At 36.6% G+C, this 465,433-nt stretch overlaps 30 protein-coding genes, 1 long non-coding RNA gene and 1 pseudogene across 42 annotated transcripts; 17 read left to right on the forward strand and 15 right to left on the reverse strand.

Moving 5' to 3' along the window:
- Nucleotides 1-6,871: 6,871 nt before the first annotated feature.
- LOC124629920 (gremlin-2-like) lies at nucleotides 6,872-40,371 on the reverse strand. 2 transcript variants are annotated; one of them, XM_047163592.1, is made up of 2 exons: nucleotides 40,198-40,371; nucleotides 6,872-9,448 (listed from the first exon to the last, which is right to left on the reverse strand). In XM_047163592.1, exon 2 carries the CDS (start codon nucleotides 9,446-9,448, stop codon nucleotides 8,771-8,773), a length of 678 nt encoding a protein of 225 aa, XP_047019548.1. In that variant the 5' UTR covers nucleotides 40,198-40,371; the 3' UTR covers nucleotides 6,872-8,770. The 2 variants fall into 2 exon arrangements, with proteins under 2 accessions (XP_047019548.1, XP_047019547.1); XM_047163591.1 differs by lacking the exon at nucleotides 40,198-40,371 and adding an exon at nucleotides 9,582-9,726.
- An 11,852-nt stretch (nucleotides 40,372-52,223) lies between these two features.
- On the reverse strand, nucleotides 52,224-59,921 carry LOC124629792. Of its 2 annotated transcripts, XM_047163349.1 has the most exons (9): nucleotides 59,595-59,920; nucleotides 59,214-59,360; nucleotides 58,120-58,272; nucleotides 56,555-56,717; nucleotides 56,038-56,273; nucleotides 55,533-55,650; nucleotides 54,674-54,867; nucleotides 52,918-53,047; nucleotides 52,224-52,633 (listed from the first exon to the last, which is right to left on the reverse strand). In XM_047163349.1, the coding sequence occupies exons 1-9, from the start codon at nucleotides 59,733-59,735 to the stop codon at nucleotides 52,266-52,268; spliced, it is 1,650 nt and encodes a 549-aa protein (XP_047019305.1). In that variant the 5' UTR covers nucleotides 59,736-59,920; the 3' UTR covers nucleotides 52,224-52,265. The 2 variants fall into 2 exon arrangements, with proteins under 2 accessions (XP_047019305.1, XP_047019307.1); XM_047163351.1 differs by lacking the exon at nucleotides 59,214-59,360 and having other exon boundaries at nucleotides 59,595-59,921.
- LOC124629794 lies at nucleotides 57,417-63,741 on the forward strand. Its single transcript, XR_006984328.1, has 3 exons — nucleotides 57,417-57,630; nucleotides 57,838-57,900; nucleotides 63,670-63,741. It is a non-coding gene; the product is annotated as an uncharacterized LOC124629794 (long non-coding RNA).
- Nucleotides 60,767-71,551, reverse strand: LOC124629793 (ell-associated factor Eaf). 2 transcript variants are annotated; one of them, XM_047163353.1, is made up of 9 exons: nucleotides 71,345-71,551; nucleotides 69,817-69,950; nucleotides 68,639-68,731; nucleotides 66,894-67,032; nucleotides 64,574-64,695; nucleotides 63,680-63,800; nucleotides 63,058-63,334; nucleotides 62,660-62,774; nucleotides 60,767-62,137 (listed from the first exon to the last, which is right to left on the reverse strand). In XM_047163353.1, the coding sequence occupies exons 2-9, from the start codon at nucleotides 69,911-69,913 to the stop codon at nucleotides 62,052-62,054; spliced, it is 1,050 nt and encodes a 349-aa protein (XP_047019309.1). In that variant the 5' UTR covers nucleotides 69,914-69,950; nucleotides 71,345-71,551; the 3' UTR covers nucleotides 60,767-62,051. The 2 variants fall into 2 exon arrangements, with proteins under 2 accessions (XP_047019309.1, XP_047019308.1); XM_047163352.1 differs by having other exon boundaries at nucleotides 63,680-63,803.
- Nucleotides 71,552-72,226: 675 nt separating this feature from the next.
- LOC124629586 (PIH1 domain-containing protein 1-like) lies at nucleotides 72,227-74,508 on the forward strand. Its single transcript, XM_047163064.1, has 5 exons — nucleotides 72,227-72,438; nucleotides 72,595-72,676; nucleotides 72,766-73,349; nucleotides 73,870-74,013; nucleotides 74,426-74,508. The coding sequence occupies exons 1-5, from the start codon at nucleotides 72,370-72,372 to the stop codon at nucleotides 74,456-74,458; spliced, it is 912 nt and encodes a 303-aa protein (XP_047019020.1). The 5' UTR covers nucleotides 72,227-72,369; the 3' UTR covers nucleotides 74,459-74,508.
- Nucleotides 74,505-129,590, reverse strand: LOC124629587 (dnaJ homolog subfamily C member 10-like). Its single transcript, XM_047163065.1, has 26 exons — nucleotides 129,086-129,590; nucleotides 109,481-109,598; nucleotides 108,960-109,176; nucleotides 108,382-108,527; nucleotides 104,301-104,424; nucleotides 102,242-102,356; nucleotides 100,796-101,019; nucleotides 99,390-99,558; nucleotides 94,445-94,545; nucleotides 93,469-93,624; nucleotides 91,482-91,690; nucleotides 87,247-87,406; nucleotides 86,833-87,043; nucleotides 86,197-86,309; nucleotides 85,942-86,037; nucleotides 84,781-84,978; nucleotides 84,228-84,422; nucleotides 83,470-83,590; nucleotides 82,892-83,095; nucleotides 78,407-78,519; nucleotides 77,945-78,110; nucleotides 77,462-77,604; nucleotides 77,108-77,232; nucleotides 76,568-76,702; nucleotides 76,246-76,333; nucleotides 74,505-76,118 (listed from the first exon to the last, which is right to left on the reverse strand). The coding sequence occupies exons 1-26, from the start codon at nucleotides 129,246-129,248 to the stop codon at nucleotides 75,843-75,845; spliced, it is 4,086 nt and encodes a 1,361-aa protein (XP_047019021.1). The 5' UTR covers nucleotides 129,249-129,590; the 3' UTR covers nucleotides 74,505-75,842.
- A 13,208-nt stretch (nucleotides 129,591-142,798) lies between these two features.
- On the forward strand, nucleotides 142,799-173,366 carry LOC124629880 (ATP-binding cassette sub-family G member 1). Its single transcript, XM_047163536.1, has 11 exons — nucleotides 142,799-143,121; nucleotides 163,381-163,551; nucleotides 165,074-165,210; nucleotides 167,852-167,997; nucleotides 168,928-169,166; nucleotides 169,446-169,696; nucleotides 170,075-170,243; nucleotides 170,626-170,726; nucleotides 171,084-171,239; nucleotides 171,625-171,830; nucleotides 172,322-173,366. The coding sequence occupies exons 1-11, from the start codon at nucleotides 142,887-142,889 to the stop codon at nucleotides 172,461-172,463; spliced, it is 1,953 nt and encodes a 650-aa protein (XP_047019492.1). The 5' UTR covers nucleotides 142,799-142,886; the 3' UTR covers nucleotides 172,464-173,366.
- Nucleotides 173,367-173,652: 286 nt separating this feature from the next.
- LOC124629831 (androgen-dependent TFPI-regulating protein-like) lies at nucleotides 173,653-180,500 on the reverse strand. The gene is made up of 4 exons (XM_047163411.1): nucleotides 180,216-180,500; nucleotides 179,598-179,735; nucleotides 176,773-176,993; nucleotides 173,653-174,191 (listed from the first exon to the last, which is right to left on the reverse strand). The coding sequence occupies exons 1-4, from the start codon at nucleotides 180,420-180,422 to the stop codon at nucleotides 173,996-173,998; spliced, it is 762 nt and encodes a 253-aa protein (XP_047019367.1). The 5' UTR covers nucleotides 180,423-180,500; the 3' UTR covers nucleotides 173,653-173,995.
- Nucleotides 180,501-201,673: 21,173 nt separating this feature from the next.
- Nucleotides 201,674-214,287, forward strand: LOC124629771 (alpha,alpha-trehalose-phosphate synthase [UDP-forming]). The gene is made up of 12 exons (XM_047163310.1): nucleotides 201,674-202,017; nucleotides 206,006-206,162; nucleotides 207,818-208,093; nucleotides 208,179-208,296; nucleotides 208,383-208,830; nucleotides 208,914-209,156; nucleotides 209,504-209,698; nucleotides 209,831-210,020; nucleotides 211,387-211,524; nucleotides 211,898-212,084; nucleotides 212,432-212,538; nucleotides 212,714-214,287. Exons 1-12 carry the CDS (start codon nucleotides 201,887-201,889, stop codon nucleotides 213,002-213,004), a joined length of 2,481 nt encoding a protein of 826 aa, XP_047019266.1. The 5' UTR covers nucleotides 201,674-201,886; the 3' UTR covers nucleotides 213,005-214,287.
- LOC124629772 (protein YIPF6) lies at nucleotides 214,278-219,357 on the reverse strand. The gene is made up of 6 exons (XM_047163312.1): nucleotides 219,218-219,357; nucleotides 218,640-218,759; nucleotides 217,884-217,962; nucleotides 217,232-217,403; nucleotides 215,857-216,014; nucleotides 214,278-214,674 (listed from the first exon to the last, which is right to left on the reverse strand). Exons 1-6 carry the CDS (start codon nucleotides 219,242-219,244, stop codon nucleotides 214,556-214,558), a joined length of 675 nt encoding a protein of 224 aa, XP_047019268.1. The 5' UTR covers nucleotides 219,245-219,357; the 3' UTR covers nucleotides 214,278-214,555.
- A 234-nt stretch (nucleotides 219,358-219,591) lies between these two features.
- LOC124629626 (anaphase-promoting complex subunit 11-like) lies at nucleotides 219,592-255,566 on the forward strand. 2 transcript variants are annotated; one of them, XM_047163119.1, is made up of 3 exons: nucleotides 219,592-219,776; nucleotides 219,859-220,106; nucleotides 228,544-228,683. In XM_047163119.1, exons 1-2 carry the CDS (start codon nucleotides 219,758-219,760, stop codon nucleotides 220,092-220,094), a joined length of 255 nt encoding a protein of 84 aa, XP_047019075.1. In that variant the 5' UTR covers nucleotides 219,592-219,757; the 3' UTR covers nucleotides 220,095-220,106; nucleotides 228,544-228,683. The 2 variants fall into 2 exon arrangements, with proteins under 2 accessions (XP_047019075.1, XP_047019074.1); XM_047163118.1 differs by lacking the exons at nucleotides 219,592-219,776; nucleotides 219,859-220,106 and adding exons at nucleotides 226,640-228,026; nucleotides 254,652-255,566 and having other exon boundaries at nucleotides 228,544-228,721.
- Nucleotides 220,724-221,680, forward strand: LOC124630120 (annotated as a pseudogene).
- A 1,127-nt stretch (nucleotides 255,567-256,693) lies between the features above and the next one.
- On the forward strand, nucleotides 256,694-257,868 carry LOC124629829 (protein dpy-30 homolog). Its single transcript, XM_047163408.1, has 2 exons — nucleotides 256,694-256,928; nucleotides 257,033-257,868. Exons 1-2 carry the CDS (start codon nucleotides 256,851-256,853, stop codon nucleotides 257,285-257,287), a joined length of 333 nt encoding a protein of 110 aa, XP_047019364.1. The 5' UTR covers nucleotides 256,694-256,850; the 3' UTR covers nucleotides 257,288-257,868.
- A 172-nt stretch (nucleotides 257,869-258,040) lies between these two features.
- On the reverse strand, nucleotides 258,041-260,564 carry LOC124629828 (radial spoke head 1 homolog). Its single transcript, XM_047163405.1, has 4 exons — nucleotides 260,281-260,564; nucleotides 259,705-259,855; nucleotides 258,923-259,393; nucleotides 258,041-258,443 (listed from the first exon to the last, which is right to left on the reverse strand). Exons 1-4 carry the CDS (start codon nucleotides 260,335-260,337, stop codon nucleotides 258,193-258,195), a joined length of 930 nt encoding a protein of 309 aa, XP_047019361.1. The 5' UTR covers nucleotides 260,338-260,564; the 3' UTR covers nucleotides 258,041-258,192.
- LOC124629827 (coiled-coil domain-containing protein 85C-B) lies at nucleotides 260,549-262,982 on the reverse strand. The gene has a single exon (XM_047163404.1). The coding sequence runs from the start codon at nucleotides 262,541-262,543 to the stop codon at nucleotides 261,317-261,319; it is 1,227 nt and encodes a 408-aa protein (XP_047019360.1). The 5' UTR covers nucleotides 262,544-262,982; the 3' UTR covers nucleotides 260,549-261,316.
- A 1,655-nt stretch (nucleotides 262,983-264,637) lies between these two features.
- Nucleotides 264,638-272,566, forward strand: LOC124629911 (pancreatic lipase-related protein 2-like). The gene is made up of 7 exons (XM_047163574.1): nucleotides 264,638-264,792; nucleotides 265,919-266,085; nucleotides 268,214-268,337; nucleotides 269,939-270,184; nucleotides 270,469-270,651; nucleotides 271,099-271,258; nucleotides 271,730-272,566. The coding sequence occupies exons 1-7, from the start codon at nucleotides 264,732-264,734 to the stop codon at nucleotides 271,935-271,937; spliced, it is 1,149 nt and encodes a 382-aa protein (XP_047019530.1). The 5' UTR covers nucleotides 264,638-264,731; the 3' UTR covers nucleotides 271,938-272,566.
- LOC124629913 (RNA-binding protein 42) lies at nucleotides 270,359-278,659 on the reverse strand. Of its 3 annotated transcripts, XM_047163577.1 has the most exons (9): nucleotides 278,525-278,659; nucleotides 278,379-278,445; nucleotides 277,447-277,645; nucleotides 276,400-276,591; nucleotides 275,843-275,971; nucleotides 275,384-275,500; nucleotides 274,943-275,081; nucleotides 273,560-274,513; nucleotides 272,647-272,861 (listed from the first exon to the last, which is right to left on the reverse strand). In XM_047163577.1, exons 2-8 carry the CDS (start codon nucleotides 278,423-278,425, stop codon nucleotides 274,380-274,382), a joined length of 957 nt encoding a protein of 318 aa, XP_047019533.1. In that variant the 5' UTR covers nucleotides 278,426-278,445; nucleotides 278,525-278,659; the 3' UTR covers nucleotides 272,647-272,861; nucleotides 273,560-274,379. The 3 variants fall into 3 exon arrangements, with proteins under 3 accessions (XP_047019534.1, XP_047019533.1, XP_047019532.1); XM_047163578.1 differs by lacking the exon at nucleotides 272,647-272,861 and adding an exon at nucleotides 270,359-270,669 and having other exon boundaries at nucleotides 274,314-274,513; nucleotides 278,379-278,654; XM_047163576.1 differs by having other exon boundaries at nucleotides 278,379-278,654.
- A 343-nt stretch (nucleotides 278,660-279,002) lies between these two features.
- On the forward strand, nucleotides 279,003-280,013 carry LOC124630066 (RNA-binding protein 7). The gene is made up of 2 exons (XM_047163785.1): nucleotides 279,003-279,176; nucleotides 279,271-280,013. Exons 1-2 carry the CDS (start codon nucleotides 279,090-279,092, stop codon nucleotides 279,805-279,807), a joined length of 624 nt encoding a protein of 207 aa, XP_047019741.1. The 5' UTR covers nucleotides 279,003-279,089; the 3' UTR covers nucleotides 279,808-280,013.
- Nucleotides 280,014-280,329: 316 nt separating this feature from the next.
- Nucleotides 280,330-282,706, reverse strand: LOC124630065 (TLC domain-containing protein 5-like). The gene is made up of 4 exons (XM_047163784.1): nucleotides 282,499-282,706; nucleotides 282,073-282,298; nucleotides 280,808-281,045; nucleotides 280,330-280,425 (listed from the first exon to the last, which is right to left on the reverse strand). The coding sequence occupies exons 1-4, from the start codon at nucleotides 282,704-282,706 to the stop codon at nucleotides 280,330-280,332; spliced, it is 768 nt and encodes a 255-aa protein (XP_047019740.1).
- A 951-nt stretch (nucleotides 282,707-283,657) lies between these two features.
- Nucleotides 283,658-293,693, reverse strand: LOC124630090. The gene is made up of 9 exons (XM_047163816.1): nucleotides 291,733-293,693; nucleotides 291,501-291,645; nucleotides 291,030-291,158; nucleotides 289,411-289,614; nucleotides 288,977-289,120; nucleotides 288,736-288,791; nucleotides 288,545-288,657; nucleotides 288,160-288,226; nucleotides 283,658-285,070 (listed from the first exon to the last, which is right to left on the reverse strand). The coding sequence occupies exons 1-9, from the start codon at nucleotides 293,280-293,282 to the stop codon at nucleotides 283,918-283,920; spliced, it is 3,561 nt and encodes a 1,186-aa protein (XP_047019772.1). The 5' UTR covers nucleotides 293,283-293,693; the 3' UTR covers nucleotides 283,658-283,917.
- A 1,939-nt stretch (nucleotides 293,694-295,632) lies between these two features.
- LOC124629916 (VWFA and cache domain-containing protein CG16868) lies at nucleotides 295,633-300,117 on the forward strand. The gene has a single exon (XM_047163583.1). The coding sequence runs from the start codon at nucleotides 295,849-295,851 to the stop codon at nucleotides 299,431-299,433; it is 3,585 nt and encodes a 1,194-aa protein (XP_047019539.1). The 5' UTR covers nucleotides 295,633-295,848; the 3' UTR covers nucleotides 299,434-300,117.
- Nucleotides 300,118-300,226: 109 nt separating this feature from the next.
- On the reverse strand, nucleotides 300,227-309,381 carry LOC124629922 (la-related protein 7). 2 transcript variants are annotated; one of them, XM_047163594.1, is made up of 9 exons: nucleotides 309,257-309,381; nucleotides 303,278-303,608; nucleotides 302,846-303,013; nucleotides 302,375-302,662; nucleotides 302,133-302,174; nucleotides 301,692-302,031; nucleotides 301,431-301,552; nucleotides 301,248-301,340; nucleotides 300,227-300,874 (listed from the first exon to the last, which is right to left on the reverse strand). In XM_047163594.1, exons 1-9 carry the CDS (start codon nucleotides 309,289-309,291, stop codon nucleotides 300,665-300,667), a joined length of 1,629 nt encoding a protein of 542 aa, XP_047019550.1. In that variant the 5' UTR covers nucleotides 309,292-309,381; the 3' UTR covers nucleotides 300,227-300,664. The 2 variants fall into 2 exon arrangements, with proteins under 2 accessions (XP_047019550.1, XP_047019551.1); XM_047163595.1 differs by lacking the exon at nucleotides 309,257-309,381 and adding an exon at nucleotides 303,718-303,741.
- Nucleotides 303,729-309,104, reverse strand: LOC124629923. 3 transcript variants are annotated; one of them, XM_047163598.1, is made up of 3 exons: nucleotides 308,863-309,104; nucleotides 307,477-307,598; nucleotides 303,729-303,919 (listed from the first exon to the last, which is right to left on the reverse strand). In XM_047163598.1, the coding sequence occupies exons 1-3, from the start codon at nucleotides 309,084-309,086 to the stop codon at nucleotides 303,906-303,908; spliced, it is 360 nt and encodes a 119-aa protein (XP_047019554.1). In that variant the 5' UTR covers nucleotides 309,087-309,104; the 3' UTR covers nucleotides 303,729-303,905. The 3 variants fall into 3 exon arrangements, with proteins under 3 accessions (XP_047019554.1, XP_047019553.1, XP_047019552.1); XM_047163597.1 differs by lacking the exons at nucleotides 307,477-307,598; nucleotides 308,863-309,104 and adding an exon at nucleotides 304,003-305,743; XM_047163596.1 differs by lacking the exons at nucleotides 307,477-307,598; nucleotides 308,863-309,104 and adding an exon at nucleotides 303,997-305,743.
- A 641-nt stretch (nucleotides 309,382-310,022) lies between the features above and the next one.
- On the forward strand, nucleotides 310,023-352,855 carry LOC124629557 (1-phosphatidylinositol 4,5-bisphosphate phosphodiesterase classes I and II). Of its 2 annotated transcripts, XM_047162998.1 has the most exons (22): nucleotides 310,023-310,524; nucleotides 311,166-311,312; nucleotides 319,868-320,005; nucleotides 322,426-322,559; nucleotides 325,291-325,476; nucleotides 329,317-329,508; nucleotides 329,934-330,116; nucleotides 331,802-332,064; nucleotides 333,799-333,959; nucleotides 335,063-335,243; nucleotides 335,455-335,553; nucleotides 335,930-336,087; nucleotides 337,449-337,586; nucleotides 337,913-338,146; nucleotides 340,753-340,929; nucleotides 341,276-341,476; nucleotides 341,805-341,931; nucleotides 342,648-342,858; nucleotides 343,358-343,508; nucleotides 343,911-344,048; nucleotides 344,411-344,530; nucleotides 344,957-352,855. In XM_047162998.1, exons 1-22 carry the CDS (start codon nucleotides 310,426-310,428, stop codon nucleotides 344,999-345,001), a joined length of 3,483 nt encoding a protein of 1,160 aa, XP_047018954.1. In that variant the 5' UTR covers nucleotides 310,023-310,425; the 3' UTR covers nucleotides 345,002-352,855. The 2 variants fall into 2 exon arrangements, with proteins under 2 accessions (XP_047018954.1, XP_047018955.1); XM_047162999.1 differs by lacking the exon at nucleotides 335,455-335,553.
- Nucleotides 352,856-353,587: 732 nt separating this feature from the next.
- LOC124630130 (malate dehydrogenase-like) lies at nucleotides 353,588-358,053 on the forward strand. Its single transcript, XM_047163866.1, has 7 exons — nucleotides 353,588-353,896; nucleotides 354,230-354,433; nucleotides 354,725-354,919; nucleotides 355,347-355,544; nucleotides 355,835-355,967; nucleotides 356,215-356,389; nucleotides 357,294-358,053. The coding sequence occupies exons 1-7, from the start codon at nucleotides 353,687-353,689 to the stop codon at nucleotides 357,451-357,453; spliced, it is 1,275 nt and encodes a 424-aa protein (XP_047019822.1). The 5' UTR covers nucleotides 353,588-353,686; the 3' UTR covers nucleotides 357,454-358,053.
- A 13,293-nt stretch (nucleotides 358,054-371,346) lies between these two features.
- On the forward strand, nucleotides 371,347-384,065 carry LOC124630116 (carotenoid isomerooxygenase). 2 transcript variants are annotated; one of them, XM_047163848.1, is made up of 14 exons: nucleotides 371,347-371,563; nucleotides 372,310-372,422; nucleotides 374,888-374,999; nucleotides 376,173-376,319; nucleotides 376,981-377,091; nucleotides 377,934-378,031; nucleotides 378,349-378,429; nucleotides 378,574-378,654; nucleotides 378,880-379,004; nucleotides 379,639-379,815; nucleotides 380,219-380,375; nucleotides 380,724-380,785; nucleotides 382,516-382,614; nucleotides 383,048-384,065. In XM_047163848.1, the coding sequence occupies exons 2-14, from the start codon at nucleotides 372,320-372,322 to the stop codon at nucleotides 383,222-383,224; spliced, it is 1,530 nt and encodes a 509-aa protein (XP_047019804.1). In that variant the 5' UTR covers nucleotides 371,347-371,563; nucleotides 372,310-372,319; the 3' UTR covers nucleotides 383,225-384,065. The 2 variants fall into 2 exon arrangements, with proteins under 2 accessions (XP_047019804.1, XP_047019803.1); XM_047163847.1 differs by lacking the exon at nucleotides 371,347-371,563 and having other exon boundaries at nucleotides 372,161-372,422.
- A 1,073-nt stretch (nucleotides 384,066-385,138) lies between these two features.
- On the forward strand, nucleotides 385,139-387,431 carry LOC124629859 (neuromedin-U receptor 2-like). Its single transcript, XM_047163510.1, has 4 exons — nucleotides 385,139-386,037; nucleotides 386,121-386,221; nucleotides 386,383-386,490; nucleotides 387,166-387,431. Exons 1-4 carry the CDS (start codon nucleotides 385,272-385,274, stop codon nucleotides 387,268-387,270), a joined length of 1,080 nt encoding a protein of 359 aa, XP_047019466.1. The 5' UTR covers nucleotides 385,139-385,271; the 3' UTR covers nucleotides 387,271-387,431.
- A 1,574-nt stretch (nucleotides 387,432-389,005) lies between these two features.
- Nucleotides 389,006-396,355, reverse strand: LOC124629892 (cytochrome P450 4C1-like). Its single transcript, XM_047163547.1, has 9 exons — nucleotides 396,152-396,355; nucleotides 395,137-395,246; nucleotides 393,754-393,844; nucleotides 393,392-393,577; nucleotides 391,411-391,793; nucleotides 391,203-391,271; nucleotides 390,885-391,053; nucleotides 389,818-389,997; nucleotides 389,006-389,306 (listed from the first exon to the last, which is right to left on the reverse strand). Exons 1-9 carry the CDS (start codon nucleotides 396,303-396,305, stop codon nucleotides 389,134-389,136), a joined length of 1,515 nt encoding a protein of 504 aa, XP_047019503.1. The 5' UTR covers nucleotides 396,306-396,355; the 3' UTR covers nucleotides 389,006-389,133.
- Nucleotides 396,356-397,108: 753 nt separating this feature from the next.
- LOC124629891 (medium-chain acyl-CoA ligase ACSF2, mitochondrial) lies at nucleotides 397,109-409,122 on the reverse strand. The gene is made up of 12 exons (XM_047163546.1): nucleotides 408,335-409,122; nucleotides 406,054-406,237; nucleotides 402,271-402,399; nucleotides 401,773-401,993; nucleotides 401,066-401,181; nucleotides 400,655-400,761; nucleotides 400,184-400,311; nucleotides 399,569-399,737; nucleotides 399,116-399,229; nucleotides 398,635-398,777; nucleotides 398,325-398,466; nucleotides 397,109-397,640 (listed from the first exon to the last, which is right to left on the reverse strand). The coding sequence occupies exons 1-12, from the start codon at nucleotides 408,388-408,390 to the stop codon at nucleotides 397,413-397,415; spliced, it is 1,737 nt and encodes a 578-aa protein (XP_047019502.1). The 5' UTR covers nucleotides 408,391-409,122; the 3' UTR covers nucleotides 397,109-397,412.
- Nucleotides 409,123-412,727: 3,605 nt separating this feature from the next.
- On the forward strand, nucleotides 412,728-451,039 carry LOC124629697 (serine/threonine-protein phosphatase 6 regulatory ankyrin repeat subunit A). The gene is made up of 19 exons (XM_047163210.1): nucleotides 412,728-413,069; nucleotides 429,846-429,947; nucleotides 434,376-434,477; nucleotides 434,759-434,875; nucleotides 436,239-436,331; nucleotides 436,830-437,043; nucleotides 437,463-437,659; nucleotides 440,345-440,443; nucleotides 441,272-441,416; nucleotides 441,726-441,883; nucleotides 442,088-443,315; nucleotides 443,414-443,613; nucleotides 443,703-444,239; nucleotides 444,493-444,699; nucleotides 445,050-445,743; nucleotides 447,238-447,458; nucleotides 448,224-448,352; nucleotides 449,300-449,435; nucleotides 449,831-451,039. Exons 1-19 carry the CDS (start codon nucleotides 412,728-412,730, stop codon nucleotides 450,055-450,057), a joined length of 5,148 nt encoding a protein of 1,715 aa, XP_047019166.1. The 3' UTR covers nucleotides 450,058-451,039.
- A 3,630-nt stretch (nucleotides 451,040-454,669) lies between these two features.
- Nucleotides 454,670-457,930, forward strand: LOC124630016 (lipase member H-B-like). Its single transcript, XM_047163720.1, has 7 exons — nucleotides 454,670-454,709; nucleotides 454,934-454,979; nucleotides 455,229-455,469; nucleotides 455,795-455,946; nucleotides 456,209-456,411; nucleotides 456,662-456,818; nucleotides 457,149-457,930. The coding sequence occupies exons 1-7, from the start codon at nucleotides 454,670-454,672 to the stop codon at nucleotides 457,225-457,227; spliced, it is 918 nt and encodes a 305-aa protein (XP_047019676.1). The 3' UTR covers nucleotides 457,228-457,930.
- Nucleotides 457,931-458,283: 353 nt separating this feature from the next.
- LOC124630107 (pancreatic triacylglycerol lipase-like) lies at nucleotides 458,284-465,006 on the forward strand. Its single transcript, XM_047163840.1, has 7 exons — nucleotides 458,284-458,508; nucleotides 459,258-459,303; nucleotides 460,991-461,249; nucleotides 462,014-462,162; nucleotides 462,955-463,175; nucleotides 464,416-464,572; nucleotides 464,887-465,006. The coding sequence occupies exons 1-7, from the start codon at nucleotides 458,460-458,462 to the stop codon at nucleotides 464,963-464,965; spliced, it is 960 nt and encodes a 319-aa protein (XP_047019796.1). The 5' UTR covers nucleotides 458,284-458,459; the 3' UTR covers nucleotides 464,966-465,006.
- The last annotated feature ends 427 nt before the right edge of the window (nucleotides 465,007-465,433 follow it).

Raw genomic sequence — 465,433 nt, forward strand, 5'->3', positions numbered from 1 at the left:
TTTTTGTAAAGGATATCTTTCATCCCTCGTTGTTATATGATTATTTTTGTAATTATATTCACTAAGTGTAGCGCTAGTAATAAGGAAATGATCCGAACGTACCGGACATGGTAATAGTTAAGGCGAAAACACATAAAGCGTAGATATTAAGGAATATGCAGCAACTGTGAGCTATGTGTCATATATTAAATATAAATTATAGGCCGATTCCTGATAGGTGAATATTTAAAAAGTAATGATAAAAATGTATCGTAACCCACTAGTACTCCATATATAGCTTCACTTTCCTTTATCATACAAAAAACAAAAGAACGGTAATGGAACTAAATCATCAAATAAAAATAAATTATGTTATTCTAAAACCAAAACATCAATACCAAAGATTTGAATCCACCTCTTCAAATAATGCAATATTCCAGACAATAGCATTGATATGTCATAGAATCATAAAATTAATTGATAAGTAGTAACTTAGCCGTAACGTAAATTATAAGCGCTAAGTTATCATACATATGCATGCACGTACTTTAAGAATATCTGAACATCTTGGATTATGTTGTGTATGTGGAACAACAGCTTGAAGGCAAAAACTTATTTTGACTAGAGAATCTGACTATGGTTGTGAATACGACCTTATCTCAACCAAAAATTAAAATATACTCAAAAATACCTATTGTGGCAGCAACTTATAATAATGGAGATGCAATTCTGCAAACATCAAAGTAAAGAAGAAAAACTCAGCATAGCAGAATCAAAAGAAAAAGGACACTAAATTAAAACATCTACTAAGACAGAAACTACGTACCACCAACAATAAACTAACTAAAATTAAAATAAGTTTGGAACAATATAGTCATGGGAAATAAATACACCAACATAGTCAATAATTGAAGAATTAAAGCCAACAACTTTAAAAGCTTATCAGAACAGCAAAACATCTAAACCATAGTGCGACATTAGAACCAAAAATTTTATAACGAGGCAAAGAATATCAGAAGCAGACAACTGAAGAGGTATAACATCTAAGGCAACGAAGCAAAACAACTCAAAACAAAAAATATACCAGCACATTGAATAAAAAGAAAAACGTCTGAAGTTTAATAATTTAAACAAAAGAGAAAATTGTTAGAATGGAGAATTTCAGCTAGATCAAACAACTGAAACAAAGGAGGATATCAACTAAGTGCATATCCAATAACGCATCCCAACTACCAGCTAAGAAGATCAACAAGTATGGATGTTAATAATAGGTCAAGCAAAGTGTACTCATCAAACATAAATCCACCGCAAAACCAGGGAAAGATGAAATGAACATAAAAGGAAGACTTAGATATTTTCCATCCACATTTGGCATGATAGGAATAAAACAAGTCACCAAAAGTAGACCGTCTAACAAAATCTATGGCAATCGGCATTTTAAAAAAGAAAGTGGTTGATAAACGAAAAAGAGAAGTAAAGAGGCTAGAATTGAATAGCGATAGATTGTATGAACCAACAGCTTTGTACTTGAATGTGCCGACAGCAAAACCTTCTGAGGAACCTACGGGAAATGAAGCATATGAGTGAAAATTTGTAGTTGGACACAAAATCGAGAAAAATAATGCAGAAATAAAAAAAAATCTGGACGGAAAGAAAGGAAGGCAATATTTTTTTGTAGTATACTTTTCAAAGTAAATAACATCTGCTGGTGTCAAAGCATGCGTATGTGCATATGTACGATATACATTGAGCAACGTATTCGTAAGATGTACATTATTTCCAAGTCGTGCAAGCCATAATGAACAACTAGTAGAATCTAATCGACCTATCCAAATAGGTTGATAGATATTCCCAAGATAATCCTAAATATTTACTTATAAATATTGGCTTATGAAGTCACATTCAACCAGTGGGCATTTACTGCGTGAAACGTAGTTTTTAGAATATATAAGTAGCCATCATATGGATTGCATCTATTAAAATAGAAACAATGTAAATATAATAAACTCGATGACGCGATGATCTCACAGCAAATAAAGTAGATGTAAATACTAAATAGTAAAATACATGTTAAGCAAAGTCACGAAACTATCGATAAAATTTGGCTGTCACAATGGATCTAGCTATGATCTCGTCAAAAGAGAAGCATAAAATGTGATCTCAAAGTACTTTATGTAAACTATGTTTAAGACCTTGATGAAAGGAAGCACCGTGAAAAATCCTCAATGCATGCTAATGCGATATTAATAATACCTACTTAGTTTTAACGTACATATAACATTCTATCTCTTGGCTTGCGATCTATTTAAGACCTTCAAAATTAACAAGTTTGATAACATAAGGCAAGGTATTGGAGAGAGTAAGGTGAAATATGGTAAAAATGAGGTTGTAACAGAACAATTTATTGGTGTCCTTTAAACAAGCGATGCACGGCTATTAGTGATTGTCCTCATATATGTGTCTGTAATATAACTCATAAGGATAGCCCTTGTTCTTTTTCACAATGTAGTATTTTGTACTTTCTATCTTGTATACTATATCTTTGTATTCTTCAATGTCGACTTCAACAATGTGCTATCCTGTGATGATATAACAGTATTTATATTATTGATCGTGTTACATGTAATATATGTCATAGTTTTGATCTGTACTAGTACAAGGAGAATTTACACATCAAATAAGGAGTTATCGAATCTAGTATCTGCAATCTGTGAATGGACTATCCTTTCTTACTTCACTTACTAACTCTTTTATCTTCTTATTCAATTCAGTAACTTCATATTTGCTGTGTAGGTTCCGAAATATTTTTTCAAACAAGTGGTTGGCTTGTATGATCTTCAGCGAATGTATGAATTTAAAACTTGACTGGATATTCGTAAAAATATTGATGTATATCTATAACTTGATTTTCTTGATTTGATCTTTGTAAGCATTTGGAATTTAAAATTAAAACAAAGCATATGTTCCGGCTTTCTATACTGTCTGACTGGAATTGTTTGCCCTCGACATCAAAATTTTCAAGTTAAGCTTGACTGTCTTCTTGAGTCTGACTCTCTTTTGGTGCTTAAAATGCTGTTACGATTGAAAGGATACTTACATTTACATTAGAACTTCAAAAAAACCCGTGTGGTATCCGGGAAAGAGTAGACCACCCCTTCCAATCCCGTGGGTGTCGTAAGAGGCGACTAAGGGAACACCAAATGAGGATACCAACATCCTCCAGAAGGAAAGCTAGAATGTACTGTGATCACCAATCCACTATTCAAGCAAGATGATTAGGACCTGACTCTCAAAAACCTGTCGAATGTGAAAATAGGGGACATCCAGGATTCCAACAAGATTTTAAGCAATAATATACGAAACATCTTTCAACTCAGACTCTTATAAGCTGTTGTCTAAGTTGATAAATCATTTGTATCTACTTTTGTTCTAACTACTATCATGAAGAGCGCCTCGAGTAAATAATGTTCTATGAATTTAGACATTGCTTCATAACTGGCTGACTGGTACTTATCTATTGCTGTTAACGCAAAAAAAATGCAATAAGATTACTATGTTTAATACCATGGGCAACTAGAATCAAACTTAGTTATAATTTTGACGTTCATAAGTGCTTGTAAAGGCCTAAATGAAATAAATGATTTGACTTTGACTTTGACTTTGACTTTGACTTTACCAATTTAAATTATACATCGGAGAAAATTATCAAAACTGTGTTGGTGATCACAGGCTGGGCACGGAAACAAGAAACAAAACCTGGGACATTATGGAATACTACTGACAAATCTAATATAAAGCGAGAGTTGGAAAAACAAATGGGAACTAAATGAAACTATTGGCTAAATCAGATGAGAATGATATGATTAAAACAGCCTTCCAAGAACTAAGCTGTAAAAAAAGGAAAAGAAAAACGGTAACATACCGAATTGACAGAGCTAAGAAATATAGGGAGGCATCAACAGGATATTAAATAGGAAATGTAAGACTAAAAACTAAATTACAAATGAAGAAAGTGGTGATCAATATGAACAACCGTTTTCAAACATCCCTACAACTAAAAGAACTACGTTGACGTCGCATTGTCGAAGCCTCAAAGCGACCTACGAGAGATTTATGAAGCTACGCTTAGATTTGAAGCAGGTGCCATTTAACGCCAGCCCAAGAAAATTATAGTAGACGTCAATATTAACGATTATAAATATTTACCATCACCGGTGTCTCATCCACAAGATATCCAACTATCACAGAAGAGTCTAAATTAGGATAACACCTACCAGTATTCTTCAGCAATATGCCTCTAAAAAGTGACGGAGGAATACCAGAAGCTAGGTCACACATCGACTAACACGTAATAGAGGCGCGTTCGTCGAGCTATGCAAACATCGCTAAGTATTTCGTCTTGCACCATTATCAGCAAGACATCATAATCCCCTAGATTGCGTGGTGCTGGCTGTGTGGTGATACTAGAAGCTAATTTTCAAGAAGAATACAGATTTTTTTGCTGTATTGTATCCATTGAGAATTGTATCCATCCATTAAGTTAGGCATCAAAATAACATACACTGGGCGTTAACCCCGAAGAGGAAAGAAGAGGAATAAGTTTTGGAAAATGCTAACGCACACACCATCGATATTCAGCTTCCCTTGATAAAACAGAAAAACATCAAGATTTAGTTTTCAGATCAGAAGCAGTTATAATAGCAGGACAAACTTAAAATTACATGTATAAGACAAACCAAATGATAACAAAGAACCAAAAGTACGAAACTTTCCTTCACAGCGTTTCAAAAATGGATTGACCACGTCAACGGGTAACCAAAAAAAATCAGCAAGAATAGATAACAACTATTACTGGCATTGGACTGTGACTAAAGTGATAAAGAAAAGGAGAGAATAAAAACATCTGTAAATCAGAACATAGGACTTGGACCAATTGATACCACAGAAGAATAAAAATAACTAAAAGGCTAAAAAGCTATAAAACGTAATACCTGCAGAAGAGAAAAGAAATACTCTACACTAAAGAATGAACACCAATATACCCAGACTCAATTTCAGTTGTCTGGGGAAATAAATCGTTCTTACAGAACTACTCCTACTCCGAACTACTCAAGAAGAACTCAAGAAATAATGGAATAATGATTCATACCCCCAGACTTCAGGAGTATTAGGGTGGCTTCAAATTTTGGAAGAAATACACTTACGGCTTCTAAAACAACAAAAGAAAGCACAGGAATTCACAAATGAAACAGCTTCACGTGCCATAATAAATTACCGAACTTAATCAAATTTAAGGGTCGTCTCGATTTACATCTAATTTATAAATAAAGGCAAAACGCAGTTGAAGAGAAAGCAATTTAAGAATGGCGACATCTGGACATATTAAGACCTATACCAAAAATTTCACAGCCAATAAGAAATACAACTAGGAATGACATGACAAAAATAAATGAAATTTGGGAAAGCTGCCTGCTAAAAAAGAGTCAATAAAGATCAAAGTAATACAATAGGCATACAAAATGTACTAAAGGGACAAGAAACCCATAATAATTGGTAATATAAATCAGACCTCAGAAATCTATGAAGCAACATTTTTCAGGAAAAAGATTTTTGTCTCGAACAAAAGTGAATGAATATGACAAATATTTAATCTTATCAAATAACAAGAATTTTTAATGGAATGAGATGAAATTGATAATTGCAGTTAACACATGTTCTTAAGAACATCTTTAAATAAATAAAAAATGAAGACTAATCGTGTGAGTGAATAAATCTGAACAAAAGTGAATGTGATCGTAAAATAAAAAAAGCTAAATTAGAAAAGAGAAAATAACAAAGAACAGAAATAAAATGAAGCATCAATTGAAATTACAAGAAACATAATTATGAACATGTTAAAACACAGACAGAAATTAGACTCAAACAGACCGATGTTTCTGAAAAACGCACCAAAAAACGAACGCACAATATCCATATGACAGTTTCAAACACGAAAGACAACCCATCTGACCCATAGCCTAACTTGAAAATTAACTCGGAACTACATAGACTTACTAACTACAAAGATCAAATACCATACAAAATTAAATTCCTAGTATTTTGGCCTGTTACTAGGAGAAAATATTTAATTACACACTCCACAATATCTGGTCTGGCCAATAAGAAAAAAAAAGTGACATGTATGCAACTTCATCAATAGAATTGTTTGTGTTAAACGCTTTTCAGACAAGATTTTCACTGTACTATTGAAAAATACGTGTATGTATATCTAGAGGTATTATGTGTAAAACAAACGTCACAATGAAGATGTATTTTAAGTGTTAAAAATAAAATACATTTTTGAAATTAACTCAAAATACCTTAATCGGGCTAAAAGCAATTTATATTTAACATGTTCGAAGTTTAAATACAAATCAAGTCATTAGGAGCTATTCTGATTCAAATCACTGGCTGGTAATAAGATTCATAGTTCTAAATACAAATTACTAATAGCCAAGATTGTACTAAAAAGGTTTTAAGCACTGATTTTACGATACTGTAAGTACGAATACCAACTGAGAAAAATTCTGGAAAGTTCGTCTGAAAAGCATTGTACCAACTTAAAAATATTGTCATTGGTAATCGTGCATCGCTTAAATAATCATAAGCTTCTGTTTTAATAAACAACTATTATCTGTGTATTTGTGTTGTTTTATTTAATACAAGATTACTCCTGCGACTTTTCCTGAACTCTTACTTTTGTGTCACGCTGAAAATTGCAAATGTTCAAAGTCAACTGTCTTAAATAGTTTTTCCAACTTCACATACATTTTGAAGTAAAACACATCTTACACTTTACACAATTGGGTGACGAGAAAGGTAGGGAAATCGTAGTGAAACAAAAACGAAAAAATCAAAACGAACTATTGTTTATTGCTGAAAAAATGGACGAACAATTTGTCAATTTGAAACACAGACTTTATCTTCATATTATGTTCTAAATAATAAAAATAAGTCAACATCGTCAATAGATATGAATTTACAGCCGTATAAAACAATCTCAACGTGGCAATATTGATGTTCTTGCAATTATAGTCTCTACATACATGTAGTAGGGTCGATAATTGCTTGAAGTAAGTACTCGCAATAGTTGCATGTACTCATGTACTTTATCAAATGGAATAACAGGTTTTATTTAATCAAGACATGGAAACACTGGGAGTCTCGTGATTATATTGTGAATGACATAAGAAACAAATGAGAATACATATTATTTTATACATATTTTGACATTTTTTACAAGAATTTGACACGTGAAAAATCATTATAAATCATCATATAAAATAGTTACATACAATATTTACCGCTCCTTTATGTTATTAAATCAATTTAATAAAAAAAAATATGAGGTCTCTTATTAATAGTTGAGAAAGAAATTGAATTGGAAATCAATTTGGACACTACACAATTTCAAATAATGATTGTCTTCAAATATCAATAATTCGTAAATTCACGGTATTGTGTCTAATCATAGTACCGTATTGACACAAATGCCACTAACATTCTAATAAACATATTAACTTTACATATTAATTGAATATACGGCCAAAGGTAATCAATGGTTTAGCTATCAATTCATGTAAGAACATGCAATGCTCAAATATATTTCCGTACAAAATATATCGAGTAAAATGCAATGGCAAGAATTTCTACAACCTACCACAATGTCTACTTCGGTCTATACAATACTACATTTAACAATGTTTTAGCTTCCGTCTGCGATCTCAACGATTCTAAATATCTAAGGTAAGTACGTGACAACTGTATATTATGTATAAGCACTCGGCTAATTTAGACCTCTACGTAATATTACAACATCTAGGATAGTAAGTACATGCTTATGGCTGCATAGTACGTGGGCACAGACCCCTATGCCAGATCATGTAAATGGGTATATTATGTTAACAGATACACATATAAACAAATGCAAACTTCTTGAGAGCAAACAGAGATCATAATTTTGTTTCGAATTATCATAAAACCTAACGTTACTTTATACTGCATTGAAATATATTTAAATACATATCGTATACCACTACCTACTCATATTTATTGCGAGATAACAAGATGAAACTACGATCAACATTAAATTACCAACTTAGTTATAAGCGTATTCTGTTTTAGCTACAATATCTTTATTATGATACAAAATAAATAAATAACACACGTAGACGTGACGTGAATTAAGTCGCTACTTCTAAATCTCGTTTCAATTTAGTGACTCACCGGTACGCGCAAAGAAACACAATTAACTGTCAAACTATAAACTAGTATCACACATTATTCTGCTGACATCAAGAACACAACTTAAACTCGCAGAATAATCACTTTTCGATAAACGGACATTCACAGGTTTTGTACCAAAACAAATCCTTAATCGATTGGAAGGCCACCGCTATTCTAACACACTAGCTAATTAATTAGTTTCGCTACGAACAATTAAAGCTTTTGCTCGACGACTTGCAGTCGAAGCCGCTCTATTACAATGTAACTCTAAATAGGCATCTAATCTATGCATCACATTACGTCATCCGCATTGACGTATGAGAGCACGGCGTCTCAATTTATTTGACCAGTTCATACAGTCTATACACTGGAGCGTGATCGAAAGCAATCAACGTATCGAGGTTGTATGTCAGGCTGCCGGCTGAGTCCCGAGCGTCACCTGGAGCGGCACGGCCCGGGAGCAGTGCGGGCAAGCCTCGGCGGTCGCGCCGCCTCTCTAGCTGCAGGCTCCGTCACACTGCCAACGTCAATTCACTCCGACCGGTAAACACTTGCACTGTTTCACCTTCTGTATCCGCTTGCGCCGGAACGGCGGGTTCTGGCCGGGACAACGCAGAGTCACTGTCACCCAGGTGAACTTCTTAGGCCTACAAAACGAACAAGACTTGAAGGCGGGCTGCGGCCGGTCGGCGTTGTTGTCGCGTCGCCGCGGGCCCTTCGGTATGTAAAACGAGTTGCACTGTCCGTAGCAGAATTTGTTTATCACTGTTGTGGGCAGACAGCCCGGTTCTCGGATTTTCTGAACCAAAGGCTCCGTTTTACACCAATCCTCCTTAAGATAATCCTTCTTAGTTACGACCAAAGCATTTTTCGAAGATTTCAATATTTTTCTGAATTCGACTCCTGGGGGTAATTCGGTGGTGTCTTCTTGCTCGGGTAAGGAGACCACCATACCCGTTTCAGAACTGCCATCCCCGAGTTCATTTCTCTGCACGAAAGACGTCGATGATGAAGCAGTGGCCTGTTCAGCTCGCTGTCTCTCCGCGAGGAACCTCTGCACTTGCTCAGTATCAATGATATCCAGAATGGAGTCGGTCGGGGTGAAGGGCTTCCTGTTCCCGACACCGGCGCCGGCGCACACTCCGCACGTCGCCAGGAGGGCTGCAGCCGCGAGCCAAATATGCGATTTCGATAAATTCTCCATCTGCAACAATAAATATTATCATTAATAAAATATATTAAATTAACAGCAATTAAATTGGTGCTGTTCGAATAAGGCGTCGCGTTAATTTTAGTCCGTAGGCTTCGGGCGAGCGGATGTCGTAGGCTAAACTCACGTTGTATCTAGAGATGGGAGCCAACATGTCGTAGGCAGTGCGTCGGTGTGGAGAGTCCGCGAGCGGCGCGCTGTGTGCGTGAGGGCCGGCCGGCGGAGCGGTAATGAGCGCGAGCGCGGCTGAATGGACCACCGCTCAATGAACGAGAGATGAGTCACGCACCGCGCCTCCGCCACAGAACCGTTACTACCAGTCACCGCGCACAGACGCGACACTTCGCACCACATGTGTTTCGGATTACTATCGCCACAATAGAAACCTTTATAATGCGCTTTCTTTACGTTACGGACATCTGTTTGCAAACAATTGTTTACCTGCCTTCTCGGTAACTACTTATCTACAATAAAGTGAACTACTTAGTTAAACCGATTAACGTTTTAATTGTCACTTAATACTTTGCAGCTGCATTTTTTAATGATAAGCCTTTACATTTTTGTATGTTTGCCCTAAATCAAATTTTAAAAATATTTTATTTCTACTTTCTATTAATATTTTTTGCCAAACATTAAGTGTCCTCAGTGAGGCACTAAACATTTAGGCAGAATTTGGCTTGCATAGTCAACCAACCAGGTACGATGAGAAAGATTTCCTCACGTATCGCGGTGTGTGCGGCGCCAGGCGCCGGCGCACATGGTGCCCATCTCGACTCAATGCTTCCGCCCATTTGTGCGTCCCACAATGCCCATACAAACTTGAACGTTCCATACCAACCTTCTGCGAACCGTAGGCGCTACGTGGGTGCCAACGTTCAATTACTATTTTTAACAATATAAATAGCCTCTTTTTTCAAAGCCTCTGTGTATTACCGACACAATTCTATATTCGAATAGACAGGAAGTTCGTTCAACTGCATAATAGTTGCAAACCTTTTTTTTGTAAATGACATTCTTAATTTGAAACCGCCATAGTTGAATAAGGAGGTTCTATTTTTACGTGTTCCATAAATAAATGATGACTTTTTACTAAAATGTACGACCTAAATTAACATAAAACAAATAATTTGATTAAACCTTCAATACAGCTAATTGAAAGAAAATATATAGATAAGTATAAACTACCTACACTTTATTGGTTTCTGTGACGGTTTAATTAGAGGTTTGATTTATAATCAAGGCAATCAATCCATTATATTAACATATAACTTGTGCAAATTGTTCGAGCCATTTTAACATGAATATACATGTTATATACTGTACATATGGCATACCAGTAGGTAAATAATACTTGCATATAAATGATACATGCTCAGGTACAATACATTTCGAAGAATAATTCCGATATTATAAATAACAGTAGGCATTAATTCTAAAGAATACCACATTCCTTGGCGCAAAGGAAAAACTTTACGACAAAAGGAAGTCCTTTTTAAATCGTTAGTTTATTTTTTCTATTACTACAGGGGCGCTTAGCATACCTTCGCGGTGGAATTTCATTCACTCATTCATTCATGAACGTTTTGTTCGCGTAGGGCTGTCAAAAAAATGAGGCCATAATAGGCGTTAAGACGACCCTTAGCGACAGGCCGTCTACGTCGTCCCACGCCTATACAGCGGGCTCCTTTTTTTATTTGTTTATTAGTAGTGGTTTGTTTTATGTTGTTGTTTCAAATGCTAATGTTTTATTTGCTTTACACATTACGCACTTTGCTTTTTATTTCCTCACGTGATTTTTTCATTTTATTTTTTGATCATTCACATTGTTGCATAGGTGTGATTATTATTTATAGCCGCATAATAAAAGATTATTATCTGTATGAAAGTTCAAGTTGTGATAAATGCGTAATGCTCATTTCAGAAATGATCGAGTTAAAATGACAAGAAAATGTCGCTGTATATTATGACATGTCGGAAATATTTTTATTATTCATCATTGCGTAGTTTTACGACAGATGATTACAGGCTTTTATGCAGATGAACACTATTATAATAAATAACTATAGTAATAAATTATGTCTACACTATTATTGACAAATGATAAACACAATTACGATTCACAACTGATTGAGTATTCAAACAATTATTTGTCTTACCATAAATTTTAATAGTGGGACGTACAAATGTGTTATTTCCATTGAAAATCTTATACGTCAGTAATAAACCTAGGCTTTGGTTTTCGGGTGTCTAAAATCTCCCGCTTACGAACATTTATTCAGAAAATTTTCCTTAAAATTACAATTTGAATTCTTTGAACCATTCACCATATAATATTACATTATTTAATGTACGAGAATAACACGCACGTGAAAAATAACAAATGAAAAAAAATTCTATTTTCTAAATATTGTAAACATTTTTATTGTTTGTATAAACATTTTTACAACAATACTATGACGCTACAGCCTGTATATATCGGGATCCTGTGATGTATGGTCGATACACCTCACAATGTTTGTGAGACCGACTTCTGAGAAGAATCTCAGGAATTACACCATTTTAGTGCTTCAAATGATGTCATACATCAATATTGTTCAATCGTTATATTTTATATGAATATTCCGGATGTTATTGTTAACTTTACGTGGTTGCTAATTATTTTATTAATAACCATGACTATTGGTAAACACAGGATAGGTAGGTAATTTCAGTACCTATTACTCAGTTATGTAGTCGTGGTGGCCTAGTGGGTAAAGAACCAATCTCTCAAGTATGAGGGCGCGGGTTCGATCCCAGGTCAGGCAAGTACCAATGCAACTTTTCTAAGTCTGTATGTACTTTCTAAGTATATCTTAGACACCATTGGCTGTGTTTCGGATAGCACGTTAAACTGTAGGTCCCGGCTGTCATTGAACATCCTTGGCAGTCGTTACGGGTAGTCAGAAGCCAGTAAGTCTGACACCAGTCTAACCAAGGGGTATCGGGTTGCCCGGGTAACTGGGTTGAGGAGGTCAGATAGGCAGTCGCTTCTTGTAAAGCACTGGTACTCAGCTGAATCCGGTTAGACTGGAAGCCGACCCCAACATGATTGGGAAAAAGGCTCGGAGGATGATTACTCAGTTATGTGTTTCAATTACATGCGTATTGACCTGATAGATATTTTTGGAAAAAATCGATACAAAATATAAGTATGACGTACTGGATAGGTACCTATAACATTGAATATTTCATACTTACGTTTGTTTAGGTACGAATTTCAGTGTTCTTTGTCAAAGACAAATTACAAGTTAAATTGTCCGAAGTGGTTAACTGCACTCATTAATTAATTTCATTTAGTCATCGGTTACATCATCCCGTGCAGTTTCGTTAGGATTTTGACAAAAATACATGGTCGGTCACTGTCAAATAAATAAGCTATTGTAACGTCTGGTTGGGTGCACAACAAGAATGCATTACAAGAAAACCATTTAATCAGCGCAGGAGCATTATTCGTCATTTGAAATGTGTACCGCGACTGGGAGGCGCCGCGGTGTATTGTTGACCATCTATATATCAACTAAGTGTAATCGTCTCCAATCGCTTTGATCAGCGCTTGTATCGCGGCGCCGGCGCACCGCCCGCATTATGCCGCGCGCACAAAAAACGCTCACAGAAAAAGGTAAAGTTCCTCAAACGCCAGGTACAGGCGTTTAATGCGAGCAGACGTATAAATCAAACCGAGGGCTCTAACAACTTATGACATAAAATCCTTTATTATTCACACGGATTCGAATAAAAAAGCTTCGACAGTGAATAGCCGAGCGCGGGCGCAGCGGCGGCCGACGCCACGCATCGAATAACATTATAGGATTAAGAACACTTTTAGTTTCTTTTTGAATGGAACAATTAGAAACGGACGTGATAGGTGTGACAAAAAATAACTTAACCTTTTTGCTCCCATAAGGGATCAGCTTTACATGCAGTGGGCTGCCTAAAATATGATTCTGGGAAATTGGATTAGGTGATGCGTGAAATCGCTTTTTGTGCCTTTTTGTAAAAGAATCGATTCAATATTATAATTAATTGAAAGTTATGTTACCTGCGCGTGTATTAAAATAATAAACAAAATAGTTTATCCATATCAAACGATTTTATAACCAACTCGACCGAGCATCCCACGATTGAGTAAGTAGGGCAAAAATGAACACGACAGATTTTTAATTTGAAAAAGTATTTTATTCTATGATGGTTAGCGTCTTTATGTAAATTACCACTCTCAGTAAAGATATAACAAAAAAAAACTATAAAAGCGATTATGCACACTCATGTTTCCTGGGAAATTTGATATGGAGATACAGAGACGCCAGTCTAGACTGAGCGTCATCTAGGCAATAAATATGATACTTACTAACACATACGTACACAAACATCGTTTATTTTTAGTAACGTGTGAACGTACTATCAATTAACGTGAATTGAAATTACCTAAATGTATATCGACTAGTAAAGCGTCCCTGTTTTGCTTGACCTAAGAAGGGCCTGGAATTGACTATGTACTTTATAGACTCGTTTTGCAGTTAGATATTTTTCAACACTAAGTTTAGAATAAGCTCCTATGGAAATACAAGTCAACTCGAATATAACGTGACACCTTATTCTTTGCTGATTACAACAAAAGCGCAAAAGCTTAATACCTAGTTTATTGACCGTTTTTGCTTTTACGCGTTTTTTTTTTGTTTCATACACCTTTTTAGAAAACGAAAATAATTAATATATCGGGTGAAATTGAATCTTTATTCTCCTGAGGTTACATCTAAATTCACATAAGGTTACACACAACAACATTCAGTTATTTTCCTTGTTTTGAAGAGATAGAAAGTAACATGACTATCTAAGTGGCTCGCATCCCGCGCAAGTTGTATTCTCGATTCCAACAAACTGGTTATTATGGTGCTTGGCGCCAATAATAGTCTCACAAGCTCTTAAACTATATTACGAATAGTGCATTTGAATGCAACACTTTATTGTATTACCAGTTTCCTCCAGCTATACTAACATAACAAGCTTTTTTTAATGTTTGTTTGTTTGTACCTCAAGGCTCCGAAACTACTGAACCAATTTGAGTAATTCTTTCACAGTTAGAAAGCTACACTCTTCCCGAGTAACATAGGGTATATCTTATCCTCATACGGGCAGTAGTTCTCACGGGACGCGGGTGAAACCACGGGGAAACTAGTACAAAATAAGATTGCATTAGGAAAAATACCTCATGTATTGCTGTATCGGGTAAAATGCAATAATGACACGACGTAGGATTTTAGTGCAATTATAATACCTACTTATATTAATAGTATTTTCCTGTTTGTTCGATCTAACTGTGCAAACAACTAATTGATGTACCGACTTCGACTAATGGCTGATTGTGTATTTGGTAGACAAGATTAACTATACATTGTTATTACTTTGACCGAGCTAAAGACGGGGACAGTTAAATATACAAGTTAATTAAATAACCTTTTTTTTTCAGGGCAAAACTGTTATCCATTTTAGTTATTGCTAATAAAATACAAAAATCTTCATGTATATCCAAACAAAATTTGAAATGTAACAAGGTGAGCGAATATAATCTAAGTTATTTTAGTTACGTGTCCCAAAAAAAACAACTTAGTGTAGTCTGGATTATTTTCATGACGTTATGGAATTCCCTTAAATTATTACAAATACTAAATCCCTGCATAAACAAATATTGATATCAGTATTACGTAAATATCCATTACCTATACAATAAATTATGACCGCAATACCCATAATTAAAAAGGAAATTCGAATATTATATTGAACTTATTGAACTTAACATACAAAATTAAAAATTTCTACTACCAATAAAAGTGATCTAGAAATTGCAGACCTTACTATAAAAAAAAAAAAAAAAAAACAATATATCCCCATATTTATAGAATGATAGCAGTAGTCCGATTGCGTGAGCAAGACATCAATGTTTTTGCGACATGCCAATTTTTTACTTAATTGTAAATTAAAATTATTGTTTATTTCGGCATAAATCCTAAATTAAAATGAACAGAAAACTGCCCGAAAATCCACTTTTCGAGTATAGAAATCACGTTTAAATATAGACTATGGTACAAACTGTAATTGATTCACAATCACAAAATATTAAACCATGACTTTCGTCCAGAATTTTCCTGCTATAGCCACATACCTGGTAGACCACCAGGCTTACCGATTACAATTGACGCAACCACTAGCTCTCTAATACCGAACATAGGCCCATGACGTCACACTTTATTGTTATTGTTTATTCGTCATTCAACAGTAATTAAATCACTGATGCAAACAATGTTTGTAAGGAAAAACTATGATTTAAATTTTGGGTTGATTTAAATTGTTGCATCGCCAAATTTTATTTATAATAGGTACTTTTATCTACGATTCATCGGGGTATGCCTAGTTATTTCATGCCTGCGTGATACTCTGTCGGTATACACTTTCATTGACGTAATGTGCAATAAAAATTGTTAGTTTTTTTTTATCTAAAGACATAAACTTTATCGATTATTTATCTAAGGAGTTCCATTAAAAACTAGAACTACTAAAAATAATAGAATTAAAAAAACATATGATAATCTCCTAAAGTGTAGTGCCACTTTTGCCCTCTTTACTCATCGTTCTTTATTTAGAGCGTCACAAAAGTAAAACCGTCACAGAAAAATATTAAAAACAAAATTCGTAAAATAAGTTAGGGTTTTTCATCCTACAACTTCATGCTTTTAGTTATTAATTGCACCTACATTCATAGGATAGTTCCTATGTATATCTCCCTCTGTTTTTCGCCTTCCTTTGTAAACTTATAAAAGCTTTTAGCGAGAAAAATAAATTAAGCGACAGCTTTCATTGTAGATGAAAAACAATATTATTTTACTACGAAGTGCTTTTTCCAAATAGGATCTAATCATGATTGTAAAATTGTGAAATAGGTATGCTATATCATACACATTATATGAGTCGTTTTTGTAATTAGCAGCCTTTTTATATACTTATTCCCAAAATATAGCAATTAATTTTAGCTTAACACCTTCTTCACTAAATTCTAATTTAAAAACAACCCTTTAAAAACCAGACGTTATGACATATAACAAACATTCCATAACCATGAGGCATTGTGAAGAGAGGCGTAAATAAAAAATCAGAGATATTTTTACACATAATAAGTTCGGAAATGCCGACACAAATACTCAGATATATATTGAAGTGGGTCTGAAGCATTGAATGTCTAGCTAATGAACGCTAACGGATATGTATTCAGAACGACAAATAACTAATTCATGGAAATCTTATAGAAATTCTTTAAATGATGAAGTATTGTCTGGGTATTTAAAAAAAAGTATGACGAGTTTGTTACCAGGAATGGTAAAGCTCTGCTTAATTCTTTAACAGATTTCCAAATAACTATTTCGGTTTTCTAAAAGTTGATTAGAATTTTCTCTATTTTGGTAACAGTAAAAATTGCCTAGGAATGTGTATATGTCAAAATATAGTATTTTTATCATACTTTTGAGTCATAATTCCTAACTATAAATAAAATATCTACCAATACATTAAATTCATCCTGCCAAACCATCATACCTGAACATTATTATCGGCGCTAATATACGTCATTTTTAACACTAATCAAATTAAATAAACCACAGGAAAGGTTCCCTCTAAACTAATTAATAACCTATAAACAAAAAACCGATGACATAATTTGCCTATTTCACCGAAATCTCACACATTACCGACGTAACTAATTTTTAAACAGTTAAAATGTCGGGTAAGTATTTCACACCGAGCCTTTGTGGTTAAAACAAAATGATTTATTAGTCACATTAAAATAAAATAAAACATGTCTACCTAATTGTGGGTTAGTCATAAACATGTTTTAATATGTTTTGGTGAAGTTACAAGTTGTTTTTTTTTATATAAATTGTTGGTGTCATATTACATTGATCGCGTTTATGATAGAGTTCTTCGAAAACTATGTCCAAAAGTATTTTTACCAGATCAAAATAAAAATAGCACAGAAGGAAGATCTCTTTGAGAAATAGACAAAATCACTCCAAGTATGCAAAACACTGTATTTAATCTGAATAAATAAAATCATTTTTAATCCGTTCTGTCCGAGTGAACTTTCGCAGGAAATATTAAAGGATTAAGTTAAAATAATCAGACACATAATTATTATGATAATACGTTACGCACAAAGAAGTAACAACATTTTACGCACGCTTATACCTATTCATAAACGTAATTTTGAGACTCACAATAACGTTACTTATGTATACAGAGTGTAGCAGTATAATACAGTGAGAAAAAAATATATGGGGCTATATATATAATTTTGTGTATTATAGCATATATTTTTATAGTAAAAGGCATGGGCAAGGCATATGGATATAATGGAAGCCGGTGACGGCAGACTCAAAGTATGGAAGAAGAAAACAAGCTGCGCCGACCCCATATAAAATATGTATAAGGGCAGGAGGATGATGATGAGTAGGTACTAACTCACTATGTAGAAGTTGCATGAACATCTTTATCGATAAAGCGCCACACTTACCTACAATAAGAGCTTACACGAATAGTGATGCGACAGTTAACACAGACGTCATAATATCTGCATAATACCCGCCTGCCGTCGCCCCATACATTAATTCATTATAAACAATTCTTAGTTAAATTGCACCTGTAATTTGTAGTGTTCAGTCGTGCGTTAACTCGACGAAGTGTCATTATGTCATGACATTTACTGCGTCGGAGCACGATTTAGCATAACAAATAATAGACGTGTTACATTTTGTTGTGAATACATGGTGTGGTATGTTTCCGGATGGATGTGAGCTTTGATGGGGAATATGAGCAAATATGGGGTATCAAAGTCAAATGTTTTTATTTCAAATTTTTCCTTTGCAGCCTCTTATGAGACTTCACACAGTTTCACGGTTCCAAAAAGTTACTCTCTTGGAGAAGAGCCGGCAAGAAACTTCATATATGTGTGCATTAAAAGAATTTATCTTTACGGTTTATTTATGTACTTTTGCATGTAATTTCAAAGGGCTAGAAACATCATTTAAAGAAGTAAGTATCGTGTGTTATATAGTAAGTATGTTTTGTGCCAGTTGACAGCTGTCAGTTTATTTTTCAAGGGAAAAAACTGTTTCATACGCACAGACCGTACATAGTTTGTCGTTTATCATAAGAAATAAGGATCTCATGAATTCTATCGTAGATTCCAACTTTACAACTACAATTTTCAACTTAAGTTATTGTTTTTAAAATGGCTTTAAAACTTTTCTTGTTCTGTTCAAAGTTTTGTTTTCAAGTATTTCACGGGTGAGATAGTCACAGTTGGAGATCAAACTTGTAGCGTTTGGTAACAACAGTTGGAACTTTGTCAAATTAACTTTTAAAAGAAGATGTTCAAGTTGTAAGTTTTGTGATTTAAAAAGACATATCTTGTATCTGAGTACTGTTATCTTGATTTTCTTTCATGTAGGTACAATATTTACCACATGATTGACAGTAAATATTATGTAATACGTGCATTAAAAATAGTGCAACTTTACTATCAGCTTCACCACATTTTTGAACTTCATTTTCCTCACAAAATTTTCATGCATGCATTTTCGTTAAAATTGAGTTATAAATCTATCCAAATAAATCATTCAAAATTCATCCAAGGATCAAAAGCATAACATACAAAGGAATAACTTGAATCCCCACTACATTATTACTCGTCTAATAATACTTAGCCGCCACAATCCTAATTCACAACATTAGTTCGAACTCAACTCATGCGCATACATTTTGGTTTTATCATAAACACATTATCGGCGGATAGGCTAGGAGGACTGGCGCCATATTAACTAATAATAGCAATTACAGCAATACTGAGAAGACAGGGGAACTGACTGCCGAATCTTATTTGAATCAGCCAGGGTATGCTTACTTTCCGCGGTCAATTTATAGATGGGTGACCATGTATGTTTCGACGTGGTGCCTAGGTAACTAGTCTTTGTAGACAAAAACTGCATTAGTAGAACGTTCAGGACCTCTTTTATTTCCCAAGTTTCGCGTTTGAGACCTTTCAACTGTACATATTCTGAAATGAGACAAATACCCTAGTAATATTGTACAATGATGTGAAAGTTTGTAAAAATGTACTTATGTCTACTCTTTCTATTCTTTCATGAAAAGCAGTTATGTAATTTTTCAAAATTACAGTCCACTTTTTGGCCATGTGCGATAAGCAGCTCCTTAGTTTCGTAACCCATAATAAATCAAAAACTCTCAGAGTTCCCTAGACTTCACGCACGTGTAACTGGTCAATTAACAGCTTTGATGCATTTTTCCTCAAACTGTAGTCTGTACTTTGACCTCCTAGTTACGCCAACAAGATGATACGACAAGATTCTTGTACCTTGAACTTGCCAGTTTTCAGAAGGCCTGATAAGAATCTTGATGTGAAATATCTTGGTGTGTGTCATAAGGATAATATTTGTGTGAGAAAACTAGGTTAAGTTCAAGATGGAAGAAATATGGCTCGGATGGAAGAAAAAAATATAAACTATAATGGATCCGAAGCTTAGCTGGTTAATGGCATTATATTCGATAGAAAAGCCACACTACCATGAGGTGGTTAATATCAAAAAGTAAATTAACCTTTATAAACGTCAAACAATCTAGAAGTATCAATACAAAACCTACTCTCTTTAGGTATATCAGCCAGCCGCGCAAGAAGTATTCATAATGCTCAGTCAGGTGCATTATCTCTCTTTTCCCTTAAATCCGACCCGACCTTTCCCAACCGATCAATCACCAACATTGAGTCTCCGGACTGCTTTGTGCATGTTTTTCAAACTCAAAGCAACTTGACCCAACCCGGGAATCGAACTCAAAACCTCATTCTGTGTGGACAGCATTCGCCCTATGCTATCAATACCCTACCAATAAATAACCAAACTCCCTAGCATCAAACAAAATCTAGCTCTGCATAGCGCATTTATTACACCGAGCTTAGACGGTCCGTCGATCAATATACTACCCATCTGTCCGTTTGAGATCGCACTAAAACATTGTCTGATAACCGAATAAACACACTGACTCACCGATCTATACATACGTGACGTCTATGCGAGTGAACACAACAAGTCCATTGCAATTCTGTTTGGGGATACGGACTAATGTTTTAACTAGGTATTCCCTGCGGTTTCAACCTTGTCGTGCGAATTACTACTCGTTTTCGGATAAGAGGTAGTATATATATTATTCAGCTAATAATAAGCTTTTAAACTGCCCAGTTTCATAATCTGTTCAATATTGTTTGCATAATAATGACTAAAGTTCCGGTTTCAAAACACAAAATCTTTTCCTGACAGTGATAAAAAATATTAGTATAAATTCGGAACAGTGGAGATAGTTAGATTTATATCTGTGTATGTCGTTTCCAAAAAAGACGAGTGTATTAGCGTGAACTTATAATCCATGAATGCACTAATCTAAAGTATGGAAAATACTCATAGTAGTAGATGTTCGATAACATGGTATTGGACTGTTCCGTGGTATTGGATCATCTGTTATATCTTAATGGAAATTTTGCAGATAATGGATAGATTAGAATGATCTTATAGGTACGATAAGCTGTTCGTGTTCGTTGCAGAGCATCTTTAATATTTTAGGGGACTAAGGAAAATACCAAACTACAAATTAATAAGCCATTAACAGGTTACGATTTATAGAATTATTTACTTCATATACGATATACGACTTTAGGAGGTTTTCGACATTTCGAGGTTTTTATGCAAATCTAACATTGTTTGTGTCACAGTGGTCACCAACAGTAAATGAGATTTATTTTATTGAAATCACATAGCTATAGCTGTACATTTATAAAAAAAATCTCGTAACCCATCAAGCAATGGAGACAGACCAGATGCGCGTCATAATGCGTTCAGGAAAATTTGGCAGAAGATACACTGTTATCAGACTGCCTGAGATTTAATACTCTAATCTGTACCACAACACACCCCATTAGCATCTGCATACAACTCCTAATATCTTATAGCCATCGTCAAAGATAAAATATAATATATGGCGTGATTCAACGATTCCGGCTTCCGTGATAGCCGTGAACTTGAATGTATTTTGGTGAAAACTATTTGAAATTATCTGATGTAGATTGTGAAGTACCCATTACCTTGTAATCTTTGCGTTGGTGATGTTTCTCAAGATTTGAGGAAGGTTATGACACATCAATTCGTATTATATGCTGGACAGACAGAAAGACACTAATGCCTATTTTCATCAACAAATACCTAAGTTTAGGGAACCCCTAAGAGCATTAACACATAATAAGAATTTCGTTTTCATCAAAGTTTAGGTGTCCCTTATAACCTTAATAGGTGTGCAAATTGGGGGAGCCTTAATTCTAGATAAGGAAACGGTAAGAGATTGTTGGTGAAAATGAGCATTACTTTCGCGTTTGTATGGATAATTATTATTTCTGTAAGTCAATTTTACAATTCCTCTTTTACTTTAAAATGAATGAAGCCATGTTTCAGAGCATAAAAGCAGCTACGGTACACAACATCTGCTTTTGTTTTTAGCTATAAACAATGAAGGGAACATTTTGTCTGACTTAACTATTGCACTTTGCTCTTAATAGTTAAACAAAAATTCCATACAGGAAATCCCCTTACATGGTACTGAGTAACTAGACGTACTAGATATAGTAACGTATATAATTTCAACATTCAATTGAAAGCAGTTCTGTGAACTTCATGCACTATTTATTTATTTATCACTTAAAGGTAAGGCCGCATTATTAATAATAAATAATGCATTTAATTACCGCCTTTGATATTAATGTAAATAAGCTGTTTACAAGCAACCTGTATGTATTTATTCTCCTCACAAGTCTAAACACTAATTGATGTATGTCATTGGATTTTTATTACCTATTAATTGCAAATTGAGTTTGGAGGAAAATATATGTTCTTGATTGTAGGAATGTGTTTAATATTTCTGTTAGTAATCCTTACATAATAAGTAAGGTATACCTTGCCGTCGTTCAAAGTATGCAACATAGTTATCTCAATGCGGTTTTCACCAAAAGGCTTATACATTCAAGAAGAAGTCAAAGGTATTGCAGCTAAGAAACGCTGAACGCGGTTGGTCTGTTGATTGATGACCTTCTATGACATAACGAGTTCCTCCACGTTTCGGAACTGTTTCGAAGGCACGTTAAAATGGGTACCGGCTGTAGTTCGTAAACAGAAGCAAGAAAGTGATATCAAGGGTTGCCCAGATAACTGATTGACTGACTTTACTGATTTTGATATGCTAAACATACTGCAAAATACGATTTTATAAATAACCTTGATTTACCTATATTTTGCAGAAGCCTTGACCGTAGTCAATAAAAATACAATCACACAGATAACAGAAATTGCAAAACATTAAAATTTAAAGCCTAGTAATAATTTTATTTGCTTCTTATTTCACCTTATATGGACACTCGAAGGATGCCGTAAACTAGATTATGTTATTTTTAACATCACACGTAAAATAATTATTTATATTGCGACCTGTGTGGTCTTAAAGTTAATTAATGTTTATCTTAAGAAACCGATTTAATTTCGTTAAAATTTAATTTATTTTATTGGACTGGCCTGAAGAGTTTAAGTACTTAGCAATGCCTGTCATTTTTATAGAACTACTTCATACACTTTGGTAACATTTATTTCTCGTATATTCTACGCAATCACTTTATCAGGGTACTGAATTATTACCTACATTAATTTCATCCTATTTTGGTTTTTGATGAAAACTGTCAGGATACCAATATATCAGAATTATACGATGGACATTTTGTAAGGATATTTTAAGGTAAGGGACCCGTATTCCAATTAATACGTTTATAATCTCTTAATTTATTTAGCAAAAGGGGTCTGGGTATATACCTAAATACTTACCTTTTTAACAAATTAAATTAATGTTAAATATTTATCATCAATCCCTTGTAATCTCGGTACATTGTTGGCCATAGACCACCATATGCATCTTGCTTCTATATTAAAAAAAATTGCAAATCACGTTCTTTTGAGAATCCAAACTATTTTAAATTCATTTGTTTGTATGAACCAGCAAACTCGGTATTCAACAAAGGTATCATTAGTCCGATTAGTCGATTATTCAATCGGATCAAATGAATCGATTGCGACAGATCTGTCAGTCAATCGGATCGTTGAACGGTTCGGCACGTTTGTGGCGGGCGAGTTTTTGTGCAGTGAAGTCATAACCCACAATATCGTCCTTGTTAAGGGGAACACCACATACCTTACTATAATGATTTTAATTATATCACTAGTTATTCGATATTCATAATTAATTTCATTCCTATATGTATTAATATGGTGTTCGTTTTAAATATTCGACAAAGTTTTAAAGATCAAACTTTATTTAACACACTTCAAGTATCTTGACTGACGCGAGTTATGTAAAAGTCAACTACCTACTTAAGTGTTACTGAACTACTTACCTAAATCTTAAAATTAACGAATTTAAATATAAATTAGATAGTAAAATTCAAATCAACAAAGAAACTGGTCTTTATCGCAGACAATCAGTTCAGTAGTTATTAAAATAATAATTGTAGAGAAACACTTACATCATGGATATGCACTTATATAAACAACGAACGTCAAAAATACTTAAAATTCATAGAAAACATCTTTAAATCCAACCATTTTTTGCTACAAAAATGAAATGAAAACAAACTTTATAGACTATTGTTTCATAATTCTCACAATTAATAAAACTCGACGTTCACAAAAAAAAACAATTAGTTACAAAATAACACATTCTTATATACGTGAGATGCATTTGAAATACGTATCGAAAAACTAAATACTTTACTAGGTAATAATAGATTTCTTCGATATTAAGTTGAAGTAAATTTATGATTGAAACCTTAAATTAACTAAGCAGCCATCATTTGCGTAATTATATCTTTGCTAGGACTGAAACCATTCACCTGACTTACATAACACGTAAACATTACTCACGAAGTTAAATCTAAATTATAGAAAAAATAATGTTCAATCTAAATTCAGTTTGTTTTCGTTCCTCTGTCTGCCCCTTAAATAAAAACTAGTTTATTCCCTAACACTACAGTTAGGCGATATCAGTCAGTATAATTACCAGTTGATGGCAGATAAGGTGCGCGTGAGTTTAGAACATGCAGGTTCAGGAGTCCTGTGACAGACAAGTGTCACGAAGTCTGGCGAAAATCAGGCCAGGTCCATATAATGACGTCAACATTTTAAGGTACCAACTTGGGGATAGTTGCGGAGACCTTGGAAGTTGGGTATGGCTGGAGACCAACATTTAATAAGAAAAGTTTAGACTTTTTCAAAAATATGTATCGAGTGTGAAAAACATCACAGGAACCAATCCACTGTTCTGAAATTTTCCTAACCTTTCTTAACCGCGGCCTCTTGTTATACCCAAGCAAACAATAAGTTTCTTCGATAGACCCTGAGCATTTGCACTCTTCAGAAACCCTCACATAATGGTCCAATGTTGGCTCAGTAGGGGCCAATGCTTATTTCCCTAAGTATACATTGGGCAAACATTGGGACCAAAAATGGAACCACGGCGTCATGCAAAGGTGTGATAAGACCATATTATGTCACGTGTCTAAAGATCACGGCCACGATTAACTACACACCTTTCAATACGAATTATGTTATTAATATTATTTTGACATAACATTTTTTGGTGTTATTTATTCGGAGTTTTTTTGTGTAAAGATTCTCTTGGATCACTTGCTGCAGGATTGGAATAGTTGGTAATCTTCAATTTTATACTCACGTATGTACCTACCATTCAAGCTAAAAAATAGGAATAGTAAAATACTTACTAGATAGAAAAACATTGTTGTATCAGATAAATCGTGTTATGGAATTTTCTGTGCTTAGTAAAATCTATGATGAGTTTGCACATACCTTAATTATGACTAAGTGTAGGTATTAATAGTCTAGTCACGGTAGTTCAGCATAAACTTCCTATTGCCCTAGGTTATGAAACAAAGACATGATTAAAAATTTTCCTCGTGTTCCAAGACATGACAAACTTTTGTCAAATGATCTATGTGGGATATCAATCATTTTAAAATATTTCTTTACACAGCACACGTCATATTCAGAGACATACTAATAAATAGTCACAAATGATCATGAGCACGAAAATGACATAAACAAACAAACGTTCCAAATATGCAAATTATTTAACAAGACAGCTCAGTTAACACATTTTAAAGAAATCATGAACACAATCGAACACAAGTTGGCAACAGCTGCACGAATTCAGTAAATGTCCATTATAAATCACGTTTGAATCGAATTCCTACAGTAATCCTAACCCTCACAGAGTAAAATACGATCGTATTACGTAAAAAGTGTTGCAGCTGCGTGCCAAAACAACGCCCTCGCGTAACTTAGATATAAGTACAATGTTTACATACTGCAGAATACATGATAAATTAAAATTATCAGCCCACTATACATCAAGTGTGCTGTTACAAATCCGCCTACTACCTCCGCTGGAATCGAACCCACGACCCCACCTACATTGTGCTGAATGTCGATATCTCAAACTTGAAAATGAAGAGGAAAAACATACGAGAAAAGAAATCCCACACAAGTAAACTGATTGTGGCTCTGTCTAGTCATTCTTATCCAAAGTTTCGTTATCCGCGGTAACGCTGCGCAACCATTTTTGGAAGTGACATCATAACATTGTTTTTCACTATAAATGACGGCATATTAAATTAACACGTGTACACAATCTAAAAGAGAGCACTTTAACTTTTTTGTTGAAGTTTTTACGATCGCATAATTTGTGGGAGACAAAAAATAATCGAATGTGGTTCTATCAGTTATGAGTCAACGTCGGGAAAACTACTGGGTTTGGCTTGCCGCCGGCACGCAGACGAAATACATTATTTTAACGGATTTTTATTACCTAATCATGATGGTATAACGGTGACTTATGGCTATTATCGAACTTGCTTTGAATATTAAGTATAAACCCGTAAAAAATTGATTGTTTTCCTTATAAACTTAAGTTGATTTGTGGCAATTTAATTTGTGCTTGTTATGAACAAGTATGCATTTTATAGATGCATGCCTATTTCATATATTCAGATTTACATGGACATTTATCTATCAAGCGATAAGATCTTACATCAGAATAAAGTCGCACGATACTGAAATCAATCATAGTTGTAGAGCGCTAGATTATTGCTTTAGCCTATCTATCTATATTTTCCTAGTAATTAGCTTATCTAGTTTTCATACTAAATCTATGACAATAGGAAAATTTGCTTGTCTAGGCAAGGGATCTTAACATCGCACAGTTCTGATAGCAGTTTAAACATTATATAAGTTAACTAATTACACTCAACTAAATTATAATATCTTGTATGTTAAAACCAAACCAGTCAGAAAATAATGACGTCCATCATTTACCTAGAAAACATTGAACAGCAACTATATTTCCATACTCAAAAGACCGATCGCTATTAACTTTACTTATAACGCACCAAAGATATCATAACTCAAGAAATTAGTAACTTATCTTAATTATTGATTTATGTTTATTATTGTTGAATAATAGTGGGTTAGACAGGTCTGTCGGTGGCATAATTAATGGACTAACTACGACTTGCTTACTTTAGTAGGCTTTACGAAACAACGCAAAGATGGCGGACTTAATTCTAAGTTAGGGTTAAACTTCGAACTGTAGGCTATTTTTTTAAAAAAAAGGTTATCAAATTAAGTACTATGTCGTATTGAACAAGGGTAAGGCTTACTTTTACGAAGTTAGAATAGAAAAATTCGGTTGGTCCAAAAAACCAGAAACATTAACACAACGCTCGGGGTTCGCTCCTAATCGACAGAGAAGAGGATGTTTTGACGGTTTTTAGTTCAATATAAATTCCTTCTTTTATAATATTTATTTTATAAAAACGGGAGGTATTATGATAAATTCATAAATCGCTTTTTTATTTAAAATCTAAACTACAACTATCCATCAAATCTCAATAATTAAACGAAACGGTGCTAATTGATTATTTGACCCAATATTCTGCTGCTCCATGTAACTAAGTTATCAGTCTTATTACAAAGCCTGAACATGCTAAGTTATCTTCATAACTTGTGCTACAATGGCGCCAACATATTTTATATGGAAATAACTATAGACCCACAAAGGAAAAACAGACAGACATACAGATTTCATACAATAATTTGAATCAGTTTGTAAATATATTGGTATCCAGTATTCCCTAAAAAGGTTAGTGGTATGTGTTTGTTTCGTTTGAATAGACAAAACGGTATGCGAACAAGTTTTATTGTAGCTAAGTGAATTATGGCACTAAAGTTACTGCTAGATAATTTGTCTAGAAATTATATAATTTATTAGATACCTAGAGTATTATGTTTAGGAACAGTAAATTTATGCAATGGTAGGCGATATTTTTGCAAAGGACAACGTTTATGAAAACTTTTCATCAACAGCCTCGATTTAATGAAACTTGAACATAATTTCAGTAAACGCGAATATTATATTGCAGCTCTGTACTGTACTTGACTCAACCTACCATATATCTAACTTCATCTGAAGAACAGGGCAGTTTTTTTACTGAATATCAAAAAAGAAGAAACTCTTTATTGGTTTTATCGATAATTCCTTTCACGACCGACACCTTCCCTAACTTGTTCTAATTGAAAGACCAATCTAAGCTAACCGCGCCTGCTCACACCATTAAGCGTAAAACGGTGTTAAAATAGACATTACAATAACAATGACTAGAACACAAGCCTAATAAATACCAGAGCGACACGTAACAGGCACCTGAACTACAAATTGTTTAATGGCAACACTCAGGAATATTCTTGTCTATGGAAAGCATAGAGGTGGCATCGAGCTTCGCAAGTTATAATTTCGGAGGAGTTTATCTGAGGAAGGGCTGTATCATATTCATTATTACATTTTCTGTGTATCCTCAATTTCAGGAAATCGAAATCATGAATCATTACGAAATCATGTTTCAGCCGTAATGATGATAGGCACCTATTTCTTTAACATTTGTAATTCAATCGCGTTAATCAACAGTCATGAAAATTACCTAAATGACAAAAATATATGCATAGCCAGATTCGCTTTGAGAAATAGAATATAATATGTGTTATGTACTTTTGTTCAAAAAATCCCCAAATAAGAAAAGCAGATAATCGAAAGTTGCACATTCAGATTTGAAATTTTTAATGCCCTTTCTAGTTTATACACGGCTATGTATGGTCCACGAGTCAACGGTTAATTTTATTCGTTATTAATTGAAGTGCGACGTACATAAATATGCTAGATTTATGTGTTCCAGTGCGGCAGATACATGCCTAGATATGCACCAACACACCCACTTACTTGTGCCTATGTTATTGGCTGCTTACATCATACAACCATTAGAAAAAAAAACGAATGAAAACTTTAATTAATATTAAATTCGACGTAGAAACTAAACTCTTGTTTTTCTTATACTCTACTTCTTCTGATCCATAATTTTTGACGGTAAAGGTTGAATTGCACCACTTAGGAACTGAAACGATATCCATCCCATAACCAGTGGTGTACTTGCTGACCACTGTTCAAATCGACGATGTGACTACTGAAAGTGCCTCAGTTATCGCTATAGTCAAATGGTGCAATCTATCGTAAGTTGAAGATGGCTTTCAGCCGGTGGAAAGTTTTGCGTGCACCCACACTATCTAACACCAAAAGATTTTTTTTATTGGATCCTGTAGTTCCTGAGGTTAAAGAAAAAACATCTTCTTCGTCCTTATAATTGAAGCAGAGGTATACATTCACTGCCATTGAAGCTTAACATCTGTCACTGTGCTTAACCAGGTATGACGCCTCTAATCCATCATTACACAATCTGATACTGACATAACATCACACAACGCCACAGAACCCAAATAAAAAAATATTTTTGTTCGTTTGGATGTCTGTAATGGATAAACTCAAAAACTTCACTACTAATTATAAAAAATCTTTAACCATTAGAAAGCTACATTATCTGCGAATAGCATATTTATCTAGCTAGCTATATTTTATCCCGATGCTGACATTAGTTCCCACGGGACGCGAGTGCAGCCGCGGGAAATCGGCTAGTCACTACTTAGGATAAAACAAGATCGCTTTCTCTGTCCTTCCCATCCCTATGTCAACATGTCCCTTTGTACGTCCAAAGCTTCAAAACTACGCAAAGAATTTTGATGCGGTTTTGTTTTAACAGATGGATGATTCAAGAGGAAGGATTACATGTACAACATCCATTACATAGCATTTCACCCGTGCGAAGCCGGTTCGGGTCGCTAGTCAATAATAAAATAACACCATCGGAAAGCAATGAGTGTTATGATCTCATTGCTGTTATCTGCGGCCGTTATCTCACGACAATGCGGCTGATAGCCATCACGGCCAATCACCATCAGTCATGGTTCTGAATGGCCGGGATGGTGACGTCACTATGGTGTAGTGTACGGTGAAGTTACAGAGTTGCAGTTTTGAAATCAAAAGATACGTAAAAAACATCCCGACGAATTGAGGCCCATTTTTTGGGAAGTCGGTTAAAAATACTTGGTAAACATTAATTAAAAACTGAATTGCTCCTCCTTTTTTGGAGGCCGGTTGAAAAGGATCGTGATTATTGGCTGAAAACTAGGGATTTTTTAAATAAAAGGTTACTTTTAAGTTAAATATGTTATCTGCCATTTTTCAGTCAAAATTACATAGGTTTTAATAATTTTTTTTTAATATTATATTTATTGTATTTATTAAGTTATTTATACAAAAAAATCAGCCAGCGATTTTTTTCCCATTTAAAAGCAAATAAATTTCAGTATCCAAATTTTGTACACTAAATCTCGCAGACAAGTCTACTACAAAAATAACCAAACAAATCATAATCACCATTAAAAAAAACCACAGGAAATATATAACAAGTGTAATTTGTCACGACAGACAAGCCTGCCATAGCTCCATTAAATAGATACATCAGGTGACAAATAATTCACGCAATTACCTAGCTTTGCTCGTTTCACTAGATATTATTTATGTAACGGCTAGATATTAGCATATGTCGCGTTTGTTAATCAATGTTTAAGAAAAGTTTTATTGATATTGAAGAGTGTGCTGTTAATTAATAAAGGGGTAAACATTTTTTTTTTGGACATTTCTAAAAAAAATATTATTTTTATTTTTTTCAAGATAGGTACACACATTGATGCATACAACATTCGAAAACAAAAGAAATATTGTTAGGGCTCTTCGAAATAAGAAAAAAGCATTTACCAATGAAAGTGAATAAAAAAATATTATTTTTAGAAGTTGTGTACTGTAGCATATTTTGGTTGTAGGTAGGTACTGGGTCGTATCTTATGATTGTAGGTTTGTAACTAGACTTCAAGTCGCCTACGAGTGATTGATCATGGCGGTTTACCAATTACATAGGTTTTAACCCGACTTCCAAAAAGAAGGAGTTATTACAGACATTCGCAAATCAAACTTTTCCTACTTGTTACTGTCGAACACACATTTTGATTTTATTTGTAATTTCAGCAATGACAACCACAAAACAACAATATTCATAACTCATACCCTACCAAAATTGGTCAAAATTAGACTAAATTGAGTCAGAAACCAAATAAATACACTTTCCTCAAGTGAAATAATACAAAAATCACTCATATTAATGATACCTACATTCATACCACAGAGCAAGACGTCAATTGACAACCATAGTCACAAACAATCCCACAAGACCACAGATTTGGTACTAAATAGTTACTCTACAAGACCCCGTCAAGACCACATAAAAACTATGACATGCTTCATTTCTGACAGCTCAAAGCATACTTCTTATCACTAAACAAATAAATGACGCGACCTACTACAATTTCAGCATAAATATAAATAAATAACCAATTGAATTAATTTACAATATTTACACCCAGACTAATACTGGATCCATTTGGTTAATTCTAACCAACAAATTGTTGAACAGTTAACTGCGGAGGCATGTCGGCTGTATTTTAACATAAAACTTAACTTGACAATCATTTACCACCTGAATGTATTAGTATTCTGTTTTAAATATGTTTATGTATTTAGTTTGGTTCTTAGGAATAAATTGTAGGATTTAATGATTAAGATAACGACTAATAGCAATAATGCGATGCTCCGCCCACTGCCTATGGACATCACTGAAGTTTATATTTACGTTAGAGAAATACAAAGATAGTACCTAAGTAAAAACATGAACATAATAAGAAATTCCTTTTATAGAAGATTCGCTTTATGTATTTTGGTGGCAATAGGAACCTCTTTGATTATTACCTCTATAACTATAATAATCATAATATTTAACTACTTAATATTATGTAGATATAACCCAACATACCGACAAACGTGGTTTACGACCAAAGTTAAATTGTAAGTAAACATTGTTTGGAATTGACGATTCATTGTTTTTGCGCTATTTAAAATAAAGTAGTAATAAATCAATTAAATTAATACCTAAATACTTGTTATCAGTGTACAGAACGCTACCTTTTGTAATAATGTTTGTATTTTCGAAACTCTCTCTCTCCAGTAAGTCTGACACCAGTCTAACCAAGGGGTATCGGGTTGCCCGGGTAACTGGGTTGAGGAGGTCAGATAGGCAGTCGCTTCTTGTAAAGCACTGGTACTCAGCTGAATCCGGTTAGACTGGAAGCCGACCCCAACATGATTGGGAAAAAGGCTCGGAGGATGATGTATGTATTTTCGAAACTTTTATTTACAGAAACGGACAAATATAATAATTACAATTCAGTAGTTATGTAATGCGAATAAAATCCACGTAATCATAGGTTTAAGTTAGACGTCTGAAGTTTTTCGCAGTTGCGTCACTTTATTCGTGATGGCTAACGGCAATTGCTATAAAATATAGCAATTAGTGATAGGTATTTAGCGATAAAACTGGAAAATACCATGGTAAAGTACACCATAGTCCAGGCTATTAGGTCATCGTTACATTTGCTATCATATTCCACCTACATATCGCCGTAATAAGTTGTGTGAAGTGATAAAAATATCAAGTAGGTAATATTACCTACATTGACGCCTATGGTTGGAACTAAGTGCAAATATCTCGCGATGTCTTATTGTCTTGTCATAAATTGAAATTAGGTTTTCAAAACATGTACAGAGTAAAAGGTACGGGGCAAATATCAAAACTTTATATATCTACATAGATACCTGCTGAATGCAAAAATTTACCCATATTAATAAAATCCGGAACTCAGGATCACCACTAGGTGTGGTTGCAGCGTGAAGGAATGTCAGACTTCTACTGACTAAAAAAACCCACCTAACTTTCTTCTTTAAAAATCCTTATTAAGTATACTATAGGGCCAACGCCATTCTCGGCACCGGACCTTTTTTTTATGTTTTTATTTTTTTTTATTATACTTTTTGCACATTGTATTTCCCCTTACTAGATCTACCTACAAGGAGAGTTACTACTATAACTCTACAATAATTAATCAGTCACAAATGACCGCATCCACAATATTAGACAGTATTATGTCACGCGGCCGCGGTGTCGTTTGATATCAGTTCACTAGTACCATCATTACGTAATACCACTCTCATTACGATGACGTACGCCCAGTAAAAACTATAACAATAACAATCGTGAAAGATCTGATAGACGTTTGGGCTATCTAACCCACCGGAACCGCCAGCATAAATCTCTATGCGTAAAATTCTGCATAGGCGCGAGTCGAGACAACGCAAAAAAATGTGATATCACAGTCATGCATTTTTGATCACATCGTTAAGTGTACACACGATAAAAAATTACAAAACGAGCATTAAATTGACACACAGAATTACATACGAGTTAAAAAAGTGCTCTTGTAGCTCTCAAGCTTTTGTCAAGTAGAAGGGAAAGAACGGCAATAGCGTGTCCGGCAGGTTAAATTATCTAAGTACAGACGTAAAACTTATAATGAACCGTGTAAAATGTATCAAAAAAGTTCGGTAAATAAAAAGTGAGGTGACATCACTACTATTTGTAACGATATGACGTTATATATTTATTTAATTACTAAGTTTGTAGCTTATGCTAATTAGCTGTGGTAATTATAATTACTATGTGTAAGTTTTTCGGGTTCGGCAAAAACTTGAACAGTATGGACGGGTTTTTAACTTATTTTTTGTTGGTTGGTTCTAGCTCCTGTTTAGCTCTTAATCAAATCTTTGATAGACAGACTTTTTTTCGTAGTACCATAACAATATTGGAATGCATTTCAAGCTTCGATTCTGAATTTTTGAGATTATCTACTTTAATAGTGTCAAAACTAGTGTAACCTCTTTTTTCCATTTTTATAACATTAATTAAAAAAAAATAATTAAAACATTGTATTCTCTACTTATTGACACAAAAATTAAAACAATCAATTTAACCCATTTTAAATTTAAATTACAAGTGACACATTTTAAATTACAAGTTCATTAAATATACTTTCATAAATGCCTCCCGGCAATTAGTTGTTTTTATTATTCTACTTTTATTTAAAAGCTTTTAAGAGTCAGATCATTCTATTTCCGAAATACGGAACCTTCAGTCCGCCATTTCAAATCATACCCATTTTTTGTTCCTGTAAGTAACATACTTATCTGGTCGTGAATGGTAAAAACCGTAGCAGTCATAGTCAGCTGGTTATGTCTGCTATTGTCGGCGATGGCGTCATTTTGTCACTCATGGTTAAAGGTAAAGCCTAGATACCTTAGTATTATTACATAAAAGAAAAAAGATTAAAAAGAATGTAGCTAATATTTTTACCATAATTTGGCAAACTGAAAGAAAATAATGTGTGTGCTTACTGAACTATGTACCCAGCCGATTATGATCAACGAAATGTGGTGATAATTTTGATAACAAAAATCAACAAAATTAATTTATAACATTCTTCCGAAAAAAGGCAGGCGTTTTAGGGGGCTGGAATTTAACATTCGAAAAAGGCCATTTTCAACATTTGAATAAAAGCATTTTCATAACCAGTAACCTCAAGATTTTTATTTCAATTCTTTAGAAGTCGGTTATTTTTTATATCATCGCAGGGCTCAGGCCACAAACCTTTTCTCATACAGAAGGATATACATACATGTCTAATCATAGCTATATAAATTGCCTAGTCACATAATGTTATATTATTTCCTTCCCGCACTCTCGGAGGAAATAGCTCGATTTACGCTCGCGTCATCCGATTAATGTCAACTACGAATGATTGATTGATGGCGTAGGAACAAATATACATTACATTACACATTGCGATTTCCCCTACTGAGATATTAGTTAAAGGTATATTATGGTTTGTTGGTTGTTTTTCCTTCCAGTTATAGGTACCAATATCTATACCTAGTGACTCAATATTGACGTTTGATTTGATTGATTTTTGTTAAATAAATTATTATCATTATTATCCCCAAAAAGTATATCCAATTTTTTTTACTTTTGTAAAACTATTGCTGTTGTAGACTGTAGGTATTTGGTATAAATTTCAATTTGGTACCTTTATTCGTTCGTGAGAAATAAGGTAGTAAGTTTCATTTTATTAAAATATTTTTATTATATTATATAACAAAAAAAATGTGATTTTCGCAATTTTTCCTATATTTGCATTATATGACAATGCTTCATGCCAAATTTCAAGATTCTGAGTTTACGGGAAGTACCCTGTAGGTTTTGATTCCTTTGCGAGTGTCGAAAATTTGTTGAAAATATCGACATAATCGGTTGTATCTTTTGATTGGCTTGGCTTAGAAGTTTGATATTTTCACAGCTTAAAGGGACAATAGACCCGAGTATTTCATGTGAATTTCAGCTTGATACGTTCACGCGTTCTTAAGATAAAGGGTCTTGACAGACAGACAGACAGACAGACGGACAACAAAGTGATCCTATAAGGGCTCCGTTTTTTCCTTTCGAGGTACGGAACCCTAAAAATTAAAATAAGGACAAACATTCGAGTAACTTTACCCCTTACGTAACATGAACCCGAGAATCTTTTAAATTAAGAACTCTTTAATTAAAAATAACGCTCTTAATCTCTTCAAAACGGTTGGTAAACACCCATTTTTCAGCAAAACATCTCAGCAACTCTTTCAAAGATTTCTATCGTTCTTCCTGGAGTAATTTATGACCAATTTTAACCCAATTTTTCTTAAAAACTGCAATTAACTTCAGCTGAATCGTAATAGTTCACCGAACATTAACTTTGGTACTGGCACTAATCCAATCTATGATGAACTAGCTTTTGCTCACGGTTTCCTCTGCGTTGAGATTAGAACTAAGTATCTAATAAAAAATAATAAATCCTAAAATTGTCTCGGTAAAATAGATTTTCGGAATAAACATTAAATTGGTGGGTCCTGGCTGTCATTTATATATTTTTGTCTTAATAAGGAGTAACGGGTGGTTCAGGATTTAGGCGACTTAGGCGGATTTAGGTAACTGGATTTAGGCGACTTTCCAGTCCCCAACCAACCTAGACAGCTTACGAAACTTAGTAAAATTACTAACCATACTATCGTCATTACAAACTCTCGTATGTATTACGAGTATAATCTGTAGGAAGGCTGTCAGCTTATATACGAGTACATAATACACAAAAAAACATAAAGCACGCAATGAAAAAATACAAATATCCGAATTTAGAACCTCCTTTTTGGGAATTCGGTTAAAAAACGTCAATCAGGACAAACCACCTTGACATTGATTTGTGGGAACTGCAAAGTCACCTTTATTCGGTACATCTTTATATGCTAATGATGGCAAACTGATGAGTAAGTAGGTTACTAAGGCCCCATAGATACAGTAGATTTTATCTGAAGATCTTACTTGAACAAAGGCCTCCCACGTAGATCGGAATATGGTTAAGTCTTCAGATTATATGGTTGACTTAGCACTCCAAAATGTATTCAAAAGTAGGCATTGAAGGTTTCCAATTAATAGTTGAAGTCATAGTATGGGTGGTATGGTATAGGCGGTATATTTTTTTTCTTTACCTTTACCTAAAATATGAAATTAACTCCTTGATATAAATGCGCTATGCTGATCATATTGAATTTTGGCAAAAAAACACTTCTTTTAGTTTGTATAGTATTCTACAGTTCCCGTACATGGCAAAACTTTTAGTTGGAAAATAATTTGTTTGACTTCCTAAAATTCAAATTCAAATCTTTATTTGCGTTCCATATGTAATACAGGTGGTATTTTTATAAAGTTTAAACAATATATTGGAAACAATATGGACCCGGTAGGGTAAATCAGTATGAATGATAGTAGATTTAACCAGTATCAGAGCGACTCTTCCTCCGAGCCTTTTTCCCAAACTATGTTGGGGTCGGCTTCCGGTCTAACCGGATGTAGCTGAGTACCAGTTCTTTACAAGGAGCGACTGCCCTATCTGACCCCCTCAACCCAGTTACCCCTTGGTTAGACTGGTGTAAGACTTACTGGCTTCTGACTACCCGCAACGACTGCCAAGGATGTTCAATGACAGCCGGGACCTACAGTTTAACGTGCCATCGGAAACACAGTCATTGGTGTCTAACCTCCCCACTCAGAGACATTTAATTATTACTTAAGTCACTCCTTAGTGACGTAATGTCATACAAATCCTTCACTAAGGAATGGTTTAAGTAACCATTAAATGTCTCTGAGTGGGGACGTAAGATATACTTACAGTATCAGAGCAACTGAAAACTTTAATTGAAATCAAGAGTTTCTTAAAAAAATATTTTGCCAATCATCGGGTCAACTGTCGGCCGACTGTTTACTCTACAGTGTGTGGGTATTGTTATAGTTTTTCATCGATGAGGAAAATGAAAATTCATGGTCAAACAATGAAATTCGGGACTTCCTACTGAATTTAAAACCCACGCTAGGAAAATGTTCATTACAAACATTATACAATTAAAGACTCGCGTCACTTTTTACATACGCGTATTTCTTAAGAATAGTGATGTACCCATCAATTAACCACGGAACATGATTCACGGGATTTACCACCAAGTTCACAGTCATTACAAGATTATTTGTGATCCAGTAAAAAATCTGCCAAAATGAATATCGAGTGCAATCCGTAATTGAAGTGTTTCGTGTAGGCGATTCCTGGTTACGTAAGCAGTGACATTAAATATAAAATATGAGATTAACTCTAAAGATTAAAGAGACGGACAGATGGGACGAACCGACATTTTTCGGGAACTGTCTGAAGGATTATAATTTCACGTTGAGAAAGTGTCATTCGTAAGCTTAATTTTTTTTGTGTAAGTTTCACCTGAAAAGCTCCGTATGTATTTTTCATAATCGAACTTTAGGTTTTATTTATTATATTTCCACATGTTTTTGTAATCGTTTTAAATATAGTATTTTTATAATCAAATTAATAAAAATAACTCTTTGGATGGCTAGGTATGGCAAAATGATCTGATTTAACAATAAGGCATATATCTATACACCAATCTAATTGGTTTATAGTTCTAGAAATCTCTTATATTCTGAGTGAGATGAAAGGGTCAATTAATGAGCATACCAACAGATCACAGAAAGGACTAGATTAAACATTAATTAATCTGAGTCATAAAATCCAGTCGATGCGGACAGATACTGGCAGAAATTTCTGTAGTAACAATAAAGAGTACATAAATAACATGCTTGTTATAATTATCAAGGCGAAATCGTTTAGTGTAGTGCCGTGATTTTATGACTAGAACGCAAGATATAACTTGTTCAGCTAATTATTATGTTTATTGAAATGAGACAATAATAGTTGAAAGTTGATTGGATTGGCGCCGCTCGTGTTTGCGAACAACGCGGGTATAGACAACTCGCAGAAATAGAACGATCGTCAAATTCCTGTACGCAATCCTGGACATTAATCATAATACAATAAGGATGGGAGTTTCTTGGAAATATAGAAATTATTCGCTTAAAATATAGGGCAACTGCGCCGTAATTTGAAACTTCAACAACAGTGAGGCACAGATTACTCGCTTTTAATCTGACATAGCACTGATATACCTCGTTTTAAATTACAAGATCAAACAAGGGTTCGGAACAAAATTATAATTTTCCATTTTCACGCCACCTGTTTCCAATGCTACCAAGGTTACCAAAGTGCTATTCCAAATCGTTTGATTTGACAGATTTCGCAAATGATACGCCACTTAAGTTTTTGGCGGGAAATACCTCGTAAATAGCACCTGTCAAATTGGCGCGCCATCATTGGCGGCCCCCGTTTGAAAATAGAATTATAGATAATGGCGGCCATGAAATTGACAGATAAATTAAAATTGTATAGATGTGTGCCGTCGCAAATGGAATATGGGGTTTCATCAAAATATTGAATTTAAAAATATTCCTTGGTGTTGTTTGATTTGTTTACATACATTCCAGAGATTTTACGAATGGCTCCAATTAAACAGAAGATGGAATACAGGCATAAAACAAAGTGCAACTTTAGAAATATAAATATCTGAAGTAGCAGATTTAACACCTTGGCATTTGGTAGGCGCTTACCATTTTATTTACGTTCGCGAATCAATACGCCTACTCTTTACATCACACTTAGAGTAATATAATACTGATCAATCATCATTTATCAATCTTGTAGTTCAAAGCAATATCATCTGCATATTTTCGAAGATAAGAAAGATATTATTTTTCAAGAGCTGTTTGACAGAAGATATCTATACTAAGATTACAGCGAGACGAAGCCAATTTTGGAGTTTATTTCTTTAAGCAAGCTACAAGAGTCCTACAATACTCAAGTACATGGATGACACACGTAGGTAACGGTTTTTTTTATTTTTATTTTTTTAACTTCGAAGTTTAAACACTCAACTTTATTTAATTTCGTTTTTTTTTTCAACTTATGTCATAGGTACCTACCTAATGACCATGCATCCTATCTGTAGCTCAATATTAAGTCCGACAGCTTAATTTGGAAATGTTCGAGGTAACACAACAAATGTATTGACTAATAAAATTAACCTCAATTCGCTAATTAGTACTACAATATTAGCATTTCCATTTACAGGCTGCCGAACAGTTGCTAATCTTAAATATTAATAACATTATGTGGACTCAATGTTTATTATTTGACGGTTCTTCCCCAGATTTGGGTTATTATTTATGTTTCGTAACATAATATTATGACATTGTTAGTCACTGTTACATTTGTTTTAATTCTTGTTAATTCAGGATAAACAGAAACGGAAGGACCACCGATAAGAGCTAAGCCCTTAATTAAATAAGTTTTGATTAATGTTTCAAGAAGCCAACTACAGTTATTTTGTAAGTAGGTATCCTGAATAATACTTGCATCGGCTTGCAAGAAGCTAAAAGTATATTCATCTTTTAGCGATAAAGAAAAAATATATCTTAAAAAATACTATTTTTTTTTTAATGTTAGCTTATATATAACATTAATATACGAAGGATACGAGGTACCTTATGCTTTAAAAAACCTGGTGTTTTAAAGTAAACTTTTTTAAATATAAAATAAAAATTAAAGAACTGATCTCACCTTAAAAACCCCTCCACTAAATTCGAGTACAACACCTAACACGACACATCTTCACTATGGTCCTTCGCTACTAAAACCTTTTCGGTACTAAACTTTTTGGTCCTAAGTTCCGAATCGCACGAGGCGCGCGTTCGTTCCGCAAGGCAGACCGGCTCTTTTGCCAAGCGTCTCACACTTCCTGAACGTGAAAGTTTCAGTACGCACACATAGATAACCAAAGTTGGAAGATAAGTAAAGATTGTCAGACTGTGTGTAAACAGTCGGCTTTTATTAAGTTCCGTATGCTTTTGTTTTGAGATTATAGATATGTAGTGTTCGTTTGCGGATGGTAGAACCGTGTTAAATTAATATTGGGTAATAAAATGTTTGTTTCCAAGAACGATTTATTAGGCAATCATAGTAAAGTTAAAGGCAAAGAAATACAAAATAATGGAGTAAAAGCTTTTTACCAGTGGTTTAAATAATTATGAAAATGATAGTAAAGTAGGAATTTCCGTTCCTTTAGCCTTAGGTTTGTCTTTCTCGAACCTTCTCCGTTTTTACACAAACCAGCTCCTTAAACAAACCAAACTCGACTCGAAGTTTAACAAAGGGTTTTCAAAGCTTTACCAAGTTTCCAAAACGAGGGCGATAAGTATCTAGTATTACCACCAATAATTATTTGTAGGTAACACTAGATTCAGCCCTCGGTTTCGCCCGTTCCTTTAGGAATTTGCACACCCTTTCTTAACAAATGAGTTGAGTTCCAGCACTGATTTCCTTTTTAATTGGAGCATCAGTTCATTTTGGAACATATAAGCAGGCAAAGCTTTATAATATTAGATGTTAATTGTGGACAAATAACTGCCCGAATCCAAACATTTTCTCCTATAATTTGTCAGACTCTTATCGCGTTGAAGTGGCAGTGAGCCGATCACATGCACCGCAGAACAGATGCCCATTGATGCAAACTGGCTCTGGAGAGACCGCGTGTCTTTAAACCTAAATGTAGGGCATCTTGTAGCCAGTTAGTAGCTCTCCCAAAGAGTCTTCAGGCGGAACAAAGGTTCGGGGTTTAGCCAGTAATAGTTTAACATTCTCTCCCACTGTACCCACTATGTCGGGTGTCATCAGATGATTTCCCAGTTCAGAAAAAAATAGGGCGATGCCATGTATTGCCTATAGCAATTAGCGCTGATATTTGTAAGACAAGGTCCACGAATTGTAATAAGAGACAGGAGAAGATTAGAAAGGCATTTCAGTTACTCTTTCACGATGCTGCAAATAAAATGATGCCTAAGATAAAAATATCGCAAAATGAACCTAATACCGTTCTACAATAGAAATTAATGGCATCTCTTCTCACTCATCTAATAAGGCAAATACAAAAATCTCAATAACAACTAAATCTACATATGCAACAAACTGCAGGCTTACGTCACCCCCCATTAACGAGTACATCACTACGAAATATGTGTAAAAGCGTTTTGTCAAATTAACATAAAACATAGCGGCGTCTTCGGGACGTTTGATCTGTCCTCATACACTTTGTTTATACAATCAGTTATCTATTTTAGCGCGGGAGTGTAGAACAAGCCGCGGCCGGCGGTAGTTTAGTCAAGTTTATCGTTCTAACTGCGATATTTTACTGACTATTAGCTGCTTCTTGTAGCCAGTGTTGCCAGCATAGTAGCGTATTGTGTTCGTGTATTATTATCGAGCTTTTACATGTGAATGGGTTGTTTAGGGCTATCAGCAAGCAATTTACCAATTTATTAGATACTTTTTTTTAACAATGTTCTTAAGATTAGAAAATCTTGGACTAGAAAGTCCAAAAAGTTTTATAGATAGGAATATAATTGAGTGTACAGAATCTGGTGAAACGAATACACGTAGCCATTAACTTTTAGAAGTATATTACACGTTGTTACATCCGGTACCAGAATCTTTTCACTATATTGGCCACTGAATTACAATGTAAAATAACCAGAATAACATCTCCACTCATCAATTGTCACCTAATATGAGATTATCATTAGGACTAACATCTCAATGACAGACATTTACGGTGTGACACACGAGGATCTAAGTAAATCATAAATAGTCTACGTCTCTGGCAACCCGACGCTTGTCTCGTGGCGCCGTCTGCGCGAGCGCCGGCGCCTACAACCAAATTATGTAATAGTACGCGTAGAATTAATTCTGCGAGCGTTGGCGCCATTACAACTCCTTATCGGCATTATAATTAGCTCACGAATTCTTCACGAAATGTGTTTAGCCGAGTTTTAAGGACGAAGTTTTGGGACAAAAAGTTGTACTGCAAAATATGCAATCGCATTTCAACAAAAACAAAGTTGTTAAGAGCATTAGTATTTTGACCGTAATGTGATAAGAACTAATCTTTACCATAGTAACTATTATAGTAATCTGTGTCTTTACTAATATTATTACACCATGCGAAAGTAACTCCGTCTGTCTGTCTGTCTGTCTGTCGCGCTTTCACGCCAAAACTAAGGAACCAATTTTAAACCAATAGGTACACAGAGAGTTTGGAGCCTGAAATTATTTTACTTTTTAACTGGGTTAGGGAAGTCGTTTTTTTCGGGACGGCGGTGGATACGCCAGAAAGAATTGGTGCCGCCTAGAGTATTAAAATGTAAGTCTCTAAAAACAACATACTTGCAAAGAAATTGACACTAAACAATAAACGAGACTAAAAGTTCGTAATTAGAGATCACTGTCATCTGATGCTACAATGCTTGAATGATGTTTATACCTGCTGCTGTTCGAATTTAAATCTCCAATACCTCATGGAGTAAAGAAACAAACACTGGAACTTCGCCTGCTATCTACTATCAGCACATCATCATCACATCAGCCTTTTGCTGTCCGCAGCTGAAATGAGACCCCTTGAATGCCAACAAGGGCAAACCTACTAAGTTTTTCCATACGTAGGTATATACTTTCTACTGGGCAGGTCCTAATTTCTGTTCAATTAGCAACAACAGTTTCAAAAACTATTCACGTCCCATTGTAAACCGAGGTCATAAATTAAAAACTGGAGACATGTCCTAGAGCACACCGTTAAACTTTCCACCAAAAATATTTACGTGCCTGGTTTGTTTAGTCGAAGGAAATGTCAACAGTGAGTCATGACGTCATGAGTAGTTTCGCACATCCGCACACCTGCATACATAATATCTTCGGCAATCAACACTTCTATTCGGTATCGATTGTTACTCGAGTTGAACGTTCGCACGGTGCTTTCTCTATTTTTACCCTGACCGCAAAATATCATCTCCAACCGACTAGCGTCTCGATGTATCGACGTGTTTAAACCACAAGGGACCAAAGGACAATAATATTGGTGTTACTTCTAAGAATTGACACTGGTATGGTTTCAAAAGGCACCTATATTGTTTGCGAATATTTTGAACTTTAACGATTGTATGGAAAGGTGGTAAAAAATGGATCGAATTTCAAAATAAAGACGAAAAGCTGGTTTGAAACTCTTAGTTTGGTAGGTCGGGCCATACGAGTTGTCGTGCCTTACCTATTAGTAATTATAGTCATGCTTCTAATAAGCGATGTCCAGCCAAGGACCCTAGAACATGAATGCTCGGATCAAAGTTGATGAAAGGTGAACAAAACCTGTCATTTTACTAGGCGTAGCATAAAATCTATTGGCGGCATCTTTGACTCTAATAACCACACATTTTATAAGGTAAAGAATATTCAAGATATGAATATAAACATTAAAAAACTATGAAATTCCAATTAAAATATTTAACACTGCCCTAAAAGGTGTCTTGTTTACATTCTGAGAAAAAACTAATTTTTGCTTAATATGTAGTTTTATTTAAGTCATTTGTACATATAAGTTTTCCAGCATGTTTTTTGACGGCGCCAACGAAATACCAAATGGTCATAAGAAGTTTGTGACGGCCTTTTAAAGCAATGAATTGCATAAGGACCTTTTAAGACTTATTAAATTTTAAGATCGCGAGGTTGGTCCCATCGCATTGCCTAAACACCATATATTGCATTTTACTTTTCTGACATTTTTTGTTTAAGTTCGGGCTGCATTCAATTTACACGAGTTGAATGTACAATAAGTACTTCATCATCATCTAAACTGATTACTAATAAATTGATCAGATAAATTGATTCATCTTTTGTTTTACATTTATCCTTTTCATTTGATCAGCTTTGAGAAGTTCGCAAACATAAACCTTGATACAAGGTTCCTTCGTAAAATTGCCTATATTGAACTGTAGAGTTTGTTTTTTGCTTGAACACGCTAATCTGAAGATGTACAGAACTTTTCTGTTTGAATGTTCTTTTTCAGTGGAATGGAGGAAAAATAGGCTACTCCTTATCTCTTCTACTATGTATGTACATAGTTCAAAGGGGATGCGGTGAAACCGTTGATGGAATCTTGTAGGTTAATACAATTGAATAAGCCCTTTATTGGTAAAGAAAACAAGATCTTTTGAATTAGCTTAGAATGAAATATAACTAAGTATTAAAGTTTGGCGCCAGGGCAAGATAACCGCGACCCTCGAATTGGACCCAATTAGGACGAATTTGTACTTTGTAAGAACAAAATTAATGGATGTAATAATGAAATAGGTAGTACATTTAATTTTGTCTATCTTAAGTATTTCTTATTACCATATTACCGCACGACCATCATTCAGTCAAATGCAACAAGTGTAGGTAGATAGAAATACTTATTTCTGAAATTCAAATTAAAATACCTAATGATGTCAATATTAACTTCCAGAGTTATACCTACATAATACTCTATTCATAGAAATATCTGTCTTCATTACGAATCCGTAATTAGAAATCAGCACAAAACAACCGATTATATTACAGGTTCTGCATCTAGGCACAAAAACAAATCAGATCAGTGCATTCGCTGGTATTATATTGCATAAACGTCATTGTATCGCGTCTGTCTGAGGGAACCGTATTAAATGGTTTGTGGTATGACGCACGCCCGTCAATACGTAAGGCAATGCGAAAATTTCAGTGCCTATAAACTCCCTATAGGTACCACGCACAAACACAGCTACACATCTCAAGCGCCCCACATTGTGCGGTAAACAATTTAACTGCTTCAAAATAAAACTCTTGCAAAACTTCGACAATAAACTAAACATTTTTCCCACGAAACGACGTCAAAACGATCTAAATATTTCTTATCCGTCTCTGTTTATTTTAGCGATGATGTATGTGCCAGATAACCTTAGTAGCAATCAAAACATCGATATTATTTCACCTGCACGAAGCTGTCATTTCGAGTTAAGCGCCACTCGTTTAGAAAAATAGCGTAACGTCCAGCCACTAAAGCTAATGATATTTTAATGCAAGAATCTCTGTGATAATAAACACCATTTCTTTCATAAAAGTAGATGGGGGAATAGAATAAATAAAGAATGATCTTGACCATGACTTCTTTTTCGGAGCTTCTTTTAAAGCAGCCATGATGCAAAAATATTCGCCAGATAGGAACTAGGTATAACGCACATAGAGACTGGTAAATAAGTCGGTATGTATATTAAAGCTTCCTATTTTCGGACAAAATAAACTGTGACAGCATTTCATATTCAACAGCGTACAATCTCGCTACAAATCTGAAATGCACGCAGTCAAATAAATCAAAGACAAACGTGAACAATTTGCTAAAACTAGACGCAATTCTAAACTGTCCCCAAACGTAACAGCCAATGTTCTAGTAAATCCAATTTCTTAAGTCGGCGCCGCTTCGTCAGCAATGGAGACAAACCAAAGGTTGGCAAAGCAAGGCTGTATTATGTAAAGAGTACGAAGACATTCGTTGATCCTTTGTACGTCAACAATGAGCTCATTCGTCTCTGTCGACGGAAAAAAGTGACGATCACACCCACAGCACGAGAATTACACTGCACAGTGACGCGGCACAATCAGTAAAACAATTGGACTCATTAATTGGGATTGAATCATATGAACAGGATTATGATCTTATCTTGTTACTAAGCCAATGCTATATTTGAAGCCGTAACTATGCAAAATAATGTAGGTATATCATATTCGGAATTCGAGGTGAATTCGCAACGGAGTTTATAATCTAGATGGCCCATTTCAACTTGTATCTAACATGAATCTAACGTATGCTAAGTTTGGCACGATTTTCATGTTAACCCGCTAGAAAACTGATACCAAATAAATATGCACGAAAATGTTTGCCAGCGTGTCGTGTTTCCTTGAATATTTCCTATTTCAAGTCAGATTTATTATTATTTGTAGTGTAGTTTCGCGAAAAGTGTCATGGGGTCTCAAGCTTTTATGTACGTTCTTGAATATGTAATTTTAGGTGTTTGGCCAAAGTTTTTCGATAAATGCGACAATATTTTACTCTAGAAGTGTCCGACTGCTGAAAGTCATGAATTTTAAATTATTTCGATTGCTATCCTTTTAGAAATAAAAGCCAAGAATTCTAGATACGAGGAAAACAATTCAAGGATAAATTGTATGTGTTATCTACCAGTAAAATTCTATCACGTACCTCTAGGAGACAAGGTGGAGCAGGAATCCTGAAAAAACATGTTTACCTGCATTTTTACCGAAAATGACAATAAATTCTGGTGTTATTTTCGTGAGCATGCTTCGATAAACTCAGGAAGAATTTTTCCTTATAATTATCGCTAAATAATTTTATCTATGTTATCATTAGCTCAGTCTTACAATTTCTCCCGAATCATAATTTTTAATTTTAGCCAAAGTTTTATCCAAGTTCATTCTAAGATTTTTCAAGTGTAGGTATATTTAATCCAAGCTTAGGTCCCCTATTAGGAACTCCTCTCTAATGACACCATTTCTGATGGCATTTGTTTACCTGATCAGTGTAAACAAAATTTTGTGTATACAACCGATCCAAGCAAACCTACTGCTTCACCTTATACTGCAACAGCACTGATTTGCTAAATTTTTAAATACAAAAACCCTTTCGTCACTTCTTCATAAATATTCAATTAAATGTCATATTATGGCGGGCTCTCATCTGATGTATTACATCAATGACGTCATACTTAGGTACGTGGGTGACCAGACCGAAAAATGCACAGTATTGACATTGGTATTTCAGGGTTTCGATCTTGAACAGTGTGAATTTAATCGTAAAATGTGTGGAAGGAAATAGCGTGCAGAATTTGGAGTTACAGATTTAAAAGTTATAAGTAGTAGGAAGCAGGTTCAATCGAATAGCAAGGTCTTATAAATTGTTAGTATTCAATTAGTAAATAAAAAAGGTAATTACATAGGTAAAACAAAGTGAATTTTGTTGCGGACACAATTTTTAGAAAGACCAGACAGGTCGTCAGCTAAAGTGTTCAACCGCAAACCGAACGCACACAACCCAAGGCATTGATACAGCAAAAAACTCAAAATAAACAAACAATTGTGACCTGGAACTGCCTGCAACACATCCATCCACATTCTTACATTGTATTACAAGCAAAAGCATGATTTATTTATACGTTTATGATTGCACTTCAAAAATAAAGTTGATATTGAAACCTCTCATACTTTCGGATAACGAACACTTACTCGCTTTAATGGTTTTTAAAATATATTTATGATCCTTGGACTAAATGGGCAAATGAAAGTACTCTTCGTCTTACATCAAGCAACGTAGGCAATGTTCCAAAAATTTTATAGACACCAAAGCTGGGAAGTACGGCATAGTAACAAAAGTATCGGCCGCTGGTTACACCGAAGCGTTGCATTTAACAATGCTCGTATTTTTTATGTTCGTTAAGGCCCTTTTTCTGCTAAAATTAAAAACAATGCAATCAGCAATTATGGTTTTTTAATTTATGTAATTGCAAAAATATATTGTATCGTCACCACGCTGCATTAATTTCTTTTGGGTATTTAAAGTAGTTTGTAGTTTTACAATATTTTTTTTCAAACGCTACTGCAAACAGTGGCCACAAAAACAACAGATTCTTATCTAACTTAGTCACTACTAAAGTATTGTAAAATATGTTATTTACCTACGCAACATTCTTAGCTCCAAAACTAGACATTAAGCAGTCGTTTACATGCACGGCCTGCCTCTCAGTCTGCGTACACACGGTAGCTACAAATAAACAACACCGTTTGACACGTGCTATTGTAGTAATGCGTCTTACGTGTCATTTATCTTTACTATTGTGGTATTTAACATAAAGGTTTATAAAGTTTTATGCTGGCGGGTTAATTGTTTAATTACCACTGCTCTTTTTGGTACGGTGTTACCGAATCGTGGTGACTCCATTGGACTACAGTCAAATCACATATCTTGAACAATTATAGTTACAATTGTAATTGCTTTAACCAGGACTGTATTATAAATGAAAATTGCCCGTTTCCATCCTCAAATTAAACTAGTGAGCTTGTGGTTAAATAAATTGTGCATAAGCTTATTTTTACTAACCAACAATCATGTTGTTATTACTAGTGTAGCTGTGCAAAACAATACAAATTACCAATCTCAGCTAGTTAGTAATAACATAACATTACGACAATGACATTAATTTTATAATGGGTATGTACGAATGATGTCATGTTTAATGTATAAAATTATTTCCATGATTATAATCGCATACACCGTTATAAACGTGGCGCCACCAATAAATGTTAAAACAAAAAGTTTCCACCGTTTATCTTTACAACTTTACCAAAAAACATACTGGATTACGTCTCAAGAATACTAAATAGACGTTTGTAAAAATAATACCGTTTCGAATATAGGTAACAGGATCATGTTCTAAAAGTACTCAATTTTCCATGTACGCGTTACCTACGCCAAGCAATAGACTATGAACAGCAGCAACTTTAAAAAAAAAAGTGTCAGAAAACCCATGACTATATTGTGCTGTAGGTACGCAGCTGTGTAAAAGACGTCATTCCTATATGACGTTAATCGCGTACACTACTTCTCAAAAAAGTCTACCAAAAACAATAGCGGTTGTAACCTGCCAAAAAAAATTAATCAGGTAATATTATAGATGCATTACGCGTCGGTGTGACACGACGCCGGTCGCGTCCCGCCGTCGCCTCGCAGGTGAAATACGACAGGCGCCGCCGACGCCAAGCGTCGCCAGCCTCTTGTAAACATCCGTACTCCGTACTCGAGGCGTACACGCACACTATCTAAATTGGTAGACAACTCATATTGTCTTCGCTAGTTTTAAGTTTGATCATTTTTGTAGCTGTTAGTACGTAAGTTGAGGGGAGGTGCCTTTTGTTGAAATTGTAGTCTAATTAGAAGTTCTGAAAATTTCATGGTTAAGAACTGTTTTTACCTATTTAATTCAGAGTCCACGTCACAGAGCATGAACAACTAGTGAAATGAAAAGATAACTACAAACACAAACTATAGAATTTATCCGGTAAAGCCTTCCCCAGGTTTCAGGTCTAAGCCTGCCGGAGCTGCGGGATTGATCGAAAGGGTTACCCGCGGCACAGGTAGGTAAGGTACTCAAAGGGCTCCAGGAACTTCCAAGCTGAGTTTAAGTTGGGCATTCCCTCCTGCTGTAGGTACTCACAGTAGAAGGGATCATCATTCTGGTATCATCTGAGTAGATTTATAAAAAATAAATAAATCTAATGATATACAGACAAACATCTATAATTCGAAAAGTTAAAACGATCCACCACAAGTAGACAAAATGTGAGACACCCAACCAGTCTCCAGACAATGAAAATCCTATCAATTGTAAAGCCACGGCGACCTGATAGAATCGCATTGTGTCGTCTGCCAAACGTTGCCTCAACTTTCAAGTGGTTTTGGCAGCCATTTGCAAATTTAATTACCTCGTCAATGATCACAGGCAGAATGATCAAAGACTCGTGTATTTGCATTTCTATAGAACTGCCTTTTCGTATACGAAAATAAAATATTTGGTCTGAGTTTTCCCAAAACGACGTCCCATTTTTTCCTCAGTATCAGAACTTTTGTAAGTATGAAAATTTTATACAGACATGCAATTCCACGGATTTTACATCGCTATCTTTGGACTCAAGACTTGTAGAAGTACCTATTGCACAAAATGGCTACATGTTTGGCGTTATTTTTATTTCAGTCATAAAAATTATGAAACCATTGCTACTTATTAATAGCTTCGCTTAAATAATACTTTAGTTCAGCTGTTCAGCAAAATAAACCACTCTACTTTAATTAATCCAGGATTTTCTGTGTGAACTCGACATCCCGTACCTACGCAGTAACAATGTTGCCGTAGTAAAACTTCTGCCCATCCATTGCTCTAGATAGGAAACGCGAGACGTAAAAGAATGCAAACGAGATTTTTTGACGATGGAAGGCGACTTGAATTTTATGTCATGACACCGAAATAGTAGTGTCTGATAAAATGTTACATACTTGAATACAAAGTTGAGACTTCATTATGTACTCCCTTATATTCTTCATGAAGTAGGTACCTACCTACTCTCTTGAATACTAAGACTTCTATGTACTCGCTACTGCCCTTATGTACTCTCCTATGGACAGTCACAATATGTATTACAGAATAGTCTTCATCTCAAACCAACGTTTCACGAAGATATCCCTTTTTTCCTCAGTGAATACATGTTATTGTACCTGACTATGCTTCCAAGTTACTCCTTCATATGCTCTCCCAATATACCTACTCCCTCATGTAGTTATCTGAATTAAATAGATCGGAATACAGGTAGGTACCTATGTGATTTTTAATAATTTTTGCTGTATCGGATGAATGTGCCAAACAAACCTTGCACACCCTTATCTCAGTGCTGGATCTTCTATCCCCATATCCTCCTATCTAACCCTATCTTCCTAACATTATTATCTCTAAAATTATTACCATTATCTATATCGTTACTAATCATAATGTATCCAGCCATGATTCTGATATACCTAACTCGTTACTCACAACACTCAGGCCTCTGCCTCGAATTTTGCGGGCAGCGGGGCGGCGGCGGCGGCGGCGCGGGAGCGGCAGGATCTTACGCGTATAATCAAATGGACCAGCCCTCGAATACAGCGGCGCGGGAGCGGCGCGGCGGCGGGCAACGAGCGGTGCGCTCCAGTCAAGCGGTGACCGCCCGCGGTGGGCGTCTGCATTGTAGGCATAGTGTTATACATTTTTTTTGTGACGTATCAAAATGTCTTCGGACGTGCAAGAGCTAATTATTTCGGCCATCTTTGAGAGGACACCCATATGGAACAGCAAACACAACAGAACACAACACTACACTGCTATATTGCCGCGCGATCTGCCCGCTAGTTTCGAGAACAGGTATGCGTTGCCCGCCCCGCTCCCGCCCCGCTTTCGATGCCGCCCCGCTGCCCGCAAAATTCGAGGCAGAGGCCTCAGAAACTGATGATTTGGTCTAATTTGAGGATACCAGACAAAATATGTATAAATAAAACTACCTAATACTCCACTTATCCTTATGTCTGTCGTCATCACCATCTGGTTGAAATTTCAGGTGTTCAGCACTTGGAAATGGCTTAGTAATAAAACCCGTATTATGATGACGTTGGATGAACATCATTGGGAAATCCGACATTAAATTAATCAACAGGTGTTTTGGTTGAATCCGCAAATCTCAGGTCAGGTAATTTTTTTTTGCAGTGAGATGAATGAGTACTGGTGAGTACAAATCCGTAGGCAAATCCGTTGGTGATCCTGTGGCCTACGCGAGCTGGCGGGGAGGTAACCGTCAACAGGGATGGCACAAAGAAAGGGTTGTTCATAGTGTCAAAAAATATTCCTTCAGATTGGCAACATGGCAATCTGACGGTGCTCTTTATTTCGTCGGTCTGCTTATTTATTTTGCCAATCTGAATTGTATCTAATTAGCAATACATAAAGCCCATGTTTGAATTTTGTTATAAAGCATGGATTATGCATTTCATTATGCTACAAGACAATACTCAACCTGTCTACTTGGCTCATAAGAAATGGACTGATATCCTATCAACTGAATTATTTCGTACTTAAATTGGTAAATGAATTAAAACAACACCATCAAAATGTAATAATTTATGTATAATAATAATAAAGTAAAGCTTACAACAAAACTGCTCCAAATATTGGAAACGGCTCACTAGACTTGTTGAGTTTATACCTAAACCTATTGAGTAGACCGCTCGCGACAACAACACCTTTATACTGCGTACTAGACACATAATTCGTCACTGGAGTCCTCACTGGCTGTCTTATAATTGTCCGACAACTTTTGATTTTGATTCTTATGCACTTATCACTTTTAAAGTTGGTTGGTTCGAAGACGTTTTCCCTGTGGGTGCCGTTTCTTAAAGCTGTGGTGGTGGGGATGAGGCGGAGTTTCGGTCGCTTCATGACCGGCCGAATGGGGGTGTATGTGAATTCTTCGTCAGCCGTCCGCTCTGGTGATGTGTCCGTTTTTGTGACTTTGTCTGCAACAAATTGTTAGATTGAATTAAAAAAGTCGGTAAATAGCCTGAATATTAAAGGTTTTGACAATTTTAATTCGTCGTCTTGTGAACTTAGCCGTGCGATAACTTTAAGTGATAAATAGGCATTCTGTCTCCGCGAGAAAACTGACATATATTTTCCATTATTTGCCCGATTTCTAAGTAAATAATTAACATTATTTTATTGAACGCAATGATGTTATAAACTGTTTGAGCCATTTCTACTAGGATCTCTCAATCCAATTAATCTATAACATTGTCTGTACCTGTGAAAGGGAATATCATCCGCCTCGGGAGTAAGGAATCGCCGAGCATCTCGTACAGCGTGTAGTCTGTCGTCACGTAGTCTTCCAGATACGTCGTGGGTTCAGATCTGAGTAGACAGCTCGACACGTCCTGAACAAAATAACAACATGTTAGACAGTAACATGGCATATGTATTTAGGCCCAATTTCCGATTAAGGAAAACAGCTGTTTGTCGTAAATTAAAGGGTCGTAAATCAGTGTTTCTAAAACGACTGATTACTGAAGTAAGTTGGAACTAAAAGGTTTTACGACAATTCCAGCATTCATAGTAAAAAAAAATTGTCGTTTAGCCCACCGATTACATAATCAACTGTAACTGAAATTGGCCCTTATTGACCAATAGTGTAAAGGATCTACACATACATAGATAGTATGATATTTAAGAATCTACAAAATAGATTTGCCAAATTTTGGTATGCAAGCTTCCTTTTTAGAAAAATCACCCCTACGAAACACGCCACACCTATTGCCGGTCAGCAAAGACTATAAAACCACTTGACTGCGCATACAGTGCCCCGACGCTCGCCAAACGTTAGTGATTTTGCGCGTACTATAAGGCTACGATCAGTACGATCCTTTAGTAGCGACCAAGTCTATGACCTGCGAACACGCTAAATTATTGAGGATTTTATTTAGTAAAAAATAAAAAAAATGCCTACATGCGCGATGAAATGGTGCGGGAAACAATCCAGGACATCTAGTTACAAAAAGTATGGCATTGGCAAGTATCAATACCAAAATTTGGCTTTGATTTAATTATATTACGAAATACCACAGGGGTCTATTTAAATTGGTGGATGGAAAACCGCGCTCACGCTCGTTGATGTCTTTTGGGAAAGTCCCTTTCTTTCATTAAGAAATTTTAATACGTCCATCTCTTTCTTGCCCTTTGTATTCCTATCGATGAAATTTGGGCTGTTACCTTTAAGGATGAAGTGGATATCGATAATTGTACATTTACATGAATTAAAAAATATGTTTTATTTTGGCTAATGAGTTAATTAACTGACCATAGTGACGTTAGAGGCAGCTGTTCCTGGTGCCTCCACAAATTACTTTTAACGTAATGGAAAGAAGATTTTTGAAGATTCCAGAAATAAAAGAGAAGTGGATATACACTATCAATGGGGAAAATTGGTCCCCAACAAGTAAATATGTAGACGCTCGATTATCGTTTTTTTACCAAAAACAATCAGGACCCTAAAACATTAATTCGAAAAACTTGTACTAAATTAATACATTTTAAGAATCAATAATTTTCTTGTACGGAGTTCTTTTTTGTAATAGACTGATTTTTATTAAATATTCTTATACGATTTTTATTGAGTATTTATTACTACGATGAAATACATTTTATCGATATTTTTTAATTGAAAGAGAACAATCCCTTGCTGAGGGTACTCACGCAACTCGACCTTGAACTGACCAATAGTAGCCGCGGATTATGCCGCGTCCCCCGGCCCGCAGCGGTGAGTCGTGTTCTTAGAAGGAATTGGCGAGTGCGCTCTCTAGTGGTTATTTACTTTATGCCGGTCAGTAACGAGTGTCAGTCTAACCTACTGAATAAAACCCACCAATGCAATGTTCCTTCTCAAGCCCTTCGTACTAGAGATACGATAACTATCAAACAACTACTTTGAACCTTATTCCTAATACCATAAAGACGAAATTGCCAACCAAACTCAGCCTTAAAATACCAACACTACATCTACTCACAAGAATAGTTTCCCTAAGATCAGTCTGCAGATGGTTCCGCCTGGGCGCGTGTACGCAGTCGTCGATGTGGTCGAGATGGTCGGCGAGGCACTCCACCAGCGCTCTCCGGCCTAACGCCATCACGCACTTGATCATCGGCGCCGTCAGACGCTCCTTGCTGCCCTGTGCTAGGTAGTCGAACAGGATGCCTTTGCCTGGAAAGAAATAAATAAATGATGGGTAATATGGAGGAAAATTAATTTTGAACTTTATTGCTAAGACTTTTAGGTTGAAAGTTGTTGATAAAGAAAGAGAGTAGTAGTAGAATAGGATTTTAGAAATATCCTATAATAACTAAAGAGTGCAATTAGTCGTTTAGATCTAGATCCGTCGATCAGTCCTTGTGATTACTAGTTCAAATTCTTAGACCCAAGTGAAGCGAAGACATAAACGTCGAGTTTTCTTTACATCAGCAAGGATATTGAGCCCTGACCTTCACCTGCGCAGAAGTGATTTATTTGTTTATTGCCACAAGTTTACAGTGCGCAAAGCGATCCCCACTCTTCTGCCGAGAGCTCATTATCCGTGCCGATAACTATACGAATTTTTACTTCTATTTACAAAGTAACCATGTGTTTTTTCAGATGGTCGTCTATGTTGTCGATGAACTTAGGCCTGCCGCCTGAGTCGCTACAATTTCCCGTATCGATTTATTTATAATTATACTTTTAATTTTATAAAGCTACAAGCCCAAAGAGGTTGTGAAATAAATGATAAATTGTTTTACTTTCTTAACTGCTACTATCCTGTCCCTCTGCAGGACAAAGGCCTGTCCCAATCTTATTAAGTTTTTAGGTTTATTGCTGGTCTTGAATCTCACCTATCGTAATAAACGAAGGCCACGTCCTTGTAATTTTAGTGAGTATTGCGACCATCTTCTCCGCGAGTGATCCATTGCCAAGAATATTAGATACCATCACTGGAAATAATCTCTGGAACTGAAATAACAAGTATTGCATGTAGTTGTTAATATTGGATGACTACTTGTAGGCACTTAAGAGGAGTGGAATTTAAACAATAGTGAATATTTGTTTGACGTGCAAAACTAATGAAAAGATTGTCGATATTAGTAGGTACTTGAAACAAATAAAAGTGACTTTATTATAATAACTGCAGTTCTCCATTTAGAACAGGATTATAGATAGAAATTATAAAAAAATTATAATTGTACAAAAACTTTCTCTACTTTTGTTTCGCGTTTTAATAGTGCAGTAAAGAATAAGAGAATAAAAAGATTCCAAAGAATTTAGAACCTTCTAATTTTACAAAGGCCTGTCAAAAGTTACATACATACAATTTTGTTAATTAATCAAATGAAAACTCACCTGTTGCTGTATATTAGTATCCAAACTACAAGGATTAGAACACAGCGCATCAACCATATCCAACACATTAGACTGCAGAGGTTTCTTGGCCGGCACGTTCAAAGCGTTCAAGTTGTCATCATTCAGAACGAGCACGGCCAAGTTGAAGAGGTTGGGGAATATTGGACCGATGCGAGTGTTCGTCGTCAAATCTTCTACTGCAAGCTCTTTTGGTTTTTTACGGAGGTTTAATATGGCTGGAAAACAGATTTTTTTATGATATGTTAAAACTATCGAGAATGAAAGGGATACCCTAGGGCTGGGAAATATCCTTTTTTTTTTGGATCATTTAAGACTCTCAAGGTTTTCTGCCTTCGCCTAGCATAGAAACTGGCAATTTTAGCTTGAAATTACGACTTATAGAAGTTATATTAAAAATTGTGTATTAATTTTAAGTATGGTTTTAATCATGTGGTGGATTTAATCACCGCCTTTCTTTTTTGACAAGATTTTTTCTTGGAATTTATCTCAAACTCACCTCTTGCAACTTTGGTATAGTAATTCTGCAGGTTAACGCTAATATTACTGCTATTATTGAGACTCTTGTCGTCTGTGATCCATTCCACTGAGACTGTGGCTACAGAGCTGTACACATAGCTCTGTGGTGTCAGTGCAAATTCTGTTACATTCACTAAGTTGTCCTGCAGTAGGAGAGAAAACTCATAAATTATCAGTTTATTCTGTTGTTCATTTACAAAAAAAAATTTTGCAAAATTAACTTGCTGATGGGCTTTTTGCAAAGTATTCCTGTGTTAGTAAATAGATACAATATGCGAAGTATTCTATTAATGCAACATCTTCCTATAATTGGCATGGAAAAAACTTGACAATATCTCAGAATGTTAAAATCTCCTTCATTCGTGTTTAAGAGGGCTATCACAAATTTTCGCGAATTTAAACGTTTTATACGAGTTTTGATGCTTTGGATATAGTCACAATAAAAAAACAAAAATAAGATTAAGAAAGTTTAATCATTTATCTTGAAGGTGTTTTAAATAAATATTTTAATTTGTCCACGTACATCAGTAAAATCTTTGTCTATGCAAAGGATGTTTCATAAAATGTTGCTTTTGGGTATCTTTTGATGCTTTGGTACTCCGAGGATATAGCAATTTAACCATTTAAAAAAATGTTCAAGATACAACTATATCTTGTTCTTTAAAGTGCTTAAATCAGTTTATTACAATTCATACAGTGTTACACCAAAAATAATTCTATAAAACTGAGAGTTACTGACAATTTTCCGTACGAAACTATATTTTTTATCTATGAAAGTATAATCGAAATTCAAATAAAAAACATTTAATAATTAAGGTGGTATTCTTATAAAGCTTGAAAAAAAAAATTGGTCTATTTAAAAGTAAAACAATATTTTAAAATAATTTTTGTTTGCAATGCAAAAATCAATATAAATCTTGTGACGCGCGGTGTTCAACTTTAGTCAGCGCCAAGCGCTTACCGAGGAAGGACGTATCGCTCGCTGTTGCGCCGCGTAAACTCGCCGGAGGTCGAAAAATATAGCGCAACCTGCGCAACTAACACGTTTTGATACTAGTGAGTTTTTATTTTATTTATTAGTTATAATGATCTGATTGAAATGTAATATACATAAGTATTAGCCCATGATATTCTAATGCGAAAATGTTATAGATAGGCTTCTCTTTTTTTGATGTTGGTTATAAAGAAATATGTACGTAAATGTCATCGTCGTTAGTTTCGCTGTTGCATAATAATGTAATTGGACTTCTTTGATTCTTGCAGGATAATGAAAGCATATTTAATTCAGACTATCAGACTCAATTGAATACCAGTACAAATAATATGGTAAGTATTTTTTGTCACCCGCAAAAGGTATACGTGACATATTTGTTTTAATAAATTATATGCCAGATCACAAAAAAATATTTGCGACACACAATTAAGGAGTGGTTAACATTGGCCTTTTGCCTTTGAAAAGATGTGTTTACTTCCTGTTTAAAAGGTCCCTAAAGACTGTCCTAGAAAAGGTAAGAAAAACATGGCATGTTAACTGATTTTACTCACAAGTGGTACACAAAGTTTCTCTTCACCCAGCGTAGCATACTGTGTGACACAGGAGCCTACCACCGGGCTGGTGTCAGACAACATGAGCACTGAGTTCACATCCCAACTGTCTACTGTCGTCTTCTTCATCATCTCACTGTGTAGAGCTAAGGTCTGAAAGTAATAAAATTAACTGTGATTATTATGTTAACAACCAGAATGATTTATTTTGCTAAACTGAAAAGGTCTTCAAATCGTAGATTGGCGACTGCTGCCAAAAAAATATTTCTGAAGATAATCTGAATGTTGATTTTGATAGCCAGCTACATTGGCCATTTTATTGCTTGCCTTCACTATTTTATTTCATCATCATGCTGCCCTTATCCCAATTTTGTTTGGGGCATGATATTTTTAAACAGTTTTATTTTATTCATAAGATCTAAACTTTAATTTACAGAATTTGTTACAGTCCCAATTTAACTCCCAAAGATACAGAAATAAACATTTAAGAATTATTTCAATGACTAAGGGTATTGTGTGTGGACCAAGGGTAACGGTGTTTCTCTACTTGATTGAATCCGAAATGAGGAGATCTGTAGACCAACTAAAGTCACCAATATAGCCCACTGGATTAACAAGTTGAAGTGGCAATGGGCAGGCCATATTGCAGATGCCCGATGGGGTCGAAAAGTGCTGGAGTGGAGAGCACGTACTAGCAAGCGCAGCAAAGGACGTCCACCAAAAAGGTGGACATTGGTTATTAAGGTTATTAAGGTCTTTGGAAGACGCTATATGCAGGTTGCCCCCAACAGGTATCTGTGGAGATCTAAGGGGGAGGCCTATGTTCAGCAGTGGACGTCCTATGGCTATGATGATGATGATGATGATGATGATGATGATGAAGAGTATTGAACGATCCAACAGTTAGGAAGGTTTTCAATAAAGTTCATTTGTTTATCAGCCTTGAGAAAGTGTACTGATCAATGACCTTGTCTATGTAACCTTGGCCCGGTAGTGGGGCATAAAAATAGAATACATACATAATATTCTTTATAAGATTAAGCTAAAAATAATTCAAGTAAGTAGATGTTTAAAATGTATAGTCTATCACTTACACTAATAGTCTGCCTAAGTTTATAGCTGACATCCTCAGCCAGGTTTGTGATGGCCTCTGTATTGACCTCATGGCCAGCCTGCTCTGCCATGCAGACCACAGAGTCGGGGCTGATGCCCGCGAACTTGCCTTGTGATGAGCTTCCATCCTAGGAAAAAAAATATTCAATTTTTTACAAATTTTTGAAAGTAGGTGTATTTGTGGCTTCTGTAGGTGGTTTTGCGTATTTGTCAGTGCTTTTTAAATACTGACGATTTTTTTAGCACTTTCCTACAAGGTCCTAAAAGTGAGATTGAACCTCTTTATGCGCTGAGGGAATATAGGCGCCAAGTAAAAAGCCCACAAATTATTGTGTATAACCTCAACTATATAAATGTTTTACCTTTTCATTGAGCGGAGGAGTGTCGCACTGACTGGAGCCCCCTGATTCTGATGCTACAGACTTGTTTCTATCACGTTCTCTGCTGCTATTCGACTTTTTCGAGTGACTTTTAGTACTCGAAAGTGAGTTAGACATTTTCATTTGTAACGACCACCTTGAAATACTCACAACATGATATATTAGGTTAATGATTTACATATAATTCCGGCTAAATTGTGCCTGTTAAAAAATAAGCAATCACGTAAGTAAACAATTCTTCAAACAATTTGATAAAGAACGGTAACAAGAAATGCGAAGCTTATAACTCTATTTCCCCGAAACTGACAGACGGTTGACACGCTTCACATTTTGACATTGACAATCAGCAGCAGTGGTAGCATTTCATCCCCCAAAATTACACAAAACAGTATCTGAAGCATAAAGCAAGAAGAGAGCAACTTAACTTCAATTGACATATATGGCAGCAATTTTATGCAGATCTCATTTATGATTTATGAGATTTTATGGTCTTCAGGACAGCCTACCATTGTTTTTTCAGTTGATTTTAAACTCACTCACACCTACAGAATTATTGGAGCGAAACGTAAGTTGAGTCTGAATCCAATCCGGCAATACAACTGCTTCTTGGATCCTTGCCATGTACCGACCATTCTGGGCCCCGATTCTCCTAAGTTAATAATGTCAAAATCGAATAGAAATCGAATCGCAATATGATCGTAATAGCAGTTTTAACCATATCGGGCATTCTGCTACTAATAAAAGACCAATCGTATTCGATTGACATTTGATTGGTGTGCGATTGGTCTGCTATTTTGATGATTTTGGTCTATACGGTAGTTTGCTGTACAATCATTTTGCAATCGTAAATCATTTGCAGACAAAATGATTCATTATTGAATGACAGAAAAGGATAAAAACGTTTATTTCAAAGAAAAAATAGCGGAATGCCACATACGCTTCAATAGTAATCGAGTCGGGATTGGATCTCAGTCGAATTGAGTCGAACGTCAATCGAAGGTCGCTTAAGTAAAATTAGGAGAATCGGGCCCCAGAAGAATCTCACCCACTGACAATGAATGGTTTGTCGATCTCCTAAATCCTCGAATAGGTCAATGTTGTAAGCTTAAGCTATTAACTATACAGGGAAGAAAAAAGTGAAATAATACAACAGGTTCATTTCATATTTTTGTCTATATTCTCATAAGTAAAAAGAGCATGTGGACATAATTGGGTAGGTAACGTCTTTCAATATTAGACGACGTAATGATCCAAAATAAATTAGCAATGTAGTTTGCTGAAGGCACACAATTCCAGGTTTTGCGAGTTAACAACCACAACAACCCTATTATAATATAATTAAGTTCTCTCATTTCTATGTACATACAAACGATTTATATCTCTCGACAAACTATCATGTTTATCATTATATTACAATATTTACTCTCGTAATCTTCCTGTACAAAGGATTATTGCAATTTTTAGATATCAACTAAATTTAAATAAATGAACATCGCGATAAAATATTATTACCAATCATTACGTACTTACTTAATCCTATCTTTTACAAATATTGGCATAAAATAAAAAAAAATATCTATGTTCACATGAGGCACGTTACGATTATCTTTAATTATGTCAACAATACATAACAATTAAGTTCATTTTACTTAAAAATTATGAATAAAATAAATCTGACATAAAAATATTATACTTTAATGTACCATTTCTTACATTACAAAAATATTTCAAAACATGGCAAGTTTACATGTAACACTAGAGCGAGCGCCGTAGTCTCGGCGACGGGATGTCAACGGTATATCATCATATTTTTACACAAGTTCCTGCAGAACCAATGTCTTTGGGTAGTTGACACCAATAAGCAACCTATGAGTATTTTAAATTGAGTTTAATTATATCGTGGCCGATTTAAAATAAATTCTTAGGACATTTGATAAAAATAAGTAAAATGAGTTGGCTGTCTTGCCATATGTACAGGAGAATCGATTGACAAGTCATAAAAAGGATTCCTAGTTTGATGATTATTTTGATTGCTGTTGGTTTCAACTGTCCAATTGCCTCTCTTTCCTAAAACCGTACATTCCCAGAGTAATATCATTTATTGGACACGGATTATTTTAGAAATGGAACAATAAATAAATTGCAAATCGCATGACAGTCATCCCACATTATCGCATGCATAGACAAATTCAACTCTCATATCAAGTTGTAAAAAATTAAATCATTTTTTTTTAATACATATATAAAAGACAAGACATAAAACTGATAATCTGTCTTTTATATGTAAAAAAAAAATCTTTTTGTATTGTTCCGTGTTTAAAAGTACAAAGTGTCATGATCTGTGCACACTTGCCAAGTTTGAGTTGTAATCTGTGTGGATAGAGAAACGCTGAAACAATAAGACACCCACACCCGATGAAATAAAGGCTTGTCGTGAGGTCAGTCGGAGTCGCTGCCCGACTCCGACAGGCAGAGATCATCGTTGAGGACGTCGGCGGGCAGCGCCGGGTTCGGGGCCGCGGTACCTGGAACACGATACATAAATAATGAAACATAGGTACATAAAATAAATGGGCAAAAAAAAATTGGTGAATACAACGCAATGTGACTTATAATAACAATGGGTACGTCTAGCTAGACGGTCTACATTTTTCTGCAATTTGTTGCTGCAATGTCGGCAAAAAATTGGCTACAAGCAATTGAGCAAAATTGCTTGGAAAATATTACTACGGCTGAACCGTGTGTTGCAACAGGGTAGCTGCTGATGATCTCTCGAACAATATGGCCATACCAAAAATGTTTGCTTGCAATGTTGCTGACTCCTGTGTAGCAGCCACATATTGCACAAAAATGAAGCCCGTCCAGACGCACCCTTATGCAATAACTATGCTTTACTAAAGTCACACACAAAGGTCACCCTCAATATAAGGCTGCATTTCCATCATGGAGATGTGTGAGGATGCATAGCGAGGGATGTATTTGCTAAGAACCAATAGAATCAGCACAGATCTGGTGAAAAGACAGCCTCAAGCGTAAATTCAACTGACCGTTGGGTATAGAGTGATGCGCGCTGGAGTCGTTGTCGTCGCTGTCGCTGCCGCTGTCCGAGTCGCTGCCGCTCTCGCTCGACGAGCTCGACGAACTGTCCTCTTGTTGCGGGGGCTGAATAAGATTAAATAATAGTTTTTTATTATTTAAGTAGTTTCATAATTTGAAAGTATTTTAACAAGAGCTGTTTACTGCAGTTTTACCTACATATTGCTTAATTTACTTCTAACATTCAGAACAGCCCATTAAAATTATGGGTTATCGACTTGCGTTAAGCAGTACATCCAACTTTAATCTGTAATCTTTACCTTTTAAGTATATCGATGATTTTGTTGTCTATAAGTGCAATAAAAGCAATGCACTCTAAGGAAATCCTAAATGAATTCTGTAGTGTTACCTGATGGTGTTGAGGTGGCGGCTGGTAGGCGTTAGTATTGTGATGGGGCCTGTCAGGCGCAGGGGGTGCGGGCCGCTCGTAGGGCCGCGCGTACCCGTTGTGTGCGGCGTGCGGCCCGGCGCTGGGGCCCAGGCTCGGCAGCGCGGGGCCCGCGGCGGGGCCCAGGCTGGGCAGCGCGGGCGCGGGGGCCGGGGCAGCGGCCGCGGGGCCGCCTAGCGAGTCGTCTAGCCCGATCATCGGGAGAGATGCTAGGGTACTGTTGCCGCCGCCTGACCAACTGTTAGAAGAAATGTAAGAATTTTTGCTTTAGCATTGTTAATTTAATTCAACATTCAAAATTGGGTTTTATCTACTGAAAACATCTTCTGGATCTATCAGATATCAATGTAGAGGGTTTTGTTGACCAGTAATAACTACTACATTTACTAAGGTTGATATGATGATCCAATATATGGTGCTCCTATATTCCTATTGCATAAAAACATGTACTAATGTACTGGGTAAATATAATAGTGGATGTTTTTATAGGAAATATTTCTAAGGGCAATGTGGGAGCACCCTTATATAAGATTTTTGGAATTTGACAATATTGTTCCTATAACTTGTTTGCAGATCAACTTACGGCGCAGCCTGAGGGGGCGAAGTCTTCTGTCTGGGAGGAGATCTGACGAGTGTGGGCGGCTTGGCGATGTTGCCGGCGCCGTTGTACCGCGCCGCGGGGTTCGCCGGACCCGTTCCAGGTACTGCTAATGTAAACAGTAAGGTAAGTTGTATTGCAGAGATAAATAGCACGGAGATATTGAACTTGCTCAAAAACTATGTGTACATTACGTGACAGTTGATAGAGTAAGTAAAAAAATTGTTATAAAAGATTTGAATTTTGAAAAAAAAAAAACAAAGGATTTGTGACAATATGACTATAGTTTGACGTGTTAAAAATGTTGGTGTCAAATAATTGTTGTGAAACGAGATGAACATTAAACCATGGCCTTATAGTTTCTCCTTTAGTGTTTTTGGAAATTGTAGGTAAGCCTTATTTCTAATAACATAACGCACATTATCGCAGAATCCTGCGTTAGTAGCACTACGGCGGTTGCACATAGGATACAATTTCAACTGTATGGTAAGGACATAAGGCACATTATCGCACAAACCTAGGTTAGTAGCACTACCGTTGTTGACGTTACAATTTCAACCGTATTACTAATTACATAGAACACATTATCGCGCTAACCTGCGTTAGTGGCGCTGCGGCAGTTGCTGGCGACGCACATATATCCCAATTTCAACCGTATAGGTAATAACAGAAAAGCACATTATCGCACAAACCTGCATTAGAGGCAATGCATCACAGTTTCAACTGTATGGGTAATAACATAAAGCTTATTGTCGCACAAACCTGCATTAGTAGCGCTGCGTCGATTGCTGGCCACGCCCATACGTCACAGTTTCAATTGTATGGCTAATCTATTTTCATACTTACACATCACAACATAAGGCTCATTATCGCACAAACCTGCGTTAGTGGCGCTGCGTCGGTTGGTGGCGACGCGCGTACGTGACGTGGATCGCTGCGTTGTGTTCGTGAAGTCTGTCGTCACCGGCGTCAGCGGCCGCGGCTTTTGAGTCGTTTCTTGTCTGAAGGAATAGTTTGAATTTTAGATTAAATATATAAAATAATAAGTGGAAGGAATATGGAGGAAATATGTATAAATAAATTAAGTGTGCCAGACAAGAAAACGCTCATTGCAATTGAACATTAATTTACTCCCCCATTAGAAAGTTTCTATTAGATTCGGGGAGACTATGTTTTACTTTAGTTACTCAAATAGGACCAGAATCGCTAAAATCAACAACAGACAAGCTGATGTCTGGTGTCTGTCTACTCTACATAACTTTCGACATAAATATAATATGCTCGCTTTTCATTACATAGGGGTAGAATTTATGTAAGAAGAAAAGTGACTTAACCTCTGAAGCAAAAGAAAAGCTCAAGTCTAAATTACATCGATGATATCACTGCACCTGAGTACTACCACGGTATAAGTACTGTTACCATAACGGAATACACCTTTTCACAGTAGCAACCTTATTAAATTACATCATATTTTAAGTTTTTTTTGTTCATTTCAGTGAAAGGCAAGTCAGTGAGTCATGGGCTTTCTAAGTTGTATTGATGACGCAATGGTTATCACGGCTTTCTATAACGGGCTGAGCAGATAAGTAGCGTGACGGATGCCTAAAATTGATGATTCATGAAGGTTGTTGCACATTTGCCGTTCGTCGTAAGTCGTTATGAGGTAGTCAGAAGCCAGTAAGTATGATACCAGTCTAACCAAGGGGTATTGGGTTGCCCGGGTAACTGGGTTGAGGGGGTCAGATAGGGCAGTCGCTCCTTGTAAAGCACTGGTACCTTGGCCAGACCCCAACATAGTTGGGAAAAAGGCTCGGAGGATGATGATGTTGCACATTTGCATATTGTCTTCTAATACGTAATAATTAATAATACGCTCAGGATAAATGTGCATGTACACATAAAATGTATGTTTCAATCTCTTTCGTGAGATTTATTTGAATATTCAAAAGGCTATTTTATGAGCGTATTGACGTATATTACGCGACGAATAAAACGGTCACATTAGCCATTCAAAAGTAAAGACCAGAAGACATTCGTAACATTAGCCATTCAAAGCTTAGACCAGAAGACAGTCATTTTATTACTCAAAACATAAATATCAATGCAATATTATGTACTGTCATATTGTAAAGGTTTCAAATGATGTAATAATTACTAATCAGAATACTATAGTTCGGCCATTCAGAGAATGCGTTCCTGACACGTCGCGATTGAACTGACGACGTAACTTTGCAATGGCGTTGCAGTTACGATAAAAATATTTTTGCTGGTTGTTTACCGTTTTAACAATTGAGGAGCATTAAAACAACATTATTATATCAATAATCAATGAATGTTATAATTTTGTGCCAAACTGAGTGTCAAATAACTTGGTAAACAATATTTTTCTAAATCTATACTGCGCTATTACAAGGTTATGTCAGCGGTTTATATTTTGTAGTGCTGTGCTAAAAATAACAGGCAAGTATCGTAATCTGTTCTTATACAGTTATAATATAAAATAATACGTTTTGATTTTCTTTTTAAGAATTGGAAAATAATGGACTATAAGACTTAATTATAACGTTTATGAAATATAAAAATAAAACTATGACCAAACCGCATTTTTATACTTAGATTAAAAATGGTAACCCCAAATGGCGTTATGGGCCGCCATTTTGTGACGCTAAAACAGTCGTCCGTTGTCGTTTCGTGCGCATAGACCACGTTTTTCAAGTGTTTTCGATCTGTTTTTATTTGATTACCCGGCTTTTGTTAGACCGAGATATCAGGATTGATTCTGTTATTGATAATAATATAATTATACATGTAGGCGAAGATGATGATGAAGACACCACCTCCTCAAGCAAATCGGAGTCTGATTAATATTCTGTTCGCACATTCAATTCAATGTACTTGTAACAAAGAATAAATAAAACAATTTTATTATATGAATATTACCTTTTTTTGGTTTCCACTTAAATAACTAAAATATAAAACAAATGATTCCGCCAATTTAAAACGAAAATAATCTTAAAATAATGCGGCGGTTCATTTTGAAGGAACGGTAACGAACTCAGTGTTATGTTGTGCCCATCACTAGTCGTGACTAACTGATAGGTGTCAGGAACGCATTCTCTGAACGGCCGAAGTATAATAGTAATGTCAAGTGTTGTATTTTAGAAAGTGCGGATAGGCAGATGATCGAAATACGACTGACCTTGTCTTTTTAACCTGTATATTACTAGAGAGCTTCTCCAGTGTAATCTCGCCGGTAACCCTGTCTATGATGAGCACGCACTCCTTGGTGTAGGGCCGCTGGTTGCCTTTGAATACCGTCTGTGGGACCCCGGCGCCATCTGTTGGTGGGAATTATACACTTTACAATTTAACGGTAAGAAAATTACATAATGTAATTAAAATCAGTTCTGAGATGAAATTGTTTTCTTTTTTGTTTTATGACTTTTGAAAAATTACTATCAAGTTGTTAGAATCTCCAGCCATAATCAGAACAGTTTATTTACCATTCAGCAAGGTATCATCGTAGAATACTGTTAAATAGTGCTGGATTAACCATACAACAGCAAGAGTAACAATTTCTATGCTACGTTAGGGGCCCGCTCCTAAGAGGGCCCCACACCCGGGCCTTGAAGAGTCCCTGTGCAAACGATGAACTGACCTGTTATTTCACTGTTTTGCAGTTCAGTCCAGATACGTCAGAAGGATCTCACAATAAGAGAATGTGTATATTTAATGATAAGATCCTCATTTTACCTATGTTAAAAAAATAATTATTTCTGATTCAGATTTTAGGCAGTGTTCTACTTTTAAGGATTTCATTTTTACCTCTTTTATTGCTACGGGAGAATCCATAAACCGACACTGCTCCTAATGATGCACTAGCACATTTCAAATCGTTAAGGAACTGACAGTTTCGACCCAATAAAAATCAATAATTGTGTACGATTCTTATTAGTAATGAAGACGACCTTAAATAGTCTTCAGTAATTGTGCGCCAATTTTCCTCATTCACGTGTAACTAGGACTCATTAAAACTATGTTGCTATTACTTTGGAAAAACCGATAGGTACGTCACTTGGAAAATCCATTTTCTTAATTTATTTCGTGCAAAGAAACTGCAGTTACTTGAAAAAGACTTATCCTTTTTTAGCAGTCCTGTAAAATATTTCAGTACCATAAGGAAAAGTATATTGAAACACACTATTTTTATCTGCATAATATCTAAACTGAATGCAAATAAAAACCCCATTATTCAGTTCTATTTTTAAATTTTCAGAACCAGGAAAGATGCAATATATTGCACAAAAATAATACATTATACAAAAATATATTTGAGTAGAAGACATTAACAACATTCAGATGTTTCTACTAGATTTATTGCAAAGTTTCAGAAAACCAGATGAGTGTACTATTCATGGAAATGTGTTTATTTGGGTGCATACTTCACGTATTTAGCTTTGATGCCGCTAACCCATTTACAATCCAGATATGTCTAGGAAAAAACTGTAAGGCATAATATCTGCCTAGGATTTTTTTTATATTTTGGGGTTGGCTTCCAGTTTTACTGGAGCAAATGAAAACGCATTTGTAAGAAGCGAATACCTATATCACCTTCACGACCAAGTTACCCCTACAATCTGATACCTCTCGCAAAGACTGTGAATCTAGTATTCTTTTGATACGATCTGTTTCTTTTTGAGGATTTACTCCCAAAAATTGTGGCTGTGGCACTTGGTATCAGTCGCGGCAAGCTTAAAATGTACGTACATAAAAATCAATTTCATGTACCAGAGGGTGGAGATTCATGATCCGTATGGCCACATGCTCAAAGTTACGAGATCAGATTGGAAGAATTAGTTACGAGCTGACATTAAGTTTGGTGATAACTGTAACAGGCTCGCGTTTGCTCTGTTTTTACTATAACAAGGCCAAATTAATACAAACCCAAATGTGGTACAGTGACGGTCACTTGATTATTTGTTCCAACATCCACCGTTGCCATTTTGTTAACGTCAACTGACGCCGGCTTGAAGTCATCTGGAAAATAATAAGAACATTTTTTACACAAATGGTAAAACTATATTTATGAAAGAGGACATTCTCTAGGTAGGCATAAATAAGTTTGTGTGTTAATTAATTTTGATGTTATAGGATATAGTAATCTATTGATCAACATAACTCATTTCGAAAATTATTTTAACAAAGCTACGTTATTTGTGAGTGTCACAGGCGTAGTTTATTTGGGTTCAGGAATGGGTTTGTATCTTAACGGAATGGTGTTTTGCCGCAGCGCCCAACCATATCCCGTATTTCAAAAATTAAGCAAAAAAAACTCGCGGTTTTTTTTGCTTAATCTTATTACTTGTAGAATGAACGAGAACTTTGATGTTTAACAGTAATGTATGTAAATTGGTTGAATACCTAATACGGATTATAGGTCAATGACCTTGCTTGAACTGTAAGTTCAATAGGTTTCATTATTAACAAACAATCCTGGCTGTAAGCCAAGCAAAGGATGCATACTTCTATTGGGACTTCAAAATCAGGTTAAAAGAGTCCAGGAGTACCACACCAATAATGAATTTTGTTTAAAACAATATCTTTTTTAGCGATTATGTTGTAAGATATAAATAATTATGCAAACATTAGAGTATTGTTTTATACATTCTTGCATAAACTGTACAAATGATAGTCAGATAGAATAGCTTATAATTGCTTGCAAATTGCAATATTTATAATTTTATATTTCAATTCATTTATTTATTCAAATACCTGTTTAACTTAAAATATTTTAATAACTAAAACTATGCCATTATGTTTGAAATATGTACTGAAGCTTCAAAATATAATCAAGGGTCAGCTGCCTCGAGGTAAGCCAGGACTCGTCAACCTGGTCTGAATTGACGGTCTTTCAGATGTACCAACCTTACCCGTTGGTAATAAGATCTCCAAACTAATATTGTGAATGAGAATCAAAGTTATTAGACAGATCTTAAAATAAGAGAATCTCATCATTACCATATGAAATAGTACCCGTGATTCTGGAGGTGGTAGTGACCTGCCTTTACTTTTTTTAAATTCTGTTTATTTTAAATATATTTATAATAAAAATTAATACTTACATTTGATAGTGTGGTACTGTGATGCCTTATTATTAGTGAAACTGGCTCCTAACTTTAACTCTCTCACATCATAGTTCAGGCTGTGTTTATCGGCCATTATGACCCGCTGTCTATGCCATAAATATAATTGTTTCCTAGAACATAAAATACACAAAATTATAACAAAGACCATATTTGAATAATAACTCATATCATACTGTAGGTATGTTATTTATTCATTTACTCTTAAAAATGTTTAGTTAAATTGTAAATGTTAGGTAATTCTTCTCAGTTAGGTAAATCATCATTTCTAGAAAGGAATGAAAAAAGATATTGAGACTTTTATAAATGGAAAGACTTATTAAAATTAGTTTTATTGAATGTCAGGCAAAACTAAAACCATCAAGAACAATATTGCTAACAAGCTGTGCACTAAATAAAATTATGCAAGGCATAGTCCAGTTGAATAGTTTACACTACATGCTTATCAGTGAATGTCAGAGTATCACTGATAGTCAACTTACTGAGGTAATCACATGCATTCATTCATTAATTAGCTGAATCAAAACCTTGAAGTTTTTTTAACCAAGTACTTATACCTTTCTCTTTTCATATTTAATTCAAGTTCAAGTTTAAAATACCTGCTACTGTATTCTACATAGGGCTAAACATATTTCTTTCAGAAATTGAGTGCATTTTATTGATCCGTTTAGCACATGTACAACCTCTTTAAAGTTTATGGGGTGTGGCAAAAAGAATCTACTTTTATTTAATGCACCTATTTTGTATTGAAACCTCTTTATATTATGCTGGTTGTACAATAAATACAGGCAAGAATTATCATGTAACTACAAGTATGAAAGCAATTACTGTGCCTACATATCTACTTCCTTGAACTTTCTTTACTACTATTTGTCTTATAAACTATCTAAGAAATACTATGAAGTTTTGTGTGCTTTATATGCTAAATTCCCAAAACTAAAGAGGTTCTCATTATAAAAATAATCCATTCTTGGATTAAAATATGTAATTGAAATTCTTGATTGCACAATTTCAACATTGCTTCATCTAAAAAATTGAGCTGAAGATTTTTTCCTCTAATATATGGTACTTGAAATTAATAGGGAATATTCAAGTGGGATTATTTTATTCCTATTATTACTTTATTTTCAGTCAGAATTGGAAGTTAGAAAAGAAATCAATTTATCTGCATAGTTGTGTCAGCTTTTGGTGATATTAAATTAATTTACAGTTACTACATATCGTAAATTATAAATACCTGTATTACAAGTAAATACACCGACACAGGTAGCTATTATGCATACGTATCTCTACATTCACTAACACAGCTGACAAACTAGGTCTAATTTTTTTTAGCCACAACACAGTTTATTTTACTTCTCAAACTAGATAAGAATTTGCATTATTATAGCATAAGATTCTGCACAAAGATCAAAAATATATAGTTAATTGCAACATAAACTCATAAAAGAAAGTTCAAATAGATAAAATATGGCAAACAATTTTTAAGACAGAATGATACCCTTACCTTCGATTGGTTCTCCACCGATGATATAAAAGCCCAGCTATGTCTCAGAAATAAATGTCATCGTCAGTATATTTTTTAGGTGCACTAATTAGATAATAATTTCATGGAGAAGGGCTCGCTGAGGCAATAAAATAGTCTAATAAGTTAGACATGGACTATTCCTTCGACCTAGTTCCCATGACGTTTAATTTAGAGATGGCGTTTTATCACCATACTAATCAAATAGAGGAACTCTAACTTACTATCAGTTATTACTAAATAATCATTAGTATGTAATAAATTGAAATTATTTTGTAAAATATAATGACTTTACAGAGAAATTGATAGTGTAAATATAATTTTTTAGGACTTTTCCGCATAGTTCAACCAAAAGAAAGCTTTTGTTTCTATTTCATTTGTCTTTCTGAACATGAAAAAGTCTGTATCGTAAAGGTTCTGTTTTCCAAGTATAGGTATAATTTGTTTCTATCCTATGTCCATAAATTTTTTTGATGATTTTACTAAGCATTTTAAATCAATAGCGTGTCAAGATCCGCCGTATCATTTAAAATTTCCGGATGCTAAATGCCCTTTAGGGCAGAAAGTATATCAAATCCAACTTCTACTAAAACTGAAAATACCTTTATAAAACACCAAATTACCTATTAAAGGATTGCTTGGTTGACTTGGAGTCAGATAGTAGTTCTTTTTTTTATAAAAGTTTATCTTTTATTCCGTCCTGCAACTCTTAAGAATTTTGGAGCAGGCAAGTCCCCTGCAACTTGACACTGCCAATTCAAAATGAAGATTTGGCACAAAGGCTAGAAGGCCATGCCATTAAAAATTAAAAAAAAAAAGACACTGCCAATCCAGTGTCATTGTCAGAACTGACAGTAAATAGTTGTTTTTTTATTGAATGACATTCTGAATTTCTGAATCGAACGAAACGAAGTCGAATTTGGAGTTTTGCTGGTGTGCTTTGTGATTGGAGATTATAATTTGTTGATTTCGTTGCTATAGCCGAAATTGCTTAGAAACTAAACAATATGACAAAAAAGTCAATAACTTTGGACGTCGATCCAACGATAATGGAAAAAAATATGAGAATTATAAGGGTAAGTTATTCAATTTCACGTTATTATTCATAGATCCTTATTTCATACATCGTATTCTAATAAATTTCGTATGATTTTAAACGATTTTAATTCGAAAAGGTGCTAATTTTTGAATGAGGAGAGACGTAATGTAATCCAATGTTCTTGTCGATTCAGGAGAGTCCAGTGGAAGAAGAATTTAACAAACTTTTAAATACAGTTGAAACTGTACCAACAAAACTTGTGAAACCATCGCCAGGTAAGGAATTTTCATATTTTCTAATCATCTGCCGTATATATTCATGCAGTATATTTTCCTTACTCCAATGTCATATTTTTGATTCACAGGCTTTTGTGTGAAAACTTTTACAAAGCCAGATGGCAAGAAGGTGTTTGTCAACATTTGTCTGACTGATGCCATCATCTGTCCACGAGACATTACCAATGAAGAGCTCATGCAGATCCTCAGTTCTGAAGACCCATCTACATACAGAGTACCCATGAGCATTGGCGAAGGAAGAACTGAACCTGACAAGTCAGGAGCACCTGCTACTGTTTATGACGTAGCCATAAATCCAGACTTCTTTAAAAAAATTGAAAAAGATGATTTATTCCAAACATTCTTCCTGACTGTTGTCTTTGAAGGATTGCAAGACAAGTATCAGTTTGAAATAGACATGCAAAAGTACACAATTTTGAAAAATAGAAAGTCTATTGGTACGTTGCAAAGTCATAGAATACAAATAAGAGGTATAGCACCTCCTCCGACTCAGGTGAAAGGACCTTTGATTGAAGAGTTAGATGACAAAGGTGTTGTTCAGAAACCAAGTATTCCATCGGCTGTGAAGAGAGAATTGGAGTATCGGCTGAGACGGGAACCTCCTACAGGGGAAATCGACTACTTGCTGGCTGAAATCAAGATACCTGCATCTGTATGTAAATATGTATAATTTGAATTTAGAATAACTTTTTTCGAACCGTTTGGGGTTGAAGCCCTCGGGTCGTGGGGTCCGAATGCCCACATTCTATTTAAAGATCTCTCTAGGCGGCTGGTTGACGCTTCTCGTGACCAGAAGGCTGGCTATTACCTCGGACAAAGAATCAGCATGGCGATCCAACGAGGTAATGCTGCCAGCCTCTTGGGCACGCTCCCAGTTGACAGCGATGGGGACGAATTTTTTGACGCTTTTTAGTTGTTTGTTTCACTAGGATAGTTTTTGATTTTTATTGTAAATATGTATTGGAAATATCTATGTAAATAAATTCACTCATATAATTAAAAAAAAAAAAAAACTTTTTTCTGTCTGAATATATAAGCAAGGAATCACTTATTCCCTTTCTGTATGAGAAGAGGCCTTTGCCTTAGTGGGACAACAAATAAGCTGACAATAATGCAAGGAACTATGTTTTATGTTGTACAACAAATTGGTATAGCTCATATTCTTCTTGCAGATAAGTCTCAATGATCTGAACTTGGAAGTTGGTGAAGACCGACTGGTGTTAGACTCTAAAGGAGTATTTGAGCTGGTGGATTTCTTCCTGCCCTGCAGTGTGGACCAAGATGCTATAGATGCTCAGTTGAATAGGAACTTTGATGTAAGTTGCTTGGACTTAATGTCATTTGCTACTTATTTGATGCAGGATCAATGTTTATTATTCTGTTAAACATCTAGTCCATATTTTTTGTGTTTACTTTATGATTCTGTAGCAATCTAAACTGTTCTCTTTCTGAAACCTCTAATTTATTGGTAACTACTTAGGAATAGTGTAGCTAATAATTCTTTCACTGTCCAACAGTGAAATAATTTTCATATCGGTTCAGTAGTTTTTGAGCCGAGTAGGATACTAACAAACAAAAAAATGTTTACTGTTTATTATATTAGTATAGATTGGCGTATACTGAACATATGTAAATATATGTTCAGTTGTTTTTGAGTTCTTCAGCTACAGACAAACATGGCAGACCTTTGTTCATATTATGTAGTAATGCTGAAAATGTTAATTTCAGATGCTGTATGTGAAGATGCCAGCAATACATTAGATTATAACTATATTATTGTGGATGCTTGAATAAATAAAAATAAGACTGCAGTTTGTTTTTTTTATTGTTGGTCAAAGCAATTACAGTGCAATATACAATTATTTAACCATGGCTTAACTAGCCTTATAGTATAAAACTATGGTTTGTACTATGGTACAAAAGGATACATTCAGGTATAGCTTGTCAAAGCTGATTAAGGCGCCCCTCTACAAGAATGACAATGCGTAAACAGATTTAGAACATTGCCGTTCAGAGAAGCTCTAGATAGCAGGGGCGCGATTCTACTAATTTTACTTAAGCGACATTCACATCCGATTGAGATTTTTTCTTTGTGTTAATCGACATATATTAACTTATATATTAATGTGATCAGGTACAACACACCCGATATTAGTAGCAGAATGCCCGCTAAGGTTAAAACTGCTTTTGCGATTCAATTTTGACATTATTAACTTAGCAGAATCGGGCCCCTGCTAGTTTGTATTTGTAATCCTGCTCTATGTAAATGCACCCAAAGGCACTACAATTGTTAGTTTATTACGATACCCCTAATACATTTGTAATACTTGTATACAGATTAAAATGTTAGATGATGTTATCAAGGAAGGAATAATTGTCATTACAGTTTTGTTTTAGTATTCTACAGTTCCCATAATTGTTATTCTTATGTAATGCTACAGTATATTAATATCACATTAAATGCCAATATCACCACTGTACACAATATAGCATGATTACTTGTGTAAATAACTGATTTCCTAAAGTAATTAAAAATATGAGATTTCAAATTGCTAAACACTCAGAGATTACTAAAATTCAAGAAATTCAAAAAATACGACGTAGATCTTAAAAAAATGTACAAAAGTAAGTACAAAATTGAGATAAGAAAAATGCAAAATGGAAATGATTTAATTTTACTATTTTACTACATTAATAGGTAAAAAATAATTTAAAATTGGAATCTACTTAATATTAATCTAAAAAGTAATTATACCTATAGGTAACAAAATAACTGCCACATTATACTTAAATTAGTATGCGAGTTGTGATTCTGATTCGACTTATAAGCCTCAAATAAGATCATAATTTATTCTATTCTCATGGCTTGTATCTATTATTGGGTTATCATAGATTTATACAAACTTAAATTAACATTTTCTTGTGATAAACCGTTTTTCAAGCATTTATGTCATATCTGCATTATATGAGTAAAAGTTCAGATAATTTTATACTTATTAAGTTTTTTTTCCTGTATACTTACAGCTAAGTGTCTGTAAAAACCCTGTCTAGGCGAAAGTCTAGCGGGAAATAAATCTTTTATAATCCTTTAATAAACCACAATAACCCAAACACTTTAAATAGAGATTAACAAAAGAGATTCTACTTAAAACTCATCATGTTTTATATGAAAACTTTTTTGTATACTAGGGTCGATTCCAGCCAGTAAGTTTTCATCATACCCCTTCAAAAGAGGTTTTAGTTCTTCCAACATAGCTTCATGGTCCCTTATTTGTATGTCGATGACGGTGCTAAATCTTTGGCGTTGGTTCCTTTTGAGGTAAAGTTTGAGAGAAGGATAGCTCATGATTTGTTCGTGTTGGCAAACGCCTCTCTCGGTTACACAGTTCACTTTGCCTAGTTGGACGGCGTTGTTTAGTAACTGAAAAAGAAACAAGTTATTGTATCGATAGTGCAAAAAAATAAGTCAAAAATTGTGATTAAATATCATATATGTGATATAATAGTATCGATAAAAAAATACTTTAAAAATATGAAATTATACTTACAATTCCCGTTACAGCAAAATCGGAATACTTCTCATAGCAGCTGTAACACCTTGGCGAATGGAAGTAGACCAGCCAAGGTTTCTTGGTCCTGCAAAAATGAACGTTATTTACTGGTCCTTATCCAAACAGCAACAGTTAATGTACCAACCATAGATATCCACTGTTGCCAAAAATAGATTAGAATTAATAATTGCAATAGATAGGTGATCAGGGCACTTTGACAAAAGAAATGTATCACACATCGACTTTCGAAAAGGGAGGTTTCAGTTCCGATTATTGATATTTTATTATCAATAAATGTAAAAGTATAAAAAAAGCATACCCAGTAGGATTCAATTCTTCATCGATAACGTTTTTGGAGAATGTATTCCAGTTGAGTTTCAGTACGGAGTCGTCGATGTAGTTGAGTGCCCACTCTAGCATGTACGGCGCTTGTGATAGGTGTTGTAGACTTACACTGAAAATATACAATATTTATGTAACATACAATAAGCTACAAGTGAATAGTGGACTAGGTAACACAATTATTTTCAAATCTCCATTAAGAAAGGTAAATAAACTTCATAAGATTTTAACACATATTAAACAAACAAATTACTGTTTGAAATAATGATTCAATTGAAAAAGTTAAGTTGAATTTAGCCCTTCATACCGATTTTAGTAAAATAATAAGACAATGTATCAAGATTGTTGATTTTTAGTTAAGTGCTTACTGAAATAGAGTACATACAGTAATTTCCAAAAAGAACAAGGGAAGACGTGCAATAAGTTCAGAAATACATCGTCATAAATATCATATCAAGTCCACCTTTTTGAATATAAATAAACAATAGTTATATTTGGAGTAAGGTAAGTTACGTACCTATAGTGGTGTCCCGAGGCGATAGGATAGAGCCTGGCGGTGGGCGCGCGGATGTTCTGGCAGAAGGCGCTCGCACTCCGCGCACAGTTCAGTACGCCCACGCGGACGAACTCTAGCGGACGGAGCTGGCAAAATACAAAATAGCTTGTTAAAATACATTTGAAAGTAGAATAAGGAGTTATTAGTACATAGCTTGAACTAATAATCTACATAAAAGTGTAGCATTGCGTAGCGGACTTGTATTTAGAACATGGTCCGTTTTTAACCGACTTCAAAAAAAGGAAGAGCTGTTCAAGTAGACGGTTTTTTTTTCTTTATAATAGAAAAGTATCGTTAAATGTAAATCGTCGTTACCTTTTTAGCGACAGTCATCCACTCGTAAGCTAGATCACTACATAGTTGGCCGCAGTGCTGCGGCAGGTAAGCCACGAGCCACGCCTGCTCTCTGGATGATGCGTCTAGTATTTCTAGCACCTGGTTATCGTCTAATTCTAGATCTGAAAATAAGTAATACAATATCACTGAGAGACTCGGGCATAAAGGGTTCATAAAATGGTAAAAAAAAATACGATTACGCCGCATAGAATATTCATTTTATTCTAGTTTTCAATATTTGTTGTTTGATACAATGGCAGAAATCATCTCATCTGTGTAAACAATCTCGGTTCTCGTGATTCTGATTGGTGACAAACGACTGGAGAAATGGCAGAGAGACGGACAGTGAAGTCTCAGTATACTCCCGTTTCTAACTCTGAGCACAGAACCCAAAAAAGCAACTAAATTATTTAAATAACAACAACTCTAAATATGTTTTATTAAATAAATATCTTAACTTACCCCCACTATCAATGACCATATCAATAAAGTCTAGCAGTTGATTCTCGTAGTCCCTCCCGGCGTACACACTGCGCTTGCCGGCTACTTGCACGAGTATGGCGGCATGCGCGGGGGCTACTGTGCGGCAGTACTTGTCTGTTGTTATTGTGCAGCTCATTATGCCGAACTGGGGTGGAAAATAGCATAATTAACTGTCTATACTAATATAATAAAGCGGAAATATTTTTTCATTGTTGAAAGGCTGGACTATCCCCGAATAACATAGGCTACATTTGGTCCGGGTACAGGAAGAAGTTAAAAAGCTAGTCTTTTCTAACGGCGTTTCACCAAAAAAAATAAATTGCGCTTATTTGTTCGTGAAAAATGTCGCCGCAGGTTGCAGTTTCACAGACATTAACCTGTGCTCGGAATTTAGATGCGAACCACCGTTATGGTACAGAATATTGCTAGAACATCACTTACATTAACATTTTGATCCTCAATAAACTGCTGGCTAGCTCTAGTGAATGGATCCACAATGTGTTCCCACTTAGTCCCGTATGGTGCTACTAATAACACCCACACACCTGTGTCACCTGTAATTGTAATTATTAGATGGTCAACAGATAATTCTACTCAGTAAATATAGCTTATATAGAAGATTTTTTAAATATTTCAACTAGTGAGTTCAAAATAAAATATATATGAGCTTTTTTTTTTTATTTGTGTAAAGTGCGTTTTTTTGCTTGTCCCCCGGATTTGACCTAATTTCATTGTTAAACCCATTAACTATTTGAGTTTTTAAAGATACTGGACCAAAGAATATACATTTAATTTTAATTTATTATATTAGTTTCTGTTCCAATTATTCATTATTTTGTTTTAACAGCATCTAGACACACCGGCCGTGGGTTATATTACACGAACCATTTCGGGCCAAATTCGACCCCCCTACAACTCAAAATCTATTTTATTTACACATTTTAAATTTCTAGTATCTGTTGAGACCCCCTCACTTATCTAAAATACAAAATTTCATTAATATACCTATTGTAGGTCTTGAGATATTGACGTCAGAAAATCGCTATTTTTACTATACACTCACTGACTGACTGATTCACTGACTCACTCATCAAAAACCTAGACCACTTCCAATGGTCGTATTGACTTGAAATTTGGCATGGAGGTAGGTCTTTATGTCAAGGTAAAGGGAAAAATCTGAAAATGGCCAAGTGTGAGTCGGTTTCAAAATAATGAAGGTGTAAAATACCCAGTGTAAATTTATACCCCTAAGGAACTAAAACGAACTAAATTTATCTATATTTATATAATATATCTTCGAATGGTCGTACCGATCTGAAATTTGTTACAAAGGTTTGTATTTAGTCAAAGTAAAATCTGAAAACGGCCAAGTGTGAGTCACTTTCGAAAATAACGAATGTGTAACTTTGATCCACGAACATAATATATGATAACATGTCATGTCAGTCAGTTGGTAAATCTAGTCCATTTAGTTAATCTAGTTCATTTCTTTGTAATAAGCATAGTGCATATTCAAAAATCTGAAAGATAGTATAAATGAGACATTTCCTTAACTAACTTAATCATAAGAAAAAAATAAAATAAACAACCTTACAAAAATAAATGAAATCCCACCCAAAACAAAAATGTGAAAGGCTGCCAAGTTCGATAATATGGAAATACTTCGCCTATAAAAGAAGTGAGATCTGAATAAGTACCAAGTTCCATACACATACCTCAGTTAAAAATAGTTACTTTTTAATGATGTTACTTGGCAAGTTTTAATAGAAAATTAAATACTTGATTCATTGCGTTTAGTAGGTTTATAAGAAGGTGTGTGAAAACTTGCCAAGTAACATCATTAAAAAGTAACTATTTTTAACTGAGGTATGTGTATGGAACTTGGTACTTATTCAGATCTCACTTCTTTTATAGGCGAAGTATTTCCATATTATCGAACTTGGCAGCCTTTCACATTTTTGTTTTGGGTGGGATTTAAATAAACAGGAGTAGGCTTTTTTTGCTTGTCCCCAGCTGAATTCGTATGATTGGATCAAGAATATTTCGCGATTTTTCTACGGACGATATACTTTTTTTAAGGGGTTTAGTTTCTAAATGTCATCATTTAATAATATTCATCAATTCATTTGTAATATTCTGGCTTATTTACATAAAAAAACGTATAAAACTAGGATGATGAAATTTTGATCCATCCTGAACATTCAGTATTGTGACCGCATTTTATAGTACTTTAAGCCACAATTTTTGGGTCCTAATACTTTGAAACAGGCACTACTTAGACATACTACTGGTTTTTACTTTACTTTACTATTAAAGTCAAAAGGATTTTGAGGAACGTAGACGTTTTGTTGCTGGCTCCGTACAACAACGGAATTTATGTTCAGATTTGTGTTTGAATTTTACTACAGCGTAACCAAATATTAGGATTGCTGTTTATTTCTAGAAACCGCCATTTCTTTAAGTTACTGTTTAAAATGACATCAAATGGAAAAGAACTACAAATAATTATTTATAATTTTTTTTTAATCGGCAAGTATGAAAATGTGACTTCCGTTTTGTGACCAAATCTATGGTCACATACGGGCTGAGCTCAAAGTCACAACATGACTGATCCTATAAAATTAAGTTTACATGGAAACAGTGATGTTGTTTCAGAAATTCAGAATAATAGTTTTCTGTGGGGATCAATTTTATTTTATTCATGTTTACAATCTTTATGTAAACAAGGTACAATATTTTTTTGTTATTATTTGTTCCATTATTGAAAAGATATAGTATTTCTTGATTATTATTAAATGTTGATCTGGAATATTACATAATTATAATAATAGTGTCCATGTAGATGAAGCTTTATACTTTTCAGACGTTCAGTTGCGTGACTGTCCCAGTTTTCTATTTGAAACAAAAAAATATTTAAAATTCTTTATAAAATACTGTTTTGTTCTGTTTTCGCTCGATGGACAGGAATTTAATTTTGATTCATAACTAGGGATCACTGCAGAAATATATTTTTATTATAGCTTAATATTTTAAAAAATAATATCCGATGTGCATCAAAAGTCACATAATTGAAATTGAAGTTTGATTTTTGTTATAAAACGTTCAAAGAATTGTCGTGTATTGTGTTTTTTCCTTTTGACAAGATTGTTTTCTTTAATTAGTAATAAAAATATTAATAATATTTTGTGTAGTTTTTTGTTAATATCATACTCAATAGAGTCACATTCTGGAAGTGATCACGTAGCTTTTTCCATTATGTATTCGGATATTTATTATTCTAGCTATATTTTTGGCGTTCCAACTTAATTTTCGTTAATTTCAATCTATACACTATTTAAAAATAAAAAAAAAGTTGCCATAAATTAGACTTTAAAAAAAAAACTAAGTTTTATACATGTTGACACAAATAAAAAAAAAAGCTCATATACTGTGATACGCGCCTACGAAGACCATAATATGCGAAAACAGTATTTTGTTTCGAATCACTCTGTATAACAAGGCTGGCAATATAAACTGAAGGGTACAACTTTTCCTAAGTTGGGGGTCGGCTTCCAGTCTTAATAGATGTAGCTTAGAACCAGTGTTTTACATGGAGCGCCTGCCTATCTGATCTCCTCAACCTAGTTACCCGGGCAACCCCGTACCCCTTCTCAACCTAGTTACCCGGGCAACCCCGTACCCCTTCTCAACCTAGTTACCCGGGCAACCCCGTACCCCTTCTCAACCTAGTTACCCGGGCAACCCCGTACCCTTTCTCAACCTAGTTACCCGGGCAACCCCGTACCCCTTCTCAACCTAGTTACCCGGGCAACCCCGTACCCCTTCTCAACCTAGTTACCCGGGAAACCCCGTACCCTTACTCAACCTAGTTACCCGGGCAACCCCGTACCCCTTCTCAACCTAGTTACCCGTACAACCCCGTACCCCTTCTCAACCTAGTTACCCGGGCAACCCCGTACCCCTTCTCAACCTAGTTACCCGGGCAACCCCGTACCCCTTCTCAACCCAGTTACCCGGGCAACCCCGTACCCCTTCTCAACCTAGTTACCCGGGCAACCCCGTACCCCTTCTCAACCTAGTTACCCGGGCAACCCCGTACCCCTTCTCAACCTAGTTACCCGGGCAACCCCGTACCCCTTCTCAACCTAGTTACCCGGGCAACCCCGTACCCTTTCTCAACCTAGTTACCCGGGCAACCCCGTACCCCTTCTCAACCTAGTTACCCGGGCAACCCCGTACCCCTTCTCAACCTAGTTACCCGGGAAACCCCGTACCCTTACTCAACCTAGTTACCCGGGCAACCCCGTACCCCTTCTCAACCTAGTTACCCGTACAACCCCGTACCCCTTCTCAACCTAGTTACCCGGGCAACCCCGTACCCCTTCTCAACCTAGTTACCCGGGCAACCCCGTACCCCTTCTCAACCCAGTTACCCGGGCAACCCCGTACCCCTTCTCAACCTAGTTACCCGGGCAACCCCGTACCCCTTCTCAACCTAGTTACCCGGGCAACCCCGTACCCCTTCTCAACCTAGTTACCCGGGCAACCCCGTACCCCTTCTCAACCTAGTTACCCGGGCAACCCCGTACCCCTTCTCAACCTAGTTACCCGGGCAACCCCGTACCCCTTCTCAACCTAGTTACCCGGGCAACCCCGTACCCCTTCTCAACCTAGTTACCCGGGCAACCCCGTACCCCTTCTCAACCTAGTTACCCGGGCAACCCCGTACCCCGTCTCAACCTAGTTACCCGGGCAACCCCGTACCCCTTCTCAACCTAGTTACCCGGGCAACCCCGTACCCCTTCTCAACCTAGTTACCCGGACCATCCGATATCCCTAGGCAAGACTGGTTGTCAGTCTTTCCGGCTTCTGTCTGTCTACCCGTAACGACTGCCTTAGATGTTCAAATAACATACAGTTACATACCTCCATCCAAGATCCTGTGCAGATCAGAAGCAGATAAAGTATGAAGGTTAACAGCTTCTGAGGCAGTATTAATAAAGTCGTGAATATCAGCAGAGCTAGCCGCACGTTGGTACCCGCCGCCTCGCTTGAGTAGCGACCAGGCGGGCGTTTGTTCTACGTGGAGGGAAGCACATAACTCGCTGTGTTTGTCGCAGTCGATTTCACCTGGAATTAAAGCATTCATTATATTTACACAAAAAGGAGTAGATAGGTTCTCAATTCGGATGTTTGTTTAACAGTTTGTGAAAAAAGGTGATGAGAAAAGAAAATAGCCTAGCCTCGCCTAATCATCGCCTAGTAGGTCCGTTATTTAGAAAGGAAAATGTATGTTGTATTTGATGACTAGTTTCTGCCAGCTAGAAGCACGGTAATCTCAAGAAATACTGGACCACATAGAAACAAAATTACAGTGTTTCAGTTTATACAGTGCAGGTTCGGAAGGAGCGCAGAAGAAACCGCTGGCCGCAGCTAGGTACTTACATTCATTGATCTGTATGTTTTCGGCTAAGTTATTAAAAAAACTTATAAGTAAAACTCACCAAAGTTCATATTAGGAAATGCATTAATCATCTGATGCAGCTGCAACCGACTGTCTTCCTTAGACGAGAAGAACAGCACCCACGTCTTCTGAGAGCCTGTACGTAAACTGTTCCTTATTTCCTGAAATTCAAAACCAAATGTTACCTTACATATTTTAAGGGCTGTTTCAATGATCAAGATAGGTATATTTTTTTCGGATTTTTACAGGTATTAAATATGTCATTTAAAGGGTGGAAAGTTTTTACCATCTTTCAGCTATTGGTTACAAAGAATGAATGAACTATAGTTATAGAGAAAGTATATCAACTATTGAAAGTAGGTTAACCATTGCTTGAACTTTTAGCGAACTTATCGTTAAAAACAAACATGGGTGGACTCCGTCAGCGGCCACTGTTACAGGCACCTTTTGCAACGACAAACTACAGACGTAATAATTTTCTACTAAGGGCAGCTCGGAGCTTTAACGCAATACCACTAGATTTGAATATAGATCTGTTTTGCACAAGTGCAGGCACAGCAAGGCGTTTGCTAGCCAAATCTTTTTTCGATGCGTAAAATATTATGTTATTATCTATTGTATGCGATTGTATGCCATTGAGTCTTCAGTGTACTTATTGTATGTTAGCTTACCTATATGTGGGGGCTTGTTATTAGCAATGTGTTAAACTATTGTTACTATCTTGTCGTGTTATTAGCCTGTAAGCCTTCCTAGAATAAATAAATAAATAAATAAATAAATATAGTTCAAAACTTTTACTTTTAACTTATCGGGTCCAATGAGTTCAATTTTGGGCAGAGACTCCACAATTTCCTTCAGGATCTCCTTTTCATCCGTACTCTCTATTTCTTTCTTAATCTTCTTGAATTTAAATACTACGGCTGTGTAGTCATTACTGGTAAGTTTACTACGTAAATCATCATCGTCTAGTATCACCACTGTTGCTATACCATTCTGGAAAAAGGAAAGGATAAAATTGATTTTGATAAAAAAAAAAATGATGTATTTAATGGTTTGTGCAGTTGACTTTACTTAGCCCTAAGAAAGATGAAGTTTCAATTATATTTAATTTACATGTCATAAAAATAATTCCCAAATAATTTCGACTTTAAAATTAATCGTGTCAGTATTTTCATCTTCTAAATGGCTTTTACTACATCATAGTGTTTTTGTGGTGTTACATCTCCGGTTGTAGTTATTGTTCCCGAAAACTTTGGACAGTTTTGGGTTAAAAGTACCTACTTCCCAAGTTTCATCACAAAAACCAAATGAAGAGTTATTAAGTGGCAGTTAAAAGTTTTACTATACTTACCAAATGGAAAGCAATCCTAGTGAGAGCATTTTTGCCGATCCTATTGGCACCCAGCACATACACCATAGGTTTGTCATTACTCCTCAACTGAGTTATAGTCGGCACGTGTATCTTATTGCGTATGAACATCATAACGAACTCTTCTAAAGCTTCCAGGGTTCGATCTCCTTTGTGGTATACGAAGTTACCGTTTTGGCCCTGTTAGAGAAACAATTATGTTGATTTTTAGTATTATTTTGCCGTGTTAAAAACTATTCAGAAAAAGATATTAACATATTGTTAAACATGACACTCCTTGTGGCATTGTTGGCTAAATCATGATTACAGCCTAAATGAAGCTAAATTGTCCGTTTTTATGCAAAATGGAACCACTCGACAAATTTCATTTTTTACTTTTTTTGAAGAATACTAATGTAAAAGTGGTCTAAATTCTTATACAAAAAAGAACCACATGATTTCCCCCTTGGAAAGAAGGTATATTAAAATTTTGTATAAGAATTTAGACCACTTTTACATTAGTATTCTTCAAAAAAAGTAAAAACTGAAATTTGTCGAGTGGTTCCATTTTGCATAAAAACGGACAATTAATTGCAATACTGGAATTTTCTCCATATTATTTCAAACTCATTTTCCCTCAACTCATTTATATCGGGTTTTCAAAAAAATGCTGGTAATAACAGAAAACAACTTTAGTTTGCATTAACATAACGCCTAGATAACGATAGCGTCGTCGTGCCGTAAAATAATCATAATTAGCGCAAAAAGTCACGGATTCAAATACACGACACTAATTTATTATGCTTACAGTAAGATTGACTGACTGTTTAATTGCCTGCAGAGATTATATATTTTTTTTTTGAATCGAGAGTTGATTCCATTGTTTCATCAATGATTACAAAATATAATACATAATAATAGCATCGAGACAGATTTTCAGCTACAGTGGCTATTGTTTATAGACAGCCCAAAATATTATACTACAAAAGTACACACAGACACACATGCACTCTCATGATCCAATGTTTACAATTCAACAGGACCGGAGAGAGAGCAGATGCAGGACCAACAACTATGTAGGTTAACAGGGCAGCTTTGCCACCTCAGTCTCAAGTTCGCAGTTATCAACTTAAAAGCAATTTCATATGGGAGGGATACACTTACATTTGGATAGAAGAGCAATGTAGGATAGCTGCCAATCCTCATATTATTGTAACAAAACGAATTGTGATATTTACAGTTTAAGGCACCAACTTTTACCTGTAATTGAAAATAAAATAATTTTCACCTATTAAATACATTTTCGTTTATTTTATTATGGATATTATAATACACAATTAAGTTATTGTATGTAGTATTTTCTAGATAATTTCTACATAATAAGGCTGAAATGAAAAAAGTTATTAAATTAAAACTTACTATTCCTTTGTATATTTCTGCCAATTTCTTCCAATGATCAGCCACATTTTGGCAAGGCGGGCAGAATGGAGAATAAAAATTTATAAAATAGAAACCATCCTTCAAATAATTTTCTGTAAAAAAATTATGATCTTGTAGAGTATGTAATATACATATTTAACACAATTGAATGAAATACGACATTTTTATTATTTTCTTGAAATGGTGATATAATTTCTTACGTTTAATAAATATTTATTGAAGAAACAACATTTTTTTTGAACAAAAGCATTTTATTGAAGTGCATTTATGCAAAAATATCTGAAATTGCATTATAAAATTCTAAATGGAATAAGAATGCGTTTGTAATTGCATTTGTCATGGATATTAGTGATGCAATATTAATTACTGTTATCAATGTTGGTGTTATAAAATTTCTATAAGTATTTTTTTGAATGTTTTTCAACATCGACTATTTACTTGAAAAATATTGAATATGAAGATTTAATTTGTTTTAAAACCGTAATTAATATTGTACAGTCATTCATTCTGCAGGGATATTGCTGGGATTTCAACACACTTTTTAGTTCAAGCATAGATTTCATCCACAGGTTCTCCCATAATTAATCGGTTGAAGTGTTACCAAGATAAACTTACTAAAATTGGCTCCTGAAAGCGTGTCCACAAACGGGTCATTGTGATACAATCCATTGTAGAATAAATTATCATACTCAGCTTGTGACCGATAGTCATATTTCTTTGAGTATGAGAATGATCCGTACAGATCATAATCCTTTTTCTTGTCTGGGTCTTTTAAGGTCTCGTAAGCTTCTGTGATTTTTAGGAACTTCTCTTGTTCGTCTGCATTCTGTAAAATGTTTAAAATAGGGAAATATTAGGAAATTATTCCTTTTAAGATAATACATACTTAAACAGGAATACATTAAGCTACATTAAGCATACTTAAGTATATTCGTCAGTGGGTTGTCTTTTGCCTTACATTATGTCTCCTTGGGGTTTTCATGAAAATATTTAATTAATATACTTACTATAATAATTACTGGTACTTACGGGATTCTTGTCTGGGTGATATTTTACAGCTAACTTCTTGTAAGCTTGTCTTATCTCCTGTGCCGAAGCTTTTTTCGTCACCCCTAATATTTCATAGTATGTTATATCGGTTAGGTTAACAGCACCGATTAGAAAACAACTGATAACTATGAGTTTTAACCTAAAACAATATAATTAATTCCAACCTTAGTAATAAATCTTTTTTTTTATAAAATTAAATGAACTTTAGTAAACTTTTACTTACATTTTTTATTATTAAATTTTCTAATATTCGAACTAGGCTCAGGCACCGATAAGAACGGAGTACTTAATTATTCATCCGTTAATAATTAGGCAACGTGAGATAACACAATTTACACGAGAAATTGAGATAAAACTAAATTGTTTACTTTTTGTGTAGGTGTCGGCAAGTGTGTTGACCTTCCTTGATGATCCGACACAGATAACTTAAAACTCCAACATGACAGAAGTGACATAATAAAAGTACTCTGTGGAAATGACAGAAGCGTGGCTTCGTAAACGTGAACGTGAACGGCGCTTCAGTTTACGATTGATTGATTCAGTATTTAAAGTTAAGGGCCAGGTTAGGCCAGATTCATGACAGATTCCACCAAAGCAGAAAGGCGCACAGATGTCCGAAGAGAAGCGGACCGAAGGCGAGATGAAGACATTGTGCGGAGCAGAGTGGGGCAGAGCTGAGTTCAAAAACTTTTTCGTTCTGTGCTTGCCTTCACTTTGGTGGAGTCTTTCCCTTGCTGTATAACCAAATTAATTAATCGAGATATGTGTGATGTTTGTAAGTGTAATCATGCCCACTTTCAGTGTTAATGACCACAGCCACACTTTTTCTAGTTTTTTTATTTGGCAATCTTCCGCTACTGTCTAAGGGGAATCCTCCGAAAAATTCTCTGAAAACCCCTGTTGGATTTTTCAGAATCGCTGTCACTCCTCATAAATCTCCTCGAAATAGAGAGTTGCTACCTACCTAATTGCTGCCAGCTGCCATTAGTTGCTACCAATAGTTACCCTCCTGGTTTTGAAGATAATCAGCATATCTAAAGGTGACAGCCATTCTGTTAGGACGATGGCTGCTACTTTTTCCAGTGTAAGGAAACTGCGCAAAAGTTTTGGCGCCTCAGGATATAAATTAGCAAGGTGTTAAAACAAAGGAAATACAAAGGACTTTTAAGGTAGGTGCTGTCCACCACCCGACCAGTTGCTAATTTATTGTACTACATTCTGAGCACTAATTCTTAAACCGATTCTGAACCTCAACAGCAGGTAGTGAGGGCCTCACTGTCGGAACTCAAATTGTGTAACCAGATTATTATAGGTCTGAAACTCAAAATGTTCTGTGGAAGGATGTTAGAATAAAGAAATAAATAGAGTAGGCACCAATAACGTTGTGAAAACTGTTACTTAGACCTTGTGCCGCTACATAATACCTTTGTGATGCACATTCCAAGAGCGAGTGATAGGATCATAGTATCAAAACATTTACTGCAGATCGAATTCAAGGTATGCTGTTGTAAAAAGATGCAAGAAGTAAGAGAAAAGGAGAAGAAGGAGAAATCTTTACATTAGGAAAAAATAAAAACAAAACAAGTGCATTTGCTTGCAAAATTAGAATTTAATTTTCGCTAAATAGAAAAAGAATTGTGCAAAATTGTTTGATTCAGTACAATGATTAATCTTGTAATTTCATTGCATTTTAATAAAAAAATATTCTTAAAATATAATGTGTGTAATTTAAAATACCTACTACCTCATTATATGACTATTACAGTAATATTTTAGAATAACAAAAAGTTACAAAGGAATTCTTAATTATTATTTTAATATAAAACTATTTTCTTGATGAAATAAGGTAGGTAGTTAAATACTAAAGATCACCTAGAGGTGGTTCAACATTTGTAACACCATAAACCTGGTATTTTTTTCCGAACTTTGGTGTTGCCAGTTTGATGCTGTGTAAGTTACAAATGTGAGCCACCCTCCATAAAATTTATTTGTGCATATAAAGCTGTTTGTACATTAAATAATATTAAGATTCACTTGGAGAAATATTTGTTTAAGTACTTATATCTAAAAGAAAACTTATCACAGGATGGGGCAACTTGTTAACATTATTCTTTGACAATGTATTGGTAACTAGCGTTATAATAATAATAGGCACTTACATCTAACCAGATCCTTTGATCACACCTTACTTAGATAACTAAGGCACTTTAATTTCATTACTAATTAAAAACTATTTTCTCAAAATATAAAATTTTATTTTCGTTATTTCGACATGACAGCCTTTGTAATGGACCTATCCTAATGATTTTCTAATAAATCTACCTTCTACCATAATTTAAAACACATTTCATAGACTTAACTTTAAAGTCCATTTCACGAAAGAAGTCCCGCAGACGTAGCGCTAGTGTCTATGCGATAGCTCAGTAAATACGTACAAAAATATATAGTTCCACAATTTTCCGCTGGGACTTCTTTCGTGAAATGGACTCTACGCGAGAATTTGTTCGTTTACAAAATATTATGTTCCATGATTTCTGATTTTATTGTTGCCAATTATTTAAGCAGTTCGTATTGTAAAAAAGACCAAAATCACGGACTCAAAGTACTGTCAATCGTGTGTTCCCGTCCACCTTCGAGGTACCCACAAACCCTTGGATCAATAAATGCATTTTTCATAAAATTATATCAGCTATTAAATTAAATTATCTATCTAAAATAAACCCACTATTTCCGTTTTATTTATATTTTTATAATTTAAGGCAATTTTGATTTTTTCAGCATAGCTGCGATTTTACCTAAGTGGAACTGGTTTAGCTTTCATAGAAGTTTAGACAGAATTGGTATGAGAAAGTGTAGACTGTACCTGCCTGTAGTAGGTAATATCAAGTTTGATTGGCATGGAATAAGATACAGAACTGCACAATTTAAGGCGTTGACCAGTCAAGTATAAAAAATACAGTTTAAAATCAGTATTCCAAATTATCACCTTTACTAAAAAGTAAAGGGATTCAGTCTACCACAGCCAATTGATCTTCAAATTATTATTATTGGCAGTGCAAGCCAAGTTCGTCAAGGTGTTATTTAGTGCACGGTAGTGCATTGTCACGTTTTTAGTATTTCGACTTGAGTATTTACCTTTAATTTTTAAAGGAAGTCCTGCTTTATCTAACCAATATAACCAGCATTCTATGAAATTCCAATCCGACTTAAGTTTCTTCTAAAACTTGCCCAAAGTTCGAAGGACCGAAAATTTTATTACATACGTTTTAAAATAAATACTTACATTTATATCAATAATTTACATTGTTTATCACTTCGACATGAGGTCGGCTAGATCCTAACAAACTAGTTTGATAATGAATTCCACCGCCATTGACAAGCCATGGTGTTTCAAGTTCGTAAACTGTTTCCGAATAATTTAATTACTTATGTCATTATGTTTACGATTTTCTAGTTCGTTACATGAATGTTCAGAATACTCGCTAGCTAGGTAAATGTCGTTTAACCTGAGGCTTTGACGCTTCTTTTTAGTGTGAAGTACGCTAGTATTCTGACGAAAACCAGTTCGGCTCCTAGGACCGCGATGTCCGTCCAATAGTTGTCAGGCTTGAGGCTGAATTCGTCGATAACTGCTGAAGGATGCCTAGAAATAATTAGGTACAATAAGTAATATTCATCTTGCTGTGCTCTTAAATACATACATACTAGATAATTTAAATATTGCATTCATGTCAAAATCTTTAGGGTTAGTCAAGACGAAAGGTGACGGACGAACAAAAAACGAACTTCAACCCGTAAAGGTGAGGCTAAAAATTAGCAGCTATATTAAAGTTAGCTTAGAAGTATAGAATGCAGTTTAGTAATAAACTTTTTGCTGTGCACAAATGTCAGGGTCAGAAATCATAGCTTTTCGACAAACGAGAATTATCTTATGACCTACATCTACATAGACAGATAAAGGAATACATATTGTACATCTTCAAGTAACTAAGTGACATAGCACATTGAACTGAGGACCATTTTCAGAAATTAACTAATATTAAATAGACAGATGTAGAAGATAATGATGATGAATTAGATACCTTAAATGACAGTCTCACTAATACAATGTTCATTGTACAGTAGAGTAAAGACTGTTGTGACGAGTGTAGTGGTATTAGCGTGTCCGCATGCTTTTGGAGACCTATAAAAAGTAAAAGTAGCAGCATATTCACCTCAAATGGCAGTACGTCATAGTCTCAGGACACATGAGGGGCTGCCGGCCGTTAGAGTAGATGGAGAGCACGAGAGCCTCGAAGGCGTAGCGCAGGAACGACGCGTGCGACACCGCGCGCATCACCGGGTGCATGTGTGCCAGGAGGACCAGGTAGCCCGCGTACACTATCATAGCGCATGTCCAGACTGCACCTAGGAATGTGCCGTTCTGGAAAGAAGAACAAATAGATTAGCATGTTAGCATGGAGAACAGAATGACGAGGGGAGATGCCATAACGGAAATCTTCTAAGACAGTAGCGCGCCAAACTGTATCCGTTCTTATACCTAAGCCTCCTCGGAACCTACCCATTTTTTCTGACCATAAGATGTCTCAAGAAACCCAAAAGGAGCCTCGTTATATCAGTCGTAACTGATTTTGATCTAGTCCAAAGTACCTTTTGTATATTTGACGTGCAATAAGGCACTAGTAGTTCTTTAGTTTATTTTATTTACTTAGAAACTCAGTTTAGAAATGAAATGCCGCCAGAAATCAATGTTAATAGCTGGTATACTTATAACAATTGGGCACTGAATTATTACCTAATCAAAGTAGTAGATTATTTGTTTGTTTAGTACCTATATTATTTGCTATTAAAATTGTTTACCATTAGTTATCTAAATGTCTACTGAAATGAAATATAGACACGTGTAATACATACTTACCTAATTCTCATGATTAAATATTGCTTTGTCATGATAATTTACAAAGCCGAATACCTACTACTTACCTATTTTTTTTACTTAAGTTACTTTTTAGTCTGCGCTTGGTCTAGTAAAGGACATTTGCGTGAATCTTAATCAAGCAACACATTTAACTTTATTTCTAAATTAAATGTAATAATCGTGATATTACTAAAAATATACAAATTAGATCAAACTATTCCTTATAGGTATATACACGTTATGATAAACAGTCTCTTTCTTGATATTTTTGTGCTGATAGGCACGTGTAAACAGAATTGTGAGAATTTATAGTTCACATAAAACGAACCATACGCCACAAAATTGATAACCTGATGATTCAAATGGTTCATTAGGTGTAACCTTATTGCATAAAGTCCATCATTAAAACGCTAATTAGGTAATTTACTGTAATAATGAACTATTTAATAATACATAATATGAAGTAGTAATGTAAAAGCGGATGTCACTTTAAACTAAACAGATTAATTCCTATCTTTATTTAAATGACACAGATTTCTATATTGAATTAATACATTCGTAGGTATTTGAATGCAAGCTATTTTGTTAAACATAAAGATACAATGAATATTCATAATATTTCCTGCTTGATAGGTAGGCTTAATAGTACGCATTCTTCGGCTTAGTGACCTCTCGTGTTAATAAATGATTCGCCGCTAGTTTGAAGTCTATATTGATAACGAAATTCCAGTTTCATTTTGACTTCGGTAAGCAATCATTGAAATAGTGGCTGTTATTATTTTTAGATTGTGATTTGTGATAGGCCTTTGATACGTTAGATGTCTTTTTTTCTCAGAGATAGTCAGCTTTTCAGCTTTGCTGCACTTTGCACTTAGCCAGGAAAAGCCTTGATTAATTAAAAGCAATTCGTTTTATATTCATAGATTACGCACTTGCATAAAAAAAAAACTGAAAAAAGAACAGGTGTAACTCAAGGTTGCATCTTAGGTCAAGCGTTATTTTAACATGTTTGTGACCCCTTACATTTATATTACCTACAACCGACGACAACAACAAACTACAGTTATTTTTTTAAAATTATATAGTTCGGCCAAAGCGCGACATCTCAACATCGGCGACTCGGTACATTAGGATATTTTACGATATTGGGCGTACTGGATACGATACGCACCGTAGCCAGAACTATATCAACGTATCCCAGATCATCAGACTTCTACTCTAAGAATAGTCTTCATAATCAGCCTGCTACTTTCTACTTAAATAGTTAAATAATTGATACTTACAACAGGATTGAAGCAGGTACCGATGACATTGCCCATGGCTTCAGCGAGAAGTGCAACATTGGCGAGAGTGATGACAAACATGAGGAACCGGTAGGATTCCATTGGTTGACCCGATAGGAAGTATGAAGGTACTGAGTACACGAAACTGTAGACCACCTGCAGAAACAAATAGGGAATGATTTTATATATCAATTAGCTGAGGCAATATATTTACATAACTTACATATTACATCTACATACCCACTAATAAGAAAATAAATATTAAAACTATGCGTCAAAACACTCATCCGCATCACTGTCAGCGGGGATCGTGTCCAAAAATTTTCTCAATTTGCATAACTATCTCCAATATATTTTGGTCTTGTTGAATAGAGATTAATATGAGATTTTACAGGTAGCGAATTATGTCGGAGAGATACCTACGTAATAAAAACGAAATGTCGATATGAAAACAAACATCCGAAAATACTTTTGCACGTCACTGGTAGGGCCAGGTACGTTAGTGTTAAAAATATTTTATTGTCATGCGCGCTAAAATGCCTTATTTACATAAATGAAATAATGAAAAACATGTTGAATTGATTTCCAAAAAATAGCAAAATTCTATATTTTATGATATCCCTTTTGTGCACTCTTTGTAATAGCAACGGAAAATTATTTTAGCACTACCTATCTATTTAGCACTTTTTTGTCGAAATGTGTGTCATTGATAGGACATTTTGCAGTCAGATACCATATTTACCTTTATGGCTGCATCTATCTCAACCTTCACATGTATTTATCTCATCATATACGTACTACATACCTGGTGACATTTTCCATTACCGTGCACGTGTTGAGTTAATTCAAGAGCTCGTTATCTGTCGCAATTATGGACCTCTATGATTTAATTACAGTGGTTACCGGTATAGGCTTGCAGGTTACCGATGACGATAGTTAATTATTATCTAATTATAGACTGAAGTACATAGTTTACCTGCAACGGCATGCCGGTGATGAGTAGTGCTGCGTAATACGTCTTCAAATTGTACCAGTTGTTGAAATTCTCCTTTTTCAATATTGACATTTCGGTGGGTACTAGAAAGAAAGAAACATTTTGGTTAGCAACAACAACTTGTTTATTTTGTCATGTCGTTTAAGACTATTTTATTCCGCAGAATTCGTAACCCACCCAAGGGGCACACTGGATATACCTACGCACTGTAGGAAAATAAGAAGTCAGTCCCGGTATTAATTGGTCCGCCCGATTGGGGTCTGCCCTGACGTAAGAGTTGAGGCCATGTTTATGGCCCCTGTAACCTTGTGGAGGTCGTAAGAGCATGCACTTCTTTAAATCCCTAAATAAATAAAATCCGTGAAGCCTATAGAGTAAAAGATAAAAGACCATGGCACCCTTTTTGGGGCAAAAAGTTCGATCTATCACTTATAACTGCAATATTTTTTGTCGATTTCCACCTTTTTTATAACTCGACTTTAAATAAAATATTGGTGCATTCATTTTTGACTTAATCCCTCTTAAATATCTTCAATTAAACTAACAGCAGGACAATTTCAAATTAATCACCATTGGACACGTGGATTCTACGGACGTTTAAATTCAGCCCTTAAGGTCATCAGAATCAAACATCTAAACTTAATATCACACGAATTGTGTCAATAGCAACAACATTCTGATGGACCGTCAGAATCTTGGCCCTGACCGGAATATCTTAGATCGGACGCGAAGCAGACAAACGGAACAGACTAGTGGCATAGACAACATATCTATAGGTCAGTATCATAAATAAAATACACGTAGATTTTATTAAATAATTTGGTTACTTCCATTTAGTTACTCAAACTATAAAGATAATATAGCTACATTAAAGCATATTACATTACCTTACTATTATTATCCATTAAAGTCGTGCAATAATGACCATAATTAGTAATTAATTTAACAGGAAATAACCAGCTAATGATCGTAATTAGTCGATAGTCTTTGTTATACCTACTTTATTAAACCTAGCAAAAAAGAATTCTAGCGCTGGTGATTCGAAAAGATGTCCCTAACGTTGTGGTCATCGATCAAATTAATGTCAGTACCTATAGGTATTTGGTTTTGTAATCACTCGCTTAAATACAACAAAAACAGTTACTAATAAAAAATCTTGTCAACGTCATAAAGTATAGTTATTCACGTCTCCTATTTTACCAGGGAAAAGTCCACACAATAGAGGGATTAATTAACTTGAGGATTATTTTTTTTCCTAAAAAGTTTGCCGCTAAGAAAATTAACAGTCACGTTATCTATCTTCTCAATTTATTGCTGTCAACCGTACAAAATGTTCAAAAAAACAATCACACAATTTATGAGTGAACTTATGTCTTGACTTTAGTTCTGAGAAAAAGGTTTAGCGATGTTTTTTAGGGTTCCGTACCTCGAAAGGAAAAAACGGAACCCTTATAGGATCACTTTGTTGTCCGTCTGTCTATCTGTCTGTCTGTCTGTCTGTCTGTCAAGACCCTTTATCTCAAGAACGCGTGGACGTATCAAGCTGAAATTCACATGAAATACTCAGGTCTATTGTCCCTTTAAGCTGTGAAAATATCAATCTTCTAAACCAAGCCAATCACAAGATACATCCGATTATGTCGATATTTTCAACAAATTTTCGACACTCGCAAAGGAATCAAAACCTACAGGATACTTCCCGTAAACTCAGAGTCTTGAAATTTGGCACGAAGCATTGTCATATAATGCAAATATAGGAAAAATATCGAAAATCTCATTTTTTTAGTTATATAATATAAAAAAAATATTTTAATAAAATGAAACTTACTACCTTATTTCTCACGAACGAATAAAGGTATCAAATTGAAATTTAAATCAAATACCAAGGTTTATTGTCCCTTTAGGCAGTCAAAAAATCAAACTTCTAAGTTAACGCGATCAAAAGATACAGCAGTTTTACCGACACCTTAGACGAATTTCCGTCACACGCTAGGGAATCAAAACCTACAAGGTACTTCCCGTGAACTCAGAATCTTAAAATTCGGCACGAAGCAACGTTATATAGTACAGATAAAGGAAAAATTGCGAAAATGATAAATTTGAAGTTACATAAAATATTAAAATATTATTTTTGCTTACATGACATAAAATATTTTTTTAATAATTATAAACTTACTACCTACCCTTTTTCACATGAACGCGTTGAGATATTAAAGTTTTGAATAAAACGTGAAATTAATATCAAACACTCCTTATCTAATGGCCTCTAAACTGTGAAAAATTTTAAATCATTCAAAGGTCATTGGGCACCTTAGTATGAAAACCATACCCACGGCGGATACGAACGAAATATAGCACAGTATAATGATAAAGGCTCTGATTTACTATGGCATTAGTCGCATCAATGTGAACCATGGGAATCTAGAGAAAATCAGGTGTAAACATCAAATATTTTCCTCATTTCAATGGGGAATTTAAACGACCAAGTTTGACGGATTTGAGAAATCATTTCTTTGTAGTGAAAGAGTATACTCGCCGTTTATTTCCATTGTCATCAGGTCAGGATCTGATGATGGAAATCCTGAGAAATCGAGGGCAACTATCAGAAATTGTAGGCATGCATAGGATTAAAACTTGATTCTCAGATGTATGTCTGGTGATACTATCAAACAGTGAAGGTTAAGAGCTTATCTGATGATGGAGACGTGAGAAAGTCGAGAGAACTCGGTATGTTTTAGTTACGTCGTGTTTGGGCTTATATTATTCGTATTGACGAGAACTTTTCACAAAAGTTAAAAATAAAAACTTTTTACCAAAAAAAAAACAACTTCTCAACAAAACTGTTTATATGCATCGGTCTAGATCTCGGTGGTTAAATAAATATAGATGCATCCTCTAGCTAGACACCGACTTCTAGACCGATGCACCTAACATCTTTTTAATTTCTTTCTTGCTTTTGTTTTCTTGTTGCTTTTTTATATGTTTGAAGTTGGATTTGTTTGTAAAATGCTACAAAATAAAATAATGCCGACTTTATAAAACAAAGAAAGGGACAGAATTACACTTTTGTCAAGGCTCTAGAAACGTAAAGCCAGCAGCCCCGAATCCTACTCTCTAGAAGTAGTTGTTACAATTCGAAAGCTACAAGTCGTCCGGCGGTTTCGAAAAAACCTGAAACTGGGGCTCTTTAGGTGATTAATCCCTCAAAAATAAAAGATCCCATTCCTGCAATGGCTGCTTTAACCCAAGTTAGTAGTGAATTCTCATCACCTAAAATAAAATAAGCTCCAACACAAGGTTACGTTATAAATTGTAAAGGAGTTCCCATAACTATATCTGATCTTAGCTGTCGATCCCCCAATGGCAGTCAAACCTATCTTTGTGGAAAGTCTTCGCCAATACGAATAAAATATCCCCAAACACGTGGTAGTTGCAACATACCGTTCGGAAGTTCCCTTGACTCTCTGTAGTCTCAATAATCAAATCAGCTCCAAACCTTCACTGTTTACCAGTACCCTCAAAAATACACTCACATGTCTGGTTATGACTCGATGCGTGCCTACAATATTCAAGAGTTGCCCTCGATTTCTCAGGGTTTTCAGATCCTCATCAGATCCTGGTCATCCGGATTGGCACCTTCCTTCTTTATGAAATGTCTTTAACAATAAAAACTAGCATTGCAACCTGTACAATCCTCTGAAACTTTTATATTTTTCAAACGATCCTGGACATTCGTCTCCATGGAATTTTAATAAAATATTTATATTCAAAGAAACGTCATACCATTCTCCACGATTTAAAATTACTTTGATTCATGTCCGCCACTTTTTACAAAGCGGGTCAGATATGCCCCATGACCTTTAAGACACGTAAGACAGTTATTTTCAATCAGATTTCTGAATGATGACTATAAAATGATGTATATAAATAACTTCAATAAAATAACTTTTACAAGGTACTGGCCTACTATTTTAGTTATATTATAAAATAAAAAATATTAACTATTTTGACTCTCACGAAATTACCATAACTATGATTGTTCTAAACTGAACGGTTGGCGCGAAACTCACTTTTTATCTGTACAGCATTTGTACGGAACCCTCGGTGCGCGAGTCCGACTCGCACTTGGCCGGTTTATTTATCGTTTATGTACCTAGTCACGTGTTTCATGCCTTTTATATTATTATTTTGAGAGAGAGAGAGACATTTTTTTCAAATCAGGTCTAAAATCAGTCAAAGCGCTCAGCTGTTTTCCCAGATAACTAATGAATGATATCGTAAGAGTCGTGGGATGGGGCCAATCTTTTATACATTTGTCTTCTTTATAGTGTAATGTCTAAGTAGGAAATAGCTTAGTTCACTAGCTCGACCCTGACATATGTGCTAATGTTGCCATAAAAATAATTACCTGCATAATAAGCTTTTTAATGGCTTCAACATTATTTGTATTTAGATCAAACCAGATTTTTTAATGTGCTTCGCATATGTCGACTTTATTAATGAAATATTCCAGTTTTTGTTTAGTATTTTTTTGCATCCACTTAATAAGAGGATGACAATAGACATGATAAAAAGCTGAGAAAAAACTTGCATGGATAAAAAGCTGAGATAGTTGACGACTAGCTACTGTTTAATTAAAGTTTTTATTGGACCGAAAATTAATGAAAATAATATAGGAAACCAGCTTTTTGGAAAAAAATATAGTACCTAATCTCTTTGGGAAATAATAATTGAAGACAAAAATGTTTGTAAAGAGTCAGATGAATGATCCATAAAATTCAGTACCTTTTATAATAAAAAAAATATCAAAAAAATATTTATAATCCTGTCTTGAGTACTTAATTAATGTTAAAAAAGATAGCAAACTCGCAAAATGGAAGCCATATTTCAAAGACTTAGAAGACGATTATTGAAAGTTTCCACTTACTTTTAAGTACAGCAGGCATAAGCGACGTATAACAGAGGTACACAGTACTGACGAGTAGGAAGCTGAGGTTGCTTAAAGTCTTGGAAGCGTCACTACCAGCTCTCTCGTATAGTAGGCCCAGGAGCACGCCGATCACCATGTGCATTAACAGCTTCAGGTGGGATACTGTCTATTTTGGACAAGGCTTATTGTTAGAAAAAAAATAAGTAATATAAACCACATAACATCTTCTAACTTTCTAAGTATATCTTGGATACCAATGGCTAATAAAAAGATTAAGGAAAACATCTTGAGGAAACTTGGACTATAAAGTCTGAAATCACCAACCCGCATTGAGCAAGCGTGGTGATTAATGCTCAATCCTTCTCCGAGCGAGAGGAGGCCTGTGCCCAACAGTGGGATAAAAAGGCTGTAAAGTAACGTAGTAATATAAACACCTAACATCTTCCAAATGATAGCTTTAATTTTAAACTTTGGGGTTCGGAGTCCGGGCACTACAGATAGGTATCAGGAAAAATTTCAAATTGTTTGTTATTGTTTTAATAATATTATAATAATAAACTTTGTTTACTTCCGAAGGTTGACTACGAATATCAATAAAGCTACAATTATCGGGAAACTAGTTTGACCAAAGCCAACGTGACAGAATCTTACTGGCTTCATGATTTCCTACACGTCGTCTTCGCGTGAACATAAAAATAAATACATTAATTAAATGCTGGAGTTTGTACTTAAAGCTCGTGTATTGTCTAGATAACATGATAATAGACAGTAAAGAATAATTACACTTGTTTTTTTATAAGTTACTCTAATGATTATTGGTCCAATAAATTGAAATACGTTTAAAATAGTCTGTTTAATAGGGCGGAAATGTCTGCCGAATTAAATTTCCTGTAATAACTTGAAGGAATTTTGAAGACTGGCATTGACAATTTATTTTCAGGTAGCAAATTACCTAATTAAGGACTATGGCACACGGTCATTATTTTGATAATTTAAGGATAGGAAGTCAGAAGTGTAAGGTAAGGAACACACAAGGAATAAGATTTTACACAATCGGCTAAGTATTTTCCACCATGAACATTTTAAGATCCGTATAATTTAATGTACCTACCAGTAAAACTAATATGGGTATATCTTTAATAGGTTTACCTAGAATTATTAAACTACTGTTTGAGTAATCTATTAGCACTTAACCAATCCGTCAACACTAAGACTATAAACATCAAGTAAATAAAAGGACCAGGTCATTAGGTACACTTAACACCCTTTTGTATTGCACTTACGACATTACTCCAAAGGAAAAAGGGTCTGTTAAAATGGTCATAGGTCGCATAGAATAAATAGATAACCATTTTAGTTTGAGAAGTGGGTTATGGGCACAAGGACCAATAGGAAGAACTTACCCAATCTCTATATTGCTGTACTATACATCTTTTGAATAGTTTGCCGAATTTGTATAGCTCATGTGGTGGGTTAATGATGATGGACGTTTTGCCCAAAGATAGAACTTCGCTCTTGATATCAGGGACTGCTAGAAGTGCTGGCTTATCCAAACATTCGTTGTTCGAACATTTCTCTGCTAGGAACTCATTGAATTTTCCGTATTCGCCCGTCGCTATTTCTAAAACTGTTAAAATAATTTTCATTAGTCAAGTAGCTGTAATAAATGCGTATGCTATTAATATTTATTCGATTTTTTATAGAGATAACGTAATTCGACAAATAATTGCCAGTTATCTTTAAGATTTTATTAATAAAATATGTAATTTTAGTTCGTTCATGCAACGACAGCGTGGTTTAACAATTTTGTGCACAAGCACAACCAGTCCAACTCGTTAGAAGTGTATGTATGATCTTAATTGGATGATTTGCATACTTATGAACTGATGTGGTTTCTAGACAGCTACGTGAGATCTTGTCAGTGCAGGTAGGTAATTATCTAGAGTTTTTGTCTTAGTTAATATACCTATACATTTTTTAAAGATACCTACTAGATAAATTAGACGATTAACGTGATTCAAAATTAAGGAAAAAAGTTGAATGAATGGTTTTAGAATTTGAGATGGTAATTTAATGCAACAAAGCATGTTTAATGATTAGGTATAAAGATTTAGTGATGCTACTCAAGTTGCAGATAAGTTATGTGAAGCAAGTCTTGCATATTTTAATATGGGATCAAGAGCGGACTCGCGAATTTATGCAAAATACCTCTATGAATTGACAAAAAGGAAATTACTGTCGTGGGATGGTAATAAATTATTGTAAGGATATTTATGGTTAAAACATTGTTCGCTTACGAATAGGATAGGGAACACTATCACCTAAACAAGAGAATATAATACACAAGTTTTAAAGCTTGTTTTTAATTAATTTGAATATGGTGATTCACGTGAATTTTATTTTTTCAGTCTGCTTTTATGGGCATTTTATTGTTTGCTGAATTATTAAATAATTTAAACATACAACTTTTTGAAAAACCTCGGCTTCACGGGTCGTTAAAATCTTTGCAAAACATTTTACTTTCAAATTTTTTGAAGGTTACATATAAAAAAAGTGATAAAAGTACCTAGGCTGTTTACAAAAATCTGGCTTAAATGTCAAGGGATCAGGTTAACAAGACTAGATGCAGCTGGAGATTGTTTAAGTGGGAAAACTGGCATCTGATTAATGCAACCAGATTAAGAGACTTAAAGAATGCTGATATGAGAACCTACTCACGACAGCTTGTTTACTTGACTTTCAAGTTTCAAAGACTTGAAGGACCAGTTAAAACTTAGTATGGGGATACGAGGACTAGTTATAACTAAGTGTAGGGATAAAAGGACCAATTTTAAGTGAGTGTTACTTACTATAGTCAGCTGGATTGTGGTACTTAGGACACTGGAGCCCTACGGATGCTAGGTAGGGCACCGTGTTTTCACTCGAGCCGTGGTAAATGCACATACCTTCTGCGAGCATATAAACCTGTGTTGGGGAAAAAAAATGTTAGAGAAGGCATTTTCATGTTTTATTATGAACAGTAGTTTTCCTTCGCCTCTTGTAAAATCTAACTAATTTATTATTCATGTGATATAATGTCGCTACAGATATTCTATTGTATAAATACGATTAGTGATGCTTATAAAACTATGAATAACTTATATTCCCACAATTTATTGAGACAACTTAATAAGCAAGATATAATCTCATGGGTATGGTACTAATCGTATTTAATTATAAGCAGCAGTTAGTTATTAGTTCTTGTTTTATAATTTCATATCTTTTACATGTAAAGTTAAATTTATTTCTTCCGTATGGACAATTTTTTTTTAACAATATTTTAGCAAAAGCTACAGGGGTTGTGCCAAGGTTAAGCCTACTGGCTACTGATCTAAGATAAGTCATTAATTTGCACACAAATTGATCTACTTTATTAAGTTAATTATGTATGATTGAGCTCGAACTTAATTCAAGGCTTTCAGCTAACGATTATGAAAGTACACGTGCTTTAAATAAAGGGCAACATTTTTGAACATACATATTAGATATTGTCCTTCTAAATACTGATTTTTAATAAAGAAAAAGACTGGCTCTTTACGCAGGTTCCCACTCTAACCGACTGGGAACTCTGAGTACATTTAAGTATAAACATTTTTTTCTTTTTAGAATCTTGCGAACTCTTAATGGATTCTTGTACTATTTTCAACTAGGAAAGGTCATCTAGGTATTATTGGTAGGTATGTACTGCAGAACGATAATCGTCGTGCAAATTGAATAGTTTATCGATAGCCTTAACATAATGTTACTAGCCTTGTGCATATTACATACATATCCACAACCATTTACGTAAACAGTTACCTTCTATTGATAACTGAGAAAAAACTTAACGTTGTGTCGTGTGACGGTAAATTAAATGACATAGGAAATACGGACGAAGGACACTCAGTAACTTTTTGTTCGATTCCTGGGTACCTACCACACAGTTTTTATTTTCAATTATTAACCAAAATCGTTAAAGTTGTTGCCGGAATCAGGCTTTACAATTTTAAGACTGCAATATACAATTTTCTTTGAAATGACTTTTCTGTACTTGATAATAACAAACTGAAATTGAATGCCAGCATACTTATGTATAGAAAAATATCTTATCACTTTAAAAACCAGATTATGCACAGAGCAATCAGTGTGAGTTTTAAATGCATAAAACGCGGGTCGTTGACTCCGGAGCTCGCAGGCAATGCACTCTTTATTTTTAAGTTTTATCTGTTTCCCGAAAAAGGAGGTGGTTGTATGTTCAACTGCATAGACTAGAGATCTAGAGGACAACTGCTATATTTTTTTTTAAAGTAAGCAGACGATTTGATAATAATGTCATTGATTTTTCAAACACTAGTCAACATAATTTAATTGTTTTTAGTTTTTCAAGGCTTTACAAGAGTTATCAAGTTCGACATCAATCGTTTGAGATTTTTTCCGTGAGGTCAATGACGTACCGGCACAGTGTGTCATACTCATATTATTTCCGCGTAGCTGTATGATTAAGATCTCTATGTAAAGATGGCTCCATAAACAGTGTATAACTACTGTTTACATAGAACTTCATATACGTACTTAGTCACGCTTAATTAAAAGAATATCTTGCTACTTTATTTGATTAGGTAGGTACGGTAATAAAGTGTTCGTGGCCGATATTTTTCGTAAACATTGGACTGAACTGTTAAAAGCATACTAAAAAAACCAACGGCAGTTTATTTGCTGACACTGTTTGAGTTATGGTGACACCTTTTTTCTTATATTATTTTTTCCATGTATTTGCTAAGGCAGGTTTTAGGAGATCCTTCCAAGAAATTGCTTAGAGAATGAATTAAGGAAAAACATATAATTCGGAAAAATAAGTACTGATCGTAAGGTTTCTAAAAAGTTTCTTACCTGGTCAAACATTGAATAGATAGAGGCAGGGGGCTGATGAATAGTGCACACTATTGTCCGTCCGTTGCGAGCCAAATTCTTCAACATTTCCATGCACTGAGCTGATGTTCTGCTGTCCAGGCCACTGCATAGAAAAAAATATCGTAATAAAATATTTTGCATGGCAAGATTATGGGTTGTTTTTTAATCATCTTCTATTTTCACAAAATGATAGTTTTAAAATAAATCATAACTGAATGTTTTAAATTAAGGTTTTTCCAACGTAGATCAGGGCTCCATCAGAAACAGGCACAATTACAAGTTTAATTATGACGTTTAATAAATGCCATACGTTATTATTGCAATTCAATAATTGACACATTTATTTGCATTTAATGATAAATAATTATTCACACCATACCTAGATAATATGTTTGACACTAAAGGACAGTGATTCATGCTTATTCCATTAAAAAATTGTAAGACGGTGCGTGGAAATTGTTCTAGCTTGGCGTTTAGCTGCTTGGAATTTGCCGACGACAAGATACAAAATTAATTGGTTAAAATCTTGTGTTTCATCGATTTATTGTAAAGTAATATCGAGAAATAATTTACCTATCAACACAATTAGTACGGATATGTGCATGAGAAGGAGGTTTGTGTTTTACTTTGAGGGGAAGAACTTGCTTTAGGTACGTAGGTATGATTGCTTGATATATCAACATAGTAGGTACCTATGTAGTTTTCCGGGACGTTTATCGCAATTAATAATAAATTATTGTTTTTATTAGATACTGCATGTTAATTGCACTTCATTAACTAATGACCACATATTATTATGCAACAAAATCTTTTCTCCGATTAAGTTATTGATACAGTTTACTTACATATGTCATCATCATCATAATATCACAATCTTTTAAGGGTATGCAGATTCATACCTATTTAAAAACCTTGATATTAACATAACTACCTACTTGTTATTATTTTATTAAACATTCTGTTACATTATTCATTTTTGATAACAACACAGGAAAGATACTGTTTTTTAATTTAATTACGCATTTTTATTTATGTTGAGTAAATAAATAAACTGTTTAGTTTTTGGGTCTTCTGTAACTAATAATGTATGTTGTATATCGGATGTTGTATCTAGGGTACTTAAAGAAATCTATATGTACTTGTATCTATATGTCTATATGTTTTCCATGTTTAGGTGTAAAATGAATGAATTTTGGAATTTCCAATTGAATCTGACATTACTGACTTACTGTATAGTCAGTAAAAATGACTAGTTAAGTTACAAAGGTAGTGCACAAAGTTCGTTGAACGAACACAACATGGTGAAAAAATATGGTCATTGTTATAACGGACGTCATTAAACTTAGAGATTATCCCAGGTCAACATAACAATTAGTTTTTCGACAATTTTTCAGTGACGTTTATGACGTATTTATTTATCGACATGTCATTTAAAATGGGTTTTTGTTTGTATTTAAAATGTTGTAAATGTCAAACTTATCGAAAATCATCTGTTCCAGGTGATTTTTTATTTAATTTTGAAGTTTAAGAAAAAAATAAACGTGCGTCTTTAAATATTTGGAACAATGACAAACGTGACATCATGATGGGTTTTCCGGATTTCTTAGGTTAAAGAATAAATCAATAATTATGCATATTTACATACATTTCATAAATATTATATTCAGACAATAATAATGAAGGTAGGTATATTGCTAGACCTGACACAAATTGAGTCTCTAAGCAGACACTGAGAAAACCACAACGAAAAAAATTCTCAACATTTATGTACCTACTTATTTGTAAATGGGAAAATACATTTATAGGTACTCCAATTAACATCAAAAAACATTTGAAAAGTGTATATAGGTATATCTTAAATTCAGTGTACCTAAAATTGACAATATTTGTATTATCGTGTCATTAAAATTAGGTAAGGTTGTTTTCAAATGATTTCTTTATATAGTGGTGAAGGTTATCAGATGATATATTGCAATGTAGGTACATATTTTTATAATAGGTAATTCGTACATAAGACTGTGTTATGTAAATAATTATTTTAAATCTCTTTTATTCATAACTAGCTTCTGCCAGCGACTTCGTCCGCGTTAGAGTCGGACTTTGTGCAAAGAGAGGAAGAAATAATAAACACCAGCCCCTCCAATTATCTAAATCTATGCGTACTTACTGCTTCTTTAAGTAATAAAATGTAAACTATTAATAATTTGTAATTTGAACGAATATTTAAACACAAAAATAACTAATAGATACCAACCTATTTTATAAAATAACAACAAAAGAAAGTTAAAAATAAATTATTTAAAACCTAAAAATCGCGCAATAAGGTTGAACGCTCTGAACGTTTATTCGCATCAATCGCACCAACAGCCAAATATTGTATGAAGCTCGCGCAGCCACCGCGCCGCGAGTCGCGTCGAGCGCGGCGACCGTTGCACTAAAATGATCCTTATAGCGTGCGTGATTCAGTATTCACGCGCGGTGGCTTATTACCGTTTTTCATGTATAACTTTGGTGTTTCTTTACCGATTTAAATCATTCTTTTTTTAATTAATAGATAATACTGTTAACTATGTTTAATTAGTGTGAGTAAGAGTGTTATAAACGAAATAGTAGACAAATATAATCAGAAAGCTCCGAGCTGCTAAGTTACCGAGAGTTTTACGTGTTATTGTGAGTCAACCATAAAAGATAGACATATGCTCCCATGGGATATTTTTTACATAATTTTATGAAGAATATTTCCATCGTACATGGTTTCTGTGTAGCTGTAACCATTAAGGCTGCACACGCGACGGAAGCTTAAAAAATGGAGTAACTTCTCCCGTTTTCCCAACATTTACCTTCACTGCTCTGCTCCTATTGATCGTAGCGTGATGGAAAGTATCCTATAACCTGCCCAGGAGTATGAAGAATATTTGTGCCAAGTTTCATTAAAATCTGTCCAGTAGTTTTTGTTTCCATAACGAACATACAGACAGACAGACAGACAGACAGACAGACAGACAGACAGACAGACAAAAATTTTACTGATTGCATTTTTGGCATCAGTATCGCTCACTAATCACCCCCTAATAGTTATTTTGGAAATATATTCAATGTACAGAATTGACCTCTCTACAGATTTATTATAAGTATAGATTGTATACCTACTATCTTTTCACAAAAAAAAGTTCGAGCTCGATAGCGTAGTTATCTCTAAATACATAAAAAAAATGCGTTTTTATATAACTGTAGCTTCAGTGATGCAACGGTGTTGCAAATAAGAGCAAGTGCGCGGTGTTGCAAAGATTTAATACTTAGAGTTATACTTAGTTATAATCAGATGGACAAAAGCTCAGCTACAAAATTATGGCAACAGACATGTGTTGCTGGGGAGTTTGTTGCGCCATTTATTCTTTCCAGTAAAAATATGTACATAGGAAGTGTTGAAGGGTGGGCATTTTGGGGGTTGTCGTTTGTTTTTGGAGCTCGTAAAGTGCTGAATTATCAGCCTAACTTGAAAAAACGTTTTTGAATTTATAAAGTATTAATTTCCATACAAAAATCGCCAAATACTGCATCGGTGAGTTTAAAACTGCCAAATGTTTATTTAGTGCTATTATCAAATATTTGCAATAGCCAAAATAACTGCGTCTAAAAAGTCGTCCTCGCCCAAAATAGCAGTCTAGACGGATTTTTTCTCAGTGAGGTAAGTAAATAAAATGCACTCAAATAAAATGGAACTTATGATAAACTAATTGCTGGAGGATCATTATCATGATATTTTAGATCAGGCTATGATACTTAGTTCGAAAAAATGCAGATGGTAGATTAAAAACTTTTGTACACTGAGACCTAAGTTTACCGACAACATAAACGCCAGTTTTCTTTAAATCACTGTTTACTACGAATTTTCACAAGTTGTTTTGCTAAGCATGCTGGTTATGTAGCAGACGGGCATTGGACCTTCCCCTCGGACCCGCCTTATATTACGGAAAACTAGTTTTTTTTCCTAGTGTCTAGCTGGTAAGCATTTACCTACTTAAAATGAAATATAAATATTAATATATTATGTACTTACGTGGTAGGTTCGTCAAGGAAAAGTACTGGAGGGTTATCGATAAGTTCGACAGCTATCGACAGTCGTTTCTTTTGGCCCCCTGACAGATTATCACATCGCGTGTTTTCTGATCCGGACAACCCTAGCGTGCAGAGAATTTCAGCTATCTGTAAGAAAAAAATTATAAGTAAATAGTCAAACACAGTAACGTGCTGTTGAAAAGTTTTATGAAATGTTGTTTCAATAAATATTTGTAGATACAAATATTAATTTAAATACGTAAAATCTACATTAGGTATATATAAATCAATTCTGTTCGTTTTTGGTTGAGAATTTTGATTTTGATGACCCCGAAGGAACCGTTAGAGTCTACGGAAATTAAGTATAGTAACGGTAAGAAGGATATTCAGAAGCATAATAGTGTCATCGAACTTTTATGATTGACAATAATCTCCTTATTTTTGTAAGCGAGTTGAAAATATCCATTGTTGAAACGAAAAAAAAAAACATAACAATTAAAGAGGCTATTTTTAATTTAAAAGCTTGAACACAAACAACTGGAATTTAAAAAGAAAAATGAAAAATTGTCACCTACTTACCACGCTCAGCTTTAATTTATCAGTCAGTGTGTCCCCCAGTTTCATATCAGCCGCGAATTTCATGAGTTCAGCTACAGTGAACAGGGGGTTAAGTCTGTCATCCTGTAATATGTAGCAGGACTTCTTTCTGTATGCCTTCAAGGAGCGAAGGGAACTCTTAGGCCTTAGTTCACAGACACTGTCGCCTGCTCGTATACTGCCTGTTACACCGTTTGTCCTGAAATAATAGTTTCATTATAAAGATATACATAGATAAGAAAATTATATGAAGTTTATTAAAAAAAACATGGTGTTTGTTTTATTTAAATACGGATTAAAATAATTTTATTTCTCTAAAAAAATTGTTCCGCTACTGTTTCAAACAATATCTTATTACTTAAATACTTAAGTAGAGATATAATCTGAAAATAGGTACTTTGAGCATGACTCTACCACTATTATAAATCATATAAAAACACGAATATCAAAAGTGCCCATGGCTGTATAGAGGTTTTTTTTTTTAATTTTGTCAATCCACTTACGCAAATCCCGTAAGTGCGTTCATGAGGGATGATTTACCAGCTCCCGAGGGACCCATAATGGCCGTCAACTCCCCAGATTTGAACAGACCAGAGACACCTTTCAGAATGGTCTTCGTTTCTGAAACAATGGACATAATAGGTATAATTTTTATTTTACTTCTTTAATAAATGAATTTAAAAATTCTGTAAAAAATGTTAAATTTCACTAGAAGCGAGGTTTCATTTTCATATTGTGAGAATGTTGGTTTTTACGCGATTTGAATAATAATTGAAACAATATAGCATTTTCCTTTTGATCACCACCAAGTCATTTTATGAAAATTTGAATGATCATTTGGACCACTATTTACTTATAATAAGTTGCGAGACAAAGGGCAAACTGCGTACAGTTCTCAACAATGTCTCGTTATCATCAATCTAAAATAGTTTTAATAGCATAGCAATTATTTTAATGAATTGTAATTTGAAAAATGTTTCAATTACATTGTCAACCTGTTACAATGTTGCATTCTCGTTTCTCCGCTTAATTAAGTAAACTATCTATTATGTGTGTGGGAAATTATCGCTTGACGCTTTTTGCCCCCACTGAACACCTAAGATACTTTTTTAAATTTGGAAATCCCCACTGTGGGTTAGCAGCGTGAGGGAGTGTCGGACTCTTACTGACTAAAATCCATCATGTTCCTTTTTAAGCCCTTTATGTACTAGGCCCGCGGTAACTCTTTCGAACCATCCCGCAGCCCCGGACATAAGGTACCTACTCTTTTTGCAGTTTATATAGTTTTAGATATTCTGATCACGTGTCATAAATAATAACTAGATAATATCTAAAAGGTCTAAGGGTAAAGGTAAATCTGAGGAAATAATAACTTTGATTGATTACAGATAATACCGGCTAATGTTAATAACGCCAATTTTTTAATTTTAAGCTGCATACGAGTATTTTTTGTGTCAGTGTTTTTAATGAAGTGGTTCTGCAAGCTACGGACAGGTTTTTCATTTTCATAAATCTCCCAAATGTAATTTAGATTCAGAATTTTATAAATAATAATGTAGTTTCAATCAATGCGTCTCGTAAGTAGTTTACTTTCGATACGTAACCTATTTACCTAGCAAGCTGAAATAACTTTATTTCAGCTACTTAACTAATTGCTTTAAATTGTTGTGACTAAATAGAAATTATCTTAGCTAAGATGAATTAATACCACAACAAGGAAATTCAGTAAAGTTAATGTCTAAACTGATGGAAAGTAGTAGTATTGAATTCCCACGTACTCCCAAAATCTTTCGTTCACTGAGAAAAGTAAACGATTAAAAGAAACGACTATTTATATGACTATTATCATGTATGAGTAATGGGAACAATAATATAAAATATAATGTTTAGTATACATGTAGTATGTATTTAGCACGTAGATAGTAAGCAATCAATGTTAAGATGAAACACATTTATTCAGGTTCACTACTTAATTACGTACATGTAGCTATTAAAAGATTTATGGATCGTTAAATTCGGATGACATTATTTGTCAAGTAATTTCAAACTCTTTTAACTAATTTTATCACCATGTTAGTTCTGTTGTAGTTCTGTTTAGTGATTACAGTTGTGTGTACAGTAGTTCTGTTTAGTGATTACAGTTTTTACACCATAGATTACGTGGTAACTATTCAGTCATCTGTGGCATAGTATTACATCCAAAGATTTATTATCGGGCTGATAATTTATTGATTGACTACTGCAAGTCGTAGTGGCCTAGTGGGTAAAGAACCAACCTCTCGAGTATGAGGGTGTGGGTTCGATTCCAGGTCAGGCAAGTACCAATGCGACTTTTCTAAGTTTGTATGTCCTTTCTAAGTATAACTGAGACACCAGTGGCTGATATAAAGGTGAAGGAAAACATCTTGAGGAAACCTGGACTATTAAGTCTGAAATCACCAACCCGCAATGAGCAAGCGTGGTGATTAATGCTCAATCCTTCTCCATGTGAGAGGAGGCCTGTGCCCAGCAGTGGGACGATAAAAAGGCTGTAACAGTAACAGTAACTGCATGGAACTCAATTTGTGTGAATTATCTGGTAGAAGAATTACTGTTACTGACTACATGGGCTATATTAAAATGGCTAGTTAATAACATCATTTAGACAGATCCATAAAAATGTGCTTTGTTAATGATAAATGCAATTTGTTACTAACCACAAATGAAATGACATCTCGATTGACTGCTTTTTATATTTAATTTCCTCATATCTACACTTTTTTGGTGATATTACAAAAAGTTAGACACGTGTTTAATAAAAACCAATACAAAATTAGTTTTAAACACGTGAATCTTTTTTGGAATAACGCGTTTGCGTTTAGTTTTTTTTAAACTTGTTGCAGATTTGCCACGTAATTTTAAAAATTGCTAAATTATATGAACAGTTGAAGTCACGCCGTTTGCACAGCATGACAAGTATTTCGACATAAGTGAACTCATTATAGTCCCTATCATCATTTATCATTGGAGTATAATAGAACTACGGTTTTCCTGTAATTAGATAATCCGCGGAAATGCGAGGATGATATTTTTTGTTTAGATGGTCTCAGTAAATTGTTGTCGCATTTTGAATATAATGCAATGATGTAGAATTGCGGAAGTCCTAAGCTTAAAGTACTTACATAGTTGCTAAGTATTTATTTACGTTCTTATTAACAAATACCGATATTGTGTATGTAGATACCTAGTTTATTTTACGCATTATCTCAAATACCTACTTGAAATGTTTTATTTTCCTTTAAATCCGACCTGCAGCAACGATAAAATGTCGTCAACATTTTAGTAAGTAATAAAAACTGTTTATTTGTCTCACTAAAATGATTAAAAATGCTACTCTAGGGTATCTAAGATCGATTTTTTTACTGTTTTGATGATGTATTTAGCCATTCAGCAGGTTTTGAAAGTTTCTTCGACGATTCTTTAAACATTATTCAACTTATAGAACATAATATATTCTACGGAACTTTGTTAGAAGTAGGATATTCTTCTAAAATACAATGAAGTACAGTTTACATTTGGAAGTCAATGAACAGTAATGCGATTACATAATTTGTAATAGAATGTCGTCGTCTATAAATTCTATAATCATCTTAGATTATTTGAATAACATATATATTTTTTAATTTTTTCATGAGGTACTGCTTGCATGACAAAGAATTGACAAACAAGCGAACGTTGTTTACACGTAAGGAATACTTAATATGTTTTTAATTATGTCCTATCAGGCGATCGGACTCCTGACCTATATAATAGACACTAATTAATAATCTGTTGTTTGTTACTTCATTTGTTTTGTTTTTTTCGGTCTTTGGCTAGACTATTTATAAATATATATTTATTTATTTACAAAGTGAGCTGCAGGTTTATCAGGCTTGTCTGAATTTTCTAGAACCCGTCTGACGGGATATAAATAAGATTCGTCTCGTGTTATATTTAAATCAACTTTTTTATTTTATTAATCAAATTGAAGCATTTAATTTATTGGTTCCTCGATTGGGTCATGGGCTAGGTCGAGTTATGTTATCTTTAACGGAATATTTGTTTGTTTGTTTTGTCTACCGATTACAGCCCCTAGTGACAAAGAAACAAAGTACTGCTAAGTACCTATCCAATTAGATTTTAAAGTAGGTAAATATTAATATAGATATTTCCTGTCAATTTTAGTTATTTTTAACAGATGCTTAGATATCCTATTCATAACATCGTTAAGCCCGAGTTCACCGAAAGCTTAAACGTTCGTTTTTCTTAAAACAACTGCTAACTTTAAAACTTGTATCTACATGAAAATTCATAGTAAACGGTGGATTTGAGAAAACTTATGTTTATGCTTGTCCGTAAAGTTGGGCTTTAGTTGCGTGTCGCTAACCACAGTCGCCACTATATAATTATTATTAACTATAATTATTGCGTCGTTGATAATGACATGCTGACAGTGACTGACTTACCCACTTCTTGAGTTCAAGAGTGCGTGAGTGCATATCGTTTAACAAACGGCTTTGATAACGAATATGTTTATTATTATCCACTATTTTATTAGTACTCGCCCTTGGCCTTCAATTTTCTACCATAATAGCAATTTCTACTACTAGGTACTTAACGATTGTATTTCCCTCTTTGTTTATAGTTCAATTTCAGCATTGATTCCGTTATGGTAATGCGTGTGTAATTCTTTAACAAAACGGGTAGACTACATTTATTGTTAGTCGTTGGTCAGAAAGGTTATTTGTTCTTGTCCGGACTAAAACTTTATGCTACTTCTCAAAAAACTTGCAATACTTGTCAATGCAATTTTTATGTTCGACTTTACCTTTTCTAAACACTGTGTTATAATATGTCCATTTATAATACCTCTGCATACACTTAATCAAATTCTAAATAATTAAAATATTTGATTAATTAAAATATTACTCCATTTGAGTAGGCCCTTAAAAACTTTTTACTTTTTTTACAAATAAATAACCATTAAACAAATAAGCTACTCATATCTTTAGGTAAGTGCCTACTGAAATTGTACCATAAATACTGAATTACTGAAATGGCGTATAAGTAAGAATAATAAACCGGCCAAGTGCGAGTCGGACTCGCGCACCGAGGGTTCCGTACAAATGCTGTATAGATAAAAAGTGAGTTTCGCGCCAACCGTTCAGTTTAGAACAATCATAGTTATGGTAATTTCGTGAGAGTCAAAATAGTTAATATTTTTTATTTTATAATATAACTAAAATAGTAGGCCAGTACCTTGTAAAAGTTATTTTAATGAAGTTATTTATATACAACATTTTATAGTCATCATTTAGAAATCTGATTGAAAATAACTAATTATGTCTTAAAAGTCATGGGGCATATCTGACCCGCTTTGTAAAAAGTGGCGGACATGAATCAAAGTAGTTTTAAATCGTGGAGAATGGTATGACGTTTCTTTGAATATAAATATTTTATTAAAATTCCATGGAGACGAATGTCCAGGATCGTTTGAAAAATATAAAAGACAAGCAGTTTCAGAGGATTGTACAGGTTGCAATGCTAGTTTTTATTGTTAAAGACATTTCATAAAGAAGGAAGGTGCCAATCCGGATGACCAGGATCTGATGAGGATCTGGAAACCCTGAGAAATAGAGGGCAACTCTTGAATATTGTAGGCACGCATCGAGTCATAACCAGACATGTGAGTGTATTTTTGAGGGTACTGGTAAACAGTGAAGGTTTGGAGCTGATTTGATTATGGAGACTACAGAGAGTCAAGGGAACTCCCGAACGGTATGTTGCAACTACCACGTGTTTGGGCTTATTTTATTCGTATTGGCGAAGACTTTCCACAAAGATATGTTTGACTGCCATTGTGGGATCGACAGCTAAGATCAGATATAGTTATGGGAACTCCTTTACAATTTATAACGTAACCTTGTGTTGGAGCTTATTTTATTTTAGGTGATGAGAATTCACTACTAACTTGGGTTAAAGCAGACCGCCTGACGACTTGTAGCTGTCGAATTGTAACAACGACTTCTAGAGAGTAGGATTCGGGGCTGCTGGCTTTACGTTTCTAGAGCCTTGACAAAAGTGTAATTCTGTCCCTTTCTTTGTTTTATAAAGTCGGCATTATTTTATTTTGTAGCATTTTACAGACAAATCCAACTTCAAACATATAAAAAAGCAACAAGAAAACAAAAGCAAGAATGAAATTAAAAAGATGTTAGGTGCATCGGTCTAGAAGTCGGTGTCTAGAGGATGCATCTATATTTATTTAACCACCGAGATCTAGACCGATGCATATAAACAGTTTTCTTGTTGTTTTAGAAGTTGTTTTTTTTTATTGTAAAATGTTTTTATTTTTAACTTTTGTGAAAAGTTCTCGTCAATACGAATAATATAAGCCCAAACACGACGTAACTAAAACATACCGAGTTCTCTCGACTTTCTCACGTCTCCATCATCAGATAAGCTCTAAACCTTCACTGTTTGATAGTATCACCAGACATACATCTGAGAATCAAGTTTTAATCCTATGCATGCCTACAATTTCTGATAGTTGCCCTCGATTTCTCAGGATTTCCATCATCAGATCCTGACCTGATGACAATGGAAATAAACGGCGAGTATACTCTTTCACTACAAAGAAATGATTTCTCAAATCCGTCAAACTTGGTCGTTTAAATTCCCCATTGAAATGAGGAAAATATTTGATGTTTACACCTGATTTTCTCTAGATTCCCATGGTTCACATTGATGCGACTAATGCCATAGTAAATCAGAGCCTTTATCATTATACTGTGCTATATTTCGTTCGTATCCGCCGTGGGTATGGTTTTCATACTAAGGTGCCCAATGACCTTTGAATGATTTAAATTTTTTCACAGTTTAGAGGCCATTGTATTTAAGAAGTGTTTGATTTGAATTTCACTTTTTATTCAAAACTTTAATATCTCTACGCGTTCATGTGAAAAAGGGTAGGTAGTAAGTTTATAATTATTAAAAAATATTTTATGTCATGTAAGCAAAAATAATATTTTAATATTTTTTGTAACTTCAAATTTATCATTTTCGCAATTTTTCCTTTATCTGTACTATATAACGTTGCTTCGTGCCGAATTTTAAGATTCTGAGTTCACGGGAAGTACCTTGTAGGTTTTGATTCCCTAGCGTGTGACGGAAATTCGTCTAAGGTGTCGGTAAAACTGCTGTATCTTTTGATCGCGTTAACTTAGAAGTTTGATTTTTTCATTACTTAAAGGGACAATAGACCTATGTATTTGGTATAAATTTCAATTTGGTACCTTTATTCGTTCGTGAGAAATAAGGTAGTAAGTTTCATTTTATTAAAATATTTTTATTATATTATATAACAAAAAAAATGAGATTTTCGCAATTTTTCCTATATTTGCATTATATAACAATGCTTCATGCCAAATTTCAAGATTCTGAGTTTACGGGAAGTACCCTGTAGGTTTTGATTCCTTTGCGAGTGTCGAGAATTTGTTGAAAATATCGACATAATCGGTTATATCTTTTGATTGGCTTGGCTTAGAAGCTTGATATTTTCACAGCCTAAAGGGACAATAGACCCGAGTATTTCATGTGAATTTCAGCTTGATACGTCCACGCGTTCTTAAGATAAAGGGTCTTGACAGACAGACAGACAGACAGACAGACAGACAGACAGACAGACAGACGGACAACAAAGTGATCCTATAAGGGTTCCGTTTTTTCCTTTCGAGGTACGGAACCCTAAAAATGATTAATTCTTGTTAATTATAAAACTGTAGTTACTTTTGTAGGATCGAGTTTTTTCTGGTCTTTGCTGGGTCGTTCATTTACTAGGCAATAGGCATCGGTAGGTCTAAACTAGGTGCTGTGTGTCCATGAGATAAAGTAAACATGATGATTTTCTGCTTTAAGGAAATAGAAGGCACTTCATAATTATCGATTTTACTCGTTAAAGCCACTGGAAGGCAATTACAGCTGCTCGAAACTAGGTTTTGCATCTTAGCATGTGCTCATTCTACAGGCAATACTTAAATACTAATGAGGTGTATGCTTAAGTAAACCTGTTGGGGCACATGATTTTTGGTGTAGTTAGGTACTATATGCTGATATTTAAAAAGGAAAAACTGTTCGTTAGTACTAACTAAAACTCGAGAATGGCAGGCTTTTGGCTTATTTTGGTTTTAAAATATTTGAAAAGTTCCAGAGACATTTTAAACGAAACGAAGTTTGCCATATTACCTAGCTAGTCAGCAATAATTTTAGTTTTGCTTAACAGTTACTGGCCAAACATGAGACAATAATCTGAAAAAAAGGAAAGACAAACAATTGTTTATTAAGTAAGTATATTTTATTATTTAATTTATCTACCTGTCTTCTGGTTTTTAAAAGGTGTAAATATCGTATGTTATCACTAATTTTCATAGCTCGTTAAATTCTTTTAAAAACTTAAGCGATTTGTTTTGCAGAGCTTGAAATAAAGCTAAGTGATTAGTTTATTACTTACAATGTTTTATGATTGAGGTAATTTTATGAGGCTTCATTTAATGCGGATAAACAGCGAGTCATCTTCAATTAACCTATGAACGATCTCAAAGTTTTAGATTGGAATAATGGAGACTAAGCTGTGGCAATTTTGTATTTAATTACATACCTATGTATCGCTTCATGAAAAAATAGCATGCGACTAATTCTAGCTACTTTGTGTAAGTGCTGCTATCAAGAATGGTATTTTTTTTATTCAAAGTGACGCACTTTGGTGACGCATTTTGTCTAAGTTCTTATTGAACTTTCTGAACTATGCTGTTTTCTGTGTACTTAATATACAATGTCGGAAAAGCGTTGTGTCACTTCAGTTTGAGTTTCTACTAATTGTTAAGGATACATTGTACCTCTAAGTTGGTAAGTACGTAGCGTTGAAGAACTGGTCCGGTAATTCTTTATGCAGAAAGTATTTTACTGTATCCATTGCATATGAAGATAAACCAAATAACTGGTTAAACTAGTTCTCAAACCTGATGCTCGATGCTTGAACGCCGCAGTCACGAGCATAATTTGTCAAAATGAATGAAAAAAATGTGCAGCAATTATATGCATGCTTATTTAAGTTTGGAGGTCCTAAACAATGTAATTTGGAAATATTAAAACTAAGTATCAAAATATTCATCCGCATCGCTGTCAGCTGGGATCGTGCCCAAAAGGCTGGCTGCATTGCCACGCTGGATGGCAATGCATATCCTTTGACCGAAGTATAGGCCAGCCCTTTGGTCACGAGTGGACTCCACTAATCGCTTACTAATTTCTCGAAAGAGTCTGTGGGCACTTGGGCCCCATGGTCCCAGGGTTTCAATCCCATATATGATGAATATTTTGATACTTAGTTTTAATATTTCCCTATAATAAGATCACTTATACTTGGATATTATAGAATTGTTTAAACAAAAAAAAAATGTAATTTGAATAATTTATACGCAACACACTTGCGCAATATAACTTAAAGCTTGATTGAATCTTTAGGGCGGATGCTTTAACATTTTATCAGATTGGTCATCCATGACCCTTCGGTTACGTGTTGACCAGTTTTAATTATGACCATACGATTAAATAAATACGAGAAGTTCGAGATTTGTTGTTGAACAGCTACCTTGAGAACAGTTTCAAAGAATAACAATGTATCGTCATTGTGGAGGTCGTCAATATTGACATAGCAGATACTTGTTCAATCACAAATGGAGGAAGTCAATGCGAAGTTCACATATACAGGTATATTAAGAGGCTATACAATTAATGGAATATAAAGATAGGTAAGTAGATATCGATGTGTTTGTATAGATTATTTGCTTGCAGAATGCGCCTTAGTTATTAAACTGGTCATCACTATAGAAAAATATTGTCTGTGATTATAAAAAATTCTAAGCAGAATCATTATTATACTTCTAGGCAATTACACAGTACGCTTGGCACTCCTAAAGTTCAAGTGACGGTTTTATTACTAGTATGGCCTTCATTTTTCAGCTTAACTAACTCAGAAAAAGCCTGAAACAAAAAATCTAAAGCGTCTGTACAGATATAAAAAAATAACTATCATAAGTAGTAGACATGTCGATCTTGTTGGTTCTTTTTTTCAATTTGGTATGAATCATTAAATGATAGTGCCAATGTAAAGTTTGATAATTATTATGAGGTTTTCGAGTCTAGACACCTTATTTACTTCTACTAATTCGCGGACTTCTGGGTTTAGGGAGCACTTACGTGTTGTACACTCCGTAAATCCCAGAAAAGAGATTCTCGGATTCTATACAACTCGCATAATAGTGTTAGTAAATATGTGTTATTGTTCACGTGTATATTTGCTAACACGTGACTCCGTTCCGTTGACTTATCGCTGCGGACAATATCATGGTTATTCAGTTTGAATCACAAGCCTGCCAATATAAATAACTCTGCATTATCTTGCAGCTTATAATAGGCAATTTAAGTAAACAACAGTTTGGCTAAAGAAGTTTTCCAGTTAGGTTATCCATTCAAATACGTAATATAATACTTGTAGAATTACGAGGAAACTGTTTACAAATGGCTGTGCATGTAAGCACGCAATAAGAAGAAAAATACATAATTTTTCCTACAAAGTTTCATTAAGCAAAATATCACGTAGGTAATAAAAACAAATGAAATTACTACATAAAGATAGTTTAAGTGACGTGATAGTGTTTTTTAGTGTTGGCAACAATTTTGCGACACGACCGTTTAGATCTTGAAGGATAAGCGTTGCAAAAAATAAAAACATTACGAGACTCGCAAAAACAAGTAAAGAAGGGAGTTATTACAAGGCTCATAGGTCAATGAGGGTTTCTAGTACAACATAGGACGATTTATCGAGTCACGACAATCTCAAGGGTCGGTAAAAAAAACTTATGAATACTTAAGTATTTACCTATGGCATAATTCCATAAGTGCTTTAATGTTTTTAGTCCTTGTGAGAGTTAGAATAAAGGATAATTGCAGTAAAGATAGGTACAGCCTCTTAAAAATATGTATCGTCCGTATCCTTGAAAACGTCAGTTTACTGTCGTAAAATTACCGTAACTGATGGTTTTGATAATTAATCTATTGTCTACTGAATGTTTTGACCGTGAAATGTAACATCCTACTCTGTGGAAGCATTATAAGGAAATATGTTGAGAAGGTCATGGTATGGGCCCCATAAATAGTTAAACTGCAGTAAATTACAATGTGCATTGTTTGTAGTATGTCTATGGTCTTAACATTCAAGTATGTTTGTTACTGTAAATTAAGTACCGTTTCAGGCTATTGTGTGATTTATGTAATACTGAAACGCCGTTATTGTCTTGTTACTAATAAACTGTACGACAATGATTTACTATTGGTAAGGTTTACATTAAGTTTTGTTCATCTGACGATCGAATAAGCAAATGTCTGGGGCTTTTAAATGTACATCTATCTTCTCTTTCGGGAAATCAGGCCTCTGCATGTATTGTACAGGTTTACGTCCACGATCCGGCTTTGCATGTAACTGTAGGTCAGTTTCACAACACTTTACAATGTGACCACAATAGCATTTTTTCTCCTACATATTAGTACCAATTTTCTCGTTACACAGGAAAATCCCACTGTTTCTCTCACGTGAATAATTGCCAACAATTAAGTCCACTCTGTGATACAGTTATACCTAAGATTAAACCTGAGTAGTTAGTATCATAATAAGTAATTCACGGCTGAAATGTTTTAAATAATAGCTTGGAAGGTGGTCAAGGCGGCCATAGTAAGGCATTGTTCTTCGTCACTTACCTACTCTTAAAGGCAGAAAAATATTTTCCTTTAATGTTAACAGTTCTTTAAAGGTGGCTGCCGTGGTGATGCTGAATTTAATCTTGGTCATAAAATATTTCTTATCTACGCATTATGTCAAATTACCAGAACTACCTTAGTATCTACACTATTGTTATGAATTTAAGATTATGGTTGTAAAAATGTCCTCGACCTCACAAATTCCTTATTCAAAACAAAATTGATATTGTTATTGAGTTGGGTCGAGGTCAAGTATTTATTTAGAAAACAACGTAAATGATAGGCTTATTTAGACTCAATGACGAATCCGTTGTTTTGTCTTAAATAATTTTTATCTTCGTGTCATAAAACGTCTCACCTCGGCTACGGCTACGAATTGCTACGAACATTTCGTAACCGAATTTTTAATGCTTTGTTATTCCTGTAAAAAATTTTGTTTGAATCCAAATATTAAGAATGTACTTGGTACTAACGAGTATATTCGCACAAAAACATTTTAAATAAAAATGAAATTAAACTTGTTTTAAGTCAAATGTAAAACTTGATTAATTTTATAGTTCAAGTCTTGTTTAGATTTTATGTTTGTTAAAACATGTATCTATCATCCATAATATACCTAATCAAAAAACTAGTAGGTATAATACCTACGTAGTTTTATTACAAAATAAAACTTTTTTTATATATAAATTCTTAATATAGAACAAACTAGAGTCGGTTTCCTAAACAACATGGGTTTGTATGTCACTTACTTACATATTTATGAATTGACTGACATACGAAACAAACTAAATATTAATGAGGTAATAAAATGTATAACAAAACTAACGTGACCAGTTATTTGGTTACCTTTGAAAGAGGTAACAGTTTGTTTGTTGAAATTAAACCTGTTTCCTTTTTAATGTGCACGACAAAGATAATAGTTTCTGACCTTATATTTACCTCACATGTAGATCAATTTAAGCTAGGTGTAACGCGCTGATATCTAAGAATAAGCAAATATTTTTTAAGTTAAGTTCGCAAGAAAAATCCTGGACTTTAGAATGTGAACACACGCCTGAAAATCTTGGTATGATGATACTAATCCAATGGCAAGAACCCTTTGATTAAAAAGACCTTTACAAAAGTATCCATTATAATCCAATTCAAAACAACATCTACGTCAGAAGGCGGGCAGTATTAGACTTTAGGTGTGCTTTAGGTCTTTTAATATCCCAAATGCATTCAGAGTTGAAAGACCTCTCTTAGAAATAATTTGAATGAATTTTAACGTAACGTAAATAAATGATTAGGTGCATAGTATTAAGAGATAACACAGAATAATTAACATACGTCCCCACTCAGAGACATTTAATGATTACTTAAGTGACTCCTTAGTGACGGAATGTCATACAAATCCTTCACTAAGGAATAGCTTAAGTAACCATTAAATGTCTCTGAGTGGGGAGGATAGTCTTTAGATTATTCAAAATGTCATTCTCACAAGGTGGAGGTTATTCACGCCAAAAGCGTGAACAAAGCATGGTCCTTTGGCAGCGTAAACGCATGCTGTGCCAAACTACGTACCTATGCATATTAGCACTATGTACATAATGGGATGCACTTGCAGTTGCATCCTGTTGTGAACACGACGCGAACCTCATTTGTCATTTCGTAATTTTATGGCTACTATTATTCTTCCAGATTAATATAATTACCTTGTCCCATAAATCAATAGTCGTTAATACCTTCAGTTTTATTTTCTGCAAGGTGTTTTTCTTCTGAACCATAGTTGACCAACACGAGAACATGGAATAAATGGAACAAAGGAATTACGTGGGATTATTAAGCCATTCTGTTTCATTAACACTAGCGATAATGGTTCGAATATTATTTTTGACTGTCATTGCAACAAGTTATAAAGTAAACCTCAAACACATTATTACGAAGGCTCAAACTTAAAACGCAATAAAGTATAATTTTATTACTTACAAGGATTTTTATTAATTATGTTGAAATTATAATTATTTTCGTTGGACTCTTAAGTTTGGATCTGATTTATTTTAATCAACATTTCCATTGACTGCCATGTTTAGAAGAATTAAATAAGATTTGAGGACTCAAGGGAGGGCCTATTTAAATGTAACTCACGTTAAACTTATATAGATACTTCTACTTTCTTTAATTTTTATTGGTTGTACAAAATCATAAGGTCAAGTTTTTGCACACCTTATACAGTTGAAGAATACCTGTAGCATCGCGGCTATCACGTTTGATGATTCGGAAGTTCATAATGTTCATATAACAACTTCAGGTTATTGACATAAACGATATTCACTTGCAAATGACAATGATATTAAATAAATATTAAGATACAAGTATTATGGAAGTCATTATTGTAATTAAGCGGCTTTGTCCGCGCGTTTGGTCACGTAATTTCTGGTTTTAAATGTTGGCAACATTCCAAGGGTTTTTTGTGACAAAAGGTGTTGGTTCTCACCCAAAAATGATAAAGAAAAATGAATTACGTGTACCTACGTCACACACGCGACTTACACAGTCTTTTTATTGGGTTCAGACCTTTAAAAGTAAATAAGAGGTCTATGGCTTTGTGTGGAATCACCAAGCCCCATACGCAGGTAAACATTTGTGATTTGGGCTTCTGTGTATGAGAAGAGGATTTTATAGAAGCTTATATTTAATAAGACTATTTAATGCAGATTAATCAAAAGGTATCAGTATATTGCAACTCGTGCTTATTAGCCATTAAGAGAAAACACGATTTGTTTTGCTGCAATGTCAAGGTCGGTTGCGTTAAAGATTTGAAATAATATCTGCGTACGACCTGTCACACCACTTTAGGTACAAACAACATAATATTTACTGCATTGCCAGAGAAGCACGCTTGCATTATACAGGTCCCTTACCTTACACGTGCTGTAGGTAGGTAATGTTATTGTTTTGTATGTGTAATCTGAGTATTTGAATAGTAATTAGGAATATTTTGTTTCCTAATTGATAATGTAGAGGGTGCCAATATGATACATTATCATGAATTATTTATATTCTTATTATTTATTAATAATGCGAGATTTTATCATAAGTTATTTCGTGAGTCCCTTTATGAGTCACTGTGAGTAGATTTATGTTTTTCTTAATTAGAAGAGTATTGGTGTGAAAACTGGCTGTTTGCTTTTGTGTTTTTGTACCTCACTGATACGGAAAAGACAATATCGTGAACCTTAATTACGGTTTAATACAATGAAATGTTTTTTTTATTTCCAAGAAGTGCAAATGAATTAAAAATTAAAATTATATTACCAGGCGATCATGAGTGAGCATGTAGGTATTTACCTTAAGCGAGATACATGTTTTAATCAGAAATCCACATGGCTTTTTCCAGGAAAATTCTTACAAATATTACCGGATAGCAATATTTCCGAGAATCTTAACCGGTTGAATAAACATGGAACTTTTACTATAATTACCTACTGTTGTTGGTTTCCTTTTCCAGTAATGTAGGCGTCATATCTTTATAATTGTCGAAATGAAATGCAGTTCGCTTTATGTAAAAGTTTTGTCATAGAAGTTAACTAATGATTTTTACTTAATTCTTTAATTGCTTGCTCATCTCTTTTGAAACTTTTATTTCAGTAAAACCATATAATAAGGAACATGAGACATTTTATTTTTATTTTATTTTATTCGGAAGAGACAACAAACAGCTACATTGTAAATAGTGAACACAGGCATTATAAACTAAAATAGATGTAACAATGCAACCCACAACGTTATCCACAAATTAATAAAAATATATAGAGACATAAAAAATTAAGCTAAAGTTAGAAGACTAAAAAAAAAAATACAAAGACTAACTATACATACTCAAACAATACTGGGAATAACCTACGTGTTGATGTTAATATTATTACTGAGTGATTTACGAATAAGACTCTTGAACTGGCCCATGGTACAAGTAAATAATATGTCAATATGTACAAAGTTCCTATTATAATTAGCAACCATACGACGAACGGAAGCCAGTAAGTCTGACACCAGTCTAACCAAGGGGTATCGGGTTGCCCGGGTAACTGGGTCGAGGAGGTCAGATAGGCAGTCGCTTCTTGTAAAGCACTGGTACTCAGCTGAATCCGGTTAGACTGGAAGCCGACCCCAACATGTTTGGGAAAAAGGCTCGGAGGATGATGACGACGAACGGGGGAATGGAGACCTGTATTGGTTCGGGAATGGCCCACTGCAAAAAGTTTACCGGCACACACCCGTCGTCTATGTATGGTTCTAGGAACAAGTTGTTTAAATCTGTACAATCCAACTTATTTCTGACAATTTTAAAGAGATTCATGGCTTCCAGATACTGACGTTTGGAACTTAGAGTTAACAACTTATACTTATTTAGCAACTGGTCATAAGGCAAATAGTAGCCATAGCATCTATAGTGCATTCCACGCAAAAACTTACGTTGAACATTCTCAATCATATCTACGTATTTGTTATAAAAAGGATACCATACGGACACAGCATACTCTAACTGCGAGCGAACTAAAGCTTTATACAAACTGAGATATGATGCGACTCTTAAAGTCTTGGGTTGATCTCATTATGAATCCATATAAGCTGATAAGCTTTATTAATATTTTTTTCAATATGACATGGATGATACTAGTTCATAAAAATCAAATGAACCTGTTGCTTCGCAGCTGTACGATGGATACGGCCTTAGGTTTCAATTTTAATACCTTGACCAGTTTGGATGTGTTATGATCACATATCTTTGTTAGAACTAACGGTTTGTTCCACCGTTCATCTTAGACAATAATAAACCGATCTTTTGACCAATAGTTTGACCTACAGAAATATAAACAATTTACTCCGACAGGTTTGCATCGAGTTTGCAACATTAGTGCTAAATTCGTCATTTGGTAACGTTTGGCCAGGGTGACGGAATATTTTTGTAATATTTGCGTATTGCGTGTTAGATTTGTTTTCAATAAACACTTTGTGATGTTAGCATACAAGGTTGTCAGTTTTTTTCAAGCTAGCAATATTTAAAAAAAATCTAAGGGGTATTTACATGTCAATTTGTCGAGAGCTAAAGAAAATAAAATCAATTACCGTGATATTAATGTGAACAAATCAGCTATTTTTATACATATGTAAGTACAAGTAGGGTACTCAGCGTATTTTTTGCGCTACGTGTCTCAACATAGTTTGATGTTATAGGTATAACATAATTTCTGGTGAAAATTTGCTCTACAGGACATACGGTATAGAAGCAACCCTAAGTAACATGTTTTCTTCACATGTATTTAAAAAACGTGTTATTTAACATAGAATGCGACCGCACAAAGTAATTACTTGTATGAAGTCACTAACTTCACATTACCATCTCTATGCAGACGATTTGCAGCTTTATCAACATTGTAATCTTGAGGAGCTTCCTAGGACAATTGATGCCATCAATAATGATCTTGACAACATAAGTCAGTGGGCTAAGAGCTTTGGACTTTTAGTCAACCCTTCTAAATCTCAAGCTATCATTATTGGTGGCAGATATTTTCTAAATAGGTTGCAATCTCCTCCGCCGCTCTTGTACGATAATGTTACTATAACTTACTCTTCGCACGTCAAAAACCTGGGTGTGCTAATGGACAGTCACTTGTCTTGGGGTAAACACATTGCGGAAGTAAGCAGGAGAGTATTTTGCACGTTTCAGTCTCTCAAACGGCTCCAAAAGTTCCTGCCTTTTTCAACAAAAATTACTCTCGCTCAGTCGCTTCTTCTCCCACTTTTAGATTATGCTGATGTCTGTTTCCTTGATGCGACTGAGGAACTTCTAGATAAGCTCGAACGTCTGCAGAATCTGTGCATCCGCTTCATTTTCGGGCTCAGGAAGTACGACCACGTGTCGGAATTTCGAAGTCGGTTGAAGTGGTTGCCTATTCGGCGGCGTCGAGATGCTCACATTCTTTCTTTTCTCTTCTCTCTTCTCTACAATCCTCGCTCACCAAGATATCTTCGGGAACGTTTTGAGTTTCTTGTTCCGAGAGGCAAACCTTGTCGCACTTCCTCATCTCTCCTTCTTCGTGTCCCTTCCCACACTACGAGCCGCTATGATGGATCGTTCACTGTTCGTGCTGTGAGACTGTGGAATTCCCTTCCACATTCGATACGCGAAAGCCCATCGTTGGGTGCATTCAAGAGACGAGTAAAAGAATACTATTTATCGACATGAATGACATTTATATTTGTATGTATATATATATATATATATATTTTATATGTATTATGTTTATGTATTGTGTAGTTTTACTACATATATATGTTTAGTATATTGTTATTTGATATTTTTGCTTAGTTTTCAATGTTTGTTGTGCACTTTTTAATCTACCCTACCACTATCAAATCTCTCCATGGCTTTAAGGTTGGCTGTAAGAGAACCCAATTCTGGGTTAAGCTCGCCATTGTACATAAACTGTCTTTATTATTTTTATTATGTATTGTTAAGTGTGCAATAAAGAATAAGTTTTTTAATTAAACAGTATTACTTTAAACATACAAACAATAATCCAGTTGTGTGTCCATACATGCAGGTATGTGCAAAGCAGAAATGAAGTTACGGTCATACTGGGTAATATTAGTTAATGTTAGTGTTTCGATAGAAATGCACAAGTTACGAAATATTTCGTTCTGCATCATTGAATTTGTTGCATCAAACCTGTTAATGTCGTGTTATCTGATATATTAATAAGAATGGGCAACACAGTATTTTCAGTACTGTTGCATATTAGCTTAAAATAGCTATCGTAATTCCCAAAGTTAACGTTACTTATTCATTAGTAGGTAAGTACTTAGCAAAAAATGTGAGTGATGAATGACGCATGTCCAATGTTCATTGTTATCGACGGAAAGCTTTGTACTACGTCTACAGCCGATAAAAGAAAGGAATATTTACGGTGTTTTTAACGATAATAATATTTACATACATTCTAGAGAAGTCTACTACGCTTATTATGATACAAATAAGAAAAAGTATTTTCTGTCACCTCCGGAAGACGGCAATATACGCCTCTTCGTGAGCAATTGTTCAATAAAACAGCTTAGACTAGCAATGCTTGAAGTCACAATTAATCCGAATTTATTTAGGAAATGCAAATAATGCCATCCTACTAACATCTGCCTTGACCTCATAAAATGCAGCTGGCCCGCTTTCTATAAGAACTGGTGAGTAAGTAACAGATTTTTATGGAGACTCAAAATTTTTTGAGTTGTATGCACTCTCTACTTTGAGAAAGTTCGCCCCGTTCAGTATTTTTGGCGGTATAATTTTATATTTATTTCACAATTAAACCATATAAACAGTTGGAATTCCGAACGATTATTTAGAACGATTCAAGTTTTTAAGGTTACCCACTTAATTATAATCTAATGAACTCCAGGCCACGGCCACGCAAGAAACAAAATAATACGTCTTTTATCTATTTTTAATTCAGTACTTTCATCAAGTTTGATTCTAAATGGAACAACTCGAGTGTTACTGTTATGATTTAACCAAATAAGGAAATACTGTTACTTTTAAAAACTGGCGAGTATCAACCTACTTATTTATTTATTCAGCACTTTAGTGTCTTGTTTATTCATTGACACAGTATACTTAGGTGTAATTTTATTACTGTCGTTTCATTGAAATTAAGTCTGAATGACTTACATTATTTTTCAAGTAATTTAAACCTTTTTTTCTTTTGTGGAATCAGTGTTTATTGTTTTACGAATAACCATGAAGGTCTTAATGCACAGATGATTGAACAACAACAAAAGCATCGCACTATGCTGTTATCGCGAAGATTGAGTTATGCACGTTGTTTACCCAAACCTATTACTGTAATATTGATCCTACTGTAATCTAATATCATGACGCATCAGCTTGAAGAAACTAGACTCTTAGATCATGAAATTGATACTAAGTATATGGATCGAGTACTAACTAGTTTTACCCGTTAGCTGTTACCTAGCATAGGTAGAAAATAAATTCCTTACATATCTGTCTCGGAAAAAAATACCTAGGTAACTTTATAATAGAATGAAAAATGTTAGGTGAATCTATTCAGCGGTTTACCTACGCATGTGGAACGCAACAATTGTCTTCGGTTTAAGTATTCAAGTGAGTATGTCAATTTCATTATTACGATTAAGTAGAATTATATTTTATGAAACCAGCTCCTACATAAAAACTTGATGCAACTCAGTAAAATTGTGTAGAAGAAAAAAATATGTTGAAAACTTACTTCTTGAGGTCAGTCCTACTGAAACTTTCAGCGTGATGTCGTTAAATTCTATGTCCACGGGCCTGGGGGGAGGCATATTAACCTGAAGAGTCCGACACTCATTTTGTTCTTTCCCGCTCACTTTCTGCCCCAAACCCTGCAGCATTGCCATAGCTTTCGCCATTTTTGTCAACACGTGCACTTATTTTATTCTCAATATGTTTTAAACAACACTAATTAATTATTTCCAATTAGAAATCACCACATAACGAAAGTAAGTTCAATAAATATAAAATCGAAAAGAAAAATATTTAAAATTCGAATCGAATAGCGTCTTGTAATTTTTTTTTATTTACGAACTGACATAAATATTTTTAAAGGTTCGATTTAAATAGTTTGAATACGTTATTAAAATTTTTGAAATTGGAAGTTGTCCGCGACTTGCGTATGTTCGTTAGTGCGGCGTTCTGTGCGAAACAACGCGAGGCCGTCACCAGACTGCCGGCGCACACACCGCGGCTGATACTTCATACTTGTTTCATTTCGAGCACTCATCGGGTAGATGTGGTGCGATATCTCCATTAATTACTGTACCGTGTGAATTTTAATGACACATTAAAAATACACCTTATACGAGGTTAAGTAGCCTATTTTTATATTTTAATTTAAATAATGGGTTGTTTAATGTCTTTAGACAGAAATAAAATCCACAATCGTACTAGCCTACTAGTCCTAGTATAAAATTGAAAAAGGAAAAGTTTGAAAAGATATTGTGTGTAAGTTTGTTACGCCTTCACGCTACAACTGCTAGATAGATTTTGATAAAAGCACTCACTAAAATTTATAGGTCTGCCTCTAAATCTGTCTGGTCGAATCTATGGGCTATGGGTTACATTTTATTCACGAGCAAGAGGTATATCCCTCGGGACATGGTTGGAACCGTGTGGACAAGCTGCTTATTATAAAAATAATTCAATTGGTACTAGTCTGCGTCAGTGAATAAATTAATTATAAAGTCAAGCACCCCAGGTTAAATGAAGTTTACGAGTATCGATTGAAACGTTTCACTAGACACCTCGATAAATATTTAATAGATAATAATGCCGTGTGAAATGGACACTGAAAAACGTCATGTGAACTGTAGGAAGGCCATAATAGAAACGATCAATAATATCATATTACTGCTGTGGAAAAGTATGCATAGGGCCCAAGTTCACCGACAATATAAATGTCAGTTTTCTTAAAACAACTGTTTACTATCTTGACGTTACCATCTTACGAAATCGGGTTGCCCTGGTAACGGGGTTGTGGAGGCCAGATAGGCAGTCGCCATACGTAACAGCTTCATCCGGTAAATACTGGAAGCCAACCCCAACATCTATAGTCGGCAAAAAGGCTAGCAAGATAATGAATAAGTATAGGTTCAAATTTCAAAGTGTCAGTCGTTTGTTTATTGTTTTGTAAGTAACCTAGTGTTTTAAGAAAAACGGGCGTTTATGTTGTCGGTGAAAATGGGCGTAAGTAGATAAATTGATGTTTATCTACTTAAGCATATAATGTTGCTACAATTGATGCGTGGGCGTACGATTTTCCGCGGCCAGATTGAGCAGGCACATTACCATTTAGTAATGGGATACCCCGTCTGCTACATATTCTATCATAATCGTGAAGTTTCCGTGTAGGAAGGGGAAAATCTGGATGGATAGGTATCTTTCTTTTATGAGTGAAAAATATGTTGTAATTTTCCTGTAATATCGACTTAGCGGATTATGAAAGTAGACGTGAGACGATAGAAAGACTCGTTCCAGTTTACCAGTTTTACAAGACTTATTTACTTAGCCAAAATCTGGTAAAAGTTCTCACGAAAGTTTTCTGATATAGGTAGATATTAAGGTAAACGTACCAATACTCGTCGGATTTCGGAAATCGCCGACTTTGAAGCGCTACTGTGTGTTAAATATTCAATAGAAAATGAAAATTTTTGCATGACGTGATAGAGTATTTATTCGTTATTCTAAGTAACTAATGTTTTTTTAATCATTTTCATGGGTTTATGTAGTTATTAAGGCAAAAGTAAAAAAAGGGCGATTTGTACCAATAGTCGTCTGATTTGTACGGATACTCGTCAAATATTCCCAGTACTCGTCAACTTTTAATGCGAATGTAAACTCTCTGCTCTTGAACATAAAGTTCAAGTTATGTACATTTTTTTTGTGCTTGAATTTGTTAAGCATACTTATACCTTTGAAACATTACATTATGGCATGGTAAGGTACGGTATTCAATAAAACAGATACATAGTTGCATTTTAATTTATATTCCTATCTATCAGACGCTTGGAATCACAAAATCAGTCTATAAAATATATTTCGTAATCAATCATATAACCATGCAGTCATGTGCATATGTAGCACGAGTAAAATTGTTACTATTAAAATTGTAAAATAAAATAATTAGTTTTCACAAAAAATAAAAGCTTTCCGCGAAATAATTACTAACATTCATAAATATGTAGGTAAGGTTGTCATTCATCAAAACTTATGAATTGCTTAGCGCATGCTAAGTACGATTTGAAAAAATCTCTATAGACAGTTCAAAACAAATTGTTTTAAAGGTATGAAACAAAATTCTGATTACAACTAAGCGTTCAAACCCAATAATAATAATATCTAATAAGCCCCGCAGGACATCTGACTCGGATGACGGGGAGTAGCGACCCCGCGGGGCTATATATACCGAGTGCTCCAGGGAGAGTATACTGTCCCCCCCCTCCGGCAGGCCGGAGTGAAGCATGACGGGGGATAGGTCTCCCGCCTCTTGACTTGCCTTCGTTGGTCGACCAGAGTGGAGTCGCTAGAGCAGGGTTAGCAGCCCTGCTCGGAGGGTAGGTGCCTCATGGTAAGTGGCGAGTGGGCCGGTGATGCTGGACCCACAGGTAGCGCGTGATCTGCGTTTAAAGTCCGCCGAGGTATCCTCACCCTTTAGCCGCTCATGTACCTGTTGCCCTCTTGTTGCGATTTAGCGACTGATTCCCGGGAGCCCAGTAAGTGAGGTGGCGAGTCTCCACCTGCCTTTTTACATGTATTTAATACATTGTCATCGGCAGGTGCCATAGTTCCCGTAGTTTCCCCATTCCTAGTCCATTAGCATCCCATCACAATAAAGGGCTTAAGCGTGTTGGCTTCGACCCCACGTTCGCCTTCCAAAAATCCGGGACTCTATAGTCCCGAGGTCTGGAAGAGATATCTAATAATAATCTTAATTAGCCCCGCAGGACATCTGAGGCGGATGACGGGGAGTAGCGACCCCGCGGGGCTATATATACCGAGTACTCCAGAGAGAGTATACTGTCCCTGTCCTGCTTCACTCCTGCTGGCCCATTGGCCAATGTATTGTACGCTCATTTTATTATGTTAATCGACTCGCCAACGCACCACCACACAGGTCGACAGTCTGACAACGACTGACTCCCCACCGCTCGATCCGGTATTTATAACCGAGTGACGTATGCGCACGAGGCGTCATAATAATGACATAACCTATACAATGATGCACATGTACCTGCATACACTACATCTCTCCCTTGTTGTTTTGATTTTAACCTTGTTTCAAAAAGTCCAACAATCAAACTCATAAATATTTTGGTAATTTCTTAAAGATCTATCAAACACCTGCAGCACAACAAAACCACGCTATCAGATCAGTCCACCGATCACACTGCCATCAAACTGATTTACTTTGTTCCGTTTCCATTTCATTTCCCTTTCCATTTAAGGAGACGACAGATATCGGTGATACTGCAGGACACTACATCCCTTCCCTTGTGAAATAAACATAAATAAAAATCCGTCCCTTTGCAGACGGTAACATACCAGCATCTGCTTCAGGCTCAACAAGACAAATTCGTAGCAGTGATATCAGGCCGGCAAGTTTAACTTCAGGTTTTGTAGCCGCTGTTCCGGCCCTGTATTATATCTACACTAGAGATGATCCGTCCATTTGGCAGACATCCCGCCAATCAGTCCATGTGAAATCAAGCCCCCGCCTCTGGCTTGCCTTCATTGGCCGTCCAGAGTGGAGTCGCTAGAGCAGGGTTAGTAGCCTGGCTCGGAGGGTAGGTGCCTCGTGGTAAGTGACGATTGGGCCGGTGATGCTGGACACACAGGGAGCGCGTGATCTGCGTTTAAAGTCCGCCGAGGTATCTTCACCCTTCAGCCGCTCATGTATTGCCCTCTTGTTGCTATTCAGTGACTGATTCCCGGGGGCCTAGTAAGTGAGCTGGCGAGCCTCCACTTGCCTTTTAACAATTATTTTATACATTGTCATCGGCAGGTGCCATAGTTCCTATAGTTTTCTATATCCTAATCCACTAACATCCCAACGCAATAGCCCAAGTAGTTTTCCTCCATAGTTAGCAATAGTTTAGCACAGAACCGGGGATTGTCCTTGGGTTCATTTCTATAGTTTACTAAAGCTTTCCGCCCGCGGTTTCACCCGCGTCCCGAGATAACTGCTTCCCGTAGCCGGATGGTGACAAAAACAATCCTATGTCCTTCCTCCTGGCTCTAAACTACCTCCTGGCTCCTTGCCAATTTTCAGCTAAATCGGTTCAGCCGTTCTTGAGTTATAAGTGGAGTAACTAACACGACTTTATTTTATATATATAGATGTATACAGGGATAATCGTCGGTTTTGTGTCACTATTTCATTAAAGTTGTCTCAAAAGGGCGTTTTAAATTTTCTTGCTGCATCTGATGTTGTGGCCCCTTGATTTACTGCTTCTATGACTTATAAAAGGCCCTCTTGCTTCTAGTTTCTTTCAGTCATGATCTGCTATTAAAATTACGACCATGCAATCACTAAGTACATACAATTTTAAATAAAAAATCTTACTTAAGATTACTCTTTACCCATCGATATCGAATACGACAAGCAAAGAAGTGACAGGGATGGAAGCTATGTCATCTTAGTTTTAAAACTGATTTTAATATTTTTTGCGTAAAGACTAGTGACTAGTGAATGACATAATTTTTATACCGGCGCTATTAAGGCACGTTAGGGAGACGCGGTACAATACGCGTGACGACATGCAGTTCTTTCAAACATTTTACATTCAAACATAGTGTAAGAACAGTCAATTTTTGCTTGCCACAAATTGAAATCTTGTATTTCAGTAGTAGAAACAAAGGCTAGTGGAAGTTGTACCCAAAGCGGTAGATATGTACCTATTTCGTGTCCTTAATCGAATGGCGGAGGCCTACAGCGGCCAATATTTACCTAAAAAAAACACTTGTAGAAAGTGCATACTCATAGAAAACAGGGGATTTAGCCATTAAGAAACATATTAATTGAATCGAATAACATGACTGTGTACGTGCATCTAGAACCAGTAGAGTAAAATTTACCCCTAAGAAAAAGCTTAAAAGAAACGCAGTTTTATCAACACATGTAGTCTAAACCTAAAAAATAAATAAATATATTTGTTCTAGAGAGTTAACAATTTTGTAAAAGTCCCGATATTAGCTATTTATTCGCATTTTGTACTGTAAAACACAAAATATCCTCATTGTGACGACTTTAGGTGCAACTTTTGAGCATGTCCCAGTAGTCGTCAAAATAATTCTAAAATTGACGGGTTTTGGGTCAAATGGGAGTTTTAAAGTACCAATACATGTCACATTAAAAAAATATATCTTCTATGTTAAAAGTATTCCAAATTGCATATTACATCCATAGCAAATAAACTTAACTATCTAATTAAACAAAGAAACATACCACAGACCCCACTGGAGTTATGTAAATCAAAAGACAAAACCACGTGCTGAGTTTCACTTTTGACAGCTGAACTCCACGAAAAAACTTTTTTGTTTGAGCACACACGTTTCGAATAACATATCTTAGACGCCATGACTGTTAAAACCCCGTATAGTCATTTCAATTGTGCAATATGTTATCAACAATATGTTGACATATAAACCGGCCCATTTTAAGTTCAGTAGAAATAATAAATAAAAGTTTTTAGATTAATTGACGACTATTGGGGCATGACGACTTCACCCGCGTTTACCTTATAGTCGCGAATTTTTTTTTGTCGCTAAAGGACAATGGGCGATTCCGGGCCAAATGTCCACCACGAACGAGACCTATATGGCTAGATAGCCCGTTAAATATAGAACATTTTTTGTTATGAAAGTAAAAAAAAATATAATGCCAGAAAAAAGTTATGGCAAAATCAAATAAAATATTTTATAGATTTTTTCAATTACTTTTTTTCGTTATGTTCGATTTTCGTACTTTCTGTAACTTCTGACCAAATAGAATTGTTCATTATTAGAGAGAAGACACCACCAGTTACATCGAACTTTCTTAGATCCAGGCACCACTGAGTATATTCAAGCACTTCTGGCGCCTCAATTGGTTAGTGATTCGAACATCCATCGGGCAAAAAAATATGGGCTGTTGTGTCAAATGTGTCTTACTCATCTTAGTTTAAGGTAAAGTGCGGCAATGGAAGTGGAATAAAATAAAAAATAATAAAGATAACGTACAAAAACTACCGAAAATTAAGAATACATTTTTGGCTATAACTTTTTTTTGGCATTGTTTTTTTTTTTACTTTCTTAGTAAAAGTTACTCTAAATTAAGCGGACTTTTTAATTATATAGGTCTCGTTCGTGGTGGACATTTGGACCAAACTTCATACATTCTTGCCCAATCTCCTTTTGACCGGATGTTTAAGGCACGGGAGCATGGGTACTTGTGCTCGGAATTTAGTTGCGAACAGCCATTAAGCTGGTTTCTTGACTAATAGCGGTAATTTTTCTAACATGGTCTCAGATACATAGAGGAATTCAAACATGTTATACTTAGCGCACAAGTGCACCTTGACATCCTAGATTAATTCAATATTACTTACCTTCTTACTTTATTAAACAAACCTTATCTATCCACCAATTAAAGGATGATTCGAAAAGACTGGATATTTAGGCGACAAAATGCAATACAAATACGCAAATGTTTTATTTCTGTACTAAAATATTTTAATATTTAATGCCTGTGTAAGGAGACTCAAAAGGTAATTGTCCTAAATGATATTGTAAGTACCTAAAATATGTCTACAAACTCATTACCTAAGTAAAATATTAGCTACCGTATGACAAATTATAAGACGACTAGGTCAATGGTGAAAAAGACATTCATTGCATAAAAATGCAACTATAATGCAACTAAATATTGTATGTCTTGTATGTATATTCAGAGAGAAACTGTCAGGCCTTGTGTACTAACACCAATTTGATTTTTAACTGACTTCCCAAAAGGGAATAGGTTTTTAATTCGGATGTTTTTTATGTTAAGATTTATAAAGTGTTCTTTTTGCTCACGGACTGGTAAAAAAGTAATTTTTATATTCGGCCGTGTTTTTGTTCATATTTTTTGATTTCGTAAAAATTAAAAAAAAACACGTGTAAGTATTAAAGACTTAAAAAAAAAATTGGTTTGAAAGTTAGTCACTTTAATCGATTAATTATGAGTTAATTATTTTTTTTGAATGCCAGGAAACAAGTTTCGAAAAGACCTTCCTTTTTCAAAAATAAAACGAGTTCGATTTACGACACAAAAAAGTTTCGAGCGAGTCGATGAACTTTTGAATGTGCATTAAAAATGTAACCCTTTTTTTGGGCAATCGCAAAAAATATTGATGAAACAAAGATGTGACCTACTACTGGTTAGGTACCCTTTTAATGAAAACTTACGTGATAGATGGTGATATGATGCCCATTATTTGATGTTAGATCCTTCTTGGACACAAGCCTCCCCCACATAAATCATAATGTTGCCTTACTATTCAGAATTGTATGCCTCCCTTGACATGAGTAGGTAATATCACCTAGTATTTACTTTACTACAGTCATTTGTCCAATAGATAAATAATAAGATACTGACAGTTCCTAAGGCTACATAGAACGCATTTATCGAATGAGGGATTATCTAACTCGAAGTACTTGCAGGTTTCTGATATCATACTATATTAATAAGGCCATAGAGTTTATCGGCTAAACTATAGTCTTTGAACCCATGCTTGTCTGTTTTATTGAACATTTACCTACTTGTTTATTTATTTTTAACTTGTAGCGTTCAGGGACTTCTAGGTCCGGTCTAATATTACAAGATAAAATTGTTAAGGAATATTGTAAAAAAATGTCTCGAACTTAATTCCTAAATAAGTTTTTCTTACACAAATTAATAACTTGAATGACCTGTGGATAGAATGGATTTTGCTACCTACGTCAATACAAACAATATGCTAAATAGACTGTATACAAGAAATACAAATACAGTCCCAGTTTGTTTTTCGTCACAGACATTATAATGTCCACGTGTTGAATATTTGTAACTGAAAGAAACGCATAAATATGAGACAGCATAATTTATTTAAAACTTTCCAGACAATTTTATTCAGTTTTGAATACCTATCGAATTCTCGAAATCTTGTTGCAAGCTCAATTAAACGGGTTCCTTAAAAATCTGACTCCATAATAATTAACTTAAGAGGAAAAAAGCATTCTGAATGCATCATTTAGGACGAAGTCAGGATGTATTTTGATTGCTTCAATCTTGATAAGCAGCGAATTAGTAAAGCAACGAAAATACATTACTCTGTAAGTTACAAAAAGTGGCTAAGAATATAAGTTGGAAATTACTTCGGAGGGTTGCCCGGGTAACTGGGTTAAGGAGGTCTGATCACCCGGTAAGACTGGAAGGCGACACTAACATAGTTGGGAAAAAGCTCGGGAGATTATGAGTATCACTGGAGGGAAAAGTAAGAAAGGTGTTGTCGAGCACAAGTCAATCTATTAAAGAAGATAGAAGACTGTTCTTTACAGTTTTGAAAACAGCCAACTCCAGCCAAGGATCCTTCCGGTTTCCTTACATTTGTGACCAGTCATTCGTAGGTAGGTACTCCCCGATGATATGATTAAATTAAATAAGTCGTTTTTAGTTACACACATTAATTAGTGCAGGGCAAGCAAATAGTTCGTTCTAGAGCGCCAAATTCCGGCGGTCAAGTAACATAATTACACAACCAATAAATGGCTAATGACAAACAACACATTAACTAAAGCATATTTACAGAATTTATTGGTTCTTAATCATTGTAACGAAATAACTTTTCCTATGGAAATGCAAATATTTGATGTCGCCCATACCTTTTATATTTAGGTACATGACTAGCTTCTGCCAAATATTTCACCCGCATCGGGTGAGAACTACTGCCCCTGTCTCGCTTAAATTATGTTTCATGGGAAGGGTGTAGCTTTCCAGTAGTGAAAGAATTTTTCAAATCGCTTCAGGAGTTTCGGAGCCTTCAGGGTACAAACAAACAATCAAAAAAAGGTGCTTTTATTATATTACTATGGATAGGCTCCTCTCCTTCAGAAGATAATTCCGAATATAGTTCTAGATGATTCATTCAACATTCGGAATTAATAGTATTTTTTTCTTAAAGTTCAAAGAAACAATGACCTAAGAATGTTTTTGTTATTCTTTCTCAGGGGTCTTTAGATAGGAAAAGCCACGATCGTCTAGCTTAAAAATAGAGTTTGGCTTTATAAGTATACAATGTTGTTTGCAGAAACTACATTGAAATATCGTTCTCGTAACTCTGTATAACAAACTATATTCTCTCGTATCTCTGTACTACGGATCTACGCAAAACCATCTATTCTCTTTCGCATCACACATACATAATTTGTTACTACTCACTACAAAGTATTCGGTCGGTATTATTATTCCAGAATGATTTATTGATTAACACTATTTTATTCGATTTTAATGGCACACGTTAGAAATATCGATTAGATTTGGTTTCGAGATATAAAAGTTAGGTGTCACTTTTTGACTTTGGTGCGTGGAACGCATTTTGATTTTGGCACGCAATTACAAATTCGAACGCGTAAGTATAGGTACTTCTTCGTTAAAAAAAAGAATAAAGTTTTTTTTGGCCAGTTATTGGCAGCCTGTTTGAAGGTAGTTTTTTGACATTAAGCCAAAAACGGACATCGAACTCTTATCGGTCAATTACCTTCACTGATAAAGGTATGTTTTGTTTTTTTTTTTATGCAAACTTGTATCTGCAACGATTACTAGTCAGGTCACATTTCTTACGTTCCTTTACCATTTAAATTCTAGCACAGCAGAGAAATTTTTAAGTTTGTGTAAGTCTGACACCAGTCTAACCAAGGGTATTGGGTTGCCTGGGTAACTGGGTTGAGGGGGTCAGATAGGGCAGTCGCTCCTTGTAAAGCACTGGTACTCAGCTACATCCGGTTAGACTGGAAGCCGACCCCCAACATAGTTGAGAAAAAGGCTCGGAGGTTGAGCAGAAAAGTTTTTAAACTACCAATAGAATTTCTCCCCTCAATGAACTGAGTGTGAGTCTTTTGGTGTACCTAGGATTACCTCAGATAGATCAATCATTGTGACAAAGTAAGAACCCTCGGTCAAGAAACAGAAACAATTGAATATTAGATAATTAATGTCTAAAGACGTCACCCAAAAGTAAAGAATAGAGAGGTCAAGAAAATCTAAGCCAAAGTGAGACTTACGTTCTTATATTGTAGGATTGTTTGTACCATATCCCAGTTCGAAAGTTAATCTTCTGAGATGATAAAAATAGGTCACATAGAGCTTAGTAATAATTTTCAGAAATTTCCAGAACATATAACTTTTTAACTCTAAGATTATGAAATCAAGCAGGATTTTCTAATTTCTCACATGCTCCGGATTATATCAAGGTTCTATTAATATAATATTCACATAATTACGTATTCTAAAACGAATAAAATATTTATTTAAATTAATCCTCAAGGCTGCTTAAAAAAATAATGATCAAAATTAACTGGAAATTACTAAGTATAGTTCGGTGCCTTAAATTATGATGCGAGGTATTTTTAGTTCCTGCCTAATTTAGGTATATAAGGTAAGGTATTTTTACCTACAATTTTATAAAGGTAATGAATGTGTATTTCCCACTCATCTGAGGACGTACCGAAATAAAGTTACGAAATCTGTACGTGTTAATAAAAATAAAATAAACAATTGAAAAAACACTGGAAAAAATATCATCCTCTTTTTTCCTGTAGGCTTAGTGTATACTTATTTATTTCAATTAAGGTTGAATAAAATATAATACAAGGATAAACTAGTACTTAAACAAAGATTCTTTTCATTTTCCGACGTAATTACAGTCATTAAAGGTATGAAAAGTCTGAATTACTTGATATCAAGCATAATAATATTTTATTGAAATATTGTTAAGTAGAAAAGACATGTTTAGATTCATTAATTCATCACAGTGATACACTTTTATATATTTTTTTATAAAAAAAAAATATTTTAAAATATGCATGTGTACCTATTGATTTACATGAGCTATTAGTATTTGAGAATCTATTTAATATTGGATGAATTTATGAGTAGTAAAAGATTATTCAAACCTAACATGTTTTTAATTTTGTGCTTCAATATTCACGATGACTCAATCTTGTCATTTTTTGTTGTAAATAAAAATATTTATTTACATAGGTACCTACAAAAAATATAGACAGTTTATGTGTTCTTGTGGTTTTGAAAAAAGTTAATAATTACTTTGAAAATTAAAATGATTTTATGTAATATTTATTTTGGCTCTATCTACATAGCAACAGCTTTGCCAGATATTGTCCATTCAACTTGAAATATTTTCCTATTATAGGTTTTTATAGGTCCGAGACACGTCAATAATAATTTTATTACATTTAAATTAGCATAAGTAGGTGTGATGGCTGACACAATGGGCGGTCGTATCGATAAAAACAACTTCTGGCTGGACAGATAAAGAGAAAAGTCTTGGTAAAGGTTTTATGACAGTGATTATTATAAAATTATATAGTAATATAGTGGTAATATTTATTTAAAAAAAAAATAGGAAAGCAATAACCTACTATTCATCACAAGTTATTCAAATTGAAAGAAGAACTTGTACTAATCATAACTTCTTGGCAGTTCTTGGTGTTAACATTTTGACTCGCATAGACATTTGTAGTTTTTTTTTGTTTCTCAATAGTACCTATCAAAGTCTACGGAGGGTCACGTTATAGTATTTCTCATAATATCATGGTAACTTTTGAATGTTTTGACTTTTGTTGAATCAAGGAAGTTAAGTTGACAGTCAGGTAATTTAGTTTTAAGTGGCTTATTATATTAATTTAGAGGTCAATTGTTAATGTTTATAATTTAATTACGCATAATGCCTAAGTATTACCAACGACAACGTGATGAGAACACACGCTATACATAGTTGCTTTATACGCGATTAACTTAGTTTTTTCATATTTTTATGTCTGTTATAAACAGCACAAAAAATTTGTAGCCATAAGGTACCGAAATTGTGACCATTACCAACGTTCCAAACTGTAGAGAAATAAATTGAAAATGCCTTGCCTATTTTTTTTTTTCAGTTTCATGAAACTAGACGTACAAATTTTTACAAATCTTCGAAGTCGAACTTTTTTAGAAGCTTTTATTTCACGTGTAATTTGCCAGTGGAAAAAGAAAACGCCTTATGGAAAATTGACTTTTCTCAAACTAAAATAACGAATCAGTGGCGCCATCTAGGTTTAACGCTCAGAACTTTTTAACTAACATCGATACTATGCGTTCGTATTCATGATATCAGCTGTGTAGCATACAAAAACTACATAACATAGCAATGTAAGATATTGTATATATTTACAGTTCCTCATAACGACCAGAGATGTCACTGGTTTAAAGAAATGTTGTTTTGTTTTTTTTTTATTTATTTAGACTTCATTGTGTTTTGGCTTTAGGAATGTTGGTACAATAAAATCTACCTGAACTGCTTAATGAAGGAGTATCCTAATGATTATTTGGCTTTTTTGTACACAACCACGTTAGTTACCACAAGAGATATTGTTGACCCATAAAAATGGGGTGTTGTGGGCAAATATTCGAAAGGATGAGTTTGATTGATTCAATAAAAGCAATTTGACTGTCATAAAAAATATTATTTGAGGTCCCAAAATTTCATTCCTTTTTATATCGGCATTCTTCGCAAGATGACTTTGATTTTTTTATTCAGTAAAACAGCTCTCCACCAGCTGGTCCGAATTAAGCTGATGGAAGAAAATTACTTCTACTAAGTTACCGCATCTTCTTATTCTTTTCCCAACCAGTCTAACTGGGTACTAGTGCACTCAGCTGCAGTACCAGTGTTTTTCATGAAGCGACTGCTTATATCTGACATGTACCTACCTGGGTGACCCATTACCCATCAAATTAAAGTCTATTCCAAAAAACGGAGGACATGTATGCAGACATGGCATGCACACATTTCCTATCCACGGGCAGACCCTACAATCGATCGATCTGTGCGTCTGCTACTTAGCAACGAGCTCTGCTACTAATAAAGAATTGTATTAAGGAATCTATTGTTGTTTATTTAGGGAGAAATGCGTATCTTTGTCTCCGTGTACATAAAATATACGAATAATGCAATAACATTACAATAAAGGGTATTGTTCATGCTACGCACACATACGTACGCACGCACACCGCCGCTAATAGAGTGTCGTCCAACACTCATTTACAAATTAACGTGCAGTGAAACAAATGCGTGTGCAATTATTTACCGGCGGCGGACAAAGGGTTCCAATAGTCCACTTCGCGTTGGAGCGAAGCGCGGGCGCACTTGAATGCGCGACGCACCGAAGCGCGCACGCGCGGATCTCGACTCGAAGGAACAGTGTAGTTCGCGAAAATAATGATGCTCGCCGGGGCGCAGATTGTTGACGAAAACAGTGTGGCGTTTACGTCGGGGAACATGGGGACTGCTGGGGGAAGTCCCCCAGTGCTTCCAGCCCAGGGATCCTCCAAGGAAGCCCAGCCGGTGGCCCAGGCTGCCCCAGCACAGGGACTGCACATGATCCCGAAACAGGAACCAGTGGACATACATTTCAGCAACATCACATGCACAGTCAAACTAGGAATAACTAAAGGTAAATGGAATGTTTTGTGCACTTTTTTGTGTTTGCTCCTGAAAACTGAAATACGTGTTTTTCTTTTGTAGTTTTTCAGGACGATGTTACTTTTCTGTAGATTCCAATCTAAGAGTAGTAAAAGAAAATTAATCTAGTACAAACTGAAAGTATATCATGGTCGAATTCTTTACCTAATGATCTGTGTACTAATAAAGGTTTTGAACTGTCCTACATAGGGCATTAAACACACTTTTAACATCGATACAAGACAAGTATAAACTTCGTACAATTCGTGATAATGCTATTCAATGCGATACAAATACCTATGTACGGACATATTACGATTATATCGTTAGTAACACGATAATGAATATCGATAATATCTGAACGTCTTTGTGTGGATGCGGTTTTGTAAATATAGTAAACGTGACCGCCTATATATTTTTTAAAACAACACGTTTCTTATAATAAACAAGACGTAAATAACGTAACTGCTTAATAAGTTATTGACAACATTAGCTGCTTAGTTATACATAAGTACTTATCTATATTTATTTATCTCTATGTCAGTGTGTACCTAATGATTGTCGCTTGTGAACTTTGGTAAACATAATGCGCGATTTAATTATTCAATAATGAATTTGGAGTCAAAGAAGGTTACTGCGAACGACTTTTTACTTTTGGATGTTGTACTTGACGTCATATATGAGATAACCAAGTTGTACTATTAAAAGGACATTCATTATCACAGTCTTCGCTTAGGATTTAAACAGCATTTAACAATTACTCTGAGAGAAGATTTTTTTAAGCTAAAAGCCTGAAATTTCCTGATTAAAACACCACAAAAGCGGTTGTCTGTGTTTACAATAAAAGATAGTCAACGAATTATAAAGTGACCCAAATAAAATAACTATGCAGATGCAAGGCTATCAATATCAAATTAATTATGCCAAGTCAGAACTAATTTCCTTTCAACAACGTAGCCGTGTTATCATTGTGAAAGACGTGTAATTAGTACCTAGTGGATTATCTACCGATGTGGCAATCAGTGGACTGTTCATTGCAAGTCGGAAATAAGTCTTGCATGCCCAGGATGCGGTTATAATGAAACTTTATGACAATCCTAGATTTGTTCGCGAATATGTTCGTGTACCCAGGGAAGCACGAATCTACCGCACTGTGGTTGGATAGAAAAAAGTAGCCTCTCCTTTTGCAATGTTCGATTTATTTGCATTTGAAACCATCCCTACCTCATATTAACCCGTTGTATGCAGAAGCGCAGATATACACGAGACACAACTGATTTTCTATTGTTTAATATAGCCACATACAAGAAGTTAAGATGCTCTGGCTCGTAATATAGTAACCTGAATGTATTTATGTAGAAAATGTAAACTTTTAGGTAAACAAAGTAACTTCCGCTTCCATGATGATCACAAAATGTTATTGCCATCATCGTTAGTTTGAAAGCGATAGGTACAGAATTATAGCTGAGGACACCCAGTCATAATTAACAGACTCCACAAAAAGAGGAAGGATTATAGCATAGCAAAAGATCATTTCACAGACTAGCATTAAAATCATCCCGTCTTTCCGCAAGTGGCATCCCTCAGATTTCAGAATGGGTTTTACCACTACAGCGTAAGAGACAGACAAAGTGACTTTTGTAATGTCTATGGATTCCCCAAACTGAATGAGCATTTTATTTTTTGTTTTCACAGAAGATAAACAAAATGTATATTTTCTTTAGTACTTCAAATCACAAAATCGCAATGAAAAACAAACAGGTAGTAAAAACGTTTTAAAGGTTTCAGTGATTGTTTATTTTTCTCATTAACCATGCCCTTCGAATACAGTTTTATGGCTCTTGTGCATGTAAGAAACGTTAAGTTAAAATTATGCTAATTACAAATTAACGGCCCAATTTCCTTGACGCTTAATTAGTGGCGTGAACTGCGAAATGTTTACTGTTATCGATACTCTTCATTGATTTGCGAAGAACTCGAAATCGATAAAGAACTTTAATATATTTTATATCTTTCAATGTATACTCTGTATTATTTTTTAATATAATGTCTCAGAAGCTAATACAGCTTATTCAAATTATTCGCTAAATCAATTCAAAGGTCAAAAGTTATTTCACCTCAATTCACCAGCGCTTATTGGTTCATAAAGTGCTTCTTGCAACGATTGAACGATCGATAACAATATCAATTGAGGCGTACCTAATAATTGCAATCGCCTTGACTCGATTGCTCCATCATAACAGCGACTTATATATAAGTCAAGTTCACTTTTTGCACCAAAACTGCATCATGGGCTATTAATAACTTTATACATTGTTCCTGGTGTATTTTTAGCCTGTATTATTACAAATTTTCAAGTAATTTTATAAGAACTTTTTCAATGATAAGAACCAAATATGGTGTGATCAAGTTCTTGTGTACAATGTAGATTTTTATGGGTCACGGGTTGTCAACGAAAAAAACCAATGATTAAACTTCATCTTGACTTTCATTTTAACGGTTTGTCGTGTGGAATTTTACTAAAAACCGGTAAAACAACGCGGAGCCACATTTTTGTAATTTGCTCTAGTATTTATTGTCCGGGGTTGATCACATTTTTTGTAATGATAGGTAGAATTTATCACTTACTTAGGACCTACTCTTTTTTACGATACAACTCTAATGCTAGAATTCAAGAGAGCAGTTGGCAAACCAGGTAGTGAAATACTAAACTAAAATAGTTTTGCATTTAAGTACCTATTTAAATGACGATTAATAATGTTAATCACTTCAATACTCTTTTCATCTTATACTCCAAAGAGACGATCGGCGTTAACTACTTAATTTAGTTAATCACTTAACATTGCGTAAATGCGTCATTATTTACCACTTATATAATATCTTCTGAAGTCCTTTTGCTTATTTTTTGTAGTCTCACAAGAATCCATCACCGTATGACTGTGTAGATTAAAATAAATCTATTTATAGCTTATAGTAATTTGCGTCAGGGCCTGACTTTTGACCTAAAGCGGAAGAAATCGTAGGATAAACTAGTAAATGTAGTTGTATAATCATGGTTTTCAGATAAATATCGAATTAGCTTTAACTAGCTTTTGGACTTCCAAATATGGCATCATCGTTATTTTGACTTAACATCGATGATCCTAGCAAAAGATATTTGATCTATTTTAACTGTAAAATTTCACTAATAGTAAAATTACTAAATTAGAAACGAATTACAGAACCTCCACACAGTTTCAAATATCACAATCAAAAATAGGCAAGCTGACAAGGCAATGAAAATAGGCAAGTATATTGTAGACTTTACTACTAGAAACAGCAACGCTGCAACGTCTGCATAGTAGGGAAAGCGTTGACATTTCAGCGCTTATAATGCCAAGAGAGTAAAGCCTATTTGCGACTCTTCGTCTATTTCGATAGCTTTACGAATGTAAATACAATATAATATTATGACCGATTTGTTAACAAGCAGCACAAAAAAATAAAATAAATGAAAACTCATATGCAAGCGATTGCGTACTTTCGAATATTTAATCTATTCTTATCCATGGATTAAACAAATTATCAAATTTATCGAGACACGGTTACAACGGGCTTAACAAAAGATATTGAAATCATAAATAACTTAATGTTGTAACCTTTGCTTGATTTCAGTGGTATGTTATCAAAATTGCAAGGTTTTTTCTTATCTTCCAGGTGAAGGAAAATGTGTATTACACCATAATAGTCTAGTTTCCTAAAAAATAATAATTAGTCCGTCTTGTAGATTGTCCAAAATTAAGCGATACGTATTTTTTCTTTTTTAAATTGGATCAGAACTTGTTAAGATATAGCGTGTTAAAGTTGAGTGTGACGTCACAAGTTGCTACAATTTTCAGGACACTGTGACGTAAAAGGCCCCCACTCCTAATTTTTGAAGTGTATTATCTTTGTCATTTTATGTTTAATTAAAAAAAGAAAAAATACGTATCCAATATTTTTTGATTATCTAAAAAGCGGACTAAATATTATTTCATTATTTCGACCCTGGACACTACCCTATTATATGTAGATATATACACCTACGTGATTATCTGATTTACACCTCCGATTTTTTGGTGTAACAAAGTCTTATCTGCAATATATCAAACATTGAGAATCAGAATAAGTATTGCAAGTTCCAATGGGTTTTATACAAGAACAACCTATTAAACCACCTAATAGGAAATATAATTATCAATTACAATACTTTATGTGTCTATTAATTATAAATTGAGTACATTTTCTTGTGTCTATTCCATTACAAATGAAGCAGAAAATATAGATCAAGGACATTGCAAACGTGCGTCCGAAGTTCAATCATTGCTAATTGATAGCAAAATGACTTATATCTTCACGCCCTCTACTATTCCCGGATATGCGATAAGCGGTACATTATCTAGATACACTCAAGTTTTGATAAGAACACTCACCGTCAGCCAACAATTGCTTATACAGATGTTCGATCGGTGCAGGTCGTTCAACCCAATTGACTTGTCCAGTTTTTATGTAGTCCCCTCCAAAATAGTAGGAAGTGGACAATTTTGAGTTTGACTCATGGGGATATGACTTTCGATCGGGTTGCGATGGTAGGGTAAAAAGGAATTGAACACATACATATTCTATGTTATTGAGAGCGTATGCAGTGAGATAAATGATGGCAATTTAACTTAGAATTTTCCTACCAAATGTTGAGAATGTGCAACTAGTGTGACGTTTCATAAAAGTCTGCGAGGCCCTGTTAGAAATAAAAATATTTAACTTGGACTTTATGTGTGCAAACTACATTAAGAATATAACAGGCTTCATTCTTGCTTTAATCTTAACGTTACAAAAATCCAAGTCCTATTTGAAGCACATGGTTTTCAATGCAAATACCTATAAAAGGCAAAGATATTGAATTCTTATGTAAAGCAAGAATTTATATCCCTCTAGCAAATAACTAATTATGTAGTTTTGCGGTTGTTATTATTGAACTAAGAACCGTTTGTGATAAGGAAGGCGTCGGTTCCACTTTATCGCAGCAATAGAAATTGTTTTCATAACCCGCCCGTGTCTAGGAAATAATTAACGAGACAAAACTCATTAGTTAATTGACCATGGGAAGAAACTATAAATGTAAATATAGGAACAAACATATAGGTTAACTTTTGCCCAGTGTATCCCATGGTCAAATTTGTCCGTATTGACCTATACTATCACCTCCTGAAAGGATGCGGTCTACTTACCAGTAACCCTGTATATTTTAAAGAAATAATAAATATTTTGAAAGAAAAACTTGAGTTGGAAGTATAAAGAAGTCGCTGTAATTGCCTACTTAAATCACAAAAATGCATTTTTTATAATTGCTTATGAGTATAATTATTTAAATTATTTGTCAGGTAAAGTAAGTTTTATAAACCAAAGACAATGCTTTAAAAATATAATTACATTCTCTGTTAGTAATAAAATTAACGGTTTCATCGTGTAATTAATATATGGGCATATTTCACGGAATCATTTAATTTGGATGAAGAAGTAACTTTATCAATAGGTGATTTAAAAAAAACGTAAAATATTTTCTACGTGGAATGATATTCTTAAAGTAAGTACATAGCATATCTGTTTATTATTATTTGTATCTGACACAGTTTTATGTAAAAAAAACTGAATGTTTACTTAGAGTAATAATATTTTTGTTATTATCCTACTAATATTATAAACGCGAAAGTTTGTATGTATGGATGTATGGATGTTTGTTACTCTTTCACGCAAAAACTACTGAATGGATTTTAATGAAACTTTACAATAATATAGCTTATACATCAGAATAACACATAGGCTACAATTTGTAAACATATTGTTCGAAATACTAAACCTGCGCAGACGAAGTCGCGGGCACCAGCTAGTATACCTATATCTTCTTATCTGTAAGACTAAAACGTAAATACTAGTTTGTACCAAAAAGTTTTATTGACAATCTGTTTACTCCCAGAATCCGAATACAAGATAAAATATAAAAATGCGTGCTATGAAAAGGTTTCCATTAGTTGCTTGAAGACCTAACTTAAACCCCGCCTTAGTGATATTTTCGTACTTGGGTATTTTGTTCGATAGATATCAATTACATTAGCTATCCATTGTTAAAACGAATTAATTAATCTACGATTCTTTATTTAATTTGGTTCAACTTAGTCACGTGGGCTTTCCGATACCTCTGTGACAGTACAGTCTTTCTGACTTGCCTTCTTTCTGAATTGATGATTTACCATTGACGGACCGATCGCGGCAAGCAGCGATTAACTTTATAATGGTTACACCTTTGACTTAGCCACGAGCTCCCTTTACAAACTCTAAAGTACACAAAACTGAGTAACAATAGTATTCAGTCAGGAGTATGGTATTCTGTACTGAACGAATGATTCACGGTTAGTGTTGCTAAACTTTACACATGAACGTTAACTGACAGATAAGCGTGTCTTTGTTTCCACGGCATCTAACATAACATGGACTTTGCACGGTGCAAACTACATTAGTCACGCAATTAAATACACATTAAGTATATACCATCTGTAAGGCTGGGATGCTTTGTATCACAGCTGTTTTCGTTTAAAAATTTTATTCTTCTTCTTATGTTGCACTCTTCTACCGAAGGTCGGCTAACATGGGCTGCGGGATTATACGAAAGAGTTGCTGCGACCCTGGTACATAAAAGGCTTAAGAAGGAACATGATGGGTTTTAGTCAGTAAGAGTCTGAATCTCCCCCCTCACGCTGCTATCCTACAGCGGATGATTTCCCATCAAAAGGTATTATTAAGACAATTTTGACTTTGGACACAGCAGCACTCAAGTTGAACAATGTTCTAATATTTTCGTCTCCCAGGTGTTTTTTACCAAATCGATTTCTCCCATGAAATCTACAACAATATAGAGGAGATAATTAATTCGATATAGCTGTTGAACGGAAAATCGTAAGTCTACATTTGTGATATGAATGACTGAACTCGTTCAATGAAGTCTTTGAATAATTCCTAGTATAATGTACTAATTCCTATATAGTAAAATACTCTTTATACCTCTAAATTCCTGAAACGTCAATCTTTAATTTACAAGGCTGTTCGTGATTCACCAGTGTGTGAGAAAAGGTTTTCTTCCCGGGCGGAAGGTCTTTTGTCTAAAAAGAAAAAATACGGTTTAAATAAAAGAATATCGCACATGTTTAATTTCCGTTCCCTTTCCTAAGATACATATTTTGTTCCTGACACTGATAATATTGTTTTAAAATATAATCAGTTTATTTATAAATCTGCTTCTCAGACAAACACATCAATCCATTGATAAACGCAATTATACCTTAAGGTTAAACGGATTCGTGTCACGTTTAGATAAATTTCCACTGCATTATCTCGAAACTAGATTTTCCAGTCAATAAGAGACATTATCAATGTAGATATATATTGTGATTTATAAAGGAAACAAACGTTACCAATCTTTGTTATTTAATTAGTATTCATATCACGGACTCGGTAACAAGCTGTTATGTATTTGACCTCAAGTTTTTGTCCAGATGGCAGTTTCAAAGGAATTTGTAGCTTATGTTTCTTCCTTATTACATGAGACGAACTGTTTTACATAATATATCAGTCTTTGTTGCTATGAAAAGTCATTGGACCAAATACAGTTTAGCGAGAAGCGCATTCTATATAGTCATTTATGATTTGTCTATGCTAATGAGATTCCAAATATTAATTATGGCTACTACTAAGTGTTTTATGATGTGTTAAATTTCGCAAGCTTCTAAGTATGCAACTGGTTAGTGCTTTTATAACATTTTTATTACCAATCTCGACATCTCAATATTTGAATGAATGAAGTGACGTGACAGAGATCCTATTGAATCACAAATTGATGTGTACCAGTAACACATGAGCGCTTATACTTTTAATTTATCTATGCGTCTTTCATAGAACTTCCCGCGTTCTAGTACTAGTTCTTCACACAAGGTGATTAGTGATATCTGATATCACCCTAGTTATAAAGATTGACATGCACTCTACATGCTAAGGATGAGTCTGATATGTGATATAATTGTCTGTGGAGGTTAAGAGTCGAAGCACGAAGGAGAAAGTCGAAGTGTTAAGTAATTATGATGGAGAGAATCACACGTGATGAGTTTTTGCATCACCAACTCATGACGTCAATAAAGGTTGCGTCTGGTTATATTTTAATGTTTATGGTTCATGTGTAGACGTAGATAGAAAACTTGTTCTTTTTTTTGTTTTTGATTGACGTTCATTCATAAATGTTTTTTACGATACAAGTCTAGCATTTATAGCTAGCCTAGCCATAAAGTTAAAACTATTGAAGTGTTCATAGTAATGACAAAAATCTATGTAGGTAGGCAGATGCAAAAATTTTATATGGGTGGCCTGTATACAGAAAAACCTCAGTTCTTTGTCAACTTTCACACTTTGCCACAATAGCTTCGCAATGTTTACAAGTATACACCAAGTCAATACATGGTGCATTGCTCCATCATCACACATACGGTCACATGCCTATGTACCTTTCACACACATTTATGTGTACCCAGCAATCAGTAGGTTTACATTGGTTATATTGGTTTTTATCGACGTAATAATGTTCTTAACCATTTGGGTGCTCTGGGAAAACCTTAGTCTCTAATTTATTTATTTGTATCTATCATCTCAGGCTCATAGAAAATACAATACATAAATATTATAACATTAAATCATACACTAATACATATTTTATATAAATAACTTAAAACTAATAAATTATAACTCAAAATAAACGATTTGATATTGTTTTAATTCCAAGATATTGTGATTGTGGTAGAGGAAGCCCTATTTATGTAAATAAACTGTATTTATTTATTTGCAAGAATGCTGCTTCACACGCGAACTAAATTACGTGCGGACAAAAAGCTCGAACAAAAAGTACGAATCCTTTTCCGCAATGCAATTTAACTACGGTCGTCTAGACAAGCTTATTATAAATAATTATATAAACAATATTTATATTATATTATTTATAGAAGTCATCATCGATAAATCATGAGTAGGAAATTGGATAAATATTGGAGAGGTTATCTTAATGCACAGAAGTTGTAAGAAAAATCATGATATATTTATGCTAATGATATTATTTACATATTGTCAATAAATAGTCAGCTAAATCCCAACCGCATAAACCTCACTTCAAGGTAAACTGGAATATTTACAAGATGTTTCTCGCTATGCACGTGATTGCAATTTTACTCGGCAAATACTTACCTACCTGCGTATTTTTTATAGGTCTTTCCACGTCACGCAAAAATCTACAGTTAAATTATTTGGGAAAATCAACCACATTGGGTTGGATTTTAAATCATCCGCATCCGGTTAGACTGGAAGCCGACCCTAACATAGTTGGGAAAAAGGGTCGGAGGATTAGCTGAAATTAATATTTTATGGTTCATTTCTTAAAACATTTTGTTTCGAATAATATCCTCTTTATTGTATTTTTGGTGAGTTTCCTGATCCTAGGTATAGGTAATTAATTTGCGCATGTCAGCATTCTCCGCCATTGCCCATTGGATTGCGAACCAGTTCCGCAGCTAGCTACGTATGTGGTTATTCCTCGAACATGATCAATAAAAAAACACGACCGAAGTCCAGCAGCCTTGATCTGTGACCAAAATAAATATCAATATTCTATAATACCTATCTTATATATCTAAAAATATTTATATTTTGTAATCATTATTGTATTTAGTCCATTATTTCAAGCACCGAAGACCCACAATATAAATATACTACTTAACTAATAAATAATATTGGAGTATTCTACGACGACATTTATTTAATTGTTTATTGTTGAATAAAATTTATCTAAAGAAGACTCTTCCGTGAAGTGTATTGTCGTAAAAAGTACGATAAAGAAGCCTTTATTGTAAAGTTATGTTCAATTACGGTTTAAGGTTCCGTATACATATGTATAAGGAATTCGTGGCTAAGTTACCGCCACACGGGTGGATTGGATCGCTCAGAAGTCCTACGCCTGGCGCAGTCGTTCCGTGCATGTGTTGTACTTAGGTAGTTTCTGGCCACCGGGAAAAACCAGAAAGTCTGACAACCGGTCTTAAAAAAGTGATATAGGTAGTGTTGCCCCGGTAATTTTGCTGAGTATGTCAGATCGTCCGTGGTCATATTTATGTTCATATTATCATATTATGTGGTCTTGTGACAATTAGAGCCATGCAACAAATAGTAGCATCATCTATACTCTGGAATTTGGACCACTTTAACGTGTCATAACCCGGTCCAACAGTACTGCTTGCCTGCATACTTACCATACAAGGTTGTTCTTAAGTTCAGGTTATGTAAAGATCAAGTGAAGTAACTACCGATATTGCTGTACATACTTACTTACTAGTAAGTTGTTTGACTCAAACGAGTATATTGCTGCGGGTTAGCCGCGTCGTCGGCCTTCGGTAAGAGATTATGTGAATGTTTAGCACTAAGTTATATTTATTTATTTACCAGAGTATATGTTTATTGCATCATACTTAATACGTACACTTAAGTGCAGTGCTATTATGCAGTTAAATGTGACCTAAAACAGCTGAAGTAAGCTTCAAAATTCAGAATTTTGACATGACATGAAATGAGTGCCTAACTTTTGCGGAATTGCGGATAAAATGTCGTTTTGATAAATACCGTTTTTAAACAACATTTTGGAGAAATCTTTTGGATAACTTGATTAATGGGAAAGATAATAAAAATTTACAGCTCAATTAAGATAATGTAATTGCCTTCATAAATTATAAATTAATTATAATTACGTAGCAATTAAATCATTTTGAGAAATGTGCCCGGGTACAGAGTTGGCCTTAGAAAATAAGGAAGTTTTACCACTTAAACAATTCTAGCTTTCTAGGCTAGTTCTACCGCAAACTTTCATTTACCAGACAGGTTTGCACGTAGAGTAAAATATTAGGGCTTTGATGATTCCTAGTTCTGAATTCTGATAGTTATCTAACCGGAGCAAAAACTTATGTTTGACCCAACACTATTTACTGATTTTCATCACAATGAGCTTAAATATTATAATTATTTTGTAATATATTACAAAAAAAAAACTAAAAGGAAAATCGAAACCAGTTGAGAGCAACTTGTATAAGTTGCACTTTTACAAAAAAAAAACATCAATTATCTCTTGTCTTCTTTTGCAAAACTGTGATGATTCTCAATTAATTTATCTATAACATTATTAACAGATGCTACAGGATGTTACAATTGTGATAATCCAGAGTGGCTACAAATACAATCGCGGTACACATTGACGGTCAGATTGCCACACATCCGCGGTTTCATCCGCTCTGAACTTTACACTTGCGGTCAACTTGGACTTTGAACACAAACATACAGAATCAAAGTACTATTCAAACCGCAGTAATTAACACTTTTATAATGTTGACTAGATGTTTCATGCAGTTTCGCCCGCGTACATGGGGAACTTCTTCCCGTACCCGGATAAAATGCAGCCTATCATCTTATGTAATCAGGAGATAGTGTAACTTTTAAAAGTTCAAATAGCTGTAGTTTTGTTTGTTGTGTGTAGTTATGTTACAGCCTTTTTATCGTCCCACTGCTGGGCATTGAGCATTAACTACCACGCTTGCTCAATGCGGGTTGGTGATTTCAGACTTTAAGTATAGTCCAAGCTTCCTCAAGATGTTTTCCTTCACCTTCTTTTATCAGCCATTGATGTCCAAGATATACTTAGAAAGTACATACAAACTTAGAAAAGTTGCATTGGTACTTGCCTGATCTGGAATCGAACCCACACTCTCATACTCGAGATGTTGGTTCTTTACCCACGCGGCCACCACGACCGAGTTTTGTTTGAGTTGTGACAAAAAACAAACAATCAAATATTTCCTGTTTATAAAATGAGTAGGATATAATGAAATCATAGGACTGTGACAAATTGCTCGCACATTCGATTTCGTCATCAGCCTTGCCCTTAAAGGTTGTCTCTAAGACGGATTGGCTTATCTGTGTATTTTGACCCTTTATGCGCGTGCGTCAATGATTGAACCCATCGATTGTTGGTGTTTACACAGTGCTGTTAAAACAAACAATATGATATAAATAAAATTGTTCATAAGTAGGTTTAGAAACCAGTATTAATACTACTAGAACTTTTATCTAATAAAAAATAATAATGTATTAAAAACTACATATACTATGTATGCTTGAATTAATATAGTAAAAATAGCTATTTTCTGACGTCAATATCTCAAGACCTACAATAGGTATATTAATGAAATTTTGTATTTTAGATAAGTGAGGGGGTCTCAACAGATACTAGAAATTTGATATGCATAAATAAAATAGATTTTGAGTTACAGGGGGGTCGAATTTGGCCCGAAATGGTTCGTGTAATATAACCCACGGCCGGTGTGTCGCTTTTTTTGCTCGAACTTGGCGGATACACTGCCGTGTGTCTAGACTTTAGCACGCAATGATTTTGCATCACCGCCACTCCTTACGTTTTTATTTATGAGACCAGTAATATTAATTTTAGTGATCAATTTCTAAGATAGCCATTATTACCGTCCTTCCAGCAGTCGGCTAAAAAGTAGCAAAACCACACTGTCAAATGGTATTATCTGAGCACACATTTAGTGGTCGAGATAGGAACTGAGTAAGTTCTGAATTAAATTATGACTAAACGTTTCAAAGGCTGAATTGATTAGATAACTGTACCAGCATATTCACTACTACAATTAAATGTATTACTAATTGTGTTACAAGTTAGCAACAATGAACATATCGATTTTCATGTTTCATGTTTTTTTTCTTATTTTCACATTTGTGGCTAGTACCTTGCCTCTGTAAAAAGGTTAATCAGCAACGCCACAAAACCTTATCCTTAAAAGTTTCTTTCTTTAACATAAAGCAGGATTTATTCTTTTCCTTAACTGAAAATCCATTTAAAACATATTTGTTAGTGGCTCATTGATGGACATTTGTAACACGCAAAAATAACACTGTTATCATATTCCCAAGCCTTAGAAGCGAGGCCAGGCAGTGTTGCAACCGACCCACATTATTATCGAACTATTGTTCACAGCTGTTCATTACAAATTAACTGAAAATCTCTTATCTAGCCTACATAGTAGCTGTCTTTGGAAATAGGTATAAAGTATAATAAATCTATATACTATCTATAGTATTGACTAATGACGAAATCCTTTATTTAATCCGAGCCTAGTAATTGAGAGCCGGTTTGTAGACGTCAGAAATTGTTTTTCTACAGTTTAGAAATACGTCGGTTCTATGCAATAAAGAATAATCGTTACACCTACACGGATCTATAGATACGCCTCCTGAAAAGATGATCTTACTTAAGAAAGATTTAAGTACCTATAAGTCTTTCGTTAGAAATTGTAACAATGTTTTAATCATTTTTCCTGCGTGGATAGCAATAATCTTACAGGTAGGTATTTGGAATCGTGAACTATCTCATATAAATGAAATTCTATGACTGTCAAATATCAATACCACCATTATAATACTGTGTATGTAATCTATATAAATAAAAATGAAACCCGCTTTCTGTTGTCACGACATAACATGAAAACGGCTTGACCGATTTGGCTGAAAATTAGAGGGGAGGTAACTTATACCCGGGAGAAGGTTTAAGGATAGTTTTTGTCACCATCCGGCTACGGGACGCAGGTGAAACCGCGGGCGAAAGCTAGTTAGCTATATATCTACAGTTTCATAATTTAACAAAATCCAATATGAGTATGAACCGGATCTATAAACGCTGATATACGTAAGTCAATTAAAATTAAATCTTACAAACGTTATTTATGAAAAAATATTGACGCAAATGACAACAATGCTTAGTAATCCAATAACTAGTTGTGATAGGTATAGCTAATCAGTATTTTTATAAACGAATGAATGAATAAAATATACATAACTTTACACCTTTTTTTAAAAAGATTTTTAATATTTATATTTCATGATTTATATTTTGCAAACTTCTATCACAGATCTTCGACATTTCTTCAATTTTCAGTTGTTTTCTTTTGAAAATTTTCCTTCATTACGATTCTAAAGCTTCATGTGTGTATTACATGTCTGCTCAGCTGTCTGACTTTGAAACTATCGGGAAACGAGCATCCCGGATGAGAAAGGTCGGGCAGATAACTGATAACATTTGCATTTCCTCGTGTTATGCCAAATACACCTTCGTGAACAATCGTGTTTTACTTATCAATACATATAATAAATCTGTAAAAAAACTGTGTCTGTACATTGAATATATTAAAAAAATAATAATTGGGTGGGGTTTAGAAACAGTAATGGAGCACAAATCCAAAAAAAAAAAATTGTCTGTATGTCTGTATGTCTGTATGTCTGTTTGTTTGTACACGCTAATCTTCCGAACTACTGAACGGATTTCAATGATTTTTTCTTTGTTGTATCAGTATTAAGCCTGGTCAACATATAGGCTATAATTTATCTTCGAAACTTGAAGACCTGATGCAGAACTCCAACAGACCAATAAAACTATAAGGGATACAAATATGGTGCCGTGGCAAAAATTGTTTCATTTGATGAGCATTTTAAGCTGAGATAATAAATTTTAAGATCTGGAACACCTGATGTGGAACCCCAAGAGCCCAGCTTCTCTGTACCATATACAGGTATGACGTTTTAGCAAAAGTTGTTCAATTTGATAAGCACTTTCTATTGACTTATACAAATTGAAGATCTAAAACATCTGATGTGGAACTCCAGGGGCCCAGCTAGACTATAGCATATAGAGGTATGACGTTTTAGCAAAAGTTGTTCAATCTGATAAGCACTCTCTATTGACGCATTTTTCTTTTCTCTCTCACACAAACAAATAATAACGAAGATCAACAACGCTTGAATTTCGTGTTAAGTCACTGCTTAGTACAAATTTAACCGACGATTATCCCTTTATACACTATAGAAATGAATCCAAGGACAATCCTCGGTGGACGTCGTTAAAAAAAAAGACAATCCCCGGTTCTGTGCTAACTATTGAGGAAAACTACTTGGGCTATTGTGATGGGATGTTAGTGGATGACAATGTATTAGGTACATGTAAAAACGGCAGGTGGAGACTCGCCACCTCACTTACTGGGCCCCCGGGAACCAGTCACTGAATAGCAACAAGAGGGCAACAGGGATATGAGCGGCTGAAGGGTGAGGATACCTCGGCGGACTTTAAACGTAGATTACGCGCTCCCTGTGCTTACCATGAGGCACCTACCCTCCGAGCAAGGCTACTAATCCTGCTCTAGCGACGGCTCCACTCTGGACGGCCAAGCCAAGCCAGAGGCGTGAGATCTACCCCCGTCATGGTTCACTCCGACCGGCCGGAGATGGGGGACAGTATACACTCCCTGGAGAACTCAGTATATATAGCCCCGCGGGGTCGCTACTCCCCGTCATCAGCCTCAGATGTCCTGCGGTGCCTATATCTCATTATTATTGTCGTTATTATCTCAAGAGCCTTTGTCCCAATTATGTAAGGGTCGACTTCCAGTCACGATGCAACTGAGTACCAGTATTTTACAAGGAGCGACTGCTTATCTGACCTCCACAACCCGATTACCCGCTCAAACCAACACCCCTTGGTAAGACTTACTGGCTTCTGACTACCCATAACGACTGCCAAGAATGTTCAATGACAGCCGGAACCTACAGTTTAACATCCCCTCCAAATAACGGTCATTGGTATCCAAAATATACGTAGAAAGTACATACGAACTTAGAAAAGTTGCATTGGCAGGCACTTACCAGACCTGGAATCAAAGACGCACGCTCTTACTTAAGTTTAGTGGGTAGAGATTGGTTCTCTACCCACTAAACCACCACGAATTCCACTAAGTCACCACGACTTTGTCATCTATTTAATGATTATTTACGTAATATTTTTGCCACACACAACTTAAATGCGGACTAATTAGAATCACTACTTTTATCCCTATGTTCACGTCTATTGCGACTATTCAGATCTTTGATTTTGCTGACTCCGTAGTCGCTGGCATAAGGGACAGGATCCGCGTACGAAGTCGCGGGCAGAAGCTAGTTTACGTAATAAAGCTAACTTTTAGAACTACTTTGCATACCTATATTTGCAACAATTTTTTATAAAACTCATTGACAAAAGTCATTGCCACGCTGAATTTTTTATTAAACCTTTGTAAGCAAGTTTCTCACAAGAAACAAGACTTAAGTTAACAAACCAGAATTACAGTAGGTACCGAGCACGTCTAAAAAATAAACATTTTTGCAACTTATTAACAAAAAGGCTCATTAAACTTGGTTGAGTACAAGCGATATTTTCCCCAAGATGGAACGTGCATACTTATTATAAATTTATTTTATTTATCTCCACAAATAACATGCTAAATTACAAAAGATCAGCTGACAACGATTTGATAGGTACAGTTTGTAATTTGTATTATATCTGGAGTCTAAACTAAGCCGAATATTAAAACTACATTGTACACAAAGAGCTCGTTCGTCAGTATTTGGCATCGGCCGAACATTATCGTGTCGGTGTCAGCAACCTCGTGACGTCACTCACAGCTGATACCTGCGGATATAGGTCGTTGTATCTCAATCGACGAACTGACCTCTGACGTAACGCGACTTGCGAAATTTTACGCCTTTGTTAACGAAATTTCTTAAAAAAATATGATTATTTAGCTTCCGTTTTATGCGTTTGTATGTATTATTTTATTGAAGGTGTAAGAAATTGCAACGGATGAATGGATTTTAAGAGGTAATAGACATGTGTTGTCACAGCACAAAACGTTCACTGTTGGAGAGTGGCTTTTCCTATATTGAAGGAGGGATTACCCTCTATCAAGCAAAACCGATGCTTCTTCACAGTGGGATGTGGTTAGCTGCATGACATACCTAATTAATCCAAACTTCAATAATATTTATATCACTGCCTATAAAATGTAAATGTAAGAAAATATTTGAATGGTCATAAAACACATATTTACCTACCTGCATATATTATTTTTGTGAGTACAATGACATGTGACTAAAGGTAATTGTTTCTCTTTAATCATGTTTTTTTTTTTTAACGACGTCAAAAATCATCAAATGACCCCTCCCGCTGTGGGTTAGTAGCGGTGAGGGAGTGTTAGACTCTTACTGACTAAAAACCGTCGTGTTCCGTCATAGGCCTTTTATGTGCCAGGGCCGCGGTATCTGTTTCGAACAACCCGCAGCCCCGGCAGTAATCATGTATTTCAAGTGCATTTTTCCTCAAAAAATGTTTCAATAAGAATTGTCCGAGTTTCCTGAAATCGCTATAGTTACTCAGAAAGAGTTATACTTGTACCATATACATTTCGATGAATCAGCTGTAATGTTAGTTCGTGGGACAATACCTTCGAACAAAGATGTTTACTTTCCTCACTATGCCGATCGTAATGTCGGTCTGTCTGTCACGACACGTGTTGTGTACATTTACGTACATATACACAGATTGTGTATGTACATACTAGTGTAAAGTACCTATATCAGGTAGCTATCTTTATGACTGAATCGTAAAACATGTATCTATCTAGGCATGTAGGTAGAGATAAAAACAAGAATACTGAAGCCATAAAAGATTGATTAACAGTTAAAAATATTAATAGGCATATTAAAACAGGTGTTACAATATGTTTTAAAATTACCGTCAGTTCCATGAAGGTATTGTTAGATATCGATACCTAATTATATTAGTGTCAACAAAACCAGACTAAGCTTAAACAAACACCCTTTAAAATAAATAAAAATACAGTATTTTTATGAATAACAAGAAAATTATACTATTAAAAATGAGACCAAATGTCAAATTTTTCAGCAAGTCATCTGCAATCAGAGCCAAACAGTTGTTAAACTCGTTCCTAACACTGTTATCGTGCGCGCGCGCATGTTCATGTATCACTTTGTGTACAAACGTGTTTGTTTTCTCAATTAGCTTACTGAGCTTTTTGCGCAGTACATGTTCACAGAGTTCATGTATTGTTTTGTTATTGTTTTTATACGGGTGTGTCTTTGTGTGACGATGCATCTGCGAATTCGATAAATCTGTTGAGGGAGTTGTGGGGGAGGTGGGGGAAGCACAAGTTGCTTGCATGTGCCACTCTTCTTAAAATGCACATACGTGTATAAAGCTTTTCTGGGTCAGGACTCAATATTTCGGTTAGTTCACTAATTTAGAAATAGCAATTTCTCCACAAAGAGCTTGCCATTGTATATGTATGTACTTACAGCTAATATCGTGTACAAATAGCACAAACATATATGTAACAGCAAACCAACACCACAAAATTGCATAGCCACTCCTTTTCAATGCTAAGGTGATGTTAATATAAAGAATCCTGCTTTAGTACAGATGAAACGCCAAATGGTCTTGTCACTTCAATTCTCTTTATTAAAACGTGCAAAGTTTCAACACACACATTTAAAAGCAATTAAATAATTCACGGTCATTAGTCACTTTGTAAGAATATCGCTTTACGTTCTTCATAACAATCATAAGTCATAATTATTTAATGACACCTACATCGTTTAGTATACCTCGTAATAAAGATATTATTTATATCACTTTACCTATCTGGGTATATTATAGGCACACTTTATTAAAACCATGAAATCATCTAAGGAACCTAAATTAATGTGTATCCAAGCCAAAAAATAGTTTATTTATACCTAAAACTTAGTAGACAATAATTAATGTATTATCTTATTAGTAGTTAAGAAACCGTAAAAAAGGTTTTTTTTTTCAATTATTACTCAACCGATTAATTATTGTAAGTGATGGTGCAATTATAAACATTGCTCTTTGATACAATGAAATTGCTTAAGTGATGATAACATCAATAGCGGTCAAAATATATGTTTGATCTAGTTGCTATACTGATTACACTTCGATAAAAATCTTCAGGCTTAACTAGGAGCTTATCAATGATATCATATATCTAACATTAAGGCCCAATTACACGGACAATTTAAACGTCCATATTTCTTAAAACAACTGTATTCTTGAAAATTGTTACGTTATTTTTACAGCGAACGATATACATACATACTCAGATTTACAATTTTCTAATTGACTTTAGCTTGATCGAGACAGCAATCCGTTACCTTGTATATACTGAATAAATAAATTACTATTACTATTAATAAATTTGTATATACTGAAAATTGATTTTCTAATAAACAAGCAGTTTCAAGATCTAAGAAAATGCTCCAAAAACATAAGAAACAGCTCAACTTCGCAAATTTACAACACGATTAGAACAAACTACCAACTCAAGCTCGCGAATTTAAAATTACACGATAAAAGTACCACAGTTTCTAAGTGACAAATTCAAGATTACACACAGCCTTGACGACACGACAGGATATGTGAGTGTTAATTAAACTACACACACTGACAATTTTACTTGTCAAGTGCAACAGAACGTAATCTCTGACGTCAACAGAGGTTATCAGGGTTGAGACGAACCGCGGAAACTGTATAGGACCATGTGGGTCAAATAACGAGTAAATAGGTGGCTTTTGTATGCTGAGGAAGGCAGGTCAATATTTTGATGAATTACAGGAAATTGAGTTCGGCTATTGTTTTTGGAAAAGGTTCTTATCAGTTGAATGTTGGCCCGTGTTGCGTAGTTACACATTTTTTGTGTCAGTTTCAGGAATTAGGTTTTAGATCCAGCAAATGGTTTTAGATTTGTATAAGCTTTATCCGTCTACACACTTATTGATTGTGGAATGCTGTTATTGTGGGTTTTTTACATGTTTATACTAATGAAAATTTTCCCAATTGGAATAAAACTACAAATAAAATATGCTGGCACATGGATAAATCCGGAAGACAAGGTCAACAAGTCAGTCTTAAAATTGCGGTTAGATTAATTTAAATATTTATTAAGAAATTACACAATTCCATTTTTTTAAAGGCATAATTTTTTAATTTAAAATTTCATTAGACTTATAAAATGCACACCAAAAATATTTTATGTAATTTTCTAGAGGTAGAATTCGAATTCAGCTTGCCGTAAAATACTAACCAAAATATTACAGGCAATATACACATTTGAAGTTCTAAATCCAATTAATAATTCAAAAACAGAATGTTCATACTTCATAATTCTAATTTCAATCGTCATTGTTGCAGGCAGCAAACAAATTCTCCATGGCGTCCACGGCCGCCTTCGACCTCGTCAGCTCATCGCCATCATGGGACCCTCAGGGGCGGGCAAGTCCACCCTACTGGATGTGCTGTCGGGATACCGTATCACTGGAGTGGGGGGTGCTGTCTTCATCAATGGAAGAGGGAGGATAATGAGTAAGTAGCTTTCAAAGTCATTTCTTTATGCTTAGATCTACTTCTTTTAGGGAAGATATAAATATTTAATTTTTGCTTAGATCGGGCATAAGGACTTAGTCTGTAAAAAATTTCACACTCATACTTCTCAATATTAAAAATCTACCTTGAGAAACTCCTACTTTTTGTGAAAGAAGGTGACGCAACTTCTGAATATCAAACGTTTGACGCTGATGAATGATGGTTTTTATTGAGCTTTTTCTATCACTTTACTGACAGCATACAAGCTGAAAAAATACTTAAATAAAATACCACTTTATAATGCAAATAAATACAAAATGCACTTGATTAACGGGTTGCATCAATAACTGATTAGATTGCGCTCACGCAGCTGTTATCGCGAAAATAATTAGCTATGAACCAGGGACCCGGATTCTAGACTTAGATAATGCTGGGTTAGATCTATACATTCATGTTGCATCCGTGATAAATAACTTATTCACGTGATGGTTGCCACGGGTGTCTATTATCTACCTTCGTTGATAATAATATGAGTCATGGTGTCTACATTATTGGTCATCTGGGGCCTTTTTGCAGATTTTGGAGGTCTTAATATAGAATTTGTTATGCAGAGAGGTTTATTAACAGATGCAGAATATTATTTTTAGAAAATCTTTCTCCCTTTCCTTTTACAAAATCAACTCAATACATCTTCATTGCAACTTCAAGAGATCTGGTTCCAAATCGTAAACTAATGCTGTATACGGACAATTATTATGGTTACAAAAAAATCCTAGGAATTGATTTGCCCCTACCACATGTGAATAAAATGGAATGGAAACGAATCGTTTTGCTAGCGAATGATTGTATACCATTCGTAAGCAAACTAATTAATTCTTGTTAATGAAACTCGCCACATATCTGTACTTAAATCCTATCACAGTTCTAGTGGTTTAACTACTACTAAGGTCTGTGGTAACCATGACCTAGACAAGTTCTTGAATCGCACAGATCGGTGCGAAGCGAGTGCAATCGATTCCCAAGATCGTGTTACATGTCAATCTCGAATGCACGATTTCATATCGATATGACAGAGGCGATATCCATTTTGACAGATTATTCGATAAGTTAATCGAATAACTATAAATCAATTTAAAATTTGCGAGGAAGGTCTTAGTGTCAAACTGGTATTTTGGAGGTCTCGAATGTAACATACTGGTAGATAAAATTGATGAAATGTAATGTAGATATTATAACTAAATCACCATCGTCATCCCCCTGGAATTTTCCGAATTTTATATGTCGGGTCGGGTCGCAGCTCGTTTTCTACTTCCATCCCTTCCAGTTTGCCATAATCTCACAAGTAACATTCTTTCTCGCAATCTCTCAATCATAAATTGTAACTTAACGTGACTATGTACAGGTTTATAACATTGACTTTTCAAATCCTCAAGTAGGTAGCTATAGAGGACGAATTAGAGATATCTGTACTAAAGTCAGCATAAATAAAATCAAAATAAAATCTTCTTTTCAATGATTACAGAGAGGTTCAAGAGGATGTCCTGTTACATCCAACAGGACGACAGGTTACAAGGCTTGCTGACCGTGGGAGAGAACATGAAACTAGCCGCTGATCTCAAGCTGCCGACCAACTTAGACAAATACGAGAAGGGAGAAGTTGTAAGTTGATGTTACATTGAGCAGATTTAAATATGTATAATGTTGCATGTAAATTATGTTAACGTTAACTAACTCATAAAACTGTCAATTTTAATGTCTTGTATTCTGTCGATCTTATCTTTTTTTTATTACTTAAATAATTTGATCTAGAATCTAAATTATTTTTTCAATTAGGTATCGATATTAGGTTACGAATTTAAATAGTAACATTTAATTAATTTGATCATATTACTTAATTATACAGATTTTGTTTTAATTTTACCAACCATGGCTTGCATTGCAAATATTTTGAAACGTTTCATCCGATTGACATAGGAACTACAACAAACTTAGGTATCACAATGTGCTCATATAATGCAAATATTTGACTCACGTAGAACTAAATGGTCACATTTAGACATGACTTGAGTATTTATTTTGATACAATTTGTTTCGGACATAACGAACGTACATGCCTACGTACGTATGTTTTCATGAGTAGTTACGTATGTGTTGCATTATTAAGACAAAGGAGATAAAACAAAAGACGTGTAAAACAGCTTGCATTTATTTATTGAAACCTATTTGTCCGCTGGCTGTAGTAGAAACAATAAAAAGTAAAGATCTATTTTGTACGTTACATATTTTACGAAAATATGTTAACTTAAAAATAACTTCACAAGAAATAAATTCATGCACATTACAATGTTAACCGCACATTAACTTTGAAGTTTTGGTAAAAATTGAGAAATTGGCTTCCATGTAGAAATAGCTCTCAAGTTATTATTTGAAAACGTACCTGTTAAAATAACACATAATATAATATATTATACCGTTGCATGTTGTGTGCACAAAATTACATACAAATGCAGAAGTTAATGACACTACGGTCGGTAACCCAATTTTGGCAAATTGCATGTTTTGCAAACTTTTACGGTAATAGTGTGCATGTGTGTTTATTGCAAGTAATCAGTGATAAATTATTTTCAAATGCACAACTATTAAGTAATAAGTAATTTTAGCAATAGGTAAAATAGGCTAAAAAACGTCATTGTATGCAAATAATTTGATTGTATTAAGTTACGATTACTTTCAAAATAAACTATCAACCAACGGGCGAACTATCGGCCGACAGTTTAGTTTGCGAAGGCTCTTAGGGTATCAAACGAAATGAAATGAAATCGTTTATTTTGCAAGTTGGACATTACATCACTTTTACACGTCATTTTAAGAACGCTGAGGTCGGCATTTCCTAACTGCCTGATCCCTGAGAAGAAACGCCGAAACAAACTCAAGGGTCATAGTCTCTTTTAAAGTCCAAACATGTTATAAATCAAATAATATTATGTGTGAGTGTCACCATGTACGCGGTCTGGAATGGCCTTTTGAGGAAAGAGCCATTATATCAATATCATCATTTATTAACCGACTTCCCAAAAAGGAGGAGGTTCTCAATTCGGCCGGTATATATTTTTTTTCTATGTATGTACATCGATTACTCCGAGATTTATAGACCGATTTACATGATTCTTTTTTTGTTCGACGCGGAATAGCTGCCAGTTGGTCCCATAGTCATCAGGTCAGGATCTGATGATGGAAACCCTGAGAAATCGAGGGCAACCTTCGAAAGTTGTAGGCATACATAGAGTAAAAACTTGACACTCAGGTGTATGCTTGAAAGCACTATTTAACAGTGAAGGTTTGGAGCTGGCCTGATGATGGAGACCAGAAAGGGTCGAGGGGACTCGACAACTGAATATGTAAACTACCTCGTGTTTGTGCTTATATTATTTGTATTGACGAGACCTTTGCAACAGTGAAGGTTTGGAGCTGACCTGATGATGGAGACCAGAGAAGGTCGAGGGAACTCGACAACTGAATATGTAAAATACCTCGTATTTGGGCTTATATTCTTTGTATTGATGAGAACTTTCCAATTATATGGATAGTAACGACTATTCGTATCACTGAAAAGCTGTAAATAAAAAACTTTTTTACAAAAAAATTAAACCGACTTCCAAAAACACTAAAAAGTAAAAAAAACTAATTTTAGGTGCATAGGCTTAAAAATCGGTGGCAAAATTAACTTAACTTAACGTAACATCCATTAGACACCGACTTCTAGGCCGATGCACCTAAAATTAGTTTTTTTTTTTACTTTTTAGTGTTTTTATCAATATCATCGTACTACAAATAATGATTACACACTTGCAAAAGGAATTAACTATTTAACTACGTATTTTCCGCTTTTATACCTAAGCATCTTGCGATAATTACTTCGAAGAAATAATAACCCGGATAAAAACAAATTCCCTTCAATCTGTCAAAGAATAATGACAATTTCAAAGCTAGATAATTTAACAAGTAAGCAATTAGCAAAAATAATTTTGGCACTTATAATCACTTTTATTTATTTAATAGTTTAAGTACACACTTATTTAAGTACACTATTTATTTAAGAGTTACACACACAGAATACAGGCAAGATGAAAAATAGAACAAATAATACCAAGGCTTATTTGTTAAGAAATCTCTTCCAGTAGGTCCATTATGGGAGAGTTAGAATCATTTTCATCATTTATAATCAAATCACGTTCTCATTTGTCTTTTAAGTATAGAGAAGGATGCAATATCAAGCCTAAGTAAATATTTATCTTTTCAGATCGAGGATATCCTAACAAACTTAGGTTTGTATGAGCACATGAACACGCGAGGCGCACAGCTGTCAGGTGGTCAGAGAAAGAGGCTCTCTATCGCGCTGGAGCTCATCAACAACCCACTGATCATGTTCCTGGATGAGCCTACCACGTGAGTAGACTTGTAGCTACATAAGTCTGTATAAGAGAAAACTGCAATTAGTTTGATCAGGCTCATAAATCAGTAGGTATGCAGGTAATCTGCTTATTGCAACGATCTGTTATTGGACGGACTAAAAACTTAACTGTTAACCATCGGGCCAAACATCGGCCGACTCTATGTATAGGCTATGGGTCTGGTGTCTCTATTGCTACTAAAATCGATGGACCCATATAAGCCATTTAGCACCTCGATAACATATCAATTTGAATCAATCATGTAAATACTCCTTAATCCCCCCCCCCCCCCCTAGCTACTTATTATCAGAAGAAGGTCAAAATTAGATAAAATTGCAAATATCTTCATAAAAATACATTAGTTAGGTAACAGATTTCTACATTTTTAAAAATATTTGTTTAACAGTATCATTTTCCCTAGACTCGTTTTGTGTATGGTAATTGCACGTGCGTTCTATTTTAGGGCTAATAGTTAATATTACAATTATAATTTCCTCAATACTTGAACTTTTACCCCTGTATGTACATAACGATAGCAGCAATATGCACAAACAGAGGTTACACGTGACCGTATAGAATGGGGTCACCCTTCTTGCCAAGTAAACTAATATTATATTTATTGATGAGGATCATATCAAAATTGACTTTGAATACCGTTAATTGAATAGCTATTCAAAAATAGTTATAGTTATTTAAAGAAGTCAAAGTATTATTTAGAGAGCCCATACTATAAATAGGTATGGAGATGAATATATTAAAACAATCAGATATCCTAAAGAGACTTATTAAAAAGTTTTATTTCATTCATAATGAAGAGCCAATTCAACGTCGTAATGTTGTATGTTCGATTCGTAAGAATCATTCTTGTAATTTATAACTAGATACACAATATGTATATTTATTCTTACCATTTTCCAATCCCCAGAGGTCTAGACAGCTCCTCATGCACACAAGTGGTCCAGCTTTGCCGGAGCCTAGCGCACCAAGGTCGGACCATCGTGTGCACGGTCCATCAGCCATCAGCCTCACTGTTCGCACTATTCGACCAAGTATACGTGCTGGCAGCTGGAAGGTGCATGTACCAGGGCACCACTAAGAACTTGGTGCCTTATTTGGAGCAGGGTGGAATTCCTTGTCCGATTTACCACAACCCTGCTGATTATAGTGAGTGTGCTTTTGTTTTTGGATAAGTTGTTCATGTGTTGTGTAGTCCTGGTAATTCTGTGTCAAAAAATGGATGGGTCCTATTTATTGGTTGAAAAGAATACGAGGTACATAGTTTAATTGAACGATAAAAACAATTAGTAACAAACCTCCTCTATGTTAAACTGCTTCAGAGTAACAACATAAGAATTAATTCAATCACGAAGATGACTTATGTAGAGCATTAAAATCAGAACCAATTAAATCCGGTATTAAATTATTTGTCTCTTTTATCCTCAGTAATCGAGTTATCATGTGGAGAATACGGGCAAGACAAAATAGACCTGATGGCCAATAAATCCGAGAACGGGCGAGCCTTAGACTGGTTGGATGATCACCAGAATATTCCAACGATGGAAGGTCTTCGTAAGCTGCTGCCACTGAGTGTGCTGAGAGACACGGAACCAACAGGAGGTGATGAGGAAACCAGCCAGTCTAATCAGCTCAGAGTATTGATCAAGAGAGGCTTTATGAAGGCTAAGAGGGATGCGGTACGTGTTCATACTTTATAGCTCTAAAATTGTGTCCATATTACTAGATTCTTGAATATAGGACACGGTGCTTCTGGCCTTGAAAATAACATAATTGTCCCTGTCAAATGCTTGTTATTGATTTGAGGTTTTGCCTCATACCTACTCATTAAAAGTGGATCCAGGAAAGCTGTCTCTATATCTGTTTTTACTAAGACCTAAGTTAACAGACAACGTGAGCGACAGTTTTCATCGACAGCTGTTTGTTATGATTTTTTACGTTGAATTTCAAAAGTAAACAGTTATAATACTTATAATAATTAATCAACGTTTTCTGCCTAACCAGCTCTTATACTTCGCTAAAAACACGTTCTAATCAATTTCCAATTTTGTTTCCAGACGATGACCCACTTGCGTCTGATCGTGAACGTGGTGGTAGGCATAATGTTGGGGAGCCTGTTCATCAACGCTGGCAACGAGGGCTCTCGTGTCATAGAGAACTACAACCTGCTGTTCGCGATACTTATGCACCATATGATGTCTCCTATGATGTTGACTATCCTTACTTGTAAGTACGACAGTTTAGCCTTTGAAATAATAATTCCCTTGTAAGTAAAGATGTCCTTCTTCTTTAAGATAAAGAATAGAAAGAAAAGACAATAAGAGCTCGCTAGTTCCTTGAGCCCGTCGTAAGTTCTAGCGCAGGTATACACGAGACACAATATATTGTCTATTGTCTTATTATTGCTTATTAACTCTAAAGGGAAATTATGTTTTGTGAGATGATATCTATTCTGATTTAGAATGTAAATATTTGCATCTTAGTTTATTTGTAAAGTACTTAACCTATTCTGTATCAGATAACATTAGCTCATGATCGATCATTTCTGACCGCGATATTGTATCTTATAAAACGTTTTGTTTACATTGTTCTGTTTCTTTGTTTTCAGTCCCCAATGAGATGTCGATATTGTCCAAAGAGCACTTCAATAGATGGTACTCCTTAGGATCATTTTACACGTCTATAACGATCGTCGATCTACCTGTATCGGTGAGTTAACATTATTTACTAGTTACAAAAAAGATAAACATCTTAGTTATGTTCTTAACTCAGTCTCTGCACCAAAATTGTCGTCAGTCGGAGGTTTATGTATAGATTGCTTGAGAAAGTTAACATAAAGAGACTATCTCTCAATTATCATTATTTCAACTGTCGTCATTCTCATCATTCATCATTGTCATCTTCAGTTCTCTGGAAGCTGTCTTCCACACTTAAAAAAAAAAAGATAATATTCACACACCATACAAGTCATATAAGATCTGGTGTATGGTCTCGACTTGACTTTTTAAGTAGGTGCAGCCAAAGCAAATTCACAAAACACTTATAGCACGTCCTTACCCATTCCAGATAGTAGGCTGCGCAGTGTTCAGCGTGATAGTGTACACGATGTCGTCACAGCCGCTGGACATCGTGCGCTTCTCCATGTTCTTCTCCATCTCGCTGTATACCGTGCTCGTGGCACAGAGCTTCGGCCTCATGATCGGTGCTGTGTTTAGTGTTGTTGTGAGTATTCTGTTCTATTTTTGTTAGGGCATCATTTTGAAGAAAAATCTTGGTTTCTTAGTGATTCGGCAAACCAATTTTGGACAAGGCAATAAGGCAATTTTAGACTTGTCAATAAGATATTAGTTTTTTTCTTCATTGAGTAATTGGGTTAAAAACTTTCAAATCCCTAGTAAATAAGAGTTCAAATAAAATACGTGGTGTGTTTTTGAGTAGGTACTGTCTCGTAGTTTTTCTAAGAATTCAGTCCTAAGTTTTTCTAAGAATTCATGACCAGTTAAAATCTTACTGAATTTGATGGATGCCTTGCTTACTGAAGTTAAACATAAGTGAAGAATTCTCCACAACACACTTACTTATTCAAATCCCTTATTTTATTTTGCAGAACGGCACATTCTTAGGCCCAACGCTGTCAGTACCGATGATGATGTTCGCTGGTTTTGGAGTCACCCTCAGAGACTTGCCAGCCTATCTCCGCTGGGGTTCCTATGTGTCGTACCTGAGGTATGGCCTGGAAGGGTTCATCGGTGCCATCTACGGCCTCAATAGGCCTATCCTGGACTGCAATGAGGCCTTGTATTGCCATTACAAGTGAGTATATATTCCTTGCTAACTTTATAGGTGAGAAAGCGTGGTGATTCAATCATCAATCTTTCTCCGTAAGAGAGGAGCCCTGTGCCCAGAAGCAGGAGGATATAAATTCTCAACAAAAAAAAAGTATTTGTCGTTGCTTATTCCTCTGTGTTGTCTTATGTATTATGTAATTAATTGTGATGTTGCACACCACGGTTACTAAATGGTTTTTAATTATAACGGATTTTTATCTAGTGTCACAAACATGTAATTTTTTAATATGCTCCTCTATATTCCATTCTTAATCACTTTAATTGGTCTTACTTATGTTTTTTTTTTTTGTAAAGTCACTGAGAGATTAAGATCATGTCACATAATTATATTACGGCGCATTATTCAGAACTTTTTCTTGGTTTCGTGGTTTACCAAACTTCCTTGCTTCCTATCTAGGCATTGTCTAAGTCTTACCTTAACATTGCATAGTCTTAACTTTGTTATTTCTTCCACAGGCATCCACGAACCTTCCTCAACGAGGTAGCCATGTCTCCCGACCAGTTCTGGTGGGATGTCCTCGCTCTGTCCGTCTTCGTGGTAGTCCTCAGGATCGCAGCCTTCGTGCTCCTCAAGTGGAAACTGGATGCCGTGCGGTAAACATCGTCAAGACATGATGAGGAAAGTTCTGGGAGTTTGTAGTTTTAAGTCGTAAGAGAAATTGGCTGTTTGACTGTTAAACAAAAAGCTTGATAGGAAATTAATTTTGTTTGATACAGCGAGAAAATCATTCGTTCAAAATGTGCGCTTACGCATCTATATGTCGATTCGTGACAAAATTTCAGTAAATATTATATGACATAAGGTCAAGTTAAAACTGTGTCATATTAAATATTATAGTGTCAAAAATAAACAGAGCTGTGATAAGTTTCCAAAATATTTCGATTCTTTTCAGTTATTTAACCGTAATTTCTTATTTTTCATGCAAACACATTTCTGTTCTTTTCTTCTTTATTTATATTTTTTAAATTAAAGGCTGAGCGGTCTTTTGTATGAGAGCATTTTATGACGTAAAACTTTATAATTTTGTAGCTTTTGGATGATAATTAGCTTCCAATCAAAGGGTGATTATTAAATGAATATATTTTTGTAATTGAAAGTATAAGATTAAAATTGAACATCAGTTTATCCTCTTGCATACATAAAATTGAATTTGCTTGAAGCTATTGACGTCGACTGACAAAATTTTTGTAGGACGTCCATACGATTCCCATTAAATCTTTCCTAATCATAATAGGGTAATATTAGTGGATAAATGTAATATTGTTGTATGACATGATATCGTACCTACCAGTTTGTAGGAAACATATGTACACAAATGTTTTGTGTTAGTTTACTTGCCTATGTTAGTTGCTCAATTAGGTATTTATTTGTAACTAGACGTAGATATATAAACTTATAGGCTGTACTGAACTATTATATATGTAGGTAGAACTAAGAATATAAATGGTGATAATTTTTGTAAATATGTTTTTTGTAACATTAAACTTTTTAATTTTGGTACTTTTTGTTTTGATTTCTGCTTTCTACTCTACCCCGATAGCTTTCAGTGCCGAAACTAGGTCATCCACGATCGTTTTGCACATCAATCTAACTTGGATTATAGGTAATGGTCTTATCACAGGAAACTATACAGAGGCTCGTGTTTTTAAAAAGTGTGGTGAGTGCTGTAGAACGGCTACGTAGCCAAGAGCGTGAAGCGAACTCATACTGCTTTTCTTCTCAGGATTAGATTCTTCTGCCGGGTGATGTCCTGCATATCAAGGTAAACAAATAAAAGGCATATAAATTAAGGTATTCGTTGTTTATTATTCTTCAATTACTCTTCATCATAATATTATAATAAATAACTATAGTAAAATACATTAAAATCACCAGCACCACATTCTATATTTATAGTCAGTCGAAATATTGATTTTTGTGAAAATGAAAAACGAACCCTTGCTTTATCTGTATCACAACCTTTTGTAAGTCCATCATACTCATAGGTAGAATAAATTATACTTCAGGAATATATGTATCCAAGGATATACGAATCTTTTTCGACCATCTTTTTCGTATAATCACGAAAAAGCTCGACTTTGTGTTTAACCTCGAGTTCTACAAGAGATTCAAGCTGTGCCAACAGATTCCTAACTAATTTTAATCAACTTATTACTAGATGAAGTCGTTTTATGCCCCCAAATGTACTCAACAATTTGCCATTGTGCATAGAAACTGGTTATCAACACAATGTGAAAGCCCACGAAGACTGCTATTAATAGGACATCACTGGCAGTCGCTAGGAACGCGTACACCGGGATACCAAACAGAAGACATATGTAGACCCTGCGAAATAAAATAAAATTTTTAATTATAATTTAACAGAATGTATAAATAGTCAGAAATGGCATAATCATATAATTGAAAATACTATTACGTAACAATTTTTTTTTCTATATCTACTCATTAAACACTATTACTTGTATTTTTTAAATTTAAAAACTATGTATAATTTCAGGGCTATTTCGGGGGCATCAAAAGTGGGTGCAATTTTTTATAAACCCCAGTTTTTTCAGGCTAAAGACCCTACCCTATATGAACCTAAAAAAAATCTATTAAATCGGTTAAGAATTTTGGAAAAACACACAGAATAATTGTAGCTTTTATAATATAATTAGTAACGGAGAATAAACCTGCTAATAAAGTACCTAAGAGTCAGATGTGATTTACTATGATAACACTATGACTTGAAACAAGTCCGGTTTTACTTAATCAAGATACCTACCTGTATTAGAATAAAAACATCCATGAACTCAGTGTTATAGAATGAATGTGCATGAACAGAAACTGCCAGTTGTTACGTTGTTAGAGCACTTAATTGACAAATTAAACAATAATTGTACATAATAGCATTATGGTTAAGGATAATCTCTTCTAGTCTTAAGATAAAACGGACAAATGCATAGCTATAGTTAATACCAATGTACCTAAGTCAATAGTTTAAAAAATCTGATCCAACAGACAAACTGTTGTATACAGTTTTGTTGGACATTTTGTACCTTTGAGAATATATAATGTACCTTGTAATAAGCAATCTTCTATACTTATAATAAATCTGTAGAGAGGTCAATTCTGTACATTGAATATATTTCCAAAATAACTATTAGGGGGTGATTATATAGTGATCGATACTGATGCCAAAAATGCAATCAGTAAAATTTTTGTCTGTCTGTCTGTCTGTATGTTCGTTATGGAAACAAAAACTACTGGACGGATTTTAATGAAACTTGGCACAAATATTCTTCATACTCCTGGGCAGGTTATAGGATACTTTTCATCACGCTACAATCAATAGGAGCAGAGCAGTGAAGGTAAATGTTGGGAAAACGGGAGAATTTACTCCATTTTTTAAGCTTCCGTCGCGTGTGCAACCCTAATGGCAACAGCTACACAGAAACCATGTAGGACGGAAATATTCTCCATAAAATTATGTAAAAAATATCCCGTGGCAGCATATGTCTATCTTTTATGGTTGACTCACAATAACACGTAAAACTCTCGGTAGCTTAGCAGTTCGGAGCTTTCTGATTATATTTGTCTACTATTTCGTTTATAACACTCTCACTCATACTAATTAAAAATAGTTAACAGTATTACCTATTCATTAAAAAAAGAATGATTTAAATCGGTAAAGAAACACCAAAGTTATACATGAAAAACGGTAATAAGCCACCGCGCGTGAATACTGAATCACGCTATAAGGATCATTTTTGTGCAACGGTCGCCGCGCTCGACGCGACTCGCGGCGCGGTCGCTGCGCGAGCTTCATACAATTTTGGCTGTTGGTGCGATTGATACGAATAGACGTTCAGAGCGTTCAACCTTATTGCGCGACTTTTAGGTTTTAAATAATTTATTCTTAACTTTCTTTTGTTGTTATTTTATAAAATAGGTTGGTACCTATTAGTTATTTTTGTATTTAAATATTCGTTCAAATTACCTACAAATTATTAATAGTTTACATTTTATTACTTAAAGAAGCAGCAAGTACGCATAGATTTAGATAATTGGAGGGGCTGGTGTTTATTATTTCTTCCTCTCTTTGCACAAACTCCGACTCTAACGCGGACGAAGTCGCTGGCAGAAGCTAGTTAATAAATAAATAAATAAATAATACTCGCCTACCGAGAGTTCCGTACATTTGTTTTTTATAAACAGTTTTTCAACAGACTTAGTTACATGAAAAACTGAAAAAATCGTCTAAAGGCACATACTGTGGTATTTAAGGCATCCCTGTGTAAAAAAGTTTACATATACACAGTCTCTAGAGCCTGAGAAAAGACATGAGCTTCTTCTATCCGGGTGCGAGAAATAGTTCTCCGAGAAACAGGTGGAGCCGCAAGGAACAGCTACTAGTATTTTCGTAATTATTTTTATTTTTTATTTTTTTTTTTATTTTTTTTCAGCTGAGGAAAATGCCTGACGCATACACACACCGCCCGGGGAGACGGTGAGGTTATGTGGGGCTTGCACCCACTAAAAACCTCAGCTTTTGTGCCTTCTTCTGCCTTTTAGAGAGGGGCCACGAGGACCAAAGACGACTTTCGTGTTGGTCGAAGAAGGCTACTTTTCAGCTCTCGCTGAAAATCAGCGCTGAGGCTTTTGTCCCGTATAGGGTCTCAGCATTATGCTGAGCGAGGGCCGTTTCACGTGGGGTGTGATGTGACACATATTTCCCATTACTGTATTTTAATTGTAATTCGTCTTTTTTTTCTTATTTCTAACAACTGTAATTTTTATTTATATTTTGTATGGCAGTGTTGAATAAACGTATTAATTTTCATTTTTCAACCGACTGCGCAAAGAAGTTCTCAAAAGTCGGGTGAAGCCGCTGCTACAAACGAATATCCAAGCAAAAGATACTTACATAAGACAGTAAACGTTTGAAAAGCCAAACATGACAGCTAGTCCAGTCTTCATGCTATCAGGCCTTCTTCGAGGCGTGATTATCAAGTCTATGACCACAGCCACCATGGAGATTGTATGCAAGGAGTGTTGAGCCCAAGGAGGCAGGTACTCCCAGACGCGATCTGGAGCTATTATATTGGAGTAGGATCTGTATAGCATCCAAAATGTCACGTCGGAGAACTGAAAATGAAAGTTAACAATGTAATTTTTCGGTCTTCGTAATAAATCCAGCGGGTTCTTTGACTTAAGCTCTTATAAGGATATATCCAAGTAGTTTTAATTGGAGTTAGCATACATACGTGACCTGTAATTACATGTTATTATAGGTATTAATTAAAGTAAGATTTTAATTTGTCTTCTTAGATATTATAATAAGGCTTTGGGTTATCAGTATTGTTTCTAAGACTCCTTATAGTAGGTACCTAATTAATTCGCAAAGTCATATTTGACTACAGTAAGGTTGGTCAGGTAGCTTGATAAGGTGATAATTTATAGCTTGGCAGTGTTTATTACGTACACATTTCCTTATTCTGATATTAAACATAATTCTTATCAATAGACCTAAAAGTATTTCGAAGTTAGAGACAGTAAAGCAACCCAATCCAAAAAATAAACTGTTCTGAATCAATACACTTTATTTGTAAACATAATACTTATGTCCGTTTTCATTTTTGTATAAAAGCGATAATTGTTATTTACAAAATCGAGCTACCTACAAGTATTTATACTATTACATAATAAATATCTTATATATTACTCTCGATATTGATCTGCACTCTTAAAGAGTTTGCTTGTTTTCTTGAACGTGGTAGTCAGGAATTACAGGGCCGATTAAAAAAATGTTTCAGTCTATTTATCGAGGAAGGTTATTTTTTATCACTTTCACTATTGTTATATATCAGGGCGCAGGCCTCTAATACATCCCAGCGGGGCCCGGAAGGGCCAAGCCCTGCCGGGGCTGCGGGATTGTTCGAAAGAGTTACAGCGGGCCCTGGTACATAAAAGGCCTACGGCGGAACACGACGGTTTTTAGTCAGTAAGAGTCTGACACTCCCTCACCGCTGCTAACCACTGCGGGAGGGGGGCATTTGACGACTTTCGACGTCGTTGAAAAAAATAAAGCCTCTATGTCTCTATGTCCTTAAAGTAAGTACATACTCGTAGAAATAATGAATGTTATCACCACGCTTGCTGAAGGTGGATTGCCGATATGAATATTGAATAATAACTCTAGAATACATCGGTAAAACGATTAAGAACCCTGGACACTGCAGACTAAATAGTCAGCCAACAGTTGGCCCGATATTTTTTTAAAGAAAATCGTGAATTCAATAAAAGTTTTTAGTCGGTCTGACACCTGCCAAATACCTGACCGTTGTTATTAAATGTGCGCACTACCATTCATGTCCACAATGATGGCCCGAACAAACTGTCGGCCGACTAAAAGTTTCCAGTGAGCAAACACTTATAGGTAGATAATATAATTGACTTCCATTTCTCTTTGAGATACTTTGATATTATCGGAATTATCTATGCAAAAATTATCGTATTCTTTGTTCTTGTAAATGTGTATACCTAACCGATTACAATTGAGATTGATTATTTTAGTGTATTGTCTGATGTCATTTGATTATTTTTTGCTTTCGTTACCGAGGCGTATTGAGTTGTCCGAGTAACTAGGCGCAGGTCAGAATCAGTCTCTTCTTGTAAAGCACCGGTACTCAGCTGCATCTGGTTATAATTAAACTCGACAACATTGTTGAAAAAACGCTAGGAAGACTACTTATGTAAGTGCATCGGCCTCAACTCGTTAACATTTTTTGGAATCGTTGTATAATCATGCGTACATTGAAATTAAAGTTCTTGATTTCATAACTTTATTTCATCCATCTTCCGAGCCTTTTTCCCAACTATGTTGGGGTCGGCTTCCAGTCTAACCGGATTCAGCTGAGTACCAGTGCTTTACAAGCAGCGACTGCCTATCTGACCTCCTCAACCCAGTTACCCGGGAAACCCAATACCCCTTGGTTAGACTGGTGTCAGACTTACTGGCTTCTGACTACTACTTCTTCTATTACATAACTTTATTTACTCATAAATAAATAAATATCATTCATCAATTTAATTCACAGTTTATTCAAACGAATTGCTTGATTTTAAATACTAAAGATTGAAAATTAAAAATGTGCACTAAAGCCGGTTTGTAATTACAACGACTTAGCTGTCTGAACAACTAGGCTTGTACTTAGTTGCCTGGATTTATTACAAGGCTAGATAGAGTTGCCTATTGCTATCCTTATTTGTGTCGCCAACTCATATGCCTATGTTCTAATCAATACAGATAACGGTACGATCCCTAATCAATTTAGGCAAAGATACTAACCTTATCAAGTATCATTCATCTGCCTAGACCTTCCCCAAATAAATTGGGGTTGGTCTGGTTGACTTAAAGTTTGAGAGCGACTGCTTGTCTGATCCCCTCAACCTCCTCCCTCTTGTTAAGACAGTTTGTTTAGTGACCCTTAGCGACTGCTAAAGATGTATAAATGACAACCGGGACCAACCGATTAGGCGTGCCTTCCGAAAGATGGAGGAACTCATGACAAGATGGTCTCCCATCCACTGACCGACTACGCAAGGCGTTTGCTTATCCTTATGATCGATAGACCCGTACAGCCATTAAGTACTTAGCTACGAGTCTTCTACTTATACTTATAAGTTAATTAAATAATAAATGCTTTAAGTTCACATCTGCCAACTTCTAGGTTTAGCAGGACTACTCACAGTCGTGATCGGCACCAGAATGGAAGTCATGATAACTTCCCGAAGTATCCTTAGCTTCTGAACGTGAGGGGGCTCATCATCCTTTCTCTCACACCAGTCACAGTAGAGGCACAGCGGAAAGTAGCCTAGCAGTACCACCTGAAATCACCAGAAAAAATAAATTGAAACTTAAATTCTAATTTATTACATAATAATCATGACTTCCAGTCCTAAGGTTGGCCACGGTTGTTATCATTCAAGCAGACCAGCCAACGGTGCAGGACATCTTAGTCACAAGCAGTTTGGCAGACACAGATGCTCTCTCTATTATGTCACTCTTATAGCCCGAGTTGAAATTATCTTGCCACTTAAACTTTTAATTTATGAGTGGTAAGTTTTACTTCATCATCATCAAAATCGATCTCAGTGGCGTGCACTTGGGGAGGCCTATGTCCAGCAGTGAACGGCGATAGGCTGGTGATGATGAAGTTTTACTTGAAAATGGGTAAGAGTAAAATATTAAGATTTCATAAATATGCACAGATCAGGTCCGAGTATCTCGAGGGGGCCTTGAGGCTAACATCTCTAGATGTCTAGATAATATTATAATATCTTCTAAGTAATATTAAAAATAGTTACGTTGAACCAGCATGTGATAAGCATCCACCGCACGAGCATATAATTCCTGACCACAGGATCTTCATCATTTGACATGTCTATGGTTAAAGTCACCACCGCAGTCACAATTTGATGAACAAACGCCACACTGTACAAAAATAACCTAATGTTCAATAATGGAAAGCCATTGATTTTAACGTATTTTACTCTTAATGGAGTGCTCGACATTTTGGTTAATATTTTAAACGAGTAAACAAACGCGTCTCGATATAGTGCGCGTTGTAAACAAACTGGCGTGTTTGACGTTTCGATGCATTTAACATTATTATCCACGCAATTCCTATCAGTTTAAATTAATACCAATGGTTGTAAAATGTTTAATTTTGTGCATTGTCTTTATTACACTGACCTTTTTTTATCCTTTCCTAACACTTTATTGTTATTGATTCGTGGATAAGATGCCACAAACTATTTTGGTAGGCAACAATATTTTCAATACGATTTTGTGGATTTTAGGACGTTTTCCTCAATATCGGAGATTTAAGTGCATATTCTGAGAATTGTTTGCATCATTGCTTGTATTTGAACAATAAGCTGTCTGGTCTTATGATCAGAAGAAGTAAGTATGTACTTTAGCACTTAACCTTTACAGATACCGGCACGGATATTGGGCTCTCGGCGGAAGAGTGGGGATCGCTTTGCGCACCCGTACGCATAAGGCAATAAGGCAGTAAACCGCTTCTGCGCAGGTGAAGGTCATGGCTCGATATCCGTGCCGATAACTGTAACTAGCAATAGTATCAGAGTTTGTGTTACATTTCAGCAGACTGTACTTTGTCGTCTATGCCATCGGATGGCATCCTAATATTTCTAGTGAACCCACTCCTGTCGTTCCCAGTTCTTTTATCCAAAGCATATCATCTACGGGGGTGTGAAGGACCCCGCACGACCAGTGGTGGGTTAAACATCTTAACCCGCTGCTATATATATATATATATACTTCCCTGCCGATTTCGGCTATGGTGACTGCTTTCAGTTATCATTGAGAGAAGAACTAGGATGATCAGCTCTTCTATGCGCCCTTTGATGGCTGCAGTACCCTATTTTATGTGTAAACGTGCGCGAGCATTGGCTGCACGTTAGGATACCGTCCACGTAGTTATAATGAATGGCTACTGGTGTTTTAGCCTTAAGAGCATCACGCTTCGCATCCAGTGCGGATTTCCTTTGCTCTTCGAAATCTTTGATCGCATTTTTAAGTAGGCCTCTCCATTCAGGGCGGCAAATGGCTTTTGTCTCCCAGTTCTGAGGATCAATGTTGCACCTTTTCATGTGTCTTTTCTGAACATCCTTGAAGCGTAAGAACTGGCCACCTTGTTTCCGTCTGCCGTTCTGGAGTTCAGAAAAGAAGATGCGCTTGGCCACCCTATCATCATCCATGCGTAAAACATGACCGCACCATCTGAGCTGTCGCCGCATCAGGTACGCTTCTATGCCGCAGACATTCGCGCGTCGTAGCACTTCGGTATTTCTAATCCGATCCGACCATTTGATTTTCAGAATGTCTCTTATGCACTTTAGATGAAATCGGTCCAGCGCCCGTATATGTTTCCGATAGAGGACCCATGTTTCAGCCGAGTATAAAAGATTTGGGAGGACTATGGCCTTGTAAACGGAGATTTTTGTCGAAAGCTTCAAATCATGTGTGTGTAAGACCTTGGCTCGTAATTTACCGAAAGCCGCTGATGCAGCGCCAATGCGATGGTTTATTTCGGTATCAAGGTCACACTTGGATGTAATTGTGCTGCCCAGATATTTGTAGGTATTCACTTGCTTCAGCTCAGTATCGCCAATGTTTACCTTGACAGGTTCTGTAGCTCCTTGAGAGTCGCTTGCCATTACCTCAGTTTTCTTAACACTGATTTTTAGACCGAAACGACAACAGACTCCCTGAAGGTTAGTCATCAGGTTCTGGAGCTCTTGTGCAGAGTTGGTAACAAAACACAGATCATCAGCGTACATGATCTCCGTTATAAGAGCATGAGATACTTTAGTATATGCTTTTAATCTGGCCAGGTTGAAAAGTCCCCCATCAGTTCTGAAACGTATTTTGATTCCAGCAGAAGTTTGTTTGAGCGCTTCACTGACAACGACAGAAAAGTAGAGAGCAAACAGTGTTGGCGCAAGCACACAACCTTGTTTGACCCCACAGGTGACAGGAAAGAACTCTGACTAATCACCATTATAGGTAACACAGCAGGTCATCTCGTCGTGCAGAAGGCGAATCATTCTCACAAACTTCTCAGGACAACCTAATTTTGCCAGTAAAGTCCAGAGGGCTTCCCTCGGCACGCAGTCAAAAGCTTTTTCTAAGTCCACGAAGCACATACACAAAGGTTGGCCTTGTTCTCGGCTTTTTTCCTGGAGTTGCCTGATGGAAAAGATGGCTTCGCCGGTGCCCCTGTTAGGTCGAAACCCAAACTGAGTTTCTGGCAATATGGCTTCGGAGACTGGTAAAAGCCGGTTGAGAAGAACTCTGGCAAATATCTTCCCAGGGACAGAGAGGAGCGATATACCCCGGTAGGAGTTGCAGTCGGAACGGTCTCCTTTGTTTTTATACAGTGTCTGTATACGGGATATTTTAAATTCAGGTGGTATTGTTTCCTCGTTCCAAATGCGATCAAAAATTTGCCAGATGTAAGTATGAAGTTGCTCCCCTCCGTATTTCAGCAGTTCTCCGGCGATGTTGTCAACGCCAACTGCTTTTTTATTTTTCTGCTCTTTGATGGCTTGAACAACTTCAGCAAAAGTTAGTGGTTCAGCAAGCGACTCATTCGGCGGCAGAGGATGGATACGCCTTATATGCTCAAGATCTGCTGATCGATCTACATTGAGCAGGTGATTAAAGTGCTCTGCCCAACGATCAAGTATATCCTGCTTAGCAGTGAGCTTTTGGGAACCATCTAGGGATCTTAACGGAGTGCAGTTTTTTATGGAAACGCCAATCAACTTACGCATTTCTTCATAGAAAGCGCCTAGTTGGTGGGTATCTGCAAGCCACTGTATCTTTTTTGCCTTTTCAAGCCACCATCTATCTTTCATCTTCCTCGTTAATTTCCTTAAGGAATCACCACTACTTCGGACTTCTTGACTGGATTTATGATTTCCTTCATTACGCTTTATGAGTGCACGATGCTGTTTGAATGCTTCAGTTAGGGCCCTATCATTCTGGTCAAACCAGTCCTCGTTGTTTCGTTTCTTGTATCCTATGGTTTCCGTAGCCACAGTCAGTACGGTGGATGAGATCTGTTTCCATTTTGATATTAAGTCACCTTGCTGGGCATCAAACACATCTAGCGCACCTGTTAGGCCTTTCTGGTATTTTTCTTGAAGATCTTTACAATCCAGTCGATCTAAGTTGAGAGATATTGGTTTAGCCCTGCAGGGTCTTCGTGGTTCACGAAGGCGGAGTCTCAACTTAGTTACCAAAAGCCTGTGGTCTGTCCAGCAGTGCGCGCCACGCATAACGCGTGTGATATGCACCTGGGATATGTCCCTTCGTCGCGTTATCGCGTAATCGAGGAGGTGCCAGTGTTTAGAACGCGGGTGCATCCAGGTGGTTTTGAATTTGTCGCGAAGCCTAAACAGAGTGTTTGTGATGGTGAGGTCGAATTGGGCACAGAGTGTGAGTAGTAATTGTCCGTTACTATTCATATTGCCCACACCATTATTTCCAATCACGCCCGGCCACGACTCAGAATCTCTGCCAACCCTCGCGTTGAAATCGCCTAGCAGCAGTATTTGTTCGCTTGAACGTATGCTGGTAAGGCATTGGCAAAGTTCTTCATAAAACTGATCTTTGACACTGTTCTCGTTACTCATTGTTGGTGCGTATACGATTATCACATTCAGGTAGTTGTCGTTTGGTAGGTGAAGGCGTAATGTGATAATGCGGTCCGAGATGTATTGTGGACATTCTGGCAGCTTTCTTACGATGGTGGATTTGATGGCAAACCCTACGCCAGCTAACCTTCGTTCACTTTGGGGTCTTCCTTTCCAGAAGAATGTATAACCACCGCCGATTTCCTCAAGTTCGCCTTGGTCAGCTAAGCGTGTTTCGCTCAAAGCTGCCACGTCTACATTGTATCGAGCAAGTTCACGTGCTACGACAGCAGTTTTACGCTCCGGACAAAGGTTTCCGTCATTATCGATTAATGTACGCACGTTCCATGCGCCAAATGTCATAAATGATGTTTTTATCTTATTTTTCTTGTTACGTCGACCGCGAGTAATGGGGTGCCTAAGCAGCCGCGGTTGCTACTCCCCCAATTTGACGGGACAAGCATTTTTTTAGGACACCTTTTCTAGCCCCCTCCCCGGCTGAGCGGGGGAAGCAGTGCCTCCCTAAATAGGGCTGCTTCATCACCTAAGGTGCTGCCCAATCCACACTGTTGACCCAAGTGCAGTGCAGAAACGACCACTCTCCTTAGGCTGCCATACGTGCAGGCTTCAGACAAAGCCGGGTGTGCACCACCACCCAACCTCTCTACTTCAGCCCATCGCCGCAGGTCTTTTATCAGGATCCAGTAACCAGAAGCAGTCAGTTGCGCGTGAAATATTTAAGTGCGTAAGTGTTTGCGCAGACACAGACGCACTCTCTCGTCCTCCACCCTCTATTCCCAGTGGAACGGAGAGCCGCCACGACTGGAGAAGGTTTCGGATGCAGTGAATGGCCGACGAGCACTTTTGACCTCTGTCGTCGCCCTAAGCCTATCACAAGACTTCACTGCCCCGCCGAATCCGCCACTACCGGTTGCCTATCAGCGTTGGTGTGCCATCTTCGCCGGGGCAGATTCTACGTATAAAGCGGGAGGTATCCGCAGCACTACTACTACCGACCGCCGCGCTACCGACGGCGCTCGCCGCCGTGCTCGACACTGTGGCGCCCTCCAGCGGACACGCCAGGTACTGTGGAGAGCCTGCTCTCGCACACGTCCGGCGCCGGCGGTGACCGCCGCACTGCTATAAGGTAAGAGTAGACAAGTAAGATAAGAACTTTAAACTTCAATTTGAATAAGTACATTAAGTTTGTACCTTAGTAGTACCGTAGTAGTTAGTAGCAGTATCTTAGAAACTTGTCACTATATAAGTTAAGCTGCTAAGGCATATTTCCCAAGGATTATCAAACTCTGTTTGTGTGGTTTGGTGTTTTCTGTTTTTATGAAATAGTATTTTTACTATTATTTATTAAATTATTTCACCTGCTAAACAATCGCAGTATACCTACCTAGTATAAAATTGTTGAATGGATAAGTTGGTTATATTTATATAGCAGGAAAACGTAGGTGTTTCGGAACGATACACCCTAGGTGACAAAATAGCACTTGATTAACCTTTGATATTAATAAGTATGACAAGATAGAAGATGTCTGTAGATTAACCTTCTTAGTAATGGCCTCCAGGCTGATTGTCGGCTTCTTAACTATATTTTTATGTAGATCTATTGACGCCATTCGGATAATCGATATGTCTTTAAGTAGGTATTATTGCCTGATTAATGACATCTAATACGAGTTTATGTTATCTAATACGAATGCCTAACTAAAGGAAACAAAAATTTCCTATTGCACATTCTAGATTAATATATTCATATAAGAATATACTATGTACCAACTTTCTGTGCTATATAAAGAAAATTATGTGTAAAAAAAGTTTTACGTAATAAAAATTAATTATTATTATTTAATTTATTATATTTTTGGGATTAAACGATAAGATTGTTAACAATAGATATTAATCATCATCAGTTTCTACCTGTATTGAGGTTGGCCTCCAACCTAATTGCCCACCACCTTAATCCAGTTAAGTACATAGGCAACACGATACCTCTTAGCCAAACTGGTCTCCTCATTCCATAGTAATAATTTTATAATAAGTTTTTAAGTAATTACTTACTTCAGTTCTGTTAGCAATAGAACACCTAGATATTGTATTGTTATCTTTAAATTAGGTATTAATGTGTGTATGTATGTATGTAAGCATTATCTTAATTCTTAAGCCTGAGTGGTTTTTCAATGCTTACTTAACTTAATATTGCACCTACACAATTGTTTTTTAACGTTAAATAAAGGAAAAAAAAAAACTAATGATAACGACTGCCAAAGATATTCAATGACATCCGAGAAGCACTAATTTAAACGTGCTATCCAAACACGGAAGAACTTTTTATGGCATGATGGTCACCCATCCACTGACCGACCGCGCCAAGCATAACTGTATGCACCATCAACTCATGTGAAGTTTTGCCACTAAGCGCCTGAATAATTTTAACAAGCAAAGTTACACGATAGCACGTTTGCTAGTCATAATAAATTAACAAAATAACTCGATGTTATTGTTTACCACGGAGGACACTAACGTAAATAAGTAGTCTTTGTTTACTAAGGACCTTACGCAACATTTGTTTAATATTTCTTCATAAAACAAAGGCACATTAAACAAACATTTACATAATCTATTTGTTTTTGTTGAAATGCTGTGTAGTATGAATCTTCCAGTACTTAAGTACGTTCTCTGCCTATCACCAATGTCAGAAAGATTTTAATAGCTGGTTAAAAGCATAAATAAGGTTATAAGGAGGTCGATAACCTATGTATTTAATTTTTTAAGTAAGTACTGAGTGTTTAGATAACATTCGTCATAAGCAATATTCGTATAAACTTCGAGACAGATGACCTCATTTACTATTTTCTCTTTATTTTTAAGTAGGTAAAGAAATAAGAAATAACCTCGATTAGTGAAAGTATACTTTTGTAAAATGTACCTAAAGAAGTTGTTGAAACCAAAATATAGTTAGTAGGGACCTAGACCTCAGAACTGTTGAGATTTAACAAAAAACCTACTACAACATCATGCTCGTTTTCCTGGAACAGCTAGGCAGAGATTTTATCTATGTAGTAGGTAGGTATACTTACTTGCAATTTTTTCAGCATATAAATTATTTCTATGATATGTAACAGTGCATAAAATTAAATATGTAGCTGGACTGAAGTAAGGTAGATACATGAAACTCCACCAAACAACCTAACCTATCTAAGAAATATTCATCTGTTTAACTACAACTGCAAAACTAGGAAGTGAGGCGCTTCTGCGCGTAATAATTTGATGGTCGAACTGAAATAATAACAATCATTCTTTATTCGCCAATAGATGCAAAAAAATATTGCGTCAATAGCAACAAGTGGGTGTGTCGTCAATGAAAGACATTTCTTTATTAGTGTCAAAAATTTTAACCCTCAAAAAGGAGATACTGGGAATTCACGCAGCTACACGCGTAAATACTCAATCACTTAACTGTCGTAAGTGATTCCTATTTTTTAATAAAGCGGCGTAATAGAACATATGACACTGTTTTCACAAGTCCGGGTGCCACGCGTCCAGCGATAGCCAGGGCGATAATATCTGCCGCACACCGCATGCGACGGGTTAAATCCGAACCGATTTTGATTTGATAACTGCTCTATATAATGCTGCGTTCAAACCTTGGCCTGTCACGAGGTTTATTTAATTAAAAAGATATAAGCTAAGATTCACAACAAAGTGGGCGTGAAAAAGATTATTTTGGAAGAGATAAAAGTCATAATCCTCCGAGCCTTTTTCCCAACTATGTTGGGGTCGGCTTCCACCCTAATAACTAATTTGGGATAAAGTTTTTTTTACAAACTTAAGTGCTTGGTCAAATAACTGTTTACTGTCTCATCCATCAAATTTGGATTCCGCTGCTACTGTCGCTGTATCTAGCAACATGAGTTTCTCCTTTGTTTTTCAAACTGAAACTCATTTTCCTGTTAACTCATTTCTTTTTTAATTTTCCCAGTATTACAGGAAACCTTGACACTAAACTAAACGCGCCCTAATTATCTAAGACTCATTAGTTCCTTAACGATAGATAGAGCGTTTGTTTATATTAGTCTATTATCGCATCTATGGTCTATCATGCAGCCAACGGTATTTGTGCTCGTGATAGCTAACGTCAATACTTATCGCAGTTTATAATTAGAGACACCAAGGACTGGATTATCTCGAAGGGTATGACTGATATAGGGTGTGGGGAAATTGTGGAAATTATTTTATGAAGGCTTGACTTTATAAAAAGGCTCTAAAGTCACTACACTACGATCGAAAGCAAATTGTACGTGAAGGGCGCTTAGATACATGGTTTTCCATAGGCGCCAAAACTATAAAATAGTGTAGTTGATATAAAGAGGAATTTGATAAAGAAATCGTAGCCTATCTCTAATTAATAAAATATAACTGCTAGACTACGAACGACTCTTTCAAACCTTCAAATAAGCATTTTCTTTTAAACCTCATGGCCAAAAAGTGGGGTCTCTGTGATGTCTGTCTGTGGTTCCGTAGCTTTGAAACTGATGAACTACATATACTGGATGCGGATTTTTAGTTGAAGGTTTTTACTGAAGCTAGTTATGAAGTTATGACTTCTTTGGTCGTTAAAGTTATAGGCACCTCATTAAAATAAAGTAGGGCGTATTAAGGGCTGGGATGGAAACAAATTGCAATATTAGAACAATATAAAACACACTGATAAAACACACAAGTATTAGTTATCGCTAGTTATCTGTTCATTTGCAAACGTTCACGAGAACACATGGTGTTAATAATCTTCGCATTTTACTAGGAAACGATAGCCGGGTGAAGTTCACCTTTATAAGTCAAAACAAACTTATGTAAGACAAATAACTTTCATATAAAAATGTATTATTTTATGAGCGCCTGGATGTCTAGGCATGACCTAATCAAGGGGAGAGTTACCGTTGTGTGTATTATGATAGCTGAACAAAAGTTAAGCTGTTATCGATTTTATCCCTAAGAATTTATCAGTGTTTCTATCTATGTAATACGAGTCTTCCCGTAGGTACTTCTTTGGGGAGGATCGCCTTTGACCTGGTATAAAAACTCTTTGCATACCTTATTTCTTAAGGCCTGTTTTGCAGGTGGGAAATCATCGCATAATCTGCAATCCAGTGTGAGTGCAGCGGGAGAAGGTGTCAGACTTTTACTGACTAATTAATGTCCACCTTTGTTCCTTATAGAGCCCCTTCGTGTCCCAAGGCCGTCGTTATAGACCTTTCGAAAACCTACTTCTTGTCTATCTTTTGACGACGTTTAAGTATACACACTATATTATTAAGGAGTTTTCCACCAGCACGTGGATTGAGAGGAGTGACTATTTGTGTTAGGAATTTGAAAAGGGAACAAATATAATGACCACCATAAAATGCTTTGATACCCTAAGTTTTGTAACCAGAAATATCTACTGAACACCAGAAAAATAAAGTCTAAAAATGTAATAGTACCAGCTATTTTAGTCACGACTTCACTTTAAATTGTATTCGACCACCAAATTTTGTAAATGATCACCAACTCTTGACGACCAAATTAATGTATTATTTTTGCCTAAATAAGTCACTGTGATTGCCATAAAATGTAGGCTTATTACCAAATAAAGTATTATGATGCCATATTAAGTTATGTGTCCGGCTTGCAATGCATGCGTGAGTGTCAGTATGACGAGTGACAGGGGAAAATGGAAGAAAATGACATATTGCGCCGACCCCAAGTAAAATTGAGAACAGGGCAGGAGAAAGAAGAAGAAGAATGTGTTTCTCAATACACTCCCTCGAAAACACACTCTTATCGCACTGTTTAGAGGCATGCAATAGACAATTTTCCACCCTAGTGCAGGAAAAGGGTCCCCATAATGTTATTACATTTATTGTATCAGGCCGAACTTATTTTTTTGGAGTCAGTTTACTTAAACAGGATAGCAAGATGTAAAATCTATTTTTATTATCATTTTATATTAAAACGCTGGTATAATTTTGATGATCATTTACTACTTTTGGTGATCATTTACTACTTTTGGGATAACAATGATTTATTTGGACTCATTTTGCTTAAATAGGATAGCAGAATTTAAAAACTATGGTTGTAATCTTACTTTAAAATGGTGGTTTAATTTTGGTGATCGTTTACTATTTTTGGCTTACGCATGATTTATTTTGGAGTAATTTCACTTAAATAGGATAGCAAAGTGTTAAAACTTTGGTGATAGTTTTACATTAAAATGCGAGTTTCATTTTGGTGATCATTTACTATTTTTTTCTGCTATTTGTTACTATATCTGGTGATCAGTTAAACATAAGCCATTTGAAAATCGCATAATTTCTATTTTTTCTTAACACATGTCCAATAAATTGAAACTTTGCCATATTGATTTTCAAATCCGATATTCATGTGACACGTCTCTTCTCGATGCCGCTACTGGTATCGTCCAAATTATGTTGAGGTTGGGGTCGGCTTCCAATTTGACTGGATCAAGCTGTGAACCATTGTTTTACAAGAATCTGATTTATAGTGTAGATCAGAGTATAGATTTGAGTTTCCAGGTAACTACCTGGAAACCCTATACTCCCAGATCAGATTATCCCTGAGTAAAAGCCGCTACTGGTATATTGAGTGAAAAAGAAATGTTGAGAAGAAGACTATTTTCAGCCGCCTAATGAAGGCGCCTAAAAAGGCGTAGTATTATATGTACATATAAACACTTTGCTAATAACTATCGTATGCAATCCAAGTTTACCTTTTGCAGTAAAATTGGCGCATATTTTACATTACTTATGCTTCATTTGGTATTGAGCGACGCACTCAATGGCGATATAAAAATAAATGGCACAGCTATTAATATAACGCTAATAAAATCAATATTACCCTTGTATCATGTGTTCATGGTGTATTTTTACATCATTCTGCGTCAAAACATTTCATGCAATTTTCTATGATTGAATTTATGCGACACTTTTCGTATGAAGCTGCTTTTAAATAGCGTCGGTACCCAATAGAAGCCCCATTCTACAACCTGGCGCTAGGATCATTAATGTCACTTAAACAGACGACTGCTTTGTTTATTGCCAGAATTACTTACACTCGCACAAAAAATCCTAGATGTTCAGCAGTCGTAATGCAAACAAGTCGAGTCTCTATCAAGTATCACGTTATATCGCGTCATACGTTAAAAATATTTACAATTAATAGACGTGCGTAGATCGGGATGGGGACAATAGTTACGCATGAGTTCCTTCAAAACACGTGAAGCCTAAGCTTTGACCCGCGAAATGACCTGCCATTCGCCCCCGTCCCCCATTAACGGCAATATCAAAACTTATTTATAATTTAATTAATGAAGTGTCAGCTTTAATAGATAGATTTACTCCTTATCAACGATAAGTGCATTTTTACGGAGACAACTAAGTATTGGTTATTATAAACATCACGCTAATGAACGGTTTAATCGGCACCTTCTTAAGTGCGGTTATGAAAATATTTGTGGTAAACAAACGAAGCAGATAATGAGGCCATATTAGTGTTTTATTTTATTATTGTCGGCAAATCAAACCGATTCCCTTGAGACTAGACTTGTAGGCCCTACAGACTTTGCAAAACAAACTGCAACCAACCCGAGATATCTGTCCGCACCTCAAAGTAAAAAATCTAAGAATTCACACTAATTCGTATAGCAAACAGGTCTTTTGCCACTGTAACAAAGTATTCCAAAGTATTATACCAAGGAAATAACTTGATTTCCTTCCCTCCCAAAAACGCAAATTCGAGTAAAACACAATTGATTTCTGCAGTTGATTGGTAATTATTTCTCCTTCATGCATATTTCTCCTTCCTCTTTCTCATCTCTCCTGTCAACTTACCCGTGTTTTTAGTTGTTCATTTTTTTTATTTTACCTAATTCAAAGTTTTTCCTCGCCCATTCTCCATAACTGGGTACAGCAGGATCTTCAATGTCTGTAAACAATACTATAAATAAGAATTTTTGATTTATTTTACAACAGTATTTATTTATGCTCGTTCTTGCAAGATAAAGCTCTCTCGAGGCTGCACGTGACTTCTTATTGTTATTATTAATGCAATTAGTATGCATACTATATAATTAAGTATGTTTAGTATATGCAATGTGATTCGATGACCATAAGAACTTGACTTGGATAGTTTAATAAAACGTTTGAAGGTTTAAGCTTCACTTCATCCATCATCTTCCTAGTCTTATGTATCTCTAAATCTTTCCCAATTTTTTTGTATCTTCTACTTCCATACTTCTGTCTTACGATACGTACATGTTACGATCTGAGCTCACAATTTTTTTTAACCTAAGAAAACATATACATATTATAGCGTAGCAATAGCTTTGTAAATGACAATCCACGATTATTTCATATTCATATCCAAGTAGATAAAGCTGAATAGCAGCATCGAGAACTTGAAAGTAGATCATCAATGTAAAACCTCTAGAAAGTTCTTTCATCTCGTGACTTTTATCTGTCAGCTTCCAGAGTCTGCTGACAAAGAGTTCTTATTGAACCTCGAGAGCTAATGTGCAATTGCCTACGTGTGTATAGCTTTAGGTATGATAATCAGTTCGCGGTTATACTAGTAAATGTTATCGGTAATGAGCGCTTCTTGAATGTTCCTAGTAATGAGTTTATTATAGAATCATTTAATTGACTATTCTTTGGTTTCTATATCATCTTGTGATTATATAAGCTGGTTCTGGCTTTTGCCAATTAATTCTAATTAGACTGGATATAATGTTCTTTATAATATGTCGTAATATGTCGTGACACCTTTTCACACACGGTCGGTTAGCCCCATGGTAAGTTATTAATTAACTTGTGTTATGGGTGCTAACACAACTGATAAACTACATATAGTTACATATATACATATTTATGAATACATATTGTAACACCCAGACCACGGCCAACAAGCATGCTCATCACACAAATGTCGACCGAACCGGGAATCGAACCCGGGACCTCAGGTCCGGCAGTCCGGCATGGTGACCATTGCGCCATCGAGGTCGTCTTTATAAAGTCTGATTTTTAAAGTGTTCGAGTAGAATGTTTGAGATACCGCAATAGCAAGTCCAAAGAGTCACTTAACTTAAGGTGGCTGCGGCCTATTTGTAACATGAGATTGCTGATGGAGAACGCCTATTTGACGGTTCAATATCAGTAGATTGGCCTGAAAATTCCGGGAATCCGTTATATGTATGCAGAAAACTTATGTATGCCTACTAGCTGTGACTTCTAGTACTGTTTCTCGGCAAATATGTTGATTCTCAATGACGCATGAGATACTAAGACGAAGTTAATTTGCCCAGCAGTTAATTATTTTGTAGAATATTTGAGACATACAATTTTATGGTGGAAAAATATGATGTAAGTACCTACCTAATTGTTAGAATGCGATGATTGCAGTTGTGTATGTTTTTGCTCCCGTTTGCCTAGGTATACCTACATAGTATACGTGTGTAGGTAAGTGGATTCATTTAACATCAATAGGTACCTGTAGGTACATCTAAAAAAGTATATGACTGCTGCAATGTCTCTTATTATGGACTAAATATTTACTTCTACAAAACTGTTAATCGGTAAAGTCAAACACAAAGTCGGTAAAGGTGAGATGTCAAACAAAAACATCGATTTAAGAGCAATGTTTTCAAATCGCCCGTCGGTGAGAACATAATATTTGGTCACATTGTCTGAATTTTAAGATGAATAACTTAAAGATCATCGGGTAAGATGAACATTCATTAAGCATAATGTGGGCAAAGTTGCATGGTAATGAGCTGTTTGTAAGAGCATACCATTTTCCAATATGGCAATAAGCAGTTACTGCAATTTTCTTTGTTGAAACATTTCCAAACACATGGACAGAGAAGGGGACAAGGGGAGGGAAAAGAGCTGTAGAAGGAACAGAGGTGGGTTTAAGTCAGTAAAAGTGTGACACTCCCTTCTGCTGCATTCACGGCGGGAAACCATAATTTTAAGTGCTTTTCCCCACCTACAAAAATTATATCGTGTACCATAATCTTACATACTGCAAATCGTAATTTCTCCAATTAACACAGAACTGCTGACACGGTACAAATAATGAGTTAATTAAATAAATATTCAATTGCAATTTATTGTAATAATTAAGACAACTAAGCAGAAGTTTACATTGTAAATAGGTATCATTAAAGGGATGAACAATGCCAACGTGTAGATACGGTTCATAGATAAACTGCACGTGCTAATAGAGATAGAATTAAAATACATGGAAGATTTTCGACTAAGACATAAGAATTGCGATATGTGATATGCCAACTATATGATCAAAAGGGCCATAACTGCTAGTTTTTTTTCTTCTGAAAACTGATAAAATGGTCTCCTAGAGAAGTAAACATATGACGTTATGTAATGATTGTGAGGTCAGGCAAACAACACTAAACATATAAATATTATGATATCAAAGAAAAAATGCGCGGTCGTTAATAAAAATATTATTATAATTAATTAGTTCAATGTTGTTCGTTCTTAAGTATTGAGAAACCGTTATATTAAGAAGCTAATAAGTTAAATTGAACTCAAAAAATTGCCCGAGCAAGCTTTTGAAAATAAAAGTAAAGAATCGTATGATTTGTAAAATTGATATTCTAAATGAAAGTGTCGGAGGCTAGACTGAGGCTTAGGTACTGGAAGGAAGTAAGTTTTTGTAATAAATAGCAATACTGCACCTTAAAGTTAGTAACTACATTTATATTGTTTTCGTCTGTTACAGGATACTTATTCTCAAATCAGTTTACCTTCTAGCAAAGGCTTCCTCTCGCTATTTCCACTGAGTTCTGCCACTAGCCACTCTACAAACACCTAGCATAAAAATACATCTGGATATTTCTAGAAAAAACCGCAGCGATGCTTTTAATATCACAGTTAATGATAAAACGTTATCCAAGTAAATAGTACTCATGCATTTATTGATGCAGTTGTCGGTACGGTGCTAAATGCTTCCGACTATTACAATTATCAGGAAAACCATTAGGCTGTCCATGGAAATGTTTGCCATTGTGTTGGTTATGAAACGAGGTAACTTTTTCTTTTTCCTCAATGACAGTACTTTCTTGAATGCATCTTGTATCTTAGTACATTTGTATTATTTTTGGCTTCCAAAATTCGCAAATTTTGAAGATGTCTCCACTCTCATCTTGGTCATCAATCTAAGTATAATAGGCCTAATTCTTGCGCTACCTAACTTCAACAAAATAATTTTACGGATTTCAAATGAGCTTTCAAAAAATATATAGATAGGACAGTTTTGATCGGAGAAGCCCTTAACAAAACGTAATTTGAATCATCAAGCGAAATAAAAAAAAAACCTCTAAAGATAACTGTACAATACAACAGACGTAATAAACATAAGGATAACTGAACACGTGGCGAGCGCGTGCACCGGTGCAGTAATCAATGGCGCCATGGCATCTAGGTCGCCACTACCTGCATTCGATCCCGCACCAATTTGCTGAGTGCAATTGTACCTTTGAGACTTTGAGAATACCGCCATCAGACGGTAATTTACATGATAATTACTACACGAGACGACAGATAGACATTTACAACATTACGCGAGTTTTCCCCAAAGAATTAAATAGCCAGACAAGCTTTATGGTTACAACATGTCCTTTTCACCAAGTCTGGCGTTTTAACATGGGCGCACATCCAAGAATCTGAGCTCTCTATGCGAAACTAAATTAGCGTACCAACCTTTGGTTTTCAGGACTCAATGTACTTAATACCTACTTACTGCCAAAACTTTTGCTAGTCATTTTCCGTCTAGTATTTTTGACTTTTGATTCCTAAGAGTGTACGATCGTGTGAGTGTCATTCAGATTGCCTTCTTGCTCACATACTTCTTATTTACCTTTTCCTTATCAGGAATGTAGCCTTCATGAGTCCTTATTGTTTCCAGACGATCTTCGGGCACTTTGAAGATATTTCAAGTAATTAAGCCAGACCTTCCTCGGGCACGAAGCCAAACAGTCTGGATCTGAATTTGCTACTGTAAACTGCTTCCAAAAAACTTTATTGCGATCTTAAAATTTTCCAATGTTTTATAGTTTTCGCGATGATTCCGTTCCGATGTCTCGAAGATGATAAAAAGCAATAATATTCTAGTAACTATTCGGTGTTCGCAGTTTTATCTCTCCTATTTATTATGAATATGATACAATATCAATTATTTACTTTTAGGTAGGTACATACTAGTGAACCTACTCTACTTTGGACACATTAAATGATATGAGTTTCATCAATGAAATATGCAAACAATTTTGACTTCAATCTCATCAACATTTTTGCTGTAGTTAACCGGAGCTCAATTTGACCTTAGTTAGTTCAATTGCCAAAAGTCCAATTTGTTAATTGACCAATCTTGGAGTTGCCTATTTGGCATATCTTAGACAGACCTAAAGTAAAAACTGTATCTGTCTAATTAACAGTAATTTTAGGTACCCATGCATAGGCATTTTTTGTAAAAGTAGGTTAAAAACAAAGCATAAAAATAATTATTGTTAGTGTGTGTAGTGCTGAACAAGAATATTTTTTGAGACATTCGGACTCTGATGATTTTTGAGACTAACTTTAATGTCTCTAAATTATAGTTTTTAGTTTTATTTCAAGGCTGTTCTAAACCTGCAATTTGCCGATATTCGTATGATCATAAAACCCAATTTTTATCTTATCTGACCGAGTCAAGGAAGGGTCTCGATGTAACAATTATGATCACCCATCTAATGCCTGATCACAGCTAGTACAGCTTAACCTCATTTGTTTCGATAAGCGACTGCTAACACAAGCCCTTTGGGAACAATTTTATAATCAGTATTTAATTATTTGTTCCCACAATTCTGCAGAACATGTGACTCCTGTGTTGAGATCAGTAATGACTCGTATATCAATTACGCTAATACCATAACATTCCTATAGATACACCATACATACAGGCAAACACCTTCATTTATTCCAAGGCTGTGTATCTAATTCTCGAAGCGCGCACCTTCTGCAGGTAAACGGTGACAAATAAACAAACGAGCACACGTGTTTGTGACGTCACACAGTTTCAACACGCTAAGGTGTAACGGGTGTAAGCTATTCATTGATAACTAATCTGACTCATTCATATCGCCAGCCTAAACAATGTCTAACACTACAAAATTTAAATTTGGATAACAAGTACCACAGATTATGCAAAACGTTACGTAAAACCTCATTTTGCAGATAAGTTTTTTTTTTCTTGGAATTTGCATTGTCATGTAAATACGATATAATTGAATGTTTACACTTCGATAAAGATTTCGGAATATTTTGCATGTTTTTAATGATAAATTAAGTTTTAACTAGGGCATGCAATTTCGGTAAAAACAAAAATTACCGGTAAAAATTCGGTAATAAAAATATTTTTACCGGTAAACCGGTAAAACGGTAATTTTTGTATTTTTTAAAAAATGTGATATTATAACAATAAGATTGGGTAGTCTTAAAGCAAAAACTAAATAAATATGCAAAGTATAAGGTGGTAAACGTTTTTTGTGTCGTGGGCCGTAACAAAAAACATGTCAGTACCATCCGTACGCGATGTCGCCGACAAAATGCAAGAAAAACGGCTGCGATGGTACGGACATGTAAAAAGGAGTGACACCTGAGGACATCGGCAGTGTGAATGTGATACTCAATCTCAATATACCCGGTCAAAGGCGCAAAGGCAGGCCGAAACCGTGGTGGTTGAGTGTCGTAATGAATGACATGAAAATCTGCGAACTCGAAGAGGAAGATGTCTATTCAGGAGGATAGAGCGAAGTGGAAGAAGGAAGATACGGAAAGCCGACCCCGTCACAAGACGGGATAAACGCTAAGAATTACCGTAAAAAATATAATTTTCATTGAAGGGAAAGCCCTTTTTTATGGTAAATCATCAAATGACAGACTCTTTCTGTCTATTTAACACCCATGTTTTTTAGTAGGTGTTTTATGGACCAGGGTAGCAGTAACTCTTTCGAACAATCCCGCGGCCCCGGCAGGCCTTGGCCCTGCTGGGCCCCACTGGGTTTGCTGACATCTCCCTGAGGAGCCTGTGGAACAACGCGCGCCGCTGACACGGGTCTGTTGTCTATGCAGACGGTGGAACGATGAGCCACCCGAACTCACCGCCCACAGACCGACGCCTACGATGGCCGGGAGTCGTCTCTCGACCCTTAGCGCCCGTGGTGTCTTCCTGGTCCACTACAGCGGCTGGGATGAGAGGTGCTACTCGCAGTCGCTCCGCCGTCTCCTTCTCGAGCATGACTGCTTCGCAGAAGGGGCGACGGCTTCCCATTCCCTCTAGCTCCGGACCATGGCTTGAACCAGGGAAGGAGGCGAAAGGTCGCCGCTGCCTATTGCCTCGACGACAACACCGCGGTACCCTTCCCAGGCAGTGCACACCTGGACTGTGTGCTACACCGTGTCCTCAGAGCTGTCCGCATGGTGGTGAAGTAAAAGCCCTTGCTCAGTAAGGTCATAGAGTAGGTAAAATAAGCATTAGCTACATTTGTACCTTGTATGATCTGACAGCTATGAGGAAAAACAGAATAACCGAATGAATACAATTTGTTTAGATTTTATAAATTAAGATGAGAAAGAAGATTTGTATCTAACCTAGAGATAGTTAAGGACACACAAGTTTACTTTTCTAAAAAACAGCAACTTTAACACTCTTACAATACGTAATGTATGCAACATTACATTATATTCAGGCTACATAACAAAGATTTGACGTTAAATGAACAATTGCTATATTTTATCAGAAAAACGTAAAAACCGGTAAATTACCGGTTTCATATTATTTTTACCGGTAATTTAAAACTCGCAAAAATGGGCGATTTACCGGTAAAAACGAAACCGGTTAACCGGTATTGCATGCCCTAGTTTTAACTAAGAACACATTGTATCCGTTGTTAGTGACGTTTGTCTACATTCAGATATATCTCTTGCATTGTTCTCACGTTTCAGTAAATAGAAGATTTTCCATTAATTGGTGGTAATTGTTTTATTTCAGTTACATTTCCACTGAGGCACGGTTTCCATCGCGTGCGTGGTGCATCGTAAAAGTATTAGATTTAGATCTATTGATACGTCAATGGCGCTAGATCACGCAGCTGTCACTGGGTAGGCATGAACTCATTATTGCCCATAACGTGTTAAAGAGACATCGGCATATTCAATAAGCCTTCTTATTTTTAAAGTTTCAAATGAAAATGGATTTACATTTTGATTAGCTACAAATTACACTCATATAGTTACAATATAAGCGTCTTACAGGAATCTATTATTCTTTTCTCAGTAATTTACCTTCAGCTGATATAATATTATAGACATCCATCCTATTTTCCGTACTACTTGGAACATTTTGGCATTACCGTGGCAGTTCAAATTAATCACGCCCCAAAATAATTTGCTTCGACGAAATACGGTTTTCGAGAATCTAGAATCAAGATCCGATAAAGATTTTACAGAAGAGCGCACCAGGAACATATTGCACATAATATTGTCACATTTTAAAGGCTATTAAAACAATACAGCTCAGGGTAGTAGATGTCTTTTGAACATCTTTGACTGTCGTTACCAAGAACCAGACACACTGACAATCACACAAGGGGTATCAGGTTGCCCAGATTGCTGGGTCGAAGAGTTCACATAGGAGTCACTGTAAATAAAACACCGATACTCAGCTGTTTCTGGTTTATCTAGAGGCGACTCCAACATATTTTGGAAAAGGGTAAAAGGGGAAAATCAATAGAGCTAGGTATGGTGCCAATGGTTGGGGGACGTCAGCAACCCCAGCGGGGCCCAATAGGGCCAAGGCCTGCCGGGGCTGCGGCTTGTTCGAAAGAGATACCGCGGCCCTAGCACATAAAAAGGCCTACGACGGAACACGACGGTTTTTAGTCAGTAAGTCCCCAAGTCCTTGCAAATCTGTGAAGATGACGCCTGCAGCTGAGATAAACAGAAGTAGGTTAGAGACACCTATTACAACATTGTTAAGTAATATATCATTTACTTGAGACTCACGTTTAATGGCCTTTAGTGGTCGTAGTAATTACTTGTGTGGAATGACACGTGCAATAATGATTATTACTAAATCTATTAGTGTGATTCATAGGTTTTTTTTGGTAAGGCTAATATTGTTCACAAGATCAAACAAAAGCATCTCGGAAAACTGTGAAAAGTACGTTATTTTCAATAGCTTTCAAAAAGTTTATTCTTGAAATTGTTCTTATAATTTCATCTTATCTAGGGACAAAGTATTTTATTTTAAAACATGGAGAATTCTTCTAATTTGAAAGTCATCGAACATACACTAGTCATTCATGACACAATAAAATTTTACGTTTCCCAATGTGTGCCAAACTGCCAACGTCGTTAACACAGTACGTCACATGTAAACAAAAGCATACGTCACTACGTCATCAGAGCAGCATGCTGCAAGCATACCATAGACGCCACGGCGAGGAGTCATACCGCCTCGCAGCGCTCATGCGCGGGAGTCACCGGCGCACGCGACGCGCCCGTGCCCGCCACGCACGCGACACGCACGCATCACGATATGGAAACGCGGAAAAACTATTCCCGCCCGCAGTAAAACCAAATTTTACTGAAAAGTTTTATCGATGTCTCAAACGCCCGCCACCATATCGGGCGCATTGCCAATAGATTAAACATACATTATTTACGTTCGATAAATAATCAAATTCGGTGAACTCATGCTCGTTGACTGTGACAGTTACAGAAATTATTTGGGACTTGGTTTATACAGTCGCAAGGTTCATACAATTAGATTTTAATTTTTATCATTTCAACACCGATACGGTGGGGAAACTGTGCACAAAATTATCCTGTTTATAAGTGTAAATACCCGTTCCAAGGCTCTTGTAACAATAACTTGATCGTTAACTGGTGTTCATGAACCTACAGAGACGCTTCTTCGTCCTGTTCATTCACTATCATTAACTATTTCATTTAATTAATTTACAACGCACGCAGATTAATAACTCCATTTGTCTTTCGTATTAATAACGGACATAAAACTTATATTGACTGACAGGCTATCTGGTTCAAGATGAAATTCTGCATACCTTGTTGTCTGAGTACCAGATTTACTTATTATTCGAGGATAAACACGCACTCGATAAAACATTTGCAGAATGTGATTAACAAGAAAAACACGTTTTTTACCAGAACTGCTCAATTTTTTTTTTCTGCAAAACAATAAAAAAAAACACTGATAAATTATCAAAATTCTGATAAACTAGTGTAGCCTCGATTTTATTCAATCAATACAAACACCGAATTGGCATTTTCAGTGGGTTAAGATGCAAGACAATTCTCGAGGAGGGGTCAGTAGAGTGATAACCCCTTTGAATCGACTCCGCGGTTGTCCGCCGCCGCCGTACAGACGCACGCAGGAACTTCGCCCTTCTGCGACGCGTCTCGCATAGTCTATAAAGGCACCCGACGCACACAAAAGAAACAGTACGCCTTCGATCTCCGTCCATGATGTCAATTTAGACATTCTGAACAACAGCGCGGGAATCTCACACAATCGAGTTACTTGCGATGACAAAAACAATACCAAAACAGTGCTGAATAAATATTTTGATTCAAAAATCCCTCCGCTTGGGTCGCGCATGCGTGCAGTCGACGTTGTGATTGGCCGTGAATAGGAACGTTCGCAAAGAAAGCAAAAACATGAGTGGAACGGACAGCAGTGCCAGTCGATCCGCGTGCAACAGCAAGGGAAGCATGATCGTTGTGTCGAACAGGTTGCCCTTCATCCTCAAGAGAAATGACAAGACTGGCGATCTGGAGAGGAAAGCCAGGTACTGTGCACATTTTATACACCTAGTTATTTGCCAAAACAGTTCTGTGAATATTACAGCCATGATTTCATTGAGAAATATCGCTAAATCCGATTTAAGTGTCGCAGTTAAGGTGCGTTCAAGCGGATATTATTAGCGAAATAACTATAAATAAACTGCAATTAAATCTGTTTATGGATATTTTAACTAAAACATACTTTGTTTTAGAATACAGTGGCGATCTTGTTGTGTTTACTATCAATTTGTATGCTAATGACAGTGTTACTAGAACTACGCCGGTGTTGCGCGAAACATCGGTACGATTCGGGAAGCTTCCACGAAATGTTCGATTTTAAACTGCATTTCCTGACTCAACCATATCATAAAATGTATATTCTGGTATCACTTACCGTGGTGACCGTTAGGAATTTTGTTTAATACTGCATGATCTCGTTTGTAAACTCGAAAGCCGGCATTTTATATAGGCCGCGATACCGTCAGCTGTTGTCGGATGGTTTTCATAACATGATACAAGTTACGCTGGTTAATTAAAATGGTGAATTGGGTTTAACCGATTTGTGTAAATGTTTAATGATGCGCAGAAGCCTTTGTGGGGTACCTTACTATTGTAGTTGTGCATGTTGTCATACATTATGCATGGTATATGGTATTGTGTGATTGTTAAATGTAAAACATGGAGACCTTGGACTTGAATGTTTATTCTCAAGGTCATTCATGTAGCACTTTACCGTTAATTGATTCACTACGACTCTAGTGCGATGTTTTATCATTGTTTTGATTCATATTATCACGCAAAATAAAGATTGCCCTTTGATACGTAATCATGGAGGTTTTTGCTACATGATTATTCCATTGGAATTATTTTTAGAACACACATACTCGTACCTATATGTAAACAGCTAGTAGCGTAAACAAAATAGTTTTAATTTGACATAAAAACACAGATAACATAAAATCCTCGGGTGATTTAAGTTCATCGGTAACATAACTCAAATACGCGTCTTTAATCGAAGAATTTAGGTTAATTGTAACATGATTTACTATGATCTAGCTGCTTATATAAATAAGGAAAATGGTTAGTTTAATTAATAAATTAATTCATTAATAGATTAGTGATGCAGTCGTTAATAGTTGATAGATAAAGCTAGTATAGTTTGTTTTTGTTACAAATGACACAGGTTGATTAGCTAACGTCATTTAAGTACATACTTATGTATATTTACTTTATATGGAGGTACTATGGCCATTGGCCAAGATAATAGAGGTCATTGAATAGACATTTTCATAGTTAATAGTGTTAATCTTTACTACAACCTTAGGAAGTTCTTTGTTCAAATTAGAAATCGAAATGGGCTGTAAGTAATTAGAATTTTCATTACAATTGTCAGGAATTACTTTTTTAAATGTTGACAACATACATACACCAACCTAATTTAAGTCTTCGGCTCCAAAAGAAACATGAGTGGCATTTAGTCAGTAAGTTTGACACTTCCTTCTAGTGTACCCATCGGGGTAATAATAATGATAATTTCTCTAAAAGAGGTTAGTTACACAGCAGGCTAGGCACAAACAATATTTTTCTCCTAAATTGATAACAAGCAATAATTTTGCGGATGTTTTAGTCTTTTAGGTATCCTCATTTCTATTATAAGTAAACTAATATATGGTAGATATGTTAATTAGGTCTCTAGATAGTAGCAGTCACGATCCTTCTGCAAGTCAAAGTTAAAATTAAACTAAGACATATGGTTTTGATAACCTACATATCGTCTGCTGGCATATACGTAGGTAATATAACTAAACATGTAAGATTCAATCATTTAATTTATTAGTTAAATGCCATTGTGTTTTCGCTGAAGAATTGATAAACAATGAAGTACATAAGTACCTACTGTTATATTCGCACACAAACAGTCTACAGTCAATTAGCATATAGGCACTAAGGAAATGAAAATTGCCATTTAACTAACAAGAATTACAAAAATCTATAAAGAAATAATTGATACAACAAGCTAAAAAAATTTTGAACAATAAGTAGGTATAAACCTACTACGATAATCTCAGAAATTAAACCTGGTACAAGATACAGCTAGCAGAGAAAAAAGTATGAACAGAAAAAATACTACGATTTTATTCTACGTCTATGCATTTCACTATTTGAAAATCGGCGTAGTATCGTAGCAACTGCGTAGTAAATGACGACGTTGAATAGCTGCTACGAAAGACGGCCCAATTTCACTGTTTATGGTTGCTTATTTTATTTTCTACTGTTATAAAATATAGTTCCCCTACTAACTATAAACAAAAGAAAAAATAGCATAAATCAAAAAAGATCAGTTATTATTTAATAGAAACTTCGATGAAGACTCGTAAGCAATCAATAACAAAGAAAATAGTGAAATAAGTACGAAAACAAATATTTTCGGTAGTTTACCTATAATTATCATATTTTATCATGATTCAGTGAATTATATTTACTGGAAAACGACACGCAATGCCTGTAAATATTTATCTTGTTTATTACGCTTTTAATTAAAATCGTTTTTGTTTTGTTTGTTTGGTTATCGGGATAAAGATATTATGTAGGTCAAGCAGAGTCGTACATTATGAGTGCTAAAACGGATAAGGGAAGGGTTCCAAAGATCCACCTAGGTATACTCGTATATGGTGATTATTATTATAATCATAAGTCTCACTTTTTAATATTTGATCAATGAGGAATCTAAAGCTTGTCAGTATTTTATAGGTTTTGGTATTGTGAGACAGATGCAAAACGGCTCAAAAATTGTGAATGAACAGGTTTCAGCTACAATGTTACAGGTATCAAGTGTTAAATCTTTATAATTGAATAAACAACATTAAAATCAGTTATCATGAAAATTATAAACTTTACTTATCATACCTTTATGTTTTTAAAATAGTTCGCAAAAAAATAAAGAGATATTTATCTTATATAACAATGAAAAACTGATTCTTTAATAAAACGGGTAACTACACAAGTTAATTAAACATGATAACGAATAACAACAATGATTCCCTATCTGCTGTAATCTTTCCACGACCACCACGTAATATTTACTCATATTATTTACTATACATATGAGTGCAAAAAATTGGGGTCAGCTCCAAATGTCTCAGGTACACTTTTTTGAACCTAAAGCCTTGATAACTTTTTCATGCGAACAATCGTAAATATACTTTTATAAAAAATAAAAAAACTTATTTGAGCAAGTCATGTAATTACATTTCTTATTATGATATAACTGTATATTAATAACTAACCTAGCAACCACATTCGTTGTGAAGCACTAAAGACTTGAGTACCTGTTGAAGTGCAATTCAAACATCAAAGCATCAAAATATTGAAGAATATTGAACAGCTTGTCAAAACTACACAAGGCACACCTTACAACACCCAAAAAATGGAAGATATTTACATTATTCTGAGTAGCTGACCCGGATTCTTTGGCCCCGTGTGTAGGAAAACGTGACATTTTTTACAGTCGAATGGAACAAATTGTATGACACGTGGCGGGTCTAGTCGGCTGATACAGCTGATTGACTTCGTTGACAATTGCTAGAGGGGCACCAGGGATGTTGATTTCCGTGCGAGTAAACTATCCAATGACTTACATCATACGTGTCATTAATCACATTTCAGATTTTTGCACATCACATTTCAACTTTGACGAAATAGCTTAAAGGCCTCAATGTAGTGCATAACATGAAATTATACCATCTACTACAAATTAGCGACCTAAACACTATTCTATCATCATCTCAGCTCTGGGGCATCCACAGCTGAACGTAGGCATTCTCCTGATTTTAAATAGATGATCTAAAGGTGACTGCGTCCAGGACCTAGCACCTCTTTCAAATATCAACAACTCTATATTCAATATGAACCTTAACTATAGCCAGATAAGAAAGTGTTTTCCTTGTTGTGTATAGTTGTAGCACCTCCTCATAATTTGTTATTTCTCCTCAGTGCTGGTGGGTTGGTGACAGCAGTAGCTCCAGTGGTGATCCGTGGAGGCGGCATCTGGGTGGGATGGCCAGGCATACATCTGGACGACCCCAACGAGAAGATCCCGGAGTCAGACCCCAACGACAAGACCCCTACTGCTGGCTTGCTATCAGAGAAGGTAAATTAAGACCTTGGAATACGAAAAAAAGAATTTAATTCAATAAATAAGTAGGTAGTGCCAGATAATTGTCGGTTGTCTGACCAAATGCAATATTTGTCAACACAAAAAACATGCAGCAAAAAATCAATAGTTTCCGAGCATTCTAAGCAATTTCCTACTAGTGTCAAAACATCGAAATCCAGACAATGTGACTCGATAATGTGACACCTTGAACCGTTCTGAATGACACAGAGCAACGACAGGCCACAATGTTGGAATGCACCATTAAATCTTTACGCTTCATTAACTTTACTGGGTTCTTCTTCTTAAGATTATGAATAGTCATTTGCATGTAGGAGAGATTTTTGTTAGGTAAGCATTAGAAAGGTTTCCCGTACAATTCACATTAATTTACAAAACAGGAACTCAGGGATTATCTCTTCAGCTTTGACAAGCAATATTGTCAGCCATTAACGTTCTTTTAAAGGACTTGCTTGGAAACAAGCAACACCATGTAAAATTATACCAATATTAAACTATGTGGAATAGTTAATAACGGTTCCTATGAATACACATTCAATTTTAAAAATAAGGGAACAAATATACATTTTGTAAACTTCAGTAAAACTGTTTGCTAACACAAGTGAATAACTTCGGCCTTGCACCTCACGTGACCGTGTTCATTGTGCAAATAATTCGCCAATTTGCTCAGCGCTATACTATACTTCATAGATGGTCACAGCATTAGATATTACTTTATACATAAAATCATGACATCATCCATGATTCTACATAATTGTAAACAGAGACACCTCCACCAGAAATAATTATATTTACTTTTGATGAAAACCCACAAATGATACCATTGCTAGTTACGTTTATAATGTAATTCAACTCCACTGAAAAATTCCGCGTGGAAAGTTAAAACACATTGTCTTATCTCATGGTCAGTCGCATTTGTAAACAGTAGACCACAACGTGATTTTTTAGTTTCATAATAAACAGGACTTCATAGTCCTATATGTATATGTAGTAAAGTCATTTGTGTTTACAATAAAAACCTTTATTCAAGGCATCATCAACATCATACAGTTTCCAACGTACGTAAAGCAATTAACATGCCTAATTAGCATCAAAGCAATATAGTACTTGTTTTATATGTTACTAAGCAATCAGTGTTGCCAAGTATTATCTATTATTATTCGCAATCAATGGTTATTTCCTGTAAACTAAAGGAAAATTTCAGGAAGTTAGTCTACTAGTTATTTTCCAATCGCACATCTTATCTGATAAAAGATGAATGTGACCGCTTATATCTAATGAGCTTCATGTTTTATTGCTTTGCGTAAATATATTGTAAAAGGCTTATGGGAATGATGTAAATATAAATATGAACTTAGTGTTTATATTATTCTTATGCAATGAAAGGAATTATGGGAGCTTGATACGGAATTAAAACGCTTGATTTACCATTATCAGAAGGTTCATGAGGTAGGTACGAACTGTTTTTCAAAAATACGGCCAATGCTGCAAGACTACTGTTTAGGTCATAGAACAACTTATTTGTTCCTTATACTGGTTATGCTTATGCCAGAAGATAATGGTCGCCTTTCAAATCACGTGAGACTTCCAAATGAATCATTAGTTCAAACGCCCTTATTATCTTTTTCCAGATAGTCCCCATCCACGCTGAGCCCAAACTCTTCGATAGCTACTACAATGGCTGCTGCAACGGAACCTTTTGGCCCCTCTTCCACTCCATGCCTGACCGAGCCACCTTCATCGCTGACCACTGGAAGGCATACATCAAGTGCAACGAGGAGTTCGCTGAGAAGACAGTACATGCTCTGCATCTGCTCAAACAACAGAAAGGGAAGAATGGAACCTCTCCACCTATCGTGTGGGTCCATGATTACCATCTTATGTTAGCTGCTAACTGGATTAGACAGGTATGTTGAGTATCTGCTGGTGGTCTTCCAATTCCAATTTCTAAGGCCATATATTTTATGCGGTCTTTTGTTTTTTTCTTTCCAGCGAGTCGAAGAAGATGACATAAAATGCAAGCTGGCGTTCTTTTTGCACATTCCTTTCCCCCCATGGGACATTTTCAGACTGTTCCCATGGTCTGATGAAGTATTGCAGGGCATTCTTGGTGAGTTACATGTTTAACATTGCTGTATTTTTTCAAAATGCTTTCGAACTTTTTAATTTTAATCGATAATGTTTTATTCTCTTCAGGTTGTGACATGGTCGGATTCCACATAACTGACTACTGCCTGAACTTCATAGATTGTTGCCAAAGAAACTTAGGTTGTCGTGTGGACAGAAAGAATCTGCTAGTTGAATTGGGAGGTCGCACCATCTGTGTCCGACCCCTGCCTATCGGAGTACCCTTCGACAGATTCGTGCAGTTGGCACAAAACGCAAAACCAGTGCTCTCTACAAGCCAACAAATTATATTAGGAGTTGATAGACTGGATTATACCAAAGGATTAGTACATAGACTGAAAGCTTTCGAGAGATTACTGGAAAAGTATCCTGAACACATCGAGAAGGTGGTGCTGCTTCAGATCTCGGTGCCGTCAAGAACGGATGTCAAGGAATATCAGGACTTAAAGGAAGAGATGGATCAGTTGGTTGGAAGAATTAATGGAAGATTTACCACTCCAAACTGGTCACCTATTAGGTAAGTTTCTGGAAAACCACGCAATTTTACTTTAGTGCCACAACATACGGTCAAGTTCTAACTTTTTCTTAAATAACTTCCAGGTACATTTACGGTTGCGTTGGCCAGGATGAGCTAGCTGCTTTCTACCGCGATGCTGCAGTAGCCCTGGTTACACCTCTACGAGACGGCATGAACCTCGTTGCCAAGGAGTTCGTCGCCTGTCAAATCAACAAGCCTCCCGGAGTACTGATCGTGTCACCCTTCGCTGGTGCTGGAGAAATGATGCACGAGGCTCTCATTTGTAACCCATATGAATTGGATGATGCTGCTGAAGTCATTCACAGGTATGAATACCCATTTATTGTTGTCGATTGAGTTAATAGCAGTATTTTTGTTTTTGTTGAAGGTGCACATTTAATGAGTCTCTGATATTTCAAGAGTTAGTGCTTACATTAAAATGTTATCAGGGTAGCTTATGACGTCAATTTTAATTACAATTGCGTTGCTTATGTGATATATGACGATTATTAACCTATTATTAAACGTTTATTTCTCTCCGGTCAATGGTTATCGTTGTCATTGACACCAGGGTTGTCGAACGAATCATAACAGCTTCGCAACTGTCATTATTGTATATTGCTATTGAGGGTACTTACGAAATAAATGAACATGTATTGATATTCCGTTTCAGGGCGCTGATAATGCCAGAAGATGAGCGCACAGTCCGTATGAACCACTTGAGAAGACGTGAGCAGCTAAATGATGTTGACAGCTGGATGAAGGCTTTCTTAAAAGCCATGGACTCTTTGGAAGAGGAGGCTGATGATATTGGTGCCACTTCCATGCAGCCTGTCACCATTGATGACTTCGATGAATACCTTTCCAAGTAAGTTTTCTGACCACCTACCGTGCCTGTACCTTTAGAGAACCTCAATGCTCTGGTTATATTATTTCCTGCTGTACATAACCTGACTTCATCCAATCATTTATACTCAATTACGTTTGTTCTCCGTTTCAGGTACATTGGCTACACACAAAAGCTGGCGTTACTGCTTGACTACGATGGTACTCTAGCCCCCATCGCGCCTCACCCTGACCTGGCAACCTTACCCTTGGAGACCAAGCATACTCTGCAGAGGCTATCCAATATGTCCGATGTCTACATCGCCATCATCTCCGGCAGAAATGTCAACAACGTTAAGAATATGGTGAGTGCGCACTCAAGCAAATTGTTTTAATGATTTCCCGAACAAGAGGAGATTCTCAATTCCGATGTTTGTATTATCTCTAGTTGCCAATTAAAAACTTTTTCTGATGAGCGGTTGAGATTCTTAAATGTTGCTTCATAAATATCTGTTTCATCGTTGAAGAACTCTAGAACTTTTCGATAAACGGAAAATTACGAGAAAAACTAGTCTAGTTGCTACTAAGTCTTTGTATGGTTAGCTTAAGTTAGTTAAAGTGAATAATCATTAAGATTATTCACTTTAACTAACTTATAACTTTTTGTTCTTATTTCAGTTTAATAGCTTAAATTAGGGTCACTTCGTATTAACCGACGTAAGAAACGATAAACGCTCGCTAAACGCAGTACCTATTTACCCAGATTTTCTTTATGTTCCAAAGGTTATCGAAATAAAAAAATATTTTGTGCATTCTTGGTGTACATGTTACAAAACGATAAGCGCTGTTTTAGTATTTATTTAAATTGTAATCTCAAGAGGCATTTGTTCTATTGATTCAGATTAAAGTTTCACATGAATCAATTCTAACAAACGTCTTGATAACATTAAATAAGTAGGTATAATAAAGTACCTACGTAGCAGCCTTCTCAAAAGTTCATTCAGGAAAAAAAAAAACAATAATATGCTCCAAAGCCATCGTAATTTGTTATAAATTGGGTCAGGTCATGTTTAGGCATTAAAATAAGTTTTATTATTCTATTTACAATAATTTCAGCATTGAACCTTAACGGTTTCATCTATATCAGCCGTAGTGTCACAGAGTGAACGTTCATTGAAACTATCGGCTGGCTTGCAAATAAATAACAAGGTCCACAGTACTGAACTTTGACTGCCGCTATCAGTATCACAGTTTAAAACAAAAATATTTATATTGTTCACGTACCTAGCACCCTTGATAATGTTATTACAACCGGGTTATGAACCCACTATGTACTTGTGTGTCATTTGTGTTGCTGTTACGTAATATTTGTATGGCGGCCATGTTTTTGTCCTTGTTTGCTGAAGTTATATAGTACCTTAATTCTATCTCAAACATGCAAGTGTACCTACCTTACATATTATGCAAGTTTGCTGTGAAATGAAAACAAACTGTTTGTTGTACGTATGTTGGTGAGAAACCTTGGTCGTATGAAAAACAATGGAATGTTGACGGTTAGCCATATTTTTTGCTACATTAAACTTGACATGCGTAGGGTCTTCGATAGACTAGGTTCCGTTTATAATAATACTAGGAATACATACGGCCAAGGGTCTATGTCTATTTAATTCTGCCGCTCTCAGATCAGACCCTTTTCTTATAGAATATCATAACCTTATTCCCTTTCTCCAGGTTGGCATTGAAGGCATCACGTACGCGGGTAACCATGGTCTGGAGATCCTACACCCAGATGGCAGCAAGTTCGTTCACCCCATGCCTATGGAGTTACAGGACAAAGTCGTCGATCTGCTCAAGGCTTTGCAAGAACAGGTAAGTCTTTTCCCTCTGGATTTATTCACTTAATTGGCAGAAAGAATAGTAGGTAATAGGACATATTCAACATTCAACAAGCTAATGTCCTAGCATCCTAAATTACTCGTCGGGGTCGGCTTCTAGTCTAACCTGACGCAGCTGAGAAGCAGTATTTTACATGGACCGTCTCTCTGATCACAACACAGAGGGACTCGTCATAACAACATCGTCCATTCACGCTGATTGCTTAACCCTATGAGCGATCGGCCCATGCGACTGTTACTTAGCTACGTGCTCCTAGATGATTCTATCTAAGAGACTACGCTAGATGATTCTATATAAGGGACTACAAACCAACCCCTTAATACCTATTCCTTATTTCCCTCTCCAGGTGTGCAAAGACGGAGCCTGGGTAGAGAACAAGGGAGCTCTCCTGACGTTCCACTACCGCGAGACGCCGGCGGACAAGCGGCCGGCGCTGGTGGAGCAAGCTCGCAAGCTCATCACGGCGGCCGGCTTCACGCCCGCGCCTGCGCACTGCGCCCTCGAGGCCAGGCCACCCGTCGAGTGGGACAAGGGTACGTCCCTAGATATAAATGGAAACAAACCTTTTATAAAGACAAGCCCCTTTACAGTGCAATAGAAAAAATGTATAAAGAATAGCACCATCTCTCAAGACTTTGTAGGTTTTACGAAAGCCTGTAATACTAAACCGACAGAAGGGAATGCAAGAAGGTATATAGATAATTTTCATAGTGACTCATTAGAATAAATAGTTAGTGCGAGGAGGAAATTAAACTACTTCTCATAGGTGGTACGAGTTGGTAGTACGACAAGGACTAAGCCATTTTTCTACAGATTTAGGTGTCCGTTTTCTGGATAATTGCCAAACCTTATCTCAATTTGAGAATGTTCCCCTTCCCAGGTCGTGCCTCCATTTACATCTTGAGGACAGCCTTCGGTTTGGACTGGAGCGAAAGAATTAGGATTATCTACGCTGGTGATGACGTCACCGATGAAGATGCCATGTTGGTGAGTATCTACCGTTAACAAAACTATCTTTGAATTACAGAAAAAATATTTTTTAAAATCATCAGATACGTCCTGAAAGTTGAACTGGAAATCAACATTTTGTTGAATTTAGGAAACTGAAAATCACCAATGAGGTGGTGAATCCACACTTACCTTTATTTTTTCCCAATTCCAGGCCCTCAAAGGTATGGCAGCTACATTCCGCATCGCGTCATCTCACATCACGAAAACATCAGCGGAACGCCGTCTATCCTCCACGGACTCAGTCCTGGCCATGCTCAAATGGGTGGAACGTCACTTTTCCCGCCGCAAGCCGCGCGCCAACTCGCTGACGTACAAAAGCGCGCGAAAGGCCAGAGACACCATACAGATGCACATGTCTTACCAGATGCCAGCTAAGACCTCCCCGCGTCACACTCCCCCGCTCACGCCCGATAAAACCTCCAGCGGGTCCGAGTCCAGTTAAACCATCAACTGTCCTTTATCTATGACATCTGTAGACTAACAAAATACTGTACTCTAAAAAGGACAGCATGCTTTTAGAAAGAAGATTTCAAGTCTTTCTTGATTTGAATGAATCAAGAATACTGCAATTTCATCATTGGTAGATACTAGGTAGTGTGTTAGTCCATCGATGTCGTTTATCCTATCAGTGTAATACTTAAGCGTCGTGTTATTTAATTCCATAAGTAGTTGTTAATTTCTCATTATCATTTAATGATTTATTCCAACACTTTTTTATGTCGCTGAAATAGCAAAGCTGAGGCTGCTGAAAAAATATTTTTATTTTATAAACGATTGTGTCGAAGTTTGATATTGAACAAAATGTTTCCTAAAAGTCCTTGCCAAATATATTTCAAAAATGTATTGAAAATATTCTTAATATATCGATGTATATGAAGTGTGATAAATGTATTAATTACACTTCTTGATTATGTAACAACAGAGTAGTCAGTATTTAATACTAAAAAACGTTCCTGCAGCTTTAAACTTTAGGAAATAAAAACGACGCACTTTTTAGTTTCAAAATTACATAATCATCAAACTGAGCTTATTCACTGAGATCATAATTTAGTAAAATTGACTGAATAGTATTTATAAATTATTTGTCTAAATTATACTCTTGAAGACCTGACATTAATGTTAAAATAATTGGATGTTTAAGTTTCATGATACAATCCCATATAGATGTTACTAAGTACTTCACTCGTGTAGCGTAACGTTGCATGCCATTTAGTGATACAACTTATTTATGTGATAGACTAGTGATAATTCGTCTGTAAGGCTATGTAATGTTATATTAAACGTAGGTACGTAATGAGATTAGTGCACAACTTTAAATAGCGCACGATCCGTAGTGATTTTGATGCATTTTCAAGTTTGGCTATGTAATAGTGAAACGATGCGCATTTTACATGTATGGCTAATGTTTTGAAGCATATATATCAACAGATATCAATTAACATAAGTGTATTTATGCACCTTTTGCTATATTCAAACCGTAATCTAAATGTGAATTTAACTTATACTCTTGTTGTATCTAACCTTATTATCATCTGACGTGTAAATCTCTGCGATGTTGTAAATAATGTGATCTATATATAAAGATTGTAATACTGAACTAGTCTAGATGTTCATGCCAGGCCGTGGCAAACACGCACTGAAATGTCTCGAATTTGTATCATCCTGTATTTTTAGATACATATTGATGTTATAAGGATTCCAATAAAACTTTCATGAGACGGAAAATAGTTTTTTAATTGATAATATATACAAAAACGGTCATCTACAATCTTAGTAAAAGAATGATTGACTCGAGTCAACGTTTCTAAAACTGGAATGTTAACATTGTGCCATATACCATACGAGTAAGTGTATCCAAAAGAACTAAACATCGATGACGTAGTTTATTTTTATGAATAAATACATTAGTTACAGTCAAGAGTGATGCACTTAATTAACGTATATTCACAATTACACTAAAGAGTCTGTATCACAATAAATGCTTGTCTATGGCCTAGACGTTGCTGTGTGACACGACGAGCCACGACAGTATGAAGTAGAACAGGCAGATGGGGTACACTGCCAGCGCCTTCTTGCCTTCAGGCTGGCTGTCTCCCAGGAACTTCGTCGCGGCTGGAACCGTACAGTACAACATATTAATATACTCTTCTTATTTCTGCCATATAGATTGGTATCTTGTCCTGGGTTACGCTTTGGCACACCCTGCCGTATATCCGAACACGAAAAAGCCAATAACGGATACTCCAAAACATATATTTAACATAATTATGTCGCCATAACTTTAATTGAGAAAGAAATAACATGGCGATCCATTTTCAATGGCAGATAAAGATAATGGATGGACTATTAAGTTAATGAGAACTTGCAACTACTAATACACATTTTAATACACAATACTCATAAATCCATCCACCTAATCATAATCAGTATACATAAACTAATTTTATGTTTCCCATAAAATATCTATAAATTCTAGATTTTATGTATTGCCCTAATAATTTGGCCTCTAACTTATCCCAGTTTATGAACCTAATAAAATCTACCAACCACATCTACACAAACTTATTTTATAAAGACAAAAAGGTTGTTTGTTTGCACGCGAAAGTATCAGAAAACAACTGAGGCCCGATTCTCCTAAGTTAATAATGTCAAAATTGAATAGAAATCGAATCTCAATATGATCGCAATAGCAGTTTTAACCATATCGGGCATTCTGCTACAAAAAGACCAATCGTATTCCAACGACATTCGATTGGTTTGCGATTGGTCTGCTATTTTGGTGATTTTGGTCTATACGGTAGTTTGCTCTACAATCATATCATTATCATTTGTCTGCAAATGATTTACGATTGCACGTAAATCATTTGCAGACAAAATGATTCATTATTGAATGACAGAAAAGATTAAAAACGTTTATTTCAAAGAAAAAATAAGGGGAATGCCACATACGCTTCAATCGTAATCGAGTCGTGATTGGATCGCAGTCGAATGTGAATCGTATGTCGCTTAAGTAAAATTAGGAGAATCGGGCCACTGATTCTATTTAAAAAAATCTTTCTGTGTCAAATAGCGCGTTTATTGAAGAAGGCTTACACACCTTTTTATCAAGATACGCGAATAAGTTCACATGGAATGCGGTAGGAGTCGCTAGTAGAAGCTAGTCCTTTGCATAAAATCGAACAAATTATAATCTTAATAGGTATAGGTAGTGTTAAGGTCCCAGTAGTAAAGTCCCATGCAGCCCAATATTAACAGAATAAAATTAACTTTAAAAAATCATACGAAAGAACTCACCAAACGTAGCCCAGATGAAGCCGACCATAGATATGACCAGCCTGAGGAAGAAGAGGAACGTGGTCTGTGTAGTAAACAGTATGACGCGACAGAGCACCAGCGACAGCGCCACCGGGAACATGCAGTAGCCCAGCACGCATACTGACTGGAAAAACGAACTGCAACACAAGAAGATTGATTGTTAAAGTTAGCCTCCGTACCTCGAGTGTATGTTACGGCCCTTCAGAGAGCAGTCAACTCTGCAGGGCCAACCTGCCGGGGCTACGGGATTGTTCGAAAGATATACTGAGGCCCGGGATCATGGAGTAACATGATGGGTTTTAGTGTGAGACCACTGCACAGTGATGTAATCATTTCCCAGAAAAAGAAATAGTAGTGTCGAAACAATGCAATATAACGTATTTTTGTAGGCATACAAACACAACCTAACACCTAACCTAACAGTAACTAAATACAATTTCATTTCACTCATGCTGAATAAGATGTATTTTGACACGACTTGTGCCTCACTACACATAAAGACAATCAATTGTTAGACTACCTATTGTTAGACACTATAAACACCAGCTAGTGCGCCCAAATCGCACCACATTACATTTACGCTCAGACGTGGAGACTGCCCCCCAGTCAACTTGGGTCATGACAATCTACCTCGGTCAAATTGTGTAAAATACCTAGGATTCTACCTGGATAGGAGACTAACATGGAAAGACCACCTAAGGACAAAAAGGACAGAAATAAACTACCGTTTCAAAAGTCTCCTTTGGCTACTGGGTCGACAATCTGCATTATCACTGAGTAACAAGCTAAGAGTGTACTGCGCCATTATAAAACCAATCTGGACATATGGCATCCAACTGTGGACCTCTGCTAGCAAATCGAACATTATGTGCATACAAAGAGCCTAAAACAATATCTTGAGGGTCATAGCAGCTGCCCCTTGGTACTCAGAAATCCACCAGTATCTGGAAATGCCAACCATTCATGAAGAAACCAAACGGTACCTCAACAGATATAAGGAAAGGTTGAGCTCCCATCCAAATCCTCTGTCACAGTCACTACTGGTGCAGAACCATCTAAAAAGAGACTCAAGAAAGCTGACATTGTGCTGCCTGACTAAATAGAATTGGGCACTGGCCCCATTACTATAAATACCCTTCTAGTATCTCCACGCATCTGATCATAGTCTGAGTAGACTGATAGCAAAAACTTTAAACACCATCTGTGTCAATTACAAAACATATATATTACGTGTTATATTATTATTTACCAAGTTAAGGTAAATTACTTAAAAATACAATATTTTCAGTAAAATGAAAACAGTATTGTATATTTTCTGACAGCACGTAGCTTAAAATATGAAAGTTATACTTACATGTTACCACCCAGCAATTTAGAGTTTAATGTGACAACGGCAGCTCCAATCCATACTAATACAAATACTTCTGCAAACTCTGGGCCACCGTCATTGGTGTTGTCTGCTACCTCTGTGCCTTGTAGGATGGTGGCCATCAGAGTACAGAGCAAGAGGGGGCCCCATAGATCCCCTGGAAACATTGGTAAAGTAATATTAGATAATATTATTAAGTAATATTAGATATCCCTGTAGTGATAAGTCAGGAAGGGCAAAACCGTTCTCTGGTATTATGAATAACTGCCAAAGAAATGTCAACTATAATGACGTTGTTATAAAAGCGAAAATAACTTTTACACATAAAGACATAATCTTTGTTGTTATTAAAAAATTCTTTGACCTATTAATTTTGTATTGAAGTGGTTTTTGTTACAAGCCAAATTGATGTTTAAGATTATTGTCTATGTAATGCTTGTGCGTTATCTTAAGTTAAAACTGAAGTACAATCACTTGATAGTGAAGGTAATCAATTGATTGATACCTATCTAAACACTATAATTGTAACAAATTTTTCATAATGGGGTTTTATGGCAAAGAACCTAGAAACTAAAAATTATAAATATACTTGTTTCTATAAAACTAGGATGCTAAAAAAAATAAAAAATTAACTCACATTCTTTTAACAAACTAGTCTTCTCTCTAGGAATTAGTACATGGTAAAACTTATTCCCGACTGCTCTCAGATCTCGCAGCTAAAAATTATAAATAATGAACATTAATAATTTTGACAATAACTGCATATCCTTAAATAAAAACTACAAGGTAAATAAAAATAAAGTGCTAAATCTACAGTTTCTATTGGAAATTAAATATATTTTTGGAAAAATCGCAAGATTGGAGTTCACCAAAACACCTATACTCATTACAATCATAGACAACTCGTAACACAGTTAAAGCTAAACAAAAAAAAGAATGAAGTTGGTCCATAAAGTAGCCACTTGCCATAACAAATGGAAGTGCATCTTAACAATAAATAATAGGACCACTTCATTACGGCAATCATTCACTTGCTACTTAACTGAAAATCTACTGTATTCTGTGTTGCACTAGGTTAGAATTTCTCTGCCATCACTCTTCAGAATCTCAGTTTATACAGTAACAATACAATTTACATATGCTCATGGTACCCGTATATAGAATTTAACCTTATATGAGTGTAGATCTATCTTGTGACATAAATATATATATTTTCAACATAGATTGGATTGATATTTTGAATACTAGGCAGATCAATTACCAGAAAGGTTAATTGTTATTTTAACTTATTTAACAAATTACTACTATTTACCTACTAATATCTACTATTCAAGAAATACGTAGTATCCATCTAACTTCCGTAAGTATGTTCATTTGCAAATGGTAAACTTACAAATGTTTCTTTGATAGGTTCATCAAGAGTGTTGAATTCCATGCTGTCTCCGGAGGGTATGCCTCTTGAGGGTATGTTCATCTCACCCTCCACAACTCCCACGTCCCCCGCAGGGTACATCTAGATAACAATAATATATCTATTGCATACAATATTGAACAATACGCATATAATTATTATGGTATAAAAAATGGATGCAGAGTAATCAAATAGCAGCTTAAATAATATCAGTGTAATTGATTCATTAAAACTTAATTATTTTGAGGACGTTGTGGACTAATAGGACTGATAAAAATAGTACATACCGTAAACTGAACAACATTATCGAGGTACATCGTATTGGAAAACGATGATTACAGAGTAAAAGCCTATGACTCACTTAAACATATTTTGGGGCATAAAATGGATTGCAAGGATCAAACACGTTCACAAGCCTATTTTAAAAGTATTTTGCAAAACTCTGGAGTACATTTTATGCCACCAAATTATTATTTTAGGGTGGAACTTTGAAAAAATCATGATATTATTTGCGACTGGATTAAGCATTTTTGCGGATACTTCAAGGATTAGAAACTTACGTCGTATTTCGTGTCGAATGAGGTCATGTTCGTTTTTGAGGCTGCACAATTCTAACACAATAAAATATGGATAAAATAAATAAACTCCAACACATCAAACACTCATTGAAAAATTCTCTGACATTTCGAGTTTCAGACTTGCCAATGTAAAAAAATGTTTTTTTTTTAATGGATACAAGCTGTGTAGTTGTCACTTCGCACCACTGTTTGCTGTGTTAGTTAACATAATTGTTATTCATAATACACATGCATCGTGATAAATTATTAAAATCTTATGAATTAATCACGTTGGAGACACAAGTTGCAACAATTATTCACCAAACATTCATACTGCTGAAAATGCAGTGTTCTATGTAACAACGTCAACCTCAAAAAAACTAACCAAATTGTTTGTTGTCAAAGTGATCGATACGGTGGTTTTGTTTATAAATTATTAACAGAATTTTATGAGAATTTGAGAACATTTTATACTATCTTTGAGTAACGGACATTAAATTTAAATACTTATTTCATTTTGAGGCATGCGGCAATTTTCATGATATGAAAGTAACCGTTAAAAGTAAGTAACCTGTCAAGGCAACCTTCGTTTCTATTTTGATGTTAAATCGTGTCCAATTCTGATGTGAATGACAACTGCGTAGGTTGGACGGGCGTAGCGACTTGGCGGTGGGTAGCCAACGACGACAACTGTGGTATTTGCCGCATGCCCTTCGACAGCTGTTGCCCTGACTGCAAGCTACCGGGAGACGACTGCCCGCTGGTGTGGGGGGCCTGTTCCCACTGTTTCCACATCCACTGCATCGTTAAGTGGCTGCACTCCCAACCGCAGCAGCAGTGCCCCATGTGCAGGCAGGATTGGAAGTTCAACAACAAGTAGATTATCTCTCAAGTAAGTACATAACTTTTCTTTGTTTTATCAAGTCAAAGGTTGTTTGATGACTAAATTTAACACGTTATTTGTTTTTGTGATGATGTAATAAATCAGTGAAGCCACTTTGTACAGTAGCATTCAAATACGGTAGTCAGTAGGCATGATTTGAAAACATTTTGATATCCAATTAGATAATATATGGAACAATTTTAAGTTAGTATTGCTTTCGTCAAGAGTCTGACCTGCTTTCTTAAGGAACTACCCCTGCATCTGGATAAAAGGTGTTATGGCCTGTATGGAAGTGTCTTAACCTGTTGTATGCAGTGTGCCGATATATGCAAGACACAATAGATTTTCTATTTATATTCTATAATTAGCGGCGTACAAGCAGTTAAGAGACTACACATATATATGGGCGATTCTCTGTAAGCTCGTAATCGGCTGTTCGGACCAATTTTTTCAATAAATAGTTTAATTCTTATTTAAAAAATCACATTTTATGAAACTTTAACCCTGAAGCTTCACGGGCCCTTTGTTTTTATAACCATAATTACTTTAATTTTTTTTCTATACGTTTTAGAAGCTCGAAAAATACAGTCCCCTGGCTGTCCCTTTCACTGCATTCACACCTATAAATGCGATTTCCGAAAAACTTGATGAAACTACTTCTAATACTTGATGAAAATTCACTTGGCAGTTAATATCACAAACAAAAATAATAAAATTATATTATTTTCGTAAAACAAGCACTCATTACAACTTTTTCGTTTTAATAAACTCCTGTAAACTTTGTCCTGAGAATTTTAATACAGTCCCCTGCCAAAAATTTAAATCAATCTTAAAAAAAAAACTATAATATTTTACAATCGTTTTATTAGCGCAACGAAATGCAATTGTTGTGAAGTTGGCAAACTTATCAAATGCGGTAACGATACGCCATTCTGTTTAGTGTTAGAGCGTCATTTGTGAGGTGAACAAGCATTTGGGCCGCTAGCACACACAGGCCTCTGGTAAATAATTGTATGTAATTTAATTACTTAAATTATCTCTATTTATAGTTAAGAAAATAATTCTAACAAGCTTCTAGGCCTGATCATACAATCAGGGTTTGTATGATCAGGCAGCCTGCGAAAAAACCGACTTAGACAAGTGGGACAAATGGGAAATTAATAACTTTTACAGATTGGGAAAACCGATCGAAAACAAAACAAGGCCAATCCATGATCACAGCTACTCTCGCATGGCGCAAAGCAGAAATGCTTAAGAACAAAAAGTATCTACCGGAGAATGTTTATATTAATGAAGACTTTCCAAAGGAAATACTTAAAAAAAGGCAAGAACTAAAGAAGCAACAACAAGAAGAAATCAATAAAGGAAAACTGGCTTACATTCGGTACGACAAATTAATTATAAAAGATAAACCTTCAGAAAAGAGAAAACGATCGCCGACAAAGTCACCTAAAACAACAGAACATCCAGACGAGCAAATAACCCCTGCACCACCAATTAAGATAAATAAAATTAATAAACTAGAACAGGTGCACCGCGCCAGATCAAGTTCACTTTCATCAAATGGGCCAAGTAAACAATAGCAACTACCGAACCAACAGGACCGGAAGACAAACGACACAAGCAATAAAACGGAAATAACGATTTTAACAGAATTAAACCCTTCCCCAACCCGGCTGGTCACCGTGGGGCAGTATGACCACCACCCTCCACCACAAAACCAAAAAGAAAAACAACCAGTAATAGAAAAACCAGAAAAAGAGACATTAAAGATATGCACTTTCAATGTACGATCGATATCTTCAATGGAACGTTTTATAGAACTAACCTATGCTCTAGAAAAAATCGATTATGACATTATAGGACTTTCAGAGACGAGAAGACTTGGATGCAAAATCGAGGAATACCAACAACATATCCTCTGCTACAAAGGCGAAACAGCGGGGCTACACGGAGTAGGCTTTCTTATTAAACAAAAATATAAAAGAAATATTGTCCACTTCAATGGCATATCTGAGAGAGTAGCGCTACTGCGTCTAAGATTTGGAGAAACATCTATGTCACTGATCCAAGCATATGCACCAACAGACGCCGCAAGTGACGACGAAATAGACAAATTTTACGAAGACTTGGAGAAAGCAAACGAAACGCTAGATAAAAATGTAATACTCATGGGAGATTTTAATGCGAAAATCGGTCACCCAAAGCCTCAAGAAAAATTAATTATGGGCATATACGGATACGGAAGTCGAAATAAGAGAGGAGAGAGACTAATCCAATACGCATATGAACACAAGTTAACTATCATGAACACATGCTTTAAGAAAAAACTAAACCGGAAATGGACCTGGATCTCTCCAGACCAAAAAACTAAAAATGAAATCGACTTTATAATGAGCAACAAACCAAAGAGCATAATAAACATAGAAGTGCTAAACATGTTAAACTTCCCATCAGATCACCGATTAGTTAGAGCATCATTCATTATAACAGGGCAAAAGTTAAAGAGAAGCTCTTTTAAATTGCTCCCGAAACCACCAATAACAAAATCAGAAAAAGGCATATATCTAAAAAACTTGAGAGAAAATATCACTAAACGGCACACGGAATTAGAACACTCGAAAGATCTACAATCATCATATAATATTCTAGAAAATACCATTGTTGAAAGTCTTAACATAAGGAAACATGAAAAACCAAACAAAAAACATAAAATACTGAGTGAAAACACAATAAAATTAATTAACAAAAGATCAGACCTCATCAAGACAAAGAATAAAAACAAAGAAATGAAGACAGAGCTGAAACATCTATTTAAAATAACAAAGAAGGCTATCAAAACTGATTACGGCAACTACAGAAAAACAGTTATAGAAAAAAATATGACTCAATATCGAAGTTCAAAACGCGCCTTTAAGGAGCTAAACCAATATAAAAACTGGGTAACAAACTTAAAACAAGGGCAAAGAGAAATGAAAACCCGAAAAGAAGTTTTAGACAGTGCAACAACATTTTATAGGGAACTGTACAAACGTTCAGAAGAAATGTCAGAAGAAGAAGAAAGTAATAGTGATGAAGACCAGGAGAACCCAGTACCCAATATAACAGAACCCGAAGTATATAGCCACATATGCAAACTTAAATTAGACAAGAGCCCTGGACCTGACAATATAAGTAATGAGGCAATAAAAGTAGGCGCACCGATACTAACTTGCACTTTAACTAATCTCTTCAACAAGGTACTTGAACAAGAGGTAGTGCCTTTACAATGGTGTAACTCAGATATTATTCTACTGTTCAAGAAAGGAAACCCTCTAGACATAAGTAACTACAGACCTATAAGTCTGCTGTCAAGTATATATAAACTCTTCACATCCTTACTGCAAACTAGAATATCACACACTATTGACTGTGCACAACCTGTAGAACAAGCCGGATTCAGAGCAACATTTTCAACAACAGACCACATTCACGCAATAGAACAGATTATTGAAAAATATAAAGAATTTAATAAACCACTATACATAGCCTTTGTGGACTATTCAAAAGCATTTGATAGCATATCTCATAGCTCGATCTGGAAAGCTCTCAAAGCATGCAAGATAAGTAAGAAATATATAAATATAATCAAAAATATTTATAGTAAAAGTGTAAGCAGACTACGGCTAGAAAACAAAGGTCAAGAGATAGCAATTGAAAGAGGCGTCCGACAAGGGGATCCTATATCACCTAAGCTATTCCTGGCAGTGCTAGAAATGATATTCCAAAAACTTAACTGGAAAGACAAGGGACTACGAATAGGAAGCAAATGCCTAAGTCATTTAAGATTCGCCGACGACATTGCCTTATTTTCAGAAAGAATAACAGAACTAGAATGGATGATACAAACACTAAACCAAGAAAGTAAAAAAGTAGGTCTTCAAATGAATTTTAGCAAAACAAAAATAATGTCTAACAGTGACATAAAACCCATAGTTGTCGATGGCAATACAATTGAATATGTTCAGGATTACATTTACCTTGGCAAACAAATATCATTCCACACAAATAGTAATGACGAAGAGGTAGACAGAAGAGTAAGCTATGCATGGAATAAATACTGGTCACTCAAGGAAATACTGAAAGGCAAATATAACATGAATTTAAAAAAGACAGCAATGGACGCTTCCATATTACCAAGCCTTACATACGCATGCCAAACCTGGACTTATACAAACAGAATTAAGAGTAAAATAAGATCTTGCCAGCGCGCAATGGAGCGAAGTATATTAAGCCTACAAAAAGTACAAAAAATAAAAAGTTCAGAAATAAGGAAAAAGACCAATCTAACAGATGCACTTAACCATGCTCTAAAGCTTAAATGGAATTGGGCGGGCCACGTATGCAGATGCAAGGACAACAGGTGGACCCTCCTCACTACAAACTGGAATGGTCCAAAAGGCAAAAGAAGAGTTGGAAGACCTAAAAAGCGTTGGGCTGATGACATAGCTGGGATTGCGGGGCCCAGTTGGCAGACTGTCGCCCTCAATAGAGATAAATGGAAGAAGATGGAGGAGGCCTATACCCATATGGGATCCATTTTTTAAATCAAAAATTAAAACAAATAATAATTAACATAATACTGTAAAGAAATGGAAATAAAAAGGCTTTAAATAATAATAATAATAAGCCCCGCAGGGCATCTGAGGCGGATGACGGGGAGTAGCGACCCCGCGGGGCTATATATCCGAGTGCTCCAGGGAGAGTATACTGTCCCCCATCTCCGGCCTGCCGGAGTGAAGCATGACGGGGGATAGGTCTCCCGCCTCTTGGCTTGCCTTCACCGGCCGGTCAGAGTGGAGTCGCTAGAGTAGGGTTAGCAGCCCGCTCGGAGGGTAGGTGCCTCGTGGTAAGTGGCGAGTGGGCCGGTGATGCTGGACCCACAGGGAGCGCGTGATCTGCGTTTAAAGTCCGCCGAGGTATCCTCACCCTTCAGCCGCTCATGTAACTGTTGCCCCCTTGTTGCGATTTAGCGACTGATTCCCGGGGGCCCAGTAAGTGAGTTGGCGAGTCTCCACCTGCCATTTTTACGTGTATTTATTACATTGTTATCGGCAGGTGCCATAGTTCCCGTAGTTTCCCCATTCCTAGTCCACAAGCATCCCATCACAATAGCCCAAGTAGTTTTCATCCATATTTAGCAATAGTTTAGCACAGAACCGGGGATTGTCCTTGGGTACATTTCTATAGTGTATACAGGGATAATCGTCGGTTTTGTGTCACCATTTCATTAAAGTTGTCTCAAAAGGGCTTCAGCGTGTTGGCTTCGGCCCCACGTTCGCCTCCCAAAAATCCGGGACTCTATAGTCCCGAGGTCTGGTAGAGACATACAAGATAATAATAATAGTTAATCGTTACATTATTTGTGCCTTAATTGATCGGTAGGTTCTTAAAAAACTATAAGACATCGGTTTCATAAATATTGTGAAATCTAACTGAAATACACAGTCCTCTGGCAACAGTCCTTTGCCAAAGGTGGTGTTGAAGAAGGCCATCAACTAACCAAGAAGAATACCTTTATAAATTAGTGTGGTTATTCTAACCTTATTGGAGTTAAATAGTATTATAATATTAAAATACCTTCTCAGGCGAGGTTAATTCACGATGATTAGGAAATCGTAAAATGTTGGTGACCTTTCTGGAAATTATACCTTGACAGAAGAGCCATTCTAAATAATATATTTGTCACAAAATAATTTTCCTTTTATACAGACAATACCTACATTTTACAACTTATTCATAGATTTTTAATTACTAAGATTTCATAATTACCCTTGAAAATAACTTGTTTTGAAATCAAACATATTTAACAGGCTTTTATTATTGATATAAAATAGAATGAATAAGTTATACAACATTAAGATCATTTGATTTACATTTCTAAAAATACATAATTCATGACTAAATTATTAAGTTTTATTTCATTAGTTGTATGCACATTTTCTACACCAGGATGCAACTTATGGCAAAATCCAAATTATTTTATTTTACCAAATGATGTCATTCAAACTTGTTCTAATTTTCTGTGGATTCCTAATAACTTTCATTAAAATATGCAACCATTAAACAAATTCAAACAATTAATTCAATAGTGAGTCAGTTTCACATACAGGGTGGTATGTTACAATGTATGCTTGTTTTGTTTGGAAATGACAACAAACTCTTCCAACCTAAATAATAGTAAACAACAACTGTAGTGCAACATTTTGATTGACGTAAAACAATAGGTCAGAGAGTGCTTTCAACATCAACAACAATAGCCATGTCGTGTGCGCTGCGGACCGGTAGCCGCTATTGCATTCATTCTCATAGTAAACAATAACTTTTACATTATTAAAAGTGTGGGTCAACTCATTGTTTGGGCGTATGGTAGGTACTGCACAAGCCTCAACACGCAACAGCTATGGTAAAGCTACGAACAAAGTAATTTCCAAGTCGGCCGTCAATTATTACGAAGCTGTGAGCGCCTGTTCGGCGTAGCGTCGCGGCGACGTAGCGGTTAGTCAACAGCCAGTGAGTGCCGCGCGCTCGCGGGGACGGACGTGTCGCCCTGCGTACTGAGCGCTCTCGTGTGTGTGACTTACGCGGTGCTAGTGTTAACGCGCTCCTTCTACTATAGTACGCATATTATAGTATTGCTCGAGTGACGCTTCGTTCAAGCATGCTGATGGTACAGACCAACACACAACCCATGAAGAACAACAAGATCAAAGGACCACCACCGGTGCCTCCGCGCCCCAACCAGAGCGTGGTAGCGGAGGCACTGGCAAAAACAAGGAAGGCCGTGGCGGACTCTAAGGCCAGCTTTACGAAATCGCGTGCCTTCTCCAAACAAGACAACCACTACACATCAAAAGCAAAAACTTTGGATAGAGCTAATACTGTTAGTGAATCAACAGTGTCACCCAAACAAAATGGATTAGCAAGAGTCAAGTCGTTCATTAGAGATGTGATCAGTGACCGAAGTTCTTCGTCGGATGAGAGAAAATCCAGTGGTCAGAATTCACGAAGAAGCTCCAGCGACAGCAGTTCTATTCCAACTCCAACATCGAATAAAAAGTCAAATGAATCGCTCAACTCTAAAGCAGTCAAAACATGCAGACAGATATTAGTAAGATCACTCTCAACATCGAACAAGTTGGATCAAGACTCCAAATGCAAAGTATCAAAGTCATCCAGTTTTGCAGAGAAGACACTACCATTACGAAAAGCACCTCCGCCACCATTGTCTCCAAAACCTAAGTTAAAGCCAATGAAACCCTTGTCTGTAAATAAAAGTCCTGTACATAGCAGTAAGTCCAAGATCTCACCAGAAATAAGTCCGTATTCGTCTCCTATAGATGCGAAGCCCCCGCAGTGTCCAGTATCTGAAGCGCCATATGCATCAGTGGAAGAAGTTCAGGAGTTCGATGATAGACTACGGAACAGTCCTTCGAAACAAATAAAAACGTCGCCGGTTACACCAACCGAGTCAGGAAGTCCGAAAGTTGACGATAGTGTAAATAAAAATAACAACTCGCTGGAAAGAAAAACATCGCGAGTCACAGAAATGTTAATTTCGGAAATCATTGCTAGTAGAAATAATAATAAAGACGAAGCTCACACTGTTATAGATAAAGGGAAAGATGGTCTGACTAACGGCAACCATTCTCCAGAAATGGAAATGATGAAGGACATGAACAACCACGAGATGTTGATATACGAGTTGCAGACGATGCGCTCGCAATCCAACGTACCTGAAACTTTGGACGCCCCTGAGTACGCTGAAGCAAACGGACAATGTGACTCCGAGGACTCTGAACAGAACTACGCCATGTCTTCAGTAACGAGCGGGAATACGGACGATGATCAGGCTTATGCGTACATACTCGACGATGACCTCAAGTCTAGGTGGGTTCTCAACAAACATTAATAAGAATTTAATAAATGTTATCTCATGAATAAATCTTTACATTACATTGTACTTGTCTTCCGTGGTTTGGGCATGTTGTGGTTTTATGTTAAAAGGTCATACGACTTGATTAAACCCGGTTATGATAGACTCGTCGATACTGCGCACATATTTCTAGGTCGTTAAAGTGACGTTGGTAAAGCTTTAAATAATTGAAGTTGATAGTTCGTCACAATGGCGGTAAATGACTATTGAATAAGTTCCCAAGCTTAATTAATTTATAATGCATTTAAATGTTTATTGATGATGAGTCAGATTATACGTATGTTATTGAGGTCACTTCAAAACATAATCTATTAAAGATGTTTAATATGAACCTCCCAACATGCTTTAATTGAATACAGTGCTTGTACTTAAGCACCTTCATGTCAACACACAACCTTTAATAAAATCATGTTTACACAAAACAATTCATACATTTCCACAATTGGTAACAATGGAAAATTTTGCACACAGACTTCGTAAGCAGTTCCGCGCAATCAGCACCATGTCGCTGCAAGGTCTGCCTCCCCTGCCGAAGAGTCTCAGTGGCTTCGCAGACGGGGAACCCGAGCTGCAGGATACTCCCTCCACGCCGTCGGACAAACCCCCCACGGATCTCGACTCACAACTCGCTTATCTCAAGAAAGAAATGGTAGGTTCAAGTTTTCTATGACCCTTTGTAAGGCCGGTTTAGGCTTAGTTCCAAGAGGCTCGCGAGACGATTAGTGTGTGAAAAGATGTTATCCAGGATCTAATCATTGCTACGCTTGAAAATAAGCCTAAGTTAGAAGCAGGTAGAAGATTCAATAGCTTTTTCTCTTACACCATATGTAATTTTTACGGTGTATAAACGGCACGTTAAATACGTCGTAAAGTTTACGATCGGGAAACTGGTGATGTTCCACAATTCCTGGTTTGTTGTTATTTCAAACAAGGGCATTATAAAAACTCCTTTTTCGGCTGTTTAACGAGTGTGATGAAAGGAAAACTGCTGGCTCTACATTCCATTACTTAATAAGGATACTTGTTTCGATCATACCGGAATTACGAAAGTTTACGTGACTCGAACCGCAGGTTTAATGACAGCAATTTTATAGAAACTATGAGTAGCGACACCGAAAATAGACAAGCTCCCCAGTGTTCAATACAAACATGGCAACATTGAATAAATAATGTGCGTATAGCAGACACGAGCGCAGTTTAAAAAACAGATGTTGTTCATACATTTGGGCTTATCGGGCGTGCGCCGAACGCTATGTAGGGAGTCTTGCATGCTCCGTTTACTTACTCTTACGAGCGTGTTTGGCAATGTAGGAAATTGGAAATCAGGACGCCTATCAACACTTTTTATTGCTTATAATCAAAGAGCCATAGCATTCATATCAAACTGGGCGTGAGATACAACTAATGGGCCGATTTAGATAGCATAATGGCTTATCTGTGTCGCGTGTACATAATGAAAACAATTGTCCACTTTATTTAATCGGCCAATAATATTGATGTCTGTTTATTATTATTTTACATTTAGTCCTCATCCCATTTCTATATTTGTTTAAAATGACATTTTTATTTCCATATTCAATCTAACTTAGATAAATAAACCGTCTTCTTCCAAGTAATCTCAACGGCTGCCTCCTCAGGCCACTCATCCGACGGAAATGCCATAGCTGTTACACTTCTGTGCGACAATGAACCCCGTTCTTTTCATAGGGAAATACCATAGATAAGTCCTACAATAACCTTCTCAAACTTTGCCGAAAGCCTTAATGAAACGTCTAACAAAAACCACCAAGACACCTGACGTGGAAGTCATAGATAATAACGTATCATTATCGCATAGCGAAGCACTCAGTGCATGACGCAAAAACTCGTAATATACGGTGCTACAATCACGTATATTGGTTACCTACCGTGTCTGTGTACTGTCATAAACTATGACAATGAGAAAGGTCTCTGAGACAATTCTCGTGACGTAGAACGTTGAATGTGCCTGTGATATTGTCATTTGCAACACTTCTAGGCCTTCCTAATCTCCGGTCGATACGATTTTCTTTCATCATGTCATGTCTGTTGTTTACCTAATCTTCATTTCAAGTTCTCGTGGCATTATGTGGGTTTCATCTTATTCTGTATTGATTAACATTTTGGACAGGTTCCAGAGCAAAAATATGCTGACGAATTAATTCTGTACAAATGATAGAATAATTTATTTTTTGCCAGATCGTGGTCAAGAAATTACGACGCAATATCCATAATTATGTGGCGTTGCATTGTTAGTCAAATACAAAAGCTAATTAAAGTAAAGCATTGTAATTTGCGGTATCAAATAGTTTTGTGCTAGTATTTCACAAAGTGGCCATGTTAGACTTGTAATAGAGTCTTGTAGCCGGTGTATAATAACTGCTGTACTGGCAATTATCACCCGCTGAAACCTTGAAGCACTCGTAATCATATTCATTTGCATCCCACACTCCGTATTCACGACTTTATATTGTTATTGTTGTTCTTATCTCGTTCTCCACAAACAATTTTGAAATGCCCCTGAAAATAAAAGTTTGTTTTATTGTTCTTAGAGGGCAAAGCTTTAACTTCTCTCTAATAAAAGTATCGGAAAAAGATGAGGACTTTTGGTTTTCCTCGGCTTTTCCTTAATATCTTAAGCTTCGGTCTCTGTTAAGTAATCTTTTATTCGCCTTATTTTTGCTTTGGTACGGTCTTTTTTCTGCTCGAGTAATAGATTATATGAATCATCGGTAGCAGCAACATTATAAGATGTTTTAAATCGTTATTTTCCTGCTAATCTGAGAAAAAATAAACACGTGTCTCGTATCTTATGGATATTGTTTTTTATTAACTGGCTCGTGTCGGGAGGGAATTAATGCCTTCATCTTCATCTAATCTTAACGCGTTCACCCAGCTGCATATAGTAATTACATTTATGCTGCCTTTCAACGTAGCCTACTAAGCTAATTATACTTGCAGTACTAAGCCGAAGGGTGAGATCACCGCGCGAGCTCGACGGTTTTCCAGATACCGTTTACCATCGAGTCACGATTTCTGGATACCTTCAATGCTTTATTAGGCGATTCAGTTTTAAAATACCAAACTAGGAGAAGATTACTGTAGTTGCAGGTGTTAAGGCTCTTGAGTAATAATCTGGCACTGTTAATGCGGTATGCAGTTATAATCTTGGCACCCAACGAGCATACTCTTAAGTAATCTACATTGCAGATTTTTGACTCGCCCTATCGCGATATGCTTCTGTTTGGCCCACACTTTTATCTACTTGACCGACATCGGATCTGTTAAATTAATTTACATGAATTTTCGATCGCACAAATTGGTAGGTAATCAAATTCTCTCTATCAATCAGTTAATTTTGTTGTCGATCTATTCAAGTACGTAACTTATGAGTATTTTATTAGGAATCTGTACAGTTTCGTGTGATGAACCACCGCAGGTACACGATAGATCCGGTTTTAAACTATATGCTACTAGTTATGTGAGTTATGTGTCGTAATCTCGTTTGCATTTATATTCGAATCTTCATTAACATTCGCGTAGGTGAGGAGCACATGGTAGCTGTCCATCATTCTGTGTTTATGGTAACTGTTTTTGACGCGTACGATAATTTATTATCTCCCATACTTTATGTTAGTAAATAAAGACCATTATGGCTTGTAGTTAAACACGGAATATGAATAATGTAGACCCCTGAATTTTATTGATGCAAATATTTTGAATACAGATCAGCCTCAATTGGATGCAGGTGTTTAAACAGCAGCTGCAAGTACTCGTACCTATCTGCGAAATTATACGCTGTTCGAAAATTGCTTAATAATATCTACAGTCCAGATGCTTACCAAATATTATATTCCCTGCTTGATACTGAATTAAACTGTACGTCAAAATCAATAACTCTAAAAAGCATCGGTACTGTGGTCCAGAAACCTGATATCAAACTGAACCGGTTTCTAAATCATGTTGCGATTTTGCGATTTTTTTACGTTTGATTAAACATGCGCCTGCGTCCGTCTAAGCTATCACTAGTTAAGCCATATCCTTGTATAAAGCGATCGATCGTGATAAAGTTACCAGCAAAAATATTGCTAGGCTAAAAAACTATTAAACGAATCATTGGGTTAATAGCATTTTTTAATGGACATACCATTACATAAAGGTGAAAAGATAATATTACAAAATGATGGTCAGTAAAATACTTTGCTGTTGGTAAGAAAAAACTAACTCAGGCTCTTGCAAAGTTCCTCTACATATCTTTAACTTTTCCTCAAAGGCGCAAAACCTTTAACATACTGGCCCAATGTTAGCCTTCAAATTCATGATGAAAAGTGCCCTAGCAAGCTATAACTGTCCACTATCTTAGCAGCTGTGTGCCCCCCGTTGACAATAGACTTGAATTGGACTTCATTGACCGTTCTAAGCCGTCCATTCATGTTATTTCTGCTTGAGCAAGCGAAATAAGTCCATGAATGGCACTAACTTATTGCGAAGACGAATCAAAACGTGACCATGTCATATCATTGTTTGCATTTTGTTGAGGTATTCAGTTTTCCTTATACGGTTGCAAAAACATGACAAATTATTAAGTCTAGATACGATTACTCGGTCTTAATATAGGCAGTCCCATCATGATTTTAGGGAAAACCTCTATGTTTTGGTTCCTTGCAAAGTTTTGGACGCAACAATCCATTTTTAAAAGTTTGTGAAGTTTGCAATGTAGGTCAAACAACGTTTAAGTCGGACTTTTGATAAATAGCAAGATGCGTCGTAAAACTTTTCCATATATTATGAAAGCTTGTTATCTGGACATCGGAGAGAAAGATCGACTTTCTATGTGTATACGACAACGTCTTCCCACGCAATTGTTTTAACACACCCATAAAGAGTTTGCTTGAATAATGTGCTTTTGCTTAACAAGTAACAACTAATAATAAACAATTGGTTATAAATTTACTGCTCGCTAATAAAATATGTACATCGGCAGTAACTTTCAATCTCTCTTCTACCTGGCAATATTCCTTCATTAGGGAAACGATTCCTAAATAGAATTTGGACCCTATCCATCCTTACACGCTTCATAATCTGGACTTATATTTCACAATTAACGCCACGTCTATAATAGGGAACTTAAAAACGCCAATAAATCGTTTAGCTAATAATGTCGGGGTGATGCAGGCGTTACGTTCGAGTGCCCTTCGAAACGTCTGTAGAATGTGTCTGGTGACGATTGATGTCTCTCTGGTGCGATTAACCCTCTACCCGCATTGTCTGACGCTTGCATCCGCGTTGGCGGTAGCGCCAGGATGTGAACTCCTACTACGAGAATAACTCGCCTAAATGACACGGGTTCATATATCGTTAACGCTTTCGACGCGGTGTGTTTCGACGGCTTGAAAGCCTGTACTATTTCTCTTTTCTTTTGTGTTACTTTTTCTAAGGTTTCAATAATTCTAAGTCAATTTTCTTTACCTTATTTAGGGAATTTAAGTACCTATATTTCAATCAGTGCCTACAAATTTCAATTACAGAAAAGAAAATGTTGCAATAACAGGAAATAGCTCTTTTTATAGTTCGGCCATTCAGAGAATGCGTTCCTGACACGTCGCGATTGAACTGACGACGTAACTTTGCAATGGCGTTGCAGTTACGATAAAAATATTTTTGCTGGTTGTTTACCGTTTTAACAATTGAGGAGCATTAAAACAACATTATTATATCAATAATCAATGAATGTAGTTACGTCGTCAGTTCAATCGCGACGTGTCAGGAACGCATTCTCTGAATGGCCGAACTATAGGTACTTACGATGACAACATTATGATCATTAATAAACACATGATGTTATTACCAAATAAGGAAAAAAATGACATAGTTCACAATCAATTTGGCCAGAATAGCACAAATCGGAAATATATCTCCATAAGCAAACTTTAATCACAAATCTATTAACGTAAATAGGAACAGTTTCAGTAGTATTGGGCCATTCGTCATGTGTGACATAGCAGGAGCCGTATATCGAGAGCATGGCTGGAGGGAGCACGTGCTGGTATTTTTAGCACGAGCGACACCCGGGGGCGTGTTACGTCACAGCCCGTAACTGGATTACACGAAAACTTCGATTAAATCATGCAATGGACAGCAGCGCTGTGCTCTGTTGACATCGCTAATTAGAAATCGTATTGGATATTTTAGCGTCGGATGTCGAGACGACACGGTGTTTTATATTGACGATGTCGTCGGTTAAGTAAATAGGAACGTGGTTTATTGATGTCCGTATGGATATGTGAGCTTAATGTGTTTTTGAAAATGGATTATTATATCTCGTGCGTCTCATATTCCTTTCGTCTTACCAAAACTACAAGACGAAATACATAAACAAGAAGCACAAACTGGCTCCAAAACATGAGGCTCCTAACAGCAAAGGTCCATAACAAGGTTTTTAATAGGTATACTTAGTGTGACATTGTTCTTAAAAGTTTCCGTCCATTACAGAGATTAGGCGCTAGGGGTAAAAGTTTCTCGCAACTCGTGACGCGAAGGACGTGCGCTATCGCTAGACCCTCGTGACTATACATTGTGGCTTACCTTTTGCACATGTTTCACCTAAAAGCCGCTATAAACCCAACGGATGGGCTCACTCGTTCTATAACAATAAACGCAAACCAGCCGTCAGAAATTGCCCTGGGATTTTAGCGATTCGGCAATAATGGAAAATTTTCTCTTCGAAGAACATTCTACCCCTAGAGGGTTTAATAGGCGTAATAAACCTGAATGACGCCATGGAAAGATGTGATAAAATGTCACTTGCCTGGTTTATTAAGCTATCAGATTATTTATGGCTTAGTAGACGCATGGAGACATATAAGACGGCACCAAAATGTAGTATATCATCTATAAATAAAGGATTCAACGGGGCATTAAGCAAAACAAACAGAACCTATGTTTAATATAGACGACACGGCTCGTTTACTCGCGCAAGCTCTTTCATCCAACGCTTTTTTGTCGGCATCTCATGACAATTTGACATCCACTGTTGTTTTAATGGTCTTTACAGTTAAACTACACCATTAACCGTTTTTCCCAACATCTAGTGCTGCGTAATTATTCAAAAAATAAACTCACTGTTCATAAAGCAAACTGCAGCAATGGAAATCAAAACAAATCTCAGCAATAACCACAAATTGAACTAAATTGGCTAATGGGAGCATTACATTATAGACTGCATCATAAAAAATTATGTCAACCATCGACCACGGGGCAGTTGAATGGAAGTCCGTCGACCCCACCGCAGGACTGACATAATGCGCTACGATTGGATTACTGACAACTTAACAACTCATCAATTGCTTGGCCGGCTCCGCCGCTATCGCTGACTAAACTAATAACATAGGTAATTGGATTCAACAGCCTACATCTCTCAACTAATTTCTTCCTAATACAAAACTATCTGTGTTATTGTTAAGCGGTTCTAAATAGCAATTCCGGGATTCTGAGGCAGCCAAAAATAACCGTCCCACGTTAGTTACGGGATTGTAGTGTTGTCATTTCGTATTTGTCAATTTCGTAATCATGGACAACAACGAATGCAAAAGAGTATAGCTAAAACATGTAATAAATTAAGATTATTTATTGTTCCTGTTTAAATAGCTTCATTGTCGTAAACTGTGACCAAATAATCTTTTGCAAGCACTTCTTTGAACGCGCCAATAAATGATGAGGACGAACGGTTTTCAAAAGTGGGCTACTTTTTCCGTGTATTGTTTCGTCAATAACGACGGGCAGCGTCGTAGGTATGTGTTATTTAGCACGTGGATTATCGATCTACTGGTTTTGTTCTAGTCGGTTAATGGGGGCCTGTTGTTGCATCACACACCGTAGGTCGCGTAGGTTAGTTGCACATGCATCGTTCGCACCTGTGCGTCAAGTCCTATGCACTCACACGTGTTTATCTGTTCCATTAGCGATGTTGTAATGGATCCCTTACTCTTGTTTGCTCTAAGTATATGTTCTTATCTTCACAGTCCTGACGGCTCTTCTCAGAATCAGATAGCACTCTCGCTTACTACAGCTTTTGAGAAAGTTGTTATTACTCTTTGTTTGCTTGATACTAAATTTTAATCACAGTTTCAAATGTCTCGGAAATGGTCAGATATTCAATAATAAAGTATCTCTTTTGATTGAAACAACCTTGAATGGAGTTCGAAAAGAGAAATCTAGCGTATAGAAAAATAGTAACATACATTTTAATAGCAATTTGGCATGATTGCTCTCGTATTTCTGAAATGTATCACTGACGTTAAAGCACATTGACCAGCCGAAAATCTATAACTATTAAAATCAATTTGGCTATAACTATCGCTTTCGTTTTGTAAACGCGTATAGTAACATTAGTCTTGATTAAAGACTTATGTACTGCATGCTGTAACGTTTGTGTTACATACTTTCAATATTATGCTGCTATCTGTACTAGTTTATTGTACCTAGATCAACATTGTTACAGCATGTCTTATTTCGTAGGTATAATTTTGAGGCTTAGTTGGATGTATGGTGTGTTATCGCCAGCTGATTGAATCACCGCGATGCATCTGCGCGCGCGCGATGGCGCGTGGCGGTCGCGCATCATGGACGTCGCCGGACGCGCGCGCACGCACGCTCCCAACTACTTTCACATGTCATATTCGTACACAATTTCACCTACATTTGGATTAATCCTCTTTCGGTCAGTGGAATGCACGCTACGTCGATATCTGAAAGATTATCTTATTACGTAGACATGAGTGCCTTCGAATTCTATTCAGCGGTTTCAGATTACACATTCGACGTTTCATTCATTTATAATGGTTACAAAATAATGTGTGACGATGACCGGAGAATGACATTACTGCAGCCTATTAATGACACGGTTAGCATAAAAACTGATGATGTTGGAATTACCGTTTCACGACATCATCGATGTAGGCTAATGACATGCACGAGATCAGTCGAGTTGCGATACTAAGGTAAGCGTCGACTGCCCTACAGCGACTGTAACGCATGCAGGTACGCCACAGAAGTTGGAGGTGGCATCTGCATCGACAGACGCAGTGTTATACCGACTTGTAGGCAAAGCTAAAGCAGATGCGTGTCGTACAGTCCAGTTAACGCTAACCTTTATAGACGCTTGCATAATGTGTCACAAATACGAAGATACTCGGTCGGTGTCATGTTTCGATCTGATTTTGATTATTTTGTAACCGTTATGTAAAGACCCTATTGGGAAAACGGTTTTTCATGTCCCTCGGGTCTTTGGTCTGCCAATTGCATACCGAACATCAGGTATTTGAAAGTATCCGTCAAGCCATTGTTTATTTATTAATAGTTTCAATGATTTACGATACAATAGAATTTGGTGTTCCGTAGTGGTGATGTTCCGTTAAAATTCAACAATGGGCAGTTAAGACCTCGGAAATTAAATGGCGTAAATCATTAGACTGTGTCTAAAACTGTTAACGTTTTTGCCGTTTCGAAAGTAAAACGTAAATGATACGGGAATCTAAAAAGCCAATATAATATTTATTGGAACAAGAGAAAAAAATAATAACAGAGATGAAAAATATTTTGTTATTGAAAGTAAGTTAACTGAAGCAGAACTGTGAACACCAGATAGTTTTGTTATACGCCGTGCTGGTAAAATAATTAACTCGTTAGATTTAATTGCTATTCCAAAGCGTGAACATAAAAATGAATTCGTTGTAATATTAGAACATTAGGCCGTTATATCGGTAAGTAGCAATGTTAAAGAGTATTTGTGTATTATTAGAATTTTACTTGAAACTAATACAGACTAGGACAGCAATACAATATTGAGCATGGCCTCGATGCAAAAATAGTTGGTCATAAATATATTGATGCGAATCCCAGATTACATGTAGTTTTGGCATGACCAGTATACCAGATGTTAATTTTTCATGATAAATCATCGCGTATTTATTTGGACTGGAAGAACCTATGTATAAATCCGTCTGCGACGAGCTGCTTATTTGTGGGATTTCTGACTTTATTACATTTCACTATTGGTCGCTAGTGTTTTCGGATCATCATAAACTATCTTAGAAATCTACTATGCATGTGTAGAACGCGCCGGTGGCAGGTCATGTATTGTTTTGCCAACAATGTCTCCGTTCAGTTTGTTTTCTCTCTGTTTGATAAACAATCCATCTCGTGTCACAACGGGCTATTCATTACAAAGCAATACTTTTACTGTCACTTGTATCGTCACGCTTCGATGTTTTTGGAAAACGCATTTAGCTATTCAGAATCTTTCAGTTAATTTCCCTCATACTTCTCTTAATGTTAATGAGTTTCTTCAGAAAAGAAACTTGTTACTTAATTATTATCTAATCTACGTTAAATTATGCTGATTCGTGTAAATTTAACGTTAAATCTTAATTAACGATGGATTATGGGTTCATTCGTAACGGTAAATCATGGGTTTTACATAAAACGTAATTGCAAAACCATAGAGAACTCAATGGGTGTGCATGGAAACGTGATGGTTTTTCATTTCCTGTTCTAGATTGTATGAATATTTTGTAACGTGAATCGTAATACATCAACGTCGTAGTAGGAAGGGTTTAGGCAGGCTTTCCTAATGACCCATTCATGTGGTCTCTTTCATACAGGGCGGGCCTCGTGGCGTGACTCACGACTCCCTCAGACCATTAGATATGCACATACAACGATACCCATAGTCACACTATTGGATTCAATTCCAACAGTCACGTGGACGTACTTCAAATATTTGAAGAAGATTAAAGAAACATGAGTGACGATGCTATTAACTGCTGCTAATAGTGCACGCATTAGCGCTTGTTAATTATCTCGCTTCAGATCAAACAATGTTGTTGTGGTAATTAATGAAAGATTTGAGATTATTCAGCGTTACATGGACGCGTTTTTTCTAAAACCACAACAATGTTACGAGCGTAGCTAAAGCTTTTAACAAAATTGTTTTTTAGAAAAGCAACATTGCTTACACAAAGAATTTCGTACACAGCCAGGTCACGAGAAAGTAAAGTTTGTGTCAGCGCTCGGTCCGTACAAAATTCGTTCACTTGTCATTCGGAGAGTCACTCAACTGCCAGAGTACGTGAACGAAACCGGGTCGAGAAGACGAAGCTACTCGCCACAGATTCCCACGACACGATACTATTGAACAACAACGCGTTCAAAACTTAAAAAGTACCTTCGTACTAACATCAAAGGGCATGATTATAAGAAACAAGGGCACGTCAGTCATCATATTAGGTCAAATTTGATTAAAACTTTCATTTAGTTAAAAAATAATATTTACAATGTCACATAATCTACAAGAAACACTATTCATTTCATTGACAAAATCAGAGCTTCTGCTCTGAAATATTCACAGCATGTTCTCACTGCGTACGTGATCAATATTCTGACCAAGGAAGCGTAATTACTGCATCCGAATATACGAGTATATCCGTTACCAATATAATATGGAACGAGCTTACTTGTTTACACGCACTGGTCCAACGACCATGAGATTTCATTTTATAGACGGTTCCTACTTTGTTTTTCACATAACGCAAGAATTCTAACAATAAGCCATTAAATTGTTCAGGATAATGCTAGACTGAGAAGCTATTGAAAACACACTTACGCAATGCGCTTCGTTTGAAAAGGTAAGGGCAGTTTTCGCGTCCGTAGCTTTAAGCTATCAGGCCGACACAATATTAATTGTACAGGAAATAATATTTAATGTATAATTCAACGTAAAGCCGTCTGTAAGTTGGTGAAATATAATGTGCTCCGTGAGAAGGCTATTGTTTCTATTCCGTCATAGAGCTCACCGGACCGCGACTAAAGACCTCGAGGCCTAAGGCAGTATTGTGACTCACAGCCAATGTTTATATGGCGGTACAACATAAAACACCTCTTTTTCTAACAGTTTTTGTTTCAGCATTATCACAGGAAACCTTCCGTGAGTCATTCATCAATGTTTTTAATTTGAGAAACCATAGAAGTCTCTATTGTCTTGCCAGTAAAATAAAACCTTGAAAACATCCCACAGTATCGACTTCTGTTTTAAAATGTGTACTATATTTAACGACGTAAACACATGAGTTACCGTGAAATGTTGCGTCATATTATGTTGAAATGGATATTGAAAGAATAAAAAGTTCGCAATGAATTTTATGACGTATTGTTCAAAACCAACAAGGCACCACAAACTCGTTCTGGTGGATCGTGTTTCGTCCGCACATCTAAACCGTGACACGTTCTCCGCTTTTAACCGTATTATAAAGATTTTATAGAACTTGAGGTATTAGGAACGAATAGGCCGGAAACTTTAAGTGAGGAAATACATTTCCTGGCTGTAAATCTCATTAATATTATTAAATATGCGAATAAATGGTTTTTTAGATATTTGTTACTTCATCATGTTCCCAGGAAGGATCGAATTTTTATAGAAGGAGCCACTCTGCTTTGCCATATGATGTTGATAGCATTCTTTCATTATCTCTCAATCGGGACATATGGCTCTCAAAATGGCACTTCTTCATTTTCACCTCTTTCGGTCTGCAGCAGAGACTTCGATATCCTTCCAGACCCCGGCTAAGATAGACTCCTTGCTTTGTATGTGCTAAAAATTAGTAATTAGTAATTCATACTTCCAAGACAGATCTAGTGAAGCGTTGATTTATTGCCGTTGCTACGCTTGCGAAAGCTTACCCGCCGGCTTGTAAGATAATCTCCGCGAAATCTTATCAAAGCAAATCTCAGGCCGTTCAATTCCATTTCCTCGGCTATATTGGAATATTACGTTATTGCGGGTCAATTGATTACACATTCTATTGGATGTTCTTCGCGATCTATGTAGCTTAATGATAATGGATTTTTTGCACTGATTGGATACTAAAATTGTTAATTGGTGAATTTGGCAATGATAGCGTTTTGTCGATAAAAAAAATTGGTTGTTTTTGTGTCAATGTTCCATTTTATCTAACTGAACTCTTCCAAACACATCAGTTAGTAATCGCATTTTTAAATAATTTCGTTACTAGGAAATCGATTCAAGGCAAACTCAATGACCGATACTTTAGGACCTTCCTAAACCATTACACGGAATAGAGGGGAAACAAAACATTTACGACCTACGTAGCGCAAAAGTAGTGGTAACACATCGTTTACAAGGCCCATAATAACCGTTTTATGCATGCTTTTTACAACTTCTGCGGAAAGATAACTACGAACATTTTGTTGTACTGTTTCTTTCTACACGCTTTTCAGTCTTCAGTATACATATGTAGCATCACTGTGCTAAATAGGTGAGAGAAACTAAGTAACTGACTGTCTAATGTATATATGTATGCTATGTATGTTTGTATTTATCTGAACGCACAATAGCGTTTGTTATTCCAGCTGGATTCTTTTCAATACAAACTTTTGAATGGAATTAATTTTCATTGAAATCAACCGCAAATAATTAATTGATGTTTATGTAATAGTTAACTACATTATAACATACGGTTAGTACGTCACGGTGGCCGAGTGTTGTTGGCATATACGAATCATAACGTGACTCATTGTCGACCTTTCGAGCGTCTAAATTCGCGCTGCCAACGACCGGCGACTGCGTCCGCGCAAGGATCCATGCCGCTCCTTAATTGATCATTAAGATCGCATTAATTATACTCGATTACGTTACCCGTATGCACATTTCACTTTCCTTTTCTACTACAGAAATATTATTTAAGAGAGCTATTCACAGTGCATTGTTGTTATGTTCTCTCGTTACTTATTCCTTGTTTCATGTATTATTAATTAAACTATGTCTGTTTGTTATGTTCTGCAGTATTTTCTTTAAACATTTTCTAATTCCCCATTTCGTTACGTCCTCGGTTAAAGGTCACGGTGTTGTCTTAAATGCTAATTGCTTTGCCATTACCGTCAAGGCAATTTCGTAAGCAGTGCCTATTATATCAGCGTGATCTTTGCGAATTTTCTCCGTAAACGATAGAAACTTTTAATTAATTTTCAATAGTTTCTCATCATATTTGATTAATAAAATGATAGTGTTGTGAATCTCCGTGGTGTGGCACGCCTTGTGCCACTTAGGTTAAGGTCGGCATACAACAGCGGACGACCAAATCTGAGACGAGCGTGTGCCGAATGCTAAATTGCCAGGATTGTTTACTTATGCCGCTCTTGTACACCATTCACTCACGGCTTTCATATGATGCGCCCAAACGCTGACAAGCTAGTGACTACGAAATTTCTAAAAACAATATCATTACCAATGCTATGATTCGTGTAACGTTTATATCAAAAGTATGTAGTGTCGATATTGCAAAATTAAATTGCGTTCTTACAATCGCCTTGGGAAACTTTTGGTGGTTTAAGAAACTTTTAAATTTTTTGGAAGTAATTAAATAATTTGAACACGCCAATCTATCGTGACGTCCCTGGCACCAGCGTGTCTGACACGTTCTATTCAATACTCCTATATCCTGCGTCCAGTGTCATTGTCTTCATTCGTAGACAGTATGGCTCTTTATATTCCATAATGGCCACACAATGCTTTGTTTTACTATTTACTTCGGGTGCACGGATGTCCCATGCTCTCAGCTCCTAAATACAACAAACAAAAGAACTGGCTGAATCATATCACTTCAAAGGAGGATGGTTGTGTTTTATCATGTTTATATCTACAGTCAACATGGTAGCAAATGTTTGTAGTCTGGTTTTAGGGATGAGCGATAATTCAAAGCTTTGATACGACTGTGCTGATAAATTGAACGCTACGTGTTAAGTCACCCCACGGATTGATCGATGGACTGTGTAAATACACACCTACCTTCGCGGGGCCATTGACTTCATGGTTTGGGGTCTGATTTCCTACATCATGGCGTGGGTGGTGAAGTTTTTACACAAGCCTACGCAATGGCTGTCCAACAAATGTTTATGTAAATTTTTCTACTTGGATGCAGGTGGGCTTTCGGACCTCTCCATATTTTGATGATAAATAATATAAAAAGCTTCATTCTTTGTCAATTGCAAAAAGAAAGCTGACGTTAGTTAAATATCTAAAGATTTCTCAAGTGATCGACGTTTATTGAAAAAGGCCTTAGGCTATTGAGTCACTGCACCAGGTAGAAACTATTTTGTGACTACCAAACTGTTACTGCATTACTGAAATAGCCACCTGATTCATACTGCAGATTGAATCATCATTTGATGAACGCGAACCAGAGCAAAATGTTCAGCGATTTGCTTCAATAACAAAGATACGTGAGTGATGGGATAATGCGTACTTTATACACTGCCCACGCGCATTATCTGTTAGATACGAGGCGTCCTTTGAAGGTTTGTTTAGCTCTGTTTGTATCAGCCTGTATGATGTACCTCTTTGATTACCAAATAGAATACAATGGTTAGTTGATCACCTGCCAGCGAGTGCAGTGAAATAGTTCGACAGTTCAATGCAGTTGTTCAACTTTCAGGTCGTGCCCTTGGCTCGTTAGACTATGAGGCTTGCCAAAAAGTATTCATTCAATAACACCTGGTAGACTGTAACACCACACCCTATAAATTTCTACTACTACATTATAACTACCTATGCCTCGAAGACGATCATTTCTGGCGGTCAAACTCATTGCAGACCAATTTACACTAGCGATATAAAGCACAAGGGTAGACACTCGGACACAGGTGGTCTTACTACTCCCTCGCTATCGTTGACCGATGGGGGCTGAAATCCGACACGGCTGGGGAAACACCCGGCGCCGGACATTCAGTTTTACCTACCGTCTGAGACAGGTGGAGAACCGATATGTTGTAAGAAACCGCTCACTAATTCATAAATGGACAGGCGTTGGTGTTAATGCACCTATCGATCCACCCTAACCCTTCAAAAGTCTAAACATAATGTAGTATTTGCTGTTCAGTTGGTTCAACTTCTTCTTCCCAGCAAAAACACATAGGAAGTGGTGAAGGGCGGGCGTTTTGGGGGCTGTCTTTTATAAACTACACCTTCAAAAAGTGCTGATTTTCAGCCTACTTTGAATAAGTGACTTTTTTTCTCGTTTAATGTTTTCATACTCACTCATCAGTTATGTAGCTAATATACCTACCTAAAGATACATTTTGGCACAGGAATGGCACCTACCAACTCACTGATGATTCACATGGAACCATGTTTGTTGACTAGGATTCCCAGCCAGCGATATGATTCAGCAATTACGGATAGCTTGTTACGAACAGACAATTGCAGCTAAATACTGTGGAAACGTAATTAGTACTAAATAACTGGTTTTGGTGAAACAATACCACCGATTATTCCCACTGGCTCTCGCGTTTTATGAGATCATGGCAAATTCATGCTATATCATGTATATTTTTGTTTGTTCTCTAGGATTATCCAACTTTCCTTTTATTAATTAATTTGAAATTAACAGCAATCCAGTATGATAGTAACCCAGTATGTACTAACTCGATAATAATTATCATCTTCGTTATCAAACCTTGTCGTATTAACAATAGCAGGAATATTATAAACTGAAATAAACCCAGATAGAGCTAAAAGTGGTTTAGCTCTATCTGGGTAAGTTTATTCCATTTATTGTTGCAAATATTCGCAGTTTTGACCTTCGTGATACTATCTATTCTAGTCGGAACGGCACTTGACTGGTCCGACCACTATTGTTTGTCATTGATACTTCGTGCATAGAACTATTTACGTAGACATTACACACAATATTAAGGCGCGTACGCACGTACGAACACGAACATAGCGAACACAAACACCAGACCCGAACATTTGGTTCGTACGTATGGACGGCATATTCGAACACGAACGCAAACCTAGTTCGAGTCGAGTTCGCGAACAACAGTCGTGAACTCTATCTTAGTAGCCATGACGGCGCCGTTGGAAGTGGTCGATTGTGAAGTTATTAAAGCGCTTCGAACACCGTCCATACAGAACACACTACAAGGATCGCCGCGAACATGTTCGACGAACAGAGTGTTCGATGTTCGATAGTGGTACGCACGTGCGAACCAAGTTGTTGCATATCATGTAACGCAACAAATTTGTTCGTACGTGCGTACGCGGCTTTAGGCGCACTTATCACCTCAGTGCTGAGTGTTCGCCTGCAAAGAACACGTTCTAATGATAAATCAGTACGTAAACAGTTATCCAAATACGTCAAAGTAATAAAACAAGTTTAAATGATAGAAATACATACTTACCTAATTGAAATGGGGAAGTAAAAGTTAGCTAAACAATGCACTGGATTAAAATCTATGTCTCTTATCAATATCGACATTGTTTCACAACGCAATTGCGTTAAAAACATAAGTATGCAACTTGTGCAAGTGAAAAATGTGTCATTATTGTTATCAGCACAAAACTTCCAGTGAATGAATGCATGCCACTAACGATATCTATCTTAATTGTTGACTCACTTAGCTTATCAAACAAGAAAAAACTCATTTCACATCATTATCTTTGCTTGAAGTCGTAACAGCAGCTTTAAGAATCTGGTTTGTTTGCTCCATCTGTTGTGTAAGTCCAAATAAGAATGCTGACTGCAATTCTTGTATAATGGATAAACCGTAAGGCGCACCTTTATTGATAGGTACCATTATATTAACGGTGGTCTGAGACTTCCGCTACATCGGCTAGAACAACCTGCTGCTTGACGGCCTTGTAAGGAGACAGGGCTCGCTACGCACCCACTAACGACATGATATATAGTAAATTAACAATATTGATATTGCATTCACCACTAAACACCTTGAAGTCCTCAAAACGTCCTACAAAGAACACACCTGTCGAGTCGCTCGTGGTCGCCCAAACTGGTCAAACTGCATTGCAAAAAAGGGGCGTGTGCTGCCTGCTGCCCATTGTTTAGCCAAGAAACATTCGATGGATTATGACGTCATCCACGTTCAAGAACACACTTCCCTCTTCAGAAATGTTCGTCAAAACAACCACATTATTTAAATACGGCAGCTGTCTATAAAACGTCTAAATATCCCATAAAGTTGGTTGTAATGTCACAGCTAAGTACTATTTGGAAAGGATAAGAGCGCAGTAAAAAATGGAGATGTGCAGCTGCGGACATGTTGTTAATTGCGATGGCACGCGCACGACCTGCGACTGGCGCTCGAGGCACCACGAGACGTGATTTGTGAATGTGCACACCAAATTGGATCCTAAAAACAAGGAGCAAGATCTAAAGCTGTGTGGCACTATAACCATGTTTTTTTTTATCACATCCTTTTTGTACTAGACGTTCCAAACAAGAAAACACGTGTGCTACTCGTACATCTGCTGGAAGTGTTAAAAAGTTCTGTTATAACCGATTTTTGCTTGAATGACTGAACTAATTCTCTATACACAATTTGAAATATTACTTCGAAACCGGATCCAGTATATCCTCCGCAAAATACGCGTGTGTGCGCCTTCAACAAGTTGAAATTCTACTTAATTAATTAAGGTGAACGGGTCTACATTATTATTAGTTGCGAGTTGTTAAATCTTTTATCAATTACTCTCCAAACTTTGATTTAAACGTAAGATCATCATTGAATTCTGTATTACCAAAGACTTGATAAGTACTTACGTATGTTCCGTTTAAAAATATCATTATCAGCATCTCTCTAAGAGCTGGTCATTGAAAAGTTGACGTGCAATGATCGCAGCAAGTTACAAACATGGAGAAAAACACGAGGACTGGATTGAACCAGCCGTGGGTGGACGGGTCCCACGAGGCCACACGTTTTTCTAACGCCCTCTTGCGCTAACTGTACTCAATACTTAAACATACATTGCTGGCACGGTGACAAAACTCGCTCGCACACAGCATCTCAATACACTGACTCGTTGGTAATAAACAAGGAATTTTGAATCATAAAAAATACTCAGACAAACACATTTAAACTTTCAAGCACTATTTGGAACTTTTAAATCATCACAGAGCCCAATATGGTACATAAATCGAGAAAGTTAAATACTATAATTTAGGAATGACATAACAAACTGCAAAACAAGTTCCTGTTTGTCGAAACAAAACTCTCAAACGATTTTACGTTTGGACATCAGATAGTAAGTACATAGAAAACAAGCTTTGCCCACACCATAACGGGAGTCACGACGTATGATAATAATACTTTCTTCCGGTTCCAAACTATTATCATGTAGGCATCTTTACTGGTATTGAATGTAAATTATATGAGGGACACGTGGGTGCTTCGGTGGCGCCGGCGCATGCTCCCGAACCTCTAGCTTTGAGAAATAGGAACTTGTAACAACAATCTCTTCAATTTATGCCCTATCATGTTCGGCTTATTGGCCCTTGATGGAATTTATTCCACCTGACTTGCTAACCCATCGAAGTAATAAATATCTGATATCATGCAAGAAACATTACGCTATATCTTACGAAAAACATTGAATCCTAGCAGTTTACTGACATTTCCGTGCTATTTTCGTTCGTATGAAATATTAATGTCGAATGTGTGCATGTGGAAATTGAAACCAAGCCAATTAAGGATCATCTGGCTTCATCCGACTGATGCAGAGTATAATGTAAATATAAGCCCGGTATTTCCCTCAGTCCGTATTTATAGGAGATCAATTTAATTGCTTCATGCTTTATTAGCCATAAAACCGCAGGCTTTGCCCAGGGCTGATCAAATAACATGTTGCGAAGAAAGTTTGCGTGAATGAAACTGATGCTTGAGAGCTGGACACTACCGGAACCGCCAGCTATTAGGTTACACTTGATCTCGACGAGATCTGCGTGGGATAATTTCACTTACTGTCTTGTTTTCAACTGATCATTATAAGATTTGATGGAAATATTGAATGAGCAATTGCAAACAGGTTTGCTTAATGCTTGCTCGCTCGCAAACCTGATGACATCCTGTCGATGGAATCTCTCTGATTCTGCATCAATGTAGGGGTTTAGTTCTAAGAATGCTACTTTCCCAAAACCACTTTTACATAAGTGTTTTTTACAAAATTGGTTGCAAATATTCTTATTAAAATTTACCTACTGCTGAAGTGCATTTCTCTGAAAAAATATTTAAAAGCCTTGACTTCTAAGGTTTCATAAGTCCGAATCTATACATATAATAAAATGATAGGAAAGTCAAAACTGTACATTGAATATTTTTTTAAAAGAATACTTGGGGGGTGATCTATTATCGATTCTGAACCCAAATATATAGTTTTTAGAATTTTTGTCTGTTTGTCTGTTTGTCTGTTTGTCTGTATGTTTGGTCTCACTGAACTCGAAAAGTACTGCATAGATTTAAATCAAATTTTGCATGAATATTACCTGGGGGCCAGTTCAACATATAGGATATATATTATCACGCTATCACCTACGGGGGATGAGCAATGAACGATAATTTCTGTTAACGTTTCTGCAACAGCGGGCGCAATAATGACACATATTTGAATGTTGAACTTTGTAAGTTTATCGGCCTATTATCAATCTTTACATAGAAAATAACGCTTTTATAAGTAACTTGAGCAAAAAACTGAATTTAAAGAAATGATATCCTAAAATTATAGATGAAGAAAATCATGCAGAAACAGATGTGCCATAAAACTGGTAGTAGGTAAAATATCAATCAAAATCAAAATCAAAATCAAAAAGTCATTTATTCAAAGTAGGCTGAAAATCAGCACTTTTTGAACGTCAAATCTACAAAAGACAGCCCCCAAAACGCCCGCCCTTCACCACTTCCTATGTGTTTTTGCTGGGAAGAAGAAGTGGTGGAACAAACTCCCCAGCAAACAGACAATGAAAACAGACTTCACTTTGTCATGGTATGTTCTTACTTTCAAGAAAAAAATATATGACGACGTGTGTATTTCGCTACTATAAAAACACTACAAGAAATATCAGTGCATCGTCAGGGACATTTTTATAATTCTTTCACCATTAGAAAGTTACATTATCTGCGAGTAACATAGGGTATATTTTATCCCGGTGCGGGCAGTAGTTCCCATGGGAAGCGGCACCCACGTCATGAAGAAATTATGAACTTCCCCACATTCTTAAAAACTCTACATATGTTAAATAAATAAATAAATAATGTCTGGACACCTTTTCACACACGGTCGGTTAGCCCCATGGTAAGTTATTTATTAACTTGTGTTATGGGTGCTAACACAACTGATAAACTACATATAGCTACAAATATACATATTTATGAATACATATTGTAACACCCAGACCACGGCCAACAAGCATGCTCATCACACAAATGTCGACCGAACCGGGAATCGAACCCGGGACCTCAGGTTTGGCAGTCCGGCATGGTGACCATTGCGTCATCGAGGTCGTCAGTCGTTCTGACATAATATAAGCTATACCTCTCATAAACATGAATATCCATTCATTTCATCCAATAACAAACATGCATCACACTTAAGGGGCATTGCGAGTCTAAGATTTTATTATTATAAAAAAAACATTGTAATTAATATTCAAACATCCTTAAAAATAAGTTCCTGGTTTTAATACACTTTTTAAGTAATGAAGAATGTAGGCAAAATACGACCGAAACACATTGTGTCACTTCTAAAATTAACATCAATGGTTATAACTACCTGTCACAATACGTCAACAAAATGTCAACAGAAGACAAGAGTTCGTTCGTTCTGAAAACGTACAAATTACGCGTCGCAGGCCAGAGACATACTTGCTTTCAACTTCTGATCACAAATCATCGAGCTAAGAATTATATCACAAATACACCGTTCACAATTACGAACAGTCACAGTCACACCTTTATTATCATTGATATTATTCAGTTACAAAGACAGAATTACTATCAAACGTGTTTTCGCTAAATGTTCTATTAGTTTTTGCAAACATACATTCCCAACTCTGATCTCATGGAGGTGGCGCCCGGGTGTCACCACTGTGCGGACTGTGCGACCTATCGCACCCGGCCCCGGTTTAAACCATGATCTGGAGCGAGAAGAAATGGGATGACAAAGAATGAGGCGGCGGAGCGACTGAAAATTCCCAACTCTCATCCCAGCCACTGCGGTAAGACACCACGAAAGCCGGATGTCGAGAGACGACTCCCGGCCACCGTAGGCGTGAGCGATTAGTTTTGAGTGGGTCATCGACCTTCCGGCTTCTGGGAGACCCGTTATTTCACGCGCCCCTCAAGGAGATTCAGCAAACCCCTGTGAGGCCCACTAGGGCCAAAGCCTGACACTCCCTCACGCTGCTCAAACTGATGGCTGAGAATTACGTAACTTTCCAGGATGCCATGCAACGTGTTGCAAATGCCCAGGCCTTTGGGAGCTTGGTAATCCTTTTCTCCACCTTAACTTGAGTTTTGTGGTGCATGAACAAATTAGAATAGTAATGAATTAGGTCATCTTCATCACGTATTTACCAACTCTTAATGTTCATCATGCACACCCGCTTCTCTAACTTTATTGAAGGATCACTAACATTGTTTCAGTTAGTTTAACTACGCTACTATAGCCCGTTGTCAAACCTTTTAATATCAATTCTGTAGAAGTGTGAATATCGAATGTGTAATATATCGAATTTCAGTTTGTGCATTGCACAAAAACCAACGTTATGATTTTCGAGAAGTCAAAAGAGTCGGCCTGCTAAGAATTATATTCATCGTTGGTTAATTAAATACATTTTCAGAAACCACAATAACAGTAGGAACCAAAGCGAATGATCGCTTCATAGAGCTCTGATTTTCTCGAGGCGATCAAGTCAGTTCTGGTCTGTTCGCTCATCAGATCTTTGAAAGCGGTTCGATGATAATATACCTACTGTTGTCCTGTTTACCTACGTGTGACACATAATATGGTATTTAAACGTCCTCCGCAAGAGAGCGAACGTTTGTGCTATTTATAAAGACGAAATTTTACCGTTGTGCAGTAGTGACGCGCAGTATACACAGCACTTATGTTTCTTCTGATCTGCTGGCTCTACCAAGAAATGACAAATTGCGAGCGTACATTTTGAAAATCTTGGAAGAACTGCAGGCTTCAAGTGCCAACACACGAATTGGACTTACTCTCTCGGACGTATACTTTGCGTGATCGTGAACTAATGCAAACATTTCGGTGGAATTCCAACATAACATAGTGAGTGAGTGCACAGAAAATCCCCGAAATACAAGTAGTGAAACTATGCGCTTGCCTGATGACTCAGTCATCATCCACCCAGCTATTCCTCAATTGTGTGGGTGTTGGCTTCCAGTCAAACCGAATCTTTTTGAGTACCAATGTTTACTTGGAGTGCCTATCTGATCTCTTCAACCCAGTGAACTAGACACCGCGTTATCCATGGTAAGTAAAACTGTTTGACAGACTTTCTGGCTCCTGATTTGTCGCAGCTGCTGCAGAAAATGTACAAATGACAACTTTGTCAGACCTTTGTTTTCTGTGAGAATTACGTAATAATTTTCCAAATCGGTTGACTAGATCCAGAGATTTCCACAACGTCACAAACTTTACTTCATTTGTTTAGATAAATAGTCACAAATCGTCGACACCACCTTGATTGATCAACCCGTGCTGCTGCTAAGTGGTAATCCTAATTATACTGTTATGTAAAAGAATACACCTACGCTACGGCATAAGTAGTATTTTGACAATTCCAAATTGCCCACGCAGACGAAGTCGCGGGCAACAGCTAGTCTGAAATAAATAAAGTCCAACTATAGACGCATTGGTACACAATAGACCGGACGCAGTGCTGCACAAATAGGAGTTTCCTTTGAACTAGTTGTTGTAACAACAACAGCACGCCACAATTGTAAATGTAACCCTTCGCTTTCCTTCCTAGAAACTATTAAGCTTCTTTTACGGTGCTCTAGGTGCTCAACACAAACTCTTTGATGAAACCAATTTAGAAAAGAATTTCTTGAATGTATCAATCGAGCGTTGAAAATTTAACGAGAGGTTTCGATAATATTTTGATCGCATCAAAGAAATTGATTTCCTTTTTCTACTTTAGACCCATTCAGGAAATGCACTTTTCTTTTTTGTTTTTTTGAAAGCTTTTTCTATGTCCGGCATTGTGAAGGGGTGCGGGAAAACTAATTCAATTAGCTTAGCATTTGCCGCCCCTCGGCCGTATTGTTAATACTCTCCATTTCAAAGGGCCAGCCATCACGATATACCATTATTTCTGTAGAATGATTACATTTTTTAACTATGATTTGTCCCGAACGTAGTTTTGAATTCAGTTCCGTAAACTCATTTACGATGAATATGGATTCAACCATTAATTTAAAAAGAATTTTATCTATCGCATAATATCGTTTATTTTCTTTGAATCAAGCTGGCACAATTATTTAACCTTCAATCTGTTTGTTTGATCCATTTACATGAAAACCATTTGGCGAAGCTAGCAGAATGTTTTCAATGTTTATAGTACGTTTCAACTACATGTCTCTGCGCACATTATGAATTCTTTCAAAATTAAATGATTTTCTTTTCCACACAACTGGCGTATTATAAGAACATCAGCGAAACATTTCTAGCGACCCAATCGTTTTCGTAAATTCGGTTCTGAAAACAGATTTATTTTATCCATACGAGATTCCATTGTGCCACTTGTCGAGCATTTCACAATCTGAATACAAAGTGGTTGAAATTGGTCTCAGGCATTCTTCATATACCCTCTGAGGACATCAATTTATTTCAACTTCACTAAATCTCTGGCTGTGTAAAACTGTCTTATGCACGAATGCATTACATGCAGTTTATAGCTTCATCACGTCGCCGAGGAATTGATTGAATTATACCTTTTAAAGGAATGTGATAAATTCGTGTGGTTAAATTGAGTAGCAATCAAGTTTCTCTTCATGCCTATCATCTCGTCAGCATATTGGTGGCGGGTGCATGCTAATTAGTCGGACGGGATCGCCTTGTTGGTCGCGTCTCCATCGGACCATGCAGCAATCGGCACTTTCCCTCTTTTCCGAAACATTCTCTCCGGGAATGCTAGCGACGTTAATGTTCTCTCGTGCTGCATTGAATTTCATGCAATGATTCATTGAATTTCTTTCTCTTAATCTCCTTTAATGCTTCGCTTTGTAGTGACTTAATTGTGCATTGAATAATAGCTGTAACATCCACCGCGTTATGTGAATGGCGCTCCACATTATAACATTTGTTGTAAAGTAGAGCTTAAAATTAAACCTCACTTCATTATTTCTTACGTATTCATGCTTTTCTAGCTTTATTTGGCTAGGCAAGGCAATCAGAAACTTTTTTTTATGCTTTCAACCATACCTATCTTATATCCTAATGGTGATGGTGGCTTTAAAAAAATATTCTGTAGGAATGCCATCAAACTATAAATGTAAAGCCCAGCTATTAAAAAAAAGGAATATCTAAAGGCCAAGCATAAAGACCCATATTTTTTACCAGATCGTAACGTTACGGTTACATGTGGTTCCTATTTACCCAGTTCGTATCTAGATAGACCTGTCGTCTAGATCCGCGAGCGTCGTCGATGTGACGGCGTTGTGTAGGTAATATCAATAAGTTGTTCGGTTATTTCTGCGTCCCACATACAGTCGTGATCGTGCTGCATTCCTATCTAACGCAATCGACCAGAACGCTCGCGGAAGGTCGCTTAGACCACTGTTATTCATTTGTCATGGAAATTGTTTAGCGTTTTGATAGCTTACAAACAATATTTAATTCTAGAAATCATTTGTTGTGGTTTATTTTAAGTACCGTACTAAATCAATTTAATTACCCACCTTCGCACAATTACGAGTGTTTTGAAATTAATGCCCTGTTTATATCCTTGATTAATCGTCTACTGAATGAATAAACCCACGTGTTACTATGTAGGCTGCAGCGGTTCGATAATTAACTAATGTTTACATTAACTGGATTCTAGAGTATATTTAAATTACGTGCCTACCTGTTTATCAGGTCATGGTAATAAACTGCTAAATTGAACGCAGACCAGTTGTTGAAAATGTTCAAATTAAACTGCCATTGCGGTTTGAGTTTTTAACCGTGTTCGTGCATCGCACACTCCCTTTCGTATGTAAACTAGGATCCTTATAATTTCTTTACTTTCTCTGACCGAGTCTCGGCGCACTTGAGAAATTAAGTGCTGATACATAAATTCCTATATTTATGCTGTTGGAGAGATTGCTTTTCCTGTTTCGCTTTATTTTCGTTTTTTATTTAAATATCAGGGTCTTGTGATTAACAAGATTAGTTGTCGTTATAAATTAAACTCCAAAGTTTTTAAATTGTGACACAATTTTAATTGAACTTTAGATTTTTAGATATTTTAAGATTGGAAGATTAATGTATACTAAAGACTGGAATTAGTCAAAATAATGTTACGGACATCACCACGTTTTCCTCAAAAGACGTGCCACTTTAGAATGCCTATTACATGCACGAGACGTGTGCATCATTAACTCTGTAACTGCCAATTATTTCATTTATAAATTACGTCCCATTCCTTCTCCTTTTTCTCATGCAATGTACTTATAAGTCTCATTATATTTTCCAGGCGAGTCTACGGCAGCTGGATCTATCCCTCCTCTCCGAGCTATGGACGTTGAGCGAAGCCATGGCATCGTGGCGACGGCAGCTCGAACGAGGACCGCGCCTCCGTCCCGCGCCCCCGCCACCGCCGCCGCCTCACTACCTTCGGACATAACCATCCCGGTGGAAAATATACTAAACATTAGTTGACACTTGACGTCTGACAACTGTCTCTTGCACTGCCCACTCGATAAGATGCGTAGGGTCACGTCCCTTTCAGGGTGCGTTCTCGATTTGTACCGATAAAAATCGTGCGGTGCCCCTCCAAGGGTGCGTTCATACTTCATCGTTTTCATCACTATCGACTTACATTTCAATGGAAGTGTTCACAATATAATGATGCATGATGCATAATGATGAATGCTGGATAGCCAATATTTTTGAATAAAGACTAAAATAATAGGTAAGATGATTGTAACTATCGTCACAATACAACGGGAACGCTCCCTAAACATCTTTACGTAGTGTGTATGTGTATGTGCGACAGGTGACGAATGTACCAAGTCATGTAATTTTATAGTTTGCTCGAATGGTGCACTTGTGCAGAACATGTCACGTGTGACAAAAGGACTGATACGGTTGAACTGCGAGACTGGGTTGCCATAGTTTTGTATAGAGCTAAGCTTTTTCTCAATTTAGGCGAGGCTAATGTACAGTTGTTCATTACATAGAGCCGACTCGAGATAGATCATAATTTCGAATATATATAGAGTAATAACAAATGCTTAAAACTCTTAGGCAGCAAAACCTAATAATTAGTTATTTCATGTGGCAATCCCAGGAATAATGTCATAGTGGTTTCACCTGATTTTCTCTAACAATGTTGTTTGAACAATTTCATTGTATTTATTAAGTTATAATAAAAGTCTTGTAAATAAAATGCTGTTGTGGTTTGTTTTTATATTAGTTAATCATTAGTGTTAGATGTAAGTGTTCGATAATTTCTTGAACATTAATTAATTTGACGTTCTATTTGCGGAGGTCGTTAAAGAGCAATTAAATAAACGTTATGCAATGAACAGTATTATATAAATAAATATTATACAATGTTATTGAATTACATGGACGTATCGATCACAAAACCTAAAATTGACGCTTCCTCGCTTCCCCGTCACCAAATTCATCCCAGGAATAATATAGGTACCTAGGAAACATTACCCCGAAATCGAAAATATATTCATTAGAGCTTGTAACCGATTTCACTTCGTTACTTGTAGTTTGGTACTGAAAGATAAGTAAAGTAACAAGTGTCATATGAAGATGGTCATGTCTTCAGGCCAGGCCAGTAAAAACAAGCTTTGAAGGTTCAATATCAGTAGGAGGTCAGTAAAATAGCCTAGAACCAGTGCCATCAGTAGTCCATGTTTACATTATCGTAACGAAGAGAGGCATAAATAGATATATTTACAGCAGGTTGTAGTTAGTTTGCTTACAAAATCAACTACAACAACTGGCTAAATAATGCTGCAAGAAGATAGGTGATTGGAGATTAAGCAGGTACATTGTATTATCGGTCTTCATCCAGGATAGGCATTCATGACTATACGACTATGGATACGTGTAGTTTAGGCCTTAAACTAATTTGAACATTGTGGAGTCTTGAAATAGCTCCGGATGACTTTGTACAGGTAATGGAACAGATTTGAAAGTAGGCCCGTTAATTTTATGCTTCGTTATTTGAAATTAAACTAAAAGGGATAGGATTTTTCAATATTAATGTTATTAGCTAATTTCCACAAAGGTTTTGTTGTTTTGAGCTAGCTTACCAACTCTTTTTGACTATAGAGCAACACTTCTGTAGTGTATGGTAGACTATTTTACAATGGTAGCACTGCAATCTAAACAAAAATATATTCACAAATAAATCTTTATCTAAATGAAACAAGTATGTACAGAAGATGCATTAAATAATAACAAACAACACTGCTTATAAATATCAATCGAAAACACAATTACGAAAAGACAAATATCCAAACACACCGCATTGTTTGACATTTGACACTAAAGAAGTTTGACATTTCAACCTGAAAATAAACATTTCATGTCGGTATTAAAATAATTCGATTCTTTGCGTGTAATTTCGCGTGTACTTTTGTTATTAGGTTTAATAAATAAAATAAATATATTAGATACATATTGAATGTTCATCTGATAGTTACAACCGATGTCAGATACTTCAACACAAGCTCAACAAGCCCCCAAGGAAGAGCAACCTCCGTCCAAGATACCTGAATCCGTAAGGGTTAGTATTATATCGATAAACATTGGTTTCTAAGCTCCATTTTAGACAATGTAGACTTATAGATATACCCTAAACGATAAGTAACATTCATAAAATCTTTTCAGAAAATAATATCAATGGAAAAAGAAACCGAGTCAAACGCTAACCGCAAATCGAGGATTGACCTGAACGCTCTTCCGACGCGTCAGTATCTCGACCAGACCGTAGTGCCAATACTCCTGCAGGGTCTCTCAGCCCTGGCCAAGGAGAGACCGCCGGACCCCATCAACTACCTGGCCGCGTACTTGTTGAAGAACAAGAGTACCTTCGAGAGCAACACCTCGGCCAACAACAACCCCCCACCGAACCCTCAACCATAATATTTACACAGTTGTAACATGCACAGCAGATGTGTGCTGTGCAGTAATAATATGCATATTGTATTAGGGTTTAAATTTTGGTTTTCAACGTTGTGACAAAGACTTATCTGCTTATTGAGATATGAGCAATAATAGAATTTTCCTACACATTAGACATAGCTAGACATAGAATCCAAACTATTGTTACAACTAAGTATTAGTTATTGTGATCTTTTTTGCAATGACAAGGGATCTCAGTGCATTATAAAGTTATGTACACACTCAATAGCATTAATGCTAGTCAATTACTTGCTCAAGTCCAATTCGTGATCCCATAGAAGTTTGGACCACTCTTGACTTCCAGTCCCAAACCGTATAAAATAATTATTGTTCACAAGTACTGAAGAAATATGATAGTTTTTAGACGATAACTTTATGCATGTTATTACAAATGGACATAGTCTTATGATAAAGCAGTGTACATACATGGGCCTTGATATACTAAATGATAATCATTTGATGTTCTCAATGGTGGCACAACATAAGTTGAATGTAGAAGTAATTTTATTTTGCTATTTAAAATAAATAATCTAAGACTTAAAGTTTGTTTTATTAAAACTCAGAAACAGCTTGCAAATTAAATCTAAAGAGATATACCAAGGAAGCACTGGTGAGAAAACCTAGACATTTTCTTAACTGATTGGCCGCAGCCTGCTACTGGGAAAGGACTGTGGTGAATAATGGGACAGCTTAGGCTAAATAAGAAAATACTCCTTTGATATAAGATACCTAGCCCAAATTAAAATTATTTTACTATTTTAATAAATAGCAACATTTCAATACATTTAATAAACTAAGTAAAACATTTCATTCAATATAATCATAGACATCCACCAAATCTTGAAGTATCAACAAAGCCAGAGCCATTAAGCATCCTCCTTTTGAGCAGTCTCTTCAAGGAACTGTTGTCTATGCATCAGCCAAGAATCGTTGTCATCCCCTCCCTCGTCTTCGGGCGCTATTGACGGCTGGTCGAACTGTAGCTCGTCAGTAATGATGCAGCTCTCGTCGGTCAGAGACGGTACGGAGTCGTGGACGGGCAGAGGAACGGGCTCGGGAGGCAGGAACTCTGACATGTAAGCTGTGACGTTGCGAGCGCGCCATGTTGCGATCTTGCCTGTAATCGAAGGAATTTAGAATACAGATCAGTACAAGTTAAAAAAAGTAGATTGAATTCAGAACCTCTTTCTTTTTGGGATGGCGGTAAAAACCCCGATAAACGGAGCTTTAATATATTCTTTTGTATAATACAATATGCAACTTCATAATTTAAAACGATGTATGAGAAGACAGTTAATTCCCACACGTGTCTCCAAATACCTAAAAATATAATTTCGAAGTCTTTGTAGGCCAATGACCCCACCGCCAATTAAAATATACTTGAAGAAACTAGCTTGCATCCGATTTGATTTACATATTAATACTAAATCGCAGCAACTCACACATTTTATTCCGTAAAACCTGACTTAAGCCTAGCACTACCTACATTCAATTCATTGAGGACCAGTCAAGATTAGACCAGAAGGAAGTCTAGTAGGTAAGTAAGTGCTCGTAAGTCGTAGGTATCAAAATCAAAATCGTGACGGTAGATCTTACCTGTAGTCTCATCAACCTCGACCTCTTCTTCCTCCAATCTCTCCTCCTTTATGTCTTTTTCATCTTTCTCCTCCTCGCCTTCACCATATTCCTCTAAAGCTGGGTCTTTGATAAGCAGATAGAATCCATGTTGCATACAGTTTGTGTCAAAGACAAAACACCCCGGGCCTTTGGGCTTTCCTTTCAACCAAGAGCCATGGTACCGGTATCTCGGGTAGATAATTTGTCCAGGGCCTTGAATCGCCCCTTCAAGCCATGTTCCCATGAATTTAATTTGGTACTCTGCGAAGAAGTACGTGCCTAGACCGTGGCGTTTGCCCTTGAACCAGGCGCCTTCGTAAATGTCGCCGTTGGGGTAGTAGTAGGCACCAAATCCTTGTTTGACGTCGTGTCTCCAGTCTCCTTCGTAACGAGAGCCGTCAGGGTATACCATGCGGCCGACACCATACTTCATTGCTCTGCGCCATTCTCCTAAAAGTAATTCATAAAAAGTTCTTTTAAGTAACGACACTAGGTTACCGCCATCTAAGTTACCAAGACTGGTCTATTCCATATAGGTACGGTATTTGTAGACTACTATTATTAAAATATTTTGATGTAAAAGAATGCTACAAACTGTGCTCGCTTAGACAAAAAATCTTAGACATTCGTCATCACCTTCAACAGATCGGTATGTATATGTAGGCAGCTCTATCTTGCTTCGATCTTTGAAATTAAAACTCCTACGCATTTTAAAGCAAGTGCCTAGTCTAGTTAACTGACTCGCCTCAAAATATAGGTACCTTCATATCTAGCACCATTTTTGAACACGTACAAGCCCTTCCCGTTTCTCTGTCCTCGGCAGTAGCAGCCTGTGTAGTAATCACCGTTTGGCAGGACTGCCCAGCCTTCTCCGTGTCTATCACCTTCAGGATTCCTCTTACCTACGTATATCTGGGGAATTTTACTGAAGTTAGGTTGGCATTGCATACCAATTGAATGCGCAATTTTTTGATGTTTCGAAAATAAGTACCTTGGTAAAGAACGATTGTGTGTAAATAAAAACAATCTGTTTTCAAAAGTATCGAGTTCCAAGCAAAACCACAGACTTGCAGAGAATATAACTACGCAGTTATTGTCAGTTATGTAGGTATGAAGATCACGAAACCACCTTACACAACTCAATTGCACGAGGCGCAATAATTGGTGTTTTGGATAAATTGCGTATGAACCTAACTAGGTAGGTACTGTATACAAAATAAAATATGTTATACAGGATTCCCCTAGCGACCTAGCTCATAAAAACTGACTTGTTAGGTATGTATCTCAAATGATGCTCATGATCAGAAGAGAGGTCCTATTCAAAGTGTATACTTTACCCCAATAGTATCCTGATCTTCAGGTCCTTCGCCTTTTTCCTCCCCCGGCCCCGGCATGATTTATTTGTTTATTTATTTAAACGTTATAATATACAGATGACACGGACTTCAAATTATGACATTTGAAACTGCCTTTTTTGTAAAAAAAAAATATAGCATTCAACCAGTAGCAAATTGGTGAAGTTACACCGCAGGTTTTAACTTAGACGTCAGCAAAATGTTACCTATCAAAATACAGTTTTAATTCATCAATTAAAATATGTAGACATAAACAGAAATAGCTTTATTTCTTACACACCCAAGTCTGAATAAATTAATAACATAATATAATCAAAATTGAAGCAAGCTACGCAAATGGACAAGTTTAGTGAGCTGGGATAACTTTGTCTCTAAAACATTAAACCAAGTGAGTTATTGACTGACTAGATCTAGGCAATAGTTAGGCATATAGAAGGACAGCGAAACAGATTTAAAATACAGAGGAACATTAAGGCAAGTGACAGTTGCTATCGCAATGAGCATCGTTAAGAAATTCTTGATCATTATTCCAGCCCTCAGGAAAATCACAGACAATAATATTAATGTAGTTATAGCCTCATAATTAATTAGTTTCTCCAATATTTTCCATAAAATTAATAATTATTCATAACAATTAAGCAAGAAGAGAAAAATCAAACATTTGTCGACTTAAAGACGAGATTTAACACTAAATCTAATGTACTACAGCTACAACTCATAAAGTAATTTTGTACTTTTCGGGTTCCGGCTACGTGGTTCTATCGTGGCAAGTTATACATCACATTCGTCTCTAAGGCCCTTCACACTATAACTATAACTATGTTTATGTGCTTTTATATGTTCGACACAGTTCTGCTCTTTAGGTCACGAGACAGCGGATGGATGACCTCAATCAAGTCGAATTCCATCTGCGTTTTATTTTGAACAACTTTTTATTTACTCGTTCACCTCTTTCGATGGAAACACCACTTTGACACAAAACTAGTAAACGTTAACTGTTTATTGTTTATGTTATGTGCTAGCGCGGCGGGGCTTGCGGCGGTGCATCCTCCAACTTGCCCCACACAACGTTGCACATTTCTCGCACTAGAGCCTGCTCTCCAGAATCTAGATCAGGGGCTGGCCTTCTTCGCTCTCGTTCCACACGCTCCCTAACTTCTAAAACCTGCAATGCTCGCACTACAGCTTCAGGACGTTCGTTTCCACCATTTCCAAGACCTTTTTCGGCCTCTAGTCGCCGAACTTTTTGCTCCAAATCTCTGACGTATTGTACAGTTCGTTCGGCAAGCTGAGGATGCGTGATCGGTATTGTCGGTGCCGGACGCGATCCTTCCTCGGCATTAGTGCCACTGCTGCTGCCGTCACCGTCGTCCCTCTCTCTTCCTGCCGCACGTCCGCAATTCACACATGTACTCCTCTCCCGTTCTTCGTCTAAATACAAACACAATTCCTTTAACTCTAAATTATCACGAATTAACTCTTGCTGCTTGTCGTCTAACTGCCGCAACTTGTTCTGATAAGCAGATACCTCCTGTCGCATTACAGATGCTGTGTATCTTCCAAAGCGTTGCCATTCTCGAGCTAATTTTCTACCCTTCTGTCGATCATCATCTAAGAAACAACATAAATCTCTTAGTTCCTGATTGTCATCGCTCAGACGTCTATTAGCTTCTTTCAGTGCTTTTATCTGTTGTAAAAGCGCTTGAATCTGCCTTTTCTGGTCTGTTGAAGCTCGAGGTCCTTCGGGTTCTACGCGTTTAGTAAACTTCAGCATGTCAGCAGATCTTCTGTGTATCTGTTCGTCTTCGATATTGCGCTGCGCTCGTTGAATGTCGTCTGCACTCCTTGCTCGTGCAGCTGGCTCGACGGGCTCGTGGACTACAGCTTTCGTTACTACCTCGCCTGAGGATCGAGGCATGCGAAGAGCTCCCGGTGGTTGAGGATATCCTTGCGGGTATCCTGGCCCTTGAGGATACTTTATAAATTGAATATTTCCGCCACTGTATGGACCAGGAACCGAACCATGGGCTCCAATGGGGTACTGTGGTTTGTTTGGATCGATAGATTTGCCTGCGTAAGGTGGCTTGTACTCCTTGGCGTTCGGATCGATAGTGGCTAGCTTGGGCCCGCTCGCGGCTAGAGGAGGCGGATGATAACGCGGTGGAAAGTTGACCGGTTCCGGGCCCTGTTTACCTAGTTGCTGCTTCTGTTTATTAAATTGGGCTGCATTCTGATTGATTGACATTGTCGTTGGAACCGATGTTTTCGGTTACCAGCTTAGTCAATACATCGCATTGTGATTTCGGGGCTCATTTCCGAATCTTGCAGATCACGTAGATGCGAAAGACGAGACGGCATAAGTTCAACGATTGGTCCTTGTATGTATAGAGGTGGGGAGCGCCGCCGGCTGCGCAGGCTGTAGAGCGTGGCATTCGCGCAATTAAATCAACCGTAGTTCTTTGTATCAACGAAAAGCACTTGTCAAACACAGTTTGTGAACACTATTAACTGTTTTTTGTGGAAGTTATGTTAACTTGGACGGAAACTGTCGTTTATGTGATGTTGTTTTTGAAAAGCAGGTTATGCGTGACCGTATGTACGACGGCACAACGCGGGCGCGCGCAGGGCGCATGTCTCGGACTGGCGGGCGGCGCTACCTGCGCGGAGGCTCTGCGCGCGGCGTCCCGCTCTCGCGCCGCCATCTCACCTGCGTGTACGCACACATACACAATGCTACATAACAACAAGAAATCATTGACTCTCAAGAGACACACTCGCAGGCTCCGGCGCGTCACGCTCGGCGGCAACGCGCAGGCCCACAAGCCGGGATTGCTCTTATCTATTCATATAGCGAGTTAAATATGTTTCTATAACAATAGCACGGTTTCCTACTGTGAGCAATGGCGAACATTCGATGTTTTAGAGCAGAATTTAAGCTAAAGATACCAAGCAGGTACAAAGATAGTCAGGCGGCTTGTTTGTTTACCATCATTACGATTCCAACAATGAAAAGCCTACCTATTACGGCTGGTCTCTCACTCCAACAATCTACTATGTTTGACATTGAAAAGATCATGACTTCGCGAGGTCAACTGCACTTACCTAACAAGTACAGATCACCTTGCTCTATCGATAACCACTTTGAATACCTACAACACCAATGTTACCCTGATGTCTATTATGGTACCTCTGAAACAAAATTTGTCTCCTGAAATCCATCAGAGTCGCTGGTGTCAGGGTAAATGTATTTTTCCGTTAAAACCTGATCAGGAGTTTCGTTTATATCTCATATTGCAGGTTTTATTTTGAGGATGTTACTACAAACAAAACTGCCTTCAAAGAGCTCTACATACGTAAAAGCTTACTTTAAAAACGGGTTTCCCACCCTTTTTCTATGTCCCTTCCTTTATTGGCCCCTTTGTTAAACATGCAAGAGGCATATTATATATATTATATATACGATATTACATACTCATATGTAATATCGCGTTAAATGTAATGCAAATAACTTCACTGTAAATATACCTGTATAATGTTGTTCCTTTTGTAGTACTTGCATACCTAACTTAGTCACCTGTAACAATATAATAGCAAAGCGCGCTGAGGTTCTACATAGACGATTTAACGTCAGGCGCTAAAATGATACTAAGAGGTGGTAACCTTATACCTAATACCTAGGGATTTACATACCATACATAAGTAGTATACAAAGGAGCTCGTATTGGGATATAAGATGGTGTCTTGACCGATAGAGCTAAGTGTTTCCTTAACTATAAGATATATTAAGACTATGGATGTCGTAACCACGTAAAAACCAAAAGGTGCACAAATGGAGAACAGACAAACTGCCAAACGTAGCGTAGGAGGTTCTTGAAAAGTTCAGCGCTAGACACAAGCCTCTTCCAACTAGTCCTTTTGGAAATACTTATATTCAGCAGTGGATATCCTTTGGTGGAGCTGACGATGATGGAATGATCTGATTCTTAATTGCAAAATTAAGCAAAAGTATATGGAACCTCTATGGATGATCCTTTTCGGTTATTTATCGGAATCTTAGTTTTCTCATATCAATAATGACTGTAGTAACGAGATCCTAATCATCCTAAACAACAATATTCCGACAGAAGCCTGAAGACATTAATACTGCGACCAGACAAGGAATTTCAAGGGAAAGTAAAATGGCATAGGCTCTAGAATAGCCAAACTGATATCCCTGGTTAGCTGTCGAAATACAGTAATTACCAACGCTAAGTAAATAAGCAAACTAAAATATTCATATACTGACTTCTGACAGTTCACAAGTCAAGTTCACCCATTTCACTAGCTCATCGGTATTCCACGCGAGTAATTTGGCAAGTGTATGCAAACTGCTTCGTACGGGGGTAGGCTGGCCTCCACTGAGTCTAGCGCCAGTAGTTCAGTGCTCAGCAAGGATGGCGCGCGTCCGTGCGCTCGCGCATACAGCCTGCCTCGCGATCATACTCCTGGTGCAAGGTACGTTTACATGTGGCCAGTTTGCAAAACAATTTATTCGGATATAATTATTTCAGTTTTATAAATAGGTAGGCAGTTTTTAGATAATTTGTAAATATTTAGAAATGGTATCGATAGTTTTCCTTAAAGAACGTTTAATTTCGCGGGTACTACTTATACATATTTTCAGTGACAACTTAATTATTATTATTTTTTTTAATCGGAGGTTTCGGTCGTCACAGTTATTTTTATATACCTACTAAATCTAAGATTGTTATACATGCCTGCAGACTGCATTACTTCATGCACTTGTGAATCCTGCTTTCCAGCAATTTCGATCGGTAGGACTCCCATCTCTTCATTAATGAGAGATGACTCTTAGGTATCTCTTCATTAGCAGGGCATCTACTATCAAAATAACTTGTGCGTATTAACAACAGTTTCCTTCTAAAGCAATACGGTTTAATTGCAAGTGACAATTAGCCAATCCGTTCCCTTTCGTTGAACCCCTATGTAAGCTTTTACTTATACGTGCATTATGCAGGCTCTTTCACTGAAATGATTGCTAAACTAGTAATTATCCGCAGTAAGCAGTTATCCACGCTACACCATCATTTTAATACCTACCATGCTCTCTTTTATGTAATCTTACGGATATGCAAGTGTAATATTGTGATTAATGCCCCTCGTTATTACGGTGTAATAGCACAATTATGTTACGTTTATTGAATAACATCATAATATACGTGATACTAAATTAAGTTTGTTCAGAAATTAATTCTGAAATGGATGAAATGATTAATATTGAATTCTGAAAGTGAGCACACAAAACAGACGACTTTGATGAATTTTCCATGAACAGGCCTTGTTCGTTACCATTCGAGAAAGTGACCAATCCTTTGATTCATCATTGCGAAGACACTGACCTCACAATCAATGAAGAAAACCCCCATAATACTACAAAACCTGTCCTACCTATAACTACCTTAAAAGCATTTAACAAGAAATATTGTTTATTAAAACTTAGTAGTTAACGACATTTACAATTTATAGCCATATCGTTAGTGCTACTTTCCAAGATTCTATAAAATTTTCTAATACGTAAAGTTGTCAACTTATGGTAACTTTTGTTTTATTCTTGGTGCAGGCACTATCTCCCAAAGACATCCGATCAAAGAGGCGTTACTACTGCACACTGATGCATACGGCAACGCTACATTTGAAGACTGCGTGTGGCGACGGGAGAAGGAAGCCTGTCCTGATCCTGATGTCAATCTCCATTTATATACTGAAAGTGATCCAGTGAAGAATGTTGTGAGTAAAACAATCCTGACGTAATTACCACTGAACTTAGACAAAGTTAACTAGAAGATTGATAGTCCGGTCTCCTACCGAGTGAGGTTCTCAGAGCTGGTAATTTTTAACCAAATCCGACTTTTTTCCTCCTTATGTCCAATTTATTATTTGGATACTTGAAAAAATATTAGGATGAACCCAGCTGCGTTTTATGTTGCTTTAGGGGTTTTTTCTTGAGTAATTTTATTTCAATCTACAGAAGTTTGTCGATTCCTAATTCTGTCATTATGAGTATCATAAATGAATATGTTCACGAGTTTTTATAAGAAACATCAGCATTGTATTGTCATATTTACCTACATCTCAATGAGGGATTGAAAAATATCTGTCCAACATATTGTTTGAGATCTTAGTTCTCACGGGCCTTCACTAAAGAGACACGCAATGTAATGTTGTGTTAGCAATACTTCGAATAATATGATAAATTAAACAATAATTTTCAGGACCTGATAGGGCTGGTCTGTAGCCTGTTATTGCGTTACGTTATTGCAAGAAAGTACCTAAGTACTTGATCTCTATGGCTCCATGGCCCATGTTATTTAGTAGCACACAGGTTTTGCGACATAAACTTTTGATATTCACATAGATTATGACTGGGCTACATGAGCACTGTATATTTTAAAAAATTGTGTCCAAATATTTCTCTGACGATTTTCATGTCATGCATGATTAGGTAATTCTTTGGTGCGGGTGTTGCGTTTGTGTTACTGCTGAGTCTTGGTAGCCGAAATGCTGTGCCAGTAATAAATTGGGCAAATATTCCTTGCGACTTACCTATCATTATTTATAATCAATCATATTTCATTAAAGCAAAGATTATGGAAATAAAGCATAGTATACCGATGAAGACCGATGAAGTAGAGTTGACATTGAAACTGAAAAGAATGAAATTTTTATTGGAGCGTTACAAATCTAAACTGAACCTCACAATATCTTGTAATACATATTTCAATAATAAATAATGTGCGTTATGAACGAAAGCGCTCACCTTCGTGTTTCATCAGCTGTGACCAAGTGTGCTCCACTGTTTACCTATTACTATTAGTAATGCCCATTGAGTAATCGATATCGACATGCAAGATGATTTTGCGTAAAATTTTAATCAATTTTCTGTATTGTCTAGACGCTGTTTTTTTAATGGATTATATGGATTCTTAGGGATGATAGATAGGTGTTTTTTGAAGATGGAAAATAGTGACAATAGAAATGTGTTAAGGATTGTTCTATCTTATAGATCAATGAATACATAAGAATGTTCTAAGTAGTTAATAATGATGACCTTGCGTAGGTATCCTACAGCCCTACTGCGAAAGGGTAAACCTTTCCAGAGTGAACCGGTGAAATATTTTGGCGCTAGGATACCCGACTTGATGTTTGGACGAAGGTGGGCCAGGTGGCCACCTAAATAGCACCGTCAATCATTTCACTTTTGTAACCACGATACCTACTGCCTCACCAGTGAATACACTGCCTATACAAGAATGCGTCCAAAATACCGCTATTCGTCCTCAGGGGACTGGGTCTTCCTTCGCGGGACTCATAAGTTATTGCGTCCACACGCGGTCCATTCATGGCTGTACCACTGAATTTACAATAAACAACATTTGTGTTACAAACCTACTTTGTGCCATTTGGTTGTCCTTGAAACGAGGATGCTTTGTTCTGTTAGAAATGGAAGCGCCTGCTTTGATTTTTGTGGCATTGTCAGGAGATTATGTCTTTGATGCTTTTGTGACTTGCTTGTAAAAAACAATAAAGTCTTGTTAGTTCCAATAATGAAGAAAGCTTTGCATTTGCGGTAAAACATTCACTGGCTTTTCCTCATAAAATACACAAAACATTGCGTTTTCAACCGAATAGGTGTTCTTGCGATATTTTCTATATCCGTCTTACATTTAGTAACAGAAATAAAACTTTTAAGGAAAGATCGCACAGTAAAAAATCACAAATCCGACGAAAAATTTCATAACCCACTATTGGTGTTCCGCAAGGAACTATTTTGGGCCCAACCTTAAAAAAACTATCTATTCCTTTTCTAAATTGATAGAAATATTTTTTCCTAAATCTCGTATGTTTATGTTTCCAGGTAGATCTAAGCAGCCAGGACTGGCTTCGCCAAAGTGGATACGACCCAGCGCACGAGAACGTTTTGCTGATCCATGGATATGCAGGGGGAGACGACACCTTGCCTATTGTCGTGTTGAGAGACGGTAAGAAATAGTTCTAAAATTTTTTAATTATTTTGATATACCATAGTTACTATGATGGCCATGATTTGAATATCTACCAAGAGGTTTGAAATAGGAAAATTAGGTTTTGGTTTCAGATGAAGTCGATTAGGAAATGTTTTTTTCTTTTTTAATTTTAAAAGTAGACTGAAGCTTTAGTAAAGTTTATACCAAAGAAAAAAATGTTACCATAGCTATGGCAGCACCCTAATGTATGCATAGTGAATAATTTCGTTCCCATTGTCAGTTTAATGCTGGCCTGTGACTGCTGCAGTACCTAGTTGGCATCACTGTATCCACTTCCGCAAAAACCGTTACAGTTCTAATCGATCGATGGCATAAATACGAAAGTTATGGGGGCATGTGGGCATGTATTTGATGTGTCATGCACAATTTCAAACTGCTGAAGTTATCAGAATTGAAATATTCAGACTTTTAATTTTAGAAGATGAAGACCTACAAGCAATATGCATACGGATACGGGTAGGTAATATATAATTGTTGAAAACTTTCATTCGTTGTTTGATCATCTAATTATTAGAAAGATTACGTGACGGTGACACCAAGTCGGAAAAGTGGTTTACTATCTTAATATTCGGCCCAAGTACATAGGTTTGAGCAAACCTATCCACCCAATGACGAAATTGGTTTCTCATGCAGAAGCCAACACACCTCAAAGTAAGAAAAGACATTACAAAGGACGAAAGCGATTACAAAACGAACATTTACAACAAAATTACGGTCCTAAGTACGCAAACCGCATCATAATTTAAGAGCATATATGTGACTATTGGCATTAATGAGCTTCCCTGGATAGTGGCCACAGAAGAAAGTGCAAGTGTTCACCGGTACTGTCGTGTAGTAGGAACATTGCCAGTTGCGCACGAGTCGCATTACAATGCGCGGAGCGACTCCCACGGCTTTCTCTACGTGTTGCAGCGGTTCAATGACCTGCATATCAGCGTTGACAGTCGCGAAAAATGTATCAATGATTGGTTTTCCTACCTGCAGGAAAAAAATACTGCTGTCGTCGTACTAATGCATTTCTTATTCAATGTAATCCAGATAATTGAAGCTAGTTACAAATAAACAGATTTTCTGGTTCAAAATGATCCTCTACCTTCAGCTCTGCAATAAATCCCTTTGGCTTTATTAATGTTTGCGTAAGAGCCCTGCCTCATTAGGACGCCAATGCCGACGTCGCCGGCTACGTATCCAAGCAGTTAGTTTGAAATTATGGAACCCAAAGACTATACTTTATGATGGAACCTAACTCACTTGGCGACGGTTTGGCAACGTCGCCAAATTGGAAGCGTGGCCACGAGCTACAGTTCCCTACGTGGCTACTGGCTACTCTGGCAGCTTGGTGACGTTGCCACTAATATGTACACGGTAAAGTGCACCTCCCTCACTCAGTCGCCAGTCAGCGTGCGATTTCTTCAGCGACGACGTAAACAACTGACTGCCGAGACGCCATGGCCACTCGAATTGGCGACCTTTGGATGCCAAAAGTAGCCAGGCCTACACCTCTTGGCGACCGTCTTTACACCTCAATGTGAACCTAAACATACCTATTTTCTCAGCATACCTGCGCCGCGGTGGCTACAATGTCTTCATGCTAGACTGGGGAGCGCTCTGCCAGCCCCCGTGCTACGTGGCTGCGGTGCACAACTTGCGGCCCGTGGCTCGCTGCGTGGCTGAGGCGCTCGGAGCCCTGCGTCGAGCGGGGCTCAGGACTGACAACCTCACTTGTGTGGGGCATTCGCTTGGCGCTCATCTGTGTGGCATCATTGCCAACTACTTGACGTTTAGACTGAATAGGATCATTGGTAAGTTAACTTGACTGTTAGTTTTGCAACTGATGATGGTGATATACAAGTATATTAGTTGCCCACGAAAAGCACACACAGAGTACCTACACATTCACGCACATATTCTGTCCATGAAAGACAATTGAGAATGCGATTCCCAGGGCATGCAGAAATAATTAAGATACCCCGAACTCGATTGCGTCAGCTTTGTTCAAATATATAATCAGTCTTATAGGTTTTTTTGCCAGGATTTTTTAAGACTATTAAGTGAACATTTATAAGTTATACCGACGTCATTCCAGGGTTAGACCCAGCACGTCCTCTGATCCGGTCAGCGCCGGCACTTCGGTTAGACCCGGGCGATGCTCGCGCAGTCCACGTGCTGCACACCAATGCCGGCCGCTACGGAGAGGCTGCCCGGCTCGGTCACGCCGACTTCTGTCTCAATGGGGGAAGGAGCCAGCCTTATTGTGAAGATACGCCTAGTAAGTACAACCTCTTCCCTGTAAAAAAGAGTTTCTATCGGGGTCCCAAAGATGACGTGATGTTTTATCCGAAGTTTTAAGTACTTTTTTTATGGGAAATCATCATATAACTCCTCCCGCTGTGGGTTGGCAGCGTGAGAGAGTGTCAGACTCTTACTGACTATAATAAAACTCATCATGTTCCTTCGTAGGCCTTTTATGTACCAGGGCCGCCGTAACTCCTTCGAACAATCCCGCAGCCAAGTGTTAACTACTTAAGAGCACCGCTCACACTCATTATTTTTAAATTATGTAATTTAATTTTGCTGTTGCGTGTTGTTTTTTGCGATACCACCATGGGAATAGGTAGTATTTACTAATAGGTAACAACAGATCAATAGGTAAATAAACTGAACATAACCGTGGCTGGTTATGTTCAGTTTACTCGAAATGTTATCCTCTTTACAGACGAGGCGCTCTGCAGCCACATCTGGTCGATCTGCTACCAGGCAGAGAGTCTGTTCCGCTCCCGAGAGGCAGCGCCGTGCGGGCGCCGCTGCTCGGTGCGGGTGCCTCCGTCCCGGGCCTCCGCGCTGCCCGTGCCTATTGGACAGCCTGCGCCTATGAGGTTGGTTTTATGATTCTAGACTTCAGACCCGCGATAGTTTATTACCAAACAGAACTCATAGTTGTCGACTATCGTAATTAAATAATAATTTTAAGTATGGTAAATTCTACAAAAAATATGGTTTTAGGCTCGGTTTAACTGGTTACTGATAAAGTGTCAGTTAGTTATATGATAGTTAACGCTATCTGCCAGATAACAGCTGCTTATTTATAATTTCCAGCTATTGCTATCCGATACCTGTGAACCCAAAAGTTATATTTTAGTTAATTAATCTGTCAGATAACCTCCTGATAGGCAATCAGAGACTTTATCCAGGGAAACTGGCCATTAATGATTTTGCCGTCCAGGAAACATAGATTCCCTTACTTCAATATTTGCACAGTATCGAGACACCATAGAAGTCTGGTCAAGTGTACGTGTAATTGATTTTAAGGCAAGTCTCAAACTAAAGCATCTTATTCCTTTTTCCAGTGCATCAGGTGCATACTGTCTCGAAGACTTTGCGACACCATTCTGCCCATACACATCGGGGCTCAAGGAAGGCGATAATAGGTGCTGCCTAGACGAGCTGTACGCGGCCGCAGCGACCGCCGAGCCCACGCGCAAGCGACCACGGCCTGTACGACTGAGAGGCCCGCGGTATAGGCAGAATGATAGCGATTATTACACTGTAGTCTGATAACATAGTTTTAAACAGAGTGCTATAATTATGTTAAGAAATTCGAATTCGAAAAGAAAATCATGGCTACACATACTTTTTGACGGAAATTATCATGTAAAAAAATTGCAATAGCAACTTCAAAATACGGTAAAAATGTGTTTTTGTACATACTTGTTGTACTATTTATTTTTAATTCATAGATATGAGCACTCTATTTGTTATTAAGTCTGTGGCGTTCGATCGCCCCTTCTGACTCGATAAGTGAGAGTGGGAGGGAATTATTTCGTTGGATAAAATTATTTTCAGTCGAAAGGTGTCAGCTTTAAGCCTTTGTACAAATACGTCTCGCAATAAAATGGCGTTTCATTGTAATTAAGCTTATATATTATTTTATTAAATCTTTAAGAAATAAATTGTTAAATATGTAAGAGCAAAGAAAACGAAACAAACTGTAAATTATGTAATTTGAGAAATAATTTGCATAATATTTACAAAATGAAATGTTCCGATTTATTATTTAATTACGTCGAATATTTATAATAAAATTGTTAGTACTATAAGGTAAATGTGTACAGATTGGAGAAGTTTAGCCAAAGAAAATCTTACCATTTAGAAATATTATTGAATAAATTATTACTTTTACATGAGACATTATTTTATTTACCTATCACCCATGTTTATATTTTATTTAAGGCATTTTAGAAGAATCAAATAAGAACCAAAGGCATGAAATGAATCTTATTTTATTAAAGTTAATTAATTAACTAAAATCACATTAAAAGTAACATTGAAAGCGATAAAAATCAATCAAACATAGGATTTATGCCTGAATGTGCAAATATACCATTTTATTTTCAGAAGCGCTTAGAGATGCTTCTCTATTCACGTGTTGTAACGAAAAGATTCAGTAAAAGAACTTATTATTTTAAAATGTACTATTATTTCTACCAGACCTCGGGACTATAGAGTCCCGGATTTTTGGGAGGCGAACGTGGGGCCGAAGCCAACACGCTGAAGCCCTTTTGAGACAACTTTAATGAAATGGTGACACAAAACCGACGATTATCCCTGTATACACTATAGAAATGTACCCAAGGACAATCCCCGGTTCTGTGCTAAACTATTGCTAACTATGGATGAAAACTACTTGGGCTATTGTGATGGGATGCTAGTGGACTAGGAATGGGGAAACTACGGGAACTATGGCACCTGCCGATAACAATGTAATAAATACACGTAAAAATGGCAGGTGGAGACTCGCCAACTCACTTACTGGGCCCCCGGGAATCAGTCGCTAAATCGCAACAAGGGGGCAACAGGTACATGAGCGGCTGAAGGGTGAGGATACCTCGGCGGACTTTAAACGCAGATCACGCACTCCCTGTGGGTCCAGCATCACCGGCCCACTCGCCACTTACCACGAGGCACCTACCCTCCGAGTGGGCTGTTAACCCTGCTCTAGCGACTCCACTCTGACCGGCCGATGAAGGCAAGCCAAGAGGCGGGAGACCTATCCCCCATCATGCTTCACTCCGGCAGGCCGGAGATGGGGGACAGTATACTCTCCCTGGAGCACTCGGATATATAGCCCCGCGGGGTCGCTACTCCCCGTCATCCGCCTCAGATGCTATGCAGAAGATTTTATTATTGATATACATAATCTCGATAAAGGTAAAACTGGCTTGTCTGCACGCGTAGTGAATATATCCGTTTGCGCAATTTTATACTTCAGGGCAACGTGAACTTTTGCGCAACTTGTATTCTTGCGCAAAGACCTATTTTTGCGCAGACTATATGTGCGCAATATAATAGGTTCTATGTAAACAGATGTAAGCCAGAGAAAGATTATACATAGATGACTTAACGTTCTGTATTTTATTTTACATATTTCATTTGAGGAATTCATTTCATAAAATCTGCAATTAAAAGTAGATACCAAATTAATTATCTACTATTTAAAATACATATTAAGGAGTATGGGTGAAACTACATACATTGAGAGGGTTAAAATACCTGCACTATTTACTACAGTCCATTGTCACATATGATCACTTCACATACAACTGTGGTATTATTTAAAATTGTTTGAATAGAGTTGCCAGGTAGTGACTAAAACCAAACATTGGTCAGTAACAGACTTGGGCCCAAGTACACTGAAAATATAAAACGTCAGTTTGATTCAAACAAAATAATGTTTACCTACTATGAATTTTTATATTCAATTTTCAAAGAAAACAGTTTTAGAAAGCTTTAATAATGCTAAAATGTTCATGCAATGAGTGTACCTTAAATGTACTGAAAAAAAAACCTACTATGTATCATTATCATTGTATGTGATTTAGGACAAAATATACAAAGCAATAATTACTACAGACAAATAATTCTGCATCTCACCATCTACATTCAATTTTTTCCTGGCAACCCTGCTCACTGACAGTTGACACACAATTAGAAGTGTTGTCAGCTCTTGTTACCGGACATGAGCAGAGACAATAGAGCTGCTTTCTCTTTCTCCTTCTTGCGAACGACGTCGAGGCTTCGAGTACGCCAAGTGCTCTTTCTTAGCTTTATTGGTCGACTGCCTACGTAGCGACCTGGAAAAATTATTTGGATATAATGAATGGCTAGAAAAATATGGAATTCTTCGAACTTTAGATTCAAACCATAGAGAATTATTTTGTTTCAATCTTAATGTTTGTTATAATATTTTCAAAATTCTCTTTCAATAATGCAAACCAGATATACGGGCAGTTATTATCGTAAAAAAAATAAAACATAAAAAGAAACTGTAAATAAATAATTTATTTCAAAGGGTATTATTGTTAAATAACAATAATACCCTTTAAATAATCAGCAGAATTGGCGACGTCAGATAGGCAGTCGCTTTTTACGATACATTACTACTACTGGTTAGTGGTTAGACTGGAAGTCAATTCCAACATAGAGAATGCTAGGGGTATGATAGGATTATTTGTTGGTCCCTGACAAATAAATAAATGATGATGATGGTAGAAGTATCTTACCGTCCATCTCCTTCATAGCCTTGATGAAGTCTCCGGGGTCCTTAAAGCTGACGAACCCAAAGCCTTTGCTCTTGTTAGTCCTTTTGTCTCGGATCACTTTGGCTCTTTGGAATGAGCTGTATTTGCTGAATGTCCGCGTCTGAAATACAATATGTACATAGATAAAATATATACCGTATTTAGATCAATGCTGAAAGATGATGAAAAAATACGTCTTTCAACCTTGGGATGGCTATGAGTTAATTTTCAATTTTAACTCCGATATTTACCACAGTTTCACGTGCGTCGCTTCTAATTCCTACACTTGGATGAAAAAGGAAATAAGATCAATCGATTCAGGCTTGTTGGAACGGACCATGTAAGCGCAGTAAACAAATTACTTCCACATTCTTAGTCCTTCTTATGCCTCGTAAAAATATTTGGGGTGCTAAAAATACTCACAAGCAATTCATCAGTGACGTCATTGCCGAGGTCTCCGCAGAACATGCGGAAGTCATCGTCAGGCCAGTCCAGCAGTGTCACGTCCTCCCACACCTGACCACCCGCTGTCCGCACCACCTGGAAGTAAACAATATCCATTTATTACAAAGCTTGCTTTCACCAGCGGTTTTACTTGCGGCCCGGATAAAAAACATGTTTTCCTCAATCGGCTCCAAAATCGGCTTAACACTGAAAAAGTTTTTCAATTCAGTTCACATTCAAGCAACAAACCAACTCTTCAGCTTTAGCAGTTTTCCTGCGGTCTCACCCGCGTACTTCTTCTTGTACTGGATAAAACATGAACTACTTTATCACTAAGGTGTTTTGTAGCTTCCCAACTGTGAATATTTTTACAAATTGGTAGTGTAATGTTTGCTCTTGGCTGTTCATTACATTAGTATAGAGTTAATTGAATATTACCTTCCTATTCTTCTTCTCCTTCTTAGGCTTGGCGACGATGTCAGGCACGGTGATGACGGGCGGCGGCGGCGCCACCGGCGGAGGCTCTACCGGCTCCGGCCGCGGCGGCGGAGGGGGCGGACTGCGCTTCTGGATTTTACAAAGAAAAAATTGTCTTGTAACCATAATAGAAATTAGTAATCATTATGAAAGCATAAAACAGATAACATTTTTTGGATTTGGTTGTATTGGGGTTTTATGAACTGGTAAAGGTATGTATAGAAATCTGCCTCCTTTTGGAAATTGCTAGACATTGACATACTTCTTCTATCTAGTCCAAAGTCGTTTCTACTCTAGCTATTGGCGTTTTTATATAAAGTTTTGTCAAATTCAGGTTCTACGTACACAGAAATGAGGAATATACTAGCGACGGTGCAATGCCGCTCGACGTTCCTAAGCTTTTATGCCTGCACGCTCAACAACTCAAATATCACGCTATGACATTTTTAACAAAATTACATGAATTTCAGTTAAATTCCTTAAAAATATTATGTACTACTCAAAAATCGATAACTCACTCTCTTCCGACTCTCCTTCTCTTTCCTCTCATCATCTTCTTTCGGCTGTTTATACAGCTTGGGTGCAGCCGACAGTACGACTGGCTGCGGCTTGGGCGGCGGTGGCGGCGCGAGCTGCGGGCCCGGCAGCCCCGGCCGCAGGTAGCCCGGGAGAGATGGTGGAAACACCTCTGTGGGTGGACGGAGACGTACCTGAGAAGTGGGGGGATAGGTCATATAATAAATATTTTAAAGCTGCCGAGTCTGTTGTCTCTAAATCACTGGCCCTAGGAGGCTACTCTTTATCCATGAGCGAGAGATGGTTCCTTTGGAACGCGGTTGAAGCTACCGATGGAAGCTAGTACTGCAGTACAACAGCTTTAAGAACCATATTGAAGCATTTTTGCTGTTGTTAAATACTATGATAAAATATGGTCTTCTTATGAATCCGGTCCTGTTCGAATTATTCCAATGAAAAGCTGAACCCCTGGGCCCTAGGTGAATTAGAAAAGACTAATAAGTATAACGCCTTAAAATTTCAGTAATTTAGACTGCTCCAACTGTAAAGGAAATACTGAAATGGAGTTTAAATGTTATAACCTCGTAAATATGGCTCTACAGACTAACTAATACAATTAAATAAAATGCAGGGGCCAATTTTTTTTTTTATAAAATACTAGCCGTTTTCCAGCGGTTTCACCTGCGTACCGTGGGAGCTACTGCGCCCCCACCCCGGGATAAAATAACATTGCCGATAATATAGCTTTCTAATGGTGAAAGAATACTTAAAATAGGTCCAGTCGTTTTTGAGTTTATCCATTACAACCAAACAAAGTTTTCCTCTTTATAATATTAGTATAGATCAAAAGGTTTAGGTGTGGAAAAATGTTATGTATGTTTTTATCTGTGTGTACATGCATGTTTTATACACACAAGAATAGCTCACTCGTTTTTAAGAAATAAAACATATAAATTAATAGATTGATATAATTGAGAATCACTGGGCTATGTATGTTTTGTATATTGGCTATGTACACAAATCACTCACTAAGTCTACAGTCAAATTACCTGTGAAGGCACCATAATAGAAGGCGGTGGCGGGGGCGGAGGCACCGTGGGGTACATCATGGACATGTCGAAGGTCGGCATGAGCGGTGCCGCGGCTCTCTCCAGCTGCTGCTGAACTGCACCGAATGTGGCCGCGCCGATCACGGCACGGGAGGCCACTGATACGCCACCGTCGCCGCCGGATATCTCGGCTTCAAACCTGGTAATAGTGTTTTTAGTTATGTATCGAATTTTTAAGGTTTGTGGAAATAGTATGCAATTTCATATTTCAGTAGATCCCTGTATATTCCCTGCAGAAAGAAAGAAGAAAGTGGAAAACATATTGCACTGATCCCAAATAAAATTGGGAACACGGCAGAAAGACATATGCAAATTCATAATAAACCTTTGAAGGGCTAGTTAGAATAATAACTTTTGTGCCCTGCCATTGTTTTGGCCTTAATTCACAGCAACACAAATTGAATAAGCTAGGTTATCATTTTAAGATTTCAGCTAATTCATCCTTTCCTTTGCCTGGTCCTGTTGTTCAAATTATTAAAATTTAACTAAACACAAAGTTTGCTTTTAATAAGAGTAAATATATTTTTGACAAGTATTTTCTCTTACAATTATATGTTGTTTATAATTGTGCCTGTGAAACTCGCTTATTCTACCTCTATGCTGATGTACTTTGCCTCTTCAGTTGGTCTGGGAAACATGCAGAATCCTTTGTAGGACCTTCCTAGACTGGACGGTGAATACTTAGCTGTATGAGCTTGAAATCAAATAATCCAATGTTATTGTTGAGTTTATCAGAACAAGATAGAATTCTGCTGCTGCGAAGAAGTTGGTCTAAAGAATTTTGAGGCTTTGTAGTTTCTAACCAAAAAGTTTAAAATTTGTAAGAGGTTGGTATATAAACTTTTTGATATATGAAAGGTAATGCTACTAACCTGGACATTTCATCCTGCATCTGCTGGTATTTACTGGAGTCGTCCATGTTGCCGCTCGGAGTTTAACCTTAAAGCAGTCCAAAACGGTTACGTAGTAACTAGAATTCAAGTGTACGCCACTAATTACAATCGCTCTTGATACATACAGGTCCGCACATTGTCGGGATTGTTATTTTAACAATGTAGGGTTGGATGGTGATAAAAATAATGCAGTGATTTGCAGGGACAAGCAAAGCGGACGCAACGCAATCTTCTCACAGATTGACAGTGACGTTTAATTTGCTGTCACAAAATGCGACGTTGTCACTATTTTTTTTTTTTTGCATTTGTAACATTGAGTTTGACATTGACATAGATGACAATATTCGCTAACAGGGTTTCTAGCCTAAGTCATATTCCCTAAATTGGGGAAAAAATATTGTTTAGGTACGTAATGTTGATTTAGATGTTGTAAACCAATATTCATGGTGATTGTTTAACAAAAATACGCTTAGCCTAAATCCTCAAAAATTGTTTTTAAACCACATCACCAGTTAGTTTCAGTTAATTATTTTATCGCTTACACTCGTTTACTCAGGGAAATAGTATTTCTTAGTAATGACAACCCTTAGCTTGACGCTTGCTTTCATGCTTTCTTTTCTTCCTTTAAAGTGTGTTCGTTTACGAAATTCCTTTATATTTGTGATTGTGCTCATTCAATAACAAAATACAATGATTGAAGAAGACAATAAAACAATTTGGTGTGGTAATTTACCCGAACAAGTTACTGAGGAAATACTATACGAATTGTTTTTGCAGGTTTGTTTGTATAACTTGTTTGTTGTCGGTGCTCAGTTCATTAACCAACAACGCCTTTCTTAAATTTTACCTGATCATATTATTCTACTTACAGGCCGGACCATTAGAGAAAGTCAGAATACCTAGAGACCGCGATGGACGCCAGAAGAACTTCGCTTTTGTCACATACTGCCATGAAGTATCAGTCCCATACGCAATCAACCTATTTCGAGGAACCTCCCTGTTTCACAGGACTTTAACACTGCAAAGCCGAGGACGAATGGTGACATTACCACCGCCGATCAGATGCTATGGACTGGAGCCTCCATTAGAGTTCCCTCCTCAAATAAATATAGCCAAACAATTTGTTGACATGACTGAGCATCTGAAAGAAGATGAGTTTAAAACTAATATGATTCGCCAACCACATGATCCTAATGATAGGTTAGTTATAGCCAGCTTACAGGGCAACTGGTCACATCGGCACCACCCCTACAGGCCCAAAGACAAGTCACACAGAGATCAAGACCGAGACTATCGTCCCAGGGAGGCACACAATGATAACTATGGCAGAAACAAAGATAATAGGAATAAGCATTCAGGAAACTGGCGAGAAAGGAGAACACATAAAAAAGGGAGCTACCATAGATAATTTTAAAGATTTTTGTACATACTCAAGATAATGTAAAATATTAAGAAAATTACTTTTTTGGAATTTGTATTCCATAATTCTAGATATTGTAAGGCAAAGAATGCCTTTTAGCAATGAGTTAAGATTTTCTGTCAGTACTTTGTGCTTCCAATAAATACATTAAGGTATTAGGTAAATAAAACAAATGTTTGAGAGTTGTATGAATATTGATTTTGTTTCTGTTCAGAGAATACAATACCTGACATTGTAAGGACAAAATAGCAATTGACATTTTAATGTTTTATATCTGCAACATTACCGAAAAATATTTGATTACTAGCTATAAAATATACCAAGTTCTGTTGTTCTATCTTATTTGTGTCTATGTTTAAATTTTCATTTGTTTAATAGCAATTTTTGTACCAAACCACTTTTCGGTAAACTTGGCTGATAATGACTGACAAACAACATCATAGGTACTGTTGTTACGACTGTTACATACAGATAGTTTTTTTTTTTTAATAAACCATATTATTTCACTGACTATAATGTGTCTAAAATTTCAGCCTGTGTTAGTTGATTTGATCTGTCCCAGTTATTTGGTATTTGTGTTGCATAGTAGAATTGTCTGAATTCGTCCTGGAAAAAGAAAGAAAACACATTTAATTAGGAACAAACAGTAAATTCCATGATTACCTATAGCTATAGTACAGATTTTATGAGGGTTCTTTTGTTAGAAACGGATGGACATTTTTCTTTTATTTAGATACGTTATAAATCCCTATACATAATAATTAAGTACTGGGTTCAAGCAATGACGCCCGCACCGAGCGCCTACGCTTGATAAAATCCGCCAGTGTGAAAGCGGCCTTAGGCCACAATTTTTTCTGCCTTCATCGTCATTTCAGCCAAAGGACGTACACTGCTGAACAAAGGCTTCAACCAAACTTTGCCACTGCTCGGGTTTCGGCAACCTGCATCCAAATTACCGTAGTCAAAACAAAATACAAGATGAACTCACGATTTCATTCTTATATTTGTAGCGGATATACCCAGCTATGTCGTACACAAAGGCCATAGACACGACATAGAATATGACTGATAAGATCCTGCCTTCCCAATCGAAGTAGTCCGTTCTGAAGATCTCGAATATCAAGTAGGTGCCCAGAAGTCCTCGTAAAATGAGAAACAGCAGGAGGTATGTCACTTCTACTGCGAAATATAAGTACGAGTTCCCGTAACCTTCATGCTTGAGGAACCTGGGGACATGAGTATAATGTATCTAGGCACTTGAGAACACGGTATTATCTACATAGATATGCTGAAGTAGGTAGGTCTCATTTAGCGTTATAAAACTAAAGATGTACGAACAGCAAGCGACGAGGTACAAAAACTGGACTGTGACTCTGTAGCTAAGTATTCAATTTGACCCATGCGGGAGTCGAACTCGCAGCGCATCCAGCGAAACCTATTCATTACGCGTCCAATACTTTGAGTTAAATTTTTTGATAGAAAGCGAAGGTAAGTATTAACTTATACCCTTAGCAATCATTACCTACTTAATCAATTATTTATTCATAAGACTGAATTGATTGGACATAGGTATTCTCTGAGAGACAAGGTCGAATAGCAGGTTAGCAGCTAACTTTAATAACTATTTACCTACTTAATCGACCTGAAATTAAAAATAATTACCTCAGGAAAATACCAACCTACCTTTTTTAAATGCTATAAACACGAATTATTTTTTATCAACAATATTTGTTTTATTTGCGCAACATTTTACAAGGTCACACATGAAAGCAGAAGGTATTTTTATTTACCTAGAACCCACGATAGCAGGGTAGATAGCTGGCTGGTATATAAGTTCAAGGACTAACCATGGTAATTAACAAATGGCGTTTCCGTTGGCCCTATTATTATAAGTCCTATAGAAAGTTAATGACATTTAAATTTGAAGGACAGTGGAATATTACAGCACACCCTTGCTACATGAGCTAGACAGACGCTTATGTTGGCCCTACACTTTACCTTACTATTAAATCACATGTCTTGTAAGTCGTATTAATCATATCATGCAGCACGATCTATTTTGCGTAGTTTCGCTGCGGCATGATTCACACCCCACCTTCTAAGTAAGAATTTTGCCAGTCAGCATGGTAGTAAATAGCGAAGTCAACTCCCTATGCATGGCCAACCTACGCATACACTCAAGTATTGAAAATTAAGGAGGCTAGCATTAGTAGCGAAGGGAGAAACTACATAACGTGTAATACTTTTACTAACCATCGTATCTGCAGAAAAGGATTCGTAAGCTCCAAAAGTACTAGTGTACAAGCGAACGTGCATCCTGTGTGCTGTTTTTGCATGTATCTGGTGATGGCAACGAGGGCGGCAGAGTGGTGACAGAGCATCGTGAAGCTTTCGTTGTAAATCAAGCACCACAGCAGGTCGAACGCGAAGTAGCCCCAAGACCAAACCATTAACATGTATTGGCATGGTAATAGCCTCCCTAGAAAAGGCTTACGAATTTATATCTTGCAGACCATCTATTTACTCATTTCTACAAAAGGGTCTGATTGGAGAAACAATATAAAAATTAGAGCAGTTCATTGATCGATTAAGGATTCTAAACCTCCTAGGTACCTAAATCTTACGCCACTACAGCCGCTTTGCCGTAGATAATGCCGCTAAATCATTGCAGATACTAACTAGTTAAATGCCATGGCGTCAATTCTCGCCACTTGCATTGCGTGAGGCCGCCAGCAATGGCAACGCTAGCGTGTATCAGCGTTATCACCCTTGAACACCATTCTGGATTCTTGTTCGGCGCGTATTCTACCGTTAAGAAGTACATCCAGTTCCATAATAAGAACGAGATCAGTTTGATCAGGGATGCGGTTGATAGCTCGTGGCTCATAGCCGGTTAGATCTTGAGCATGGATTACATGTGATGGAGTCTCTTTCCTCTCCAGAATTCATGGCTTTAGAGCATATCGAGCAGGTGGTGTCCGGTCTGAAATAATTTGTTTACAGGTAGGCTCAGAACTATCAGGTTGGCTCTGACATTTGTCATATTGCCATTATTGTCCATAGATGTGTTTACTACGTGACGTCTATGCTATTGTCATACAAGAGTTTTATTGAAGTTAATTCAGACTCCTTTGTAAGAAACTAGCGGATCTACCGTAGTGGCGACATTGGCGTGCCCATAACCCTAATTTACTTGTCACAATTATTTCTTCTCTTTTTGTACTGTAGGTACCTACTTCCTTATAAACTCCCTCTATACGCACTCTTATGTAATCCTCCTATATACTCTCTTATGTACTACCTCTATGTTCTCTCTTATGGACTACCCCTATATGTATATGGGAAAACCCTTACGTAAGTACCTTTATGTACCCATTCCCTCAAGTACTACTCCTATGTTCACTTTTATTTCTTAGAATATATAATGTACCTTCTAATAAGCAATAAATAAATAATTTACTACCCTTAGCCTTACGTACTCTTTCTATGACATCGTTTTGTACTATGAACTCATGTACTCCCCTAATAAACTCTTAAGTACTCCCTTATGTACTAGCCCGTTTACTTTTTTACGTACTATCTCTATGTACTTCCTTACATAATCCCTTATGTACCATGTACTTCTTTATGCACTCCATTACTTACTACTCCTTATGGAACTACCTACTCCCCCTATGTGCTTACTTATATCCTCCAATAAGAACTCCCATATGCGTGTCTTTTATCAATAATCCTTTTAAGTACTTGTACATACAGAATTCGTCTTGTAGTTTAGTATGTATGTATTCACATAGGTAATAGATAAGAGGGTATAGGTATCTAATCAAGTTAAAACTACTTTTTGACCAGAATATTTATTTACTAATAAATGTTTATAAATTAATTGTCATATAATAAAGTTCGCTCCATTGGAGGATAACAATTCAACTTCATTTTAACACAGAGTCGTACAATATAATATTTAATTTATTTTTACTACAAAAATACCTTTCGCATATTTCAGTCATATTTCACAATTTCACTTATTTAGTTAGCTGTCAACCATCAGAGTTCGACTTTTACGGAGGAACTTATTTGGGAGACAGGATAGATCGGTTCCTATCGGTAGCGTAATTTGTCGACATACTTCTCGATTGCTCGATATCGTGAAGGTGGCATGGCTTCCTTGAGCATTTGTTTGAACCGCACGTCCTCACCGAGGGCGAGGCACAGTTGCCGCGCATGCTGCCGCGTGTCAGCGTTCGCATCTGCCAGGAGCTCGCCCGACGCGCGCAGCAGCGATGTACGGATGTCGGACGGCAGCGCCAGCACGTGTGAAGCCCCGCCGTGCCGCACCAGCTGCGCCAGAGCCGCCGCAGCCGCCGCCCTCACCGGGCCCGCGCGGTGAGTGGCCCCACGCCTCGACAGCGCCACCACTGCGCGAACCTCACTGCCACCACGTGCCACCTTCACCAACGCATTGGCAGCGTCGGCTCGCAAGAACCGGTTGACATCGGCGCAGCGTTCCAGAAGTGCGCCGGCGGCTTCTTCGACTTCAGGATCTAAGGCACGGCCTCGGTGCTCAAAGAGCGCGCCCAACGTACCGCAGGCGGCTCGAGCTACTCTAGATCTCAGTGAGCGAACATGCGTAGCGGCAGAGCGTGCAGCGCTGCGCCAGCTAGCTGCAGGAGCACGTGCCGCTGGGTCCGCTGCAAGCCGTTCAGTCTCCACGAGTCCGCTGACAATCACCTCCCAGTCTTCATGTCGTGCCGGAACTATACATTCAGCGAGGGCAGTGCGCACGTCACGCTCGGCAGCACGTGGCGGCTCGTCATACACGTCGCTGGCAGGCTCCGGCGTCGGCACTCCGCTGCGTGCGGGTGACGGGGCACTGCTCCTCGGAGGTGTTGGTGAAGGTCGCGCACTCGCAACGGTCCGCACTGGCGATACTTCGACTACGGTACTCGCTCGTGATTCGATAGACTCATGACCAGTAGAGGTTCCCGCACTGCCGGGTTGGGAAGGCAGTGGTGGAGGGTCAACCTGTAACTGAGACCGTGCACTAACTGGTGAGGGGTTCGATTTTTCCGAGTAGTCTTCAACGCGGATTGAAGGCGAACGGGGTAGCGACGGCACCGAATCTTGAACGTCGACATCAGCTGTTTTGACTTCAGTAGAGTCATCAAGGATAATTTTTTCATCAGATTCTTTGGAAGCGGAAGCTTTCTTATTAGTTTCCCCGTCCTCATAGCTGGTGAGCGCACTCGAGTCTCTGTGAACAGAATAAGTACAATAGCGTCACGGAAATTGTTGTTTACATGGGGGACGCGACGGGAGGGACGGGTCGGAAATTACCGCGTGTGCGAGGGTAGATCGGCGACGAGGTCTAGCGCGAGGGCGGGGGGCGCGGGGCGCACGGCGGGGCGGGGGCAGCAGCAGCGCAACATGGCAGCGCGTGCCGCCGCGGCGCCTCCGCGACTGACGCCCGCCCGGCTCGACTCGCGCCGCTATCCACACTGACTACGTGTAAACCTACCACCCGCGATCAATTGGCCCTATGTTGATGAACCCACTCTACCTGCATATTATGCAGATTAGCCCACCTTCACGGAATTTCTAGCCGCCACTCGCTCGGAAAGAGTCATTAGTTAAGCGAGTCATATTTTATTATTTCATGAGTAAGTTTCAATTAGTCATTCTTTTAAGGGTTAAAGCTCTTTAAGTTCTCGTGAAATATAAACTTACCTACTCAATAATCATAAAAATGGATAGGTTGGTGAAAGGTGAAAAGTTTCATGTCTACCAAGTTACAGACCGGAGGCGGGTCTCACAGTGGTCGGCCATAATTTTCTTAATTATTAATAGACGTTAAAGGATTGTTACGTGGTGTTTGCTGAACACGAAACTGGAACGATGAAACGATAAGGGAAATGGGTCGTCTCGTCAGCGGTTCATAAACGGTCTGAATGAAAGTGGGCCAATAATTTAACTTTCAAAATGTAGGTTAGCGGTGGCACGCTATTACATCCATTACTCTTGGGTACCGAGGGCTGGTACCTCGACAGGTCACATGCTCATATGTCGCGCTTATATTTAATACCTAATGAGCCGTTACAGTTGATTAGTACTAGCTTCGCTTTTACCCTGTGGAATTAAATATTAAACGGGTCAATATGTTAAGGTAATCCATTTGCTCGATACAATACATTGAGGGCATCACACGACATTAGGTGGAATTTACCGCCAGCCATGGCATTTTAGACGGTTTATTACGCCTTGAGATAGGGTATGGTGAGAAATTAGTACAGCCTTGCTCTCAATAATAATAGTTGTATGACTGAGCCTATCTAATTTTTCACTTGATAATGTCTTTCAAAAGCTTCAATAAGTTTAAGATTGTGCTATCTTCAGACTAGGCCGGCATTGCGTCGCGTCACGATGTGCGGTTGCCACGCGACATTATTCACACCCCAAACATTGCCAGAATTACTTTGTTCTTGAAATTCAATACTGTATATCATGAGTTAAATTGTTTGACGGTTGACATTTTCTTCGAGGTCGAATGACTTGTTTTTCTGAAAGCGTTATGTACGAGTTTACGAGTGTTTTGCCCCATTAGACGAGTACTATCGATTGTAAGTCAGACTTTGAAATAGGGGTGAGTGACTCCGGCGTGTAATTGGCGGCCGTAATCGGCGGGTAGATTTACATAGATAATATCGAGCAGTAGCGGTCAGCTGTTGATATGAAATCGGAATTGGAACACGAATTAAGCCTGATTCTATTGACGATTAGACCTCAATAAATAACTTGTGTTCAAGGTTTACTTGATTTCGTTGTTTTGATACGGAAGGCGACACACAGATTTTCCTGAAGAAAATTCTAATTGTAAGATGTAGAACGGAACTCCGCTTATTGCCTTTGCGTATTTCTCTAGTTCCTGACAGTACCTACATAATGTTCTAGAGTAGCGCTCTATTTAAATTGCCTTAGAAAACCCTTAAAAACTCTCGCAGAAACATTTTCAAAATGGTAAAATTACCTACGCTAAAGTAGTGTACCTAGATTATTGAGTTTAGCTAAGTTTATTGACCTTTAATTGCTCCAAAGTTTGCTTTCAAAACAATTTCTTAAGAGTTTAATACCCTATGTCCCCAAAGCACTGAAATATTTACAATGCCTGCCTACCGACCCTACCGTCTTCAAATATTCAATGCCTAAAAACTACTTACTCGAAGTCTAACAATACACATAACGACTTCACTTTACGAAGTTACGAAGTAACTATTAAGGTATCTGTGGTACTACTACAAAGTTGTGATTAAGCATTCAACAAAGTTACAATTTCCTTATACACTGTTGTTTCCAAGATAGCAACGAGCCCCCTATCCACGACAGTCAGGTCAGGTGTGACTGTTCTCACAATCTGAAGGTCAGGGTGTGGGTTTTTAGAAACCACTTGAGGGTGGATACTTGCGTTTTCAGGGGTCACATTAAATTGCCTATCGAGGTAATTATAACAGTTATCGAACATTTACTTGGTAATCTATATATACACACACACACAAACAATAATACAATATATAAGTACATCGTAATAGGACTGACTGATGTCATCTCTGGAAATGATGAATTAATTCCAAAATTGCTGTCGCAGATTGATATTTAGGAGAACAGGCGCAATGCCTAGATTTGGTTTTAGACTTTAACTATCGTCGTATAAAAAATAAAACTCGTAAACATAACTTAAAGGGTTAATTGTGGAATTTAATTTTATTGGTCGATAAACTTATCCACCATAAAAAGTTAAATGTAAGGCAGCCTACTTTTCAAAGAAATTGTTGAGCTTTTTATTGCCCATGTCAAGTTAAGTCTAGGTATGGATATTATTATACCACATTAGTTTTATTTATTTAATCATACCTACATATCACAAAAAAAAATGATAATGTTAAAATAAAATGATTTATTATTATTGGATCAATAAGTTTGACAATCGACGCCCATCCACGTGTATGCAGTTGACTCATTAAAATGAATTTTCAAAGGCAATATTTTTAGCTTCATTTTCTTTAACGACTCGATGAGGACGATTTTTTTATCCTTACTCTCTAACGTGAAAAGAAATATGAGGAAAGCTCTTTGAAAGCTTTTCTTAAATCGTCCATATCTAAGTTACGGGCAGAGGTATGAGTAGGATAAAAAAAAACACATGAAAGTAGGTACAGTCAACTTCAGGTCAGTGGTAACAGTTTTATAGGAAAATCGTACTTATTACTATTGAGTTAAGGTGCATGACAGTTACCACTGATGTGCAGTCTACCGTACCTATTACTTACATATAAAGAAAAGTAAACTCACCTGTCGCTGAGGGGGATTGGTGAGAGCGTGTGGAATGGAATGTAATCCCTGCCTGGCTGCGACACACCTGTGGAATGACGCATAGCTTTACATTTTCGCATGACTTTTTCACGGAAAATTCTAAACTTAATTCTGCGCAATTTAATTACCTACACAACGCGCATTTTTATAATTACGAGAGAAGTTCAAAACTACTCCATTGGCTGTTCATAATGAATGACTAATGATTTCACCACATGACTAAGTAAATATTTTACTCTGAATTGTGATTGTTTTCGTTTAAGACGAAATCAGCTTATTGCATTTGGATATCAGCAAGATTTATTTTTATATGTCCTATGAAAAAATTTGTAATGTGTGCTATGGTACTTGTTTGTGAATATACCAGGCAGGGGTGCGGAGTCAGGCAGAGGCCTCAGTCTTCTCGGAGGTGGTGGAGGAGCAGGGGGAGGGGTAGACCTAGCACGACGTCTCACTGGTACTGGCAACTGCGAGCTCCTGTTGAAGAACAGCCTTTTAGATAAGGTGGCGAAGGTAACGGGTTTAAAAATGAACGGGTGTGTCGAAAGAACTTACCGGCTGACATGACTTGGCCTAATATTCTCAATAGGACGACTCAGCCTTTCCCTTAACTGCAACAAACAAGTGTGCCTATAAAGTTCATCAACAAAGGATCTCCATGACTCTCGATACTTTTCATGAGATCGAAGTGCTAGTTGCATTCGATCTCAAAATAATTAGACAAAGTGTTCCCTGGATTTAATGCTCCTAATAGAAATACTCTACTAATAGGCACTTCTAGGAAACAAAGCTTTACCTTATTACAAAACACATCAGCCCTCGCAGTGCCAGCGAGCCTCCTCCTGACAGCTGACAGCACGGCAGCCGGGCCCGCAGCCCTGGCCAGGCATAATGTAGCCCGGAGTTGAGCACTTTGGATCACTTCCTTATCTCCACTTACCTAAGGCAACAGAGATATGAGTAGAAGATTAGGATTGTAAAGGAAAATGCAAGCGGTTGCAACTGGGATTTTTTAACAATCTTTTACATATAACAATAGTAAAAAAAAACCTTTCTCCGCAAGTAGGTAGGACCCAACTGAGTTTATACAATTGTCCAAGTTTTCAGGAAAAGCGACTAATAGCACAGATTTATATAATAGATTTAGGTTGTAAAAACAAGAAGCAATGACCTTCTCCTATGCCCAACACTTTTGAGCCAAATTAAGTACTGTTAGTTACGTTTACTTACCCCAATCATACTCGGATCAAAAATAAGATCGACAATGTGATGCAGGGCCAATCGCTGCAGTAAAGCATGTGGTAACGCTGCAGGGAGCGGCTCCCGTGCCATACGAGAGATCAGCGCGGGCAGGAGTTGTCTCGCGCAGTCACTGCTCGCACCCCTCACTAGAGCGCATACGGCGCCCTCTGCCGGGGCTCTGGCGGCTGCCACCTGTACCATACATGAAGAAATAAAAACATGCTGAAGATTTTCTTCTTGAGTCGCCGGAAACTCGACTTCGAACTTTCGAATAGCTTTTCGTCTTTTTGCAGTCTAGACCAATAGACTCTGGAAGATCCGCCACTGCATCGTCACCTTTGTCTTTTCCTTTAGATTACATTACGGAACATAACTAAGTTAATTAATTCCGCATAATTATGTTTTATTTAGATTAGCACTGAGCTGGCGTATTGTTAGCACATTGCGAGCCAAGGGAAAAGATTTTACGGTTGGATTTTGCTGTAGGTAGCAGAAACTCGCGTGAATACAAACAATAACACCCTTCATAATAATGCAAATATTTTATTCACTTTTATTTTAGTCGGTGCCATGTTTTGATTAACTTTTGATTACATTTTTCACACAGTTTACCACGAAATGCTTTATAGAGCAGATAGGAACACTGAAGTATGCTACTTACCTACCTGTATGTTGAATCTAAAAGTCTAGACATAATAATGCAATGCCGGTGTATTTATAATGACTGTCTGCATATAATATGCGATACAGGTAAGTAATACAGTATTTTTATCAGCCACTTTGACACGCGAAGCAAATAGGGTTCGTCCCCATTAGACAAATGTTTCAACTATGACTGTTATGGAAACGAGGGTTGACCATTAACAACTCACTAATTCTAAATTATAGGTAACCCATTTAGAACCCGTTACAAATATTACTATAAATATAAACTATCCGGAATCTTTTGCTTCTCATAAAGGTTCCTAATTAGTAGTTTGTAATTTTAAAGTTTCTCGGAAGTTTTCGAACTTGCACACGAGTCTCGCCAAACTTTTTCGAAAGTTCAACGGAAAAGTTTTCGACTCACCACCCCTACAGAAATTGCAGGAGTAAGTAGGTTTAGCATCGTCCCCCTTGTGAATGTGCTGTGAATTATCATAACTATTTGTTTTAGTTTATCGTGTGAGCGATACATCATAAACTGTGGTGACTTACGAAGCGCCAATGCGGGCTACCGGGCTTTTAGAACCGACATAACTATGTATAATCTAAAGTATTTAACTGAAAGTTCTACACAGAACTATGAATTCCACATATTATTTCAATATAATAGCAACAGATCCTTATAATGAAGAAATTAAAACTAAAAAGCTAGTTTGTTGCATTGCGAGTTGTTCTCATTCTTCATTTATGACCATCCCTCTGTGTTCTGAACACATTGCTTCGGACTACTGCCACAAATATTTTTTTTCTCTCAACTTTCTCCTAAGTCGATTTTTCGTAATAGTCTTGCATTCATCCTCTTTCACTCATCTCTTTATGTATCACTTCTTAGGGGACCTTATTAAAGACGCCTGAGGGTGCTTTCAGACATAATTAACTACATGTACATGATGCGATCTAACCTCGTCACTAAGGGCCCACATGTTATGCACGAGCGAGAGCGCAGCCGGCTCCACCTTCCTCACGCTGCTGGGTTCCAGTAACGTGCTGTGGAGCTGGTCAGCTGCGCGTACTGCCGCTATCCAGTTCTCCTACAGATGAGGACAACATGGTTTTGAAAAAAGAAGACCGCTAAAACATAAAATTACATGTTTCTACATGGCCACTAGAGTATGTGTAAGGGTCTTGAGCCTAATGTATGTATGTACTTAGTCCTATCTAAAACTGTGTTAATTTAGCCACCACAATGAAGGATACTAATATGAATTATCGTTTTATTTCATGTTTGGCTACATCAAAATCTTATCAATCAACCTTTAACTGGTAAATTGTTAATCAATTTAATTGTGTGTGTACCTATGTGTGGAAACCTAAGGGTTGTTTATTTAAAAACCGTTTAAAAATGCGGGGAAATTTTGGGTAAACATATGTACCGTATTGTGTAGTTGATCGGACACATGTTGCGGAACCACTCCCAGTTCTTCCCAGTCGTAATGCGACCTCAGTGGAGTTGGAGTCCGAGGAGTTAGGATGTCGGTCTCCTTAGGGGGTGACGATGCCAGAAGACTCAACACGAACCTACGTCAAACAGAAATATGGACAGCAGTTTCGCAAGGACGATAAAGCTGAGTGCTATAAAATAAACATATCAGATTTGATACATACCCGTCTCGCTCCAACTCTACCCGTGTTTGATGTCGACGGGGAGACACCGATGGACTACGCTGCAAGTTATGAAGAACCTCCACCTCTTTGTGAGGCTCCACAGGACTACGTGAACTACGACCAGATTTCTCTGGAGACCGCACTTCAGCCAGTGACAATGCTAAACCAGACATTTCTGTAATTTTGCTATCCTCTTCATCATTCTTAGATTTAAAGTAGTCATACAACTCGCTCAAAGATTTCGATTTTACTTTTACTCCGTTATATTTAGTTACATATGTTGGCTTCTGGGGCTTATTCTGTATGACTGGCAGAGGTATGCCACTCTTTTTTCCCAGTTTAGTTTGTGATTCTCTTTCCAATGCTGCTCTTTTTATTTCGTTCATTCTGCTCACTATCGCCGGTGTTACAGGTGCCATTAGTTCTTTATAGTTGTCTTTTCTCTGGTGGTCTTGAAAATTGTTGTCATCTTCGCTTGTCAATAAGTTATCGCTATCAGGGGTCCTTATCTTAACACTCTCACCACCAAAACGCACTCTTTTAACCACAACATCCGTATCCTCGGAATCACCATCACTATATTTTAACATATTTCTGTCCGAGCTATCATAATCATCTTCACTTCCTGTATTCTTCTCAGATTCAGTCTCATTTTCTTCCAAAACGGTCATCGTAATCGCAGTATCAGAGTCAAATTTTATTTCTGTTTCAATTATAACTTTCGCAAAATTATTATTATAAAAAGGTATAGCCCCAAAAGAATCTTCCGATGATGAATCAGTCGACACACGGATGGGTCCCGTGTGGTTATTATTAAAAACATGATTAATTTTAACTAAAGGTTGATTATTATTATTTCTATAGGCAGTTTTTCTAGGAGCATAGTAAACATCCATTGAATCTTCGTCATAAGTTTCACACAAATGTCGAAATCTGTCCTGAACCTTTGAATCTAATCTAGAAAGATACATCATATAATCCCGCTGTCCACAAGCCCTTCTCAGTTTCAGCAGAGATCTCTGTGCGACATCTCTGTGTACCGGATCAAATAGTTTCTCACCTAACACTTGAAATATTGGTAACATATCGAGATGCGAGTGTCTTCTTTTTAATATACCCATCACAGAAGGTATGGAGAGTATAAGGCCTGTGATGACGTTCACTTTTGTATCAATATTCGCGGAATGTGGCCGTATGTTGTGATAGGAGCATTTGTCCAAAAGTGCTCGCGCCGCGCATTCCACATCTTCGCAATGCGTGCAGAAAACTTTTAAAGCATCCAGCGCAGCTTTTCGAACATTCGGTGAGTTGTGTCCTAGATTGTCGACGACTTGATCGAACGGAAACGACAGCGCATTCCCCGAGAGTGGCAGAAGATCTGCTAAGACACGGAGTGCGTGAAGACGTACTTCCCACTCGGGATGCGTGAGGCGGTCCCGTATCGCGACATAGAGGAGTTCCACATCAAGGTCCGGTGGTAGGGCTCGCGCCCGTAGCACGCGGTCCCACAGCGGAGCGAGAGGCGGTGGCGGTGTTTCGGGCAGTTGCATGGTGTTGGACTGAGGCGAGGGCTCGCGTGCCCAGCCGGGCCGCGTCGCGCCACACAACTGGGTTAATGGTCGGACGGTAAGCCACGCCGCCCCTGACCAATCGATGGAAACACATAGCTACGTGTAACGGCTACGGTATACGTACACATTCGCGTGTACGCGCACTTACTTGCAACACAATAATACTTACTGATTAGCATAATACTTTACATAGAAAAGACACTAAATACGGATAAATTGTTTCATTTTCTCTAGGTTTACGGGCGACATTAATAATATTCAGCGATTTCTCGTGAAATAAAAAGACGTTGACGCGATGAAAATGTCAGCTAAACTCTCATGTTACTTTCTCAAAATAAAATAAAAGAAACAGCTTCGTACTTATTCAGGATTCAGATATATATGCATATGATCGATTACATTATAGTAAGTTCAACTCAGTCTTGCGCGCGGCCTTATGTGTGGGTAACCCTTGTACATACACAGTGACTTTGTGTGCGTGACAAGAGGTACAGTCGGGTACAAATACAGTTATTTAGGGGTTACGGCTGTTTAAAGAAAAACAGTTATTACGTAATTTAATGTTTATTTATTTATAATGATTCTGAATCGCTACTTGAAAAATCAAATGATGAATTTTCGGATTCGCTACTCTCACCGAGGTAAATTATAAATTTTGACTTCATGTCAAAATGTCTATAGTATTTTTCTTTTTTCTTTTGTACATGTCGACAAGTATTACCCAACATCCCTTCATCAATATGACTTAAACGTTCATTTATGAGTTTCATTATTTCCGTCTTATTTTGGTCGACATTATGCGAAGCAATATTATTTTTTAAAATTCCTCACACATTTTGTTTACATTATTATACTAGATTATACGTCTTTTTACATTCTTAGTCCACACTTTTATTTATTGTCCGCGTACCCCGAGATCTAGAAAATATGTAAGGAGTATTTAATTCATCTTAGATATTTCACCTCATTTATTTCTTAGATACTGTCAACGTCAATTTGAAAAAACTTATGAGAAAATAATGAAAAACTGTAAAATGTAATAATAAAAAGCTTTGAATGTTGTTTCATTTTTTGAAACGCTACCTGACTCCTTAAACATTTTCTCCGTGAAGAACTAGACATTTTCGTAAACGACTGTACCCATAACAAAAAGCGATAAGAACACGTCATGCTCGGACGACGTCACTGTCACACGAATGAAAGTTGTATATTTACAAGCCGACGCACACATAGGGCCGCGCGCAAATCTGAGTTGAACTATCTATAATCAGTTAGGTACATCAATCAAATGGCTGAAAACATAGTATTGATACGAGCATTTCCAAATAGCTATGTGTCATTATTATCACGGAAGAACTTGCCAAACTAGGAAAGTTCCTACCTATGTTAGCAATTATATAAATCATTCAATAGGCTACCTTAACAAAATACCACGAGTTCCACCATTTATTTGGTTTACCTACTTAGTGTCACCTAAATACCGATCCAATTATTCACGTTCCTCAACATAGTTAAGCTCCTAAATCAAGTAGTTTATAGTGCTTATTAAAACAATGCTCAAAAATTTGGGGTCAGAAAAGTGATGAAACGAGACCTTGTTCCAGTTGCTCTTCCTAAAATTAGCTAAGCTACTCCTTGGAAGGCACAGGTACTTTAGTAGATGTCAATTCATTCGATAAGGATTCAGGTCATTTTGACATCAAGGCCGAGACGGCCTTCGTTTGGACATCTAAAGAAAGACCCCACCACCGGTAACCTTGGGGTGTGTTACAAAACATTGAAGAACAGCTTGCTAAAAATGTGCTATTAATTTATTTCGCACCTATTGTGTTTTTTACAAGTTTTTCCTTTCATTTCTTAGGTACATTTGCACAATTGTTGAAACTACCTAGATTCATATTTTTACTTGATTTGGAATTTCGTCAAGTCGTTTTGGGTAGATAACGTATACTTTCATAAGTTAGTGGAAAATTGTGCATTCAGATAGGTATACGTCCAGCCAGCAGACAGCTTGTAGAAAATTAGGTACACAAATACCTAACCAACTAATATTACAAACAGATTCGAACCTAGGACCTCATTCACATCTATAGGGTAGATCTATACAACTGTGTCTTTGAAACTCGCGATTCCGTATAATTTTGTAAAACTTCAAACATATTTATTTTTTTACAAATTAAATAAGCACATTTTAACTCTCAAAAAATAAGGCAAATAGTTTCTTTTATTTATTTTCTTGTTATTTTGGAATTTAAAAGTCTAACAGATAACGCAACGCCGTGTAACGGAACGTTCTGTTGGCGGCCATGCTTATTTTGTAAGCTAATGTCATTTTACAATATCAGTTTGGGTCGTGCTGTGGATGTTGCGTTATTTGTTTTTTTTTGTAACATAAACAATTATTTTTTACATTATCGATGAAGTATATAAAGGAATACAAAGTAAACGTTTCAGTGCGCGTGTTACAAAGGACGTTTTGCTTCAGAAATATGTTACCGTGATGACAATTAAAGTGTGAGTGCGGATCAAAGATAATGCCGACAAGATGAAGGTTTTATCGTTGTTATTTATGATTACGACGAGCTGCGGCGTCTGTGTGATCCTCGCTCAAAGCGATAACTGTACTAGAACTAACAGTCGTGGTGATTACAAACTATGTGTTCGCAAGTTATCCGATACATTAGCCAGTAAATTTAGTGAAATTGTGGTCAAAGAATTGGGCAGTGAGTATACGGCGCGCTTTGAGGTCAGGAGCGCTTACAAAGTAAGCCGATACCAAACCTCTGACAATGATGTATTGACCAGCATTGCTGACAAACTGAGCTACAAACTGTCGTCTGCCACAAACATACTTCGCGACATGAACAATGTTATAAGCGACAATAGTACGCCGTCCTTCACTCAACCTTGCCCATTCAATTCTATTCGCAAGTCTGTGTTTATAAAAAGTTCCAATGTATACAACAGTCTGCCTTCACAGGATCCTAAAACTAACATGTTGGGTCGCTTTAAGGATTTAAAAGTTAAGAGACAGTATTTCCTTTCGCACATGGATTATGCTACTGATAGAGATTGTGCTACAATGCCTCACTCTAATTTGAGGTATCTTTACCATAAGATTGTTCATCCTGAACCAAAACTGGTGGTTTTTATAATAGATAATAATATGAAAGAGGATTCATTACAACATGCTGTGCATGTTGCTAAAGAGACAGTGTATGCTCTGCAGGACTCTGACATGATAGCTCTGAAGATGACAAACATGACTGAGTTCCATAAATTCGAAGATACTTGCAGTACAGATGGAATGTCCGATCTTGGAAATGCCACAGAGAACAATAAACTACTCCTGAAAGAATACTTATCCTCTTTAGAAGTAGCACCCACAAATGTGTCTCCGCTAGCAATAAACAAAGAACTGAAAAACTTACTACTCCAGAGAGATTTGCCAAAACACAAGCTATTTATCTTCCTGACAGACACAAAGATTTTGAAAAATGAGACATGGCTTAAAATATTTCCGTACTCTTCCAACAAAGATGAGACTTTGAAATTTGCCATTGGACTTATTTATGAGAATCAAGCTGACAAGAACAGTTCATTGGGTATATTGCATATTGACAAGTGGCACACACATACGAATAACCATTCAGTGATGAGGCTTCATATCAATGACAGTGGAGTTGTGGGGCAAGTAGCCTCAGCATTCATATCTCTGTTACCTGGACACTACGGCAGTAAGAAGATCAAAATTGAAGGACCAGTGTGGGAGGCAACAGAAAGAGACTTCATGATATCTTTAGTGCTACCAACACCGAGTGGAGTGCTTGGACTTGACCTGTATTGGTCAGATCTTGCAGAGGACTTAGTGTATTTTAAAGGCTCAAATGATAGGAAAAGAGCTTTTGTAATGGATTTTTCAGGTACAGTTTTAATGCACACATTTTTTCCCAGGCCAGAATCAGCATCTGATAAAATCAAATTTACAAAACTGGAAAGTGTTGAGACATACACTTTCATATCAACTGTAAAGGAAGAAATGTTAGCTAATAGTTCTGGCAATTTGACTATGTTTGAACAGAACTCCACTAAATCAATTATTTACTCTTGGAAATGGGTAGGAAACTTGTACATAGTTTGTATTGTGTCTGAGATAATGGAACCTGCTGTATACAATAAAACAAACATATTCTTTACTAGGAGTAATAAGGAAATATTGTTCCACAGGTTGGATTTATTCCCTCCTAAAATGGGTAAAATGTGTAGACATTTCAAACAGATTGCTACTATTGATCAGGGTACTGTGTATTTAAGTCCGTCAAGCTTCCAGTCACCTTTCACCTATTTATATGACATGGGTGACGGCCAAGAAGCCGTTACTTATATGCAAAACTATTTAGCTTACTTAAAAAGTGTTGCTCATGGCTTACTTTCCAATCCCGGTCTCAAGAATGAAATTCAGCAAGATGTTGGTTTCCTTAACTCCATATTGTCATACTATAAAAGGCAACACTTGCATGGACCCTATTCAAAGTACATAGTCAGAAGATATGCAGTGACAGAGAGTGGGGTTCTGGTGATGTTCCCTGGCACTGTATTAGAGTATGATTATGAGCCAGTGAGGAGGCCTTGGTATACATATGCTTTAGAGAATCCTGACAAAATCATTCTAACACCACCTAATCTAGATGTTGGTGGTGCTGGCTATGTTGTTTCTATATCATATGCTGTAAAAAGTTCCTTCTATCCTACTATGGTTGTGTCAATGGATGTTACTATGGGATTTCTGTACAAGCTTCTTATAGATAGTATGCCCCTATGTGCCATGTCTTATGTTAAATGTTTTATCATGAACAATAAAGGTTATTTAGTGTCCCATCCTGGACTCATGGACCCAAACAGCTCTGGTCCAATTGAACAACAACATATCACACATAAAGAATCCATGATTGCAATTGACATGCTCAATCACAAAGGTTTTGTTACCAAAAGACTGTGCAATAATTTTTATGATAAAACAATTCAGCGATTTTATGAATTTAATACCTCTCTTCCTAATGTGCTCTCTAATGTGGTATCAGGAGACCACTGTGTTCATTATTACATAGCTGCCATCCCAGGCACCAATGCTTTCATAGGTCTTGTAAACGCATCTTGCAGCGTGGGTGCTTTCTGTCCTTGCAGTATGGTTGACAGATTATGTCTAAACTGTAACAGAATGGAACAAACTGAGTGTGAGTGCCCATGTGAATGTAGCTCAGAGCTGTATGACTGTCCCAACTCAAACATATCACGTTTGAACCAACAGATACCTCTTTGTGGCATGATGCTTGAGAATAATAACCATAAGTCGCATTACTTCCATAACTTTGCCGAAAATTTGAAATCGTGTTTCGATTTTCAGTGCGAGACTTATTTGTCGCACTCGTCCTGTCTGGGCGTTCTTGGTTGTGAATGGTGTCAAATAGATGCTGACGGTAAAACCCCACTGTCGGCGCCGTTCTGTACGTCTCAGTCAACATGTTTCAACGGCGTGTTAGGCGCCGTCACTCCTTATGGAGAGGGCACTCTCGGACATCTCAATAGAGATGCGTTCGGAAACTATTCGGCAATAGGACCAATCGTAGGGTGTATAGTCACTGCAAGCTTGGTTGTTGCCGTGGCCATATACTGCTACAGGCAGAACGTGACCACCGCCAGTTGCCATAATTTGTATGTCGATGGTCCAGCAGAGACCTGGCATGATGCAGATGTTCAAATGAGCCATTTACAATCTGATGATATGCATGACCAGTCTGGTCAAGATAAGTTGTTACCAGCCATGGAGATAGAAGCACCTATATCTCCATACAGGGTGGTCACAGGATACAGAAGACCACACACAGCAGGTGGTTCAGATCATGGGTACTCGACAATGACTCCCCATGAAGATTCAGAGGCTACTGGGTTCTCTGTGAATGAGCCAATTGTACTATCAGATGACACCAAGTCTGATGTAAGTTGTCCTCTGCCTGCCAAAATAAAGCCCAGATTAAAACCTGCTAATGATTTAAGCATAACTGTCCTGCCCTGTGGCAAGAACAGCATCATAGCTCCTGTTACTGTGCACAGGCATATGGAAGCCTCCTAATTATTTAAGTCCATTAAATAAATCTACCTCTCTGTGTATATAATATTTGATTATTAATTAATGTGTTTATTTTTTATTGTGATGAATTTTATTTGCTAACCATTTTAATATTTTCTCCAGTTATTTTGATCAAGTACTTATCATACAGAAGTCATTTTACGTATATTTGGTGCTCTTTATGTACTTTGTTATAAGAATAATTTTATAATTTTAAGATAATACATAATATTATTGACTATTGATGTTCCATGATAATCTGCTGCAGAAAGTTTTATAAAATTATTTTGGTCTATATAGATAATTTGTTAAATACTGGGTACTTAATCTAATCTTTATCAAGATAATCTTGATTGTAATGGCCTCATTTAGATCAATCAGGAACAATGTAATGTTTTGAAGTGGTTGTAATAAGTTATTGCATTCTATCCTACTACTGGCAGCTCTTTGATTACATAGTATACTAAGGTAAACAGAATTCAGGTTGTATCATACAGGTCTATTAGCATTATGTAAGTTTTATATGTTGTATTTTCTGTGTTAGCTTGTAAGACGATATATAAATTAATTTTTGATAAAAACTAAAGTGCCAGTGCCTCCTGTATTATTAAGATATAAGCAAACTTATTTTTAAGACTGAAATTGATGTTGGCATTTATTTGATGTAATACATTTTCTTTTATAACATTTAATTGTTTTAATTTCTCTAATTAATTTAATTATTTATACCAATGAACGTTTACCATTAAAGGGAGAGATGAACAGATTTGAGGATGATAATTTGATAGAAAAGCAGTTCATTAAAATACATTTTTATTATACACATTTTTGGATAGTTCACTTCTACACAACTCTTCAACTAATGTAATAGGAAATTAGACACTCAGCGTATCAATGCTGAAAGCAGCATAAAGCAAGTACCATTCTGTACCATAGAACATTAGATGAAACTTGGCGAGTATCAACTGTAATGCAGACAATTTTGGTCTCAAAAATCAAGCCAAACAGCTAACTCGCCAAAATATTTATATTCAATGGCACCTAATCTTTGTATGTCAGTGCCGATTGAATAACTAAAGGAGGGTTCCCTCCCCAAAAATTCTAAAAAGAAAAATACTCTTTTCTTTAAAAAATTCATGTATCTGCACGTAGCTTTTTCAGCTCAAGGAGACCATAGCAATTGCTACATTTGATTCAGGACTGACATGCCTAGCTTTCCTCATCAAAAATCAATCTATTCATCTTCAAATCGTATATGCGTGTGGGTAGGTTGCGGCGAGGCGGGTGCCAGTGCATGAGCCGCGTCACGTGCGTCGCCCAGCGCCAGCAGACGGCAGCGGCCGCGCGGCCGCCGGTGCGCGATGGCGCTCTCGGCACGCGACCACTGCTCCTGCTCTTCGGGACCTGAGAGTATGCGGGCGTGGTTTGCTGTGTTGGCGCAGTACTGGAATATAAAAAAGATATTCCAAAGTCAAAAACGTTCATTGAAAGTAGGCTACAAAGGTATTACAAAAGGACAGCAACCCCAAAACAACCCCTTTCATCGCTACCTAGTGTTATGGCTGGAAAGAAGCAGTGAAGAACAAACTTCTTTTAAATTTGGATCTAGTAACAGGTTTTACTGAAGTTTTAATTAATAAGTCTGTCTCTTAGATGAAGAAAAATATTGGACTCTTTCTTACCTCCTGCAAATTATTGGCAAAAAGCCGCAACGAATTTATCTTGCGTGCAATATCACTCGAGAACTGAGATTCGGTCTTAAAAACCATAAGAGTAAGAAATAATATAAAAAATGGTGTGATAACTGATATTCATACCTCTTCAGCTGCTTTAGGGGTATCAAATCTTATAATCGCTTCTGTCTGCCCCTCTTTTACATCAACGTGTAAGGCGTGAATGTTGCTTCTAATCTGTAACACAAATTAAAAATAATAAACACGATTAACTATTAAAAAATCAATCTCTTCTACTCAAATGTAATAATAAAATTTTTTACTCACTGTCCTTTTAGTGAGCCTGACATCTAAGCATGGTTCAGGTAGAATTTCCTTCACAAATAGACCTGGTACTTTTTCTATGGATGCTATGCCTTTGGGAGCATCTGCTTGGCCTGAAGGAAGTCCTGTAATTAAGGAAGTACACTAACATTAATATACAAGTATAAAGGACTTGGTACATAAATCTTGATGCAAATCAATGTGAAATCAACCCGATAACATATAAGCTGAGGTATGCAGGTACATAATAATGTGACAACAAACCTGGTTCAACTTCAACGGAAGGCGCAGCGGGTGCAGGTATACTAGAGTACTGATGTTTCTTTTTGTGTATGTTCATTTTCATCTCCTTCATATACTTCCTTTGAAGATTTAAATACTTGTTCCTAAGAGCTTTCCATTCTGACTTCGACAGCACTTGTAAGCCCCACAAAGCTCCTCTAGGTGCTTCATTCTTGCTCAAATTATTTTTGGCTTTGCTGCGTTCTTTTGCGGTACGTTTCCGAGTTTTCTTCTTTCTTGGTGTGTCTCCATCACCAGTTTCTTTCCCTTCATCGTGGCTGGTTAGTTCATCCTTTGATTCTAGGTCTAATAGTTTGTTTTCCTGAAATCATTTTAAATAATAGGTAATAAATAATTTAAATTAGTTATTCTATTGTTTGTAGATAATTGTGGCAATTATTTATAATAGAACTATAAACTTACTTCTGTTGGTGTTGTCACACTGGCTATGCTTTTGGTTTCTTCCTGAAACATAAAACATTTATTCAATAGAATATAGATAGATATCTAACACTGGAACATTATGATGGTTCACTTCAGTTTATGAAGATCATTCAGGGAACCATCTCAAGTATTTTATTTTTTATTTTGAAAGTAATATAAAATAATATGAGATAATATAGAAAATAATATGAGTTATGTAATTCAGCACTGTTTATACTTACAGTGGGAGTATCAACTCTCTTCTCACTATCAGACTCACTTCCCAACTTCAACTCTAAACCCTTCTGTGGAGTTTTCTTATCCTTCTTTTTCTTCTTCTTAGGGGGTTCATATTCTTCTTCTATCTTCTTCTCCGGCATGTCCTCATTTGGTTCATCTACTGAGAACATCTTTATGGAAGACAGGTCTTCTGGTGGCATACAGGTTGGTAACTTGCATCCCATTTTTGTGAATGTGTTTATACATTTCTGAGCATCCTCTGGTCGGTTGAATTCTATGAATGCAAAACCCTGTAATGAAGAATATTTTGGTGTTCAATATTTAATAGAATGTATCAACAAGATTAAATGTGGTTTCTCTTACATGCTGGTGGCAGTAGACAAGACATGAAAAAAAAAACTTATAACTATATCTTAGCCAAATAAAACAAAACTTTATAATTTTAAATCAATATTAGTGTTATAGAACATTACCTTAATTTTCTGTGAGTTTTTAAACTTAGGAAGAGATATGTAAGCCACATGGCCGTAGTCGGAGAAAACCCGCTCCAGCCACTCCCGGCTTGCAGTCACTGGTATAGATTCCACATACACAGTCCTGGAGTCAGCATCATATGGTAATACAGCAGTCTTTCTCTTTACCTGGAAAATAAACAAGAAATACTTTTATAGCATAGTTAGATTACATCATTAGCATAAATGTTCTCTGATGAAATTGTGACTATTTATGGCAACAAAAACATTCACTATGTGCAGGAGAAAACAGTAGAAAATAGTAATTAATATGTTTTTAGGTTTGAATATCTTGTATTCTCTCGATCAGGCGGTGTTAATCACATCTTGATTATAATGATACAATATACATACGATGCATAATAGACTGCTCACAAAACACAAGATTCTCACCTTCAGTCTATCTTCTGACAAATCCAAAAGCGTGGAGTTCTTCATAGCTTTCGCTATGTCGTTAACATCCTGCGTCAACGAACGAACTTTGTTGAACTTCAGAAACAATTCCAGAGGCACATAAGGATCTTTTTTCACGAGGTCTCCCAAAAACCTATCCTTTGTTAAGTTGGCGTCACTAAAGTAGAACTCCATTTGCTTTAATATATTCTCGTACAACTGTTTCTTACGATGGCGTATGCGCTTCCTAGGACTGTGTTCATGTTTGGTTTCTTGATCAACTACTTCGGCAGCTTCCGACTCCGACATTGTAAGTGGCAAAGCTGAAAGACTTTGCAACAGAAATTGGTGAGCTACACTTAAACGATTCCTCGTGAGTTACAGTGCTTTTATTTATGTGATTTGATATTAAATAATATTAATGTATGTTGAAAACCTACCGTTCTTCTATTCTATTCTATTCTATTTTTATTTATGGCAATCCGTGTCGATGTCAATGTCGACGATTCTGCCAATGACAAGTGAAATGAGAAGCAAGTCGTGCTTGTGATTAAAAAAACAAAAAAGAAACAAAAAACAAAAGGAATTTAAGATGCTGTTGTAGCCGATCTTGTGTAACTTTAACTTGTTAGTAGGACGACACTGAAACAAACAGAAATACATTTACATACATAAAAATAACAACAAAATGTTAGTCACATATAACATATAAAATATACCACAACCTAACTGTAGCCTAAAATAGGCCACAGTTTATAGTTTAATGTTGTTTCGATGAATAGACATTAACAGCAACTGGAGCAGTTCTGGACAGGAGTGTGATAAGAGGGAACGGAAATTAATAGGGAGAGGAATTTTGAGTTTTTGGAGACGACCATATAAATCGAAAGAGGAGTTATTAGGGCAGTTAAAAAATATATGGTCCAGGGTACCCTCATCTAGTCCGCACTCGCAGAGGGACGAATCCTGCACCCGAATTTTGCGCAAAAAAACCGGAGTGCAACAATGACCTATCCGTATTCTGCACAGGACTGAAATAACCTGTTTGGGGTATTTTTTAAAACGGGAGAACCACGGTTTTGGTTTTACAACCGGTTGGATAGCGTAATAGGAGCTGCCTTTCTTTTTGCTGGAGATATTCCACCATTCCTGCCACGAGGTGTCAAGACTCAATTTAGGGAGGTTTAGTAGGTCATGCCCTTGAAGGGAGAAGTGTGCAAGGTCGGCTGACTCAGATGTGCATGCGTCTTTGGCCAAGGCGTCGGCACATTCATTTCCCTTTATACCGCAGTGACTGGGAATCCAAACTAGGTGGACTACTTTTTCTTGCCTAGCGCAGGAGTAAAGGGAATTTTTAATTTCCAGGACAATAGGACAATGGAGTTTAGTTCGAAAGGAATTCTGGGATAGGGCTTGGAGACAACTAAGGGAATCAGTAAAGATAACTCCAAAGTTGATCTCATGGGACTCTATAAAGCGACAAGCTTCCAATAATGCCACGCACTCGCCTGTAAATATAGAAGACTCCTTTGGACATCTAAATTTAAGAATGATTTTCGAGTTCTGATAATAAACCGCGGCCACAGTATAACCACTATTAAATTTGGAAGCATCCGTGAAGAACCTTTGAAACCCAGTCCATCGTTCACCCAAAACCGCATTAAAGGCCGAATTTGCCGATGGGGAGTTTTTAGATATGCCAATGTTATAAAATATTTTAGGAGTAAAGCAAAGTACTTCATATGAGTAATTAAATAAGGGAAGTCTGGGATGTGATGTAATAGGGGATTCTAAATTTTGGAAAAATCGGAATGCTTTTAGGAAAAGGGGGAGTTCTTTATGTTCCCAATATTTTGAACTGTGACATAGGGTGTCAAGCTCTCTGAGTTTTGGGATGAGAGGGTGGGATGACTTGGGAATAACCCTGGATAGGAATCGGGAAGCGAGATACTGCCGTCTTAGGGCTAGGGGGGGTTCAGCGCATTCGACCTGTAAGGCGTTAATAGGCGACGACTTCATGCAACCTGAGATGATTCGAAGGCATTGAGACTGGATCCTATCTAAACCGGCCAAGGCACCTTTGTTACCTGGAATCACCAGGTGTGACCCATAGTCCAGGATACTGCGGACTAAAGCATTATAGACTAATTTCATGGTGAAGGGATGGGCCCCCCACCAGACACCTGCGAGAGCTTTTAGAATGGAAATTGCTCTTTCGCATCTCTTAATTAAATAATTTATGTGATGAATGCCGGATAATTTGGAGTCTAAGTAAACGCCTAAAAATTTAGCTTTTTTCGCTATGGGGATGCCTTGTCCTTGGATGTTAACGGAAACCTGAGGGATCAGCAGTTTTCGGGAGAAAATCACTACCGAGCTTTTTGGGGCAGATAATTGGAGGCCATGGTCCAAAAGCCATGTGTGCAGAGAGTCCAGGGAGAGACAGAGAGATGAGGCAGCGTCCGCAATTGACGGATTGATTACATACAACACTAGATCGTCGGCGTATTGTAGAAGTTGACAGTCAGAATTGAGGCAGGAGCCGATGTCTGCTGTGTACAGGTTGTACAGTAGAGGGCTTAAAACTGAACCTTGAGGAAGGCCCTTCCACGTCTGTCTCACCTCAAATACCTCTCCCTGCACTCTGAGCATCAAAAAGCGAGACATGAGGAGTGCGCATATACATTGTACCATCTTACCCGGAATCCTCAGCTGTAGCAATTTTTGCCTGAGAACTGGAAGAAGGACGCTGTCGTATGCGGAAGATATGTCAAGGAATGTGGCTACAGCGGATTCATTTTTGGAAAAGGCTGTACGGATATCGGTAACCAGAATTGCCACACTGTCCATGGTACTCAGCCCCTTTCTGAAGCCAAACTGATTACTCGGCAGTAAATCCCTCGACTCTACCAACCACTCAAGTCTGTTTTTAATTAAATGTTCAAGTAACTTGGCCAAAACTGAGGACAACGCAATTGGTCTAAGGCCGTTCGGATCATCAGCAGTCTTGCCGGGCTTCAAAAGAGGAATGACTATCTGAATTTTCCACTGGTCAGGAACCCAACCAAATTGGTAACAATAATTTATAATTCCTAAAAAATATTGTTTAGCATCAGAACCGAAGTGAGCTGCAAATGAATACGGTATGCCGTCCATGCCAGGGGCGGTATCCCTAACATGACGTAATACCGCATCAAGTTCCTCCAATGAAAAAGGTTCATCCAGGGGGTCATTCAAAATATTAACAGGCGGGAGCAGAAGTTCTGAGGAAGAAGGAACATAGGCTGGAGCAATTTTGTCGAAAAAGGATTCAGCAGTTTCTCGCGTGATGGGGGAAGAGATAGATGGGGAGCAGCCTCGCCTAAAACGATGAATGCTCTTCCATACTGCTGATATGGGAGTGGAAGGGGACAGAGAAGTGCAGAACTTGACCCAACCTCGACGTTTCTTCTTGTGAAGAAGCCGCCGAGACTGAGCCAACACTCGTCTGTACCGTATAAGATTGTCGCTATTCATCGCATCATTGTACTGTTTTTCGGCCTCTTTCCTTTCTTTAACAGCCGATGTGCATTCTTGATCCCACCATGGGGGTGATGGGATCTTGTTTCTGGCACAGTTGCGCAACGGAAAGATAGAGTCTGCGCTTGAAATTATCGCCGAGATAAAGCCATCGTAGCAGTTCTTAGCATGGCAGTGACCATTAAAATCTTGGAAACTTGAAGTTAAATTTGGAAGCATACTAATTTTCTCCTCCAGTAAAGATGCAAACCTCGACCAATCGGGTTTGGACAAGTTGTACTTCAATAGTGGAGGAGAAGTTTTCTCTAAATAAGTTTTATTAAGAAAAGTTATAACAATGGGGTAATGGTCGCTACCATGCGTAAGGGTAGTACATTGCCAATGAATTGATGCCGCCAACTCTACGGAACAGAATGTGAGATCTACACAACTCTTTTGCTGTCCGGGAAGGGATCTACGAGTAGGACTACCATCATTTAGGATGCAAAGGTCTAGGTCATCTAAGATTTCTACCAAACCTTCCCCAAAGGAATCACAGCGATTGGAACCCCATCTAAAATGGTGACAGTTAAAATCACCCATGACAAGCACGGGTCCTACAATGTTGTTCAGAATATCTCTAATAGTAGCTAAGAACCTGTGCTGTGGGTGGGAGATATAGACAGATAAAACTGTGATACCTTCTACTCTACCTGCGACTATATTCATATCACCATCCAGAGCAGAAAGTGCCAAGGTCGACAGTGGAACACGATTATTAACGAGGAGAGCCGACCCTCCATAGCCATCAGATCTGTCACATCTGAGAACATTAAAATGTGGTATATTAAAACTGAGACTCGGGGTGAGCCAAGTCTCAGCAATTGAGCAAGCCAAAGGCTTGAATTTATTAAGAAGGAATATGAGGTCGTGTTTCTTATGCCACACGCTCCTCACATTCCATTGCAGGAATATTTGACGGGACGCCATTTTTAATTTTTGAAAGGAGATTTACTAGTTGATAGGCAACGTTGGACGGTATTTCAGCATTATTAGTGGATACAATAGTAGTTAAGAGTTTAATAAGAATTTCTATAATTGATGAAGCATTATTGCCGGTGAATGGATTATTTAGAGCGCAGCCGTCAGGCTGTGAAGGTGCAGGGGAGTTAATAATTTGCTGATGAGCAGCTTTATCATAAGAGGGAGATAGAGGGGCATGGGTCTTCGGCTTGAGGAAAACGGTTTTGCGGTATGACTGAGTGGAGGTGGGAACTGCTTTTGTAGCATTCGCATAGTTGCGAGAAGCGAGTGGGACAGTTTTGCTGGCCTCAGCATAAGAGAGGGACTTCTCAGCCATAACAGTCTTAATGGCCTTCTGTCTGCCCAGCTCCGGGCATGATTTGCTATTTGCAAAATGATTCCCCGAGCAAAGCACACAGAATGCCTCCGCCTCAGAAATGCTGCAACCATCACCAGGGTGATCATGGCCGCATTTACTGCAGCGGGGTTTAGACCGGCACACTAGTTCCACATGACCAAACCTGCAGCACTTACGGCACTGGATGGTGGGATAAACGTATTGTTGGACTGGGAGGGAAGTGTAGCAGCAAAACACCCTTGGCGGTAGCACCTGACCGTCAAAGGTAAGGACACATGTTTCTGTGGATTTAAATTCGGTCACTCCATCAATTATCACTTTCCTATTTATACGACGAACTTTGAGAATTTCACCGCAACCTGAGGGGACTTGTAGGTATCTTTGGGCTTCCTCTTCAGTTAAATCAGTAGGAACACCGGTAACAACACCCATGCGGGTTATATTAAACGTAGGGATGGAGGCCACAAAGCTGTTCTTGGGAAGAATGTTATTAATAAGGAATGCATTTGCATCCTGAGGGGATTTAAATTCCACAGAAACACGGTTCCTGCCAACTTTTTTAACTCCATCACGGACAATGTTAACTATGTTCTGTTTTTGGAGAAATATTCCAAAGGTAACCGGATGCAGAGAAGTACCGGCATTAGGCTGGGGTTCCAAACGAGACACGTGGACAATGAACGGTGCCTTATCTGTAGCAGAGTACCTGCTGCGGCCAACTAAATTCCTTTGTTGTTTCGGTGGTGGGGTTGACACGACAATGTTTGCATCATCTCCGGAGCGTTTCCTGGCATTCGAGGCAGATAAGTTCTGGGAGTCCGCGATGCTGCAAGCAACATCGGCGAATTGGGATAATGGGTAGTTAGGGGAAAGAGGAGCGTATGCAGAGATGTCGGGAGGATCGGGATCGGGAGGTTTATTGCGATCCATCGCTAATTAAAACTAGTTATTTACCGAAACAACAGTACAACACTGGTAACGAACACAAGGACAACACACAAACACAACAATAAGTCACAAAAGGTCACTAAAACACTTGAAAAAACTGAAAATTCTAGGCACACGTGCTAACCAATAACAACCTGCGGCAAGAATCCTACCGTTCTTCTCTCGCAAACGTTTGTGAAAATGACATTCAGTTGAAAATTGACAGTAATGACATGACTGACAGTGACACTGACAGCCGGCAGCGATATTGCCACTCCTTATTTCTTCAATGGTGTTATTTTCTTTCCCTTTTATTTTGAGGATAGAACGCGATAGCAATGAAATCTGTAATTTATAACTCAAGCTGGTTTTTCGAATGATAATGTGCAAATATTTTATTATTTCAACTTCATTTTGAACTTTTAGCCTCATTTTAAAAAAACGCTGAAATGATTTAGTCGATTTGAAAACTTCACTATTTCCTTATTTTCTTATGGCAATAGTACAATTTTCTTCCGCCACACGGATGCTAGTGTCGTATTAATATTATATCGATATCGAGATTTAATTGAAAAAAACAACAAATACAAAGTACTATGTAAAAGAATTAAAGGTCTCTGCACACAGCGGGCGCGGCGAGGTGGGACGGGACGGCGACGCGACACTGAGCAGTTGTAATGTTCTAGATATTACGGACGACGCCACACAGAGCCGTCCCGCTCGTACATTGTGTCGCGTCTCCGTCCCGTCCCGCCGCGCCGCGCCCGCTGTGTGCAGAGACCTTTAATTCTTTTACATAGTACTTTGTATTTGTTGTTTTTTTCAATTAAATCTCAATTCTTTTGTCAATTCTGAAAGATGCTCTTAATTTGCTTTTCAGTTTTAAGATTTTTTTACGGTCACAATCATCATTAAATCAAATCTCAAGTTAATAAATGATTATGTACAAAACATGTCATACCGATGATAAAGTGTAATATTCTGATTCTACTAAGTTGGTTTTTCACTTACGATTCCCGTTTATCGATACAATCAAGCACATCACTATGGTGCTTAGTACATTTTGACATTCTGAGTTTTTGGTGGTCTCGTCGAGATATAGTATGTGGGAAAAATCATTGTTTGTTAGTAATTAGGCAGGTGTTATTTATCGTGGATAATGTTCTAATATGTTAGTCATTATTGATTTAATATCAAATAGTAGTTTGTCTGCATTCACTCGGTGTTCGTCTGTCGAGCGTGCCATTCATAGATTTCTCAGATAGATCTGTGCACAGAGAGGAAGATGACGGTTTTGATCTACAATAGTGATATTATTTCCGTATAATTGTGTTTTTTATTCATGATGACTACAAATACGAGATCTGCTAAAGTCAGTTTGAAGCCGATTGAAGTGCCCCAGGCTTTGCAGGATGGAGAGAAATTCGTCAAGTGGGATGAGGTATTTTTTTTAACTTGCGAATATTTTTTTTACTTTTGCTTTTATCGAGTATTGATTTCATATCCTCTAAACTGCACGTACAAAATCGCACATTAATTAGGTATGTATCCCTACGACAATATATTTTAAAATCTGGTTTTCTAGTTGGAATCCTAAAAGATTTTTTTAATAATAACAAGATGAATGTAAATATTTAATGCATTTAGTTTTGGATGAAGGTGAATCTAGATGCATTTACAGCTATTGTATTCTAAAATAATATATTTTTATAAAATTAAAAGTTCATTAACATTTTATTATTATGGAAAGTAAGATATAATAATTATAATTAATTTTGATGCTATTAAAAAAGGGTTAGTTGAAATTTATTACATTGCTTGAGTAAAACAATAGGTTTATTTTTCTAAACAATATAAGAATGGAATAATAAGAATTGAAAATATGTTATGCTAATTATCAGCTTGATAAGTTACAGATAAAATTATAAACAATGATTGTTTCTAGGTGCTCTTCTATTACAGTGTAATACAATATAAGATTTATTGAAAATAGAACACTCACAATGTAAAGAGTAATGTAAAGTGTAATGTAAAGTAAAGAACTTTTTTCTGATACTAAATATTATCCTTCTTTTTCTATAGGATTCCGGAGCCGGTCTGCCGGTTACCCTACGGGTGGACCCTAAGGGTTTCTTCCTGTACTGGACCGACCAGAACATGGAAGTGGAGATGCTGGACATAGCCACCATCCGCGATGTCCGTACCGGAGTACATGCTAAAGTACCAAAAGTAAGTCAAAAATCAAAATCTTTTAATTTCACATAGGCCTTGGCAGGCTCCTATGAAACGTCACACTGTTTGCACGGTTCCAAAAAAAAGTGCAACCCCTTATCTCTTCTATCTCAAAATTATCTTTTACATTCTCTAAAAAATTTGGTTGTTCTATTACAATCTCAAAATGAACCATGAAAAATAAAACTACTTATTATGTATACATTTGTAAAAGGAATTGGTGTTATTTCCTCCAAGTAAGACACAGAAAACATTGAAATATGTTTTTGTTATTGTAAAAGTGACATGATATTCAATAGAAAATAAAGAGTAATAAAACCTCCTTGTATTCTAGAAAAGTATAATTCAATGGTATAAGTTTTTGTTTTGCAATAACATGGTTATTATTACATAAACATGCATCACCTTTTGAACCACTTGTAGCTGTAATGAAAAGGAGGCAGGTGAATAGTTGAAACTTCATACTGTTTATTTTTCATAACTGCGTAAAATTACGATTCGATTTACGCTTCCGTAATGAAACCCCATAGACATACCTACCTATGTCTATGGGGTTTCTTTTTTCCTGATTTCAAAAAATGTGGTTTATGGAAGTCTAAATTATTAGGGAACTTCATAGTTTAAAGGCAATTATTTTTCTTGCAAGCTCACATAGACTGGGACTGACTCTTATAAACAATTCTTAAAACTGTATACCCAATAATAATATAGAGCCATTCGCGCTGGAAAAGTGTCTTCGAATTGTCGGAAAAATCGCTAATTTCAATGTTAACTCTTGTAATTATTATTAGCCTGACAGGAGAATGTTGAGGTGCTTGTGTTTTTCTTTTCCACATCTGCCCATTTGGTACATCATCTGGGTTATACCATACTGGCAGACAGCTGAGTTGAGATGACACAAAAAATATAATAAGGAAAGGTTAGCAAGATGATGAGGAAACAGAACAATTTTCTTGTTAATAAATTCGAGTCCCAAGAAATCTTGATTTTTTATGAATTTTAACATGTTTTGTGGACAAGGATATAGATGAGCTATTAACCTAACAGGCCTTAGATAATGAGAATTTACATTGCAAATAATTTGACAGGCGCTACATTTTTTCTAAGTAAACAAATGCAGTCCCGTGTTGTTTCATAATAATACGACAAACAGTTGCAAAGACTTTCAAAGTTGAATCAAATTAACTTCGTTCATTGTTCGTGACGTGTGCTCTTTAATAAGTTTTTTCAAGCAAATCGGATCCTGGCAAATTGCCGGAAAAACTCAGGACAAAGATGATGAAGAAGGCTGAACGGAATTAAATTTTCCTGTTAACCTGTACTGGACTGATGCCAGGCAGGCTTGCTTCGTGTTTAATTTCTTAGTTAGCGTAGTTGCGAAGTAAGGTATATCAGAATGTCTAACTTCGCAAGTGCAATAGTGTGATGCTAGTTAAAATATTTTGTAACGTGTTATTTGTCTAGACTCTAGACGAATATAAAAACCGTGTGAGGTCGGAGGTCCCCCGTTACGAACGAAGTCCCTCATTTGGTCGCGCACAATATTATGTTCGCATGCTTGAACCGTGAAATTCGCATCTTCCTCGACATGTTGAAAGAAGAGTTTATTCGTATATAAACATTTCAAATATTTGAAGCAGGTATTAAAATGCAATGCATCAATGTAAAATTTAAAGGAGAAGCATTACCTACATTTTAGTACAAAACTTTCTGGCTTCTGACATGATTGGAACACAATGGTCTTGAAGTACAAAACTGAGTTAAATAATATTTTGGTCGAATGCGACTGGCATATCTGTATCTTTTGTCGTTTCCAGTCGTTCAGCCAAACTTGGCAATGCTTACAATAGTACTCAGATCTCGAGTTCTACTTCTGCTCGATTTAAATGCGATAAAGCCCAGACTACCCGCCCCGCGGCCGTCTAGCAATTAACAAAAATAATTGCAGACTTCAAACTCTGTCAAGTGCCATAATTATATTTACGTTGAGTTATGCTTTTTTTACGAATGAATGAAAAAATAACACTGTCCTCACCAAAGGTTTTTGCAACGATACTTTTGCAAAGTGCTCCCAAAGCTGCGGTGCTTAGAAGTTCGGTAAAAAGGTCTGAACAAAATTATGCGCTTTTAAAATAATTGGTTTCGAAATTAATTTTCCTGCTAGCTATCAATAAATCATTTATATTTTAATTGTAGTGGCAATAAGACGATGCGTTTGCCACTTCTGATAAAGTCTTTAGCTTTTTCAATCTATTTTCCAGTAGGTACAAACCTGTTTGAATTATCCAGGAAAGAGCATGTATGGTGGTGAACGTTCCTGCAGATTTAATGTGGGCAGGTCCGTTAAAAGGTTTATACTGTAGACAGCAAAGTACCTAATCTCTTTTTGGTATCACCCCGTGTGGCCTGTGTCAACTTTTACTTAATAGCATCAGAATCGATCGTAATTACAGGCTGAGACCACACCACTAGCTCTATACCACATGTATGTGAAAATTCACAAGTCCATTGTGATTCAAGTGCTTACAATCGTCTTCACTAAGCGACGAAAGTTCGACTAAACTTGGAACTACGTCATCGTGTACTCACTACACACAAGTAGAAACTACCTCACGCGTTCAAATATGCCTCTATCTACATCTACAACAAATATTAGCACGTAACATACTTATTAAATTAATAAAATAGACGTTGCACGGCTGTTGACATAAATATTGTCCATCAGGTCATTCATTAAGACGTTCCGTGTTATGAAACCATAAAGTGTCAATATAGCGCACATTAGCGCGTGTCCTGTGATGTGATGCCGTGAAATTACAGGGCGCGGTGACTTGTAATTTAACTAATACTAAAGCTTTCGGTCCATGCAGCGCCATCAAATAACTGTTCAGTCGTGAGTGTGGATTGTTTAATGACAGACTACCAAAGCTCTATTTAATTTTAGTAATATGAAGTGGTGAAACGTGATGGAGGCTTATGTTAGGATTTAGTTCACTCGGCTGAACGCTGCGGCTGACGCTCGGTGTTTGTTGAACGACTGAAGTATTTATTGTGAATTTTCTATCACCTAGAAGAGACGTGTGATATTTTCAGCTTCTTAAAATGTAAAGACTGATGTATGTAGATCTGTAGAATCTGAATTCCTCTTTTGGTGACGGATAACGTTAAACGACCCGGGAAGAATATTGGCAGTGCGGTCACCAGCTCGCTTGCCAAGCGTGGTGACTAAGCTGTAATACATTTTTGAACTGCGATAAACTTTGATGATTGACACTACAATGTTTCTCAATAGGTGACAATCTGAACACCATAAAGTTTCAGTGATTTGGTCATTATTTAAACAACATTACGGCTATATTTACAACAATACTTTGTGATAAAATTAGAACATTAATATCATTCGCTTATCGCTAGTAATTAATTACATAGTAGTGCTGGCGTTGTGGTCGTATCACATTATGTGTAATAGCTTATGTGGTTTATAAGCCATTTTTTAAACTTAATTAATGTAATATCGTGTAGGTATGGTATCTGGGGTGTATGTGCAAGCTTGTTAATCGTAGGCGTACATAACATTATGCGTAATAAACTTATGTTTGTTCCTCAATTTCTATCGCTTGAATTTGTTGTTTGTGTTTTCTCCAGATACTCGTTAATTGAGTTGCTTAGGCAGTAAAACCACTTATTTTGCAAATTATCTTATAAAATTCTCCGTATTAAACTATCCATATGATTTCTAGTCTTCTATAACCTTAGAATATATATATATATGGGAATAACCAAAAACATAATAAGTTTAAACCGTTTCTAAAATAATATAAGGCCACGAATTCGCTTCATCCCTCAAATAATCATTTACCGATCAGACAACCAACATTGTGATTGCCACATTGTTTCTCTCAAATATCATTCGTTACTCCGGTCTCTAGGGGATGCCCACGTTTGAAAACTGTTACCTGATGGCGTGACACTGACACGTGAGACCACAAAACATTTTTGATTAATGGTCCCAATGGAAGGGGACATAGCTCTTGCTAGAATTAAAGCTCTTAATTAGAAACCTAACACATTTGAGAGACCTAGCAACTCCTTAGAGAAGAATAATAGTTTCTTGGAAACAAACCTGTCACACCCTCTCGTTAACTACATTACAGGTACCCTACGGTGGGTGTGCGCTGTAGACTTTGCCCAATGTCAACATTATATAAGGTGGCCCAAAGCAAACATCAGTGAAGTGTGGCGCGCCCGATATTTTACTTATAGCGATGACCCTATATCCCCAAGCTTTTACTTCATACTTGGATGTAACTCGTACATATCTAGAAAGCATTACGGTGCGACCAGAACAGTTTATGCATTCGTTTCAGTCTGACGTTGACATTTTAATGGGTAAGTTCGTAATGTCGCGGTGAGATACAAGTCGACAACAACATAAGCTTGTCGTCCTAGTTGACGTTTGAAGAAGATTTGAATTATATATGATGTTTTCCATTTATTTTGAATGTTGTTACCATAATTTCGGTTCCATTTACATAAGTATATTTTAACATTTAAATAGGTCCGCTGCTGACCCAAAATTTCTCGTTTGTATCTTCGACGTTCATCTTCATATTACAATTTGTCGTTCAAAATACCAGTTCTAGGAATGTAATCACTTGGAATTGACTGCAGCTACTTTTCTTAAAGCAATCCTCAATATTCCCCGAGCTCTCCGAGATGGTTAAGACTGTTAATCTAGGCGGATATTTGAATAATAGCAGGATTGAATTTCTAAGTCGTTCTTTATGACATTCAGGGAATGAAGTGGTATGACCCATTTTACCACGAGGTCACATGCACATTACGCATGCATTATGTGGTAGAAATAAGTAATGTCGTCATTAAAGAAAACTGTGGGCTAGGATCTTTCAATTGGTTCATTTGCCATATTGGCATTCATATGTAAATCCTGACTGTACGCGTAAATGGATTGAATGCATGGCTCTACTATGTACTATGGTTTTGACCTGAACATCTAAACAAGTCATTCCTCATAGGGGATAACTGTTGTATTCTTCGGCACTCCATTTCTATAAGTGTAAAGAGGTAGTGTAGAGAGGGGTAAGTAGGTCTTCGGGATATTTTAACTGTAAAACTACATGCTTGTCGGAGTATATTTTGACTTTGCTTCCCCATTGGGATAAATCTATCTACTTGGTATGGACATTGGACATGGGTCAATGGCATAATTTAATGCTGTCTCTTTTTGTCTAAGCGTATTATAATTTTTCATCTTTATTCATCGTAAAAAATATATGTATATTATGATCTGAATTCTTAAGAATGTATGTAGAGAGAGATGTTAGAGAGATATTAGAGTATAGCAGTATCCCTAAGCTGTCTCGGTTGGACGTGCGGTGTCGTGGTACGCGCTCCACGTACGAGTTAATCCTCACATGTTCTATATTCATCTCAGTATATCATGAGTTTCGGTGGAAGAGATTAACCTATACTATAACCATTAATAATTTTGACTTTGGAAAACCAGTTTCGCATTATTTTCGACTCAAAATTCGTATTTTTGCAAAAAGCTTCCACAAATCTATAAATTATGTTAATCTTCCGTGAGATAGTTAGTTGCTTGTATAAGTAATTCACATTCACGTGTATGTGGAAGTTATTTGCACATTTAACGATATGTTAACTAGATGTCCGCAGATTGTTGTATGCAAAGACCGTGTGGCGGTGCGCTAACATTACCGCCTGACCGATCGTTATCGATTCCGTGTCATGCACTAATTTTAGAAAAATCTATGTTATAAATTATAGCCTCGACACCGCCGGGACCAGTTCAGCTTTGTGTCTATGGATAGATTGATTTTATTATTTGGGACAGTTGAAGTAACAAACGTTTGCTGTGTATAAATTTAACGCAAATCTCATGCCTCGTTTATCTTTTGAATTCCATTTACGCTTCTTCCTGCATATTTTTGAGAGACGTCAATTTGCCCGAGAATTTCTGGAAATGTGAACACATTTCAATAAAGTTAATTGCGGATGCGTTTACTCAGAATTAAACAAAGACTTCTAGTACGATCAAATCGGATTATATTTCGTGTTTAAACGATGATATGATTGACGTGTTAAAAACTGTAATTAGTGTGATTGACAATGATATTTGTCCTGGTCTAAATATTGCACCATTGATTGTATATGTGTTGAATTTGACTTTCAATACCCAAATGCTTTAATTGATGATTCATTTGAAGATGTTGTTTTCCTGGGGATTTTTATGCATCGCTTAGTGCAAGAAGAGTAGGTACCATCGGATTCTGGAATCCAGTATTGTTGCCTTTTAGACATTGAGAGAATGTCGATGTTATCTATAAATATCTTAGACTCTTGAAGTAGACAGGCCCCTGAATAGGAATCGCTAGTAGGTACATACTTGATCATTGACAACCGTGAGATCTTCAGCACTTACCATAATAAAATAATGAGTGTTTATTATTCGCGTAGGTTTTATTTAACGCGTGCTATATTATAGCGACATACCTCCTAGTTGTGGTTTATTGTATGATTATGAGTTTCCGTTGTTCCCACGCCTGGCATCGAGTATAAACTGTGATTTGTCCCAGATCACGCGGTACTTTTTAAACCAACTTCCTTTTAATTTGGTTTTGCATAAAAATCAGTAGACGACGTCAAAGCGTGCGTAAACATGTGTTTACCATTATCGTCGTCTTCCGTCATAAAGTACAGAGTGATTTTAGTACAACAACCCCACAATCTTTATGGGTCTCCAGATTTTGTTCTTGGCAGCCTTGCATGGGCACTTAATATGATAATTTCTGTAATGCCTACACTGGGTAGAACAGAAAAATGGAGCATGGAATTACCGTATCAGAGTTTTCATTACGGCGTCTCTATCACCCGATATACATAATTTTCAGAACCTTTTACACATGAAGTATGAAGTATTTGAATGAACTCAAACCGACAATATGTAGTAGGAGCTCAATTATAAATGGTGTCGCCGTTGAAAGTGCAGAATGTATAATGCAAGAGTCCTGGCTACTGGCACTGCGCTAAAAGCGCGAGCTTGCACAATTGTGTGATGGCATATTTGAACTGGAATCTTTCAATTTTCCAGATGGGACTTCACTATCGATTTTGAGAACTGTACTATTTGCAATTTTTGCTCTGTGTCCATTTTTAAAGGCGTAAAATGTTCCCCAGCTTCCATTGCAGAGTTGTATCTGTATTCGTTAGTGTCTTTGGTTTATTTAGCAGGATGCCATTAGATTGATGTTCTTTTTCTTACCATGTATTTACTGAAGCTGGTCGTTTGACATCGGCAGACGCTGCGTTCTCTCTCATACCGTTGGAAATAACAAGCATCTCATTTCGTTGGCTGCCTCAAGCTGTCAGATAATCAGCGCATAAATATTACAAAATTTAAAGTCTCCCCGATCCTAACTCGTGACCTACTTTACCGGCCACGCTGCACCGTACTGTCATGTCATTTTAATTGACGTTTACGGTGGGTACCAAAAGGATGCCCTCTTATCAATGGTTAAAACAGAATTTTAAAGAACATTAATGCACACTTTCTTATTCTGATCACCACAAAATACTTATCGGAGAATGCGGTTTAGATAACATGCAACTTAAGTGTACAAGTATCATCTTACGACAGTCATAGGACTTGCTTATAGGTCCAAAATAATCAACATAGCGCAAGAATTTCCATCTTAGCTACGATAAGTGAAACGTTTTTCTTCATTCAAAAATTAAATAACTTTTCGTCTAGTCGCTCCCGGTTGTACAACAGCTTCGTCAGATTTTAATTAAACTTCACAGCATCAAACTGTGAAGTTCTGAGCAACCTGTTCGGTACTTTTTCAAATTCGCAAACTAGCTCCCGCTCCATCTTGATAATGAGCGAAAACACGGAAAATGCTCCTGGGCATGTTGTTACCGCTCGCCTCCGCTACTCCTATGCATAAAAATAAACCTGAATGAACAAGACGTGGCAATGAAAAACATGTTTAACATACAAACTTACAATTACACGTTACAGACACACATGAGAACTATGTTTTCATCTTATTGTTTTTATTCCAAATGCATTACTAAAATTTGTTTTTGCTTAAGATTTATACATACATGTTTTTGTAACAGCAATTTGTCCGAAGTATCGTCAGACTTATCTGATAAATGGTGTTGAGCCCGAGGTCGGTCGGTGTTCAACAAAAATTATCGTTGTTGTGGAGTTTGATCACGCGAGCCCTGATTTGTCGATGGTGGTGAGGAAACGTGCGATCACATCTATATGGGTTTAGTGATCCGTCGCATTTGAATCGGGTTCAAACCAATCTTTATGCTCAGCACAATTATTTGTGGATTAAGCTCGATCAATACTTATTTTCTACGTTGTGAATAAGTTCTTGCGGAAAAATTGCTACTGCTATTCCTGATATTAATGTTACATACCATTTTAAACGAGTTCGCCTTGGGTACTTTGAAACGATAATCTTCTATAAAAAACTCAACAGTAACTTTCTTTGCAGGATCCCAAAATACGTAATGTAGTGCTAATTGGGTCTCAAGGATCGCTGGAGGAAAAAACTGTCACCGTGTGTCATGGCGCCGACTTCGTCAACGTAACGTTCATCAATTTCTGCTGCACCAGAAAGGAAATTGCACAGGTGAGCACCAAACAAACATAGCAAATACATTAGAACCCCTCTGGGCTATTAGCACTTCAATCAACTGATTGCTTTTAATGGGTCATGTTTCTTCTTGGTATTATGATTTTAGCCTCGATAAATCTTCCTACTATAATTCACCATTATTTGGATGAAGGAAAACACTAGTATTCAGAATTGAGGTTCAAATGAATGCCAATGATTTGAACTGCTTTTTCAATTTATTCAAAGCAGCAAACAGTATTTTACTAACGCAATATGATGGAAAGTCGTGTTAACACAGCATGGGACGATGCCATTGGAATAACAAATAGTGGCACGTAGACAATTCCGTGTAAAGGTGTCCACACAACAGTGCGGATTTCACGTTGTCTGATATCGGTGCTCAGCCGAGCGTATCGAATCCGTATCGTAGGCGTAACACTCCCGTGCGGGATGAAAACTTTTCTCTATTGCTTTATGTTCGTCGATTTTCCATTCTGAATGGCTGTTGTGATGCGCTTGCATATTGGCATACTTTACAGTTTGCACCAATTCCGTGATTGAATTCAATTTCATTAGTTGCGGAAAGCTACAGACAGTTTCATGTGTGACTGTGAGCAACCTTTTTGTTCGGATTAAATGGATTGTGTGCGGCTTTGGTCCAATTTACAAGCTTCACGTGTTCGCAATTCTACCAAATCAGAACAAATAAAACAACAATTCAGCTGTATTACGAAAATATGGCAAAGTTATATTTTTACTGAAAGGTCAAATTTTCCGCAACGTACGGTTCATAATCTGATGAGCAGACATGTTTCGAGTAAAACAATGAATACTTAATCGGGATAAATTGTCGAATAATGTAACTGAACGGTCTAATCGCGATCTGCTTTACTATTAACATATGCTAATTGCATTTGAAATAAGAGCTAATGAAGGGATCACGATGAAACGTTTGATGTAACCGGGAGTTTAGATCCATTTCTATCTCAATTTTATGGTTTAGGAATGTCATGCAGTTCTTGCAATACGAAAGAATAGTGGATGCAGAGAAAGCAGAACCCAGCGTTAAGAAATAAATAGAATGGAATTATATGAATGGGGAGAGAAAAAAATACCTTAACACAATTGTATAGCATTTACTGAATTGAGTTCCATTTCTGATTTGTTTTTCTCAACCAAAGGATGGTTTCTATTTTGTCTAGTCATAAGGCCACAATGTAGCCTTTAATTCGTATAGTTTATAGAGTTAAGGAGTCCCAACAATCGAGGCTCACGATTTGGTAAAACTGTATTTACGAACAAAAGTGATGTCTGTTCAGTATTGGGGATGTGAAGTATTTAGGGATAAACATGCACAGTTTTTTTATTTAGAGAGTACCCGGATGACGTGAACACGCGTAGTGATGCCACGATATGGCTCCAGACTAGATCTGCTAAGGTCAAGGCTTCCCCAGCACGCACGCTATTTTTATTTCAGTATTTTGACAGCCATTGTGGAGGTGGCAAAATGTAAAGTCACTGTGACAGCTGTGTAAATTGAGTTAATCCGTTAATGTGCGAGCTTTTGAGCGGCTAATTAATGGATGTGCTGTTGTACACGTTCTTTAATAATTGGAGTGCCATTGACGATTTTGCATGCATTTAATTACGGGTACAACATTCTTAACATAAAAGCTGAGTAAAATTGATAAGGGTGTATGTATAGTGAACCTCTAGATACCACACTACCGCAAGGGTGTAAACATGAGAACAACCACTTTCTACGACCAGTGGTTATAATAAATATCCATTATGTTATTAAACGTAATTGAAATTGTGTTTGCGTGTGGTACGATGTTAGAGTTATGTATTACCCGTAATTTCTATCATTCCAACAAAACCATCAATGTTATATCATTACCTACATTCTACAAGGAAACTTTGTTTGATACAAGACTACTGTTTAACATAATACAGTTGTCGATTGTCTACCCTCGTGCATAAATAAGACTTGTTGAATGTTTTGACAATATAATCAAAATGGTCCCTTTAAAAGCACTTAGGTGGCCCCGACATGTTTGATGTCATGTTTATTTGCTGTCTGTTGCATGGTTACTTACAGTTTATCAGGAGAGGCGTTTCATACGGTACCCCCACGACATATAACAGCTTTTAAATTTATGACTACTTACTTAATGTAGATTCCCAAGTAGATGTAACGTTCACTTTTACCAATTGATGATATTATACCGTAACGCAGTATCTAATGTTCTTGAATTAATCGGTAATGGTTTCTTTATCTGACGATTACGACTCGAGTTATTTACGACTATACTGATGTCTTGAATAATTAATTACCGATTTCGTCGAAGATTTGGCCGGAGTTGCCGGAATACGATGTTAACTTTCTTTGATTTTGCTGTCGATGGGATTTGTAATGTGATTTGTTGTTGCAGCTTTGGACAGAGGGGTTGTTTGCTCTGGCGTACAATCTGAACCAGCTCAACAACCCGACAATAAAGTTCCTCGAGAAGTTACACACCAAGATCGCTCTCAAAGCAGACAAGTCGGGGAAAATTCTCGTCAAGAAGTAAGTTCCTACGTCTCTTTTTATCTAACACATTTATAGTTTTTTAACGTCTGCTGATAAGAACTGTTTTATTTTATAACTTGGTATCGCTTCTTTATCATTTCTCCGCCGTTTAATGGCTTCTAACGGGTCGATACCATTAAAACTTTTACAGAGAAGTATTAAAGGCTTATAAATAGGAATAGGAAGGCTAATGAAAATGTGTTGTATTGAGTGAGTGCACCATTTGCTGACCTCATTTTTAGAGAGACCCCGGTGGCACCAGTGAGCGGTTGAGTCACATTTCGCAAAAATATATTTAGTTTAATGATAACGATGTTTCGCTAACTGAGCTAGATGAACAGTTAGCAATACACTAACCCTTTGACTTTTACGACTGGCACGAGAAGATAAACAGCTGATTTAATGTATTAATGTCGTGCTCAAGACGGACTCGCTATAAATCGTTACCGTTACTATTAAATAATCGCTTCTTAAAATGCAGTATTGTAAATCATTACTGAAGTTAATGGATGTAGTGATGAATATGATTAGCTATTTGTTCAGCGTAAACTAAACTTCAATGCTAAGATTGTTCAGCGGTAGCTATTTTCCTCGACGTGTTTTGTTCGACGTTGTAAATAGGTTCCGTATAGATAAGTTGGTTTATCTTTCCTTTATTACCCGAAAATGTATGTTTTTCATTTGTTTGTATTCGATTTCCTTGTCTTTGCGTGTCAAATAATCTTTGTGATAGTTACGCTATCAGTCATTGTCATCTCACCACATGAGGGGTTCATTGGACTGCTACAAACCTTCGTCAATCTAGTGTTGACACCTTTGTGACAAACTTATCGGTCGCTAATATAGTTAGTTACCCAAAACTCACTTATACTTGTTGCCGAGATCGTAACTCCGCGGTGTTTACGTTTTGCGCTCTATTTCAGCAAAATATACGAACGTTTTTCTTCGTTTCTTACAGATTTCTGTAGTACAAAGATTTAATGTTTCTGTCTGGTAGATTATACTATATTTTTTACGGTGCTTCTGACCTACGTATGCAAAATACAGCCAAGAAGGACATAAATGTGAGTTTTACGAAGATTTGAAAAAATATTTGAGACGATGTGTGTTTTAGCGATGTTTTAGGGAACCCTAAAGTGGAAGATGTTCACAGTTCATGCATAACAAATGCACGAAGGTTGTCGACTAGCCAGTTGTTCGCGTCGCTGTCGTAATGTTGAACAAGTGAACAAGTATTGTTTGTTTACATTGGTGCGACGTGTTTACTTGTATTCTTTTACAGCACGTGTCGTGGTTCGTACATATTGTAGGTACTTACTCGGTTAACTATCTTACTGTAGACAGTAAGTGGCGTACATTCCACTGTGAATATTTAACTAAACAACGACCCGTAGTCTGGTGTACCGGTTATGATAATACTATTTAACAAGAATTATAATTTACGAATCTATTAGGGCAGTTTGCCTTGAAACACGTAAAAACTATTTTCAATATGTATTTTTTATGTTTCTCTCTGGTTATTCGTTTATTGTTGAATGCCATTACTCTAAAAAGTTGCTTGCAGCGTTTCGTTATTATTTATTTTGTTCGTTGAAGAGTTGTTGCCTTGGGATTTAATGAAAGTTGGGCATCGCCGGTTGATTGTTCTCCCGTTAAAACAATAGCTGCATAATACATGTAACTCGTAATACGCTCGCGACTGACAATCTGTTGAATGTTTCAGATATTTTGTATCTTTTAAAGAATTCCCTTTGTTTTGTTTGTATTTTGTGAAATGCAGTGTTGCATTGTGTTGTTAGTTTGTTAGTTGAAAAAGCTACTGCTGAACATTTTCCGTCTTACCACAAAAACTTTTTAACGTCAGTTTAAGACTTGTCTAAAAAAATGTCAAATTATGACGTTGACATATGGTTCATTTTGGAGCCACATTTTTTTAGACAAGTGTAAAACAGTGGTTAAAGTTTTTGTAGTAAGGCCATTTATGTTTTTTATATATTTAGGTTAGACAACAGATTATAAGGTTTCTCCATTAGAAGTTACACAGTTGATGGCAAAGCCTGTGTGTTTAAGGTACACTTTCCTTCCGAAAAACAATCATAAAGTTATGTTATTACACACTAGGCATACATATTACTCATTCAGGATGACCGCCTCCAGCGATTAAAAGCGCCTCGTAAAAGGAAAACACGGCACGAAAGTACGAAGTTTTTGTTTAAATGTATTGTCGAGTTTGTTGCGTAATGCGATGACATACTCCTGACATACTCATGACTTCACTAATGGAGTGCAGACGAAGTTTTTTATCGTGTCAAGGGGCGGGCTTCATTTGTTCGCTACATGTCGGGTCAGGCACATTGAACCCACACTTGACATTTGACATTATTGCCATGGTGGATACTGTGCTACGTTATTGATAGTGGCAACAATGGTAGTAGCCTAATTGTGAGCTTTGAACTCGAAACAACTTGACGAAAAACTTGCATGACATTTACTGAAGGGTGACATTCTAAGTACACTTAACTTGGTCTTTGCCACTACAGCAGCTGAGCAAAGATACCTGTAGATTTTTTTCATATTTAGAAGCGCCACCAGATATGCAAATTCATGTTTACATTTTGAGCCCATTATCAAAGTTTTATCATAGTTCTAAGGCCTCACCATCACTTCACCACACAAAAATACTTCAATAGCTACACTATCTAACATTCTATCTGTTTGTTCAAAACAGCATCGTGAAACTCCTAGCCCAAAACAAAGAAGACAAGAAGCGCGTAGAGAAGGCCCTCAGCGAATCTGGGCTGCCCACCGGCAAGAACGACACCATCAGCCAGTCTAAGTTCCAGTTCGAAGACTTCTTCGCCTTCTACAAGAATCTCACGCAGAGGACTGAGGTCCAGAAGATATTCAATAATCTGTACGTTATTTTTAGCACTTATTTATTAAAATATACTCACTTGTACATGGGGGTCATCTATCCACTGGAATATGTGGAAGAACTGATGGAGATCGTAGTTAAGGCTACTTTTTCCGGGTTCTTACCATTGTTTACTTAAAATTGGTCAAGGGACTCACGTTCGAATTAGAATGATATTTGAGCGTACATCATTTGGACAGCATTATTATTGTACTTTATGTTTTAAATTTTCTTTTGGTGTGGTCTTTTTCCTCAGCCCATCCCTTAATTATTTTAACCCATTCCCAAATTATGACTGTTTTGTGTCAATTAACGAAATTGAAACTAGATCGCAACTGGACATTTTTATATAAGAGCGGCTTTTAGGTCAGTTATTTATAAGAATTTGGACTGCATTATTGATCTTGTCGTCGACAGTTAGCATTAGGTCGGGAAAATGTTATTGTGATTTTAGCTATTTCTGAATAGCTGTCCCGGTAGAATTGTGGACGCTGGATGGCCGTCGCCGCTGGCTTTTTTCTCTGACTATTGTTCGCGACTTTATGTAGACGAGGATGAATAGGATTTTGTGCATAAGTAGTCGTGCCTTATAAAGCTCTAGCTCCGATTTATACTTTGACGCCTGGCTTGGTATGATTATAAGATAATCACGATTATCATTGTCAGAATTCCCTAAAATTGTCTGACAGATTTTAATTTCGTTAACAAACATTACCAGCTACTTACATAATTCGTGTTATTATCACCCACATGCTATGAACTATACCCTAAGGTCACTTTTAAACCACTTCGCGTCAATATGATAAGTTCTTGCATCCATAAACACATGATGTGTTCAAAATTAACTTAAAAGGGGTTTAACCTAATTTCCAAGTCAAGTCCGAGTTGTTTAGGTAAATCTTCTGAGCCAAGTTCTCTCAACTTATTACTTAACAAAGTAACTTAACAGCTCTCGGACGTAAGTTGTCACGGAATAGAATTTATCAACTGGTCCCTGATTAGTGCCTATTACCTGCTTTATTATGTAAATGTACCATTTGCATGCTAATTAAATTGTTGTTGATATGGGAAGAGCACGACTGTTACTGGATTATTTCTGTTGTGGTTACTTCACTGTTTAACTATGTCGGTGTGTAAGGAATGAAACTTTTTGTGATTTACAAAAACATCACTAACAATAGAAGTCTTGGTAAGAAGGTTGTGTTAGGAGTCAGTATAATAGATGTTTAAAAACGTAATGATCGCTATACTGCTTAGAGGTAGTTCTATGCAAAAAAGGTTCGCCGGGTGTTCAGAGTGCACGAACACAAGTTTACTTACCTTTACACATCTGTGTTTTGAAACTGTAAAATTAAGGAAAATACATTTTGATAAGTTGGTTGGTTTAACCATAGGGCCCCAAAAAATAAAACATAGATCTAATTTATCTCAAATTGTATGAAGTTTGCGTAGGGGACATCAGGGCCGTGTAGTTCTAACGACCCGTGCCCCTTTAAAACATTGCTGACGTACACGGAATATCCGACTTCTATGTAACCGGAGTTAGGTCGTAACATTTAGCTAACAACTACTAGGTACGAAACACATATAATGAACGAAGCGTTATAATAATGGAACATGCATGCATTAGTTCCGTAAACTCATTAAAAATTTCTGCCCACTCTTAAGCCCCTCTATTGAGCTGAATGTTTCGAGAAGTTGATCACAAACTTTGGACCGGATTGAGACTAACTCATGACCTTTAGATCAATACGCCCTGTTAGACGGTTGCCGATTTCGTTAATATTATCTGGGTAATCCATTTCGGGTGTAATCTAATATTTTCTCAAGTTTGCAGGCGAGAGATGCGAAACACTCGCTCATATCAATGTTCAGTGCAAACTCGAGGCGTCTTCTCTTGTAATTTGATTGTTTATTGTACCTACATCGTAGCAATAATTAGTTCGTAATTATGTTTTATTGTAGCATGAGGCAACGCCAGTTGAAATCATTCTCGACTTCTCTTTACTATAGCAACTACTTCAAAAGAAGGAAATAAACTCGATAATCATTCATTCATAATTGGTAGATTTATTTCCTCGCTTCTGTTTCGTTTATTGAGCTATCTGTTTAAGCGTAAATTGTTTACAGAGCTTCGTAAACCACATTAGTGAACGTCGTGACTAGATCCCGTGATGTGTCGATGCGCATTCCTTTCTAAACTCGCCTATCGTTACATTTTTAGATTTTTTTGAACTTCCTGTATATATCCAAAGCCTATATAATGAATTCTTTAGCTGATGATTATCTTGACGAAATGACAATATTGAAATGTTATTTGTCACCCGCCTCCACCGGCTACAATAATAACCCTCATTTTCCCGGTCGACATTTACGACCAACACGAGATTATTTAAAGCTGATGATAATATAATTTTTCCACCTCCCAGATTAGAGCTGCTCAGGTAAATATACGGTGTACTATAAATAGAGCGAATCAGCTCCTGTGAGTGGCGTTTTAAAAAGGTCGCGGGATGGTGCTGGCGACAATTAGTTATAATTGTTCGGGTTGTCGGGTTGTCGGGCCACGTTAACCTCATCAACCATTTGACTCCGGCGTAAATCACAATTGAACCGCGACCTGTCTACACCTACGAACATAACGTTGTCTGTGGTTTGTTCTGAGGTTTTAAATATTATGTACTCTTATCATTAAATTAATGTATTGCGGTCGGAGTTTTTCTTTCTTGATTATTCTAGTGAATTTTGTATGCCATAATGATGATAGGAAAATTCATTACAAGATAATGTAAACATTATGGATTTATGACATATAATATTTATGTTAGACCCAAAGAAGATTTTCTAGTTTTAGTCGAGCTTATTTTAATATGCAGTAGAATTAATTTATTATTGGAGGTAAATCTTAAATCATTTCATTATAATAATTGTTTTTAATTATTACATCATCGTTTTGTATTGATGATTGCTAAGTTTAATAATCTCAGGTTTACCGTCTATTTCTTTACATACATGGGACAAGGGCTCTTAGGTTTGCATCGCCCGGTTAATTGCGAAAACCTGTCTTTCTTGAGGGTTTGCGAATGCCGCCAATCAAGTATCTCATCCTCCCAAGTTAAAAAGGAGAGTTTTATGTGATAATTTCAAGTATTTGTGCAGATAGTCTTTTTCTAGGAATAAATACTTAATTATGTTTTTTACACCTGTTCTGCTTGCCTGTGGAGAATGCAGCATGCTTTGTAAAAGGAAAAAGTTCATGTAGGTACAAGTTTAATCTTATAGGAAAAAGGTACAGTTCTTAGAATGACCATTAAAAATCAGGACACGTACCTAAAGTTCTTGAAAGGGCAAATATCCACAGGAAATTTGCACAACAGCGGATGACAGTAGTCGGTCAAGGCTGGCTGATAACAAGGAGCTTATAGGTTCGGCTGACGGCATGCGTACCGATGGGTCACGTGACTTATGTACCTATAGACAAAAACATTGCTGGTGATAATGTTTTTGGAAACAAACATGTGGTTTGCCTCATCTAGATAGCGTTGCCTGATAGAGTTCGACGTGGTCAGGGTTTTTGGCTGCGAGAACGGCCAATTTAGACAATATACGGCCTATCCGGTTTTAGTTAGACTTTCAGAACTTGATTTTTCTATATTTGATATTCTTTGGTGTGAATTTTAGGAATAGAAGATTTTTTTTTAGAAATTAGGGGTATATAAAAAGTTTTTTTTTTGCAAAACATCATCTAGAAGACCGGCTGTCAGTATGTAGACCTGGTAACCCTATCTAGAATCATACCAAAATATGATTCTCAGCTAATTACGTAATCTTTGTTCGCAGCACGGATGGCAAGCCCCATCTATCTGCCAATCAATTGGTCGACTTCCTCAACGAAGTTCAAAGAGATCCCAGGCTCAATGAGATCTTGCACCCTTATGCGGACCTCCAGCGGGCCAAGGACCTTATCAAGACCTATGAACATAATAAGTACCACCAACAGAGATCACAGCTCACTTTCGATGGATTTTTAAGGTTCGTAACAATTTTCTTATAGTCGCAAGACTCGTTCAAAACTATATTCAGGCGTACATGCTTTTGGCCAACGTAATAAACGTTGTGATGAATCATGATAGAAGCATTTAAAAGATTTGTTTTTTATTACCATAGAGGTTTATAATAAAAAAGTTTAATCTACTCTTCACCAGACAGTAATATACTAAAAAATCTCTTTATATTCAAGCTTAAATATTTTTTGATGGTGATTATATAATTTGTTTGATAAACTTTCACACTTTGTAATAAAAGTTGCAGTTTTTTGTAACTAGTCTTATAGCCTCATTTCTTATTAAAATTTATCTGTACAATAAACGTTTGTTTACGTTGCGTAAATTATCTCGAGGCAAATATTTGAGGTGTAACCTGTCAGCTGGACGTTGAAATGTCTCCTTGCCTTTCAGATTCCTGATGTCGGAAGATAATCCTATAGTGGCGCCAAGTAAGATGGACCTGTGCGATGATATGGAGCAGCCGTTGGCTCACTACTTCATCAATAGTTCGCATAATACTTACCTGACTGGACATCAGCTTACCGGCAAATCTAGCGTGGAGATCTATCGCCAGAGCTTGCTTGCTGGTTGCAGGTTTGTTCATTATGATAATAATTATATATAATATATAAAGATAATTAAGAAAATTATTCTTCTATTACAAGGATAGTTCAGCTCGATAAAGAAAACTGATTATTCTGATAGAATTACAGCGGAACGGTATTTTAATTATAGCCATTATACTTAACTATTGAATGATAGAATGATAGAAAATAAATGTTAGGCTAATTTGGGGTTATCCTCAATCTAGACCAACTGTTTCGTAAAGCAGGAAAATATAGATTTATTGCTGTACAAGATAGCATTCGAATTTTAATATTATTGCTTATCTAATCTTTGAATTTTATTCGGTTCTTTTATAATAGCATACTGCATATTATACATACCTACTTGTCCACATAATATTACTATCTATACTCTACATGATGTAAGTATGTATAGTTGGAATTCAATAGTCGCACAGCTACGAACGCGGTTAGAGATAATATTTGTGGCCAGTTCAAGATCATTAGCGAGCCTCCAAACTTGACCTTGGGTTTAGGACGCGTGGAGAGAGGGCTGCGGACACTTTCTGCGATGACTCACGTGACCTTGGGCCACACAACCTGTTCTATTGACTGAGAGACTAGTATTATTGTGCAATAACGGATATACCTAGCACTAACATTATAAAAAGAAAAAAAAAACAACAATTCTCAATTTAATTAAGTAGGTACCAATCTTTTCCCCAAAAAGTCTGCTCTTTTGTCGCGCTTCTAAATCATAAAGACGCGTGACTCAGAAACACCGAAATAAAAATTCTTTCCAACTTACAGTTCAATCTATTTCAACGAGTTAAACAAAATATCCGCATATTCTGCATTGTTTAAAAAGTTTTTATTTAATAATCTGCGAAAATAGCATTGGCATTTAAAACTAGAGAATTCAATTTGTCGGATCTCTAGTATTCTGAAGAACGAAGGCACATTTCAGCTCCTTAAACTCAAAACCAGTTTGTGAATAAAAACAACGAATTGTGTGTAAACCTGATCGAATGGTGTTCTTGTTATATTATACAAGCGCCGCATACCATCCTAACTCGCTGTGCCACTAATGAATACGTTATCGATATTAATTTGTTTATAAAAATCTACAATGTTTCCGATGCGTTTTTAATAATATATCCAATTAGTGTATCGGTATCGAACGTTCAGTTATCGATATTATCGGTGTGAATCGACCTTAATTATCGAATTATTACATGAAAATAAACGTAAATATTTGGAAAACATATTTTGATGCGCACTTTATCATGCCTTATTTTAGCTCGATTCGTTTTAATGTATGCTCTCTCTATTAGTTTGCCTATATGTATTATTTACCTACTAGATAAATTGTGTAGGTATTGAAATTTTATGACATAATGTGTAGTTAGATGAGTAAGACATTTATTTTTAAAGAGGCTAGTAATAAATAAATATCTGCTGTTCTAGAAAAACAGTTTCGTTTACGTTGTTTGTAAAACGAGCTTTGAGAGTTTGTAACAGTTTGAGCAAATCTGAATGCCGTGTTTTGGAATTTTAAATTATTATTTATTCTAGTTTTTCTTTATAGAGTAATAATTGGTATTTTACAAACAAAACTCGTTCTACAGTTGCTTTAATGATATAACCACATATGTAAGCTATTAATCAACGTGTTAATATAAACAAATACATGTAACACGTTCTTTCATACAGATGCGTCGAGTTAGATTTCTGGAACGGCCGCACGGATGAGCCTGTCATCGTCCACGGCTACACTTTCGTACCAGAGATCAGCGCCAAAGAAGTTCTGGAAGCGATAGCCGAAAGCGCCTTCAAGACTTCAGACTACCCAGTCATATTGAGCTTTGAGAACCATTGCAATCCTCGGCAGCAGGCCAAAATAGCCAATTACTGCAGAGAAATATTCGGAGATATGCTGCTTGATAAACCTCTGGATTCCCATCAGTTAGAACCTGGTAAGTTGTAGAAGAAAGCTTCTCATATTTGATAGAAGAAACTAAGATATTTGAATACACATCGCAATATTTTTTAAAAACAATTTATTGGCGACTCCGTCAGGAAATAGGTCTAGATACTGGGAGACTATAAACTATGTGCGTGCCAACTTTCTTTCAATTCTGGTGCGTAGAGTTCTTCTAGTAAATTAAATTGCTAGAATTAACGAGACAGTTTTTTATATATTGTACGAAGTAGTTTATCTATGAGATCATCCTCTTTGCATGTATAGGTCTTAACGTTTCATTATTTCTATTATATAATAATACAGCCATGGAAACATCTCACAATTGTTATAATGTATGTATTTATGTAGATGACATATTTTCTCAAGAACTGTGGGCGTGGGATTTAGAACTATGTATTTTATTATGCATAATATATTCCATAATACGAACCTTTTTCTATGGGGTTTACTAATATGAAGTTAAATGCAGGGATCACAATGCTTATTAGTCTTTTCCCTTTTATTGTTTCACTGACAAAGAAGGGACCTAACTATAATAGTTTTAAATATAATTAGTAATAGTTTTGAATATAATTAAATACAAAGCATTATAAATTCAAACATTGTTGAAAATTTTATGCTCAATCGTTGTAAGTACATGTAATATGATTGAGCTATACCGTAGGTGAGGTAGATCGTAAGGTAAACTATCGATGTTCACCGATATAAGGCGGTGTTTAAGATCGTATGAATAGTTTGCGTTCAGACTATTAATCTTTCAACCGAACCATCCAAACATTATAAGGAGTGCATCGAAGTTTATCGAAAGCTTATGAAAGCCAGATGATTTTGATTTGATTTTATGAAAGGAAATGACGTACAAACGTATCAGTCGACAGGTTCTTGTCAACGCAGAGTTGATACGATCAGATTAATTCTGCAACATATTCGAACCTTTATCTAGCGTATCGATGACGCAATGGCTTAATTGTCAGCTCTATTTCAGTGCTTATTAATGATCCTAATTTGTTATTATTGAAAATATTGTGAGAGTCTATTTGGTGGCTGACGTCACGGGAATGGAGTTCGATACTTTGAAGTTGGTACACCTGCAGTATTTACGTTGGCCTAGGACCAAACGTCTGGCCGTAATGACATGTAAACACGCTGAGACAGTTTGTTTTCACTACATCCCGCACTACGGACGGTTCAAACGTCCGCTCTGTGTTGTTTTAATCGGTCCTTGACTTTTAAGGCATGCTTAAATTTTATTAGGTTGAACTGCTAAACGAGTAATAGTCGCACTATTTAGAACGTTACTCGACAGACATGCGTATTTTCGACGCCGTTTAGTGTTTGGTGTGAAGAGATATAAATCAATGGTCAATAAATGTGTCTCCGGTCGATGGAGATTTGGGAGTTCGATGTTTCAGTTCTGGAATCATTGAATAGTTTTTTAACTTTCATCTTTATGTGCTTGATCAAGGATTGACTTTTGTGGGTTTAACATCAATTTGTGCCAAGAAATGGGAGTTTAATAACAAAAGTAATGCGCTACTGATCTACTTCTGTACAATAAATCGGAAAAGATAACACTACAAGTTTTATGACTGCTGTAGTCTCATTGTTGTTTACCACGCAATCAATAGATTTTTCGGGTACTTTATTAGCTTTAACATTGTAAGATTTGTTTATTATTTAGCAAATATATTAATTCAATCTAAATGTCCCAATTTTTGTCGTAAAGGAGGGGAGTTGCCGCCGCCATCTTTGCTTCGCAACAAGATCATAATAAAGAACAAGAAGAAACACCATCACCACCATAAGAAGGAAGACTCCATTGCTTCTGAGGAGAGCGAGCCTCAGCCCGAAGTGCCTCAGGGCAACGGAGATGTTACGGCTGCCGCGGTAAGCAGATTTTTTTGTCATATAATATTCTCCCAGAAAATTCGTCTTGGATTGATAAGCAGCTTTTTCTTATAAAGTGGAACTTTATGTCTGGTCTAGTTAAGTTCTGTGCTGAGAGTCGTTTAGCTTTCTATCATCATCCGTATTGAAGCTCTCACGGGTCGAAAATATGATATAATATGAATACTTTTAGAGAATCATTTCTCTACGACAATGTATGAGCACTTTTAAACTAGAGGATTTTCCTCTGGTTTTACGTGTAGGTACTCGCGGTTCAATATCTCCAATCGCAAATCTACGGTAAATTAATTTTTGAAACATGACACCTAATCTTAATAATCATTTTCCTCTGATTCGCTTACATGGATAGGTTGTGATACTGAGCACTTGAAAATATAAAAAAGACCCTTCTACAAATTATAGAACTCGTATGCTAATCAATTTGGCTTTGTTCAATTAAATATCACTCTTGACGTCATTGTACTCAAAAAATACATGTTCACTTTTAATACAGATTGCGATATCTGAAACTGCTCATTGAAAGCTTTTTTGTTATTATTATCGACTGCATATTCCTTCAGTTTTGCACAGAATATTTTTTCGAAATTAATCATTAAACTAATAGCTATCAACATGAAATGACCCCATTATTTATTTAGCGAAAGCGAATTTTTGGCTGCGTATCAAACATAATATAAATGTGAAAATCTTTTGCACGCTTCCTTGTGATATTAGAATAGAATACATAGTTGGTGCAGAATGTAGAAAGTTTTTCAGTACGATTTATTGATGTCGTTAATGATATTTATTCTCTGTCGTAACGACATTCTGCTTGAGATCTCAAATTCAGTGTCTCAATTTATGAGTTCAAGACATTTTTAAAATGAAAACATGGGTTATTTCATTCTGCCACGTGTACGCTCAAGGTAAAACAGCTGTACCGATTCATCTTGGTATTTATTTATTGAGATAGACTGAAATCCGAAGGATGAAGTTGGAATTTGCTTTCTCATGACACGTGCAACCGCATATAAGATAACAGTGCCATTTGCTTTTAATTTATTATCTACTGGGGACTTTTTCAATTGATTGTTTGCCTCCAGTTAACGCGACAAGGGTCATCAGAATCTTCGGACTCAGAAAGTTCGTCGGGCGAAGAGGAAGCGGGGGGCGTCGACAGCGCTGTCGGCGAGGACGCGCGTGAAACGCACGCGGGCGCAGAAATATCCGCGCTCGTTAACTACGTACAACCCGTACACTTCAGCTCCTTCGAGAACTCAGAGAGTGAGTTATATGACATGTCGTAGTTAGATGTCGGCCTCAGGCCTCAAAGTCCCCATAATTACACACCTCCTGGCTGCTGAACATTTGCACACTTATCTAGGGTAGTCTAGTTGTAGCCACCTGTAAATAAACGCTAGGTTGTAAGGGGAAGTTGGAGCTTCTCCCTTTCGGGCCGAGAGTGAGCAGCTTGTTTTTATTGCTATAAGTGTAGGTCGTGGAGGACGCCCGCGGATCCACGCGGCCGCAGAAATCTCTGCCATAGTCAACTACGTGCAACCTGTACACTTCAGTTCCTTCGAGAATGCCGACAGTTAGTATAAACTTTTTATTTTATTTTGCACCCCTTTTTTGTTTTGTTTCGCTTCTTATATGCTATTGTGCGGTGTACCAAGCGCAAGAGTCCAGACTTGGTTAGTTGACTGAACTGAGTACTTACTTATATTTTTATAACATTCATACTGGCACCCTAATAATTTAAATTACCATTCCTTTAAAAAATATTTTGATATACATTGCTGCATATGTGTGATAATTTGTGACAACGCAATATATATCATTGAACAGTGAAAAACAAAACTACAAATAAATCGAGCTACATAATTAGGGTGCTGGTCAAGACTATGTACATTAATCTTCTTCCAAGCCCAGTAGTACGACACGCTAACTAAATAGACTGTAATGTATAGAAAAGAACCGTTTCTACGAGATGTCGTCGTTCGACGAGAAACAAGCGACTACGCTGCTGAAGGAACGGCCCATCGAGTTCGTGAACTACAACAAACATCAGCTGTCGAGAGTCTACCCGGCGGGAACTCGGTTTGACTCCTCGAACTTTATGCCACAGGTAAAGTAACGTCACTTTTGAATTTGGAACATGTCATGTAGCTTTCTTTTAGGCCAGACTTTTTAGTCTTTGCGATAAGAATTTAGTAAATGAAAAATGTTGAAAATTACGAAGCAGAAAAAAAATAATGGTCATTCAAAAGAAAGCCTATTGAAAAAATAGACACCTACGTTAGTATTTATTCACCCAATTTCTAGGACACAAAAATAGCAATTCGTGTCGATAGACTACTTTGCAAACAACATCGTTTTCCAACTAATTAACTGCTATATCTTTGATAGCCTTTTAGTTTGATTGATTTCTCGATCGCTCGGCTATACTTCGGCCGTTCAGAGAATGCGTTCCTGACGCCTATCAGTTAGTCACGACTAGTGATGGGCACAACATAACACTGAGTTCGTTACCGTTCCTTCAAAATGAACCGCCGCATTATTTTAAGATTATTTTCGTTTTAAATTGGCGGAATCATTTGTTTTATATTTTAGTTATTTAAGTGGAAACCAAAAAAAGGTAATATTCATATAATAAAATTGTTTTATTTATTCTTTGTTACAAGTACATTGAATTGAATGTGCGAACAGAATATTAATCAGACTCCGATTTGCTTGAGGAGGTGGTGTCTTCATCATCATGTTCGCCTACATGTATAATTATATTATTATCAATAACAGAATCAATCCTGATATCTCGGTCTAACAAAAGCCGGGTAATCAAATAAAAACAGATCGAAAACACTTGAAAAACGTGGTCTATGCGCACGAAACGACAACGGACGACTGTTTTAGCGTCACAAAATGGCGGCCCATAACGCCATTTGGGGTTACCATTTTTAATCTAAGTATAAAAATGCGGTTTGGTCATAGTTTTATTTTTATATTTCATAAACGTTATAATTAAGTCTTATAGTCCATTATTTTCCAATTCTTAAAAAGAAAATCCAAACGTATTATTTTATATTATAACTGTATAAGAACAGATTACGATACTTGCCTGTTATTTTTAGCACAGCACTACAAAATATAAACCGCTGACATAACCTTGTAATAGCGCAGTATAGATTTAGAAAAATATTGTTTACCAAGTTATTTGACACTCAGTTTGGCACAAAATTATAACATTCATTGATTATTGATATAATAATGTTGTTTTAATGCTCCTCAATTGTTAAAACGGTAAACAACCAGCAAAAATATTTTTATCGTAACTGCAACGCCATTGCAAAGTTACGTCGTCAGTTCAATCGCGACGTGTCAGGAACGCATTCTCTGAATGGCCGAACTATAATGATAATAATTTTCTAAGAAACAGTCTATTTTAGTTATTTCTTAGAATCTTCTAGCTATAAAGTCCATGTGTGGCAGGTTTTCTGGAACGCCGGCTGTCAGTTGGTGGCGCTCAACTATCAAACGTTGGATTTGGCGATGCAACTCAATTTGGGCACGTATGAATACAACCGGCGATGTGGATATCTGCTGAAACCTGAGTTTATGAGGAGAAAGGTGAGTAATATGTAAACTCCTATATGTAAAATCCTTAAAAAAATAAATTCTATAAGAAAATGTTTTGGTTTCGTTTATTATTCTCAAACCTTAAAGAGAAAATCTGAACTTAATTTTCGAATTCACCTTTAACGACCTGTTGTCATGGAAATCTTCATACAGTAAAATCTATGAAAAACTGTAATAAACATCGAAAACTATAATAAACATTGCCATGTTTACTAAAAAGAAGAGGGGCGAGAAAGAGCGATAAATACATGCAAGACCACTATGATATAAATAAATGTTCACCCCTAATCTATTTCAACCCCCTACTTTTTTTCCAGGATCGGCGCCTCGATCCCTTCGCAGAAAGTACAGTCGACGGCATTATCGCCGGCACACTATCCGTCACGGTCCTCTCAGGACAACTGCTAACTGACAAGCGATGCGGCACATATGTAGAAGTGGACATGTTCGGTCTACCCGCCGACACAGTGCGCAAGAAGTTCAGGACAAGAGTCGCCCCGAATAACGGCATTAATCCTGTGTATGGAGAGGAGCCTTTTGTTTTTAAGAAGGTAGGATTTTGAAGCTTATTTTAAGGTCTATTTTTCAATTTTTGACGTTTTCTTCGGGCATATTGTCTGTAACTGGTAATGACCAAGCGATGCGGCACATACGTAGAAGTTGACATGTTCGGTCTACCCGCCGACACAGTGCGCAAGAAGTTCCGGACAAGAGTAGCCCCGAATAACGGCATCAACCCCGTGTATGGGGAGGAGCCTTTTGTTTTTAAGAAGGTAGGATTTTGGACCTTATTTTAGGGTGTTAAAGTCTATTTTGCAATTTGTCAAAGCTTTATTTCTGTTAAAGTATCACACTCACACTGTATTACGGTTCACATGATGCCAGTCATAAATGCTACACATTTGTGGAGTTTATTAAATTCTCAGTAAATATAATGTTCTTTATTGTTATATAAGAACAGTTAAGTTATGGGTGCCTACATAGTTCTGCAGAGTACAATGCACGCGAGTTACGTACAGACGTCACCACGAATGACGTAGAAATTCAGTAATTTTATAGTTCGGCCATTCAGAGAATGCGTTCCTGACACGTCGCGATTGAACTGACGACGTAACTACATTCATTGATTATTGATATAATAATGTTGTTTTAATGCTCCTCAATTGTTAAAACGGTAAACAACCAGCAAAAATATTTTTATCGTAACTGCAACGCCATTGCAAAGTTACGTCGTCAGTTCAATCGCGACGTGTCAGGAACGCATTCTCTGAATGGCCGAACTATAGTTATTTACATTGTCCTTTATTTATTACTGTTACTATGGCGGCTTTATAATGAATTAATTAATTTCATAAACGCCTCCGATGACGTAGTCGTTGAATGAATTTCTAGAGAAAACAGCTGACACGTAAATAAGGAAAATGTGTCTTCTGCCTTTCATTGAAGTTTTCGATCGATTTTCGCTACACATTGAACCGCAGAACAATAATATTATACACATGTTTCTGTTTGATTTTGAATCCCGCCATATGGCTCGAGTTGGCGTTGTTTACACGTCAGTCCGGTGCGCCGGCGCCGACACAATGCCGTGACTACAAAGTCACTGATTGACTTAACGAGTGACTGCAATTAAGGATTGTTTGAAATCTCCACTAATAATGTATAGGGATAATAAATTTAATAACCCATTCCGCGGTTTGGTTACGTGTGAATTTATGCGTGTTTACGTGATCAGCTGAGCGGTTGTTTCTATTGAATGAATAGGTGTAAATGGTTTAGTACGCTTGACACCTATGGAATAGGGCTTATTCTTTTACTACTCTTCAAATCAAATCTTTAAAATCTTACCTTTTCACAATATAATCAAAAACATGCTTTTTGCAAATTAACTCATACGCTTTAGGCCTTAAGTTTTTATAGCTGTACGTGACTCTAAACACGATTTTCCGTAACGCAATAGGTAGATAATCGACTCGTTCGATCGTTGCTTTAAATGGTTTTCTATTCCTTCAAACGTATGAATTATACAATATGCATTGTACGGTAATTACATTACTACCGGATGTTCGGTAAAAAGCGGGTAATTGCGCATTTCACAGGTGTTTGCTCGATGTTTCGGTTTTTATCGACAATGACCATTAACCTTGATTTGTTCGTACAATAGAAACCTTTTAAACGCTGGGTGAGAAGCAATGTATCGCGTATGGTTTACATTGAAAAGTTTGTACGCGGAAAACATCCGAAGCTTAAGCGTTAGTCATTCGATTAGCAAGAAGTCGCTCAGCATCGTCAAGGTTATTTTTTTTGGTCTCAGATATCTCAATATTGTTTCTTTTTTTTCGCTGTCAAATAAATTTGGCACGTATTCAGTTTGGTCGTACGTATCGCAATTAGAATTAATGAAACAATTACGCACAGGAATAGTTTTGACCTAAATTATAAAGCTTTTTTTTTTTGCATTGCTTTAGGCATTTATTTCTAATTCAAATCAGATTAATATTTGTCATTTGTATTTGTATTTTGTGATTACCGGTTTTATGAGTATTTTTTTATGGATATAAGTAGGCTAGTACCCTAAACTACGCAACATTTCTTTCCACACCAATCATCATTACGTTGATATAACTTTCAGTAGAACACGTGAAGTAAGCTATATAAAACTTCTTCTGTAGGACCTATTAGGAACAGTGTTTTAAGTAATTAAGGTGTGGTTCTATTAGTTAAATGGGTGATCGCCGTATACCATGGTATTAAGAATGGTAAGTATTAGTCGCGGCCAAGGCGCAATCAAATAGCGAACTACTTATAATTGGTGGAATTAAAAGTTATAATTGATGGATACGGCATGAATTTTACCTATGCATAGCTTTGCCCTTGCGTGTTTCATCCGCTTTGGAAGAAACTTAAAAGCATTTGTTTTGTCAGCACTTTTCGAATGTCAAAATAAAAGATAATGCTCAACCTTCTCTATTATCTGTAGTTCTGCTGCTGAGAAGAAGGGCCCTAGAAACTCCTCTAGTTTAGTTTTTTAAGCTTACCTACAGAAAATTGTTGTCCTTGCTTTAAAATATAAAAAAAATATTGAAGACGACGGTCAAAGACCCACGGACACACATTTCCAGCAACAGCATTAATGTACGACGTATATTGTCTACAGGTGGTGTTACCAGAACTAGCGATGCTTCGCATAGCAGCCCACGAGGAGAGCGGGCGACTGCTGGGGCACCGAGTGCTGCCTGTACTGGGCCTGTGTCCCGGCTACCGGTCCGTCAACCTGCGCACCGAGCTCGGGTTGCCTCTGCCGGGGAGCTTGTTGTTACTTGTTGTTGTTAAGGTAAGTGAAGGAAGCATTGCAAATAATGTTGTACGTTATATAATTGAAATTTTCTTCGATTCAGCAGCAGGTTTAATCACTTAACGAACCCTAGTGTCAGAGTTTTTTCAAGTCGCCTGACGGGCTCTTACGTAGCTTTCGGGGATTTTAGTTTTACGTTCCCCTCCAGGTACGGTAGTACTGGGTTTTTAACACCGCCAGCATCTAAACTCCAGGCTGTTTTGTGAAAGTTTCTAAAATCAACAAACCATTTTCGACTCGTTCCGGGATTCAACTTACGAGAGAGTAATCACATCGATGTTACAGTCCCTCATTGAAAAACTAATAACAATTTTATCTTTCTCAGGACTACGTACCAGACCGGCTGTCAGAACTCGCAGAAGCGCTGGCCAACCCCATCAAATACCAGAGCGAGTTGGACAAGCGTGAACACCAACTAGCTAAGCTGACGGAAGACACTGATGTACCGAGTGACGCGCAGCCCAGCCGCCCCAAGCGGGCTGCCGACAGCCCCGAGCGGCCAGAGCGACGCTCCCTGCCACATCCCGTAAGTCAAACTCAAAGTTAATACATATTTTAAAGCCCACACCCAACAAGCATACTCATCACATCACACAAATGTTGACCGTACCGGGAATCGACCCCTTGACCATCAGTTCAGCAGTCCGCCCGGACAACTTTATTACTAGATCAATAAGGTTTAAAATCCCTACAGCAGACATGAATATGGACGCGAGACACATTTCAATCGATTGTCGGTCTAGGTTAAGTCGCCTTACGTCTGCATAATACGAATAAATGCAATCCTTTCAAGACTTGTAGCCATTTCTTTGTGCAATCTTGAGATTATTTTAATATTTTCAATAATTTCGCAGATCAAAGTAGAAGACGCTCCGGACGGCAGTCCCCTGAAGGAAGCTGTAATGGAGACGAAGAAGTTCATCGAGACCGAGAGCACCAGCATACCGTCGCCGTTGCCGCCCAATGACAAGAACTCACATGGTAGGGATGACAGTAGTGATAGTAGTCTAAGTAGCTTGAGTAGTGGGGATAGTGAGGACAATAAGGATAGTGGGTATAGTGAAGATAGTGATAGTGAGTAGTTAGATAGGTTCGCTGCGTTTCATGGGTTCGAATAGTTGCTTGTCATGTGTCTATGTACTATTATATCTCTAATTTAAAAAATTAGAATGCTAATTCATACCTTTTCATCTGAAACTGGGGCTATCAATTAATCAATTATTATACATGTAAATATAATGAAAATTAATATTCCGTTATATAATTTTCAAAGTTTTCTTAATATTAAAAAAGTAGGGACTTACGTGCTTATACTTTGTGTCACATTATTTCACTGTCTTGAAAATCGTTGAAACAAAATTTTGCGTCGATAAAAGTAAGCAACTAAATAGTCTTTAATCCGACCTGACGAATATACGTACGATGATGTTTTACCGTTCGAGTTGGTTTCGCCAACTCGAACGGGTAAAACATCTTTCGTCTAATGCATTCTGCGGATGTCAAATATTCGTCTGACATTTTACATATTTCCTTCCTCAATATGCCATTGAACTTAAAATTCATTAAATTCTAGGTAATTCAGGACCTGTTTTGATGCAAAAATTACAAATTCTCCTAATAACCAAACTAAACGACATAGGTATTTACATTTTTTCTGGCTACCTATAAAACATATTCATGTTTTCCCTTATTTTTAGATGCAGAGGGTAAAACAAATGGTACGTCGGATGAATCGTTACAAGAAACGTTAGAGAATCTCCTATCTATGAAGATTGTTCGCGAGAAACAAGCGGAGTTGGCGCGAAAGTTGGACGCACTCCGGCGCAAGTTCGATAAGGAAAAGAAACCGGCTACCTCCAAGTTTTACGTTAGCAACAAACTTGTTAAAAGACTGTCTTCGAAAAATATGTAAGTGTCCATAGTTAGGTACCTATTGATTAAAATTAGGATGTATTAAAGTTTTTTTCCTTGTGCTTAGAGGAATTCCCAGAATGCATTTATTTGTCGCCCGATAAGACAATAAACTAACTGAAATACAAATATAGGTTTAAAGATGATAACAGGTGATCTTAAACAATACCTTTTGAATTATTTAACCAATTCAATATGTCTGATCTTTTCGATATGAGCATGTAGCCTGTACCCTGGTAGGCGCTTGCAAGTTTATTTTCTTATAATATAAACTTATGATGGAGTGTCAATATGAAAGAAAGAAAAGAGAATATGAATAAAGAAAGAGGACATCAATTAGAAGGAAGTGGATTAGTATGACGTCTGACAGAGAGGTATGGATGAAAAATACATATTGCGCCGACACCAAATGACTGGGAACAGGGCAGGAAGATGGAGTGTCAATATATATAATTGACTTTTCTTTCTTTATATTAATGTAATTATTATATTCCAGGAGTAGCGACGCTCACGCAAGCGCCGAGGAATCTTGCGGCGAGTTCCTCGCGATGGAACGTGAGTTGAGGCTCAAGTGCCACCACGCGGTGTACGCTGCGTTAGAGAAACACGTGCGAGCTGATCATCATCAGCAGATGAAGGCGCTTTCGGTATGTACTGGATACTGCACTTTGTTTTAGGCTGCAAAACGACGGTTGGCGAAGTTATATCTATGAATTTGTACAGCACAACTACTAAGCTGACTATGCTCTAGATTTGGTGCGTGTTTGGTCTGGACGAATCGCCTTACGGAAGGTGGGAAGTCATTAAATAACTAATTGATGACTAAATTTCATCTCTTTTGCGTGTACCAGGGTCCCTGTAATTATTTCGAACTATCTTAATGAAAGGAAACGATCTTTAGTTCTAGAGTTTTCTAGAAGTTGGATACCTATGCGTTTTGAAATCAACAAAATTAAACAAAATCTTACTGTCTTAGATTATCATTTTAGTCATGGCACTGATGAAAAATATATAATTAGAAAATGACTGACGTTCTTTTTTTGTTACAGGATTTATTAGAAGCAGAAAAGAAAGAAGTTCTAACTAGGCTGGCGAACTCGCGAAAGGAGGACGTCAAAGCGTTAGCCAAGAAGACCAACAGAGATAAAGACGAAATTAATAGAATAAAGCGAGAGATACATTCGCAGGTAATTTATTATTCTCACTATCTAATTTTAAATATAGTTTTTTTTTGCTAATTACACCATTACATAATATGTAAAAAAGTACCTAATTGGTTTACAAAGTTCTTTCCGCAACTTATGACTGTTTGTTGCGTGTGTGCGAATATCTTTGTGGTTTTGAAGTCAAGCTCTGTCCGCACCTCGGCCGACCTTTACTAGTCTTTGTCGAGTTCAAATGTAATTGTTTGCGATGTTGCCGGCTAGATTTTAGATGTAAGTGATTCTAAAATAATACTTTGTAATGTCGCCGGTTAGATAAAACAGGTTTAAGAAGGTTAAACTGATATATGTATTGGTCAATACGTAACAATACCGTCTCCCCTCAGTCCGTAGAGCGCGGCGTGGCGGAGTGCTGCCGCCTGGAGCAGAAGGACGCCGCGCGCCGCGAGCAGCTCGCGCGCAACCACGACAAGCTGCTGCAGCTGCTCTTCAAGCACCGCGACCAGGTATGCACGCACCTACTGACATCACGCTGACACCCTACTGACACCACAATCATACCATGATGACACCCCACCAATTTCCTTTTGATGTCAAGTTGACACCGTAACGACTGACACCCCAATGACTTTCTACTGACATCATGCTGCCTGCACAATTACATCATGTTGATGGCCTAATGACGTCATGTCGACGCCCTAATGACATCATGTTGACGCCCTAGTGACATCATGTTGACGGCCTAATGACATCATGTTGACGGCCTAATGATATCATGTTGACGGCCTAATGACGTCATGATGACACCATAATGACTTCACGCTGACACCCTAATGACCACCTGCTGATATCCTACTAATTCCATAATTCTCGTTTAATATTGACAATAGCCGTTAGAACAGTTTACTATACTAGGGTTGCACGTATTGCAGGAACTATTGGAACTGGAGCGGCTGTGCGGCGCGGCGGAGGGCTAGAGCAGGCGTGGGCCGCGCAGGTATCTGTGATATTATCGCCTCCCGCACGAGCACGAGCCCGCCCGCGCCAAGGCTCCAGGGTAGCGCGAATACTTCTCCATAAGATTGTCCTCTATTCTATACTCTGTGTTTTCTTAACAAACGAGTACTGAACACTTTCACTGGCTCTATATTCCTTCACAAGAACAAAAAAATCCGTTCTAAACAAACGCTATAGTTAAATGGTATAACTCTATATTAGTTGTAGGTTGTTTATGTAAATATAGTATTAGCTAAGCTGTTTGGAAGTTGCAATTGTTTATTGAAAGCTTAGCAGATGTCAGAAAAATTAAAATGGTACAATATTAATTGAATTTTCACTACAGTATATAGAAGTTTTCGATATTAATAATGCCTCAAAAATTTCAGACTCACCGTTAATACATGAATTGTGCGAGAGATATGCGACTCAGTACTCGTTTGTTAAATAAAATAGAGTATACTTTAATGATAAGTAGTGTGTCTCGGGAATTGTATTGCATTTAATTGAATTAGTGTTAAGCGGTTGAGCTTTGGTCGCTTGTCCGACGTCCTAGTCAGCGCCGCGGGCTCCGCGGCTTACTCGATACATATCTAAAGCACAACTCTGGTTGTTCACTCCGTTATCTATCTCGTACCTAATTATTTCGTACAATCTCACTAATAGATCTTCCTTTATATTATACGTAGACGTAGCTTATATTAATTCCGTATATTGTAAAGAAATTATTATGAAATTGATTCTTATGATGGTTATTCCAATATTTGCTGGTTAGTGAATGCGTTTCGAGTGGAGATTTTAAAATTTATTTATTTGTAATATTCAATGTAACTTGAGGGTTCATAGATTGATTTATTGGAATTGACATTAAACTTTTGTAATGCACTCGTTAATACAAATTAGGTACGAAAATAATACATCACGAGCGTTTTACTGATTCACAACACATTAATATATTAACGTGGGTTTATATAGCATCTGTGTAGTCTATGATTATCGAATATTATCATATTAAGTATAATGGCTTCTTTTGCATTGTTTAATCGTACTAACAGATGTCAGTAACAGTAGGTTGTAGATTAACATTCCATTTTTCGCTTAGTCATTAAAACGCCAATAATGTTTAGGTATTAGTGATAATGGGCCATTGCACTGATCCGATCTAGTGAAACTCCAAATATATTTAGTCAGTCACGAAAGACAAGCTTCAGACACAACTACTGATAGACAATACGACCTTAGACTATAGTAGATAGTATTACAGTAGTGTACAAGCGTTCCCAAGTAGCAATAGTTAATTACATAAACCAAATAGAATGTTCGCGAACCTTGCGTAGTTTTGATACAATCCTCTTTAATACGAGAGTTCCAGACGAATGTATTTAATAAAACGTTTGGCACTTAGTCACTTTCATTCCGGTAATTTTAAAGTAATGTGCCAATGACAACACCATGTATATGATATTTAAGTTACAACTCACTGCCAATAGTATTATCAGAGGCTTGTGTCGTGTAGAAGTAATCGCAGCCTTAGACAAGCGCCTCCATTAGATATTAGCGACGAGCAGTCTTCAAAACAACGTGTTTCTTTTAATTCATTTACTACAAAAGAAATATATAAAAAAAGTCTTTCTAATAGAAAACCTTTTAACAGTTTTTGAAAATAAAGTTTCGTTAGAGAAGTCTTCCTCCTGCTATGGAAAGTTAAATAGTTCCAATAGCGACTTCTTTAGAGGAACTAAGTAACTGTATTACGGGTTTTATTTATAATAATAGAGAGGTTTATATTTCAATGGTGCTTTCATAGGCTCAAAGTACTTAATGTTACTGATTTTAACACATAAACTTGGTAGAGTAAGGTTTTGAAACGTCACTATTTTGTTTCGATTAAAATTAGTGGTTATTATTATTTTCATGATAGCATATTGTTCCTGCATATTGTTCATAGTGCAGTACATTTGTAGCTATTGTCGATATTAAATTATCGATACATAAAATATTCTAACTAACTTTAAAACTGAATTTTTTGAATGTGTAACGCAGCTTTATTGTTTTTAGTAGTTTAGTCTTAGCAAAAATATATTTCAGTTCATTAAAATATTTCTTTTTCAATCAATATTGCTATCGTGAAAATGATATCAGTACATACTTTTCAATAATTAAAATTGTTCTCTCCTGTAGTGGTTTCGTAATAAATACTTCATTTTCGTGATTCGAATTGATTAAATAAGTACCAGCAATAATATAGTATAAAATAGTATTTACATCCGTCTCCTCTGATCGAAACTTGCAATAAATTATATTTAATGATATTCAGTACTCTACATAGATTTAAGGCATTTGTTCATTTGGATACATTTTCTCTGAACATTGCAATGAATTTGACAGCTCGTGTTGATTCAATCCACTTTAAAACAAACAATTTGAGTGTTGTTCTTTTGTTTAAACCTTAATATCACTTTTCAAAGTGTTGCCAACAAAGAAAAGTATCCAAAGTGATCACGTCATGAAACTAAATAGTGCAATATTAACTTATGACTTGGCTATCGCTAATATACTGACTTATGCACTTTCCGTACCGAATAAGTGGAATATGGTAGTTGCCAAAACTTAGGTAAATTCGTTTAGTTGTAATGCTACGGCGAGGTGTTGTACAGTCTTAGTCGATTTACGATATTAGGCAGTTTATCTATAGTAAGGTTTTAAGTCTTGACCTATTGTACTTGCCTTGTCATACATTTAAAGTGCATCTTGCCATGGGCGTATTTCTAAGCTTTAAAACTAGAAACTGGCCATTATTTTGATTCTACTTACATGTAACAGCTAATCTGTTGTTTTGTTTAGCGGTATATTGTATAATATGGCGTCTATGGCACGATGCTCTCGATATATTTTGTACTCGCCGTTAGTCAGCGAGCTAAGAGAGTGGCCATTATTTTTATTGTATTTATCAAACGTTTTCTTGTACAAAAACCTAGTTATGGTATAAGTGCCATGGATGTAATGTTTTTTGGTCCCACGTATTTATTAACTTTTAAATCTACTTTATAATACATTTATTATCGTTAAAATATAAATTTTAGATACCGTTGGGGTTATTTGTGGCAAGTTATTTTATCAGAAAAGACTACTGCAATATAACATTCTTAATTCAAACATAATGTTCGGTGACAACACTACTAATAAAATGGTGTTCATATTCAGTAGTCCTTATAATAACGTCACAAATGATTCTGATATAAAACAAGAAAGTAAAACATGGAAACAGGGAACCTCTTACTATCTCTCGACTATATTTATCGATCTGTCTTTGCTATGACGTATGTATTTGACACAATAGTTGATAAATTTAATATTGAGGAGTGTGAGGTAATATCAATGTGTTAGATATTATAAAATATGGGTTTAATTTAGATTTCCATCGGAAACTTGTGATGATTAGGTTCGTAATGTTTAGGCACTTCCCCGGTAGCACTGAAGGAATGGCTGAGTGTGAGGTAGCTCGACATAGTATTCGTTTAGATCACGACCTAATGAGCTTAATACGCGATGTTAAATCGCCCTATATGAATAAACTATTACGTTTTAATGCACAAATGAGAAGTTGTACACTTTGTAAGTTGTTCGTAGTTTAGAGTCAGTGGTAAATACAGAATATTCGTTTTAGATATCAGCAGTAGGCACTTGGATGTGGGAGGGTAGTGTAGGGCGGTGTCGGCACACGTAGGCGGGATAGTGTAGGTGTGGCGCTGTGGGCTGTAGCAAGTGGCCTTCCTGTGCGTGGCATCCCGCGCGGTGGATGTGTGAGGGATGCTATCCGATCGATGTTTAGGCGGATATTTGAATTTATCAGCTCGATTTTAACGTTCTCCCGACGTCCACAACTAAATTTTTAATAAGTATATCTCTTCTAATGACCCGTTTTTGGCATTGTTATCCCCGTTCGTTGATACAAATGATTGAATTAGATAGTAGATAGAATAATATCAGTGTAACGAGTAGATATACGGATGTTTAAAGTGAAACACGACTTGTTCTTGCCTTGTGTAATTAAATTATTGTCTCTAGGTAAGATGTAGGTCACGTCTGTTCTGTATTAGAACCACAGCAGCTTGCACTTGTCATGTGTTTTATTTCACAAGAAGGCCTAAGCTTCTCTTCAGTTTTGGATTTTAATGATAATTCCCAATCGTTGATGTATTTTTCGATTTGTCTTGTATTACCTTCGTGAAGTCTAACTCTAACTCCGGGTAGGACGACTGCCCCAAAATTGCCCCAATATTTTTAGATACTATATTTATTGGCTATTTAAGGATATATTAATATATTTTATTCTTAATTATATTATCGGTCCCGCTTAAAGTATTTATTTGTGTAGTCTATCGCTGTGGTCTCCGTGTTTGGCTACATTATAGATTATAATATAATAATTAATGATTAAAGTTCGCGTGATTCAGCCAAGTAGATGTTCAGAGTTATCTCGTAGTATGTAATCCGACTGCAGCTTCGATAGCGTGATGTGGCGGGTGGCTCCGCATTCTCTCGGCTGTTAGGTAAATAGTCCGTAAGTGAAACTCGTATACTTGTTACATTTTATATTGACTATTTATTTTTAAAAGAGTTATCTGATTATGTATATTCTAATATATATATATTTCTAGACTATCCTATTATTATATAACGGTTGGTGTAAGGTCGTAAGCTAAGCTACGATAAATTATATATATAGATCTGTATTTAATCTGCATTGGTTTGCCTTTTGCGGTTTGTGTGTGTTTAGTGATCTGTTGCAGCCCTTTGTTATTAATACTGGGTTGTCATAAGGCAGGCTGTATATTTACTTCTTTCTATTTTACCATACAAATTCAATACAGAGCGGTCTCTGACGCACCCATAACCAAATAGTTTTAATTCTTCGTCTGTCTTCGAATTTTCTATCTAGGCAGCAAAACGTTACGCAATATGTTAACGCTGTTAATCTTGTTTGCTCATTTCTACTGAATCTACTCTCATTGATCCTTCCTGCTTACGGCTTCTATCTTATAAGTTTTCGATGTTATTGTCGACTTTTAGACGAGTTTACATAATTCATTATAGTTGCTGAATTGTTTTGTATCAAATATTTATTCTACTTTATTATACAAGGCTATACTTTCAGCTTGTTCTTCCATGTTTCGATGCAGACATCAGACTAACCTATATTTTTCAAACCGATTTTAGAATCTATATTTTTGATGTTGTTTCCTAAATATTTACAATTTTTAATTATATCTACTGTAAATTCTAGATAGTGTAATGTCTCTTGAAACGCGTTATGGGTCATACCGTTGTAAAATGTAATATACCTATAGCTATAGTTCTAAGGATAGCTATGTACAATCGCTCCGCTTGAAATGATTTGAGAATATACAGCATCTTGTTTTTACTAATTGTTAAAATCTGTCACGAGATTTTATATTTACAAGACTCTTTGCGCCGGTTCCATGTCCGATCAATCCCAGTCTGGTAGTTTACCAAAAGCGTAAGGTTCAAAATAAATCTTACGTAGACTTTCTAGCTTTCTTTACTGATTAAGATTTTGACAAACAGTAAGGACGAGCTCACACAGCATAGTCCTTATTGCAATAATTTTACACCGTGTTTTTGTGGTTAATATTCTAAATTATTATTAACTCAAGCAGGACAAATTCTTTAGCAGGCTCAGACATGTTGATTCGAAGGTCCCTAACATGAGATAGTAATTACAGAATACCGAATTAAAAGACGATTCACTTTACTTATATTATACCAAATTAAAATTGCTTAGCATTGAATATTTTAACGTAATTCACAAAACCCTACACGATGTAAACTTCCGTCAAGCACAAACATTTTCAAGCGGAGTACAAACAAGTGATCGGCACATTTCTTATGATCTACTTAATAAGCGTCACTAGCGACGGGTTGTGAATATAATGAGAGGTAGTTGTAAATGTTCGATATTCGGAGCTGCAGTGGGTGTCTTAGAACCCTGTCTCACTTCCCCGTAGAGAGCCGTCGGGCACTGCGTAAAATGAAACGTTGATGGGTAAATTTTATTTTCATCTGGCAACATTACTCGTAAAAGACGTGTCTGTTTCAAATTGTGAAATTTTAAACACCGAAATGAAATTATATTCGAGATATTTTATAATAAGTAACCTTTGGCTTTATATGTGTGGCAAAAACTTAATCTGAGTAAATAGGTCGTATTTTTATTGGCGATGTAAATTCGGCGAAATTCGTCTCTTGCCGTTAATGGATGCATTCGTTTGAAATAATGTTGTGTGATACAAAACCCTATAATTTCTAAAGAGTGGAATGGCGTTTCTGAATGTTATAAACACGTTTTTATTATATTTTCATTGAATGCAGCTAGTATCAATTATTTTTTTAAGCATATCTACTTACGCATTTAATAACATATTTATTTTGAAGAATCTTTTAACGTATTTTTTTTTGGCTTGCGCAATGAATTAACAAGAACATACTAAGTACTAAATTATTTAAAAAATCTACTTATTTATAAAAATGGACTCCTGAGTCATTATTACATTGGTAGCTATACATTTTATTAAAACAAAAACCTATTTGTATTGCATAGCAGAAAATGTGATTTGGATTGTTTTATTTTTATTAAACATAGTTTGATTGTTAATGTTCATACTCGGGTCTCGGAATGTTTTGAGAATAAATGCTGGAGCCTTGTCGATAAGGGGACAAGTATTATAAGCTATCCGAAATATTTAAGACAATTTATTTTTAAATAATGTGTGTGTTTAATTATAATATTTAATTTAACGACACGTTTTTCTCAAATGTTTAATTTTAACATAACCGACTGAAGTGTCGCGGGCATTTTTAAGTAACCATAGATAATGTTTTGTGAGAAATTGATGAATGTCTAAAGGAATGTTGATGTTGTTAATTATTTTGTTGATTTAATATTTTAATAGATTTTAGTCGCACTTATTGAATCTTAGCAAAGATCTGTTTATATTAAGGTTTTTTTGTAAATTGTGTGCCAGAAAGATATCAATAAAGTTTAACTTTTATTAAGGTGTGTGTCGAACGGTGTGGTATTGACCCGAAAGGTTTGTGATGGTATCAATTTAGTGTGATATGATTACTGTGGCAGTTTTCGGTATTGATATTGTTGTACCACTTTATTTTGCACAGACCTTTACGTCCCGTTTTCTTAGTTATTTATTATAGATTTTATTATTTGGAAGGTTGTCAACAGTTTGTAATTACGCAATAGATTTATTTTAAGAGTTGTGTGTATCATGAAATTCAAGTTCCAAAAGTGTTGTTACAACTGAACGGCAAACACAGGTTTATTAAAAACTTATTTGTACTGATTCCTGTAAAAAAAAATAAGGCTCGTGTTCATTATAGCACATGGAACATGGCGTAATTTCACGAAGAAAGTTACAAATACGTATGTACACATCCTAATTATTCATCTCAACAATTGTACAATTAAAATAAATAAAACTAAAAATTTTCCTCTTCCATGTTGGTGCCATAGTGAATAGTGGGCCTTTTATTTCTGTGTAATGAATGCCGTTGGGTTGTGACGTCACAATGCCGTACGCACAGTACTTAGCAACGTAAGTACGACAATCTGTTGATACGTAAAGTTGTCTGGGCGGCTTTCACTCTCTATAGTTCTAGTCATTTTTAATTCCTCCGTGTTGTATCTATACATAAACAAGTATGCCTGTATATGGGTAGACAATATAATAATAATCATTATGAATGTTAAACATAATATATAGGTGAAACTTATATCTATTAAATTGATGTCTGTTCTATTTGTTGTTTTATTTTTATGTATTTTGTTCCTTGAAATTGGATTAAGAAAATAAATGAACCACAAGATCGTAATGATGGTTCTGTCAAATTGGACCTATAAGACTCCCATAAGTCCCTCTCTTGGAAACGTGCTCTTAGCCATTGACGTTTCTTAAGCCCCTGTAATGGGTCTACAGGAGGTTTAATTGCCGTCTAGGATCTATTAGGGTCAATTCCCACTGAAAGAGCAGCGGCCGGCAGCGGCCGTAAGAGCACGGAAAATGTAAGAGCGCGGCGCGGTGCGGCGCCGCGACCCTTAGGCTCTAGACAGACGGACTGCATTTCAACTGCAAGCCAACTGCAAATTTCTATTGCAGTCGTGTCAACTGCATTCAAACTGCCCTTGAACTTCATTTTACAGTTGAAATGCAGTTCGTCTGTCTAGAGCCTTAGGTACCTACTATTTGAAGTTAACACATACACATAGAAAGTAAACTAAAAATAATCATATTTAAAAAACAAGATTCGAAGAAATTGGTAAATGGTTTTTACCAAATTGATAGAATATGCGAGGCATCTCCCTTCTTTCCCCGGCGCCTCGATCCTGGTCGTAGAGAGTAGTAAAACTGAAAGAAAACTCTTTCTTTAAATACTCAAAATCTAATTTCTCTATGACCGATGACTTCTGCTGTCCAACACAATTCAGTACAGGAAAATGTCAGTGTAACAAACAATGCAAGAATAAAATCAAAATTTATAGTCAAAAATATATTTGATGTTAGTGATCGTTCAAGAACTGATGAGAAGACGAAGAGATCTTTAGCATACCGTTTTCTTTTTCAAATAATAAAATGTCACGCCCAACGAATATCTTAGGGCGGATTTTCATGCCTGGTACATTTTCAAAAGCGAGGTTGGGGTTTCCATCAGGTAGAGTATATAGGAGAAGTCAGGAGCAGCCAAGGCGTGGTTATCAGAACTTCGTGCTATCTGATACTCTAAAGAAGATTGAGATGGAGTGCGAGAGATTCTGTCCCGTTCCCCGGGTCCCTCCGCAGAAGGTCTGTGGTTGATAAATGATAGTCTGCTTGTAGTTATATTGAATGATGTAGGACTGTTTACATTTATCGTGTGGTTTCGCAAAGGTTCAAGTTTCAAAATCAGCACTTGGTACACCAGGTACCTATAGTTAGTCCTACGTTGATGTACTGAACAATCATATATTTTTTATATGGTACTGAACATTGAATTTACAGTAGTAGCTTAAGAACAATAACACGGAAAGTCGCCGAACACTAATAAATAGATACTAGATCTCAATGAATCAGTCCAGCTTAGGACTATTTGCAACAGTCAATCTTATCAAAGGAAACCCAGCTTCCCCCATTTTCTAGGTAACAGTAGTGGGCGCTGGAAGCGACGTGGGCCGCATCGCGTGCCTCTTCCTCAAGCAGCAGAAGATCATTCGCACACTCGCCATGTATGACGAGTTCGCGGAGCGCGGAGTGCTCGGCGTGGCCAACGACTTAGCTCACATAGACACCAGCACAGAGGTCGAAGCTTACCAAGGTCGCATGTTCCTCAAAGACGCATTACTAGTAAGTACCTGTTATTGCTATCAGCACAGATAGCTAATTTAGGTAGTTAGGTATCTACCACTGATTAAGTTTATCGTGCTTATCGGTAATTTCATCTCTTATTGCAGTGCTACTTCAAAAGATAACACTGTTATTTAATATGATATCTACCTATTAGAGTATTAAGAATTTTCTAATTACCACCATTTTTTCAAGATCTGTTATCGCGTGAGAGTAGAAATTATGGTAGTTTTTTTTTATAGCAAAGCCTCACCAACTTACAATAGACTGCTGTATCTTTCTCCTTCGTAGGAAGCTGATGTAGTCCTGATCTGCGGCGGGGCGTACCTCCTGCCTCCTTGCTGTAACACCTGGGACCGGCATCTGTTCTTCCAGAACATGCAGCATGTGCGCACTGCGACCCTCGCCATCGCGCAGTTCTGTCCCCACGCTATAGTGGCAGTCCAGACCCCGCCCGTTGACTGCAACTTCGCTCTGTGCCTTCATGTGAGTTGAAAGAATCTTGGGTATGCGCGTCATGAAATGAAAAACTCCTGAAAAAACACTAGCCAATTTTTGGTTAATGGTGTTACATTTGGTATTCTTTGGAGAATCTTTTTGACTGTACCTACGTGAACGGAATGTATAGAAGTACTTAAATCACGTGTATCATTATGTTTATCTGTCCATGACTCCAAAATTCGGCATCTAAAGGCAAAGTCTTATGTGATAAAACCTACGCATGTCGCTTTATGATGCAGCTTTAGGTATCTACTTATCTTAGGCATGTTAACCTACAAGGCTACAACAAAAATGGGTTACACGCTGAATGCTGATATAAAATTAACCCAGAAAAGAACTTTCAAAGGCCATCTCATTGCATTAATATGGCGCAGTAATTTCTAAGCTAAGCTAGGTATATTTTCATGCTCAGACCCTAAAGATGTCGCGAGTGTACGACAGAAGACGAGTCCTAGGCGTGAATGCCATCAATGCCATGCGCGCCAATCAGCTGTTTTGTGCCATCACGGGCGCTGACCCCAGCAGCAGCAACTTGCCAGTAGTTTGTGGCACGGGCAAATGCACCAGGGTCCCCGTATTCTCAGCTGGTAAAGCTAGCAACTTCCCACAAGTAAGTTGAGTTTAAAATTGTATGATCGTGGTTCGTATCATTTAGGTAGTGCAGATTGTTAACAGAGGTGAACATTGAAATCTTCACGTTTATAAAATCAATCAAATTAATCTTGTGTTTATAATTCAAATACCTAATTCATCTCAATCAATCATGATGGATTTCGAACAACGCGGAGGGCTAAGTAGCAGAAGCTCTATTTTTATTATCCCTCGAACAATATGCTTAGCTCATTTATACAGAAAAATAAAGGTAGAAATTCACAATCCTGCAATTTTGTTTTCTCCCAGTCGCAGACAGATTGCTTGACGCGTCTGGTCCGTGAGGCCGACGAGATCATCTGCAAGGTGAAGAGTAACAACGAGCAGGGACACTTGTCTATCGGCTTCTCGACTGCCAGATTTGTTGTTAACCTAATGAAAGGTATTCTTTTTCCTTATTTTATACTATGCATACGATCTTTATAACACTGTTTGACGAAATCCTTCCGCATTTTAGTGGTGCGTAAATGTTTCTTACTCCAAAAAAAAAACTTTCCGATTGGGTCCACTCTTCCCTTCCGGTTCAATAACTGTCAAAAGTTTTCTGCTCGAGAAATTCAGCTAAAACTCTCAACCAAAATGTGCCAGCATATAATTACCATTGAAAACTTTATTTTGTAATGACCCAGGTTTATTTGAGAAGCCGACGTTCATCGACAGCGCTCTAGTTGAGCAGGATGACCCTAAGAAGTGCTACGACATGCAGTATTGCGCGACTCCAGTCACTGTCAGTAAGGGTGGGATTGTGGAGTATGCGGTACCCCAACTCAACGAGTCCGAGAAGAGACTGCTTGAAGATAGCAGGTTAGTTAGCCCTTTACGTTTAGCCTGATTCTTGGATTACACTAAGGTACAAAAGGCAGTAGGTTATTGAAATCGGAAGATAAAGAACATCGAAAATATAATAATATATGGATCGGCAATTGTGATTGTGGAAGGGTTTTGCCTTATCGAAACTTTCATAGTTGAAAAGTTTGGTTGAGTAACCTCCTGGAAAATTGTGGAAAACCAAGATTAAATTATCGCAATTTTAGATACCTACCTATATCAAATGTCTATTTTTCGATGCAATCAATCGCATTGTAATCCGTTATAACGGGCTCTTGACCGATCAATTACACACATCGTTACACACAAGCCAGAGATAAATTGTAACTATCTTAATATTGCAATGAATACTGACCATCAATTATTATATTAGTGACAGTACCTATAATTTGCACTTTTTATCACTTAAGTTAGGCACAATACATGCAATAATAAACAGTTATACCTACAAGAAATATCTGGAAAATACAAGTTTTGGTATCAGTGATATATTGCAAATTAAACAAAGGACTATCGAATGTAAAACCCGGACTATGGACCTACTCATTTAATCCACATGATTTTTGACAGAATAAGTACCTCGATACTCATACACTGCAAATTTTATTATTGTCATCAGTTTTCATAAAGTAATTTATTTATTTATTTTATTTACGAATTCTTGTACACACACATAATAAAGAAAGACGACAGGTAACAAAGGTCCCTAATGCTTATTTCTAAAGAAATCTGGAAAGGAAAATGAGAATAAAAGGGATGTAGATAGTGTTTAAAAAGAGTGAAATGAAAGAAAACAGCTGTATACTGTATAGTATATTATACCTACATAAACAATATGTACATAATTAAGTTAAAGTTGCTTATGTATGTTTTGTCATAGATGCGATCTAGAGGACATGTTGAACATGGGTCGCTGCTACGCGTGCGGTGACGAGTATCTCGTGCACCCTTGCAAGTTCAAGTGTCCCGGCGGAGTATGTTGCTGCAAGGGCTGTCAGGTCTGCAAGCCTTGCAAGAATAAAGCTAAAGAGGCGTCATAACTGATTTATAATTGTAGTTACTTGTCTACTGGAGAAACGCTACAGTTTGAAAGAAGAACATATACGGATGTCCGAATTTTAACCTATTTTTTAGTAGCTCCCAGAAACTAATGCTACGGTCTCTTGTCTTCTGCAACATTATCTTGAAGATCAAGATTAATTTTTTGGTCGGTGGATGTCGAAATCAAAAATAAGCAAAATGTTAAATGCATATGCAAAATACCTAGGTACATTGTCCCTCGTCAATATTTTCTATTTTGTGAACAATTATCTCTTACGATATTTGACTATGTTTTCGATTGAGTGTCAACAGTAACACGTTTGAGCGCGAATTCGATGCAGTTCTTAATACAATAACTTTTCGATACAGTTTTGATTTTGTATAGTTTTGATTGAGAATAACATAACGGAAATATCGTCGTCGAAACTGTAAAAATTGAAAGTGGCCTAGTTTTTTTTACCAAAATATTGTGAAATTAAATATTAACTTCTTTGAAATGCGACTGAAATCATGTTATAAAAATAGAATAATTTCAACCAAAGTCATGAAGCATAGATACAACAAATGTAAACGTAAACAATAAATGAGTGTAAAAAATATGTTGTATTATTTATTTCAAATTATTACATAGGTATAATTAAAAAAAAAAGCCCTTACTGACGCCATAGAGTAGGTACTAAATAGGTATTTGTAATTTAGAGGTAGGTACAGGCAGTTTATCGAATGTTGTCCATGTGCCTATTCAAAATATAAATAAAATATGATCAATCAAAGACTTTAAAAGGTTCAATTATAGGTAGTTGGTTATATAAGTCCAAGAAATAGTGAGAACGTTGCTTTTTCACACACATTTTTCAACCTGTGTGTCGACCGTTAACCTTACGAGTTATTTCATCGTAGCACTTATGTCTATCTCATTAAGGCACTAATTCACTCTCTACATTACTGCCTAATTTCTACAATCATGTGTAAAGGCACGTTTTTACCAACATGGTCCTATTTAAAAACATCAGGCCACGTTTCAGAGTCACGTGAAACGAAACGCTTTGAATCCAAGTTTCTCTGCACGAGTGTCTGGTATGCGTAGACTTTACAAGTAATTCTTTCACGTGAATCAATGACTTTATATGGCTTCTTTGTAGATATAAGGGTAGAATTTGCTGGAAGAGTTTTGAGCGTAGTCAGGAGATATATTTCAGCGTAGATTAGAGAGGAATTAGGTACCTACTTATAGTTTCAGGTACATTTCCTCACCATGGCCCGTCGCGTCGTGTGCGCATAGTCATTAGGAAGAAACAAAGGGGCTTTTATTTTGTAAATGTCTGTTACTCATGATTTACCACATACCTACAAAAAGTTGTGGGTACATAAATAAGTATGATCACGTTGTTTTTTGCATATTCTTACCAACAATCAAATACAATGTGAAAAAGAACTTATGTTAGTTTAATAAACTAAATATGAAAACTATATCCGTGGCTTCAAACCGAAGAGTTAATGTGGCAAGGGAAAAGCAAGATTTCGTCATCTTCCTCGGCAAAGCCAGCTCTGGTCACGTTGTTCGTCATATGCGAACTCTTTTATTAATTAGCTTTACTGGGCAAAAGAGTATTTGACTGTTAATTCGAATGTAACTCATATTAACGGTCGAATACTCTTTTCTTATGTGATGGAATTTTATTTACATACATAGGTAATAAATTATGCCTACAAGTAATGAATAAGGGACTGAACAATGTGAATTAATTATGCCTACAAGTAATGAATAAGGGACTGAACAATGTGAATTAATTAGGTAGATATAGATTTGCGATTTAAAGATAAGTAAATAGTTTAATTGCATTGTAGGTATTCTACCAAGGTTTATTTTGCCTAAAACTTATCGTATGTTTTAACTTGACATGCAGACGGATAATACATTTTTATCTGCCGTCTACTAACGACACGTGTAACGTCAAAGGGTGTCAAGACTTTCGCAGTCCAGATAAAAATGTGCAATAATTTTAAACAGCAGTATTTAGACATTGATATCTTTAGATAGTGTTTTGTTTACATTAATAGTTTGATAAAGAAAGGATTTAAGGCTCGAGCAGACCGGATGCGTATGCGTAACCACGCGCGTAGTCACGCGCGTAGTTACGGCGTAACCATGAGTTGTAATGTATGGAAATGTATGAGACAGGCCACACCGCTTGCGTAACGACGCGCGTGTCTACGTTACGCAAGCGGTGTGGCCTGTCTCATACATTTCCATACATTACAACTCATGGTTACGCCGTAACTACGCGCGTGACTACGCGCGTGGTTACGCATACGCATCCGGTCTGCCCGAGCCTTTACGGCGTAACCATGAGTTGTAATGTATGGAAATGTATGAGACAGGCCACACCGCTTGCGTAACGACGCGCGTGTCTACGTTACGCAAGCGGTGGGGCCTGTCTCATACATTTCCATACATTACAACTCATGGTTACGCCGTAACTACGCGCGTGACTACGCGCGTGGTTACGCATACGCATCCGGTCTGCTCGAGCCTTTATTGTGAAATATTGGCTAAACATTACCGAAAAGTTTTTCGTTAGCTTTCAGTCTAACGATGAATTTCATAAAGCTTTCTATCTCTGGATTTACTTACTAGAGATAGGATTTTGACTACAAATTTTACTACAATGAAGTACCTAGGCGGAGTAAATGTTTAAGTAAAGGTACCTTTCTAGAACCTAAAGCTAACTGCCGTAAACAGTGACGATTCGACAAATGACGACGAACGAGAGAGATGATACTGCAGTCATACGCATTTCCTCGAATATCTTAAAATGATATCAATTAATCTTCCAATATTAGGTCGTAAATCTCACCTTATCAAACACAGCTTTAAATACATATATGTAAACATTCTTTGTAATTAAATTAGTATTATAGGTATTTCAGCCTAAGCCGACCGAAGGCCAATGCACTTTTTATATGCTACTGTTTACTGATAGTATTATATAGGCATTGTTCTTTTGGTAATTACTGATAGGTAGATACTTAGGTACGCTTCATGTGTAAGACCGTTCACCTATACTTAAACTAATTTGAAAAGATAAACTGTAAACTAATCTTCTATGCGTCAGAGACTTGTCTTGATTATGATTATATTTATTGAGAGTCATGATATTGTAAGATATAAATAAATAAGATATGTAATTGATTAAGAATCTCGGATTTAAAACGATAGAGGCAAGAATTAAGTCTTGCTACAAAGGCTCTTTGGAACAAAAAGACACCAAAATGAACTATGCTCTTTTCTATGTGGTTTATATTAGGTACATGATCTGGGAAAATATAGCTGTAAAAATAAGTAAGTATTTTTATGAATTTGTGAACCATAGTTGCAAAATACTATCGGTAAGTTTTGCATGATAACTGGCAATTAAGTATAACTGGGTAAGTACTTTATATGCTCCTATAAAAGAAAATTACCTTACATGGGTACGTACTAGATCAAATGGATGTAATCAAGCTAAAGCTTCTGCCCACACATTTATTACAGAAGGAGCGGGGAGATTAAATAGATTGCCAATTTGTAGTCGGCCGTCAGAAAGGTCAGGTGCGTTGTATGTTTGTACTCTGTCGGGAAAATTCGGAAAACACATGAATGTGAATGAACTTCATAACTATATCGGGGTTGCGGGATTGTTCGAAAATTATCGCAGCCCTGGCTCAACAAGGACCTTAAAAAGGGACATTTCAATGAGTTAGGAGTCTGATACTCTCACAATCTTGAAATGACCTATCCCGCTGTGGGGCTGTCCCACCAAAACAAGTGTATTTAAATCTAATTCTACTCTGTGATTTTGCGTAAAAGAGTACGCGCGCAGGGTTCGTGCCGATAATATGAATTAAAACCTCCTACTTGCTACTAGGTGGATGTAAAATAATGAAAATAAAAAGCGATTAATAAATTAGATGCTTTCCTAAACTTCTTAGATGATGTAAAACTATTAGTAGTTTACCAGCTTACCATAATCACGTTAACCTAACACCCGCATAATAAAATTAAACGTCTACGTTATCATGGCAAAATCCCGGAAGATAGAATTGCGTAGAACGGAACGTTCGCGGCCATAGCTGTGAACTTGAACGCGGCCTTGTATGGGGGAAGGTCGCGGGGGCAAGGCCTCCCCCTCTTAGGGGATTATCCTTCCACGTGAAACTAAAGGGAGTGTCCAAGTCAAATCCAGAAATCTTACGTTACATAATAGGAAGAATCTTGTATGTTTGAGATTTGATTATCACAACTTTCCAACTGCAGACGAGAAGTAACTTCATAAGTATAAATTATCTGACGAATATTTTTGACAGCTTTTGTAAAGAAAATACATATGTGAAACGATAGACAGAAGGTAACTGATGATTGTAAGTTCAGCCCTTAATCTTTAGTATCACTCAATCCAATTCAAATCCTTAAATACATAACTGACTGTCATCATAAGTTTAATAAAAATGATGTAAAATTAAAGATTCTATGAAATAAATTCTACGCCTGCGTAGACGCAGCTACAAATATTCGTAGACCAGCCTGTACTACGCCGTTTGAGTGCGCTATGCACGGAATTAGTGCTAAAGGTTCAATACAAAAGGCAAAATTACATGTTTTCCCAAAAATTCGAAGAAAAAGATTAGATAGGTTAATTAGTTTCGTTCTTTTTTAAATTGTGGTTTTATCAATATACCGTTGTTTTCAACTTCTCACGTCTTTTTGCTACGATATTTATGCTACGACGAATATAATTTAAACCTATTAGGTGCATATTGCTTGATATTTCGAATAGTAAAGAAATTGTATCTTATGGCTTAATACTCTTCTTCTTTTAAACGTTTATCCCGTCTTGTGACAGGGTCCGCTATGGTTCACTACTGGTGCTATCTTAAGATCTAGAAGATAAAATATATAAATAGTAACTAGGTATTTAATATCATTGCCTAATTATATTGAAAGCATATTTACTTACAACAGTTTTCTCTATGGCAGAAGGAAGTGGAATCTCTTCCACTACAAAATGTGCGCGAACAATTTTGGACATATCTCGGCATTTATCATCAGCCTTTTTTCAATTTCCCACTGGGCATTAGCCATCTCTCACACAGAGAAGGATTGAGCGATAACCACCACGCTTGCGCAAACCTTATTGGTATCTCGCTATTATAATGCTGCAAATCGCTGTCGCTTATGTTATGTACCGTACCCTAGGATGGCAGCTACAGCGAGCGGCTTTCAATGTCACAGTCAGGATCGATCTGCTCACGGCCAGCTCTCATCTCGCTGTATATCATATAGATTCCGTTTCAGGGTTAACTGGGAAGAGGGTGTGAAGGCGTACAATTATTGAGTTCGACGTTCTGATTTTTATTGTTCTTCTTGAGACGAAGAAAGACTGACTTAGGATTTTTGTTTTTAAGTCAATCTATGTAGTAGCATTATTAGACTGATTTACAAGCCTCGGTTGTTTGATCAAGAAACTTTTTGTAGGAAGATAATCTTTCGAAGATGTATAAAAACTATAAAAATATTTGGTGGTGTTTAATAAAAGCTGTTAATTTGCTAAACTTATTATTCATTTGTGAATGACATGGGGTCGGCCAGTTTTTACTAGGAAAGTCTTATCTGACCCCAGGAGCCTTAATTTGTTATGGGCGTCATTTAGTTGGATTTATCAAATTGGCGTAAGGGACATTGATACCTTTTGTAACAAAACCTTATAAATGCGATACCTAATTGTTTTATTCTAGAACAAAAGAGGCCAATCCCTCTGTAAGTACCTAGTACTTGTCTTGAACAATAGAAGCCGTATGAATGTTTTTGTCCTACTAATATCAGACGAAAAGGGTTGCTGTTGTGTGGGTAACGTTTGTGATCGATATTGGACTGCCTTAGGCTTTTCTGCAAGACGTACCTACGCTTAAATGGAAAGTATAAATGAATAATAACCACTCCGAATCCCTCTTTATGAACCAGAGTCTTATAAAAGTACCGGCTAGTGCTAGTTATGTACCATCATTTTGAACTAGTTCTTTTCTCTGACCATTTAGACCCTGAAACCAGAGACATGATGGGAGATTCGATGATCTATGTAATAATTAATCGTCAATATTTTCATCATATGACTATTTTTAAAGACCCGTTATGTCATTGCTTGTGACAAATACATCATATTTACAGATTGATTTACAGTGAGAAACGATAAGCAGTAAATTATTATGTATTCGTGTGAAGTGCACATAAGTTCATTCTGTTGTTGTACACAGAAGTCAGCATGGTAACAGTGCATGACATAAATATAGCAGATATTATGTTATTGCGCTAATAAGTAAATGTTTATAAACATGACTTTATTATTATCTTAGGAAACTATGTGGAAAGGCGAACTTGTCAGTACTGTACTTAAAAATATTTTGAGACGATTCTTGAACTAGGTAGGTACTGTAGCGCGTAGCTAGCTCCAGGATCTTCGAGATTTTCTTAAATAAAAATCTTCAGTAACTTTTAATCTTAATTTATTGGTAATATATGTCAGTTATACCTTTTTATTTAATTTCCTATAATCTATGCAAAGTCTCCAAGTTTGATAAGGTAGGTAGATACTAAAACGTCTGGAGATGCATAAGCACTATTTGATTCACTTAAAATACTGTTCCCCAACATATCTTCGATTTGTGAGGTTATAATTTCCAACTGTTCAGGGGAAACTCCTAATGGAGGTCAATGAACCGGTTACCCGGGACCTAAGATTTAGGGACCGGGAAACTATCTTCTATTTGAATGAAAAATCTTCTTCAACTTTGTGTTGTTTAGCCCGGCTGCAGACATTCGGTTTCCGGATACGGTTTCCTGATCAGGAATTCAGATTCGGGATTCCGTGTCACTAGCGCACACATTCGGTTTTTTTTCATTCGGAATTTACATGGCCAGTACGTAAAGAGGAACCATATTGAAGGCACGACATCATGGACTATGACGAATTGATTGCTGTTGCACTTTTTCTGGCGCTAAACAAGAAAAAGAGGAAACGACGTTACTGGGTACACCCGTCGAATGCTCAAAGATTATATCCGAAAGTCAATTCTATGTTAAAACAGCTAAATTACGAGCATACCCAGAAGAATTATTTATTAAGTATTATAGAAAGTCCATTAAATCCTTTGATGAACTTCATAAATGTCTTTACTAACAATAATGGATTGTATTATCTGAATAAAAATTGATTATTATTATTATAAAGGCATAGATATGAGAGAAATAAAAAAAAATCATTATTTTTGGGTGTTTATTTATGTAAATATGTGTACGTTTGTTAATTGTTCAATAAACAGGATTTTTTTGTAATAATATTCAATAAAAAAATAAAAACATATATAAAAAGCCAGTCACAGGCGGGCTCCGAATGCTCTGATACACGTCCATTCGGAACAGGGCTACCTTGATTCAGAGTGAAAATTTCCGTATGTATGCGGCGGTCGAACCAAATTGTTCGCGAGCGCTGCGTTCGGAATGACGTCATTAGGTTTTATTCCGTTCTGAGTACCCGAACGCACGGAGAATACGAATTTTAAACCGAATGTCAGGTTTTTTTCCGTCCGGAAAAAGTAAGAACGTGTGCGTGTGCGTCTTGTGAACATTTTGTATGAAAAAGAGCATTTCGGTTTCCGAATCTGAATTCCTGATCAGGAAACCGTATCCGGAAACCGGATGTCTGCGGCCGGGCTTATTTGACGGGCTCGGTGACAGAACTGACAAAAAACCAAATCTCTAAATTTTTTTTTAAAGAATTTCATTTAAATTGCTATCCAGCCAGTATTAAACAAAAACTATTAGGTATTATAAAGTGTACAGTCCTCCTCCTCCGAGCCTTTTCCCAACTATGTTGGAGTCGGCTTCCAGTCTAACCGGATTCAGCTGAACCTAAACTGGAGCTGAAGCTGAATATAAAGCCTGTACAATATCTACTTATAAAAAATCGTGATTTTTATTATGATTGTTATTGTAGCGTATGCTTGAAGAAATGGCTAATTTTGAATTAAGCACTGAATTTTGTATGAAGCGAAGCCACGAGCCACAGGGAATGTTGTAGATTGAAGACAGGCTAAAGATCATAATCATTTAGCTAATTAGTCGATAAATTATAATTACACACGATAATTCTAATTATTTCAAACATTTACGTATCTATGCAATGATAATAATTCTTAAGTAATACCTGATTATGTAGTGGGCATTTTTTTCTAATCTTTGATTAAGGGAGCTTTTCTTATTAGGAATTTTCCTATACAGATATAGAATATTGGTATTACTTATATCCTATTAAGTTTTTACCAGTAACTAAATATTCCTACATACCTTTTGTTACTTACGTAAGAACACGGAAGTAAGATAAAGGTGATGGTGATGAATTATTAATGTAAATTTCGAGATTCTATAGAATTTACTTCATTAAAAGTAATTATTCTACGATTTTACTCCTCAATGTATCACCTCCTCGTCCACAAACGTGTATATGTAAAAGCTACTACTTACAAGGTTTATGAAAAGAAGTTTAAATAAAAAATGGCTTCCGCAATATTATCCTGGTATTTACCTAACATACCTACCTAGATTTGTAGACAGTTACAGGTAGAAGCACTTATATATTTTAGGAAAAGTAGATAAATGAGGCTTAGGATTACGAAACCGAATTATTACAATGAGATAAGAAGAATCACTTCTACATATATTTAAACTGTGACTTAGTTCTATTTCTTTAGGTGCTAACGTTCGTCCGATTATTGATATGCACGTGTGTTGATAAATTAATCTTGCCCCTAGAGTACCTAGGTACCTATTCAGTTGTTATTGTATTATAATAACGATATTCTCTTGGGACCTAGGTCGAAGCAATCGATATGAAGAACTGATTTATAGGTACCGAATGCCATTGTTATGGTATGCATTGTAGGCAACTTGTATCTATTTTAAACTTCATTTCATATTTTCAGTACCTATATAAAATAGGAATATTTTATTACTGTGTGAAAATACTGGAAAATACACATCTGGACCAAGAATGTTGGAGTGGAGGTTAGATCGGGCCCCTACAATTTTGAACCAAGAATGAAAGAAATCATATTCACGAAATGTCAACTCAACCAAAAAGGCCGGTTCCATAAATAGGTGCTGGCCAGTAATAATTACCTGGACTTTTGCAACGCGATTGTCAATGTTGACGCGTCTATTTTGGCGGGATTTGTTAATTATTTGTAACTAGCTTCTGCCCGCGACTTCGTACGCGGATAAAGTCCCTTATGCCAGCGACTACGGGGTCAGCAAAATCAAAGATCTGAATCGTCTGATATTGAATTTTAAGGGCCCGTTGACTTGAAAACAACGGAATACGCATAGCCATTAGAAACGTTCCATATATTTAATTTTTGTACTTCAACGGCAAAAGCACAGCAGACTAAACAAAACGCTGAGAACTGAACCGCAAAAGACGTGACCATACGGATAAAAGTAGTGATTCTAATAAGTCCGCATTTAAGTTGTGTGTGGCAAAAATATTACACGTATTAGATTAATTAATACGTTAAAAAACATTAAATGTTACTAAGATGACAAAGTCGTGGTGACTTAGTGGAAGTCGTGGTGGTTTAGTGGGTAGAGAACCAATCTCTCAAGTATGAGCGTACGTCTTTGATTCCAGGTCTGGCAAGTACCTGCCAATGCAACTTTTCTAAGTTCGTATGTACTTTCTACGTATATTTTGGATACCAATGACCGTTATTTGGAGGGGATGTTAAACTGTAGGTTCCGGCTGTCATTGAACATTCTTGGCAGTCGTTATGGGTAGTCAGATGCCAGTAAGTCTGACCAGTTTTACCAAGGGGTATTGGGTTGAGCGGGTAACTGGGTTGTGGAGCTCAGATAGGCAGTCGCTCCTTGTAAAACACTGGTACTCAGTCGCATCGTGACTGGAAGTCGACTCTAACATATTTGGGACAAAGGCTCTTGAGATAATAACGACAATAATAATGAGATATAAGCACCGCAGGACATCTGAGGCTGATGACGGGGAGTAGCGACCCCGGTGGGCTATATATACTGAGTTCTCCAGGGAGAGTATACTGAACCCCATCTCCGGCCGGTCGGAGTGAACCATAACGGGGGTTAGGTAGGTCTCACGCCTCTGGCTTGGCTTGGCCGTCCAGAGTGGAGTCGCTAGAGCAGGGTTAGTAGCAATGCTCGGAGGATAGGTGCCTCGTGGTAAGTGACCCACAGGGAGCGCGTAATCTGCGTTTAAAATCCGCCGAGGTATCCTCACACTTCAGCCGCTCATGTCCCTGTTGCCCTCTTGTTGCTATTCAGTGACTGATTTCCGGAGGCCCAGTAAGTGAGCTAGCGAGTCTCCACCTGCCATTTTTACCATTTCACCATTTTTACATGTATCTAATACATTGTCATCGGCACGTGCCATAGTTCCCGTAGTTTCCCCATTCCTAGTTCATTAGCATCCCATCACAATAGCCCAAGTAGTTTTCATCAACAGTTAGCAATGGTATAGCACAGAACCGGGGATTGTCTTTTTTTTAACGACGTCCACCGGGGATTGTCCTTGGGTTCATTTCTATAGTGTATAAAGGAATAATCGTCGGTTTTGTTTCACCATTTCATTAAAGTTGTCTCAAAAGGGCTTCAGCGTGGCTTCGGCCCCACGTTTGCCTCCCAAAAATTCGGAACTCTGTAGTCCCGAGGTCTGGAAGAGACATACAAAATAATAATGAGATATAACGCAACAAATTCGGAGAGTGGGGGCTCGTGACGCCACGTCTAGGTATGTAAAATTTGTACTAAGCAGTGACTTAACACAAAATAAATTCAAGCGTGTTATATCTTCGTTATTATTTGTTTGTGAGAAGGAGAAAAGAAAAAATATGTGTCCTTTATTTTAGGATTATCTAAAGGGGTCTACACACCAAAGCCGCTGACCCGGCGGCACAGCCCGGTGGCTTAGTGCCGGCGGGTTAACCCGGCGGCTTCAGAATGTCCAAGCCGAACGACTTTGCCGGCGGCAATGCCGGCGGCACGACTGCCGCGGCATGTGGTGTTCTAGTAATTGTCAAATACTCTATGAAAGCCGGCGGGCAACTGACTGAGTGAGTGGAGAGGGATGCCGTCGGCATCGGCATGCTGCCCCGCCAGCTTGCCCGCGCGGGCGCAAGCCGGCGGCATGATTGTACAAAATACGGCCGGCGGGTTGGGCCGCCGGGCTGTGCCGCCGGCGTCAGCGGCTTTGGTGTGTAGACACCTTAAAAGACGGACTAATTCCTTTTTTTGATTCACCATACCACCTATTTCATAACATTCATTTCTTTACATTTCAAGTGTAGTATTGCTCTTGAAGTTCCACATCAGGTGTTCCAGATCTTCGATGTATATACGTCAATAGAGAGTGCTTATCAGGTTGAACCACTTTTGCTAAAATGTCATACCTCTATATGCTATAGTCTAGCTGGGCTCCTGGCGTTCCACATCAGGTGTTTTACATCTTCAATTTTTTAAGTCAATAGAAAGTGCTTATCAAATTGAACAACTTTTGCTAAAACGTCATACCTGTATATGGTACAGAGAAGCTGGGCTCTTGGGGTTCCACATCAGGTGTTCCAGATCTTAAAACTTATTATCTCAGCTGAAAATGCTCATCATATGAAACAATTTTTGCCATGGCACCATTTTTGTATCTCTTATAGTTTTGTTGGTCTGTTGGTGTTCTGCATCAGGTCTTCAAGTTTCGAAGATAAATTATAGCCTATATGTTGACCAGGCTTAATACTGATACAACAAAGAAAAAATCATTGAACTCCGTTCAGTAGTTCCGAAGATTAGCGTGTACAAACAAACAGACATACAGACATACAGACATACAGACATACAGACATACAGACATACAGACATACAGACAGAATTTTTTTTTTGGATTTGTGCTCCATTACTGTTTCTAAACCCCACCCAATTATTATTTTTTAAATATATTCAATGTACAGACACAGTTTTTTTACAGATTTATTATATGTATAGATGAATACGAGAGGTTAGTTTTCGAAGTAATAATTTTTGTTGTTGTTAAACGATAAAAAAAATTAAGGGTTTTTGGTAAATTAAGGGTATGATGCACGTATAAAGTGATGATTTATGGACATCTAGGAAAATGAAAATATATCAAGAATACTACTTAGTACCAACTTGGGTACGTATTATGTGAAGTGGGATGTAAGTATCAATACATGTTTAATACAACGTAATAATTTTGGTTATTTTTAGTAAAAAATATTTTACGGAAAATTAATCACAATACCTATCTGATATTAATGACTGCATGAATAGTTTATAGAGCCATATTAGCATTTCATGAAATATTACGACATATTTTTGCATGTATTGACTTAATAAATCTCCAGTATCTAAGTATAGAATAACCGGTTTATCTGAAAATAATATTGATGTAGGTCGCACTCGCAGCTGTTTAGAATCGAATTATAGTCATCTCAACAAAAAGTGTAAAGATTTAGAGATTTCCTATAGATGGGTTTCGGCTGTCATTTAAATACCTACCGTAGTTGGGAAGACGCGAAGCGAATGATCATGAAATATCCTAGATCCAGAACATAATCCGTTTAAATAGAGTTGGGTAAGTTCGTAGTAGAAGTATTTCTTATTTGTCCGAATGGGCGATAAGTTTTTGAAAATTGGCGTAATACATTGGCACCTAGTTTATTTCCCAAGAAATATTTAGTTACATAAAACAGCTAATTTATAAGTATTCGCTAAAATATGCAAACAAAATGAAAAAGCATCTAACGCACGCGAGTTCCTATTTGTGATAGGTACATAATTAATTATTAAGTTTATTACTTAAATCTAATAAATAGTAGATTATCAGCGGCAGCTTAATGTAAGTCTCTAGATATGCTTGTAAGTGCTTACTGTGTGTGTAACTATGAAATTGGGTACCTAAATATATCTAGTAGATAATTGATGGGTAGGTATTTTACTTCCATAATACAAAAAAAATGTTTATTCAAAATGGTGTGGGTAAAAATTAAATTAGCACTTTTTTACGTCAAGTAAATTGTAAGACATATGTAGTTTCCGTCTCTATTTCAGGGCTTGATTCTTCGAACTCTTCTATCTTCTTCAGACTTTAAAGTACTTAGAGGTTTACTATTTTTTTCCTTTACTTTTATTATATTCTTTGGTGTTCAAGATACCTATATTTATAAATTATAGTTACATGATATCAAGTTACATTAGTAGATACATACTTGCCTTACCTGGAAACGAAACCGCATCCCTTATATTTGAGAAGCCAGACAACGACTTCAAATGTCTGAAGCAGATTCAATGTTGATTTTCAAGCTTTTATTTTGATATTATAAAAAGTACTTGAATGTGTCAAATAGCAATAATAAACAGCTTATATTTATAAACACAAATATGCATTTAAAAGGACAGCTATCCTGCTAGGTAGGTATATTTACATAAAACAATTTCCGCACTTAATCAATTCAGCTGCAATATTTTCTTATGCAACATTATTATCAAATGCGAAACGCCTAATTATAATGAGTAAACTTTTGATATGACATTACGAAAATAGATTTTTAATTAAAAAACAAAAAGCCGTTTACTTCCGACTCTAATTTTGAGCTATAATTGGGAATGATTATATTGAGTGCATTCGCATTTATAAGAATGCAAATTAATAATTATCGCGGGTGTTACCGCGGGAATTCGCGAGCGTGCGATAATCTTAATTTCGGCAGGTAAATATAATATAAATGGTGGTGTGGTTGTGTGTAATGCACTGTTCTGACGAGAGCCGTGGGCGTCGTACCGCGCAGCCGACACTGAAGGTCACCCACGTGACGGGGAGTCTGTTTGATACCAACCCCTAGTCTGCACGCTGCCTCTGTCGACACCACTCGCGTCTTACAACACTTTGCAAAAATACTGAGGCTATATACAAAAATATAAATCATCAAAAAGTCTGAGCCTAGTGCTGTATTTTTCAATCTTTGAGTGGCTGAATAATATAAGTAAGTACGAAATCAGATTCGGGAGTCGTTCGTTCAAGGTCATGATTGTTGTGGTGCGAATTTATTGAACTGTTGGTCACCGGCCAAATGCTGGTTTTTCTCTGAGAAAGATTTTTATTTCTTTTGTATTTACTAATTGAGTTTTCATCACGCAAACATAGTGTTAAACGAATAGGTGCAAACCTTTATATTAATGAAACCGGTTGACTTGCATTACTGTAAGTAAGTAAAACATTTTCACTGATGCACGATTGATTGCAAATAATTTTTCATGCACAGCACATTTCGTATTTTCAGCCTGAATTTTTGTGTGATAAGCAATTTTACAAAATTAATACATAAATTGTAATTGCACGTTACGTTGTATTGGCACGTAATTTTAACAAATATTTCATGCAGGAATTTTTTTTTACATTTTGAGCTTTTCAAAAATGTAATCCGAAGTAAAAATAATTTAGCTGTTTGAAATAATTGAGCATCTTTTCCTACCTGAAAAAAACCTGAGCCTGAATTTTCCAACAGTTTATATAACTTAAATGAAAACTTACAAAAAACACGTAAGTAGGTTATATAGATTTACCAAAAAAAAAAAAAAAACTGTGGCTCTATCATAAAATACCATTCATAAACCATAAACACGCAAACATTCTTTAACCAACCTCTCAACCGGTGGAATTAAAAGTAAAACAAATGAAGTAAATATCACGGGTGTGTACATTAACGGTTACTGTAACTGAACTGTGTAGTTCTAGCAATATGGCTGCCGTAGCAGAGAAGTTGTATCCCAACTGTGATGCCAGCGTATGGCTGAGGTCCTGCGAGGAGGAGGTTTCTGAGCCCTTGGAGGGGACCACTACAGGTATGTACTAATATCTGCTCATTTTTATATTCTCCCGACTTCGTTAAATGATTGAGTAATTGTAAACAAATTAGTAAGTAGCTATCATAAATTTAGTCAAGAAAGCAAGCCAGTGGAAAATTTGGTGAAAGTAACACACAAAATGCATTCATCCTCGAAAAGATCGGGCATAAAGCCAAAATTAAGGTCAATAAAATGTTCCTTTTTATGGTTAAGTGGTTCATAAGAGCTAAAAGCATTCTGTAATAAGAACACTTTCACTCTAGTGCATTATGTCGCGCGAAAATTTACGAGCGGAAAATCGGTCTCGCAGTTCACGTCGTGTGGAATTGTGAGACAGTTTTTTTCCGCTGTTGATCTTTCTAACGTTAGTTCTCAATTACCGCCGGAAAATCTGTTAGTGTGAAAGCGCAGTAACTTTATTCAACTAATTTATTATATAGGAGGGAGTTTGTGTGCATAATATATCGCTCATTTAGTTTTTAAGCTAATTTTAGAACGAGTTAATTTTCAATCCGCACCGGTATTTGCAGTGAGAGTCTATTTGCCGCTAAATTAAATAAAGCTAAGAATACGCATCTATTAATAGTTTTCCCTGACTTCTTCAATTTGTCACTATTTCGCATACAATTCTGGAATCTATATATTTTTGATAAAAAGGAATATTCATATAAGTAATTGCTTACCTACTCATATGTTGTAAAGCCATGCTCTCTAAGTAGGTATGTATGTTACACTTTTACGGAAAAACGACTGAAGCAATTTTCATGCAACAAAGTTAGAAGAGAGAAAGGAACCTAGAAAGATTGTTATCCAGATATCTAGAGCAGTTTCTTAAGAACGCGTGTAGTTAGTAATAATTTTATCACAATAATAGTAAGTATTTGAACTAATTCTTACGCGATATCTCTGCCAGAATCGTAATGAGCCTTGAGCTCGCTATAGTAGCATATATGCTTATACATATGTAGGTATATATGGTATAAATATAGCTTAGTAAACCCACAACAATGCACTGCGGTCGTAGCCACAATACTTGTATGCAACCTGGTTTTATACACGATGCGTATAATGCGCTAGATTAGTATTGTGTAAGTACAGTCTAGGGCAGTGGCTCTTAACCTTTTTGACATGAGGGACCACTTTAACTAAAGTTTGTCTTGCCGGGGACCACCCCATCGGTTTACCTAAATTGAGAGTTCTTTGATAAAGAACATAAGCATACTTTATAATATGCACTCATTTCTTTATTATTTAGCAAAAAACTAAAAGTTACAGATTTTAATTTAATGAGATTTTTGTGACTGCATTCTCTTTACTAATTTCTGAATTTTTGGTTCAGTACTACTCAAAGTCAAACGCATGTCGACAGTTGTAGGTAAGCAAATGCAAAGAAAGATAAACATGTGCCTATGTAGTTTCGAAATGCGCGAGCGAAGCGAGCGCGAAATTTTTATCGGGCTTAAACCAAATATTACATAAAATTTAGCCCAAACGTACTTAACTTTTTGTTTGTTGACAAATGCAAAAATAAGGGCACATAGTTTCTGAATACGCGAACGAAGCGAGCGCGAAATTTTAATTGCGTTGCGTAAAATGTTGCGAAAACCCGCGCTCGCATAGATAAGTCGATAAAAATAAAGTTAGATTACGTATAGCAACGTCGCGCTGTCATTGAACATCCTTGGCAGTCGTTACGGGTAGTCAGAAGCCAGTAAGTCTGACATCAGTCTAACCAAGGGGTATCGGGTTGCCCGGGTAACTGGGTTGAGGAGGTCAGATAGGCAGTCGCTTCTTGTAAAGCACTGGTACTCAGCTGAATCCGGTTAGACTGGAAGCCGACCCCAACATGATTGGGAAAAGGCTCGGAGGATGATGAACGTCGCGAAGCAAAGCTTCGCGGACCACTTGGAATGCCTCCAGGAACCACCAGTGGTCCGCGGACCACCGGTTAAGAACCACTGGTCTAGGGAATTGTGTAGCATCCACTAAGTATATTAGCTCCATTTTACAGTGGGATTTAAATTAAAGAGCGATATATGGTATCAATTTAGCTTATTGGAAAAATAATTTAGAGCTGAATGTTTCAAACAAAATGACCATTAAGTTTCACAAGTCACATTTTCAGTTTGAGAACAAAATACTCGTAAATATAAAAATATTCTCATATTTTTAGAGTAATTAAGATAAGCATTGTTTGCGAGGGAAATGTCCTTCTAGGTACAATATTTTTTTTTTCCCAGTAACGGAAAATAAGCTCGTGTGCTCGTTTTCCTACTTACAATGTTTCTTAGAATATGATCAATAACTAAGTTACCAATAGGGTTTTCTCATAGCATATTTATTTATTTGTTAATATGTGGAAAATGTTGTTTTACTACATTGATTTTGACTCATAGAACCACTTGTCACTTTATTTATATTTAACTATGTTATGTAGTATTACAATAATTTTGGTTTTCTAGGTGAACTGCCGCCATGGTTGCGAGGCACGTTGCTACGCAACGGACCGGGCTCTCTGAAAGTCGGGGACATGCGATTCGATCATCTCTTTGATAGTTCCGCACTACTGCACAGGTTAGATAAGGATTATCTACTAAGCCATTATCCAATCAATACCTACGTCATTACTTAAAAAAAAAAAAAAAACATTTTTATTTCTCACCACAAGGATACAAGTAATAAGTAAGCTAGTATAGTAACACATAATTTCACATTATATTATAGTGGTTCATATGCCACAAACGTTACACCCTATCCCCTGAACTAGGTATAGCCTGTATCTCAGGAGATAGTTTGTTCAGTACAAGTCTCAATCATAATTGATTAACTTTTGTGTGTCACTGCTCAGATCATGTCATTGTTTTATTCTACTACGTACTTTCTACGTACTTAACGTACCTACTGCCTACGTATCTACGAAACTTTGTTTAGATCGGCAAATACATAATGATTGCTAATCGGATAATGCATTATAATCACACTCGTTCGTATCCGTGTGAAAACCTTTCTAAAGTTACCATTTATGTTTTGTTATCTTAATTAGTCACCTTCAGCAATTTCATTTAATCATTTAGCCCACTTGTGGTAGCTCTGAGCTAGCCAGCTTTAAACATCAAGCAACTTTAACAGTACTTTCACACTAGCGTAGTGAAGCTACCTAAACGCTCAGTCTTTCTGAGAAGCTAAAAATCTGCCGCGTGGCAAACTATGATCGTAAAATTCGGTAGTGTGAAAGCGCTCCAACTGTCTATACTTACCTATTTAAAGTAGGGAATACAAAATATATACCTATATACTTTATATAATTGAATAGCTAATGACGTCATTACTATCGTAACACTTGAGGATTATCCTCTGACTCTCGAGCGTACTTTTCAAATGTAAATAAAGAAGCCAGTGCCCGATAAACATATCAAGAGCTATTATTACCCATATTCAATGTGACAGATAAAGATGTAATAATGAAAGAGAAATAATAATAAACATTGAGAGTTATTAAAGAAGACAGTAAAAAGTAACACTAATAGAAAGCATTAAAGTTCTCTTATCAAACAAATTATGCCTAGCAGTAAATTATTAAAATATCTTATACTTATAGGACACCGATCAAGACGTCCCTTTTTCAGTAGTCTTTTTCATCATTGCGCAAAAAAAATATCGAATATCATTTTTCAAATACCCACAAACCATAAACTTTCTCTCTTATTTATCTTCTCTAACGCGCGAAAATTCTCTCATCTCTCAAAGGTTTGCAATCGACGAGGGTCATGTAACATACCAGTGCCGGTTTCTGCGCACCAACACGCTGAGGAAGAACCGCGCAGCCAATCGCATCATCGTGTCTGAGTTTGGGACAAAGGCTGCGCCTGACCCTTGTCATACGATATTTGACAGGTATGCCTTTAGGATCCCTAAATCTTTAATCGTATCTTAAAGCAGAGATCTAAAGCCAAAAATAATATCTATATTTATGCGGCACCCACAGCGGGAGTAGCGAGATCATTTGATGAATTCCCACAAAAAAGGCCTAAGGCCTAAGTTCTCACCGATAACATTACGAGTACCTAACGTCAGTGTTCTGAAAACAACTGTTTGCTATGAATTTTCGCGAAAATAAGCAGTGTTCATAAAAACGGACGTTTATGTTATTGGGGATTTGGGCTTTAAAGATAAAATGTTATTTTTGGCTTTAGATTTCTGCGTAAAGATATGCTAAAAGATTTTCTTTATTTAGAAGGGATTATTGAGAATCAAAGGTCGCGATTGGATCGATATATTTTAAGCAAACCCAAATTGTGTCCTATGTAAATTGAAACTTTTTGCAGTAAAATAGTGAGATTAGGGTCATGCTGCGTTGTGGCCAGAAAGGCATTTCAGAAGAATAAATTATTTTATGATAGCTTAAATATGATTCAGAAGATAGAAAAAAAAAAACGAATTATATCGTCATTACAATTTAGTGTACAGAAAAAGTAGGACCGTTCCTGATTTTACAGAATTGCCCTTGAAAATATGTTTTATATATCAATTAACGAAATAATACTTGTTTTTCCAGGGTAGCAGCTTTCTTCAACCCCGGAGAGCACATGTCTGACAATGCCATGATATCCTTATACCCGTTCGGCGATGAAATATACGCGTTTACGGAGGGACCTATCATTCACAGGTAACAAGAATGTATTAAAATTGAGGACCCTAATGGGGTTATTGTTTTTTTATTAGCGCGAATGATTCAGCCTCATATCTGATGCCTGACATATAAATCAATGTATAAAAAAACTATACAAAAATTAAGTTAGCCCTCTGTTCCGATAAAAGTATCAAATTGAGGAAAAGGCACACTGGGACCTTGTCGTTTTGTTTTGTGCGAAATGTAAACATGCGTATTAAAAGGGTTCGGTCATTCACATCTAAAAATAAAATAAATACGAAACAAAAACTTGAAACTGATATTTTAAAATTGATGACTCAAAATGTTTTTGGTAAAATGGAGAGCCGTGTAGATATTTTGTTTGGCTCGTATCGCGATGACAAAATAAAAAAATATATATATTTTATAATAGCGATCTTTGTGCATTTAAAAAATAATCTAATTCTACGGTAGTGGGGTCGATTGTAATCATTTTTTGGGTTTCTAGGCAGATTAAGATTATGAAATGCAGATCATTACATTACGAAACCTATCTATTCCAACTCATTCTAAGAAACATGACTCGATCTATTTAAATATTATCACTTCAATTGCCTTTAGATAAAATAAATCCTCAAAATCTTGCACAAAGATATGCATATTAAAATGTTATTATAATTAAATAATTAACCTTTGATAACCTTTAATGAATTTCATAACATTTTTTCACTAATCGGTTGCCAAACAGCATTTTTCGAACGTCACTTTGGAAAAATAAACAAAAGACAGTCCGTTAACCTTTTTCACCATTTCTTCCCTCCTTCCTAGCAAACCATGTCTGTCTGTATGTATGTTTAAAGAATGATGTTTTTATACAGGGTGGACACGGTGACCCTGGATACCTTAGAGAGGAGGAACATGACGGATTGTGTGGCGCTCGTCAACCATACTTCACATCCACATGTTATGCCAAATGGTGAGTAAACATACCTTTTTCCTTTCGGTTTCCCGAGCGACAGTGCTGGGTTTGTATGGGCGTTATTGTACATTTATCAAGTACCGGTACAAATATTTCATTTAAAACAGCCCTATGATTTGGGTCTTCTTTCTGCTCAGAAGGGGTCTCGCTTATCGGTATTAATCTATGCTCATTTTTGCTACGCGCGGAAAACCCGCCAGTGTGAAAGCACTGTTACACAAAACGTACATGATACTCTTCTCATACCTATGTATGAGCTTTAAAAAATGACTTCTTCGATAGCTTGTAAATGAAGAATAATTTTTCATTTTCAGGGGATGTCTACAATGTTGGAATGTCGGTTGTTAAAGGAAGAATAAAACACGTCGTTGTCAAATTCCCTTTCACGGAAAAAGGTTCGTTATTATAGTAATTATTTATTTATCAATATTTCGATGTTTTTATTGTATTTTTTTAATTTTTAAGTTCGATAATTAATATATTCACTCACAGCTACATTTAAGACTAGATCATTAATCTCCTACGATTTTGCATTCCAGGAGACATGTTCAAAAGCGCTCGCATCGTGGCTTCAGTGAAGCCCAGGTGGACACTCAACCCTTCCTATATGCACACATTTGGTGAGTAGTCGATTATTTTCTTTGGAAATTCCCTTTCTGGTCTGGTTAACTGCTTACCTACATTACACTGATATATTTATCTGGTTGACCTACTAATTAATTTCTTTCATATGTGAGGAGTAAAATCTAAGGGCTTTTGCAAAAATCCCAACCTTTAGAAGAAGAAAATCTATTCCGCTGTATTACCGTAATAAAACTTTAATATTGTATTGTTGCTTATTGCAGGTATAACAGAGAATTACTTCGTGATAGTAGAACAGGCGCTGTCGGTGTCAGTAGCAGCTCTGATGAAAGGACTCATCAACAACGAGAAGGTCTGCTCCTCACTCAAGTGGAACCCTGACTATGAGGTACGTGATTGTTTACCTTAATAATAAGCGATCATTATCCTCTCATTTTATAAAACACTATTTTTATGGTTTTTATCACGGTTATATTAATTACTAGCCGTTTTCCCGCGGTTTCACCCGCGTCCCGTGATAACTACTGCCCATACCGGGATAAAATATAGCCTATGTTACTCGTGGATAATGTAGCTTTCGAATGGTGAAAGAATTTTTAAAAACTGTCCAGTTGTTTTTGAGCCTAATCATTACAACCAAACAAACAAACAAAGTTTTCCTCTTTATAATATTAGTATAGATATAATCTGAAACATCGTTACAACAGTGTTGCGGTTTTGAAACTAACTTTGTCATTTATCTGGAGAAATATGGGTGGATATAAGATGAAGAACCCTTAACTATTCTTAACACTTTTTTATCGATGGGATAAAAATCATCAAATGACCCCTCCCGCTGTGGGTTAGCAGCGGTGAGGGAGTGATAATAATGACTAAAACTCCATCGTGCTCCTTCGAAACATCCCGCAGCCGGCGGGCCTTGGCTCCACTGGGCCCCGCTGGGGACTATTCTTAACACTCCACTGCACGTCACTAGCTAAAGGCACAAACATCTAACAATAATATTAAATTATTCTTTCCAGACCCACATAGTCCTCCTAAGCCGCACAACAGGCTTAGAAGTGAAGCGGTTCCGCACCAACACGCTATTCTACTTGCACATCATCAACGCGTTCGAGACGGACGGCCGACTCGTTGTCGACCTCTGCGCGTATAAGGACGCTCAAGTTATCGATGCTATGTATGTGCAGGCTATTGAGGTGAGTACGCTTTTTCAAATTTTCGTTCAGATTAAGAAAACATGTTTGTGTTAAGAAAAAAAATGGTTATTGTGTTCAACTTGACAATTGAAATAGCATCAATTAATTTCCCTGCCCTCACAGGTATTACATGTCCCTAACTACATTATCATCAGCCTTTTTAAACTCCTACTGTAAGGCACAGGCCTCTTCTCGAACAAGGAATGGCCAAAATAGATTGGCCAATTTACACTTTGATGTCCAAGTTTCCTCGAGATGCTTTTTCTTTACTCAGTCATTGGTGTCAATGTTAACTTAAAAAGAACATATAGCGTAGAGAAGCTACTTGTAAAAGAAAGTGGTTTAACTTTAAACAGCAACTTTTATAGATCAGTGTTTATACTTAACCCTCTCACATTTCCAGACAATGCAAAGTAACGCAGACTACGCGGAATGGTTCCGCGCGCGGCCGCAGCGCCTCGACGTGTCGCTCGACGCGCCCAACCTCACGCACGTGCCGCAGAAACTTATTGCTGACATCGGCTGCGAGACTCCTAGGATACATTACGATCTGCATAATGGTAAGTTTGTTTATAATAAGAAGTAATAAAATTAAAAGTTTAAGAACTCCCTTCACACTGCAGATTTAACCTAAGATTATCGTGAATATATCCAAACTTGTTACTAAACATGTATATCGAACAAACTATCGGTCGTCTGCAAGTTTCTAAACTTTCCAATTTTAAGACCATTTGCGATTTTATGAACATACATAAAAAAGGTCCCGATGAATTGAGAACCTCCTCCTTTTTGGGAAGTCGGTTGAAAAGTAAACTTTTTTTGCAAGAACTGCTTAAACATTTAGGTGAATAGGTACCAGTTCGGTTCCGTCAAACAGATTTGAATATTGAACTTTTGTTTTGTTTTAGCAAAACCTTACAGATATTTCTACGCAATCAGTTCAGATGTTGATGCTGAAAACCCTGGAATGGTAAGTTTTTAATCAGTAATACTACTCGACAAATGACCTAGAAGGTACCTATATAGATGTTTTATCTTATTTAAGTTTAAGTTTGATCAGAAGCTTAGGACCTCACACTACATACAAAGACAAGTGCATGTCCTACTACCAATGTCAATATAACCCACTTTGTCTAAAAAATAATAGTTTTAAAAAAACTAAAAAACACGCTTTTTATAGAAAACCGAACTAAAAAATAGAAAATAAATTTAAATTAAGAAAATAGTGTTCAAAATTTCAATGAATATAAATTAACAATAGTGTGAATACAAAAAATATATTAAAAAAAAAGCGTGGGGTGCTTTTTAAGGTATTATCGAAATGAAAATCACTCTACTCATATCTGTCAATAAAATATTTATAACTATTGACACCATGCACCCCACGCTTTTTTTTAAATATATTTTTTGTATTCACACTATTATTAATTTATATTCATTGAAATTTTGAACACTATTTTCTTAATTTAAATTTATTTTCTATTTTTTAGTTCGGTTTTCTATAAAAAGCGTGTTTTTTAGTTTTTTTAAAACTATTATTTATTTTCTACTTTTTAGTTTTTTTGTTTAAAGCTTTTCAGTGATACGAATAGTTATCACTATCCATACAAGTGGGAAGTTCTCATCAATACAAAGAATATAAGTCCAAACGAGGTATTTTACATATTCAGTTGTAGAGTTCCCTCGTCTTTCTCTGGTCTTCATCATCAGGTCAGCTCCCAACCTTCACTGTTGCAAAGGTCTTGTCAATACAAATAATTTAAGCCCAAACACGAGGTAGTTTACATATTCAGTTGTCGAGATCCCTCGACTTTCTCTGGTCTCCATCATCAGGTCAGCTCCAAACCTTCACTGTTGCATAGGTCTTGTCAATACAAATAATTTAAGCCCAAACACGAGATAGTTTACATATTCAGTTGTCGAGTTCCCTCGACTTTCTCTGGTCTCCATCATCAGGTCAGCTCCAAACCTTCACTGTTGCATAGGTCTTGTCAATACAAATAATTTAAGCCCAAACACGAGGTAGTTCACATATTCAGTTGTCGAGTTCCCTGGACCCTCTCTGGTCTCCATCATCAGGTCAGCTCCAAATCTTCACAGTTGAATAGTGCTTTTAGGCGTACACCTGAGTGTCAAGTTTTTACCCTATGTATGCCTACAACTTTCGAAGGTTGCCCTCGATTTCTCAGGTTTCCATCATCAGATCCTGACCAGATGACTATGGGACCAACTGGCAGCTATTTCGAGTCGAACAAAAAAAGAATCACGTAAATCGGTCTATAAACCTCGGAGTAATCGATGTGTATGTGTAACCTCCTCCTTTTTGGGAAGTCGGTTAAAAATGGAATAATTTTATCAAATTAGTGTATTGTCATCGGTCCTCAATAAATCTACAAAGTTTGAACGAAATCTGGCCGTTTAAAGTGGGTCAAAATCGCGCCCAAAGAAGTCGGTTACAAACATACAAACATACAGGTGAAGCTAATAAAAAGCGTGTAAAAATCGTTTGCAATTTTGTCAAAACAACAAATATGTCCTTGACAATGCGTGCCCGTCTTTATTGTATTTAATTGTCTCTTCGAAGCGGGTCGTTTAAGTCACTGGTTGATTGTAGGTACATTTACACAGACAAGTATGGCTAACCCGCTTTCTTGGTTTAAAACATATACTAAGAAAATATTAATAATTATTTTTTTCTAGTTAATAAAAGTGGACACGAAGACAGGAGAGACTAAGACGTGGTGCACACCCAATGGGTACCCGAGCGAACCGATATTCGTGCCCGCTCCTAATGCTAAGGTGAGGCAAACTGTTGCATATCAGACACTATGCATTTGTAATCTGTAAGTTAAATAAGTAGAGCACTTGATAGCATGATATTGGAAACTCCTTTTTGGGAAGTCAGTTATATAATTTGTAGCGTAGAAAGTAATTTTCATTTTATTAAAAAGTTATTTTGGAGTTTGGCCTATATCTTTGTAGTATAGCGACTAACAGAGAGGTATGAATGTGGAAAACATATTGAGCCGATCCCAAAAAAACTTGTAAACAGGACAAGAATACTTACCTAGTCTAGAAGAATAGCAGTCAGGGAGAAATGAAAAAAATAGAGTAGCCAGAAAAAAAAACAAGTCAAAGCAATTGAGACAGTTATAAAACAACCTATACTCATTTCTTTGCCATATACTGTTAAGTTACATATTAAAACTATAATTTTTTATTCCAATTTCAGGACGAAGATGACGGCGTCCTCCTAAGCGCATTAGTTTGGGGAGGAGAGAAGACCCAATCCGTAGCTCTTTTGGTGCTCGACGCTAAGACCATGAAGGAACTAGCGAGGACCACCTTCGACACTCCCTCACCAGCTCCCAAGTGCTTACACGGATGGTTCCTACCCACCAACAGTTAAGCTTCTAGAACATTCGAAAATTGTTTTCGAGGGAAATTGGACCTTATTCCATTGTCGTAAATTGTATTTTGGCTTGTGAAGTCCAAACGTCTAAAAAATCCAGATATATCTTCTGAAGTGGAATTTATTGTGTCGATATCTAAATGTTGTAAATATTTTCTAACTCATGATGCCCAAACTTCTAGGATTCTCTTAGGGATTTCTAGGATTTCTGGGACATTTTTTGGAAGAAAACCAAACTTCATTGTATTGGTGTCTTTTGAAATAACTCGTAACGTACAAATTGGTTTAGCTTTCAGTGACCATATTGGTCAAGTTATTTCGTTTTGCCTAAAGGGTTTATGATTGTACGATTGTATATATTCGTGTAAATAAAGTGTTTTAGGATATAGTAAAATTCGAGCTATTTTAAGAGCCATTTTCAAGGCAGCTCTTGAAGCCTGAGATGAGAATGCATATTCCGTATAAAAGGACCAATTTTCAAAAATTGGTCGGTAACTGAAAATAATTGCGGTGAAGTATGGCCTAGTTATTTTATGATTTTGCTGTTCAGAAACTGTTTATTCGATTGTTTAAAATGGATATAAATGTTACTCAAATTAAAATTAAGTTCCCATCAGTCGTTGGAAATGTTTTCAAGATGATTAATTTGTATTTTTTACTTACTAAAGTATCGTTCGAAGGCTCTAAAGACGGTTTTTGCTTAGTACATTATTTAGCAAGAACAAGAACTAAATATTTTAAGTTCTAAATGATTTAATGACGAAATTCATTAATTGCGTAAGTAAATAAGTGTGGTGTACGGAAGATTTTTTTATGTTTAATAAATAAGTTGTAATTTCATACTCGTTTCTTTTAACCTTGAATCAATTCCCGGGAACAGGGTAAGGGCACTGCCCTTAACAACGCGATAAAGCGAATTATTTTCATTGGCAGGATACATTACATAAGTAGGTACATATAACAATGATTCAGAAATGATAAACACATTTTTTCACTTCGATGAATTCAACCCGCCCATTGGAATTGTTAACTTTGAACAAAAGGAGACAAACATTGTTGCAAAGCATTAATTGAACATGTCAATTACTTAATTGGATACGATTACTTTCAGCGTTCCATTGACTTACTACAAAACCCACGCAATAATAGTAGGTTTTACAAGTAGGAATACAATTGTACTCGTAACTGCTCAGTCAATTACATCTTTATGCTTTTTACATTATCTTTATTCATATTTCACATTCACTGACGTTGAAAAATGTGCCCCTGAATATTTGAGCTAATTTTAAACTAGCACGGCCGCCTTTACCGCCTTAAAGTATTGCTGGTTCTTTGATTTTTTATTGAAGTTGCTATTGACATTCTAGTCTCGGACTTTTAATTTCTCTCAGAGCTATAGGTGATCGAGCCGATAGCAATTTGACATGCTTTATGAAACTCTAATTAATCTTAATGTCAATGGTCACCCATCCACGACCCCTAGTCGTGATCTTCACGTACGGATGTTACTGTCCACGAGTAACTTCGAGCCTCCTACGCTATGTACAAAAATAACCAGTAGTGTAAAAGTATTAATCATGCTCATGATATTTTCTATGTGAGTACGTGCCAAGTTCAATGGTTACATGCCTAGATCTCATTATTACTTCGTTGACACTCACCTGAGCCCTAATTGTGCTAATTTGCTCACTAACAACAAGAAATTTGACATCTGCAAACAACGCTACCACTACTTGTTTTTTCTATTATTTCATCAAACGGGCCTTTCAGAAAAAAATGGGGTTCGTTTTCCAGAAACTGGCCTATTTATCCAGGTAATAAATAACGTACTACACCCACACCCACGCATCACGCCGAGAAATTAATCCCGTTAATCGTTTATGTACTTTGCTGAACAAACTAATTCGTTGATAATGTATTAGATAAACGTTGGTCAGTGCGCCGGCATTAGTTCAGTCGGGTACATAACACTTCGCGCGAAACTTGTGAAATTTCACGTGAACAAGTGTAATCAGGTGTAGAAGAAAAAAATATCATTGAGAAAATGACTGACACAATGAATGAAAGTAGTGTTAATGCCACGGAGAATTGGCATGAGTACATCAAGTTGGCTCTCACTGAAGTGCCTTACAGTTCGCAGATCATATTCTCCGTAGCTTTGTTTATAATTTTCGTGGCCAGCCTCATCGGTAACATCATCACTTGCGTAGTCATCTACTATGACAGGACTATGCACACAGCTACCAACTGCTACCTATTCAACCTGGCTGTGTCAGATCTGCTCGTCACGTTCCCAATTCTGATCATCATTTATCAACTGTTGACGCAAAACAGTGAGCTCTTCCAGTACAGGTATGGAGTGTTCTCGTGTAACTTCGTGATGTGCATCCACTTTCTGTTTATAAACGTGCTGTGGAACAATAGTATAATGGTGATGACGGCGCTTTCGATTGAAAGGTACATCGCTGTGTGCTATCCTATGATGTTGAAAGGGACTCCAATTTGGCGTCGAGTGGGAAGAATAATTCTACTTATTTGGACGTTGGCGATATTGGAGACTTTGCCAGAGTTTTGGATGTTGGAAATATTCGATACAGGGACTACGCTGGTCTGTTTCTCCCGTCCATCACAGTTAGGAAAAATAGTGACAATAGTCAGTGCGATCGGCACATTCATAGTACCTCTGGCTATTATGATATTCGTGTATACTATGATAGCGCTTAGAGTTAATGACAACAATGAAATGTACAAGTTTAAGGGAACAGTTATCAATAATGGCTTCAAAAGGAAGAAAGTGAATAAACTCATAAGTAAGTTCGATCTTTGTATACATAAGTGCAGTGTTTTGGACATTGTAGTGCATCCTCTGATCAGTTTGTTGTCTGTTTTGTAGTTGCTCTGACGGCGTCATTTGTGTTCTGCTGGCTTCCATTCTTCCTGCTACGAACGTTGATGTTTGCGGTCGACTATGAAAAGTTCGTTCAGTATCATCGGGTAAGATTTTTTAGTACCTATTTTGTGACTTAACATGAAATTCAAATATGAATGTTTGTATCGCATAAAACCGAAACACTCGAATGTAACTTTGACATTTATTACCAAAAATACCGATTGGAAAGAAATCAATGTTTAATGTAATTAATCTGTGGTTTCAGTGGTGGTCCACGGCACATAAGCTGTCGATGTTCAACAGCTGGATGCCAACAGTTCTGAACCCCTTGCTGTTCAGCGCGATGTCCATCAAGTTCAGGAAATCTTTTAAGGTATGTCCTTAAACCCATAATCGTATGGGTAAATGTACATTTATATGGATCTTGTCTTTTTCTGCGAATTGGTTAATACTGAGCACTCCTGAGGTTACGCATACATATAATATATAGGCATTGTGCATATATATTAAAACATAGAACTATGGCTCAACCACTTTTGTGAGATAAAAAATGCCATGCGTCAATTTCGATGATATTCTGTAATATTTGGTATTGTATTCGTCCCATGTCTCTATTATGATCGTCATTATCATCATCTTGCTCGTGTCATTTTACTATCTACTTTATCTACTTTTGAAAACCAGTACTCATATCCTTTATTTAATACACTGATAAATTCAAGTGAAATAGGTACTCCCAGTACTATACGTAGAATCGTTAGTACATAGGTAGGTATGAAAAGGACATTCGCTACGTCACGTAATGATAATTGCGCATGACTGTAATGCGAAGCTTTTAATACGTGTAATCCAGATTTCGACGAAATTGTGTTTCTAAGGCGGATCACACACTAACATGATAACCCATTTGCAACCATGCGCGTTGATGTGTCGTCAACGTATGTATGGGATAAGGCAGCTTCGAGAACTTGAGTGTAGCTTGTAGCAGTGTGTGAACCGCCTTATTCCTACCAATAAACATACGTAACAATCATGTGTATATTTGCAGAAGCTTTGGGAAGGAAAACTAAGAAAACGAAATCTCCGAAGTGAAAAATCTGAATCCACGCAATCTCAACGTAAAAAGTCAACAAGTTATTATCAAGTTGAATAAACATTGACCAAATTTGGAATCTCAAACAACGAACCGACAAGTAGATGTAATATTATATGCATGTGCTGAGTAAGTAGGTATAATTAACGTTATTCTCTGTATGAAGTATGAATGTCATAGTTTGTATAAGCTGTAATAAAACTGTGTATTATGGAATTAAATAGTGTAATTGTTCTTATTTTTATTGACCATTAAATTCATGATGTTAAGAAATTCTATATAATTGCCATAAAAGTAAGTTTCTTTTGATTGCGCACTGTTAAAGTTCTTTGTTCTAAACATAATTGTATTGTAAGCGTAGATATGGATAGATACGTTATAACAATCAAATCCTACGTGAGTAAAGACGTTGCTTATTTCTATATCCACATCTAATCCTAAAACTAATGCTAAATGGGCTTTGGTTGAGTGTAAATATTTATTAGCCAGATTAGATAAACAGATACCTAATAATATGATATATTTCATCATACACAGGCTGATACAAGACTTCCGACAAATATATTTCTAATCACTTGATGGAACAAATATTCCGAAAATGGTCTGATAGCTGAAAACATGAAAGGTCGTCTGTGCTGGTATAATGTGTGATTAGAAAGGTTGCAAACACATGCTACAATGAGTATGTTAAATATGAATGTGGATGGATGGAGAAGGACAGGAGCCAGACAGACAAAAATATGGAGAAACAGTCTTTTTAGGGATGGTTGATAGACAATACTTAACAATTGTACCGACTCCGAGTTGTAAATAGAACAAAAAGAAGAAGGACAAATGGTTATTTATATAGGTTTTGTTGTTTTTTTTTCTGAGACTCAGATATCCTTACTGCTGCACTGGGTCAATTTAGAATGTGAACTTCGATAGTGCTCTTCTGAACTTTGATATATAGATTTCTCACACATTAGACTATGAACCTAACTGGGGAATTATAGAAATACCAAGTGTGAAAAACTTCCCAAAAGTTACATAGATATTTTTTTCCGTGCTGTTTCGTGTGTTCGTGTGTTCCGTGGTGCTTAATTCGTCAAAGAAAAAAATATCTATATATATAATGTAGTTACTTACTGTAAATGTAGGCTACATTTGATTAACTTATGTAATTAGTATTGTTGCGAGTAAACTAGCAATCACTATCAGAATTAGCAAACCAGTTTGCAACATTGATCGCTATTTAAAATTGATACCTAGATAGTATCATCTACCACAATACCTACTGATTAATTCCTGTATAGCAATTGACTTTATCCAACAACCTAATACCTACCAAGTTTATACCTAATTAGAGCAATCGATCAATTTTTTTTACAAGTACAATTATAAAGGATTAATAAAGATTGCACACAATAGTCAAGTTGATTGAAATAGTAATTAAAGGAGATGAAGCATTATAGTTTTTGTTGCATGTAAGTTAACTTCTGTAAATAGTTCCATGGTATCTGTTTAAGTAGTTCAGAAGTCATGAGTCATGAGCAATCATTACGACAATGTATTGAAAAATCACTACAATGTAATACAAAGTATCTGTCTCCGTGTATGCTTAGATCTTTAAAACCAAGGAAGGGATTTTGATTTCATTTTTTTTATTATTTGTCAATTTCCCATAAAAACAAAATTACGGGTCTCGTTTGGCAAGCTAATCGTTCTAAAACGGCGGATAAGTTATCACTTAAGTTTTTTAGTACATTTACCTATATCATAGTAATACTTTGGGAGTTGTAAATAAGGGGCAATATTGTACAAATTAATTATAATATACTTTCGCAATACAACATTTTGGCTTAAATGACACACAGATTATAAATACAGAACTCTTCGGTTCAATTTTCTTACACCATAAATATTAACTGATTACGTCCCAAATCATGTTGTAATATCGTTTCTATGACGGAATCGCACGTAAATAGGATGCGTTGTTCTCAAAACTAAATCAGATGTGTATATTAGTTCATCAGGTTTGGTCACAGGTTCTAGCTTGAAGTTGCGTAGCAGGTACGACATCATGGTCTTCAGTTCCATCTGGGCAAACTTTTGACCTGAAATTTAACATGAAAATGAGAAGTGAATATTTTTGACTAACTACTACTACTTACTTAGGCTAACTTTTAAGTGATTTAATTAAAGAAAAACATATTGGTTTGATAACTTCATCTTCATCTGCCTAGCCCTTTCCAAGCTATGTTGTAGTTGACTTCCAACCTTAACCGGATACAGCTGGGAACCAGTGTTTTACATGGAGCGACTACCTGTCAGACCTCCACAACCCAGTTAACTGGGTAAAACTTCCTTAGTACCTAAGACTTATTTATGAAGGTTCATAGAATTGAACCCGATTAGACACCAACCGTCTTACCACAAAAACTTTTAAACGTCAGTTTAAGCCTTGTCTAAAAAAATGTCAAATTATGACGTTGACATATGGTTCATTTTGCAGCCATAAAATTTTTAGACAACTGTTAACCAGGCGTTAAAGTTTTTGTAGTAAGGCCACAAAGCTCTAAATAGGGGTCATTAGTCTCATACGAAATATGTTCTTGAAATGCTTACCTATGCAGTTCCTAGGGCCCGCACTAAAAGGTATGTAAGCATACGGATGGCGGGATATGCAATTCTCTGGCAGAAACCTCTCTGGTACAAACTTCTCTGGCTCCGGGAAGATTTCGGGATTGCGGTGGATGTCAAACACGTTGATATTACACATCGTGTTGTAAGGCACTAGATGTTCTCCTGGAAATAATAAAGGTAATTATAGAAGCGAAAATAAATGTAGTATCGATTCTTCAAAGATTTTTTCATCACCTGTCTTCGCTGATTGAGTGAATTAGGTACAATCCGACCACGTGAATCCGACCACGTCTATAAATCAATTGAAACAATAAAGATTTCCCCCTTTATACAGCAGCAGCACTAGTATACAGCACTTATATGACCTCATTGGGTCATCTGTGGCCTACTCTGTGACTTCACCTTCCAGGATAAAAAAACAGACTACCTATGTATCTGTGGACAGGGTTCTAAGATCAACTAACTTGATCTGAGACAGAATCGCTTTAATAAACTTTATCTGAAAGAATCTCACTAAGGAGGTGAATGTTACTCAGGACATTGCTTCATGTGAATTATTACTTGAGTCATAAATATATTTATAAAACGAAGTTCAGGTCCTTGGAAGGTTCAGGTTCGTAACCTGACTGTTCGGCCTTCTTATTATCTCGTCGATACTTAAATGAATAATGGGGTTCAAACAGACACAACAATAATAAACCGATGTGCGGAAATATCAAGGTTATATAGCGATAGTGCAAAGTACCACTCAGAAATATATTAAAGTGTTCCTCCATTCAAAAAAGTTGTGTTTAAATTGGATCACTGTTGTTTCGCTCGTGTGATATTGTCACTACCATAGTCATGTTGGATAGGCTAATAAATTCTGGTCCATCTTAAATCAGTAATGGACTCGTACCGTTTTAGTGGGCCGGCATCAGACTAAAAACTTTGATTGGAATCAAGATATTCACTATACTCGATAACGATTAACCATCGGGTCAACTGTCGACCGACTGTTTAGTCTGTAGTGTGCATAAAAACTAGAGATAATTAAAATAACGACATACCAATTTGGACATCTTCAGTGAAATATCTGGATATGAAATGCACACTAGGGTACAATCGAAGTGACTCCTTGATGCAGCACTCCAAATATTTCATTTGACTCAAGTCTTCTAGAGTGGGAGGTCTCTGGCTGTCACCGAATATGCTTTTCATTTCTTCAGCTATCGAATCCTAAAAAAAATGTATACTTTTGAAGAATTAAGTATTGTTCTTGAATCTAAATCGAAAAGTTAACGCGGGTGTAATGCAAGTTTTTTAAGTTGACCAATGAGATATTGTAGTGGTACAGCTAGTCTTGATATTTTGAGAATAGAAATCACCTGTATATCCGGTTCGTTGGCTAATCTCATGATCATAAAAGTAAGTGCTGTGGCAGTAGTGTCGTGACCCTGGAATCAAATAAATAATTAGGTGATGATGGTTATTTGCTGATCCTATTCTTCGTTTGTTTATGTTGGTATGAACATAATATTAGATACGTACATCAGCAATGCCTGATGTGAGAAATTAATTTAGAACTTTACTTACTTCAAACATAAAAGTGTCCACTTCTTCCGTGATGCCAGTTTCATCGATTCTTCCTTTTTCCTCTTCATCAAGCAACAAATCCAGCATGGCAGGCTTAGTTTTCTTACCATAAACATCATTCTCACAATCATAACATTCTGTAATATTATTATTTTTCCTAAATTCTCTTCTGTCTTGTATGATCTGTGTGGTGAATTTTCTTAATGTTTCTAACATTTGTTTCTGTACTTGGGCCACTTTGGTCAATTGGAATGCGAAGTCTGTGTATAGCCAGAGTCTTGTTACCCGGTACAAGACGGTTCCTGCTAATATGTGAAGCGGTTTGAAGTATGTGTTCGTTAATGATTCCACATCTTCGCGATTTGTGGCTCCCATTGATGTTTCTACAAGGGGAAAATGTAGATTACTCATTATTATTTTATTTAACCATTTATGTATGTTATGGACCAAGTGATAAATTGAGCAGTATACATAATGCCCGGTCATTATGAAAAATGCCCAATATGAGAGTGCAGTTTGATAATAATTATTCAAATAATCAAATTGACCGGGCACTATACATATTGCCCATGACCTTTTGGGCAAAGTAATACAAGCAACGTAATAACATATTTATATTCAATTTTTTATTGTTATTGCCATTTAATTTAAAATTAACTAAATATTAAACCACTTAAATAATCAGCCTCATGATTTGGATTAATTATGAAGGACTTCTGCCTTAAAAATCCACTAGTTTTTGCATTTAAAAGTTAAGGAAAGTCATATTTAAAGGGTGCTTATTAAACAGGCTCCTTTTTAATATAATTATTCGCCCCGAATAATGTATGTTGCCTTCTAAATTACTAAGTCAGCCACAATTAACGAGCATCTAAATAATACTATCTCAGCCACTCGTTATCTTCTAAGTAAACCACTCTAAATACAACTCCGCATGATGGTTATTTTTTAGCATCTAAATTTGTAGCATGCATTCTAACAGTAAACTTCTAAAATACTATTAAATGACATCATAAAATTTATTTATTTAGCTTCTAATTTTTTAACTCAGTACGTTTAAAATGTAAGCAAGCAACATGCAGCAAGCATGGCTTCTGTCACGGCTCCGGTGCTGCGGGGCTCCGGCGGTCCCATGCGAGCTTATCGTCGCAGATGGTTTTCACGCTCACCGCCGCAGCTTCGGCTTGCTGGCCGGCTCAGCCGGCCAGCCTCAGCCGCGTCGGCGAGCGTTAAAACTACCTGCGCCTCAGCTCGCAGGCCGCCTCGCCCCTCCACACTTACGCGGTTTTGAATTGCACTCTAGGGGTAGGACAGACAAGACTACGTGGAGTCGGTTTTGCAGCGATACGTTTTCGTCACATCATCCTCCGAGCCTTTTTCCCAAACTATGTTGGGGTCGGCTTCCAGTCTAACCGGATGTAGCTGAGTACCAGTGCTTTACAAGGAGCGACTGCCCTATCTGACCTCCTCAACCCAGTTACCCGGGCAACCGTTACGTGGGATACGTTTTCGTCACTAACTTCAATTTTTTGCTTTATTATCAAATTGCCCAACTGTCATGTAGCAATATAATAATGCCCGTGCAATGTGATAAATAATGAAGTTAAGATAGTTATTAATCACTTGGCCCGATAAAGCTAGACATTATTCATAATGCTCGGGCATTATTTATAATGCCCGAATTAATCACATGGTCCATAACATGTACACAGTAAACACACACGAAAGAAGTAGAAGTCACATAAAATAGTACAAAGGTACTGCTTATTTCTAAAGGAATCTCTTCCAGCAGACCCGTAGTAGGAGTAGGAGTTCGTTTGATGTAGTTTTTATATGTGTAATTATTATTTTCCAAAAAGATGGATTCGAAATCCAAACATTCAAGATAGGGGTTGTTATGTGTAGTACTTGGAGCAACTTGAGTGTAATAATTGCTATCTACTTGCTCACTTTGATTAATTACAACTCAAAGTAAACTTACCACATATTACACCAAGTGTAGCTCTGCTGATGATTGGGAACACATCTGTCTTATCCTTATCAGTCTCTTTGTCTATCGTTTTCATTAATACTTCAGAGTGTTCGCAAAATGTGGCGAAGAATTTCTTTAAAATCAAAAAGTGGAAAGCAGGAGTCAGCATTTTACGGCGATGGAACCATTTTTCACCTAAAATAACAATTGGCAGTAATTTTATTTGTTGTACAACTATCTATTTTTGTTCAAAAGTATGACCAGCTACTTAACCCTTTATTTAACTCATCAGAAGTATATAAAACAAAGGTATGCCAAAGGTTAATTAATTAATTATAATATTAAAGACAAAGGGGATGTTTAGCTACTACCTGCACTGGTCAGAAGTCCTTCACGTAGCCATGGAAACAGAAAAGTATATGGCATCTTCTTTTCTAAATATTTCGTTGATGACAAGACTACCTGAAATGACAATCTTACTATGAAATGCACATGAACAATATCGTCCTAATTCAGTTATTCATTTATTTAAAACTCAAATTAATGGTATCCTATAAGGAATAAGGATGGACCAAGGACACACAGTCACCGAAGTCAGTGTAGAAGATATACTTAGAAAGTACATACAAACTTAGAAAAATTGCATCGGTACTTGGCTGACCTGGAATCGAACCCACGCACTCGTACTTGAAAGGTTGGTTCTTTACCCACTAGGCCACCATGCTTGGGTGCTCGCCAGAGTGTACGACTGGAAGGCGGCACAGAGGGCTCTAGACCGGCACCCGGACCCAATAGAACGGGAAGAAGTTCGGGAGGAAGCGAGGGAGGTAATAACTGGGCACTGGGCCGAGGACCTTGCCTCGGCAACGTTCGGTCGCCGGACGTTGGATGCCATCGGGCCTGTCCTGAACGGATGGCTCGATCGGCGGCACGGGTGCCTCTCGATGCGTCTGGTGCAGGTGCTGTCCGGGCATGGCTGCTTCGGATCGTACCTGCACCGGATTGGGAGGGAGGAGACTCCACAGTGCCACCACTGTGAAGCCGAGGTGGATACGGCAGAGCACACAATCGAGGTGTGCCCATCGTGGACTGAACCCCGCCGCACCCTGGTGGCAGTAGTCGGGGACGACCTCTCGCTCCCCAGCGTGATTGCTGCCATGCTGCGAAGTGAGGAGGCATGGGAAGCGGTGGCCTCCTTCTGTGAGGACGTCATGTCACAGAAGGAGTCGGCGGAGCGCGTGCGGGAGAGCGACCCTCTCGCGGCGCCGCACCGCAGACGAAGAAGGGGTGGAAGACGGCGAACACAACGTCCGTCCCCATCCGCCCCGGGGGGTGATCTGCGGGCGACAGGCACGGGGGTGCCACCGCCTGCACCACAAGGACCGCCCCTTGTGCTCCGGCCATCATAGGGACCCCCTCCCCACTGGGGGGAGGCATGAGGGGCCTGCCGTAAGGCGGGCAATCGCCGGTGGGGGACTGGATGCCATAGATTCCCAGACCCCCTCCACTCAGGCGAGGTCGGAGTGCCGCTGGGCCTTTTTAGTGGGTATACCGGGAACGTCTTTACCGGGGAGTCCCACATACCCCTCTCCCGTCCCCCGACGGAAAGGGGATGCGTAATAGCATTTTTAGCCCAGCGACAACAAAAAAAAAAAAAAAAAAAAAAAAAAAAATGCCACCATGACTTTTTTGTGGAACTGTTCATAAAAATTGTTTTTTTTTTTTTTAAATAAAATATTATTTTATCTGCTTACCTCGAGATCCTCAGGCTTGTATAAATAAACAGCACGATAGCTCAAACTACACAGTTTCCAAAAACTACCATAGATTTTACGCCATTCTATTTGTTGCGTAAATATTTGTTCTGAAAGTTATGAAAAACTATTGCTTAACTTTTATTTACATAACTACAAATATTTACCATAAAAAAACTGTCCTAGTACAAAATCTAAAATTAATAACTCAAACTAAAAAAAGCGTCAAAAAATTCGTCCCTATTGCTGTCGACTGGGAGCATGCCCAAGAGGCTGGCAGCATTACTCCGTTGGATCGCCATGCTGGTCCTTTGTCCGAGGGACCAGCCTTTTGGTCACGAGAAACGTCAACCAGACGCCTAGATAGATCTTTTCTTTCATCGCTTAACTTGTCAGATTTATTACATTCCTATTTTATGTTTCAAGTTTGTTTAATAGATGATCTGACTACCAATTAAATTCAATAGTAATTACATTGCTTACCATACAACAGTGTTTTGGTTTGCTATGAAGTCACTGCATAGCTCAGTTATCTAGTTATTAAGTATATTAAGTCAGACTTAGATAACCGTAGAACAGTGATCCGATAGTTTTAATGAATAGTAGCATTAGAACATCCGCGATTGGGTCAAGTTTACATATAATGTATTTATTGCACAAGTTTGTGGAAGATAACGTCGAATGGCATTTATTTCAAATATTTGACGACAAAAAACTGAATATAAGAATAAATACAGTCGTAGCATGTAATTTAAATTAAAAAGGGTTTTATTAGAGATTATAAATTCAATTCATTTTAGACTGAACTCTATGCCAAATAAAGTTTAAATTGCATTATTTTGACACATCAATAAACATATTATTAAAAAATGTAAATTACTCTGAATTGACTAAAATGCTAAATTAATTTACTTTCCTTTGTTTTGTTTTGTTTTGCGGAATTCGGAATATCACTGCAACAATGTAACTACTTAAAAGCTAATCAGATAAAATATTATATCAATAATAAACTTACCAGGCGTTATAAAAATATCAAACAGATTTCCAAGCAAAAACATTTCCTTGGGTCCTTTAATTTTGTATATCAATCTCCCTCCATGGGAGTAGCGGAAATATAAATGCGCGCATATCACTAAAGTGCACAGTAATAACAAAACTACTAGTAACATCGTAAAATCGTGTTTATGTTGCGACGGACGCAAAATTACTGATTAAAAATCTGCTATACAGTTCGATTTATCAGATGCGCTTAGGATGCAGTTTCTCGAGGGAATTCGTCACGTCACGTCTACAGTTCAGCAGTCGGTAGTCATTCGATTTATTAGTATTTAGAATCGTCAGCCTTTTATCGATGTTCGAGGCACGATATGTTTATAAACAGTTCATAAATCTTTTTGGAATCGATGCGGTCTTTCTGAGTCATTTCAAATGCTTTACGGTAGGTATGCGGTTAATAGGACAAATTAGGCTGCGGTTTCATGGAGCCGGAGTGTGCTGCGAGCGATGCACCTTGGCCACCAATCACATGGCTTGAAATCGCCAAACCTTCTCCACTCTGTTACAAAAGAAACATCATCGGCTGAGAGAAGCGGAATTGTTTAAAATATCGAGAAAACAGGCTAGGTTCTCTCTCTCCCCTCCGCTTTGCCCCTCTCCGCTCCGCGCCGAGAGAGGAGCCGAGACTAAGAGAACGCATGTCACTGGACACCTCCGTCTACTCAGCTCGGCTCCGTTTTACCCCGATCTGTCAAGCTCCGCTCCGCTTCAGTGGAGACACCTACCTCTTATCATAGCTTAGCCCCGCTCCGCTCTCAAAGGAACCGCAGCCGTACTATTTATTTATTACGTTAGGTACTTTTTTTTACTTTTTGTGTTATATCATATGTTTACAAACGTTATAATACGGAACTGGTACTATTAAATATGGGTGGTTATTGACATTTGAGGTAGTTAATAATAAAAAACGTGTGCATTATATTTCAGGCTTGTTGTAGTACTTAAATTGGTCATTAATTTGGCAATATCACAATGTTAGTTTTAGTTTAACAATAAAAAAAATCATAACAATATTGTAATATTTTACAAAAATATATGAATTATGCAACTGTCAGCTTTGACTGACTCAGAGCTCCATTTTCAAGTACTTACTTAATTTACATGATTTTGTCTTTGAAAAAACAGCAAAAAAGCAAACCTTACAAATAAACAATAATATTTACATAATAATTCAGCGGTTTATAATACAAGTACAATAATATCTACATATTTACATAAACCTACAATTTGCCAGATTCGATGAGGTCTTTAATGCGATGTTTTTGTATTTTTCCTGAAGCGGTTTTCGGGAACTCGTCAATGACTTTCATGAGTCTGGGTATCTTGAACCGCGCCAACCGACCCTCGCAATGTTTTTTGATGTCATCTATGGTGACTGTGGCTCCTTCTTTTACTCGGAGTACTGCACAAAGGTCTTCGCCTAGACGCTCGTCTGATACTCCAACGACCTGATAAAAAATGTAATTATTTTAAGGTTGGTTATGGACAAAAACCTTTAAAAGGTGTCTGATTTTGGCATAAAACTTTTCACGTCAGATTAAAAAAAATGAGAGTATGTTTCTCCTATGCATATCATGCGTTGGGGTAAAAAAATTACGACTTCCAAATTGTGAGCAATGTACCTAAATAAATCTTCGCTTACTTGATTCAGTATTTGACTATTAAAGGGATGATTATTCATTATTTCAGCCATAGGACATGCACTGCTGTAAATAGGCCTCCCCATTGATTTTGGAAAGGACCGCTTGGAAGTGACCTAAGTTCAAAGCGTACCTACTACATATTTAGAATATATTATTCGTAGGAACATCTCGTTGGTTAATTTAACAAGAAAAAACCGGCCAAGTGCGAGTCGGACTCGCACACAAAGGGTTCCGTTATAATTTAGAAAATGAGTAAAAAAATCACGTCTGTCGTATGGGAGCCCCTAAAGTATTTATTTTATTCTAGTTTTCAGTATTTGTTGCTACAGTGACAACAGAAATATATCATCTGTGAAAATTTCAACTATCACGGTTCATGAGATACAGCCCGGTGACAGCCGGACAGATGGACGGACGGACGGAGGAGCGAAAACGATAGGTCCCGTTTTACGCTTTGGGTATGGAACCCTAAAAATGATGTTTTCTTACTTGACTATCCTTAATATCAGGATGTGTATTCAACCAGTCTTCAATCTCTTTAGGCGCGATGTTCTCCCCTCCTCGAACTATAATGTCCTTCAACCGGCCCACCACGCGGCCGTAACCGTCCTCACTTATTGTGAACTTATCTCTGCAATAAATTAAATTAATTAATGATTGATATTAAATGTTCATATTTATGAGATGACGCCGGATACAAAGAACAATATACACGGACAAGCAATAACACAATCAATATTCTGATATTGGCAGGGGGTTAATAATGTTATTAACAAAGATAAGAATTCCAAAATCTTACCCCGTATACAACCATCCGTCTTTGTTGATGGTCTCACTGGTCTTCTTGGGCTCGTCCCAGTAGCCGATCATGTTGTTGTAGCCTCTCACCAGCAGCTCGCCAGGTTTGCCGAATGGTACCATCTCACCGTTGTCGTCTACTACCTAGAAATATGGTGATTTTTGAACATTCATATAAAAATGATAACTGATGTTTGCGGTATAGAAGATTACCGAAGATTACTAAAAGGAATACCGATTTGCTCCTTGCTATGTTAACGTATACATACCTATGTATAATTGATATGAGGAACTTCGTTCCAAAATCCGCCTGTGTGTATAAAACCTTTGGTCAAAAAACTCCGATTTGGAACTGCCGTTTTGGTCACTCATATTTCTTGATAAATAATCGGAGGATGCTCATTTTAAATCAAGTCTATCTTGCTTGAAAAAATATGTATAGCAGCAGATGTTGTCTTTAAACTTTTTGTAACTGATCATACCTTAGCTTCATTATGATCATGTAAGCAGCCAACGGTCTCTGCTACCACATCAGTGCTGTCACCCGGAACACTTTGGAAGTTACACGCCACTGTTTCTGATAGCCCGTACAGACACTGGAAAGAAGACAGTATGTAAATTAAGAATACCTTGGTAATACAAAAATATACAAATACATCTAGATTAAATGGCTTGAAGCTTTGTTGGGATAGGCTCGATTGTTTAGTTAATTGAATTAAGATCGATTTTTATCTGAGTTTTGATTTTGTACGTACATGTTATATAAAATTTACTTTCCTCTTAAGTTCCAAGTACGCCGACAGCATAAAGATTTTCTTAAAAGAACTGGTACTTTGAAATTGAACGAGATTTATAGTGAATAGTTGTTTACGAAAACTGACGTTTATGACTTCGGTGAACTTGGGCCTATTAAGATATAATAAATAGTCGTATACCGTAACAGCCTCCGCCTTAAGCTCAGTCTGCATGTCTCTAATAAGCTGTGGACTGCAAGGCGCTCCGGCCGCCATCGCCACGCGCAGTCCTGAGGGGGTGGCGCCCAGAGACTTCAGCCGAGCTAACATGTCCACATACATGGTTGGTGTGCCCGTCACTATTGTGCATCTGAAAATATTAGTGTTACCGTCAGAAAGTTGCTTCATAAAAATGCAAGCTTATAAAAGCGTGTTAAAATCATTAAGACTCATTGGGTGCTTATAAGTATCATCTGAACATTACAGGTGATTGGAATCCAAATAGTCTAACAATATAATTTTTAAGTACGTAAGGGGTTTTGAGAAAACAGTTCATATGTATAGGTAAGCTTGTAAAACAAGGATATTTAGGTGCATTTGGGTAGACTGGAAGTTAACCCTAACATAATCGCATGCAGACAACATTATTTTGTAATTTTAACTGTGTGCGAAATTATGACCAAGAACCATAATAGTCACTGGTGAATTACTATTTATTATGAACTTCATATTTAGCAGAAATAGGATGACATAAATAACCTACAATAAGTACTTAATACATAGTAATTCTCAAATATAGAAACAAATGCAACATACTTCTCCGCTAACAAAGCATTGAGGTTGTCATTAACATTGTAGAAGGGAGCTGACAACACCAGCGTGCTGCCGTGCTGTAGACCACTCAGGCTTGTCACTATACAGCCCAGAGCATGGAAGAACGGCGCCTGGAAATAAGACAAAACAATTTTATCATAAGTATGTTATGATCAATCAAAGTAATTGGGTATGTCTAATCAATAAAATCAATACTTCCTGCCTGCAAGCCAGTTAAAAATAAGATTTCGTAAGACCTAACACCTTGATTTCCCTATGTGGAGCAAGAATTAGCTACAAGACCTATAGAAGAAATTGTAAGTAGAGCATATTTCATAGTAGCTTATTCAAATTATAATTATTACTACCATATACCACTGGTGGGAGTTTGTGGTAAGGCGAGAAGAAAGCGTTAGAAACATAACACATTTGTTTGTCTATTAACGTGAAACGTGTAAGAGTATTGTTACCTACCTGCACGAGGACGGTTTGGTGAGCCTGGTCTAGAATATTCCTTTTGCCTATAAAGTATGTGTTGTTCACAACTCCAAGATGGGAATTCAGAGCTGCCTTGGGGTCCCCTGAAAATATGAAACAGTATGTATAGGCACAAACATTACCACTACGTAAATAAGGCCTACATTTTTAATACGCTTCCTGTATTCTTCGACTTTTTTTCATTGTTTATAGGGTCTCGTTTTACCAGTATTTTACCGGATGGTAAGCGACGGTCAAAGATGAAGTTCATTTGCGTAGAAGTAACCTACTCTCTCTTGAGTTGATCGATTCTCAGGTTGTAGTTATCAGGAACCACAGACCCTGGCAAGGAGTTACTCCGTATCTTGTACATATATCTAGTAGTAATGTGGTTTCAATAAGATTCACCTGTGGTTCCCGAAGTCAGAAGAATAAGGGTGCCATCACTCGGCTTGATTTCAAAGGTGTATCGAGAAATCTGGCTGCCTGAGCCCGATACTAGTGAATTGAAGGAAGTTGTTCCCCTGTAAACATAGGTAAGGGTATTTAGATATCATATAGTAAAAAGTTGAATAGTATCACTACTGAAATAACTTGGTAAGTTTTATCACTTTTAAATATATCAGATAAATAAATAAAAATTAACTTGAATATTTTCCTTGGCCGGATAAATGGTAAGAGGCTGTAGGACATTTCCAAATATGAAATTATGACGATTCCCTTTAGATTGATGGAATTTCGTGCCAGTTCTCTACCATAAAACCCATTTTGTGGAACTATATAGTTGATGATTTTGGATGGAGCTAGCTGTGTTTTGGATGGCACGTTAAACTGTAGGTCCCGGCTGTCATTGGACATCCTTGGCAGTCGTTACGGGTAGTCAGAAGCTAGTAAGTCTGACACCAGTCTAACCAAGGGGTATTGGGTTGCCCGGGTAACTGGGTTGAGGAGGTCAGGCAGGGCAGTCGCTTCTTGTAAAGCACCGGTACTCAGCTACATCCGGCTAGACTGGAAGCCGACCCCAACATAGTTGGGAAAAAGGCTCGGAGGAGCTGATGATTTTGAGATTTTGGGCTATGCAATGCTATTTATTTAATCCGTCATAAGTAACTCACGCGAGATGGTCCTTCCCGATGCTGATCACAGAGTTCAAAGTGGGGAACTCGCTGGACTGCAGAGAGAACGGCTTACTATTCTCCAGCTCTGGTATCATTTGCGAGAGTGACTCGTAATAGTTCTTCCTTTGAGTCTTATCGCCTATCAATAAGCTTTTTATTCCAGTCTTTTTGATACAGAAACTCAGTTCTCGGTTCTCGTAGATTGGGTTCAATAACACCTGAAAAAAGCAAAATATTTAGGTACGATATCATATAAATAATATATGTATATGGAAATAATTAAGAACTCGATGAGATTGCAATGTCTACTTTTCCCATTGTTTAACGGTTAAACAATGGGAAAAGGTTAAAGTTTAACCTTTCTTAGATTTTCATTAGATGTACTAATTATTCCTAATTATTCTGAAGACTAAAGGAATCAAAAGTACTGATGGAATATTTGAACATCCTGAAGCATTTAGTTCATTCTTCTACCGTTATTGCCATGTAACTTACAGAAATCAATCCAGCTCTGGAAGCGGCCACCAGAGCGACTAGCCATGAGGAACAGTTGTGTGACCACAAGCCCAGCCGGTCGCCCTTCTTCAGACCCTGGGCGCGGAGAGCACATGCTAGAGAGTCTGCCTGCAATGAGAATTTTATTATTTATTTATTTAATAAGGTACACCAACAATAATACATAAAAAAAATATACCGGCCGAATTGAGAACCTCCTCCTTTTTGGAAAGTCGGTTAAAAATACTTTTTTTTTATTTATGGCCGAGACAGAAAACTTATATGTAGGTATATCTTTAACAGATGTACACAATATTCATACGTAAACAAAAAAAAAACTTGGACAAAATAGGGTGTTAATTAAGGTAAACGTACCAATAGTCGTCGGATTTCGGAAATCACTGACTTTGAAGCGCTGCTGTGTGTTAAATATTCAATAGAAAATGATAATTTTTGTATGACGTGATAGAGTATTTATTCGTTATTCTAAGTAACTAATGTTTTTTTAATAATTTTGTTGGGTTTATGTACTTATTAAGGCAAAAGTAAAAAAAGGGCGATTTGTACCAATAGTCGTCTGATTTGTACGGATACTCGTCAAATATTCCCAGTACTCGTCAACTTTTAATGCTAATGTGAACTCTCTGCTCTTGAACATAAAGTTCAAGTTATGAACATTTTTTTTGTGCTTGAATTTGTTAAGTATACTTGTGCCTTTGAAACATTAGGTAGATGGATAGAAAACCAAATCCCTATTTAGAATAGCAGGTCATAATCTGTTAGAAGATCAGTTATATGTACCTATCTATCAAACGCTTGGAATCACTAAAGCAGTCTATAAAATATATGTTATATTTCTTAATCATAATAACCATGCAGTCATGTGCTCCTGCTGGCAGGAGTGAAGCATGACCGGGATAGGTCTCCCGCCTCTGGCTTGCCTTCATTGACCGTCCAGAGTGGAGTCGTCGTTGGGGTCGGCTTCCGGTCTAACCGGATTCAGCTGAGTACTAGTGCTTTATAAGAAGCGACTGCCTATCTGACCTCCTGAACCCAGTTACCCGGGCAACCCAATGCCCCTTGGTTAGACTGGCATCAGTCTTACTGGCTTCTGACTACCCGTAACGACTGCCAAGGATGTTCAATGACAGCCGGGACCTACAGTTTAACGTGCCATCCGAAACACAATCATTCGTGTCTAAGATATTTATACTTAGAAAGTACATACAAACTTAGGAAAGTTGCATTGGTACTTGCCTATGGCCACTAGGCCACCACGACTTTTTTCCAGGTGTTTCCTATATCCTAATCCACAAACATTCCAACGCAATAGCCCAAGTAGTTTCCTTCATAGCTAGCAATAGTTTAGCACAGAACCGGGGATTGTCCTTGGGTTCATTTCTATAGTATATATTCATCATCATCATCTCAGCCATAGGACGTCCACTGCTGAACATAGGCCTCCCCCTTAGATCTCCACAGATACCTGTTGGAGGCGACCTACATCCAGCGTCTTCCGGCGACCTTTATAAGGTCGTCTGTCCACCTTGTTGGTGGACTGGTTTGCTAGTCCGTGGTCTCCACTCCAGAGCTTTTCGACCCCATCGGCCATCCGCTCTGCGAGCAATATAGCCAGCCCATTGCCACTTCAACTTGCTAATCCGGTGGGCTATATCGGTGACTTTAGTTCGTCTACGGATCTCCTCATTGCGGATTCGATCACGTAGAGACACACCGAGCATAGCCCTCTCCATAGCTCGTTGAGCGACTTTGAGCTTTGAGATGAGGCCGATAGTGAGAGACCACGTTCCGGTGCCGTAAGGCATCACTGGTAACACACATTGGTTGAAGACTTTCGTCTTGAGGCACTGAGGTATGTCGGACGAAAAGACATTGCGCAGTTTCCCGAACGCTGCCCAGCCGAGTTGGATTCAGCGAGTTGACCTCTTTCTCGAAGTTGGACCTACCTAATTGGACTACTTGTCCTAGGTAGATATATATGAGTCGACAACTTCGAGTACCGAGCTTCCAACAGAGACTGGGGTGGGCTCAACATGGACATTTGACATAATTTTCGTCTTGTCCATGTTTATTTTCAGGCCCACCCGTTGTGTAACTCGATCGAGGCCATCGAGCATCATACTGAGTTCCTCCATCGACTTTGCCATGACTACGGTGTCATCGGCAAACCGAAGGTGAGTGATGTATTCGCCGTTGATGTTGATGCCAAGTCCTTCCCATTCCAAGAGCTTGAAGGCGTCTTCCATTGCGGCGGTAAACAGTTTCGGGGAGATAACGTCCCCCTGTCTTACGCCTCTTCTCAATGGAATCGGCTTCGTGCTATGCAGGAGCATACTCGGACCGACATGATGGCGTTATCATACAAACACTTCAACACTTCGATGTACCGATAGTCAATATGGCATCGTTGGAGTGACTCAAGTACCACCCATGTTTCCACCGAATCGAAGGCTTTCTCATAGTCCACAAACCCTGAGCATAATGGCAAGTTATACTCCTCGGTCTTCTGTATAACTTGCCGCAGCGTATGGATGTGGTCTATGGTACTATAGCCTCTTCGGAAACTGGCTTGTTCGGGAGTATATATTATACAGGCATAATCGTCGGTTTTGTTATTAAAGCACATTAGGAAGAGGCAGACACATGCAGTTATTTCTAACAAAAAGCATAATGTAAGAACAGTCAATTTTTGCTTGCCATAAATTGTAATCCAAGCGTAGTAGACCTACTTGTACCCAGAGCGGTAGATATGTATCGCGTGTACTTAATCGAATGGCGGAGGCCTACAGCGGCCAATATATACCTAAAAAAACACTCGTAGATAGTGCATACTTATGAATACCTTTAAGAAACATATTAATTGAATCGAATAACATAACTGTGTGCGTGCATCTAGAACCAGCAGAGTAAAATATACTCCTAAGAAAAAGCTTAAAAGAAACGCAGTTTTATCAACAAATGTAGTCTAAACCTTAAATATGTTTGTTCTAGAGAGTAAACAATTTTGTAATAGTCCCGATATTAGCTATTTATTCGCATTTTGTACTGTAAAACACAAAATATCCTCATTATGACGAGTTCAGGTGCAACTTTTGAGCATGTCCCAGTAGTCGTCATAAATAATTCTAAAATTGACGGGTTTTGGGTCAAATGGGAGTTTGAAAGTGCCAGTAGATGTCACATTAAAAAAATATAGGTATCTTCTATGTTAAAAGTATTCCAAATTGCATATTACATCGTTAGCAAATAAACTTAACTATCTAATTAAACAAAGAAACATACCGCAGACCCCACTGGAGTTATGTAAATCAAAACACAAAACCACGTGCTGAGTTTCACTTTTGACAGCTGAACTTCACGAAAAAACGATTTTGTTAGGGCACACACGTTTCGAATAACATATCTTAGAAGCCATGACTGTTAATACCCCGTATTGTCATTTCAATTGTGCAATATATTATCAACAATATGTTGATATATAAAACGGCCCATTTTCAGTTCAGTAGAAAAAATAAATAAAAGTTTTTAGATTAATTGACGACTATTGGGGCATGACGACTTCACCCGCGTTTACCTTAGTTAGGAAAATTGTGGGCATTCGGATCCCATACCCGAGGGTTTCAACCCCAAACGGTTCGAAAATATATTTGCCGACAAGGCCACTATATTTCCGCCGCTTGAGGTTCTCCCATGATGATGATAATGTTCCTCGAAACCATACTGACCATGGTTCTAGGTTTTATTCACTAGATTTGTTCTTACCTGTCTCAACAATTCTGCGTAAGTAATAGTCACGTCTTCATGCACAGATCTGATGGCGACCCTGTCCGGGTATTTGTTTACAGACTTGGCGATCACTTCGCCGAGTGTTGTCTGTTTCAGGGGTTCAGTTCCCGGGTTCTTTAGATAACTCTGTCCAGCAGCTGCCTGAATGTGACTTTTCCATCTGGAAAGAAAATGATGCTATGAATAAGTCCTCTAAAAGAAAAAAATATTTTCTTACTGGGGTGAAAAAGGTTTGGTCTATTTAAAACATCTTATTTTTATTTATTTTTTATTTTTTTAGGTTTTACTTTTTTATTTACCTCAAAATCTGTACATTATATTTTAAAATAAACTAAGTCTATATCTCCGCAAAAAAGAAAACTTAAAACTAATAAAGGGCGTCGAAAAATTGATCCTCATCGCTGTCACCCGGCAGTATACCCAAAAGGCTGGCTGCATTGCCACGTTGAATGGCATTGCTTTAACGTTGGGCGAAATAAAAGCCAGAAAAACATTTTATTGTAAAGTAAATAATATTGCATAAAATAATGGAGCTAAAGAATTGTTATATTTGCTTGAGCACCCTCATCTCAAGAACTATTAGACCGATTTAACAAAATATTTTCCTGTCACACAGCCCATTGATCAAGGAAAGTTATAGGATACTTTTCTCCGGGTTGCGTGAAGTACTTCTTTGGAAAACGAGTCAGTTGAAATATATGTGTCATTGTAGTACTACCTATTTTAAATTATAAATACCTACATAATCATCAAGTTTACATCCTCAGTAGTGAGATAACAATGATAACGTAAATACTGCATACAACATAATTTTAGATAGGGATTGATAAGAATATGACAACCTTTTCGAAATGTAATTTTAGGTAAGTGCTGTTAGAAAACAGTTCTAAGTTAGGATGATTTACCCACATAACTGCATCGACCATCTATAGATAAATACCGATATTATAACACTCAATAAATATGAAGAGTTTGTTTGATTGCGGTTACTGCTATTGTTACTGTTACTGTTACAGCCTTTAAGCCGTCCCACTGCTGCTTCTCTCACAGGGAGAAGGATTGAGCATATCACCACGCTTGCTCAATACGGGTTGGTGATTTCAGACTATATAGGTAGTCCAGGTTTCCTCGAGATGTTTTCCTTCACCTTTTAATCAGCCTTGCCAGCCATTGAATGCGGTAATCTCAGGAAATATAGGACTAGTTTGAAAAACTCTTTCAATATAACTTGATCTCACTGCATGAGTAGAAAAATTCATGGTTGTTAAAAAATATTAAATTGTCATCGCAGCGAAAACCTAATTCCGTGTAAACTATAACAACGTAGGTACCTAATTGAGATAAACAAGCAGACAAAATAACTGCGTGTTATGGTGGCAGAAATACACACTCAACCAATCGTTTGCGTAATTAACACTATACCTACCATAACACCATCCATTCATAACAACATTAGACAATAACGCGGGTCTAACTAATGTTAAATATTCTAATTGCTTGTTATTACAAATAAACTCTGAAAATAGTCCGGAATTATTAAATAAGTAGCTGTTTCCCGCAACAGTTTAAGATTAGAAGATAATATTTAATTTTAATAAAATTACTTTTTTTTTTTAAGATAGTTGTTTAATTAATACTAACGCCCATCTATAATTTTTTCACAAACTAAGCTAACATGTTATAAAAAATCACCTATCAGATGTGGAGTGACACAAGTTGGGAAGCAGAAAAAATATAAACAAATAGTTAAATGAGGAAAATTTAACGAAAAAAAATTACCTTAATCATAGTTGTTATTTTTTTTTTTGTAATTTCTAGTGTTTATTTTAAAAATAATTTACAACTAAATGTTACTGATGCACGACAGTTCATTGTATCTTTAAGTAAGGAGTTTTTTTTTGATAAACAATATCAAAAGGCGTAGCAGACTAATGGCCTTGACAATACCGGTTACAATGCAAATGATTCGAGGAAACGTTTCTATATAAATACGATTACAAATCAATTTGTAATTTCAAAACTAACTTTTATATATTTATTTTTAAATATAATTTACAATAATAAATTAATAACCATATTTAACTACGAGTGATTAACTGATGTACTGAACAGGACTCTAGCCATAGAGGTGTAAATTGAAGAATTACACATAAAAAATCTTCTTATCTTGTACTAACAAAACAAAACATTAAACCCTCCTTTTCCATCATAACATGGGCTAGCATGAGATTTTTTTAATAATTATAAGTAAACGAACCTTTTATTAACAACGCTACTTAACCTCGTAGCTTTCACCGCATTTTTGCTCCACATAATAAACAAAATATAGTAAAACAATTTATCTACAAACACGACCGCACCATCAGGCTCACACTGACAAACTGATTAACTGATCATCGCTCACAAACCGCATTATTATATAAACAAATTCTTATCGGAGTTGATAACAACGTTATATGTACAAAAATTTGAGTCTATACATATTATGCAATGTTATGATCAAAATATACTCGCAGTAGCTGTTAGGGACTACACACACTTATTCAGCTCTATTCGCGTTTCGCCGAATGGTTTTGGTCACACTTATTCAGCTCTACTTCTATCAGCGGCGTACAGCGGCGTAAGAGTGCGTACGGCGCTGAATATGCTGCGAAGACGGTCAGCTACTCAATTAGTATTGTGCCCTCAACATGGACAGTTCTATGTGCGATATTTTTGTCGTTTCGTTACTTGCAGAAGACATAGAAAAAAATAAGCGTAAAAAATTAAAACGCAAATGACAGTGGGTCGACCCACTTTGGGTAAATAAAAATTTGGTTGGAGAATACGCGACATTGGTACCCCAATTAAAACAAAATAATACTAAATTCAAAGAGAATGATACTCATAATGATTACGTAATAATAAATCAAATCTATCCAGGAGCTATGCAGGTTGCAACTTGTCGACAAGGAGTTGAGAACCATACGTGTGCAGCGCTGTTCCGCCCCATTCAGCGTCGAACGCGGCGGAACAGCGCTGAATGCGGCAGATCAGCGCTGATCTCCATCTAAAGCACCAAGCACTCGCATGATAAAAACACATTTTATACTTGTTTGCCGCGAAAGCTGAATACACGCGGAAAGCTAAATGGATGCGTACGCGTCTCCATACAAAATCGTTGTTTTCTATGGACATAAGCTGAATAGAGCTGAATAAGTGTGAGTAGTCCCTTAGTGGTAACATCATCATCATTAATTTAAGAGCCCAGCTCTTGTCGGTGCAGCTCCTTCCATTTACACCTATCTAGCGCCAACTCCTGAACTTCCTTATACGTCACAACCTTCACCTTTTCTTTAATTTGCTTGATGTAGCTATATCTTGGACGACCACTTCCTCTCTTTCCTTCGACCTTCCCTTCCACGATGTTTTTGATAAAATCGTCGTGACGTATAAGGTGTATTAGTGGTAACAAGTAAGTATTAATTAATGCTATGACAATGTAAACAATTATACTGTATATACGTATGAATAAAGTAGATATGTATGTGGTAGCTACACAGCAGACATTGTGTTTCTAGGTTGGTACTTGTATTGTATGGAAACTGATATGCTCTTGCGCATTGTCACGTCATAATGCGTGTAGGGAATATGTAAGTTTTATTCCAGCTTTATTTTTAGCTAAATTATATGTGATCTCTTTTTGGTACCTATTGTAGAGACCAAGTAGGTGAATAAACAGTCAAGCATAGAATCTAAAAAGGTACCTTATTTCGAAGGACACAACGCTCCTTCTTTATAATGTAAATTCCTTATTTACTTTCTTAAACTATGGTAAACTGTTTGAATTAAAATTTATCAATTGATTAAAGTAAAATCAATAAGAATTATTTCAAAAACTTGATTTGAACGACAAAATCAAGTTTTTGAATTCTATATCCATAGTAATGTTAGGTAGATGTTATAAACATACCTTTATCTATGTGTCAACAAACGTATGTATTTTGATTTGGATTACGTAGGTATAATGTGTACGTACCGGGTGCGCGGGAGTTGTTTTTGTGTTTCAAGAGTAACGACCTTGATGTAACGTAATATAATACCTATGCTAAGCGATTTATTTTTGTGTATGTCAATAATAAGATTAGTCAATAATAAGATTAGCGGCTGAGATTTTTATACGTGTTAAACTAATGTTGCAAGTGCAATAAATAGTTATGTTATATCCGTGGATTACAACTTATTTACAAACACCAACAACTTATTTATTTACTAACTTACAACAACACACTTACTTATTTAGGTACTAAAACTGATATTTTCCGAACAACAATGTATATCTTATATTTTTAAATAAGGAAGAAATTACTAATTATTCATTGAAATCCCATAAGCTTCTTCATGAAAATCTATACAAAATCTGCAATTTATCAAATCATGAACATAATATACATACATGCGTTTTAGGTAGAGGGACGCTGTCACTCCTAATTGGCCGAGCAGACCATGGTAGCGAAGCTAGTATGTGATATGGTGAGATGCACGTCCAAACTTATCTCCATGTTGTTTTGTATACAAAACTGATGAACGTAGTAGATAAACTGATGTAAGTATATACATAGATAATACTGATATGATTACAATACTTCACACCTTTTTACGGACTTCCCAAAAAAGCGGAGGTTATCAATTCGGATGGTTGTATTTTTTTCAACAAACCTTTGCATGATGGTATGTTACCCTCATGCAATCTACGGTTAAATGATCAGCCAACTGAAAAGGTTTTGTTGTCTTTGGTTTTAATCAGGTGAAAAAATGAGCAATAATAGCATTATCTTATTATTTTTATTTATAGTTGATGGCAAGCGATTCGTCGATTTCACTGTCAACGAGTCGCCCAATGATGTAAAAGTTTCAAAACTTCACAAATAATTTCAGCTCGACCCAGGAGTCGAATCCCGGGGCTCCGGGGGCCCCGGGGGCCCTATGAACCACCACTGCATTGCAACCAGTGCAGAATCTCAAAGGCTCTAGAATGGAACTGTACTGGAGTTGGAAAATAAAGCATGAAACTACTTAACATCCAGAAAATGTGTCATCGGCGATAAGCAATTGATTTGAAAAACACATAGGAAAATCTTCAATTATGTTCAGCACTTTGACTTCTAGTGTTCAGGCATTCAACAACCTGTGACTGGTCTCTATGTTCGAAAATGGGTAACATTTGGTGATAGTATTAGCAAATATGGGTTGTACTAAACACAGTCTGAAGCGTACAGTGTACAATCATAACTATATGCATTAACCAGCACCACATTATTTTGCGTAATAATTCCGGATTCAATACTCCATCCATCAAAAAGCAAACAAGACTCCCTCAAAGGCACATGATACCTCTTATTGGGGCTCAATAAAAACTGTAACAGAACTCCATATTTCGCACTTACATAAGGAGACCGCAGTAAAATTACACACAAATTATATACGTAACATAACGGACCACGGTCAAGTCTTTGTATTCTTTTTGGTATCTGATCTTGGCGGTGGTTGAATCGAGGCCGTGGGTTGCCCCGCCCCGCGCCCCCCGCCGCTCCGGAAGTGGCGTGTGGGGCGCACGCGACGCCCCCCCTCGCCCCGCTCAACCCCGCAACCCTCTGTGACGAAACATGCAAATTTAGCCGACCTCCTAAGGCCACGATACAGATCTAGGTAGGTGAAAATGCGTTACAAATGTATTTTCCGCCTTCCTGTTTTCTCTAACAAGGTCACAGGGTGAAAGATCTAGGTGATCCTTTGCTTTAAATACGTTTTATAATTATGCATTTAACCTTATTTGGGATTTTACGACCAAAATAAAGTCGTGAGGCCTACCGCCCACACAAAAACACTTCGAAACGATGTTTAAAGTTATTGAAGTAATCGCATAACCAAGATCCTTATTTCATCGCATACATAGTTTCCTTTCATGAAGTTGGAAAGCTGAAGAAACCGTTAACTCATCGAACACTGACGGTGCTGTTTAACTTCATTACTAAATTGCAACCCGTATTGTGTATCGAGAGTGTATCATATCATATCATGCCCAACAATACCACTGTATATTGAACTCGCAATTCGCTAAAAGATTAAAAACTAATAAATAAGGCTATTAGCGAAATTGAAATGGATTAGAATAAGTTTTAAAATTCAATTACTTTGTTGAAATGTATGTCGTATTACACATTGTAGGACACATGTCAAGTTACAAAGGTTTGACGATTCGTTTCCAGAAATAGTCTTGATGAAGACTGGAGCTTATTTTCTGCTGTAAATCCTATCCGATTCAAAATCTGATTGATGGTGGCCTAAAACAAAAGATACAAACTATTCCCGAAAGAAACAAAAAAGGGGAGAGTTTGTCAAGAAAGTCAGCAACAAGCGAGGGTCCCGCCACACAATAAATGGGTCAATGCATGGGACGTTCTGAGACATCGCTCGCGGGAGTTTGTTTGTAAATCCAGCCGGGCGCACCGTCGCCTTTATTTACTCGAATCATGCAAGAAGTCGGCGGTACGCAACCGTGCCGCAGTCATGCTCCGCCCGCCCAACGAATAACATACTCGCAAGCTCGAGCCATGGCCGTCCGTGATACCCTGTGCAGTGCTTCGTAAATGTGATACTGTTATGTGACGATGTCTCAGGCCGCCGGCGGCAAGAAGGGAGGCAAGGGCCCCCCTAAGAAAAATGTGGACGAGGACAAAAACCCGCCGGCTAAGGCCGCGGATGAGGCTAAAGATGAGACTTCTTCTAACAATGGTGATAAAAAGGAGGTTAAGGAGAGCAACGGGACGGAGAATGTGGCGAAGCCTCCGAGTGCGGGGATCAACATCAGGGAGGTGGCTGCGAAGATCCTCATGTTGGCGCAGAAGGGGGAATGGCCGGCAGTGGAGCAGACGCTCAAGGTCCTGGAGAAGCTGGTGGCGGCTGGTGGCGAGGATGCCGTCTCCGTACCCATGGCGGGGATCCTGGATCCGGTAATGTTATATTTTGTGCTGAATTACAGACCATACAGAACGCTCTCGCTTTCTCGCACTGCTCAAATAATGAGTGATGGTGACTGGTCACTATAACTTTAGGACAGGATTATCCATTAGTTTTATGTTATGCTTTAGATTAGTTGATGCCAAAGAGTGCTTAATTACATCAATGCCAGATGATGCTCTGAAGGTAATTTATGACGTGCAAGTACCAAAGGGTCTGGAGAGAAAACCTGCCTATTGAGCTTTGCCCAGATTTTAAGAATAAAATTCCTTACTTGGAACAGGTGTTTTAATAATAGGTAATACTATAGAATACGTACATTCAAGCTGGACTGCTATCCAAATATCGTGTTTGGAACGCGCGGGGAATTCCTGACACCTCCGCTCAACAATTTAAGGAATGGAAATATTTTAATTCCTCTTTCAAAACAATATTGAAAACATTTTTTTTGCTCTACAAGTCTAATTCTCTTTTAGAACTGCCAATTAAAATACAATTTCAGTGTCTCCCACTGCATATTGCATTTGCATATGCAAGTCATTATTTTTCATTGGTTTTTACTTTCGATTTAGCTTACCCCACTAATATTCTAAACCCAGCCGTACACAGTGTTTTATTACACATAACAGTGGCCTTGTTTTAAGTCCAAATTAATTCCAGGTACACCTATTACAGATGTCCTTCATAATTTCGTTAGCCGCGTGGTCGCCAAAGGTTTTACTTTGGAGAGAAACCTTCAACCTTCTTGGTTCACTTAAAAATGGCTGCTTTATAATCTATAGAATCAAGTTGTTATTATTCAATTGTAGGGGTACGAATCTGATAGTGCTGAATGCGATGGTTTTAGAGAAGATAGATTTTATTCAAAAACGACATTAAATACATACTTTTCCCCCTTCTCGGAAAGAGAATTTTTACTTTTCTTATGTGGGCGCAAAATAAAATAGTATCCGTTATGGGATAAAATTACCTAATTGAATTTAGAACATCGTCAGTTTGTGAAATCAAAACATCAATAAACCTATTTACTTCTACCTCTATGTTACCTTTGTCATAGCAACCTATCTTTATTTGTTAAAACCTCAGACTCGGGATCGTTTTCGTGTACTTTTTTAATTTGCTCTTCGCGCGCCATTTTCTCTTCCTCGAAGAGCCGGGATGAAAGATCTTGACTTGAATGCAAAGATTTTCCACCTCATACTCTTTTCATTCCGGGACTAACACACTGGATTTTAAGCTCGCTGCACTTTTCGTGTAGCATTCGATATATTTTTTTCAATTAAGGTAGAGTAGGTACGAATGGAATAGGTGGACTATTTAAAAGTTGTGCTTAAGTATTATTATTAGATATTTAAAATACTAGGTGCAATGAAGTATGAAGTATGTATGTATAGTAAGTATGAATTTTAATCCATTTGTTACTTGATCTAAAAATTATTTCGACTTTTGTTAAAGCTTCTTGGTAAACATGAATATTTTACCTTTTGCAAATAAGATCCGTTATTGTTAAAAATAATACATCGTAAATGGGTGCCTACTCGTTTCGCATCCAAAAACAACGCTTGCTAGTGTTAATAGTGAAGTTAAAACATTTTGTTCGATATCAGAAACTTGTGTTAACCTAAATTGTGACTCGTAAATATAAATAACTCGTTCTTGGACATTATTAAGTTTCTTGTAATAATAGGTATAATTAAATGCTGAAAAAACATGTATAAATTAGTGAATTCTAGCTGCTCCTTTTCGTCTGATTTAGTCATTTTTGAAGCATTATTTGCAAATTATTCTCTACCAGACCACGGGACTACAAAAGCCCGGTTTTAGAAGGCGAACGTGGGGCCGAAGCCAAAACGTTGAAGTCTTTTAGAGACAACTTAAATGCAATGTTGACACATAACTGATAATTAGATCCTTATGTACTAGATATACCTAATATTTTAATTGCTATATTTGTGTTTTATTTTTTTTGGATCGCTTGTAGCACATATTTTTTAAAATATTACTAGAAAATACATGCAATTTCAGAACTTTAGTTTGATTATAACCAGATACCGTGAGACGTCGGCACAAAACGCCTGCAATGAAACGTTAAACTATACTACGTTCAGCAAATTGCTTGTTATTACTTGCAGTACTGCGTTAAAACATTGTAAATGAGGAAATTGCATTTATTTTCATTGCAAATTCTATTGATAGCAAAGAATTGAATTATATTGTTAAAATAAATGGAGTACCTAACTATAATAATTGATTAGATTTATTTGGGGTATTTTCTAACAGGACCAGAATGTAACGGTTTCTTTAAAATACATGAATGCAACATAAGGAGTTTTGAAAAATAAATAATTCATGATTACATTAAAAAAATAAAGGTCCGATTACTCTCATTTCGTTTAATAAAAACACAACGGTTCAGTTTCAAATTTTCAGTGCACTGATTGACAAACGAAATAAAACTTTTGATTTAAGTCCGATTTGAGATTATGACATCAAATCACGCGTAGAAACTTCCCTATTAACATTAATTATACTGTTGAACTTAGATTACAAATGAGGGCGCTGTCTAAACATAGAAGTGTTAATTATAACCTTTACGAAGAGATTTGTTTATATTTTTGACAAACAACTTGTGAACTTAATATAATCTTGACAAGATGTAAAGAACACAAACCAGGGTAATAACACTTATCGATAGTTATACGTGTACAATATTTTCACTCTGTTTAAAATGATGCATGTGCGTTATCCAAAATATCCAATCCTTTCAGTGATCATGTCAATCAAATGCAATTTTCGTGTCAGGAACAACGGTAAAATTATCAAATATATTTATACGGTTAAGTAATTACACTAATTATTCATGAAAAATATTTCAGTATACTACATCTCGGTTTTGTTTTCCAGCTCATAATTGTTCACAGTACGTGGCCTGATATTTTTTAAGTATTACAATCTCTAAAGTACAAAAGCACTGTAAGATCTGAATGTTCTTGTACATTCCAGAAACTTCCTTATTCCAGAAGCACAAGGCAGCCACAGATACTCGTATATTTGAAACAAGGCAGATCGCCGCGATTACGGTTGAATTTTTATTGAATAGCCCTCAATCACGTCACGCGCTCATCCATAGTTACTGAGCGGGTCTCGCATTCTTTTTGTCACAAATATTATATATCATTCGACTATTGGTATTCTGCATTTAATTTTCTATTTTTTTTTTGTTTGTCTTAGAGTTTGTCCTAGGACAAACAGACAGAGTTATTGTTGCACGATTGTCTTTGGTATTTGAAAAGATAAGGAATAGAAAGCGGTTTTGTCTAGGTTTCAGTTTGTAGAAATATTTCGGTATCTATTGTTACAATTCGTATATTGCAATAGTGGTTTTTGTTAGCTTTTAATCTTTATTATGAGTAGAACTCAGATCAATTCTTTGATCTGAGGAGTAGAAGTCGAAATTCTAATGGTTCAAGTTCAACATAAAATTAGAATTATGCTTGTTAGATAAAATGTGTAATTTCGAAAAACAACAAAAGAAAACTACTTTATCTCAGACATGAAGCAGCGCATGCCATGTAAACAGATGTTACTAGTATTTATGCTTGATTACATTATTATTGTTATTATCTTAAATTATAACAATAATCATATTTCTTGTATCTAAACAATCCAATAAAAATTAATAGCAACAACCTGATCAAATGTAAACAAACATTGGCTCCTCCGGTAGTTTGTATACAAAATCCATACATCTTCCCTGAAAAACAAAGCAACATTACTAGGGGGGATTCCTGTCCCAATTTCCAGAAATTATAGCGTTTCCAAGCAAATATACCTCTAAATAGCAGTGTGTTCAGGGGAGTTCAGAAACTTGCTTCTTAGGGAGCGATGTCTGTTCGATATCTTGGCAACGGTTCGCGTGTCTGTCGCTCTACAAGACATCTTTCTACGTTTTTACTACCCTCACTGGGGATGCCTACCGCCGGATCGATCACAACTATCGCCATATATGATTTGTTTTGCTATTCGCGTGTGAATCCGCTTTCCATTTTGAATTCTTGTGTCTTTGAGCATATATCAATATTCGGTCGTATGTGACAGGAATATCCGATGGTGCATGTGTCTGCGAAGCTTGAAGGTCGAGATTGAGGAATTCGGATGTTTGAATTTGATTTGAGATGACGTTAAGAACCTTGGGGTAGCTGGAATGCATTTCTTAGTGCACGCAATGTCTGACGAGCGCTGACAAAAATCACGATGACTGGCTGACTGAAGTGTTCGCTTGAGAAAGTTTTACGATAAGATTTTATTCAAAGCATTTGCCATTTCAAAGCATAAAAAATGTTATCAATATTTCTTTTATCATTGAAACTGAAACTTCTTAATTATTTTCTACTGTAAATATTGAGGTTCACCAACAATGTGAAAATTAACTCATTTAACTAATTCATTCTCTTACTAACCCTTGTAAAAGTCCGATTTCCTATTGTAAACTAAAAATGCGTTTCACACAAACGAGGCTATCGCTGCGAAATTAATTGATCACTCAAATTCACTGCGAATTAATTAGCGAATCAATCTCAGTCGCAGGAAATAAAGGTATTCCACCCTGAACGATTGAGGCTTTGAAAGAAAAAAAAAACACGTTTAGTTGTGCTAACAAATATACAGGGTTGAATTTTAAGCAGTGCTTACTTATATTTGGTTTCGTCTGATTGGCATACACCGGTCGCTGATGGAACAACGCCTATCATTAGCCTTAGGCTCACATAGCTCACTTGAAACCACAATGAAAGAAACTTATTAATTTAGCTCAATTACAAATCAAAACCCATTCAGCTGTAAAAATTACAAAATATTCTATTTTTACACACGTTTACGGCATGGCCGCGTGCTACAGAAACCATGGTGGTCAATTAAAGGCTAAATCTTAATAGAAGTGGCGTGAGGTAAGTGTGCCAGACGGCGTCGCCGTGCCACTTGTGATCCATTCCACGGAAAATCGTTACTGGACGCTATTATATAGTGAAGATATTACACTTGCCTTATCTTTGGTAAACTGGTTACAGTTCCTGGTAATTGTGTTGTGGATTTGTTGAATTGGTGGGAGAAAATGAGCTTCATTTGTTTCTCTTTCAAATCGAAACTTTTATTTAATGTAAATGCGCAGCTTTTAACTTTAGTTGAAATACTAAACGAGGAAAAGGCTTTTTGCTATGTAAGTAAATTAAGTACCATCCAAAATCAGAACCACAATAAATATAATTACCCAGTTTCCATATCAAGAATCAAGCATAAACCGACTAATTCGAGTCCAACATTCTCCATCAGCACTCATTGTCTCGATGTCGCAGCTACAAGTAATTCTGACCCAAACGCCCAAACGACCATTTCCGCCTAAAAGCGATATTTTCACGTCCCGGCCTACATTCGAGGTGTAAATCGAATATAAGCCGCCAACTGACCATTTCTGTGTCAAGGGTAAGAGCTAGGAGTTTTGCGTGCTTGCTTGTTAATCGATGGGAGATTTCCGACCTTGGGTTCCACCACATCCTTGGGTAAAGCTGACCTGTCTAATACTTGAGGCCGTAGGAATGAGGGAAGTTGGAAGCTCGTAAAACGCCAAAATTCTCGAGTGTTTTACTACATTGGTTGGGCGCGTGGAGTTCCTCGATTTTTGTCGGCTATGCGGCTTGCGCCACTTCTGTAATTGCTAAGTATGTGCCGGTTATGTTGAGTTTGCCGGTTATGAAATTAGGTACTAGAATTGAATAATAATTAATTGAGAACTATTTTGGGTTTGTATGTTGTTAGTCGTATAGTGCAGTCCATATTCTGCCAGTAGGTTTTTAATACATTTCATAACAAATGTTTTTATCGCGAAAAGTTTCGGTTCATCTGAGCACTCCGCATTTTAAATCAAACTCATAATTTTATGGCCAAAAGTACGATTTCATTACATTTTTATAGCTTTCTCAAAAACATTGCACGAAATACATACAATTTACAGAGAACATTAAATTTTTATTTACGTTAATTTGCCGACTGCATGATGTTTAACTTTTAACTTTAGGTTATTGCAATCATAATACACATTGTTTTAATGAACCTAAAACAAATAACTTAATGAACGATTATTTTAAGGGTACTATGTAGGTAATCACTTAGAATCGAATGCTCGACTATTGCGGCAAGCCGCACCTGGATAATGTAGAACAATTCAAAACAATTACTTCATAAGCATGTCATGTCACAAATCCTGAAAAAATAAATAATTTAGCTTATTTAAACAAGGAAAGCCTCTTACGAGCTCCTACAGTCTTCTCTTACAAATATTACAATAACACCAATCTTACAATAACTAAGTCCTTATAAATACACTACAAATACAAAGACATTTTGTTCACAATTACACATACAGAAATGGGGTTCCATACGATTTTTATTTCCCTCGTGAAATTCCGCCGTCCCTTTAATGGCAGTTACCATCATGAATTATTCACATCGGCTGACTCAATAAAGTTGCGGTACTTAATTCAACTTTGTTTGGTCTTAAATTTCTTTGATATTTATTTATCAATACTAGCAAATCAACCTTTGCAACAGTATGATATTATCAAGCGATTTTCAGTCATAGGCAGAGAGATTCATAATTACTGTGTTAGCATCATTTGTCCTGTCAAAACCTGGGACGTCCCCTTAGGGTTGGAGTCCCCGCAGACTAAAAGATCGGCTAGTCAGATAGTTGGCCCCATGGTTAATCCAATCAACTTTTTTAGTCTTACTTATACCGGCCTTAAACCTGATCATGTGCGCACTTCAATATCCATTTCTCTCTCCATCATTTATTTAAGTCTTATCATTTTTGCCATACTAAAAGTTTGCAGTGTTATGTGGCTCTCATAAGTATGAAGATAGTGTTATACCTACCTATTTCTAGTGTACCTACAGGTATGGTTTACGGAGGTCGCGGTGGGCTGCAACTAATGAATATTAATTACTTTCATGCGACGATTAATTAGCTGGTACTTAGACTGGTGATTTTGCAAATTTTTGTATTCCACTTAAGTGTTGGGTAATATTAATCAGCTTAAAAAGAAAAGTTAAATTGTATAATTTAAAAACTTTCGTAGTTTGGGGTAAAAATATACAAACTATGGCACTTAAACTTCACAAATAATTTTGAGCGTAGCTTGCGTCCCCACTTAGAAAGACTTTTAAGATTCTGTATAGGTATCACTGTATGAAACACTAATGCTAAGAAACTGAGTCATAACTCTTAGTATCAAAATACAAATATAAAAACAATAAGCTTCAGCTAAAACCAAACACGACCGTGACCTAAAAATACAAAAATACGACAAAGTTATATCATAATTTATAATTGGTTGTCTGTCAAAGTGCATAGTTGTATGCAGCCCGTGCAACGTAATGCAATAGAGATCGGCTTTATATAACCCCTGAAGCCTTGTCTAGTTTCACGTAAACGTTTCAAATGGAAAACTGCCAAGTTCTTAGATAAGATATATTTCGTTTTATAGTGTAAAAAATGTTGGAATAGGCTGCGAATTGTGAAAATTTCTTCGAAACCATGAAATTATATTATTTTATCAGTAATATTCTAATCATATTTTTGTTTATACATGTTATTTCTTTAATTATTATTATAAAAATATGCTTATTTTGTGTCTTTCTTATAACTGGGATTTATCAAAACCCAGATATCATTAACTTACAATGTTTTAAAGGCACAAAATTTTTACGTAAATCGCAAAATATTCAGTCACCACTTGCACTCAGTTGAACCCATTTTTTCACAATCCAAACTTTCTCAGAAATAGTGTAAATGAAATTGGCCAACATTCTGTTTTTTGGCGACATGTTCCAAATAATACGTTCCGAAGCTATTATTAAATTAATGCACTATGTTTGTAGTTGGGAAGTAAATGAATGGAATGTATCAAAGAAATAACCTACTTACATAATAAAAAAGAGGTTCTAACTACACTTTGTTAGCTATAACCTATAACGTTGATTGCAATTTTACTAAATAGGTTTTTTTTTTTGCCTTTGGAAAGTTTGAAGGTCAGTGGGCCGAGGACTTTGAGTAATTTACAAAGTAACTAATCAAAAGTTTGTTGTGATTCAAAGAAAACAATGATGCTTAATAATATGTTATGATGTATGTAACGAACTGTATGTAAGTACGACGTATAAGTTGTATATTTTATAACAAAATATTTTTTTAAATTGACACATAGTCATTCAGTAGGTGACTCATAAAATTTGCTATTGCTCTCTAAGAAAAAATTACTTGAAATGTGATAATATTCATAAATATTTTACAGATTATGATAATTAAACTATTTAACTTTTTTTTTACGTCATGTAAATATGTACATAAACTGAACCCAACAATAAAATAACTTACTAATAGGCATTAAACTATTATTTAAGTAAAATATGTATAAAAAGACGAACAAATACTTACGTATCTATTGACTATTGTGAACTTACCTGATACCATCTCCTAATCCATTTGCTTCGGGTAAACTGAACAATTCGCGAGGGAGGCGGCAACAGTTACGGTAGCCGCACACTGCAGACTTTTTAGTTGCTCAACAGTTTGATCAAACGCTTGACAAGTATGGAAATGAATGATGGTATGCACATAACAAAAGACCGACTAAAAACTTTGATTGATTTCACGATTTTTTTTATTTTTATTACTTTCGTGCCAACCATCGGCCGACTGTTTATTTATTTTATTTAGGATCTCCAACAAAAGATGTAGACATTTATAACATAACTTATGTATGACAAAACAATGGGAAAATTGTCGGTCAGCTAAGTAGTTTAGTTTGCAGTATGCGGGTATTCTTGCTTTTCAAAAGAAATGGAAAAACTCTGTAGTTACTGTGGATGTCACGTGATCAAACAATATCAATTTAATATTATTGAGACATTGACTTCGATGTGCGTTGATAATAGTCTGGTCTATGAATGGTTTTGTCTGTCGCATTGTTAGTAGACAAAATAATTTTAAAAAATACCCTTTTGTAATTTTTGTTATATTTATTTTACCAAATCAAATAAATTCGTTATTTTGTATGTAATCATTCGTTTAACTTCAATTTAGGGTCGAATCTTGCCGGCTTTAAATGAGAATAAATGTAAACCACAAATGGATATACGTACAGTAAGCAGTTTCGTAGCATTAGTAGTGTTAGGTATTATCTGATGAGGTAAACTACGCCTCATTCTATAAAAAACCAAATATTACTCTGTTAATTAATTCCAAAAATACAATTTTATTTATTTATTCAATAAAATCTTACATTATATTCCAACTTAACAACCTATTTATTTTTAAGTTAACGAGATTCGTTTATTAATTACTATATTACTAAGTACATTGACCATTGATGTAAGCCTAGGTCAAATAAACTAGAATCTAGATCATATCTAACCTCAGCCTATATGCATTAAACGGTGAAATTTTCAATTAAATGAAACTTATAGAACTGGTGAGCAAGTCAAGGTTTTCACAAGGGCGAGACAGCGATGGCTGTGCTTTCGAACTTGTTGGAAAATGTATAATACTGGGTTTTAGGATAAACAGATATGCATAGTATGAGATAGATAGGTAATTATTTTATTTTATTACACATGGCAATAATTTGTAGTTTTCGCATGGTGATTTTGTTTTTTAAGTATCATTTTTAATATCAGGCAATGATGAAACGTATGTGATGTCTGGTCTACAATACTGGCTGATTAAACTGAATTTATTAAATAAATAATTACCTAAAAACAATTTAATACAAGTTCATTAACATTTACACAGATGTGCAGTAGTGAAACGAACTTGCATTTTGGTTTCAAGTTTATATAAAAATTGAATTTATTCTTACTAAACCTATTGTTTTATACTTTCTACATAACATATTATTAGTTTTCAAAGTTTATATTTCACATTCAAAACTCAAGTAAACCATTTTCACCTGACACAAAGTCGACCCAAGTTTCGAAGCTCCCATAGTTTACAAACGTCGATAGTTCACGTAGATAAGTTGACACCATCGTTGATGTCTTTCTGACGGCCGATGTTCCTTTGTAGGGACATATCGTATTGAGAGATACGGAATGTAGTCAATCGATGACTTACTAGCCGTTTCTCGTAGTTTTACTCGCGTAGCAAGGGAACTACTTCTTGTACAAGGATAAAACTTAGTGCATGCGTTGGTTTAATGTATAAGCTGTATTATTGTGAAATCTGATTAAAATCTGTTTGGTAGTTTTAGCGTGAAAGCTAATTAATTGACGTAATATCCGTCCTCACAAACTTTTGCATTGAGGTATGATATGTTAAAATGAACTTATGTCAGTTTCAAGGCAATATATTTTGTGTATGTGTGTACTTTGATCCCTGGGTAAGAAAGGACTGCCAAAAAAAACACATTTTAATCCAATATAGCTAATCACAGATATGCAAATTAATCAAAGAGTCACCACTGTTTTTCCCTTTCTGCGAAATACAATAACACAATGTCACTAAAACATTAGGTTTCAGGAATATTCGTAATGCAGTTTGACTTTCACGCCTGTGTGATTCACAAACACAAAAAGTTTTTTTGTTGTAATTTACTTCGGTCACTGACCTTTACAATGACAAACTTCCTTCGAAACCACGTCATCACTTGACCACTGACTAATTTAGGGTCAAATAGTACCCTAGACCAATTGCACAAGGTTTAGTCATAAAAGCCTCCCCGCCGGACGTGACGTAACAACTTAGCATGATGAGTATTAATCGAGTGAAAGCCTTCAAACACCGGATATTGCAAACTACAGGAAGTTCCCATGAAAAGCGAATCGACCTGAATTTCAGGATATCAGGAAATTGGTTGTATTGATGAATGTTTTTGCTAATATTTTGCGACGTAATTTGAACTGGGTTAGTCTTATATTTATTTTAATGGGTTAATAGAAGGCTTTTGTGCCATTTAAAACTGGTTCATTTGAATCCTTTTGTTCATAAGTAAAATATCACATAATGATAATAGGTATTTCTATGTTTACAAAAAATATGTATTTACTTAACTTCAACCGATATAATTAGGTACTTTTAAAATAGGTATCTTCACTGAATAATTCCATTAAAACCAATAAACTATTGAAACCATTTGAACACTTTTTAATTTTATTACAAGTTATTCACTATTTTCATCAAGATAGATGTCAAAATATGTGCCAATATACCACAAAAATTGTGATTAGGAGCATAATGTCCAATTATAATACCTGATGACACTTATGCAAAATATATACATCTACATATTTTTACAACTATTAGGCGCCTGTAACATTTTAATGTCCAACACAAAATAGATTATACTAGTAATAAAGACATTACTATGACGTCACCAGCTACTCTCGCGTGCCGACTCATACGCCGCAAGTTATCCGTTCATAAAGCCATAAATTATTATAAACTACGTTAGTCAAGATCAGGCGAAATTAAATGGAAAGAGTGAAAACTTTCAGATTGCCTTGAAGATAGGTTATATTCTTGTGTAACTCGAAGATCTATGATAAATGATATCTATTTCACAAATTGATTGAAAGCAAAACTTTTACAGTTCAAAATAAAGGTAGAGGAGTCTTCACTACACTAAATTAGTTACTATTAAACATAGATACTAATAAAATAAAGAGGACAAATTTTGTTTGCTGAAGGCTACAAAACTACAGAACCTATTGGAAAAATTCTTACACAGTTGAAAAGCTCACATTCCTCCCGAGTATGTGAGACATACATACTCGGGAGGAATGACAGACAGAAGTTCTCACGGAATGAGGGTGAAACCGCGTAAAAACAGCTAGTATTCCATAACATACTATCTATCTTAAATTCTTCCTGCCACTGGCAAAAAGACACACCTTAATAATTTATTTAGCTTCCGTGATGATCACACCTATAGTCATTAAGCTCTATTTTCACTTATGACACTATTCAGGTATAATTAAATTAACTTCCGCAATGTTAAAATCTGCGACAAAAACATTAACTCGCAATCCCATAAAAACAAGCTTAGCACTTCAATTACATAAGTAAATTAAACACGAAATGTTCCGCATAATCTGTACTTAATTACATATGATATTACTAGTTCACGCCTTTTATAATACACTAGCTTCTGCCAGCAGTTCCGTCCGTTCCCATCCCATGGGAACTACTGCGCGTACCGGGATAAAATAATGCTAATGTTACTCAAAGACAATGCAGCTTTCTAAACGTGAAAGAATTTTTGAAATTGGTCCAGTGGTGTTTTAGTAGTTTATTTAGTTTATATGCATATTAAAAACAAAAAAAAAGTTTATATATAATCTATATACAATACATATATAAAAATGAATCCCTAGTCCCTTGGGTTGAACTGCTGGAGTTCAGGCTTGATGCCGTGACCAAGGGACTGCTGGAGTTCAGGCTTGAGGTAGTTACTAGTTATATATCTCGGGATGCAGGTGAAACCGCGGGCGGAAGCTAGTATTAATATAAAAACACAAAATGGTCTACACAATCTAACCTTAATTACATATGCTATTACTAGTTCACGCCTGTTATACATGGTGTATGCAAAAGTTAAGGAGTGCCGAATACTGAGAAATTATTCATGGGTAGGAATAACTCGTTAATATAGACACACCCTGTGTTATTAAGCTGTGGTTTGCATGATTTGATTATCTCAAATTGCATACCAAGGTCTTTTTTATGGGAAAACAGCAAATGACCCCTTCCTGTCGGTAAGCAGCGCGAGGGAGTGTCAGACTCTTACTGACTAAACCCCATCATATTCCTTCTGAAGCCCTTTATGTATCAGGGTTGCGGTAACTCTTTCGCACAATCCAGCAGTCCCGGCAGGGGCATACGAAGGTCTTCCTTTAAGGAAAAGTTAGCTCCATGCTTTTATTAATGGTATAATAGAGTATGGAGTTACCTTAATAAATAGAAGTACTAAAAGCTAACCAAAACAAATATTGTCTATGTGATCTTTTCATGTAAGATTTAAATTTTCATTGTAAAAAAATAAGGTCATTTAAAAAGAAATGAGAGACAGAAACCTACTTTTTGTACACAACACTCTTACATTTAACATCAATTTACTGTTCATCCATATAAATCACTATTCCTTTTTTACACTAAAGTAAAAAATGCAACAAATTTTAAAATAATTTCAACTTAAACAGGCTAATACGTCATTAAATTACGTTGAACATGTTACACTTGTTAAAATAAATTATCCGGCAAAATATACTTAAGTTAGGGTGCTTCTACACGATGCATGAAGCTGGAGCGAGTTAACATGCGCAAGTGACAAATGACAAGAGCACGCGGGTGGGTATCTTACTTTGATACATGCGCGAGTCGCTAGATCCGAGCGTTTTTTAAATGCATGTAACCTGCGCATGTACCTCAACATGCGCAAGTTACTTGCACCGTGTAGACGCACCCTTAAGCAATGCAGTCTCCACTTAAGTTACGTTTAAGCAAGCTAAACTCGATGCAGACAGCGAATAAATTTATGTTGTGCCTACTTCTAGTAAATTACTATAACTATAATTTAATCTAATTTACATAAACTATTTCGCCTTAGTGTAACCTCAATTTTCGCGAACATTTATCAAGCACATTTGTTTTAGTATTAAATAACGACAAGCTTATTACTTCGCGTAATGTGCAATGGGTATTAGGTTGCTAATAAATATAATGAGATTATAATACATGCAAAATAACTTTCATTTAAAGTCGCCAGAAACATTGTAGCAACTATGCCTATGTCGTAGCAGCATATGAAACCACAAAAGTATTTTATTCTTCTTTATCTTTGTTATTAAAAATATTTTAATCAATTTAAACAAAAAAAAACATTTTACCCCAATCCGATTCGTATCATCATCATTCTTGCCCCCTTATCCAAATTGGTATCAAAAATTCTTGTTCCTCAACCACTGCGGTAAAAGAGTCATCTACCAAAAAAACTGAACCAGTTCAAGACAATTGAAGAACTTAAGAACTTGCCTCTACAACGCCATCTACGAGTGCTCGAGTTTTTTCATTCAATTCTTAAGAACGACAGTAGAGGCCGCCCGAAACGGTAAACAAGTGAAAACCGCCCAAACAATTACTTGGTTACCATGACTGCAAATTGTTTAGGCTTGGAAGACTTTTTAAGGTAACTTGGAGTTAAAAAGTTAAAAGTTACCCTTTATACAAAAGCATGCCCAGGAATCTGAAGGGAAAAAATCATGCTCTTAGTAAATAACTATTACCATTAGTCCGAAGGGTAAGGTAATATAAGTATCTAAAGACCATCTTCGATTGAGCAAACGGTTGACAATACAATCAAAATGCAATACGTTAATATGCCTTCTGTAAAAAAATCCATAACAAAGCATAGGCCTGGGCCCCGATTCTCCTAAGTTAATAATGTCAAAATCGAATAGAAAACGAATCGCAATATGATCGCAATAGCAGTTTTAACCATATCGGGCATTCTCCTACTAATAAAAGACCAATCGTATTCGATTGACATTTGATTGGTGTGCGATTGGTCTGCTATTTTGGTGATTTTGGTATATACGGTAGTTTGCTCTACAATCATATTGCAATCGTAAATCATTTGCAGACAGAATGATTCATTATGAATGACAGAAAAGGATAAAAACGTTTATTTCAAAGAAAAAATAGCGGAATGCCACATACGCTTCAATCGTAATCGAGTCGGGATTGGATCGCAGTCGAATGTGAATCGTATGTTGCGTAAGTAAAATTAGGAGAATCGGGCCCCTGTAGCGATTTTAGTTCCAATACCTACGTGTCGCATATTTGAAGCAACTTTCCAAAAGAAATATTCAATTTGGATGTTTGATTTTTTCACATATTTGTTTACAGGTTGAAAGAATTGTTCATTGTACCTGCTGAACATTGAAAAAAAAAATCATTAGGTGCCCCATATTTCACCACCTTGCTTAATCTTACGTAATAAGGACTTACACCATCAACGGCTACTGAGAAATAGCCAGCAGCGTTCTTCGTGACAGATTAATGCATACACGGTGCAAATATAACGATAACAGTAATTTCGCAAAACATCATTAAGCTAATTAGAATAGGCACGCTCGCAATGCAGTAATCATTCTAGGGAGGGTAGAAGTACCCTCTCACTGCCAATCGGGTGGGAGAAATTACAAACTATAAGCGAAAAGCGAGTAGGTACTAAAAAAGCTTTATTTTGCTTTAAAAAATCATCAATCAGCTTCATTTTATGCGTAACTAATTTCACTGAAAATTAAGAAATTAATTAGAAGAACAGACTATATAAAGACAAAAATTAAAAACAAAACGTCGTTCAAAACCTGAAGACCATGAAGTCTTTACAATGCAACTACATTAAAACCTCTTTTGTAGAATCAAAATTCGAATACATTAAAGTTCTTTAAACAAAACGAAGGACGCGCGTATTTTTTTAGATCCGAATTTAGTTTTTTATGAACAACTGATAAACGTTTTTAATTTAATTATTTTTCTTTTTTGACATAAGTATTTAAAGTATTGTTATTCTTTAGCTTTGTTGTGACCAAATAAAGAAAATGTTGCATAGAAAACAGGTAGGTAATTAGGTGAAAATTAACACTTTATTATGCAAATTATTTAGAAGATTACATGACCATGTAAATTATTTTTTACTGCAGCATTAAATAACAATCTTGTGGCATAAACCACACTGAAAGGCTCTATTTATCAGCACGAAGCGAAACTTGCAAGAGACCGTAACGGACAATTACTGGCTGAAGTGTTTTCAAAGGAATCATGATAAACATAGGTGATAAACAAAGTCTTACAAGAAGGTATGCTATTTTATAACAATTGGCTATAATTTGATACTTTTTTTTTGCCATTCAAAAAGTTCAAGGTTATTTATTTGATTCTGTTCATGTTGTGCTTACCCCGCTGTTTTACCTGTAGGAAATACTTTCCGTAGTCGGATAAAAAGTAGCCTATGCCCTTTCTCAGACACTGGACTAGACTAACTAGATCTTTAGAGCGAAAACACAATAGGTTATTATAGACAAAGTTATTTTTGCATTTATAATACCTGTTTGTAAGAATGTATGTATTAATAAAATTTATTGTTTCTAGTTGTTGAATTTAGTAGCTGAAAAGGTCTAATTGCTACCGGACTACAATTTGCAGTCGGCTGCAGTTTTGGCTTGTGGTCAAATTGCAGTTATTTTGTACGCTATCTTAGATCTTGCATCTGAAATTAGTTTTGTTATGTGTTTAATTTATAATGCAAATTTTTTTAATATTGTGTTTTGTAGCTAAGCATTTTTTGGAATTAAATTGTGTTACAAAGGAACCTATATATTTTAACGTTTTTTGCTTTAATTTATACTTACATAAAATGCAGACAGGGCTCCAAATCTTTGGAGGGAAAAATAGTTTTTGGAACATCCCTAATTACCTACTATATTTTTAAATTAAGCCATACATTACATTAGAATAACAGTATATAACAATAGAAGGATAATATTGCAGAATTCTGTATCCAGCTCAAGTTTATTTCATTTTGGGAGCAAAAGTCTCATAACTCGATAACAAATCAAACAACAAACTTATCTTGCTTTTCTTCAATCAATCTTCTAGTTCATTACATAGTTTGAATATGAATGCAATACTAATTATAATATTATTGTGTTTGTTTCAGACGACAGGCATGACACCGCTGATGTACGCGGTGAAGGACAACCGCACATCTTTTGTGGAGCGGCTCATTGAACTCGGATCCGATGTTGGCGCTAGGAATAATGTAAGTACTTATTTTATAAGTGTAAGTATTAATTTATGTGTTATAAAGTCAAATACCTAAGTATTCAACATTGGCTGCTAATCTTTTTTGAACGTTAAAAATACATAAGTAAGCCCCCAAAAAGTTGGGAAGTAGCAGGACGCGGGTGAAAGCCGAAATTAGCTATCATTTTGTTATATAATATTTGAAGCTCACTGAATCTGATCAATACAATTTTATATGTATTATTGAATACTCAAAAACATTTAAAGCAAAGTATTCTTGACAAAGCTGTGAGTACTTGTGCAATAAATACGAGTAATTAACATCGTGTAAGTAGGTTCGCGTCTTGAAAGAAAGCAAACTGGAACGAAGGGGTAATTTCCTATAAGGCGTGCCAACCTGCCACCGTAAGGCCCTACGTATACAAACAGCGATAATGTACCGTAAATGTTTTGTTTAGTAATTTTCTCGACTGCGTTTCCCGATTGTGTGATCGAATATTACCTACAGTAAAAAAAAATGTAATCCGATTACTTAAAACTAAAAGTATTAAAATAAAAAATCACTTCTGGACAAAGCACTTTTGTAACTAACTTAGGAACAGTTATATTACCATTATTATATAACTAAGTTAGCTTTACTTCTCGATACTCTGCTGGAAAAAACTGTTTTTTCTGCACCAGCTTAATTCGTTCACTATCATGAATCCCCAAGTTCAACCAACAAAAATACGAAATAAACGCTCGCACTCACTACACCACGAACTTTATATAACTAAGTTATAGCGCAAGTTTCATGCCTACCGTCACAGATCGTCTGATAGCACTCCACAAGCAATTTATGCTCATAACCTGTAATAGGTCAGAACTAAGCCCGGTCCGACTTACAAGAAAATGCATTATGGACTCGAAGCTCTAATATTTACTGAATATGAACGGAAAATGTCTGTGGTTACCCACTATTTCTGGCTACATTGCAATATTTTTGCATATATTTAGGATTCGCGTTATACCAGTTTTCCACTTTTGCTTTGATACTAGAAAAGCTCAGATTCTTAATGTAATTATGTTTTAAAAAACTCAATCTCAGTCTCACTTTTGGTCTTATCAATGTAATTTAGGAACCGTTCGTTAGTTATCGAGAGTATACATGGGCTCTGATTTCATAAGCATTTTTCTCGTACTAGAAATGAAAAACAATGAAGAGGGTATTTTTGGAGGAAGAAACTTTATATTGGATATATCAATATACAAAACTATCCTGAAAAATCTCTTAATACACGCAGATAATATTAGAGGTATATGTAAGATTAGATACGGCTAAACTTATAAGTATCTTCGGTTTGTATTTTACTTATAGATACCAAAATACATTCATTGATATAAGTACCTACAGCAATTCAAAAAATCAAGCAGTAATTTTAGTACCAAAAACAAACATTTAAGCGATCAACGGGTTCTTTCTATTTATCTTTAATTCAGTCCGAGTACAATTTCAGCTAGTTTTGCGTGGTTAAGATTGATATCTTTTCTTGAAAACTTCCAAATGAGTAGTTGTTGTAGCTTTGATTGCACTCTACGAAAGTAAATTACCCATTTCTTGGATGTGACGTCATATTTTAAGTATTGCCTTCTATTATATGATGAATTAGCTATAGCAACATTGTCTTTGTACCTGCTGTATATCGTGGTGAAGATATACGCAACACACAATTGATTTTATATTATTCTATAATTAACGACATACAAGAGATTAAAAAATCTTTAAGCTCTCATACGTGATTTCTTATTTAAAAATTCAATTTAGTCTCTGAGCTTGAATATAGGTATCAAAATCAAAATCTCGGGTGCAAATGTATGTCATTCAAATAGTCGTCGTTATAATTGGTATGCATTTTTAACGTACTGCGCATATTTTATTTCGTTGCACGTGTTTGTAATAAAATATTTAATTAAGTAAACACTCTAAAAGGCTGTACTTACTGTACTGTCTTACACGTATGAAAACCACGTTTGCGTAATGGTACCTTGCTAAACTGCCGAACTGATGGTCCCGGGTTCGATCAACATTTGTGTGATGAGCATGCTTGTTGACTGTGGTCTGGGTGTCGTAACATGTGGAGTTATAAGTATATGTAATTTAGTTGTGTTAGCACCCAAACTGATAAATAGCTTACCATGGGGCTGCCCTACCGTGTGTGAAAGTATCGCGATATTTATATTTAAGTCCTTGTAAAATACTGGAACTCATACACTCGGTTAGACTGGAAGCCGACCCCAACATTGTTGGAGAAAGGCTCGGAAGATGAAGATGATGAAGTCTACATAATAAACTGAACAATCACAAAAACATTCTTGATTCATCTCCCAAGAAAAAAATATCGCCACTTCAAAACTTTTTCTTCAATACTATCGAATGTTTAGTTTCCTAAGGTCCATGAGTCAGGGGCCGTGAGCGTGACATTAAGCAACAAATGGCACGAGGTGACCACGGCACGCGACTCCCACATTACACATGCTTACATACAAATGTACGCAGCTCACACTCAACTATTTCCTCTGGTGAACACGTGGCCGTTGACTTTTTGACTTTAAAGTGATATGAATGACGTGGAATGACGTCACTTCTATTAACATTACAACGAATACGAAATTCAATAATATCGTGTTCCATAGAAAAGGAACTGCGATTATAAAAGTGTGTGAGAAGCCGTGCTACGTGCGGCAGGATGCTGACTTCTTTCTAGATTTGATTGGTCCACAACAAACATAATAAGACATGTATTGGATTCAAAATCACTTTCGCCCTTTTCAGCGAATGGTCAAAATCTTAATTACTCAATCCATTCTAGGAGATTCTAACTTTTTAGTACACTAATGCCCTCTATTGATGGATGTGTGAAATGCTACAAGTTCTTTTACCTACCGAGTTCGTGGTTCTCTTCAGTTGCAACTACATAGTTCCTAATGCTTAGTTTTTGAATAAAACTTAAAGAAAGACCTACCTCATTTATTGGCACAAAATAAGTTTAAAGACTAAAACAAGATAAAAATTTAAAGTATTCACAAGGTTTTTAAATCATGTTGTCATCAGCCCTTGTGTCTTTGCTTATTCCAAATTAAGCAATGTACTTTACCCATATTTTGGTCACACTTATCTATACTTTTCTTTCCCCCATCATACACAACAACACTATGCAAAAAAATAAAATCGTTTAGAACAACATAGTAATTAAAGTACTATAGGTAGCAAACATAGGTCAGTTTGCATGAATATCGAAGTAAGCTAATGTCTTAGCCGTCCGGCACGCGATCTATCAACAAACATACGTTGTGTATGGACATATTTACCACGCAAAAGTATGTACGAAGGAAATTGTACCAACATTACCTACAATTTTATGTAGGTAATTTGGTGACACCGATAGAAATTATGACCGTTTGGTGGACCCAAGGTCGCATTCTTAGCCATAATGTTAGGCTAAAGAGTTTAATTTGGTAGTGCGTATTTTTTTATTACTTTTATTGGTACACTATTTTGCACCGGTGATTTTATTCCGAGCTTAAAATAAATAAAACCTACCGACACAGGCTATATAATACTCAAAGAATTCTTCAGTAGTTCCTGACGTTAACACTTTCAAGACGTACAGTCGTCAGCTTTACAATATAAGTATAGTTTGGAACTTTACGTTTTATCAAATCCACATAATATTTGATAAGCTAGGATAAATCTTAACGTATTCGTAATTTGCGGTGAAAATAGTGTACCAACTACAACAAACCTACGCAAGCTACGAAGTTTGCATTGTCGTAGTCACCGCTACGCCGTAGACCTGCTACGCTATAGTCTATAAGTTTTTATAACTTTTGCAAATGAAGCAATTTTAAGAAAATTCCTCTATTTCCCCCTAACTTAGTATTTATGGACGCTATAATACGACGCCGGGAAACTAACCCTGAAATTCAAAACAAATTTTATGGCGTCTACGTTTCTATTTCATTTTTTGCCAATAAAAGCTATTCGGGGCTAATGTTTTCGATCTAGATTCGTACCGGTCTGTTGTTAGTACTTAGAATCTTACTAAAAATCTGCTTAGGAAATGTAGATCTTATCTTAGTGTCGTAACAGGGTAATATTTTAAGCAGGCTTTACAAAAAATATAGAAAATCGTAACGTGAATTGGATTGTCTATGAAAGAAAATACTTAATTTTTAATCGATTATGGCAAACAACAAAAGAAAGACAACAATTATAAAAAAGAATTCACAAAATAGCTAAACAGTGCTTTCAGATCAACATACAACTCGAAAAAAATAATAATACTCATACGCGGGCCTCGTTATTTTGTCACGAATATAACAATTTCACGATGGGAACATAAGTAGTACCCAGTATATTGTGTAAAAACATGTATGTCAAAGCTTTATGTCTTTCTTTTCCCAGGACAACTACAATGTACTTCACATATCAGCAATGTACTCGAGAGAGGACATCGTCAAGCTACTGCTGTCCAAGAGAGGTGTCGACCCATTTGCCACCGGAGGGGTGAGATATTACCGACAATTTACTTACAAATTTTTTTATATAAATCACCAAAGATTTCTTGTTGACATATAAACAGAAAAGAAATGTATATTCATGTACCTACATGCAGCTTTCGCTTTTAATTCTACACGAGCAAAACAAAAAGAAAATAAAAGAAAACTAGGTCTGCAATTACGTATAACTCCCATATTACTCAAGCAAAACATAGAATTTTGCTTCGCAAACTCGTAGCTTTGTTTATTTTATATTAATAGTTGTTTAACATAGCGTGTTGATTGCAGAGCCGGCAGCAAACAGCTGTGCACCTGGTGGCCAGCAGACAAACTGGAACTGCCACCAGCATACTGAGAGCCTTGCTCACGGCAGCTGGGAAGGATATCAGACTTAGAGTTGATGGGGTAAGGATGACTTAGAAAAAAATATCTTTAAAACTAGGTAGTTTTAAAGATATTTCTAAGATATTAACTAGGTACTTCATAGGTACGTAGTGTAGTAACGTGAAGGTTTGAGATGCAACTGTTTGATTGATAAGAAGACGCTCCATTGTTTATTCGCGATGTTCATCTTCTTTGCATAAAAGGTCGTTTACTTACTGTCTGTTGTAAGTACGACGACCGATACCTACCTGTATCGATACCTATGTCTAGCAAATACATAAATGTATGCAAATTGGAAATAGTAAAACTAAACGACCCATGCGAATTGTGTTCAATAAATTTTAAGCTTTATAGCGCTGATATTAGAGTTATGATTTGTATACGCGAGTGGTGAACGGGCGTGGATGCAGCGTCGTCGCAGCCATCGCGTGCAGCCGCGCCGCCTGGCACCGCCATCCGCCTGATTCAGGAACTACCCCCGAAAACACCCTAAAACACAACCTGTAAACAAAACTCTACGTTTACACTGTGAGCTGAATCAACTCCATGAGTACCCACGAATAAAACTTTCCAACTTATCGTGCCATCATTTAACGTAACACGCAGCGACTGACTGAAATAATCCGACAATAACTAATTATGAGCGAATTCCCGCAAAACGCGATTGTCGCGCACCGCGGCGTCTCCCCAAGGCTGACGTGTAAGGACATTCCGACAGTAGGAACGAGCCACCCTGTACGAATAGAAACTAGCTAATTATCCGTCGAGCTTTAGCCGCCGAGTAAACGTCACAGCGCGAATTTACAATGCAAATCAGTCGCTGAATATTAGTTACAACGTCAGCGCTGAAATTCAAAATTACTAATTTTAATACAATAAGTCTCAGTCGGTCCTTCGTCACGACTAGAGGAAGGCAGCTTTGCCATGGCCTCCGACGTGCGCTCGTGTAGCTAGTACCTAGTACTCATGGAGGATCAAGTACGTATCACTGGGTCTGAGCGTGACGTACAAAACTTAGTAAATCGGAAATCGTGTCAATTTCGAATGCATCGGTATTCAGTGAGAAGCACGATAGACGATCGATTATACGTTATTGTCTAGTTGGCTGCGAAGACTGCGATGCACGTAATTCGGCTGTTATTGTCTGTGGTGTGACGGTTCGGAAGCGAGTCGTGCAGTTGCAGGGCGCGATGCTCGGCGCCAGTTAGCGCGTGGAGGTGGCATGGGGGACCGGGACGCCAGCGCCGGCCGCGGCCGCGCGCGCTCGCCGCCTGGCCTGCAGGCGAAGGACCTGCAGAAACTCGAGATCAGTTTCATTGAGCTGAACAAGGAGCGCGCCAGACAGAAAGAATGGAAAAAGCTAATTCGCGACATGGTGTTCCAGAGGGGGAAGATCCCGCTGCTGCTGGCAGTCGAGGCCGGCAACCAGAGCATGGTGCGCGAGCTGCTCAGCGCGCAGACCGCCGAACAGCTCAAGGTATGCGCCTCCAGTTTTATGCCTCCACATGTTATATAGCGTTATGCAACTGCACCCGACACTCGTATGAATTATTCAATATCTGATATACCAATCTTTCAACCCTATCTCGTAGATTTTTGCAATTTAACTAAGTAGGTACTGTTGAATTCTTGATCAGAGTAAGCTTTGTAAAAATTTCGTACCTTTTCCTTTCTTATATTCTTATTTACGGTTACCTACAGTATTTTACTTAAGTATTAAAATTAAATATTGTAGTATTGAATTCATACTTGTAAGATCATAAAAGCGTTTCGTCAAAGCTCCTTAATACAATTTTAAATGCTACACTAATTTATATATGTACCATAATAAGATCTAGCATAACATACCTCTGCAAGACGAAACGCATCACGTAGCCCATTTCACCAGCCTGAGCCACTATCACTCGCTTTGCCTCCATAACCAGTGTGATCCGGATACTAATCCCAGTAGTTTAACAACCCGTGTGCCGCCCAGGCGTCGACCCCCGCGGGGGACACAGCATTGCACCTCGCGGCGAGGCGGCGGGACGTGGACATGGCGCGGATACTGGTGGACTATGGCGCCGCCGTGGATGCCGTCAACGGAGCCGGACAGACACCCCTCCATATCGCGGCCGCGGAAGGAGATGAGCCGCTGGTGAAGTACTTCTATGGAGTTCGAGCGAATGCTGCTATTGCTGATAATGAAGGTGAGATGGTTTGAATTCATATTTTGGACTTAACAAGTTATAGCAGACTAAAACAGATATGAACTATGAAAATATCTCTGTATTTATGACACCTTCATTATTGACACGCAAACTCAGTAGCGTTTACTCGTGGACAATTTTTTCACTACGTAAAAAAACCTGACCTAAAAAAAACCTCATGTGAATATGTGTATACACAGGATAGCTTTATATTTTTCTGAAAAACTCCTGATGACCTAATTTTTAATACACATGGATACTGCAAACTGACGCTATTGACCTCCGAGACCACCCACACTTCAAAGACCAGACTGCAAAAAAAGTTCAAGCCCAAACCTACAAAAATACTCATTACCTCTACCATCTTTTATTCTAATTATTCAACAACCAATCCTTATAATATCCCATTTTCCTTCCAGACCGGACTCCAATGCACTTAGCAGCAGAAAACGGGCACGCAGCCATCATCGAGCTTCTAGCTGACAAGTTCAAGGCCTCGATCTTCGAGAGAACGAAGGATGGCAGCACTCTCATGCACATAGCGTCCCTCAACGGCCATGCTGATTGTGCCATGATGCTGTTCAAGAAAGGGGTGTACCTGCATATGCCTAATAAGGTATGTGCATGGAAATATTCTCTAGTGGTTGAAGGTTTCACGTCGCGGGTTTTCTGTTTCACATTCCGAGTGACAAATAACTTGTCGCGAGGTTTCATCGTTTGAACTGGTAGTTACCAATTGTTTACTTACACTCCTAGAAAGATCAGCTTGGACAACCCGCTAGTGTAAAAATGCTCTAAGAAAACTTTTTCCAACTTTCTCTAAAATCATCTTCAGGTTACTATACCCATATGTTTAGTGCGATAAAAGTACAGACGAGGCGTTACACGCAACCCAGCTAACCCATATTCGGGCAAGGATTCTGATACACACTCTATGTACCTACTTGTTCCAAATTTTTAAACCAATTTTAGGTGTGCTAAAATGCGTTTACAAATATAAATGACAATATATATGCGAATAATACTTATGTAAAACATGATTACAGGTGTGATACATAAAATTATTTTGCATATAACAATGACTGGTAAATAAGCATTTTATATATGTTTGGCGCTATTCCGGTATGACTAATTAATCGTACCCAACACATAAATAATTCGTAAGACACCATGTAGGAACACGTTTTTAATAATGCATTAACCACATTAAAACATGTCGTCATGATGATCAGATATTTAACAAAGGAAATGTAGTTTCTTTAAGTATCACTTTATACTTGGGCCTTTTTTTCTTTGTTCAAATCCACTTTTGTAAAATATTATTGCAACTACGTGAACAATGCTCATAGAAGTCATGGATTTTTTAACTATAACATTTTATTCGTATCTAAGCTATGTACTGCAGTATTAAAATGAAGGATAAATATTATAGCTTTTGCGATTGTTACATTAGACTGCATTAGTGGGTGAGCTTCGGCTAGGTATGGCAAGAAATGCATATATATAGCGGGTTTAACTTCAAAGATCAACTGAGAAACTATTAACAATCTATACCTAATTTCTAGGAAGCAGAACAACTTAGACATATATGCTTTACTTTTAATCATCCTTTATCTTCCCCTAAATATATTAAAAAATAGATGAACGATATCTAAAATTAATGACCACAGGCTAATTATCAAAGTAAACGAAATAATTTGATGTGATTTCCGTGACACTGTCTCCATTGTACGGGCGGCACCGCGGCGCACGACATAGCTAAGACGTTGCGTGTTTCATCGCAGTGCATTCGTAATTAAAACTATATTTCATTGTGCCTGGCTAAGCCTCATTTTAAAGCTTTAAGGCGTTTGTAAATTGGATTATTTTAGGCCTAAATAATTTGAAAAGACACTTTGAAATCATATGAATTTATAATTGTTCAGCATTTATAAAAAAAACATAAAAAAAAACTTTCAGTCTTAAAGGTTTTGAAAGAAAAGCAAACTACTCAAAACAGTCCTATTTGTCCAATTCAAAAGTATGCCATAACCTTGATTAAAACTGTTCAAACAATAGGTAAAGAGCACTGCTTTAAGTAGCCTTAAAAAAAACGCAAACGAAACATTTAAAAACGCCCTGTTAACCTTCTATTCATCCATAACCTATGTCAGTATTGTTTTACGGCTAGCATTCTAAAGACGACAATCAACCTTGTTAGAATTAATGTATGTTTATTTCCTACCTTTATCTACTTAGTTACATACATGTGACAAGCCCGGATTTCCCTCACTGCGTAAAGGTCGACATACATTGCTTGCCGGACACAAGACTTCAAGTGACCTAGTATACCCAGCAATGTAACGCATAAAATATGAACACATTTATTTATACATGTTTAATTTGCATTTTAAATAAAAGTATGGCGTTTTGTTGTTCGTGGTCACATCATTTGTTTATGTCACTCAAATCGTGAATAAATCCAAGCTTTGAATTCGTGATTATTTAAAGTCTTTTACATTACTTGTCTTGTTATAATAATAAAAATGAAATATATTTTCCGTCGGAACTTTATTTGATGTGCAATACGAAACCACTTCTATTTTGAGAACATTATAAAATCTTTTATTTAGGTGTATGACTGGGATTATAAAACTGGATTTATGCAATATAACATTATGATTCATAAGTGTTATTGTTTTACAACTGTTAATTTTTATATTCCATTACCTAACTCAATAAATATCTTGAGCTTTGAATTTCTTTACCATTAAAAGTCACTATTTTTATAGAGACCTATTGAAAAAGCAATGAAGATTCCTATAAAAGTTTATTCTTCTTTATTATGCCAGTTCGTTTCGGTCCTTGGGCAGTCGTTAATTGATTAAAAATTCCTATATCCAACAATTTAGTATAGGCTTAGTTAATTAAATTAATATTTTTACATACAATCAGTAAATGTTGCGTCCTAAGTATATGCTATTTCAGGTAAACACAAAGCGGCGCGACGCGAAAACAACAAACAGTCTCCGTCTTACCACAAAAACTTTTTAACGTCAGTTTAAGACTTGTCTAAAAAAATGACAAATTATGACGTTGACATAAGGTTCATTTTGGAGACACATTTTTTTTAGACAAGTGTAAAACAGTTGTTAAAGTTTTTGTAGTAAGGCCATAAATGTCTTTTGGAGTGGTCTACATGATGTACAGTATATCCTTAAATTCATGTCAGATCGCTTAGCATTTGCGTACGCTTTGATTCGCCTACACAGGACGCACCCACAGTAACTATATTAATTACTAAATATTATCCTGTTTCCAGGATGGAGCTCGCAGTATCCACACGGCAGCTCGGTACGGTCACGTCGGGATCATCAACACGCTGCTGCAGAAAGGAGAGAGCGTTGACGTCACAACTAACGTATGTCATTTACCTTTTTATTTTTGTGGAAAATCATCAAATGACGAATGACCCAATATGGGTAAAGAGTGTCACTTACTGACTAAAATCCACGATGTTCTTTCTGTAGTTCTTTATGTACCAGGGCCGCGGTAAGTCTTTCGACATTACCCAGCCCGTCACTTGTTATCGTCACCATACTTTGTCTTTTAACAGTTTGGGACCTGAAAGGTGAACATTACTAATTGCTACTGGCAAATATTTTTGTGGAAGCGTATACACCGTGACTTTTTAGTCGTCTTATAAAGGTGGTCCACTCAATCTATCCGACATAAAAAACCTTTAGACACGATTATTAATTTTATAGCCTTACTTAATTAAGATAATAGGTGCAAAGAAAAATACTGAAAAAAAAATGTTTACGTATCAAACGGTAGAAAGTAGGTACCTACCTTCCCAACGCGCCGCGCTCCATTGATACAAGATTCGGGCAGCGCTCACAACAGGGTGTTCTTATAATCTACGTCATGCATCATAATAATGTTTTTTTTTTTTAATTATTCAAATCTCATAAATATTTTTTTTTTATATATGAACGTTTACTAGTCATTGGATACATGAAGTGGGCTGCCGTTGTAAGACGACTAAAAAGTCACGGTGTATATTTAGGCATTTTTGCATTTGGATCATATCCGTAGTAAGGTTTTACATATCAGATACATTACTTGGTTTAAAAGTAGTTACATATTCCCTCAAATTTTTAATTACCCTCAAAACATCTATTAATGATCTGGTTTTTGAATGGTTTCTACTTACACTTGTTTCAAATCCTCTCGATGGTCTGTCCAGGACAATTACACAGCGTTACACATAGCCGTGGAGTCTTGTAAGCCAGCTGTGGTGGAGACTCTGCTGGGGTACGGCGCTGATGTCCACGTGAGGGGCGGCAAGCAGAGGGAGACTGCCTTGCATATAGCTGCTAGGATACCTGATGGTAAGTTATCAATCACGCTACTCGAGCCTCGGAAAGAAAAACCTTTTACCCAACTTTGAAACAGTTGAGAGGCATAGATTTTAAACAATATCAAGTATGTATTTTTCAAAGTAGAGTCACTAAGACTGATTAGACCGGTGAGACTGGAAGCCGACCCCAACATAGATGGGAAAAGGCTCGGGAGATGTTAATGAGTCACCATGACTAATTAGATTTAAATAAAATAATTTAAATGACAGTGACAATGCATTAACTATTAGATGTTTCATTGATAGGACATAAGCAAACAGGATATTCAACAAATTCCAGGTGACAAATGCGCGCTGATGCTGCTTAAATCCGGAGCTGGACCAAACAAAGCGACAGAAGACGGACAGACTCCAGTCCACGTGGCTGCCAAGTATGGCAACCTCGCTACCCTGGTACTACTTCTCGAAGATGGAGGGGATCCATTGAGGAAGACCAAGGTATGATGATCTCGGAAAATTAATTCAAGCTTACTGAAAAACCAAATTTGTAATTTTAATGTCTCAAAATATTTCAATGGCATGTTCATCAAAGTGACAATAATATTTTGTCAGGTGCACCTGAAAGTAACAGATATTAAAATATTAGATCAGAAGGTTTTTACACACATATTGTAATCTCACTAATAACCTTTCGTTTTGTAGAGTGGAGAAACCCCTTTACATATGGCGTGCCGAAGCTGCAAACCAGATGTAGTGCGACATTTGATAGAATTCGTTAAAGATCATAAAGGGGAAGCTGTAGCTACAACATACATAGATTCAGTAGACGAAGATGGCGCCAGTGCACTGCACTTTGCTTGCAAAATTACTAAAGAAGAAGTCAAAATACCAACAGCTGACCGACAAGTCGTCAAATGTCTAATAGAAAATGGCGCAGATGTTACATTAATAACGAAACATAATTATGAAACTGCATTCCACTTTTGTGCGATCGCTGGCAACAATGACGTCATGACAGAGATGATCGCACACATATCTCCAGCTGATGTTAGCAGAGCACTGAACAAACAGAACTCAATAGGCTGGACCCCTTTACTAATAGCCTGTCATAGAGGACATATGGAACTTGTCAATACACTACTAACAAACCATGCGAGAGTAGATGTATTTGATACTGAAGGCAGATCAGCCCTTCATCTGGCTGCCGAACATGGATTTCTACAAGTTTGTGATGCTCTCCTAACTAACAAAGCCTTCATAAACTCTAAAGCGAGAAACGGTAGAACAGCGCTCCACTTAGCCGCTATGAATGGCTACGCACATCTAGTCAAATTCTTAATACGAGATCACAATGCCATGATCGACGTCCTGACATTAAAAAAGCAAACTCCTCTACATTTAGCATCGGCAAGCGGTCAAATTGAAGTGTGTAAACTTTTACTAGAACTTGGAGCTAACATTGATGCGACCGACGAATTAGGACAGAAACCCATTCACGCAGCCGCTCAAAATAATTACAACGAAGTGGTACAACTTTTTTTACAACAACATCCGAATTTAGTAATGGCCACAACTAAAGATGGGAACACTTGTGCTCATATAGCGGCCATTCAGGGTTCAGTGAAAGTGATTGAAGAACTCATGAAGTTTGATAGAACTGGTGTCATATCTGCTAGGAACAAGTTGAATGATTCAACACCATTACAATTAGCTGCTGAAGGAGGTCATGCAGATGTTGTAAGAGTATTGGTAAGGGCAGGAGCGTCTTGCACTGATGAGAACAGAACAGGTCTTACTGCAGTACATTTAGCAGCTCAATACGGACATACTAATGTATTAGATGTTATGCGATCTACAAATACGTTGAGGATATCAAGCAAGAAATTGGGATTGACGCCATTACACATAGCTGCTTATTATGGACAAGCTGGTAAGGCTTCAAAATTGAATAGTAATAAATGCCTGTACATTTGAATATTATGTGTATGAATAATATGTGATCTTGATAAATAATTCATTATTTTTCAGAAACTGTGCGAGAACTCCTATCCCACGTACCAGGAACTGTAAAGTCAGAAGCTCCAACGGGGGTTTCACTAGTTCCAGAGTTAGGTGCTGAATCTGGATTAACTCCACTACATTTAGCCGCTTATAATGGTAACGAAAATGTCGTGCGATTACTGCTTAACTCTGCTGGAGTACAAGTGGACGCCGCTAGTAATGAAAATGTAAGTCCTCCCTCATCTTCCAACTTCTCATGTCCAAAATCTTCTAACCCAAGGTTATATACATATACCTTTATTTATTCTGTTTTCAGGGGTTCAATCCGCTACATCTTGCATGCTTCGGAGGTCACATGTCTATTGTAGGACTGCTCCTAAGTAGATCAGCAGAATTGCTTCAAAGTACAGACAGACACGGAAAGACTGGGTTACATATAGCGTCGACGCATGGGCACTATCAAATGGTGGAAGTGTTACTCGGTCAAGGAGCCGAAATAAACGCGACGGATAAAAACGGCTGGACCCCACTACATTGTGCTGCGAAAGCCGGACATCTAAACGTGGTTAAACTTCTATGCGAATCAGGAGCTTCGCCGAAAAGCGAAACTAACCTAAATTGTGCTCCAATTTGGTTCGCTGCTTCAGAAAACCACAACGATGTGTTAGAGTACTTACTACATAAAGAACACGATACGCAATCCCTTATGGATGATAAACGGTTCGTGTATAACCTTATGGTGTGCTCTAAGAACCATAACAACATACCCATTGAAGAGTTCGTGTTGGTGTCGCCGGCGCCTGTTGACACTGCCGCTAAGCTGTCTAATATTTACATTATTCTTTCCACTAAGGTATGGTCATTTACTTATTTAAGCATTAGCTTCTGCCCGCGACATATTGGAATAATTCGTGCATCCCATATAAGAAATAAAAAATACTCTCTTTAGAATTGTTTGTAAAATCTCAATCAATTCCAATTTATATTATCCGAATAAATTAAGAAACAATCCACATTGGCACGTTAACACGATTTATTTTTAGTTCTAATACTATTTAGGATTAGGATTTCCCAATCACTCAATATTCATGCCACGTTTCTAACAGGAAAAGGAGCGTGCCAAAGACCTTATAGCGGCCGGCAAGCAATGCGAGGCGATGGCCACCGAACTGTTAGCGCTAGCCGCCGGCGCCGAGTCCGCTGGACACATCCTCACTGCCACCGACAACAGAAACATTGAGTTCCTCGACGTGCTCATAGAGAACGAACAGAAGGAGGTCATCGCGCACACCGTCGTACAGAGATATCTTCAGGTAAAATATAGGTAACTTCCCTCTTGCCTCATCGGGTCGGAATGCTGTTTAATGTTTTATATGAAACGTCTGCCTTTCTTGCCTCCTCAACCCAGTTAATAGATAAGACAACCCTTGGTAGCTAAGGCTGAAAGTCAGGCATGGTAATAGTATATCTTCCTAGCTTGGTCAGTCAACTGTAACACACTGTGCTATTGGAAGTACACATTGACCACAAGTGTGACTTTGATCTATTGTTATCCTTTGATTGATCAGTTCGACTAGAGCCACGAGTTGTTCTAACTAATTGATACCAATAGTACAATACTCATGAAAAATAACAACCATTTCATTTTTCCTTTTCTTTCCAGGAACTCTGGAGGGGCAGCCTCAAATGGACCGGCATTAAAATTATGTTCCTTTTTTTCGCGTTCATAGTATGTCCACCCGTATGGGTGGTGTTCTCTCTTCCATTAGGCCATAGATATAATAAGATTCCAATAATTAAGTTCATGTCGTATTTAACTTCACACATTTACCTGATGGTATTGTTAGCCTTAGTAGCCATAACGCCTATTTATAATTCGATATTTAGGGATAGCTTAATACCGAGGTGGTATGAGTGGATGCTGCTCATTTGTCTGAGCGGCCTCCTTCTGTTTGAGCTGACGAACCCCAGCGACAAGTCTGGGCTCGGCTGGATCAAAATAGCAGTATTATTGTGCGGCATGATCGGCGTGGCCACTCACGTCGTCGGCTGGATATTCGTATTACCTAAGTATTGGCCAACGCTTATGTATTGTAGGAACCAATGTTTTGCCTTATCATTTCTATTAGCGTGCGTTCAAATATTAGATTTCTTATCCTTCCACCACCTATTCGGTCCGTGGGCTATTATCATTGGAGATCTCATGAAGGATCTGGGCAGGTTCCTCGCTGTGCTAGCGATATTTGTGTTCGGCTTCTCGATGCACATAGTTGCGTTGAACCAGCCCTTCAGGAATATCATCAAAGCGGAAGACAATAAGTATGCAAGACAACAGAGGAAGAAGCTGTTCTCCGACGGTGAGTGTGAATCCATCACATATACATTGCCTACCATCTACCATAGATACTGTCCATTCATGTATGTAGATCATATCTATTCATTGAAATGTTTAATGTTGTACTTGTTGCCGTAATAGAAAGTCTTCGATTGAAGCGACAAGCGTATGAAACGCAATGGCAAAATCCATTTTCTGGGGAATCGTACAGAAGGAAACAGGGGCCAACTGGACGTAAGTCCGCAAACACGAACAGAACAGTTTGTTTATATTTATGTGTCAATGCCATTTTCCTTACGATGATCGCATTACAACTCGATGTGCTTGTTTTACTATTTATTTTCCAAACAATAATTATATGCATCCGCTTGCAAGCTTGAGTGTCTATCACATCGAGAATGTTATCATCGTTGGTTTATACGTTACATTCCATTAGACAACCGTTGCCATCACGATACGAATGTGGAATGTTAGGACTCTGTAATATACAAGTACACTTCGCCTCGCCATAATTTCCAAGTTTTATTTTCATATTATGGCACGTGTAAGTGTTTGGTGGTTAGAATATTTGATGTCTATTTACGTACACAATGCATTTTCTGCATCGCATCACATGGCTTTACGAGAGACGTGGTTTCCAGATGTGGTCACAGAACATGCATTGCGCGTCACTATACTAGTTTTAGTGGAATGAGTGGCCGACCTCACCGCATTTGATGGAGCAAGTTTGATTTGCGCATGCCGCGGCTGGCTTATGTCCTGCGTTTGTTTCACCACTCCGAGGTACATTTTATGTTTCGGATATGTTTGGCTGTTTGTCGTCATTGTGGCGTCTCTCGCCCGCTCTCGATGTCTAGCCGTAGACGGGACGGGGTGGATTGATGCACTGGTATAATAAGTGGAAACTAACTAATTAATACTCTATAATTAGCACACTTACACGAAATTATTTTTAAACACCAAAATCCAAATTAATTTTGACACACACATACACTTTTTTATACCAATGTAAAGAAAGCATACACAACCGTATCAATCTATCTCATCCATACAAATAGGTGTCAATTAGACGTGTTAGATCTTTAGATGAACGGGAAGATTGATGCAGGAGAAGACCAAGCATTCATTTGTAATGTTCACTATTGTAATGATTGTACAAAGTGAAAGAATGAAGTGTGGATAGGCAGAGAGCCATGCATCAACCTACCCCGGTGGTCGCCGAGCGCAACCAGACCGTGGTCCATGTTGAGTATTGTCTTCTAGCGACGTTGTCACCGGTCGAGGCGTTGGAGAAACTGTTCTTCGCACTTTTCGGACAGATAACGTTGTCGGACCTTAACTACGTGTCCAGCGTGCGGCCGCTGTGGACGCAGAACATATTCAAGTTCGTGTTCGGGGCGTACTTACTGATGTCGGTCGTGGTGCTCATAACGCTCCTCATTGCGATGATGTCGGACACTTACCAACGCATACAGGTAACTGCGTGTCGCCCAGAGCTCTGATCTTTTGTTCGCAGTTACTATGAACCCACTGTATTCGTTCGAGCTGCTGTTCTTCGCGGTGTTCGGCCAGACGACCACGGACCAGACGCGGGTGCACCGTAACGATAGTAACATACAGCCGGCTTGGACCAATTACCTGTTTAAAATTGTGTTCGGGATCTACATGCTGGTGTCGGTGGTGGTACTCATCAATCTGCTCATCGCTATGATGTCAGACACGTACCAGAGGATACAGGTAACACGTGAAACAGAACCGTCTTGTATCGTGTGCATACACCATAAACAAATGTACTAAAACGTGAGATATAAAACAGCTACCTAAATAAATGACGCTCGATGCCAGCACGTTGTGGTATTTGTGAATTAATTATTTAAAAATAATATCAAAAATCAAATATTTTTTGTTTTGATCTTTATTGTTAGTTTCACTTGCTGTCACGTTTTTCCAAACTATTTTAAATTAAAAGCCAGTATATTTTTTCAATTTCGAATATATTGGAGAAAGCTCTTTATGTCTGAGTAATATAGTCGAAATGATTGATAACAACATAAAAACTTTGAAATTGATAAATTAAAAATAAAATAATTACTAAAGTATTGCATGTATTGACTTACCTACCTTAAAATGAATTGAACTTACTATAGCTTTTGCAATAGTCTGTAAAATGTGTTATTGGAATTCGCTTTTGCATTATTACTTTTTGGTGGAACGAATTATCGCCTATTTATGTAGGTTATCTCGACTACTTCTCTTCATTGTTAATTAAAAGATAGTACTCCTGGGTAATTAAAGTATAAAGACGTCTTAGCATTTCTGTCACTTATCAATTTCAAGACTTTGTTCAGAATGAAAAAAAAAAACATTTTAGTTAATCTAACCTCTTTCCTCTTTATTAAAATATTTTCAATTATCTTCTACTACAATGTCGAGTCCTTGTCCTCGATTACAATGTAAAACTCACAATAATTAGGCAAAATATTAACGAGCGATAATTTTCAGGCGCAATCAGACATTGAGTGGAAATACGGATTGTCGAAATTGATCCGCAACATGCATCGCACGAGCACCGCGCCGTCGCCACTGAACCTCGTGACTACGTGGCTAATGTGGCTCATACACAGGTGTAAGGTGAGTCACCAACACCTCCCATTATATGACAAATACTGCCTACGTTTTTACGTATGAGATTATCAAATGATTCCCCCACTGAGTGGAGCGTCCAACTGTTACTGACCAAAACTTATTAAGCTTGCTTTGGAAAGCTTGCCCTGGGCCTCGGTAAAACAACGAATTTAATTACTGGCAATCTGGTCAACATGGCCCGAACACAGCAGTCTTGGCACCGGCGTCCTTTGAAAATATTCATTCTGAAAATTTCATACACAAGATTATAGTTTATTCCTCAACAGTGTTGAGATAGTACCTCATATAGGCGGTCCGTTTCTTGAGTTCATTTGGGGCATGTCTGAAAGATTTATAAATGAAAGCTGGGGTCAAAGATAAATGCTGATGTACTCTATCTCAAACTTTTTCGACCCATCCGTTGTTACTTCTCGTTACTACTAAAATTTCTGGCAACTGTTTTAATAAAAATGTATGAGGGTCTGCAATCTTCTGACAACTTTATATATTTCTATATCTAGCCTAGTCTTAGAGGACTACACTGCTACACCTAAATTGATTCCATTTTCCAACACACAACTACTTTACTCAAAATACACGCAGCAAACCTACAAAATGTTTAAATATCGTCTATATTTTGTGCATAACTTCAATATTTCATTTTCAAAGTGCACTTACTGACGACATATTATAGGAAATTTAACTATACTTCTTTTAAATTACATTTAAGTAAGTTTAGCCACTTTAACATTCTGTAGTTTTCACTAATTCGCAAACACTTTCATATCCAAAGTAGTTATAAAATTAATCATCAGGAACTTAACTCAAAATTCAAAACCATGTACCTCGTACCAGTAGGCACTTCAGTAATACCCACACTTATCACACCCACAAGGTATACAGGTCTATCTATCACATTCCACACTGTTTTTAATCCAACTATTTCGCACCAGGAACGATTAAGCAAAAAGAAGCGACCAAGCTTGGTGCATATGATCGGTTTGCAGAGACAAGACCAAATGAGCGCGCGGTCCAAAGCTGGAGCGAAGTGGCTGTCCAAGGTCAAGAGGGGACAGGTTGTGCCTAAGGGTAAGGATTTTTCTCATTGTAACACTAATAAACTCTATTTTACAGCACTTTAAAAAGGGATGATTTTCTAATAGCAGAACTAGGTACACGATTAATGTCTCAAGTGACATTCAGGTAGACACAATTGCGGTAATCTCTGCTGGTTTATAATGAATTGAAAATAATATCATCACGCACACAGATAATTAAAATTCTACGCAAAATACGCACACAATAACACTTAATTTAACTGTCTATATTTTTTTCCTAACACACATGCATATATATACTAGAAAATTTCCTAACAAAACTATATTAGAACACTTAATCACATGAAAGAAATTGCGTACACTTTACAGCACATAATGTAATAATATCTGACAATTTCTTAATCGTTGTTTCTATTCCCCTATCAGACTCAACGCGTCTGTCGGTGGTACACCTCAGTCCTCTAGGCTCACAGCTGAGCTTCAGCAACGCCACGAAGATAGAAAACGTGGTGGACTGGGAGGTCATCGCCAAGAAGTACCGCGCCCTCATGAGGGACGAACCAGAGGAACCGGCTAATAAGGAAAACGAGGAGGACTCGGCTGATAACGTATCAGAGGTCATCCCTAACAATATATCAGCTGCCCCGCCTTGAACGCACAGACTTTTGCAGTGTTGAAATTATGGAATCAGGCATTACTTAGCAGAAATGCGGAACATGAATCTCTCGTAACATTGCATTGGTCTCTTTTATGCATATGCATGAGGGTGAGTGGGACCTTTGCTGTATGTGCATATGCATGAGTATAGGACTACATTCTCCATCCAATTCTCGATTTATTGTCCCGCGGAATTAACGCTAAATATTTTTCCTAACATTTTACCTGTGTATAAATGTAATATATTTGAATGAAGTCTTCTCCCGCCAAACGGCGGTTAGATCTAGTCACGTTCCATTTACTCGGTTTTGACGAGATTTTTTGTAAATATATCGATTGTTTGTTATTGAAATTACTTGAGAATGTTAATCATACGAATTGAGAATATAATATAAGCAATATTATGGATAACTTATTGAGCAAAAATCAAGAGCAAATATTCAAACTTAGATACTCTGAATGAAATTGTTCTCGGTATTTGTAGCTGGACTAACAGAATTTGTAAGAGAGGCAGGACCAAAATAATTTTGGTACTCATTATTTTAGTTCTTCGGATACACGTCCACAAAATTGTTTGTATCTATTTGAAGATTTTTTAAATATCAATATAAATATTCGATACACAATAACCATAGTTATATTATTTTCTCTCTCTGAAATTCAGTTTCATCATTGATCAGTAAAATTACCTACTTAAGTGTGAAGGTCCTAAGTGGATATTTCTTGCCGTAGAACCTACTTTTATAGTTATAAGTACCATTGTACAGCTACATATAGTTTTCATAATAACAATAGATACATAAGTTAAGCAATACTTAATTTTAAACTTTGTAGAAATATAGAATAAGAACAGCGATGTTATTTTTTCAGTTTAGTGGTTGTTTAATAATAAGGCTATTTATTACTACTAATATTTTTATAAATAAACGTGTTGTGTATTTGTGTAACGGTATTGTTTTAAAATAAAATCAGTGCAGTTTTTAATTCTTTTGTATTATTTCGTCACCTCTTCAACGTTAGGTGCAATATCGATCAAAATACATTCTGCTTTTCAAAATGAACTCAAATATAAAAGTTAAAATACCTTATCACATGTAGTTAAGTGTCTAGCCAGACGGTTAAATAATGTTCGTCTGTACCTAACATTCCATTTACGTAAGCAGACAGTTAATTCCTTAAGTTAATAGATAATATCGTTCATTTTATTTAAAAAATAACTTACCTAATTATCATAACAAATACTTATTTTTCATGTTTTCGTATTTACCTACATTTGAATATTTTCTATTTACCTATCTATGGTTTACGTGGGTCACATTCATAACAATGTCACCTATATGTGATCTTTGTTATTGACTGTAGCGTCACACCAATTTATGCATTAGCATAAAACATTCAATAACAGTTACATTCATAGAAATGCTGAAAGTTCTTTCTAATATCCATGATTACACTTAGGTATTTGTAGGTAGAACCTATCTACACAGTATTTTACCAGTCCCTAATCTTGCATCGTAGATTTTCTCACTAAATCTAAATTAAATACAATCAGGACTAACCTAACTGAACATCATCCTCCGAGCCTTTTTCCCATTTATGTTGGGGTCGGCTTCCAGTCTAACCGGATTCAGCTGAATACCAGTGCTTTACAAGAAGCGACTGCCTATCTGACCTCAACCCAGTTACCCGGGCAACCCGAACGACTTGGGGTAATTTTATGTATGACATACAAAATAGAGCCCTGTAAAACTTTAAAGGTTAGTAAGGTCTCATTTAATTAACCTTACCTATGCCTATCTAATTTATTTACTCGATACCAGCTGTGTTTTTTATCTATATAACAATAATTTATTGAAGGTGAGAATATGAATATTTAGGGAATTAAGATATTTCCAATAATTATTGGAAAATTTTATTCTAATTTAAAACGAAAAACCAAATAGGAAAAAAATAGAAATCAAAATTACTTTAAAATAATATTTTACCAATGCGAATTCCTCATCTATATAGGTACGATATGTAGGTAAAATAATCTGCATATAAGTTTTACAGAATTATGTCACATTTAAGAAGATTCTGTTTAAAGCAATATTATATCAAGAAATATACCTCATGATTTAGTGAAGGGCTTCTCCGCGGCACCTCCTGTAGCGTCCTGTTACGTCAATTATGACAATATGCGTCAAACAATGCATGTTTTGATTTTTGGTGGATTCGGGTTACAATATTTTGTTTGTGTTTTATATATTTTTGAAGTTAATAGAGTGAGTTACCTGGTTTTTTACATGTTATATAATGACTCATGTAGTGAGGTTGGCAGTCAGCCTGCCACAGCGCTGGACGGATTAGTGAGATTTCCGTGGAGATTCCTCACTGTACCTCTAAGGTGAACGGGGTTTGAAGGTACACTGTGGCAAGGTTCATGAACCCCGAAGTGTACCTTCGACCCCCCATTCCATACTAAGTAGGAACGCCATCAAGTATTTTATACAAACCCCTGTAGCAACGACTTTCAAAATTTAAAAAATCAACTCCGATCTTAAAAAGAGTGCCTCGAGGCCCAAGACTCTCTCTTGCTGGTTGCTGGCCGAGAGAACTCTGAACATGCTTGGGAGCAGCTACTAATCTTCCCTCATAGAAAAACCCATATAGGGAAGGTTACATAAAAGAGGCTGCTTGGCAGCACTTTTTAAACAGAGATAGCCGTTACGTTGTAAATAAATTTCCAATTAGTAAAATTTGCTAGATACAAACTCATGACAAAATTCGAAATCACATTGAACCATTACACGTATTGACAAGGAATAAAAAAATATGCGTACTTTTCAACCACGGTTTTAATTAAACTAACATTTTCTCATTAAAGAGATGCATATCACTTTTTAGCTCTCTGGAATTTATGCAGGGCTAACATCACATTTTTCTATGAAATCGAGCAGAACTATTGACAGGTTTGGCTTTTGCAACGCCAGAGAAGCGGCAAGTGCAATGATGGAAATTGTGAACGGGAACGATTTTAGGAACAATGAATTTCCTAGTCGATTTGGATGGGGAGTATTTCAATGGTACCTAATGGAAGGGTAGTTTTTAAGGGAGGGAAACGCAGCTCCAGAGTCCACTTCACGTTAGTTTTCTGTACGTGTATGGTAGGACTTCTTATCTCGAACCAGATCAAATATGAGAAGCAGCCAAGAACTGACTACGGCATTGTTTGATATGACCTGCTTTTTGTTGAAATACGAATCTTAGTTTACCTACTTGCTGTATAAATGACTAATCTGGCTTCATTAGCTATTCATTATATTATTTGAGTAACTATTTTATTCTTACTACAGTTAGTGTATAAGCAGCCTATTGTTATGCATGCATCATTAAACACAACATATTTTACATACATATTGATTTCTGACACTTACGCGAATATTAGACATTTAAATAAAACTACTTTTACGGATTTTATCGCGTTATATTAATATTATTTAATCCCGACGTTTCGGATCCTTTACAGCATCCATGGTCACGAGCAGACTAAGGTGTTGGTCGTCTTGATATATTAGTTACAAACAGCTACCCTACATTTTGTTGATTATTATTGACAATCCGATTCACGCAAAACGAGCTCACTGTATCCATAGGTCGAGCAGTTGTAGGCTTGGATTTTGATTTAATAGTTTCTATGATGGGATTCCAAGCAGGTGGTATGCACCAGCCATCTTCTCTATTGAAATTTGGATGTTTTTTAATTTCAATAGCCTCGCGAATCATCCTAGGTAGGAATCGGTTTTCTCTTGCAAGGACTTGTGGTTTATCAAATCTGATGTAATGCTGGGCCTTGTCTAGTGTGTGTTCACAAACTGCTGACTGTCTGGAACGGCGGTGTTTGACATCGGCGATGTGTTCTTTTACGCGGGTCCCTATGCTTCTTTTAGTTTGGCCTATGTAAAAGAAGCATAGGGACCCGCGTAAAAGAACACATCGCCGATGTCAAACACCGCCGTTCCAGACAGTCAGCAGTTTGTGAACACACACTAGACAAGGCCCAGCATTACATCAGATTTGATAAACCACAAGTCCTTGCAAGAGAAAACCGATTCCTACCTAGGATGATTCGCGAGGCTATTGAAATTAAAAAACATCCAAATTTCAATAGAGAAGATGGCTGGTGCATACCACCTGCTTGGAATCCCATCATAGAAACTATTAAATCAAAATCCAAGCCTACAACTGCTCGACCTATGGATACAGTGAGCTCGTTTTGCGTGAATCGGATTGTCAATAATAATCAACAAAATGTAGGGTAGCTGTTTGTAACTAATATATCAAGACGACCAACACCTTAGTCTGCCCGTGACCATGGATGCTGTAAAGGATCCGAAACGTCGGGATTAAATAATATTAATATAACGCGATAAAATCCGTAAAAGTAGTTTTATTTAAATATTTTACATACATATTTGAGTTTGTTTATGTTAATTAAAACAAGTGTTTTTTAAGAAGTTTTTCAGTATATAACAGCCGGAGAATAGACGAAAAGTTAACAGTTAACAGTCAGTTGACTAGTAGGTTGACTAGTACAAGCATTTACAAAGGAAAATTACAAAAACTACCATGTATCTAAACATTTTGAAAACGGCTTTCCTCGTGTTATGTAAGTAACTAACTGTTTCCGAACATCGAATCAAGGGATCATTAGAAATCAAATAAGTAATATTTTATTTCATATTTTCTATCCCATAACGGGCCTGCTGGAAGAAATTTCTTTTGAAATAAGCTGTGCCATTGTAATTTTTTTTCTGTTATTTATTCTAGTCTGTGATTTTATGTGTACAAACTATTAAATAAATTAATAAATAAGAGTTACATCCCTTTCAGGTTTACTGGAACTAACACAAGCAGCCTCTTTAAGATGTTTCAACGGGTAAGGAAACCCATAATTGCTTCAGTCATGTCATAATGTGCAAACTCTTTGAACTCATTCGAAAGACATGTACTTTATATGTTACATGGTCTATTTGGCAGTTTATCTATTCCTTTTTGCTTAAAAAAATATAGATAAATCATCAATAATAATGCTCAGAAATCAGCCATAAGTCGCTTTTTGCTTAGTCGAAACCTTATTTCCAACAATACCCAACTCCCAAGTGTAATACTATTAAAAACCTTTCAGTACTCTCACCAACTACATAGAGGCACCATTGGATAATGCAACCCTCGTCAAGCCATTGCTTACAAAGAACTTTACTATGATCTTCACTGGTGGCTGGGAGAGCAAGCCTAGCGGGCCCGCAAATACGGCCATGATGCAGGCTTGCTTTACGAAAAATGATACCAATTGCTGCATATTGAACTGGGAGACAGAAGCTTCTTGTGCACTTGGGTATGCTTGTGTCGTGAATAGGGTTGAAACGGTATGTATTATGTATAGTTGTAGAAAACAAAAGCAGCCCAAACAAAACGGTAGCCACTCAGGACACCACGCAGCCTTCATCGACAAATGAGCTATCCAACAATGATTTTTTTTAAATCGGTCCAGTAGTTTCTCAGATTAGCGAATCAAGCAAACAAGCATACTCTTCAGGTTTTTGATATTACTAGGTATCATATATTTTCAACAAAATTAGTACATAGGGTTGCTTATCAAAAGAGCGTGCCAGTTAATGTTATCAAAACTTTAAAGACCTCTAGACATTCCACAATCCAAAAATTTATGATGATAGTGGCTCTTGATTATAGGTCGGCGATCAATTCGGTGCAGCGCTGGTGGTTCTGCTCCAAAATGGTATATTATTTGTGGAGAGACTTATACTGATGGGTCACTCCCTCGGGAGCCACGTCAACGGAGGCGCTGGGCGCAGGACCGCAGCATCAAACTATACACTACAGAGGTGAGTAAGCAAAATTAAATTCATATTCTTCGAGTAGAATTTCAGATTTTTCTAGTGAGCCAGTCAAAGTCAAAATAATTTTTATTTCAAATAGTAGGTCAATTTGAAGTCAAGCTAGTTGCAAGGTTCCAAGGAGCTGGTCTCATGGAGAAGAACTTTCAAGAAAGTCCATGGAATCTCTTTTGAAAGTTAACAATACATTTTGTTTGGTAATGTGAAGATAACGTACGATATTACATGTATACCTAATTTTTATTTCCAGAATGACGGGGCTGGATCCCGCTGGGCCTTTATTCAATCCTCCTTCAACTTATCGACCGTTTAGTTATACCGATGCCGACTACACGGAGGTAGTTCATACGGACGCTGGAGGCTATGGCATCAGAAATTCTACCGTCTCAGTGCAGTTCTGGCCTAACACTGATCAGCCTAACTCTCAGAACGCATGTGTTGGAAGCACGGATCGTAAGTTACACAATTTGCTTTTCTACCACAAGCATCCAGATAAAAGTAGCCTATATTTTATTCGGATGCTTAAGCTATTAGCTAACTATTAGCTTCGAACAAAAGTACATAGAAACTGGCTTTTAAACAAAGAAGATTTTGCATTTTCCTTTCAAAAAGATGAAAATCTACATACTTACCCACTTACGGTAAGCCAAAAGCTAAATCCATGTATATGACTTGGTTTTATAATCATTCAATTGTTTTCCAGCTATGTGCAGCCACAACATGGCTTGGAGATTTGCCGCAGAGAGTATCACGAGAAACGGGTCCTTCGTAGCCATTTACGCAGTGTCCTACCAAAGTTGGCTCAGTGGAGGAGGCGACCCTAACCGGACTTTAATCATGACAACATTTTTCGATCAAGGGTAAGTCAAGCTTCACTCTTGAATATACTCTCTGCTAAAGAAATTAAAGCCAATACGTATTTACCAAAATCAGGCTATTTACTAAAAAAATCCACGAAGCATAAATGCAGTGTGAATTTAAATCTTAATACCTACCAAGAAGACACGTCAATCCTTCTCCGTGTGAGAGGAGGCCTGTGCCCAGCAGTGGGACGATATAAAAGACTGTAACGTAGGTTAGAAGACACATACATGAAGGCACAAGCGACTAATTTTCTAAAAGAGCAGAATTTACTATAGTTTTTAATTTTATGAAGATGTATTTTTTATAAGATATTTTTTTTTCTACAGCCAACGTGGAGCTCATTACCTGCGAACAAGGGCCACGTCTCCATACGGCTTGTATCAGAACGGCACATCGCCCAACTAGGAGGAGACCTTTGTACCAAAGTTTGGAATTAGGTACAGACACATCAACGTACCTCAATCTATCAAATTTCTTCAGTAGATTTTCAACCTTATCACGGTAATCTTCGATTGGTAAAATTTGTCAGATTCCAGAGAACCTAACAATGCCGGTTTGTTCTATATTCCAGACTTAAGGGTTTCCCGTCAAAATGGGTTGTTGTAGGTTCAGTACCTATAGTTTTTTTTGCTATTATGTGTGTTTATTAAGTATTTACCAATCTTATTATTAGTTACCTTTGTCAGTCGGTACATATTCACTGATACATTGTAGGTACTTTCAATGAAATATTTTCATTAACTTTTTGCTTGAGGTTTATGCGTCGAGCTTGATGGTAGAACCAATGTAAAAACTTATCTATCTGTATTCGAAGAAATATTATTTGAATTGCTGCCCGAATTAACTATATTTGGGTAAAACCTCTACAGTACCTTATTCATCAAAATCATCTGGGGATTAGGAAAGTATTTTGTAGAGATAGTGTTTTTACAATAAGCTTGAATGCATTTTTTGGGAACACCGGGGAATATGAAGACACTAAAAATAAGGTCTTGCAGCCATGATTTTCACGACGACAGCGTGCAAAGAACTTAATCTCTAACCCATTTACTGACTGGCATAGGCTAATGATTTTGAATTATAAGCTTCTTAATATTTATGTTAGAGCTTAAATTATGTATTCTCTATAATTTTGTGTGTGCTAAATAAAATTTATTTATTTTAATCAAATGTCTTTCTTTTTTTATCCGACTTCAGTAACTTGAAATGACCCATGTCTGTGTTTTATTGAACCATAACCAAATTGAAAATATCTTAATCCACAGTTAGGATAGTAAATAAGATGATATACGATGATTATCTGTGTACATAATGTTTGTAATAATGAAAAGCAAAAAATAACTTACAAGTCTTATTCTCGCACTATTACGTACGTACATAGAGGTGTAGGCGGTTAAAAAGCTACGATTGTAAACAAACATCTGTGCACTTCCGCGACTTGATTACAATGTCGTTAGCGATAATTTATCAGTCCTACAGTATTACTAGACCGGCGCGCGCGCATCCTTGCGCAAACGCACGCGAACGTGCGGAAAAACTGGTCGTTAAAATAAAAAAAGTGTTTTGAAAAAAGGTTGATCCTTAAAAAGTATTTATTTACGAAATTAATGTAGTGGAGTTTTAAATAGTTTTTAAAAATGTGCAGTGCGAAGACATTGTTATATTTGACGCCTCTTTTTTTAATCGGTTAGTCTTTTTTTTAATATTTTATAATTGTTTTTTTTTTGTTATTTACGTCATTGTATGTTTTTTCTAAGCATATTAACTATATTATAATTTATAATTAACCAAGAAGTTATACGATTCAAGAGATATACCTATATTCATTATTTTATTATCTCCAAAGGCCAGAGCTTAAAAAAAATGCAATAGACTTATAATTTTCGATATTATTTTATTTTGTCGCTTAATATAAATACAAAATATTTGCCTACATTGCTATTTATTAAGATAGTAATAATTGCTAATTGTTTATACAAAAGAAAATGTTTATATACAAGAGGTACAGAGCGCCTTTGGGTAAGTTTTTTCTAATATTCTGAGATGGGCAATACTGGCCTTCAACCTAGCATGAACTAACTTAATCGTAACTTCACGGTAGCGATTCTTAAATCAAAGATGCGATAAATAACAAAAAAAAAGAAAAACAACAATTCGTTACATCCGACTAATGAATGAACTTATCAATGTCATTAAAGAATTTGCGAGAAAACTTATCGTTTTTATATAAAAATCGGTTTGGTTACGAATAGGTACTTTATTGATAGGGTATCGTATAAGTTTTCTCGAACTCTCAACTCTCTTATGTAATTCAGAAGGCATTCATATACGAAGGTTATATTTAGAAAATAAGATAATAACCCTGCCACTTTGTTGGCTCTATTTTTTTCTTGCATTTAATCAAATGTTTTTCTAAAATAAAATTTATATTTCAGGTTCGCTAGAGTTAACACAAGCGGCCAGTATTATATGTTACAATGGGTAAGAAAGAGATTTGCATTGTAGATAATTAAATCTTAAAATTCTATAGGTAACTCGATTAATTTAAGCAATCAGGAAATATCCGCGATGCAATTAGAAAAAATAATTGAATTAATTCAACTTTACATTCAAGTCAGTTAGATGCAGCATTTGAAAACAATTGAAAAGGTGGAAATAACCTTCCTAAGCACGGAACTAGCTACAGTTCGAATAGACGAGATCATAATGCTGGAACTATATTGAAATAAAATATAACGAGTCATTACTTATAATGAAAAACCTTGCAATACAGTTTACACAGTTGTCAATAGCTGATACAGCATCAAGGCAACTTCGCTCGTTATATACTTTGTCTTAATTGTTATCATTTTGGCTAATGTATAGGTACACGAACTCAAATAATAAAATACATGTTATTTTTTCCACATGTCATACAAAATGAGCGTGCAATATAACAACATAGAATTAAGCTACTATAATAATAACTTAAGTGGTTTAATGTAACAATAATGTTACCCTGAATCCGGGCATTAGGAGGCACAAAAAATTAAATAAAAAACATCTTACGATTCAGATATAATAAACAACATTAAAAGCTTTTATAAACTGCCTACCGACTCCCGGAAGTAGAAGACTAGACTAGCTAATTAGACTATTTTTAATTTAGGTAGGAAGTAGGTTGCGGACACATCTCCCACGCGACTAAACACGATTTAGCTCGAGACGAAAATATTCTCTAGAAACAGGTAACATAATAGATGAACCCAGGTTAGAGTGGCGACCTTTGTTTCTTGTTTTTACAAAACAACAGGTCGAGTTCAGCATGCATACTATTTGCTTGCTTCGACAACGACCGACGCGGCTGAGTAGCTTGACTGACTCACAACACCGCGCTCGGATTGCCAACTACTGCTAAACATTGATGTTTGGAAAATACTGCAAAAAGTAGTATGTTTTCCACGATTTCTGTTCGTAGTGTATTGTTGCCTACATGTACAAAACCTTGTCAGTAGTTATGGGTAACATGCTGTAACAGAATAATTACCATAATTAGGTAATGGACAAAGAAGATAATTTCATAGAAAAGAAACAGTAGTCCTTCAGATAAATTACGGAATTCGGCATTACTTTGCCGCATTATGGAAATCTATATGACATAAAACGTTAGGAATAAATATATAAAGCGTTACTAACTGAATAACTTAAACTCAGCGTATTAAGAGATTATTAAGTTTGAGAGCATTATGTAAAGAAAAACATGAGTAAAAGTAATGCAGCAGTTACATTTACCACAAAGGTAAAATATTTCCTGTAAGGTACGAATTGGAAATCATGAACTTTAAACCCGACTTAAAATATCGTGGTTTGTGTGAGTCAGACTGGAAACCAAACGAAACACGTTGGTTGGTATTGCTTTACTTGTTTAATTGCGCATCGGAAATTACTATCAGGTCGTACAGACTGCTAGGTGCCTAGTGGTTTAACTACTGTTTACGAAACCTAGCGTGTACCTACATATTGCATACATCACCTGTTTACCATCTAACAATGCAACACCACACCACAATACTAGAAAAATTACCTACAAAATTGATGATCACTCCAACTAATTTTTTTATCATCAAATTATAATCCTCCATTTGACTTCCAAATCTCACTTCAACATATTTACCAACTTTCTTTTTAGGTCCCTAACAAATTACAAAGAAACGCCATTGGAAGAGCCTCTCGCCATCCTCCCAGGCCTGGCAAAAGACCTTAAGACCGTGTTCTATACCTTTGGTTATCGAGGCAAGGTTAAAGGACCGGCGACAACTGCCATGATACAGGCCTATGTAGCTAAGAACAAGTCTAATATATGCCTCCTGAACTGGGAAGGTGAAGCGGAGAGCACGCTACTTGGTACCAGGATTGGATATCTGTATGCTGTTAATAATGCTGTTAAGGTAGGTGGCTGAGTAATATTATAGATAAGTCTTCTTCTTTTAATTACGTGGACTTCTGTATGATTCACGTAGCACGCTATAGTATCAGAACGGACAAGACTCATGTCACAAAACAGACATGGCAAACATGTGAAAAATGAACTTTGTAGTCGCATATGCAGCTGTAAATACAGAGACAGTCAATAAAGGAACCAAATTATTTAATTAACGTATAAACTTTTACAAGTCGATCAAGTTCATCATATCAATTAATTGAAAAAAAGAACAAATTGCTTTTAAACAAAATTCTTGACACACATTTCTGAAAGGTTTTTGAACCTGAACTCGAACAATAGAATTCAATGAATGATGGTGACGGAGTTCCGACTGCTTGATATTCTGACCGTCTTTGTTTACTTTCTTTATATGTTAATACGTTATGCAATTATTATTCTGTTGGAAGTGGAATATAAGCATAAAAGTAAAAGTTGGATCCTGCTGACAGGCTGGGGATTTTCCCTGGCTAAGGGTGCGTCCTGCGTGAGCAAGTCAACGCGACGCGATCCTAAGCGAATTCAAGAATTTACGCAGCACCGGGCTTTACCAAGTCACGTCACATAGGCCACTTAAAAAAAAATCGACTGTTGTTTTTGGCGCCGCGCCGCATCGCGGTCGCTTCCAAAACGCTCACAAAGAACGCACCTTTAGCCTTAACTAGCCTATTCAAATTCAAAACTAGAAATATTAGTTATTTATAAGTCTATAATTTTTATATTACTGTCTAGATTGGCAATCAACTGGGAGACGCGCTGGTGACGTTGATCAAAGCTGGTTTGAACGTGGTAGACTTGCAATTGATAGCACATTCTCTTGGAGCCCACCTTATGGGGTATGCTGGAAGACGGGCCAGGAAACTTGGCTATATTATACCAAGGTGAGTATAGAAAATGTAAAAGCTTAGTATATAAGCTACAAGATACATTTCTCGCATTAGCTCGCAAAATACTACCTGTCAACATGACGAATTTAAATGAGTAGGCGATTTTATTTGTCACTCAGCTACATTTTAACCTTCAAATCTTTGATTATATAAAGCTTCAAATATTACAAGGAACGAAATCAATGTGATAATTAAAACAACACGCCATTAAATAAGGATCATAGTATATCTACTTACAAATTCCGTTCATTGACAGCTTAAATCGTCGGTATTCAATGGATGCATTGACCTCTATTATATCGATAAGGACATCGACAGAATAATAGGCAATAGTGATTGTCCTCTAGCCTCTAAGTATAGTTTGTATTGTACGCGTAGATAGATAAATAATTAATGAATTAATTGAAAATATTAATTGACTTGTGCTAACTCATTGTATCTTAGAATGCCAATTGCCAATATCATGAGGAAATAAAATAAATCTACATTACGGGTCAACCGATCAAAGGTGGGTAGTTAAGCAGCGCTCAGCTTGCTGTACGTACATCCAACTTAGTCCCAACTGATTTTGTCATTCGTTACGGAAAGTACTCCATAATAATCAGGTAAGGGGTGACGCGATTCAAGGTACGGAAGTCAAATAGACTGTCGATACACAGGCTAACTTCTCAGATGCATCCAATTATCTACTTAGTGCGAAGAAATTGGAGACCCAATTCAATTTATTTTGTAATATATTTAATCTTGTGTCCATCTTGTCGCCTATATTATTTTTTCGATTTATAGAGTCACCGGTTTAGACCCTGCTGGCGTGTTCTTCGAAGGGTTCACAATCTACCAAGCCCTGGACCGCAGGAGTGGGTTGTTCGTAGACGTTATACATACAGACGCAGGAGGCTATGGTATGCGCAAATCTGACGTCACGGTGGAATTCTGGCCGAATACAGATGAAAAGGAATCCCAGCCCGGTTGCCCTGTGGGAGACTTCGAAATGTTCACTAAAGAATGTAAGATTTATTTCTCTATCTCTATCTATGTAATTTTTATTTAACGTTGGACGTAGGCCTCCAATGCATGTCTTCTCATCATCACATTGAAGCACAAAGTTCTAAAACAATATGCGCTCAACCAAGCCAACCAAACCAAGAAATAAAAATGATATGTACCTACTCAGGTATAAAAGCAAAGATTGTGGGTGCAATAATCGTTTAGCTAATACCTACCTAAACATTAAACACTCCTCATTTGTTATCTTAACTACTAATTACTGCCAATTCCAAGACCATGAAAATTAGCAAGATTTTCCACAATTCTAAATACAATATTGTTATCTGCACATGAATTACCTTATCAATGTAGGTATACTTGGCAACATTACACTGTCTTGGTACAACCTGTTTTGTCGAAATGTTCAAATTGAAAAAGAGACAATCTTCACAAATAAAATATTTCGTTGCCTCCAAAAATATATTTTATCCACTTGTCCATCTATTAGAGTAACCAAAAAAAACTGTGCGTTCTGTACCTGGACATAGAGAAAATATACATAGGTTTTGAAGGTACCTACCTATACAGATTTAGAAGGTTTTCTATCCATTAACATTGATTTGAAGTCGTAAATCGAAAAATTACATGTTCAAAATTAACTAGTTGATTACTTAATTCACAGATAAAATTGAGGCAAAAAGTATTAATTAAATGTAATAAGGTTCATGCCCCTATCACCCCGAATTGTCAGATGCCTATAAACTTGAGGGTCATGCATATTCAATGCAATTCAGATGCCTAATAAGTCGCAGAATGATCTAATTTGTACCTAATCTAAAAATTGTTAAACACTGGATTATCTTTATGGGCATATTATTCAAATATCTGCTAATTTATGCAATTAGGTAATTAGAGGGCCCTGATTTAGCCTTTTGAAACTGCGTTTTATTTTGTCAAAGATTGGTTTAGTGAGAGACCCAGGAGACAAATTCTATCTCAACTTTGAATCCTCCTGTCTTCTATTTGTCCTAAGCGTAATGTAGGCAGGTACACAAATCAACGATTGTGGAACAACAACGAAATTAGGTATCGTAACCTACTTACTCAAATACACAAATAATGTCGTTTCATCGTCAAAGACAAACATATCTTACTTAACATTCATTCACTTTCTACTTATTACATCATTAGAAACCATGTCATATGGTATTTCTGCAATGATATTGTGAAATAAGAAAATATTATAGCCTATTTTTACAGCTTTGTGTAGCCACGACCGAGCTTGGCAATACTATTCGGAGTCACTCGCGTACCCTACGGCTCTGCAAGCAGTTTACGCGAATAGCTTCGAAGAATGGAACACTAATGGAGGCAACACCAACCAGACTATTTATATGGGGGATCTTACCAATACACAGTAAGTTTCCGAATTGTTATTGTTATTATTTACGAAACAAAAAGTTTAATGAGGCTCTCGAAGACAGGCAGGCAACTCCAATTGGAATATATAAACTCCACAAAACCTTTGCATTTAAAATTCAACTAGACATCTTTCTAACATTTTATTAGTATAATCAAAAATGTATCTTGTGCTGAGTAAATCCCATTGACACAATGTGCGATTTCCGACAGCTTAACCGTTTCATTTGCCTGTTTTCATTTGTAAATTAGCAATGACAGTAGTTTAATTTGCCATTTCACATTTAACACTGCATATATATTCGTCCACAGAGCCAAAGGCAGCTACTACTTAAGAACAAGCAACTCATCACGGTTTGGTTTATATGAAGCAGGTATCAAATCTTCCTGAAACACGACTCTACCAGTATATAGTATACAGTAACGTAGCTATAATTAAATATTAGGTATATCGGGTGTGTCGTTCACAATCACATTAAATCCTATCGCATACACTTTATGATATTCTATGGCGAATTGTAAAAAAATAACCTAATCCATTCAGCGGTTTGACCACAGGAGTCATTTTTCGTTTTTATAATTTACAACATCATGTGTAAAGCAGAGATAAAGTTAGGAGTATCCGGAGTATCGTATGTTTTGATCAGTTGACAGCTGTCAGTTTTCAAGGGAGAATTTCAGTTGTTTGTAATGACTGACTTTTATATGGTGTTCTAATTTTTGCACATTTTTATTCCATTTACTTTGTTTGAAAAAATCATTTTTTCATTTTTACGTATTTTTCTTTTATCTTTGTGTTAATCGACATATATTAACCAGTATATTAACGCATTTCATTTAATGTGATTATGAACGACAC

This window comes from Helicoverpa zea, chromosome 4 (assembly GCF_022581195.2).
Source record: "Helicoverpa zea isolate HzStark_Cry1AcR chromosome 4, ilHelZeax1.1, whole genome shotgun sequence".
Taxonomy (NCBI): domain Eukaryota; kingdom Metazoa; phylum Arthropoda; class Insecta; order Lepidoptera; family Noctuidae; genus Helicoverpa; species Helicoverpa zea.

What these genes read in the sequence shown, in the direction of transcription:
- LOC124629920 (XM_047163591.1), bottom strand. Translation starts at nt 9,608, where the DNA reads ATGTTGGCTCCCATCTCTAGATACAAC. An exon ending in CTCCCATCTCTAGATACAAC is followed by an intron (nt 9,449 to 9,581) that starts GTGAGTTTAGCC and finishes TTATTGTTGCAG; the next exon opens with ATGGAGAATTTATCGAAATC.
- LOC124629792 (XM_047163349.1), bottom strand. Translation starts at nt 59,735, where the DNA reads ATGAAAATGTCTAACTCACTTTCGAGTACTAAAAGTCACTCGAAAAAG. An exon ending in AACTTAGGCAGACTATTAGT is followed by an intron (nt 58,273 to 59,213) that starts GTAAGTGATAGA and finishes TATTACTTTCAG; the next exon opens with ACCTTAGCTCTACACAGTGA. An exon ending in ATACTAATATACAGCAACAG is followed by an intron (nt 55,651 to 56,037) that starts GTGAGTTTTCAT and finishes TTGTTATTTCAG; the next exon opens with TTCCAGAGATTATTTCCAGT.
- LOC124629793 (XM_047163352.1), bottom strand. Translation starts at nt 69,913, where the DNA reads ATGGCCGATAAACACAGCCTGAACTATGATGTGAGAGAGTTAAAGTTA. An exon ending in ATACAGGTTAAAAAGACAAG is followed by an intron (nt 64,696 to 66,893) that starts GTCAGTCGTATT and finishes CTATTCCTTCAG; the next exon opens with ACAAGAAACGACTCAAAAGC. An exon ending in CGCCACCTCAACACCATCAG is followed by an intron (nt 62,775 to 63,057) that starts GTAACACTACAG and finishes AATCTTATTCAG; the next exon opens with CCCCCGCAACAAGAGGACAG.
- LOC124629586 (XM_047163064.1), top strand. Translation starts at nt 72,370, where the DNA reads ATGACAAAAAAGTCAATAACTTTGGACGTCGATCCAACGATAATGGAA. An exon ending in AAAATATGAGAATTATAAGG is followed by an intron (nt 72,439 to 72,594) that starts GTAAGTTATTCA and finishes TTGTCGATTCAG; the next exon opens with GAGAGTCCAGTGGAAGAAGA. An exon ending in AGTTGAATAGGAACTTTGAT is followed by an intron (nt 74,014 to 74,425) that starts GTAAGTTGCTTG and finishes TGTTAATTTCAG; the next exon opens with ATGCTGTATGTGAAGATGCC.
- LOC124629587 (XM_047163065.1), bottom strand. Translation starts at nt 129,248, where the DNA reads ATGGCGAAAGCTATGGCAATGCTGCAGGGTTTGGGGCAGAAAGTGAGC. An exon ending in ATCACCCAGACAAGAATCCC is followed by an intron (nt 87,044 to 87,246) that starts GTAAGTACCAGT and finishes AACATTTTACAG; the next exon opens with AATGCAGACGAACAAGAGAA. An exon ending in TATGGTCATTGATAGTGGGG is followed by an intron (nt 77,605 to 77,944) that starts GTAAGTTAAGAT and finishes ACTTATTTTCAG; the next exon opens with ATCTAGAATTAGACGATAAC.
- LOC124629880 (XM_047163536.1), top strand. Translation starts at nt 142,887, where the DNA reads ATGATGCTCGCCGGGGCGCAGATTGTTGACGAAAACAGTGTGGCGTTT. An exon ending in AATACGAGAAGGGAGAAGTT is followed by an intron (nt 165,211 to 167,851) that starts GTAAGTTGATGT and finishes TTATCTTTTCAG; the next exon opens with ATCGAGGATATCCTAACAAA. An exon ending in TGAAGGCTAAGAGGGATGCG is followed by an intron (nt 169,697 to 170,074) that starts GTACGTGTTCAT and finishes TTTTGTTTCCAG; the next exon opens with ACGATGACCCACTTGCGTCT.
- LOC124629831 (XM_047163411.1), bottom strand. Translation starts at nt 180,422, where the DNA reads ATGTCGAGCACTCCATTAAGAGTAAAATACGTTAAAATCAATGGCTTT. An exon ending in TTATCACATGCTGGTTCAAC is followed by an intron (nt 179,736 to 180,215) that starts GTAACTATTTTT and finishes TGGTGATTTCAG; the next exon opens with GTGGTACTGCTAGGCTACTT. An exon ending in TCAAACGTTTACTGTCTTAT is followed by an intron (nt 174,192 to 176,772) that starts GTAAGTATCTTT and finishes TTTATTTCGCAG; the next exon opens with GGTCTACATATGTCTTCTGT.
- LOC124629771 (XM_047163310.1), top strand. Translation starts at nt 201,887, where the DNA reads ATGAGTGGAACGGACAGCAGTGCCAGTCGATCCGCGTGCAACAGCAAG. An exon ending in AGTATTGCAGGGCATTCTTG is followed by an intron (nt 208,297 to 208,382) that starts GTGAGTTACATG and finishes TATTCTCTTCAG; the next exon opens with GTTGTGACATGGTCGGATTC. An exon ending in TCAAGGCTTTGCAAGAACAG is followed by an intron (nt 211,525 to 211,897) that starts GTAAGTCTTTTC and finishes TTCCCTCTCCAG; the next exon opens with GTGTGCAAAGACGGAGCCTG.
- LOC124629772 (XM_047163312.1), bottom strand. Translation starts at nt 219,244, where the DNA reads ATGACCTCATTCGACACGAAATACGAC. An exon ending in AACCTATCAAAGAAACATTT is followed by an intron (nt 217,963 to 218,639) that starts GTAAGTTTACCA and finishes TATAATTTTTAG; the next exon opens with CTGCGAGATCTGAGAGCAGT. An exon ending in GACTAGTTTGTTAAAAGAAT is followed by an intron (nt 217,404 to 217,883) that starts GTGAGTTAATTT and finishes CAATGTTTCCAG; the next exon opens with GGGATCTATGGGGCCCCCTC.
- LOC124629626 (XM_047163118.1), top strand. Translation starts at nt 226,798, where the DNA reads ATGCTGATGGTACAGACCAACACACAACCCATGAAGAACAACAAGATC. An exon ending in GACGATGACCTCAAGTCTAG is followed by an intron (nt 228,027 to 228,543) that starts GTGGGTTCTCAA and finishes TTTTGCACACAG; the next exon opens with ACTTCGTAAGCAGTTCCGCG. An exon ending in CTTATCTCAAGAAAGAAATG is followed by an intron (nt 228,722 to 254,651) that starts GTAGGTTCAAGT and finishes TATATTTTCCAG; the next exon opens with GCGAGTCTACGGCAGCTGGA.
- LOC124629829 (XM_047163408.1), top strand. Translation starts at nt 256,851, where the DNA reads ATGTCAGATACTTCAACACAAGCTCAACAAGCCCCCAAGGAAGAGCAA. An exon ending in AGATACCTGAATCCGTAAGG is followed by an intron (nt 256,929 to 257,032) that starts GTTAGTATTATA and finishes AAATCTTTTCAG; the next exon opens with AAAATAATATCAATGGAAAA.
- LOC124629828 (XM_047163405.1), bottom strand. Translation starts at nt 260,337, where the DNA reads ATGCCGGGGCCGGGGGAGGAAAAAGGCGAAGGACCTGAAGATCAGGAT. An exon ending in AAGATCAGGATACTATTGGG is followed by an intron (nt 259,856 to 260,280) that starts GTAAAGTATACA and finishes AAAATTCCCCAG; the next exon opens with ATATACGTAGGTAAGAGGAA. An exon ending in AAATGGTGCTAGATATGAAG is followed by an intron (nt 259,394 to 259,704) that starts GTACCTATATTT and finishes AATTACTTTTAG; the next exon opens with GAGAATGGCGCAGAGCAATG.
- LOC124629827 (XM_047163404.1), bottom strand. Translation starts at nt 262,543, where the DNA reads ATGTCAATCAATCAGAATGCAGCCCAATTTAATAAACAGAAGCAGCAA.
- LOC124629911 (XM_047163574.1), top strand. Translation starts at nt 264,732, where the DNA reads ATGGCGCGCGTCCGTGCGCTCGCGCATACAGCCTGCCTCGCGATCATA. An exon ending in GATCATACTCCTGGTGCAAG is followed by an intron (nt 264,793 to 265,918) that starts GTACGTTTACAT and finishes TTCTTGGTGCAG; the next exon opens with GCACTATCTCCCAAAGACAT. An exon ending in GTGATCCAGTGAAGAATGTT is followed by an intron (nt 266,086 to 268,213) that starts GTGAGTAAAACA and finishes TTATGTTTCCAG; the next exon opens with GTAGATCTAAGCAGCCAGGA.
- LOC124629913 (XM_047163578.1), bottom strand. Translation starts at nt 278,425, where the DNA reads ATGGACGACTCCAGTAAATACCAGCAGATGCAGGATGAAATGTCCAG. An exon ending in ACGTCACTGATGAATTGCTT is followed by an intron (nt 275,082 to 275,383) that starts GTGAGTATTTTT and finishes ATTGTATTTCAG; the next exon opens with ACGCGGACATTCAGCAAATA. An exon ending in GGCTATGAAGGAGATGGACG is followed by an intron (nt 274,514 to 274,942) that starts GTAAGATACTTC and finishes TAATTTTTCCAG; the next exon opens with GTCGCTACGTAGGCAGTCGA.
- LOC124630066 (XM_047163785.1), top strand. Translation starts at nt 279,090, where the DNA reads ATGATTGAAGAAGACAATAAAACAATTTGGTGTGGTAATTTACCCGAA. An exon ending in TATACGAATTGTTTTTGCAG is followed by an intron (nt 279,177 to 279,270) that starts GTTTGTTTGTAT and finishes TTCTACTTACAG; the next exon opens with GCCGGACCATTAGAGAAAGT.
- LOC124630065 (XM_047163784.1), bottom strand. Translation starts at nt 282,706, where the DNA reads ATGAGCCACGAGCTATCAACCGCATCCCTGATCAAACTGATCTCGTTC. An exon ending in CCTTTTCTGCAGATACGATG is followed by an intron (nt 281,046 to 282,072) that starts GTTAGTAAAAGT and finishes TCATGTCCCCAG; the next exon opens with GTTCCTCAAGCATGAAGGTT. An exon ending in ACAAATATAAGAATGAAATC is followed by an intron (nt 280,426 to 280,807) that starts GTGAGTTCATCT and finishes TTCTTTTTCCAG; the next exon opens with GACGAATTCAGACAATTCTA.
- LOC124630090 (XM_047163816.1), bottom strand. Translation starts at nt 293,282, where the DNA reads ATGCAACTGCCCGAAACACCGCCACCGCCTCTCGCTCCGCTGTGGGAC. An exon ending in CCGATCAACTACACAATACG is followed by an intron (nt 291,159 to 291,500) that starts GTACATATGTTT and finishes CCTCATCTGTAG; the next exon opens with GAGAACTGGATAGCGGCAGT. An exon ending in TTGATCCGAGTATGATTGGG is followed by an intron (nt 289,121 to 289,410) that starts GTAAGTAAACGT and finishes CTGTTGCCTTAG; the next exon opens with GTAAGTGGAGATAAGGAAGT.
- LOC124629916 (XM_047163583.1), top strand. Translation starts at nt 295,849, where the DNA reads ATGAAGGTTTTATCGTTGTTATTTATGATTACGACGAGCTGCGGCGTC.
- LOC124629923 (XM_047163597.1), bottom strand. Translation starts at nt 305,431, where the DNA reads ATGAAATTAGTCTATAATGCTTTAGTCCGCAGTATCCTGGACTATGGG.
- LOC124629922 (XM_047163594.1), bottom strand. Translation starts at nt 309,291, where the DNA reads ATGTCATTTTCACAAACGTTTGCGAGAGAAGAACG. An exon ending in AGAGAGTTGATACTCCCACT is followed by an intron (nt 302,175 to 302,374) that starts GTAAGTATAAAC and finishes TTTATGTTTCAG; the next exon opens with GAAGAAACCAAAAGCATAGC. An exon ending in TCAGGCTCACTAAAAGGACA is followed by an intron (nt 301,341 to 301,430) that starts GTGAGTAAAAAA and finishes TTTGTGTTACAG; the next exon opens with ATTAGAAGCAACATTCACGC.
- LOC124629557 (XM_047162998.1), top strand. Translation starts at nt 310,426, where the DNA reads ATGATGACTACAAATACGAGATCTGCTAAAGTCAGTTTGAAGCCGATT. An exon ending in CCAGAAAGGAAATTGCACAG is followed by an intron (nt 320,006 to 322,425) that starts GTGAGCACCAAA and finishes TTGTTGTTGCAG; the next exon opens with CTTTGGACAGAGGGGTTGTT. An exon ending in TTCCCATCAGTTAGAACCTG is followed by an intron (nt 332,065 to 333,798) that starts GTAAGTTGTAGA and finishes TTTGTCGTAAAG; the next exon opens with GAGGGGAGTTGCCGCCGCCA.
- LOC124630130 (XM_047163866.1), top strand. Translation starts at nt 353,687, where the DNA reads ATGTCACGCCCAACGAATATCTTAGGGCGGATTTTCATGCCTGGTACA. An exon ending in AAGCTAGCAACTTCCCACAA is followed by an intron (nt 355,545 to 355,834) that starts GTAAGTTGAGTT and finishes GTTTTCTCCCAG; the next exon opens with TCGCAGACAGATTGCTTGAC. An exon ending in AGACTGCTTGAAGATAGCAG is followed by an intron (nt 356,390 to 357,293) that starts GTTAGTTAGCCC and finishes GTTTTGTCATAG; the next exon opens with ATGCGATCTAGAGGACATGT.
- LOC124630116 (XM_047163848.1), top strand. Translation starts at nt 372,320, where the DNA reads ATGGCTGCCGTAGCAGAGAAGTTGTATCCCAACTGTGATGCCAGCGTA. An exon ending in TGTCATACGATATTTGACAG is followed by an intron (nt 376,320 to 376,980) that starts GTATGCCTTTAG and finishes TTGTTTTTCCAG; the next exon opens with GGTAGCAGCTTTCTTCAACC. An exon ending in GAGGGACCTATCATTCACAG is followed by an intron (nt 377,092 to 377,933) that starts GTAACAAGAATG and finishes GTTTTTATACAG; the next exon opens with GGTGGACACGGTGACCCTGG.
- LOC124629859 (XM_047163510.1), top strand. Translation starts at nt 385,272, where the DNA reads ATGACTGACACAATGAATGAAAGTAGTGTTAATGCCACGGAGAATTGG. An exon ending in GAAAGTGAATAAACTCATAA is followed by an intron (nt 386,038 to 386,120) that starts GTAAGTTCGATC and finishes TCTGTTTTGTAG; the next exon opens with TTGCTCTGACGGCGTCATTT. An exon ending in AGTTCAGGAAATCTTTTAAG is followed by an intron (nt 386,491 to 387,165) that starts GTATGTCCTTAA and finishes GTATATTTGCAG; the next exon opens with AAGCTTTGGGAAGGAAAACT.
- LOC124629892 (XM_047163547.1), bottom strand. Translation starts at nt 396,305, where the DNA reads ATGTTACTAGTAGTTTTGTTATTACTGTGCACTTTAGTGATATGCGCG. An exon ending in TGATATTTTTATAACGCCTG is followed by an intron (nt 395,247 to 396,151) that starts GTAAGTTTATTA and finishes CATAACTTTCAG; the next exon opens with AACAAATATTTACGCAACAA. An exon ending in TACACTTGGTGTAATATGTG is followed by an intron (nt 391,794 to 393,391) that starts GTAAGTTTACTT and finishes TTCCCCTTGTAG; the next exon opens with AAACATCAATGGGAGCCACA.
- LOC124629891 (XM_047163546.1), bottom strand. Translation starts at nt 408,390, where the DNA reads ATGTGGAGCAAAAATGCGGTGAAAGCTACGAGGTTAAGTAGCGTTGTT. An exon ending in ACCAAACCGTCCTCGTGCAG is followed by an intron (nt 400,312 to 400,654) that starts GTAGGTAACAAT and finishes TCTTATTTCCAG; the next exon opens with GCGCCGTTCTTCCATGCTCT. An exon ending in CTGATATTAAGGATAGTCAA is followed by an intron (nt 397,641 to 398,324) that starts GTAAGAAAACAT and finishes ATTTTTTATCAG; the next exon opens with GTCGTTGGAGTATCAGACGA.
- LOC124629697 (XM_047163210.1), top strand. Translation starts at nt 412,728, where the DNA reads ATGTCTCAGGCCGCCGGCGGCAAGAAGGGAGGCAAGGGCCCCCCTAAG. An exon ending in TGGCGGGGATCCTGGATCCG is followed by an intron (nt 413,070 to 429,845) that starts GTAATGTTATAT and finishes TGTTTGTTTCAG; the next exon opens with ACGACAGGCATGACACCGCT. An exon ending in ACACGTACCAGAGGATACAG is followed by an intron (nt 447,459 to 448,223) that starts GTAACACGTGAA and finishes GATAATTTTCAG; the next exon opens with GCGCAATCAGACATTGAGTG.
- LOC124630016 (XM_047163720.1), top strand. Translation starts at nt 454,670, where the DNA reads ATGTATCTAAACATTTTGAAAACGGCTTTCCTCGTGTTAT. An exon ending in AACGGCTTTCCTCGTGTTAT is followed by an intron (nt 454,710 to 454,933) that starts GTAAGTAACTAA and finishes CATCCCTTTCAG; the next exon opens with GTTTACTGGAACTAACACAA. An exon ending in ACAACATTTTTCGATCAAGG is followed by an intron (nt 456,819 to 457,148) that starts GTAAGTCAAGCT and finishes TTTTTTCTACAG; the next exon opens with CCAACGTGGAGCTCATTACC.
- LOC124630107 (XM_047163840.1), top strand. Translation starts at nt 458,460, where the DNA reads ATGTGCAGTGCGAAGACATTGTTATATTTGACGCCTCTTTTTTTAATC. An exon ending in AGTATTATATGTTACAATGG is followed by an intron (nt 459,304 to 460,990) that starts GTAAGAAAGAGA and finishes CTTTCTTTTTAG; the next exon opens with GTCCCTAACAAATTACAAAG. An exon ending in CGAAATGTTCACTAAAGAAT is followed by an intron (nt 463,176 to 464,415) that starts GTAAGATTTATT and finishes CTATTTTTACAG; the next exon opens with CTTTGTGTAGCCACGACCGA.